Source organism: Myiozetetes cayanensis, unplaced genomic scaffold (assembly GCF_022539395.1).
Source record: "Myiozetetes cayanensis isolate MyiCay16 unplaced genomic scaffold, myiCay2020 scf1, whole genome shotgun sequence".
NCBI classification, from domain to species: Eukaryota; Metazoa; Chordata; class Aves; order Passeriformes; family Tyrannidae; genus Myiozetetes; species Myiozetetes cayanensis.
In genome coordinates this window covers 126,040,800-126,561,956 of record NW_026086604.1, presented here as the reverse complement: position 1 = coordinate 126,561,956, position 521,157 = coordinate 126,040,800, and the positions used below count along the sequence as shown (strand labels likewise).

General features: G+C 40.2%; 4 protein-coding genes and 2 long non-coding RNA genes across 21 annotated transcripts; 2 read left to right on the top strand and 4 right to left on the bottom strand.

Annotated features, from left to right (window-relative positions):
• Positions 1-8,978: 8,978 nt before the first annotated feature.
• On the top strand, positions 8,979-19,232 carry ASB4 (ankyrin repeat and SOCS box containing 4). The gene is made up of 5 exons (XM_050327458.1): positions 8,979-9,192; positions 12,887-13,186; positions 15,188-15,678; positions 17,305-17,418; positions 19,044-19,232. The coding sequence occupies exons 1-5, from the start codon at positions 8,979-8,981 to the stop codon at positions 19,230-19,232; spliced, it is 1,308 nt and encodes a 435-aa protein (XP_050183415.1).
• On the bottom strand, positions 17,552-28,693 carry LOC126646352 (uncharacterized). Its single transcript, XR_007630281.1, has 3 exons — positions 28,565-28,693; positions 27,839-27,940; positions 17,552-17,851 (listed from the first exon to the last, which is right to left on the bottom strand). It is a non-coding gene; the product is annotated as an uncharacterized LOC126646352 (long non-coding RNA).
• A 3,958-nt stretch (positions 28,694-32,651) lies between these two features.
• On the bottom strand, positions 32,652-42,823 carry PDK4 (pyruvate dehydrogenase kinase 4). The gene is made up of 11 exons (XM_050327448.1): positions 42,576-42,823; positions 41,817-41,958; positions 40,714-40,785; positions 39,946-40,130; positions 39,440-39,529; positions 38,862-38,939; positions 38,158-38,234; positions 37,393-37,491; positions 36,986-37,096; positions 36,178-36,291; positions 32,652-35,185 (listed from the first exon to the last, which is right to left on the bottom strand). The coding sequence occupies exons 1-11, from the start codon at positions 42,721-42,723 to the stop codon at positions 35,042-35,044; spliced, it is 1,260 nt and encodes a 419-aa protein (XP_050183405.1). The 5' UTR covers positions 42,724-42,823; the 3' UTR covers positions 32,652-35,041.
• A 28,331-nt stretch (positions 42,824-71,154) lies between these two features.
• On the top strand, positions 71,155-257,169 carry DYNC1I1 (dynein cytoplasmic 1 intermediate chain 1). 10 transcript variants are annotated; one of them, XM_050327259.1, is made up of 18 exons: positions 71,155-71,265; positions 88,629-88,746; positions 90,918-91,032; positions 93,175-93,316; positions 97,076-97,153; positions 111,078-111,137; positions 115,082-115,197; positions 173,972-174,061; positions 183,181-183,343; positions 184,401-184,500; positions 189,491-189,616; positions 209,376-209,522; positions 213,738-213,851; positions 216,694-216,827; positions 219,408-219,552; positions 232,658-232,798; positions 239,049-239,174; positions 256,202-257,169. In XM_050327259.1, exons 2-18 carry the CDS (start codon positions 88,639-88,641, stop codon positions 256,310-256,312), a joined length of 2,016 nt encoding a protein of 671 aa, XP_050183216.1. In that variant the 5' UTR covers positions 71,155-71,265; positions 88,629-88,638; the 3' UTR covers positions 256,313-257,169. The 10 variants fall into 10 exon arrangements, with proteins under 10 accessions (XP_050183216.1, XP_050183209.1, XP_050183224.1 ...); XM_050327252.1 differs by lacking the exon at positions 71,155-71,265 and adding an exon at positions 71,726-71,911; XM_050327267.1 differs by lacking the exon at positions 71,155-71,265 and adding an exon at positions 71,729-71,911 and having other exon boundaries at positions 93,226-93,316.
• A 5,520-nt stretch (positions 257,170-262,689) lies between these two features.
• Positions 262,690-364,462, bottom strand: SLC25A13 (solute carrier family 25 member 13). 7 transcript variants are annotated; one of them, XM_050327198.1, is made up of 20 exons: positions 364,358-364,384; positions 362,108-362,122; positions 357,727-357,741; positions 340,418-340,471; positions 335,831-335,973; positions 329,036-329,151; positions 311,031-311,170; positions 304,787-304,933; positions 303,144-303,282; positions 302,214-302,307; positions 301,953-302,037; positions 299,689-299,773; positions 299,068-299,226; positions 292,255-292,307; positions 291,176-291,256; positions 279,524-279,664; positions 268,747-268,885; positions 264,914-265,072; positions 264,743-264,833; positions 262,690-263,906 (listed from the first exon to the last, which is right to left on the bottom strand). In XM_050327198.1, the coding sequence occupies exons 1-20, from the start codon at positions 364,367-364,369 to the stop codon at positions 263,717-263,719; spliced, it is 2,058 nt and encodes a 685-aa protein (XP_050183155.1). In that variant the 5' UTR covers positions 364,370-364,384; the 3' UTR covers positions 262,690-263,716. The 7 variants fall into 7 exon arrangements, with proteins under 7 accessions (XP_050183155.1, XP_050183164.1, XP_050183186.1 ...); XM_050327207.1 differs by lacking the exon at positions 357,727-357,741 and having other exon boundaries at positions 364,358-364,413; XM_050327229.1 differs by lacking the exons at positions 357,727-357,741; positions 362,108-362,122 and having other exon boundaries at positions 364,358-364,462.
• A 93,895-nt stretch (positions 364,463-458,357) lies between these two features.
• Positions 458,358-474,378, bottom strand: LOC126646339 (uncharacterized). The gene is made up of 3 exons (XR_007630275.1): positions 474,324-474,378; positions 470,228-470,321; positions 458,358-468,427 (listed from the first exon to the last, which is right to left on the bottom strand). It is a non-coding gene; the product is annotated as an uncharacterized LOC126646339 (long non-coding RNA).
• Between the last annotated feature and the right edge of the window lie 46,779 nt (positions 474,379-521,157).

The following is a 521,157-nucleotide window of genomic DNA, read 5'->3' as shown; positions in this document are numbered from 1 at the left end:
TAAAATGTTTTTGTGATGTATTACTAAGGTCTCATCCCAATATGTGCATTCTGATTTTTTAAAATTCTGTTATCCATAGAAGTGGTTTTGTGGTTGTGTTTGGTTTTTTTCATATTAGTAGCCTCAAAACTTGTTGAATTCTTGTGTTCTTATAACCCAGTGGCACAATTTTGCAATTCAGTAAAATTGCACATGGTTTAAACTTTCACCACTCTTCTTTTAAAGCCTAAGTGGGGCTTCAAGGGTTGTGTAGAGTGTCTTCACTAACAGAACTAAGTGCTTTGCAAAACTCAAAAGAAAATACAGATAGATGAGTCTACTGGCATTGGGCTGACCTAGGGGCTTCTCTGCACAGCAAGTCAGATGCAACCATGGGCACTTAGGTGTTCCCAGACAGAGCACAGAAAAGGAGACCTGTCATCCCTGACATCCTCAGCTGGAGAATCATACAGCTAGTTCTTGCTTGCATTTTCCTTGAAGTTTTGTGCCAAGGGTCTAGTTTTGCTCTGAGTCCTGAAACCCCTCAGAGTCTCTTGTGTTTTATGGAGATGGTTCAGGGATTTGTCTCAGGAAGAGCAGACTGTTCCTAATGATGTCTTTCCCCTAGAAGTACACTTTTAGGTGCAAATGCCACTAGACTGCCAATATAGTGCATTGTGTCTCCCAGGATGTTGATCACGTGTAGGCTTTGAGTGCTGGGAGGGAATGGTTTGGGCAGAGGCTTCATTGCTGTGAGCCATAAAAGCCTCCTTCCATTCCTCACCTGCCCCAGGGAACACCTGCACTCAGTATCATAGGCATCAATGGCCAAACTGAGGCAAAGCCAAATATTTGGGCCCCTCCATTCTGGTTTAACTTTTGCTCCTTGAATCACCCTACTTTGTATATCAAACAGCCCATAGTTTGTTGAAAAGCCCAACAGATTTTATATCACGTCTGATTTCAGTGTTAAATAAGTAAAAAAATTTAATTAATAAATGAAAACCAGTAATGTTCTATTTTTGCATAGTATTTGAAAGCAGTTTCTAGAGTCACCATGGCACATACATTATTTACTAATTAATTTTTTATTTCTGCATATTTTTACTAAAAATCAACTCACTAAACTAAATATTGATTAAATTACTGCCTTTGACAAACATCTATAATTTATTTTTAAAAGCACCCTCCTGTAGAGGCAATGTATATTTATATATATATTATATATATATATTTATAACCAGATTTATAATCCAAATTATGTTTACATCTAATGTTCCCAGAGTATGCCTGATCTGTTTTCGATTTCCATGTTCAGACAAGTGAAATCGCACCCTACAAGTGTTTCCACAGACTCTTGCAGGAGACAATGATCTGACAAACTCAAGAGTCAGATGTTTATGTTGTAGTGATCGATGTTTGCGTAAAGGAGGAAAAATATTTTCTTGTCTGAGCTGAGCATTGCCATGCTGTAAGAGTCACATAATCTTACAAAAGATCTCACTCTGGATTGTGTCTGTCTGCATAGGTTTTTTATGCTTCCTTGTGCCTACCAAGGAAACAAAAGCCTTGCCTTGAGAAAGGTGATGGCAAAAGTGAGTAACTAAATCTCATGTGTCTACTTAACCTTGCTTCAGAAATGTTCTCATGTCTCTCCTCATGGAAGAATCTTTCACCAGACTCAGAAGGAGAGGATAAGCAGTGTGCAGGCTCTTTAGCCTGTTTTTCTCTTGGAGAAGTTATATATTTCAAGCAGGAATAAAATCACCATTCTGAGTTACCATTTCTCACAGAGAAGTAAGTTATTGACAAGATTTGCACTGCAACAGAGTTATAAGTGGGTTGATTTTTTTAAAGGTTTGGTTATAAAGAATCTTCTTGAAATATCAAGAATTTTCTCCAAGTGCTTTTCACTTTTAGATGCGATTCACCAGATTTTTGACATGCTTATATCGATACTAAAAGGTGTCAGACTCCCAGGGCTTTTGATACTTCTTATATTAGGCCTGGGTGTTGACAATAAGGAAAGCCTATAGTGTGCAGCATTGTCTTTTCCTGTTTCTTACATAATGATTTAGAAGAAAGACCACAAGTAGTGATCTTTATTTCAAACTCAGGTAGAACTCTTAATGACTTAATTGAGAATATGGTTGGAAAAGGACAGACTATAAAAAATAAAAAAGAAGTTAAATGAGGACTTGGCCCAGAGAATAAAGGAGGAAAAAAAATGAAGCAAAAATGAAGCTTCCATCCAATCCCTAGACAAAGCTACTGAGAAAGTTGTGATTGGTCACTATGGCAACAGATTTTTAAATGGAAATTAAATGCTTTTCATACTGCAGGCATGTTTTTCTATACAGATCTAGTAAATTAACTCAGACCTCATTAAAGTGAATATAACTCTACAGTAGGTATTCTATACAATGTTGGAAACAGCAATACACAGAAAATCAAAATATAAATAGCTATAAGATGTTGATGTTTTTACCACAGTACTGGTTCAATCATTCAGAGGCTTAGGAGGTAAATGGTAGCAGTAGTTATTTTATTTCCTCAGGGAATATTTTAATAACTGGTGTAAATCAAGGTCGCTGTAAGCTTAAATGAGAAATATTTGCTTTTGTTTTCTTAGCTTTTATACTAAGGGACTCAAGATGGTGAATAAACCTACTAAGCTCCATTCCATGATGCAAGAATCCCTCACACCACTGTCAAGGCTAAGCCAGCCTTGCATCGTTCATGTGTGTTTTGGATGCCTGTCAATAAGAGCTGGAATTCCTGCAGTTGGAGCAAGATTTAGCCAGTCCAGTACCAAGAAAACCAACACATACCAATTTAGGCTAACATAGCTATATTGTCACTTCTGCTCCTATGAATTGGATTCAGGGAAGGTAGATGGCAATGCTCAGAAGGAGCAAGCTTAACAGGTTATGTTGATTAGAAATACAGCAAGCAACCACTGTGTATCAGTGACTGATTTGTCAGGAAAGGATGGGAAGCAAGGATTGAAAATATTCATCAGAAACGGTGGTACAACCCCACGGGCACAGGATGATTATGAAGCTGCCTCAGACCTTCACTGTCCCTGTCTCTCTGCTGCCTCCAGCTGTACTTGTGATGCACTGCTTAATTTGTGATATCTCCACTCATTCCACCCTTTCGGCAGATTCTTCCTTATGTTTTATTTTGGCATTGCTTCAAATTCAGTCCTTTGGAGCAGGCCAGTATACAGCCAGTATACAGCTGGCTGCTTGGTGGCTGTGCAAAGAATACCAGGATAGCTTCTGCTGAAAGTGTTTATATTCCTTCATACATCAGTATTTTGACCCAAAAAGACTGGCATTTTAGAGCAGTTTCAAAACTGGAGATCCTTTCACACTTTGACTGTTTGCACTGTGCTAAAACTCCTGTCACTTTATTCATTACATTTTTAATATCAAGCAAACGATTTAATGTATAGGAACCATCTCCTAGACACTGTCTCAGCTCTGCATAAATCTCAGTTTGGCAGGCAAGGCAAAAGTTGCTGGGAAGAGCCTGATGAGAATGCCTTATCTTCAGTTGACTGCTGCCAGGGTTCAGCCCCAGCCAAGTAGCAGCAGTCAGGCATCAGAGATGCAGCTGCCTGCAAGGCGCTTTCTGTGGGCAATGAATTATTTTTGCTGTGAAGGGACACTTGTCCTTAAAGAACTGTTTCCCACAGGCTTCATTGAAACCCATAGTCCATGCCTCACTCCATCAGCAGGAAAGAAGTGGTAGAGATTCATATTCACATTTAAGTTTGGTTGCAAACCCTACTGTTTAAAACACTGTCAGATACTGTGACATCAAGCTGCAAGAAATATGAGAAGAATTTTCCACTATGTGTAGATAGGCAAGATTTGTCTTCACCATGCCTTTAAAATACTGTCCACCTGATTTTAAATTCTGTGTACATGCATCCTGTTTACAACACTCATGCCCTTTGAGTCAAAAATAACCTTCAAGTGTTCTGTCTTGGTAACAACGGTGTTTGTTTTAATGGTTTTGTAGAGCAAGTGCATTTTGTGCATACTTTTTATAGGACAAAATCTAGTCATTATCTTACTAGTGATTTTCGAGAGATTATTCCTCATTTTAAAACATCCTAAATTCAACAGCTAACACTCTAACATCAATAGCTAATCCATCCCTGAGCTTATGGACATGCTAATAAATACACTGATAGCAGGAATTGGAACTATGTGCAGGAATGAAGGAAATAGATCCTTGGGGCTGAAGCTGGAAATGGCAGGTACAAAAGCAAAACAAAACCTGTGGAAGGATAAGCTAAGCTTTTGCCATGAAGTCTTCGGACATGAAGCTCCATGAGAACAAAATTCTGGATTGTTGACATCTGCTTTTGATTTTGTAGCTTGCATGTACCTTAAGGCTTAAGCATCTCACTTGCTCCATATTTCTAAATTATACTTGTTTGAGTGAAAACAAAACCATAAGGCCCCAACTCTCCTAGACACATGGGTTCCAAGCTCCTAGGAGTTTGAATTCCAGTGACTTGGGGAGTTTATGTCTAAATGCCTTTGAGGGTCTGAGACTATTTCCATCCCTAGCATATGAGAGCAAAAGTGAAATAATACAACAAAGAACAAGAGGAGGATTCCAAACTAATGGTACTAAGAAGGTTTCAGGTTAACCTGACACAGGGCTGAATTTACAGAGAGGATTTTTCTCAAATGATGATTTACAGCTGAGCACCTGGAGACGATAGTTTGCACCTGGCACAGCTGAAGAGTTTTATTCCTAATAAGAGATAAAGCAAGAATTATGGAGAAGATTTATGTAATCTTCACACTCAGAGTCAGCACTCTGGAAAAAGGAAATCAGATAAAATATAATGATGGCTAACGCAGGCAGAAAGATGCACAGAAGTGAAAAAAAATCAATGTTAATATTAGCAAACAAATGTGTGAAATTAGTAAGTAAAAGGGCTGTGCTTAATCCATCTTAGGAACTGAGAGCTGTCAAGAAGAAAGAAGGGATATACTTGGCAACACAAGGGATATAAAAGGCAACATTGCCCACAGAGTGGGCAGCAGCGTGGCAGACTTGTTCTGATGCTGCAGATGCTGTAAGGGCCAGGGCAGAATGAGGGGGTTGTGATCACTGCTGCAACAGTATTTCCACAAGCATGCACCGCTCAGAAGAAATCAAAGTGTGGGATTAACTCAAGGATCTGTTTTTTGCTTCAGGCCCACAGATCTGACTTTCAGTACACTTCCCTCCTTAAGATGTAAAGCCTCAGAGCAGAACAGACAGCTTCACAGGGAGGCTGTGTTACCGCTGCTGAAGCAACATGCTTTAGCCAGCTGCCTACAGAGGGAGGGAATGGCAGAGTTGAAACCTCGCTAGGCAGGTGTGTTAAGACACTGCTGCAAGGCAGGCCCTCTGTAACTGATGAGAACATTTGTGATGACAAGTAAGAAGGTGACCCTGCATCTATTGCTGACCTCCGTACCCCTCTGGCACTGCCACTGGGATAGGGTTGCTTGAGAACAGGCTGGCTGGTCAGGGACTGCCAGGGGCTGCCAGGATACTCAGTATCGCAGCCAGGAACAGCTCCAAGGCTCTGCTTGCATCACCACTATTCTTTGGGGAGCATTTCTCCTTTTGCTGACTTCCTGCCTGCCCCAGTGTACAGTTCAGAACGTTGGTTTTCCCTCCAAAACTCTGAGCTGTTCCCAGCATCTCACTGAGTTATGTGGCTGCCAATAGGGTATTGTTCTACATCAGCAAGTGCCAGTGGAAGGGTCCTGGCTCCTCAGGAATTATGCTCTGCACAGTCTACCAGCACATCTCTTCTAATTTTCTGCTTAAGCTTGTCTTCTTGTGAGCAGTCCCAAATCTGATTTTCATGCATACTGCTAATCATCCTTCTCATAATACCACCCCAGGGTGCTCATGCACTCACCTCCATTCTCCTTCTCAGCTCTGCTGCTTGGTACCAAACCTAGTAAAGGACATGGCCAGATGAAATCTGTGGAAATACTTCCCTTGACTTCAGTGGGCTTTAGAATCAGCCTGTGATAATGCTAAAGAGGGTCACCAGCAGGACATCTGAAGCCAGGAAAAATGGTCCCATCACCTGAAGTGAAAAGCAGAATGCACTTCAAGAGGTTGTCTACTCTTCCCTTGTTTACTGTGTGAACCTTCACTGCTGGTTCTTCTGACCCGCTGTAACCACTTCTGAGGGGCAGATCCAGCCTGTCCCCCTGAGGTACAGGTGTTTGTGTGCTTGTGGCTTGTCCTGTGTTGTGTGGCACTGAGTGGAGCAGAAGGAAAGCTTGGGGGCAGGAATTGTCTCCCCAGCAAAAACATGCATTCCATTAGCTTTGTAATTTAGATAATTGATCCTAAATGTGGAAACCATGTTTTTTTAGTCAATACAGTGTGTGAATGCACAGTGCTCGTGACAGTGGCCTCAAGTCTAACCTATAAATATCATTAAATTCTACAACTGTAATTTATATTAACCAAGGGATGAGCTATTGTTTCACAGGAATATGTTCAGACTATTTGGCAGATGTAAGGCTTGGATGACATCAGTGCTGACTCTCAAAATCAAACTGCCACCTTGTGGTACGGTGAGGGAGAATTCTGCAGGAAATCATAACGGCAACAGAAATACAGATGCACAGTAAAGACTGGTCCCTTTGCTCCCCCCCCATGACTTACAGTATTTATGTACTCTTAAATATGTTTTGATTGTGTTTCAGACCACTTAGCTGTTTCTGATTGTTTATCAATTTAAAACATACAACCATTTCCTCATTCTTATGTATAACGGTGCTGAAACAAACAGTGCACTCATGAGTATTTTTTGTAAGATTAGACCCAAATGCTGCTCACAGAAAAACACTAAGGAGTGTTAAGTATCTATAATTGTTTCCTTTCTCTCTTTTGAACTTAATAATGTTAAGAAAAATTCCTGTGAGAGTCAGAGCAGGGCCGCACATAATGCTGAAGGTGAGCAAGTTGAGGTGCTGTTCTTTCCTGTGCATACTCTTGAACCATGACGAATGTAAGGTAATTTTAATCAGCTTTCTCTTTCACTGTGGGCAAAGCCATCACAAATTACTTCACCTTGCTTGTCAGCCAAGAGCAAGCACGATGGATTAGCTGATGTGCAGTAATCTGTTACAGCAACATGCTTGTGCATCTCAACCTTCAAGCAGCAGACCAGCATGTGATGTACCGGCATGATCCTTTCAGCTAGATATTCTGTCATATAGTACTATTTATGGAAGATGATAGATAAAAAGCTAGTCCTTTTCGAATCGAAAGGGTAGCTGAGGTGAACTGATTGCTGAGGTGAATTGATTGCAACCACATATCAGTGCTTTGTGCATCCACGACTTTCCAGGAACATAGTGTTTTTAAAAAAAAAGAAAAAAAAGTTGCAGGTAACAAGAAGCCCGTAACATCTGGAGTTCACATCTTGTTCCTCCTCTCATACCAGACAAGCACCAACATTTTTTTAAAGCCTGAAGTGGAGACATCCACTACTGAAAGTAACAAAGTAAGGGGAAGGCAATCCTGCAGGAGGGAATATAAAGGTCTGGAGATTCTGACTCCCCTCTTAAGCCTAGAAGGACCCAGATGAGCTACATGGGACCTACAGCACCTATTTTCCTTCCCACTGCATCTTTACAATGTGCACAACCTCAGGGAATTAGTGTTTAAAAGTATTCTTCAACCCAAAGTACAGAGGTAGAAGGAACTCACAAATTTCCCGGTTCTCTGTGAACTGCTGTCCTGTAACACCTTTGTTGAGCACTGGTTCTAGGAGAGGGCTGGTGAGCGTTCCCATGGACAAAGATTCTTTGGGTCCATACAGGGCTGTCTGAGGAGTCTGGCACCCAAAAACCCTATGAGAAGAGCAGCTGCTCTGACTTCCACTGCCACCTGGCTCACACTGGTCCATTTGGCACCCAAATTCACAGGAAGGATAAACATGAAGCTTTCTTTTATAATAGTTGTGGTGGTGTCCACTTTGCTTGGTGATTCAAATCATGGGTAAATAGTCTCCTGCCTGTGGTCTCATCCAGCAGCCCAAGTGGGTGCAGGTGTGAGCCACTTCTGTGTGATGCATGGTAGCAGCTCATGGTAGTCACATGAAGGTTTGCATTGCTGCTGTCAATACAGGGACAGGGGATTGGCAAAGGCAGGAGGAAAAGGCAGGGAGGGGGCAGTGTTCAGAGGGGAATGGGGTTGTGCGGGAGAAGGTCTGAATTTAGATGAAAGGCGAACAGGTGAAAGAAAAGAGCCTGTGGACCCATGCAGCCTCCTGTGCTTGCATCTGAGTTAACTCACATGCAAGCCCCCTGTGGTGTGTGAGATCTCCCACCACATAATATGTCTGTACAGCCCTGCAGTCCCCTCATCCCTGCATTTCTCCTTACAAGGAGCACTGCTTGTCACCCCTAAAACCAGCATCAACATGCAGAATGCTGTCCAGGGGAACAGTAAGTCACCTCCTGCTGGAAGAGTGCCTTGGGGATTTTTTAATTTTTTTTTTTTTCTGAATTGCACTAGTTAAAAAGCATCTGCAGGCAGAGCATCACATTCCATTGCAACCAATAAATCAGCAGTGGCAACTCTGAAAGGAAGTGCTTCTCCAGCAGAGAAACAACACCCAGGACTAGTGTCTTTTAATGTAAGAGTTTGGCAGTAGCAGAAGGTAATCAGGTGGTTAATGAAGCTTAATGTGTATAAATCCCATGGAGATAACTTTTATTTTGCATTTATTGCTAACGTCGCTGTCCTCGCTTTCATCAAAGGAGTGTCGTGATATCTAAGAGTGGCATTTCGATGCCCGAAATGCTCCCCATATAAATAGAACAAGCAGATCAGCATGACTGAGTGATAAAATTACCTTCTGGTCTTCAGAAACTTCAGCATGCAACTGTGGTATAGGGACTTCAGCGTACCGCTCTTCACAGCACAAACAGATACGTTTGGAAATGGATTTAAAGGAGACATACAGAGAGGGAGAGAATACAGAGGGGAAAATTACTCGAGCAGCAGCTGCTAAGTTGGTGAAAAAAGCGTTTCTTGAAGCCCTGAAGTCCAATGACTTTGAAACCCTGGAGGAGCTCTTGAACCAAAAGAAAATAGACGTGGACACAGTGTTTGAAGTGGAAGATGAAAACCTGATTCTGGCATCCTACAAACAAGGTAAATGTGGCAGCATTCACCAGCCAGGAAGTAGAAAGTTTTGAGTGATTTTCAAGAAACTGTTGCTTTTCATCTCTTCTGAAGCTGCAGCATAAGCCAATTCATAGGCAGTAATGTCTCTGTAGGTCATATGGCCATGGTCACCGTAGTAGGGGAGCTTATCAGCTGTACCCCCTGGGTTTGTTGGAAGGCAGGCCAGAGACCAGGCTGAGCCTCCTTGCTGCAGGGGATGCTTTACTATTTCCTTGCAGAGAACTCAGGTACAAAGCCAAGAATAGATACACGCAGGCTAAGTGGGGTGTATACATTACTTGCATGAACCCATACACATATACAGACTGTTCAGAAACATAAAATGTTCCATGTCTTCCGTTTTCAATTTACAGTAGCAGTAGAGTGAATTCTGCCTGGCTCAGGAGACCTAAGGAAATCCTGTGGACCTTGGAGGTTGCTGGATGGGAGGAGATTTATTTTTCCAACTACCAGAAAGTGAGGATGTGCTAGTTTATCAAAACAGAAAAATAATCTGGAAAAACAGAGCAAGGAAAGACATCTGTTTCAGGCTTTAGAAAACCCAAACCAGTTCTCAACCATACATTGATTGGGTTTCCAAAACCTTACAACTTAAAGCAATAAACCAAGTTTACTCTTTGCTAAAATCAACACACTTCATGACCTACTTGCTAGTAGACTCTCCGTGTGTATTTAGAAAACAGTAATGATCAGCCTCTGCCAGAAGTTAATCATATGTGGAGATAAACACCTCCAGTGCCAGCAGCAGAGCAAATGCACCTTCCTTTCTGTGGCATAAAGAAAGAAAAATATTCTACCTCTACTCTTTTTCTGTGTTTACCTCTTATTTCATGATTGGCTCCTGCTCTCTTGATTTCTTCAGGGTGAGGATGATACAGTAATGATGCACTTCCTTAAGGGACAGTGTATGAACTAAGCCACACAGTGCTGAATGTATCTTAAAATACACCTTCTTCTGTCCTCAGCAGGCTAAGATGCATTCTGGTTGGGGTTGAAGACTACAGGATTAATGCACAGATTCTTAATTGTAGATCATTTAACTGTAAGCATTAACCTGTCTCTTTTGAAGAAGTCTTTCCTTTCTCCAAAAAGTAGAGAGATAAATGCATGCTATGGCCTAAATCACAGCAGTGTATCCACCTTATCTGAAAGGCAGGAGGCACTCTATCAACTCCCATGTAAATATTACTTTTGTTTTGAATACCAGGTAACTGTGACATGAAAGGGGAATTTCCTTGAGGAGGAAGAGGGGAGAAAAAAAATCATCCCTACCACCCCACAATTCAGAGAGTCTGAGCTTTGCCAATAGCCTAAGCGATGAAGTGAAAAATAGGTGTCATGGGTGACAGAATGTCTTTGCTTCCTCTTTTCCAAAGAGGCTGAGAGCTCTCAAAGACATTGATCTTGTTTGTACCATGGCTTTTACATGTTTCTAACCAAAGAAACAGGTAAGATGAATGAGATATCCCATGGAGCCCATGTCTGCTTCCTGCTCAGTGCCTGGTCTCTGTCCCTCTGAGCTCAGAGATGTCTGTGGGTTTGGGCATAGGACATGGAAGATGCTCCATAGGGATATGTGAGGACAGTTCACCTGCAGCAGCAAAGGCAGAGGAAATTAACAGAAAAATTGTGGCTATAAAAAGTGACAACTTGGCTTTTAAATATCACTTTCTTGCTGTTAACATATAATTTATGGCTCACATCTGGCCATAAATATGAGACCCAGCTCTGTGTGGGATAAGCTGGCAGTGCTCCAAAGCTCACTGGTAACAAGGGGGAATACTGCATGTGAATTTGGATAGGGAGGTAATTTAAGAAGCTTGATCTGCTATATGCATAGACTTTGGGATGTAGCCCACCTACTCTGTGCCTGGTTTGAGGGCATATGATGAAAAGGTTGCCTTACCAGAGTTGCCAGTGTAATCTGCAGAGTCAGCAGGTTGAGTGTCCTCAGAGGACACTGTTACCCTGCTCGTGCAGTCTGGTGCCTCAGGGCTGCCTGCTCTTGCTCTTCACAGTGTGAGTTTCTTGAGGACTGGAGTTTGGTACTCCCCAAAATTTGGTCCTAGAGTAGATGACGTCTGCAGTTTCTTGCCCCTATCTAAAAATATACTTGCAATTTAACTAGGAGGGAAGCAAAAATTTAATCAGTTTCTCCCTGTCACCAGTACCTTTTTTCCTTCTTCTTTCTCTCCTTCCTCCTCATCTTCTTTCTAATACAACTCCCATGAGTACTGTAAAAACTGTATCTATATGACATTAAGGCTGAAAAACTACATAAAACTAGAGTCTAAAAAAGGAATGTTTTTAATTACTTTGACCTCATTATATATCTTGAGTATTTTTTCCATGTCATTTACATGACAACAGATTTCAATAAGGCAGTCACAGGATCTCAGAATATGCTGAGTTGGAAGGGACTCACAAGGATCATCGAGTCCAACCCTTAGCCCAAGAGTCACACCATGTGCCTGAGAACATCATCCAAATGCTTCTTGAACTCTGTTAGGGTTGGTGCTCTGACCACTTCCCTGGGAAACCTATTCCAGCATCCAACCACCCTCTGGGTGAAGAACCTCTTTCTAATGTCCAACCTAAACCTTCCCTGACACAACTTCAGGCCATTCCCTCAGGTATTGTCACCAGTCACCACAGAGAAGAGATCAGTCATCCAAGGAGAAACAGATAAATCAAACTCAGATAATTTTATAAGCACATTCTTGCTAAGGTGCAGCTGCTGTATCTTAGGAAAAAAAAAAAAAAAGGAAAGAAGTTTTAGATTTCTGCTGCCCTTCTGCACATTATTATGATCCTTTTTTTTTTTTTTTAAGCAAATGATTATAGTAATCAGAGACTGTATCTGTGCAGTTGTTAAGCATGTAGTCCTATTTTAGGAACAACTATTTTAATGTTATTTGGTTTTACACTTGCATGTAAGTAGATGAAACAAAACAAAACAAATAATTGTGAAATTTTCTGAGAAAAATCCAAACATTTTGGAGCCAAATTTCATGCTAAAGTGTCACTACTTCTATTTGGCTCTTCAACCTAATTTATATCAGCATTCAATGTCCTCCCTCCATCCTCCTCAGTGGCAGTAGTTGGCAGGAGGTCTCTGGCACAGCTACAGCTACATTGCCAGGGCTTATCTATGTGCAATGCATCCCTGGAGGTCTGAATTCAGCTTCTGACGTGCAAGATCCTGCTATCTCCTATGCAGAAACAGCAGGATGAATTGTCTGTTGAGTCACTGTCCTAAGTAAATGCTGCCTTCTTATTCTTATGCCACCTTTGTTCAGCTATTGGCAGGCTGAAGATCCCACTTCCCCCCTATTTTTTAGGTGGTGGCATTTCAAACACTCTAAGAATATTTTTTCATTTAATCTATAAAATTCATTAAAAAATCTAATAGTTTATTTCAGATTGTGTCTATTCTATGGGAATTATCTCTCCAAAGGGCAGACTATTCATCACGTATAGTAACAGTGCTTAATGAAAATGAAATTATGCTTGAGAGAACTTTGTGTGCACTAAGCTGGTGAATATACAGTAAATTACATCAAAACTCCAACCCTTCGTTCCCCTTCAATTATTCTCAGTAGGTGGATAGTCCAAAGAAAAGTCTTTGCCAAGGCTGGTAACATGTTTTCACTTTGTACAGGGTACTGGCTGCCGAGCTACAAATTAAAAATATCCTGGGCAACTGGACTTCATCTGGCTGTCATGTATGGACATCTGGAGAGTCTTTTGGTCCTCCTCAATCACAAAGCTACAATCAACTGCCGGCCCAATGGAAAAGCTGCGATCCACATAGCCTGTGAAATGGCAAACCTTGAGTGTCTGAAGATCCTTTGCAACCACGGAGCTAAGCTGAACTGCTTTTCGATGAGTGGGCAGGCACCCTTGCACTTCTGTACGACACGAGCCTCCATGCCTTGTGCCCAGCAGCTGATCTGGAGAGGTAAGGTAAAGCTCTGGAGTGTCTCTCATGGGACAGCCAGAGATGATGGGCATGGTCCGGTTTTCTCGTGGGAAACAATTTCTCAAAGTTCATGTGTATTTATCCCTTTTGTTCACAGGTGACTTATGTCTTCATCTCAGGCTCCTTTTTCCCATCTCTTTGATCTGAGACAGTTTTTACCATTCTGTTTCCTCACCCCATCTGTCTTTCCCTTTCCCTGGCCACAGATCCTTACTCCAAGATTGTGTCCCAGTGTGGGGCCTCTAGCTCACTGCCCAATCAGTCCATCAGCAGAAGAGCTCCTCTGAATCAAGGAGTTTCTATTTCTCTTGGGGTTTTTTATGTCTCCTTCATCTAGGTTTATTATTGAGCTATTTTCACATGAATGGACACTTCTCTTATTGTCTTTCTTGCTTGAATTTTCTTGATCTCAGTAAAATTCTTCTAACCACTTATTTTTTAGATTTGGCCTTGAAAAACTGGATGCAGTTTTTCATACTATCGCTTCATTTGTCAGCAGCCAAACTCCTGCATCTATGCAGTCCTTGGAGAGAAAAAAAGGCTATTATATAAGATTTTTGCTTTCCTGAAATAAGATATGTTACGCTGATGGTTATCTGTAACAAATGAAGCTATGCATAGATATAATTCCTCCATAAATATATTTGTCAGACATTATTTGCTTAACAATAGTGGTACAGCAAAATCAGGCAGTTCAAGTATTTAGTTACAAACTAAAGAAAGACTCACCTATTTAGCACACTCTGCTATGGCAAATACAAATGCTTTTGGGGCTTTTTCTACATGTATTGTGTTATTGAGGGCTTATCCTGATATACAGAGCCAACTATGCTTTGTGGGCAAGGCAATCTTCAGTCATAAATGAACAACATTACTTCTGCTGGAGAAAATACATATTATTGTGTTTGGTAGAAAGGAAAATAAATGCTGCCAGTTGTATCCTGCCCAAAGCAAACAGTCCTGACAGCAGGAGTTGAATTTGCTACGATAGGAAAGCTTAAAAGTCAAATGTACTCTTATGAAATACATCATAGAATGAATGCAAGTGAAAGGATGTATTCTGTAGGCTTTCTCCAGCCACCCATCCACAACAGTATAATAGTACTTTACAAGCCACCCTTCCTCCCAAAGCACACAGTAAACTCAAATCTCCATATGAGCTAAGTGTTGGGACCTCAAATAAGTTGGGAAAGGTCTGGAGCAAAACATATCAGGTGTGCGCATTCACGCAGCAGCCCCTCCCCCAGCAGCCAAAGCCAGGGTTCCTTTTGCCCCGGTACCAAAGTTCCCAGGGTGCATCTTCCACCTGCCACCTCCACTCAGTGGTGTCACACGAGATGCACTCAGATCATTGCTGTTTGACCCCGTCTGGCTGGGGCGATCGCCAGGCAAGCAGTGCTGACCCCGTGTTCAGTTACCACCTGGAACTCAAACTGCCGATGCTCTCTCAGGGACATCGAACACGACTAACACTCGACATGGCTTGACAACATTAACACTCAAGTTTTCCAGCTCAGAGGTAGTTTCTGACTCTGCAGGAATTCCTCCCTGATAATCTTCACACCTCGATCTTAGTTGTGAGGGGCCGGGGCGGCCTCTGTGGTCGGCAGATGGTGCTGTTGCTTCAGCTGCAGCAGCCGCTGGGCACAAGCGGGGCGGTCGGACACGATCCTTTCTCCTACAGTTTTTAATTTATAGGAAAAAGCATTTTACACAGAGATTTGGGCCTGCTGCTGAGCCAAAATAGAATGCTCAGACAAGGTCTTCTTCCAGGTCTGGAGCTGGATCCAAGAATCTGAAATTACTCCCTGGGGGCTTAAGAGATGAACAATCCATGATACTTGCATTTTCATGTGTGTCTTTCATGCCAGTTACCCACCCTGACCTTCTCCTTGGGAATGAGGGCTCAGTCAGAGAGATGGCCAAACGAGCGTTTCATTACCTTATTTTTTTTTCCCCCCCATCATCTTTTGTTGGCAGGAGCAAATGTGAACATAAGAACAAACAACAAAGATGAGGAGACTCCTCTGCACGTCGTTGCGCGTTTGGGTGTCCCAGAGCTCGTGGCCTTTTACGTGGAACAAGGAGCACACATTGATGCTCTCAATGCCTACATGGAGACTCCCCTGGCCTGTGCAACCTATTGGGCCCTTCACTATAAGGATCAGATATACAGCCAGGATCACCACCTCATCTGTCGGATGCTCTTAGACTATAAAGCTGAAGTGAATGCTCGTGATGAGGATTTCAAATCACCGCTCCACAAAGCTGCCTGGAACTGTGATCATGTCCTTCTGCATATGCTGCTGGAGGCAGGAGCAGAAGCAAATATCATGGATGTCAATGGCTGTGCACCCCTACAGTATATCATAAAAGTGACATCTGTGCGGCCAGCTGCTCAGCCAGACGTCTGCTACCAGCTGCTACTGAATCATGGAGCAGCTAGGATATATCCTCTGCAATTCCACAAGGTTAAGGATGCCTTTGTACACTAGCGATATGGAGAAAGGTGATGTCTTGAACAGGAATGGGATGAGAGATACAAACTTCAGGGTTTGGTGGTATCTGGATTTGCTGGAGTCCTGTCAGTGTGGGTCCAGAATGCCTGAAACATTGTGAGCTCACCTATTATGAGAGTGGTAGGATTTAACTGAAATTAAATTACAGTTGCCCATAGCGGAAACCAGATGCAGATCCCATTTTTGCTCTTAACCAACCTGAAATGCTAAACTCTAAATGCTGGTTCAAGCCTAATTTTTCCAGAGCAGATTCACCTTCTCATTTCAGAAAACCTATATCCTTTTGTCAAACCTGGCTTCGTACAAGCTTAACTGAGTTATACAAAATGCATATTTCATGGTCTCCACCAAAGATTAGAGATGAAACAACTTGATTCAGTTTGTCACATCTGACCTTTAAAAATCTATTCAAGTCTATTCAAAATTAAATACATCTCAATAAAGCTTTGGATTATTCCCAGGAAACGTGATAATTAAAGGGAAATGCTGGCCCTGAGCTCATAGCTGATTAAAAAAACAGTAAAAAATTACAGGATCTCTCCTGGAAAAGTGTTAAATGTCTGCAAAACTCAAGGCAGTGACAGAAGCACCTGACAGTCTTAATATACCAGACAGCCAAGTAAGTGTGCTGTAGTCAGGACTTATTCTCTCTCACTAATGCTCTGAGCAACATTTTGCGGTTCCTCCACAAAGCTTTAACAAGCCAAGGAACCAGAAGCCTTTGAATAAAATGCCAAACTTCTGGTTGTGCCTTCTTGAGCCCAGGATGAGTGGGTCCTATCTGTAACAGCACAATGCTCTCCTGCAGCTCATTTGAAAGCCAGGTCTGGGATCTCCTCTTCCTGCCTCTGCCTTTCTCCTATTGCATGAATTGTGTGTCTCTTCCAAACCAACATTTGCCCATCTATAAAAAATGTAGGATGATATTTATCCCAGAGGGATGTTCTACAGTTTTGTTTGTGAAACCTGGTGACTCTGTGGGACAAAACTGAGTGAATGAAAAGTGTGATTCCCTATGGGTGAGTGGCAATAGACTTCGGACTTTTTCCTCACTGAGCTAAAGTTACTGACCAGAAGAGTTGTTTAAGGGGCCTTGTGTGGCTTGAAAATCTTACTTGTGACCTGTGTTATCTCCTGGTCTTCTTTGAAATTTTGCTGTAGCAATGCATTTTTGATTCATATGAAGGGATTTTATTGTCTTCCTGTGCTGCATGACCTGGAGCAAGGACTTTGTGCATGGCTTTGCCTTGTGTCAAGTCACTCAACCCAACTATGAACAAGTCATCTCTAGATTTGGGTGCTAAAGCCCACCCCAGTTAGACTGCTTCAGAGATCTAAACCAGTACTTCTGTATGGTGTTAAACTGGGATATGCACACCTCCACTGGGGACTAGCCTGGGGTTTCTTGCTGAACTTGTGCTGAATAGTGTAGATGGGCCTTGTGTCTTTGCATCTCCCAGCCTTATCCTCTCATAATCCTTTGGCCATGTCTGTCTCAGTTTGTTACACAGTGCCAAACGTCCAAGCTATCCCCAGCTTCTTGGTGGTACTCATGGTCTCCATGCATCCTGCCTGCAGGTGCTACAAGCCTGTCATTCCCACCCTAGAGCTGTGGAGGTTGTTGTCAATTCCTATGAACATATCAAATGGACATCGAAGTGGAAAGCAGCCATACCGGAGGATGTCTTTGAGGTAAGCTCTCAGTGATTTGTAGCTGAGTAAAATCCAAGCTCATTCTTTGCATAACCCCTATCTGAACGCAGGAAGAAATAAAGCTTTTGAAAGAGAAGAACATCTCAGAGGATTTGGGACTTCCCCATTTAATATCACTCATTTGACAAACACATATCACTCACTGAAAAAAAAGGACATATTTTTGAGAAGTTTTCACTGCAATATTATCCTCTGGAGGACCCGTTGTCAGTGGTGCTGCAGAAGCTCAGATGTCCCTGTATTCATTAAGTGAAAAGATTCTGTCTGTGTTGGTGTTTCTTCAGGTTTGTCAACAGGTATATTTATATATTCAAGTCAGCAAATGTTTTTGAAGTGCCATATAATATGGGTATGACTAGCTTTCTTTAGTTTCTGTTGCATGGGTCAGGTTTCTGCAAACAGGATGGGTTAGCTGAAAATGCAAGGGAGAATTTAGGTGAAAAATAAGTAATTAAAAGAGGAAAAATGTGTCGAGGCAAAATTGTGGGACAAGTTACATACTTTGACATAATTATCCCTTTAATTCAGAAATCCTCATAGTCCAAATACTCCAGTTTACAAATAGTGTTGAAACGCAGCAATATCTGCTATATATTGTCAGCAGGTTTAGCGAACTCCATCTGTATTATAAAGCAGAGTTATATTGCCAGAGAACCTGTGAGACTTTGTTGGGGTCAGATTTGTTCATTTAAAAAAAAAAATGGTGAAAACAAACTTAAAAGTTAAAGGTCTTTTTTCACTTTAATAACAGCAGAAACAACAACAATGATAATAATAGTAAAAATTTTTCTTCAAACAAAAATTTTAATCTGAAATTTTGGGACATTCTTATTTGAAAAAGGTCACAGTCGCTCTATTTCTTTGTTGAGGTCTTAATTTTTGCTGTCAAAGCTGAATTTAACATGAAAGTGAAGGAAAACTTTTGTTGACACAAATACATACTTTATTGTACATAAAGCATAACCTGAAAATACTTGTAACCAGATCTATCAAGTAACAAGATTATAAAATAAGGTCAAGTCTCATGTAGTCACATGTATCTACCATTTGCTTTGGGACTTTTTGACATTATTTGTAAGCATCTGCACTTTTCTGCTCATGGGGACGCAATTTCATTTATGCTAGAAGTCCACCAGAGCAATGAGTAAGACCAAAACTACTTTGCTGTTCACAGTCCCAGTGAACTCATGGGTGCCACTGGCATTGTGGTGCCTCACTGCCCCGTGGTGAGGTTTAGTGGATTAGCTTACCCATGTGCTCTGACCCTGGGTGGGGTGCAGGGTCTCTTCAGTCCAGGACTTACACCACAGAGGAACCCGCACCTCAAACTGATGGATAGAAGGCATACCAGACGTGAAGACCAAACCTAAATATTTCATCACTGTCTTTCACTTAACACTAAATATTTGAGGCAAGCATAAGAATTTTGTGCAGGTATTTTGGCTAAACAAAGTCCCTGGTGCTTGATGTGCCTCCAAGGGACAAGGTGGCAGTCTGTGCTTTTGACCTTGTTCTGCCAAGGGCTACATGTGGGCAGTGGAATAGGGAGGAAGAAAACACCCTCATTGCCCTAAAATACACTTGTTTGTTTTTTTTTTTTACAGCGGCACCAGGATTTCTATGACTCTCTGTTCACTGTGTGCAGCAATTCACCACGGTCACTCATGCATTTATGCAGGTGTGCAATTCGGGCAATATTGTCAGAAAGGTGCCATCGAGGAGTCCCCTTGCTCTCCATCCCTCTGTCCGTGAAGAAGTACTTGCTGCTGGAACCAGAAGGAATCATCTACTGAGCTTCCACAGAGCAGGCACTGGTTTCTCCCTTCAGGGACCCATATGCCTCTGCGGGGTGCTGGAGCTCCAGGCACAGCACAGCCCTTTGCATGTGTCCATTTGCAGGACAGCCTGAAGCTGGGCTAGGATTTACCAGCTCTCCTTGGAGCTGCTCTCTTTCCCTACCCCAAGAAATCACAGCTGCAGCTGCAGTTTGCACTGGGGAGGCAGAGCTGGAAAGGCCCCCTGCTGCAAACACACGTGGGCACATATGGCCATGCTTTGTTCAGCCTAGGTTTAACGATGCTGCTGCTTCCTTCAGTATTTATTCCACTGCCTGCTAGATAGCATTAGATTCAATCTGAACAACCTTTGATACTGTTTCACTATAATTTTCTTCAGCTGTTGTTTTGGGAGTAAAAGAATGGATCCTGCCAAAAAAATAGGTCATTTATTAGAGTCACAGAAATGTTTTCCCAGAAAAAATGGGCAAAGTGCCTCAAATTGTGACCACAGACAGTCTTTCAGTAGTTTCTGTATATTCCTGTTGATTGACTCTCAATTCAGTGTTAGTTCACTGTTCACTACACCTGTCTATTTCTTATAAAGCTTTGTCATAATTATATATCCTTTTTAATTGTAAGAAATTTTTCCTTTAACAATCACAGTAGGTAAACAGGATTGAATTGTTCAGCCCTGGAATTTTTGTACTTTTATATTCTAGCCCAGGTAGCTTTTAGCACGTGCTGTCTCTGTTTACATGCCCATTGTGACCGATGACAAATTCATATCCTGATGTCAAGAAAGCCAGGTAAAAAAGACTTGCCCCTGCAACCTGCACAGTTATTCTTATGCCCATCCCTATATTCTCAGGATGGTGTTGGATGTTATCTGGGAAGCATATGAACCCTTCTCTTCATTGACTATAAAATGAACCAAGCCTGCTAGCACCTCAGTTTTGGCAGCTAAGTGCAGGTGAGAGGAATCCCACCTTAACCAAAAGGTGTTTTGAAGATGAAGATATGTTTGCTGGGCTGTTACAGACCTACCAATCCCCCTGATCTGAAGATCCCATGCTTTTGGACCTGACAACACTGATTTCCTTTACTTCTGGCTGAGCTGCTTTCTCCAGTCCAGAAGGATGAAATGCAGGGCAGTGACATTTGCACAGCAAGTATCCCACAGCAAGGGCAAGTGTGTGATCTGACCTACAGGTAAAACCCATTTTTCTTCCCTTTTTTAGTCTGATGCAATCCATCTGGGCTGCTTCATTTTTTTTAGATCCAGACAATTCTGGACTCTGTGAAAAGGGAGGTGACCTGTGCCCACCACCAGGAGCCAGTAACTCCTGACTTCTCATTGCATCTCTGACTGTGAAGCTGTCAGTCCTCATTGCTATAACTATGTCTTTGCAAGAAAGGCCCCGCCAAACAGGGGCAGCCAAGCTGTTCAAGTGTCTCTGTGTCTCATAAAACGGCAATAACAGCATTTGAAGAAATGTGCAGATTATTTAGTGTTACAAATCGCTTCTCTTTCCTTTCATCTCAGTTTTCATTAATTAAAGCTTGTATGCTGTGTTAGGAGAGCATCCAATTCATGAGTCTGTCTGTGTTTAGCTAGATAGCAATGAAGATTGCTATTTAGCAGTTTCTAATTCCAATAAGGAATTTCAAAGCCAACACAGACGATGTGTAAATGCTTTCTTCTGTGGATAAAATTGTAATATAGGTCCCTGTACTTCAATAAACTGGTAAGAGATTTCCATACTGCTGCAGAGATATCTCTATCAGAGACATTACAGGGCAGAATGATCAGCATCTGGGGCAGGTTGTCTATAGAAAAATCTGCTTGAGCTACCTCCAGGTCAGTGGGGTCCAATGAGTTCTGCACTGAGAAAAACCAGAGAATTTGAATGGATGAAAAAGAGTAGGTTATCTAAACCCACTGCTCTTCTAGGTGATGTATCTATCTAAGTCAGGCGTGAGGAAGAGGATTGTCCAACCGGTCAGGGCAAGAAAACATTTGTTGCTCTCTAACAGTCTGACAATGGGAAAGATGGGCAGTCCAGAAGAGACGGATGGAGGTATATGATTTTATTGGGAATGCATCCGCACACTGGCTGCTTCTGAAAGCAAAATTCTGCCTCTGGAAGAGAGAGGTTTAAGGCAGAACAATAGCAGTGTTTTCTGACCTGTCGTAGCCAGGACTCTCTTGCTGAGAGGGAAATAAAAAGGCTGTCACCAGTGTTCCTACATTCCCTCTGATCCTCCCCTGCTGTAGTGAACATGCTTAATTTTTATTCTGTGAGCACCCAGGCTCACTTCCAAGCTTTGTACCAAGCAGGTGCCAGATTATAGCCATTGTGGGATCTGACAGGGAGCACAGTGGGATCAGTCTGATTATAGTCATAGGAATTTGCAAGCTGTTAAAAACACTGGAGAATATCCCAGTCACAGAAAAAATTGACCTGATTGATGCACTTTAATTGGTTTTGTTGTTGAAGTTAGGAAGACCAAGAGTAAGTGAACCTTAGTAGTTGTTACTTTTTAGCATTTTTTTTTCCTCACTTGCTGTACTGTATTCCTACACACTGGATGGAGCAGCTCATGTGAGGAGTGGGAGTATCTGATATTAAGATCATATTTTATTAAATTCAGGGGATGAACAGTCTTATTATTCTGACTTAGTGGAGATGTCTTGAAATTTCATACTGCCATATAATTCCTGATCATGGTTTTATATTTTCAAAGCTGCATTAGATTGGATGGCTGCACATGGAAATAATGAGAGACCTCTACACCACAAGTTTGAGCATAATCATGACCTAAAAGGACAGAAAAATGTTTTCAGGGTTGTTTGGTATCTTCTATGAAATGACAAGACTGCTTTTTGCCATTGGGTTTCCCAGTAGAGATGTAGCCGTTTTTGAAACATTTCCACTGCATTCCACAACCTATTAGAATATTTAAAGCACAGATGGGCACAAAGAATGAACTACCCTTTCCCATTGGCAGCTCTTTCCCACAGCTCTCTTAATGACTTCTCAATGGATAGCAGTGAGATTCTAGAGTTTGGTTCTCATGCTTTTTTGGGAGGTGTTCTCAAGCCACATGCATTGCAGACAAAAAAATTACCCCTTCTATGAGCATAGGGACACTCTGTATGTATTTGTGGGCCAGTGCAGAGCCATAACTCAGCTGCTCATGGAAATACGGACATCATCTTAGTAAAGTGCTCTTGCAATAATTTTAAACTTAGTCCCTGATGCCTGATTGGATTCAGGTTGACTCAAAACTCCAATAATTTATCTGAAGTCCCTAAGAGAAACTGTAGTCTAACAGCCTTCAGGACTGTATTTCCCTGCAAAAGCTTTAAAGGTCTATTCATACTTAAAACAGAGTAGATACTAGGACAATGAGTCCAAAAGAAGTTGGCTGATTTAGTTCTCCAACACTGCTGCCTGTCCTGCCAACACGAAGAGTATCCAGAGCCTGCAGGACATCCGAAGAGGAAGCAGTAAATGTTGACCAGTTCCTGCTCAGCCTTCAGCCAACATTTTTAAAACTTTGACTATTTGTCCTTGAGACAGTCTAGGTTCCCAGTGCTGCTGTTGGCAGTGATATTAAGACCAGGAACGTTGCATAAGGCTGAAAGATGTGCTAAGTAGGTCTTCACTCCAGAAAAGGGGCTTTGGATAAGTATCAACAACTGTTCCACATACAGAGTGGTGCTAGAATGTGATGCCAGTTTTGTCAATATGCTCATTACCTGTACTTAAAAATCAGTGTCACCCACCTCTGCTCCAAAAACAAGCTTCCTGATCAGAATGGCTGAATGGTAGCAATACTTAGCCTCAGAACTTTCAGCACAAGGGGATGCTGTTTTCACATCCCTTACTTTTCTCATAATGGACTGCATGAATATGAGTTTGCCTTATAAAGAGGAAAAGGTTCAAAGCCCAAATCAAAATATAGGGCATTGGGCCACTTGGCACAAGCAACCAGGACTTCATATCTTTCTGTCCTTAGTATTTGAAAAGCCATCAGAGAAAGGGGTTGGGTTGTCTGTGACCCTTTTCATGCTGTTCTATGGCACTGTCACTAGAGCTCTGTGGAGGGTGATGAGGCAGTCTGCATCATCTTGTGAGGATTTGGACCAAACCTCGTGACTACATGAAAGCAGAATGGTGTTGAAATACCCATTTAGATTCTGGCAGCTCTGCATGGGTCTGTGCACACACTGGCAGGTGTGAGAGACCTGCAGAGATCCCAGTCAAAACCTTTGACCTGGTTTCCATTGGAGTTTTCAACCCAAATCAAGGTATCACAGCTGAAACAAATAAGTTCCCAGAAGTGTTTTGGCATCAATGAAATTTTACTTATTCACAGCCACTTACTGTCTTGGAAAAACATTTCCTATCTTTCCATGGGACAATATCTTACAGCCTATACACCGATTTTGACAGAATCACGTTAACTGTTGTGATTATGAATTTATATAAACCTCCCAGGCTGAGCAAGAGTGACTATTTTTGTAAAATGTCAGGAACACAAATATTAAGCAGCAGGGGAAAAGTTCTGGTCGGCCATGAAAGGTGGCAGCTTTACTTTTAGCTGCAAGCACTGCTTGCAATCAATTAAAATGTTCACAGGGGCTCAGCCCATTCGTATTTGAGGACCGTCCTTTGAAAGCACGTTAATGCTTCTGGCAGCAGATTTTGCTCATGGGACAAATATCTTTCAATTAAACATACAAGAGTTCAGTCTTCAAGACTGAAAGGAAGATTGAAACAGTTTGGGGTGGCCTATACTATTATGTACCTTTATTAAACTCTGAGAAGCCAAAGAGGCATGACAGGTTTTCAGGGTGCTGGAAGGTTTGCAGGGCTCTTGAAGGGCCGCTGTTGCTTTTCTGAAACACTACAAGATACAGATGGGTCAGACACAGCAATATTTCCATTTGCTTGCAGGATATGGCAGTAGAATTTCCCTGTAATCCCTAGGGTTTGCACTTCTACTAAATGACAGTGCAGAACATGCTATTAGCAGAGATGCCATAGCCTAGCTAGCGTCTGACACCTTAACCTCCCCAAGAATTATATTAAAGTAGTGAAAAGATCCACCACAGGCTCCATTTGTAGAACGGCAGGGACCTCTGGTACAGCAGACAAGTGGGTCAGAAAAGATTGCTATATACAGCAACTGTCAGATGAAATCAGTTGGCTGCTCAGAAATTTGTTTCTTACTATTTCTGCAAATGCATCTCAAGCTTCCTAAGACACAAAGTGGAAAGAGATGATGAATATCATGCATTCCAATGACATGTTTGATTTTAATACACAGTTAACATTTTCTTAGCATGTGGCAGCTGTGTGTTGACCTTTACCTTGCACAGGCACCCTATGGAGTGCTGCTAAATTACAATTAAGGCATTTGAAATGAGGACATCAGGGCATGTGATGATTTTTACACCACTGATGAACCGTTCAGTTCTGTTCTTTCAAGCTGGCGCTGACTAGCAATGCTGGTATCAGCCTTTTGCCTTGTGCCAGAATCATACCATGCTTTAGTTTTGTAACAGTGCAGTTGATGTGGCTGCTCAGGCTGTTGATACTGCAATTGGCACGGAGTTATTTTATGTCAGTAGTGTCAGTGAGTCATTTCATGTCCATGTGGAGTTGCACTGTCTCAGTATAGCTGTAGGCTTGCTGGTTATTTGTGGGAAGGAAGGGGTTTGAATCCAGACAATTCAGGTTGAGAATAGGGATCTTGAATGTTATTATAGCACAAGACTCCATTTGGTCACAGTCAGTGCTCCTGTATGCCCTTCCCCCTCAGGCACACTCAAAGGCCTCTCCCTGGCATGAAGGATTCATAAGCCACCAGCGTGGGCTGCAGACCCTCTGTGGAGAGCAGCTTCCCGCTGCAGTGACTGCAAGTTCAAGGCAAACCCAAGCATTTTCTCCCACACTTGTCCTCAGGGGTAGCTGAGGACTCTCAGGGGAACCTTAACAATGGGCAAATACACAGATGCATATACAACCCCAGGCAGACATGTGGCATTCACAAGCTTGGATGGAGGCATCCAAGAGACCCTGACAGAGCTGCAGACAGCTGGATCACAGAGGTCTCTGTAACCCATCTCTCCCCCTCTTTTCTTTCCAGCTTTTTGAAGCTCCACTGGTACCTGACATGTTGTGCTGTGGCCATCATGGTCCTGTCTCACGGGAAGCACCTCCGTGCTTCACAGACGTACCTGAGTTACACACCTTGGTGTCCCTTTAAGCTTTGACAGGGGTTGCATCCTGCCTGTAGAAGATCAAGAAGGAGGACTCCTTTATCAGCTGACTGGGGCACACTATCCTCTGTTGCCTGGACATGCTGTGAGTGTGAGAGGGTTTGATATCCAATGGCACTGAGTTCTATCTGATTGCTGGCACCAGCTTGAGCACAGGGAGAGTTGCCCTTTCCAACCTGGGGCAGGGAGAGCGGCAGAGAGGCAGCCCTGGCTGCCCTTCAGTTCCAGGTGACCTGGGTGCACTGGTGAGATGGTAGGGAAGTGGCTCCAGGGAGGCAGGAGCAAACTGCAGGCAGCACCTGGAACAGACTTAAATATGGGCTTGGACTTTGACACAGCTCCTTCCAGCAGCCTGGAAAGGGAGGGAGAGCAGTGGCATGACCAGCCTGGGCGGCTCTCGCTGACTCGACATAAACATGTTTTTAAGCTCCTGGTGCAGCCAGCAGGGAACAAACTGTCCCCGTGAATTCCCTGCCTCTGGCTCGGGAGGCTGCCAGAACAACGCCCAGAGGCACCACTGCTTCCCGTGGCCCCCAGTCCCGGCTGAAGCAGGCTGTGCTGTACACTCAGTGTTTGTCCTTATAAAAAGAAAGGGAAAATAAATGGATGGAAAGCTGTAAGCAGAACAAAAGATCCAGCAGCTAGGAACTGAACAGCAGCTATGCATTTCCTGAAGGGTATTTTTAAGGTTTATAATCGTTCCCTTCTTATTTACAGTGCTGGTTTTTGTCCTTTCATCTAACACTAGCTGCCAGTCTGCCCTCTGTTTAAACCAAGCTATTCATGTCCAAGTGTCTGGAGCTCCACTGACTATGGGAGGCAAGCTTTGCTTTTTCAGGCTCCCAGCCCAAAACAGCTGGAATAATCTTCCAGCCATACTGAAGCAGGCCCTCACATTGTTTGGGGTTTGGACAATCTTAATCCTTTTTTTTTTCAAAAAAAGCCTCAGCTGTGTGAAATGAGCACAAGCTGTGGCTAGTCACTGTGGTGTGCTATTAAAGAGTCCTGTCCTTCTGTCTCCAGATATGGGCTAAACCCCTTTATCCCAGCTGGGCTCTAGGTGACCAGGGACACAAGGACAAACTGCCCACTTTGAAGAACAGGGTCACATCTATACCTCAGAGACAATGAGAACTCTGCACCTAGACTTCCCCAGCATGAACCTAGGCTTTTGGTCTCACCTGACTTGAACAGAAAGGGTGAAAGCTAACCTCCTTCTGGTCTGGGGTGTTTGGGGCTCAAGGTTTTCCAGGGGCTGTACTGCATCAGATAAGGGGGATGGGCTGAAGCAAGAGCTGTCAGCCATTTCAGTGCATTTAAGTTTGCCATATGTGCATACACGTGTTTCTGTTCAACATACCTTGAAGGTCTAAATATATTTCACATAATTCTCTTCCTCCTCTATGTGTGGCACTTGATAAATTCCTCAGGTACAATGTGTGCCATCTTGCAGACCTCATGGGAGGTAATACAGTGAGGCCAGCCTCTTGTCTGGTCTTGCACTCTGAAGTAGTTAAAAATTAGTTTGCTTGCTGACTCCTAGAGACTTTCAGGGTTGTATGTGTCTCTTCTACAGATCAGGAGCTCAGATAAGCAGCTCAAACCATTTTGGCTTTGCCCACAATTCTCAAGTGTCAACAGGAAGCCTGTCACAAATTTCAGTGGACGAGGTGTGAGGTCTAAGGTTGAATTATTACTACTCTAATATCTATCATTTACATTGGTTGATTCCATGTTGATTCCACATTGGATTATATTCTTTTATCAATTGAAATTGTTATCATATATTAGAAACAAGTTACAGAAAAGAGCAGTGAATTACATCAGCAGTTCCAGACGTTTATAGACAACCACTGATTCATCACCTATATTCTGTATTCCATATCCTTACTCTATTTAGATAAGAACAACTGAATAATTGCTTCTGAATCTGTTATAACAACAAAAAAACCCTTCTATAAGTGAAATCTTACAATTTACACCAATATACTGCTATTTTTCTAGAAATGCGTACACTATTTTAAAACCCCAAACCTTCCACTGTTAACATACTTCAAAGAAATGCTGAAAAACATTTATTTTACCCTTTCATTGTCAACAGCTTTGCTGGAATCTTCTTCTGTTCTAAAGAAATGAAACAGCCCCCTTCTGAAACAGCATGCTGTTGAGAATAGACCTTCTCCCCCAAAACTCTCATTTCCCAAGGCAGTGGATGTTTTCATTCCTGAGAAGAAACTGGGAAGACCTACAGTTCTTTTCTGCTCTATTTGACAGCTACAGTGCAGATTTAAAGGAAAGACACATCCTCTCCCTTAACATCAATACTCACAGGTAAGGAATATCATTCTGCTGCAGAGCAAAGGAGAAGTCAAGGACAATTCATTGGAGAGGGATGAAAACATCTCTTTTGGGCAGCTCTGAATGCAAATCTCTGTAATATAATTTCCAAGGTATGCCTGTATCAATTTATGGCACTCCAGTGAATAGTTTTGCTGTTGTTCCAGCTGTTTGTACATGGATGTTGTCATTCAAAAGCTGGAAATATGTGAAAGCTGTTACGATTTTTTTTTTTTCAAGTGAACTGATCATCCAGTGGGCTCAAGAAATCATCAAAAGCTTTTGGAAGTGTGATATGCCTCTGAAGCACAGTTCCCATCCTTCAGAAGGTAGGCTCAGAGGATGCAGAGCCAGGCACCAGAGACTAGGTGCAGCAAGACTAGGAAGAAGAGAGGAACAGTAGGGCAAGGCCATGGAGGCAAAGCACAGGAAGGTATTTGGACCAGCAGAAGGCTTCTGGGCATCTACACAAATAACATGAATCTTGAAAACTTAAGAATGTCCCTGGTTAGAGTTTGAAAATGAAGCTTTCTTCATTGTGTATTTATGTTAAACCTGAGGCAAAGCTGATTAGAAGCAAGGGAAAGTTGTCCAGTGAGATCAGAAGGTTTTATAACAAGTCCTAACTAAGCAGAAAGAAGTGCTTTTGTGTCAACACAAACATGGTTTTATGCCTGAGCAAACAGCTTCCTGTGGTCTGTGAAGCAATGACACGTACCTGGTAATACTGAGAGTTGTCCAAACCAGCTGATCCACCCCTGCGTGAAGGTTGAATTCCACCAGTAATACCCTTTGTAAGCAGGGCCTTGACTCTGGGTCGCCAATACCCTTTGCAATGCACGTTTACTAACAGTGCTGCTTGGCACAGTGATTGGAGGAGAGGACAAGTAGCTCCGGTAGGTATTCCAGCCTGTTTCCCAGTTAGTTGGTTAAAAATCAACCAGGACTGTTGTGGGCAGTAAAGCTGCTAGGAAGAGAAAAACACTCGAAAAAAGAGCTTTCAGTGCATCTGATATGCCTTGTGGTATTTAACAATCAGCATCAGTTACAATTAGCTCTAATTTTCCATAAAAGTTCCACCAAGTAATTGGTATTTGGATGTCCTGGGGGTAGTAAGCATGGCTCAGAGCTCTCCAGCAGCACCACTGCCCTGTGGACTGCAGAGTGATGAGCCTCATGCTGTCTCCTATGGTCGTGTGACACTAGGACCAGCCCCAAACCCAGACAGATCAGCAATGCCAGTAATGACAAGCTGCACAGAGGCAGCTCCAGGCTGACACAGTTTGTGCCAGCAGCCAGTTCATCTGCAATGATCCCATTGGCATTTGCTGCAGGATAAATATTGTCTGGGATTTTCCATTATCTATCCACTCTGGCTAGCAATGACACAGCAGTGATGCCATTTTGAGCTCTGTGTTTCCAGTTTCCCACAAACACAAAAAACTAGTAAAGGAAACTGAGTCATTTACCTAAACATAAACTTTCACTGATATTTTAGAAACCCAGGAGTGTCCATAAAAGGTATTTGCGTGAGACTGGCAGGAATGACAACGGACCTGTGAAAGACCTCTGGTCTTCCAGAGTGAGAGATGAGAAACAGGCAGAGTACTTCAGGCTTCCTCATATAGCACCAGGTATCTATTTTTAGGTAAGTGAATTAGTTGGGAGTCAGCTCACATCTGATGCCATCTGAACACAGGTGCCTACATGTGCCCCAGATGCCTAGGGTCCCATTACAGTCTGTGGAATTCTGCCATTTAAGACAGGGTCACTACTCAGACACCAGAAACAGATGTCTGCTTCGGAGGAAGCTGATACTTTCTGGGGTCCTCTGGACATACTGACTGTGGTCATAGGGAACTTAGATACCCAACTCACATCTCAGCACACACACTGAGACCTGTACACGGTATCATGATAAGGTGTTGTACTTGATGTGCCAAATCTCATGCCAAGGTTCTTGGGTTTCAGACCTAGTCCACTACTGTGAGAAAGTACAGAAAGCCCAATCTATAAACAGTAATGAAAATAGTTTGGTGGTTTGTGGATTTTTTTTTTTTTTACTTGATTTTCTTATTTGAGTCTTGCAGACAGGGCGTATCTGGATTAATGTAACCTAAAGTATGCCTGTCCTAAACTAGAAACTCTCTGTTACCTTCCAGGAGGATGCTCTGAAGCCCCAAATAGTGGGATCGGTGGTCATTCCTTTGGCTGTATTTCCTGCATCACTGTTTTGTCTGGGTTTTCAAATGGACATCACTCCAGGAGGGCAGCATGAGGCTCATTCCTCGAGGCTGTCCCCCTCACACAGCAGGGAATCAGATAGGTCCTTTCTTTTCTTGCCTCTTCCTGCTAGGAACTGCAAAGCAAGAGAGTGACACAGGGAAATCTGTGCTAATTCTACATGGGTTAATTTGTTGCACTGTTTTGATTTTCTTTCATAGATGTGGAAGAAATATTGAGGAGAGTTTGTGAGAAGCAGCTCCTGATACCCCATACACATTTTTCTGCTTATATAAAAATCTTATATTATTGAGAGGTCTCAGGCTATTCTGAAAACCCAGGACTGTATTCCAGCCTCTTGCTTTGCCACCCGACACTCAAGACTGAGAGGAAGAATTAAGACTGCCCATGAAGTATTTCTGCCCTTTCCTCTCTTTGAGATGCATGGAGAGAAGAAGGACTGATTGAAGCTACCTACCTGCATGTCGTTTTTTTCTCTTTGATGACTGTGAGGAGGAGCAGCATTTGGCTAGGTACTGAGTCAGTCATTCTGTCTTGAATGTGAATGCAAGCACAGACATTCAAAGCCACCTTAGGGCCTCTAATACAGGATCAGGACATAGGCATCTAAAATTGTGTTGTCAGTTTTTCGGGAAATACAAACCCGAAGATGTTAACCCAGAAGTTTACCCCTTCCTCTTCACCGTCCCCACCTCCAAAAAGTAGCTGAGCCAAGGCAATCATGAACTGTCAAGTTCTACCTCCCATTTGCTAAAACTGCTCAAGAATTTAAGGGCAGAAAATTCTGGGGTATTATATCTGAGCTTCTTAAGTCATCGATTGCTACCATAAAGGGGAAAAAAAAATATTTTTCCATTCCAGTAGTGTTTCTTATCAAAGGTAGCAAAGCTTGTTTTGTAATAATGCTTTGGGAAGGACATTATTGCATGCTAAGGGCAAAGTCTAGTGGATTTAAAAACTTGGTTAAGTGATAGGAAAAAGATGATAATGAACAACTGCGTATGAAGGCTTCAGGGATATTAATCTGGATGTGTTCCCAAGGCACCAGTAACACAATCAGTGTACACTCTTTAGCTAATGATCTGGAAGATCAAACACAGGGTGCTTTGGCGTGGTTTCTGTTGACATGAGGAACCTGGCTGTGTAAGGTCCTGATCAGGGAGCAAAGGGCAAAAGTGCAACATCTGTTTACCTCCTGTGAAACCAGAACTGTTCAGCCGTGGGTAAACCCGCTCATGTCAGTGACCCCCTGATGCAGTAGCAGCAAGCCAGGCCCTGCACGGCTTTGCTGAACCAGGAGCTGGTGCGTGGCCTCTGTTACTCACTGGGTTTGTGTGGGAGAAAGAAAAATATAACCCCATTTCTCCTTCTGGACTGCTGGAGCTTGGCTGGAACTCATAGCCTGTGCACAGCGAGCTGCGGAGAGACCTGGGCCTGCTGCGTCCACTTTTCAATGTGGAGGTGCACAGCAGCTTGGGTACATCCCGCTGCACTGCAACATCCTGGCTCTTGAGCCTGCCATGGGCAAGGTACAGAATGCATGTGTATGTACTTCTGCTTGGAAAAACCTGAGGGGAAATGTGCTGTCTCTAGAGACTGCAGGACAGTGAAAACACAATGGGTATTTCTGTAGTTGGTTCCTTTTGTTTTCCACAGAAGTTTATTGAAGTCCCTGGTGTACTTTAGTTTTGGGTTGTTTGTCCCACCACACCTGGCATACTGATATATGTCAGAGTGGTACATTTCTGAAAATGCAAAAATTATACACCACCTGATCTGCTTCTGTGGCATTACAATTAGAAAAACCTTAAGGTAAAGTCCACTTTTACGAGAAAGCAGACTCAGCACACAAGGCTGTCACTTATAGGCTTACTGCCAGGCACCCAGAGTCAGGTTGTTTTTCACCTCTACTCTTCTAGGTAAAGCATACATGCATTTTTAGTTACTCTATCTTCTTAAAATTAAGGAAAATGGAGGATGGTCCCAGGCCAACACAAGTCTGCTAAAGTACCAGTTGTACAGAACTATTCTATCATGTCACAGTTTGATCCATCTGGTCACTACTGTTTTCTTACTTTACAGCTATTAAGAGTCAGCTGTCCCATTGCTTCAGAGCTGAAAGACAGGTTTCCATTTAGTCTGTGGGAAAACTTATTTGTTAAATACAGACTCAATGTGGATGCCTTTTTTATATAAAACTAAAACTAGTGGTGAATTTTCATATTCTTTAGAGCTGAACAAAACATAACTACTTAAGAGCACTGATGAAGGATTCCCAGTTCTCATCTCTGAAGCTGGATACTGTCCTAATCAGAAAGAGTGATGCATAAGGTGATGCACTAATTTTAGGCAGAATGTAACCTTGTAACAGACAAAATATTAACCATAAGCAGATCAGTTTCAGTGTTTTCTCTTCCCGTTGTATCTGATACAATTGTTTTGCTCAACTCGATTTTATAAGACTTCAAAAAGGGCCTTGTCTGGGGCCCCCAGGCTGCACTATGATCTGAGAAGTGCTCGTTGCACTAGTCTTCTTAGAAAAGAAAGATTCTAGACAACCATTGATTGAAAAGATTTTATTATAAAATTATTTCAACATCTACATCCAGGTAAAAGACTGAAAACTACAGCTCTACTTTCAGAATAAAAATTCAGTGAATGCTGGAAAAGATGCTGTATTATCTAGGTAGACAGACCTAATTCATAATACTGCAGAGATTCCACGTGGGTTCCTTAAGTGCTATAGACACCTCTGTCTGCATCATGAATGTGTTGTGCAGCTTCACTCTGCAAACAAAATTACAGACATTTCTGCAGCATCCATGTGCCTCAGCTGCTTTGAAACAGAAATTACAGCTCCTACCTGGAGCAGCTGCAGCTACGTTACAGGTGTACCATCATATCACAACTCATATTCAGGCATTACTGGGTGCAGACAGAAAGGTATAAATTGTGTTTACTTGACAACAGTAAATACCTAGGTATGTGTTTGTGACCTTGTATTCTCTACAAAATCAACAAATACTCAAATATATTATGGCAGTGAAGACAGCTTTTTCACACCTGTATACTCTACACAAAGATATTTCCTTTTTACAAACCATTTCATTCACTGAGCTGAGCTCAGATACATGATCTGGTCACCTTTGGTGACTGCAGCTTATTCACCAGGATAAAGACAGCCTAGATGCAGTACTAAAGTAATAATGCTCAGTAGTTACCACCAATACATATAAATTTAGTTTTTGAAAGAAATGAAACATATCAGACCACTATTTTTGATTGAAAAATCTATTCCAACAGGACTTCTAGAAAACAAAAGCAGTTCTATTCTTCTCTCCTTCCTATTAAAAACATTTTAGATTCACAGTAGAGTATGGAGTGGCTTTCTTTCCAATAAATACAAATCTGTTACAGACAACTCTCATACAACTGAGCAGGATGCTTTACTTTACTTGCAGCTCCTTGCAAAGGATCACATACACCTGAGATAATATGCTAATTAGTAAAAAAAGTTCAAGTAATATTATACAGCCCTGATGAACTTTAGACTGGCCATCTTGGCAATAGCTTAACACCTGTTGTTAAGTTTACTTTGCTTACAAAAGAGAAAATGCACAAAGATGTGCGAGGGAGAATCTTACTGAGAACAGAATACTTTCCCAACAACCCTCTCCCACTGGCACTGTTCCTCTGGGAATTCCCCCTATTTTGCTGTTCATAAAAGCTATTCTATAGTTTTCAATGCTGCCTGCATTTTGAAAAATCATTTCCTAAGCCCTTTCCATTGCAATGAACCGTTCTTAGAACAAACTTATAGTTTCAACACCACTCCTGAAAACTTCTCAAACAGACCTTCAGTGCTCATCACAGTCTTCAGGGTATAGATTCCCCATGTACCTCTTTGAGCTAGTGTGGTCCAATACAAATTTGACAAAGACAATTGGCAGATTTCAGTTTAGTGTACTGAGCCACTAATCTTCTAAGAGCACAACAAAATGAAAACACAAAACCGTGTTTTAAACATGCTGTTTCCCACAACATGCTTACACAATACAGATCACAAAACCTTTCTCTTCAACCTGTATATCTGACTTCAGTTCTTGGAAAATCCTATCTGACTTGGCACATGCTCTCCAGAGTACAGGGATGTAGGCTAGATGCACACTAACCTTAGAGCTGGTATAACGAAGTACCTCCCTGTTTCTTTCCAGCACCTTTCTAAAATATCCTGACTTTCTTCTTAATTACCTTATGCATAGAAGCCTTACTTGGCTGGTTTTCCATGAACAGCTTAATATAAAAAAATCTAGCAAAGTAACTCACAGAGCAAGGCTTCGCATAAGAATAATTAATGGAATACTATTTTTTAAAATGGGACTTCCTTATATATGGAAACCAATTTCTCCCTATTTTCCAGGACTCCCTCCTTTCCAGTCAGGCTGTATTTGAATGCTGTTTGTATCTTGCTACAAAGACTGCCATATTAGGTAGATCTTTTCCAAATGTTTTAATTATAGCTTTAAAGTACAGGTGTTATCTGCCTACCTGAGAAGTTCTGTAATAAGATAAACTGCTGATAACTATTCTAGGAGAAAAATATGAATCAGCATATTTATCTGTTTATCAGTATTCAGAATTCAAGCATTAAACAGGACTTAAAAATTGCACACCTCTACCACACCAAGTCTTTGATCATAAGAAAAAAAACAGTCTGATTTTCCTCTACACGCAGATCTTTAAAGACATATGTGCTCCTATTTTCCTCATTCTGAAGTCCACAGCAAGATTTCACATTCAGTGCACACAGCCTAGGTGATAACATCCTTATCTTCTTTCTCCTCAGTCAGTCCTGAAACTTGCTTGTTTGGAGGTAGATGAATACTTCCAAACGTTTCTCTTTTTGAGAAGCCAGCTTGATCCCCTCGGGTTCCTGGACACCAACTTCTCTTCAGAAAGCTGCACTCTGTTTTGATACACTCCTTGGGTCTTTGCTTGGGACACACCAGTCATCCGCCTCTGAGGTAGCCTGGTAATGCTTAGAAGCTGATTTATTAAAAACTGGGAGTTTTTCTATTGAGTCTGTTGATAAGGCCTAAAATCAAAAAGGAAGAAGTTACTTGGCTTCCACCTCTCAATAATGCCACTTTGCAAAAACTCATGCAGTATGCTTAAAGTGTTAAGCCAATGACACTACAAAACAGTTATTTACAGAAGTATTTCTACAATAGATGCCGCAGTTTATGTGCTTCAATATCTATGCTTGTTTTGAATAATTTAGTGGGACAAATGTAGTAACATGGAATCCTATTTATGCATTTTTATAGGCCTTTAGCATTACCCCCTAACATGTTTTCAAGATAGTCCAAGAATGCATGTATGAGAACTTTGATTTACAAAATTCCAGAGAAGTTCTTCCCTACTTCCATATCTTGCAAATAACAAAAAAACTCCTATCCTATTGGGAAACTGCTGAATAGAAATGTTAGATATATAAATATATATAGCTGAACTGTCTCTTCCTCTTGTACTACTGCTCTGTTTGTGCTTCAGTGTGTTCAGAACTATGTTTTTAGTTTACTGGAAGAAATTCTAAGAAAGTTTTTCCTGTGAGTGAGCACAGAAAGTAGAAAAGAACATGTAGTCCTGTTTGCAGGTTGCTTATAAAAACAGTAGTGCATGTTATACGCCTGGTGTTCAAGATTACTGATGTCTGGATCCCATATATGGGCTATATGGCAACTGTTGAACAGCACCAGTTTAAGGATTTAGTTTATGCAAACTTTCTGCTTGTCACAGAGTAAAGAAATCAGATCTGTAGCTCACACCCTGACTTCATTCTCTTCCAGTACTTTGTATTCCATGAACAAGTAGAGAACATCTTAACACAACCTGAAAACAGGGCTCTCACTACTAGTTTTTCAAGTAGACTACTTAGTCAAGTGATCTTTTTAATTCTACCTACCAGTTACTGTTATTTCTTTAGAAAAAAAAAAAGAGCTACTCATGAGCAAAGAATTTGTTTACCTTAAAATGATAGTGAGTAGTTACCTCACTGCATTAATTTAACTAAATCAAAATACATACCTTCAAGTAGATAATAGCATCTGTTCCATAACCACATATGGAGTAGAGATTCAGATCTCCTTGAAAGTATTTAGCATACAGACGTGAAATTGGTAAGCCATACCCAAAGCCAGCCTGAAAATAAAGTATAAGATATAATTAATTATTTTTTTACTATCTCTTACAGCTTAAATAGCTGGAAAGTCTTCAGAGATTTTAAACTACTAGAAGTCCTCTTCTCTTAAAAGTAAACATAAATCTCTAATAAGCTTCATACGGAATACTGAAACTGACCATTAAAAAAAACAAACCCACAAGAAAATAAATTTCATGGAAAATAAATCTTCATGGAAGAGGGAGAGTTTAAATATAACTTTTACACAGTACATTTCTACATTTTCCCTCCTGTTTTCGCTAGTACAGCTTGATTAGTAAAAGGAGCTTCCTACTGGGAGATAAACATTAGTCTAAAAGCCTGTTCCAGTTGTGCTTGCCTCCATAAAGACAGCATAATTTAATTTGAGAATTGAATAGCAAGTGAAGACCAAGTAAATAAGTGTCATTGGGATGTAAGGGGAAAAAAAAAGGAGGGGGGGTTAGATTCAGGTTGTAATGTTCTTCGTTTACACCTTTAAAAGCATATTTCTATCCACTAAGCTAGATGTTAAAATTCTTTTTCAGTAAGCGTTACTTAATACTTATGAGGCTTAATAATCTTTGCATACCCCACAATGCAGCAGGGTGGACAAAGTGTTTCATTATTAACCCACCAACCTGTCCAACACTTACAGCAACCTTATTACCAACATTAGTATTGGAAATATCTTACGAGAGGAGTATTTCGAGCATCATCCATATTGGGCCTTGGTGCTGTGGAATACATGTAGCTAAACAGCCGCTCAATTTTCCTTACTGGAACACCACCTCCTCTGTCTGAGATCTGATTCAAGAGAGAATGAAGTTAACATCAATCACGTACTAAGAATGGTATTTAAAATGCTGTTATTTGAACACACCTTTCCAATAGTCATAAATGTAAACATTTGTTTTGCAGCATATTATTTTACAGTTAGATAACTGTGCTACATGGAGGCTATCAACAGAATGCTCATATGCTCACTCATAGTATCTTTGATCTGTTGTCAGAGGCCAGAAGATCTTTTAATAGAATTTGCTGCAGCAAATGTAACCATAAAGACCACATTAAGTCCATATTGTAGTAGGCCAACAAAATACCTTGATTGCCAAGTCTTCTTTTCCTAGAACAACTGTCACTTCAATTGGAGAAAGGGTTGGACTGTTTTCTTGGAATTCTACAGTTGCCCTCATTGAATTCTATGGAAAAGAATGTTACCATTAGCAAAGATTGCTGAATCCATGCACTTCAGATCATAACCCTGTCATGTAGAGGCTGAGCACAGTTACCCTCTATTCCTATCAGACACAGCATTTTACCATAACAAGAGCACAGGAGGTCTCACACCTAGAAGTGTCTAAGCATAGCCAAGACTCTTCTGCATGTGAAAGATTACTGTTCCTGCCCTAAAGTCAACAGGTTTCCAGAGAAGAGCAAAGTTCAGCAGTTGCTAAAGGCTGCCAGACTTCTGCACCCCATGTTGGCAGCATTCCTGTTCAGTCCTATTCACAACTTCTAGATATATTGGCCACTCCACAGAAAAGGCACCACGGCAAATCTGCACTACAGTTGTAATCTCTAAAAGCAGAAGGCTTGTGGTGGTCACAGTCCCATATCCCACTTTCACACTCTCTTGCCCTTACTCTGTCCCATTTACCATCACACAAAAAGGTTCAAATGCTCTCCTACACACTGCAATCGTTCCTTTCCCAACTGCCAACACTATTTCCCCAAATAGGAAAACCTTTGAGATCTCACTGTCCTATGTAAAGCCTTATTACTTCATTCAGATCTAGCTAGAGGTTTTAAGTATTGATGCTCCAGCTCAGACTACTAAGGGAAGAAAAGAATTTTTGCAGACATACCTTAAAGAGCTCAAAAAGCATGTGGAAAAGATGAGATGGAACATATACAATGTTAATTGGCTGTCCTGGAGCTTTTCCTAGAGGAAGGGAAAAATAAAAATAAGAGTTAAAAGGGCAATGACGTTTTTCTGTATTGTATCCAAATTTTACAATAAGCAAGTTGCCAAAACAAAACAGAAAATATATCAAATTTCATTTTTGGTTTCCCTCCCTACAAAATGGGCAAACAACTTTATGCATTCATAAGAGTGTTCAGATTGCAATCACCACTTGATTAATCACAGCTTCTTTTCAAATAAACAAAAAAAAATACCAAGTATTAACTCCCTTTTATAAATAAAAGATTTCAAACATTAAGCAGACTGCTGAAATCAGACAGATGCAGGCACTTAGACTAGAACCAGCATTTCAGTCAGCAGTTCCTCACCCCAGATTCAGAGCTCCTCTCTAGCAATAGGTTTATCTCTCTTTTCTCAAATTCATAAATGGTACCTCAGAAAATCTAGTGTATGTATATCTAGATATACAAACATCTAACACAAGAGATTAAGTGAGGTGCCCATAACAGAAAATGAAGAGGAACTTGGCCAAGTTGGGTCAACTGGTATGTACCATTAAGGTTACAGAATTGGGAGCCTTCTGATTCAGTAAGAGCAGCGGTTTGGCTACTGATAGAAAGGTAGTCATAAAAGCTCTCATCTTACCGTTCACTTGAGTAAGTTTCAGTTCTGGAGACGTTAAGTAATACTGGTCACACAACAACTTCGAACTTTCATAAGCATCTGAAATATTTATTAAATATGTGAAATGTAATGGTTTATTTTTAATGCTCGGCAAAATCCAGCTTGTAACTGCATTAGCTGCTAAAGTGTTACAGAGTCTGTGTCTCAAGGGAATGATAACATTGGATCCACTCTATGCATTAAAAATTGAGAACAAATGGGCAACTACAGCAGCGAGAGAAAATCTTCATACAGCTGGATAATTGCGTAGAACTGATGCATCTGTTATCTACCAGTAGATAAGACCAACACCTCAGACAACTTTCACTCCTACCTCATGGCTTGCTGGAACCTCACTCCAACACATTTTTTACTGCTGCTTTGGATTTAAAATTCTGGCCTATAAAAACTTGTGCTTTCAGCATAGATAGACTGCTTTCAGCCATTTCAATAAAAGCCAATATGTATCCTATATAACACATGTTGGTTACCCAAACTGCTTGCAGTCAAACACAAATACTGATCATGAAAAGAAATGTCAAGGATTTAAGAATACGTACCATTCACTACTTCAACAACATCACAACAAGGGTCAATACTTCCAATGTGTCTTGGGTGCCCTGAGCCAGATTTATCATCAAAAAGGAGAGCTGTTTGAGATGAAAACGATACTACATTTAATCCCAAATATTGTATTATAAAAAAACCCTAAAAAATTAGACTAATACAATGTGATCTCAACACAGAATCACATAAAAGAATTAATGCTGTTTATGCCTTTTATGAGATAAAATGCTATCTACTGCCAGCAAACTATTTTGGTTTTTCTGTAGTTCAACATTTGAAGATTTTTCAAGTGTAAAGAATTACATATCTACATATTCCACACCAGACTTATCACAACTAGTCTATAGTCTAGAAAACAAGTTCTCATTACTTTCTTAAGTGATAGATTCAGTGCCACACAAAATTATCTTAGGCAGATCTCCAACAGTTTCAAGAAATGTTTACATTAACTTGTTACTCCTTAGGTTGAAGTTTTTCCTCAGGTAAGATTTCTACTTACTGTGTTGGTTCATTAGCATCCGGGTGGAAATACGGCTCATGTAAAAACGATCCAAAAAATACTGGATGTTTTGATTGGTGACAGGATCTACTTTAAAAGTATCTTTGTATTCAATTATTCCTTGTGCCATTGTAGGAACCACATCATGATGTCTGTTTCGGACTCTAATTAATGTATCTATAAAGCTAGGCCAAAAAGAGATCTTTTTAGAACATTATTCTGAGACTACGTAGAGGCAAGCTTTGTACAATTAATCCAGCAGCAGCACAGGTAAGTGCTTAACAGCCTTAATATTAAAATACAGTCTACTATTTTCATTCTTTTAAAAGTGATTCCTCACTGACTTAAATCAGGAGAGTTTAGTGTATATATTAGCCACAAATACAAAAGGTGTATATATTAGCCATGTCAAATTCACTGCCTGTTTACTCATTTATTTAAGCAGATGAGAATGTGAGGAAGGGAGAAAGATCCCTAGCTGACATCTTGGAAAGAAGCAGGAATGTGACTTCACAGATAATTTTTGTTGATATTTCTGTGTCATGACAGTTCAAGGGGCAGTATGACCTTGAAACCAAGCTGCAATGGGTCATATTTATTTGCAATATTGCTGAACATGATCAGAGTTTTTAAAGCAGCTTGCTCTATGCAGAACACTTTATGCTAGATTTTCAAATTAAGCTCATGACAGCTCTCAGTCTAAAGAGACAGTATTATGAAAAGTGGAATGTGAACTAAAAAGTTCAAAGAAACAAATTAAAAGCTTACTCAGATAAGACTTTTTGGTCATCTGGGCTTTTCTGATTGAACTCAACCAGCTCCTTCAGGCTTTGGATGTACCTATTAAAAAAAAACCACAGGGAATATATGCTATTCATTTGACTTTTCTTAACCTAGGAATGTGAAAAGTACTTTGCCTTGTTCACATTATTACTCTTAAAAAGTCAGTTAGGAGTTTGAAATGTCTTTGAAGTTTGAAGTATCTTTGAAGCATCAAACTTCCATCTAACAGTGGAATGACAGATGGACACCTCTTGACTGCCTGAATCCTAGAAGTTCTAAAAGTCTTTTCTTGTGCCTGCCATGCAGAAAGGAATCTAAACCCTCACCTTAGATACATATGATCACCTTAAAATTCTTTAGAAGAGACTTACTTCAAAAGAAGATCCAAATGACAATACTGATCAGGAAGTCACCTAAGCAAAATTTTTCCAAATCTGATCAGCTTTGGCAGAAGCTAAGTAGTTGAGCCTCTTGCACTAACATCTGACAGTCCTGACACATACTACAAAGGCACAACTGTTTGCTATATTAAGAACAGTTTCTAGATCTCATTCTAATACTTCTGCCCTTTATGTCAGCCATCCTGGCAAACACTGCAACTGTGCCAGTAAACGAGGTTAAATCAGATTCAACGACTCTATCAACTGCAGAGATTATGTTAATTGAATTCCACACACTTGTTGCACAGGTCAAGGCCTTGGAACAGAAGCTCTGTTAGTAATCTGAAAGAATGAAACAAGTACATAGCCTTCTTTCCCATTTTTATGTGGCTCTGAGGGTCTGTAATGCTATGTGAAAACAGAACATGTTTTCTTCTCTCCCTTCTTAAAGAATAAGAAGTGAGATTTGCTCCAACAGCTATTTCAAACTGCAAGCCCCCCCCACATTTAAAGGTAACAATATAAACATGTTGATTTTCAATTTACTTTTAGTAAAGGACAGTGTGTAACAGCTTGCAATTCAGCTTTGATGAAGGTACTGCATTTCTAGTGTATTTTGTTAGGTCTTCTACTATTCAAAAAAGTCTGGCAACAAAGTTGTCAAAGCTGTGTTACTTTACAGGCTGAATTCAAGTAGTTCATACTTACCAGCTTTTTACTAATTGGACTGATGGAGTGCCCAGTAATTTATCAGGAAGAAGATCAATTTCTTTCAGTATGTTTGCAAACCTCACAGGAAGTTCTTGTCGCAAAAACGCAAAAGAAGTTCTCTCACATCCATTAGTCGAGCCTATGAATAAATCCAAGATAAAACTTTTGTTTAAGGAAGTTTCAAGATGCAACTACAAATTGCTGGTTCTTCACAGACTTCAGGACGCTGTTTATAGGACGGTAAGGCACAGCGTATTCCTGGGAAGAATACCTGTACAGCTCCCGTGCAGACACGGGTCTTATCTGCAATCCTCTAAGAAGCATTCCAGCCTTTGTAAACACGAGCGTCACCCGTCTTCGGGGTGACGCCTGGTAGTGTCATGTACCCATCTGCCGGAGCGATAACGGGATCTGGGAACAGCGCGTCCACTCCGCCGGGGCCGATGGCTCCTCCCGATACCGGGGCACGAACATGCCCCGCACACCATTCACCTCCCGGCCCCCACGCCCCACGAGCACGGCGGGAACAGCGCTGTAGCGCATCCTCAGCTCCGATGGTGCACTCGGGCAGCGACTCCAGCGCGGGCTAAGCCTCCGGGCGAGGATCGCCGCCTCCTCCGGACCCCGCAGCGCCGTCCCTGCACCCCGTCCCGCCGCACCCCCGGGCTCGTCCCGCCGCGGGGAAAACAAGCCCCCGAGCGCCGGGTTTGAGCCGTCCCTCCGCCCAGACCCTCCCCTGCCCGTCCTGCCTCTCACCGAAGTCCAGCAACTGCTTGATGGAGAGCGGGGACGGGGAGAAGCGGGAAAACTGCTCCACCTCCTGTGGCAACCGGCCGCGGCTGGTGCTGGCGCTGGTCCCTGCCAGCGGGGCGGCGCTGCGCAAGGCGATCCGGGCGGCCTTCATCGCTGCCGGGGCGGCGGATGGGTGGGTGGGTGTTAGGTGAGCGAGCGGTGTGTGATGACTCTGAGCCTGGCGCTGTCCCCGTGTCCCCTCGCCTGTGGCGCAGCACTTCACGTGGTGCCTCTATTTACACTCGCAGGGGGCGGGGCTTCGACAGGCCGCGCCCCCGCCGGGGCGCCTCGTGACAGCGCTGGCGGGGCTCCCCTTTCCCCCGCCGTCCCGGGGCCCCGGGCGCCTCGCCATCCCCGCGGGGGAAGCGCCAGGGGCGGCGGGCTGGCCGGGGAGGCCGTGGGCGAGCCGCGGGGCCGGGCAGGCGGAGCGGGGGGCGCTGGCGCTGCCCGCCCGCACTGACCTTGTTTACCGAGCGAGGTCGGCGCGGGGCGGCCGTGCCAAGGCCCCGCCCTCATTGGCTGCCGGGGGCCCGGCCGTGGGCAGGAGCCAATGGGCGCCCGGGCTGCCGGAGCGCGCGGCCGTGTCAGGGCGCCATTGCCCGGCCTGGGGTCGCAGGGGGCTCGGTGGGGGTCGTGTCTTTGCGCTCAGGCTGGGGAGCGGGACATGGATTATCGAGGGGGCAGTGCCACGGTCGGCGCAGAGGCTACGTGGGTGTGCAAAGGGGGCAAAATCAGACCCCAGCCCGCGGGGTTCAGGTTGCTCACATGTAGGTCAGGGCTGTGACCTGGGTTAATAGTGATCAAACACCCCAGGACAGCTGTGCTGGTGACGCACTGGCCCAGGGTCGGCATGTGGCCTTTATTTACTCTCTCTGGAGCTGTCAGGCGACTGACAGGACAGTGCTCTCGGGGGCAGCTCATCTTCCAGGTCATAGTCGATTCGAGAAAAGCCTGCTCACCTTTCCTCTTTGCTGGAGAGGAAACTGGGATGTCCCGTGCTGCCTGGCTTTTTCCCAACACACCAACTTCACTAAGGGCAGGTTTTGCGTAATGCATTGAAGAAGGGATTTAATATCAGCAAAGGACTTCCTGACATCCTAAAACTTGGTCTGAAACAGCAGGAGCATGTGGCAATAAAACTGTACAAACATCGGAAAACAACTCCGCGGTCCAATTATTGTATACATATGTTTCCATGCACACAAACATGTACACTTTTTTTTCAAGGGAAGGAAGATACATTTCTAACAAGAAATTTATATGCTTGATTTAATAGGCAGAGAACTTGCAATTAGATTGGGTTTTTCAACTCTACCTCATTTTTTTTCTCTTCCTAGTTGTTATATCTGTTATCCCTGCTCATGGTTCTACTCCCACTGTACTTTATGTTTCATATTTTATTGCTCCCTGTTTTATTATTTTATTGGGAGAGTTACTCTGTTGTTTTTCCACCTGATATATTCTCATTTACGACAATGATTGAATATTCGGATATGAAATGTGAAATGAAGCAGAACGTAGACCTCTAATAGCAGCAAATGCATCCACTTTGATTTTTGCTGTCCTTACCAGAAGTTGAAAATTGAAAATAAGTGTTGGGATTTGCTTTTGACTATTTCAGCTTTGTTTGCCTGTAAGTTGCAGCTGACTCAGAGAAGTGAAAATGCCGTACAAATTTGTTTAAATCATGAAAAGCGTGTAGGATAGCCTTTGGTTTTTTTTCCACATTCTTCCTGAAGCCACTAATAAGTGGCAAGCAAGAATCTCAAAATTAACACTTTGCAATAAAATCTGGGTCAGGAAAGTCCTCTGCACTAGGCAGATACTCTGGTTTATAAGATCACTATTTCTACTGAATTGAGATACTTTGTTTTAATCTGTTATTGTGCTGACCCTGCTTAGTATAAGTAACTTGAATATCCTTTGTGAGCAGTCATATTGCACACCCTGTTCTTAATAGGGGAAAAGTCTACTAGGAATAATTTCCTTTGTCTGCATTAATTCTCTTTATAGCAACGTGCTTCTCATTGTTTTCTTGGTAGTTACACACAGTGAGGGATGAGCAATATCTTACATATTGAGTTTAGCTCTGAATAAATGATGCAACCTTAACTGCAGGAAATATAAGAATTGTTAAAAGGGCAAGGCTCCAGTAACTCAAAACCAGGATGTTTTTCAAATCAAAACAAACTTCTACAGGAATTTTACAAATCAGCAGCACAATAGTGAACAGAGTTTTTATTACTCCAGTGAGCTTCTGGAAGAAGTGTGTCTCCTTCATAATGCAAATTTGCTTCTTACTCTGTTTTGATTGGTTTTATATTACAGCAGGTTCTGAACAATATGAATTTCCATTCCTGTATACATAAACTATATCTCTCTGAAGTAATTACTAAGGATGTCCTGAATATTGAGCAAGACAGCTAAGTTTTATGTAACAGTATATGAGGATTCAGGGTCAGCCAAGCTTCACGTGAAGACTAGACTGTGAAAATTGTAACCACTTCAAACAATGCCTGTCTGTCCCATCTCCAGCAGCGTTGATTTTCTCTCCAGACCACCATTTCCCCCTCCCCCTGAAGCTCTAGTGCTCATGACAGTTTTAAGTGCAGGTGTTGGAGAACAGGGTTTTGATAATGGACAGTGCCAAATTCTGAACTACAGTATTGATCAGAGGAGGTTTCATTTTTGCTGCTTAGGTGTTTTAAGTTTCCTCTTCTGAACTGCCCCAGGGCAAGTTTTGAAGAGGCAGTAACAATGTTTTCAGTTGCTTGGTCACAGTAATGTTTTGCTGACTATGTTTAAGAATATGGAGCTGCGTTAACATTTTGCTTTTTTGCACAACAGATGGGTCCAGAAGAGTGGAATGAATGAATGCCGGATGCCTGTCCATTTGTCTCCTAGTAGCTCTCCATCACAATCAGCTGCCTCTCACCTCATGTTCCTTATGTCCTCCCCCCAGCCAGAGACACAACATGCTGTACTTAGGTCACAGCCACGTTCCTGCTTCGCCAGCCTATGTAATAACTGACCATGTTGCTGATGTCTAATAAAAGATATCTTGGCTGCTTTTGTCCCAACTTCTTCTCTGTGGGGACACAAATTTAAGGCTCTTTTTCCTAACCCACCTGCCAACGAGTGCTGGAGACCCAATATGTTGTGCTGGGCTGAGTGCCCACTGCTGACCAGCCAGCATATATGTGATGACAACTGGCGTGGTTGCTGCTCTCTAGTAGAATAAGTCTTGGCTGAGTTTCTCCTGCTTTTATTCAAGGTTGAGCAAAATTTGAATCTCTCCTCCCTAAATCACCTGCTAGTTTGTACAAAGTTTGTAAGGAGTTGATTACCTATTCAAATTTGGTTGAAATGGTTAGGAGGGATGGTTTGGTGAAAAAGTGAATAGGCAGCATTATCAATTTTTTTTTCCCATGTGGAACCAGACTAACATTTTCTGCTAAGGGCAAAGGCATCTTCTAATTCAGCTTTTGTAAGGAAGGGTAAATGATGACCCAGAATGAGCAGTAAGCCAAGGTGGAAATTAATGGTAGCACTAGAAAGTTTTGAATGTAAGCAGAAGGAATAGTCGGGTGACTGAAGAGCATGAGTTGTATTTGCAGGACTTTGTGAAATTTCCAGCAGTAAGTACCAAGGGCAAAGCATTCTCCCTCCCCCTGTAGATGGGTCTGCATTTATGGAATGGGATTGTTACTTCAAGCTACTGATACATTTGTTTTCTAAATATTTATGTGGCCCTTTACATGGAAAAAAGGACAGAAATAACATTACAAACAAGGGTCATATCTTCCTGTACTCATCTTTCTGTCACCTGATGCTGGTGCCGCAGGAGCTGTCAAGCTGTTGAGGGCTCCCAGTGCAGCCAAAACAGCCGAAGTAGGTGAAAGGTTGTGGAGGAGCACACAAACAAGCTGGCATGCCTCTTCAGTAGTTCAGTGAGGGAAAGGTCCTGCAGCTGCTCCAACACTTGTGCAATCTCCCCTGCCCACTCACAGCTTGCAAAAGTCAAGAGTACAGTAGCTGGATCATTTTACGGATGAAGCTGTGGCCAGTCAGCAGCTTGCTTGGAGCTGTAGACACAAGGATGAGCATGGCAACTCAGCAGGTGTTGAGCAGGAGACACCCTTTTCCTCATCCCCTGCGTTTGTTACCCGTGCCTGAAATTGTCTGTTAACTCCTTTAAAATCACGGAAAATGAGAATGGATTGCTATAGTTTCAAAATTACTTTTTCAAAAAATAGCTAGAGATTCTTCCATGAGATTAACTGTGAGTATTTAAACTGGGAGTGTAGAGATAGCAGAGAGGGAGAAGACTGTTTGGGAACATAGCTCTACCCTTCAGGAAATAAAACTAGGGCTCAAACTGTGATAAAAGTATGACTCAAAAGTGTTTATCTTGAAAAGCTTGTCACTAGAGCATATAGAATTTAGGAGGCTGCTTGCTAAGTAGGGGAATAGTAATCTTCAGCCAAATACGCCATTGCAGAGGAAATAAAAGTAAACTCTCAGTGTGGGCTGGCACTGATCTGAAGTACATAGCTAGACAAAATAATGTCCTTTTCCAGCCTCAGCTGACTACCATAGCACTTCTTGTGGAAGACCATGTGGCATCTTCTGTACGAACTAATGATGCTGAGGAAAAGAAAGAGGAAAGGTATTATCAGGACAGCTGCCACTTTGGGCCATGGCTGCCTTTACACTGAACAGCCCTGCTGTAAAGAAGAGCACCTGGGAAAAGGTGAACACCTTGTGAGAAGCCAGGGGGAAAAAAGTGAATGTTACTGAAATATTACAGCTTTTAAGGTCTAAATATGTTTCAGCAGAATCAGAAAACAGTTATATTTTTCTGTAGGAATATGGGAATGGAGCTAGTGTAACAGGATGCCTCAGTTTAAAAGTTTTGCATTAGATATGTTAAGAAACACCAGAAACACCTCACCCTGAGGAGTTCTAGTTTCACCTGTAACCCTTACGTGAGTCATGGGCCTTGAACTGGTACACCTACTGCTTTTTTTTTTTTCAGAGTGGAAATTAGTTGTTTTTGCGAAGTCTTCTATCAAATATGCTTGATACTGTTGAGTGTAGTGGTACAATTGGTAAACTGGATGTGATGGCTTGAGTTTCTGCTCAGACCCATAGCCTTGAATTGTTACTTCAGGTTCTTTTGTTTGAGGCTGATCTTAGAAAGCATTCTGTTTCCCCAGTTGTTCCATCTCAGCATTTCTTTCATCAGATATCAGAGTTTATTTTCTTTTAATGTCCACATGATAGGAACTTGAATGAGAAGTTTAGCTTAGGAAATATTAAGCCAAGACAAGAGACATCCTCTAGAAGAGGGGTCTATATGGTGTTATCTGGCCACCCTTTCCAAAGAGATGCCAAGTTTGTGGTATCTCTGGAATGCCACTTCTCCCTAGTGCTTTGGATGGAAAGTTTGTTTTCTATTTGCAACGTCCTGGCTATTATCACTGAAGTGTGATTTCACATATACTAATCAGTTGTTCTCATAAAGACTGAGTTGCCATAACTTACTTTACTGAAGATAGTTACGAAGTAGGTCTGTGGGAGTTTTCCTGATTGATGAAATGTATAGCCAAAGGCTAAGCTGTAATACTTGTGGTTAAATACGAAAATGTAGTTTGTTTATTAAAATAGTCTGTACAAATAAAAAAATTTCCACTGCACAATTAAAATGGCTTAGGTCTGAGTAAGTGAAAAATATTTTTGGGTCTTGTGACTAACAGGTATCTAATTATGGGTAAACTGTCAATGCAAGATTGCTGGAACATCAAGAACAGCCTAAGCAAGGAGAGTTTCCCTCTCTCCATTAATTGTGGAACTGTTTCAATCTCATTGGTATACTAGACAAAACCCACAGAGTTTCACTATGCAGTGTTAGTTTGTTTTCTTTTTACTGTAATGATTTTAATATTATTTATTACTGTATCCACTTTGGTATTTTCAAATTCATTTCTCAAAGTAGTGCTCGTCTAATAGTCACTGAAATGAAAACCAAAATCATCAGTGCTATGGTGGTACTTGATTTCCAAGATTTCTGCTTAACTAAAATGACATAAAAACCTACACTAGTTTAATACTTCCTAATTTCACTTGTTGAAATGACACCAATATTCTTAATTAACTGTGGGTTATATTTATATGCAGGCATTCATGAACATACATTTAATTTAGTTTCTACATTGGAAAAGACCCCTAGATATTAAAAAATACTGAAGGAACAAAGAAGAGTTTTTAACTGATGTAGTTACCTGTTTAAAAGTTGAAAATGTGTGCAGATACAAATCTTTATTCCCTAGGATCTGGGGCGTAATATCTGTGTACAAATAATCAGCAATAAGTTTTCAGGCTTTGGTTTCAAAGCCGCCTTTAAAAGAAAATATTTTAAAATACTCACAGTAGGATACAGTCTGTGAAATTGAGATGAAAAATATCTTTGTTGTGAAACCAGTTGAATTACAAATTTAGTTCAAAAAATTGTGTTATTAACGAGACAGATTTTCACTGCACAAAACCAGATCATTAATATATTTAAAATCTCCATTTATGCCTGATAAGAAACAGTGTCATTTGCTCTTACACGTTTACACAACTACTGTTGAAGTGTGAATTCTCAACTCTTCCATTTTTTGGCTAATCATTATTAATACATATTTAAATAAGATTGAATATTCAGGGATTTCCTCATTCCCAGACAGAAATGTAAGCTTGCTCTCTGTTTCATTCAGTACTGGTGAAATGTTATAAAATTTTAATACTTAGATCAAGAAATAAATATTATGTAATCCACCAGAAGATACTCTGGTAATCAGAGAAAACTTGGTAATCACCACAAAAGCCCTTGGTAGTTTTCAGCAAGTGCGGAGAGAAGAGTGCAGTGCTTTCCTTATTAGCAAGTCCCTATATGCTGAAGCTTAAGAAACAGTAACAAGAATGTTATTCAAGAAGCAACCTGGGATTTAATTGGAGGAAGATGCTTAAACAGATATTGCATGGGTGTGTTGCCACGGTGAAGAAAACATGTGTATCTGCATTTATTTTTATGGGTATTTTGGGCTTGCAGTGTGCACATCAAGTGATGTATATGCATATCGCCTCTCATATATGGAAACAGTCTTTAAATTTTAAGCATTTATGTTAAAAAAGTCAAATTAAATCAATATCAAGAACCCTAGTTGAGATGTTTCTTTAAGGCGTTGGGAGAAAAACAGATATTTAACAAAATTGAACAAATAAAGACATTTCTATCACATTTGCCATTAAAAAAAAAATCTTAGTCAAACCTTCATTACATATTTACTCTTCTTCTGAAGTGCAGTAGATGGACATGGTATTTGCCCTTTCCATGAGGAAGACTCAAAAAAGTGTTGGACTGCATTTTGAAAAGCAGTCTGTGTGAGCACTTCTGACTGCTAATAAAAGCTTCAAGACTTTGCAGCTTTGAGGGATTTGAGTCAGAGTTATGAACCCATAGCACCTTGAGAAATTCAGTGCTAGGTCTGACCAACATCCTGGATTTAACTGGACTGTTGAAAACGTGGGATAAATTTCCACCCCAAATCACTCAAAGAGACCAGTTAGAGCATTTTGACTCCAAAAATTTTCTCTTTCAAATAAAAAGGGGGTGTGTGCTCTGTTTAGCCATTCTTGGAGAAATATACCTAATATTGTACTTCTGAAACATCAAGATAATTCTAGTCTTTTACAGTCAGTTCATGTTTCAAATCTTGTTCCAAATGCTCAAATGCCTTGGAGTAGAGAAGACCCAGAGGGAGCACATAAAATTATATAGGAAAGGCACCAATTCACTCTTGCTGAGGAGTAATTTGGTTTGGTTTAGTAACCTGTGAAGTAGTTCTGTGAAATGATGAACTTTAGGGAAACTGTAAGGAGCGTGATTATTGATATCTGCTGTAGGTGACCTTTATGTGCTGAAAAGATCATGAGGTAGTAAAGACAAAAAAATTACAACCTTCTTTCCTTCTTCTCTCTAATGGTCTGAAATTGAAAAATTGGATCTATTGAACCCCAGTTAAAGTTAAGACAGCCAAATAAAACAAGGCTACAACCTGTAACTTGCAGTTTTCCAAGTATGTAATTTATGTACCTTAGAGACTAAATGTTCCTGCATGAGGGAGTCGTGACTTGCCACCCTCACTTGAACATAAATCACTTCATGTTATTTCCATCCATTCACTGCCTCTTCCATTAACTTTCCCCTCTGTGGTGAAGAAACATATTCCAACATTTCAAAGGAATAGATAAAGGTACACGTGCAGATCATCCAAAGCTTTTTGTCCTGATTCTTTTCCCAGTGCTGTGATAAGGGCTGTGTGCCTTGCTCTTTCCTACTTCTCATTATTTTTCCGGCTGTTCTTTTCTTGCTGTTTGGGTTAACAGTTTAGACTGTCAGCCTTATCAAATTTGTCCTGGTATTGGTCATCTTGCAGGATATGGTTAATGCTTTCGCGTCACAGCTCCTGGCATTACAGCAATATATAGCAGGTAACATCTCAAATACATTAGTTATGCAAGTGACCTTTTAACTCTCCTTAAGAGCATCTCACAGTTGTACTGAGTCAGCGTGCCCGTTACCACAGTAGTCTGGGGGTGGCATTTTAAGTGTCACTCGTCATCTTGATAACGGACCAAAAATGCAGTTACATGCCACTGGGTATGCCCTATGACCCAGATATTGCCTGAGTGTGCTAGATGCTGGGAAATGCTGAAGGGGGCCCAGACCGGAGCCAGAATAGCATTGCTTTCCTTGAAGTACAGTTCCTTTAACAATTCCTCTATAACCACATCCATTGAATTATTTTTTCCAAAGCATCCTTTGAGTAGGGATCCTGTCTGGTCCTGTCCTATTTTATTCTTTTCATTGTAATAAACGTGTCTTCCAGAAGTTCACTGAGCGACATGACTAACATTAAGATACACAACTGCCTTATTCTTCCCTTTTTTTTTTTTTTCATTAGGAAAGTTATTAACTTTTGCATTTTTTAAAAATTAATTATATGTCTGATACACCGTTTACAGCATGGTCGAAAGGATGTGTTTTCCAGTTCTAGGAAAGTGTATGAACTGTCTGATCCCAACTCCTGCATGTATTTGTACATAGCCTTGATTTGGCCTAAGAGAAAGCCTTTATGCTTGCAAAACAAATTTATTCTGTGTTATGACTGAGAAACTGGGCTGTCACCAGCAGGGTGCAACCCAGATTTTCAAATGCTTTTTAAAGTCTTTGAGTGTCTGACACATGATCTCTGCATCTGAAAATGTGTTAAGGAGAGACTGTTTACAGGAAAGGACAGGCTTGGTGTGCTCACTAACTCCTGCATTGCTGAAGAACTGGCTGTGATGTTCTGTACCCAGAGTTCAGATAACAGCTCATGAGTTCTCATATGAGGAAAGTGGATGATTTGCAGCAGGATGGTGTGAAATCTTGCCAGCTGCAAGTACTGTTATTTATTATACATAGATACTGCAATGTGAAATATTAGAGGGAATTGAAATGATGGGTTAACTTCTCAGCAAGAGGGAAGTTGTACATGTGTTATTTCTAGTTACTGGATAGTGTGTGAATGACTATGAATGAAGTCCTAATCCAATGTCCACTGCATTCAGTTAAATGTCTCCAGTCATTTCAGCTGCAGTCTTCAGTAGGAAATGGATCAAACTTCTCTGTAAGAAAGCGGCAAAATGCACGCTGAAAGGAAAAAGTCGGGTTTTGTCTTTATTTTAAAATTTTCAATAATTTTTAATAAATTTCAGATGAGTATTCTTAAGTCTGATTTGCCCCGTGTTTGGTTTCCTACATTACACGTAGATTAATTCAAGGAGCTGAATTTTTTTTTGTTATGACTGTCAGGAAGTCAGTGACCTAGGCCACCTTTATAGCAAGAAAAAATAAAAAGCATTCTTATTCTTGTTTTGAAATCCTTTTCTCTGTGTGCTTGTGGTGGGTTGACCTTGGCTGGATGCCAGGTGACCATCCAGCTACTCTATCACTCCCCTTCCCAGCTGGAAGGGGAGAGAGTAAGATGGAAAACAACTTGTGGGTACGGATAAGGCAGTTTATTTAAAGCAAAAGCAAAGTGAAAGCTTGTGTGTGTAAAAGTGAAGCGAAAGATAATGTGGTTTATTCTCTACTTTCCATCAGCAGTGATGGGCAGCCACTCCCAAGAAGCAGGGCTTCAGCACGCATGACAGTTCCTCAGCAGGCAGCCACTGGAGACAAGGAATGCCCTCCTTCCTGCTCCTTGCCTTAGCTTTTATGTCTGAGCCGATGTCATGTGGTTTGGAATATCCACTTGGTCAGTTTGGGTCAGCTGGCCTACTTGTGTCCCCTCCCAGAATCTTGCCCTCAATGGAGGAAGGAATGTTACAGTGCTGATGCTGTGCTCGGCAGTAGCCAAAACACCGGTGTGTTATCAACACCCTTCTAGCTACCAATGCAAAGCACAGCACTGTGAGGGCTACTAAGGGGAAATGAACTCCAGCTCAGCCAGACCCAATACAGTGCTCTGTTCTTTCTGGCTAAAATAAGCAATATTTTGGTTTGAAAAATGCTGTGACACTGTCATGTCCATCATTGCTTATAGACTATCAGAGGAGACAAGCATGGGATAGCTGAATTGAGAGAGACCAGTAGGGAGATCAGGCAGGAAAGAAGGATGAACTGATGATTCCCCTATGTGAGGACCAACATCTAAGTGCACTCTGTGATCAGGAGGGAACTGCCTGCCTTTTCTCCACTGCCTGTCTCTGCTGAGCCATCCCAGACATGTCCATACATAACAGATTCCTAGGACAGATATCCCATAGAGTGGTCCTATTGAGGCCTTTTTAGCATTCATACCCCCTATATGTAGGACTCTGATTAGCTGTTGCTGTTACACTTGAGCACCCCACAAGTAATGATTGAGAAGAGATGGTCTTGCAGGGTTTTTTGAGTATTGGGCAGGGAGAGGAAACTGAAGGAGAAAGTGGACTTAAGACCCATGCTCAAATAAGCTTAGTCAAAAGACAAGACATGGGTTGTAAGTGCTGCACACTTGTTTTCTAGCAAGGCATGCAACCCTTCTGCTTTGCTCCTGTCAAAACATCTTGATATTCCTTACTCTTGCTATCAGTATGAACAATGTTTTTGTTCAATGTGTAACTCTGTGGCCTGCATTACCCCAAATTCTGAAACTGGGTTCTAGCCAGGAAGTCAGATGCAGACTGCTTCAATCCAGACAGTAAGACCTGGTGAAACGTGGGCAAAAGTCCTTAAGGCCCTTCAAAGAATTGCGTGAATTATGTGTCCTATAACAACCGTCTCTAGCTCTAATCTAAACAAAATTCTTTGAAAGGTTTTCGCACCCCACTCTGACCTGTTGTGTTAGATCTCAGATCAAGACTGTTAGCTTTCTGCACAGTCAGTCTGGAGAGAACAACCCACAGGTACCCCTTACCACTGCCTGAGGACATAGAGTCTGAAGATCTAAGTCAGTGAAGGTATCTCTCATTGTAGAGTGGTATCCAAAATGATCAGAAGCTGAAGATTTCTTAGAAGCAAAAGTAGTCTGAGCAGACTGACACAAAAAAAGAATCTGAAATGGCTTGACTGCCTCTTAAAAAAGATTAGAGGAGAGGACACAGACATAGCTGACCTCCCTCTTTGTGCTGGCTTAGGAATGGTCCCTGGAATGTTATGAGAGTTGGTGTCCTTAAAGGCCAATGACCACACCTTGAGTTTTGCTTGAGGTTTGGCACCTCTATGCACTTCTGAGTAGGGTAGGGAATAGGGTTGATTTGGGGAAGAGGAGAGGGTGTCTAAATGGGAGACCTTGTGCCTTATCCTTTAGGGAAGTTGTTTTTCAGTCAGCTGCACACAGACACCATTTGGCACAGGGGATATTGAGGGATGGGAGAGTTCTGCTCAGCAGTGAAGAGAGAACAGTAGGCATGGGTGAAGTAAGGGCTGGACTTGAAAGGCACTGGAGGCATGTGTTTTTGTGAACCCCTGTGCCAAGGACTTAACAGATTGGAATGGGGTTGGACCGAGTGTGAAAGGTTGGTGGGTCTCAGGTGGGCAATAAAACCTCAGTCTCAACTCTCACTGTCCTTGGGCAGCATTCACCACTGTGTTCAGAGCCAACATCCAATGCTTTATATTAGGGTTAGATAGTGGTGTTAGAATTAGGGTGAGATTTACAGTTAGGCAAAGGAAGAATAAAAATTGAAAAAAACTAGATACCATCATGTCCTGTGTGGCATCTGGGCTATGGTCAGGTCTGGTGTTGACAGTGTACTCAGTGTACTCAGGTTATGTATTTTCTTATGGGCATTAGTCACTTTGCTATTTTTACTTTAAGGATTATTTCAGGTTTATGTTTAGGATCAGAAAGAAACACAGGGTAGTTTTATATTGCATATATAATTTAGAGTCCAGATGAGGTTTGATATCCATACAGGGCAATGGTTGTTGACTGATTTCTGTGAAAACTTCAGTCACAAAGTGAGCAGGAAGATTTTTGAAGATATCGGTTTTCCATAAATATAAACTCACATAACTTCTTTTCCTTGGCAGTGTATTGGAGAGAACTGACCCTCTACAAGAAACTTCAGTGCAATTCTGCACTAGAGATACAATGTGTGTAGGACACTGAACAAGGTAGTATATTAGTATAAGATTATCATCTGCTTTCCAAAGGAAACAGGTTTGAGCATTTGAACGAAGCCTAGACATAACTGGAGCCTGGATTACATCTACTGCATGACATAAAGCTGCCTAGCTCACATAAATAGAAATTTGTTAGTTTAAGGAAGATATGAAAGAGGTGTAAACATAGCTCAGACAACTTAGTTTCTGTCAGACACATGGCAGTGGTAGTTATAGTTAATAAGAAATATCCTGTTTATGAAAACTAGGCAGCAGTACAACAGCATGGCATTCCTCTTTTACTCTTGGACACAGTACTTAAATATCGTCTTGCAACTGAACATAATAAATTTTACTATTCCATGGACCTCTTCCCCTTCCTATGGTTGAATTAATTGTTTTTCTTATTTGTTTTTCTTATTTTTTTCCCCACTGTGGAAAGAAACAATTCCTGATTCTTTGGCATTTTTCTGAGAGCTTGGCATGGCTACGCGTGACCAAGTATCCATGTGCAGCACGATTTGTGTTTTGGCTCTGAGCAGGGGTGCTAAGGGAAAACATGATACAGGTGTACAGAAATAGACTGGGTATTTTAGACTCTAAACCACATCTAATGTAGGCCTCTGGTAGAGATAAACCACTTTTCTCATTTAACAAGGACAAATCCTGTTATATTCTGGGGGAAAATTCTATAGAGTTGAAAATTAAAACTTGCATAGGAATTGAAGATGGTTCTTCTGAAATTATTCTATACATTAAAGTTTTCCATCTAAAATTAAATAAAAGGAAATGTTTTTAGAAGTGACAAATGCCTTTCATATGCCCAAGTTTCTAGAAGTGCAGCTCAAAACTTCTTAAATGGACAGCTAACTTCTTTCAGAAAGTTGACTTCCATACTTGAACTGAGCAGACAGACACTACTGTATCCCCAGTCCTTGACATAGTGGAAATATCTGCTAGGGAAGCTGTTGTCAGGCAGAAAGGCTCATTCTTCCTGACCCAGAAAAATTAAGTTTCTGCTAAGTGCTTTTAACTAGACTTTGCTCCTGAAATGGGGAAGATCTTGGTGTCCACTGTGCAAACATGAGTTACATAGTTGTAGAATAAATGTATGTCGTGACCATTCTTGGTAAATAATCAGAGAGAAAACTTGGAATTTAGCAAACACTCTAACTTAATTTACTCTAGTAAATGACAAAAAAACCAAAATTTTGTAAAAATAAGAGTTGTTTTGTCTAGAGAGCAAAAGGTTTTGAAATGGGCACTAGACATTATTGAATTTGAGGACTTCTAGGTTTTTTCTTTGAGACATTCCACCCCAGCAGATTTCTATGGCAATGCTGGATGTCATGACAGCTAATCCAGCCTAGGTTAGATTTGTCTATGGGCATTCTCTGAGCTCAAGGAGGGGGCTTGTTGAGATCCTGAAATGTTTTCTTATTATAGTGCTGATCCTTTCTTTTACCTAGTTGCTTTCAGTCATATTTAAGACTCCTATTTACAGTTTTTATTTTTCTTTGTGTTCAGTGTTTGTAGTTGGCCATTTAGATGTATTTGGTGTTAACTAAAACATTTTTTTAATGTTACTTTGAATCATAGTTGAAGATTTCTGAACAGAAGTAACAATTTTTTGAGAAAAGTCTTCAGACTATTTTAATGGTACCTTACTTTTGCCTTTTAGATTCCTGCAGTATATATGTGTGTCACCAAATATACAGAACCAGCCTATCACAATCTTATTATGTGTTATCAACAGACAGCTTTACAGGGTGTGGTAATTACTTAGGAAGTGACTTTATTGCAAATTCTAGAAAAATTATCTTTATTTTTCCTGAACATTTTGTCCACTATTTTCCTTATTATTTGCTGGCCATCTCATGTTTCTGATGGTGGCAGTGATGGTTAAAACTGAAACATGAATCTTAGCTGTGGCACACATAATATTAAAACAAAAAAAGAAAGAGTCCACTCCCAAGTCCAGACCCTATGCACAAAGCGATGATTCTCAGATGACATGGCTAAAGGAATCTTGGATAGTTCTACGGATCCTGCACAAAGGACTGCCCAAGTCACAGAAGTCAGTTCATGTCAACAGGGTAAAACATATTGCATAACAAGTTCAATATACAGCACAGAATTAGATAGTATTATCTGCAGAGTAATAATGTTAACAACGCTGTAGGACATAAACAAGCCAGGATGTTCCTGGAGGGTGTTTATGATAACTCCCTCCTCCAAACCTCCAAGAGATAGAGAAGCCAATTAGGAGAGGTGCACTTCTGGACCCCATGCTCACCAACAAGGAGGGGCTTGTTGGGGATGTGAAGATCAAAGACAGCCTTTTGTGTGGGCCAGCCTGCAGTGATCATGAGATGGTGGAACTGAGGATCCCAAGGGCAGGGAAGGTGGGAAAACAAGATCACAACCCTGGACTTCAGCAGAGCAGACTTTGGCCTCTTCAAAGGTCTTGGAAAAGTGCTGTGGGATGAGGCCCTGGAGGAAAGGTGGGGCTAAGAAAGCTGATTAATGTTGAAGAATTACCTCCTACAAACTGAAAAGAGTTCCATCCCAATGAGAAAGAATGCAAACAAAAATGCCAAGAGAGCCATGTGGATCAACAAAGAATCCCTGGACAAACTCAAACACAAAAAGGATGCAAGAATGTGTAATCTGGGAGGAATACAGAAACATTGTCTGAACATTTATGGATGAAGCTTGGAAAGCTAAAACCCAAATGGATTTGAATCTGGTCAGGGGTGACGAGGACAACAAGAAAGGTTTCTATGAGTACGTCACTGACAAAACAAAGACTAGGAAAAATGTTGGCACATTTTTGAATGAGATGGGAGATCTGGCTACATGGAGCATGGAAAAGGTTGAGGTACTGAATGCCTTCTTTGCTTCTGTCTTTACTAGCAACACCAGCCTTCAGGAATCCCAGGTCTTGAAGACCAGGAGGAAAGACTGGATCAAGGAACAAGTACCCTTGGTGAAAGAGGATCAGATCATGGAGTACTTAAACAAACTGGACATGTATGAGTCCATGAGCCTTAATGAGATGCATCTTCAAGTGCTGGAGGGAGCTGGCAGATGTCATTGTGAGGCCACTCTCAATAGTTTTTGATTGGAGAAGCAGGAAGGTTGTGATGTAGTTGCCATCACAGAAATGTGGTGGGATGACTCACATGACTGGAGTGCTGCTTTGGGTGGCTACAAGCTCTTCAAAGGGGATAGGCAAGGTAGGAGAGATGGAGGGGTGGCTTAATATGTTAGAGAGTCTCTTGACTCTGCAGAACTTGAGGTCAATAATAATAAGGTTTAGTGCCTGTGGATCAGAATCAGGGGAAAGGCCATCAAGGCTGACATCCAGGTGGGAGTCTGTTACAGACCACCCAACCACGATGATGAAAGGGATGAATTATTCTACAAACAGCTGGTAGATGTCTCAAAATCGCCAGTCCTTTTTCTCGTGGGTGACTTTAACCTGCCGGATATCTGCTGGGAGCTCAACACGGCAGAGAAGAGGCAGTCTAAGAGATTCCTAGAGTGTATAGAGGATAATTTCCTGCTCCAGCTAGGTAAATGAGCCTACCAGGGGTGGGGCCTCACTAGACCTAGTTGTTTACAAACAGAGAGGGGCTGATGGGAGATGTAGTGGTCAGAGGCTGCCTGGGGCCATGAAATAATAGAGTTTGCAATACTCAGGGATGCAAGGAGGGTCATCAATAAAACTTCCACACTGGACTTCCACAGGGCAGATTTTGGCCTACTCAGAAGATTGGTTCAGAGGGTACCTTGTGAAACAGCCCTTAAAAACAAAGGTGTCCAGGAGGGATGGACACGTTTCAAGAAAGAAGTCTTGAACACACAGAAGCAGGCTATCCCAGTGTACCGAAAGACAAGTCATCAGGGAAGATGGCCAGCCTGGCTGAACAGGGGGATTTTAAAGGAAACTAAACCAAAAAAAAGAGATTACCAACTATGGAAAAAAGGGCTAGCTACTCATGAAGAGTTTAGGAATATAGTTAGGTCATGTAGAAAGAAAATTAGAGAGACAAAGGCACAATTTGAACTCAACCTAGCCCCTTCTGTTAGGGATAATAAGAAGTGCTTCTACAAATACATCAATAGCAAAAGGAGGGGCAAGGAAAACCTTCATTCTTTGTTGGACATGCAGGGGGAACATGCTTCATTGGGTTCTCTATGAGGATCTTAGGAGAGACAGTGTCAAAGGCCTCACTGCGGTCCAGGTAGACAATATCTGCCACTCCACCCTTGTCTTTGTACTTTTTTTTAATCTTTGCCTCTAATTTCAATTTGTAACTCCCTCACCATGACTACCAGGGCGATAGAGCTAAGTGCACCAGTACACAGAATTTTAAAAAAAGTGCCCTTCTTAAAGAGTGGACCAGTTCCACTAGAGTTTTAAAGCCTTTAACTGAGAAGTGTAAGAGAGTAGACAAAATTATCCCTTAATCCTTCGGCGACATGAGCCGGCTGTCCTGCTACCCTGGCGGAGTGAGTTGTGTCCCTGCCACCTAGTGGCAACATGTCACTGTCTGATACTCACTTTATGATGATGCTCACACGTTTATGAAGTGTTTTACTTTTCTTTTTTATGCATTAAACCCCTTTGTACTAATGTAAGATCAAGCATCAATCAGTGTCTAGAGTCTAAACAGAAGTTCTTATGTATAATGAGAAGCTTAAATAAATAGGAGGATCGAGAATACTGAATAACTGTATTTTACTAGCAGTGTATCAAATACATCAAAACACCAGTATTTGAACAAACTCAAAATACAGAGGTGAATAAGGAAACAAAATTAGTGTTCTGCTGATAGGTAATGACTTCTTAGGCCTGTTTTTTTTAGCTCCTATAATTACATATAAAACCTAGTGATTGAAAAAGAATTTAAATGGAAAAAAAATGAAAAATAAATTGTGGCCATTTCAATCAATCTGTTATATCATGTATCATCTATGTGCTGTTATTTCATATATCATGTATATGCTGTACCATGGAATATACACATAACCTCTCATTCCCCCATCATATCTTCCTGAAGAGTGTGATGGTTAATGAAACAGTGTGTGGCACTTTTTAGTTTTTGCAACAAGAACTAAAGGGATGGGCTCATGGACTAAACCAGTATTCATCATCTAAGTATACAGGAACAGTATATGGTATATATACAACATATAGTATATATACACCATATATGGTTTGGATGACAGAGAGCAAGATCATCAACTGGATGAGATGCTGGCTTTTCAGTGACTGGTGTTGTAGAGCAACTCACTCTTCTGAAAGATCCCAGACACTCTGTCTGGAGACTAAACATCCAAGTGCTTCCTACCAACTGACTTGATTGACCCTGACTTTTGTGAAGATGATGATGATTGTCAAAATGTATGATTTAGGCAGAGGTAGGAAAAGCACAGTGGAAAATATGCATTAAGCATCTCTATGGGGAGAGATCACCAAATATGAAAGAGACTGCAGCTTTGGACGGCAGAACACGGGACTGTTATCGATGGCACAAGCCTGATGTTCCACTTATGAGGTTCCCAAATGCAGGCTTCTCTCTTACTGTATGAATGGCCATGCCAAACTGATCTCACAGCTCAAGAGTCACTTTGTACGTAACTCAGCTTATCCTGAAGGAGCGTGGCAGTCTAAAATAAATGTTGAGGCATGGCAGTGGTACGTAATGCAAAAGCTTCTCCTTCAACACACACCCAGATGGTGATGCTATATATCTGTTTGGTGTTATGTTTTTCACAATACACATTACATGCACTCTGAGCAAGGGGCATTTTGGCACTGACTTCTGTGTAGTCATCATTGGCTCCTGTACAAAGACAGGAGCCTGGGGCTTGTCACTGGAGTGTTGCATACTTACATGTCCTACAGAGGTCACTGAAACTTTTTGCACAGTCTGTTTCACAGCTTATCTGTATGTCAGAGGTTTTGGGACAAGGATAGAATACTCCCAAATATGAAGAAAACCCATCAAAATCAAAATGCATGCAATAAAATAATAGAATCATCTCTGCATGCATTGAAATTCATTGAAATGAAGTTTCCTGCGATACATAGATAAACATTCTTCAGGTAAACAGGGAAGATATTGTAATAAAATTTACTAAAAGGTAGAACATTGGCTGTCTTTCTTTAGGATAGTCATTTTAAAAAAGTACATATACAGGATGAACCGGTGGAAAGCAGAGTATCTGGTCAGGCTCCAAAAAGATATTTATATTTACTTTGTAAGTATATTGTCTAGACACATACACAGAACTATTTTTATTTTCATCATAGTCATGGTGAGAAAACCATGCTGAGGTGAGAATAAATTCATCTTCCTGGTGTGGAGTGTGACACAGGTAATGGTTCCTCTGGTGCAGTTTGACATTTTTCACAGATACTTTTCTATTAACTCTATGTCTCCTTTATAGTAATACCACAAGGGTTGGTTTTTTTAGGGGATGGAGTGAAAAGCAGTATGCCTTTATAAATTCATCTACTCTAATTAGTGGTTACGAACAAAAATCTCCATACTATTGTAGAGTAAAATTGGCAGTGCCCTTCTAGATCTTTATGTCATCTGTTGGGTTTTCTTTTCCTGTGTAACCCTGGAATGGGATTTCTTGGAAGTGTAATACAATGGGGGGACAATTACAGCACCTCTGTAAACTTTTTACTCCTACACTTCTTACAGTGCTTTCAAAATAATTCCATATAATCACTATTTTGCCTTAGTATAGTTGTATTAATAGCACATTAATAAAAGTTGCTGGTGGTGAGGACGGCTTTGCATCTTACTGTACTGCAAAGCCTGACAGTTAATTTTCAAAAACTCATTCCTGCTAATGAGTTACTACTCCTGGATGCTTTTGGAGAGGCATTAGCAATATGTGCCAGACCTGCCAGCTGTGTTGCTGGGAAGTGGTGAGATGCAGGAAGCAGATACAGGCTGCAGGCAGCTGTCAGGCAATTATGTAAAGGAAGGTATCAAAGAAAACACTGCACAGCAGGTGCAGCCCAGGGAAGAAGTTGTAACACTAGCCAGTGACATAGAAATGGGAAGAGTTGCTGAGATATGAGCTGGTGGCACATCATGGCTTCCCCATGAAATACCCAATCCCAAGGCTGCAGCAAAGCCTCTGCCTTGCTGTCAGCTACAGCTACGCAGGAGCAGGCTATAAGAACTGAAGTGGCTTCAAGTGAATCTCTCACAATGTGCATTTACATGATATTTTACAATGGATGTGTACAGCTGATGTGAAGTTCATCTGACAAAAAGATGTCATCCACATTTAGGCTATAGGCATCTCCCAAAGCTGAGGCCTGTGTTCAGTCATGCAGCAGGTACCTTGGTCCCCTGCTCATTCAGAGGGAAGCCTGGAGGCATGGAAGGCTGCAGGTGGAGCTGTGCAGTGCTTCAGGATCCCTGAGCTGCTTGCCAAGGCAGCTGCAGGGCAGCTGCTGAGAGACCCCTCTCCTGTGTGCTGTACATAGCTTTCACCCTGCAAAAAGGTCTTGGAAGCCCATGTTCTTCCCCAAAAGTGAGACACTCCCCTTGTAACACAATGTCCCAGAAATGCCAGCATTGCTGCAGGGGTGGAGGCAACATTGCCTTGTGCCAGTAACACAAATGTCAAGAAGAAACACCTTATCTAGGGAATGGCTGGAGTAGGAGTACAGCAGCTCCTTGGGCAAATACTGTAGCAGAGTCAAGACAACACTGACAAGATTCATCTGCTGACAGACAAAATTTCACGGGCAAGAAATGTGATCCTTGGTTTGGGTTAAGCGATCCTTTTTTCCTGTGTTCCTCAGACTCTTTGCACTATACAGTCAGTTAGACCCATGGCACCTCTGCATCATCCCTGATAAATGATGCCAAATAGCTTTGCTATAAGCATGTCAAACAGTGTCAACATGGGAAATCAGTGCTTGTCTTACCTACTCCAAAGCATGGCTTCTCCCTCCTCCACAAGGAAATAACCCTTTCCAGGAGGACAACAGTGTAGTGTGGGCCTCTGAGATGACATAACTCTGGCAAGAACTCCTTTTCCTCCTTCACATTGGACATCATGAACAGACAGACAGTTTGGGGATTGTTACATGCTCTACAATGTGCTCCCATGGTCTGTCCTAGTTACAGGATGGTATAACCAAAACTATGCATTCGATACCCACTATGTAATTTTTGATTGACTGTTAATAAACGGATCGTTTGCAGCAGTTGCCCAGGGCACACCTGACACCTCAGGCTACAAGCTAGGTGCTAAAGAAACCCTGCAAGGCAGGGCAGTGTTCTTTTGTTTTCATACCAATAACTCAGCTGTGATAACCCTTCTGGAAAGGCATTAACAGCTTCAAACCCAGCCTGAGGGGTTATCTCTGCTAATGGGCAACGATGGACTGGCATAATAGGCAGCTGCCAGGACCTAGACCATCAAGGATTCCAAAAATAGTCCATGACTCGAAGAGTTAAATCACCCACTGTGAAACTCCCCACTCCGGGGGAGGTACTGGGCATTGCTGCCTGAACTTGAGCATATATAATCTTCAGGTTTTGGGACTTCTGGTACCACTCATCATATCCAGAGGAAGACCAGAACTTCCAAAGGAGTTGCCACTCTTGACAAGACCGCAGTCATTACTTTGACAAAACTGTGACCATCATCCAGACCAACAGGTTTTCCTTTCCTTTTACTTTGCACCCAGGGGGACCAGGTGGTGCTCAGCACAGGGGCTAATGAACACCGTTCTGCTCTTGTCCTAGGGTGCTGGGTTATACATCTGTTTTTGTGGGTTAAAATCCGTTTTATCTGTATCATTGTATTTATTGTAGTCTTTTTAGTAAATTGTAACTCTGACTTGTAATCTCTCTTGAGCTGGGTTCATTTCTCCTACCAGTTTACTTTTAAACCAGCACATGGTCCCACAAGGAATGTGGGTCCATGGGTTTCCTACTATGACACCTAACTGATGCTCCACTCTGAAGGTTCCTGCATAAAGACAGTGGTCCAGGATGTGACTGCATTGCTGCAGTTAGGTAGTAGGTTCATAGGGCAAGAAACAAGTAATTTAATACAAATGTTTGCTTCCAGCATGACTGGCAGTTTGATATCAATGCAGACACGAGGTATCTACTAATGACACCTTAGTGCTGATCTCTCATCACTCAGACACCACCAAGCCAATGCACAGTACTTTTCTTCTGACAAGTCTGTACTACAGTTTTTCCTTTCTTTCTGCAGACTACTGCCAGATGTCTCACAAGCTACATGGGAATGTGGTCTGTGGATGGGCCATGTGATTTGGCCACCACACAGTGTGGCCACTTTTAAGAGTCCAGGAGGTAAGAGAGACTTAGGTACACCAACCTTGACCTCCCTAACACTCCCCTTCTCTCCCTGGTCTGCACTGTAGCTCATCACTTCCAGCGTACAGCTTTCCAGCAAAAGAACTCTTTTTCTAACATGACCTCGGTTTTATCTTCTCAATCAGCATCTCAGATTTTGGGCAGTTTTCTAAAGATGCCCAGTGTGCTCCAAGAAACAGAGGCCAGCAACTATTCCATGACAGCGTGCTGAGGCACTTCAGCACCACAGAGCACTATTGCGACTTATGATCCCTCATGGATATATTTCACAGCAGCTCCTATCCCAGCACCTCCTAAATGATGAACTCTATCAAGCTGGTGTGCAGAGGGAAAGGCAGCACCCAAGTGAGCCTCTGTTGTACTTGATGATCACAGCCCCAGAGGTAAGACAAGTTGGCACTGCTTGGGGCTATAAATTTCAGGCAGATAGGCATCTGCCTTTTGCTTGGGTGGAGACACAGACACAGGAACTTTCCTCCTTCTGTCACTGTCCTCCACATTATCTGGGCTGTGCAAGTGTAACATCTAAACTTGACGTCAAGGCAGTAACATCTCTGACATTCACCACCTCTCCCTTCAACACTCAGGGAAAGATTGTGCTGTGACTGCTTTCATTTATTCACAGACAACCACCCCTGGAGCTACTGTCACCTCAGCCCCGCACTTCCTGACAGACCCTTCCTCCTCAAAAGGATGAGGGGTGAGTTCCTCCACCACAATTCAAGTTAGACAAGGTAGGTGCAGAGATCCCTTTCAGACCCTCACAATTCTGTATGGCTATAGCTCTTGGACCCTTGCCTTTGTCTTGGAGAGCTGCTTGTCCTGACCCTGTCCAGACCTAAAGTTCATCCCAGGCCTTAACTCTCCCTAATCCCTATTTACTCTAATTGCCACTGGCTTTATACACATCTAGTGTACAATTTCCTAAATAAGCCTCCTGCTTCCATCTCTTCTACAGTCTTCATTAACCTCTAGGCTAAGCAGAGTGGGGTGAAAGATTTTATTTCCAGTGGACAAGATTCATTCTTATCCTAGCACCTCATTCTAGAGATGCCTTGTTGGTGCAGACATAGTTCTGTCATGCCTGGAGAAAGCATGCAGGCAGTCCTTGAGAATGGCATAGAGCATGAAATGCCTTCTTAACAGGGGATGGCTTACAGGAGATGTGTCAGTTGTATATACATGGGAGTGACACAGGCATCCCTCGAAGCAAGAATGTCGGAACTGTGCTGCCTACCAAGCATAGACATCCCAATGCAGGACATGGGTGTGTTAAAAAATGTGGGGAAGTAGTCAAGGTGAATCATTGTCATGCACCACAGTGTCTAAAATGGTACTGGATGCCCGCCTACTTTCAGTCCCAAGTCTTAATCTTAGTGTCCCGTGACGCTGAGGGATCCCAAATCACCTTACCCTCTATATGCCACAGATATGTGGCACTCTGTCCTGCTGGGAAGTGAGAACAGATGGCCCTGTTCATATCATGCTAAACAGTCCTATGCATTTTGGCTGCATAGAAACAGCCTCCTACCTCTGGACAGTAATGTGTAATTGATTTGATTTTCCAAAAGCCTGGGTATGAAGGCCACTTGTCTGCTGAATTTTAATTTGCCTTGTCTTGGTGAAACAGTCTGTGCTGCCATATCTTTTCCCTTAGGCTTCCTTGCTAAGATGGTTGCTGTGTCTCATAGCATTCAGTAGAAATTTTCTCCAACTCCTCCACTCTTTATTTTTAGATTTCAATGAGAACAAACCCATCTACAACTCTAGGCAATGACAGCTATTTGGGATCAGAAGCAATGCTGAAATAATCATGCTTATACACTGCAACAATAAATTCCCTTAACCAAGCAGCACTTCGAAGAAGTGGAACAAGCCCACCTCAGAACTGCTTTATCAGCTATCCCCTTTTAAGAAGATTAAACTGTTATATTTCTCTACTGCTGCTTTCATCTTCCCTCTGTGAGTGTCATCCAAGCCTCCAGGCAAGCATAGCTGCTTATCCTCATCTGGAGACTTTAAGTCAGGAAAAATGAGGGTGAGGGAGAAAAAAAAATACAGACATATTTGTCAATAAGGAGTGAGTATGTATGAGAAGAGCATGGTTAAAAAATGGAAGCCATGGCCAGGGCCAGATGTCTCAGGTTCCAGGTAAGTGGTTTTCTAACACTGTAGCATAAATTCAGAGCCTGGACACTGCTTGAAAACTTTTGTTATGCACTGACACACTGATAAACGTTTCTACAAAGATCGCTACTGTAATTAGCACCTATTATTGGTATGGCTGCAGATGGAACATTAAGGCCATGATTTCCTATTAATTTACACTAGTAAATGGTTAAGTCATCATTATTATTTGCTGGCAGAGGCCAGCAAATATGACTGTCTAGGGTAGAGCAAAGTATGAAAAATAAGGGCTATTTCAAAGAGATATTTTAGATAAATACTTTCTTTTAGAATCTTCTCTTCATAATGCATTTCTACTTTCAATTGTATGAATAATTTGCAGTAAGGTTCAATTTGTTGTCAAAAATAGCACTTAGCTGCTTTCATACATTTTAATATATCTTCATGATGTATTAAATTAATGGATCACCTTTGGTGATTTATACATCCTAATAATTTAATACATCCTAATGGTCTCAGGAATCCTATAAAGAAATGTAACATCCTTCAGTGTTTGTAAAAATGAAAATTGCTGTTGTTTCAAATCAAACATAAAGGATTGGATTTCAAAACAAAGATCGTGTGGGGAAATGGGACAGTCTTTTGAAAAAAGGACCCAATAATTGTAAAGATATCTGAGTGCTGATTGTAATTCTGTAAACTCAGATATTTATTTTGCTCCTTTCAACAGAGTTATTGAGTTCTCATGGACTCAAAACAGAGGTGAATGGAGACACTGAAGTAGTTTGGTTTTTAATAGAGAATTTGAGAGTCTCTATTCCCTAAGTCCATTTCTCTTCCAAGCACGCCCATCCAAGCTGTGGAGCTCTCTTTTTGCACCTTCCTCACTAATTCAGAACATGAACACAGTAGCAAAGCACAGTAAAACACTTCAAGCCTGAAGTCCTCTACAGGCCTTTGAGTCTGTACGTCCATTGCCAGGAACTTGGGGAAGCGTCTCCCAGAATGTTCCAGTTCCTTTCCAAGTCAGCTGCTTTGCTACCATGTTTCCGAGTCCTTCCCAGTACACTGAATCTTTTCAAATAAAGGGAGCTGGTTGCATTACATGGCAAGCAACTGCTATTTACAAAAAATTTCCAGAGCCTTTCTTTCATGCATGCCATTTCTGTACCTCGGTTATGAGTGCAAAACCAGAAGCCTGGGCAATGATGTGTTTTAACGGGCAGAGTCTCAAATGTGAAGTCAAGTTCATGATTCCTATTTCAGATGAACAGAGCTGTTGAGTTTTAGGACAACACAAAAAAAGATAGTTTCTTGGAGAATGATGCTTATCTTTTGTGGAAAGACCAGGATTCCATGGAATGATTTCTACCTTAGCATCCAGGTTGAATCCACAGTCATCCTGCTGAATGTTGCTCTGCTGAGGTTTGATCAATTTGTAGAAATGTAGCTCTAACTTCCAGCTAATTGCTATTTTAGTTGGTGCTTATTGTTATTATTATTATTGTCACTAAACATTTATACTACAGTTCATCAAGCTTTTTCAATCATGGTTGACATGTTAATCTACTAACTACTGCATAGGTAGATTGACTGAAGAATTTATCATCTCATATAAATAGCAAATATAGAGGCTAAAACAATCACAGTGTATACCTGACATATATCTTTTATTTTTTGAAAATAGGATGAATTTTTGAAAATACAAGGGTACGCTGCTATTCCTCTTTCTCTTGACCCATACTAGAGTTTCTCCTTAGGGTAACCAGCCCTACATTATCCTCTCATCAACGTTGTTATCTCCAGAAGCCAAAAAAGCTGAGAGAGCTTTCTAGGTGGAGTGAACCTCTCAGGAGACAAGTGAGAGCTACAAAGTGCTAGTTGTATGGACAACAGGGATGGAGCTGAAAAAAACCCAAACCACTAGATCCAAATGGTTATGTCAAAACCTGCTGTTTGCATGTGGACATTTTTTCCCATCTTGCAAGTACCAGTGTGTTCTTGCCCCCCCCCCCTAATTTCCTTTTATATTGCCTGAATAGCAGAAAAAATGAAGTACATTGCGGCTACTTCTTCCTGGAAACTCCAGGCATCCTGTGGGCCACTGCAATTGTACTGATTTGCAAATCCTGAAACCAGTACCTAAGTCCCTCAGTTACCTTCTAAGTCCCTCAGTTACCTACCCATGGTCCCATAGAACTTTGGTGAAATTATTATTTCCTGACCTTCTAACTAATCCCTTTGGTGACAGTGTTGTAGGAAGATGAGGAACAAAGCAAGAGAAGGGGCTTAGAAAAGAGCTTGCCACTGAAATCATTGTTTCTAAGAGCACGTAGCTGCAAAATGTTTGAACAGTCACACAAATCCAGAACAACATGGAACTCACCCATCTGCCAAGACCTCCTTTTATTTTCTGCTTTATACATGATCTCTTATTTTAGATGCTTCTTTCTGAGAAAGAAATTTACCATAAATGTTTTTTTTTAGCTTTGTACATTTTTTTGGGCAAAGATCTTGGAACTGGCATCTACCAACAGGAAATCAGTTGTCACAGGAATCATTAGTGACTGTGTGTACCGGATACATTTAAAAGCTCCATTTGTATTCTTGCATGTATTGTGGATATTCAGAAATTTCGACTCAGTGACCTGCCTGGAGAACATAACTGTTTTCAGCAAACAATGAGACAAGTTCTCCAATACTTTCTGCTTAACTTTTTTCATAAACAAGTAACTACCCCTGTATTTCTTCCATGATTAACTAACTAATTCATTTGTGAAGAAAAGATTTCTGAAGCCATTTGGAAGAGTGCCCTATAGTGACTTTACTGCTATAACAATAAACCTGACTTCAGAAGTGATATTCCACACTTTTTCTAAGTCTTGCTTTCATTTTTCATTCTTTCTTTTGATTCTTTGTTTAAATCATTGCCTTTGAACAGCTGGAAGGCGCTTCGTAACGTCCTCTGCTATTTGCCAAGCCCAGGTTATGCCTACCATGCAACGTGTGCTGCCATTTCCATTAAGCTTTAGAAATGTCTGCTTTGAAATTAATTTTTAATCTTGCAGTGGCACAAACTTCCAAGAGGGTTTTCTCATTTGTTACTGCTCTCTGTGAAGCAGGAGTTGCTCATGCCTAAGGCAGGGAAATGCAATGCACTACTAATTATTTGTCTCATATTGCATCATAAATGGTTATTGGTTTGCCAAAGCAACTTACACCAATCTTCATTAATAACTTAAATGTGAGCAACTCTGTATAAAGTAACTTCAAAAGAAAAATATGTCAAATTGTTTTCCCTTGAACTTTTCCAATCTAGTAATTAACCACATATTGCACTTATTAATCTCCATAGTAACCTCTACATTTTACATGTGTGTAAGATAGAAGAGGGGAGACAGGCAAACAATGAATTTGGGGGGTTTTATCAATAGTCTTTTCCTCACACAATCCATTGATGAGCCCCAAACTTTTCCTTAATCTTTGATTTCTCTTTAGAGGACAGCACAGTTGCTGTGTGTCCATGTACAACTGACCTCCCCTGCAGAGAAGGCAGCTTGTCAGATGTGTGTAATTGCTGAGCAGTTTGCCCTTTGTTGTTCTAATAAAACAATTTGAGGTAACAGTAACTACCTTCACTCTGAAGTGACAACTTAAAGGTTTTGAAAGTAATCTTAACTCTGTCCTACTGCACATTTAGTTGGTGATTAAGACATACATAATGGACAATGACTTCTAGCAGAATATATGGACTTGGATAATATTGTAAATTTGTGTTTAAAGGGAAAACATGAAATTAGTACCTATTCTGGGGTATACTGAAATGACAGCCATTGTGGAAGCATGTTCATTTAAACAACCTTAAAACTTCTGCATCCTTTTATATACCGCAACAGGTCATATGTCCAGGACATCATATTTTTAAAGGACAAACCATGGTACCAAAGGGCATGTGTTTTCCTCCTGTGTGGGGCAACATACCTATGTTCAATGAGAGGGAGAGGGAAGCTGGGTCATCTACACCAGAGGTGCATGTTATTTGTAGGAGCATGGACAATCTCCAACAGCCCTGCTGGCACCTTTCCCCCAGGAGATGGATATGTCAGTGTGGGGAGAGAAGCAGGTGTCTGACTCTGCTGTCTGGTGCCTGTCCCCACAGTAGCGGTGTGAGGAAACAGAAACAAAACGAAACTTTTGCCTTTGCGCAGCCTTGCCCTCATTTAACCATGAAAGCTGGGTCTTGTTCCACTGTTCTGGACCTCCGCCTGTTCTTCCACAAAGGGACAGGACTAAGCAGGAGCCTGCTGCCCTCATGACAGTTGCTCAGGCTGCTATGGGGCTGATGGCCAGGCCATCATGATAGAACTGATGGCCAGGCTGCCGTGGGGGTGCTGGTGAGTGAGGCTGCAGTGAGGGTGACGATGAAGCCACTGTGGAGGTGATGGTGAGTGGCATTCGGGAGGGATATCCTAGACAGCTTTGGGGGTGATAGCCAAGCCGTTGCGGGACTGTCAGCTGCTGCTGCTATGAGAGCAAGGATGCTGTGGAGGTGGCGGTGGATGCTGCCTCGGCTGTCGTGGGGCTGACGGTGAAGCCGGTGTTGGACTGACAAGCGGGCTACAGAGGGAAAGCCTGCGCCACTGTGGGGGTGACAGCGAGGGGACCGAGCCCATATCAGGCCGAAGCTGCTGGGGGCGGGTGGGGGTACCTCCCCCCCAGGGCCCCTCCACCTCCACCTGCCCCGGGCCCCCCGCGGCCCCGCCCCGGGCCCGCCGGGGGTGGCGGGGGTGTCGCTGCCGGGGACGCGCTGGCGGCGGAGGAGGAGGAGGAGGCGGGAGGAGGAAGGCGGCAGCAGCAGCAGCTCGGGAGGAGCCTGTCCAGCGTGAGACAGCACATTCAGCCGGCGGCGGCGGTCCTGCCGCAGCGGCGGGCGGTACGGCACGGCACGGCACAGCTCGGCTCAGCACGGCTCAGCTGCCGGCCTCAGCCGTTCGGTCAGCGAGGCATCCCTCCGCTCCCCCGGCGGCCAGGGCTCGGTGAGGGCTGCGCGGCTCCGGGAGCCCCTCCACATCTCCCGGGCGCCGGCGGAGGTGAGGCACCCGCGGGGACGGCGGGGCCGGGACGCGGCGGAGGGGCGAGCGGGGGATGCCCTTGGGGCCCGGCGGTGGCCGCAGAGGGGCCGGGCGGGGTTCGCTCCTCGGGATGCTCCGCGGCCGCAGAGCCCGGCGGGCGGCCCGGCGGGGAGAGCGGCATCCCCGGCTGCCCGCAAGGACCGCCCGGCCCTCGCCGCGGGTGGGCTCTGGCTCTGCCACCCCGGCGGCTCCTCTGCGGGGAGGGCTGCGGGGAGCGAGCTCCGCTGGCCTCGGCGGCACCTGCTCCGGTCCCTGGGGCGCCTCCCGGCCCCGGCCGCGAGTGGCTGCCGCAGGTTCCCGGCTGGTGGCTCAGCGCTGAGCAGCTTAAAGCAAACGGGGGTGGTAAAAGTTTTCCATCTATAATTTTTTTGCACAGCGTAAGCAGTAGCGGGTTTATTCAAGTCCACGACGACAGCGGAAAGTAAATAGATCTTTTTTCCTTCCTAAGGTAATTTCCTAAAAGGGTGAGAGAAGGAGGGTGTCAGTCAGAGGCCTTTTTTCACCAATAGTCCATTGAAATAGATTTTCAAAAGGATGTTATTGCAGTTACATCATCCCAGGAATCCCTCAGGGTCAGCAGAGAGCATAAGACCCCAGATATTTCCTAGGCAAAGCCCTTAAATTACTGACTGGAACAAAATTCGCTTTTCTGTCTCTATTGCCATTGAAAATACAAATTTCAACTATAAATGCATATAAAATAGGGACTCTCAGCAGACAAAGTGGTCTAACCTGAGGGTATAGGGGTGATGAGATGGAAAGACCTGATAGAAAGTTGGCATGTTACTTTGGCACCTGGTAATTTATCGTGACGTACAGGGTTTTGTCAGTGCTTTGGTTCTGCATGAGGACATTAAGTTACATCTGAAATGGCTCTAAATATCGTGAAGCACAGGACTGCAAAACCTGTTTCAGAATGGAAATCCAAATCCCAGGACCATCTATCTCCTGATAGATGGTGCTATCAGAGCCACTGAGGAATTTAATTTCTGTCACTACCAATGTACTTTGTTGAAGTCCCTCATTTGTTCTTCCTAAGTTAATAGGCAAAAGTTACATGTTTTCTATCCTGATGCTTTTTATTTTTTTACTTTCTTTCGAGAGGGCATCTCTAGGAACATTCTCCACAGGTGGGGAAGACAGGTAAAATTCCTTCTGTAATTTCTCTGTAGCATTTCTTTGCAAGAATGAGGTTCTTCAACTCAAACCTTGTGGCTGCATCCAGGTTTTCTCCCCATGGGAGTACTCACGCTGGTAACCATCCTCTGCTTTATTTTCTTTTCCCAAAATCATCCATTGATAGACCATGAACACAAAAAATGTGTTGCCCCTTCTCTACCTTCTTTGTGAACAGATTATTTTGAGGATTGGAACTTGACATCGTCTTCCTTTGAATATGTAAGACTTCTGAGGGAAATAAAGCTGGAGATCCAAGAGATTGTTTAGAGTTGGATTAGCTAGATTTCTCCTAGCTCTAAGCATTTCTGCTTCAAACTAGTCTACCCTAAAAATGCACTAACTGCAGTACTGCCTTATCTTATTCCTTTAAGACAGGAATCTTTAAAGGAGTAGCAATAAACCACACCCTACATATACAGTGGTTACCGGGAGTTTGGAAATCTGGCTACTCAAAAAATAGTCAGGGAAATGCTCTTTTGTACCCTGAAGATCTTAAATTAAGAAGCTGACCTTCCAGCTCTTTCTATAGGAGGAAGGGCAGTGAGCTGCCCTCCTTTGTGATGCCTTTCAGTTGCTATTTTTTTCGTTATTGAAATGCATTTGTATTTTTCCAGCTTCAGGTTTCTGGTTCCTGTTATGCCTCTCATAGATAAAAGCTTTGCTTTAGCAGCTGTCTTCAGTGTAGGTACTCCAAATGATGCACGAGAACTTACCTGCTTTATTTTCAAATAAATTAACAGATCAAGTCTCTTGGTCTTCTTTTCTTTTGTAAGACAGGTTTCAAGAGTCATTCCTTGCTGCCATCTGTTTTCCAATCTGCCAGAAGACAGAGGGGGAATACTAGGTAGAGTTGGATGGAGTGGGTCCCACCGTTGCAGAATATTTGACAATGATGCGAAATGGACTGGAAGGGAAAAGGATAAGGAATTGAAATAGAAAAACATAAGGCATTGTCGTTTTTCAAAGCTTCACCAACTCCTGCTAATGATTCATATAATCATGTGATAACTTTCAGCTCCTCAAACTTAACTTCTGCTCACAGAGGTTTAAAGCATGCTCACAATTCCTCTCTAGAACTATTCAGGCTTATTAACAAGGGTTGAGTGCCTTGTTGAGCTCCTTAGGCTTGGTTTGACCAACAACAGAAGTAGTAATTAGTAATCTTTCAGAGTCACTGATGCCCAGTGCCAAAATGACTTGCTACTTGGAGGTGGTAGGGGAATGTTGATAGAATGATCTTCCCTGTCCTACCTAGCTTTTATTTTCATGTGCTAGCTTTTATTTTCATGGAAGTTGGTTGGAGGTAACATTGAAATCCTCTCTAAGGTGCATGTGGAAATTCATATCTGCAGAGATATGGTCTCAGGCTTCCTACAGCCATAGCCAGATATCCTGATCTCTCAGCGCAATGCTCATCTGATACTTTCAGATTTTTGTTTTAAAAACTTGAAATGAAATAGTGTCTGTAGATAAAATCTGCATGTAAAAGGGACGTTTTCCAGACAAAATACCAATGGAGTATGCTGGCAAAGTGCCCTTAGTACAGATGCAACTTGTGCTAGTAAAACTGTGCTTTTGCCAGTGCAGTTTATTTTTGTATCGGAGCCCCTGGTGGTCTAGTGGCTAAGGGCGCGGCGCTGTCCCTGCCGAGACCCAGGTTCGATTCCCGGTCAGGGCCACTCCCGGGCAGGTGGAGCTCGTTAGCCCTTAAAGGCAACCCATCTACGTCCTAAGGACCTCGCTGCCACCGTCCAAGCTCGCTTGGCCCCGGCAGATGAACCTTAGGATTAAAGGGTGGGCTCAGTTCCGCGCACACTGTGTCTCACCTAAAAAAATCCAATGCGCAGGCTGGAAGGTGTAAAGACCTTCCCCGGATCTTCGCTCGCGAAGACTGGCCATTATTATTATTTATTTTTGTCATCTGAGCAACACAAGTCATACAGGTGAGCACATGTTTATGTGTCCATGAGGGGCCTTGCTTTCTGGATGAGGGACTGAATGGTCTTCCCCTCAGCTGGCAGATGTAAGCAGGCAGAAATGAAAATGCAGGAATGATACTGTGTAACAAACAGAAAATTTGAAAAAAATGTGAAAGAAGTATCTGAAAAGCTGTAGTGGCAGCCTGAGACGCTGGCTCAGTCTAAATCTCAGATAGATGCAATATGTCCCTTTAGCTACTTGGTAATTATCTATCTAAAACAGTGCTAGCCCTTTTTAGTTAGAGATGACATTGGGAGCTGTTGTTCACTTGGCCATCTGCAAGCATTCAAAATAAGGCAGTATACATGAGCTTGCTCCACCAGTACTGTTCATTTTACGTGGCATCAACTTGCCAACTTTTTGGGGAAATGGCTACTTCCAGGCAGATGGCAGGAGCTGCAGGAAGCCACAAAGCAGACTGATGTGTGAGCCAGCAGATCTTATAGATACAAGATACCTCTGATCATCTGTGACAGGTGATGTACCAACTCTTCCTGAGTTTAAAATAAAAGCCCACCTTTTTTTTTTTTTTTTTCCCCTGTGCTTCATCAGCACTTTTTGTCCTCCCCTTTTGAGGCAAAAGCATTCTGATGAGTATCTGGGAGTTCAGTGCTGCATGGAGGAGGCATGGAGCAAGAATGACAATTCTTGAAGCGTTTTGTGGGTAGCACACCATAACTTCATGGTGAAGTTTTAAGGGCAGAAGGCTCACCCTGTCACTGCTGACAGTAATAGGAGTTTCTCTGTGACTTCTCTGGTGGTGAAACTAGCCTCTAGAGTGACGGTAGAAGTCAGCTATGTACATTGAGAGCCACAATGCATCACCATACTCTATTGAAGGCAACAAGAGTCTTCATTGACTTAAAAGACTTTGGATGAGGTCCTGTACAACTTCTGCACTGACCTGGGTGCAGACATCTGTGCTACCTGATGAATAATCACTGCTTAGATGACTCTTGTGATTTTTGGCTATTAATCTTACAGTAAAAGTACTTATCCTATTTTTATATTTAAAGCTGCTCTCATGCATTTGGATCAGCTTGCCTGATCCGGAGAGACAGGTTGCATCAACCTGAGCAGGAAACCTCCTGGGAGCCCTTCCGGAGCAGTGCAGTTCTACACCTGCAGTTTCTCAGGTGCTGGCTGACTGTCCCTGCTTGGCCCTAGAATAATTAATGAATAATTCAACAGAAGGAAAAGGCTCATTTACTGCCACTCAGCAGAAAACAATTACAGAGGGAATCTTTTAAGGACATAACTTTTTGTTTTCAGTGATATCTTTTCTTCACATTTCTTTTCCCTCTTGCTATCGCTCCTTTTCTCTTTTCCTCAATACTTGTCTTACCGCCACATTCCCTCCTCACTGGTATTCCTTTCCCCTTTGTCTTCTCTCCCTGGCATAGAACTGATTTTAGTTCCTTGCTCTTTTCTCCCTCCATCTGTGGTGTGGTACAAATAATACTAAATCCTTCTCCTCAGTTACTGATCTTTCACTTCAGCCCAGCAGAAAGATGCAGTGTGTTTCGTGTTCAAACAATGGGGAGTTATAGTAGGGCAAAGACACAAAACTGCCTACTATGATTAAATATAAATAAGTTTAGTGGAGGTTATATTTTTTATCTGTTTATATCACTATATCCAAGCCTTGCTTGATTATAATATTTTCAGGCTGAATTTGACAGAAAAATCTTTGCTATGATATGCTATGTTAGTGTTGGCAGTTAATCACTGTAGGTCTTAGACCACATGCAGAGAAAATATGGATTTATCTTGCTTTAAACTGTTCACCCTTCCGTTCTGTATCCATTAACACAGATCTTAGCTTTTAAAGGGCATAGACAGTGGTATTAAATCCCTGCTATTCAAGGCATGCCCTTGTTTCGTGTTTTGCACATTAGGCCAGCACTGTTAGGATCAGAGTGGTTACCAGGTCACTTGGTAATTGGGGCAAAGACGTTTCAAATGATTGCTATTGTATATTTTCAGAAATTAAAATATTTAGCAAAACAGGGTCACTTTTAAAAAAACAAACCAAACCCAGACTGCATCTAATATGGTTCCTTATATTTGAACCTGTCTGTCCTAGTTTAAGGGCTGTTCCACTGACACTCAGCATTTAAAAGAATTTCTTCTCAGATTCTCACAGGACAAAGTTGTGGGACTATCTAAACTCATGTGACTTGTTTCATAATACATGTTTATCTTCTCTCTAAGTAATATAAAAGATTCACAGTTTTCATTAATCACACTATTCAAAGTCGTATGACGTTGTTTTTTTCATCAGTTTGTTTTGAGTTACATTTTGAGCAATTGCTGAACCAGAAGGTTTGTATCATAGTCCCTGCAGTATTTCAGATATCAGTTTGCCTCTAAATGAAGTCTTATTTTCTTTGTCCTTTTTAGCTCTAACAGCTCATAGAGCTTTGTTATACACTCACAGCATTTTGTTACAGACTATCAACTTCTGCTGGTCTTCATTGCCTTGGAACACAAATTACTCCTGCAAAAACCAAGAAAGGGTAGTTCCAGATTATATATACCTATGACTGTAAACTGTGTGGTGCATTAAACAATGAATGGCTTAAAAATCTATAACCTTTTGGAATGAAACAAGAAATCTGACCTAAATCATACCCCCTAGTGTGCAGTTAGCTATTCATGTACGTAATCTGCTGCACTTGGCAAAGCCTGTGAATGTTGTATTCTTGCCTTTCACTATCTCCATAGTAGTAATAATAATACAACAAAAATTGTGCTGATGGAATAGGAGGGTATTGTACTGGAGACAAAATAAAAAAAAACAAAACCAGTGATGCCATTCTCTCTTTGTACTGAAAAAGCCCGTGGGAAAACTGTCCCATTATTTCCCACAATATTTTCTTTTTCACAGAAAGTTGAATAGCAAGAAAATACCAGTTTCTCAGCCTTTAAGGACCTCTGCAAATACATTAAAAACACCCTGTGAAAATTCAGTACTATTTCATCTGATAATTATAAATTAAAGAGCTTTAGAATTTCTCCTCGTATGTTTAAATCATAGAAATGAAAAGATGACAGTAAATTATATTCTCGGAAGGGGCTAAAATGGAAAAAAAATCCATGTTGCAGCCTTACTACTGATAATCTCCCCACCTTTTACAGCAGCCCTTAATTTATGTGCATAACACTTATCAGGTGCTATTGTTTACTTATCAATAACTTGAGACAGGGAAGTAAAAAACTCTATACTACCACACTGACAAACAAATATACGAGTCTTTTCAAACAAAGTTATAATGGAATGCAGTGTTAATGTTACTCAATACTAGTATTGATTTTGAAGTCTTTAAATGAAGATTATGCCTCCTCAGCATTGATTTAGTAAAGTTTGATTAAGTTTTTCCTAAGAAAGTTTCTGATCTCACTAAACTACGTGATTAATTAGGGGTAAGCATAATTAAAGTCAGTGGCCTCCCATTTTTTGTGTTATTTATCTGAAGGTACTGTGTATATATATATGTAAAGCAATAAGACTGCTTTGCTTTCTCATATCACATAAGGTCTGATTTTGCTAAAGGGCTAACTATTATGTGTCTGTGTTCTCCCCAGTTCTCTCTTGTGATATTAGAATGATTTGTATACATTTTTTAACTTTGTGCAGCTCTTAGTCCTCAAGACCAAGTTCCAACTTACCGGTTGAAACCAGTAAGCCCATACATTTTACAGCTTGATAAGGCTGGAAACCAGGCATGGACAGTTTCTGATTGCCTTGTGGACCTTCAGTGGTCCAATATTTTGAGAGCCACTAGTAAACATTGACTTATTATCCAAAAATAAATGTTCCTCATTTGAAGAGAGCTGGTGGCCTCTAACTAGTGTCCTGGTCTCAAATTCTGGAACCAAGGTCTTGGCACAGTGACTTGTGCACTGAGGGACTCCTCTTCTGGAGGAGTCCTGCAGTGTGCAGCTCCAGAGATGTGACTGCCCCATCATTTAGGCTGGGCACTTGTTTGCTTCTACTCTCAGTCAGCCCATTTGCCAAGCTTCTTCTCAGTGGAAGCCAGGGCACTTGAGAGTTATGTGCTTGTGTGGGAGAGCCAGCCTTGCCTTGGTAGGAGGCTGTTCTTAAAGTACATGGGACATGCCTGGGACACATACCTGAATTCCCCAGTCTGGAAGTTCTTATGTTGCCTGGGAAGCTCAGCTACACCTAAACTGACACAATAGTATAGAAACAGAAACCCAGTTTGCATTCCCCAAAAATCAGCTTGGCTGTCACCCAGCTCTTGAAGTACAGGCAATGTCTAAAAACTCCCATTTTCACCTTGGAGTTCTGCTTCTTGAACCCCCAGACTCAACAGCCTGGATGAATCTCCTAGGCTGCTCCATCTAGTTTGTGTTCCTTGAGCCCATCTGTCAGACTGTGTGCTTTATGCTGAGCTGCAGCTGACAACATCTGCTTTTACTGCACCCTGATTTTAATGGGACCCACCTAAGGTAAAGAAGTCTCAGGTAATTTTTGCTTTTGCTTAAAGAGATATTTGCCTTCATCTGTGCTCTAACCAGCAAGCTATGTGTCCTCTGCAGTAGGCACCTTCCCAGTCTTTCCCACTGAAGCTGCTCCACGTAAGTCCAAAGTATTAAACTTTCTTTGGGTGTGGGGTGTGACAGAGCATGTGGGAGAAAGAGAAAGGACTCTTCAGCACCTTGCTTCAAACACTCAGAAGGAGGAGTCTTCGTCTCCAGATACGAAATACAGCATGGTACTGTAAACTAAACAGTCACTGTGTATAATGTAAACTAACCCTGAAACAAAGGCTAGAACTCAGGGGCCTCTGCTAGGGACTAATGTTTGCTCTCTTGCATCTGCTTCTTCTGGTCCAATGAATCTTTGTAGAAAAGAAATTAATAGAAAAAGCTTCAATGGTTAAGAATGCAATCTCCATTCCTCCAGTCTTTCTCACCCATTAGCCAACAGTCACCCTAGGGATGTGGGTTTTAATCTTCTCAAGACAAAAAAACTACAACCACCCTAACCCCCCCAAAAAAAACCCACAAACAAACAAAAAGCCCCCAAAACATGCTTCTGCTTTTTGTGTGGAATACTTTAATCACAGAAAAGATAAATGGAAGACATAGACTTCTTGGTTCTCAGTCCTTTCTCATGTTCAAATTTGTTGCAGAAGTCCTTTAAATCATGCTGTTAGACATCTGCATTTATTATCTTGCCTTTTTATCTGGGCATCTCTTTTTTCTCTTCTGTGGGTCAACAGGAATGATTGGTTAAGGCAGGCTCTGAGCGCTCATCTTGCTTTGTTAGTACAGCCAAATAAGCCCTGGGAAGTACAAAAGGAATGGTAGTGTTGTTTATTCTACTTTTTGAGCACTCTCTGCGTATTTCTTACATCCAGGACTCTTTGCTCCTTTCTAAATCTTTAGATGTGTTGACTTCAGAGATGAAATAAATGTGTAATATTTTTAACCTAGTTACATCCTTACAAACATCAGCGGCAAAGCAAAGCATATTTTGTTATAAGAAAGAAATAGTATCTGGGTAAGTCTTCCAGCAAAACCTGTGTGTTGGCAGCATAGCTCGTTCTTTGATGCCTCTCTGGCAGTTGTCATAACTGGGTTAAGAAGCAGACACTAGAGCATGCATTTTTCATGTTTGGGTAAATGGCTTTAAGTATCAGTTTGGTTGCCATGTACCACTAGGGTTATCTCAGGAGGAGGGTGGAAAAGTCAGAGGGTCAGTTTTACCCCCCATAAGGAGTGGAAGTACGCGTTTTAATGTCTGAAATGTTTGCAGGCTGGAGAAAATGAGTCTTTGTTCCACTTCAGGAGAGACTAGCAGGCATCTTGAACCAAAATTGTATGTTAGATTTTAGTAAGTCATTAAATATACTCTTGAGAGGCACTTTGGTACTGTTAGGATGAACCAGATATTTTATACAGGTTTTGAAGAAGTGGTCATATCCATGCTAGCAGAAGATACCATCAAAATCTGAGTATTATATAAGAAGTACATACCAAAAAAATCAAAATAAAAAAATGTGGAAAACCGGCTCTTTTTATTTTCAAGATAAGTAACCTGCAGCTTGAGAATTAGATTGTCATGTCTCTCACATTATCCATCTCTAACGTCTTATCAATTTACAGCTTGAATTTGGTTTTCTTTTCATGTCAGAAAACATTTTTAAACTATCATGCTAGGTCATAGAGTCATAGAATAACCAGGGTTGGAAGGGACCTTAGAGATCATCTATTTCCAAACCCCCTGCCATGGACAGGCACTTTTCACACTTTCAGTTTTCAGCTCAGAGCTCCATCCAGCCTGACCTTAAATACTTCCAGGGATTGGGCAGCCAGAAGTTCTCTGTGCAGCCTGTTCCAGTGCCTCACCACTGTCACAGTACAGAATTTTTTGTTAATATCTAGGAAACTCTTTCAGTTTGAATCTGTTCCCCCTTTTCCTGTCACTACATACTCTTGTAAAAAGTCACAGAATCACAGAATCAATTAGGTTGGAAAAGACCTCTGCAATCATCAAATCCAACCTATGACCTAACACCACCTTGTGAACTAGAAAATGGCACTAAGTGCCACGTCCAGTCTTTTCTTAAACACCTCCAGGGACAGTGAATCCACCATCTCCCTGAGCAGCCCATTCCAATGCCCAGCACCCTTTCTGTGAAGAACTTCTTCCTAATGTCCAACCTAAATCTCCCTGGGTGTAGTTCAAGACGGTGTCCTATTGTCCTATTGCTGAGTTGCCTGGGAGAAGAGACCAATCCCAACCTGACTACAACCTTTCCCTCTTTCTTGTGGGATCCCTTCAGGGACTGGAAGGCTGTTAGTAGATCACCCTGAAACTTTTTCTGTTCCAGGCTGAACAATTCCAGTTCTCTCAATCTTTCCTGACAGGAGAGGTGCTTCATCTCTCTAATCTATTTGATGACCCACATCTGGATCTGCTCCAGCAGGTCCATGTCTCCCCTGTGCTGGGGGCCCCAGAGCTGGATGCAGTACTTGAGGTGAGGTCTCACCAGAGTGGAGCAGAGAAGAGGGGCAGAATCACCTCCCTTGATCTGATGGCCACACTGCTTTTGATGCAGCCCAAGATATAATTGGCTTTCTGGGCTGTAGGTGCACATTGCCAGCTCACATCCAGCTTCTCACCCACCATCACCCTCAAGTCCTTCTCAGCAGGGCTGCTCTCGATCTATTCATCCTGCAGTTTCTCTCTGAAGCAAGCTGGGAAATTCACAGAGGGTAACATAGTGCAGGGAGAAAGACTGGTTAATGTATAGGGAATGTAGGGTCATAAAGATTTGGACATTTTTTAAGTCAAGTCCCAGCCATATACAGAGCCACGTAAGCATCTTACTGCAGCTGAAGAGTATAAGATAACAGAAACAGAAACTGATAGAGAGGGAAGGGACCAACAATACTAAGAATTCTTCTATTCTACAGATCTAAATGTTGTCAGGCATGCAATTGGTTGTTATGTTAAAAACATCTGCTCTTCGTAACAGGCACAATTCCTGAGTCAGATCCCCAGGAAGTACAAATCAGTATTGGCTGCATCATTGAAAATCACCTCCCAGCAGCACATCTGAGATAACTGTGCAGTTATAACTGTGCTCATTAATGCTTATGGAGAAAAAATTCAAGACACTTGAAAAGACCTATTTAACCAGTTTTCTTTGAGGTGGTAAGTGCAATCAGTTCTATGGAACACAATATAAAGGGAGTGTATTTGGAGGAAGATGTGCAGCAGTTACTAGGGTGACCTGTTAGTGTCTAGTCTGTAAGCTCATTCTACTCCTAGCTGGAATGTTGTGTGTTTCTTAGTCATCTCCAGTGAGTTGTTGCCAGCAGCTTGTTAAGTTCAATCTTGATGGCTCTTCCATGGCACTATGCTTGTCGGAATTGAAAAGATCATGGTAAATTTAAGACACTAATGAGAGACTTGGAAGATGAGAAGGTGTTGCTTTATTGACACTACTCCTGGTGCTGGAAGAATGGGAAGTAGTAGAGCTTTGCTCATATGCTGCTTTGTGAGGACCCTATAATTCTGCTGAAACTGAGTTAATTTTGTAGTAGGGCTATTATCGAAGAACAAGAGTGAAAAGATTAAATGGTAATAAATTGTAAGATATGTATAATGGAGCAGTTGTGGGTACATATCTTATGCCCTGTCAGCGTCAAAATAAATAGGCTAGAGATGTGCTGACCTGTTGCATAGCAACCAGGAGGAAGCACAGAACTAAATCTCTGGATGCTTGCGATTTGTAAACCTTTATAGAACAGAGTACAAGACCTTTACCCATCTGCTAGAAATGTTCAGAAGCTGAAGGATAAAAATGGTCCATTCCCTGAAATCTAACACTTGACAACCATTTTTATTTATAGATAAATACACAGATGCAGTGTAAAAAGCTTGACTGTTTTGCCTCAAGGTTATATAGAAAAAAATATTTAGTCTCTCCAATTTTAGTTAGTGTTTTCCTGCATTCATCACACAGGAGATTCCTCTAAATGCTGGAAATGCTATGTTTTTGCAGCTGCAAATATTTGCCCATTGTTGTGATCTTGTAAACATTTATATGCCCATTTAGCAAAATTATTTATGTTATTCAGCTGAAGTCAAGTACAAATTCTGATGCATGATGAAAAGAGGCACTCATGTTTATTTAAAAATTGCTGTTGAGAAGATGATTCTAGCTTCTCTTGCCCATTTGAAGTGTATTTCAAACATTATTTTCAAATGTATACGATGGATTAGAATGCATTTGTAGTAGGGTAGCAACTCCCTGTGGTTTCTTGCAGACCAAAGTTTGTGTACTTTGTACAATTTCATACTTTGCATGCACACTTTACAGTTCTAAAAGTCATAGGTAGACCTCAGGGGAATTTTTTCTTTTGCAAAAACTGTATAATGTTCCTAACTTTAGGGAAGATGCTCATTTGTACCAAGTAGAAATAAATATGGTACATTATAGAAATGAATTGTGTTTTTCCAGTAAAACACTTAATATGTAGTAGTTTCAATAGTAATAGTACTCCCACTCTATAAACTCATTCTGTAAAATCAAAAATCACCAAATAATGTATTTTATTGTGCAACATTCTTTGCATATCACGCTAAAGACATTTTGTGGTTTTGGACTCAAGAGTAGCTGGCTCTTTATGAAGGCATATGAATAATACATCTACAAATACTAGATGCTGCCTATTTATTTTAGAGAAGTATATTAATGATTCAATTATAATTAGTATATAGGATGACTAATGCCATATGTAACAGTGTTTAATGAACCCCTACGGTAATTACAGTGGAGATTATAACGAAAAGGACAACACAGGAAGTCACAAAACAGAAGAGACTTTGAGGCTCATGAAGTGGTGAAAATTTCTACTCTAGTGCAGCCTACTGAATGAACAGCATGTAAAAATCCTCCTAACACCAAAAAGCAGTAAAATCTGTAGGCTTTTTTTATCTCCCACCAGATTTGGAAGCTTAGGTTTCTTTTTAGATGAGCTTGGTGATAACACGCAGACAAGATGCTGTTCTAGGAAATATAAAGAATAGGCTTGAAGAGGAGGGACATATTATATGTTCTTTTCTTTTTCTTCTTAAAAAGTGTGCACTGTCATAATTTTCTTTGTCTTCTTATTTTATTCATTATACATTGGGCATTCTGGGCTTATTTTTTTTCCTATATTTAGCCCAACCTATGTCCATGTCTTGCCACCCTTTGTACCTGTAATTCTGGTTTTATTACTCTAGGAAGTATCTATTTATTGGTGCTGAAATTCTAGTAAACCTCTTAATGCCTAAGACTGTTTCTGCTGTAAAGCGCTCGTATAAATGCTTCAAAAAAGTATCCGCTCAAATATCGTGATACTGATCATTGATAAAGACCTTGTAGTTTACCGTGAAACTGTAATAACTTGATTGGCCTGTACCTGTACTTGCATGGCTTTTAGTGCAGTTGAGGGTAAAATGCTGCTGTTTGCATCTTCCATGCTTTATATTATTACTGCTGTCACCAATGAAACGGTCATGAGATGTTATTACCTGTGGGATAAGCTTAGTGGAGGAGTTTGGCATATGTTCTGTACAGCAGAGAAGTTTGTGCAAACATCATTATTATTTTAAGATTAATGTAAATGGTCTTTCAAGTATCTTGTTTCATATACTGACAAGCTAAAAGGAACTACTGGGAGAGAATATTCTTCTCACCCGGTCTGAGACATTTACAGTGGAGATTTCTAGAACTTAATGTAGATCTCCCAGGACCCTTTACCATCATTAGAGAGGAACTGGTGACTTTGGGGCATGCTCCTATATGTTCCTTCCCCCACAAAGTGGATTTAATCGCTTCACTACAAAACGTGCTCCTTTAGTCTTTCTCTCTGACCCAAACCTTCTCCCAGACTGGAGATTAAGTTGTGCATAAGCCTTGGGCTGTCGTTCTGCACCACAGAGAATGTTAAAAGTAAATCTTGTTTACTGTTTGCCTTTATCTCTCTTGGTGTGGTGTGCCTCTTGGCGCTCAGAATGGCAATTATTAGAAATTTGCTCCCAGTAATGAATACAGTGTTAACTCAAGGTTAGTGCCAAGCCGAGTGACAAGTACGCTTGCCTTTTTGCTTGCTACTTTTTTGTTGGCATCTGAGAAAGATGGTTACATACTTGTGGTGTTCAGTTTGTGTTAAAATTGTAAACAGCCAGTTTGAAATTTGGTAAGCTGTCTGGGGGGGCTAAGGCATGACTATAATATATGCAGGATGAAAATACATAACTCAGCTCTGGCAACATTCTTTGAAGGAAATTTAATACATCATCTTTGTTGTATGTAAGATCTGTTTTGTTAAAAATAGAGCAAAGGTATAATAGGATTTGATCACCCTGACGGGAACATTGTAAAGAAAGGGCCGGGCACTAAACCATTGATGTTTAAATCAGGGGAAAAGCTAGTTAGCTTCCCTGACATTAAGGGAATGAATTTTTAGAATGCTGTTCATTGATATCTGACAAACAGCTTGAAAGGGATGCCAAACCCTCAGGGTTTGTGTCAGGAGCCTTAGAACACATTTGCATATTTTTTGCATAGAAACAGGAGCTCTCTCTTTCTCTTGCCAAACTGCAGAACTAAAAGGATGCAAAAACTCTATCTAGTCCAAAGGGCTCTGAGGAGGAACTTAATCAGAATTCAATTGTGTGCAACAGATTAGGAAAATTACTTCAAATGGGATTTCAACCATATCCAAGGGAGACACAGAAATCCTGAACAGATTGGTAGGCAAAATGCTACCTGCACTGCCATTAAATAGCTTGTTTTCTTCTTTAGGCATTTCTCATGTAAAAAATAGCTCAGTGACGTCAACTGATGGCACAGATTATTGTTTAAGGTGCTACTACTTAATTCTCTTGATATCAAATGCAGTTTTTTTCTGAGAGTTTTGATTTTCTCAAGTTGAAATCAATACTATCATGAATAGGATGATAGTGATGGAGGAATAAAGAAATGATGGTCCCCCATATGCAGCCAGTGTACCCAGTGGTCCTGTTTGTTGGCATCTGAATGTCTTTCCTAGCTATACCATTTACTGTCAGTTGTTGTGGATTAAACCAGGAGTCCCTGAGCCTTGAAAGGACTGCAGGGTGCCTTGCCAGCATGGGCAACTCTGCTGAAGTACAGAATCTGTGACAGTGTGAGCTGGAGTTTGAGCTGGACTGGTTTAACTCCTGTTGGTAGGAGTTTGACTGGGAAATGTTAGCATCCATGGTATGGTTCACACACAGATACAGCTGTGCTGACCCATCTGGTATCACTCATGCTGCTCTTATGCCTGTCCTTTTCACTGAATGGTTTCCTTGTTTGAATCCAAATGTTACTCTGTTCTTTCATTAAAGGAAAATGCTTGCAAAGAAAAGAAAGCATTTGGGGCCAAGACTGCACTTAACATGCAGGTGATATTGTGTTGGCAATATCTTCTACATCATGAACTAACTATACTTGTGTCATTTTGAGGAGGAAGATGATGACTGCAGAGAAATTCATAATGGGTGAAAGTGTCATGTAATTTTTAGCATATAGTTTTACTCTCTGGTCATCCACCCACCCAGGCATATGTGGGTGGAGTTCTCATTATATTAACAGAGAGCTGACTTTTAAATTTCCCATGGATCAAGTGAACAATAGACTTCCATTGCGTACACATGGCAGTGATATTGATCTGATTGATTTTGAGTTGCAGCGGTGGATGTGGTCAGTAATGTGTGAATAGGAAAGGCACAGTTAACTCTTTTCATGAAATTTTATATTAGCCAAACCTGTCTTTGAAATAAAGTTGTAATAAGAAAAGCTGTACTGATGCAGTTAGATTACAGTTTACAGTGATTATGATGTTAGAAAATGAGAAAATTACCTGTGACTTAAGTTATGGATTTGTGCAACACTGGTGGGGTTTTAAAATTTTGGAAAAAGATTGGTATCATATCTTCTTTAAAGAACTGGCTTTTTCTCTGCATGGTGTAACTTTTTATCTCCTTACCCTTCATTTTCAAGGCTCACATACAGCAGCATAGGCTGGAAATTTTCAACACAGAGTATGTGGGGCTTCACATCAACATCCTACAGAGTAATGGTTTTAAAGGGAGGAGGAGGCCTTTCAGTAGCTCAGAAGAAATGTTTTTGCCAAATTTGTGTGGTTACAGTCAAGTCAGGAGTATCAGGCATGTTTCCTGCCTCTTGGAAAAATGAACATGAGACTGTTGGCAGAACAAGGAGACGCTCGGATCTGCTGGGTTGCCTGGTTTTGTGCCTTGTCTGCAGCTTCTTGGGGGAGTGGCCCAGCTTTCCCTGGAGAGGGCAAAGGGTATTCCTGTGCAGGATAGGCCATAGCTTGGTGAGAGTGCTCGTTGGAGGTGTGAATGTGTGAAGGATACTGTGACTGAGCTGATGGTCTGTCTGGGACTGTACGGGTGGAATGGGGAATCCTGCATGGCAGCCATGCAAGGCACCTGCAGAAGCAAAAGCTATCACATTTCCACTTTTTGCAAGTAAAATTATTACTTGTTTAAGATGCATGGGACTGTTTGGGGCAGATCTTTTTCTCCTGCTTAAAACTGAAATCTCTTTTAGGATCTGAGTTCTACAGTCTGGCAGAGCTTCTAAAGATGATGAAATCAAAAGACTTTTGCTTTGGTGTATAGAAGCATTAAAGCCTTATTTTGAACAGCAATGGGTTTGTTTCACAAAGGTAGTTTTCTAATAAAGGTAATTTGAAAATATATTCCACGTTTGGTGATATTCTGGTCTCATTTCTTGAAATAAAAATTGCGAAGAAAATATTCCATTTTTTACAATGTCAGTATAGTCTAAGCACCAGAGTTTGTATAGAAATATATCTGTAGACATTTTAGAAGCACCATTTTTAATATTATTACCTTTTTTTTTTTTTCAGTAAATAGGGAAACTGTTTAATTCTGTTTTCACCTTGATTTCCATACTTTTGTTTCCAGCGGAGTCAAAATGTCAGACAAAAGTGATTTAAAAGCAGAACTTGAGCGCAAAAAGCAACGTTTGGCTCAGATAAGAGAAGAAAAGAAACGGAAGGAAGAAGAAAGGAAGAAGAAAGAGGTAAATTTGCAAAACCACCTTTTAGATAGCTCGTGCTTGAAGAAGGAGCTTGTTGGGGTTTTGACATCTAAGTATTGCATAGCCCAAGGTATCTGTCATGTGGAATGAGATCCTTAAACCCACATCAGACTAGCCTTAAAATCAAAATGCTTATTTTTAGTCAAGAATGTTGGGGTGAGGGAATTGCTTTTAAAACCATGGCACTGTCAGGTGACAACAGTTTAGACAACATGATGTGTATGTGTGTGTAGAAAGAAAAATTGATTTGCCACAATGCTTTTTCCTGGGCTCTCCTTCAATGGAAAGGGAGTGGAGAGTGGGGAAAGACAGAAAGAGGCCTCACATTTTTTCAAGCCATCACAACCTAAATATGTATTTTTGTACTCTGAAGACTAGTTTGATTACTAGCTAAGGTAACAGATTTACAATTATTATTCTCCAGTAAAGTAAAACATAATTGCAATTGCATTTTCGTCTTCTGGCATGGTTGCATCTTTCAGTTCTGTTAAAGTTTGATTGACATATTAGTTTATTTGTCCTTGACAATATGCATTAGGTTTTTCATTAAGGGATTTGTACTTCTTTTTGTTCAGTCACTTAGTGGAATAGAGGTGAGAATTGACAGGGAGTGGATATTAATTTTCATGCAAAGTCAGAGAAGCATTAAGTGATTATGCTTCCTTTCCTTCAAATGTCAACACTTACTATAGTTTAAAGCACCTGTTATCCTTTACTAATAACTGGTTTCCTTTTAAACTGACACTTTAATATTGTACATGAATTTCATGGAATTATCGTGGAAATGTGATGTGATCCAAGAAATCAGTATTCTAGTTTTGGCTGTCTTTTTAATCTTTTTTCATTTGAGCCACATTTGTGCAGTTACCAGCACACGCCCCACTGAGGCTCCTGGAGCCACTGGGGTAGTTGTTGATAAGCAGAACTCTAAATGGTAACGTTTTCAGTGTTCATTACTAAAGAATTAGAGGGAAGGAAGCCAAGGTAATGGCTCAAGGGAGCTATTAAGTCCTTTCCTTTTTTCCCTGACTCTGATTTTATGCCTTGTGGAGATCTTGTGGTGGTTGGAACTTTCCATTGTCCCCGATAGCCAGATCCAGCTTGTCTCAGGACACCCAGCTCTACAGATAATGCTGCAGTGAGTAATTGTGGAGCTGTAAATGGGCTGCACTATGATGCCATCCAGGAGTGATGGCTGACACTCACTGAGGTGCTTAGCCATACACAGTGGTGCAGGAGAGTTGTCTACAGCCCTGCATACTGTGAGACAGTTCATGTGAAGAGCTGAGCACAGGAATATGCCTGAACTTTGTAAAAGCAATGTGCTTTCTGGCTGTGCCCAAACTGAAGAACATGGGATTCTTTTGAACTTCAAGGTTTTTTGTTGTGCTTGCAATAACATCAGCATCAGTCTGAGGCACTGTGTGAGTCCCCTTTGCCCTACATTCTGGTAGCAGCAGAAAAGAAAACCTTTTCGAGCAATTCTGGCTGATGCAGATGCTTCTCCTGCTGTTAGATGCCAGTAGATCAGAGAGGGAGAAGGCTAATGTGTGGAAGATCCAAGGAGGCATAGATATCTAAGATGAAAGGGAGGGGTCTTGTGGACCTTTAGTTTTGGCTGTTGGTGACAAAGGCTGCCAAAGTCCTAGTTTAGAGATGTTAGTTCTTTCCTTTGCTCCTGTTAGATGTTGAAGTTTATGAGAAAGTACTTTTTTCCCCAACAAGTGCTTTGGACCAAATGTAGGACCTTCAGCTACATTGCTCAAGTCCAGTGAAATTTTACTCTTGATCCTGGAGTAAGTAGGAAGAGGCCAGTTTTATTTGGGGTAATGATATCTATTATTCTATGGTCAGCTTTTATATTAGCTGAATAAGTTGTTTCTGATGAGTGAGAGACAGAAAATTTCTGTCATTGTCCTGTAAAAATCCTTGCAAATGTCCTTGCAGAGATGGTTTTACCATGCATTCAGGGGAAAATACCATTGCTGATATACACAGTATAAATTATTGAACTTAAAAATTACCTAAATGTATCAAAATTAATTTCAAAGTGTACCTAAGCAATGGTGCACACAAATATTTTCGGCACATACAATTGCTAGAGCTAATTATATGTGAAATTAAGTTTTCTGTTTTCTTCTATTTTAATTCAGGCTGATCTACAGCAAAAGAAGGAGCCAGCTCAGGAAGATTCTGACCTAGACCGTAAAAGAAGAGAGACAGAAGCTTTGTTACAGAGCATTGGTATATCCCCAGAACCACCTCTAGGTATTTAAGAGAAGAACACTGTAAAGCATTCAGCTCTGCCACTATGAATGCATTCTTTCTACTAAAGCATGCTTGGCTTTTTTAAGTTTTGGCTGTATTAGTGAAGTGAACTCTTCTGTTTGAATGCCTGCCATACCATTCACATATACAAGCTCATGGCATTATGAGTACTTGTCATTGCCAAAAACATCTGTTTCATTTCTTCAAGAAATTTTTGTGAACATAATGCAGGTTGGTTTTGCATACCAGCAGTGATTTCTTTTCTGATGGACTGTGTTATCTTCTCTCACATCTCTCTGATGACCCAAAAACATTATGATAAATACTGTACTTCATTAGCCCCAAGTTTTGTTTCAAAAATTCAGATTAATCATTTGTTAGGAAGGAGGAGCATAGTTATGTGGGAATTTCACTGATTTTCTTTTAAAATCAAGCAAAACCGGAGAAGGGAAATAAAAAAAAATAAACAACCACAAATAACAAAATGCCTATCAGCAAGACACTATTGTAGATTTTACCTCTGGTTTCATGTGGTCAAGCTCTTTTTTGGTTTTGATGTTTAATTTCTAGAATCTGAAGTCCTCAATTTAAAAATACATTTAGTATCAAGTCATGGTTAGGTTAATTTTATACATAATAAAATATGTTTTCTTGAATTATATAATGATATAAAATCAGATACATTTTTAATGTCTGGTGTTTAAAATACTCATTTTTATCTAAGAATGAATATATATGTCCTTATCATTTTATGAACTAAACACATATATTCATGTTGCAAATTATCAATTCTTATCTTAATTATTTTATGTTTAATACTGGCAAAAGAACATGATAATTCACATGTAAGATGATTCCTTTTAGTTAAAAATAGTATTTTGTTCTCTTTCATTCCCTGTATATACACTCAAAATTAATATACAAAGGAGGCTTTACTTCTACTTTCACATATGACACCAGGGCTCATTGTGAATATGGAATACATAAACATCCAGACATACCTGAAAGCTGCCAAAGGGCTTTAATGAAGATGAATTCGCTTTTCATGCTGCTAGTAAGAATCTGCATTAAATGTTTGACCACATGGAAAATCCAAATCTCTTGACAGGTCTGTCATTATACATTATAAAGCATAACAAAGTACTTTAAAGTTTTACTCCATTAAATCTATAATAGGAAATATGCATGATTTAAACCAAATGGGAAACTTTGCTTTTGCATTAAACCCCCTTTTTGTGTTTATTCAGTGTGGCTGCTTTGAGGAATACTTGCACTAAGTGTTGACCGAAGCTATCTCTGCATTTTTAATATTTTTGAGAAACCATTTTAAAAGAAATCAGAATATTTTTACTCATTTATTATTTCCTTGCTGAAGAGCTTTAACTTGGGCTGACCCTGAGCTATGAACTTCCTTTCCTGTTTCAGGAAACAAAACTGCCTTTGCATGAAATATGCTTCAAAAGCCCTGGCAAGCCAAAGAGATTATCATTTCAAGAGCTTGGGCAAATAGTGTCTAAACCAAGGGAAACTTTTCCTTGAGTGTTGAAATCATGTCCCACCCAAAATGGAAATTTTGTATGACCTACCTTACATAACACAATCACTAACCAAACTAATACGTATTCTCACGTCTTTGGGAAATGATTTTAACTTAGCTGGATTTCCTTATTTAGCTTTTATTTTTTATGTCATTTCCACACTGCAGCCTTAGAGCATATGTAGTGAACACTGGCTTTTGATTTGAATTCAGAATTTGAAACGTATGCTTGTTCTTTTACCTACTTGACTTTACCAGAAGAGTTCACTTAGTTTTTTGACAAGACAAGCCCCTGACATTTCTTCTGACATACCTTTAAAATCTTTTGCCAGTCAACTTCAAACCAGACCCAAGAAAACAAGTGGTGTTTTATTTCCACAGAAATCTTCTCCATTGATTAGCTGTAGATTTCCATTGGGCTTTCAGTCCTGTCTAAATACATGTCAGTTTTAACACTTCCAGGAGACTTAAAATTCACTTGACTCTCTTCCTTTTCTTTTTCTTTCCTTCCTTATTTACTTTCACCATTTCAAACTCTCCTACTCATTCATCCACTGTCGTTTTGGTCCATCGGTTTTGATTTGTCTGACACTGCTCTTCATCAGTGCAGTCGCTGCATGTGTTAACATGGGATACCTGTTATTTTCATTATTTAGTCCCAACCCCTATGTCTCCCTCTTCGAAATCAGTGAGCACACCCAGTGATGCAGGCAGCCAGGACTCAGGGGATCTGGGACCCATAGGAAGGTAAGACAAAGAGTCAATAGAATTGAATAAATGTGGTTTTTTTCACTTCGCTCTAATTTCCCCATTTCTTCCTTTTCTTCTGTAAATATGAACATGCTGTATCAAATGTGTACTTATGTGTCTGCATTTTCCACTGTGTGTTACCATCCGGGAAGACTGGTCTCAGATATGAGGTAAATAGATATATGCAGCAAGTGGATCTTAAGCTATGAGCCCCAAACCTCATAGTGGAAGCAAAAGCTCCACTTCTTACCCTTCTAAAATGGCCCACAGAAAGCTCTCATTCTGTGTGGAAACACACTAAAACCAGGGGCAAGAGTCTAGATGTAGAACCTATTATTTATGTTGAGTTATCTTTGTTCAGATAAGCAGTCCCCTTGGAAGTTCTCCCCCATGTAACACCAGGTTGCCTCAGGTTCCTGTGGCTGCTCATCACAACGTGTGGCAGGGAGGAGCTTGGACAGGAACAGGCTGAGACATCCCAGGACCCACTGGCAATTGTGCTTTGGAAACTCTGGATACTGGAGAGTTTCATACAGAACGGGAGGGAAGCAACTCTCTTCTTGTTGGAAAGGGACAGTGGTATGTGTGTGAGGGATGGTAACGAGCAATCATCTTCTTATCTTTGTCTGCATGACTTAAATAGAAAATCCCAAAATTCCTACTCTGGAGCAGAAAAGAAAGGAGGATGCTGCTGGTAAAGGAGCATATGTTCAAGTAAGAAGAAGTGCAAGCAGCTATACTGTATATTTTGAGAAATGTGAATCATGGGTCCTAATAGCTCTTTTTGTATCAAACTAATTCAACATAGAGCTGCCAGCACATCCAAATCTGTGAGCCAAGACTCTGCTAATGGTTTGAAAACACAGTGATTGCTTTCTGCAGTTAACAGTGCTCAGTAGACATCATAACTCTAACAGACATAAACTGTAACATGACAGAACTTTGGTTCACCAGATTTCATGCCACACCAACCTTCTGCTTAGAAAAATCACACTTCTCTAAGCTGAAAGTGTGTTGTGTCCCCTTCAGCTGGATGCAGATATCGTCCGTTGTGATGTGGAGGCTGCGCATCTGCTACTAAAATTGGCTCAGCCTTGCTCCCACGTCTATCCTCTTGAAGAAATGGAGGTTGTTAAGTGGGAAAGCCCTAGCCTGTAAGATGTAACAGTTCAAAACACAGAAAAGTAATGCTGCCTTCATAAGTAAATGCAGTAGATTTCAGCAAATCAAAGTGCTTTGACTAGAACAAAAATTGTTTTAAAGCGAAGTATATCCTGCTGTTCAGGATGAAGTTATTTCCCACAGTCCTATGTAAAACTGTAACACAGCTGGGTGGAGACTTCTGAATTTCTGGTTTTCCTCTGAATCTTAATGGTGTAACTTTTTTACTGTTAAGGTAGCGAAATGCTCTTGGAAGGATTTATTTTGCTGTGACCTATGCTAGCACTTTGGCTGTCTGTCAGCAACAAGCAATGAAAGAACATGACCATGTGTCCTTTCAGAGGAGAATGGAGTTTGTCCTCTTCTTCAGACCTTATGACATACTGCATTGTGGGCTTTTATTTTGGATCCATTTTTTGTCTTATTGTGGCCATACAAGGAATTCTATGGGAATCCTAAGACCTTGCTTGTAGTCCACCAGTTTTCTTGGCATCCTCTCAGGTATTGAAAGGGCTGTGCCATGTGCCAGGGTGGCTGCTTGCAGGTGTTTGCCTGGAGCAATTGGTTTTTGCCAATGGAAATATGATAATGTCTGGTCCAGGCCCTGGGGAATGACTGTAACTAGTGGATAGTGCTGGGTGGCAATTAGTCAGATTAGTATCACTGGATGCAGGTAGATGCACTCACTGTTTGTGCATTTATGATAGAGCAGTCAGCTTGGAGAGGAAGATGCTGATAGACCTGTCATCACAGCAGGTAAACAAGAGGAAATCATCTCAGCTGTTTTCTCTGAGAGATGCCTAGACTGTATTACTTTAACTACTGCATATGTTAATGCCTGTTTATTTGTATAGACAAAGTTGTCCTTCATTTTAATGTGTCCTTCTATTTCAAACTCTATGGTAGAGAGGCCACTTCTGCTGGATCCCCTGGCATGCCATCATGCTTGTTAGATCTTTTGCTTTTCCTCTGTCTGCTGTGAATTTTCTGTACTAGGCTGAGCTCAGGCTTTAGAGGAGAGCAGATTAGTTTCAAAGCTGCTAATGCCCCAATCTCTGCGATCACAGCTTGTCTGTCATTGTTGCTGCTAACACTGCTGCAGAAATGACGAGCTCACATAGCCTGGCAGAAATCCTGCTTGCAATCTGATTACTCATTGCTGAAGCGTTCACCAGAAGAAGATACGGATATTAAAAAAAAAAAAAAAAAAAGCTGTGAAGTCACAGATTTTGGCTCACTACATGGGAGAGGCTCTGTTGAAAGCTTTGAAGAATGCAAGAGATCTTCATACGTTCCCATATGAGGGAGCAGGTTCTGTTGCAGAACTAAATTGTGTTCATACTTCCTTGAATTGTTAGTACTTCTGGTAGTTGTCAGATTTAATCTATTGGTCCCAATATCATCTGAGGTATGCTTTGATCAGCAAACACCTGTGATTCTTTATGTAACAGTGAATGTAGTTCAGCCAGAAACCCAGGTTCCTGACATCTGCTTTTTAGGAAGGACAATTGATAAACTGGAAAGTTGGAACAGTGTTATGTAGTTGTAGTCCTGGAGACACACCTCACTCAGTCTTACTTTGCAAGATGAAAACTGACTGGTAACTTGCTCACCAAGTGTAATAGTCATATGGGGAGGAAACAAACTCTGGAAGGCAAGGTATAAGAGAAGCAATGTGTTTGGTATTGAAACTGGACAAATGCAAAGCCAGAAAAACTCTGTAAAATTTAAAGTGAGACAAATTATTCTCTAAAGCAATTTACCTAAAGACTGTATTGGATCTTCTCTCATTGCCTGTTGCTCATTCAGGATAATGTGCCTACCAAATAGGCAGATACTAGGTCAAACAATAACTCATTCATAAAAGTCATGCAGTTCTTTTGTTGCACAGGAAGAAAAGCTGCATGGTCACAATGGTCCCTTCTGCCATGTGACCTATAGACTAGTAGTGCTGCTGTCCTGCAGGGCCATTGTCCATTATCTCCTGCACAACAGCCAGAGCAGTGTTGTCTTTTCCCTGGTGCCATTCAGCTTCTTAGGGGATGGTATGAGGTGGACTGTGTAATAGCACTAAGTTATTGCACTAAGCATTTCTGTCTTGCACAGCCCAGGTTTCCATGGGGTTTTTTAGCTGCTTGACATTTAGTACTATTTTGCTATTTGTCATAACCTTTTCACAGGGCATAACACTGGGTTTCAGCAGCATTCCAGCTTCCCTCTGAGCCGTGATGGTAACTGTAAGAATAAGCAGATTTCAGATGAGTAACAGTTCTAGAAATTCCTGACTGAATGCTTTCAGCTGGACAGGAGAGCCAAATATTTTTTCAAAAATTTTTTTGTGGTCTTGAGGATCATTTCTGGGTAGGTAGAGGTGTGTCATACTTTGATTCTGGTGCTGCTCTTAGTTATCAGGCTGCACTGAACAGTTCATAGGAGCCCAGCTGTTGCTCAGAGAGCAATTGGCCTATCTCCACATTGCTTTGCACATCACACTTTGTTTTTCTGATGCCTGTGTTTTTTGTGCTACACAGATAGAACAGGAAAATTACAACATAGCCTGACCTGTCTCTGAATACATGGGTTATTGGTTCACAGGGCTTTCTGTTATTCAGACACGACTCATTTTCCACAAGACAATGTTGCAGGATTCCATGAAGATCTCCTTGGAATAGAGTATGCTTGACTCTTTCTGGATAAGTATTTTGCTTTGTTTAGTATTTTGTAAGCATTTTGATGATTCCCAGTGTCATATTGCTGATAGTCAGCTTATACAGATGTGCACAACTGAAATGTAGACTGGAATACATGTGAAGAAAAGGGCTGAGATAAAGGCATTTGCCAAGAGCTCCTGTGCTGTAGCATGGTGCGAAACACAAATTTGCCTCTTCAGGACTATTTATATGGAACTTCTTCATGATAACTGTATACATCTCCCTAGTGAATACTCTGAACTTTTGCTACCATAGTATGCCAGAGATGATAATAGCTATTGTATTAGAGCCATCACAAAACAGTGCCCACAGAGAGGCATGTTTTACTACTCACTATACCTTAGGCATTCATAACTCTCATCTTCTCAGCACTCTCAGCCATGAACTCCAGGTTTGTGTCATCTGAGGAAGGGTACAAGGACAAACCTTGTACAGTGCCTCAAAGCCAGGCAGCACAATACTAGGTTTTGTGGGCTGAGCAGCTCCCTGGAAAGGATGTCCTGGCACAGGTGGGGCCAGAGTACTAGAGTCGCTCTGTACTTTGCATGTCAGCTCAACATTAGATAGAAGAAATACACCTGTGCTGGAAGGATGTGCTTCTGTGGCTGGGTAGCTTTCAGTGCTAGGACAAGCCTGTGTTGGTATGTATTCCTGTATTACCTGCATCTTGTCATGTGTTCACCCTGTCATATGTTCACCCTGTTCACTGGCATGTGGCACACTTGGAGTATTTCCATTTGTGGATCAAGGTGTGATTTATCTGTGTGGTCCATTTTGCCCTGCATCCTTCACTGCTCCTGTATGTTCCTAGCTGGAAACATCCTATATGTTCCCAGATAGCTTCAGCATCCTACAGTGGTGTGTTTGCACAGTAGCATCCTATTTATTGTTGAGCTGAATTCTGTGTGCGTATGTGCAGTGGAGTGCCCTGCGTGCAGCACTTCCCCCTGTGCACTGTGGGACATGAGAATCCCATTAGGCTGGGTGTAAGGTTTCCCACCTTCCATCTGCTCAGTGAACTGCACCAGGCTCAGCTGTCTTGGACATGTAAAGGTTAATGGTTGCCCTTCTTTCTGCAACAGTTTCATCTGTGCTCTTTTGCTTTCTAACTTGTGTATTTTGCTGCCTGAATGTTTAGATACCTTGTGGGTTCCCATGAAGACAAAGACATAGGAAACACTTTTCATCTTCTGGTGGCTTCTTTCAGAGGATGGTTGATTCAATGTGGTATTTTATCTGCTGTAAAATAATGCAAGGTGGATTATTTTGTACTATTTCTCTCACAGTCCATTGGTTTGTTTGGGTTTGTCTGGCTACAGCTACTCACTCTATAATTACGGTTCTTATTTGGGTTAGGGCATTATGTAATACTTAGTTTAAATGGTTCATACCCGAATTATGTTGTCATTTGTTTGATATCATAGATTTTGAGATGTGCTTTATGCACTGATACCTATTAGCTTCCTTCAGTGTATGAAGTTTACTTACAGTGAAGCAGGGTCAGTCCTTCTTTAGATGAAACTAAATATTTAATGAAAATTCCTGTGAGAATGAGTTTGAGCATAGCATTAGGTAGCAAAGAAAACAAAAAATAAAGGGAAATTGGATTTCTGAAAGAGATTCTGTGGCAGTAATATGCTGGAGAAGATAGACCACTCTAGAATCCTGATAATCTCATCATCACTAATTTTCTAATTCTACGTAAAAAACACTACATGAGCAATCCTAGAAATAGAACAGCTGTCTGTAATGCTGGAGGACTTTTCTCTGAGGAGCAGTATTGCCTTTGGCTATGGCTCTTGGCATAATTTTTTGTCCACTCTGTCAGTTCCTCCTGCAGTTACTGTGACCTCTGAATGTTCCCAGTTGTATTCCAGAGAACATAGTAGCAGCTGTCATATTAGGTTCGATGTCTTTATTGATAGGGAGTTGAGAGCATATCTTCTTCTCTCCTCTTCTATTTTGAAGTTTGCTGCCACTATTAGTCTGCATTCATGTATGTTTTCATCATATCTGATGCTGAGTTGCTGCCATTTACCATGGCCACTTTGAGCCATTTAGTTATAAAAAGGATATGTTTTCTTTCGTAGTATTGATGTTCACCTCCAGTTTGTATTGGCCCAGAGCAGGGAGAAAGAGGTGTTATTCCAGTCCTTTTTCTCCACAGCTTCTTGTTGACTCACTTTTTTATAGTTATTCGGTGTTCTGCTTTATAATGCAGCATCTAAACAATCCTACATTGCTTCATGTGTGACTCTCAGCCACAAACACTTCTTGCTTCTCAGATGATACACAATCAAAAGGGAAGAGGTAGCTCTCAAGCATCTGTGCACCAAGTGAAATCAAAGCATGTCATTATTTTACAATTTTGTATTTAATCTTGCCATCGGTTGAGATTAAAAAAAAAAAAGCATCTCTATTCCAGTGTGTTCTTACTACATATTATTTTAAATCAAAAAGCTACTTTTTGTTTGCTGATCTCTCATGAGTGTATCTAAATGTCACCAAAGTCTTTAGGTTCTATGCTTTTTAGGGTTTTTGCCTGAAAAATCAGAATTGGCAACTCAGCTTTTGTTTTCAGTGTTTTATTTTTAAACAGTTCCTTCCCTAGAACAGTAATATAATACATTGACAAGCTGAAGAAAGGGTATCAGAATGCCATTCTCCGTTTTAAATGCCTGCTTTCCTCTTTATATAGACAGATAAAGAAGGCAAAGGAAGAAGGTGGATCTTGATCGCCATTTAATTTATACAGGAAGGTTGGATTATTGTAGTAAATGATCTTTTACAGTCCTTGCAGTGTTTTTCCTATCTTTTAGAAAACATCTCTCATAGACATTAACAAAACCACGTCCCTGTAAGATCTGCTAAAACCTCTGCTAACAGAACCATGTCGCCTCGGGCTCAGCTGCTTTATCATTAAGTAAATGCATTTGACAGGTTCTGTGCAATGATGCCGTTTCATCACTGCCACTCAGCTTTGCACGACCAGCATTTCATTGTGTTACCAGGTTCAGAAATTACAAGGATTCTTCTTCAGTTACGCCAGGACAAGTGGGCCTGTGTTGTGTTGCCTCAGGAGTAGCAGCTGTAGCAGTTATTAGTAGCAGATTATTTTCTGTATGGTGGGTTTGGTTTTTTTAAGATCAATTTATATGTACAAAATGGCTTTTAAATGCGTGCTTTAGTGGCATACTTATTTCATAAATGGGTTGAGCCAAAGGGAAGCACAGAACAATGTGAAGACTCAGAGGGAGCTTCAAGAAAAACCGAGGAAAAATAACTACTTTATGGCAAACTTCGCTTGAATGGTGTTTTATTCAGAAAAAGAATGATTGTAACCCTAGGGACTGTTGTGTAGTCTTTCACAGTGGAGAGTCATGAGAAATGTCTGCTTGGTGGCTAGAGATAAACGGGATAGCCTGTGGGATGCTGGTGTTGCCACTCTGTTTTGGTGGCATTGGGCTTGGTATGCGATGTTTACAATTATATGGTAAGACAGAGATTAGTACCACCCAGCTGTTAATTTTTTTCCCGTTTAATTTTGTCTTAGCACACATGTTTAATTTTACAGTCTTAGGGGCCAAACCATGCCTTAAGCCTTCTTAACCTGAATGGTGGTGGCATCTGTGAAGCACTGACAGCCTCACCTCCTTCCCTTGCCTAGGGTAGCTCTGGCTGTCTTTGCTGTCTTTGCCCTAGGAACTCTGCTGCTTTCTAAAGTGATGCTGCAAGTCTCTCACACTTCCCAACATCAGCCTATTTAAAGCATAGTAACAGGGGTGGCCAGTCCTCCGTACATGAGCACATTACGGGTGGCTGTGTCGAGTTGTTTGTACATCATGGCTTGCCCTGCATAGGTTAGTATACAAGGCTGGAGGATGGCAGATTTCTTATATTGTTTTCACTCCTTTTGTCCCTACAGAAGAAGAATCACAGTCCTTCTTCATATTCAATGTATATTTAGCCCTAAAGCCTCTCCCTGCCAATTTTTTAATTCTTTTTTTAGCCTATAAACAGAAGCAGACACCTTAGGGACTGATATTTGGCAGTTGCTTTCAAGTGTCTGTATATCTGACCTAGAAAGTAGGGAGTGTTTTGTGGTGTGTGCCAGTTACAAAGTCAGAATGGTCCATATTAATTAGAATCATCTTCAATCCTTTTAGCGTGCAAGCCTGTGGCATCATTAAGGATTTTCATGCTTTCATTCCTAAAGGATGGATAGAGTTCAGTCCTCCAGATCTTTGATTATTTTTCTCATTAGCAAGCATCTCCATGCTGTAAATTAAAGGAGAAGGAAAGATTGCTATTCCCAGGGTGCTTCATAAATGCCTTGGAAACCTGAGCCCCAGCTGCATCCAGAAAAAAATAATATTAATTTATAAAGCCCCACTTAACCATTTAGGTTATCAGCCCAGCTGTAGTTACTTCTCTCTAGTTATTTCTAAGCATATCATATATTTAGTCAGACAATCAGATGATTTTAGGGACTAAAACACTAATCCTCTTAAAACAAAACAACTTATTTGCTAAGGCCAGCTCAGCTTAAACAGTTCTCTTGCACAGAATTTATTCTTGATTTAATTAAATTGAGTAAGATCACCTCCAACGTTAAACCGTTTAACATAGTTAAACTGGTGCAGTTTGTGCATGGTGATGTTTTCTCCTTCTCTGGCCTATTAAAAAAACCTTTAGAAAATTCCCATTCGCAATTTTATCTGGAAAAATAAAAAGAGGCTATGAGTAGCTATTTCGTTAACTCAATTTTTAGGAATTTTCTTCAAATCTGTAAAATGGGAATTGCTGCCACTGGCAAGATATTGATAAATCTCTCTTTTTTTCTTTTTCAAGGAGTTTTGAAACAATCTAAGCATTCCATATTAAATTTTTCATAAGCAGAACTTATGAAAATGAATGATTTTCCATTTAAAACTGATTTTTATCCAGAGACTTTAGTTGTACTTATTTACTTTAGTAATTCAAACTCAGAAAGTAGTTTCTGAGCTGGTCTAACAAAAATTGGATCATTGGGTCATGACAGCTTTTGAGATTTTGACTGCTAATGTGAAAAATTTTTGTTAGCTCACACAGTGAGCTCTTTTTTAAACCCTAGTTGTGGAAAAAGATCTCATCCCCTTCTGGAATGATTTTGCTGGTTTTAGAACAAAATAAATTGTAAAAGGAAGGGAAACACTAGCTCTTCTTCCAGCTAATAGTTACTGGATTTTAGTACTGAAGGAAAACTGAAAATTTGCTGACATCTTTCACCTTCTTCTTCAGCTGAATAATACCAGACTTAAATTGTAGGTTCTAGCTCTTGTGTTACCCTCTTTGACTCCACTGAAAGGTTATGGATTGCCTTTCCTAGATTTGACTATTCAATGTGATTTTTGTCTTTTATGCATTTGTACCCAAAGCCCCTTGATGTTTATGAGAAAAATTGTCTTATGTGCATATCCATGTAATCTGGATCAAACTGTCCTCCTGTGAGTACTGCGGTTCCTTTTAAGCATCTGTAGGAGCATATAGAACTTCTCCTGACAAGTTCTTTCTTTGCATTTGTGATCATTTGAGTTGTGTTTTGTTGCATATACTCTTGGTATAAAAATCAAGATGAAAATAGCATTTTAAAGAAGAATTTTTGGTTTTTCTGTTGGAACAAAACAACTTGTGCCTTCCCCCTCCTGAAAGTGTTTTTTATTACTGCACTTTCAAAATGACCGTTCATGATATCTGGCACTTAGAGTAAATCTGTGTCAGTTCTAACTGTTTGACCTTCTGTCCTTGCAGATCCAGCCTGCTGCTCACAGTGACCCTCCTGGTAAACCAGCATAAATTTATAGACTAAGATTTATGTAGGTATAGCACATAAATTGCTAGAATGACAAGGTTCATTACATTGCCAGGAGACTATATTCTATAATGTAGACCTGAATCAAAGGACAGACTTTAAATATAGCAGATAAATTCAGCAGACTGGATGAATTTAACTGCTGATTTAGTTAGTGAAATTCTGTGAAATGGGAATCAGCAAGGTGTTGGTCCTGTTCTTGCAATTATAGTATGCCAGAATTGGTCACTCTGATTTAAAAGTCAAGTGGTTTTTGAAAACTACTAAATCCATTCAGTAGCATAGCCCTGATTTTAAAATAATTTAGAAATATACTTGTGTTTTAAATATTATTTGCCCATAATTTTTCACAAATATGCTTAAAAAATAAGAAAATAAAGGGAGTATTTTAGACTCATGCCATTCTGAGAAGGGCTATTATGTTTGCCAGGCAGCTGAAAGGTAGCACTGTGCTCTCAGGGAGGTCAAGGTTGCTCTTTTTATTAGTGAAAACTGGAAGTCAGAGGTGTCAGCCTTCTTGGAAGTGTAAATTCAAATCCAAGCCTCTGGCTGTGCTCCAATAGCGGTGCCAAACTCCTTGCTCTCTGAATGTATTATGGCATTTTATTTTATGATTAGCAGTCCTGCTCTGAACACAAGAAGGCACAGGGGAGTCAGAGCAGACTTCTGCTCTACAAGCACAAGTGAGCGTCTTGTTGAGAGGCACAAATCCTCCCTAACTGCTGATGGCCATCCTGCTTATAATGTGCCTCAGAAAACAAGTAGCACAAGGAAAGTATTTTCTTTTTGCCAATCCTTTCAAAGTGGAACAGATCTGCAAAACAGAGCACAGATGGCAGCAGAATAGTGGCTTAAATGCAAAGTGTCCATTGAGGCAAGTGATACTTTTCCACCTCTGAGTAGTAGCTTGGAATATTCTTCTTTTGATGTAGTTTGTTTTGGAGATACATTTTAAATGTACAAAAAATATCAAAAAGTGAAAGCTATAGTGGAGAAAATGAAATTATAAAAATATAGAGTGAAAGGAATAAAAAAAATAGCTGTATCTATACACACATTTTTAAACATCTGCAGTAATTTCTCATGAACAGTTTCTTAGTTCAGATTTTCTATTTAATCAACAGCAAATTAGGAACTTTGGAGAAACTGACACAACAAAGAACTCTAAAATTTTTAGCTAAATAATTAGGCAGCCTTAAATTCATTCTAGTAATTTTCAGACATTAAAAAAAAAAAAGAAAACCCAAACATGATAGATGACATGTTGAAATTGCAAATAAAACTGGATTGTCATTTGGTGACAATATTTGCTATTGTATTGAAAAAACGAGTTCAAACATGTCTTAACATTTTATTCTGTCGGTAATTTTAAAATAGATCTCATATCTCACAACTGTTGCAATCCAGTATTTTTTAGATTGTATGAGTTGCATGGAACCCAGTTTTCAGTATGTTATCTCTGTACAGGTGCACAGTGCTTAATGTAAGCAATTCTGAATCTTTTAGAAATTGTAATCCAGAATGAAAATTGTAATTTTTAACATCAGGCTCTTCCTTACATCAAATTCAAAAGCAAGAATCATGTTATTCTCTGCAGTCTTGTGCTTTTTTGGTTAGCTGTTTTTTTCTAGTTCACTGCTTTTGCTAGTTGCATTTGAAGTTAGAAGGAAAGAGAGCACAAAGCAGACTGAAGCCTGCAGGCTCTCAAGTAGCTCTGCCATCAGTGGCTCTTCAGCGGGAGCTGGCAGGGAGATGGAAGGGAGAGCTCAGAATCACACAACGAAGGTGAGAGGGCACCTCTGGAGATCATCCAGTCAATCCCCCCTGTTCAGAGCGGGCTCACCCAGCGGAATCACCTAGAGCAGGTAGCTCACACTGTGCCCAGTTGGGCTTTGAAAGGATGGAGACTCCACAAACTCCCTGGTTCACCTCTTTAAGTATTTGACTACCCTTGTAGTAATGACATTTCTTCTTATGTTTAAGTGGAATTTCCTTTTCCCAGTTTTTGTCCATTGCCTCTGTCACTGGGCACCAACAAGAACAGTCTGTCTACATCTTCTTTACTCACCCTCCCAAGTCACCCACACAAGTTAGTTGGCTGTACCCTCCAAATTCTTTGTGGACAACCACCTCTAAAACCTACTCATAAATGGATTCTAAGCTGGGGACTTGGAACAGCAATCTGCTGTCTTTCTGCTTGCATGCAAAGAGTCCGCAGTGACAGGACTTGGTGGTGAAGCACTAAGCACTTCATTTAGGTGCCTGAAAATAGGATAAAATACCTACTGCAACATCAAGACCCCCTACTGCTGCAGATGGGGGGGAATGGGATTAGTCACTTTCACGTTATTTTAGAAGCATTCCGGAGCCCCTGGTGGTCTAGTGGTAAGTGCGCGGCGCTGTCACCGCCGAGACCCGGGTTTGATTCCCGGTCAGGGCCACTCCCGGGCAGGTGGAGCTCGTTAGCCCTTAAAAAGGCAACCCATCTACGTCCTAAGGACCTCGCTGCCACCGTCCAAGCTCGCTTGGCCCCGGCAGATGAACCTTAGGATTAAAGGGTGGGCTCAGTTCCGCGCACACTGTGTCTCACCTAAAAAATCCAATGCGCAGGCTGGAAGGTGTAAAGACCTTCCCCGGATCTTCGCTCGCGAAGACTGGCCATTAGAAGCATTCCTCTGGTAAGCAAGAGTGCTTTGAGACTTTGTGTGCTGTGAGTGACTCCATGTACTGTGGGAGAGTTCCACCTTCATTTCTGGTCTCTTTGCTTTGGTTTAGTGACAGTCTCTGCTCTGCTTAATGGGATTTGCTTTTGATCTCTGAAAACTCTAGCACAGCTTAATCTGTGGAGTCATGGCACAGTCTGTCACTGTATTTTAGGGTTAGGAGGGCATTGCTATTTCCCCACAAAGGGTCATTTTAGGACGCTGTTGTTACTGCAAGGGTAGATGGCTTGGTTTGGGACCTGTCAGGTCTAGTGGTGTTTCATTACGGACACATATGGATATCTCAATTCAGCAGATACCTCGGGACTCAGTACACTGTCAGTGCGGTTTTCTCCTGGTCTGGAGAGCACAACAGCTCTTGGTGACAGGAGATGCCAGAATATGTTGTTTTGCTTTCCTTCAGTTCTGCTTGAAGGTGTGATTTGCGATGCTGCAAAGAGGTTTCTGCCGTTCAAGGGGCCCCCTGGGAAAGCAAAGTTTGCTTTTATTGCTGTGAGTAGTCTGTTTTTCAAAAGCATGAATTTTCAGGCCTGGTTGCTCTTGACCTGGGAAGGGGAGTGGGGGGAGAAAGGAAGTCATGCAGAACACATGTTCTGCAGCATCAGCAACAGATGAGGGAGGATTTGATTTTGGCTACAGGGAAGCAGAGTCAGAATGAAGCTGTCAGTATGTTGCACACTATTTGAATGAAAAGTGTTGGCTTGGGGCACTTAACCAGAGCCAAGTTCTATTGGGATATCACTGATTCCAGACATTAAATGTCATTTTATGATGGCAGTTTAATAAGTTTATGTATTGTCACTGATGCCTTACGTGTTTCATATACTACAGATGAGGCCAGACCCAAAGTTGCTTAAAACAGCTGAGAAGCTCTCATGGATTCCAGGCGGTTTTAGGTGCCAAACTCTGTGCTTCATTAATGCGTTCTGAGGTTGGGAACTTTTCAAAAGGTTTCAAATGTTTTATTATATCTTTATTTATTTTAGTCTTTTTCACATTTTTAATCTACATAGTTGGCAGGCAGAGTGCCTGTTTTTCCACAGTAATAATAGTACAGAAAAGGGAGTGGTTCTGTTCAAATTCTGTTTACCCTCCACATTAAATTTTGCAATGGTCTCTGTCCTCTTAGAACTGTGTTCTGAATATCTTCCTAATGCTTTGGACATGAATTCAGAATAGATAAATGTAATAAGTTGCTTTACCCTCCAATCCTTTAGTAGAATCATAGAATCGTAGAATCATAGAATCATAGAATTAACTGGGTTGGAAGAGACCTCCGAGATCATCAAGTCTAACCCTTGATCCAGCCCCACTGTGATTACTAGATCATGGCACTCAGTAAATGTATGACACCTGAGTCTCTTGCTCCTGTTGTTTTTTTTCTACAGGTTATTCCCCCACCAACTGGGGAAAAAGAAGATGTATCAAAATTATCTGGTACTTTTTCAGTACTAAGCTGAAACAGCACCAGCATTAATATTCTCCTAAATTTGAGAAAAAAAATAGGTTATTGCAGTAAGAACACAGAGAAAATACAGAATACTAACATACACCTATCTAAAGAAAGAGACTAAAAGCAAATCAGTTTAAAGAGAAGATAATAACACTTGTACATTGTCTACTAAGTGCAAGATCGAAAAGCCTTTCTACTGCTTTAGCACAATCAGTTATTTTGTAATACTTGCAGCTTTTTATCCTACAGTCAGCAAGGGGCAGCTGTTGTGCACTAAACTTGTAGAAAGCTAGATAACAGGGTGCTTAAACCACGAAACAGGGCTACTGTTTGCAACTGATATAGCAATGAGTTCTGGAACAATGTTGGGGAGTTCTGGTTAAAAAAGTGTCCTTGCTGTCTGGGTGGTGGGAATGGGTTAATCTGTCTTAGTCCTGACTGTGCTGCTCAGTGAATTTCTGGGGCCCCATCCCATTGCCAATGCCACTCACTTCACTCATGGGACGAACCTCCAGGAGATTTCTGGAAGGACTAGAGACTGCGGAGCACTACTTTTACCTGCTTGGTCTACTGCTCCTTTCTTTTCCCCATTAAAATGTTCAGGTAAAATGTTTTCTATCTCTTCTACATAGATCTGTGCCAAAATCCACTGAATACGTTTAGGGAAAATTTGACCAACTTGTGCTCTCTGAAGGGGTCCATAGTTGGAGCACCTCAGCCTGACTGCTGACCAAGCAGCTCTCCTAGGCCATGCAGTCTTCAGGGTCTGTGATGTTACCCTCTCTGTCTCTGTCTTTGGATGACTTAAAGTCCCAAAGCTGTTTCAGTTTTCTTTTATGAAGAAGACAGAAAGAAAAGGAACCAGCATCTAATCCTTTTCCTTGTGATAAAGTCTCTGGAGGAAGAACTCATGCACTAGATTTGCAAAAGATTGGCAACCACTTTTTTTCTGAAATCCCAATGGCATTTCACAATCCCAACTGAGAACTGTCCATAGGAGAACAGGCATGATTACAATGCTCATTCATATGATCAAGGAATGTCATATGCTATGTCTGCTCATCACAAACAGATTAGCTTTAATTTTCTAGTCTGGATGACTGCACAGGTTACTCAACATTATCTTTGGTTTGCTAATCCTGAAAGAATCTATTTCTTTTTTGATGTTATTGCCATGGAAACTGGCTACACTGCAGGTCCAGATTACATCTTTACTGTTCACTCACTTTCATTTTGGTCTGCAGACTTTCTTCAGGTGCTAAGAAGATGCAGAGAACAAATCAATATTGTTCCTTGAAACAGAGTCACTCTCGGTGCTCTCCAGCCTTCACTATGTGGGTGTAGCCATTTGTGTTCTGTCTCTTTGGGCAAGAGACTGGAAACCTGAAGGTCTGCTACATGCACCCTCATTTTCTGCGATAACATTGCTCAGCCAGGCTTGAGAGGACAACTCAGCAGATTGCTTTCTTATCTATTTCTCAAGACTTTGCAAGTATGCCCACAGCGATGCAGAGAGAACAGTTACCATTTGGAGCACAAATCTAGGAAGTGTTTTGCAGATGCATGAAAATTGTTGAAAACAGGTATAATCAGGAGTCAAGGAGAATTGCTATTAAAAGTGTCAAGAGTGGAGAAGGCTCTATGTCAGAATCCAGATAATGAAGTACTTAAGGGAAGAACATGTCTATACTATGTGTCTGCATAGAACAAATGATGGCACAAACCATAGGTGTTACTGTTCTCATGTTTTTGGGATTTGAGTGATGTCTTGAGAGTGGGAGATCTCTAAATTTATTTTGTTTAGGCATTCATCTAGGTACCAAGCAAAGGGGCCCCCTCTTGTGACCTGGATGGATTCTTAGAGGCAGAATGTAGAGACTATACCTCTTTAGAAACCTGTTGCAAGCTCTTGTTATAATCAAATGATAATGGACTTCCTTCTGATGAAATGACCTTTATCCCTTGGGAAATTTTGTATGTTTAAAAGTGAATGTTAGGGGGAAGAAATTGAAGTGAGTTGCATATATTTTCTTTTAAGTGCCTGGAAAACCTGGATATGCAGGTAAAAGTAGCCCCTAGGCAGAAATAAGATTAGAAACTGGCACTTACATATCAAGTCCTAAGATATGCTACCAACCTTGGTGACATTACAAGCGTAATCTTCACACAGATAGCATTTTTTAGAGTATCTATAATGCAGTAGTCACTGATGCCTTTGCCTTGCATCAGGAATTCAAATCTTATGTCCACTTTCCACCCTACTTGCACTGCAGTCAAGTTACAAGAAAAAAAATCTGTTCTTTGTTGTTGTATTATTTTGTCTCTGAACCTTTTGTAATACAGTTTCATTTCAGAGGAGTCTGCACGAGAAAGCAGCTTTGCGTTACAGTTTTTCGTTCTTTTTGGATGCATGGGGTGTTGAGATTGCTTCTCTTTCACTCTGACATGACAGAGTGCAATACATGCCCTTGTCTGTCTCTCCAGAGACTGAGTTAACACTGGTAATAGATCGGGTGAGTTTACTAAGTACAGGAGGTAGAAAAATTATTTGGCTCTAAGATATCTATTTCTAACCTATTTCAATAATTTTCTGGTTTATATGAGTGCTTCTTAGGCAGAGGTTGCTGTTGTTGCAGAAAAGCTTGCATAAATGGAGCATGGCTTGTTATATGGCTGGTTTTGGCTGAACCTGGTAATATTATGTTCTCTGTATCCCCAAAATTTGTATTCAGAAGAAATGAAAGAAATTTTGTCAGCTATCATTATCCAATGTGCTTGCATGGTTTACTTGCTTTAGTGAAGGAGCACTTTCCTTTGCTTTAGCCTCTGCTAGTAAGAGCAACGCATATTCTAGTGTTCATACTACAGGAAAAGGTGCTCAGTACCCAAATGTGTATTCCTGATTCTGTCATGAATTCTGGTAGTTTTCTTGCATATAAAATGTGGCTTCCTGAGGGTGGAAAACTAAAGTAAAATTAGGAGCCAGGGAATTGAGCAGGCACTTGAAAATGTTGGCCTCAATATGTCAATTTTTGCATTTCTAAATTATAAGGGGGATTATAAGTATTTCACAGGACTCCAGAAAGGCTCTGTGAGTGTTTGCAAAGTGGTTTAGGGCTGGTAGTAGGGCAAGTTGCACTGCAATACAAGGAGCAACATCTTCAGACCACACCTCTGGAGCATTTGTACATTTGGTGACAGCCTCATATGACAGCAGTCCATTAAGAGACTGTCATAGATCTGATCATTCCCCTCTTCCCTGGGGATTTTATCTGGAGGAAAAGAAAAAGAATTTGTTTGTTTGTCCCAGATGCCCCCAGAGTATGTCAGAGCTGCTGTTCAATGTTCCATTTGTTGTCATATGCACTATGTGACGTTCATGCCCAGAGCACTGTTGCACAGGATGGCTAACTGTCCATGTCAGGGGGTTGTGAAGGGATAGACTCTTCAGTGGAGTTCATGGCAAGTGCTCAGTCTACCTTATCAAAAAAACATAAGTAAATTAGTCCTGCATATTTTACAGTTTATTGTGATTCCATCAAACATAGTTAAAGAGTTAGAAATATTTCAGGAAAAGGAAAAAACCCAACCCCATGTTTAATTAATCAATATCTGACAGGAAATCCAGCTTCTTCCTTTTTTTACCAATAATATTTAATTTTAATAAAGTTGCCTGCCCTGACACAGTTTGATGTACAAACGTTGTTTGACCTATGGTGGCTGTTGCTTGCACTTGGAAGTTGAATGTACTACATAGACCGTGTAACTAATGAGATGGGTTTTTGTTCATCCTTTCAGTTAATTCTGTGTGTTCTTTTTTTCCCTCTCCTTCGTGCTGCACGGCTGATTACCACCCTAGGACCTTGCAATGGGACACAGACCCCTCAGTGCTGCAACTCCAGTCTGACTCTGAACTTGGGTATATGTCAGTTGATTATTTCTTTGCAAGAATTATGTTGAAAATGCTTCCTAGTTGAGCTGGTTGTGTGTGTGATTTTTATTTGCTTTGTTGACTCAAAAAGACCATAGTTTAAGTTTTCTTTTTTTAGTTTCGTAAATAAGAAGACTCAGCAAAGCCACTGTTGTAGAAAAAAACCCCAACTATTTAAATAATCTCATGAAAAGATAAGTTGCTATTTCTGTTGCCTGAAACACAATACAAATAACTATTTCATTACAGATGAAATGTTATTATTGTGGCACATATATGCATGTACAGTTACATTGATCTTGTTTGTACCTGTTGATTCAGACTGTTCTCTCTGAATCATTTGCAAGGTACTTTGTCCCCTCCTTTCTGTTTGCTATAGTTATGCTGTTTCCACATGCAGTAGCATTTCCCCCTTTTTCATTAGGTGTTGTGCATGTGCTTATAATTGTGCACTTAAATATGATCATAATATACGAGTAATTGCCATCTTAGTTGAGTTCAGGCCAATTAAGATTTTTTTAAATTGTACTAGAGCTAAAATAAATATTTTCTAGCTGGGGATGGAACTTCTTTACCCCAAGCATGTGGAAAAAAATCATTAATTAAAATAATTTAGAAATGCTTACCTGCAGAGATATTTAGGATAAAGTGTTTCTCTAAAAGCATAGGTAGCAGTACTTCAAGTTCTTCAGAGCTTGAGTCACAGGCAAAAATAAATCCCTATATTGAAAAATTTGCTCTACCTATGAACTTACAGGCTTTCCTGTCTGAATGTCCAGGCTTGTGCTCTTACTAGTTTGTGTGCTAGTTCATTCACCATTCTGTAAGAAAAACAACAATTTCCTTTAAATGCTGATTGGCAGTGCTCCCATCTGCAGTTAGGGATGTTAGGGATATTCACCAGGAAAGTTCAGAAAGAAAGTATCCAGAAAGCTTTCCAAACAGGTTTTCTCCATATCCAGAACTGCTAGGAATATTCACAGTCTTCACATGAGTATGGCTTCAAACAGGTCCAGCTTCTACAACTTTGCCTGGACTGTACCAAAAAGGTAGAGTTTTTTGAGCTGTGTTAACATACAGAAACCCTTTCGAAATCTCAGCTGCTTTTTTTTCCAGAAGTTTGGATTAAAAGGTGAGCACTCCTAGGAGCAAGGTTCCTCAAACAGTTGTGCAAGGCAAGTTCCTTTATTTGACTCATGAAAAGATAACCCTATATATAGCTATGAGACTTCAATAATTTATGAGTGGTGAGTGCAAAGGCAAGAAAGAAGCATACCAAAGGAGCAAATCCACTGGTATATACTTTAATGGAGGTCCTGCCCCTTTTGAAAGAAAAGTGTCTTCAAAAGCAAAGCAGAGTTAAACTTTCCTCTAGTGTCATGAGACTAGATAAAAAAACTCCAAAATCCATTGCTAAAGAAATTCTGCAGTGAGCAAATACATACATGATGCATGTAGCAAAACACTTCCAGCAGATACATCTTTCTTCTGGTACCTATAGACAGAGGAATCAATTTTAATGAATGGACTTTAGTTACTGTCCTTCTATTCACATCCCATTGGCAGTTTTGAAAGGAATCCTTCAAAGCTTATGTGCTCTCTAAGATGAATATTCAGGGAATTTCTAAGAATTATGAGCAGCTCTGATGAAAAATGGGGATAGGAAAACAAAAGACAGTTTAGTGTTGCCCTAAATAGAACCAGAAACTGGAATATTACAGTTCATATTTGATAGAGTCCAGATACTGAAAGGATGCACCAGTTATCTCTAAGTGCTTGGGACCAAGGGCTAGGCCAGCTTTTAGTTACACAAGAACAATTACAGGTTGCTTTGCTGGGGTAAAAAATAATCAAGAGTTCATGTTCTTTCAGATGAAGAAGGGCCTCCCTATCTTCACCAGTAATTACTAGACTATGGGTGGCACAAGGCATTTGTACAGGAAGCAGCAATGTCTGAATTATAAATGTTTTAGGTGAAAAATTCCATATGTTGTCTCAGCACAGTGCTCTGGGATTTAGGTCACTTCTTGGATAGCAGGGTACAAAGAGATTAAACCAACTAGCTGTTCAATCCAACTGTTCCCCCTCCTCAGGTGAGGAGATATGGAATGACCTCATGTGAAACTGAAATGTTGTTAGAATTTGGTGAGGTTCTAATTAGATCCAGATTAGACACATAATTATTTAAGGATTACACTTAACCAAGACCACTGTCAAGAGACTTTCAATGCAGAAGGCTTAAGAATCTCAGTAAATGGAAAGAGTAGCCTGGGGCAACAGGGGACTGGTTACGTAGGAAAGTCTAACTGACCAAATTAGATTGCACATCTGGTGTTGAATAAGGGAAAACCACATCAGATATTGCTGATGTTTATTAAAGCTTGAATTCACACAGACCCTCAGTTAAAGCAGCTACAAAAATGTAAGCCTACTAAAACTTTTGTTAGCTGAAGAAGGTTTTCTGCCCCCAGTAACAAGGTAGAAGTTTTTCTGTAAAATTTTCTGACAATTGTTCACACTGGCAAAGTCACAGATGGTTGTAAGGAGGGAGACTTGTTAATTTTTCATCTTTGAAAAGAGCTCAGAGCTATAACAAATGTTTCTGCTCTAGTGGTTTGTTATGCGATGCAGCTGATTGGTACTGATGAATCTAATTGCATTCAGCTTAATAACAACTCAGCCAGTAAGATAGAACAGAAAAATATAGAGCTGATGTAACATTAACCACCTGAAAAGTTCAGTAGGTGTTATCCCATGATTTCAGTTTCCTTTTGAGACCTCCATTTCCTTTCAGATATCTATCTTAATTGAGTACCAACACCATTGCAAATTAATTAGATAAAAACCCCTTTGACTTCTGTTTTTCTGACACTCTGTAAAATAAAGAGGATATGGCTAATGTGTATGAATTCTCTGCTTTTCAAAGTTGTTCTCTCTAATAACATGATAGTTGAGAAACATTGTGTCCATGAATTTATTTCCCATAAGTGCAAAAACATGCTCACACTTGCTGATTTAGGCAACTAGATTTATTTAGTCGATTTGTTTATTATGCTTGCATTGTTTTCTCTGCTGAAAATTGCCATAGTTTCCAAACACTTGCAAGTAACCATTTGTATATTCTTCACTCTTGGAGACAGAAAAATAATATTCAGGAAATAAACTGATTTACACCCCCCCCCCTTCCCCCATCGAGTGAACTGTGTACAACTAAAAATATTCATGGTCATGCTCAGCTCTCTCCCTTCTCTTTCCCTTAGCTACCGACAATTGGCTTCACTGATTTATTTTATATGGTTTATTTAAAGTAAGGGAAGTTGTCAAAAAAGAAGGCTATTCTTACCCTGTTCCAGTTGTGTTTTAGCTCTCCTCCAGCCCTTGAATTAGGGCTCTACTAATCATAAACCTACATCAATTCCACTACTAATGACTGCTGTGGAAGGCAGAATCTCCTTCTTTATGGAAATCACCCAACTTGCCAATTAAAAGCTCTATTATTGCTCTCAGCTGAACATCTGACAGTCCTAATCTGGTGTGGTTTACAGCCACTGTGCTCTTTCCATTATTGTGTATCCCAGGCTGAGGATGAACTCTTTTGAGCAGGCAGAATGTTGTAGTAATGATGGCCTGAAAGAGAATTTTGTTGCATGCTAAGAGGGGCACAAGCAGGTCATTTCTCTCTCCTATTTACAGTCCATTTCAGAGGCATGATCTAGAGGTTCAGTAACTGTATTTTATTATGGCAAATGGTTCTCAGGTTAATTTTCATCACTGCAGTTAGGTACTTCTCTTTAACACATACTGTATTGTGTTTCATCTTAACAGGCACTGAAGTATTTTTTTATCCTGTTCATAAAAGCAAACACTTTTGTTCCTGCTGCTGATTTACATTTAATATGACTAACCTTTTGATGTCATGTATTCCACCTTAGACGCAGACTGCACAAACTAGGGGTGTCAAAGATTACCCAGGTTGATTTCTTACCTCGGGAGGTGGTATCATACTCCAAGGAGACGCAGACACCTCTTGCCACACATCAATCTGAAGGTAAGATATGATTTTTAAAAAAAACCATTTTCATAGGAAGTTAATATTTGAGTGAGAGTTAAAGAATGTAACAAAAATAATAGTAAATCATAACACAGCTGTTTATCATGTATTTTCTGCAAGCCAGGTATTGTTTATGAGATTAATGGCTGTTCTGGTGAAAATAATTATAATAATGACTTTAAATGCTGGTGGAACCAAACTGCTTCTAACTTACAATGGGCTGTGCTTAGATAGCAGTTTAATGGGAACATATTTTCAAATAAATAATTATGGATATAATTAAAATAGTGCTTTATTGAGTTTTTCTTGCTTTCTCAAGGAAGTTATTCATTCCATGCTTTGTAAAGAGGCAGTCTTGGAAAGTGGCCCTCAGTTGTTTGGTCAGTGTAATTGTGTCCCCATACCATAGGTGAAACTTAGGAGTTTCTCCATGTACTGAAAAAGGTGGTTTGCATACTTTGATGTGGATGGTCCTACTTTCCTCCTCTTGACATCATGCTGAAATCTGTACTCCTGGGGCTGTTTGTTAGCTGTTTGGCTTTCCTGTTGATAAGTAAATACCTGGAGTAGGTAGGGAAGTGCTGATCTATCTGTTCCATAGACTACACATTTGCCAGTTTTGTACTGCAGAATGCTGATTGCATTTAAACTGAATTCAGAATTGTGCCTTAGCCTGGGATCTACACACTGTTACAAAGTGGGTAGAAGAAGAAAAACTGATCACAGTCTTGACTGTAATTTTTGCTGTTAACAATGATATATATATGGAAGATAAGTGCAAACATAAGAAGTCATGGACTTTAAACTGCTTAGGCCAAAACTGTGATGGAAGAGATCAAACGGGGATATGTGGTTTTGGTGACTGGATTTGTTATCCTTTTTATTTCTGTGTCATCACAGCCAAGGGAAAGCATCAACAATAGCAAGGTTTTACATATTTAAACACAGAGAAAATATTACCCAATCACTTCACTCAGCTGCATGACAGAGAGAAATTCTAACATATTTCCTTTCAAATCTGCTGCTAGGGAATTTTCTGCACATAGCTTGGATATGAGTATGGCTGTGCATCAGTAAAAGAGAATCAGGGAAGTTTGGTTATTCCCTTGAAAGGGTATTTAATTGGAAACTCTCTAGGTGGTAAATAAGCACTGTGATTTTGGTCTCCTGGGTCTGATGGAAATGAATTCTCATGTTTTCAATCTTCCAAGCCTCTTTAGAAATGTTGAGCCCTTCATACTGTTACTCTAAACATGAACAGAGGTGAATTCCTTGGGAGAGAAGTTTTGAGAAGTCTCTACACTGTTTCTATACATTCATGTGATAAAATATAGCCATTATCTTTTCAAGATAAATTGCTAGTCCATTACTATGGTTATGGGCTCAGTTATTCAGCATTTAAGGCCTTAGAGTTTGAGAGCAGAAAAAAAGGAATTTCTTATTTACTGAGATGATTCTGACTTCAGGTTTCAAAATTCACTCTTTTGCTACCTGCCTTGAATACTGGAAATGTCAAAATGCAGAATTTTAGGATGAGATTGTCATGTGCTTGTTTCTTGTTTGCAAGATAACTAATGAAAGGTACAGCTGGTTGGAAAGATGGGTGAAAGAGGATTTTGAGAGTCCATTCAAAGTTCTTCAGCTTTTTTGAAATGTCAGTATCAGGTTCTGTGCATATTGCTTTTCTAGAGAGAAAGAAAGAAACTCAGAGATACTTTAAGCCTACTGCTGTTCTGGAGCTCAGTGGATTTAGGCCTTTGTGGTAATGGCTATTGCCCACCAAACCTTATAAAACTGGTAAAGGAAGGGTTTACTCTGCTAAGTGCCTGTGGTGCTAGAAAGCCAGATGCTATATGCACTGAAGTCTCAGGTTGTCAGCTGCTAATTTTAGAAGAAATAATGTGGCATTATTCTTCACTGTATAAAAACAGATTAACTCCTCTTTTCAGAACAGGTAATTTGCTTTATTTCAGAGGAATAATGACATGTCATTTCTCCCAACGACTCTATTATTTAGAGAGATGTGTATATGCATCATTCAACCCTTTGATCACAAGTACCTAATTCTTTTGCTTTATTTAGGTCACAGTAAGCTTCAGCCTTTTCTTTTCTTCCTTGCAGGATGACTTCAAAAACACACAGATCTTGGCTCTGCAGCCTGAGAAAAAATGTGCTCTTTACTTTCCCCCTCCTTCTTCTATAATTGAACTTGAGTTTAGGTGTTTGTAGGCATTGAGGGACATTTCACTTGTGCTACTTTTTCCATTCTGGAGTTGATTAGGACCTAGACTATGCTAAACATTTTCTGAGAGGTCTCTGGGACATGTTCCTTCACTGTGCAGACTCTCACATCACCCCAGAGTGGCAGTCCCATGTAACCTTTGATGGTTGGACCCTCCAAAGCACTGCAGACATGCTGTTTGCTGAAGGCACCCCTAGAAGAAAGCAGCAACAGAAAAGCCATGGCCTGGCCTCTGCCCATGATGACTCCCTCACTGCCATACAGCAGTGGAAGGATATCTGTATGTCTGCCTGCAAATCAGCTCTTCAGATAGGAAAGCAGTCTGCACATTCAAGCTCTACTAGATGCTTGCCTCAGCTCCATCTTACTGTTCTGCTCTTTAATGGGCTAGGAGGTAAAATCTCAGTGAGGAAAACACTGTCCCTGCACAGACAAGGGAGGTAATCCTCTGATCTGGCTCCCCTCAGAAACTGGGAGGCAGCAAGAAGGTGAAGGTCTGTGAGATCTCTGGCTTTGCTGGCTAGTATCAGGAGTGTTGTTATTTCTCTTCTGTGAGGTAGAAACTCCTTCATCAATAAAACGAGATGTTCTCACATTCTGGCTTACCAGACTGTCACTGCAAATAGGCTAATCAGAAATGCATTTCTGAAAAAGTACGTCCTGTGTATAAGAGAAGAAGATCTGACTTTCTAGAACAATGGAGGTCCTAGGTACTTCACCTGTTTATCATCTTCAACAGATGTTTGTTCATGTGGGGAAAACAAATGATATGCCATACTCACCTCCTGAGCAGGATAACTTCATTCTGCATCACAAACGTAGTCCAGTTCTGGCAAGGAACAGAACTGAGACCTGTGATCCATCTGTTTATCTGACATATTCCAACACTGAGGATATTTTGAAAGAGGAAAAATAAACTCTCTCCTCCATCTGGAAGTAGACTGGAATGAAGTGGCAAAATGGAGGTGGAGCTGCAGAGGCTGGGTTGGGTTCTGCATTGTCTCTGACAGGGTAATTCTCAGAACTAAGGTTCCTGGAAGTTTTAATGCACTGAGGGAGGAGAGGGGAATTCTGCTCACAGTCAGGCTCATCTGACCAAGACATGAGTTTAGGCATGTGTGGATGAGACCAAATTTAAGTGCCTGGTGTAGGGTGAATCAGAACTCTCTAGATGCCACTGATCACATTGACTAGTTCTTCACTAACTAGCTTGACAGAGCACTTCATGTGGGCATATTAATGCAGGTTTCTCATTACTGAGTAAAATGCATGTGGCTAAAAGAGTCATGCACTGATGTTGTGTGAGGGCTGTGTCTCACTTCGAGTTTTAGTAATTGGATGATCTGTGACTAGGACTGACAAGCCCCAGTGCTGTGCAAGCAATTCAGGCCTCTGGAATTTTATCATCTCCGTTATAAAATCCATAGATAAAGTTATTTATACTTTTGTGGTTGGGGTCTGAGACTTCCATGTTTAGTCAGTATGGGGATCTGTGCATCAGAGTTCTAGCACATCAAATTCTGCACCAATCCTTTTGTGTCTTCTGACTAACTCAGCTTTGTGAATGTATGCTGTGCTTAAGAAAAGGCAGTCCCAGAACTAGTGATGCTTGAGTCTTCCCATGCCCAATCTGGCTAGAGCTCATGGATCAGAAGCTGGGGTTTAAGCTAAAGAGCTTACTTTGGCTTTTTCCTTTCAGAGAATCTTAAGCTCAGCTCCAGTCTGAAGAGGACAAGCGTGGACCCAAGAATAGCTTTGAACCCCTCATTTAGTGGGAAATACAGATGCCCATTTGTGCGTTTACATGCATGCAATGTTTGTGTTGAGGTACATGAACATGTTTGATGGAAAGGCATTGGAGATCATTGTGGGAAGAAAAAGAGACCTGTTGTAAACAAAGAGGTGTTGGAAAACAGAGCAGAACTGGGATAGAAATTACTATTAAAAAGAGAAGACAACCTAAAGATGAATCAGTGTTAAAGCAGAAGTTCTGTTTTTAAAGAGACAGAGCCTTAGCATTAGTACTAAGGAACACTAATTTTTAAGAAATATTATGCTCTATCCTAGGCAGTATCTTGTATCACTGGCTGGTTTTAGTTAGCTATAGAAATCTAGTTTGCCTTTTCTTCTCAAGCTGCAGTCCATCAGAGTCATACTGTGGATTTCAATAGCTGGCATAAACACCCTAATTCAAGACTTCTTTGTTTTATTAAATCAACAAAGCTTAATTTGTACTGTTGTACCAGACTGTACAAGATTGGATGAGACTAGAATAAAGTGGAGCAAAGATTTGAGGCATTGCACTGTGCAATAGTATTTAAATAATTCCCTTTTATTCCTGTCACAACTGCATCACCTCTTCTAACTAACAAGATTTCAAAGATGGAATTAAAAAATTTTATTTATTTATTTATTTATTTATTTATTTATTTATTTATTTAATTTGGAATAAAAATCTTTCAAAGGCATACGGGCAGCGCCCTCTGGTGGTGAAATGATGAAGTGACTCATTGATGCTGTCGGGGAAGGATGCAGGGACGCTCGTGTGACCTGCGGAAAAACTCGTCAAATCATTTGTCTGAGGCAAGAATTACACTTAAAAGAAGATGCTTTAGTTGTGTGACTGAGAAGCTGTATAAATGCAGGTGCTGATGAAAGAAGTGTGAGAAGAGACCAAAGTATTGCATAAAAGTTGGGGAAAAATATATTATTTAGGAATGAGTTGGGTTTTTTTTAAAAAAAAAGCCTTGAAAATCAGTTATAGGTATATCATGACAAAAACCCAGTGCAGTAATGCACTAGTGAAATCAGTTGCAATCCCTTGTTCTTGCCCATCCCTTTTTGAAGTACAGTTAGTAAAGTACAGTTAGATAAAATGAATATTCTCCAGGACAGCCACAACAGGCAGCTACCAGGTATGGTTGGTCTGTGTTCCACTCCTAGAAGCTACAGGCATTGGGCGTAAGCCACTAAAGGCTTTCTTTATGCCACCATCTGGCTCATGAAAATGTTCTGTGGTACAGAATTAGGATAAGGACTTGGCTTTAGAAATGTGTTTCTGTGGGTTTTGTTGTGCAGAAAAATGTGTTTGTTTGAAACTCGCAAGAGTTTCTTCTTGGAGGAAGAATGAAGAGGCTATAGTCCTTGGTCATGCACATTTTGGTGTTTGAGTGCAGAAGGGGACATCAAATGTCTAATCTCATAAAATATGCCATGGGCATGGGCTAAAATAGGATTTCTGTAAGACAGTCCACTCCATTCCTAAAAAGTGGCCTGACAGTATATTTTTCAGCAATCATTGCTGCAGTATTTGTCTCTATTCCCTGTTTCTTCTCCCAGGTCTTCTCTAAAGACCTCTGGAGGAGGGCTTTTCTTATATTCAAGATGTTTTTCAGATTGTCTTCCGCAGAGGGCCCTCTTAATGCTGAACTGTTTTGAACAGATAGATCTGACAATTTATTAAGCACCAGTAATTCTCAGAGTATTATCTACTAAGAACTGATTTAACAGAGAGAAGATTGCCTCTGGCCACACACAGTAGGAGGTCTAAGGAAGGAAAACTCTTTAGAGATCTTAGACTTTGTCCCTGATCATTTCATTAGACATTTGGCTCTTTGCAGCTCCTCCACAATATTAACAAAATCTTGGGAAGGTCTTCTGAAAATCAGGCGCACACACTTAGGAGCTTCCTGCTCCAAAGTGACCCTGGCCTTCAGCAGAACTAAGCTAACTCTGGTTTCTTTTGCATGAAGTACCTCTGCGTTAAATGCAAGCCCAGAAACATATGTAGTAATTTTTTACAAGACTGGAGCGAGAACAGCAGACTTGTCACAGCTGCACCTATGCCTTCTCTAAACCAGTCAGGCCCCAGAAGATGAGGAACAAACCAGAAAGCTTAACTGCCTTCTCAGTGAAATGAGGGACTGGTTTTTGGGCTGTGGCTGCCTTGGAGGGGACTGTTGTGCAACTGTCATTCTGTGCATGGAAGCAATACTGCTTCAAAGCCTTTGCAGACATCATGGAGAAGGACAATGCTTCATTGCTCTCATTGCCCCAGTTTGATCCCAATGGATGATCCTTGCTTTATGCTTTTAAGCAAGTGGATCTCATCTTCCACCAAAGAGCTGGGAGGCTACTCTGTGCTAGAGTAAACCAAAAAGTGTTGTAGTCAGTCTCCTTGTGCAGAAACCAACCTGCTCCTTTAGTTGCAGCGGGAAATAATGTAATTGAATGAGATCCTGGTACATCTGGCGTCACTTGGTGGAAAATAAGAGAGCTGATGTTAGCAGCCTTGACCTCAGACTCCTTTAACTAGCTGCAAGTCATCTCACAGTGCCTTTGACCCATCTTTGTGTCCTGACATCTGAAACTAGCAGTGATCCATGAATTCAGAGAGAAGCCCTGTAACACCTGTATGCAAATTGAATTCTTTGTTGGCTGGAAATTAAAACCTTCCTCTGAGTCTTCTCTGGAAAAGATCCTGGCCATGTTTTACACTGAACAACTGCTGTGTTGAGCTGATTTGTTAAATGTTTCCCTCAAGCAACAAAACAGTTCTAAAGTTATATGCAAATATATGATTATCAGTATGTTGCAACTGAGTTTTAATATGAGAACAAGGAAACTGTCCCACTAGTGAACAGCACCGTGATTTCCTCAGTCAACAGTCAGTGAAGAGACAGTGGCCAATTTTTCTCTATTTGCTGTTTTCACATGTTCCTAGTTATCACTTTACATATAATGTCAGTAGTGTTTGAAAAAACTTTGAATTAGCAATGTGTGTTCATATTTGCAATACTCAAATTAGAAGTTACAGACCTGAAAATGTAAAATATAGTCAAAATGAAAAACATTTTCCAAAAACATCCCACTGGTGCTTCTAACAGAACAATGAAGACATGGCTTTTTATTTTCTTCAGAAACAAAGCAACTCTGTAATTCCTTCTTTAGCCTAATGGGTGATGCCTATTCAGTATATACAACAAAACTAATACCCAGCCCCTTCTATTACGTGTCTAGTAACCTTTGGCAAATTCTGGCTTTGTAACATGGGCCAATCTCCACTAGAATTAAAGGCAAGATTAAGAAAAATGTGCATTGCAGAAGTAGCAGTTATTAATCCACAGCGGTCTAATTAGCACTTAATCTTTCTAATCCTCTAAGTAGGTACAAAATCAGGGCTGAAATGGACACAGACCATAATGTGGAAAGCCCTTCATTAGTAGTGTTAAAAAGAAGTACAGAAAACTGCCCTGTTACTTCACACTTCTCAATTTGATCCTCAGCAGTTGCAACTCAAAGAAAGGAAAAAGATTCATGTACCAAAATCCCCTCCTCTGTTTTACCCCACACTACTAATGTACTGGGTCAAACATTATGCAGCTGAAAATTCTCCTGTTCATCACCTCTCTGTCTTAATTCTGTAGCTGAGCCACAGCTTAAGAAGCTGGCCAATTGTGCCTCTCTATAGTCTCCTTTAATTGGCTTATTTCCATAGGAGAGGCCACCTGCCTTGGAGAGAGGAGTGTCAGCTGCTTGCCCTCAGACTAACTGGAGAGGGAACCGAGTGGCTAGCCTGGGTAGAGTGAAGAGGGTTTGCCACACCCCATGTTATTGCCCAGGATGAAGATGAATGAGGATGCACCACAAGCTGGGTCTTTGTTCAGCAAGTATACCCTCACATTCTGACCCAAGCACCTGGGCAGAGCCCTCCAGTGGCAACCTGGGCCCCACTTCTCCCTCCTAAGAGATGCTCCCAGGTAATTTAAAACCATGCTGTATTTATTATAGTGACAAATTTTAGATATCATCTTTAGTACTTGAGAATCCCTCCTCAAGATCAGCAGTAGCTGGATCCTTTCCAGATAATCCTTTTGCTTGCTCACACACACTAAGAATTACTATGAAAACTGAAGAAAGGATCTGGATGAAGAAACTTAATGAAATGGATATGTCAGTGAAGTAAAAGTCCCAGCACGGATTCCCACTGGGCACTATTAATAGAAGATGGAATTCTCTTTTGGTGCAATACAATAGACTGTCTCCACAAATAACGTTGCTTTTCAACCAAACCCTCCCTGTCACTTGCCCATCTATCGTATTTTAAATAAACTTAGCATAAATTCACTGAGCCGCAATGAATTCAGATGCATGTCCTTGCCAAAAACCTCCAAACCAGTGCTCACTCTTCCTGCAAGTTAATGCCCTACTTAAGGCACACAGGAAGTGAAAGCATAATCATTATTTTTCTAAAATGCATTGCTCTTGAGCCACAAAGCTTCACACTTATTTTAAGTCTATAATTGCACGTTGTTGCTATGGTTACTCTTTTTTTTTCCCCTCACCCCAATTGTCATGTAAAGTTTGCTACATCCGAGCTCAAGATGGGTTCAACTCTGCGATTGGCAAAAGCAGATCCCTGCACTTATGAATAGCCTCACTGATCCCAGTAGCAGCTGCTGAGTTTTGAGGACTCTTTCAGATCTCACTAGTTGGTTTGGAGCTGAACTTCTCTGAAGGTCTTGCCCCAACTGCAGAGCTAGAGGATTTTTGAAAATTTAGCCCTTATTCATGGTTGTTTCATATATTCTTTCTTGTCATCTACACTCAGATGTTCACCCTCCCTCTCCTAGGCACTGGTTACTCAGCAACAAAACAGCCAAGAGCTCAAAACAGCCACTCATCTGCTATGAAACACAGAGAGCACTGAAGATTTTGTCTGTGAGTGCGTGAAGAATTCTCTGTGTGCTGATTTTGCACCACAGATAATGGGCAGGTTGAGAACATGACTCGAACAAAGGTTCCAGAGTGGAATCTCAAAATTGCTTTGACCTGTTATCGTAACAAAAGAAAACTGGGGGATGTACACATTATGGTGGGTTGACTTTGGTTGCCCATCCAGCTACCCTCTTACTCCTGATAACTGAGCAGGATAAGGGAGAAAATAGGACGATAAAGCTCGTGGGTTGAAATAATGATGGGGCATCACTTATCAGTTACCATTACAGACAAAACAGACTCAGCTTGGGGAAAATGTAGTTTAGTTTATTGCCAGTTAAAATAGATTTGAATGGTTAGAAACAAAGACAAAATTGAAACACCTTTCTCCTCTCATTTTTCCAAGCTCCTCCATCTCCCCTCCACTGCAAGTGACTCAGACGGATGGGTCTGGGGGCTTGTGAGCAATCCACAGTAGTTCCTCTCTGCCTTTCTTGCCTACTCACAGCTTTCCCCTACTCCAGTGTAAGTTTTCTGCCCAGGCTGCAGTCCTCCAGGACAAACCTGCTCCAGTATGGGCTCAGCATGAACCACCACATTCCTTCAGGAAATATCCACGTGCACCAGTGTGGGGTTCTCCGTGGGCTACCACGTGGATATCTGCTCTGGCATGGGCTGTAGGAGAGCATTTGCTCTCACCTCTGGAACACCTCATTTCTTCCCTTCTCTCACTTTAGTGCTCACAGGGCTGCTTCTCACACTTATTTTCATCGTTGTTCTCTCTGTCGTGTGGTGTTTTGGCCTTTCTTAAATATATTTTCCCAGAGGCACCAGACACATGGGAGACAGGCTCAGCTGTGTTCTGTGGTGGATGTGGTATGGAACTGTCTGTCTCTGGTACAGGGCAGCTCCTGATCTCTTTTCATTGAAGCCATCCTTGCAGCCCCTCCCCCCACTACCAAAACCTTACCACTTTCACCTATATATGTATTTAGAAAAACTGGTAGCTTATTAGCCAAAATTCAAAAGTTTTTCGTATGACATGTCTGGGATCAAGTCTTTGCCTTGCCTAATAAGCAAATGCTGTGACCAGTAAAGTGTTGGGTGATCTGGGATAAGCTGTTTGTTGGATCAGGAACCAGAAGCACAGCGTTTGGTAGTCTAGCTGAATGTTCATTATCATCATGACATAGGACTGATTTGTTCCTGGATATCTGGAGCAGCCATTCTGTTTTTACCTTGGCATCTATGGATCTGATACAATGTTTTGAAGTTATTGGTTAATTTGAGTCCCTCTTGTGTTTTCTGGTGATAAAAAATCTGGTAATAGATATCTTATCTTGGAGGGGATCCATTGCTGAGTATTCTGAGAAGTGGTAGATGCTTGCCTAGGCCAGAGGTTGGAGCTTCATTTTTGTCAGGTCAGCTACACAGGCTATGTCTTTATGGTGGTGATCCCAGAGAATGGTCCATGATGCCTGTGCCATATGATATGTATTAAGTCATCCCACCTCCCATGTTAAAACCCCACAATCTCTTGGAGCAGTTAGTTTCCTCCCTTTTCTCCTTTTGTGTCTCTTAGTCTATGGACTGAAATGTGTTAAAAACTTGTAGATATATTTATTTAGTTCTCTAAGAATTTACCTATAGGTACAGCTAGAGATAAAATATTTAGGTAATGTAATATCTACCTCTATTATATCAGTAGATTTACAGATAGTTGTAGATATATACTTATAGCTGACCACTAGAGGATCTCACCACCTGGGGTGACAGGCCTGGGGTCAGAGCAATGGCGTGAATGTCAGGAGTCATATCTTTGTTAAAGTCTGTATGTGCAATTCAGAGCAGATCACAAACTGAGTTACAGTCACCACAGAGACGTGGGTATATCTCTTCGTTTACCCGCAGACCACTAAATGTTTAAACATGAACTAGGTGAAATCACAGCAGCCAAATTTACTAGGATTTTCAGCTGTCAGAGAGCCACCTGATCTGGCAGCATGACTGATGCTGGTGCCTGAGCTAACTGGTTGCAACCTTGTTGAGATGCTCAGTAGTTCAGTGTAATCACATGCAATAGCTTACCTTGAGGGGCCTAGCCTATTTGTGTAGATTTTCTATGGTCAGAAAAATGAGACAGACCCTTCCAGAAGACAATTTACCCCATCTACTGTATTTATCATAACACTGGGAAAATTACCTTCCATTCGTGCCTTTCTCCATTGCCTACAGGACTTAGCCAATACATTCAAATTATAACCTTCATTTTTAGATGGTTAAGGTTAGATAATTCACACCATTTTGTGATGGGACTATGGGCAAGTGCGTTATACAGTGTTTTTCTGTCAGCCCCTGCAACAGTTCTGGGACTACTGTTATTGCTATTTCTTTTCTTCAGCTCCTTCATCTCTTAGCTATTCTCCTTTGAAGTTGCTTCTTTTGCGTGTGTGAAAGGAAAGTAAAAAGCAGGGATAATATTTTCCTCTGAAACCTATGTAATTGAGGACAGCACTTTCACAGCTGATAGGCAATAGGATAGAGAAAAATAGAAAAATTACTTTGCTCTTTTATTTCCTCAATTAGTGTTTTCATACTAGTCAGAGTACTTTATTGTGTAGACTCAATACTACACTGTATGTGCTAACATTTATCTTGATCCATCAATCTAGTTTTTGTATTGTATAGTTCCTCAAATGCATGTTTCTGTCATATTTGGTCAAGACATATGCCTTACAGTAAAGCCCATCAAATTCCTTGCCCCAAAGAGTACTGAGTATCAAGCAGATGCAGATTTAAATCTAAAAAGTAGAGTGCCAGGACTATGAAGTGGACAAAATCACAACTTTGTTTGCTGAGGTTTAGGATGAGGAATATACACTTTTGTCTGATCTTTCGCCATTTTCAACTATATCACATAGACTGTGGGACTGTTCATTTGACTTGTGATATTTTTTGTATTGGAGTGTCTTGATGAAATATGAAAAATGAATGCCCAACCCTTATGTTTTAGCTATGCAGTGAGTATGTATTCAGATCTAATTACTGAATTAATCAGTACTAGTTTATGATTATCCTTAATAAATCTGGTTTGGAATGGTTAGTAAAAGTACCTTTTCTGTTTCACTGTTCATCAGCTTGAGATAATTTAGTAACAAAGGCTCATGTTGCAATCAGGGAAAGGACTCCCACTGACTAAAATGGGACCTGGACTGGGACCAAAATTAAGTGCTTGCCATGAGTCTGAATAGCTGACATTGTCACTGACTCATCATATGAAGCCCTTCAGTACATTGTCGAATTATTTTATTTGGATTTCATTAAACACAAAAGTATTTTGCAAGGCTTTCCAGCTTTGAAAAACAAAGTCATTTACATAAGAGCTAGGCAACAACATAGCTATCCTCTTTTGCCCGGGTTAGTAGGCTTACTCCTGCAAATATTTATACATGCTCTGTGCTCATGATTACTCCCCTGACATACTTGATTGTCTGACATCAGGCATGTGTATGTTTACAGGAGGGGATCTGGTGCTGTAACATTCATTTGCTGTATTCTGTTTTGCTGATGGACTGCAAGCTCTGGAGGGCAGGAAATGTATTTGTTTTTCATACTTATCAGTATGGAATATAAAAGACATGCTGTAAAGAAATACTGGTCATGAAAAATTGGTTTATATATCATAGAATCATAGAATAGTTTGGGTTGGAAGGGACCTTTGAAAGTCATCTAATCCAATCCCCCAGTAATAAGCAGGGACATCTTCAACTAGATCAGGGTGCTTAGGTTCTAAGGACCTGATCTTGCGCATTTCCAGGGATTGGGCATCTACCACATCTCTGGGAAACCTGTTCCAGTGTTCTACAACCCTCATTGTAAAAAAACTCCCTTTTATCTAGTCTAAATCTACCCTCTTGTAGTTTAAAGCCATTATCCCTTGTTCTATTGCGACAGGTCCGATGAAATATATATATATATCACGTATACATATATTAAGGGGAAAATATGCTTCTTTCCTGTATTCACTTTTTTGACTGGTAAAAATGTGCATTTTATTATTAACACCTTTTATCAATCCAATGAACAATAGAAACAGCAACTCTGCTCCAAGACCAGCCACATCTTGCAATGATTTATAAATGTCCCATATTAAAAATAATACAGTTACTCAAACTTTTTCAAAATGTCCCAGGGTAAGCAAATGCTTTTGTGTTATTATTAGTTTTGACAAACCTGATTGTGTGCTGGCCATTGTTAAAGAGTTCTATCTGCCTCCAAACACAGTGAGAGACAAAGAATTTTTAATGAATTTAATTAAAACTTTATGTGGTTTATAGTGTTCACCTCCAGCTGGTGTGCCATTCTTCTCTGTTGAATGAAGTTTCCTCTAATGCATAATGATGTGTTTTATATGAGGGATGTTTGAACCCCCTTCCTAGTAGCCCTGAGGTAGTTTCCATGGTATGACACAGTGGTGAAGTATTTAAAAGCAGGTCTCTTAAACTTAAGTGAATTATGTATATGTTTAAATGCACAGACATGAATGCATAGATATGAATCTTAAAACAAGTTTAAGAATCTTTTTTTTCCCCCAGAAACAGTCCTTGTGGGTAGTTTATATGACCCATGCTGCAGAGCATTTGTCTGTATAAATGGCACATTGACATGAAAGGGTCTTGTTATTTGACTGCTTATACTGGGAGCAGAAAGTTGAATAATAGGTTCTTCTTTGGTTAACACACTGACATCTGTACCAGGCACAAGGTCCTGATTTTGATGAGCATTCCTAGTGCTGCTGTAATAAAAATGAACAATAACATGCAGATAGTCCTGTTAGCAAATATTTCAGTGCATTTTACGAGACATGCTGAGACACTGCAACAAGCTGGGTCATTCCCATGGCTGGTTCAAGTTAGTAGAATTGTAGTCTTCTGGGTCTCTTGTGCTTTTGGGGCTTTCACGCAGGATATCTAAAAAGGGCAGTGACCTGTCTTCTTTTCCTGCAAGTTGTGTTCAGTCAGTATTTCTTCTGTCAGTAAACAAGGTCTTGCTAAAAGAGATAAGCTCATCATTTGTTTTAAGCACTTGCTTTTCAAACTTTTGAGTCTGGGTGTGGCCAAACTGAAATACAGAACTGTATTTTTGTGGTTCTTTGGATGCTGAGATCTCAGTTGTGCAAGAATCTTGAACAAGTTCCTCAGGGAAGGGATGAATGAAGCAAGATGTCTTGGACCAAAGTAATAGGACTTGGGAACAACTCACATCTCTACAGGGAGTAGCGTGATCCCTGGAGAAGTCTCTGTAAAGGAGGCTACAAACTTTCAGTGGTTTTGCAGAGACTGGAAAACTTAGATGAATGTTGAAAGACATCTTCATAAATATTTTCTCTTGTTCTAATAGTTGTGAGGAATTGGATAGAAACTGGTTACAAAATCACCCTGTACCAGCATAATGCTTTTATATCATTGACCTTTCATATCATCACTGAGGTGGGGAGAGCCTTTTATATGGTCTCATTAAAAGGTGACTAAGAGAAGAGGCTTTCCAGGAGTATCAGTGTATCAGCTGGAAAACCAATAATAGGTGGTTATCTGTAGATGAGACTGTTTTCTTGGGAGGAGGGATTTCAGTTGTTGAATTCACTTGTGATCTTTAACACAGTTTTTCAAGGTTTAACCAATAGTAATAACAGTAATAGTAATCCCGAACTGATGAAGAAACACGGTGATACCAGAGAGGACCAGTCATAAGCTAAATCAGAAGAAGTCTTTGGAGAAAATATTGAAAAATATGACATTTGGCAGTTGGTGGAATGACAAAGTGCTGAAGTGGTGCAGGAAGATCAAAAACTAAAGAATAACTCCTGGTGGTAGGCATGAACAAGAAATCACAATGAACAGAACAAGAAGGTGGATGAATAATAAATTGTAAAGAATGAAGAAATAATGGAAAGGAAGTAAACGAATAAATAATTAAAAGGAAGTGGGAGAAGTCCTGAAACCCACAAAGACATATTTGTATTTTCTTCAGAAATTAACAGGATGCTTGTGGAGGTGGCAAAAGGTAAGGGTGTGAGGAGCTGACTGTCCTGCATGGGAAGAAATCTGACCACAGACTAATGAGTCATCTTGTTACATTTCTCCTGATTCTAGATGCTCTGACTGCAGTCTCCACTAAAGTTTTGCTCATTACAGTAAGTGAGAAACAAACTTAGTCTGATTAGCTGCAGTGCACCCTTCAGAGAAGGTAGGGCTTCTGTTAGTTAACACGGGCAGCTCTTGAACTAAATGTAACAGCAACTGAGTATCATGTTCTGTCTTTGGGGATCTGTTGTCAGCTGGTGGACTAGATTCTGCACCGTGTAAACTAGAGCAACCCTAATTTAGCATGAGCTCGAAGGTGGCAGTCTCAGAACTGCCACCCTATGCACTGTGGTGTGTGAAGTTTCTCTGGAGGTAGGCAGAGCTACAGGAAGGAAAGATCATACAGCTCTAATAATGTAATGATGTAGCCATGCAACATGGGGGTATGCATTTCAGTATTAGGACATCAAAGGTTCTGTAACTCACCTCCTGGTAAATCAGTGCTGCACTTTGCCTTTGGTTAATGTTGTCAAGTGGTCGAGCTTTGAGGCATTGGTCTGTATTCCTCTGGTCTCCAACTCTAAAACAACATTATGGTTAACTAGTACCCTTTGTTCCTGGAGCTGCTTTTGGCAAGCAGTGTTGGGAACAAAGTAGATGAAACCTGAGAGGGACCAAGTTGGGACTACAAGGGTTGAGTTTCAGCTGCGTATGCCCATGACGCACTGCGAGTATTTCGTCAACCTGTGAACACTGACAGTCTTGACAGCAAACCAGTAGGTTCTTTGAAGCAGAAAGGCAGGACCATAAGAAAGTGTAGGAGTTCAGGTGCTGGTTTTAGTCTTGCTGTTAAAAACAGAGAGAGAAGAAATCAAGCAGGAAAGAAGTAAAATGACTGAAACCAAAGATTCATTTCCATGGTTTGTAGATATTTTGTACAAAGTGGCTAACTAACAAAGGAGGAAGATGCACGAGGGTCTGATTTGTAGCAGGTTTTATTGGCACATGAAACTGCCAGAGAAACACAGAGGATTGAAGAATGAGCTTAGTTTGAAAAAGGGGAGCTTCCTCAGTTCAGCTGAAGGGTAAAGTGCAACATTGCCTGCCACAGCCCTCATGCAGAACAAAGGTATTGTGTAAAAGGGTGCTGCTACGAATGTTGTGACAGGTAGTCAAGGTAGCCAAGGTACACATCCAAGGATGTGCCATAGGACACTTGTACTTCAAGGTACACTTCTAGGTGACCTAAGTAGGGAAAATTCTAGATGATTTGGGCCGTTGCTGGATTTTAGAAGCAAATCTATGCACATACATTCATAACTGTTGGCAGGACAATACTAGGGAATAGAAACAGGAAATCTGTGCTTCTTACTCTTATGTCCATTTTAGGGACTTATTGAAGTACAAAGTGACTTAGAGACAGCGTGGTCATCAGGAGGTACTGCACATACCTCTCTGTATATACAAATCATAGAGTCATGGAAGTTTTAAGGTTGGAAAAGATCTCTAAGATCCTCAATAATAACTGTCAACCCAGCACCACCACCATGTTCACCATTAAACCATGTTCTGAGATGCCCCATCCACATTTTTTTGAACACTTCTAGGGATGGTGGCTCCACCACATTCCTTGGGCAGCCTGTTCCAATGCTTTACAACCATTTGTGTGAAGAAATTTCTGATATCTAATTTAAATGTCCCCTGGAACAACTTGAGGCTCTTTCCTCCCATCCTGAAACGTCCATTTACTTTTCTTTGCTAACTCTAAAATTGTCTTAGGACTCAGTCCTTCTCTTTAAAGATGAGTTTCTTACACTCTTCTAAGTGTACTGTCGTTGCCACATATATTGTGCAGGGCAGCAGCATGTGGTGAGAGTTAAGTGATTTTTGGTGCATTATTTCATTATTTGCAGTTGAAATATTAAATGATCATTGGGAAAGATATATATCTGTGTATACATGGGCTGACATGTCATTTTAGGATGAAATAGGGTAATGTTCATGAAAAATATGGACAATTAGTAAGATACACTGTAGATATCCTGTAAGTGTTCTTGGATTGGAAATGCTGATTCTATCAGAATATAAAGAAAATATTATAAAGATAAAAAATAATAGAAACAGACATACAGAAATAATGGACATTTAATGATTCTGCCTGTATTTTTCTTTGTCTCTGGCTTAAGGCCAGATTGTCCATATGTAGAACGTCCTTAAAAGTGTAAGGAAATTACACCATATTTTCTTCAGAAGAAATAGGAGGTTTGGCTCCGGTATCTCCCTTAAATGCTTGAAAATCCCTGGATCAAAGCCCACAGAATCTCTCCTGAGGAGAGATCTGAATGTAGATAATTATGCAGGAAACTATGAGCACTTTTATGTTTTAGCTTCATTTACTATTTAAGTAGAAGTTAAAATGAAATAAAAAGATGTATCATGTCTTATCTTGACAGGTTTTTTTTCTTTGTTTTGGAATCCAATATTCACACTGTCTCCAAAGACATAATGAAAAATTTTATGTAGAGTTAGTTTAAATCTTTCCTCCAGTAGTCTTTTTATTGAAAAATATTCTCTTTGAAAAGCAAAACTTTGTACAAAGCTTGCCAGTATTGTCAAAATGACACCATTTTTGGTGACCTTTGCTAAATCTGCATAAAAATTTCTGTCACTTTTGACTGAGTATTTCTTTCTGCAGTTTAGAAAGTGCTGTAGAAAGTACTATGCTACCGTGTGATTAGCCAAACTCATGAACACTTCCTTTCCTGAGAGCACTTTTTTCTATTATGTATTTACCCACCCTGAAAAACGGAGTCTTCAGCACTGGGCCCTTTGACCCTCTTGGTCATTTCAGTGAAGGGAGAGCAAGAGTTATTCAGGCCAGGAAGCTGTAAACCAGAGGATGTAATTCAGTTATGAAGGATAAAAATCAGTTATCCATGTAGGATATGAGTCAATCAATGTTTGGCAGGTCAACCCGCTTCTTTGGTCACTTTGCATTGAATGGCACTTGCCACATCCTACTCACCTTCTGTAGGTGTGACGTGTATCCAGCAACAACAATTCCCTTCTTAGACTCTAGCACAGAAGTACTTGCTGAAGCCAATTACAAAATCTCCATTATTCTAGATATTCTAAGATATTATTCTAGGGTTCTAAATCCCCTGTATAGCTGGACTGCTTTACAGCTTTGTGTCAGACTACAAATTACATTTATATTAACTTTCATGTCCTTCTTCAGTCCTAGTGCTGTACTAGACAGCTCCAATATACCTGAAAGTGAGGCCACAACAATTTGCATCCATTTGAATTATTTTCTCTGAAGTGATAGCCATTTTATCCATAATACCAAAGAAGCAAAACAGCAATGTAGCTGACACCTCTACCCCCTGCCCACCCCAACCCAACCCTCCCATTCCAGACCAGCTTAACTAGGTTCTATCTGGATCTGTTCCTGTGTAACATGCTCTAGCTGTTCCTGCCTTGGCAGGGGAGTTGGACTAAATGATCTCCAGAGATCCCTTCCACAGGGAACATAGAAAAGCACTCAGCCCTGTAACTGAAGGAAGCTGTTTGATAGACTCTGAGCCTGCATACTATAAGAACTTGTATCAGACATCTCTTCAGGCTTGCTCCCAGTGCACTGATTCATTGCAGTGGTCACCATTTACAACACGGATTAATGAAAAAGGGCAGCGCATGTAAAATGATTAAAGTGCTGATCGTTCTGCAGCCTGAGGCTAACTCAGGAAAGGAGGAAAGGATGGTCTCTTTGCCTTACCACTGGGATTTCTAGCTTTATTGAGGTAGATGTGCATGTGCTTCATATCATTAGTTGGCGGTGTGTTCTAGAGTTGTTATAAATATGCTTATTTTGGGTCAGGATTTTAAAAAAAGACACGGTCTCTCTGATTTGTTGTAATGACGGTGTGCTGTCTGCACTGTGTCATTTTCTTTACCCTTGTAGTGGGATAACATACAATTAGAGACTGATGTCAGCCTGTAAAACTTTGGTGTAAAATTTTGGTTGCACCAAAATACCATACTTCTTAACAAAGCTGGCAGACGCGTCCTTTGGCAGCAGCTGCTTGCCATGTGATTTAAAACTTCCTGTCACTATAATTGATGTGTTTTTATTCTTTCCACTTCCTGAAGCCTGATCAGAATTAAAATTGCCGTTGGAATTTCCTGTCAAAGCAACTCATTTATTCGCCGAGTGCTGCACTGACAGTACTTTGATTGGACATTGCCTTCAGCTATTCTCGGGCAGAGAGATTGCTGTGAATTATGCTCCTTGCCCAGGTTTGACTTCCCTGCATGCCACATCTGCAAATATATACAGATTGTCCATCATGTGGTAACCTTGTCTTAATGAAAACTCCACATGTAAAATGTTAATGATTTGAATATCAAACTTGGCCACCTGCTGGGGCCCTGGCTTTTGTGCTTATTTAGGAAACCCCACAGAGTTCTTCGCATGATTGTCTCACTGTAACTTTCGTGTTGCCTACTAAAAAGAGCTCTGCTATATTTCTACATGTGGGGAATTTATGCTCATTTTCATATTTCCTTTAAAACAGCTAATGTTTGTGTAGGGTTTTTCTTTCATTTTCTGCCTCAGTATGCTATCTGCATTCCTTCCCAGAGGTGGCTGCGTTGTGCTGCCACATGCAGCCCTCAGTTGTTACTGCAGAGAGTTTGTCCAGCACTTTGCCATCATCCAGGGTGAAAGATGCTGTGTAGATACAAGTTGTCATTATATGCAGCATGAGTGCAGTGAGGTGGTAACTCTTCCAGCTAGGAGAATAAGCTGTTAAATTCACTGTTGGGTGAATGTTGCCCCATTTATAACTTCGTTTTCCTGTTAGAGTTGCTTAGAGAATTGCAGGTTATTTTGGGAAGCTGAATAATGGATAAGTATTGGATTGTTCTTCGATTATAAGTGACACAAAGTCATTGTCACCTCAGAGTAGAAGAGATATAATGATACTTACTTAACTGCCTTTATAAAGTGTTTTGATAACCTGGGTTGAAAGGTACTTACAACCCTGTAAAGTATTAGTATTATTATTAGAGGTAACATATTATTTTTACAGTTCTAACCTACATTATTGGGAGGATATAGTCAGTCTAAATATTCATGTGCAGTCTCCTTTCCTTGACCAAACTGAGTACTGAGTATTCCAGTATTCCAATATTTTAAGGAAATGACAGTGACTGCTTTGGTTGGTAGTAGTGGTATGAGATCATAAGCGTCCGTCTCCAATTTACACTCAACCTGCAGCTAGTGGAAACAGCTCCCACTACACCCTAGTTATGGTGTAATCTATTATTACCCATTTATAAAACCTACTGTTTCTTTGTTTGTTTGTTTCAGAACAAACAAACAAAAACACAATAAGAAAAACAAGTGGGTTTTTTTTCAAACAGTTACCCTAAGAATATACTTGCCTTATATTCACTATTTTTTCTTTGTGGTCAGGAATTCGGACGTTTTACTTAACACAGAGGCAATTAAACAGCATGGCCCCTTCAAGCCTCTGCAGTGCCTGAAGGAATAGAATGATGTCCTTGGGCTTTCCAGCTGAAGAAGGGGGAATGGGGATGCAGGTGTTTCATGGTGATGGGAGAGGACATTTACAAAGAAAGAGCTGTGGAAAGAGCAGCTTATGGGGGTACAGAAGTTCTAGGATGAATGGTGGGGCAGCAAATGAATGGCCTTGCTTTAAGGTGTGGTGCCAGTTTTCACGTCACAGACAAAATGCCAGGTCTTCTTTGTATTCAGTCACTCTGCTTTTAGATAAACTGTGTATGTAGGAGAAAATATTGAATAACGGGCCTGAAAGAAGATGCAAAAAAGAAAGACAAAAAGTCAGTAAGAGAAATACTCAACTGTGGGAGGCAGGAGCGTTGATGAGACTATGAGGTTTCAGTGACCAAGTGATACAGTCAGAAAACTGGAAAAATGGTAATTTACTGAAGGAAAACAAAAGTGAAATCCTACTTGGAAAAAAACCCTGGCTCCTACTCTGAGGGTCAGGGCAAGGGTATGACTGCTAATGACTCATTTTAGTGCAGAATTTAAGGAAGACTCAAGGTATTCAAAGTTGGTCTTCTGGGCAGGGCTGGACAAATGAAACTTGTCAATAAAGGGAGGATTAGAGGGCTCTATATATGTGAATCATGAGACACAGCAGCAGGAGCTCTGCTGGCCAGTCCTTGACAGCAGAGATAACGCCAGAACAGCAGATCAAGGCAGAGGGAAACATCACATTTAAAGAATTTCAACAGGTCACTTAGCCTAAGTAGACACCAATTTCTCTTTGGGCAGCTATAGAGATGAGGTTGTGTATTGCAACATGTCCAACAAAAGAGGCTCAAAATGAGTCCCTGGCTCTGGGCTGGACTCCTGCCTGCAATGCACAGCAAGGGGGGAGCATGAGCAGACTTTTGAAAAGGAGGGGAAAGGATAGTCAGAGTGAGTTCAGTTCTCCTGATGTGGATTGTGTTTGTTTTTTTTTCAGGAGAGAGGCCAGGATAAAGAGTGAAGTATAATAAAAAACACAAACAAATACACTCAGTGTGCTGCTTCTTCAGCTGCCACGTCAGCCCAGCTCTAAATGCCCAGTGTAGGAAGAAGCCAAACCAACAATGCCGAAGGCTCCAGGAAAGACATAATGCTGACACAACAGTAACTGAGTTCCCAACTGATTTCAATCACTAGATAAATATCAGTTTCAACCCTAAATGATATTCTCAAGTAATTGTCCAATGCCCAGTTGGCCTGGATCGGTGTTCCTCTGGAACCAGTTCAGGCCAACTTTAACTGCTTGGGAGTGCGTGGCCAAGAGCAGACTTATGTGCTGGAGCCTGAAATGCCATTAAACAGGCTGTAGTCAAGAGGACAAAATGCCTCGTGTGTTTAGTCTAATACACCATGGGACTTGTTTGCTGCAGTTACAGTATTAAAGCTGTAATTATAGCCAGTGAACTGCAGATGTACTGTAGCCATAGGGTTTAAACGGGGTGTTATTGCAGTAGAAACCACCCCCAGTAGGTTATAAGTTCAAAGGGTCATTTTTCCCTCTCTGTTTAATCAGATACTCAAGCCTACAGACCTTTTAGTAATCATCATCAAGTATTTAACATCTCAACCTGTTTTATGTAATTCGCTTGTTTTCTTTTTAGTTTTTTTGTTTCTGTTTCAGAAGAAAGAGACAAGCATAATGCTTGCATCTGACCATGCAGTCAGTATTTAGTGTGCAGTGCAAACAGAATACCATTTTTATGATGTGGTGGTTAGATAGAGGTATGCCACCCTGCTGCAGTATTGAGCTGCAGTTCTCAGTAAATAATGATGTCGATGCTTTGTACTGGAGTCAAGATTGAAAATCACATCAGAAAATATGGATTTTGGCACAGGAAAGAACAAAAATAATCTTTTTGAGAAAATACAGGTACAGCATGTTTGGAGACAGTATTAAAATATGGGTTTTTTATAATGTTAAAACAAAGATTTGGGGTTTCTGACTTTGTCGGCCATTGCATTCTGACAGTCTCTATGGCAATGGTCTGAACACGAACACACACCCCTTTTGCTAACACGTAGAGGTGTCAAGTCTCGATTTGAAGTGACTGAAGAAAAATGTCAAAAATCATATTCTTTTCCCTCGCTGTGCTCAATAGGCAGAATTTCATATTGAACCTAAAAGAGATGATAGCTGAATATTGACTTCCCATTTTAGCAGTGAGCATAACAATTTATTTTTTCTGATTAAGCAGGCCTGTAATGGTTACCATGTAGGAAAATACAGGTAATATTAAACTGAAATATGTCTGTCTGGGGATCCATTCATTTCCCCAAAATAGCCACTTTCTATTTATATATGAATGTCTGTATGTTTATATATATTTAAATGCCCCATTTGCTACACTGGTTTTAGCTTCTTGTTAGCATCACTTCTTGTTAGCATGATGTTCTACAGCACAAGGCAGCTGGAAAAGTGAAACATGTGTTCAAGAATTTATGCAGTGTCTTTCTTTCATTAAGAGAACTAACAATAATAGGTACATATTATAAGTTAGCAGTGTTAAGCAGTATGTTATAGCCTTGTCTGACAGACATGTTGTTTACATTCATATTTTATATTGGTGAAACTGTAGCTTTTTTATCAACATGACATTTTTCAAATGCAATATTTATACCTCTTCTTCTATACAGAGGAAACTTAGTCGTCTAAAAACATGATATGTTTTAAATCCACTTGTCTCCTTTTCAATTAGAAAATATTTCCAGTTATTTCCCCAGCAAAATACATAAGTCAGCATGTTCTGTATTCCAGGCCTTCTATTAATTGACGAGGGGAAAATTTCTCACCTCGGACTAACAATAACCCATCTTATTTTAAAATGGCTGAAACCTCCCTTGTTGCCCTTAGCCTTTTCTTTTGGGCTGCATGTACCTTTATTTTGCATGTACTGTCTCTGCCAGTGTCAGTGGGAATTGCTCACATCCTACCATTTTCCCGGAGGAATATCCTTGCCTAAACTGCCTGAACTGTGATCTCTGTGGTCCTCAGAGACAGATAAAAATACAAAATCTTTTCTTACATATATATACACCCAGGGGAGATCATGTGCTTATGAGCTCCAAAGTCTAACTACACTTTATGTGAAATGAATATATAACTGGCTTGAAAAGACGTCTCTGACATTAAAGTAAACAAATAAACAAATAGTTATTTAATCCATCTGAATGTTCTCCTCTAAAGAAAGGTGTCTTGCATACATTATGATCCTGTTGTAGTATACAATCAACAGTGCAATATACAGGAGATATTCGGTAGCATAAATGCCAGCCTGGATGAAGTCTGAGGTCCATCCAATATAGTACTTTTATTTTCAACAATATCCAGAATGAGGTATTTCAGAGAAATGTTTCAGCAACTCAGAGCAGGCAGAGGTGGATAATTCCTCTCTCTTTTCATCACACTCAGAAAAGATCTCTCTTAGTAAATTGAGATTGCTTTAAATCCTGAAGCATAAGGTTTCATTTTTGTTCCCATACTCTTCCTTTTAGCATTAACCATTAAAGCCCTGGATATTACTGCTGTTTCTGTATATACCTATGCTCTTGTAACACCATAACCCCAGTTGTATCCTGTCATAATGAGCTCCAAGGTCCAATTACCCCTTGTTTGGAAAAAGTATTTCCTCCTTTCAAGTTTAAATTTGCTGCTGTTCAGTTGTACAGACTATTCTCTTGTTCTTGTAGAGCACAATAGGAATTTCGAACTGCAGCTTAGTGTTGTAGATACACCAGTACTGAAACATGCTTTTCTCATAATCTGGCTTTCCAAATATTATAAGCTTTTCTCTTATTCACCAGAGGATCAAATCCATGTAGATAAAAGTAGCAAGAGACAAAAACCACCACTTGTAAGGACTGAGTAGGAATGCTGATGCCCAGCAGGGTGTGTTCACCGGGCCAGTGGTTAGTTAAGGGAAAGCACGCTCCTAGTATTTCACTAGAAACACCCAACAAAGACTTCGAGGGGTGTCATGTTTATTGCCCTTTGAGCCAGCCTCTTTTAAGCTCCAGCTGCAGCCTGATCCCTGAACACTGCATCCATCTTACCCGGCTCACTATGGAGCTCCTTGTTTCTGTTGCTGGTGCTGCCTGTATAGTCAAGGACATCTCCAGAGACCAGCAATATAAGAATCTAAGATGGGATGAGCTGCCTTCACAAGGTGCCTTTTTCAGCCTGTTGACCACATGGAGAGCCCAGATAGCTTGCCTAAACTGAACTAAATGCAGGTAGGAGCACCCTGTATCAGCAGGCAGCAGCTGTGGAGAACTCAGTAGTCGTTGGCCCACCAAAACAATCACATGTTGCACATTGTCTGGCAGGCTCTACAGCAGGTAAAGTGTATGGAAGATACTTTGGAAAATAGAAGGAACATATCCATGCAGCTGAATATATGTTTAGTTATCAGTTTCCAGTGGTCAAAGTTGTCTTCCACATTTAGACACTGCAGTTAAAGTGAGGTAGCCCCCGATTACTTCCTATTTCATGCAATTGCAGGTTGTAGCAACATTTCTCTTTTGCTGTGCTTATGTTTCATCAACCTTTAAAAAAATACTAGGTCACAAGATAGAAATAATCCCACACATTTTAGAAATTTATTAATATGTAATTCAGAATCTGGTTTTGAACAATATGTTTCTGTGTGTTTGATGCTGAACTGATGTGATAATTAGATTTCTTCTCTACACTGGCATGTTTTTCAAAGTCCTAAAGAGGAATTTTATGACTGTGCATATTCCACAATTTTACTCAGTGTTTATAAAAAAAATTATATGAAAAAATTTGGTAAAGAAACAGTAAAAGGTGCAGAGTGCATGTAGCTTCTCATTTTTGTGGGGTTCAGACAACCCATTAATTAGAATGGCAGTGGAATAACCATGCAGACAGGTTGGTAGACTGTCAGTTCGTCTTAAAGGAGGTAAGTAAATAAAATGGACCCATTCAATATTATTATTGCACTTAGAAGAAAAGTTGGAAATTACTGAGCAGGAACTAAAAAAAAAAGAAAAGCAAAAAAAAAAGAAAATACTTTGGTGTTTGTATAACTTTGTATATTGGTTTCTGCATAATACCGTTTTGGTTCTGCTTTGGACAGTGATATTTTTGCACATTGTATTCTCTGCAGTACTAAACTACATGCAAAACTGGCATTTCAACTATTCTGCACTTCTTATTTTACCAGAAAATTACACACTTCTGGATACAAAAAAGATGTCATTAAATTAAATAAGTTAATTTTTCCTTAGATGTACAAACTGAACACATTTGATCCTTATCACGTTATCCCTATTCTTTGTAAACCTTCTGAACTATTTTATCCTGTTTTTTCTGTTGTTAGACTCTCAATCATCATAGCCCTGACTGCATTTTTATGGAGTTCAGCAGTCAGCTCCTTTGTGTTGCTCACTTAGACCTCTGGGATGTACCTTAATTTCAGTAACAGTGAGATAAAATGGGATTTCAGGAAATGCTTATATGTTCAAATGAATTTGACACATGTACTTGACAATGAAAGAGCTGTTTCCAGCAAGAGGCTCTGCCAACAGTCTGTACCATCTGACCATTACCTTGGGCCTGATAACAGTGAAATATAACTCTTTCTGATGAGAGTACGAAGGGAAAAAGGACCCACAAATGTCACTCACACTACTCAATGCTCTGCTGAATAATGCATGGCTGCTCAAGTACCATGGAGATGTAGATTATAGAAGAAAAAAGAGAGAGGCAGCACCTCTCTGAGAAGAACCTAGGGTTCTGGATGGCATCCTGCTAGGACTCGGCCAGATTTAGAGACACTTAAAACACACGTAATGGGCACTGTGAATTCTACCTTTATAAATTTAGACTGATTGTAATCACCATAAAAAAAAAGAGAGTCCTTGTGCATCTGACCCTTACTATTATAAGTGTCTGTTCTGTTAATTGGTGCTATTGGGATGCGGAGAGCCTTGCGCCATGCACTCCTCTGCACTGAAGGGCTGCAAGAGCCCAGCTCTGAGTAGGTCCCCTTTGCTGGGAAGGAATGCAGGGCTGGGAGAAAGTTGTTTTCTGAGATGAATTGTACTTGTTTCCAGCCAGAACCTGGCATTATTTTCTGCCAGTAAAATAAAAACAGCTGAATTAGTTTCTGGTTATGAATTCCTTTGGCACACTAAAAATCTTAGCTGTCTCAAGCCAACCATTCTTCTGAGGCCATTATGGAGAAACACCAGAGGAGAAGGTACAATAGTTTGATACTGCATCCCCTCCAGTTAGTTCTTTGGGAGATAATATTAGCTAAAGTAATTTAGAGCAGCCCTGAGGCTCCTCTAAGTCATGAAACATGCACACTGATTCCAAGATTTGGGAAGGTGGGAAGGCATAAGGGTGAGTGAAAGGTATAGAAGCATGGTTTAGGATCTGAGCCAAAGTTACTGAAGTCAGGGAAAGTCTTTCTATTGACTTCAAAAGGTTTTGAATCAAGCCCTAAGGATGAAGGAGTTGAAGTCTGACTGGTTGAATTATAATACCAGAAGAATTTAGCTTCTCTTACAGGGTTAAATTTCATCCCTCCTTAGCTGTGAGATAGAAAGAAGTGTGTGAAAACTGCCAGTTGCCCTAGAGAAGCCATTCTCTGAAAACTATCTTACCTATTTTCCTGTGATACTGTATTTGATCATATATTCTTTTGTACACATTGAAGTAGTTTCATGAAACAAGCTCTTGTCCACTTTTTCAGTCGAAAGAGCTGGATACTCTATTTATGGGTGCGATTGGTTGAATGTAATCTCTCGTAAACGTAAAAAAATAAACTTGAAATTCTGTTGAGAATTTGATAAAGGGGAGTTCAGTTTAGTGCTATTATAAAGAGACAGTTTTGTGGAGACGGTATTGATTTGTTTTCATATAAACTAAAAATTACAGCTGCATGTAAGAGCCAGTTTGACTTTCAATGACCCCCAGGGAATTGTCTCTTTCTCTGTAGAATAAAAGGCTGGAAGTCTCTTGCAATCATGTTGATTCTTTTGTAGACTCTGTAAAGAGTTTGGTTATATTTCTTTATCTGCAATCAGAAAAAGGCAAAATCATGTCAAGTTAATTTATAGTAAAGAAATAGGTTATTCATAAAAAAATCACAGTGTAAATGTGAAAGAAATTATTTAGAGGACATGGAATTTTTTGGGGTTTTGTTGTTGTTTTTTTGCTTGTTTGTTTTTGGTTTTGGTTTTTTGTTTTCTGTTTCCCCTTCTGTCGTAATTCTATATCTCTAGTTAGGAAGTTTCTTTTAATAGCATTCTGAGTAGTCTGTAAGTATGCAAAGCTGCAGTTGGGAAATGGAGATACATTCTTTTGATTTATAGAGAAGTTCTTGTAGAGCTGTCATAAGGAAACAAAGATGTCTGTAGTAGTGAAATAATACAAATAGTTGCATAAATTTAAAATTACATTACATTAAATTGCATTAAAATTGTTTCAAACTAGTGCAGTACACTAATGACTACTGATAGTTTTTGTGAAACCAGTATTTTTGCTCCAGGAGCTGGGATTTTTTATTTTTATTTTTTTTAATAGGTTAATTTATTTTAATCTGAAAGCAGAGTTAGTTCTCTGTATATGCCATTCAGGGATGTTTAAGTATGCAGGCTGGTTTTTTTAACTGTAACATTTGAAGAATGTACTGCATGGGTATATTTTGAAAGGAATAACACGTTAAACTAATCAGTTACATGAAACTGGATTCTGTGTACCGGGTGCTAACAGCAGAAACCTCACACAACCATGGAGCACCAGTTTAACTGTTTCTTGTGGTCTGACACACAACTTGGCATGTAGGGTACATGCCTTTGAGATGGACTCTTCGTGAGGTTGAATGACATCTCTTTGTAATGTACTCCATGCAAAATCAGCAAAATAGCAGTCTTCAGTTTCATCAGTTATAGACTTTCCATGCAAAATCGTGTATTTGAACAGAAACACAAAACAAAAGAACAGAAAAAGTTTAACCACAAACATCTTGATAAGTATACAGACATGCATTCTCCTGAGACTGTGCTGTGCTACAGTGTCTAAGAAACTCGAATGACTGAGCTGGTATGAAAGATGAAATGTAAACCTCTACCACTGTATTTTTATTGTTAATATAGGAACAACGATACTGATACTCTCTGTCTGTGCCTTTAAACTGCGAGTGTCAGTGTGCTTTACAGAGGTTGGTTTCATTCTCCTTGCTCTTTTAGCATGGAAACTGTAGTGCTGCGAGTCATTCCCCTTGAGTAATAGGAGCCGGTGGCAGAAGCAGGACTTGCTATCCATGTCCTTTGGGGTTTTTTCCAGATACGCTATATTGTCTCTGATTGTATCAGTAGAGCAGTAAAAGATACTGATTTACAGTAATGCCTAGGGCTTTATCTAGAAAACTGCAAGGAAACTACCAGTAGAGTGTGCTGCTCTCTTATGATGGAAAAAAGAAAAATCCTTAGTTGGTTTGCTTCAAACCTCCAGGATATCTTTTCTTTTTATTATTTCTTAATGGAAAATTATTCTTGCCGGGTTAGAATTTCTGTCTCTTGGCCATTGGCTTTTCTGGAGTGGCACTCACAAAATCAGCAGGTAAAACAACTTTGAGCTGTGTAGTAGACACTGACAACCCCAACCCAGAAGTACAATATAGGAGAACAGTGGAGTCAGATTATCTCATTTTTCGTTAAGCCTGAAGTTCCTATTCTGAGGGACCCATTCATGAAGGTTCAAAAAAAGTGTTTACATTCTCCCTTTTCCAACTGACCTTACTAGTTTTCCTCTGACCTTGTGTTATGATCTCAAAACATCTGTGCAACCCTGGCAACTTCAGTATTTCAGAGAGGGATAGGGAGGGGGAACTGAGGTTGTACAGGATCTTTCATCGCCTTTTGCTTTGGTTATATAGACTTTGTGGTATTTTCGTGCCAGAGCTTGCATAAGACTGTTTAAATACTTATACTTAAAGAAGAATATTTAAATATCTATAAGTTATAAATATTTATAGTTTTATGCATTGTTTCTGAACTACTCTGTGTCGCTGCTATATTATATTTTACAATGTCACAAGAGTTTGGGCTTTTTTTTGCTTTTTTACAAATAACTTACTAGAAACAGCATTTCTCCATGTGTCCAAATGTTTCCCTACATGGCATTTTCCCACCAACTGGGAATGGAGGTGATGAGCATCCTTCACAGCTGGTGGGTGCCACTCTTGGCTGGCAGATTAGCTGGCACCAGATGTGTTGTGACAGCATGAAAAATGTCATGTGTTGGCAAATGAACCCATGCCTTCTACCACGCGTGTTGCTTTTGGGCTGGGAGTTCAATAGAAAAAAACATGAGTCATGCCTCAGAGTGGATGGGTTTTGCTGCTCACTATAATTTGAATAAGTCTCTATTTTTAATGGAAAGCCTGGGAGAAAACACTGTAATAGTTCTTAGTCTTTGTTTCTGGTAAAAATCAATAAACAGAAAGATTGCCCCTTATCTTCCTAGGTTCCACAGCATCCACTTTAAAATTTGGCTTGTTTTCAGGCTTTTGTGTAAGGAGACAGGATCTTTCCAGATTATTATTTTGGTTTTGTATCAAAAAATGTTTTCATTAAAACAAACCTGTACCATTAAAACAATTTTAATTATTTAATTAGAAACATGAAACTAGGAATGAAAATTTTCTGTATTCATTGGCACCAAAAAAAAAAAAAAAACCCAAACATCAGTTTATTAGAAGAAATTTTATTTTAATGTTAATGAGTTTAGATTTCTGGAGATGATGGGAAAAGTGGACATATTTTTAAAAATGGACTCAATAGGTAAAACTGTAAGTGTGTGTAAGATCAAAAGGGAACAGTATTCAGATGTAGACAGCCCTTCATGGCTTGTATAAACAAGTGCTCCTGTTGTTACTACCTCTGTTGGAGCTGCAGGCATCCAAATGATCACAGAAAACACCACGGAAAAAGGCAGATTTAGCAAATGCCTGAGATGACTGAGGGAAGATCACAGCTTTCTTAATGACATTTATTTAACTTTTGTAACCATATATTTAACAGGATAGGAGTGGACTGACTCAAGTCATAATGAGCCTTTAAGGACCTAAATGCATCAGTGCCAGAGAATGTAGCAAAATCAACATGAGGATTTGTACTGCCTAATATTGGTGCTATTTCTATTAATCTGTAGGGGAAATACTTCTGGTGTAATTTCCTACAAATACTCTAACCATGGCTACACACACAGAAATTAGACAAGTCAAGCTTTTCCTGTATGCTCTATAGCAGGGAAAGCAATGCAAAGAAAGTGGGAGACTTTTCTGAAACTATGCTGGTTACATCTGGGCTGTTTGTAGGCACATGGGGCAGCAGCTGAGCCATAGAGAGCAGCACTCTTCCCGACCTGTGCTCCCACTGTCCTCATTGTGCACCACGGGATATATGTAGGGCAGCTCTTTTACGGGGTTATGGGAGATCAGTCTTCACCTCTTCTGTGTTTTGGGTCATACAGAAACACATGTTGCAGCATGGATCAGGCATGGGCAAGTGGCTGCACAGGGAATTTGTGCAGAAATGGGAACTCTTGTCCCACACTTATCTCCTTCCTGTCCTTAGTAATATGTCATACAGGCACACCTGTAAATTCCTTGCCAGAGACAGAGTTTACATGACTCTGTTTTGACTCCAATCTTGCTCTGACTCTTTATGACAACACATCCTTCATATTTCTGGGCTAGAAAACTAGTCCAATTCTTTCTGCACCCCATTAATGCAAAAATTTTTCCTTTATTTCCCATCCTAACCCTGGTCTCCAACCCTCCCCCTCAGAAAAAGAAAACAAAAACAAAAGGAAAAAGAAAACCAACAAAAAACCCCCACCCCAGATGCATATATGTACATACGACTTTTATTGTAATCCATAGGAGCTGCACAATTAACATACTGACATGAAGATGGGATTTCATCCTTTTTTCATTTGGGGTATTGTAAGAAATGACTTTATAAAGCTTTTGTAGATTACTTTCTGTATGTATGTCTAGAGTTCATTACACTAGCCTTAATCAACTGTGCCCAACTTAAAATACTTGGTTAGGTAAAATTTCATTGTGCAAATATACACTAGATTCCTAAAAGAAGATAGAATTTAGTACTGTAAGAGTCAGTCAGATAGATCATCTCAAATCCTGGCATTTTCTGCAGGGAGGAAGAAAATGGAAAGAGGGTGTGCTTTGTGTACTTCTCCTTTCCCTGCATGCCTTTGTAATATAATTACTAGGTAAAAATGTAACAGTGTAAGGAAAAATGGTGTGCCAGAATTAAGTGCAGCCTACTGCATACATGTATGGGAGCAGAGGCTTCTGTTAAATTCATGTTGTCCCTGTGCAGCTTGTGATGTAGGTGCACAATTTTTATTTAGCAGTAAAGTTCAGTGTTTGTGGTGCAGTTACACGAAGACTCAGATTCTGTAATAGATACCAGGATTCTATAGTCAGTGCTGTATTTCTTACAAAGTTTGTCAGAGGAAATACTCTTGTGGTACATGCTTCCAATAACACCCACTGTCTTTTTTTTTCTTAGCACTTCAGCTTTCTCTTTCATATGGCTTCCTCTTGTTTAAAATAATAGTATACATTTAGTTTGTTGCCAGAGCTATACTTAAGTAACGCTGTCTGGGGTGATAGACTTGAGTTTCCAAAGGATAATCTGAACACCAGCTTCATTATCCCAGATGTTGACACAACAGTCACCTATGCCAGATAGAGGAACTGTATCAGATGAAGAGCACAACTGTTATGGCAGCTTTACAGTAAAGACTAAACAATCTGGAGCACTCCAAATTTTAGTGAGAGAAGGGCTGTGGCATGAATCTATTACAAGGAAAAAGTAGTTGAGCAGTGGCTGTACTGTGAGGGCTCTGATGTCCTACGGTAAAAACTCTGCTCTCTCCCCAGCAGGCTGTTGCCTTGACGTGGTCAAGGTACAACACATGAAAAAACGTGGTTAATTGTGGGTGGCTTTTGGCACTGGACCAGGAGAGCTCAAACCCTGTGTCTCTCTATGCATAGCAAAACACCTCAACCACTAAGTTCTGTGTGCTCTTGTAAACATCTCTCTTATTTATACACATGATATTTGCACACTCCCAGTGTACAGGTTTTGTCCATGGGAATCCCAGTGTTTGCATGCCTGAGGGCCAGTGTTTAAAAGGTGTGCCCACAAAATTACCTGTACCTAAACCAGGCTGACTTGGGTCTTTGAAAATGTGACATTTACTGTTTCAGGGAGGTCTTTTATCCTCAGAAATATATTATGGGACTATAGTGGGATCTAAGTTGTCTAATAAGAGACATATTTTTTGACCCTTAGGAGACTGTAGAATGATAATTTTTGGAGAAGTTTATCAAGCCAGGCATAACTAGATCTGTGACAACTATCTGAATAGATTTACCTAGGTTTCCCAACACAGACAATTTACATTTTAACTAGTATGTGGTTACATTTTTTTCCTCCGATTTAATCATTAAACACTGAAAATCTTAATTTCATCAAATGCAATCAAAGAATTTTGTATAGTAGTAATTAAAAGTATAAAACTAGCATTTGAGCTGTAGCAAATTAAACAGCTGCATTGGAGTATTTTTAGCAGTCATCCCAATCAAAATGCACAAAAGGCTTTTCTTTTTTAAGGAGTATCTGCCGGGTGTAGCTCTGGTTTCCATAATTCAACAACCTCACTAAATATACACACATACTTTTAAAAATTCAGTTATTGAGAAGCAAGAAACTATATTTTTTTTCTAGCAGGGAAGTTGGGTGAAAAAGTTCAGAGGGCTTGTGCTGACTGAGTTGCTTTTGCATAAGGGGAGCTTCCAGCTGTAGTTGAAGTGTTTAAATAAGGAAACCAAGATCTACTTTGTTGTTTCTGTTACTTTTACTGTACTTCATGTGTGGCATTGAGTTTTCCATATTGTAAATGCCACACATGAAGCCAGAGGACCTTGTTTCTCATCATTCCTAGTCTCTGCCACGTTGTGGCAGTAGGTCTTTCTATTTATTTTACTTTTTTTTTACTCAAATGCCCAAGCTTTTGTGTATAAGTCAGCCAACAGAGTCCTATATAATCAGCTATATAATTAACCAAGTGGTTGTTCTAAGCTTCACGTACTGACATGTTCCACATCCCTACTCTGTTTAGAGACTGAACGAAGAAATTTGGAGGAATTTTAGAAGCCTGTGCAATTCTGAGTTGCTCAGCTGTGGGAATTTGACTGCATTCCCCAAGTTCAGGAGATTTAAGAGACCTCAGTCTTGGTATGTGATGACGCCTAGAAATATGGAGAGGGTCACAAGTTTTGTTTCTGTCCAGACCACCCAGCAGTCTTTTGACTGAGCATTTGAGCACAGGATGTAGACAATATTACTCACAAAGGGACAAAGTGTGTCCAAGGCATGACTAAAGGAAGTTTTGGAGTAGGGGCTGGGTGGGAAAGGCAGAGTAGCTCCATCAGTGTATATGTCCATGGAGGAACCTCTGGCCTGCCTCCAGTACAGCCATGGAGTTTGATGTAACTGTGAGGTGGGTTCACGACTTCTCTGCAATCCAAGAAGAAACCTGATCACTCTAGTTATCTTGAAATTTCTGGTGACCAACAGAGATCACGTGACTCACCGTATGTGAAGTAGTCATAAACTGACAGTGGTTTCTATAGCCAGTTCTCACCTCAGCTTCTCTGTTTTTTTTTTTTCTGAAAAGGAATAAAATAAATTAACACCCTAGGCATCCATTAGAACAAAGATCCTTCTTTGTCTAATGAACGCTTAGGGAACCCACCTCTTGGTTTTTTTCTGTTGCTAGTCCTGTGCTCAGAGATGATATTGTCTTCTATTCTTCTTCTAGCTTCTCCATCTTCCTCTCTTTACCCCTTTTCTTCATCTGGCTTTTGGTCATTGCTGATGTTTTACAGATCATCTCCTGGTAATCAAAGCTATTCTCCCTCCCCCAGTGATTCAATTGAATATCATGAAATGCATTAGCCTAAAGTTAATGAACTTCCACTAGAGCTCTTTCCTGTTACTTGCTGCCATGAAGCAACAATCAGTATCACAACAGTAAGTGCTAGTTCAATGTAGATGACATCTTTAGAAGTAGGGATGCAGCTGAGGAGGTGAAGGGAAGTGGCTATTTAGAGCTCAAGTCATCAATTAAATTACTCAGAGATAAAGTCACTGTCTTGTTCTTTAGTGATGTTCATGTCATATTACTGTGTAGGGAGATGGTGATGCATCATTGCACTCTGGTGCTTTGTGATGTTCTATCAGCACTGGAGATATTTTGGGATAGTGCCAAGATTCTGCAAGCTTTACAGGCATGAGATGCTATAATGAGCAACAGAAATAATTACTAAATCACCCCTCCCCTTACACTGGGAGCCAGGACTGAAATTCAGCTTTCATTTAAGTGCATTTCCTAGAGTGACAGAGGCGGCTTCCTCGCGGCTACCAAAACCACATTCTCTGACTGGCTGGAGAACACGTTTTCTTATGTCTTTATGCCTGCTTCAGGAAGTGACATTATGTTTTTTGCTGCACTTGTGAAACCCTTCAGACAATCCTATAAATAAAGAAAACTAGTGTTACTTCTTTTTGTGGGCTACTGCTAGCACTTTGAGAGCCCTCCAGACCTTGGCAGTGCTGTCTTAATCCCTGGTCTCTGACTAAAAATTTACTCTGACTTGAAAGGAAGGGATGCAGTGTCATTGACCATTCCACTGGGAAAGTTCTGCAGAGGAAGTGTTTTTTCTGAAGGTGTTTGGAGGCAATAGTGAGTACAATGGATATGGAAAAATATGGACATTCAAAATGGAGAATAACCATTTGAAGAAGGGACTCAAGAGTCCCTCAATTACTTCATCAACTGACTTGCTCCATCAACTCTGTCTGGCGTGGAAAGCCTAGAAATGTTCATGAGGCTGCTCTTAGATACCTAGTTGGGACAAAACCTCTGTACTCTGTCAGCCAGTCCTGGCTGTAGCAATGTACAGTGCATAGTGTTCAGCCAAATCCCCATGATTAAAGCCCAAGACTGCAGCTTCTGAGTTTTGTAGACTCATGCTTTTGGGAACTGTAGCATGCACTAAAAACCATTTTGCTGTTAACCATTGGCATGAAAATATGATCTTAAGTATATGGAACACATGATTTCAGTGGCATTAATTAAAAATACTTCTCAGTCTACCCAGTCTGCCAGTGCCTGAATAGATTTCTAAAGGATTTCACTAGCAGCGCTGTAAATTATTTGTCAATGAATGACAAAAATATTGGGTTGTTTATACTTCAGAGATATCCTCTTAATAAATCTGCCACCCTCAATTTTTTTTGCCCCCTTCAGGAAGGTGTCTAAGGTGGGAATTAAGATACCATGTTTATATTTCAAAAAGCAGGCTGAAGCCCTTAGAGTTTGTCTCCAGCTGAGAGAAGCACACATTTAGAAATTACAACATTGGTATTGGCTATCTGGAGCTTTAGGAAGTGGCTGAGAGCTGGCAGTCAATTAAAACTGGGCTGGAGTTCAATATCAGAGTTATGCTGCCTGTTTTTGTAGGATGTATTTGAATCCCAGGCTGTGCTGCAATATGGTTTTGATGTAGAAGTATGTAAAAAGGAAATGTAACCCTTAAGAAGCTGTCTGCATTTTCTGGTACAGACAGGTTGTTCTACATAACTCCAGTTCAGGACCATATTTGGGCTTGGAAGTCGCACCCTGTGTACTGTAGTGCAGATCCTGATCCCATTCTTGTGGTGTAAACATGGGATAAAGCTGATACCTTTGTTCCTTTGAGAAAAGAGCTGTGATACATATATATTGGAGTATGACCAAGGTCTATCTGTCTGTAGCACAGTGCTGGTTTTGGAGTGAGTGCTCTGCAGTGGCAGAAATAAGAGATAGTGCTTCTACTTGACAAGGAAAGATGTAATCCATGTATTCTGTAAATTAATGTGGATGTTTAGCGGTTTGATCCTCCAACTTCCCAGCTGTGATATGGAAGATCTACCTGATAGTAAGTAAATTTCTCTGCCTGACATTTTTAAGCAGCTGGTTTATGCAGCTGAATTCACAATTGCTTTTATATAAGGTCCCTGACTTTTTCTTTTTACTTTTTTTTAAATACATAATTGTGGCCTGTTTCAGTGGTTAGTGTGCTATGCTTTACGCACACAGAGCAGCACCCTAAAAGTAATTGGCCCCACTGGCTCCCAGTGAGTGAGGTGCCCAGATCTGTTAGCACTATCGCAGTCACTTTTGCTGGAATAATACTGCTCTTATCAGAGAAAGCAGATCAGATTTGTAATCCAGAGACCTGTGGGGTTTTTTTCCTTCTTTTCCCAGTGTGGTTTGGGGCTTGTAATAAGAGCGCTTTGGGAGCATTTGCCACACTGTTGTATATGCATGAAAAATACCACCTCCTGGCCCCACGAGTTGGAGAACGAGTTTCAAAAGGGAATATTTGCCCCAAGGGCCTTCCCCAAAGACACTGAAACTAATTAAAAGGCTCCCATTAACTTCAAGAAGTTTTGGATCCGATCCCCTGTGTTTTTTGTTTTTGGAGCGCTGACTGTAACAGCGGTTTTCGAGCCGTGGTTCAAGGCGGCCTCGCTCCCGTGGCAATCCCGTTCCCAGCAACTGATGCCCCTTGGAATGGGCCACAAATGTCTAAAACAGATTTGCCTGTTTGTAAAACCATTCTCAGATGAAACCATTTAAACTCACTTTGAAAAGAAAGTAAATAATCATTCCATTTGCTTTAAGGGTTAATTACACTGGCTAACTAGGCTATGCAATACAGAAAGGATCCAGGGATCTTCAACCTAGCAGTGAAGTCATGCCCCTTACCAGTAGAGAAAAGAATGGTAATTGCCTGCTGTGAGTATGAACATATTTTGCTGGCTAGAAAAGAAATGGCATTGACAACTGGCAAACCCACTCTGCTGAGGAAAAAATGTATTTTCGAGACAGGCACACAGCCAGCGTTTTCATTCGGGAAGTCTCAAAAGTGGAATCAAAACTCTTGCGGAGGTAACATGAAACTGTGCGTTAGAAGGTTGGTTTTTTTAATCCCACATTTAATTCTGTCAACATTTCATGCTGGAATAAGAAAAATATTCCTTAGGTTGGTTTTAGTCAATTCCCTTCATCTTGGGGTTTTCCCCCCTCCCCTTAGTTCCTTTCTCCACTGCTCTCCTCAAGATTTCTTGCAGCGACATATTTGTTTAGAAAGCAGTGGTCCTTAGGGAAATGGTGATACGGTCTCCTCTGAGATGGACCCTGCAAGCAGCACCCAACAATTTGAATTTGGTCCTGATTTGGGGATGTGCTGGAGACCATGGATTCACATAGAAAGAGTGGTCAAGTGGCAAGTTTGGGGATCAGCAACGTCTGGCAGGTCACCTCGAGTGCACTTGCGTCTTCTGCAGCCCTTTCCTCTCTCATGTAGCAACAGCAGTTTTGAGATGAAATAAGAATTGTAAAAACACCATGTGATAGTGAAATTCAACTGAGATGAAAGGGCAGAGCAGAGACCTCAGAGACAGGGCAAGTCTTGCACTGATAGTACTTGGCACAGAAATTAACTGTTTTAGTGCATTTAGAGTCCTAGGGTCATGTCTGTAAATACATTTAGGCCTTATTTAGGTCTAAGATAAGTAGACTTTGTAATTAATTCTCTAAAAGCCTCAAGGTGGCCATACTGGGAATTGTTTGGTATTGAGGTCTTCTGAAAATCTTCTCTGCAATGTAGATTTGCACCTAATCTTTTTTACTGTGATTAAGAAATGAGCACTTATGAAATATTAACCCTCTGCCATTGTGCTTAAGGATTTATAAAGAGCTGGAACTTTGGCTCATAAATCTGTATACAGGCACTTAAACAAATAGCCTGGTTACCCAAAGTGCTGAGCATGCAGCCTTTCCGGTTGATTTTCTAGGGTTTGGCCTAAAAAAGGCTTATAGAGCTGAGCTCCCATTCTTTCCTTTCCTCCCACAGTTTTTGGTGGTTTAAACTGTGTTCCTCTCTATAGGGCTTCACTTTGCAGGGATGTCTGCTGCATTTGCTGTATGTCACTTGTAAAGAGAATCACTAAAATATGTTGCAGGCAGAGTTTAAAATCACTGGTATCCTGCAATTGCCTTAACATGCTCCCCTTTCCTTACCAAAAGCTTCATTTCATCGAAGTTATTTGAAATGCAATTTTTAGATAAATGTCTGCTACTCTTTGTGCCTATCCTTGTTTTTCATGCTTCAATATGTAGCATGCAATAGGGGTATGCTTTTGGTATTTCTCTATTAGGAATTAGACTAAAGTCACCTTCCTGCTTTGTACATGCTGGTGAACAGCTTTGAGGTAGTAACTGTTTTTTGATCCACTGAAGTCTTCAAGACCATTTCTTGGTATCATTCATTTCCACAGTCATTACTCTTCCTTATAACATGAACACTGCAATAAATGCTCTGTCGTTTAAGATTTAGCTTAGAAAGTCCATTATGTTCAGTCTTCTGATCCTTGTTGGTGCTGCTTGGTGTGGTTCTTTATCACAAATGACTTTAACTTAAGGGAAATAAAATAACTATATGATGCCATAAATTTCTAACCAAGCATCTTTTTTTCCCCCATGTTTTTAAGAGACTTCAAAAATGAGCAAACTGATTGCCAGAAAACTGGTTTGTTGAGGCTTTTCTATTTGTTACAGAACAAGCAGGAAGTAAAGGTTGGGTTTTTTTTTCTAGAAATATGTGCTGTTGTGTTAGAGCTTTCTGTCCTGGCAATTTTGTGACACTGCAGGGGCAAAATAGAACAAAATAAAAGTTCCTCACCCTCTCAAAAGAGTAAAAAAAAACAGAAAAAAAAATTTCAATAGCCTATCGGGATTTCCTCCACACAAAGATGAAAGTAATTTTTGAAAGAATTTTACTTCAAATGTATTGAGATTTTTTTTCTTAGGCATTATTTTATAGTAGTGCCAAAAAATGTAATTGATGGAGGTAAATACTAAAGATAAAATATATTTTTGTTAACTTTGGGAAATACTTTTTGTCTTTTTACAAAAGCACGTATAATAACTTTAATGGGATTGAAAAGTGAGGGGCAGACAGAAGTTCTCTATAGAGTTAGGGATAATCTGCACCTGCCTACCATTTTATTTGGCCTGGGTATAAATAGAGGTTTTGGACCAGGTTGCCATTAATCTCTCATCTTTCATTATTATTAAGTAATTTAATCCACAAAATACTTTAAGTGGTATATTATGACCTTGTGATTTCTAAATTATTTTCCTTGCAGATCTTTCTCTCCCTGTGTATTTGTTGCGTTCCTGTGCAGATGGAGGAAAGTCTGGGTTTGCTAGCAAAACCAGAGCAGTTTTCTGAAGAGAAAACTGCTCGTCCCCACTCTTGAATTTTAAAGTACTTCTGAAGGGAGGCTGTGCCTTTTTAAACATCAGAGGAGAACTGAGCATGAACAGACATTGCAGGACTGTGTCCTTCAGAAGCAGGGCTGGCTTTGTGCCTGGACTTGCACTTCTCTGAAATTATGAGAGAGGTGTGAAGTGGAGCTATGCTTGTGGTGTGTAAAATAGGACTCTGAATGAAAATGAAATGTATAAGGAGGTTATAGATGTGTTTTGTTTACTGTAGGCTCTGGAAGAATTACAGGAAGTAAAAGAACAGCTCTTTCCTCTCTCCTCATACTGGATACAGATAACTGCAATTCCATGGAGAGCACACTGGTCTCATGCTATCAAAAAGAACTAAACAGAGACCTCAGCTACAAACACTTTGAGGGTACTTGTTTGTTCAGAAATGCATTTAGCATTTGAATGGTAAGTGCTAGCAATAGTGAATGTTTAAATAAAAAAAATCTCACAGATTCCAATCCTGCCCAAAATATAAACAACTTGTATTTTTGAAGACCCAGCTAAATTCATTTTTAGTCAGTTTTCACAGTATCACATAATGGTCAAGGCCAGGGGACTTCAGGAGTTCATCTGCTCATCATTTTCCTCTATTCCTTTTGCACTTGCACAAACACATGAAACAAAATTGTAAGAAAGCTGCAAAATATACTGATGTGGGTGAAACCTGAATGAAGTGGAGATTTGAGAGAAAAAGGTTTTCCTGTGAAATTTTCAGTGTACTTTCAGAAGAAAAATAGAAGTTGGAATGAAGTCCTCCAAAATTTGGAGAAACATCTGAACTCTGGGACAGTCACCAAAACCAGACTTAAAAACACCAAACCAAACCAAACCAAAAAACCATTTAAACAGGGTATTAATATGCAGTGAATGTTTATGAAAGAGGTAAAATTGACATCTGTGAAGATCAAACATCTTTACTTAAGAATGGACTGTTGGCAGCATGAGTTCAGTCAGAGCTGGACTGAAGTAGTGCTTTTCCTCAAGTGAACTGTGTGCCCTGTTCAACAACCTTTTACATCTTCCATTCTGCTGAAGGATCACTCAAAAAAAAAAATCTCAATAATCCCTGTTTAGAGTGTTAGAAATTTCTACTTGGTGAATTTCAGCATTTACATCAATGGAAACTGTGATTTTGTCATCAATTTTCATTCCTCTTTGATCTAGTTTTACTTTGGTGTTACTCCTCCCAAAATTCAACTGATACAACACACATGATGGCTGATAGATTATTCTCTGAGCCTGACCCCTTGTGATCTACACCTATGTCTTCTTCTCCTTATGTATATGGGTGGCTCTTGGAGCTACCTACCCCCAAATCACAGTTCCTACCACTCAAACCTTAACTTTTGCAGAGAAAGCTTGTTTTTAAAAATAAAAGGTTCATTCAAGATCTTGTCCTTATTCTGAGACAACCAACCCATGTGTCAGTACTGGAAACACCTGTCCCTTAGGCTTGATGAGACTCATCTCTTTATCCCATGCAGTCCTCTACTGGAAATAGATTACAGACCACTTTAATAATTGCTTTTGTTTGTTTGTTTTTACTTAGTAGGAAAAAACAGAAACATTCTACACCTAATTCAAAGGGAACTTGGTCATCTCTATTTCCCCATTCAGGAGAAAAGGGGTAAAGTCTGTTTTGTGTTTAGCTATCAATCTAGAAGTAAATTGAATTAAATAAGAAAATGGTTGAAAGCTGAGTTGTATTTCACTCCAACTTCACTGATGGTTTAAGTGGCGGGAACGCAAAAGGGCTTTAACATACAGTATTTTTATGATTAAATATCTCTTGTGCTCCCGCCACACCTCCTCTGAAAACAAAACACAAAGCATGTTTGGAGCAGCTCATTGCTGCCACACTGCAAGGCCCTGGTGCCTGTTCTATCAGAGCGTAGCCCAGAGCAAGGTGAGGTGCTGAGCTGCACCAGTGCCTCTCAGCTCCCACTGTCTGAACAGGCAGGTGTGAGCTTGCACGTGCACGTCACACCTTGTGCAAACACATCACTAGAGCCAGAGCTCAGACTTTCTATATGTTACAGTGGACTTGCAAGGCGAGTGAAGGAAAGGGAAAAAGAGTTTCCCAAATTAAAAAGTATGCTACTGGAGGAAAATGGTGTTTGAAGGAACAATGGGCAGGAAGAGAATAATGCTATTTAGAGGTTTCCAGGGGCAGGGAAAGAAAGCAAGTCTGGCCTTTAATTCTGAATTCCATGAGCAGGGCAGGGAGGGAAGTGTACCTCTGTTATTTATTTCATGTAAGGATTTTGTACTCTACAAGTGTCTGTGTCACTAATTTGCAAAGAATATTCTCTGATTCGTACAGGCTCAGCAGAGTGACAGGTACACCAGTTGAAATGAGAAAAATAACATGCACAGAGATGAAGGCGCTATTCACAAACATGTAACAAAAGGAAATAGTATGAATAAGCATGTTCATATCCAGAACACCCAAGAAGTCAGGCATTAATGGCAAAGCTGCATCCTGGTGTAGTCTTCAGGCAGTGACACTGGTTCAAAACCCAGCAGATCTTACTCGCCTTCCTGGTACTAAAGACTCAGATTCGGTCACTTACACAGCCTTTTGTGTAAGGTGTCAGAGTTTCTGGTTTCAATTCTTGTCTCTGATGCTTGGGCTGTGTCTTTCTGTTGTCATGAGGGTTCACAGTTTGAGTCTCTGCTCAAGGCTGGATGCCTTGATGCTGCACATTGCCTGGCTGTTGACTTGCAGTCTGGCACACCTGGGAGCCAGCTGTGATCCCCAGGTGGAGAAACTCAATTGGGTGGGAACAAAGCAAGACACAGATCTGAGCTCCAATCTCAGCACCACAAGCAGGACGGATGTAACTGGTTGAAGCCACATGGCACAGGGAACATGAGCAGACATCCAGACATGGCTAAATAGGAAAGGATCAACACATCCCAAATTGGGAATGTGTGAACTGAGAAATGATGAACAGACAGGACAGACAAAGCATTTGACCAGATGCTGAAGCATGGGCTGACTTGTATCAAGGTCACAGCCAGGGACTGTGAGTACTGCTGCATTAAACACTGCAGGAGGAAGCTGGGGTGGTAGCAATATTTATGTGCTGTTGATGAAGCTTATCTTCTTAACATTTGTAAAGAGCTCTGGATTGCACTATCTGTTAGATTAACCTGCACTGATTTTGCATCCATTTATATGGGAAGACATGTATTTTTAACATTAATTCTTCTGCATGTTTAAATGAGACAGGCTTTACAATGTAATTAAGAAACCCTTCTTTTCGCACAATTGTCAGCTCACACTTTTCCCACTTTGCTAATGCCTTCAATGCACAAAAGCCATGAAGAAAATCTTTCCGTGACATGATGGCATTACCAGCTCTTTTCAAGTGGGAGGACTGTACTCCTACACAGCAGATTTTCCCTGTGTTGTGGTATTCATGCAGCAAAGAGCTGTACTTCTGAAGGGTTTCTTGTTTAAGCTCTTTCATACTTCTTGCCTTGGAGACTTCTTTTAGACTTGTAGCCAAGAGGAGGTCAGGAAGTGCTCTGTGCTGCAGCTTCTTTTTCTGTATATGTTTCTATGTGGTTCTCCACAGATCCATGGAACACATTCCCTTCCATCTCTCTCCCTTTCAGAGTAGTTTATGTTTCATTATTTGCAGATGGAAAAATGACAACTTGACAAACAGGGGAGGAACTTTTTATTTAAATCATCGACGTCTTTAAGGCTCTTATGTAGTGTAATGGAGTAATACTGAGAATGCAAAAATTGGTTGGATTTTATTCACCCAGTGCATGAAAAATGAACTTCCGTGCACATTTCCATGCAAGGTTATTTTTAGCTGTCTTTCTGCTGATAGAATTTGCCCATCTTTGTGACTTTCCGATTTGGCCAAACTACTGATGCATTTACTGATGCCTTTACTGTCTTTGATTTTAGGGGGCTGAGTACGGCTTTATAAAGTCTGTATTTTCATCTCTTTTCTACTCCTTTTTTCATTGCTAAACACACAGAATAACAACCAGTGATAGATTCAATCTCAAAAAAGCCACCAGGAATTTTTAGCGGCCTGAACCATCCCATCTAACCCAAGACATACAAGCTCCATTCCCCAGTTTTGTTTATTCTTTTCCTACCATGATTTACAGCCAAAACACACTAGCTTTGCTCACTCCTCACATCCCAATCACAAAATCAGAAACAACTTTGCAGGACTGAGTAACGCTTTTAAGCCCTTGTCCAACAGTTTCAGATTCATTTAACTGTGAGCACAAGGTTAATCAAGTTTCACAAAGGTCTTTGTGTGATTTCAGTCACATTATTAGGAGCTCTGAAATGTTGTGGAGTTTGAGGGCAGTGTCCTGCCTACTGCTTGTGCCAGGCTGCTTCTCTTGTTCTTCTTTCCCTGCTATTACATTTCAGTGCTGTGGGTGAAAGCACTGAGACAATAAGGCCAGAACTGATTCAGAAACCTTCAGCAGCAAAATGGAGTGGTGGGGAAGGATGAGACAGACTCAGGTAAGAGCCTGCCTCTAAGTAGAGTGATCAGCTCCTGGAACCACTGATGCCATCAGCTAGCATTGCCCAACCATCAGTCCTCCATCTTCCACCTTTGCTGGGCTGTCCATATAAGAGAGCAGTGCTTCCACTTTCCTCCCTGTGAGGACTGGAGTGCTTTCTTACCAACTGGCTGATGCTGTACCTAAAGCAGGATCTTTATTCTGTAGTGCTGTATTCAGGAGCAGCAAGGCTATCACTGCTTCACAGCAGTGGGGTTGGCAGAGCTGAGCACAGGGGGTATTCATTAGAGGGCATCCTTCTGCCTTTCTGCATTACAGGTCCTCGAGCATAACGAATGGTCTGACCACTGCATTCACTATTTCATTTTGCATTTGTGTCCACAGTACGATTTGCAGTACACCCATATGTCTCTTCGAGCATCCCAGTTTTCCAGCATAGCAACTGAGCTTTGATGTGACTTGTGTTCATGAAAGTAAGCAATTACTTTGTAGCAGCATATAGTGTCATGAGTCTGTACTAAGAGCTAGGAGCGAACCCCTAAACTTACCTGTATCCTATTTTATTGGAATAGGTGTTTTTACAGAAATTGATGTCATGGAATCAAAACAAAATGCCTTTTTTTTTTTTTTTTGCCTGTGATTTCCTCTGAATCATGGCTGTTACTGAAGTATAAGACAGTTCTGCTGTTATCTTCCACTTTCTCTCCCCAAAAATCAACCCATAAAAAAAGCTGTCTGGATTTTAGCCACCTGGTTATAGTTAGTTTCTTATTTTAAAATAGCTTTCAAAATAGATCAGACATTACACTGTTAAAAACAATTTTCCCTGTAGGTATTGAATATCAGACAGGGCTTGTAGTAATAACTGATAGGTATCTAGAATAATCTTCAGTATGGACTGAGACTACAAAGATCTGTCAATCACTGTATTTAAGTTTAAACACAGATGATTTGAATTCATGTTAGCAGCATGAGGAAGTCAAAAAGATGGAATGGTGCTGTCGGAGAAAAGATGATAGGATTACCTCTGCTGTTAGCCTTTCCTGCTACTTGTTTGAAATACTAAATCAAGGTGAAGTTTATGGAAAAGGCTACAACGGGGGTTTGTAACTCTTCGTTCCTGCTGGGATTTTCCTATTATAAATCTGCTGTCAGAAATAAGTGCTTTACTTGTGGTTTAATTTTATGCAGGCACAAACACCTTGGTTCAACACGTTTTTCCAGAGACAATCTTGACTATCTTAATGCAACAGAGTCCTCATTAACAGGGACCTGTGAAAAAGAAAAATGCACACATGCTCTTTTGTCATTGGTCACTCATGAGCAGCCTGCTGAAAACTGAAATAAAACATAAATCCCAAGGTGGTGTGGGGACATGAGTGTTTGAATCACACAGCTTATGTGAATTATCCATCTTGGAAGAACATTACACTCCACCTTTTGAATGAAGTTTCATTAATGTGGTGGAAAGCTCACAATTTCTATTTGTTCTGCTGTGGCTGCTGAGTTTAGTACTGCCCACAGCGCTCACCCCCAAAACAAACACCTCTGTTGTGGTGATTTTTCCTTTTTTATCCAACTATATAATAGTACAGGCGACTCAGACAATGGTTTTTAAGAAGCTCATCAGACTTGCTTGGGCAATTCTTTCTCCATGCAAGGGCCATCAAGACAAGGTGGTAGTACTCTGTTGGCTTCATAATACATTTGTTCTGTTCATATGGAGTTCTGCTGGCGAATATAGAAAGTCAGGATCAGGTCTCAAAAGCAATAAATGCCTGTTTGCATATTTCCTCTGAATACTGTCCCTGCTTGATGTCCTGGGCTGTGTTTCAGAGGTGTTTCAGAGGTGCAACAGAGATTTGTCACCAATATCTGTTATCTTGTTCTCAGGACATGGATGTGAAATTTGCCTTCAGGCACTCAGAACTGGAAGCAGGACTTTAAGTTTGTTCCATCTAAAAAAAAATTATTAACCTGAAGTCTTAAAAGAGGGAATCTCAGATCACAGGAAAAGACATCTAGTCATTATGGTGATGAGGCATCCCTACCCTAACCCAGTGTGCGCTTCTGTGTTGCTTTGTTTTCAGATTCTAAAATTACCACTCAAGCAAGACTGCATCCCTTAAGCAGTGACTGCATTAAAATCAGGTCCCCAAGGAATCTCTTCTTCCTACCTGTGAAATTTCAGATTTCAAAATATATTTTGTTCCAGCTTGAAAGAAGTAGTGACACTCCACCTTAAGTCAAATTTTGCTTTATTTTCCAGTCTGGTCACTGAACATGTGTATGTTTTAACAAAACCATGATCTTTCAAATTTGCCTTGCTTCATCTTGTACTTTAAAATAATCTAAAAGTAAAAATTCTGAGAAGGACTTTTTAGTGGAAAGACCCCAAAAAATCTACTTAGAAAATATGAAAAAAGTGCCATTTCGATATTGCCAGGACTGCCTCTTCATCTTGGTTTGTTGTTCTTTTTTAATTTTTCTCACTTCCACAGAGAAAGTGGCACCATTTTGCAAAAGACCAAGATCTTACAGAGCTGCACCTTTTTGAGGGAATATTACTCCAGTGTTGCTGGCTTTTGTGATCAGCTATAGATGGAACAGTCAACTGATGGAACAGTCAGCTGATGAAACACATTGTACTTTAAACTATCACAGCACAATGCTTCACTTGCGGTAAATTCATTGTCATGTATGCACGTTTTGATTCCTCAGATCAGGATGACAACCTCTTTGCTGCCTGGCTTGTGGCATCCCAAGTTAACACATGTAAATTTGCAGCTGTGAGCTGTGTCACAATGAAAGGACAAAGAGACTGAAGCCAGCAACTTCTTTCTTTTGTATTCCTCTGAAAACAAAGTTGATGCAAAGATGCTTCTTCAAATGAAGGACCATGAGGTAGCATAACTCAGTTTATTTTATCTCTGTCTTCATATGATGCTCCTGACTTAATGCCCCGGTCTGTAGCTGAGAGCTCCTGAGAGCTGCCTGAGGAGGGGGTCTTTACAGTGTTTTGGGAGGAAAGGAAGAATTTTGATTTACAAGCAGCCTGTTGTACGGCACTTCAAAGCATCCATTTTCCAGTGTGCCAGATATAAAATAGCTACAGAAATTATTTTTCTGCAGAGTCTGAACTGTGAAGAGGGAAAAGGGAAGCATATTCCAGTGAGTGGTTGTGGTGCAGCTTAATCTTCCCATGTACCCAAACTGCAGATGCAGTCTGCCCGTTTAGACATCTGAATCTACTGAAGTCTGTTGAACTTCAGCACAGAAAAACATACCTCATCCTTCAAGCTGCAGTGTATAAGCTGGGCTTTAACCATAGCAATTGGGAACTTGGGTGATGGGGGTGGTTTCTGTTGGGTTTGGGTTTTTTTAATTAGTGTCTTACAACCAAATTTCTCAGAAAAACCTTGAAGTGTTCATTTAAGAATCCAAATCAGAGGGCATTTCTGTGTCAAACAGGTATCTGCAGCTGGGTAAGATTCCCAGCATGCACAAAGCCCCAGGTTGCAAGTAGGGGATTTTTGATATCTGCTTTGGGAAGACCAATGCCAGGGAGGCTGGAGAGGGGCCAGGAGGAAGGAAGAGGCCTTCCTGGGGGAGAGGGAGACTTTGAAGTGTGACCTCGAGCAGAACCGGGGTGGGAAGGGTGGGAGAGGAAGAGAGGGGCAGCCAGAGCTGGCAGCAGGGCGAAGGACTGCAGAGGCAGGGAGGTGAAGGCAAGGGTGAGGGTGGAGGGCGTGCAGGCAGGGGGGTTCCCAGCAGTGGGGACAGCAGCACTGGGAGCTGAGCGCTCTCCAGACAGGTTGCAGCAAGCAGCTGGGGGAAACCGGCTGTGTTTTTTAACAGCTGGTTTGACATAATGAAGGCTGAGCAGCCTCCAAAGCAGCCCTGATCACATGCCCCAGGGGAAGCAGTGCCAGAAATATCAGTTTAGGAATCAGGAGACCAGGATTTTATTCCATCATCTGCAGTTATTTCAGGAGTGACTCTGGGCAAGAAGTTGATGTGTTTGCACCTTGGTTTCCCCACCACCAAAAGGTGTTGCTCATCTTGATGCCCCTGAAACTGAGCTGCTAGAAGGGAAAGCTTCTCTCCCAATGTGGTAGGACACATACAGTGAAATTAAAATATGGCAAGTTCAAAACTGTCAGAGGGAATTCCTTTTTCACATACACTAATGCAAATCATGGCTAACACCAGTGACTAAGGTGAAGTGGCGTCAGTGGGAAACAGAATTAAGTGGGGTCTGTTTAGTGCCTATATAAGTAATAAGCACACAGTCATTGAGCCCTGACCCAGCTTTTCCTTTGTAGTTTAAAAATGTTTAATAAAGCATTTTTTGCCAACCTTTTTTAAGAAAAATGTTGAAATGAATCTTTGCTCATGTAAAATGCATTTGCCATATGACTAATGGTTATTTTTAAAGTGCTGAGCGAAGTGTATGCATGTGTGTGTCAAGGAGACAAAGAGAGGGAGTTTTTGTGTATTTGCTGTGGTAATTGTTTATGAATATAGTTGTTTTTTCCAATTGTCCTTTGCAATTGTAATGTATTAGCAGTCTTGTCTCCATTTCGCTCTGTTGAGGTTTGTGTATAAATGTAGAGATTTATGCTCAGATATTTCAGTTACGAAAGTATATGCTACATCTGAGGCATTGATTTTTATTCATAAAGTGACATAGAACTGAGATGGAGAGATTTGTGGAAAAGATGGCATTAAAAGTTAAACCATGCATACAACTTTGTGCCCATTCAGCTAATTTTTGGGCCTTGGACTGAAATATTATATCCAAATGTAATATCTAAAAATAAAGGAGAAACTCTGAAAGGCCAGAACTTACCCTGCTGCTTGCAGAAAAAGTTAAACCCAGAGTCAGGGCTGAGAGAATTTAGGGCTGACCTAAGACATATTACTGTGGCTTTATGAACAGAGATACAGTATGGAAGTAGAGAATTAATTTCTTCTACAACATCCAGGTTTTGTAATCTTGCTCAAGCAAAAACATGGTGAAAATTAGGAGAGGTGGACTGTGGAGTATTAAGTCATTTACACTTGAAATAAATGAGTCTACGAGTGAAGTCCTAGTCCCCTATATGTCAGCAGTAACAATCCCACAGAATTTACTTGGTCTACGTTGTACTTAAGGTTTTAAGTACCTACTGCCCAGATGAGGCAACTGTGATTGACCTCCATATCAGGCACTGTGTAAATGCCAGATACATCATCTGTGTGTGTGTGTGTGTTTAATGTGAAAGCAGCTTTTGTTTTACAATTGCTGCTAATGCTATAGCTTGTGGGGACTGGTTTTCATTAACATACTTAAGTTTTTGTGATTTAACACTATTGCTTGATCTGAGTGTTTGAAAATTACTTCAGCAGACCCTATCCACAAAGTCTGCCACGTGTCTCAGTGCCCTTTCCCAGGGCAGGAGTTTCACACTGCTGGCACATGATTTCCTCCAGCAGCACAGCAGGGAACAATTCCCGCTGGGTTTCAGAGGCTGTGAAAATCTGCATGGTTTATCAACCCCTTCTTCATCCACAGAGATGAAGGGTCTCTATCTCTTTCTTCCTCATGGTTAACACCACTGCAGCCATACTGTAGGAGATATTTAAAATTTATACTATTTGGTTTCAGAGTTGGAGGTCTGTAAATGCTACTGTAAGGCTTCTGCTGTTCAAACATTATTTCATGATGGCATTTTTATTTGAAGGCCCAACCATGGCCAAGGAAATGAAACTGTTGTGCTTTTCTTTTTGTGTTACATCTTCCAATTGGAATATTTTCAAGCACAACAAAATTGAACATGGGCTTTGGGAATGGAAAGAGAGGAGAAAAGGGAGTCAGCTAGAAGAGGTGATGACTCCAGTGGAGTACTCTGCAGTTTAGTTCTCTGGGGACTGAAAAATTCTTTCAACCAGTGTGATGTTGCAACAGTCCAAAAGAGGAGAGAAAAATCCACGTCTGGTCTAGACCAACCAGAAACTAAAAACAAGGGACACTTTGAATTCTGAGATTCTCACCACAACTGAAAACTGTGCACAGGCCAAGGAACTGGAAAATCAGTTTCTTGGGTTAGAGAAATGCTTCCCTGAAGAATCAGAGGCAGCTTTCCATTTTAATTGGTAACAAAATTATTATATTCTGAAGCACTGATCCTAACATTTGAACCAGTGCAAAGGTTTGCAGTCAGGGCTATGAAGAGCTTAGTGAAATGCTACAGTAAAACAATTTTTTCTGTGACCTTTTTTTGCCATTTGGCTGTGATAGTCTATCATTTGTCACAAAATGGAAAAATAAGGTCTGTCTTTATAATGTACCAAAAAGAAGTTTGACTGTGAACACAAGTCAGGAAGAGGCATAGGGACAGGAGCAGAGGGTTGTAACTCTAGATCAAGAGATGGTTATGAAAAATCATATACTGGGGACCTGAAAATCCCCCAACCAAGGGTATTTGAATGTGGTAATTGTTAAGGAGAGCTTTAAGAAGAAATGTAGGGTAAAAATTACACACAGTGTGCTTGTTTTAAGAGGGAAGTGTAGTAAATTTAGGACAAATTTTTAAGTGGCAATAGTACAGGCACAGCCGATGCTGTAGGCAAAATAAATTTTCTGAACTAAATGACTCCTCTCAGTCAGCCGGGCTAAGTGTTTATTTTTGGGGTGAAATATGTATTTCCTTCATTGTGCTTGTATAAGGATAGCTGAAGCCCCAGAGGAGGACTCTAGGGATCTGGGCGTAATGGCTGGTAATACCACCTGCTCTTTATGGGATGAGGGGCAAAGCCTTGCAGAGATTGTCATTGAAGAACAAGGGATGAGGTCAGAAAACCTTTCTTAGATGTGGCAGAGATATGGGAGTAGTACCTCATTTTGCAAGAATCAAGAAAACTTTGGGTTTTTTGTCTTAGTCCTGCACTTTTAAAACTATTGTATTGTTACTAGTCTACTTGCTGTGGAAGATGTTAGGCTAAACATGTTAATTACAGTGAAAAGTGCCCTGCAGTCTTCTGGATTAAAGTGATATATGTGTCAAACATTAAATTATTTTATGAGTAAATTTTAAATTAATATTCTCTTTAAATGTATTCAGTCAATATACTTGACTCTGGTAAAAGTAACATGATTTCTGCATCCTGTATTTTACCAATATGCAAAAGCTTCTTTTTTTACAAAAGAGCACCGTAGCAATTAGATAACAAAAAATAACAAAGACAACAAAAGATAACAAAAGATAACAAAGATAATAAAAAATCAAGGCAGTTTGAAGATATTGGGCAGTCTGTTCTTGTAACACTGATTTATTTTTGCTCTTGCAGAACTGCAGTCACATAACATACAGACAGATCATTTTCTTCAAACGATTAAAAAACATATATGAGGAAAGCAAAGAAAGAATGACATATGCTTCTGTTCAAGTTTTACAGGTCCTGTGGCTGTAAGGTGGTTCCAGAAATTCATTAATAAATTTTATCCTTTCTTTTTCTAATGTTCCCTTTTCATCTCATGGCCATTGGAAAGCACAGCTTCTCTGTACTAGTTCATAAGGACAAGATGGTGTGTTGGGAATGTGCCATCCATCAGGGATGAGGAACTTCACAAGGATAACCTGGAACTTCTTTATGTTCCTGCAATGCACATTAGTGTGTCTTTCTGGATAGGGAAAGATCTGTTCACCTCTGGATATTTTTCGCAGTATTCAGGTCTCAGTAGTCTTTCCTGCTTTGGCTAAAAGAAATACAATTTAGAAGGCAGCTGCCTATTGCCAAGAAGAGCCTGCATGCAAGAATATTTCCATCTGGGATGACTAACATGTGCCCAATGTACGTCCAGTCTCACATCCCACTCTGCAAACAAAATCCACTGATGAATTAATTTTCTTCTTGCTTCAAAGGGCAGTCAAAAGATGAAAGTGAAAAACTGGAAATATTTCAAAAAATTACATTATATGAAAAATAGGTCATTCAGCCAGATTGCAAATCATAGATTTTAAAAAATGTGAAATGTCAAGCAGTCCTATTTGAAAAAGTATGTGTTCCCTTGCTTCTTGCATATTTTGCTAGTGATGGAAAGAATGTATTCAAAAAGGAAAGACAGTGTTTGAACTCCTACTTAGGGTAATGCCAGCAGTATTCAACTTGTTTGGTCCAGGCTTATGTCAATATAAACACAATGTATTTGTCTTTGTTCAGTTTGTAGTTCTTTCATAATACAAACAGCAAAATTATTTTGAACAGTTGTAAATATAAAACTGATACAATGGTTTCTGGTATTTCATAGTTGCAAATATGGAGTCTGCTTCTCGTGAAGACACTTGATTTTATTGAATGTGTCATATGCGTGGCTGATCCCTCTCATGCACTGAAGGGATGTCAATGCTGATATAAACCCCCATATAATAACCCACTGGCTTTTCATATATCAGTGACTCAGGCAATAAAATATATAATTGTGATGCTAATTAAATTGCTATTTTAAAGCTATGTCTTTAATAAAGAGATTGTTTGTACCTACCCAGAATTAAAACCAGAGCTGTCAGTGTAATTCAGTATAGCTGTCAATACTAAAAACAATACACAGGAGCTGCAACTTCTCAGCTAGTCTCAGAGGTGCAGGTTTGAGGAGGTGTAAATCTTCCACCCAAGAAGAATGCACAACATGCTGCCTGCTGTTTAACTGGTGCTAAGTGTATTAGCAGAGCAGAGGCCTACAATTACGTAAATCCCCCCCCAGATTAGCTATTTTCTAACCTATTTGAGCAGTACCAGTGCTAACTGCCCAAAGCTGGCAATCCAAAAATGGTAAAACAATATTAATCTCCAGAATTAAGACCCTAAGCCAATGTCATGTGCAGTCTTCTCAGATGTAATTATTTATTCTAGTTTGTCCTGAATGTGCCTGGTATGTTTTTCTATGCTGAAAAAATAAATACAGTGGTTTAAAACCCTGCAAAATCCACATAAGTAATAAATAGCCCAGCACTGTAGAAATGCAGGGTCTGATTTTCTGAACATTTGATCCAATACAGCCCACCTGGCCATTTCTTCTGCAGGTGCCAGGGAATTAACCACGTGTTTACGGGGCTTCCCCCCTTTGCCATTTATTGCAATTGCACAGTGGTCGCGGTGGCTAAGGAGCTGTAGTCGGATAACATTTGAAAATTAGTAGCTTACACCCAGATGAAACAAAATCAGGTTTGTAGGGAGAGTTCATACTCTTTTATTAGAGCAAACTCTATAGTTCGAAAAAATAGACAAGCTTTTAGACAGACAAGACCACTTCTGGTCTGGCACAGCAGCAGGACTGTTTAAGATAAGACCAAGCTGAGAACAACTGCTCTGCTTTTACTTTGTCATGTTAAATGAAGCACTGTTAGGACTGATTTGCCACCTCTTAGAGCCTGGAGAGTCAAGCTCTGAGTTAAGAAGAGGAGGTCCAGCTGTCTCAGTCTATATTAATCCCACATACAGCTCCACCAGCTTCAGTAGACAAAGATTATTAACCTAAGAATTTAATGATAATTTCTACTGAGGATTTGTTTATTTACAGTAAAAGGCAGGGTGGCCTGAGTGGGCAGGACTTAAGGCTGCAACTCTGAAGCCCACTCTCTATTCTTCCCTCAGCTGCTACTGAGTGATCTGCTACTGAGTGGGTCTATCTGTCAGCTTCTGTGTGGTAAATGGGAATATCTAAACTGGCCTCCTTGCAAAGTCTTTTTAGATCTACAAAGGATAAGTGTTGAACAGCTTCTTCATCACTTCACTACTAGCTCTTTTTCATGTGGTTCCTTTAATAGACATTTGAGTTCTGATAGCATTACACCTTGCTCTCTTCTGAACAGAGTATAACACTACTGGTGTTAGTAGCATCTCTGTGTTTGCTAAATGTCACTAGAACACTCCTAGTACTGTGATGTAAGCAGTTAAGAAGTTATTTCTCTTAACTTCCCAATATCAGTTACATGATTAAATAGGAAAAGGCTATATGTGTTCAGGAACTACACAAGTTTTTTCATCTCCCTGGACAATTACTGCAATGGCAGATCCAACCTGAGTGGGCACATGTGGAAACAAACAACTGTGTTGATGCTCACAGATTTGGTAGTAAATGTACAATAAATGCTGTCTTTGTTACGTGTAAATAATATACATGAAAATGAATGCTGAAGAGTTTCCCATTATTCTATAATGTAGGTGTATGTACCATCAAATGTACAAATGCATAACTGTTCTTAGGCACAAGAGCAAATGTATGTACTATGAACATATTCAAGTATGCATACATTGGCATTAAATAGTGTGTAATATATAGATTAAAAAAATACGGCAAATTCAGGTTGCAAAGACAAGCAACATTGGATAGTCCAGAATTCAGGTCTCATGGGCATCCTTAATTAGCCCTTTTGAAGATGTATGGTTACACAATTTTAATTACATGATACCATGTAGGTTTTTTTCCTTTACAGATTCTTGCTTCAGCCAGTCAACAGGGAGGCAGCTTTTAACCTTTCTGGTTTTATCTTATTCCATTCAGTGCTCTGGCCTCAGATCTCATGTTAATGCACATGATCCAAGTATTACACTGAACACACAAAAACCATTAATCCCCTTCCAAAGTTTTTTTTCTCTGGTGCTTCCACAACAGCATCTTAATATCTCCCAAATCCTGATGAACTCTGCAATACATCTGTATAGGACGAGAATTCTATTTGCTTTACAATATTATTGCCATCATGCAAAAGTACTTAAGCACAAGGGAAGAAAGGACAAAAATGCCAGAATGACAACTTTCACTGAAAGCTGAAAGAGGGAGCTGTGGGAGCCTTTGCATGTGTAGAATTTCCCCAGCACTTTCTCCACCCAAAGCACAGGGCCAGTTGACTTCAGCTCTCAGCACTTCTACATTTCAGGTCCCAGGTGTCTCTTGTTGAGCACCCAGAAAATGAAGCCAACCACTCAAGAGGGAGGAAATTCCAGAATTATGTCATCATGCCTACATATGGGGAGGGGAAAGGAGTTAATCGTGCCCAGGCAACCCAAATTCTGGCATTTGCTAACATTTTAGCATTTGGCTCACAACCTTATCATTCTTTTAGCTGAGTTTCTCTGTGTATGTGTATACATTTCTCTGTAAATAAATAAGGACATCTGAATTATGTCTAATCTGCTAAAAACTCTTGCACTGCCTTCTCAGTAAAACTAATTTATTGATGTGTGTGCTCTTGGAAAAAGGCAGGGCACGTGTTTTAATAACCTTTACTGATTGTTCCTGCTGCAATTAAATATAGAGAACTCTTGGGAAACTTGGTTTTGATTTTTCCCAGAAGAGGGAGGAAGGGAAATAAAGATGATCTACCTTAATGGGGGCTGAAGTATTGATACACCCCCGTGCTCCAGTTGTACCTCAGCCATTCACCCCTACTCTGCTTTAGAAGCAGGAATGGGCTACAGGCAGTCAACTACTTTGACCCCCAAAATCAGGGGGATCAAGAACTTCCAGGGGACAGGGATAGATTTGCTTCACTTCAATCTGAAAACCTGCTACTAAATCTCAAGTTCTACATTTGCTACATTGTACCTATGCATTACCAAATTACAAATGAGGCGTTTAAAAGCATAGCACGAAGCCTTTAAAATCACAATACTTTCAATTAAATGTTGTTTTAGTTTGCTGCTCTGCAAATTTTCTTGACCCTCCACCTTCTGAAACTTCCGTGCACAAGCTGACAGGTTGGAAACAGGTTAAAAATGGAAGCTGAAATCCATATGTAAACAGCTGGCTCCAAGAGCTGGTGCTTTAGGGAATGAAAACTTGTAATGCAAGACTCACAAAACTCTTGTGGGAGCTGGCTTCATTAGGATCTGCCGTAAGCGTGTCTGTGTGCATATATGAGTACACCATTGAGATCCTATCTGTGCGTGCATATGTACTTGAGGTTAGCAGAGTATTCACTCCCTGCTGTGCTGGTCACTCTTCTCTCTTCTCACACTTCTCATCTGTTCTTTGAGACTGGGAGTGCCTCTGTCCTTCATACATCCCCATCTCCACTAGCACCGCACACCAACGGCACAAGGACCTTTTTTTATGCCTCCTGTGTGTGTACAGCAGGAGAGCTCCTCTCGCTGACTCTCTGCTGACTGAGTTGGATGTTATCTGTCTTTCAACCAAGGGACAGAGCAATGTGTTTACCCTGCCAAACTGAAACACCCTGCCTTGCTCTCTAAAAGCTTTTCTCTGTAGCCCTTCAATGCAGGGTACCTAAGGAAATGTAATGGTCAGGGAAGGCATCAAAGGGAGGCATCTTGAGTGCCCTACCTTTCCTACACTTCAAGTTTCATGATCTGAAGAATCCCTGATAAAGGAGTGGCATTCATAACTAGTGCTTTTAATTTTGGAAATGCCTCCTCATCCACACCGGATTCCTCCTCCCTTCCCAGCCTGTGGAGCACATGGTTATCCCTGGTGACTGGAGAGATGGGCTTTCCCTTTCTCTTTACTGCAGTCGCTAGAGGTAGGGGGAGCAATGGCAGATCTTATGCCAAGATTTCCTCATTTTTCCAAGAGGGAAAAGCATACCTGTCCATGATGAGACACTTCCTTACAGTATGTGGCTAAGCCATGCTCTCTAGCCAAGATACCAGCTTACATGTCCCCTGTGGGCTTCTGGGTAAGAAGTCCTTAGGTAGGCAACATGGTGGGAATAGCATGGTGCCTATTACATTGTTGAAAACAAAATGCAAATGCATGTTCCTGTTGGCTGAATGCAACCTGTCAGCACCACCATCCCCTCAAGAAGCCAGGAATGACTGCAGCCAGCCTTTGCAGGAGAAGGTGCCAGTAGCTAAGTAGCTGGAGAAGTATGACCTGTTTCCCCCTGTTCACTTCCAGGCTGTGTTAACATGGCAGGTTAGAGCAGCGAGTGTGCCTGGAGAAGCACCATGTCACAAAGAACTGTGTGGTGACAGCCAGGTTGCTCAGAAAGCCCTGGAAGAACTGCAGTGTTTTTCCTGACAGCTGAATGCCCCCGGGCCAGGACAGCATGTTCTCTCATGCCATGGACCAGCACAGGGCACTGTGCTTGCTATGCCTTGGTGGTATGTCAAGCTCCAAAATCACTCCAAAATAATTCCTCCATAGCCCACAGATTTACTCATCCTAATTGTCATATACTTTTAGGACCAGCTCTATTTTCAGTCCTCCTAGCTCACTGAATCTAGAAAGCTGGATGTCTCTACCCTCTCAAGAATATGAGTAGGTTGTGTGCCAGCTCTGGGCACAGGAGAATGGATCACATTGCTACAGCTGGGAACAAGTAATGAGAACTAAGTAGATTTTGAGCCATTTTAGTGCATCACTATCTTTCCAGCTCTGCTTATGTTTTGGTCTGGACAATCAGAACCCTTCTAATTTCAGACAAACATCAAAGAATGAATGATTTGCCCTCCTGAATAAAATGAGAACATGTGAGTGTGGGGAGAGAGGGGAAGGGAGAGAGGCATTTGCATAGGTCAGGAAAGGTCATTGAAACATCTGGCAGTAGTAACTGACATGTGTCAAATTTTAGTGTTCATTAAATTCGTATTAATGCAAGAATGGTTCTTAAGCTCCAAATGCCACTTTGGTTGCTGTGTTCCCCAGTTGATGGTGATGAGTTTTCAGAACTGTACCATGCTTGTTTCCTTGCTAGTGGCATCTGACCTGAGGTCAGGTTTCTGTTTAACCTCTTCCTGTAGGTCAAAAGACAAATTAATCTTGTGAGAATTGAATTGGAAATTAGGTGTCTGGATAGCAGGTGTCCCAACCATGAAATAGCTGCCAGGCTGAAACATGATTGTATCTGTCCTTATGCCATCCAAGAAGTCATCTCTGAGGTCAGGGAGATATTCAGCTGACATCTGAGATGGGAAGTTGCTACAGGGAGCAGAAGTGGCAGGTGCCCTGTTCTAGCAGAGTATCTTGCACTCTGGGGGCAAATGCCTGAAAGTGTCACTCTGAGCATAAATGTAGATGTTCTGTGTATTGTGCACTTTGATTTACCTGGGTTTATTATAATATATATTTTATAATTATAAAGAAGACATACAATTTCTAGGCCCCTTAAGGAGGAGAATCTCACAAATCTTTATTTTAACTTGTTTTGTTTTGTTGGTTTTTTTTTTAGAGGATGAAGATGATGAAGAGATGGTGGAACCAAAAGCACAGGATGACTTGGAGATGGAAAATCAAGACCAGAAGCAGGAAGTGAAAGAAGGTACTTTAAAAAATGAAAAGGATATTACTAGATGTTTAAAGGACTGGGTCCTGCCAGTAGTTACTCTCGTAGGTAGTTTCTATTATTGAGAATACCGAAATTGAAATAGTCACCAGTTTTATTGATTCAAAACCGTATGAGTGGCATAAAGCAGAAAATTGTATCCCAGTGACCCAGCTGGTAGGCCTGAGAAGCTTGTGAAAGGCACAAGACTTCAGCTGTTTAGAAGAAGCTACATGTCCTTATAATTTGGGAACAAAGTAGAGATTCTTGGATCCCAGGACTGGTGCTAATTTCTCCTCTGGCTCAAATACTCTGCTCACATGAAAGATTTAAAATACAGATGCCAGGCATTCCAGCAGCTCTATAAAGTTGGTTGGTCTTCAAAGATATTTAGAGCATAACTGCCTGCTTGAGAGTGACAAACTTAAACCTCTTGGTAATCAGGAACCTTCCAGCAGAAAACCATTTCATTGGAAAAATATTGACTGTCAAAACAAAAACTTTTTGTGGAAACTGCTTCAAGGGAACTTAAAAAAAACCACCTGAAGCCAGGCAGGTCCAGGCCTTCTGTCCATTCCTGTGTACTGAGACACTCTCCAGGGTTACAAGAGACAAAAATTCAGGTTACCTCTTGATTCTGGTGAAGACAAGAAACACTTGCCAAAGTCATGCATGTCAGCACTGGTCATGGTAGGTATGCATGGTGTCTCTTTTCCTTCTCTTGGACCTGTCCTAGCTTTCAAATTAGAAGAAGGATGTGAAATTTAGGAATTTACTGGAGTATTGTCTGTTCTAGTGTGTCAATGCCTTCAACACTCGATGCTCACTCCTGTATGGAGTGAGGAAAAGAGCTGAAACAGCAGCAGCTCTGGGGTGAAAGGAAATTGGTTTCTTCTCCAGCATTTCTTACCTCTGTTTGCCAGGACTATTCAACATGCTGTTTAGCCTCTTGAAAGGTGACTTACTTCTTCAGGTAGGGCCTATGCCACTTCTTGCTATGGTTATCATTATCAGGATGATTCTGTGACCTTGGTTTTGTTTTTCACAAGATAATCTCGTTAGGAGAAAAATATGTAGTCATTTTACAGAGAAGCCCATGAAATCTTTAACAGTGTAAATACAACTGTGGATGCTTCTTTCTCATCCAGGAGAGACTGGTATGCTTTCTTCAGTGTCCAAAAAATCCTGAGTCCAGTATACAGTGCCCATATTTGCTATCCTCACATGCTGAAGTGAGTTGCAGTATCAGCAGCATTGTTTTGATTATAAATTGATCTTTCTTTCGTCTTAAGAGCATCACAGAAATCACCCATGCCATAAATCCTGTGGTGTTCATTGCTCATTAGGTCCTTGTAGAAATATGGAGGGAGAGACTCATTCCTCCTGCTCCTCATCCTTCTACTTCTCCCACTGGCCCCAACCACCACTGCCATGGGCAGAGGGGAGCTGTGGGAGCAGTGGTGACAGCAGGAACAGGAGTCAAGCAAGTCTGCAAAGGCATAACAGAGGACATGAGCAAGAAACGTGGCAACACAGAAAAACTTACTTTTTCATTAAAATTACACTTCCTTCCAGAACTGTGAGGTCAACTCACACACAGCCTCTAGCAGTCACTGGACTAACAAAGTGTCTCTTTTACTGGTGACACCATAAAGCCCTAAAAACCGCTATCACTGCACTCAGTGCGTAAGCACTGTCCTGAGTTGCTGAATGTCCCTCCAGTATTCAACTTACAGCTGATACCACATCCATTTATTCCTACAGAAAAGTAGCACTAACACTTATACATGGGGAGAAAGCACAAACTCCTGCATGAAAAGAAGAAGAAGAAAATCAAAATACAATCCTTAACTGAGTTATTTTACTTTTTTTGTGGGTTTTCAAATTAACCTCTTGTGTACTTTGCTGACCAACTGCCACTGCCAAAATCTTTCATTTCTTTGCTGTGTTTTAGTCGGGAGGCAGTGCTCCCCTTCCCTGCCTAACAGACCCCCACAGGAGCAGAAGATCAGCTGGGCTGGTTTAGCACTCGTCTCAGACACACAAACTGCAGGCTGTAAAAATAAGGCACAGCTTGTTTTAGCAGAACAGGCTTGGTGAGGTGCTAACATTTGACTGGGTTCAAGGAAGAAGAAAACATGCTCATTGTCTGATAGAAAGTGAACTTGACTTGCAGTATGTGTTGTGATGGATAAAATAGCGGCGTGCTGATGATAGGCATTAAATGCTGTGAATCAAATGAAGTCGCCATCCCCAAACTGACACGGAACGGAGTCCCATTTTTGTAGTGTTCTGTGTCCTTCTCTCCCTGTTGGTTTTAGCCCTTTTGCCTACAAAATCCCATTTTCCTCTCTGTTGTAATGACCCTTCTCATGTTCTGAGCAACATTCAGAATTTGAAGCCATCGTTTGTGTTTCATGGAAGTGATTAAAACCATGTTACAAGTCAAACAGGGGTTTAGAAGAACATTTCCTGTCGGTGCTGCACTCTGTGTGCCTACTCAGAATTAATAGCTTTTCTGCAAATTAGCACATAATGGGTTAAAAGCATGTTTATGTTGGCATTAAGTACTCTGGCTTCTTTTTCTCTGCAAGGCAAGACAATATTTTGCAAACTTTTTAAAGAATCTCTAATAGATATTATAGTGGCGCCATTCACACTGCTATATAGTAGTTAAGGCTGTGTCAGCACTTCCATTATGAATCCTGTTTTTCAGGGATTTATAACCCAGCCGTAAAAATTTGCTCTGGGCTGAAATTTGGTTTCAGCTCAGGGAGCACATTTTTTAACAGATTAAAAAAAATCAGCGTGGCTTTTTTTGAGTTATAGAAATGTAAGAAAAAATCCATGGGAGAGAGAAATGCAGGAAGAGAAAGGCAGACAATTTTTTCATGAGTAAAACTGAAAACTAGGTTAAGAAAAAAATAGAGCTTGAATCTAGTCTGTTCAGTCTCCCTCTCTCCAAGCCAACGGGTCAGGGGTCCTCTATTTTTATAATGGTATTTTAAGAGGAAATGTGATTTTTTTTTTCTCTGTGGTTTATAGGTAGGCCAATTTAATTCTACAGATATTTATAGCATGCTTCATTTCCTCATCTTCCCTCCCCCACCTCAACAGTTGCTCTGTGGGGTTTTGTGGGATTATTCAGCTGTCATGGGTGTTTGCTGGGTCTGACCCTCGTTCTGGACATTTCTCAGCATCACCATAAGGCAGACAGTGCACCTGCACTGGGGCAGCCTGTCTGGCACCTCTTGCAGAACTTCCTTACCAAGGAGGTGCAAAGGGCAGAGGAACAGCTTGAGCCTCCCGAAGTGGAGTGGGAAATGAAGAACTGACTTGCTGACCACTTGAAGCATATGAAGCCTTGGGGTCACCTTGTGTTTACTCCATGGGCTGCCTGTTGTCACCTGTGTCTCAGGTGCATGTTCTCCCCACTGTTTTTGAAAGAATCGATTGTGGGATACCTGATGGTGAACTGGGATGGGGTCTGCCTGTTCCCAGCCTCTCCTGACCACATAAACAAGAGACTGGTCCCAACCTGTGGCATCAAGTGGGATGGGGCTTTCTACCACCCCAGAGCTCTGGAGCTCCACCTAAGGCGCCTCTTTGTGTCAGTAGAAACCACATGACCAATGGGACGGGCTGGGTCTTGAAAGTGGGCCTCAACCTGCATTTATCTGAAGCCATGAGTATTATCCACAGAAACTTGCATGAAAGGCTGTGATGGGAAGGCTGGGATTTGCAGCTCCAAAGAATTGCTGTGCCCTGCTCTTGCCCTGGCTTTACACATGGGGCTTGGGTGTCCACATAGCAGACCGTGCTGGTGGAGATGGTTTTGCTCTCGACTGCTCAGGCAGTAGTATCAGGAGAGAAGGACAGGTCGTGATGAGGTTTTTAATAGCCAGTGATGCCACAATTTCACTGACACTGACACTGAGCAAGCTTCAGGTGTGCCAACCTCTCCTTGCAGCCCAACTCAGGCATGCTCAGGGATGGTGCTCAGCATGACTTCTGGAGAAGCACAGTCAGTGGGAACAGCCCTGCCTGCCACAGATCCAGATTTAAGGCTCTGCATCTCCAGAATCAAAAAATCTTTAAGTGCAGCTTGACATCTTCCTTTATATGTTCAGCAGTTATGCCATGTGGGGTCTTGCCAACACAACCAAGATATGACATATATCAAACCTTGATATGGCACAAAGCCGGTTATGGAATTTATCAAGCCTGACATGAAAGTGCAAAGCACAAGAAAAACAAGAGGATCACAAGCTCTCAGCAGGCAAGGACTGCTGCTGGGAGCCTCTTCACACATTGTGGTTCTCACCCTGTACCTTTTGACCATCCTCATTCATCAGCACACATAAAGTTTACATGGATTAAAATAGATGCTGAAAGAAATAATATGGTTCTTAAAGGGGTATTACTAATCTCCTTCGGCTGTCTCTTGTTATCTCTGGGTTCATAACAAGGCTGCTTCCTGCTTTATTGTTCTTATTAGTTTGCCTTTTATTTTGTTCACTTACTGCTTTTGGTATTTTTCTTCTTTGTCCTCCCCCTCTTTTTTTTTTTTCTTTAATGGACTTCAGTTCTCTTGTCAGGTTTTTAGAATTGCTGAGATTCCAGGAGAATCTTTTTTATAGTCTATTACAATTATTGAAATATGACTTTCTTTACTGTCTTTTTGAGTCTCTTTGGAAGAAGACTCAAATCCTGGTATTTTAATATTGGTGAATTTGATTTTTCACTGTGATCCCAACTGTTTTTGTTATATTTACTATAAATAAGCTTCTGAAGGATAAGAACAAGCCTGCAGTAATTTTATCTTAGTTCCTAAAAACTCAAGAAAATGTTTTAATATAATTTTTTTTATGTTTTGTATAAAGAAATTTATGGACAAAGGACCTGATGTGAAACATGTTATTTCTGAGGAACATGTTAAATCATGTGAAATAATAAAATGTTCCTATTTTTCATAAATAAGTCTTGAATAAATTGGTTGTTTTCACATCATGTTCAATTATTGTTACATATTCAAGACCATTCTGTTCAAACACAAGTGTCTAATATCTTTCATAACAGATACACCTCACTTTTTCTTTCCCTGTGGCATCCTCTGTGCATATATAACTGCACAGTGATTTAATTTTAAATGCAAAATCCATTTGATTTTGTACAGTATTATACATTAGCATGAACACCAGGCTTCTTTGATAGATGTTGTTGACCTCATAACCCCAGAGCCACCTACACAGCACTCTACTCGTGCGTACGTGGTCCCATCAATGTCTTCATGGGTTCGTGGACAGACAGGGTACCCAGTGCTCCTGTTAGACAGGACCTGGTGGCTGCACCATGGGTCCTCCTGCTGTGAGCTGTGAGGGGCCACAGATGGGTTCAGCTCCTCCAGGTGGGATCAGAGCACAGGCACAACAGTTCATTAGGAAATTGTGGTGTAGAAGCAAGAGCAAAGTGTAGGTTTTCCTCTGCAGGAGCGCTCATTGCACTCCAGGCAATAAGCACGTAACTTTTAGCATTGGTAAACTCCACATTGCGCAGGGCTTTGTTAGACACAGAAGGTTAGATGTGGTTGGTTTGGGTTTTGTGTCAGGGAGAGCAGGTATCTGAAGACAAATGCTGTATTCTTATGGGGAATTTCTGGAGATATTGTCACATCACATAGGTCTCTGTGACAAAACAAAACAAAAAAATACTTTGATCAGCTACTTATGTTTCTCAGAATTTTCCTTGAAGAGAGCCTGTGTTTCTTGAAAGCTGAGATCAAAGTCACTGTAAGCTCACAGATCGGAAGAAAAATTGCAGAAAATTACATAGATTCTTTTTATTTTATTCAAGATAATGGACAGGGAGAAGGAACAAGGAGAAAATGGAAATGGCTCTGAAAGATAAATGGTTAGAAAACCTTCATATTTGAAAACCTGTCTGTTTTGTGTTTTTTGCTTATACTTCATGTATTTACAGTAGTTACAGCAGTGTTTTACTCTGGAAAAAGTAATGATGTTAACATTCTTGTAAGAAGAGATTGCCTCAAATAAAACTTCAGAGGCAGCCGAATGAAAGAAGAAAATAAGGTTAAAATATGAAGCTTAATATCGCCATGGGGCATCTGGTGTGTCAGTCAGATGAATGAGGTAAGCTGATTTATGCCCTACAAACTTTAGCCAAGGTGTTCCTGATGGTTTAATAGACTGCTGGCCTCCCACAGATCGGTGCTAACTGCAAGAGAGATTTTGCTGAGGTAGAACTACAATTGTGTGTCTCCACTTCTTGTGAGCACTCCACAGCTCTCAAGCTGTTTATTTTTTGTCTTTTCCCTTTCTATTGATTTCTATGTTTTCTTTGCAGTTATAGTCGGCAAATGGATGAGTAATAAATTTGTATTTCCAAGCTGTAGAGAGGATTTGATTTAACAAATAATTTTTACCATTTGGAGCTGTTTAAAATGAGTTTTCCGGTTGCCTTTGCAGTTATTTCCCCCCTTTTTATGCCATTTTGCTGCATTGTCATGTTTGTTGTCTTTGATTCTCAGAAAGCAATGCTTTAGGGGTGATGATGGGATATTGCCTCATTACAGGTTTCTTTGCCAGATGAGTTCCCTTAGCACCAATTACTATTCAGCAGTGAATGCTGCAATAGGTCAACCTGTACTTTTTGCTGGTCACTCTTTTTTTTTCACATGCTTTGCTTCTGTGTAAAGCACTTACAAGGAAATTGTACTCCTGCCTTGGTAATTGTTGCTCTGCTACTCAGGGGGACCATGTAGGGGGACATAGATATTCTCTGGGTGTGTGAAGCTCCACAGGGACTACTAACCTGCTGGTAGGAGACACAGGGCCAAGGCCATAGGAAATCATCAAAGGCTCAAGTCTGTAACTTCTTAGCTGCTCTGTCTCCTGAGGGCCAAACTGTTCCTCCATCTTCTGCATTTCTCCAACCCTCTATATTTAGCTCAGGTGTAGTGCAGAGATTTTGTCTTTCAGAGCTAACGCTCTGACCACTTGAGGCAAACCTAAGTGTGGTGATAGTAGCCTCTCCCAACCACAACAACTCTGAAAACAGGTACACTGAAACCAGGGGGTGCTGAGAACTGCAGTAATAATGACCATGTCACTACTCCTGCCTGCTGTTGTGCCTTTCCACCCATTCTTGTCCCGGGGGCTGGTGGTGGCATCCTACTTGGGCACTGGAGCACATGAATCGAGGATGAAGCATGGGAAAACCAGAAACAAGCTGTGTAGCATGGCACCACAATTGGAAAATAACTTAAGGCTGCAGCTTTAAACTGTTTCACTCATTGTCTAATTAAACATTGAGGTATGTATGACAGGGCTGGGAGTTAAACTTTGATGTATAGTGGGTGTTCTCTGAGCTGCTGAATTCCACTTTTTGGCTGCTGGGGTTTTAATCCAATATGTCCTAGGGAGACACAAGATCGTTTTCACAAGTAAACACCTCAAATCTGAAGTGTAAAGCCAAACACAGAAGACCTTTGATCACCAGTAAAAGTCTAAGTACAAGTCTCTGTAATTTTGCAATAAATCTATTTATCATAGAATCATAGAATCATAGAATAGATTGGGTTGGAAAAGACCTCCAAGATCATCAAGTCCAACCCCTGATCCAACTCTAATTACTATATCATGGCACTAAGGGCCATGTCCAATCTCTTTTAAAAACTTCCAGGGATGGTGAATCCACCACCTCTCTGGGCAGGCCGTTCCAATGCCTGATCACCCTCTTTGTAAAGAATTTCTTCCTAACATCTAACCTAAACTTCCCCTGGCAGAGCTTGAGCCCATGTCCCCTTGTCCTGTTGTTGGTTGCCTGGGAGAAGAGACCAACCCCCACCTGGCTATAACTTCCCTTCAGGTAGTTGAAGAGAGTGATGAGGTCACCTCTAAGCCTTCTCTTCTCCGATATGTTGTGTTCCTAATTATAAATTTGAAACAAAATTCAATGTTATCATAATTTTTATTATGTCAAAAGATTTTTCATGCTGAGAATTTAAGCTAGTTAAAAGGTTGGTTTGGTGTAACTGTGAAGATACTAATGGCATTTTTTGAAATACAAGTAGTTCTGAAATATAATGAAAATGATGATTTAAAAGCACAGGCATAGGCATAATTGATATGCAGTATTGCCACAATATCAATATGATCCTGTTAGTGTAATTGAGAACTGAAATTTGGACTGTAGCAATAGCAGCATCCCCATTTCCTTTTCTCTGATATTGTGTTGTAGTTTACCAATAGGTCATTACACTGATGGAGACATTGCATTGGTGCATCCTACAACTATAGTATTTTTCAAATGAAGGAGCACACTAGAAATAGTAGTTTGGAAGTAAAGGTTTAGCATCTCTGTGTATGTGTAAAGAAGTAACTTCATCTTGTAGGCGTCAGACTATCCTGACCAGTGCCTAAAACAGCACCTACCCCTCCCAGGGCAGCTTTGCCCATGGCTCAGTAACACTGGTTGCTCTGCATCTCAGGATTCCTCTGTAAGGAGTAACACTGCCTTGAAGAAACTGGTGTTTGGCTGGTTGCTTTCAATTTTGCTGCCGCAGAGAATATCTTTGGTTATTTACTTCATTGCTTCATAAAGGCAGAATTTATCAGTAGCAGCAAGTAGAAATTGGAAGAAGTGGAGGGAGAGATTATGTGAGCCCTTTTAACACAAAGAACTGTAGTATAAGTTTAGAAGATTATTTTATCTTCAGCTTCACTGACAGGTCCCCTGTTACATAAGTGTTCTGCTTTTTCCAGTTATGTATTACCTAAACGTCAGTCACGGCCATTTCCTGAAATAGGAACACCAAGTTTATTTAATTTGGGAGGTTTAAGTATTTTCCATTTCAGAATAATAAATATATAAGATATAGGATCTCTTCTATGTAAATGCTACATTCTGGGAATATACAGGAGTATGTTTAGATATATTAAGAACTTCTTAGTCATGATTTTAAGAGTAAAGCTTTGATTTTTCTTCTTACATTGCTACAGCAAGCTTTCATGTCAAAAGAAACCCACTGAAAATGTTGATTCATTGGGAAAGGGGTGAAATGTCATACATTTAACTACATCTTTTCATTTTCCAAGCTCCTCCTAGAGAACTGACAGAAGAAGAAAAACAACAAGTTCTCCATTCAGAAGAGTTCCTGATATTTTTTGATCGGACAATACGTGTAATTGAGCGAGCTTTGGCTGAAGATTCAGACATCTTCTTTGACTATAGTGGCAGAGACGTAGAAGAAAAAGATGGGTCAGTTTGGGGCTTTTTTTGCTTTTGTAAAATAAGCTTTCTAGAGATAATCCCAGAGACAGGAAGACTTAATTTTAAACAAAATTTAACATTTTTATAGTTAGAAAAAGATTGAAATTTTTTCATGAAGGCCTGGGTCACTTTGTTATCTGAAATTATATTGTAAAACAGCTTTGTGTTTTATTGAACAGGGTGAGAGGTTTTTTTATTTGAAATTTTATTCAACTGGCTTATTTTTTTGATTAATTTTTGGGATGAAATTTCAAATTCTGAACAAATAACTGAATTTACATAAATGTGTGTATATATACACATATATGTAAATGCATACGTTCCAGTGGTGTACGTGTGTGTGCTTATGATACTTTTACAAATTCAAACTAGTGTTGTTTATATTCAACTACTGTCTCAGGTCTGTAATGGGTCCCATTGTACTATGCTTTGTGGGGATGAAAATGATGATTTCCCAAAGTGTTTGCAATCTAAATGACTAAGACAAGAAGTGACAGGTTTTGTAATCAGCAATTGGTAGGGGAGCAGAAGCACTAAAACTTGTTAGGAGGAGAGGAAGTATTTAGATTTCAACAGCTTCATATCTGTTGAAGCCTCATGGCAGATCAGTAGCTATGTTGCACTGAAGTTACTGGAGGTTAGTCTAGAGCATCATCCCTGGGGACTGACAAAATGCATCAGTGTGACAATGTTGGAACACTAATGTGCTTCAGCCTTTCTGTAGCACCTGCCATCTCCACTGCTGAATGCTGGGACCAGGTTTGTCCTGAGAGTCAAAGCGGGCAGAGAAGGCCTAGGGTGACCCAGAAGAGTCAGAAAGGCAGTGGAAAATTAAGAAATGTGGTTCTGTGAAACAGATGTAAAATTTATTCCTTGGTGCAGATTCATTTTCAGCAAGACAATCAGTGGGAGCAATTAAATCTAGGTGGCAGACTTCCCCAGGCTGGGCAGAGATCTGAGAAGTAGTCAGAAACTTCTGCATTACTTTTCACAGCTTTTGAACCCTGGTACTTCAATATTTGTCACTTTGTTTGAATTCACACAGAGATGTTCAAGCAGGATCCAATCTTTCCTTCAACCGACAATTTTATGATGAGCACTGGTCAAAACATCGTGTTGTCACCTGTATGGATTGGTCTCTTCAGGTAAGATGTGAAGATGGGAGACATGCTTCCATATCACTTCCACTTCTCCCTAAAAAACTTATGGGCAGCCTTGATTTTCTCTTTGTTATGAAGAGTAGGATGTTATTTTTTAGCTAACAGCAGGGCCCTGGATGAGTGAATGCAGATTTCTCTGTAAAGAAGAGTAACGGAACAATAATGAAGCTGTCATTTTTTGGATATGTCTTGGTCTTCAAACCCAGAATATTGTATTAAAATTGTAGTAGGTTAAAAAACCTACTAAGATGGAGTCTTACTTTTTACTTTTCCTTCCCTCTCTGCTCCTTCAGCACATGGAAATTTTTTAGGATAAAAGGTTTAAAATTAAACTAATTAAAATTAATTTACTAAACAATTAATTTAATAAATAGTTATACATAGTAATATATAAAATAGAAAAAAGAATAGTGAGAAATAAAATTAATTTTTCTAATCTACTAATATATTAAAATAAAAGTGATCACAGCACCAAGCCTCTTTGAGTTCAAGAAGCATTTGGGCAATACTCTCAGGCACACGGTGTGATTCTTGGGGTGTCATGTGCAGGGCTTGATGATCCTGATGAGCCCCTTCCAACTCAGCATATTCTATGATTCTATGGTTTTAAAAATGTGAAAGTATCTGAACAACTTGAAAAGATTTCAAAGAGGTCTTTCAAAAAATGCTGGATTCTCTCTTCAAGCGATGGAAGAGGAGACTGTAGCTGCCCACAGGGCATACTAAAGCAGCATGCCTGGAATGTAGCCAGTTTCTGTGCACCACAAAGCATTGTCATTGCAAAATAAAAGTGATGATAAAGCTGCTTAAGCTTTCCAAAACCAATACAGTCACATCAGCAAAGTACAGAAAGCATGTTAATTAGTTACTCTAATGGAGAGCTGGGATTAGCACACACACACGTCATCACAGGTCCTGTTAAATTAATTTGGTTCCAGTTTCACTCCAGCCCCCCTCATTCTCTCTGTTTCATCTCTGTCAGTCTGTTCCTATGTTCCAGCCTGGAGCAAAGCATCTGCTTTCCCTGGGGAGAGAACCTAGGAGACTCTGCTCCTAAGTCCACAGTACAGATACAAAAAAACTCCTCCAAGACGACACAGAGTTCAAAAATGCGAGCACAAGCCAGTCTACCATGCTGGACCCAAACCCAGCCTCAGGTGTGCCCTTGGGTCTCCAGAGACCTAGTGGAGCCTGGTGTGGGTAGCAGAGGTGCTATAGAAGTAGCTCAGCCCAGTGTTAAGAACAACTTTTGCCTAATCTGAGAAGTAGCTGCTCTTTCTGCACCACATTAGATGTGCACGTGGACACAGCAAGCGCTCAAGATCCAGTACGTAAATGGTGTGTGAGGGCTGGAGAGAGGCAGTGGATAAGGAGCACAGTGACTCTCACATCCATCTTTCTCTCCTTCCCTTTGAAATGGCAGTAGAGCTGCTTCCATCCCCCCGGGGTATTTCTCAGGTAAGGTGACAGCTACTGTGGCTGGTAGGCTGAGTAGGTCTGGGTGGTGCACAACAGCCAGATGCAGAGAGGCTTCTTGTAATATCCAGCTTGCTCCCTGTGTGAGAAATGATTTATACCTTTGCTTTCATACAAAATATCAGCCTAACAACAGGTATGCACTATTGTGATGTGGGTGGCCTTTAAGCACATATGGATTTCTACAGAAATCAAATATAAGCCTGAGGAAACACTTATCTTAGGTTGTTCACTTGTTCAGGGGCTGGAAATTACATGGAATTCTTATCTGATATTTTCCTAACAAGCAGCTCTTACTGTATTCCCAGGGCAGCAAGAAAAAAAGCCGCCTCAGAAGAGCACTGCCAAATGTAATTGCTCAGCCCCTGGGGCTGGAAGGCATGTTCTGCTTCCCACCTCTTTGTTCCAGGGTGGCCCCTCCTGCCTTCGCCTTTGTTAACTCCTCACACTCAGCTCCCTGGCACTCCAGCAGGGGCTCTTCTGTGCCGTGGGGCTTCTGCATATTGCCCTACAGTATCTTGGGAGTATGGATTTGCTTCCTCTCTTGCCTCCTTTGAATTCTATCCATGGGACAGGAGCTGGAGCCAGGCAGAGGTGTTTCACCTAACCACTAACTCTGCTTCTCACACATGCTCCAGGACATGACAGTGTCCAGTGTGCCGAAGGATAACTTGAATAATCATGGGAACTGCAGAACACATTGCTCAATTTTCTGCGATAAAACTGCGTCTGTGAAACAGCCTGGAGGCAAGTAGAAGCTTAATCAAACAAAGGACATTGATGCATTGATTAAGCAAGTTATTCTCTTCCCAGTCACATGTAAAATACAGTCTCAAACATGTGGGATCATTCATACCAGTAAAGCTAACCCACTAGCCCCTTGATTCTTTCATGGAGCAACAGGAAAATGGCTTAGATGCTTCATCAGGGATCTTAGGAAAAGGCCCAACAGACTGAGAGTAAACACAAAGAAAGAGTGGGATCACCTTACTCTGTCCATGGGAGCTAACTTACCAAGAAAACTATAGTCTTGGGAATAGTGATGTGTCTCTCTTGACTCTCAGGCAGCAGCCTTGAATGCTGTTTTGCACAGCATCATTTCCATGTTGTTTTCAGTTGCAGTCACAGGACATCTGGGCACCTGGTGAGGACTGAAATTCTGTTAATGCAAGTAGATTGAGTGAAGCATTGCAGTGTGCAATGCCAGAGTGGATTTAGGGGGTTGCATTTAGCTCTGTTTTATAAGAGTCAAAAAGCCTCATAATGGTCTTACTCAGCTAGGTATGACCCCAGCATCTGTGTAAACTGTATTTCTACTCAAACACATAAACTGATTGCAAAATCTGCATAGAGACTGGCAAGATTTGAGTCAGTGTTTGTTTACGGTCAGACGTGCTGCTAACCATGCTCTCTAAACTTCCCAGGAGCATTTACCATTACCAGCCCCAAAGTGCCTCAAAATTGGCACTTTGGACCTAGTCACACACCCTAGCTGGCTGCAGTCATGCTGGTGGAAGGGCTTGTCACTTCAGCCTGCCAGGGTGTCTGCCCCTTCATGGCTACGACCTCAGCCACTCACGTGAATGGTACCTAACCTGTTCAGCCAAAACGTGATGCCCTGTCAAGAGCCAACTGCACACGCTGTTTACTTGGATGTGGGCCAGTGTGGGATGAAAAGTTCAAAGGAGAAGCTGAGCTCGCTGTTCAGAAGTGGTTGTAATATCTGTTGCAGGAGAGACAGAGGAGAGAGGGGTGAGATGGATGAGAACACTGGAGGGCAGGCTGGTACCAGCGTGTCCAGAGAGGTGGTGTCTCAGATGTGGGATTAATTCACTCTCAGGTTTCCCTCTGTTCTTGAGGAAGGAGAAGGGGTGTTGGTCTGCTGCATCCCCTAAATCCCATACAAGTGAATTGGGTGCTAAATTGTCCTTACAGGCTATACCAGCAGCCAGGGCTTGCTGGGATGTAGGTCCAACCCAGTCAGAGCTGCCTCAAAATGGGACAGAGGAGGCTATGGTGGCCACATGTCATTGCTGATTCTTCCACACATGGATCCAGGCTCATTTGGAATTATGAGCTTGAATAGAAAAATCATCAGCTCTGTGACACATTATCCCTAGATGTGTACAGAAAGTGGGAAGTAACAGCTGCTGATGGCAAAAGTTACAGCTGTGTGCATTATTTCTTCCAAATGGATTTTGAGAGCAGAGAGGTTCAAACCCCAATAATAATTATACAAAGGGTGGTGGCCTTTGGATTAAATTCACAGCTCCCAGTTGGCAGTTTCTTTGTCCCTCTCCCTTTGCATGTACCAGCTGTACTGTTCCTCTGTAAAGTGGTGAATGGTTTGGCAGGAATTTACCTGGGAAAGACAAAAAGTGACAATAATTTGCAGATATTATTGAGAAATTTTGAGGGAAAGCATTTCTAGTTTACAAAAGGAGAGTGTGGGTCTTGCAGAACTTGAGCTGCTGGCTCGTTGGTCTGCAGAAGCCACATGTTTTTCTCTGGACATGCCATAAGGTCCACTGCTTCATTTTGACTGTTTAGAGGGAAGGACAGAGGTTACCAGAGGTGCCTAGTATCAAACATGTGAGAGTGGAGAACTAGAAGTTATTGTATAGACTGAAAGTAATTGATGTTTTGTGGAGAAATTGTTAGTCCTTATGGTGTTTAGAAATGATGCAAAGTCATCAAAAGAATGTGAAAATCTGATTTTTCATATATGATATTATGTGTGTGTGTATACATATATATAAACAAAGCAAATACGTGTGTGTTGCATATCTACTTCTATACAACAGTGGATAATGGGTGTGCAAGAAAATATAGATCTGATTTTAGAGTGCTCATTGCATCAATCTCACTGAGTCAAGATCACCCTGTGCTTTATAAGATGACCTCGGCATCTTGCAAAATTGAGCTTCAGTGAAGAAAATGTGGGTTTTTTGCCATTTGATTCATCAAGAAGATCTTTCAACTTGATTCTATGCATAAGTAAATAAGAGTGCATAATGAAATAAGAAAGAATAGTTTTCAGGAGTGCTGAAAAAAATGTGAATTTCAGAATAAAACAAATCAACTCCATGGTCACATTTTTTATTATCAAAATCAATTAAGACAGCAGTTTATCCTTGAAGAGATGGTTAAGCAAACATGTTAAAATTACTCCAGCTTTCATATTTTTCCTCTTCCTTCGTTTGCATTCCCTTTATAAAAATTCTGAAAGTTGTCTTTTTTGAGAAGTACCTGCAGAAAATAGTATTGCCTTTGGGATATCTGAGAATAACTGATAGAGAACAATTATCAGGGGCTTTAAGGATGTTAGAGACAAGTAAAATATAAACCAAAATGAAGCAGAGTAATATGATTGAACTAACATGTATTATAATTAAAAACAGATATTGCACATTTAGAGTAGATTATTTCTGTCTTATATGATTTTTCATAGGTTTTTATCATCTATCTTACTTCATCTGCTTTTTCTTTTCCTTTCTAGTACCCTGAGTTGATGGTTGCTTCTTATAACAATAATGAAGATGCTCCACATGAGCCTGATGGGGTAGCCTTGGTATGGAACATGAAGTTCAAGAAAACCACACCAGAATATGTGTTCCATTGTCAGGTAAGACTAAGGAAGCTGTTAATCTCATGCCAGACAAAACAGAGTTTACTACACAGTGCATCTTTCCACTGTTTATGTGAAGAGGTTGAGGTTAAAAATAGACATTTTTGGAAAAAGTACAAGTGGCAGTCCTGTGTTTTTAGAAGGCAAGCAGCCTTCTCAAACAAAAGCCTGTCAGGGCTGCGTGTCATTCTTTGTCTATTTAAAACAGTCCCTAGGAAATTTAGTTTATAAAGCCCTTGCACTTATGAAGTAACTGTGGTGTACCACTTCCTCATCCAGGCAGCAACACATGCTTTCCCACCCACGTTAACTTCCTCGCATCCTCTGCACTCACACTGCCTACCCTTGCCTGGTTCTGCTCAATATTTTGCCTTTAAAATTGGGAAACACACTTTGCATTTTTGGACATGTGTCTCACTTACAGCTTGTTTAAAACGGTCTTGATTACAAGAACTACTCCACCAATTCGTGTCTGACTGTCCTTTGGGTTAGCAAAACAGTGCTTCACTTCACTCAGTGCAACTTTACAGTTATGCTGGTTTAGAAGTTTATGGACAATTCAAAAATCATTGGGTGTTTTATTTCTATATGTCTGTTTACTCCTCTTTTGCCACTGCTTTTGTGTGTGAAATGGCACAGCCTCATGTCAATAGAAGTGTTCAGCTCATTGGCTCCATCAGACTGTCCAAACTGTGGAACAGGGCTTGGGCCAAATTTCCAACCTCTTCATTAATATCCTTCTGTGGTAATTAAATGCAGGTCAGTGGTATTCAAAAAGCCATATGGAAAAGTTTCAGCAAGTAAAACTTAACAATCACAGATTAGTAAAATGCAGATAATTCCGTGGCAAAAATTGCTTTTCTTGGAAGGATATGTATTACCTGGCTAATTGTGTAAGCTAAGTGTCATTTTACATTCAAGGACCAAACATCTTTTTGAACTAAGTTTATGTTTGGACTTGGGTACATTATCAGATGTAACATGGTGGGAGGGAGTTGCTGGAATTGAAGTTGCTGCTTCAACCTGATTAAGTAACCTTTAATTCTAGGCATATTTTTCTAATTTGCTATACTGAAAAACAACCCCACAAGGAGTCTAGGCCTGCACAGCAAATATGCCATACAGATTTATATACATATATATGTGTGTGTATATGTGTGTGTGTGTGTGTGTATTGCCTTTGAAATGAGACCTTCTTTTTTTCTGGAGATTATATTTGGAAGTCGATGTGTTCTTTCAGACTGCTTAAGATTGTAGCTCAGATCCCATGTTCAGATTCTTCTATAATGTACATGCAGCTTAATGTTTTGAATGAAATATTCAAGAGAAGAGTTGCCCCACTGCATTTCCAGGAAGAATAATCCTTAAACTAGATCAATTTTTCAAGATGATAACCAGATTCAGTGTAGCCTTTCTGAGTACACAAAGGAAGACTGACTACAGACATAACAATATGTTCCATACTAATTTAAATTTCTCTCTAGGTTTTAAAGTAGGTACACTTAAACTGGGGAGGTATGACTCACTACATTGAAAGCAATAAGACAGACTATAGTCTCCATTAGAAAAATGCACATAGGACAAAGTGGTGGCCAGAGATTTGGCATGGCTGAGCTTCTCTCTGGTCCTCACATTAAGTTGGATGTATCCCTTTTTAGAACTGAAACCTTAAAACCTATGAACTGAGAGATACGTTTGGCACTGTACTTGTACATGTATCCTGGTTTCATCCCCTTTCATCTAAGTAAAATCAGTTCTGCCCATGAGAAATATTTATTTACTTGGTTAACCTGTCCACTGATAATTTGTGTAATAAATCCATTATGAGTTGGAACTTTGTATGAACCACCATTATGGGGCTTTTGACGTGGAATATCTTCTGTGTATCTTCAAATCAGACAGGGATACCCACATGTGATTAAATGAGGAAACAAAAAGCATGCAGCTTGGTCTCTTGAACTCAGGTTTTGTTCTAACTGACTCAGATGGAAAATAAGAAAAAAATAGTATCTTAGCTCAGAGTCTGGATTTCAGTTCTGTAGATCATAATGGTTTTCTGTTAGTGAAAACCAACTGTATTATTAGTCAGCCCCATATCATTTATATTACCATTTTGCTAGGGAAACATTCCCTTTTTCAGTCCTGATTCAGTCATTTCTCTAGGTTTTCTGAGAGAGGCCCAATTTTTGTTCCACAATACATGATCTTATAACAGTCCAGCTCAACAGCTAGAGATGAACACACACCTTATCATTATAGCTAGGTTGCCCAGATACGATGAACACAGTACTTTGTGTGTATTTTCCCAATTGGCCTCTGTTCTTCTTTCCAAAGACTTTCCATATAAAAGAGTTCTCAATAAATCCTACATGATGCTAATATACTTCTTGACTTTCGATTTTTGGGGTCACAGAGCAAGACACAAACAAGCAGAAACTTATTTCAGGTGTGACTGTCAAGGAGCTCTTGCAAGCCACTTCTGAGAAGCCAAATCAATAAATAGGTTTATGAAGCCATTTCTAAGAAATTTCACATCAGGAGTTCCGATTACATCAATACAGATGTGAAACATCTCTTGACAGCTAAGGAGCTGACTGGAGGTATGACTTCAGATACCTCTTGTGCACATTTGGTAAATTCTCAAAGCTAGGAACCTCAATGTTTTTCTGTCTCCCCTGGTATATTATACAGATATAAGTGAGATGATTACTGTGGAATTTCTTCGTTTTCTTTACCTCCTTCTACAACTTTTTGTAATCTTACACAGGATCATTGAAATTGTCATAATCAGAATAGGCTTTCCAAGGGCCTTTGCTGAAAGCTGCCAGAACCCAGCGGCTTCAACTAAAGTTGTCTATTAGCCATGACAGATAATGCAAAAATTTACTGGCAATGATGTTTTTCCTAACTCCAATCAGCAAAACATTTGATTTCAGTCCTTAAATATGAGGGGTGGTGTATTCTGTAAATATGAAACTCTTACCCAATTTAAAGTCATATTAGATTGTTGGCTCATTAATACAATTTAAGAGGTAGCAAATTTCATAGCTTTACAATATGTTGTGCTATAAAACTGGGTTCAATTTTGGTTAATGGAAAAATGTTTAGTTAAAGGAAAAATTACTATCAGCCAAATGAACGTTTACTCATTAATTCATGTGAACTGCCATGCGATCTATCAGATCCCTTCTAAATAAAACAGTCCTACTGGTTTCTACTCTCACCTCCTATGGAATATTTTTTTCGTCTACATGTTTTATTTTTACCCTTTTTTTGGTTTTTATATCTTTGCATTATGTACTGATGGTATTTTAGATGTGACTCCCAGATTTTTTGCTCTACAGCTCATCATACATCTCTTTACCACAAGGCTGAAAATAGGAAAACAAGGAAGAGTGAGGGATTGGGCAATTTGTTAATTTGTTTTCCTATGCAAGCAAAAAAATTTGTCTCAGAAGCAAAATCAGAGTGGGAGGGTGATTTTTACCAAAGGAACAAATGCTCAATGCTTTTCTCAGGTAGTGGGGAATAAACAGAGCATGCAGTTAATACTGCAGAATGCAGACTGGGAAAATCTTTGTAGGGAAGAGTCAGGGATATTGTCTTCCCCCACACAGGAGCATCACAAACTATTGGTGTAATTCATTGCATTCCGAAGGCAAAACACAAGCCTTTCAGAAGTACTTTATGATACCCTGTAGATGAATCATCCCTAGTTGGGTTGGTTTGGCAGTATCCAGAGAGGGAATGAATTCCAGCAACAAAATGGAAATCACATTGACTCTCTCTCAGTTTGGTTGGGAAAATTTTAAACAGTGGTTCACACTACTCTCAGCTACTGTTGGTCTGCTTTTAGGTGGCAATGACAAAAATGAAAATAGTTCAGCAAGGTTATATTGATGATGTGACTCAACATGAGCTCAATCCTATATCAATTTATGCAATCCACAGGGCTGGCCTTGTATGTGAACATTCCCATACCACTGACTGATAGTGTAGCAACAACCATATTTCTCACTATTTCTCTCTTTTTCAGAAAACATTTATTTGTCCATAATGTGGTTTTTCACTGGACATATAAATAAAAATCTATATTACCCATTAATTATAAGGATTATTAGTACTACTCATCATCTTTGCCCATGATGGTGTTTCTGTTTCACAGTAGTCTGATCCAAGCTTTCTAAGCCAGAGTGACCTGAAGAAGTATATGAAACTTTCCACTAATGTCTGGTTGAGTGAGGCAAATAAGAACTCAGAGAGTTTGCAATAAATTGTCTAGTTGAAGTCTGAGCTGTTATACCTTTTCTTTCAGCAGGGCCTGTTGGCATGGGTACAGCACTGCTCTTCTATCAGCTTCCACAGTTTTTGGGTTAAAGCCCATCTGCAGAGACAGAAGTCACAAGGAAAAGAAATACTCTATGTCTCTCAGGGACTTTATGGTATTACAAGCCATTTCCTTTCTTCTGGAACTAAAGAGGGGTTATTAAAGTTGGTTGAGGTATCTGGATCTCAGCTTCAAACATCTGTCATTTCAGGAGAGGAGGGGTGGAGGAAGACAGCTGAAGATATTAGTTTCATGCAAATAAACCAAAGTGAATGCTACTGTCTGAGTCGGAGGACTCTGCATTGTGTTTGGAAAGTTTGATGAATTCTGCTTTACTACACCCAATCTAATGATAGCAGAAACAAAAAAATGGCTACATTAACTGTCTTTTGATTTATTATGGATTATTTCCTGATCTGCTAATTTCCTCTTTCTCTCAACTATGTCTTTTTCAAATGTCTCAAAAGGGCAGTGAGAAGAACAAATCTGACACTTAGAAGCAACTCCATTCAGTGTATTTTAAAAGCAGTCCACATGTGAACTAGCTTTTCTTTGAGGAAGCAGTAACCACTGAAGAGCTCTTTCAAGAAGTCGACTTTTAGCATAATCACAAAAATATTTCGACAGTATATCACTTTTAATAGCTGCAGTTATTTCTGTCCTTTTCCTAAAATGCCATGCAATCAGATTTACTTGGTTGGTTCCATCTCTTTACTAAACTGTCAGGTTTTTTGTGGGATATAGGACTTGTGTTTTCTATTTTAATTTCAAGAAAAGCTGTCCATGCTTGGAAAATATTGGTGGATTGGGTACAGAAATCAGCCACTCTGCCGCACCACAAAATGTTTCATTCTCCCCTAGCTTTTTTGTAGTGGCTTCTATACACTGCCATTAAGTTATGTGTTTGACCACTCTTCATTGCTTATCCTGGTGTGGTCTTTCCCTTTTCAACTAAATGGATGGAGTCATAAATGCATATCTTAGAATTAGATGCATTGAGGTCAGTGAAAGGCTATATTTAGTGGTTGATATTGGACAGAGTTGCCTTGTTTTTTTCCTTATTTGGTTCCTTTGTTGTTTTCTGCTCTTTCAAAATCAACATAAATTCAGATGTGCTTTCTGCTCCAGCAGCCTGCCTTCTAAAGGTGCCGAGTGCCCAAATCCATGAGACTTGTATGCAGAACAGGCTGAGGTAACAGCATGAATGACTAATATCCTCCTTTTCCTCTTGCCCTTGAGTTTCCTCCTCTGTGGAAGCCAGACTAGAGCTCGGTCCCTCCAGAACTTTTAAAGAAAAGAAATACTAAAAAGTTTAATGGTCCAGAAAGTATGGTTGGAATACTTAAAAAATAAAGAAAATTTTCACTGATAATTATAATAGTGCTTTTCCAGAAAAACTTCCTCACCTTTTTGCTGCTATCTAAGTTTCAAGCAAGAACTCAGCTCTTCAGAGACTTAAAAGAAATGACAGACCCTAAACTCCCTCTAAGCTTCACAGAATTTCATAAGTAAAATTGTTCCCAAGAACCAGCAGCATGTCCAGTTCCAGAGCTGACTTGTCCAATTCCTCAGTTTCTAGTGAGAGGGGGCACCTGTGGTCAGTCTGTAAATCTCAGAGAAGACACGTGGCACTGAGCTGACTGCAAATTTTCCCCAAAACCCACAAAATCCTTATTTGGAAGAGAAAGTATTTTCCAACCTGAATTTCCCTGTGACCCTATGATCCTAAATATGAATCAGATTCTGCCCATTTTTGTAGTAGTTCTCTGGTAAATGGACTACTGAATGTCTGCCTGTGAAGATACTGAAGCAGCTCTCATACTGGAAATACCGGCACCCAGAGTCCCAAATTTGTTGCAGACTTTTGTAACACATACCAAAGTGTTGTAAATCTAATCAAGTAGGGCTTCTTCAAAGATAAAGAGGCTGTTTTGTTTTCTTTTCTGTTTTGTTTCCTGATGTGCATCGTTAGTAGGAAGATCCTTAGAAACGCAGAGCACAGTTTGTGCCATAAAGATTTCAGTAAAGTGTCTTGTCTCTTAGACTTCTGTTTTAGGTTCTTCCTCCTATTCTCAGCTGATAGCAGTTGCTTTTTTTTGCTCCTCCCATTGGAATCTACACCATTTCTACCATTTGGTGATTAAAAATAACTATCATTTGGCCTAAGATTAGTGCACCGGTACTTGTGGGGAGACTGTGTGTAAGTCAGCAGAAGTTACACCCACACATCCAAAGACTAAATGTAGTAGTACTTGGAAAATAGTTTTTGGTGTCTTAGGTGAGAGGAGAGACCTGCATGCATTAGCTTTATAGAGAGGGATGAAAAGGACTACATATACAAAAGACAGAGTCTCCTGTCTTCTGTATACCACTGAACTCAGAGACATTAGTGGGGGAGGACAGAAAAGGCACTGAAAATGTGAAAATGTATATTCTGGCTTGTGTGCCACAGTGTCTTAGCCAGTCCTGAGATCACCAGTCTTGCTTTCCTGCTGAAATGCAATAGCTGTTAACATGGAATCTGCTAGCATCTGCAGCTCAAAACAAGGCATGCCGTGTTTTCCACATAGCCCATCAACTTTCAGTCCTAAAATATCTTAAAACTGACTTATTTCCACAAAACTCAAATCATTATATTTTCATAACAAGAGTGGGAGAAGGAAACCTTCTTCCAGGCAAGGTCAAAGAGCAAATAAGGATCATTCTTTAGTGTAAAGGAGTGTCAATTGGATTCACAAAGTTATATGCCTTCCCTTGGGTTTTATCTGTATCTTTCCAAGCCCTTAGCAAAGCTGCTTTTTTCAAGACAGCTTGGATCTATTGCTGTCTTGTACAGAACTCTGAGGAGTGATACACCCATCAAAGCCAATGGGTATCTAATAACAAAATAATTATGTGCCATATCCCATCAGTCTCTGAAATGACTGTTAATATAATTACTAAAATTAGTAATTAGCACTTTGAATTACTTGAGGACTGTTTTTATACATACAAAGTCTAGCAACAGAATACTCCTTTGCTTAGAGCAATGCTGAACAGATATCTTCCTCATTTGAAACTGAGATTTCAATTATGAATTAGGAAATGATAAATTTGCTTGTCTTGGATAGAAAATTTTAGGCGGTTCCCACTTCTAAGCCTTTTTTGGAGGGGCAGATTGTCATATACTTAAATGATATGCTGTCACTGCTAGCAATAGCATTGTGCTTTTTGCAAGTGTTAAAATAGTGATTTGTAACCAGTCTGTACTTAACGATGGTGTTTCTCTTCCTCGTTCTGTAGTCTTCCTTCCAGACCAAATATAAAGAACATGTTGGCTATTTGATATGGTCAGCTTTCTTTTTTTTTTTTTTTCTTAAGTTTCTTTGTTTTACTGATAACTTGCATTATACCTTTCTGAATTACAGGCATCTAATATGCAGTTTGGAGAAAACCTAACCTTTGAATTTGCCGAGTTAGTCATGCAGTATTTTTAAACTTTAGCTAGCTAAGAAAAAAAATATCTCAGTCAAAAACCATATTTCATAAGAGAAAATTATAGAGATATTGATGGTTTGCCAAAACCTCAAGCAGTGACAAAATCCACAGTGTCCTGAAAGAGATGCCTTTGGAAAACCATTCCTTTGCAGATGGCTTAGATTATTGATACTTACAAACACATGACATTATTTGTTCAACTCAGAATTTTAAAAAACTCTGTTGATAAAAAAATGCAGATTTGTCACACTATCCCAAAATCGCAGAGAAAAAAAAATCACCAGATCCTGCAATTGTTCCTGAGGGCATTTTACAGTTTAGTAGTTGTTGATTTGATTACATTTCAACATGACCTAGTGTAAAATATTTTAAGAAAAAGGGAGGAAGGAAGGGAAAAAAGAACCCAGCTTTCCTTTGTTGATGTGAACATTGGGTTTTATAGTTTTTCTTGTATATCTGAAACTCCCAGTGCTAAAAGGGTTTTGGGTGAGCAAGAAATGCAGGGTAAGATGTGAAATCAATAAGTGACTGAGATCCTTCCACAGATTTTTTTTCCATAAAGGATGTAAAATACCATGCAATTCCCTAGCTGCACTGCAAATGATGGATAAACAGCCATAGGCATGACTTTTCTGTTTGGGTTATGTAACTGTTCTCAGCGCAAGCTACTTGCAATGAAGAGTACATTTGGTCCAAATTCAAGAAAATTATTTCACCTCATGATTTTTGTCTCCATGGGAGCTCTATGTGAGGAGTGAAGCCTCTTTCTGTGTCACCTGGCACAAAATATAAAACAGTTACTCTTCTAAAGTGCTGTAAAATGCCTCAGAAACCAAGGAATCCATCATTGCAGCCCAGGATACAACTTTCCTCTGCCTTAGGTCTAAAATCAACAGTTTTCCACTCTCTGCCGCTGTGGCTGGATGACTGACAAGTACTTCCCTGAAAAGAACTTTTGTATATGGACAACATTGATATAAGGATGATTAACACCCCCAGCTTCCCACAAAGGGAAGGCAGAAGCACGTGCTGCGTGGCTAAGGTACTGTTATTATCCTTGGAAGACAACTCCTGTGGGCCAGAGAGAAAGAAAAGATAAAGTACATTTATCTTAGCACAAGATGACAAGCAGATGTCCTACATGGAAGCAGCACTATGCTTTTAAAAATCTGTTGTATTGGAGAAATCAGAGCATTTTCATTATCTCTTATCTATGATAAAATGTGCCAGAGTGCATTAAGATCTGTGATTAATTCATTTTGGTTGTTCTTATAACACCATTTAGTATTTTTGCAGCTAAGTTGTATATTCATTCCACTTCAGTTCCATATTGTTCATGAACACACACGGAATCACCATCATGGAGAAGAACATGCTTAACATTTGCTGTCTCATGTTTACATATGTAAATAAATAGACTAAGTGAAATTTGGACTGGAGTTGTGAAGAACTGCTGTTTGACATGAGTTGTCTGGGTTAAATCCATTCTTTCTGGCAGGATAACGATACATTATAAAATGTCCCATCACTGGTGGGAGTGGATGACCCAGGGCTGCTGGTTTTTGAGAAAGATGTGGCCCTCTGATGCTCTAGGAGTCAGTAAATGTAAGATGTCATAACCATGCTGACTTATTAAGGCTTTGAGACTGCAAAAATGTTTATCTCATTCCTTCCTCCTCTAGAAGGCTACTCATGGAAAAAAGTAGTAAAAACCAAACAGCAGAACCTTGTAGGTGACAAAAGTGGCATGGAAACTAATTTCATGAAACTAAGGCTTGTTTGGAAAAAGGAGAAATAAAATTGTCTATAATGGGAAGTAGTCATTTATTCCTGTGTGATCTTAGCCACTTCCTAATGCTCTATGGGTGCAGAGTCAGGCTACTCATATAAGAATCTGTACAGCAGTTTACTGTAGGAGATGTGAACAGTGCCAAAGCAACTCATGTTCCCACCCTCATTCTTAAATACAGACTTGCCTGTGGTACCTTCTGTGTTTCCACCACATAGCTGTTTATTTGTGCCTCTCAGTCTCTCAATCTCCACATCTATGTGCAATGCTTAATTAATTTCCAATTATTTCCAATTACATAGTGACACTACTTATAAAAGGTACATCAGTGAAAGTGACGGAGTTGGGTGAATCTAACAGCCTATTATTCTTCAGATGACTGACATCATCTACCTGGACTTGTGCAAAGTATTTAAAACTGTCCTGTACAAAATCCTTGTCTCTAAATTGAGGAGGCATGGATTAGACAGATGGACCACTCAGTGGATAAGGAACTGGCTGCATGGCAACACTCAAAGAGTTGAGGTCAACAGTTCAATGTCCAAGTGGAGACCAGTGACAAGTGGTGCTCCTCAGGAGTCAGTGTTGGGACCAGGACTTTTTAACACCTTTGCTGGCAACATGGACAGTGGGATTGAGTGCCCCCTCAGCATGTTCACCAACACCAAGCTGTGTGGTTCAGTCGACACACTGGAGGGAAGTGACACAATCCAGAGGGACCTTGACATGCTTGAGAGGTGAGTTTGTGGGAACCTCATGAAGTTCAACAAGGCCAAGTGCAAGATCCTGCACCTGGGTAGAGGCAATCACAAGCACAAATACAGCCTGTACTGAGAATAGATTGAAAGCAGCCCTGAGGAGAAAGACTTGGGAGTGTTGGTTGATGAGAATCTCAACATGAGCTGGCAATGGGGTCTCCATCCATGGAAACCATCAAAACACACAGTCATGAACAATCTACTCCAGTTGATCCTGCTCTGAGCAAGGGATTGGACTAGGCAATCTCTAGATGTGCCTTCCAACACTGTCAATTCAGTGAGTCTGTCTCTGGCACTTCATACTTCATTTCTCTTCCCTGTCTTGGACATTATGCGGAAGCCACAGAATCACAAAATATACCAAGTTGGAAGGGACCTACAAGGATAATCGAGTCCAACTCCTGATCCTGCACAGGACCATCCCCAAGAGTCACACCATGTGCCTAAGAGTATCATCCAAACACTTCTTGAACTCTGTCAGGATGGTGCTATGACCACTTCCCTGGGGAGCCTGTTCCAGTGCCCAGCCACCCTCTGGGTGAAGAACTTTTTCTAATATCCAACCTAAACCTCCCTGACACAACTTCAGGCTGTTCCCTCAGGTCCCGTCACTGGTCACCACAGAGCAGAGATCAGTGCCTGCCCCTCCTCTTCCCCTCATTAGGAAGTTGTAACTGCAATGAGGTCACCCCTCAGTCTCCTCTTCTCCAGGCTGAACAGACCAAGTAACCTCAGCCACTTGACTGTCTCGAACTCTACAGTCTTTCCAGGACCACATGAACATCAGGGCATCCTTCTTCTCTCCCAGAAAGGAAGTAATTTGCATTCAGAAGACCTGAATAAAAAAATCACTTGTTTAGGACAGCACTTACCAATGTGTTTGGCTTTGAGCAGGCTTTTGAGTCATTGAAATATTTGGGAACCTAAAGAATTAACTACACTTAAGTTCATGGATTGCTGAGAAAAGATGGACTTAAGCAAGTTCTTTCCTCACATAGGGCCTTAAAATGTTCTTGGTCCGATATGTTGATCTTCTGACTGTGCCTGGGTTCTCATGGCCTGTGCATTTATTGTGAGGGTTTGGACTGAATGCCACACTAGAGATTTATCTGCAACTCCCTTACAAGCAGCTGCAACTACTACACCTAACTTGGCAGGTTGAGTTGTAGATAATTGTTCTTGCAGCATCGGTACTGGCTTCTAATTCATCTGTGGCTTCACATAGTTTGAGTGATCAAATGCATTGGTTTGAGGAACTGATGCTGTAGAAACCACCAAGCCACCACCACAGCACAACTCATGTTTCTATTTCTGTTCTCCAAATATGGAATTTGCTATCTCTGTGGGCTCTCTAAAGTTTTGCTCTGATATTTCCATCACTTGCTATGAAGTGATCATCTGTTGTGTTTCTCTGTGAGGAGAAAAGCCCAGGACACCAAGATCCCAGCCTAACCCATACCTCAGTCTGTGGGGAATTTCAGCAACTTCTGCATAACTCCCCTGGATAGGGACTCTTGAGCCTCTCTCCTGGAGAAGAAATGGGCAGCAACAAGAAGCTTAAGTCCTTAGATCAGTGGCTGGGGCAATTTATGAGCATGGGGTTGAGCTGTCAAGACTACATCTGTGTTTTATATCAGATAGTATCAGAGAATATGAAGAAGTAATTCAGTAGGAGTGACCAAAATTCCAGGACTTGTCCCTCATAGCCAGGTTTCCCAGATATTTGCTTGAAAGAAGTGGCTTCACCTTCATAGGTGCTTTTGCCTGGAGCTGCCTAACTGCAACACTTAGAGAGGGCTTTGGTTTATGTGATATTTTGAATATGTGCTTCTCTAGATCTGTATTTCATTTGCAGTACTAAAAAAAAAAAATGTTTCTTACTTAATGGCATTTCTGACCATGGCACCAAGTAAATTTTTCAGGTAATGCTGTTATTTCTTCAATTCTAGAGGCCTTCACCAGACAGAGATGCTTTAGTAAGACTTTTGTTACAAACCCGTCATAACAAAGTAGTCTCTGTCCCACAGAACTTGCAGCTGTAGTTAACGGTGGTGGCAGGCAAACAGCATGACCCATGCCCTGAGCTGGCTGCATGTTTAGAAGCTCTGGTCCAGAAGCCTTTGGCCAATACTGTGCTGAAACCATTAGGCCCTGCTACATGCAAGCAGAGTGCCAGAATGCCATGCTTAAGCTGACATTTACCATCTGCCATCTGCTCCAGATTCTGGTCAGTCTGTGGTATGAGCAGGGACAACAGAAGGTCTCTGTGCACCACCCACAGACACATGCCCTCAGGCTCCAGGTCTGAAAGGGTGGTGCAGACCCATCACTTCAGGCTTGTCAGTAATTTAATCAAAACAGTTAAGAGTGCTCATGTATAACTGCTAGAGTATCATGACCCAAGTAAAATAGACAAAGCAAGGCAGTGCTTGCTTCTCCAACAGGTAGGCATGTGAACGTTAAGGGTTTGACCCTCCAATTTGATAAGCAGACAGGTCCTAATCAGAGAAAACAGATATTTGGTTACTTAGCATGTAAGTAGTTGGGTGGAGAGAAAACTCGATTTCAATGTGTTGCTGTTATGAAATTGCTCCTTATTTCTCCAGGCTTTAATCATCTCATCGTCAGTCTAACAAAGAAAGTATGATACTCATCAAAGACTGTGTTCTCAGGCTTGAGAATGTATGTATAGGAATTTAGGGTTACCAAATTGATTGGTTGTTGCAGTTATGGATAAAGGCATGCAGGATCTCCCTGTGTCACATTGAAGAAGTATCATGATTATCTGCTTTTGCAATACAGCAAGAAGTTTTGCTGCTTTTCTGAGTCACCATGACGCCACCAAATTAATAATATTAGCAAATGCACTTTCCAAAAGGGTTGAAGTGTAGATTCCCTTTTGACAAGGCAGCTTGTTGTCTTTTTTCCTAATTATTTTACTCTTGTAGTTACATGGACTGAACCTGCAGTTACAGAAATGAAACTCATGAGGCTGGATATTGCTTTTCTGCAGACTTGGGCAGAGCACTCTGATTCTACTGCAACGCTCAGATGTCAGCACTGAGGTTAAATTTCAGAGCTACCTACCCTGTAAACTCGGCTAAGAGAGAGCTGCGTTTCCTGACATACTCTTTTCCTTCTTTTTAAGGACTTAGTACTTTTTCAATAAAAATAAATTTAATTTGTGGCTACATTTCAGCTCCATTGGTTTGATGGTATAAGTGGAGCAATACCAGCTTTGGATTTAGAGCAGTCGTGTGGCTGAGTCTCTCTGTGCAGCTTTCATGTGGTCTGGTGAGACATTCTTAGAATCCCCAAACATTTTTGAAGATCCTAAACTGGAGACATTCACAATTCTTCCCTCCCTCTCTACCATTAATCCTTCATGTTTTAACAAGCACTGAAGTTAATACAGCCTACACTCTTTCCTGTCACACTGGGCCCCCCTCCCTCCTTTCTTTCTCTTGAATAAAGCAATCTGTTCTTTCACGTCCGTACTCTTGTAAATCAAAGCGAAAGATGTCGACACACACCATAACCAAGTATAAACTTCCTTTTTTTAATTAAACAGGATTCTGAAATTTGGTTTGAAGAAGTGTTTGTTTGGTTTTATTTATTTTTTTTAATACGTGAAGGATGTCAACTCTTTTTATTTTATTTTTAGTAGAGACAAATTTTGTATCATACCACAAATAATCTCTAGCACAAAATCTTTCAGATGTTATTTCTTAGTTTAATAGGAAGACAGCTGGAGGGAAGCAGTACAGAAGTCTTGGAATTTAGAGCTTTTAGAATTAAGAGGTAACCTCTTGGGTAATGGTTTTGGTACACATAAATCATGTTTTAAGTTCCTTTTCAAATTTCATTTCAAAACCAGCTGTAATTCTGTTGCTATACTCTCTCCTGTTTTCTCGTTACTTTTAATTATACTTAGACATTTATATGAAACACAGAAATATCCAGATTCACAATAGCTGGTACTAAAAGTAAACAAGACTCTTGGAAGGAACACAGCCTCTGTTTCAGTGTACAAATCCAGGTATCTTGGTAGCCAGAGCAAATTCACCCTAAAGTTGCCTCTTTCAAGATATCTTGCACCTTTTATGCTGCAAAAAGGATGCTACGGGGCACTAAACTGAACAAACCAGTGTTCAGATCTGATACCACTACTTTTCATGATGATTCTCAGCCCATGACCTGACAGGGAAAAAGGGCTTTATTTAGTAATTCAGTCACTGCCTTATTTCTAGATGATGATTTTAATCCACCTTTGCAGTTGAAGTATATCATCCATATCTGTTCTGGGAGCAGATATAAGTGTGTGTAGCAATGCAAGAATCAAATGATCTCCTGATGGCCTGGCCAGAAGAAGGTTGAGCAGCTCTCAGAGGGATTATGAGTTCTTAGACTTCAAATGCTGCTTTTGATGAGCAGGGGTGAGAGCAAAAGTTTATGAGTAAATTGCATGTGTAGTTTTGGTCTTTCTCTTTATTTTATTTATTCCTCAGGAGGGCAGGTATAGGTGATCAGAGGTCCAGTCCCTGTTCTTCAGTTCCTATGGATGAAGGACTACGAGTTTGGCACCTTTTCATGGTTCTAGCTAAGCAGCAGTACCACAGCTTTGTCCCTCTGCTCTCAGTCCCTCTAAGCCAATTCCCTCAAGCATGGACAAGGATCTGTCCCTTCATCTCAGCTGCAGTTGATTTCGTTGTCCACTGCTGTCTGTCAGACTGACCCAGAACAGCATAACACTGACGGCAGTGCTTTATCAGATGTATTTGCTCAGCCAGAAAGTACACCCAGGAGTTTCCTGAGTGCCTGCTGCAGTATAACCTGGTGTTCTGGAGCCTAGAAATGCCTGTAAACTCCTCAGATTGCTTCTTCCCACTGACAAAGTATTGTTTTGAGATCCATCTGGTGTCAAGCGTAGGCATATGGCACCAGTATGGCAGCGCTGGCTCCGGGAGTGGTTTCCTGCAGGAGAGGTCTGGCTGAAGGCAGAAGCCTACTGAGAGTCATTATTGTTTAGCACCCAGGTCTTTGTGAACTTGTTCGACTGGTGGCTGGGCAGAGTGCCATCCGAACGTACGGACATGAGCAGAGACAGCTCAGTCTCCAGGGCCCTACACACATCAGATGTGGGTACTGAGGTTAGGCCTCTCAGTAAGGAGAAGCTAAATGACTGTCTGTTCCGAGCACGTGTACCTGTGGTTGAAGGGATACACCACCATTAATCCAAATCTGGGCCCTATTAAGCTTTAAAATAAAAACCAGCTTTTCCAGCCACTTGAAGAGGGCTTGGGGCCTGTTTGGATCAGTGCATCAGCAGGGAGGGAAGAGGGAAGAAGGGGGGAGGCAGAGGTGGTTCCACAGTGCTGCTCCCCACAGGCTGAGACAACCTGATCCCACCAAGGCAGGGGACCAGGGGTGCTTCCTTCATGCCTCTGAGTGCAGACCTCTCCAAGGGCTAGGTAACATTTCTGTTTCTGATGCCAGCCCTCTCTTTGCTGTGACAAGAGCACAGACATTTCATGTTTTGTTTCTTAATTGTGTTTTCAGTGCGGTTCTTCTAGCAACTGGGAGCAGAAATTCTAGCATTCAGGAAGCAGGATTGCCTGTTTTCCAGGCAAAAATCCCTAGGTTTGCCAGTCTGAGCTTCGCCCTTGGGCAGTGCTCCCACCTGGAATTAACTCAGGCTGGCTCCCCTGGCCCTTGAAGAGCTAGCTGCTCATCGCCACAGAGAGGCAGAGCATGCACAGGGGATGAGGCAGCAGCACCAGGGTGGTGGCTCCACTTGGAGAAGAACATCTGGGTGGAAGATCGCAAAGCCAGAAGTACCAGAAGAAGCCTTTAGTAAGGCCACTAAGAAAGTTAAAATGAGACAGAGAAAGCAAAATCCAGTAGGCTGTATTTGCATAGAGGGGGAAAATACCTGAGCATTAAGCTAAAGTAGATAATGAAATTATTCACTGTACAGTGCAATTCAGAGAAATGCAGATGACTAGACACTGGAGTTTGTCCATTTCTTGTGAGTCCCAGCAGCTGAAAGATACAGGTGCTCTGTGGCACCCATAAAAAGATAATGCTGGGAATCTCCCATTCTAAATGTTGCTTTTGTACTGTGAACACTAAACTCCCCATGGAATTGCCTTCTGACGTGATTCTTCTTACACTTATTTATGTACTGTTGCCATATACTACGGAACTAGCTGCTTCTGTCCTCTACAACATATAACTAAGCACCAACTAAGCATAAAATGTCCCTAACTGAAAAATTGTGAAGCTTTACCATTGTTACTGGAAAGAACTGTGAAATTTCCCTAGAAAGGTGTGGCAGAACTGCAACAGGGGATATGCTGTTATTTTGAAAACTTCACCATGTGCTGGATCCTCCCCCTTTGAAGTCAGTGGCAAAACTCTTAGAGGAGCAAGACTACTTGAATGGGCAAACAAGAGGCAGCCTGGAGGCAAAGAAGCTTATAGGTAATGGTTTCTGCAGCTCTCCTTGAGCACATTGCTGTTCAGACAGACTGGAGACCTGTCTGACGCTCTCTCCCATTATGGCTAAGAAATGAATGCTTTCAAAGCTGTGAAATGAATGGGCTTGATCTTACAGCCCTTACTCATCTGAGAACTGCCATTAATTTTAAGAAAATAATCACTATACTAAGTGGTATGGAGTGGAGTCCTTAAATTGTTAAATTCTAATATTTGACAGAAGTTTTTCTTTGATAGAAAAATAATACTGAAATAATTAAAAGGATGTGAGCATTTCACCATTTGAAGACTGCAAGATACTTTGGAGCAATATGTAAAACTAGAAGCAGTGCAGAGGGCTTAACTCCGTGTCATGTCTGTAGGTTATTTTTGAACTTTATGAAAAACACACTTTAGCAGTTTATATCCTGACCATTCAACTGTATTCTGGCATTCTGAACTCCAAAACATGCTAACCATGAAAACAGAATGTTTAAAAATACACTGTCCACTTGGCTTCCTTGGCCTGCTTCAGAGTCTCCCAGGTTTATTTGGGACAAACTGAGAACTTTGTTGTGGAATGACTGTTTGAATTGGGGTTTCTTAAAATACATGTGGAGCCTTGTAGCTGCTGTGGGGTGTACACAGTGGTGGAGCTGTACTATTTTAAAATCATCTGGCTATTTCATTTCATGTAAGAATATCTGTCAGCTTAGTTATAAGGAATGATAGGGGTTGATTAAAACAACTCATGAAGCCATTAAACAAAGAGATAAAATGTAGAACATGTGCTGTAAGGCCATTTTAATTATAATGTGGGGGGCATCTGTGGAACTGGATGGCAGCTGCAGTGTAGCTGAGTTTTTAAACTGCTCTTAGCAGTACCCACATCTTGTTCCTTACAGGTGGGGTTTCTTTCCTGTAAAGCTAGATCCTTTGGAAATGGTGTCTGGAAGCTACCTCTCGTTGCTGTGACTGACCATCATGTAATTACTAAGCTCAAGCACTTAGATAGATATGGACTAAAGTAGGCATTTATGTACACTAATCATTTAATCATTAGATGCCAGACTAACATCAGAGAAATATATGAAAAAGCTTTAGTCAACAAGCAAAGGTATCACAGATGTCAAGTGAATGGCCACAAAAATCTAGAGAGATTGGGGAAGAAAAAAAATCAATGACAGCTTTTTTCATTGTCTTGATGATCTTACTAGGTCAAAAAGCCAGTATTAAATATAATGCTATGTGCTATAAATATGTCTATTAAGTTAATTTAGCATATAATCTGTCTTTAAACAATAGATATCAGGCAGCAAGTAAAAAGTATTCAAACTTCATCTTTTGCTTTATCCTTATTAATCTAGTTATAAACATCAAGAATTAGCATAATTAATTCTAGCCCTATCAGAAGGGATTTCAAGTGTCTGGTAAGTTCAAATCAGTCTATAGCCACTAGAAATCGGGATGAGGAGCAGTAAGGAAAGGAGACAACACATCTGCCTATGTCAAAGTTTTCACGACTCCGTCCACTTCTGCCAGAAACAGGGCCTAGGTAGACATTGAGTCTAGTTCAGTTTGGCAGCTATGATGTTCCCAATTCAACAAAGTTTACTTAAATGTCTGCCATGCTTTTTATGCAACTGAAAACTGGTAATTTAGTTAACCCTTTGTCATTGAGTAAAGTGTGTTCCCACTTAGGAACGACAACATTAAAACACCAACACAGTCATTAAAATACAAAAAAAAATATTTGTTAGCAAAACTCACTGGGAACATCCAGAAAATGGGTTTTTAAAGAATGCAACAATTAACAGTGAATTTAACTTTCTGATTGTAATTGCCACAGCAGTTCAAGTCTTACTCTGCGGCTAGTAAACATCACTAAAACTGCCATTTAAAAAATGACATTTGCTTTTGTTTGCAAACTCTCTTTATTAGTATGTGAATTCTCAGGAAATTGTTCTATGCAAATTGGAAAGCAAATATTACAGCATTCATACAAAGACATAGCATCCAGTACCAATTATATAAAAATAGGAAATAATTCCTTAGGAAGAGAATGGAAGACTTGAAGGAGTTACAGCTTGTTGCTTTCAGCTGTAGCTTGTTGGCACATGAAGATTCTGAGGATTGTTCTCTTGAAGATTTCAGTTATAGTATGTTATTTTAAAGATGCTGGGAAGGAGTAGTTGGGAGAGATACCCATCTTCATACTGGCTTGTGGGGCACTCTATCAGGTAGCCAGGGTAACCATTATACCAGTCTGGTTCGTCACCATCCCCAACTAAAGAAAATATACAAAGACAACTCAGCTGTCATTAAGACGAGGAAAAGCTGAGTTCTGCTTGAATGGTATAAAGCATAGTGGGGTTCCCTTTGCGATTACAAGAGGACCTTGGCAGCAGAGAGATCAGTCGTGGATCCAACAATGAGATGCAGCTTGTCAGCTGATGCTCTCAGGACAGCACACCTTGAGCTGGACTCTGGAAGGTCTCTCACAGACTCATCTCATTGCCTGAGAGCTCAGGGAGCAGTAGGGGAACAGCTCTCCCTGATGGGCCAGGATGTCAACCTCTGTCCAGCTGGTATCTGGTTACTTGAAGTTCTCATTTTTGGAAATGAAATTAAGCACTTTCCCATCACTGTCATGGAGAGGTTATCTCAGGTTTTTAGCATCATGCTTAGACTCACCCTTTGGTGTATATTTTCCCGAGGACCAGTGGAATAACGCATTTTAGGGTCAAAGTTAGCTCTTTGCATGTGTCCTGTTGGCTTTAGTAGAATTACTGGTGTGTAAGGAGTATGAACAGAGTTCATACAGTGATTCCTAAAACACAAAATGCTAATTACCATATGATTCCCTAAGGAGAGCATTGAAGATGACTAATCATGTAACCCATCTCTTCTCTACTTCTTTTACTACAGTCCTCTGTGATGTCGGTCTGTTTTGCCCGCTTTCACCCAAACTTGGTTGTCGGTGGAACATATTCTGGCCAAATTGTCTTGTGGGATAATCGCAGTCACAGGCGCACTCCAGTTCAGAGAACTCCCTTATCTGCTGCTGCTCACACGGTAAGGACAGAAATCAACTCCTCCTTTCCTAAGAGGAAATGGTCAGCGAGGAAATGGTCAGCAAGGAAATGGAACTGTATAGTTGTGTCTACAGTGCTGGTTGCCACACAGATGAAAACGTAAGTGAGGCCCTTGGAAGGAAAGAAATAGGTAGGAGAGATGTACAATCACTTCCTGTGAGTGCTTAACCATCACACTTCATACAGTCAAGTCAGGAGGTTATTCTCCTTTCCAAGGAAAAGGCAGGATTGAGTACAACACTTGAGTGAGGCACCTTTGTGCCAGCTGAGTAGCACCGTAACTCTTGCTCTCTGTTGCCTGTAAAGACAGCCAGGTCACTATAGAGACTGTGTCTGTCAGGCCAGCATAGAAGACAATTTGAATCATTTGTTATTGTCTTGGTGTACACAAGTTTCTCCTTTGAACCAGATTAGGCACCTATGATGATCTGAGTGGAGTCCTGTAAGTCACACTGGTGCCCTTTAAAAGAGTGTGACAGTTTGCTTCTGTTTTCTAACTGAGGAATACATAAATGCCTGCCATGGTCTCCTGCTCCAGACGGGGCCGTAGGGTAGAGCTTGTGCACTGGGGGCCAGTTTGTTTCCATAGAATGATGTGGGAGAACATTTTGCTGACACATACAGGTACCTGCAGATAGTGATAGTGGAAATGGTCTCTAATATTATCTGGGAGATACCCACACAGAGTAGTAACACAAAATGCCTGAAAAGGAAGAGTTTCTCTGTGATACAAGGGTGATGTCTGTGGTCAGAGACTATTGTGCTGGAGGAAGAGACGAGCCTGGATTACCTGCCAAAGTGTCCTCACTCTGCTACTGCACTGACCTCCAGTTGATTCTGAACAAAGATGTTGTGCATTCTTGAGCTGTCCTCCAGAGTTTAGGCTTAGGCAGACTCTTCAGAAAAGTTGGAAAGTGGAGGAGCTCATCTTGGAAGTGGGCTTAGGGCAATTTCTTAGTGGAAAGTGGAAAGGAGGACAAAAATATAAAGTATGATATAAGAGCGCAGAAAAATGCAGATTTTCAGAAACATAAGGAAATAATTCAGAAATTCAGAAAACTCAGACATTCAAAAAAATTCAGAAACTACACAAAGCACTATAAGAGGTAGGATAGTAATCTTGTTCTAGCAGAGTGAAGGATTGGACAATGTGATGGTACTTCTGCACCTCCAGCTTTCACAATTCTGTGATTCTAATCTTTGGAATTGGCATATCAAAGTTCATCTTTTTGTTGACTGTGACAACATAACCCTTGGAGTTAAAAGACAGCTCTAGAAGCCATGCCATGTAAATCGATGCAAAAGATTCAGTGTGGAGCCAGTATTATGATGGCCAGTCTCTTACATTACAAAATGACAGGTGTGCACAGACAAACTTAGTGGGCCAGGCAATACAAATATTATTCCCTAAATTTCCACTATCATGAATGTTGATGTAATTATCTAATGATCTGTGCCATGGGTTGCAACTTCAACATTGCTTTTCATTTCCCTAATGTTTTGCTCATTTTGTTGCCAATAATGTTGTTCAATCTGCATGAAAAGTAACAGTCTCTCCTGGAAGTGCAATTTAGAGATGTAGCAGACCAGAAAACTAGTGGCAAGAAGCTGACTATCACTGAAAATTGAACAACTGGGACTCAAAATCTAGTGGAAAAGCAAAGATTAATGGGAAGTAATTTGTTTACACTCGAAAATTGCTTAAGGCAAAATTGTACCTCCTGGAATTATATATTAAAGTAGTTTTATTATTGCAATAGAGAAATATGTGCTGTTTTGCTTTTGACAAATATAAATAAATTACTTTCGGTTGTGGATGGGCACTTTTATGCGCTGCCACGGATTGGTATAAATAAGTGTTTAAACAGTTTTAACATGAGGAGGCGTGATTTTTTTTTAAGGAGTGATCAGATTTTACAATAAAAGAGTGCTTACTTTATGTTTATAGATAGGAATTACTTACATAAACTGCAAATGAGGTCTTGGTTGCAAAAGGCTAGCTTGAATCCTAGCTGCCAAGAACAAAAAAAAAAAGAATTAAATTAAGACAACTCTACTGTAACAATCTTACTTTATGTACTGCTATATGTGAGTTGAATAGTCATTTTTAATTTGAATTCATGCTGTAAAAAAGGGTTTTTCTCTTTTCTTTCTCTTGCTTTGTTTATTTCAAACAGATAGATCATGTTGTTTTCACTCCCTTAAACCTTCCTGAAATTTAGTATCACTGATTACTGCCTGGATTCACCAGGAAAGAGGATTCTACCCGCAGCTTACTCACTAATTTCCTTTCACACCCACCACACATCTGCACTTGGGACAACAGGAAATTTTAATTAAGACAAAACCCTTTTGCATGATGATTTCATTTCCAAAATAAATAAAAGCAAGCTGGCAGCAACCCTTTGAAAGGAAGGAGCCTGTTTAGACTTTCTGTTACATACAGTTGGTTGTCTTATTCATCCGCTTTCCTTACATCTTTTCATTTCTGCCATGAGTTTTATTGCGCATGAAATTGATGGCTCATAGCCCTGATTAAAGCCAGATCTGACACACTGAGGTGCTGCTGGAAAGACATGGCTTACTGTCTTCCTCCCTGCTAAATATTCTAGATAGTCCACTGCTTGCTTTGGCTTCCTCCCACCCACTCTGTCTCTTTGGACTACTGGAGTTCAAATGCCCATGAAAAAAATAGGCCTGTGCTTATTTTGCACATCAGTATGTAGCAATCATGTTTAGCACTGGGGTCATTAGCTTAACACAAAGCAAAAAAAAGGTCCATCTTATGAGGGTAACAGTGTAAGGCACGTGAGAGGGACCACTTAGGGTCCATTTGATGGTCTGGGAGAAAGCAGGGGCCAGACAATCTCGAGAGAAAGAAAAAAATCAGCATCAGAATGGACCTTGTGACTTACTGGTGTGTACAGGTGACCTCCAAGCACAAGGTACCATTGCAGACCAGTAATTGCTCAGTCCCTCTCCATGTGTGCACAAACAATGTTCATACAGGTGCTGCCCATTTTGCACTTGGGGAGGGGACATTTACTGGGCACTCAGGTATCAAACCTGAGAGCTGGTCAGAGCTCTGAAGATTTATGCCTTTTCCCACTAGCTGGTTAAGTGATCTGCAGCTGAATCTTGAAGTAGTCTGACATAAGTGGTAGTTCTGCCATTCCTTTCAGCAGGAGCAAATGCTGTGTTTCTAACTCTGCATGGAGTTGGCTTAGAAGCTCCATAGGGATCTCTTGTAAGTTGGTCCTAATTTTCTTTAAATAAGGAAAGTATTAGAGAAAAGTGTTATTTCTTTCTAGAAACGCAGGTCTTCTATTCACTGGCAAAAACAGCAGAGAAAATAAATTTTTCTTTGCTTGACTTTTGTATATGTTTAACCCTTAATTCAGCAGTATCACTTGTACAGGTCAAAGGAAATTAAATCTTGTTGTTCACACTGACTGATTTTTCACTCTGCAGTTTGCTGAACTTGACCTATCCCTCATACGTCACCATCAGATATCAGATGACACTTTAGGCTCAAAATGTTACCAGGTTTCTTGGAAAAGGAGTAGGCCAAGTTTCATTATGCATACTATGTGGATTTCAGCCTCCATGGAATGACTGTGTTATGGTGAACCAGGTGTAACACCCTAAATTTAGTCATTCCCCATTTATAATAACAAAATCAAAAAAGTGGATTGGCCAATGCTGAAGAATGCTGATGGGGTGGTTCATGTTCTACAACCAGAGTGCATTTGCAAATATTTATCCTGCAAGCCAAATTCTGACAGAGTTCAAGTTTTATGCAGCTGTTTTCTTGAATAAAGATTGCATTTTGATTCCGTTTGGACTATTTGCCTCTTTCTGCTGGTTATTTTCTGTGTCAAAAGCCATCAGTAGAATGATACATGTCCCTGTGGGTGAAATCTCATCCACATAATTCAGCATTACTCAGCTGGGTTGTTTTATTATGAGGAAAATGAAACTTAGAAAACATTTCCACTTCCACAACATACTTCTTAAAATTTAAATTAAAAAAACTCAAGCAAAACAATTCCTTTCTGGCAAAAGATGAGTCTTGTATTTTCCAGGCATTGTGTGACTACTTAATCGTTCTTTAAAATAACATATGAGACATTAGAAATATGTCTGTGAAGATGTGAGAACGGCTCTCTGATTTCCAGTGTCAATGTGTTTTCAGCATCCTGTGTATTGTGTGAATGTAGTTGGGACACAGAACGCGCACAATCTCATTACCGTCTCTACGGATGGCAAAATGTGCTCCTGGAGCCTGGACATGCTCTCAACTCCACAGGTGGGTTTGTTTTCATCTATACAGGGGAAAAAAAGTGCCTTCAGTAGAGCAGGATACCTGTGTAGTGGAACACAGCTCCTAAAAGCCAAAACCTCACATCCTATACAAACTAAAGCCAATGGATGCACTTGAAAGAGTACAGCTTGCTTCCAGCAGTCTCTGCTAAGAGCCAAACCCATTTCCTTTACCACAAATCATGTAATTATTGTAATGCGTTAATACATAGGTCAGTTTCAAGTGAAAATGAAATAGTCCATTTTAAAGCACGGTAATTACAGAAGTCGCCTGTGGTATAAATCGCACTTATTCTGCAGCATTGTTTAACAAATATGGACTAGATTGCACTGCTGCTGAACACACCCTAGGCACTACGGGTTTCCAAGGCACACAGTCAGAAAGCTTACTTTGCTGCCTGCCTTCAGTAGCCAAAGGAACAAACAATGCAAATCAAAAGTTTTAGAACTAATCTCCTCTCCTGGAATGTTTGCTACCATTGTCTTTTCCTCCCCTCCCCTCCTTTGTACCTGAAATAAAAGGAAACACAGGAAAATTGCCCAAACCACTAGTGATTATAATAATGGAAACTAAACAAAGAATCCGATGCTGAAAAAGATGTACAGAAAGCATCTTTTAAGTGTTATCTTCTGGAGTAGTACATTTTCTATTCTAACACATCATTCATTTTTTATACATAATTTCTTAGAAAAGAAAATTAATATCATTTTTACTAAGCATCATGGGATCTCATCTTGTTTCAAAATGCTGCATAGAAACTCCCCTTACTGATTCCATTAACCATCCATTAATCATGCATTAATGTGCAATTGCTATCAAATTATTTGCTTTTCAGTGTTGACACAAGAGGTGGGACTTCTCTGTCCTAACCTCAGCCATCTAAAAGTTGAATCCATGTCAAGTCTAAGATAGCAATTCAAGTTTCCTTTATATTTTACACAGAGAGAGACTGGTACTTCTGGAGAATGACTCATCCCACCCAAGTGTGAAATGCCATTTCAGATATCCCCCCTGGGATACAGAACTGTCCAATCTTAGGGTGGAAGGGGCTTCTGGAAGTTATCCCATCTACTCCCCTACTCAAAGCGAGGCCAGTTTCCAAAGTTTAACCACGTTGCTCGTGTTTCCCAAGGCAGCAGTATGGGTCTGGTAGTTGTGCCCTGGGACTATGAAAAACCAATACTCTTCTGCAATAGAAGTGGAGGCATCTAAAATGGCCCAGATATCTATGTTCAGGCACCCGAATCCCTTCCCTTGTTTCTCATATAAACATCAAGAAGAGAAATCCCACCCTTATGCATTCGTTTACTGGAATGCTAAATTCTGAAGCACAGATCTTTGAACATCTGAGTTCCAGTTACCTCATCACTCAGATGGAATTTCCCTGCTCCAAAACGGGCTCTCAACAAGGATGGGAACACACCCCGCATTACGCTGAAGTTTGGCACATGGCTCATGGTGATCTAGAAAAGAAAGGCATAGAGCTTGACGTCAAGCTACATGCCATAGTTTTAAATTGGGAGGAGTAAAGTGTTGCTGATGTGTGTCAGTCTGAAACTTTCCAAAGACACAGATCCAGAGCACTTGTGTACAGCCGTGGTGTGGGCGCTGGGAGGAGAGAGTCCACCACAGTCTATGGCCATGTCTCCACAGAGACACTAAATGATGATCTTACCCCAGAAGATTTTCATAAAAATACATGGTCTGTCTCCCCTATTCACTGAATTTTTTCTCTCTCTTTCTGTCTCTCTCACTCACATATTCACAGAAATATGGAGTGTTCTCCCCATACATTTTCCATGTTTTGCCTTTGTAATAGAATCAAATGTATTTCAAAGAAAAATATAAACCAAGCAAAACTATTTCTCTATGGATTTGCATTGCTCTCCTCTCACAGGGACACCCACTTTCTTTAGTTACAGAACAAGAACCCTTCTGAGAAAAACCCTACAGGCTTTGGCCATAGAAGAATAGCAGCTTAAACACTTTAAACATAGAAAACAAACCCACTTAAATAGCTAAAAATGAAAATGGTGAAATCATTCAGCCCTTTTGTGGATTCTTGGGTTACACCATTTAGGCTGAAAAACCAAAATGTTGTGCAAAGTCTGCTCAAAGTGTTAGCATCTTGCAATGGCCACAAACTGGTGATTGTATTTGCAATAGTAAAAATGAGCATGCTGATTTACTTTGAAATATAGCTACCAAATGAAAACAGAAAACATTCCTGCTGGTTTGTAGCTTGATGGTGGAGTCTAGAGGGAGTGTTTCTGGTTGCCTCAGAAAATCCCTGAAAAGTAATGCTTAGAATGGTGGTAGTGACAGAACCCCAACTTTTTAATTTTGTTCTGCAAAGGGAAAAATGACACAGTGCAGTAAATGCCTCAGATGCACACAATATTGCATGTGCTTCCTAACAATTGATTTCCAAAGTATTTGTAAATAGAAGGGTATTGCATGATTTATTAGAGTCTGGGGCTGGCAAGTGTAACCATTAAGGTATTACCTTTAGTTTCTGCACCATCAGAGTTTAAATTCTCACCTGTCATCGCTGCCTGATTTAAAATGATTCATGAAAGACCAGTGCCTTCCTGCCAGTCTCAAATGTGTGACAGATAGCATTGGGGATGGCAGGAGCATCCTAGTAACATTGCATCTTCTCACAATATTGCAAGTAGAAACCAAAGTCCTGTGACTGGGTCAAATAATTTCATCTTACTCTCCTGCTACTCTGTGCAACATTTAGAAATTAATTAGGAAAAAAAAAATCAAACAACCCAGACTAACAAATAACAAACAGAATAATAACAAAAATTTGTCTTGGTAGGAAAGCATGGAGCTTGTGTACAATAAGTCCAAACCAGTGGCAGTTACAGGAATGGCTTTCCCAACCGGAGATGTCAATAACTTTGTCGTTGGCAGTGAAGAGGGAACAGTCTACACAGCTTGTCGTCATGGAAGGTGAGGTTCAACATTTTGTACTGATATAACATTGCGTACCTGTGTTGGCGAGAGGTAGCCACGTGTGTGTGGGGAGTGAGGACAGGAGCTGCCTGACTCTGAGCATCTGTGCTACAAGCTGTTATACTGGGGTAGTTACCCCAGGCTCCCTGTGTGGTTGGTGGGGACCAATAAGTACTCTTAGGTTAACTTCCTTTACCTTTTTCAGACATCTAAAGAGAAGATGACTGGGACTTCAGAAATGCCTCTTTCTCACCCATGAGATGAGATGGAGGCTTATACAGCTAGCTGAGATGTAGGTATCTATTATCTGGGCAGCTTGAATGAGGCCCTAGGAGACAGTTTTGTTGCAGGGTAATCAGGCCTCAACCACTCATAAGAGATGGTAATCTGCTTTATTTTTTACCATTCTCCGCTCCATCTTCAGACTCCAAAAGCATAAATCAGAGAAAAGTCACCATGGGCACTTGTGCACATGAGAAAGAGAGAATGCAGATTCCCATCCCTGGCCATCTGGTTCCAGGTACTCCTGTGCAGCAGTTCACGCTGCATCTGTACAGTGAGAGTAGAGACAGAGCTCTGCTGGTCCCCACTCTCAGGGGGCAGTTTGGACATGCCCACCCTCTCCAGGAGAGCGACAGGGTTTTGTTGTTCAGCCAGGAGCCACCCACACCTCTGTCCCTCAGTCTGGGCTGCTGCCCGGTCTTTTTGCTAGCATGGATTTAGCTGCAGTGGGCCACATGGGTTTGAGAGCTCTGCTGAATTTGCTCCCAGGATCCTGTGCTCTCTCACACATGGGGGTCATATCCTTTCCTCACATAACTCAGGTTGCAGTTTAAAACTGCAAGTTCCTTGTTTTGTACCCTGCAAATCTGCAGGATGCTAACGTGCTCTATTACCTTCCAGTAGCAGTTCCATCCTCTGAAATGCTTTTGTAAAGAACAAATTTTTGTACTGATAGAGCTCATGCCCACACTTCAGTAGTTTCCAATATTCTCTGAATTCACATTTTATCATATTTGGAGTTTCTGTTGACCAAAGGGACATTGATACACTGGTTTAAGGTTGTAAGGCTTCTATTATGCATCCCTAATGTTTTATAAATACTGTTTGAAGTTATTTTGTTTGGTATTTTTTTATTTTAACATATTTTATTTTAGCCTGACCGATGGCAGTATTGCAAAATTGTGTCTATTTAGGCATGTACTGATAGGCTGTGTGGCTGCTGATGGTTTGAATTAATCTTAGGTTGATAAGATGCAGGAAGCATGCCCATGGGCATTTCTCACTTCTGATTTTTCAGACATGCCTGGTTTGTTGCTCACAAGAGGGAGAAGGTCTTGTTAGCACACCCTTTTAGCAAACCTTCTACTGACCATTGACAAAAGCTTTTCTGCTCCTGCCTGCCTTGCCTGGAGCTTTTTGCTACCATCCCCATTTTATTTCCAGAGGCTTCTGTGTCCTTCAGCCCTGCACAGTGGAAAGCCATATGTTATCTGGGAAAATGTGTGTCAAAGCACAGCAAATACCCAAGGTGTTCTCAGTGCTCCAGAACTCCCCTTATCCCACTGACTACATGGCACAGAGTTGGGGATGCAGCAAGATGTATCCAGTGCTTTGCATCCAGCACTGCAGAGGCACTGCAGGACTTGGCCCCTGCTCCAGCACATGCTGCGAGGTCTGGCAGGGGAGCCCAAGGGAGGTCACTCTGTCCACACAAGGGAGGTGAGGGGACACTGCACTGGTAGGGACCAATTTCCTCTGCTGCAGCTCCACATCTCTTTCAGTACACTGTACTCACACTGGCACAGGGCTGGCACCCTCATCAGGGCTGTGACTATTTTTAATGTATTTTCTTTCACTTGCAGTTTTTCTATAATCTAACTAAAAGGGTAATTTTATGATTCCCTTTCCTGTGTACACTGTGAGACAGCACTGACAACTGAGCTGGCATCATTTGCTTCCAGGAAGAAAAAAAACTCTGCACATTCTCTCTTACACAGTGTTGTATTTTTCCTTCCTAATAGGTATTCTAGCCTCAGGCTGATGAAACGCACATCTCCCCTTGTTAAAAGTAATGACTGTATGATACCTGATCACAGGACCAGTTCCTTCAGTTATTGTGAAAAAACATTTGCTTCCTAGTGACTTGATTGACTGCTGTGGAAAGTTATTCTAGATATTTAAGAGAAAAAGAACTGCTCATGATAAGTCATTAACATATTTGCATTTTTATTTTAATGGTTATTCCTTGTGATAATGGCTTACTCAGAGGCATAAGCTATAGTATAATTACAATTTGGAATTATTTTATAATTATACATAAATGTTACTTCAAGCTACAGTAGTAGACAGTATATGTAGAAGTGAGTAAGGCAAGTCTTCAGGTAAGAGAAAGTCTCCCTGTGCTGGATTCTGAGCATTTTTCCCTCTGTAGGCAAAAGCCTTAGAGAAAGGAGAGAGATTTATAGGTTAAATAGAACTTTAAAAGGAAACAGGAACCCCAGAGTAAAGAAAAATTATGTTAAATCACCAGGTGTTAAATGACTCTCCACATGTAAATATCTCTTCTTCCTGCAGTAAAGCTGGCATTGGTGAAATTTTTGAAGGCCACCAAGGACCTGTCACAGGAATCAATTGTCACATGGCAGTGGGTCCAATTGACTTTTCTCATCTCTTTGTCACATCATCATTTGACTGGACAGTCAAATTGTGGACCACAAAGGTGAGAAATTTGATTTGAGATGGGATGAGTAATGTTACTTGTGAAACTGCTGTTGTCAAAAATATTTCAGTACTGTCTATATCAAGTCCTAAGAATCAATTAATTAAAAGGCTGTGCTTAGAATAGGCATAGTGATAAAATTAGTGAAACATATAGCTAGTATCACTCTCAATCATATTTGCTCTGGAGCATACCAAGCTCTTTAAAGGTTGCTTCAGCTGGCCTATATTTCATTATTAACCCTAGTACTAAGCAGTTTCACTAGGTAGGCAGATTAGGATGTGGTGTACTCCCAGTCATCAAACAGTCCATCCAGCACTCCCTGTGCAGGCTAAATTGCAAGGCTAATACTATGCACCAGCATAGTGGTGCAGCAGCAGGAACACTTTCTTCTGATGAAGCAACAGGGGAAGCACATGGACTACTTAGTGCAATCAATATCACTTGTGAAATTCACTGCTGTAGGATGCTGTGATAGCCAAAAAGTATAAATTGTCCCAGTGACATTAGATACTGGAAGCTGGGAGGAAATACATGCTGGAACTTACATTCATGACCACCATGGATCTGTTTCTGACTACTCTGTGGCCATCTCCCTCTCTAACCTCTTACTATGAACAGCAGAATTTCCCCAGTCCTGTGAAACCTGGAAACCCCAACACCCCATGGGGCAGACTAAACAGACCAACTTGGTTTATTGTATAGGCTGAGTAAAACAGCAAAATGAAAGGTAAAATCCAAATTATGTAAGTAATCTAAATTTATTTTGGTCATACACCAAAGGAGAGAACTGCCTTCCAAATGCCAGGTTTTGGTCTTTACCAATTTGTTTTTATGCCTGTGTTTGATTCACATCTTTAGCCACACCTGGCAGAGTTCCCTAGAAGCTGACCCCAGTCAGGAAGTATCTCATTGTGTGTTCTTCCAACACATCAGAGCTTGGAGATGCTGGAACAGATGCACAGCAAATGTAAACACAAAAGTGATCAGAAGGGGTCATGTGACAGCTTTGTACTGGAAACAGAAGAAGTTACCTAGATAATAACTTAAATCAGCTTCCATAGCAGCTTCCAAATGCATTTGTTAATGGTCCGATCCAATGTATGTGCTAATTAACAGGCATCTTCCCCTGAACCACAGTGGATGGTTTTGATTTGAGCATTACATTTTAGGAAACTTGTAATAAGAAAGGTGCATGATTTACCTAATGTAGCCATATACAGTATACAATAGACCCAGCCCTAACCAATGCAGAAGCAGAGCAGGCTGGAAGGGGTCTGGGATGGATCCTACATGGTAAATAGTAGAGAGGGCTGCAAGGTAACCAAGTGATAGAGAGCTTAGGGGTCAGCTCACTGGGGGCTAGCTAGCTCATTTGTTGTCTGAGACAAGGGAGTCCTGGACGGTGGTAACTGGTGGCAAGGGAATACTGTAGCATTGAAGCTGAAGCTGAGTGAGGGGAGAAGAATTTGTGGGCAGTGGGGTAGATGAAAGGCAAATATTGAATTCTAAACACATGTCCAGAAAAGTCTAGGATGAGTATCTGACCCTCAGCTTAAGGGTGAATATGGCAATAAGGGCCTCATCTATCTGCAGCTTAAATGAAATTCCATTAAGGGATAATAAAGGCTGTCTTTTTTATTTTAAACTCTTGGGATTTTTTAGCAGTAACACTAACACAGCTTATTTTGGGCACAAAGACACTGCAGATAGTAATACACAGTTATCCTTATGGAATACTTCAGTGTCAAAATGGTTGGGTCTGATTCTGTTCAAGGCAATCAGTTTTCAAAGAACCAAGCCATTTAAATTTCTAATATCCATCAAGCTGTGGCTCATCTGGCAAGACGGGCTTCCTGAGAAAGCTATTTGACCAAGCTGATGCAAGCTGTGATGTGCATGTGACACACCACAGCACCCCTCAGAGCTGGAAGCCAGTTGCTGTATTGGATTTCTTGCTTTCCTCTGGAGCAGGTTTGATCAGCAGCAGCCCTAGGCTGCTGCCCTGCCAGCCACTGCCCTGTGAAGACATCCTCTGAGACACTAGACAAGTTCTTGAACTGTGATGAATGTTTTCTTTTTCTTCTCATTTGACTGCATCAGAAGTTTATTTCTCTACTGTCTGCATAATTCCCTTGGCTGGAGCTACTACATATTTAGGGCTCTCTTTGTTCTGTTCTCAGAGTCAAGGCCCAGTCATTTATTGGGATCTGAACAAATCCATCAGTATTTTTGATCCTCTGGAAAAAAACCAGTGGATATGAAATAGTGGTATGAAGTAATGAGTGGCTTATAAGATTTTACTTATAAGATTTTTACTTTTTATTCCTTTGGTTTCTTATCTGTAAATTTAATCTCCCTATCAGCATCCAATGCCATATTGCTTTCCTGCTTCTACCAGTGTTGTCTACTTAATCTTGTGCACATTATCCTCTTTGGTCATGAAATTCAATTCCTTTCTGTTTCACAGGCTCAGAGTCAATGTCCAATTGTAAAGTGAACCATAAAAGCTTTGTGTTTATATTGTCTATTGATGTTGTGTAGCATCCTGGGGTGCTTGAAAGAAAGGCACTTTCATAGCAGGCATTTGACTGATGGATTGAAAGCACCATCTCCCTTAAAAACTCTCGCTTGTCATTTTATAATCTGTTTTTGTGGTTAACACATTTCCTATCCAAAGGCAGTTCAACCAGGTGACTGAGAATGAGGTTTTCACTAACAGAAGAATGAGAGTTTTGTAGATAACACTAATACAAGGTTCACATTATCATCCATCACATTAGCCAATAATTAAATCCCTGGGTGAATAGCAAGCAACCAGAAGCAAGAGGAAAAGAAAAGGAAATTGCAAAGATAGTCTCTTGATAACTAGGGCATTACCTCGTTCCTGATGAAGTTAGTAGGGCTTTCAACTTGAATTCATGCTACACGATGTGGGCAAGTCTTGGATGCAGAGCTGTCAAAGGGAAGTCCTGATGTGAAGTGTCTGTGGAGCTCTGCCCTTAATTAGGTAGTGTTGGTATGATGCTTTGAAGAGGTAAAGCGCTGAGTGGAAATGCTAAGTGTTGTTAATTAATTAAGCACTAATCCTCATGAATGAATAGCATGAGGTTAAATAATGAAATGTAAGTATTGTTATTATTACAGCAATTGCTGTTTTGAGTGCAAATTTTTTGATATTGTATCAAGGGACAAGAGCTATCTTGGAATTGTTAAAGCATAGCAAAACGTAAGCTAGTTTCAGCTAAGGGCTAAAAGATGGCTTGTTTGCTGCTGAGGGACTTAACAAAAGTCTGGATAGAGAGCTGGATTTTCTTAGCTCTTTTGTCCTTCACATGTCTCCTTTTGCTCTTATCCTTCCTTTGAAAGAAGCTGTTAATGACTGGTTTTCCCCTCTTGCATCTATACCTAAGTCATGCTCAGATGAGCAGCTGACTAGAAGAGAAATTGGAATAACTGCAAAAACATTGCAGTATTCCCATCCGTGCTTCTCTCCCTCTTTGCCTAATGTTTAAGTAATAGTGGTAAGTGCCATAACCAGAAGGAGGGACAGAGGTGAGCAGACTGATAGTAGGGCCACCACATAACCATTAGCAAGGTCAGCTGAGCCAAAGGACCTGTGTGCCCTCAGTGTTAGACTATCCATCTTGTGTCCATGCTCAGTTTTGCCTTACTAGTATGTGCATTGGTGGTAGCTCCTTCCTAGTTCCTCTCCTTTGTCTTCTCTTTCTTACGCTCTTTGCATGCCTCTCTTCTCTTTTGGTATGCTGTGCTGTTCCACGGTGAAGTCCGTTGTGCTTTTTTGAGAAACCACATTTTAAACAGCAAAAATTTGCGTTTCTATGTTATGTGCCTTCCTTCACCTATGTTCCTGTACCTTCAATATCTTATGCCCATGTGTTTGTTGATCATCTGGGTATGACCTAGTCCTCCTGATTCTTGGGGTAAGTTATTTTACATTCCACTTTCATATCTTATTATCAGCATGTAAGTTCAAACTCCACTGGTTTTCTTTTGGTCTTGAGGTTGAACACCATCTCCTCAGGGATCAAGCTGAAGTCTATCACTAGAAAAATGCAAAGAAGTATGTGGTAGTGGTCATGTTGCTAAAGACAGGTAGCTCTGTCCCCCCAGCCCCCTTTCCCAAAAGCCTGGCTGGTAGGACCTTACAGGATTAACTTGATAGACCAAATTTATGGTGATAGAAAATGGTGTAGCAGAATGAATCAGAACATTACTTGATTGGTCCACTTGGTGGATTAGTCACCAAGAAAACAATGCATGAACAAATGGGCAATTTTTAAAGTCTATCAACATAGCAGGATCAGGTTGTCATTTTTTGAGACTAAGAATTTACAGTTTTTACATCACAAATACCATGTTCCAAGTTATCTGGTTACTGGATGAGATTTTTTTCTATTGTCATTTCAGTCACCTTAAATGGGTGAGTGAGAGCCTCTTGTTATACAGTTAGCATTGCTTGAAGTTAAAGATCCAAATAGAAATATAGTCAGACATGTAGACATGATAAAAGGACAGTAAACTTAGTGAACTATTACAACAACTTGGTGAATTGTCCTTCGAAAATTTTTTGTAACTCTAACTGGAAATGCTGGAGTCAACGACTTGATTTAGTGAAGTTCTGTGACAGGTGATTAGAGACACTGATGTTAGTGCTTAATGGTACATAGCATTCTGCTGCCTTGTGGAAGATGTTCCTATTCCAGTGAATGTGCAGGGATTTATGAAGAGTGTAGGAGCTCCACAAGAGTATCCTGTAAGCCAGTGGTTTGGGCACCAAGCCATGCTGCCAAGGTCTGAGTAGAATGGGAGCATGTGTCTTCCCTAAGGGCAGGAAGTCCTGTGACGATCTTGGCATTTTGCTCTGAGCTGTACCTTATGCCTATGAACAACTCTGGTTTCACTGACAGTAGAATCTTCTCAGAGTAAAGCTTTGATTTTAATGTGCTGACACTTGTGGATGGAAACCAGTTTTGTCCAGCTGGGGCCAGACCTACTTCCTGAGTTTGTAACAGGATCAGACAGGTCTCCAACAGCAAAATGGGACTGGTGAAATGCAGAGGTTACTCATGTACCTTATCTTGCATACACTTAGGTGTAGACAAGAGCTGGAATTTCACTCTTGAACATATTCATTCTTAATGTCGTTTTCTAAGCTTTCTTAGATCCTTTAGGCCATGTCTTCTCACGTTATCACATACAGCATTTTAGATAACTCTTACTGAATATGGAATTGGATCTTTCTGGATCCTTTGTTATTTAGGGTTTCCATACTTTGGTTTCTTACACAGTCACTAGAAAGAAGTAACTGTAATGCACACATTAGACATCTCTTTGAGGTACCACCATTACTTCCCACCACTGACTATACAGGAGCCCAAATCTGGCAGATAATCAGTTGGTGTAGCTTTTGATGGCTGTCTTGCATCTGGACGGTCTCAGACCATATCTAAACTGGCAGATGTGTCCACCCTTTTGATCTCCTGAGTCTGACTTCTTATTCTGGCTTCTCCCAAACCACTACCAGGAAGGGATCAGCTTCTTTATCCCACACCACACACACACACACACACACATAGCTATACCGTGATTTTCAGCCAGAATCCTGTGGAATCCTTTGCTGCTCCTCCCCTGACTGATTTTGGTGGGGCTCAAATGTCTGTCTCAGGGGAGGATTTCCCTCCTCTTATATTGGATACCTGGCTAGAATGGCCTCCCTTGCTGCTGCATTAAAACACAGAGCTCCTTGACTTTGCTCATAATGCAATCACCTTCCTTTGACATCATTCATTTCCAGTGCAGGCTTTTCTCTTTGGTAAAAGCAAATGTTAATTTTATCTGATTATGGGTAATGATAAAGGGTGATAAAATAGCATTCTGGGATTTCATGGAAATGATCTCTCTGTGGTGTGAGTTCAGAATTTTGAGTTTTGTCCAAAAACAAAGCAATGAATGAATTTGCTTCAGAGCTTGCTTTCTGTCAAAAGGCCAAGCTGACTTGGGGAAGAGGGTGGAGTTGCCTGTTCAGACAGGATTTTTTTAGGTTTTGCCCTTTACCTCTGGAGCCAGAGGTCTGGCTGTCATCCAGCTGTATTAAAAAAAAAAAAAAAAAAAAAAAAAGGAAGATTATGGCATTTTCTAGGTAATTTAAAAGAGCAAGACCAAAGTGAAGTCAGGTGGCTTAAAATCAGCCCCAAGTTCTTCACATGAAGTGTTTCTCATGATTTTGGTTTTCTCTGTAGCCATACCTGAAAAGTGATAGGAAAATATTCTTCAGCTGGCCAACATATTGCATTTACTCACACAAATTATGGTGCTTTTTTGTGAAACATTTTGTGAAGAATGGCACATACACGGAGAAAAAAATAAAACAGTCATCTAAAATACCAAGGCTGTTCTAAAAAATTCAGTGGGCTAAACTGTATTTCAGAAAACCCTGAACATAAATCCAGCTCTAGCAGTGAAAGCTTTATTTGCACATGGAAAGCAGAATTTGATTTTGGGAGCTCATATAATCTGCTGAAATCAAAATGCAAACCTCCCACTGACAGTTCTGTTGCTGTCAGAATTACGCTGGCGGATCAAGCTCGCATGTAATAGTGAAACATTTCAGGACAATTATCAATATATAAAGCCCAGGACTTCTTCCCTAATGGAAATTTTCTCCCACCTGCTTCATGCAGCCATCCTTTCTCTGCTATGTGAGAGACTTTGTTATCAGTTAAAAAAAAAAAAAAAAAAAAAAGGAATCATTCAAAGTCCTACAAAATGGAGTTGTCTTCAATAATAATTAGCCTCAGAATCATTGCTTGCTGACCCATGAAAGCTCTGCAGGCATCCTGGTGGCAGCAGCTACAAATACTAATCTTGACTGTTTAGCAGACAGTGCCGTAACATCAGTCTGTGTCAGCTGTCTTGCGATGTTCCTCATGCTCCTGCTTCTGCTTCCTGGCACCTGGAACTGCAGCAGCAGGGTCACTTGAAAGACTGGCAATTCGCTGAATCCACAAGCAGTGCTGGGCCAGGTACCCTGTGATGAAGCAGCATTTCCCATTAAAAGAAAAATTTAATTTTCAGGGGCCTCATACTGAATGTTCCCGTCAGAATCACAGGGGTGGGAAACAACCAAACCGCAGCTACATTATTCCACTCCTCTCCTTGCCTTGCAATTTGAGCTAAACTACCTCTCTTTAACAACTTGAGGCCCGAAGCAGGGAGACCAGTCCCATTGACTCCAGCAGAGGTACACTCAGGACCTAAGTGCATGCCACTGCCTCTCCTGCATGACAGGAAAGCACTGGCACAGTGAACCAGCTTCTCCCAAAGCATCCCACTCATTCTCCAGCTCTGCTTGCTTATTCCATCTATGGGGGATATGAACAGGGAGTGACAGATGGAGGCAGAAGATCAAATCTGCCCTTCAGTGTTTCACTCTGTTTTCAGAGTTTCCTCTGGATTTGGTCATTCTTCCAGCAGTCTAGGAAAAACATACCTTGCTCGTATTTCTCAGCAAGTCCTTTAAGAGCTTCTCTGAAAAAAAATCCAGGAATATAGTAATATAAAGGCATGAGTATGAGCTACAGAAACTGTGAATAAGTTTGCAAAGTAGGGAAAGGAAGACTTTCTATAGTGTTTAGAGCTTCTGAAAAGAATTTGAGACATTTTTAGAAGTCGGGAGAATTTCCAAAGAAAATTATAGTATTTCTAAAGAAATCTCGTGACATAAATGCATAGTTAGTAGCTTAGGAAGAAGTGCTGTCCTGCTTAAAACATGTTTTGAATAAAAGGTGGAAAACTTGATTAACCTTTAGCAATGAAGTCAGCAGTCTGAGGAAATACAGAACAAATGGAGAATACCTGCACAGGCTTCTCCATTGTTGCCATCTGCACTGCATCCAGCTTGATGTTGGTAAGTGAAGCGTAGAATATTAAACCTTCATGCAGTAGAAACCTATAGGCACAACCCTTGTAAGCATGGAGTACGAGGGGTTCCAGTTTGGGAATGAAACTGGATGATCTAAAATGCAGAAACAAGAAATACACTAGCCTGGCCAATTGGAACTGGGGACAAAAGTGAGCTGGGAACACTGTAACCCGGTATGCATATTATCTTCTTCTTAACATCTTTCTTAAGCCTCTTTTGTAGAGTTTCAATGCCTTATATACAGTTTTATGTTAGTAAACACAATGCTAGTTCATCCATTGCAAGCAGATCTCTTAAGTAATTTAAACTTACATCAGACATCAAGTAATACACATTTACATAAAACTCAGCTAATATGCAGTGGTGAAGAGGAATGCCATGCTTTCTGCTTTTTTTTCTTCAGAAAATGAAAAGGTCTTCTTCCATTGGACAAGTGGAAAGGCAGGGTAGAAGAGAATTACAGAAGTCTAGCAGCACAGCTGGAAAGTGTTGCACCTCTGCAAAGGACTTAAAACAGTTAAGAAGGATTAACCAAATAAGCAGTTTACCTGTCAGTAAAGCTAGCTTCCACAGATTCCAAAAGGCTATCGCTACGGATTCCAAAAGCTCTGCTGTTTGACTTACTGATGTTCTTAAAAGTCAGGTGCGGTCTGGCTTCCCAAGTTCTTTTATTTTTTTCTTCATGCCACAGTATTAGACATTAAGCTCAGTTCTCATTAAAACCTCCTGTACCAACCATCAAACCTTTTTTCTTTGCTTCCTTCTTTTATGCTCACCCATGATGCTTTAACTTTGAAGGAAACCACAAAAATGTAATCATCAGGTTATCTCCAGACTTGGTCTGCTCTCATAGCCCCTTTCCTTTCGGTCTCACTCTTGTCCCCTCCTCCATCTGTAATAATTACCACATGTTTATGCAAAAATATTGCACTTTCTTTTATTATTGGCAATTAAAAAAGGCAACAGTTTCAGCATCTCTGCAAGAACAATCATTTCTAAAAGTGAACAATTTTCTGCCTTGTCTGTCTGCAACTTTTAGGATGACAAAAAAAAAACAATCAGCGTAACTATACTACAGTACTTAAACAAAACAGGGCTGTGAAGAGTGTAGGGATCATTTCCACACTGATTTCTTTCCCCCTGTTGCTACTGAATCTAAAACTTAAGCCTGTTGCCTTGCCCAATCAAGTCAGTTTAGATGCAGTGACCTAATAATTGTCCAAGAGTGAGGTGGCATAACATATACATAGCTTATAACCCAGTGAAATGTTCTTTGAGTCCCAGAAGGCTCATCTGTGATACAGCACTGAAACTGACAGTCAGAAGGAATTTTAAGACAGGTAAAGGAGTTTTTAGTCAAGTAACTTGATGTAGGGCACCTCAGTTAACTAGTGACTATTTATACAATATTTGGTCCTACAGGGGCCAAATTCATAGAACTGCAGAATGGTTTTCATTGGAAGGAACTTTAAAAATCATCTAGGGCCAGACACAGGAGCAGACACTCTGCTCAGGACCCTTCTGGCTCTGCTCTTTCCAAGTGCCTGAGAGCCTGAGCTTGACCCTACACGAACACATCAGCTTGTTCAGAAAGTTTCTATGCCAAGGACTAATAAATCTGTCTCATATTTGCTGCACACCTAGAAAAATCAAATTAGCCTGAATCAACTTACAATACTGCACAACACTCATGGCTGTTGTTAATATGGTGTGAGCCAGAAGTATGTGTCTGGTTTATACTCTTTAGAATGGAAGGCAATGGAGTGGAAAGAAAGAAGTAGAGACAGGAGAGTGTGTGGTGTCACCAAACATCTGTACTGCTGAAGGTACAGTCTAGGGATGTACCTGTAAGTGAAGCTGACACCCACAGAAATTGCACCAATGTGTAAAATGCTTCTTTCACAAAACATGCAAAGCCAATAACTTTTTCCATGGCTTTTCAGAAGTCAGATGCTAGTTAAAACCTGTGGATATGGGTACATTCCTTTATATGGATAATTAGCTACTCTATGTGTGGCGCCTCCTCGATTAAAGAAAATTCTTCTATGCAAATAAGTGGAATAGACTGGTCAAATTTATATGTGGAAAACCCCTTCTTTTATATAAATATGTAGAAATTTATTTACGTGAGTTTCTTACTTCATAGACAAGTGTTAGTTCCTAGACAGCTTCTGGCTATTTAAAATGTTCACCCTTCACTGTCCTTTTAAGCAATGCCTGTATACAAACACTGAGGAGGAACAATTGATTCTGACAACATGCTTAAACAAACGACACAAAATCACATGTCTTGGCATTGGCTTTTTTGCTTTTTCCACGAAATGATCAAGTCCTGCCCTATTGGAATCAGTGGCAAAATTCCATTCAATAGGGCCACATTTTTGCCCTACACTCTTCTTTTTCAGTAGTAAGTAGATTTGACCCAAGTTTGTCTGAAGATACTGCTTTAAACTATTTCTTCTGCTCTATTGAATAACAGAGTGGATTGATATTTAAGAATGAAAGCTCATCAAGTTTAAATTTCAGTTATTTCATAATAATAGCCATATGTTAGTTATAGATTGTGTAAGTCAGAAGTTTTCGTAATTTAAAACTGCTTTAAAGTGACCTTTACATGGTTCACATTTCAACGTTTTCTACAAGCAGTCCACATCGGTCCTTACTCATAAATCCTTACATTAAAAGAATCTGCAGGCCTGGGCCCTCAGTTAACAGGTTTATAGTAAGGAAGTCTTGTGAACATGTATACACAGACTTGACCTTACAAATCTAGTCTTCACAATGAAATAAACGTAACTGCTCTCAGAGGACAAAATCAGACCAGGATGAAATGTCAACTAAGAAAGGCCATTCACAGTTACTACTGAAGACAGAATGGGAAGCAAGAAGGACCTCCAGCCTGACATGATACATTCTTCTCTTGTTAAATAGTGCAAGAAGACAAGACATAGTGTGGGAAATACTTTTTTTTTTTTTTCAGTAGTGGCTAGTCAGGCTGGGGAGGCAGAGATACTGTGGGCAGTATGAATGGCTATAGCTCAGCTCCACTACCAATGCCTGGTGTTGCCATATGATTTCTCCTTGATTTCCCAGCCACACTGCAGATGATCTTGCCTTTTGTTTGGGGTGCTAACATGGCTGCAATTTTTTCTTTGCAGTGCTCTGCTCCATTCCCTATTCACCTCTATTCGTGTGTCTTTCCTTACATATCTGAGAACTTTCTGAAAAACCATATTATTCCTGTTGTCCTCTGACTTTCTATCTGACTGAGTATTTCCACTGCTATAGTAGAGGTTTTTGATTTTTGGTATTTAGGGCTTTTCATATCAAATACCAGCACTTCAAGTGTTTTTATTTTGATAACAGGGAAACCAACGCACATCAGTTAAAGCTATTTGCCAGACTATATAAGCACGTGCATAGCAAGATACAGACTAGCACCAAATCTCCTGAGCCTTCCCTGTAGTGCCTTGGTCTTTAAGCATGCTTTGGAAAATAAACTAGCAGAACTAAAAAGAACATTAAAAACATGCTACATTCAAAATAAGATCAAAACAAGTTTTGATATGCTGACAAAAAGGAAATGCTGATTGCAATCTGCCCCAAATTGATTGATATCTTAATAGGCCTCTAACTTCTGTGGAATTTTGTTACTTCACCCATGACATTAATGTTAAAGTGCTATATGTGCAGCATTTTTTCCATGAATAAGAAAAATACCATCCACCTAGCAGCTGACAAGACTTTCTTTTCTTTTGGTGTACTACTATCTTCAATGGCCACTTTTCCAGCATTTAGACCCTTGATATATTTGAACCTAAATTAGAAATTTTCAGTGAAAATACACAATGCCAGCAGATAGACAGTGGGAATCCATATAGCCCATGGCAGCATAGAGAGATTACAGGTGTGGATGCACACCTGTCCCATGTGCAGTGCTTCCCACTCCAATATCCATCGAATCACCATGGGGCACAGGAGAACCAAAGCCAAAACTAGCAAGGACCCAGCTGGAAATAAATATAAAACCAGCTGCTTTATTGCTCTAAATTAATAATATATGAAAGAACAGTTATCTAATAATTGCAATCAGTTGCTCCACTTTTTTGAAAAATAATGCATGGCTGTATACATTAAGGCACTGAGGCCACGGTATCTTTTGTAAAATGCACGGGGATGCATTCCAGAGTGACTGGACCGAGCTGTTCGAGCGGTGCGACTTGGACACTCTCAAGGCACCCTCCGTGGAGCTCCATTTCCCGGGGACAGGGGGGCGGCGGGCGCGACTCCGGCCGTGCTCCTCTCGCCAGGAAGGCGGCAGGGAACGGCAGGAGAAGAAGGGAGGGAGTGAGGGAGACCCTCGGAGAAGCCCCATTGTTTAGATTTCTGTCACAAGCCACGAGAATACTTAATTCCTTTCGTCTCTGGAGTTTTCATTATCATTCAAATTTCATTTTCCATTAATTGATCGGGGATTAGCGAAGCCATTATGCAAAAATTAAAAGACAAGCCAGATGCGATGAATAATTCATGAGGGACAATTACACTTCATTCCTGGTGCACTTCCTAACTTCCCTCCGACTCCCCGCCTGCTGCAGATGACAGCCTGCCCTGCCTCCCTGCCTCCCGCTCTCCCTCCCGGCCGAGCCGAGCCGGGCCGGGCCGGGCCGGGCAGGGCAGCCCGAGGCGGCCCCGGGCGCTGCCGCCGCCCGCCGCCAGGTGTCAGGCGCGGCCCGCGGTGCGCGGGAGGCCGCGGAGGCGCCGCGCTGCTCCCGCCGCTCTCACGATCCTTATCGGAGCGGCCGCCAGCGCGCTGGGCTCGGGCGGCAGCGCCGGTGCCAGCCCGCTGCCTGCTCCCTGCCTGCATCCCGCACCCCCTCCCGCCGCCGGGGAGCCGGCCGGGAGCGGGAGCAGCCGCGGGGCGCTCCCCGCCCTCGCCTCATCATCCTCGCGTCCCACACCCCTCACACCGGGCATCTCATTTATCCCACCGGACAGTTGTTGCCCCATTAAAGTGCAGTCCCGCCCTTCGCGGAGGACCTTTCATCTGGGGAAGTTTTATGACACTTTGTAAATGTGCAAAGTTTTTAATTAGACTCGCCAGACAGCCCCAGGCAGCACTAGCGCCACGAAGTCTTCATGCCGCTCTCTGCTTTACAGCACAACAAGCCGCTCTACTCCTTTGAAGACAATGCCGACTATGTCTACGATGTCATGTGGTCGCCAGTGCATCCCGCGCTCTTCGCCTGCGTGGACGGGATGGGGCGCCTGGATCTGTGGAACCTGAATAACGACACCGAGGTGAGGCGGCGCGGCGGCGGCCGGCGGTGGGGAGGGGAGGGCGGGCGCCGGGGAGACCTTAACCCTGTGCGGGCCGGCGGCGCTGCCGAGCACCCCCTCGCCGTCCTCCCCGCGGGCTCTGCGGGGGCGCCGCGCTCCCTCGGGCCGATGGCAGCCCGGCGTCGGCCGCTCCCCCGCTCCGGGGCGCGGCGGGAGGGGAGGGCACGTCCCGCTGCCGGGGGCGCCCGCCCGCCCCCCTCCCGCGCCCGCCTTCGCTCTCCCCCTCCCTCGCTCGCTCCCTCCCCTGCGGCGGGGCTGCTGCGCTCCGTACCTGTCAGGGGCGGGAGGACCGACTCCGGCACCCCCGGCAGAAAGCCAACACAATTAAATGCCGCGGTGCTGGCTCGGGGAGGAGGCTCCCTCCCGCTCTGTTATTTTAAGGTGCACTTTTCAAACCGCGCCCGTTCTGCAGGTTTTTTTATCCCTTTCCCCCCCCCACTCCGTTTCTGGCGCACGACGCTCCAAGCGCCAGGTTTGCGATGTCTGCACTCGCCCAGGTGGTCACACCTTGGCAGGCCGGCCACAGGCTGCCAGCGAGGACCGAGGCGCCGGGCAGCCTTTCGACAGGGCTCGCGTTGCACTGGGAGACTTAATTTCCCTCCCTGTTTATTATCCTCTGCTCCAAATCCTCTGGAGATTATAACTTGGAAGCCCCGTACTGGTGCCTCCATCGTGTCAGAAATCCAGTGTGTGCCCCTGCATCTCCCCTCACCTCCCACCTTTGAGTCGCTAGGTATCCCGCTTCGGTCTTTTAATGCACAGGGCACGTCTGTTTCATGTTGTTTGGTACTTTATACCCTCACCTTTCTTTTCGTTAAACTTTGCTGTGGAACTTGAAGGCACACACAGATGCAAATGACAGATAACGAGTTTTCTTTCCGTTGCTATTAGCTAAGTAGAGGGGACCACTGGGGAGGAAACGTCTCACCTTTGAATTTTGCTGATGAGAAAGGATTAATCAGAGTGCTTTTAGCAAAGAATGCGACTGGTAAACACTGTATATTTAAAAAAAAAAATCTTTAAAATGTACCGAACACCCTTTTTCACTCCTATTATATCAGATTTTTAAAAATGCCAGGGACTTAAAATGATACTATTTTTCTGTATTTGAGTTTCCCCCAAAAATGTTTTTGAGAAAACCTGTCACATCTCCTGAAGTCAGTCTTAGATAGCCAGTAATCAGTAGTCAGCACAAGAATTGAAGTATTTTTCCACACACAAAGTCTTGCATGTTTTTACTTAATGCAATGTAAAATTAAAAACAAACAGACAGTAAGAAAATAAAAGGCCACATATTAGCTGACCAGTTTCTTTTTATGTCCAAAAAGAGAAGGCGAAAGAGCAAACAGCGTTTTCCTCCATACACCCTATTTTTTTTTGTTGTTGTTAAGATTAGTTTGATCATTAATATGCCTTTCCTGTAGATATGCTATGCATTTCAGACAGAATAAAATACGGGTGCAGTTTATGGCTTCCAGTGAGTGGTGCTTGCCATAAATAAGCACAGACAGGTAAGAGGAACCAGCACCGGGCACTGCACTGTCAAGGGGAGCAGTGAGGCCTTTTGAAGTGCTCTGAGCAGGAAGCAGTGCAGCCTTTTTAATTAGAGCACATACAGCTGGAGGATATACAGGAGGAGTCTCCTCAGAATTTATTTTGGGAAGGGAGGGACATATCCTTCAGGTGTTCTCATTAATGCAGGCTTAAACACAGAGCATAAACCCCAGCATTTTGAGAAGAAAAAAAAATAACCCTTTCCCCCCAAATACCAGGGCTGAAATCCTACTCTGCTTGAAATCAACTGATGTTTTGCCATTTCACACAATGAGACCATAACTTCTTTCCAAAAAATTAATATGGACCGCTTGATCCTATTCCCATCAATAACAAGGCTGTACATAGCAAACTACTGTGCATTTGCAGTGTGTTTACATATAAATAAATAGGAACATCAGGAAAAAAAAATTAATTTCAAGCTCGATCTTGCTTTTATTCTGCATGGAAGGCCACCCCTGATTTCACAAATTATTTCCGTTCTGAGAGGTCAAAATCAGCTCTCATGTAAGGATCAGAATGGAATTGTTCTCGTGATATCTGAGCTTTGTATTTTTATGAAAATCGACTTTGGGTCTCTGGATGCAGAAATACCATTTGGTTTCCTTGCTGAGCACTGATGAAACAAATTTAAAAATCTGTATTAATGATAAACTGGCAGATTCTGAATAGCTGTGAAGTTTTGTTACGCGGGAGAAGCCGCAAAAGTTCCTCTGAAAGAGAGATCTGTAAACAGTTCTTCCGAGCATCGTAGCTGAAAGTGATTGCTGTTTGCTTTTACCCTCTATCTGATAGGTCATAATTAGTTAATGATTTTCAAGATTTCTGTAATTGATTACACCGTTTAAAAAATCTGCACAGCTATTTGCTAAGAAAAACTCCTTGTCAGCACTTTTTGCCTTTGTAATAAGAGATCTTGAAACACCTATTTTTTAGATCATTATTGCTTTTAGATGTCAGATACGTGATGTCACAGTATTTGTGAAGACAGTAGAAAATGACAGGTCCATTACTGTGTTTAACTGCTAGCTATTGATAAAAATCTCTGCGTTAGAACTAGATGTGATTGTTATTAATGAGTCCTGGTTTTGTTTAATTTGGGGAATAAACTGCATTATTCTTTAGGTGTTATTTTGAAATCAATTAAGAAGAAAACACACGGGTTTAGTTACTATATGCTACCTTCAAATTTTTGAACTGCAACACAGTTTCCACTAGTGTTACTCTCTGTATTTATTAAAAACATTTTTCCTGAGAGCTAGATGCTTTCTGATCAAAATAACTAAGATCATTTGACTGTACCAAGGATTTAATCAGTATAATTATTATCAAAATCCCAGTGCAAACTAGCAAGGATATCAGTGTATTTCATATTGGTCTCTGACTATCAGGAATTGTTTTTGTAATATCAAATGAAAATAGTCACGTTTTATTTTATGTCTGATAAATGAATGTAAAAAACCTTTAAAAGAAAAAATCCTTACCCACTCAGTCATTCTTTTGCAAACTGAGTATTATTTTTATGGCTCAGTATAATGAGGTTTGCAAGTAGTTTCAGGATAGCAAATGCTGATTTCTTACCTATGTGTCTGTATTTCTTTTTGATCAAGACTGGAGAAGATCTCTAGGTGATTGATGAGTCTGTCTATGAGCTGATATGAAGCTGACTTAGAAAGTTGCTTATTTCTTCTGTGTTATATCCCATCCAAATGTTTTTTGGGGTTTTTTTGCATGCCATACCTTAGCTTTGCAATTGTGAGGATGGTATCTACATCTAGAAACAGATAACAGATGTATTTGCAGCAGGTTTTGACACTACAAAAGCAGTAAAAATAATAATAAAAAAACTGTATTCTTATAAAGCAAGTTTTTTGACTGCATCTTTCTTAATCTGTTATCAGTTAAAATTTCATTTCAAAATTGTTAAAAATCTGACAAGCAAAAACTTCAGAGAATTTATATAGTCTTTCAAATGTGATTTTTAAAAACATAATGCTACCGTTATAAATAAACTCTTATGTTGAAGTCTAAAATAGGCATGTGTAAATTAACCTATCACAACTGAGAGCAGATAAATCTATTTTAAGATATCATGGGTTTACTGTATTTCTCTATCTCTGGAGAAAAGGCTTTTTATTTAGATTTTTAAAGACTTTCATTACTGCTTTTTATTTGGTTAGATAGCTTTGTGGATTAGTAACAGGATTTTTCAAAACCATCGGGTTTTGAAAAAAATCATGGGTTGTGTCTGTGGCACGCATGCTGCTTATTTTTATGTGGAACACTGAAAAAATGCTGTATTAACAAAAACAAAAAAAATCCCAACCAAACCAAAACCCAGCTTTAGAGTTATGTATTTCAGCCTCCTGAAAGATTTTGTGAAAATCCAGTGCCCTAAATATACACTGTATATCTGTACATGAAACAAATATCTTTGATTTACAGTTTTCTGAGAATCGTAGCTGGTTAGTGGGTTAGTCCTCTACAGAGTGGCATTTAGTTGTTTGAAAAATTCCATTTCCAAATGTTATGAAATTAATTTTGGCTGGAATTAAATAGCTTTTTTATTTTTCCCCTAGAAATCAGTGATCACAGCAGCAAAACTTGCTTGTTTTCTACTGTGATTTTTATCGTGGATCAATGACTCCCTGTCAGCTTAAGGCCGTTGACTCTCACTTAGGTAACAGACTTGGAACAAGGAGTTAGTGAGTGTCAATTTTTTGGGGTGATACTTCCTCAGACAGGACCTAGGACTTGCACAATGGGGACATGAGTCCAGTAGATATTTGCATTTGAATGACTTCTTAAAGGGGGGGAGGATGGTATCTGCTTTCTGATTGCTATCCAGCATTATTTTTACATCATTCTGCAAACAGAACCCTCTTGCATTCCACATGTGGGGCTCAGGACACTACACTGAACCCTTTTGAAGAGGTGGAGCTTTAGCTTTGGTGGGTTCGTTGTGCTTGAGGTTCCAGTTGGTTTTGCAGCTGTGTCAGGGTTGGTGAGGAGGAGCAGGGAGCCTCCAGGGGGAGAGGGTCAATGGAAGCAGCCCTGCTTTGCAGTCCTTGTGGAGCTGCTGGTGTTGCACTGCGGCTGTAACTGAGAGTCTCAGCAAGCCTGTAGAGGTTGAGCTTCCTGCTGTCACTTGTTTTGTGTGACACAGTGAAGGCACTAGAGCTGAGGAGAAGGTGACTGGCATGGGAGATGTACAATGTTTACTTAAAAATTATTTTTCTCCTGGATCTTTGGACCTATTTCACAAGAACAATATAAACCTACAGCCACAGAACCAAGATGTAGTTAGCAAAATACTGGGTTTGTTAATCTTGCCAGTTTGTCAATATTCAGACCAGGCTTTAATAAATACAACATTGAAGCTGATTTCTTTCTTTCTGCTGCTTTGTGCTGACAATGAGGACAGGAGGAGTACCTGTCACTCTTCCCAGGGTAGCCTGAACTCTGATTCCTGTCCAGCTAACTCTTCTTGCCTGGGCTACTCTCCAATTCTATGCCCATTTATAGATTCCCTTGTCCTCATCTCACTGTATGACCAAGACATTTTCCCACCGTGTGGATCTGGTAAAGGAGCTGCTTTTGCAGCTGTCCTCTCCCATTTGCCCTAACCTAAAAAGCACTGAAACTAAAAAGCCTTGTTTGGAAGACTGTTATGCCAAGGTACAGGCTCCTTGCTCAGGCAGTTTCTCCTGTTAAAGGCAGCTGGGTGGAGCATTACCAGGCTTGCAGGTTACTGTCATGTGTCTTATGAGGTGACCTAAATCAACTGAGTGATCCACCTATCTGGGACAAACACCCACAGAGTTCCTTCCTTCTGCAGCATCTTTTGATGCCCTCATTCCAGCATAGATTACAAATACTTCTCCTATGATCGTGTTCATTGCTTTATTCATCCCACACGCTAACCAGAATCTTTATGTATTCTTGTGGATCACCTGTTAGGTTGGTTGACTTGGGGCAGGGAGGGGGGTTGGAAATTAGACAGCATCCAAGTGTATTTAAAGCAGAAGTAATCTCCTGGGGATTTAAAAGAGAATTGTGGGAATATATTGTAGGAGTTCCTAAATGTCAGCTCAGCTGTTCTCACTTCTGCTGTGTCCTCATTCTAAAGTGATTAGCTCAGGACTTTTCTGACATAAATACTTAAGTTTCTACCTCTGCATCTAGCTGCAGAGGTGAGTATGGATTCAAAAGATGTGTCAGCATGAATACAGGGATGTGTCTGCTCACCATCAGGTTATCTGGGCCTGAGTCAGAGGCCAGAAGCCAGAGCACTACTGAAACTAAGTCCTACCCTTGGCTGGTTCTTGGTCATGTTACTGACTTTGGAGAAAAAAGCGGATGCAGTTTTGCATGTTTCCAGGATTAAGGGGTAAAAAACCCTTTCATTTACAGCCCTTTCCCATGGAAAAGTCTTTCCTGCTCTTGCAATCTCTTACTCTTTCCTCTATCTAGCACGTGTGATCAAAGAAATAATGAACCCTTTTTTTTCCTCCCTCCCCCCAGTGAGGGTTGTGTGTTTCTTCCAGCAATGCCAAAGGACTTTGACTCACCCAGCTAAGCAGGACATTCAAAACTGACCCCTGGGTTTGTAGGCAGTGTGATTTTATTGTCCTTCCTGTTCCTGTTGTTTCAATAGGTTCCCACAGCCAGCGTCACCATAGAAGGAGCTTCTGCCCTCAACCGTGTCCGCTGGGCCCAGGCTGGGAAGGAGGTAGCAGTTGGTGATTCAGAAGGCCGCATATGGATCTATGATGTTGGAGAGGTATTATTGTTTGGGGGGAGGGGGTGTTTGGTTTGGCTTTTTGTTTGTTTGAGTTTGTTTTATTTTGTTTGTTAAGCTCCTGGAGATTGAAACATCCAAGTCTGAGAAAGAATAAAACCAGATTTCTTTCAGTGGAGTCCCCATTGAATATGGGTTACCATCAGTGTGTTGGTCATAAAGGTACCTTGTAAAAGAGTTAAATCATTGAAGTCTCATGAGAGAAGTCTCTTTTGAAAGTTTTCACTGTTTTTAAAACTTTTTTTTTTAATGGTTCTATGGGTACAGTTGGAAAAACTTAAAAGAACACAAAGAGAAAAATCGAGGTGCAAAAAGAGAATGTGCTGTTTTGAAGTTGGTCCTGAAGGATTCACCTTTCTAGTATCTCTTATGACTGGCTTAGTGCTGTACATTTTTCTCAGCATGACAGGTACAGAATGCATCTGTTCTTTTGATACTGCATAATGCTTCATATTTCTCAATATGTGCAAAAGTACTAACAGGAGGAAATGAGAGGTGTCGTTGTGGAGGATGGTAGGTGCATGCGTGATAAAAGAGTGTGCAGGTGCTGAGAATAGCAGGATGCATGTTCTGTGTCTGAAGCTGCTCTCAATTCACCCTGCTACATCTTATAACAAATATCTAAACTGCAGTGTGTTTGGCAGTGATGAATCTACCTCTTTGTTGATGAATGCTGTATAAAGTGTTCCATTGGCATTACAATCCCTTGGAACAGTTAAGAGGGAATCTCTGAGCAATCAGCTTTTATGCAGAGAATTTGTTTTCCATCATTATCTGTGATAGGATACTGAGATATCCATCTCTACACAGTAGGGAAACATTATAGAATGCATACAGAATTATCTGTAACTCTCATAAAGTGATTTTATGGCCCATAGCAAAATTGCTTGTGCATGACTCATATTTTTGGATTGCATTCACTTGTGCAGTAGTTGCCCTTCCTCACAAATGTTTGCTGAAACTTCTTGCCATATTGTTAGCATAATCTCTAAATTGTCTAAGGTTACTGTGCTCAGATTTCCACTGTGATGCTGGCAGGTCAGGCTGGCTTTATTTATTTTTCATTTTTACATGACTGTTCTGAAAGGATGTTTTTTCTGTCTTTCAAGTGATACGACAGGCTATGGAAATGTCTTTGATGACAGCACAGTCTGATCTTTTCTGGGAGTATAGATGGGCTGTAGAAATGTCTCTTTTTCATATCATACACCAAATCATTCATAGGATTGTTTACCCCTGCAAACTCACTCAAGAGAAAATAGATTTAGTGTTCTATACAGAAGTAGTAATATTTTAAGGTTTTGGCCTTTCTTCTGTGTAATCAGACGTCAGCTTGCAAAATGAGTCACAGTGATACACCCAGATAAAAAAAGACAGGCTTCTATTACTTGAAGAAGAAGAGAGAGTCATTCAACAGTATTGATTTGTGTGAGTCCAGTTCAGTGTTACATAAAGGGCTCTGCTTCACGGATGTTGCGTGTCCCACCCATGCAGAGCCTCAGTGTCTCCAGCTCAGCTCCATATGCAGTTATGTAAACTAATGGATGTCCATCCACATGGCTACTGACAGACCATTGTAAACCCTGCTCCTCTCCTGTAATGAATGAAGGAGCTCATTAATTTGTTGCCTGGTTCATGCTGGCAGTATCAGTCTCTGCAGTAATTCCTGTATCAAATTCAGAAAAGGTGATCTGAGCTGCAACAACCTCAGATGCTACTGGGGCTGCTGTATTGTTAGTGCCTTTTTCTGGTTTGGAAAAGAAGGGTGCTCATGTATTCTCTAGCCCAGCTTTTCTCACTATAAAGCCTCAAGTGAGATGCAGAAATACTTTGCAGCTCAAGAGTCTGGAACTGAGGGCATGTACAGTGAATAACAGCCTCTGTGGTCATTAACCCTGTGTGCCAGTCCATAAAGAGCTCTTTGATGAGTGATTCCGTGCTTAGCTGTCCTCAGGCATGATACATGCACTTCTGGAAGTGTCTGGCAGAAAAATGGCAGCCTTTAAGGCTCTTGCTTTACTTCAGTGTGCAGCTACCAGCCAGTTCCTTGTCTCAGCTGGCATCCTCCTTTGACTGTCCTTTTTGTATGGGTTTGATACTGGGATGTGATGGGGTTGGTCTGACAGTTTAAAAGGGGCAGCCCTTCTCCTGCCAGCCACCTCTGCCCATATTCCTCGCTGCCCGGTTTTTGTGGAGGCAGCAGTGCCTGTTACCACTCACGCTTTGTGGTGGGAGACAGATCAGTAGAGAAGTATTTCTTTATTTGGTTTGTTTTCTTTGGAATATTTTTCTTCATAAACTGACTCAGTGTGGAAATAGGTGCATGAGCATGTGGCTGGGGTCAAGGGGCTGGGAGTTGGACCGCACAGCACCTGGCAGCACCTAACGTTTGTCTTTGACCAAGAAGTGTTGCAAATCCTGACACTGAGCTGTGACAGTTGACCTTTCAGCAATAATGCTCTTCCCATCTCCTACAACATCAGCTTCTGAAAAGGCCTCATCACTGGAAGAACTCATCCCTGACTGACTGATAACTCAGTAGCATCCACTTGTTTGAAGGTGCATCTCTCTGATTTGGGAAGATGGGTGTGATTACTTGCATTAGAAAGTCAGCAGGCTACTTTACAAAGACCCTAAATACACTCACCAGAACCATTCATGCTCCACTTATACTGCACCCTGTTTAAAACCCTTCTTTTCTTGTGACTGTTCCAAATACCACATTAGATTAGCTGTAAATTCATAAAACATTGCTTCCATTAGAAAAAAAATGTGGTTATATTTGTATTTTAATTAAGCACAGTGTCTTTGAATTTCACATCACCAGATAAACAGTTTTTCTTACTTGTTTAAACAGACAGCATTGACTCCATGAATTTTGATTGAAACAGAAAACATCAGGTTATCAAATCATTAAGGAAAAAAAATAACTGTTATAAATTTTTACTTTGGTAAATTCATCATGGTTTTAAGGAACTATCCTAGAGAGCAGTAAAGTTTACTGCTGCTATTAACCCATATGGTGTAAAGAGAAAACATATGACCTAAGTGAAAAACATAGGACACGAGGGATAACCTTGCATCCTTTGTGAAGGCAAGGAGTGTGAGATCAGGGATGCTTTCGCTTGTATAAGAATTTAGGGTTTGGCCCTTGTTGATATGTTATCCAGTCATGGTTTTTATGACACAGGAAATGTCAGAAACATGAAGAACATGGCAGGGTCCATGACCAGGGAGTTAAAAATAATGGTGACATTTTCAGTTAGTCTATACAATGTTATCTCCTTAGAGTATGTACTTTTAGTTGTTTGATTTCGGCATCGCATCTGAAAATAACTGAACACATTTATTTTCACAGTGAGGGGTCTATTTTCTCCTCTATGTGTGTGCTTTATGCCCATTAGCATTAATGGGAGTTACACACACACTTCCAGGGGAGAGGAGACTTAAATAGTCCATATAGATGTGCTCTTGTGGATCAGAAAGCACTGATTCAAAGAATGTAAATTATAAAATGAAATAAAAACCCAAACACTCAAAAATCTGATTGTTTCAGTGTGATGGGATCTTAAAGCTATATAACTTAAACAGAATATATAACCAATCATTGTAAATACACTTCACTCTCAGTAAGATCTAAATATTAAAACTTTTGATGGCCTAGTAGTTGTGATATTATTATTGTGATAGTTTGTATAATATATTTTAGCTTCTGTGGTCTTACAGCTTATTTACTGGGCAGCAAGATTTCTCTATGGTAGAAGTTGCTTTTAACAGAACATGGACCACTGACTCTAGATTTATTCACATGTCCAGATGATTGATAGTTAGACCTAACTGCATGTCTATTTTGTAGATATATTTTCTAGAAAGCTTGCTCCCATTGTGCACGCTTCAGTGATGTTACACAGTGGATGCTGTCATAAATATTCTCTAACAACCATGTTTGTTGCTTACCTGGCTTATTGAGAATGCTCTTTGCACCTTTGGTTGTGAAAGAAGCAGCTTCTCATCTACCTTCCATTATTTCTCTTTTTTTTTCCTCATTTATCTCTTCCAGGTCACATTCTGCTTGCACTGTGAGTATATAGATAGAAACTGTAAGTCAATGACTTATTATTTGATTGTAATAAAATACAAAGTAAGTTTGTAGCACAGGACTGCAGAGTTTGAAACTGTAATCATGAGTAGCTTAATGTAGTACATTATTATGTTAAACTAGTTACAGGACAACCTGTTGCATCTGTTTGGCAGCCTTTCAGACCTTGGTTCTCGCCATGCTTTTCAAAGGCAGCTATTGTGACAGGTGGAACTGGAGAAAAGTGAGAAAAGTAAGGAAACATCTTTCTTTAGACTCTCCAGGAAGGCTGGCTCTGCCAAAGAAAGCAGTTAACCTGGGATTCTTGGTGCACTTATTACCTCTGTCATCATTTCCTTACTGTGAAATCTGAATCGTATGGATGCTTATGCGATTTTGTTAGGTTTCAGCGTTACTGTCGACTTAAGCCTTTTTAGTGCTGCTGTGTTAGATTGTTTCTGTACTTCCCTATTTGCTCCTTGATAGGTGTTAATCCTGTATCTCATTTTCAAGTATATGACCAGTGAGGGAGGAGCTGGAAACTACCTGAAGTACATGGATGAAGTGGTATAGTAAGGAATATCCCGCTGGTGCCTATAAAATAATTTCCTTTGATTTCAGCAGCCTTTAACAGCTGCCCTGAGATTTTTTTGGGTTCTAGGCAGAAATAAATGTATATTTGTTACCAATTCTCACACTTCAGCGTGGCTGTTGAGTCACTTGTTTTTCTATCTGGAGTGGGGAAGGATCTGTACTTTGTACTCCTGTCTTGTGATCCCTGTGTTTCACTATAGATTTCATACAGAATAACATATTCAGCATCTCTTTCATGCAGTTAAAAACTGCTGTAGCTCAGAGAGAGAAATATGAAGGTAAGTTTTGTGTCATGTAGTCATTCAGGTAGATTTTCCAGTAGGTTTGCTTTTACCATCATAAAACTGCTGTAGAGCATATATTGAGTTGGGAAATGTTTTTGCCACGAAGCAGAGTTGAGACTCACCATAAAATGTTTTATGTTAAAATCTCTGTTGAGTTACAAGTATTCTTGGAACATAGATAAATGGCTCACGCACATATCACGAAGGCAAATTTGAGCAATAATAAAGGGTTGTGCTTACAACCAAGTTTTATTCAAAAGCGTTCAAAGATTAAGTAAGACATGGTAGTTACAACAACATGCACAATCCAGGCATAAAGGATAATTAAATGGATTGTGTGGCACTGCATGAATTTCACCATTGATATTTTCCTAGGGAGGTTGGAATGCTGGCCTCGGAGAATTTTAAAAGCATGTTTTAACAAAGCAGAATCTCTTACGAGTTTTTGGAAAATGTAGAGAGCTAAGGTTTTGATTTGCTTCCCTTCTACCTCCAGTTTTATAATATTCAGTCTTGAAAGACTTCTAAAACTGGAAGCATGTAGACATGACAAAAAAAAAAATACTAGGAACTTCAGCTTTTTACTTGAATAATATCTGAAATATTGAGAAGAACCAGCTCCTCATCCCTCATCATTTAAATTTTGACTGATATAGTCAGTATTCACAAAGGGATTTTTGAAGTAGGCTGAAAAAGAACTCCCTAATGAAAAAAATGCACTAGTTTGAAATCAGTCAATTTAATTACTGTGTTTTATGAAGGCCATTACCCATTGCTGATTACTAGGGTGATAAAATCTTTAAGCTTTGGTAGCCTCCATAGGGGGTGAGCCGATCTAAGTAGAGCAAAGTCCAGTCATTATCACCCTAAATACTTGTGTTTCTCATTACAATATTCATTACTTTAGGTTACTGTGAATGCTTTGAGGTATTTATGTAAGCACTGGTTTATTCTGCTGTAGAAAAATAATGTTGTTATGGTGGTAAGTTAAAACCAAGCGTTTATATACCTTTACCGTTTAAAATGAGACTTGGCTACATCCATACATAAAAATGTATAGATTTATACCTGTGAGTATCCCTATACACCCATACTGATGGTGGAGTGCTTGTCAGTTAGATCATACTAGTCTGATAAGAAATGGAAAAGTATATGAGTTACCTTGTTCTTTCAGTGTGTTTTGATACTTAAAGAAGCTGTAATGGAGGCTTGTGTTCTTAATAACAATCTTTATTAGGGAAGGGAAAAACGAGCCACGACCTAATTAATATGAGTTACCTAAGGCTAGATGCTGAAGATTGGAGCTCTTTATCTCCGCTTTGAGCCTAGGGCCTTGTGCTTCCCTTTCCCTGCCACCTCTTGCACATCATCTGGCATCACTGGCCCTTCTCAGTCTCCATCATCGTGGCCTTCAGACTTAAAAAGCAGCTTCATAAAACCGATGTTATTTAAAAGATAATGCAAAATCGTTTACTCTTTTGTTTAAAAACGTATATTTTTTTAAAAAAGAACACTTGAAATAATTTAGGGAGAGATGTGGATCTGGGCTGCTGGCAGAGGAGAGTAGCCTGTAAGAAGAGGCAGAAGAACTTGGTGTGACTAAGCCAGGGAAGTCTGAACCTGGTGGCAATATAGATGTTTCATGTTCTTGCAGAGATAGGAGTGCCTGGGGACAGAGAGGGAGAAGTAGTGAAGCTGAGGACATGCTGCAACAGTGCATGTGGCTGCAAGCTGGCCACATATTCAAATTTTTAACTATCAGAAGGCTGAAGTTTCAGAGCAGGTAGAGGCAGTGGGACAAACGTGCTCTCGAAGGGGAGCCTGTCAACAGGATTTCGTGATGTGCTTGTGTGTGATACAGCAGTGGGTCACACCTGGTATACAGGGTCACTCTTCTGCTTATGCCCTGATGTATGCTTGCTCTTGGTAACAACACAGTTCCTTCTGTTTCTCTCTCTAGATAAGTGAACATGAAATTCCACTTTCATTCTGAATCTGAATATTATTTGTTAAAGTTAAAGGAGGAAGTACCAGATTTTTAATGAAAATACCCTTTTTCTCATTCACTGACTAGACAGTGAAAGTAAATGGACGTTAGTGAAAACAGACAGAAGAGGATGGGGGGTTTAAAGAGTTATCCTAAAATTTCAGTTGATTCTTTATTCTTAGCTTCCAGTTGCTTATGATGAAATATTTCAGTAATTCTCCAGAGACAGCTCGGTCCCCTGAGAATTTCACAGGGTAAAAAGACACGAGTTTCCAATATGATACAAATATCTTTTGTAATAATTCTTCAACTCCTCATCATATGAAATAAAAAACTTAAGAAACCCAGTCAACCAATCAACAGAAATCTGGCCCTAGTCCTTTTTATTCATTTGCACACTACTTTTAAAGCTGACTTACGTTTCCTTTTCCTTTGCAAAGGCCCAGATCCTCCCCCTGCAGAGAGGATCAGAGAGAACAAGCCACATGTGACACGAGTTAATCATGTAGCTTAATGCACTATTAGAAGGCACTCAGATAACAAAGTGATGAGAGCAGCAGAGGAGAAGCTGTAAGAGATCATTCCCTTTCTGCACAGTAGAGCCTGCAGAAGGGGGAGAAGGGAGAGCTGTGTGGTATTTTCCTGCTGAGCTGGGAAGCACTGTGAAGGCCAAGAGAGGAGGAGTAAAGGGAGGCCCAGACTGGACATACCATTGTCCACATCAGCACTACCGGTGGCTTTAGTACTATCTCCTCAGTTATTGTTTCTCCTGAAAACTCGTCAAGAGGCTTAGTGGAAAAGACAATCTGTGTCCAGGCTTTCTGTGGTAGTTGTAGCTGAGGTTGTGGAACCTGAATGAGTGCTGGTCTGCCCTGTCCTGATCCTGTATCCTGGAACCCCGTGGGGGGGATACAGCTGTAGTCAGTACATGTTAATAGTGTCACAGAGTATGTATTTTAAATATCTAGTTATTCTATTGGGTGACATTTTCTCTGAAAAATACAAAATTTAGTTTAAGCTCAGTTTCTATGCAGCAATTTGCAAATTTCATTGAAATTCATTGAGTTATCACTGTGGTGTTAAAACACTTCTGAAACAAGAACTGCTTTGTATAATTAATTTTCTTCATGGTGCTTTTATGGTTTCAATGTGTCACATCCAGTAGCAGTTTTCATTTTGAGGATCCTTAACTATGTTTTCAATCTTTATGGTTTGCAAAATGGTCTGTATTTTGAACATGAAAATATAATTTGTGACTTGGAAAGTGACAGTTAAACCTAAATACCATCTGAGGATAACTCTGGGCCTTAATGCATCCTGTTTTGCAGCTAAAATTCTATATTTATTTAAATGTGAAATGTATACTCCAGTGCCTGGAGTGATGGAAAAATCTATATCTGAAATGAAGAGAAAAAAAAAGGAAAAAGAACATAACAAAACCCCCTGCTATTTCATGGATGAGCTTTTGCAGATAATGGGATGTATGCAAAATCTCAGAGAAAGCATCCACTCTCCTGCAAACTTAAAACCTTTGAGCAGTTCATAAGCTGCTTATGGTGAGAGCCCATTTGGCAACTGAGAGATAGAAAGCTCTGGAGAAAGTCCTTTACAGTTCCTACTCTGCCAGATTTCCGGTCATGAATCGTGGTGTGGACACAGCCAACTTGGTTTAGATAGGAAGCAAGCTGAGCTGAAGATGCTTTATTCCCTTCCTTGAGGCAATAGTCCTTCACTCAGCTGAACTTCCAGGGAGGCACCTTTGCCAGTGCAGCTACCCCATGGGCTGAAGCTCTGGTGGTGTTTCAAGTGAAACTCATGGGTTTGCTCTTCCAGTCAATGTAGTTTTAAAAAAGTGTAGATATTGGAAAGAACAGTAGGTTGAGGACTCCTTCTGGTTTTGATTCATTTGGTATTTTTAGGCTTTCTTGTGCCATGATGAGAACTGATAACATAATTTGGTAGAGGAAGAATTCTGATCCATTACCTCCAAATGTTAAGTGTCCTGATAGTCATGTAAAAAATTCCCAGAGTTTTCAATGGCTTTGAGAAATGACAGTCAGAGCAGGACTGAGATCCCCATGGATGGGGAATGGCAGGCAGCATGACTCAATGCTTTTCTGAATCCACCTGTAAATTGATGCCATTACAGAAGAAGTGGAGTGGTGGGAACTGCAAGAACTTTGTTTCTTAGGGCACCACCTCTGTTGAATCAAGATTGTTAGCTCTCCTGAAGCATGGCAGATGCTCTTTCTGCTCCTGTGGCGGATTTATTGTACAAAATCTCTTCCGTTTCCAAGGACTTATAGGCCCATACTCTCTGCCATTGAAAGTGTCACTTGAGGAGACACATAGGAGAGGCTCCTCCCGACGTGACTAAGTGAAAGCACTTCAGTGGGTTTAAGAACAAGCTATGAGCTTAAAGTCAGGGTTACTTTTTTAAAAATAAGAGGTGATTTAAAGAAATAAAAGTTATTAAAATTTCAATTTTCAGTCACCTCTTTCAGGGTGACTGGTGATTACTCAATATTTTATTCTCTACAGTCTGTATCAAGTGCAACATTGTGATACATTAGTTGAGGAAGGCACAATCTGTGTGATAGCTTGGACATCAGCATGAGCCAACTCTGGTACTAGAGGTGGAACTGTAGCATTGTCTACAATTAAAGATACTTTTCACTTCCTTGTTTTCTTTTCCATATGCCCTATCAAGTTATAATACTCCAGGGTGGAGTTTTCCATAATTGATGTTTGCTTCTAGCACAGGTTTTGTTGTTTCTTACTTCTTTTTTTTTTTTTTTTTAAGATTAAAGACAGTGTCATAACACAAAATGAGTTACATGCTCAAACTGAGGGAGTTAGCTTTAACCCTGACATTTCCTATCTTTGAAGTGTTACAGTCTGCAGTCTTAATGTTCTGTTAACATGCATTTATGTGTCATGTATGTGTAATTTACGGGCTGTATTTTACTCTGTTCTCATGTTAGACTGGCATCAAGATGACTGATGCAGACAAAGAGTACTAAGTTTAAAAAAGAATTAATCGGCATTCAAATGCTTCAGTTCCTATGTGGGCCCTTTGTAAAGTGTATCTTTGCACATTACATATAAATTATTAAAATAACACCATTGTTAGCTTGGTATTCAAAACATAATTTGCCATTAACTATGTAACAATTCAGCAGCTACTGTTCTTAGAAGAAAAAAGTCAAAGTCTGCTGAAAACTGATTCAGTTTTTGTTTGAGATTATTGTGTTTTTTTGATATAAGCTAATATTTTGTCTTCTTTTTACCGCTGCAGCACTAGCTAAATCAGACCCTGCTGGTGAATTGCGAAGAAATAAATCACAACAGACATTAATCTAGATGAGGGCTAAGTAATTAACTTCATAGAAGGGTGGCGTATACTGTGTCTGTGACACTAGACTGACTGCTGTGCATAAAATAAATGCAGTATTTAGGCTGCCTATGGTATTCCACCCCTTCAATTAAGTAAACAAATATATATAGAGCTACTCTGGAGTGTATCCTTTGTGGTCTAAACACTGTATCTTATTAAAATCATCTGCATGCAGTATGTGGGGTTTGAGTTCCTGCCAGTGGTTTCATCCATTGTTAACAGTGATGTTCAGCTCTCCCAAGAGTTAAATACAGTGGTACCGTAGTTATGTGAAGAGGGTGCTCTTGGTTACTTCGGTGGCCGTTTCGCTGCATATTACCTCCCACTTTGTTTCCATCCATGTGTGTGGCATAGGGTGTTGCCTGGAAAAATATAGGCTTTTTCAGGAAAAAGTTATCCATATAGGTTGAGAAAAATATCAAAGGCATTCTGTAATTGATTCTGGGGCGGCAAAAGTAGGGCCAGAATAGGTGCATGCCTGCCTGCTCTATGCGTGTACCAAGATATTTACATTTGCATATCTGTTTTCAACTCAACAACAGTGATAAAGCATCTGTTGAACTCTGGGAGATAGGATCAGTTCTTAAAGTGGAACTGTAATTGTTCATTATTGTTTGTATTACAATCCTCATTCTACAAGTGCTGTCTTTTACCCAGAAAACAAGACCAATTGCCTGTTCGACTTTTATAAATCATCAAGTTCAAGTATTTTGTCATCATGAAAAACATTTTTACCTACAATATCATAACTGCATTCAGATGTTAATCTATTGCTTGAAGTATTTGCAGCAGATTTCTTTTCAGTACAGCATTTAATTTTAGAGGGTGGTAGGGACAACTTAGGGTGACAAAAATTTTGCTCAGAGAAAATATAACTAAAATTACATTTACCTGAAGCTATGTTTATTTGATGATGCTATTAAATTGAAATAATATTAAAATGGTGATAAACCATATACACAAATAACTTAGTGTGAAGTCTGAGATTTTAGTCATTAGTTTACCAGACTTGGTGTTGTCCGCAAATTCAGATTAATCTCAATATTTACTAAGCTTTAATTAGCTATCTCTTCAAAGAGTGTTTAACTTGCCCTTCTGAAAAGTTACAATAGCAACAGAATAGTTTAGAACTTTGGTTTTCATATAGTTTTATTTAGTAGTTATTTATATTTTTTACTAGTTTTTATTTTCCCTGAATATTATGGTAAATATGTCTGTGTGGAAGTGGAGACAGGTAAACAGAATTGTCTAAAATAAGGTCAGCCTTTGCCTCCAAACAGCAACAAACCCAAACACAACTGATGAAAGATGTGTGTTAATGGGAGAGTTTCTAATCTCTCAGAGCACAGTGATTAGCTATAGAAACTCATCAATTTAGATCTGAACAAGTTTTTTCTTAATACAAAAATAAGGAAGCATTGTACTTCCATGAAGTGTGTTTGAATGGGTCGCAGATTTTGGAACTGGGGACCACTATCACCCTTAGAGTGTATCTTGGACCACCATGGAGGCTTGTCTGCGAACTTCTAATTGAAAACAGTGTGTGGCAATCGGGTTGCACAGGCCACTGCAGACCACATACTTTGGCAGATCATTCCGAGTCGTGGTGTAACAGTTCATTTTCAGATTCTCCATTTACACCTGTGTCCACGGGACGTGTGTGTCAGAAGCGATTACAGGCCATTCTGGTTGGAAAAATTCGCTACCTTGGAACAACCCCTCAGTCAGTGACAATGCTGAGGAGGTTCTTCCCATGGCTATTTTTGCTTTGAGGCTTCTGAACTCTAGGTGAAGACAACAAAAAAAGTGACTATTAAGCTGGTGATTGGGATTGCACAATTATTTCACCAGTGATCAGCGCTGCAGGTTATGAACCAGTGTCTCAGTGACAGGTAAATTAGTCCATGAGGAACAGTCATTAAAAGGAATGTAACCGGTTCAACATGGATGACTGTGCTCCCTTTGAGCCTATGGGACACTAGTTCCTCCAAAGTGGAGGCTCCTGCTGCTGAAATTGCATTTTTGAGTCCTTCTCAGGAGAGTCCCCAGCCCTCAGAGGAGAGCTGTGATGGACAAGAGCATGGACGGATGAAGGCAGGAAGATTTTGTCCACACCCATTCCAAAGATTTACAGGCTCCAGGGAAGGCAGGGAGCCAGGAATAAAGTGAAATATCCTCAATGAATAATTCATTTGTTGGAAAGTGGTTTTCCAGGGAAACTGAAGCCATACAGAGATTAGGACAAATTCAGCTGAAGCACTCTCAGTCATAAAAAAGATGGATAGGAGGGGAATATACAAAAATCTTGAAATATGTTGTAATATCTTGTTTCAACCATCTGGATAGATTCCTTTAAAAGGCACATTCAAAGCCTTGGGGGTTTTTGTCTCAAAAAAATTAATTTTTCTTTTTTTTTCCTTTTTTTTTTTTTTAAATATGCGTAACTTAAAAGAGCAAATGCACTAGAAGGTGTTAAATGATCTGAAAAAGAAATTGATGCTGATTTGTGTCCTTAGGTCCTGTTATTTTGTTCCTTTTATGCTTGCATGGGGAGCCCAGCACTAGCTGACACAGAGGCCAGCATTGAGATTTGTCTGGTCAGAGCATCTCCTTTTCCTGCATTGTGGCATAATTCTCAGAGTTGTAGTGTTCAGTGAAGTTTCTGGGAAAACACAGGAAATATAGCTTGTGTTTTGTAAAATCTCTGGTGTATGGATTGGAAGGCTTGCCCACCTCGATGGAGGAGGCTGGTTTTGGTGAAGTTCACATTCACACTCCTCCCTGCGGCCAGCTGGCCTGGCGAGCCTCAGCGGGAGAGAGTGCTCTTGTACTCTCTTAGAGATGCACATAAACCATCTCCTTGGTCAGCAGCAGTGTGGAGCAGGGCACGTGTTTGTGCTTTAGGGCAGGAAAGCTAACAGGAAAATGAAGTGCTTGACTAGAAAGATCTCCCAGGAACAGAGAAGCTTCAGAAGGTTCAAGGGCTCTGTGGTGGCACTGTGAGATACAGTTTTGTTGTGCACTGCGTAAATCACGAGGAATTGTCACACATTGACAAGGCAAAGACAGGGGCTTGTCAGGAAGGTCCTGGCTGTCATTTAGTTTTGATAATACTGGCTTTCTTCATTAGAATTATTATCTGATGCAACCTAAGTGTACCATGGTGCTTAAGTTAAAGCAGTATGAGTAATTTAGTCAATTAATTAGGTGTGGGTAGCACTTACCTTCCACTGTGAAGGGATCAAAGGAAAACACTTAATAGCATTTATGTTCTTGTTGTTCTGCTCCATACCTTAGCATCCGTTCATTCAAATAACCCTCTGACCCAAATGTTAATGTAAGTTATTATATTGAATTATTCTGCTTTGGTGAACATTTGTACCCTGCATCGATGTCACGACTGCTGGAACTCAACACATGCTGCTTTGTAGTTACTGGAAGTGGACAGAAAATGGCCACATGAGTGAGGAACACCCAGATAGCTCTAAACCTCTGCCCTTCCTCTATGAAATATTTCCTCGTTTCTTCCACCGAAAAAACATGCAGAGAAGCTGAGAGGGAGATTCCACAGATAGACCCGGGCCTCTAGCACTTGTGGGTGTCAGTGTCCCCAGATGAAGGAACTTGAATGGAAAATTACTAGAAGGGGAGCATTAATACAGAGAAGAATTTGAATTGGAGTTTGTGGATACTTTTTATTTGTGGTCTTTTGCTGTTTAACTGTTGTGGTTCAGTACTGGGGCCTCTGCAGAAAGAAGGGGGGATGGAAAATAAGGATAATTTTCCTTTGACTTCATTATTGCCAAGGTTTTCCTCCACTTCCCTGAGGAATTTATATTAGAGGTTTATTCTACTAACAGTCTATTAGCAGGATTGGCCCCTTATTGAAAGCATGATGCAGTGCATAAGATTAAATAAGGTAAAATAAGATGAAGATGTAAGAAGTTAGACTGTGTGTGAACCCTGAATGCTTTTACCTCTGTGCTAAATGTATTCAATTGGTTATTGATTACATTGTGAACTGAGACATTAGAAATGGCCCAGACCTTGCTAACACTGTCAGCTAAGAGTAACACATGTAATACATACATTCCTGGTGAGACTCTTCAAGTTTGAGATACCAAGTTGTTTTATAGCCAGGATTTTGATTTTATTTGTCTGTGGTCCTGCTGTTGAGTAAAGGCAATTACATTATCTCAGTGTCATAAATATATTTGATTTTTTTCTTTAGAATGACATTATTTGTCTTCTTCAGCCATTTAATAGAATTTAATGCTGTTTAGGACTTTAAAAGACAAGGAGAAATGAGGCTTTATTCAATTCAATAACTCCTTTGCCTAGGATATTTTTCCACTTTAAAGATTTTTCTACTTGAAACAATTGAGACTCATTTCATGTTTTCATTCAAGAGTTTGACAAATGGTAGTGCCAAACACAATCACAAGAAATAAAATCTTTTAGGACATGAGCGGCAGTAACAGGGAGATGGCTACACAGCTGGTTTTGGTTGCATCCCCGATAGAAGGATCTCTGCACTGTCCCTTAATACTATACAGGAGGTGGTATAGGTATGTGGCTGTGACCAAATGTGTGCTGGTGCACTGACCTCCATTCAGGTGCTACATTTTCCTCTGCTGAAGGTTTTTGAAACAACAGAGCGGTCTTTCAGGTATAGGCCATACCAGATCCACATCTGTGCGTGTGAGCATGAGAGACAGCTCCCTCAAATGATTTACTCCTGTAACTCTGGTCTCTCTGTTCCTGGGAGAAGTAAAGGAGAAAAATGCCAAAAGTGAAAGACGAAGGGAAAACACAGAGACTGCAGTGATGCCTATTAAGGCTTTCTCACAGATTGCATTTCTTAATCCGTAGCCTCAGCAAATACTGAACAGTACTATATTCTGTGTTTCAACAGGCAAAAAACCAAACTCTTGCACACCAACCCTTCATAATGTCGCTGATCACTGTCACTCGGTCACTGATATATACCCAATACATGGGAAGCTTTAAAACACATGCTATGTTTTCCCCCAAAAATGCATGTAGAGCCAAAGCTAGATACAAAATAATTAAAAAACTGATAATCACCCAGGAGATGTGTTTGAATCCAATATTGCAATCCTGTCCATGTGATTAATACTGCACTGCAGCAGTGTATGTGGAGTTTTCACATGCCTAATCTTGGGCAAATACATAAGCTCTTTCCCCAGCTGGTAATGTAACAAATCCTTTTCTTAGTCTCCAGTTCTGTGTGTCCAGTTGAGATGTAAGGAGAGGAAAACAATTTAACTGTATTCCAGTACAATGTACCCTAAAGCCTTCGTGTGCACCTATGATCTACTAGTGCCAAAGGGATGTAGTTAGCATGGTACTTTTGGTGGTGTTTGGTCTTTGTAAAGATTTAAGTCAGTTCAGATCAAATACTGGGCAGTACAAACTGGATTAGCTAAGGTCATACTCATTCTTCAGTCCAAAGGTATCCATTTGCTAAGGTGGACAGCAGTTTATGTAAACCCTGTTGTTTCCAAGCAGTTACCTTCTTCGCTACCAAGCACTGCCTAATGTCTTGAAACAGTTATTCTTTCATATTACATTCAGGACATGATTGAAGGGCTTCAAGAGGGCAGTAAAAATGTGTGTGGTTCATCTGGATGCTTGTTGCTGTTTTCTGGAATTTGAGTTAATGAAATAAAAGTTTGAGAAAACTGCTTGTTTTGGTGTTTGTTTTGGTTTTTTGTTGTTTGGGGGTTTTTTTGTGTGTGTTTTTTGTTTTTTTTTTTCTTTTTTAATTATCTCAATCCCAGCTTGCATTATCTTCCAGAAATTCTGTATTGAATCCAGCTGGAAATGACTGCAGTATTATTTTGCTGTAGCACTAAAGCATTTTGTCTGGAAGTTCAGCTATTTAGATTACGCGTCCCTCTTGAAGCTTAATGTTCAAGAGCTCTTCATTAGAAACATCAATGGTATTAAATAGAAATGGATCTAGTATGATGTTATAAAAAAATCAGACCAGTAATGCAGTATCCCGTTAGTATAACATTTCCATTATAATAAATTTCATGTAACTCTGAATTCTTTAACATGGAGGAGGGTAACTAAAGTAACACAATATATTTATTTTACTACTAAAAGCTTTAATGAACTTCAGGAAAATAGTTTCAATACAGTGTTGTAAAAGCTCTGTTACCTTGTGCACACTGACCTCAGTCCTGCAAACAATTACACTTGGGTACAGCCCCGCTGACTGCCAATGGTCAGCTCATCTGTAAAGTGAAACATGCATGTGTATACTTGTAGAGATCAAGGCCTTACTCTAGTTTGGAAAATTCGAAATATTTTAACTAAGGGGTAGGTTTTGCAACAACACTCCAGCAAGAAAGTTTTCCTTAAAATCAGGCAGATAAAGCTTTTTTCTCTGCCACTGACTAAAAGCTCCTTCTAGCTGGTACTGAATAGGAAATGCCAGACGTGCCCTGTGAACTTGGCCACACTTCACACGTAACCAGCCCACGGCGGGTGGGTGAGGCCCATGCCTTGGTCCTTCACCATGGACAGCCACCCCCATTGCGGCAGGAACTCTCCTCAAAGGAGGTGCCTCAATTTTGGGTCAGAGAGAGAACCAGTTCCCCCTCCAGTCTCTTAATTCCCTGTTGGTTTCTCCCACAGCTGGCTGTTCCACACAACGACGAGTGGACCCGCTTTGCTCGGACCTTGGTGGAAATCCGTGCCAACCGAGCAGACAGCGAAGAGGAAGGGGCGGTGGAGCTGTCAGCCTAGAGGAAGAGGAGCCGCAGCGCCTGCTGCCGCCAGAACAGCAGCTTTCACCCGCTGAGTACACCGGTGTTCAGTGTCAGTCAGTCTTGCTGTGGCTTTTGATGCCAGTGTACATGCCAGTATTGCTCACAGCATTCTATATTAATCACACTGCTTTACACAAGGCTGAAAATATCCAGAGCATTTTCATACTTTATATTTCTGTCTGAAAAGTAAGAAAGAAAAGACAAATCAACCCTTTATGGGTTTAGTTGTTGCCTTTTAACTACTTAGTAGCTGTATTTAATAGCTAGGAACCCCTGGTTAAACTTGTGCTCACATTGCCCTTCTGGCATAGTCCTATTAAATCCATATGAAGCCAGATATGATTATGTGCAGATGTGGTGTGCTTCACTGTATGGGACTGGGCCAAAGACTTTAGATGTGGTGTTTCACATGGTGACTTACATTATGAATGGATGTACTATACGAAAGTTGCTGCTCCTTATTTATTGCGGTGTGCTGCATGGAACATATTTATTTGAAAGCATTAAAATAAACGATCCTAAAGCATGTGCATAATGAGAGAACTGCATTGTCTGTGTGCTGCTGTAGAGGTTACATTAAAGTCCACGTAACAATTACAGTACATCAGTTGTGCTTAAGATATAAGATCTATAAAGGTTGGCTTGAGTGGATGGAATGAGTTTCCTTTCCTTTTTTTTTTTAAGATGCCTATTATTTCTAGGCACTTTAAATATATTTCAAATACAGTTGGTCACTGATACTTGTCATGCAAGTTAACACTAACAGTCTGACAAAGGGTTGTGGTTCCCGAGTATGACACTAGTATTTGCCAATAAAATGTATCAGGCCTGTTCTGTTGCAGTGTGGTTAATCTTTCCTTGCCAGCAGTGCTCAGTGTGTTCATTACCAGTCACTGGTGAAGCACTGGGAAAATGTGCCTGCCCTGACTCACAGAAGGCTCCTGCAGCTGCCATGTAAATAGATACCTTTGGTACAGGACTGGCCAGTAATGGACTTGAGCGCATCAGATCCTGCTACAGATTTTACATGAGCAGGCACGAAGGCATGTCAGCTTCTAGGATAATTTTTATTTTTCCTCCATCCCTAGCATGCTCACTTGCACACATGTGCACACACAGAGCAGCACTGTGCTGCCATATGTGCTAAAAGGAATAGGCCTCCTCAGACTGTCTTGAGAGAGAGGTTAGGACAGGGGACAAGGGAATAGGCTCCTTTACGATAATCTCTTGTGACTTGAGAAAAGAAACAGAGTGCAGACTGATCTCATTGAGTGCTGTGGTCCAGAGGCACCAGAGTTGGTGGTGAGGCTGCTCGATACATTCATGCCACAACATTCTGCTGAGCCAGAGCACAGCTCTGACACCTGGGCTTAGCAGCAATTCACACTCAGAGCCATAGGGTGAGCCATTACAGCAAGAAATGCTGCAAGTCAGACAAGAAAGGTCTTGTTACATTGTTTGTAGGGGAGCCATCTCTGGTCTTTGGATAATCATGTTCAGGAATATATCATCTAATCATATTTGGGGCTATGGTTTAAGAGTAGGCTAAGAAAATGAATCCTTTGGAAAAGCTGCATTTCCTTTATCTTCTTGGTGGTTAGAAATAACTCCCAGTGAGAGTTCATGAAGACAGTGCTACTTTATTCTTCATGATGAGAAATGAAACTATCTGCCCATGGAAGTGTTCTGCCATTGGGCTGAGGGGAATGTTCTCCCAGATGACCAAGTACACACAGCAGAGACACCTCAGTCATGGGTCCTGTAGCTCCCTCAGGTTGTAGCCACGTGTTAGAGAGCTTTGTGTTCCTGCTGCTCCCCTGGGTGCTTTGGCAGCTGTCCTGAAGTACCAATGTAATATTGCAGCACTTCTGTAGCTTAAAGGTGAATGCTAACAAACAGCCAGGTGAGATAACTGTAAAGCAGCAGTTTAGTCATCATCTCTGGGGTTTTTCCCCAGTTTTGCCCTGTTTTCCTTTCAATAACCATATGTAAGTGTTACCTGTATATGTGGGTAAAGTAGCTGTGGTACCAAGTGGAAGTGGGAGAGGCACACTTGGACTACACTTGGGTCACAAGATTAGGAACACGTGCTTGGGCAGATACACAGCAAAGTACTGCTGTCATGGGGAGCAGAGGTGGCACTTGCTACCCTTCCACCTGCTGAGTAAATCCACACCTCAAAGTGTGGAGACACCCTCCTGTTACACTGTGGTGTAACAGGAAGGGTGTTCATCGTAACCAGTGCAGTACAAATGGTTGGTAAATATACTTCTTCCATGTTACTGTTTGGGGGTTTGCATGTTTATGTCCAAGCTCTCACTACTTCATGGCATTAATAGCTTGTAAAAATGGTTTCAAGGGCAGCCTCTCCTTTTTTTTTTTTTTTTTTTTTTGGTGTGGGGTTCAGCAGTACACAGACGGAACAAGGAAAAGATGCAGATTTCTGCAGAAATGACAAGGTTTGTAAATACAGAGCAACAACATGAAAGGGCAATTTCACACAGCTGAAGCAGATGGAAGAGTACCCAAGAATTTACTCCCCTTCTGTTGCTCCTGATGTGTGGTGGAGTTTCTGATTCGCCCTTGTTGCTGCCCTTCCAGGAATCACCACAGTTCTTGTTTGTTTGATTTTCCTGCTGCTAAACAAATAGCTCCACTTTACTGGCTTTCCAAAAAGAGCCCATATGACAAAATGTTCCTCAGAATCTGCCCAGTAGGGAAATAAATACAAAATCATCATTTATTTTGAGCAAAGAGAAATCATCTTCTCCAGGCTCTTTAGCCTACAAACATACAGACAACAGAAGGCAGAACATGAAGAGTATGTCCCATGCACTGCTGAGATGCTGCCATGACTGCTCCAGAGTCAAAATCAGCCTGGCTCTGTTTTAGGGCCATTGCAAGTAAGTTTCTGTGAAGGACATCATAAACTCTGTGCTCAGACTGATCTGGAGAGCGCATCTGAACCACTGAGTCAGAAAAAGCAAACCCAACTAGGGCAGAAGCAGCCAAGTGGCAGGAAAAGGCTGAACTGAGGTTTAGGATGAGGAGAAGACTGCAAAGTGGATGTGGAAGGGACACATCTTGAACCTGATGAAGGGAAGACCTTGATTTTGGTGCCAAGGACTTGGGATTTGTTCTGAAAGGAGCTGCGAAAGCATGTAGCGAGACATGACAAGTGGCACTGGGGGTGGGAGCTGAAGGCATTAGCTAAAAGGGGAAGCAGGGTACTTCAGCTTTATCACATGCACTCTGTTCAAGAGCCCCCATGGTTAACACAGAAAGAAGATGAGCTCACGAAGCAAAATGGCATCCCACGTAGAACAGGATGGTCTCCGTTGACCAGTGACAAAGGAGACTCTGCTATCATCAGGGCAGCATCAGTTCTAAGGAAGGACTCAGCATCTAATGGTGCTAAAGAGTATCCACCTGTTCTTGAGAAGCTCACAGAACTGGTTCTCCTTCAAAGTCATAAGCAAAGCTACTTCTGTAGTAGCACCATCATGTCTGGTACATGTCTGCACAGCCTGGGGTGTGAGTAAGCACAGAGAGAGGCCAGGCAACCCTTTGCAATGTAACTGCAGCAACTGGAATGAATCTCTCAAGGAGTGGTACTGCTTCCTGCTGCAGAGAGGAACAGTGCAAGTAGCAGTTAAAATGATAAATACACTTCTTAAAATGTCATTTCTCTGAAGGGCAGCAGACACCTTGATGACATCCTCATGTTTAGCTCTGGGAGAGGCTGCCCGAGCTCACAGCCTGAGATATCCACTGCCCTCCATGCAGAAAGCAGAACCACCGTATGGCAGGTGGCATTAAAGAAGCTGCTTCATGCCAGGCTGCTTCTGTGTTATTTGCTGTGTTTGAAGCTCTCTGGAGACAGACACTTAAAATACAAATGTCTTGAGACTTCTATATTCCTAACCATTAAATAACTTACAAATGATCACCATCTCTGGAAATCGCCTTCTAGTTTATGCAAAAATGGCAAATATTTAAACTGAAACCAGAGTTTGAATTTCACAGCAGTGTTTAAACAGCAAAGCTGTAGGATTCCCAATTGCCCCTCTGCCACGTGTGCGTTGGAGAGCTGTGGAGCTCAGCAATAGGCAGTGTGACGTGTATGCACATCATGGAGTGTACAGCAGGGGCATTCCCGAGCAGACTGTCCCCTCCTAAGAAGATGCAGAGCAGTTTGTCAGGTTTTATATTTTTAGCAGGTTTAGAAAAACCTGCCCAAGTTATTTTTGAAGCCTGTAGTATGTTTGCTCACACAAGTGGCCCTGCAAACCGTCAATATTAAGTCAGCTTAAACCCAACCCATTCCCTGGGGACCAGGCAGAAAAGCATCTCTCGGCTTCTGCTGGACTGAGAAACATAAATATGGGGTAACTGCTCCAGAAACACCCCTGATGGGTAACATCACCAGTATCTGGTCATTTCTTTTTTCTAGAAGTGCTGTCACAGGGAGTTAGCTGGACTGCAGGAAGCAAGTGAGGTTACATTTTATCCATTTGCATAATTCACTCAGAAACCCAGAGAGGACAAACATTGTCCTCAGGGCCTTTTGTTTGTTTGCAAGGCAATCTGACGATTTCTTGGCCTGTAAACTTTTCAGAGCAGGAATGCATCCTTTTGTGTCTGGAGGAAACCCACTTTGGACACAGATGTTCCCCCAGATCTTTGAAATGTTTTGAACTGGGCTGCCTGTTAACAAAGTAGCCACTGGCTCTTCAACCCTTCTGCCCCTGCCGCCAATGCCTACTGGCTCTGAAAAGATGGGAGGAAGGAGAGAACAATCCTCCGGAAAAGTTAATGGGGAAGGGAAGGGCCACCTTGGGTGGGGGTGTCAGTCAGCCCTGTTGATGTGCCTGCCAGGGAGAAGATGAAGGCTGTGGCCTTCTGAGATGGATCTGCCATAGGAGAGCTGTGCCTGACCTTTGTTCCTGGGATGAGAGCTTTCCTCTTCATCCCTGGAGTAAAGAACAAGTCATAAATATACTGCCAGGCCTGGGAATGAGAGGGCACCAGCAGGCAGGGAAATCGGTCTGACTTATGCTTTGTTTTGTAGAACACAAGCAACGGTCTTTACCACACCAGCCAAGAAGTTGTGCAAGCCCAACAATAACCCAGCTCTAATTCCTCTTCCGTTCCTGGCTGCAAAGTCCCAGAAGCACTGGGGTTTGTCAGGCAACAGAGGGACGTGTTCTGGAGCGTGCAGCCTGGGTGTCCCTCTCCAGGCTGAGCCAGGAGGGAGCAGCTGCCAGCCAAGCCCATGCACGTGGCCAGATACTTCCTCTCCTGGACCGGGGAGAAGGTGCAGTTCAGTGCTCAGACATCGCCCCTGAGCTGCTGACTTTCCACAGAAACCTTTGACAAGGTATGTCAGCAAAATGTGAGGGATGAAGTGTAAAACCAGTTCTTATGCAGCCTGAAATTTCAGATGTCAAGCACAGGCAGCTCCCAGAGAAAATGTTTAACTTTTATGACAAGTCTTAACCAAAAATCCTGACAGCTAATTTTGAAGTAATACAAGGGACAGCTTTTTTCCTCCCATTTCTGAAAAGAAGAAGGTGTCATTTAGGGAGACTCGGATACACAGGGCTGGAAGGAAGCAGCTGGTGGCTGTCAGAGCCCAGCGCAGTCTCTGCACACTGGTTTAGCCAGACTCCAAGATGCAGATTCAGGTAAATGTCATCTGCTCCCCACGCCTTAACATGCATGAGTACTGCAGATGCTATTCCTGCCCCGACTCAATTTCACTGTTAACTTCAAAATACAAATTAATCCAAGAGAATAATTTTCATGATGACCCAAACACAAATGCAAAACCAGAGTGATTTCCATGTCAGTATTTCCACAAGTTACAGGACAACAGTGCGATATTGCACACCAAACGTCTCCGAAGAGGCTGCATCTGTGCATTCCCTCAGTTTACAGCCAAGGTTGAAGGCACCCACCCCAAGGAGACAATCAAGACCAAATTCCTCCTGATCTTAGGAGGTACCATAGAAGACACCCAACAGGACCTTCAAGTGACTAGATAATTAGGCTGTTCATAACTGTTAACCTCCACCCAAAAGAAAAAGGTCAAAATATCAAAGCTTACTCCAATCCTGGCTTTTGACAGAGGAAAAGTTCCTTTTTTTTTTGAGTGACATCTCCACCAACAGATGTATTTTCTACGCAGGGGAATTGAGGTAATTTGTTCTCAAGCTGCTCAATTTGTTCTCAAGGTGTTTTCGTAGCCTACAAGTGCAAACATTAACTTTATCTTAACCTGACTTTGTAACTGAAGTTGAACAAGACATTTGATGTACTGCACTATTTCCGTAACAGAATACCATGTGTGCGTCTGTTTGAAAGGTTTATTTCTATCTTCATAAATACAGAATTTTCCAAACACTGTGCAAGGCACCAAAAATTAAGTAAAATCTTTTATTTTAGATTATTTTAATCTCTTTTGACTTGATGAAGTAAATAAGAATCTGAAACCACCTATATGCCAATTACAAGCCAGCAGTTAAGGCAGGTACCATTGATACAGTGCATGAATTTTCTATTGCAGTTATTTAAACAAGCAGCGTTTTACTATAGAAGTGCATATACAAACTGAATTCCAAACACCAGCAACCCAAGATAGGCACCTAGTTATGAAATTTCCTCGTATGTGTAGTAGAATGCCAAAAGTTCTGCCATAAAGTGCAAAGACTATGGACAATAACACTTTCTTTTGAGCATTTTGATACCAGTAACATAATACAACGGCTAAACATTTATAAATGTGGTTTTCATTACAAAAACATGTTCCACATAAAAGCTTCATAATACAATCCAGAAACAGAAGTTGTGCGTGTACAGATTTAAAAAGTTGAAGCTGTACTGGCATACTTAGGTACCGGGTATATATTTGCTGACCTCTACAGACACGCACCAAGTTTATAACCAATTTACACATACAGTCAAAATCATTCTGCTTTGAGCACCGTGATATCCACTGAGTTTTTCCATTCGAGTGACAATGTGCGACATCTGCCCTGGTAATCTGCAACTGCGCATTGCCTGTAAAATGATCTGGTTCACAGCTCTCACCCAGCCCTCCCTAATAAACGGAACCTAAAATTAGTGTCTTCCCAACACAAGCACATGTCAGATGTGGACAAATACATTCATGGTCCCAAACTTAAAACAACTGGTAAGAATTTCACAGTGATCTGGTTACGGAAGCACAAAGACAAATGATTACGTTTAAGATGAAAATTACCTTAAAACTCAAATGAAGCTAAACTTTTATATGATGAGAAGCTAAAGGAACAAAGTAGTAACCAATTAGAAAAGTGGCTCTTTCCTAACTAATAACAAAAACCCTACAGCAATAAACTTAGGGTCCTACTGCTACAGCAGCCGTTGAGGTAGGTGGTGATGGCTTAAATCGAGGTAGGTAAAGTCCAAACTTGTTTTCAATCCCTGCAAAAGTGGCAACTGCCAATTTATAACCGCCAACATGGTCAGGGTTAGGAGCAGGGAGCGTGATCCTAGATTTAGGAACTGTATCTGATCCAGCTGGTTTTCTGCAAAATAATAAAAATAACAGATTTATTTCCATAGAGTAAAATCAGTATTCACAAAAATCTCCTCCATAAAGTAAGCTTAATAAGACATCTGAGTGTACTTCCCCATAAGTAACTAAATTAAATGCTGCAATGTAAGGGAGACATACCCTGTTTTAAAACCTTCCAGAACTGTTAGGAGCCTTCATGTTGATTATGACCAAATCCAGATAAAATTTGTGGTGCATTAATAGAAACTGCAGCATGGAGCAGCAGGGGTTCATAAGTCTTTGCTTCAGTGCACAATCAATCCAGGAACCTAGCAGAGTTTAAGTAATTTTTGTTGTGGCTTTCAGACTGCTATCCCCAAAGATCCATAAACAGTCTGCAGCTGCTCCTGAGATCAAGTTAAACAGCAATATGCACATCCACCTGTATCATTAACAAAGGCAGGAGGCAGAGCTGAAGCCCCAACAAACAGGTTTTGAACTTGGTAACAACAGTAGACTTTTTTGGATGTCAAATGCCCCATCTAATCAGGGGTACAGCTCCTCCACCAAAAAATGAGGATTAATGCAGTTACATCCCCAGCCCATCATTTGGTCTCTCACTGTCTCTGTTTACACTAACATGGGTCCTCAGCTTGAAATGGTGACAAAAAATGAGGGAATACCTTGCTATGAAACAGATACTGGAATATCATCCCAACCTCCACCAGTGCAGTGTGGTTTAAGTAACATCTACAAAGTCTTTGCAACATGTCCTAGCAAGACCCTGACAGCCAAGGAGCAGCAAGACCCAAACAGAACCAAATGTAGCTTCAGGGTCCCCTGTAGATTCAGGCACCATATACTTACACTCCTCCAAAGTCCACATACAACCATCTCTGCAGTAGCTCGTAAGTCACCAGAGTTACACCAAACTGAGGAGAAGATCGAAATACACGAGCTTGAAAGAAAAGAAAAGAGCTTTTAAGTGACAAAAGCCACAATTCGGAATCACTTGGCAATCCAAGCTCTTTTACACACCTCCTGCTCCTTTCCACAGAGCCTTTGGACCTTCCTCTCGCAGGATCTTAGCAAAGCAGTCTATGACGCCACTGTAGGTGGTCTGTCCTGCCCGGGCTGCCACCTGTAGCCTTGTTTTGATCACATCTGCAGGGGTGACCAAGGAGGCTGCAGGCATACCTGCACAACAAAAAAATCATCAGGTGGATACCTCTAGCTTGTCACATGTGATACACACCTCATTTACCCAGGGGTAAGCAGGCCTTTCCTCCTTTACACCAGGAGAATCCAGTCACATTTGATTTAAGTAGAAACTGGGAAGCAACAAGAGGTGGTTGTTGTGGACATGGCTTCGCCCAGAGAGAGCTTCTCCCTGAGGAACAGCAATGTCACATGCTTCCTGCCAAGCTGGGAGGCATGGACTGGAGTTTTCAATGCTAAACAGAAACTGGCACAGTTGGTAAGGACAAAGGTTTTGGTGGTAAGGGTTCTCTTTCCCTTTCCTTTTCATGCCTCTCTGTGGTACCTGGCATCCTGGTTGTACACTGTGCTAGAATAGCCTGTACACACACCCCCCATCCACACACACGCACACCAACACCCCTCATGCAGCAACATCACCAAGAACCAGATAATGCCGTGCATGCTCAGCAAGGCATGGGACCTAAGGCTTACAAAAAGGGTCATTCTTCTCATTAAGAATGGCAGACTGCTCAGCTGCAAAGCCACAGCTGACATCCTCATCAGAATATTTGGAGAAAGATTTAAATTTACCCTGGCAGATAATCAACTGAAAGCAAAAAATACCGAATTATCAATGGGTGGTATTTCTAAAATCATTCTTATCCAAACTGGGGCTGCCCATGTTTGGAATTGAAAAAAAAACAAAACCAAAGAAAAGCACTGAGACTGTACCCAGAAGACACTGTCTCTTATGGTTTTATTACTTTTCCATTCTGCATCTGTTCCAAACCAACTTGGTTAGACGTAGATGCATAAATCTCCTTTCCTTTTTTTTTTTTCAGGCTTAATAATTCTATAACAACTTTTGTCCAAACCAGCATGGTTTGGCTTCAAGTTCCAGGGCACCCTTCCTGCAGACTGCTCCAAAAGATCTAAATGTGTGCATATCACCAAAAGAAGAGTTTCTCCTCCTCCTTTCGGGAACCCCAAAATAATGCATACGCTGAATTTGCACAGTGGGCTGTCTGGCAGGCAAGCGCTAAAACCTGGTCAAGGTTTCTGAACTCCAGAAACACTGAAATTCCTCTTTGCTTGGCCTTACCCACATCAGGATATTGCTTGAGTCTTCAATTTAAAGATGGACTTCTGTCCTTCAAAAGCCAACCAGTGTTTTCAAGGAAAACCAAAGGACATATTTAGAAACAATTCTGCTCACTACACATTGACTTCTATCTTCTTATTCCACACTCTATATTACTGAGGGTATTTTGCAGTTAAAGATGTTTTAAATCCTTTTTTTAGGAGCTACGTGCACAGGACAAAAGACTCTATAGACAAATCGAATTTACAGATTGATGCCATGAGGAACTTAGAATGTGACAAACAGCACAGCAGGAGCTGACAAGAAAAAAGGGGAGTGAGGGGAGGAGAAGGAAGTTTATGGAGCCAATAAGCAGATGGAGCAAGTTAAGGAGATATCCTGTACATGATACAAGAATCATTAGAAAATGCCATTGCACAACAGGTTGAGACATCTCATGAACAGTGAAAACCAGCAGCAGATCAAGCTAGAAGACATGCATGTTGCCTGTGACCCCACGGCAGTGAAAAGGAAGACAATGTAAGCAGCACAAACAACACCCACTGGTAGGACGCAGGTGCACATATGACCGTGGCCAGCTTGAATAATCCAGCACCACGGGCTGTGGAAATGGGGAGTTTCAAACATGCAGCCAGAGCTCATGCACACATCTGAAGTCTGATGACCAGGTAAGATCCCTGGCCACAGCAGAGACATCAGCCCAGAGACTGAAGCCAGTGTTTCAGAGGTGGTGGGTGTTTTGTTTTGTTTTCCCTTGACTTTCTCATGGCAAAACAGTGGACACATGCACCCCCACCAGGCTTTACTTGTACCCAATAAAATAAATTTATTGGTTTTGTAAACAGTACGATGAATGCTGTATCTCTAAAACTATAATTTGCTCATGAGACTTAACCTAGGATGGGATTCACAGGAAGCACTGGATAAAATTCACTTTATAGCTAGATTGGTGAGCCATATCAGCAACAATAAAGACTGCTTCTGTGCCTGAACTTCAAAGGGACGGTTATCTCAGTCTGCAATCACCTGACAATGGCTAGAAAGAGAAAAATAGGAAAATCTAAGAAATTACTTGGCTTAAAAATGCCAGCTTATGTTTCAAGTCTGTAAATATGATCTAAAGTTCAAAAATTGTTTTGTTCCATTAAAATGGGTGAGAAATAAGCTGGCTGTAAAAACTCCTGTTGGGGGGCTTGGAGCCTGGCCTTGGAATGTGGTGGGGGAGGGGAGAGGACAAGGGGGTTTAAGCAGCAGCCATTGGAACACAGCTGGCTTTGCTAGTGCCAGGTTGTTCCTCTGGACTGTGAGCTACTGAACAGAGAGTTGTATGCTTCAACAAGGCAAACCAACTGATCTCAACTATCATCTAAGACCAGATATAGGCTACAAAAGGGCCCTCCTCCTCAAGGGACATAGCCCTGAGTATAATCTTGACAAGTAAAGTTTTCTTGGGGAGAAGGAAGCTCAAAATCAAATGAGAAAACATTGCTAAACCACTTTTCTGTACTGGATTTATGCCACTCCATCATTTTTCTCATGTGGCAGGTTGCAGTAGCCTGCCAGGGGCCACACTGGAGGAAGAACTTGGCTGCAGCTCAGACAGACCAACCAGCCCCCAGTGAACACAGTGGATATACCTCCTGATGTGAGCCCTCCTGCTTGCTACACACCCACCCAGAGGTCCATTTGTTTCCTGGGGGAAAAACCACGGACACAATAGGAGGATGTCTCTCAGGCTGCCCTCTCCAGGGGGCAGCTACCAAATGGCGGTCGGTCCCCTTTGGCTGTAGAAGTTGGGTGCTGTGGTGGAACCAGCTCTGCAGCAGATGCAAAGGCAAGATGAGGCTTACAAAGTGTGTCTCTGTCTTCTCCCTTAGGCTCTGGCATGCTCAAGTTAAATGCATCTGTGAGAATTTAAGCATGATTTGGCTTTCCTGTCTGCTCTGCAGCAGACTAAAACAAGCAAGTGCTCAAGATCACACTCAGCACCTCTGTCATATCTGGTACACTAGGAATTAGCAACCCAAACACCAGAAATGTTTTCAAGCTTTTCTGTTTTGTTTCTGTTTTGATATAAAAAAAATGATAAACGTAAAATCCTCAAGAAGCCACGGAACTTCATGGGACAGGGTAGGAAGTACTGTCATCACTTTGTCACCTGTTAGTCATTGTGTTTGGAGAGTTGTACTGCTAGTGTGGCTTCTGGACTCTATATACCAAAATTCAAGATATATTTGATCATAAAGAATTTCACGAATGCCATGATTTTGTTTATAAATCATTTCAACAAAACGTTACCAGTCAGTCAGACACAGCCAAAACTAGCACAGTAACTTTATAAGGAATGATGATATATGGTAACAAAACATCAGCACTTTATTTTCCCTTTCTTTCACTTCCTGAACATTAGGACTAAACCAGGAACTTAAACTTACTCTACAGCACGGTAACTTTGTTGTTTCTGCGTAAGGTTGTGAATTTGAGCGTTTTTGGTTGTTGTTCTCACTGCCATAACTATTGGGCTGCCAGTGCAATATAGTGCCATGCAAAAAGAAATCTGGGCACTTACCAGCTATTGATCCAGCCAAGAGCAGATTTCCAGGGCTAACCCTCCCATCTTCATTTGCAAATGAAGCTTTCAAATGAGCATAACAAGGGAAGTAAATGGCAGAAAAGGGGATATCACGCAGAAAACATGCCTTAGCACCCTGTGTTGAAAAAAAGAACAAGTTTTGAAAATGACCAAATTTACACCATGAACTATGAACATCAGAAAACAGAGAAATATCAGAGGGTTTTTGGTTTGGTGGTGGTGGTTGTTGGTTTTTGATTTTTTTTTTGCTGCAAAGGGCTTTCTCTGCAAAGAAATTTCTCCTCTCAGAATTTTGAGAGATCCATGTATTTCACCCCACTGAAGAGTTGTGTGTGTGTTGTTTCTTGGTTCAGTAATTTCTGTCACTGTATGTATCTTGTCTACTTGTTCTCCCCCACTCCATAGTACTGTAGTTATGTGCTGGTAAAGGACAAAATGTCAGGTGTTTGACTAAACTCTGATATACTTTAAATAGTTAACACTGTAGCCATGAACCTGTATTGGGAATTTAGGATATGTTTGAAGGAGATGAAGACACAGGACAGATTTGTCCCCTCCCATTCCCACTTAAAATAAATACTTCAGGGAAAACAGTGCCCAGTCCATACATCTACAGAGACACTTTAATTTATAATGCAACATATATTGAGGAAAAGAGGGAAACAAAGAGAGTAGGACCATAACAATATGTCTTTTACAGAACAGTAACAGGATGATTTACTTATGAATTTTCAAGTACAAGTTATCTAGAATACGGTTTGTTTAAATAAATCTCATCTCCTACTGTTAAATTTGCCTTGCTATCAATTTGTGGAAGTGGCACAAACGAAGCCAACGAAGTTACCAGCAATACAGCTGGTTTCCAATCTAAGAGGGTGGCAAACAGGCAAGGGAAGTTTTGGGGTAGTAGCAAGCAATCAAAAAAAAAGCAAAAGGGCCACTAGGGAAGGTCAACCAAAATAAAATATCAAACAACATCCATGCTCCAACAACAAAAGGGACTTGCAATCTGCCTTTCCTCAATATGGAGTTCTAGAGGACACCAGAGCCTGAACATACTAGCACTGAGACCAAGAGGAAGGCACAAACAAGAGGTGGCTTGGGAAAATGGGTAAAATGTTTCAAGCTTGAGAAAGAAATAGTTCATGAATGAGCCTAAGCGTCTTTTCTTTGAAGCAAGGGTGGAGACCTGGTGAAACAGCTTGAGGTTCATCCACGAACCCTCCTAGAGTGCATTTATTACTGTACTTCTCTTGTGCACAGGTCTACCTGCTCAGGGTTCAGTGCCAGACATCTCCCAGAGCACATGTTAATATCCACATAATTTAACTAAATCTAATTATATGCCTGGACAAATCTGTAAGCTTCTTGTGTACTACAGTATCAGTTAAAATATAGTGCTCATCCAAGTTAGATGCTGGCTATCAAAGACAAAAGAGCTGCAAGGTGTCAGAAAAACCGTAAAGTTGCCTTCCCATGAGGCAAGCAGGATGTGTGACGAGAAAACCAGGTCCTGCAAGCCAGTTCTCAGGAGATGTTAATAAGTGCAGTTTGCAGTCAGAGAATGCCTATGAGAAAATAAAGGTTTATCTAAAAAGGCCATTAGGTCTTGCAGTCAGACTTTCTGTATGTCAGACTCAGCACAACATGCTCTGCTCCAGCCCCTGCTGGTTCCCACCACTCTTTCTCAGCTTATTTCTTGATGTTTTCAGACTGAGAACTGACCACTTCCCCTGACACTCCCTTTGGAGGTTAATGTCTCCTGCCGTTCAGCCCCTTTGCCTTCTCACTCGGCGGGATTTGTCTGATTTATGCTGCCAGTCACTGGTTCTAGTTATGACTTTCTAAGAGACACTAAGGAAAATGCCATAAAGGAACTCAAAAAGCGCTGCCGTTGTAGCTGCTCCGCTGTTTGCCTGCACTGAATGGGGTTATCAGTCACAGAACAAAGTGATGCTGGGCTGGATTCTCCTCTCAAAATTACCTACAAAGCCCATATACTCTACCTTGAGAGAGAAGGTGACTCTTGTGTATTCATCAGAAACAAGAATTATCAACTCTAGCACGCAACAGAAGACTGTTTAACAATTTATCTTCAATCTTCACATAGAAAGACAAAACTAGGGTTTTACCAAGTTCTGTAGGAAAAACTCCCACTTTTTAAAGATCAAATGTCTGCCCTGTATTTACTTCACAGAAAAATGACAAAACTCACTAAAGTAACATTGACAGACTGACATGGTTTCTTCAAAGATTTATTTTTAGAGCATGCTTTTCCTCAGAGCAAATCTTCTCACTGCCTTTGCCCTCAGGGCACATTACTTCTATTTTCTTTGCAATGTTGTCATTAAATACTGTGCACATTTTTTCCTCTACATTTTCTTCATACTTTGAAATATCTTGACATGGTTAAAATAACTTACTGAAATCAATAAACTCCAAATGCAAGCAACTCTTAGCTCAACCTGAGCTGCTAATATTCTTCCCCCTTCATTAAAAGGCTCTCTTTCATGGGGCAGAGGTGGTATATTGTTAATATTACTAATAGTATACATTCAAGTATACGGAGAGGGAGGGATGTCCATCAACTTAGTTGGCTCAGTGTAAACAAAACCTGGATCAAAACTTGGATCCACTTTAATAATAACCCAGCTTGGATCCAGTCCAGCATTGCAACAGTCTAAAGTTTCTCCTCATCGTTCCCGTTTAAAGTCTGGGAAAGCATGTTTAAAAGCAGGCCTCATTTAACTTCAAGTTAATCATCCACAACCAGCCTCGGCCAATTAGGAAGGCTTAGGGAGATTGGCCACAGTATCTTGAAAAGCAAAAGAAACATTTATTTTACTTCTCGCACCTTTTTGATGTGGACAACGTGCTGAAAGCCAAAAGGAGTTTTAATCAATCCCCAGAAAGCTGTAAGGATCATCTGCCCGAGTTTATTCTGGCAGCCAAGGTGCAGACCTGCCAGGCATGAAATTGTTGGGAGATCCTACACACCACGACATGTGCCTCCCTCAAACAACAGCCAGTTGGCTCCCATCTTCAATCTCTTTAATAACCTTAAAGCCCTTAATCTGGGATAGTATCTTGCTGAATAAACCAACAGAGGGAAAAAAAACCCTGATTGTCAAAGATTCTGATAAATAAACCCAAGTCAGTGCTGGGGCAGGTTCTTTAGCATGCTAATTCCTGCTTATACCAGCTCTACCTGCAAATAAGGCTCTAAACAAACTATTTCTACTACAAGGGGAGGGTAATTATACTGACAAAGGCACCTCTGTGTCGGGTTGGGCAGAAGGAGCCGGCAGGTCTGGGAGACGCAGGCTTAGCCTAGTCTCCTGCAGTGAATGCACATTGTCTAGTGCAGGGGGAAAAATGCCAGACTGGGGGGACCTAGCAGCATTCAAGACAACAGTAGTGCACCTTGTCTGGGAGGGTTATTTAATGCTTCTGGCACCTGTACTTACAGCCACCCCCTCTTTTTCTCTTTTACAGGTTTAGAATTTATTTGGCATGTATAATTGTTATTTTGATCCTATAGCTACAAACAATAGGCAGCATGTCATTTCTTGATCATTTTGCATTCTTCTTGGGGTTTACTACAGACTTAACCCTTTGGAATCAGGGCCCTAACGGCACCCAACAGGTTTTGTAACTATCCATCAAATATTACCAGCGTTTGCTTTCAAGGGCTGCAATTTTTTTTTTTTTACTGTTAAAATGACATCGCCTTACAAAAGCTACCATAGGTTTTTATTCACATAGATTTATACTAACCAAAATATGAAACTGATTTAGAACATCAAGCTACAGGAATAAAACACTGATTTCAAATGCTCTACCAGCAATTTTGATTTAGTTTGCAGAAAAGAAATACAGCAGTTTTTAGTTGGAAGAGCATTTTTTTTTCTTAATTTCAAAGGAAATTTCTGAAAAGCAGGTTCTCATATATGACAACACAGTCACAAATGTGTGTATTCACAGGCATGGTGGATGCAAATGAATGTAACTCAAAACTTTTATTACTCTGTTTCATATGTTTATCATCCTGCTGTAAACCCTCAACTTCAAAACGTGAAATACCTCAGCTGTTATCAAAGGAACCAGGTGAGAGCTTGGTACACATCCTGTCACCTGAGATTACACTTTCCAGGTCAACACACCAGAAGCTCTTATGAAGTACTTGGAGGTGGTGGGGGGAGGGGAGAAGAGGAGACTTTTGAAAGTTTTTCTGACCAGTTTTGGAAATTAAAACTGTGTTGGCAATATCAGCCAAAGCACAAATCTGAGCTAAATACCTTGTAGTATTTCTAAAAATAAACATTACCACAGCCAACATATCCTTTCCTTGAAGAATCGTTTACTACTGTATTGTTTAATGTCATCCTAGGATCCCAAATAATTTTGTTGTGCATAACTATGGAGTGGTACTGTCTATTATGCTGTAAAGCACTATTCAGAATGATTATTTGTAAGAATAACATTGTATTAAAAATTTTATAGCAGATATTACATGGATATGAGTTTCTATAATGTACAAAATAAGTAGGTGTACTTACAGTGTTTATTTACATGAACACTTTAAAGATGTCTTTCAAAACCAATAGAATATAAATTTAACTGACTTTAACAGGACTTTATGCATGTTAATGCACTAAAACAGGCAGAAGACACAAAATGTATTAGCTAATCTTGGACTATTACTTCAATATTCAACTGTGACCAGAAATTGAATAAAATCTATTAAAAATACTGAAAATTAGAAATGTATTTTTTCCCATTTCTGCCAACACAAATGACATTTTGCATTAGATTAAATGCTATTTTCCCTGACTATGTTGTCTCTATATTTTTAAGAACAGCTATCATCTACAGAACATCTGTAGCTAAAGAAAAACTTACTAGTCACAAGCTTCCATGCCCTGGTGCTTTCACAGAAACAATTACTGGCAGAAAGAACACAAAAGTGCTGTTACATGCCTCCCCAAAGCAGCAGCTGGATCTTGAGAAGTACAATGTTTTAAAATGCTTATTTATACAAGTAGTTCAGAATTTTAGACAAAGGCAAAAAAAATATTTGCTTTCTACCTTTAAAGAACTACAGGGGTTCAACCCAGCAGTCATCTTAATGACCTGTTTGGGTCAAACCTTTTTATTGCTGGAATTAACATGCATTTTATTTCTAAGCTGCATATTATTCCAGAGTGGCTGGTATCTGACCACCCAGTGGAGGCACAGTGAGTCTGGGAGGAAGCTCTGACTGTAAATTGTTGCACTTATTATGACCCCTCTTTTTCCAGACCTACTGTTCTTTAGTTCTTTGGTGGGGAAGGAAGAGAAGAATAGATCAGTTACCTGACCTGGACCTCTACGTGCTGTGATAGAAATTTTCCCCCAAATAAAAAGTTCTAGAGTTACAAAGGTCCACCAAGGACAGTTTCCTCAAAGCACTAGGATGGTTCATTCCACTGTGTAGAAGGTTTTGAGCAACGATGTTGTAAGACCAGCATGGATGAACTCATGATTGACGCAGAAAATAAAAGGGAAGCAGCGGTGGGTATGGGCTACCGAGGATATATCTAGAACCACTGCTTGAGCACGCAGCAATTGCGAGAGAAAAGTGAAAGGACAGCAGCAAAAGGACAAACTAAATAAAATGTGAGGCTGTTGTACAATGGGAGCAAGAAACCTAGAGACAAAGTACATGGAAAAGGCAGAGTAATTACTTTTGCCTTGGTTTTTAGCAGTAAAATCTGTCCCCAGGCCTCTCAGCTCCACAAGCTTACCAGAAAATCTGCAGACTATAGCATTACCTACAGACAGAGCACCTAGAGCCACTGAACATACTTAATCCTGCAACCATATTAGATACCTCCAGTGGTGCTGAAACAGCTGGCTGATGATGTCATCAGGTTATTATTACCTTCAAAAGGTCAAGTCACTCAAGGGGGTTCTGATAACTAGAACAGACAAACATCACACTCATCTTGAAGAAGAGTATCAGAAGGGAAGTCTGGAAAACTACAAACTGTTGGGACACACCTTTGCTCCTGGGAGGTTTATGGAGCAAATGTATTGTTATGGAGCAAATTTATGGAACCCATTTCCAAGCATATGAGAGAGATTGGGAACAACCAGTATCGATTTACCGAATCACAGCAGAGCAACCAGTTTGCCAGATCTGTGGATAAGGATGGATGTTGTACACTTTGACTAAACACAAGGCTTTTGAGATGGTCCCTCATAGTATCCCATAGTTAAATCGGTGAACATGAACTGCACTCTCAGCATACTAGCAGATGCTGCTGAATCAGGGAAATGACTATGCTATAAGGCGAGGCTGCTATTCAGAGGCACCTTCACAAGATGGAGATAAGCTAAAAAGAATATCATGAAGTTCAAATAAGCAAAGTCCTGCATCTGGATTGGAATTGCTCTGTGCAGCTGCACTGAATGGCCAGAAAGCATCTCTGGAGAAAATGTCTGGAGGATACGGTGGCCAAGTTGAATAAGGGTCAGCAATGCCTCTGCATTAAAGTCAGATCGCCATACCCTGGGCTGCAGTAGCAAGAATGCAAGGGAAGTGCTTATTGCCCTCCATTCAGCACTGCTGGGACCACATCTGGAGTCCTGTGTCCAGTTGTGTTCTCTCCCGAACAAGAAAGAAACTGCTACACTGGAGTGAACCCAGTGCAGTCCCATCCAGCCAGCTGGGTAGCCCACTGCATTTATAAGGAGAGGAACTCAGCGTGCACAACTCTGAGAAGAGCAGGCTAGGAAGAGACCTTATTGTTCGCTTCAACTACCTAATGGGAGGGTGCAGGGAAGAGAACTCCTCTTGGAGGCACACAGTGGAAGGGTCAGAGGCAATGGACAGAAGCTTGCATGTCACCAATTCAGTTAGGTATTAGGAAAAGGGTGAGGGTTTTTTGGTTCTGTTTGTTTTAAACCACGAAGGTAGTCAAATACCAGGTCAGGTTGCCCAAATGACCTCCAGAAATGTTTTCCAGCACAAATCATTCTAACATCAAGTCTACAAGCAGAACAGAGCACAGAGTAGAGACCTCAGCACAGTACTACTGTGAATTATTTTCTGCCACTAGCACAGTTAAGTGTCATATTAACATGCCAATGAATGACCCAAAAGAATATTAATCTCACTCATATAGAAGGGCATCAAAACCATGCAACCCAGCCTCTCAGTGATCCTCAAAGGTTATTCATTTGGCTAGAATGCTGGGATAATTATTATCATAATCAATACAAGATTCACTCAGCTGGGTGCAAAAAGGGTTTACATAGCATTTTCTTTGTTATTTTTTTGATTTGAGACATAAGGCTTATTTGTCAATGCCTTGGTTAATACAAGACAGGAACAATGAAATTATCTATATCGGGGTGTGTGGGTATTTTATTTTAAAATCTTCTGGAAGTGCTTCATAGGTAGAAAAACACGCAAAATATAGGAATTCAAACAACAAGCAGTAGATCTTGTTGAGACATGCAGGAATTTGTCTCATGAAGCTAAAACCAATTCTTTGCATCTTCCAGTTGTACTTATTATAATTAATGGAATTACATTCTTCCTTGCTGACTACTATATGGGACTATTACAGATTTTCACCCGAATTTCAGCATAAACAATTCATATGAACTAAGCAGAGCATGCCAGATTGATCTGTGGTGGTAAGAACAGCTTTCAAGATGATTTATCTCTGAAGAGGGAAAAGAGAATTCTCACTGCAATCCTTGCAATCCAGTAAATAAAACTCAGAGGCAAAAAAAAAGAACATCCATTTATTTCAAATGAAAATTTCTAATTATAAAAGTCAAAAATTTTGCTTTCAACACTTGTAAAATAAAGTTAATCAGTTAGTCTAAATCATGCCTAAGATAGACAAGCGTTTAAACAGCTGCAATATTACATGAAGGCCCTTTCAGCATACAAAGAGACTCCAAGATTCATAAATAAAACTGCTTTCTAAACCAAGTATCTATTCTCATTCTTCCACAGCAATATATATGGAGTCTTATCTAGATTTACTAAAGTAAGTACATTCGGGGCTTGAGATGCAAGCTTTGGGGCTTGAGACACAAAGACAAAATCTTAAGCAAAGATTTCAGGTGAAAATGAAAGAGTTGTTCATGAACAAAATTAAAGGTACAGAGACAGACACAAAATCCTCATTCCTGTTTTGTAATTTAGAGCTAATTTAACTAATTATGAGCATTCCAAATTCATCAAGATATTTCAGTTCTCATCAGTATAACATTTATTATTATTTGATGTCCCACTTGGTCATTATACTCAGTAAATTAATCTACTAGAAGCACCACCAGAGAAGGTAGCATCTACCAAATCTAGTCTCATCTGAAATTCATTCTGGACAACTGATGTCTCTGGGTAGCATTTACTGGGGCTGGTGACTCATGCAATGAGCTATTAATGCCTGCCTGGCCTTACCAGCACTGCCAGCTCCAGCACAAGCATTCAGGAGAGGGTTGCTTTTGCCTCTAACACTGCTGTTCCACAAGCACCTCAAGGCAGTATAAAACTCCTCTGAGACAGACTGATGGGCTCCCCACACCACAGCCATTCCTCCCTTCACCTGGGTACAACCATCCCGAGAAGCTGCAGAGTGAGCTGATCTGAGTTTGAAACAAACCAAGCCTTAAGGAGCAAGAGGCTTCAGTTTTAATGACTTTCTTGTTCCAGGTTATTATGTGGGTGCACAGGCACTCTCCTGGCATGCAGGAGAGGGGGCAGATAGGACTGCCTTTTGGCTGCAGTGCCATGTGTTTAGTGGACAACAGCACAAACTTGCCTAGTTACAAACCTAGTTGTGACTGAGGATGCACTTGGACACAAGCCTTCTGACTGGCCTGTGCTCTGTTGGGTGGATGACTGTCATTGCCAGGTTACATTCTCTACATTTGCCAAATCACTATAGGCAATGAATCCAAACTGGACATACAAAAGGACATGAACATCAGGAGGGCTTGAGAAAGACAGAATCAAAGACTACAGATGAGTAAAACCAAAACCAAACCCTCCTGTGGCTTTTTTTTGGTGGAGGTAAATGAACTTAATAAATGAACCAATGAAACTGTGTGTCTTGTGATTAAATAAATGTCTGTTTCAATGCAACATAATGTTGTAAACACCTCCTGTTCATGTGTATTCCTGACTAATATCCTCCAAATATCTACTTTAGGAAACAGAAATAATCCACGATACGACCCAAGACATTAATGCTACTGAAAAATGTAGCAAATTCTGCTCAACCACCAAAAGCAGGTATTCAGGGCGGGGGGGGGGGGAAATCCAAAAAATGTTAATTTAGTAAACTAGTTCATCACTCTTTCCCATTTTATTTTTTATTTTTGCTAGTCTGAGTAAAAGTCAGTAGGTGACCTCAGTTCCTGTACCTCATGGAAGCAGACTCTTTACAATATCCCTGTTTTCAATTGTAAATGTTAACCTGATCAACACCATAACGGAGTTTTCACAATAGCCTCAGCTTTAGTAAAACACCTAAAAAATTAGCAAGTCAATTTAAAGTGGAAAACAACTCCCCATTAAATCCTATTCAGACCTGCAATTTCTCTCCAGGCCAAAACATACGTACATGTTCTCCGGGCAGGCTCCCTCTTTGTAATGTTAACAGAACAATTTAAAAGAACTGGATGCTTAAAAAAGGGATGGAATTTAAATATTGTGGAGGAGGGGGATGGGGCTCATTTGGTGTCTTTTGAAGCATCTTCAATTTATGGCTGCATGGCTGTAAATAAGAAACAGGAATACTGCCTGCTTCACTGGAAATACTGGGAAAAATTGGTAGTGTGAAAGCTTTCTCCCAAGTCACAGACTGCAGAATCTGAAGAAACACCATACAGTGTTCTGCAGTATATGGTATTCATTACATTTTTTGTTTCAGTACTGTGTGTAATGGCTATCTCAGAGGACTTCAAGACCCATATCTAGTCTTTCATATTCAAGACCCATATCTAGTCTTCTTCATCTAAAAGTAGAAGGCATCATAAAAGTATGTTAATCCTCTAAATTATTTGCAGGATATATCCTATTAGATTCAACAGAAGATGTTTTTAATCCTGCTGCTGTGATTAAACCTAACTTTACTTCTACATATTTGTGTATCTATGTGAAGACAGTAATGTGGAAAGCAGAACTGCAGAGTTTGTAGCATACATTCATAAAGGCAGCTTTTTCTTATATTATTTGTGGCAATATTCTTCTAAAGAAGCAAGGGGAAGCTTGCTTTAGAAGTTAATTTTTTTGCTGGGCTCCCACTGTCTGTATTTCTTCACTATTATTGTGCTGCAATTAATTCCCATCACCAAATGAACGATGACATCTGGGAAAGTTGCTGAATCAAACACAGAAGAGTAAAAGCACAGTTCCAAAACTGTAAGCTCTGTAGCATGTAGCAGATGAAAATAAGCTTATTTTTACACCAGACAGAATATCAGGAATCACAAACTAATCCTCAACAAACCTTAAATCTGCTGATGTGAGCAAAGAAATTTTAGTAAGATTCACAAAAACCACACGCTCAAAAAGGTGAGACAGTCACCTTAGTCAGAAATGAAAAATGAAGATATTTTGTCACATAATAAAGAATTTTTTAATAAGTAAAACTGTGAACACCTATGAGAGTTTGTGAGAACAGTGAAATTATATATTGATTTGGAAGATTTAGAATAGGCTTTTTTATAATTTTTAAAAACATACCTTGTAGAGACCAAAGAAACCTAAGTCCCTTAATACACTGAGGGCACTAACTCGTGGACCAGTAGTAATTTCTCCAGCCACCTGCAATCGAATCTTGACAATTTCCAGTGGATTGGTAAAGATCACTTGAGAACCTCCAGCCTGAAATTAAAAGTAGAAATCAATACATTAACCTGTAAGATTATTTGCAGTGTATGTCCTGTTACATTCAAGATACGACATTTTTATTTCTGCTGCAGTCAGTTAAGTTATTAGCAGAGAAGAGTTTTAGTATTAGTTAATGCACCTCACAAGATATGAAACCTACTCCCCCACGAGCTGAGTGGTCAGGAAAAAGAGAGAGGAAGAAGGTCAGCCACTACAGGACACTGCAGCACACCAGACGGACACCAGCTCAATTCTTGTAGCAATAATACATTCACCAACACCAAGTTATGCAACACTGACAAGCCAAGAACACTGTAACACAAGTAATGAAGTGAAAGGAAAAATTAGTAACTAATAAAGAAACTGTGATGTGCATGCCAGTCTACAGAAAGTGAATATATACTATTGAAGAGTAGAAATCTGGCAGAAACTTGTTCAATTTTGACAAAGAACACGTGGTCCAAAAATGAGAACTGCAAGTGCTTTTTTAAAAAACCCTCTGAACTACCAGTTTCAGTGCCATCAAATGCCGTTTGATTCAAGAGTCTGAGCTCCACATCATTATTTACGCATCAGGTACTAAAGAAAAGAAGGTCCACAGACTGAAGGATTCTATTAATCAAGAACTGCTAAATGTTTTTAATGTGTCAGTCTCCACTTGTTGGGAAGACACCACTGGATTGATTTTGAAAGTCAGTTTTAAAACAACAGTGGCAAGCATTTTGGACTCCCCACTAGTTCTTGTAAAGTTTGCCTCATTCATATTATGTAATATAGGGCACAACCTTTCTGCTACACTGACAGATCTAGAGCTAAAAATTTGCAACAAGAAAAAAGGTAACATGAAGGTTACCTAAGCGTATTCAAAAAATAGTCATTCAAACTCCATCTGGCTCAAATTCAACAGTGTCATTCTAACTTCTGCTAAATTCATAATTCTGTGGCCTGACAGCTATGCTCTTCTTAATGTTCTGAAATCACACAAACTCACCCTCCCCACCATAAAACAAGTGTTCTGTTCTAGAAGGTAATGACTAAAATGAAATAAGCTGCATTTAAAAGCCCTTGCATTGGCCATGTCTAGTATGTAACCACCACGTGCATATCTTTTTTTAATTATCCAAATGTTAAAAGAATTAATTGTAGCTCAGATTAACTATCATTCAAAATAAAAAATAAATGCAATAATATGGTTTAAACGATGTGCTGAAGAAATGGCAAATCACACGAACAACTATTCTTGTCTATCACTTAGACTGAGCATACACAGTGTGGTTACAAATTAAGGTCTTTACATAACCCCCAAAATATCCCAAATGTTTCCTATTTTGACCAGAAAAAGCATGCTCTTGTGTAACTCAAATAGTTTTGACTTTCAAATTGGCATAATTTAATTTAAATGCTTTTACCAAACCAGAAGCCTGGTACATTTAAAACTGCTGTTCTTGTTGCCATCAGAAATTAGACTGATAAATTATTTGGCACATATGCTGCCTTCAGTTTTGCACTTAAACTGAAACATGTTAAATAAGTAAGTATTCAAAACACAAAATTGTTTCTTTTACTTGTCTACTCATCTTGCAAATTCTCAAAATAAACAAAAAGAATCCTGAAAAGGTTCTCTGGTGAGTTGCATATTCCTATGTAATAAATACTTTGGTGTAGGTATTACAAATATTAAGCATTCCCACATGCCAACATACATATTTTCTTCTTAAAAAGGATAAAATCTCAACTGCAGGAGATAATGTTCATTTGCAAGCTTGCTACACCACAGCTATCCTCTAAATGCACATTACTGAAAAAGTCATATCAATTGATCTATTAGCACAATAAAACTACTTTCCCTCAGTATGATACTCTTGCAGTTAATTGTGCCATGACTCCATGAAAACTGTTCCTTTAATTTTCACTACAGGAGAACCATCCTAAAATTTAAAAGATGACAACAAAATTAAGTAGCAGTAGTATTATTAATGCACCAAAATATGGAACAATTTTAAAATCTATAGAAATGTTTATAAGGGAATGCCATACTTTAAAAAAAGAATATAGAAACACATATTTGATTTTAAAGGAGAATAAAGGCAAATAAATTCTGAATACAAATGAATGGAAGTACTTCAGGTGCTAGCACATATAAATGTTTATGTTTGCATGTCCAACCTGGCTGGGTTGGCAGTTCCAGCATTAGATGTTTGCTGCTCTGGCTAAATCATAAAAGACTTCCTCTGCTTCAGCCTCCTATATAAAAATGGGGATGCCATTATTTACCCACCTCATACAATCAAGCTCTCTGCGTTCAGTTTTTAAAACTACTGAGATCTGCATGCACCAGGCAGTACTAAAAAGACTAACAATTTTGCTGCCCACACAGCAAGTGTGAAGAACGACACTGGTAATTTCCATTGAAGTCTTTCCAAACTGTCCAGGTACTAGCCCAGAACTCCCTGAACAACCTCTGAGTTTGATCAAAGATATACACCAAAAATCAAATGGTGAATAACTGAAAGTGGTGAGCCAGACAATACCTGACAGAGGGTCTCAACAGGAGGGTTTCTACCACCTGCCTGCCTTGTGATGGAGAGGAAGCCTGGTTTATCAGCCCGTGCAGAGGCAGTTCCAGCGGTAACAAGTACAGTCGCCTGGTGGGGAGCTTTGATCATTCTGTTATTTAAGCATCTGTGCTGGTAACTGCAGCTCCTCACTCTCAAAATGGGAGGGGGGGAAGGGGGGAAGCAAACCGGAGATGGCTACTATACTCTCTAATGAAATGATTTCTTGCTTATCTAGTACTGGTAACTCCTATTGTGCTATTCATCATCATAGTATGCAAGTGTCTCATAAATATTAATGTATTTCCTCCCAGTGCTCCTGTAAGAAAAGTACAATGACTCTGGTTTTACAAGAAAGGGTTCTGAGGCAGAGAGGTTAATTGTATGCCCAGTGTATCCCCCCCAGCTCAAACACACACAGCTTGTAAGAGTCTCCAGATACCCTGATCTCAAAATCAGTGGTTTGAATCAAAATAGCACGGCTTCTGTCTTCCTTCTGAGTTTCTGCATAGTGAATGCAATGAAAGAAATCTTATCAATTTATTTTTTTGCAGTCTGTTCAAGGTGCTGGTATAAACTGGTATGAAAAAACCAGACAAAACATCAGCAGCACATTGTATCACCCTGCTCATTCATTGTTTGACCAAAAGTTGAAGACTATGGCTTTTTGTTTGCTAACTTTTGCAGTTAAAAGTGTATTTCATTGTAAAATTTTGAAATATGCTCCCAAAGGGCAGAATTTGAAAACTACTCCTTTTTTTTTGTCCAGAATAAGCACCATTTAAGCTCAGGTTTCTCAAGCTTAATGATTTCTCCAGTAAGTGTCAGAAAAATCAACTTCATTAACTACTTAATATAGACAGTTCTCAATCACACCAATTTTTCTGTACTGAAGTTATAAACTTGAATAGCCTCAACTCTGAATTCCTTATCAGCTCCTCTAATAATTTTTTAAAGAAACAAATTATCTGACTGTAAGAGCACATCTATTACTTTCCAGTTGTTATCATGTGATTAAAGTAAAAACTACAATTTTGAGTTATTTATAGGAGTAGATACCTAGAGGTACTGCATAGATAATTAACTGTAAGGGTCCCCAAAGGGTCCATATTATTCTGAAAGAATTTAATATTTGACCTAATCGCAAGTACTTATGGTCTTGTTTGAATTAAAGCAAGAAAATAAAAGGAAAATATCTCTGTCATCGAAGAACTTCTCATTCCCACATAACTAGAAATCTGCATGCCTTTAAATATGCTTTAACACACAGTCAGCTAGCTATGCATCCACACACGTGAATTTTTAAAGATAAGCTAGCTTTTTTTTTTCATTTTTGCAGTTCCTCAACTCTGCTATTCATATGATATCACCCAACACCTCTCGATGGCAGTATAGTCTCGTACAGTAATACAGCACTATCATGTCTCCTTCTGCTTTCCTACTTCACTGAACAGAACGGAGAAGTAGAAATAGCTGAAGGCTGGTTGGTGTTTTTGTCCATGGAGAAATAAAACCCACTCTGTAGTGAAAAAAAAAAAGTTTAATAACAACCACTTAAAAATACTCTAGTTGGAGAAGTCAGAATGTTTTCTACTTCTTCAGGTGTTCAAATCACTCTGCAATAAACTTACTGGAAAATAAACAGATTTTCACTCCCCTCATTACACTAAGAGAAGAAATTCCTGTTCTTTTTAATGTAACTGCATGTTGTGCCCTTATGAGGTTAGATAAGAAATGAGCACACCAGACACAACTCTCCTCAGGCTTTCACATCTCCATTTGAAACGTTCAGTGTACCTTCTGAAGAGAATACAGCTTGCAATTCAGGAAGGAAATTCTGTGCTTTCCATTCCAGAAGAAAGTACTAGATTCTTTTCTTTTCGGTGCTACTGACCACCAAATGTTCTTGTTCCTCTAATTAACCTTATTACCTACTTCAAATCATAAGCCCTTTCCTGCTCTCAGCTAACAGCATTTAGGGTCAGTCTAGATCTTTCCTCTGCATCCCATCCGACTTATCACATATCCCCTCTTATGGTTTCACAAATGAAGGAAGGATTACTCCTGCTATTAGAGTGTTAATATTTCCCAACAATATCACCCAGGGATTGCAATTATGGCAATTAAAGGCAACCATTAAAATACATTAGTAACATATTATGCAATTATCAAAAATCAACCTCTGCAAAAGAAATTGTCTACAATGTCTTATTACTTGTTTAATTCATAAAAAGACAAGCAGGTGCAAGTTCCAAAATTTTTTGTCAACTATTTATCACATTAAATCCTACTGAATGTTGTACTCTGTCCCAAGTCCTTACTACTCCTTGCCAGTTGCCAGATTTAGCTTGTTTTCCTGTGCACTTCCTAGCATCCAATAATCTTATTTAAAATCAAGGTTCCTAAAGTACAGACACAAAATAAAGATTGTTCTCTGTCATAAAAAAAAAAAAATTGCAAGAATGGAAGAATTGCCATCCTCACTGCATAACAAAAGGTAGCTAAGGCACAGAACTATTCAATGATTTACCACAAAATCACATACTACCTCTACAAAAGAATAAGGCAAAGAAGCCAGATTTAGAGAGTGCCACTGCAGTGCTTCAAACTACCTCTGAAAGTCTTCATATTGTATGGCAACAGACCCCAAGAGCCTTACATGAATTAAGCTGAACTGCTGACTTACTCTCCTGTAATTAGCCTGAACAGAAGTACATTCCTGCTATTGCTTCACACAGATTTCCAAGACTTGATACAAATTGTGAAGACTGTCTTACAATAGAATATTAATGACCTGGCTAAACAGAAACAAACAGAAGTGTGGTTTGTTTATAAGCACTGACCAAGTCTGCAGTGGGGAAAAAAATTAAAATTGTGGATTTGATATTTTCCACGTTATAGGTAATTCAGTTCTCAGAAGCCTAGCCAAAAAAATCAAAGTGGAGCCTACTTGATTGGCATTATAAAAGCAATTAGGTTACAGACCTGTCAAATATGTTAACATTTGGCTCTGTCTGCTCTACTTGTCTATTTTGACTAGTTGTAGAATCATTTAATGATTTACAGACCTTTCAAGTCTTAAGGCATGGTAGCTGTGTTATAAACTATGACCCATTATTTTTTGGTCACATCATAAATTACTGTGACATCATAAATATCTTTATTTTTCTCATAGAAAGCTAGATTTTAATTCCTGATTTGAGTTTGAGCCTTCGTTTTTTTGGTTTTGGTTTTTTTTTTGAACCTGCACTGGTAAACACTGTAATATTTTACTGCCAGTAAAAGAAGAAGTAATAGGAGAAAGGGATGTGTAATAAAATATAATTGTCAAAACAAATACATGTTTTAAACTGTAATGTATGTTCATATAAAATTTTGCAGTCATTATTTCTAATATAATAGGAGAAAAGAGAGTGTGTTTCAAATGGAATGAATGTGCAATATATGTTTGTTGGGAAAAAAAAATGAACTTTTTAAGCTTTCAGAATTGTTAGGTTCTGGAATCAGAAACATATCAACCTACACCTATGCATCCCTCCTTGTTTTACAGTTTGAAAAATTTTCTCTCTCTCTTTTCAGAGGAGAAAGGAACTGAAAAGAAAGAGGAGAGGTGATGCAGAATGAGAAAGCACCCCTAATTTGTTATGGAAAAAAAATTTTTGGAAAAGAATTATAACTAGATTAACTAATCCAAAAGGAAAATTCAAAAGAGAGTAAAACCATGTTCTGCAAAATTGGTGATTTGAGAAATGCCAATTTAAAAAGGTATGACTAGGTGAAAATTTCAGAAAACTGCAAGGAAATACAGGGTGAGGTCAAAGAAAAGCAGGAACTTTTATACCAGGAACTTTCCCACCCTTTGGTACAAGCTCTTGGAAGGGGTATCATGTTACTGTATGTTGCCTTCCCAAACTTGATCATAAGGTTTAAATCTAAAATTAGATGAAAATTTATCAGAGACAATTAAAACAGAGCAGCAAAATTTAAGTCCAGATCTAGTTGGGGGTTTTGTGCCAAAAATATACACTTGGTTTAAAGGATTTTCAGTATTCTGAAAATAACTACAATTACAGTGGTTCAGAGAAAAAAACTACACTATAAAAATACCTAATCAATTGTGGTATATTGTTACCTTATATTCATTATATTAAACAGACTTTAAATCTAATTAATTCATTTAACAACATAAATTTCATGCAAGAAGAAAACAGCTTTAAATTTAATCAAGGAAAAAAGTATGTTTTAGGAGCTTCTGAACTTTTGCTTAAACCAGATGTGAATGTTGGGCATATACATGCAGGTAGAACTCCCCTTGAAAGTAATGGGAATTACATTCCCTAACCACAGGGAGAATAGACCTCTGAGAATAAATCTTTTAAGCATTCAAGAGACATATGCCATTTGCTTTCAAAGCTAATACGAGCAATCATCAAGATGACCATCATTACTTAACTATCTCAATAAACTTGACCCAAACTTTTCTGTGTGACAGCAGTTGTTTGCCTTTTTTTTTTCAGATATACACACAGAGATTTTTTTGCCCCTGACAAATATAATGCTCAGTTTCATTCTACCCACAGCTCAGCCTTCCTTGCCAAATATAACAGAATGTTATCAGATTTAGGTTTCTGAATAATGAAAGTAAGAATGACACCTTCAGCCTCCTTTAGTCTGAAACTTCCAAATACCTGAATTTTTGCAAGTAAGAGATCTAAGTGTGGGAACTGCAGTCTATACACCTTCTATCTCCACTGCAGTGCCACAGAGAAAATGCAGCTCAGATGTGGACTTATCTTTATTACTCTCTGAAACATAAAATAAATATTGTAAGTCACTTAATAAAACTATTTGCACTGGATCTGTTATTTGGCACAATTTATCTGGAACTTCACATGACATTCCTTTATAAAAATTAATTCTGGACAGGATTTTGCACTACATCTTAACCATATCTAATTTTTATATTCCATAGCAGAGTTGAGGTTGTCCAAGCAGGTCCAATATGTTTTAACTTTATTACAATTACTATAAAGTCTCTAGAAACACATCTAAAATTGTCTTGACAATTTAAATACAAGCAGATCTGTATGGGATCTGTAATTGTACTGTGCTACATGATTTAAGTTGGCTAATAGTGAGCACACACTGAGCAGCTGAGAATGAAAACACTGTGTGTGCTGGGAAAGAGAAGGGAGAGCAGAAGAAAAGGTTAATAAAGAAAAATATATTTCTCTTTTCTTGCTGAAAATTAAGCCTCCTATTTACCTATATCATTGTACTGATATATGCAGACAAGGTAACATGTATTATATAGTTATTTCTTTTAGTCATCCTATAATACTTCTGTTTTTCTTAGTATTTTTTCTGTTTTATGGTTTTGCATATTTGCATCTCTATCCCAGTTACACAAATGTAAATTTTTCATTAAATGTGGAAATGCTTTATTTAAGGTACTAAGTAAAATGACTGCCTTACCTAAAAATTAGTGTTAAAGGTAATACCTCAAAACTCAAAATATAATATTTACAAGACTTTTACAAACAGAGGTTTCAACTGGTTAATATAACTAAAATGATAATAAAAAAGGAATAATAAAAGAGCTACATAAAAAAAATCAGGGTACTTTTATCAGAAGCCTATAAGTGAACTAAGTTTATAATAAGCAAGCAGCTAAACTTGGTATGACTTACAGTTATTTTTTATTTAAAATATAGAATCAAGTGAAAGACCATGAAAGAAAGCTACAGAAATTTCAAGATTATTGCCACTCTAATAAAGAGATTTTAAGTTGTACCTATAGCTTATACAAGATCATCTTTTTATTAAAGAACTCCCGAAGGTAAGTTATAGCATTCACAGAAATCAAACCTAGCATATTTTTGCACATTTTCATTCAATAAGGTTAAGTCAGAGTTGTGATTTAGATGCACAGCAGATCCCAGCTCTACAGTAATCATTACACTGTGCCTTGGAACTGAAGCTTTTCACTAGCCTAATAATGATAAGGGCTATATAGGATTTGCATGAGGGATGAGAGTCGTAAATGCACAGCAGAGACCACAGTTCATGGTGGGTGTCAGGCATTGCACAAATATGAAAGTTACATACATTTTTTGTAGGTAACAAATATTATAGTCACTAGGAAAATTTCTTACAAACAAAGGAGATGGAAATTTTGAGTTAGTAATTTACATAACAACCCTCCCTAAATATAAAGGTTATACGTTTAATTATATTCTTGGGGTCCCCAAAAAACTCAACCAAACTATCGCTTTCATCTTCACATAATAAAAAGCTATGAAACAGGCTGTTAACTGAATTAAGTGCCACAAGGTCATGAAATAAAAGAACTGTTTTCTTCTTTTCTTCTTTCTTTTTTTTTTCTTTTTTTTCAGGAGAGAAAACAGTTTACAAAACAGAAAAAGACTTGTTCAATGAAACAATCAGCTTTAGTTACAAGTGCAAAAGTCAGCCATGTGTACTAATTCTCAGTAATTATGATGCAAAGCGAACTCCTTGGGGACTTAAAAGTCAACGCCTGGCAATGGTTGGGCAAACAGCAGAGTGGAGCTAGTCAGGTGATACTGACCCTTTCAAAGCCCTTTGTGTTACTGAACAACCCAAACCATCCAAATATCTGCTTGTCCTCCCTTTCTTAGGTGAATACAAGCTGGTATCTAAAACATTACAATCTAGAATGCATCCCAGCACACAGCTCTTGCACAAGCAATGAATACACTCTAAGGAAACTGAAGCACCGAAGAAGGAAAATTTAAATATGTGTTTGCAACACAATCCCAGCTGAGACTTAGATGTGGAAAGCGGAAAGGTGGTAGGGCAGGTGTCTTATAAAACTTATCTTAGTTGGCTTCTCCATTTTAAACTCCAACACATTATGCACTCCTGTCTTCTTGCCTCCCACGTAAGCGATTACTACATTGTGAAATTAGGTAAAAATCCAAGACTGAAAATTTTCAAAAGAATTCAACAGTGTCCTTGCTGCTTCCACAGTGAAATCACAGGTTTCACAATGGCTTAAATGGGGGCAAAAAGTTATGCCAATACAATGTTGAAAGCTATAGGAAAAAAGCCTGTCTTGGGCATCTCATACTTTGCACATATCTTTACATCATGAGAAAAAAACTCAACCTCCAAAAAATAGGCACTGCTGGTAATGTGAGTCTGTTGCTAGTCTGAATTGGGTTTAAAATTACAAAAAAATCCCCAAAGACCACCTGCACAAGAAACAAGTTACAACCTATCTACCTGGCACCAAACTATGCCCTTAAGTGGAGCATTCCAGTTGAAAAGAAAACTCAGGGCATTCTGCCACCATATGTCTACTGCTACAACTTTATGCAGCACCTCACTGTTAATATTAATTTCTAATATTAATTTCTAATACCAAATAAGCCATCATTCACAGCACATTTAAAATACATCTCAAACCACCTATCTCTTAAAGCAGATCCTTAGTTTACAGTGAACTACTGGCAAAAAGCTTGCTGCAGCATTCTCATGAATGACAGGTCTCTATAAAGAGTGCTTTTTGTACTGCATTAAAAAATTCACAGCAGTCTGTAAAATAAAAACTCTAGATCAAATGACATTTTAAATGAAAATTTTGCTGAATTCTCTATGGCTGCTACGTTCATGAGACTTTTTATTAGTATAAGGGGCAAATACTTTTTACTCTGCAAGCACTTTATTGCATTTTTCCTTCATTTACAGCATGCTTTTCATTTAGGGCTTTAGAGACCCACATTCTTCTCTCCCTCCCCTTCTTTTTTTCTCCCCTGAATGCTCCTAAAGTTACAGAACAAGGGGATCCTACCTGGCAGTCTACAACAGGTCAGTGATCAAACAGAAGGAGCAGTGAGACAGCAGCCAAATCCTGCCCCATCTCCTGAGAATTACAGAAAGCCAGGGCTTCTCAGCCTGCAATGCAACTGAGCCACTGCACCCTGAGGCTCAGATAATCGTAGTTCACTTTCTGCAAGCACATACAGCACAGATCTCTGCATCTACTGAGGTTAAGACACAAGCATTTGTTTTTAAGTTGCTGCTCACTGTAGTTTTCGACACAGGTAGAAGCTGCTTGAAAATGTGACCTCATCTGTCTTATGACAGCAGCAACAAAGACAGACTGAAAATACACCAACATTGCTCTGCCCCAGTGATCAAAGCTGGTTTAAATAAACAGTGTTCTTTATCTGTAGAATGCACTGTTCTTTGAACAACTATTCATTCTACCTAAGTATTTACATTTACATTGAACAAATCAATACACCAGATAAAGTAAGCGGTAATATATATGAACAGACAGAACTAGACTAAATCGTGAAGAATTATCATTTACCCAGTAATATGCCAGTTCTGCATTAAGATACTACTTTGTAAAAGCAAAACACTCTTAAAAACTTAGTGGGTTTTAAATACAACCTACATTCAGGAATGCATTATGCACTGAGTTAACATTACACAGCCTACGTCTGCTATGAACTCAAAGAAGCATGAGTAGTTTTTGCCATTTCAAAAAGCAAGTATCACTGCAAAAAGTGAAAATTAGTGGGTGCAGTAACACATCAGGAAAGAAGTGACGTGGCAGAGTGGGTGCCACAAAGTAGTAACTAATTATTAACTTCTGGAAAGGTTAGCATGAATCCTCTTTAGGCTATAAGCTACAGCCAACATGAATAAAGACACATTCTTTATTACGGAAACAAACTCTAAGCTGTGAGAATTATAGAGCACAGTTAAAAGGCATGATGCACAGAAACATTTACCCTTTCATCAAGAATGGCTGGCCTATCTAGGAAAGAATTGAGATGCTCTAGTAGAGTCTGCTCTTGAACCGGATCTGTGGTTAAACAGAAGCCTTAGTCCACATAGTTCATCTTACACACCGCACTTTCATTAATCTCATATGAAGGAAATTAAAGATACTTACACAGCCACCAGCAAGAATTTCTGCAGCCAGTGGGACAGAGCCATCTTTACTCATAAACTTATCTCTCACAAAATCATTAACCTTAAAAAACAAACATTTATAAAAGACGATAAATTAAAAGGTCAGAGAAAACATTCATCATTTGCAAATTCTGTGCAATTGAAAATGCAAATACATCCAGAAAGTTACCAAACTACAAGATATCAAACAAATCCTAGATAAAGCTATGATTTTCTAACAAAAATTTGAAGCATAATTCAAATATTTATTATTGAAAAAATATAATTCACTAATTAAATTTAAAATCTGAAAAATATAAAATAATTTAATATTTTAGGCGTGCTCACTACATTTAATAATAACAAATTAATATCAGAATGTTCAATATTAAGTTTTAACACTAAGGTAATACAATTATTAGCATTAAGTACCTTTTTTTTAAATTCATACTGCTAATTTTGGTGAATACTAGCTTATCAGTGAATAAACAATACATTACAACTGGGTTATAATAAGAAATTCATCATTGCCTTAAGATCACTTAAGAAATAACAAAATTACAGAAGTAAAACATTTAGAAAAAACACCATGCAAACAAGTTCCTTTCTTACCAACAATTGACTACATGCTCATATAATCTCCTGTTGTGCTAGAGTCATACGTACAGGAACCACATGTAGATAATAAACAAAAGCCCTCCAAGTCCAATAAGTAATTATTCTTATTAGTTAAGAGGTGAAACTAAAGGCCTGCGCGACTTACAAACAAGGAGATGAGCTGAACAAGTCAAATAAGCCTGTTATATTTTGGAGTGAGTCCAAAAATAAGTTTTCAGGAAGACTCTTAAAATGTACATATATATCTCTGCACGTGACTTGTATGCCACTTATACTGTTCACAAGTCAGATATTAACCATTTCTTTGCGCTTTTTGTAATTTAGTTTGTATCAAGCAGAAATGAAGGAATACACTCTACCATTTGCTGACACACTGAGGATAAAAATCCTTAACAGGCTAATTGTAATTTGACGCCCTTTACACTGTGGAGAAATGTGAAAACCATCCATTCGCAAACTTACAGTAAGTTTTATGGCCTTCTCTGGTGCTACTCCTAATAGCTGTGGTAACAGACCTGTAAGGTGGAAATAAAGAATTCAAGCCATTGAGTAACTTGGTTTTAAATAAACAAATCAACAAATCTATGTAGAGATCAGCACCCAGAAATGGGTGATTTTTACAGCAATTTTGTGCTATTATATTTAATGAGAGTACTTAAACATTCAATTTTGAGAACAAACTTGGTGCTACCACTTCAAGTGCTACCACTGCCTATACATACTGTTTTCTTTATCTTTTTATATCCATACTAGCTCATTTTATGCTTGAACACTAGTTCAGATTTGATAACTATGTTTCTGTACTGTCCTAAACTAACATTTATTTTCTGCATCTTCACACAAAAATCAAGGCTTTCTAATGAATTTAGTGAGATACACAATGCACCCACTTTAAATGCCATAAATGCAGTACCTTTTTCTGGTAAAACAATGGCATTAGATTGCAGAACCCAAGGGAATAGGAATCAAAATAATGCAAAACATTCAAACGTGTATGACTGCATTCTTGAGCTCTTTGTCCCGCTAAATCATCAGTTCTTAAAACAAAGGAAGTTATGCTACTTTCTTCCCAGGCACTGAATTTCCTATTTTATTTTCTTAAAAAGTGATGCTCTACAGAACTGGAAATGTGAATTTCTGACTGTCAGCTTCACTTGCTTGAAGTGAACAGTCGATATTTTGTAAACATTTGAATGACACAGACTAAAAATAGGCAAAGCTTACTAACAAAGCCTGGGGCTAGAATGGTGTTGCAAGCATTCATCAGCATAATGAAATTAGGATACCATCCAGAAATGTGAGAAAATCACAGCAGCTAGAGCTTCCAGTACAGACCCTTTTGTTTTAGTAGCTCAGGCAGCACCTTTGCCTATTTTCTACAAAGCCTGACATTTTCACCTATCCATGGTTTTATTTTTGGGAAAACAGACAATTAAGGTTCCACCTCTAAAAGTTAACTTGCTGAGAAGCATTTTCCTGTAGAGCCAAATGTCAGAATAACACAGAGAAAAATATACTCGCACTTGTTTAGTATATTGTTCCATCCTGCTACCATCCATCAGCTTTACTAGTTCCTACTGATGCTCTTAATAAGGAAATGACATTGAAGAAAAGCACCATCTGACTTGTGGAAGCAGGAGGCCCAAACATATTCATATACTAATGTCCTTATACAGTACATATACATGCAACATTTACCCAAGACAGTTATGACTGAATATTAAAATAAAAGGAACACTAAGTTCACATACAGTTGCTCAAAAAAAAGGAAATTCTGTAGAGTACGTTAAATTTCAAAATTTGAATTTCTAAACAATTTTACTTGCACAGGTGACTTGAATCCAGACCTCAATGAATAAACATTAAGACCCTCAGAACTGTGCAATTAATTATTACATTATATGCCGCACTATGAAGAAAACACAAGAATACACAACAGAAAGGATTTTTTTCATTGCAAAATTATCTTTGTAATTGTTATAATATTTACATCTTGCTATAGGACGTGTGGCTCTACCTAAACATTACAGCTAATGAATTTATATCTTCAGAGACTAAAATAATGTTCCATATACTTTAAAAGCACACTGCCTAATCCTAACCCTAATCCAGTAGAATTAGAGCAGGTCTGTAAGCAAAAGAACATACAGATAATTAATTTTAAAATCACATATACATATATTATTACACCTGATATATATATATAACATTCCTTTGAAGCCATATTTTATCAAATAAATCACAGAAAAAGATATTCTAAAATATCAAGATTTGAAATTATAAAAATAGTCCAGTTATTGATGTGTATAAATCTCCAGTTTTAGAAGAAACATAAGCAGGACAAATTACTGAACTAATCTGAAGATGGCTTTTTAACCATTTTTCATTTTTTAGCTCCCAAGACTTTGCATTTGTAAAGGCACTTGTAAAGTCACAGGGAAAATGGGTTTATCTTGGCACAAGTTATTTTTTCCCACCTGGTTCACTCCTTTTGCACTCAAATCTGAATTGGATGGTTATGAGTCAAAACTTTCCATAAAACTTCAAGGTAGAAGAGAAAGATTAAATAGAGTAGGTAGTAGTTAAAAAAAAATAATCCAACAGCAGAAAAACCCAACTGGACAACCAAAAACCCAGACCATTTTTCTCTTTTTCTCTCTCTACTTCACACATGATTTTATAATATAAAAGTGCTTTGTAAGTTAAATTTCAGATAATGCTGTGTATGTCTACTGCAGGGTAGATTACAGTATTTAAAAAAGGTAGCATGGATTTTAAAACTGCATTTTAATAGCCTTGCCAGACATCAGCAAGGCCTACTGTCTCCAGCATCTTAGGAAGGTAGAGGGACCCTTCATTTGGTCTCATACCTATGCAATAAAGCCATCTTTAAGTGGTACCTGTGCATTCTATATGCTATGACCATCAAAATTAAATTCTCTTTTCCTTATTGTTTTGATGGGAGCCCTGAAACACTGTTGAAAGATTTCTAAACATGATAAAGATGCTAAGTTTTGAAAGAAAGCAAGCACATCAAGGGACCCGTATGAAAATGTCATGTTTCCATTGGAGTTATCCTGACATGCTAGAAATTTTTCAGTGTTACTGTGCATTAGCAGATCAAATATGACACATACACAGATGGAGAACAGGCTTAGAAATGTCTGATAGTGTCTTAAAACTGCATGCCTTTTATAATATCAGAGAATAACATTTTGCACATAGGCAGCCTGCTAGTATAATATAGAGCAAACACGTTATTCAATGCATTTTTTATGTCCAAGGTTTTTTAGTAGCAATTATGATGTACCCCTTCATATTTGACAGTGTTGTAGTAGGACTCTACGGGAAGGTGAAGGTATATGCAAGAGAGAGCACCAAGAGCTGCCTTCAGTTTGTGACACTGTATGAGTTATTTTCTGAAAGCAGTCTAAATTCATTGTGAATATACAATAGCTCATCCAGCCCAGTCGTGATAGCACTGAATTAAAAAAAAACCTTATTTGGACAAAGTATTTTTTCAGATGTCTAACAGGGAAACTTCAGTTTCACACTGTGTAACAGATGTAATTTTCCCTTCATATTAGAAAAACCCACTGACTGAAGGAGTTGTTGCTCCATCTAGGTAAAATATTTGAAACCATTTGGACATCTTATAGGAAAGCAGTAATGGAATACTGCCAAATTTTTCCATTACAGGATTCACCCAAGAAATTGAAATCACCAGTTGCCGTTCAAGTAAAGCTCCCTCAGACTGAAAGGGGGATATTTCTTGAAAACTTTGTCCTTTGACAGAACTTGGGGTACAAGTAGACTTGTAGTTCCATTCTACAGAGATGATACTTTGTTACATAACTTGGGAGGAAAGCTTCAGCCATAGTCTTGATGTATCATTAGCATGGGAGGCCATCAGTAATAATGAAGGTGGATGATAAATTATTAAAATCTAAGATTAGATGGCATTTGGAGTCACTGTAGTGCCAGAAGCACCATCAAAATAAAACTAACAAGCTCCTAAACAGTTAATGATCACAGATGACAGTGTCTTCAACAGCATTTCCTGTCTTTTCCACCCTTTAGGCAAAGTGGCATTAACAGCATGGCTACCAAACATTTTCCTAAGCTACATTTTATCTCTGGTACTTAAATTTCCCATAAATTTTCTATCAAGTACAGGTGAAACAATCTCTACTAGATGCACTGCTTAAGACTGTGAAGCAGTCTGTGACTCATCAGGTGGACTTCTGATTTAAATAATATTAAGAAACGTAGGTGACCTCATCAGTTGGAAGGGATCTTGACAAATCACAGCTTTCAAAATTTTCTTACATTTGTATATATATACGTATATATCTGTGAGTTTCTAAATATTCATTTCAGGTATAAAGGCAGGCACAGTAGTAAATTACAGGCATGTGAGATAACTATTCTTTTTTGCCATGCTGAGAAATAGACAGATAAAAAATTTTTCTCAAATATACAGTCTTAAAAAAGTTATCTAACAACACAGCTTTCAAATAATGCATAGTATGAAAATTCTGCAGAGATTTATATCATGTTTGGGTTTGTGGTTTTGTTTTAATCAAAGTATCTTTTCAGTGGAAACGTTGATTACCCTTCATACCAAATTGACAGCAAACCAAATTTAGTGCTCTCTTTATATCCACAAGATGGTGTAATTTATCCTTATCTGAGATGGTGGTTTAGAACATGGTTTTCAAGTTTGGAAAAAAAAATGATACAAAAAAGAAAAATCAATTCACTTCACTGGGTGGAAATATGTGCCTGGTGTTAAAAATATCATTTGAAATGCCTGAGTTCAGAGTGGGGCTTATAATTACTGCTTCCTTGAAGTGCGTCATGACAAAGGGACCACTGCTCCAAATGTTTCTGCTACTGTTTTTTAAAAGGTTTTGCATCACTATTCAGCTAAGCAGGAGAACTCTGACAGTGACTACTTCCTCCTTCAGTGGGGACAAAACCACCTACACTGACTTAAGTCTTAACAGATTACAGTGCAAGAAAGAATTGCAGCTACTGGTGAGTAGCAAAAAGTAATGTACTCTCTAGTTTGTCTTATCTAGTGTAGTATTCAAGACCAGAACAAGATGATTCTTGCTGTATGTATACTGCATTACATTGGGTAATTACACTAATCTATAAAATGCTCCTTTCAAAGTTCTTATCCTCTTAAGCTTAACCGGAAACTTCCTTCTGCACTCGGTTGCTCAACTTTCTCCAGCATCATCTCCTTAGAAAGTAAGTAACAGCGTAAATTTAAAGAACTCCATGGAGGAAGATCCAGATTTTTAAGGAGTTTTCTTTATTTGACTCATTAAAAGAGAAGGTAAGTCAGGGTGCCCTTTAAATACAGAATCTGTAGAAACACAGGTCTCAATTTGCCTCTAAAATGATGGTGTTCTACTATATAATCCAGAAATTAGATTATTGGCCTGGGTTTAGAATTTCAGCTCCACTAAACTCCCTGAGATTTCACTATTCAGAACTACTTGGAAGACTGAAAAGTAGTAAAAGGGATGGGGAAAGGAAGGATGAGCTATAATGGTGAAGGTTCCTAAAGCTCCCTAAAACTGGCAATGAAAAAAATCACTCCAAAGACAAGGCAAGCAAATGGAGATAAGAACACACATTTCTGAGTTTTCAGGGGTTTTCCAGGTGAAAAAAGCCCTGTGCTTCAGAGTTTCAAAAAGACAGAAGCAGGTAATAGTGGAATTCTGTATATTTATTCTTTCAGGATCCTGGAAGAAGCAGACATATGTTTGCAGGGAACACATTTGGTTCTTTAGCCAAAAACTGGAACTTTCAAAGATTCTGATTGTTATAAAGCCTTACAATTTAGAGACCATATCAGTACTCCTTATCAAATTATATCTATTCCAATAATTGCCTCAAACTCAGTCAAATAATAACAGACCTTTCCCATCTCCAATTGTGCTGAAATAATTAAAGAGTCTGTATTTTGCGTACAACCATTTAGCCAACCTCCAGTAACTCAGGTCATATGTGATAGAGTGCACATACATCACACCACCTAGTTTTAACGTTGTTTCCCACACTGTCTTATAAACTGTTAATTTTTTTTTAAGTTGCACATAGTTTTGCAAGATCATTATAATAGTTTACCAAAATTCTCTGTTCTTCATTCTGGACTCAACTGCTTTTAGCAATTACATTTCATTACAATATTTCTTTCATTACAATACTCTTATTTTCAAAAGTGAAAAAAAGTTTCTAAGCAAAAATTAATTCTCTGCCTAAAAATTAAATAAAGATTTCAAGTTTGAGGTTCTCCTCAATTGACATGGTAGAGGGGGATAAAAGATCTCAATAACTGGGACACCAAGAAATATAATTTACTTTAACTCTGTGACAGAGAAGAACTGCAGTCTCATGCAGTAGTGCTGGATTCTTTATGACTCCTTCTGATTTACCTGAACTGACAGAGTTGATGCCACAACTGGGACAAGGAAAAAATAAATTAAAAAAAAGCCACCATCTAACTCCAGGCATTTAGATCTAAGATATCCAAACTGAGGATGATTTACATCCTGAACAGGGTCAGGGATGTTGGGGCCTTCTCCATTGCCTACAAAGGCAGCTTGAAACAGCTAACTTTGAAACTTGGTTACATATATTGGTTACATATATAAAGCCAAGTGGGTTGAAACCCAGCGAATCACTCTGGTTGACCCCACAGTGACAAGCTAAGAAGGGTACACATAAAACTTGATAAAGATGACTATTTCTAGTGATTAGTCATGCACACACAAGTGGTTCAGACAGTCCTTTTTTGTTTAAAAGATATCACAAAGCAAGATTTGGTTAATAACAAGGTTCCATATTTTCTTTTTAAATAGAAAGAAGACAGATAAGAAAGAACTCTGAAACAAACAAACAAAACAACAACAACAACAAACATACAACGAATACTCACAGATGATCTAACTTCTTACCAAACAGGACAAAACACTACTGGTACTAAGGACTGCTCAGGAAATGAAAACTTGACTAACAGTATATTTTTGCTGTAGGAAATTGCTACTGTTGCCCTATTGCAGATGAGGAGGGACAGGACAGAAACGATCTCATTACAATGAAGTTTTAATTATTAATAAGTTTGCAAACCCTTCTCCTCTAACAGAGAAGATGCAAAAGCACACACTAGGCAAAACTAAAGTCTTAACAAAAAATTCTTAAAAATCCAAAGTGCCACAAAACTCTTATTAATATCTTATCATTACCTTTTAAACTTACCTCTATAAAGCCCAAAGAAACCTTCATAACGCAGCACTTTCTTGAAGCAATCAAAGCTGTTTTTATACATAAGTTCACCCACAAAAGAGCCTGTAGAACGCTGGTTTTGCATTCGAGTTTTTACCAAATCAATTGGGTAGACTGCAGTGGCTCCAACAGCTGCAAATAAAAATCAAGGTATTAGAAAACATGAGTTTGCATTTGCAGTGTTTGACTGCAACTCTCACCTTTCACATTTACATCTAACATATCAGTTGTATCTTTTTTCTCCATGATACATTCTGGATACATTAAAATACCTCCCACAGTTTTAACCAAAAAGCACTTCCTGACCCTACCTCACTGTTAATAGCATTCTCCTGAAACTTGTTTGGTGACAAATCAGATAGCAACACCACCTGGAAATTCCAATGGCTCATAAATTCCAAATCTCTTGCAGACCAAATGATCTTATATGATCTTCAATCTTATAGCCATCCCATCCCTCAGACACAACTCCAAGGGCAAGTCTGAGAAGCCTTCTACACTTAAATGAGAGGCAGAAGGGGAAGAGGGGCAAAGGCAAAGAAGAAAAAACCCAAGAAGAAAAGATGAATCTTCTTTTGCTCAGCCGTGACTAACCTCCAGCAACTGAACCAAGGGCAAACCTGTACGCTGATTCTGCAATCTGGATGAGAACAGGTCGAGACGCATCACCTGAAGCTTTCTGTCAGGGCAGGATTTAAAGCAAAAGGAAAGACAAGAAAAATAATCAGAACATCATATTTCACAAGAGAACATCTCATGAGCAGATAGATCTAAGTATACAGATACCTGGAAAAAATCCCACAATACACTGGAGATCTTGTTTGCAATTATTATTTCTTTTTCACTGATTTATGAGTGCTATATAACACAGCCTCTTCAGACTGGAATAACAAAGAAAATAGACTGATACTACAACAAAATTATACTACTCTAAAATCAGTGGTCTAAATGTGGTCTAAATGAGGGCATGCATATTGCATCTTAAGTCATCAATTTTCTGCAGCTAAAAGCAACTCCAGTTTGGAATTTCTTTCTACTGTTGCCAAACCCAGGTATACCTATTACTTCTCAGGCTATCAAAACAAGTGTGCAAGCACCATTCATATGTATTAGCTAAAGGAAAATAAAGTTTCATAAAACACCCCCCAACTTCATTTTGTTCACAGTCTATGAGTGCTAGATTCAACCCAATGAAAAATAAATTTCAGAAGTGCTCCAGATTTAAAATTGCTATCTGATGAAAGAAAATAATAAGGAAAACAGAACTTCTGCAGGGGCTATAAACCTTTCATACTTACTATCACTTTTTGTAATATGTTCTTTTTAGGATACTACAAGTAAAAGGACAAAATAAAAATATGGATATATTTTCCTGAAAAGGTTTTAGTTAATATTCCAATGTAGGTGGAATTGGCCAGAAAATAAATTGAAGGTATCAATGTACTGAAAATCTTTTCAAGTCTCAGCAAGAAACAGTTGACATTAAGAAAGAACTGGGTGGGAAAAATGAAAAGGTAGGACACATATGCAGAAGAAATGGTAAGATTTAAGCAGGTTCATATGTCTTAGCCTCTTAGAACAATATAAATCATACTAGCAATGACAGTGGTCCCAAAGCAGAAACTGAGGAAGCTGTTACTTTCATCACCACATTTCTGGCTACATTTTACCGCCACCTATTGTAACTTACATTACTTGATATTCAGCCCAATGAAAATGCTTTTAACTCCTTTAGGAGTCTTCTAGGAATAGATGGTGAGCTTTTGGAAGCCAACTCATCTGAATTCATCCTAGCATCATCAACATTTAGTCACTGAACAAACAAACCACCACCCCAGATACTGTCTTGGAGTGGTGGTGGGGGTGTTCACATGTAGGGGAAGGAGGAGAAGAAAAAAGAGAAGCAAAAGAGACGCATGTGTACACACACACACAGAGGCCTGGCTTATGGCCTGGTAGTCCTAAAAATGTAGCCTACATCAACTCATTGTGGTCAAACTGGCGCCTCTGCACAGACCCAGAGCAGGAAAAAAGAAAACCAACAAAAAAACCCTTGGTCTCACAAGACACAAAGTTAAGACTGCCTTAAAATAGAGACAGAGAGAAACAGAAGGGTTAGTTTTAAATCTATCTGTACAGAAACCTGTGTCAAGGAAAATCTAAAATACGATAAAGTAATATGAAAGCTAAAAGATCAACAGGTTTGACATTTAAAGAACATTACTATTTCTTTTCACCTCAAACACAAAAAAAAGTTCATTTGTGGTTACACCACTGAAAGTAAATATCCCATAGGTTTTGGAAATGCAGAGAATAATAATGCTTTTACTGAAACTGTGATGTTAGTCTACACGTAATCTCTCCTATTTTGATATTCAGTAGATCATAAGGCAAAGCAGAGAACACTCTGAAGCCAGGAACATGCATGTACGTTCAGAACAAGGACTGCCATTTAATAGGCTAGGCTAGATATGGAATTTTACCATCCATATTTGAAGCAGGAAGTCTCTTTTCCTCGTTAAAAAGAACGGAGAGCAACAGAATCACAAAACATAAACACCCTAATTAAGTATACACCTAATATTTACTGAATGGTGGGATGACACTCCTATACATTTTATCTTTGCAAAGTAAATTACATCTGACATATCAAAATACAGCCAAGAGAAAGGGGCACAGAGAAGAGATGGAAAGAACATGACACAGGTTAAAAATAAATTCTAACAAGATGGTATTCCTCATAGATATTGCAAAGCTCAAGAGAAAAGCAACTTAGATGACAACATGGAAGAAAGTTGGTTATCTATTTACCTGGCATTGGGAACAAATAATAGCATTATATTAGCTTCTGTTCTCACCTGCCTCTGAGCCTCTGCCAGATTGTAGGGCAATGTTCCTTCCTCCAGAGGAGCAATTCTTTCAATATCAGCTAACGTCATGCGCCTGAGGAAATTAGTTCAGCTTAGTGTTTGCTTAGAGATGGGTTTTCAGAGCTCAAGAAGCTACCCACATGTAGCCACTATGCTACACTCTCCTGTTCCCCAACATCACCTTCCACTCCTTCCAAGAACGACAGAGGAGCAAAGGAAAGAGAGGAAGATAGATAATTCTTCACTTACCCCCGTGGCTCATAAAGATCTGCTAACTGAAACAAGATGTCAACTTCCATGGGTGTAACCTGACCAAATTTCTGAGCTGCCAGAACAAACTCCTCTGCAACAGAATAAAAATACAGAACAGAAGATGCAATCAAACCAGAAGAAATAATCCAGAGCACCCCAAGGTTGCTCTATATTTTAGTATAAAGTACAAGAAGCTGGCTGGAGGGGGGTAAAAGGGGAATAAAATTGACCTAACACAAAAGTGGTTTTGCCACTACATAAATGTGTGATTTAAATGGTCTGTTCTTCATGCAAAGAAGTACAACTCTCTGGTCCTAAAGCTTAGCGCTGCCAGCAGGATTTAGAATATCTGACATACGGTATCAATCAGCTGCAGGTCAGAAGGAAAAAATAAAATAAAAAGCAAACAAAAAAAAAACCAAAACAGGAGTCAAGGGATGTGGAACTTTTCATGCATAGTCCCAGTAGGCCACATTAATGAAACTCTGGCACTGCACAGGGAATTCTCTATAAAAGTGGTTAGATATAGCAGATAACATCTTGTTCCAAGCTTGTAGATCAGCTTACTGTGCCGCCAATACAAGTTTATGGAATTCTTCAACTACCCTTGAAGGTCACTTTAATAGGCTGCCAATTTGGCAGGAGTCCTAGGAAGTTTTTGAAACTTTTAAATATCTTTACATACTTTCCTCACCCTGCCCCCAACACCAGTTTACTAGGACCTTTTTCTGATTGAAACGAAATGAAAAACCTGGAGGGTGGACTCCAACAGGAGTGTACAAAACTGAGTGGCAAACCAAGGAATGCTAATGAGGCAGGATTTTCCCCCCTCCCATTGATTTAAAAGTATAAAGATGAGGTCTTTCCTTCCATCCACCCCAACCAAATGCCCAAGGAAACTTCCAGACTGCAAACATTTCTACCAACCCTTAGTGACTTCCACATCTTTTCTATTTCCAGCCAGAGTACTGTAGATCTTTCTAATGAGCTCCATGTTGTTAAGGAGAGAATTAAATCCATTAAAATAGGAAAAGCTGACCTGATGGGAAGTGGTACCTCCAGCAGCCTGGAGTAGAGACAGTAAAAGAAGAAAAAGGAAAGGAGACTGTTACAAGATTAAGAAAAATATCAAAATAAAGGTTTTCAAATGTTATTTTACAAGAACAACAGTAGCACAGACTTGCTTTTTTAAAAAACCTGCAAAATAAAGAAAACTATGAAAGATTCTTATGTTACTGAAACTAATCATGACCAGAATATAAAACTCCCCCATCCTACAAATCTAAACAAATACATATGCAGGATTATAACAAAATAACTAGTAGTAATTTACAAAGTTCAAGTTTCAGTACCGCTTCACTTGGAAATGTTTCATAAGTTGGTTTATTTCTCATAATGAGGAAATCTACTTCTACATGTAAAGCATATTACTATACAGAAAATTTCAACAAAATTAAAACATATTCTGAAAAAGGTCAACTGAAACATTTAAATTCACAGGCATTTCAAGTCATGGAAAACCAGCAATAAGCTCTCAGGCTTATATCAGGCAGTCAAACATAATGGGAACAAGGTTCAAACAGTTATTCATTCTCAGGTGAGAACTGAAACTAAACCTTTGTTTTAAAGTGGTTGGGTATGCAGATAGAAAAATTACTGGATCAATTCTCTACTTAAATTACAAGATCAGTGATGAAGCAAATTTCGGGAAAAAAATGCATAAGCTTGCCAAAATTTAATTGACCTTGAGAGAAAATCAAAAATCTTATCTGATGTTTTATGAGAGAGCATATGACCTGAGAAAGCTGATAACAAGACTGCAAGGGAACCATGGAAGTATCAGATCTCACTGTCAGTCCCTAAGTCTTCTGGCTATGTTTTTTGCTGTTTGCATCTTCCAAAATTCCGGTCAGACTTTTCAATTCTCATCACTTCACACATTTCCCTGGAATTCTTCCTTGCAAGTCAAAGAAAAACAGATTTCTTTAAACCTGGATATGACCAGGCTGTGCATTACTTGGAAAGTGCTGCTACAAATTCCTAAGGTTAGAAACTGTGGTCAAAACCAAATGTACCTTTTTTAATTTCTTCAGTGAAATTGCAGAATTGCAATATTTAATTCGGTTTGTGCACTTCAAACTGATACAAAATGTACAATCAAGTATAACAAGTAAATATATAGTGAATGCCCTTGAGTAATGTTCTGGTTCATAAGTTGTCCAAGGTACTTGGAAATCACATTCAGGAGCTTAGAATTTACATTACAAACCAAGTTCTTTGAGAAGGCTATCCTAAGTGGGATGCAATGGCATTCGGACATAGTGACACAGTCTACTATGATGGAGTGACTGTAAATAGCCAGGAAAATGCTAATTTGTAGGCCATTACCAAGGTCCATCTACATGCTTTGTCTTTGGGTTAACTTGCATATGTGTAGATAACTACAGCTGAATTTAAAACACGCATCCTTGAGATGGACTGCATATCACACAGAATGGTCAAGGTACATAAAAAAGGAATCCCACATCTGTATTCCAGGTCTTTCCAGCTGGGATACCAGAACTACTCACAGCTACTAGACATTCTTCTACAAATGGTGTCAGCATGTGCGGCCGGATAGTGACCATAATGTCCCTGAAGTCCATAGCTGTGACTCTTCCAGACTGAGCATTGTCTCTCTGCACAAAAGCTTGTTTTGCATGTTCTAACTGAATCTCCTGAAAACATACAGAGGAAAAAAATAGTTAAGTTCAAAATCATCATCTTAACACTCAGAGTTAATATAAATAATGCAGTTCTACAAGATCTCTCATACTTAACAAAACAGGACTACATTTAATCTAATTTTAATTGGATATTACATATCTAAGTTTTCAATTTCTTTTCTATCAGGAGCATGTATGGTCTCCATCACTGAGCTCAATATCTAGGATGACAACATGATTTCTTTGCCTTCTGGACATTACGTCGGGCAATTCATTTAACTGAGAAACGGAGGACACATATCAACACCCCAGTGCAGATAATCTCCTACTCATGAGCACTAAAGTGTTCCATGATGTGCATTATCCAGTTTATTGAATGTGTCACAGTAGGTCAAAATACTTTCTGTAAAAGCACTCGCTACTCCTTGAATGAGGACAATGCAATCATCAGAGATTTCCATGTAGAAACCAACTAATCTGGAAAGCATTCCCTCAAAAAGCATCCCCATTTAAAACATAAAGGTTTTTGTCTACAAAAGACACCAGCAGTTTAATTTAGAACTCCTTGTATCGAGACTGATTAAAGATCAGTTCTCAATATTTCAACAGTAGTAACGGGCATAAGCATTATCTGATACAACCCCCCAATAATCTCATTTTGTGATTCAAATGTACCACTGAGAGAAAAAAGGAGAAAAAAGGCATTTAATCTCTCAAAGCTGTATGTTTCCTACTGTGACCTTCACCCTTTCTTCTTAAATTACTGTTAGACTACTTTTCTTTTCTCTCATTTAAAAGAAACAATCAAGCACAGACAGTAACTTGATAATACATGTGAACTTTCGTTCAGTTCTACAGGTTTGCAAAAAACAGAAATATATCTTTTGGTATGTAGTTCGAGTTCCCAATCTGTATTTCTCAGCTGAATGGAGGAAAACAAATCATTGTCATGTCCTCCCTTTAAACTCCAGGGATTATAAAAACTTCTTCATTGGAAATATAGTGCTAAGTCTGAATACATGTTCATAATCAGTAATTCAGAAAATGGAATCAGAGCAAAAATACGTCAGCAATACTAAGCAAGTCTTGTGGTGGACCATGACACTATCCAATTATTTCCATTATATTTGCAAATATATGCCTTAAAAGACGTATTAATCCAAGACTCCAGCTAGTCAAGAACCACCATCATGTTGTGTTCATAGTGATACGATCGCCTGTAAGTTGATATTTGTCTCACAGCAGCCTTCAAGGAAATAAAGAGTGAAAGGCAAAAGGCAAATTCAGACAGAGTAGGATCAGACCTGCCAGAGACCTGCATCTGCCCCTCCCTCTCTCCTTCTGTTCATTCAGCTCACACTGCCACTCAAACTATGATTGTCTTTTCATTTGCCTCCTGACTCCCCCAATTTTGGTTCTAATTAGAATACTGTACCATGACCTGAAAGGTACAATGAAAACCTCCTACTACATTAGGCAGGAGGAGGAAAGGAGTGCAGGGAAAGGACTGATCCATGCTTCATTCACAAAATTATTCAGAAATTTCTTCTTTTGATGGGAAATGCTTGTGGGGGTTATAATTCAAAGTGGTACAATTTCTGTTCTGCCACATTTACATTACAGACCCCTACCTGGAGGTGTTACAATTCAGCAATAATACTCTGGCTGGATGCAGCCATGTAAGCTCTTACTTCAATTCATTTGAGACTATAATTTGAACAGAAATTCAGAAGCAGGTAATTTTGGAAGGTTTATGATGGACGAGCACATGAACACAAAAAGACTTCGTCAGCTTGAGGCAAGCAGCTACTTGGGAGGCAGAGAGCTCTGAAGAGGAGTTAGGTATAAAAACTCTTGTATCCTAAATACTCGCCACCTGGTAGGTGTTTGTCATTAAATGGAAGCATCACCAAAGAAAAAATAAATTTTATTTAGCAAAAGGATTACATGGGAAACTCTGAATATTGCTTTCTTCTCCTTCCCTCATTCTATTTGCTTTAACCACTGAAACTGCTGGCAGTTTTTATGTAAGAATCCAGCACTCAGATGCAGTAAAACAACCTGTACACCATTTGCAGAAGTCCAGTCTGTTACCATCCTGTAGATCCCTCAGTGAGTCTGGAGATATGTATACCATTGGTGGGACCTTGGCTGACAGTGACATCTCAGCCACAGAACAAAGTAGGGCTCACACTCCAAAGAGATACGTTAAGTGCATGTTTCTCATCATCACTCAGCTAATTGCAAAAAGGCTACTAGTACTACAGTTGAGCACTAGCCAAAACAACACATCTTCTCCTTGCTAACGTGATTCTCTTCAATCTTCTTGGTACACGTGGAACCCACTAGAAAGAACTATCCCACTTGGTTAAAACACCTGGTCAAGGTGCCATTTGCTCATCTTTTTGTCAACCAGAAAAAAGCCATTTAGCTGCAGACAGACAGCAAGACAAAACTCTGAATGGGATGATGTCAGTCTTCTGGAACTCCCTATTCACACCTCTTCCTTAGTTCAGAATCTAAGTTCCAGTTCAAATGGTTTAAGCATACTGCAAATAGATAGAGAAGATTGACTCCACCTTCTCAGAAAGGTAGAGACCTTTTAGGCTACAGTTATTTTGAGCAGTGCTGCACGTTTTCCACTTACACCAAGTGGAAAGAAGCACAGGGATCTTTAAGCAAACTGACATTCCCAAACCATGACCATGGATGGCAGCATGGCATACAAGAACATGCAGACCATTACACTGTAACACACTTAGTCTCAAAACTAAATATCACCTATAAATTCTGTCACAAACAAACCAGACATGTCACTTCTCTAATCACTGCACTATGCATAACAATGCACTAAACTCCTTGAAGTGTTTATCTCAAAAGAAAGGCTAGCCCCTCAGTCTTCACACCTGAATGCCGAGACAACTCACAGCATGACTAACTGCGTTTCAAAACGAGGCTCAGTAGCTACCAGCAATTTATCAGGGAATTCTTTATGAGATGTTTGTAACATCACCTGTGCTGTGTGTATGCAGCTAATATAAAAAAAACCCACCTTAAAAAGAAACTGAAAAACAATAAAGCAAAGCTGTAGTCTTCAGAGTTGCTATCTGAGTTGCAACAATTTTTATTGTTTCACCTATTTTGGTCCCATATTGTTTACCTAGACAGATTAAGGTTTAAAGAAACACAATCCTCGTTACTTTGCAATACAAATCACACATCCTAAAGAACCTTCTCCAACTAGACTTTCTGTAAACTGAGATATACATAGAAAACAAGCTTCTTCCTTGATGTTGGAAGTCTAGAATTCCCCCAAGTAGCATATGACTTTGTGAAAAATTAATTTGTACATCATGGCAGGCATGCTGGCACCAGAATTTTAATGAAATTATATCCTATCTAGAGATTTCACCTCAGCTTCCACTTATCGCTCATTAAAAGCTTCTCTACTTTCCACTTGAGTAGAAATTTATGTTTGTGTTCCATCCCAGTGGATCTACAAGTCACCAGGTACAGCACAATTCTTGCCACTGGAGTAGATCCCAGGGTTCAATTATAGAGAGTACTACTTCACAAACTAATACACTGGGCATAAATAAATTCCCAGACAATGTGGAAATGGATTTACCAGGTCCACATATAAGCATATGTTAAAATTCATCCTGTGGAATAGATTTTAAACGCTGTGAAAGGGGCTGATGTTGCTCCTCATAAGGCAGACTTGCCACTTAAGCGATGATGGAACATGACCACATCCAAACAGATGAGATGGATATATACTGTAGATACATGAGCTAATTTTAAGCTAGCAAAATGAGAAGCAGGGTGAAACAACACGCCTTGAGCTCTAAGTTGATGCAAATAAATTGTTAACTGTATTAGAGCCAAGGAATTTGGAGACTATACTTTCAGGCATCTCTGTTACTGCAGACAGAAAAAGTGCTGGACAGCAGGACAAATATTCAGAGTCCCATATAAAATCTTCTTATTTAAAGCCACAAGAGATCCATCTAGTGCATGGATAAAACATACTAATGTTGTTTTCCAAGTACCTTCAGCATTGCCAGAAGCAATGATTAGCTCAAATGCTGTGACAGGTATCGAACATGAATGTAAAAGCATTTGAATCTAGCTAGATTACTACATTAAAATTTGCAAACTGCATTGTACTTACAAAGCAGTACCTGAAGCACCATACAGAACCATCAGGTCCACGTTAAGTGCCATGTAAAGTGCATTCACACATCAAGAATGCAGAAAGGTAATTTGGTATCCCCTGTGGTCTCCTGTTGTCTAAGGTCCAAGGTCTAGACACCAGACCAAGAATACTGACTCACTCACAGGCAGAATGTCAGAAGAAAAGGCTGAATACCAAAGGTTACAGAGCTTAAAGGAAGACTTCTGTGCCTGTGAACACTAACTCTCCAGCTTGTGCTGAGAACCATTTCTGCGCCCAAACTCCTGCATCTATAATAAACCGCTGAAAGGCAAGAATTAGCAGGGAAACTTATGTGACTCAAAGATTTACAGAAAGCGAGTAAACAGATGTACCCAGTTTCTGCGACTGACTGAACATCCTAACAGACTGTACTGATAGCAGGCATCTTCAACAATCTTAGGAGAATTAATTTATTTGAAAGTCCTTGCTGCCTGAGCATCTTTATTAGCAGCCTTGGAACTTATCCTGAGTGCATCTCACCTCTCTAAAGGACACTCAGAATTATTATCCTCATTCTCCAGGTTTATGTTCTTCCTCCCTCTTTCTTGTCCTACACAGATCATCACCAAAAGGGTTGTCTGGCTTATGAGGACCACTGACATGTTCCAACACAACCTTTTACTCTGCCTCTGAAACTAGATAAGATTCACTTTTGCAGTTTAAAAAAAAAAAAGGAGGCAGTGGCAAGACACACCAAAATGAAATACAACTATCCCCAAAATATGATCACATCCAAAAAAAGTCCTTTCAGATAGTAGAGAGAAAAACCCCTAGCAGGATGAGAAAGCCTAGTAGTTAGGACTCATTTCCAAAGCTAGAAAGCTAGGAAGATATTCTAATTCCTTATTCTGTCAGAAAACTGGTCTGTGCCTTAGCTACTTAGGAGTTACAATAGTCAATACAAAACCTGAGGGAATACAATTTAATCATGTGATACCTGACGTCCTCTTCATACAAAGTTAATTAGGCTCTGTTCTACAAAGTCAATTTGAAACATTTGTCTCAATAGCATTATCTTAATTATTCCTCATCAAAATGATACCACCTCCTACTGTGAACTAACATACTTGTGTAAACAAGAAAAAAAGAAACCTTGCAATCTTGAAGCAGGTTCCCATTTTAAAACTCTCTAGTGTAAATACTAATACAGGCATTAATTAAATATTCAGGAGGCATTCAAATAAAAACTCACGTGTTTCACCATTTAGAGGATCACTTTTCCTACTGAAAACTATTTTTAACAGTACTGTTGAAATACAGATAGTCTATTTTTTTATTAGCACAATATTTTACTTCCTGTAACAAAGTATCCAAAGTATGAACAGCCAAGAATTCCTTGCAAAAAAATAGTATTTTATTCTCTATATACCACAAGCAAACTAAGTAGCATTGCCCTATCTGAGAGTGTGTGGAAATGGCTTGCAAAAAAACATTTTTATTGGATATCAGCTCTAAATTAAATACATGTTTGGTACACATGCTGTTTACAGACAGAAGTACTTCTTAATACTACTTTAGCAAGTGTGTCCAAAATGTTCAGTAGCATTCTTTGACTCATGGATTTAAATAAACAGGAGATTTTCAGACATAAAAGTCTAGAATTTTAATTTCATGTCTCTGTCTACACAACAGTGTAGAAAAAAATCACCTTCTGCATTCAGGTGCCAAAAACAAAGGAAAAGGAGAAAACCTCCAGCTAGCCTGAATCACCAATTTTACCAATAGCATATCCTATTTATCAACATACTGTACACATCCAGCACTCTGACTGTAAAAGCCTACACTTGGTCTATATTTCAACTTTCCTAATAGCACAGTATTTGGCAAGTTTGCAAATACTTTTTGCATCCTCCTTATTACTCTTGAGAAACTGTATTGTATTAGACCCACCAGTAAAAACTGAGTGAACTCCGCATATGTTAGGTGTCTTTTTCTATCCTTTCCAAAATGCAGCTGTACGAACTCTGAATTCCAGTTAAACGGAATGTGTTGATGAATTGTGGTCTGGCCAAAAACTTGCTTAGCATCCTCTGGGAAGAAAAGAAAAATGTTCATTTAATAATAAAATAAAACAACAATAGAGACAAGCATATAAACAAATATGATATTTTGTAACAGCAAAGCAATACTGCTCTTATAAATTACTAACATACTATAAAGCAAACTTATTTTTTTTTGTTTACCAAAACCATCAAAGCCATCACCCTCACAAACAGTTTCTGAATAATCTTTTTATTTGTGAAGTTTTATACACACAGCATTTGATTAGAAGAAACGCAGATATCTCAAGTTTAAAACCCAAGCAAGAAAAGATTAAAATTAAAAGACAATTTATAAAAAGATGACTAAAGCTAGCCGATTTTCAGCATAATCTTTTCAAGCTGCTAACAATGAAAGTTTTGTGTCACTATAATTCAGCCGTTTGAATTATTCTCAGAGTTCTCCACATTCAAATAAATCAACTGTACAAAAATACAGCTATTTCAAGATCCACTTTTCTGTAGTTAGTTACAGGAGCAGTAACGTGGGACAGGGGATGGGAGAGACATGGCAGGCAGGAACAAAATCTTATCATCACCTCCAGCACTAAGCAGACTTTAACCCTAAATATCTTCTACAAAGAGGGGGGCAGTGCTACAAGTATGTTTGATCATACCAAAATGCAAGCTTCAAAGTTTAGTTCAGGTTAGTAGTCATAGCTGGTTTATAAAACACTCTGCAGACCAGTAACACTAAGTAGTTTTGGTGAAGAAGCAACTATTCCATACACACCAACCTGTACAGTAATAAGGACCATACAGTGTGTATATTTAAATAATGAAAACAGCAATGAGATAGCAATGAGATCTGAGGAAGTACTTGTCTCAAATGACAGTGCCCACTTCAATGTGATAGTCTCGTCTCAGCCAAAAACATAGGGCAAAGATATGTTCCAAAGACAAGTTCAAGGCCAGAGGTTCCCAGCTGCTATACACCTTCTTAACTGCTGTACAACTCCTCCAGCAACACCAGCCAAGAGCCAGTTCTTGTCTCCTGCTAGTTCCTGTGGGCACAGAGAGCTGGTTCCCAGGAGACACTCCCTACCCACAGTCTGGGCCATGAGCTGCTCTGTTCACTTCACGCTTTGTGGAAGAAAGACCAGGAGTCCAAACCACGAGCTCCTGTCTGTCTCTCTGAGCAGCACAACTGCAAGACAGTTCCCAAGCTTGGCTGGTGCCTGGGGTTGAGAAAATCAGAACAGCTTTGTGTTTGCCTGTGTGCAGAACAAGCTGGGAGCCACCTTGCTGGAGCCAGTCTCTGACTGGGAGCCACCTTCCAGCTCATCCCAGAGCCACAAGCAAAGGTGGGAGCTGACTCCTTGGGGCCATGAGGTCACCTTTCCGGTGCACATTGAGTTCTGGCTTCTTGTTCAGCCCATGCCAGCCCAGGCACAGTAGCTCTGCTGACCTGGGAAACCCAACCAGTGTGGAATCCCACATTTTAAGCAAGAAAGTAGGAAAAAGTGAGAGCAAGGTTGCAGGAAGATCTCAGGAAGAGCCCACATGAATGAAGAATAAAGACACAGGAAAAAATGGTCCCAAGGAAATGAAAGGGGCAAGTGTCCTGTTGCACAGACCCTAATGCCCTACAGCTGGTATTACCCACAGGGATAGCTTGTTCTAAGGCAAGAAGGCTTCACAGAAAGAGAGATGAAAGTGCAGACCTCTTCCCATCTCTCAACATAGCCAATAGTTTCACCTTTACAAATGCAGCACTCACTGACCTCAGCAGTGAAAGAGCAAGTTGGATTTAACTTACAAACAGAAAGACTGACCTCAGTTAGCCTAAAATTCATAAAACTCATAACTTCAAGTCCTAATGTACTATGAGAATTTTCTCCAAGCAAAGTCAGTGCCCCCAGGACAGTCTCATTGTTCATTTGTATCTTCAAGCCCCATCCCAGTCAGCTTGGATCTTGTCTGCCAGCATTCTCCAGGAGCAAAATTCTGCTCTCAAGGCAGTGGGAGGGAAAGTCTATTTGTTCAGGGTGAAGTCCTATCCTTCTACTTGAAGCCTTTCATTTAGGATGCTTCCCACTGACACAGCCTGAGGCATGGTGCCACATGTCATTGAAGATCACACCTGCTTTTTGCCAGATTTTCTACAAAGAAGGCAACCAGCATGAAGAAAAAAGCCTGTCTTGCCAGCAAACAAGAGGAAATGAAGATTGTCTCTTCCTGGTAGTAACCACTCTGCTTTTCAGAGGAATAAAAATATTCCCAAAACATCTCTGTCACCTGTCTGTAGAGAAATCAGATGCTCATCTTCTTCCTCTTTCCCTCTCATCCCGCCTTCAGAATTTCCCCAGAGCAAGACACTGATATTGTGTGGATTAGATTAGGAACCCATCACCATTAACCAAAAGCTATGTTTGGTTGGACTCCAGACTTGCCTTTATTAGAGAAAAAAAGGCACATTCTTACCTGATGCAAGGTAAGAGAGAGCAAAAACTTAGCTAGTATAAAAGCAGTCTCAAATTCCTTTTGATGCAGCCAGGCTCCACACAATCTTTACTTCAACTTGTTAACATATGAAAGTTGCAGAATGTCCTTTGATTATGCCACTGTAATTTTATTTTAGTTTGTTATCATACATTAGCTACCTTAAAGGAACAATGTGTCTTGCTCCCCCAGCTCTATGTCTTGTAAACCGTCTTTGGTTGGGGCCTTAAAGAAATATTCCAGTTCAAGAAAATCAAACATAGAATCATAGAATGGTTTGGGTTAGAAGGGACCTTAAAGATCATCCCATTCCAACCCCTCTGCCACAGGCAGGGACACCTTTCACTAGACCATGTTGCTTAAAGCTCCATCCAGCCTGGCCTTGAACACTTCTAGGAATGGTGCATCCACAACTTCTCTGGGTAACCTGTTCCAGTGTCTTACTACCCTCATAGTAAAGAATTTCTTCCTCACATGTAATCTAAACCTACTCTCTTTCAGTTTAAAACCATTCCCCCCTTGTCTCATCACTACATGCCCTTGTAAAAAGTCCCTCTCCCTCTTTCTTGTAGGCTCCCTTCAGGGACTGGAAGGCCATAATTAGGTCACCCCAAAGGCTTCTCTTTTTCAGGTTGAACAATCCCAATTCTCTTAGCCTTTCCTCATAGGAGATGTGCCCTGTCCCTCTAATCGTCTTGTTGACCCTCCTCTGGACTCAGTCCAACAGGTCCATGTCCTACCTGTGCTGGGGACTGCAGAGCTGGATGCAGCACTGCATCCACAGCAGGTGGGGTCCCACCAGAGTGGGCAGAATCATCTCCCTCAACCTGCGGACCACACTGCTGATGATGCACTCCTGGATACAGTTGGCTTTCTGTGCTGCAGACACACGTTGGCTCACATCCAAACATCAAGTGAAAAGAATGGCAGTTTAAGACTAAATACAATGTTTAATTATTGGCATTATAAATGGCAAAGGAACCCACAGCAATGAAACTAAAAACCTCATCCATCCAATTAGGAATATAGTAAGGTCTATATCCAGGCCATTTACATTTCCTTGTCTGTTTCAGAGATTAAAGGCTACAAGTTTGCCTCAGAAGTTCATGAAAGTACAAATATCCTCCAAACAGCCCGAGTCGGAGATGCACACTTAATTTTTGCTATGACTTGGAAAACACAGACTACCATATTAGTGTAGATATAGTAAGACAACTCCACGTGCTACTTGATGCTTTCACAATCATACTGTATATTGATGTCAATATGACTTGGCAACTAATACCAGATGCTTTTCTGACAGAGTGCATGTTTGATTATACAGTGCGGGCAGCTGACTGGAAGATTGCCTACTGTGCTTCTACTGATTCTTTGATGGCATGAGACATGGTATCCTGTTTGCCACTGCCTTTTTACACATACCCTGTACTTCCTTTTTGCAACTATTTATGGTTCACAAACTCATATGCTCAGTGAACAAACTCACATATGCTCAGTGAACAGTGTTTTTACTCTTTCCTTGCTAGGTCTCATCACCCATTCATCTACCACAATGTCACTGCCTCAAGCCTCATCTGTAGTCAGATTGCCCAATTCAGACAATAAAGACCATTCATACCCCATGAACAAATCTGAAGTGTTTAGCCTGTGATTTAACCATCTAAAGGTATCCAAATACATACCAGAACTCACTCAAAGTTATTGTTCAGTTCTAACAGTATCATCCCCTGCTCATCTAAGTCCAGTATTAAAATAAAAAATGGACAAATAAAAAATGTATTTTTGCATTAAACCTGTAGCTGAAGTTCCACAGCTACCCATAAGCCACTTAAAAGAGCAAAACAGAGAGGCTGCAGTGTGCTCCAGTAGCCAGGAGTTATTATATCTTTTTTAAATGAACCTGTTTCAGAGAGCAACAGAATAATTTGTGATGAAAAGGACATCTGATTGTCATGTGGCCCAGCCACCATCCAAAGAAGGGTCAACTAGATCAGGCTGCTCAGGGCCATGGCCAGTTGAGGTTTGAATACCCCCTCAGTAATCTCTGACCCAGAAGACCAGGGTAAAGGAATGTCAGGAGGATGATTTTCCCTTGGTCAAGGAGGATTGGGTTAGAGAACACCTAGGCAAACTTGATATCCACACATTCATGGGCCCTAACAGGATGAAACCATGAGTGCTGAGGGAGCTGGGAGCTGGCACCATAGCTAGGCTGCTCATCTTTGGAAAATTTTAGTGATCACAAGAGACATCTGGAAGAAAGCAAAAGTCACCCCAGTCTTCAAAAAGGGCAGGAAGGAAGATCCAGGGAACTACCAGCCAGTCAGCCTCACCACAATCCCTGAATGGAGCACCTCATTCTGAGGCTATCTCTATCTACATGGATGACAAGAAGGAGTGGTCAGCATGGATTCACTAAAGGTAAATCATCCTTGACCAACCTGATTGCCTTCTACGATGAAACAACTACCTGGATGGATGAGGGGAGAGCAGTGGATATTGTCTCCCTTGAGTTCAGCAAGGCTTTCAACACTGTCTCTCACAACATCCTCATAGACAATCTAAGGAAGGGGACTGGATGGGTAGACAGTGAGGGGGATTGAGAACTGGCTGAATGTTAAGTCCCCAGAGGGTCATAATCAGTGGCCCAGGGTCTAGTTGGAGGCTTGTCACTAGTGGGGTACCCCAAGATTCAATACTGGAGTCAGTATTGTTTAACTTGTTCATCAATGACTCGGATGAAGGGGTAGATGCCTCCTTAGCAAGTTCCCTGACAACACAACGCTGTGAGGAGTTGCCAGTATCCCAGAGGGTTGTGCTGCCCTTCAGAAGAACTTAGACAGGTTGGAGAGATGGACAGAGAACTGTCTGAAATTCAACAAAGGCAAATGCAGGGTCTTGCACCTGGAGAGGGATAACCCCAGGCACCAAGACAGGCTGGGGGATGACCTGCTGGAAAGAAGGACCCAAGGGTCCTGGTGGACAAGCTGTCAATGAGCCAGCAGTGTGCCTTTGTGGCCAAGAAGACCAACGACATCCTGGGATGCATTAGGAGAAGCACTGCCAGCAGGTCAAGAGAAGTGATCCTGCCACTCTACTCAGCCCCAGTGGTGCCAATCCTGGAGTGCTGTGTCCAGTTCTGAGCTCCTCGGTAAAAGAGAGACACAGAGCTACTGGAGAGGGTCCCACTGAGGGCTACAAGGATGATTGGGGACTGGAGCAACTCTCTTACAAGGATGGGCTGAGGGAGCTGGGCCTGTTCAGCCTCCAGAAGAGAAGACTGAGAGGGGACCTTATCAATGCAAGTATCTGAAGGGAGGGTATCAAGAGGATGGAGCCAGGCTCTTCTCAGTGGTGCCAAGCAATGGGACAAGAGGCAACAGCCAGAAAATGATGCCCAGGAAGTTCCATCTGAATATGAGGAAGAACTTCTTTATCATGTGGGTAACCAAGCACTGGAACAGATTGCCCAGAGAGGTTGTGGAGTCCTCACTGGAGATATTCAAGAATCCTCTGTACACAATTCTGTGCCATGTGCTCCAGGATGGCCTTCTTGAGCAGGAAGGTTGGACCAGGTGTCCCACTGCTTCCTTCCAACTTTACCCATTCTGTGATTCTGTGAGTACCTCCAAGGATGGAGATTCCACAATCTTTATAAGTAACTCTGCGATACTAAACCAGTATTTAATCAAAATATCTGATGAATGGAAGTTTTAAAAACCATTTTAAAACACTGTTTAATTGCTTTATTTTTAAAAAGATGAAATTTTAATGCTTCAGTGTCAAGAGCCATAACAGTACAAAAAAATTATAAAGCTAGCAAAAATTACAACCACTTGTGCATTTGCATTGGTTGAACCAGAGCTGTCAGAAAGCAAAACAAACAGCAGATTGAAGATTTTAAATATTCATTTTTAGAAATCCATGCCATCACTTTTATCAATCTTAAAAAAAATTCAACTTTGAACCTCAAATTTAAAATAAATTGCAAGGTTCTAAAACAAATAATTGTCTCTCCCTGCATGATCTCTAACTAAGAAATAGCTACCTTTTAATTTATTTCTGATCACTGTATGAAAGAGTTGTTCTGTTTTCCCTCCAGGTGAACTGCCTGCTGATTTACAGTGGGGATTTTTGGTCCTTTAAATTCTGGGGACTTTCTTCTCTGTAGTGTATTGATGTGTATGTTTAAATGTTTACTGTACAAACAACCACACTGCATGCAAATTTCCATTCCTGTGATTCCATTCCATTTTCATTTTTATGACATTTCATTTCCTGTGATTAAGAAGTATAATAGAAATAAAGCATGCTTTGGAATAACTACAGACACTCTTGACACAAGGACCATCAATATTCCCCAAATGAAATTTGGATTTTTAAGTATTCAATTTGAAAAGGAAAAAACTAAAAGTCATTATCCCACTGTATTTTGCATTTAAGAAAAGTCAACTGACAGAACAAGCTACTGAAATCTTTACTGGGTAAGTCCATAAATATCTGACATAATAAATCCGAAATTCTTCCAAACTATTTATTTGTTTGGACATATATTTTTCACAGAGTGTCATCAAGTCCAGTAAAGTTAATACAATCTCAGTACAATCTCAAAAATTTCATGATGATATACAAAAATCCCACTGACCTTTCAAAATAGCTGCAACATTTTTGCAGAAAAGCTGTCATCCTCAGCTCTGTTTTAAATATGTTCCATACATTTTATATTTGTTACTCCTTTACACAATTAAATTATCTGAACATGGTATAGAAAACCTGTACCAAAACCCTGGGTCTTGAGAAAAAAATGAGATTATCCTGATGATATTTGTAATAGCAACTTCTGTGAAGAACACAAGCTACCTCCTGCAAAGAGAAAAACAATTTTGCTTTGATGAGAGTAGCTATTTCAACATCATGACTAGAAAACCCCAGCTTCTTGCTAACTACCAAGCAAGACCTCACCTAAAGCCCAGAGGAGATGAGGACAGAATAATTTCCACAGGCTTTGGTCCTCACTGACCACCTGAAACAATTCCATATTCTCCATAAGCTCCATGACCCTGAATGCACCACCAGGTTCTCCAACCTCTTTCCCATGACCCAGGCAGATACACAAGGGTGCAGGGGCCAGGCAAAGAGTTGCAGGAGAAAGAGCTGAGAGAAGCCTCATCTCAGCTCCTTTATCTCTTGCTTGAGGCGTGCTGTAGGGATGCCTGCACCTCGGTGACCCCAACCCCGTGACCCAACTTCCCAGCCCTACCTCAGATCTGTCTCATCCCTATGGACTGTCAGGCTGACCCTGGTCACTGTCACCACACCTGCTATTCAGTCTGTGCTCAGGTAGCACAGGACTGAACCCTTCATCAGTGAGAGCTGTGCCCAAGTTCCAGCCTCTTGGCACCCACACTCAGCTCAGCGTCACCAGCCTGGTGGAGCAGCTCTTGCTCCTTCTGGACACAATAAAATCACAGAATCTTAGAATACCCAGAGTTGGATGGGACCCACAACAATCACTGAAGTCTATCTCCTGGCCCTGCACAGGACAACTCAAGAGTCACACCATGTGCCCAAGAGCATTGTCCAAACACTTCTTGAACTCTGTCAGGCTTGGTGCTGTGACCACTTACTTGGATGGTCTGTTCCAGTACGCAGCCATGCTCTGGGAGAAGAACCTTTTTCTATTATCTGACCTAAATCTCCTCTAACAAGCTTCAGGCCATTCCCCATGGTACTCCAGCTCGGGACACTGTAACCCTCTTAGCCCATCACTGGTGGTGTAGACAGAGGCAAAGAAAGTATTAAACATCTCTGCCTTGTCTATGTCCCCATTTGTGAGGTGACCATCCTCACCATGTAACGAACCAACTACCTTTTGCAATTAGTGTATTTAAAAAAAACTTTTAATTTTTTTCCCCACAATACTGGCCAGCTTTAACTCCAATTGAGCTTAGGCCACAGGAATTTTCTCCTTGTAGTGGTGAGCAGAATGTCTATATTCCTCCCATATCACCTGATCTTGCTTTGACTGGGCATATACTTTCTTTTTTTGCCTTAGCTCCAAACAAGATCCCTGCTCAGCCAAACTGGCATTGTACCACACTTGTCTGACTTATAACATTTTGGAAGTACAAGAAACTTGTGCAAAAACATGCATACAGAAATATGTGCATATTTGCACATCAGAAATACTCCAGTGACAATACTTTGTATTATCTTGTTTTACTGGAATTGTTGAGGTTTATCCAAAGTTTGGGTTGGCTTTTATTTTGTTCAGGCTTTTAGTTTTGTTTTTATTTACTGTTATGAACTTCAAAACACAGCTAGTTAGAGTTTATTTCCATCCTCTATAATGATGAATTTTATTTTGGAAAACATATGTTGACATCACATCTGCTCAGCTAAGATGTGGAACAATGGGTAGTCCAAGTACTTTGCTGGGTTTCCATTTATCCATATTCACCCAGAACAGGTACACTCTGAATGTACAACCACTACAATCACCTTCTTCATCACCGCACTGCTTTACTGAGGAAATAGTTGAAATGGTTTTATAGTGGCCATGCTGTAAACTAAATAACATATTGAAATAGTTTGATTACTAAGGACAGCAAAGGAAAGCTACTCAGCCTTCCAACTTCCCTCAACAAAGCAATAAGAGTAAAAAATTAAATTAGGTTATTTCCTTCTTAAAATATGACAAGGAAAATATTTGGTAGAACACTCAAAGTGAAGCTGGCAGAGTAGAATGGAGCAGATAATTCAAAGTTAATGGAAGTATATTACACAACTCAGGAAAGGTGGAGGGGTTGATTTGAAAAAAGATAGCAGGTCAGGTCAGTGTAATTTATCTGTGCTCTATCATGTAGTATCACCACTGTTTTAAAAAAGTTTCATTCGAAAGAGTGCCAAACCCTCCATTAGTCCATCTGATCTATTTAGACCAAGATCAGTTTCACCTGAACCTGAAAAATGTGGCTGCACATATGTACTTGCATATAAACACCTAAAATCCCCAGAATTTACTTCTTTTGATAATTTTGTGTGTATGTGCAGACCTGTGTAAGTGGTAGCTTATTTTTTCATAAGACTAGTTACTCCAAATTCAGAGAAAATCCCCAAAGACAAAATATAACTCAAATAATAATAACTATAATTTTAACCAATTTAACTATGTTGAGCTAGTCTAACTGTGGACTAGTGCTGAATTGTAACAAACAAGCAGGGGGTTTTGCTGCTTAACATAAGCCAGTGTTGCTTGTGTGTAACCAAAGCTGTCATTGCAAAGTCAATGCCCCATGTGGGCAGGTGAAATCATCATCTGGACTCATCTCCATGATAGGGATGACAGGAATGTTAAAAACACAGGACTTTCAAAATCGACACTGAGTGAACGCCCCCTGGTTTTTTGTGGGGGTTTTTTTGTGGGTTTTTTGTTTGTTTTGTTTTGTTTTTAACGCTAGCAGGGACTGAGTTCACGTCAGTTGTCCAGGAATAAAAATTTACTTCAGAATTCACATGATTGTTTCCTACAGCAATTTAATATACCAACCAAAGTGATAAAAGCAAACTCCCACCTTGAAGAAATTATCCTAAACTTTACACTTTACTCTCCAGCATAGACTTGAGAGCTCTATGTCTTTAACAGCTATTTTGCTGAGATAGATGATATTAAAAAAAAAAACCACAACACTTTCTTGTAAAGCATTTACATACATTTTCCCCCACTTAAATACTTCAATTTCAAATACACCACAAAATGTACTCCCACAACAGTACTGTATTAGTATAAAACTATTTTAGTTCAATTAAAATGTCTAACTATCTACCCCCAAATCTATCTAAACTGTAATTTTCACTTTGAGCACTTCCAACACGTTCTCAGTTTTGTTTTCTTTTATCAGCTTATCAAATCAGGTCCTGCATTCCAAATGTTAGGAAAAAATAGTCATTAACTGCTAGGTAACAGCAGATTTTCCAATTTAGAAAACTAAATTACACACAGCACAAAAATATGTGTATTTTGCTATCTGAAATATCTTTCATATTAAAATCTGTAATAACAAAATATCTTCCTAACTCCTAAAACCTGCTGAAGTTTTTACCTTCTGATCTGCAATTCTAGGACAATTTGAAAAGGGGATGGGGAAAAAATCTTGATAAAAAACAAGCTTAAAGTGATATACTGCTCCTGACATGTTAAATATATTCTGGTGTGGAAGCTTCTGGTTCCTCCCTAAATGCTGCCTAGTAATCATGTTGGCCTTTTTTATCTTTTCCAACAGGATATACAGATGGCTAACCCTGAGCTTACTGTTAACCAAAGAGTGACCTCATATAGTTGAAACTTACTGTCAAATTGGCATGTTCCCACCTTTTCCATACCTATTTTTTTTCTTTTTAAGTAGCATGAAGTAGCAGTAGAAAACACAATATTTTAGCCATCTGAGCATGTAGTATTCTTGAATTATCCCACCAACTGGCAGTGCTCTCTGTTACCTCTATCTTTTAAAATTGGAGCCATTATAGTCAATTGTGCAAATCTACAGTTGGCCTTTCATAAAAAGTGGATTTTTGACCCACTGAACTGGAATAGCTTCTGAGCAGTTCTTCAGATCTCTGACAAATACCATGCAATACCTGCATGCCAATCTGATACTCACATGTATCTACATTCAGTTGTTCAGAAAACATTGCTCCTAAGTCATTCTAAAAGTTCCAAAAATCAAGGTGGTTCTTTTCATAGTAAAAGCTGATCATTTAAACAAGTGCAATAAAGATCCACATATATCAAAAAATGGATGCCTTCACAATGGTTTTTCACCTCCAGATAACGCACTAACATCTGGAGTCCACCAGTGGAAAGAAAAAACTTATGGTATTTGTTGGGCTGCCCTTAGAAAACGTATTGGTTGACTGGGCACACCTCGAGGCAGAAAAAAAACTGTACCACGACAGCCCCAATGGAGCGCCAGCCCCCCTAAAGGCAATCACAGCAGGGCAGTGAATGAGGAGATTGGAGTCTCCCACTAAAAGTGGTCACTTCTGTTCAGATGTGAACCACATCCATTTTGTAGTTGGAAGAAGCAACAAAGGCTGTACAGCACCTGTTGTACACAGAGGTGAAATTAAGATCACTGCTGGTAAACAAATGTCTTTCAGATGTTGCAAGCAGACTTTAAAGAAGACAAAAACAAAATAAATTCCCCAAATGCCCCCAGTAAACCATAAAGTCCAGTACATATCCTAACAAAAAGTTCAGCACTCATTCCTTCTCAGGAGAGAGGCACTAGCTACCAAACTTATTTGGTTATAACTTTGTTGCCATATCCAAACCTTTCAACAAGGACAGCAAAGTCTTACAGGTTAATTTTACACTAATGAAAACACTAGCACACAGAACATGCTTGTGCCTTCATGATCTTTCCCAAACAAAATATCCATAATAAGCTTCAAGTTCCACCCCTTTGCTGAAATTGTTCTCACTTTTTTATCCTTTTACCTTTCCCCTGCTCTGGTTATTTGTGCTCTTGTCATACCTAAAACTCACTAATTCACTTCCTCATGGCATATCCATACAGCATCAAATTCCACTTGGCCCTGATTTTTGACTGAGATATGTGTGCACTTCTATCACCTGTGTTAAACACTGCAAATACCACAAAAGACAAACAGACAAACAAACAAAAAACCAGGCTCTTTCAAAAGTACCATCATCCTCCTCATACTTTTAAGAAAGTCATCCATAACTGGCTTACTTAAAAGGTTTTCAAAATTTTTCCACTTTCCTTACAAATATTTCTCCTCGAGTTGTGAAGATCCTTAATATCAGTTCACTGGCAACCGCCTTACATTTCTTTATTACCTTTCCTGGCCTCCTTAGACTTGAACAACAAACTGCCAGCACCCAAAGACCTCAAGTTTGAAAAGTACTAGTCCCCATGTGGGCATAAAAACTAAATTTACCCCTTTTTCTCTGAATCATAATAATGAAAACACTATAGACCACTTTCACCAAGATAAACAGCACAACCTGGCTAACTGAAATAAAGGATCACTTCTATTTTCTCCATATAAGGTAGTTGGGGGACAATGCATGTGACATGTATGGAAGAGCTGATGGAATGGAGTTTTCTTAACCTGGAAAAGAGTGGGCTGAAGGAGGCCCTCATTGTTGTCTAAGCTACCCAACAGGAGAGCAAAGGGAAGACAGAGCTACACAGTGGAAGAGGCAATGGATGCAAGCTGGAACATGGGCAATCCCAAATAGGCCTCAGGAAATTATTTTTCCACTGTAATAGTGGTCAAACACTGGATGTTTGCTCATAGTGGCTGCAGTCTCGATCCCCAAAGATATATAAAACCTTGATTATATGTTGTCCCCAGAGCAACCTGGTCTTGATGATGCTGCAAGGGTTTAAACCAGATGGCTGCCACAGTCTCTTCCAACCTGAATTGTTTGAGGATTCTATGATCATTCCCAACAAAACAACAGGCCATAACCAATAACAAAGAACAAACTGAAACACTAAATTTCATTTAGAAAACTAAATTGCATTTTCTTGACCAAATGAAACCCAGCAGTGTAAGAGGACAAAGCTTCTCATAATATTTAGAATGACAGATTCATTTTGTATCTAACCAGGCTCTATTTTACTTAGGATGCCTGCATCAAAGTCTGTCTGGTTATATTACATTAGTTATGTAGCATTAAAAGAAAAAAAAAAACCACACAGAATAAAAACTTGCCAAGTTGACATACCTCTAGAAGATGAAATTCGCCAAAAAGTCAGAGAAGATTTCAAAAATTGTTTCGAAAAAAAAATATACTAACAAGTCTACTTTACATCCTTTTGTAATTAAAACTGGCAATTATTTGTGCAAAATCCAGTACAAATAACAAAAAAACCCAGAGACTAAACAGATTTTGCATTTATAGTGTTACCATTGGAATCATCATATCTAGGCAGCTGTCATTTATAAACCAACATGTTTCACTGTACAGGTGAAACTGTGATGTGTAAGCTAACACATCACTAGCTACAAATGGTTTCTAAGCAATCTGAACTACCAAGGGAAATTTCACTAATAAATAATAAATATTGCAGTTTATCAAGTGATCAAAGCTTAACAGCCCCAGCAATTTATTTTGTTGGTTCAGATTTTGCTTTTCCTTGCTTTACATGGTATTGCCTGTAGCATGCTGGGCATCACTAAGCAAGGTGTTGTGCAAGAAATAAAAGAATTTCAGATTCTATGAGAAGAACCAAGTCATATCAGCAATTACAGTGCAAAGCACAAAATAAATAACCCTCTGTAACAAAAGCAAGAGCTACCTCACACAATCTGAACCTAAATCTTTATTCATTAAAGCAATTACAAAACTCCTGTAATAATTCTTGCATATTGAAAAAGTATCAGAGCATTATCATAGCGGAAAAAACTCTGAAACTCTTCACAATAGCTATATAGCTATTTAAACCTCTATTAAGAGCTAGTCCTTTTAGAAAGTTTACAAACAAGTATTCAGGCAATTCAAGTATCAGATAAGCAAACAAGAATGCTTACTAAGATGTACCCTTAATAATAATAATAATAGATAATGTGTTTATCTAAGAACTGTACTGATATAATTAATAACAGAAGCAGAGACCCACAATAGCTGCTGCCTGCATGTCAGTAAAGTCTTGTTTAGAGACAAAAGCAGAATACATTGCTCAATTCTGCAGTTGTTATGCTTAACAAACAAAAACTTGGGGTTTGTGTCTTTTTCGTGTTTTTGCTGGGTTTGAGGGGGATTGTTATAGTTTGGTTGTTTGGGTTTTTTTCTACAGAATTGTAGAATTAAACTGACATTCTACAGCATACTCGTATTTCTCAAAGCAACAGAGCACGGCATCCATTTCGAAAGAGCTTCAGATTGAATTAGAAGACCTTCAAAAAAGAAAACCAAAACCATAAAATCACATACTATACCACAGCTACATTTCACTTAGATCAAGAGCAAGAATGTCTGGTGGGAAATCCTACTTAAAAACAAATCAGAATTAAAATCTCCAAAGCCAGATTCATGATGGTTAGCAGCACAGACTCAGGCACACCACATCTCTTTTTGCTCCCTTTCTCTGAGCAAAACCAACATGGACAATACTTACTTTGCCCTTCTCTAGGGCTGTGAGAATTGATATCAGACAAGGAAAGTTCCAGTTCATGGATATCACTGCTATGGTATTCACTGCTCAGAACTGTTAGGTCCCATCTTTTCATTTACCCATCCAAAATTAAAGATGAAGGTTACGATGAGCTAGTTTTTAAACACTGACAGTTTTACCCAACCATCTTGCCTTTTTTTAAATGCCATCTAGTAAAGAATTTCAAAGGGCTCTGCTTCTTTAATGAGGCATTAAAATACAGTCATACGACAAAAAAGCAACTCTACTAAGTCTCTTAAACCCCTGGACTTACATTATCAGCTTTTATGTGCCTGTCAACACTCAACAGCAAGAAGCAATGGTTTGCTCTTTGCCTCGAATTTAAAAGCCAGCTAAACTTCCTCTCACTTTCCTGCTGAGAGCTTTAACTCCTTGCAAACTGTCAAAGCTTTGACACTTCAGCAGCAGGTAAATCTAAGACATGATGCAACAGCCAGGTGTACTCTCAGTCAGGCACCGGCCACTAATTTACTAGCGGCTATTTAATTCACCACAAAAAACAATAAACTAGAAATACTTTCCCCCACTCCTCCGCATACCCACACCGCTTGCAGATCGGCCCTTTTAAATATATATTAGCTCTGTCAAAGAACTAGGCACAGTTAACTTTCAACTTGAAAGAAGTGAAACATTTAAAATTGTAGAGATATCAATGTATGGCTAAAATGCAAATGCATTTCCAATCCAGAAGCTAACATTATAGCGCAGCATTTTTCAAGAAAAGTATGTGCAAAGTGTTAAATACTGGAACTCCTTTAACCAGAACATTTCTCTGAATATCCACAGCCTGGATGTGGCACTCAGTGTAAAAGCTCATTGACATAAAGCCCATTATTAATTCATTTTACAAAGGTGCCAAGCTAAGTGCAGTTGTGGAAGAATAAGATTTGAACAATTTGCTTAGTAGAAAATGTGAATTTCACACCTGAGAAGCCCTATATTCTGTTTGGTATAAGCTAAAATATTTACACCATTATTTTACTATACAGAAAAACAATGACTGCACAGATAAGCCATGCTGTTTCTTTACAAAAAAAAAAAAAAAATGAGATACAGACTTAAAATGAGACCCTTGAGATACTACACTTAACAGCAGTATACTGAAAAATGATCCTTTCCCTTTTCTTCTGTTCTTTTCACACTGTAATTCCACAGTATACAAAAACCCTACTTAAGTCTCCTAACCTTGATAAGGACTTGATCTCACTCTCATTCAAGTCAATGGAAAAAGATCTCATAATTAACTTCAAAGATGCATGACTAAGGCACTGAGTGCCAAAGCTACAGGACAGTATTTTAATAATTTATTTATGAAAATATTAGGGTTTTTTTTCATTATATTATTTTTTTAATTTTCAAAAAGCTTTTTTTTTTATTCTCTTGTGATAGGAAAAAAGAGAGCTTTGTCTAAAGCTCAACCGTTTCTGCTGAGAATGCACAACCCTGAGACAGCTCTCTCACCTTCCTCACTCCAGGCATTTGTTGAGGTGGTAGCCACAAGGTACTATACAGAAGTTACAAACACATTTATGGTTTCAAAGGGGAAGATGAAGGAATTAAAAGAAAGCTATCTGAGGTTCTGCCAATGTTGGCTTGTCTCTTTTTTCAAATACCTTAAATATAGCCTGGCATGGGATTTTCTCTCATCACTAGAAGGACTTCAAATGCCAAACAAATCCTTTGACTCACTAGGTCAAACCCCAGGGGAAGCACTTGACAGCAGGAAATATATGAACAAGAATGCCAAGAGTTAAAAAGTTAAGTCGGACTGATTCAGCAGTCAGATCAAACGACTACAGTTCTTCCGAGATTATTAATGAGTACTGCAAGCAACCGGAGGCTCTGACGCAGACAAGAACCTGCACATCACAGGCATTCCAGGAACCCTGGCTTGTCTTCTCTGGAACAAAACCTTAGCAAAATGCACACTCCCTCCTGCTTTAAAAGCATGGCATCTCTCATTGCCTCTCTGTCCACATACACAAGACTGTAAGGCACAAAATACTTCCTTCATCAAGGTCATGATCTGCAGAAATTTTTCCTGAAATTCCTGCAAATCTTTTAGCATCTGTAGTAACTTTTAAAACATTGCACACAAAAAGTCTGTCTTTCACAACCTCAATAGACAACCAAAATAATGAAAAAACAAAACAGACACAAGAAGAGACAGCAAGTCTCACCTGCTGCAACTTCAAATACAGATTTTTTGAGATAGTGGAATGAATACAATGATGCCTCAAGCAATGGTAACAGAACCTTGTTAGTTCAAATGGAAAGGGAAGGGCTTTTTTAACTGAGCATAAAACGTGGGTGGGAAATACTAGGAAAAAACAATGGATGTGTAAACTATACACTTCAAAAAGACAGAGTCAATTCATCCGATTTTCATTTTACTTAAAACTGTTTAACAAACAATTAATAAAACTTGATACATAGGGATAACCATGTCCAAATGTAGACTAGAAACAGCAGTTTTATACATTATAGGTACTTAACAAAAAAATTCCCCATACTTTTTGAAGAGCAAACTCCATAGCAGAAGTTATTACAAACCGCTAATTTCTGATTTTCCAGATAGAATGGCAGGTGGTAGATATTCCTACAGATATCAAAAGCCGTTTCTAGATTATCTAGAAATAAACAATCTCCCTAATAAAGTTTATAAGTGGCCTGAGTATTTTTTATGTTATCATTACAAACACCACACTTCCAATGCAAGCTGAATTTGGGGGGGTAGGGCAGAGCAAGGGGACATGTAATAAATAAATTATTACTGTAAAATCTCACAGAATAAAGTTTTAAGCCTTAAAATTCAGCCATCTTGAAATATAGCCAATTTAAACAAAAAATAATTCAGGATAATTTCAGACCCAACATTCACCCAAGTCTTCTGGAAACTTTCCTGTGGTTTTACAATCATTTCCTATAGTCACCTTTCATTGCTCTTCTGAAGACCTGCACAAGCATGTTGGGGAAGAGAAGAAGAGAAGTGACCAGGTCTCCAGAGAAAACCGTGATGATTACCATGACCTTGGCTTCATACTGTGCACGCATAAATGATTAAAAGAATTCAGACATAAAACTGCTTGGCACTAGTGTAGTTCCACTGCCAATCACTGCATCTCCTACAGTAAATAGAAGGTGAAATAGTTTGGCATAGGTATGGATTTTTACATTAGGAATGTATATATGAGAACAGTCTTACCAAAAGTAACTTCTCCTTTGCCAGTCTTGTCAAACAGCTGAAAGGCTACTATGAACAACGCATCTGGAGCGCACAGGACTGATTCAAATGCCACAAACTCTTGAAAGGATATCAACCTAAGAGATGAAGTAAAAAGCAAGAGCTATGAAACCACTTGCTTGCAGAATACTGAAATACAATATAATGTACATTATACAAAAGAAATAAGATCACAAACAAAGTGTGTACAAAATGTTATCAATTGGGATTAAAATGTAACCTAAAATGCCCTCTCCTCAATGCTGTCAGGAGGTCTTCATATCACTAGACGGAAATGTCTGTTAGACAAGGAACTATTACTTCCAGCAAGTCACAACAGAACACAAAATAAGCAAAACACTCAGTGTGGCTACTCACCTCAGCTTTAATGTCTAACTGAAGTGCCCTCTGGGAGAGCCTACCTCTCTCCACTGCTAGGACAGAGGTAATCAAGACATGAGTAACTTCCCTCAAGACTCAGTACTTAGGGCTTTTGGAAAGCAAAACCATTCAAGATCTACACGCTGCCACTCACTTCAGAAGCAACCGATCAGAATGCATTATCTGTTTGCTAGCAACTTATTAGTCATCCATCACAGCCCTCCAGTCCTGCGTGTTGAATCATTAATTTCAAGTAGTAGTCTGCATGTTCTTCCTTAGCCCAAGAGCAGTTTATTCAAATTCATCATTACAGACAGGTTCCCTGTATGCAAGCACAGTAGCAGAGCACAGATAAAAGCAGAGATGCCCTTCCTTAAGTTAGTTCATAAGCAGAAATACTTAATTAGACAACCTGGCATTGTCTCCAGCACTAGATTTGAAACAGCAAAGACCTTGAGCTGTTCTAATTTCCCTGGGTCACACCCAAGAGTTCAAATGGAGATCAGACTCCTACTCTTAAAGAGGCAAAGGCCAACCATTCTTCTGTTTTGCTACTTCTTTAATGTCTAGGTTGTACAGTTTAAAATCATCTTCAAAAGTGTGGCTGCAGGGCCTGCTGGCAGTCTGGGAGACTTAAGATTACCCTCTCTCAGGCTGCTGTATGTCAGTGTAGCCAGCGTGTAGCTTTAATGGGTTCACATGGCAGCACCTGGAGAACAAAGATTTATTTCTGAGAAACACAAAATTTAGTGTACCAAATGTCAATAAACACACAAAAAACCCTTTTTTTTTTTAATTCTATTAGAAACTAACTGTCTAATAGAAACTGATAGTTTCTATTAGAAACTACCCTTAGGACTTTGACTCAAAACAATACTGCAGCCAGTTAAATGAAAACTTATACTCTGTGCAATGCAGTAACAGTGAAGAACTGAGTGTTTCAACAGGTTGGAAAAGATATTCGTTCCAAGTTATGATGACCCATGACTATACAGCAATTTCCAGTCACCCTGCCTTAAAGGAATTAATTTCAAGTCACACAGAAGTGTGCTTGCTGCATGTCAGTAGCCAAATATGCACTGGGTAAGAGAAGCTAACTTCCATGAGGAACGTAAAAATATGAGAAGATGAACAAAAGAGGACTTTTTTTAAAAGCACAGCACAGAGAAGGTCTAAAAGCTGTTCTACATTACCTCCCTCAATATATATGCAATAAACAAAAGAAATGTAGAGTATGACACAATTTAAAAATTAACTCTGAGAACTAGCCACCATAAGTTATTATGTAGTGTGAGAAGTGAATAAAAAGAAACCTCCTCAGGTATTCTTAAGATTAAGCTCACAACTGATGATGCCAGCAAACATATAAGCACACCTTAGGCTTTACTGGCAAAGAAGCCAGTGACTTATTACATATGCACATTTTAGCACAGGGGAAGCCATCGAGTGGTTTACTTTAAGCTCCTCGGGAGCTCTCAGTACTCCTCACTGTTAGAATACACAGATATTCAGCCTTTAAAAGGAAGAAAACTTCCATCTCTTCTAAACCAAAAGAATTTTTTTCAAAAGTAACATTTCATTCAATTTTAATCCAATATATCACAACCTATGCGCAAATATGCATTTACATATATTTACTGTTACAATGTGACTTTACTGCCTATAAAGGGCCATTATTATTCATTTTTATTGATTACATACCTGACAGAACAGTAAACAGATGCAAAGCACTGAGTTCTGTCCCAAAGATTATAATGCACACACAGAGAAAGAACAGAACAGACAGCAGTTGACAAGAATCTAGAACAGGATTGTTTAGAATTATAAATGTAAAATCTTTGCCAACACCATTATGGTAAAGCCATTTTCCGTGTGAAACAACAACTCGCGCACGTCCCTACCAGTGGATCCCAATACAGTGATGAGATCACAGAAAAGAGATACGCTACTTATACTGGTAGAACCCCACCACCATGTTAAGAACATATTCTATGCTACTAGGCCTGGATTTGATTAAAACTCCATGTATTAACACTGCTACAAGATTTTATACTGGTAGAAGCACTCTTTTTCAGTACTTGGAAGCAATAATCCCCATATCAAGTCACAGATAGATGCTTAAAATAACCCTTTATCCATTTTTTAAAACAGTTATTCACAGTACTAGGAAGATTAAAAGTGTACAAATTGTGTGGCTCTAGCCAGACTGTTAAAGAAGAGACATTAATATCTGCTGTGCCAGCTGAATTCAAATTAACCCAATTTTTACATGTTAATTAAACCAGCTATTTTCTTCTTATTGTATTTTTGCTCCCTAAGTAGACTAGCCTGCTAGTGATTCCCAACAGATCTATTCTAACAACGACGTATTCATTTACTTCTATTATGACCATACAATACAGTAACTGAGCAGTAATTTTTCACAGTCAATTACACGTGTGATTCTTAATGCTTAAAGATGCTGAAATAATGTGTACTACATAGCCATATGCTCACTTCTCTATACTGCACAAGGGTAGTTGCCTGGGTAACACATTTTCTCTCCAGTTTAGCATCACCCTTTTGGGTTTACCATAGCCCTTCACTGAATAACATTAGGTGTCATTAAACAGCACATATTAACATGGACTTCAATATACTACTTAAGAGTTATTTTATCTACCTAAACAAGTACTCATTTATGTTACAAAAGCAGAGAAAAACCCAGTGATTTTAACAGTACAAAGAGACGAATCTGAAATGTTTATGTAATTTTATTTCACTTTTGAGGATATTCTACCCAAATGGTCAAAGTCTTCCTTCACCTTCACACCCTCATTATCAATGCCAATACTGCATGATTTATTGAGGAAGGCTCATATCTTGATATTTTAAAAGCATCCACACACAAGAGCTACAGTCCAAACACAACAGCTGGGTATGGTACAGCAAACCCACTGTTTACTGCTCTCTCCTTTCTTCCATGTTGCTTCTTTTGATGCTCACGCCCGTGGTATCTGGACACCACACAGACATGATGCATTGCCACCAGAGAAAGTCTGTATGTAGCCATGCAAAGAAAAAAAGCCATTACCCACTGTAATAATACATACAAATGCAATGATGAAGAGATTTCTTCAGAAATCAATGCATATGTTTTTACTGTATCAGAAATTTAAACACGGTAACATAATGGGACACAAATTGAAGCTACATCTATTATTTTACACTGCAAGCTAGGTAAACTAAGTATAGTGCAAATTGGTGCATTAGAGGATAAATTTATACCCAATAATAATGGAAAATGCTGGCATTTCCAAGTGTTATTTTTGAATACTTTGTCCTTTCTAAAAATAAAGCAATGGTATTTCTCAGTAAAGTGTTAGTTACTACAGTCCAAACAGAGACATGCAGTAAATACTTATTTTGTTAGAGAGATGTTTAAAAGTAAAACAAAAAATTGAAAAACAATGTTACAGTAGGCAGGACGGAAAATGCCTGGCCTGCTGCTGATGGGCCTTGAGAAAGCCACTGTATTCTGGGTGAATTTCTGATCCAGCTGAAGCCAAATAAAGCATATTTTTTAACTAAGATTAGCAATGAGAGGCTTTAGGCCAGGAACCAGTCAAGGCTATTCAGTCTGTTCCATACGAACAACAACCACGCAATATAACATTTAAAAAAACTGTGTTATTACCAATCAACTACTTTGAAAGGTTCATCTGGCCATCAGCAAGGCAACTATTTCCTTCTATTAGAGGAAACCTTAAAAACATGCCTCCAGAAGAGAACAGCAGGAAAGCCTACCTCCAAATAAACCTCTGCCCTGACTGAAGATGGAGGCAAAACTTGCTTCCATGGCAACAGATATTCACTGAATTACAGAATATGCTTTAAGAGGTCTTGTACCTTTGTCACAACAACAGCAGCTCCTGTAGACACCCTCAAATCCTTAATCTCTGGCAATGCAGGAATTGTGCTAAAGCTACATGAGATTTTGTCTACAATACACTGTGGGATTGTAGGTAAGAGCTGCTGTTCTTTCTGCTCTACACTCAGATCTTCTTCAGCTATGAGGTAAGCAATTCTTTGCCTATTTATATGGTCTGCTCATGAGTCAGAAGTTGTTGAGCTGTCTGTCTTTCACCCATACGACTTACCAAGTTTAGTATTTCACACTGATTACACTTGGTACCTATACCTACCTTCTTACCAAAACCATAATAAATTGAAAAGTATTCTAAAGAGTGAGAGGAACAGCCCTTGTGATCGTGGCTCAGACCCTTTTAGTGACAAACGGTCACGCTCACCACTCATGAACAACAGTTGCTTCTTCAGAGCAAACCAGGGATCCAAGACAGTGGATAAAATGCTTCTAGAAATATCCTAGCAGTATTCTCAGAAATAAACTACTTTTAGCCATTAACACTGTAACAAAATTAACTTGTCATTGCTCTTGCAAGATACCTTCTATTTTATAATAGAAATAAAGCTAAATTATTGAACATAATCTCATGACCTTAAATACGTGTAAGTCTCTGAACACTGACAAGCCTATTAAAAATAAACACTAACAAAAGCAGTTTTGTGCTTCACTTTAAAAACTGGGAGCTCTGGCCTGCCAAGTTGGAAAGCATGCAAAAGAAGAAGACCAATAGGTCCTGTTTCCACCTCTAGGAGATTTCATGCCAGGAACCAAAAAGCAACTGGCCCTTGTCTCAGATGATTACTCTGCCAATAACGTTATACACCACAAGGACAAGCTGAAAAATGCTAGATTAGAGAGATGGATATCAATCACTTTCTGAACTTTCTCTATTCTTTCACATATTAGTGTAGCAGCTAAATAAAAAGACAGCCTGAACACCAGAAGAGACTCTCCAAAGACACATTAGAAACATGCAGTCCCCTGTCACTGCACAGTGTGGATTACAGAAACAATCCTTGCCCATGGCAGAAAGCAGCAATTAGAAGCTTCAATACTACACCACAAAACTCCCACAAAATCATGCCAAGTTATGAAATCCCAACTTGTCAACAAGTTCACATAGGCTATAGTTTTACATTTTGTTCTTCCTGACACCAGCTTCTGTTTGTGAGGGATATCCAAATCACAAGGTATGGATTATGCTCTCAATCTTCTTACTACAAAACGGATTTGAAGCCATGTAATTTGGAAAATGACATTTTTGCAGGCATCAAACCAAGGGAAGAAATCTGAGAAATGCTTAACATTTCAGTTGAACATTACCTGAAGCCACTGCTTTCTTGATGCCATCAATGTTACCAACATAACCTTTTATAGAATTCTTTTACAAGGGTAACAATCACCACACTAACTCATTTGCAAGGTTTAAGGTGCCAAGCTGCCAGATACATGAAACTGGTTGAGCAGAAAAGAGAGCACAGAAACTACAGCAGAAGTTCTCAGTTATCCCTAAGAAGTCTGCATTCTCTAGTCATACTTTATTTATCTCACATTTTACTCTCTGCAACCACTGATATGAGTCATGCCTGAAGTCTTCTGGTTTCTAAAAGTGCCACAACTATACACTTTTAGTCCACAGCTAATTATTCTAAAGTTTCTCTAAGGATACTTTAAAGGGAGGGTTCAAAAAATGCATTCATATGGATGAAGAGACAGCTTGCCTGGGCAAGTACCAAAAGCAAAAGCTAAGATTTCATTTAAGTAGGGGGAGGAAGATGGAGGGGTAGTTAATCTTGCCTATTGGCAAAGTCAGCCTTTCAAATGCAAACCATGTGCAACCAACTTCACTGCTGTCTTCTCAAGTCTGCAGTGACTCCCTAAATACCTTAGGTGCTCCTCCTCCCTCTTGAAGGAAAAAAACAGCAGCAAAAAAACCTTTAACAGAGTCATGGCAAAATAAAGCAGGGTAACTTTTTCTAGGATCTCTTCCTACACCATCTAAACTTATTTTAGATTGTAATTTGGATGTGTTTGTGACAGATACATAAAGTAAACAGAGACAGAGAGACTCATGGAAGGAAAGAAAATCAGGAATTGGGGAGCCAGCCAACAAACATGAAAGGTTCCATGAATTAAAAATACACAGTAGACAGAAGATGGTTTGCGCCGCTAAATGGTAGGTGCAGTTGAAAACACTGTTTCTACTCTTGATACTTAAAAGATACTGTATTCCTTTATGTATCTGCAGGGGGGAAGAGAAAAACAAAACAAAACTCCACCACCCTTCAGGGACTAGACTTTTTGAAAGAATGGTTTTGTATTTTATAAATGAACAAAGAAAAATAGAGAAATAAAAATAAACCAATCAACTACAAAAAAACAAACAAACAAAAAAACAAAACAAAAACCCAAACCAAGCAAACAAAAAAGAACCCAAACAAAAAACCCCACCTAAAAAACAAAAACAAAGCCACAAAAAAACCACTTACCCATCTTTTGTCTGATCCACCACACCTGCAAGGAGCTGTACAGTGCTTGCATTAGGCAAACCATCTCCAATTATCTTCAGGTATCGTGTGACAAAGTCATGAGGAGACATGAAGAATTCTCCATTCTTCTCCACACTTGCATACTGTTAAATAAATAGAGTATTTAGTGCCTCCATACATCCTTCTCCAGGCATTTATTACCACCACCCATGGTTTCCAGTCAGCAGGAGGCCCATGTTACAGCAGATGACAGTTGTGCTCAAAAGAACCTACAACCTAGACCCAAACAAGGTCTAGAAAAAGAGGGAAATACTCAGGCAGCTGAAGACTTGGCTTCCTAGCCAAAGAATCACAAATATATGATTATTTGATTATCACATCAACAATTTCTCCCTGGAAGACAAGAAATGCTCCAGTACTGAATACTTTTTTGGAAGTAGAACAAGAAGCACACACACATTTTCAAGCATTGTATGCGGCATCTCAGGCCCACTGAAACTCTGACATCAATAGGATAGTCTGGTATATCTTATTTATCTGAAATTACTCCTTTGTGTAGTCAGTCTACTCCAGGATGAGAAGACAGGATTACAGCCGCAAAATGCCAGTGGAGCAAATGATCCCACAGGAGCGTCCACCTGGGGGTGCTGTTTTGAAGAACTCCACATCACCACCTCCAGCCACAGCTGGTCCCTAAGGAAAGGAGAATCTACAGATACTCCTCTGTGGTTGCAGTGCTGAAAGGAAGCCAAAGAATAGAATTTACAGAGAAATGTAAAGAAAAGAACAGTTCAGCACACTAAGAAAAAAGAAAAGAGGTCTAACACTTACCAAACACCGCTGGCATAAATTACTCCCGCTTTACACCACAGTTACTGGCATACTACTCCAGAAAACAGCTATTGACAGACCCAAGCATATTTACTCCAAAGGGAAAAGCTTCATTAACATGTTACAAATAAAAGTAATACTAACACTTTTGAAGATAATATCTAAATAAATAAAATTCCCTTGGTTACCACCCCTACACTGATTCCTAGCTCATCCCCCAAATTTTAAAGGCCTCATTTTCTGCAGAAGGTTACATTTGAAAACAACCCTAAAAATGTATTTCTAGTAAAGAAAAAGGATAAGGACAATAATTAACAGGAAAAAAATGAAGAGGTATTTGCAGAACCATGTGTTAGCTTTAAAGGAAACAGGTCTGTCTTGGGATAACAAATGTGCACTGAGAACAGGAAAGAAACTGCTAATTTCTCTCTTTTTTTTTTTTTTTTTTTTTTTTTTTTAAGGCAAGGTAGGATGATAAACCATTGTTGCAGCTCCCCACAGAGCATTATCCACAGTAAAGTAATAAATAAATTAGATGCCTATTGCTATTTTGTAGTGTACTTCAAAGACATGTTTTCTTTCACATTACTATGGCTCTGCTAAGGGACGAAAACTGCCAGTTTTCATCTCTTACCGGTGCCTGCAGCATACCGTTATACCTGCTGTAGGCATATAACTCTCAGAGGGATGCCAAAGTGTAACAGTAAGTAGATTATTTTCTTCTAGTGCTATATAAATACCATTTTCAGGTACAACAATACCTTCAAGAAACAAGGCTTCAGAGAATCAAGCCCAAACAAAACGTTAACTTGCTTTGGCATCTATATATTGGTTAGCACTTAAGGATTCCTGTTTCAATAGACACTGTAACGCAAGCCTTCTAGTTTCTACACTGCAAGGAATTTTGAATTGTATACTTTTAAAAGAACTAAAAGATCAATTGATTTCAATATAATCATTTGCAGAAAGACAGAATCCTTCAGAATTCCAGCCTTAGAAACTTTTAACACAGCTGCTATTGAGAAACAAATCAAATAAGTCAGACAGCCCATGCTTCTATATTTCATTTTTTTCATCCAGGCTAACCCCCTGCTAGGGCACTCAATAACAGAAAAGAGCACAAGGTTTCAGGTCCCCCTGTTTCTTACCATTGTGATTTACTCGAGTGTATTTGAAATCCAATCACGTACTCTATACTACCTATAGAAAATGACCTTGAAAAATGTCAGCTTGATCACTTTGACTAAAATCTAATCTCTTAGGGGTTATGGTAGAAGACTGAGAAAAAGTAGAGGTACTCCTGGAAATTATCATAACAAAAAGAAAAAAAAAACATCAACTCTATTGAGTTTGGAAGAGAAACATTTAAAAATTGGTTCTTTACAATTTTATTTTTCCTCACTTTGGCAATTACACCCACAGAGAATTTTATATTACTATTGTATACAATAGCACTTAATGGCTTTTTGGTAAGTTATTTACATACATTTTAGATAGTGAAGTAATAACAAGTTCAATCCCATTTAAAGTAAGATTTGCAAACATTTTATCGGGGGTTTGATATATTAAATATGCTGAAAGTTGACTGCAATCAACTGTATTTAAACTGATTGTTTCATACTTATTTCCACACTGTGGGTATCACTCCTTCATGGCGATCACATTTTTTAATTCTTAATTGAAGTAGAAGTAATGGTTGTCAAGTTATCTTGTAAGTGAAGATCCCACTATCTGCAGAAGCAACTATATTGGCCTTACCACTTAAAATCATCTGAAGCAGCTTAATTAAAACACTCTGGCCATCGTTTATCTGTAGAGCATGAAACAACATACTACATTCACTCATCCTTTTTCATTCCCACTAGCAAGTGACACAACAATTCTGTATTACACTGAACAAAATATTTAGCTCATATTTCATTACTCCACATTATTGAGACCCCTTCTTTTCAGTGAAAGCGGAAGCAGAAAAGGAAGAAAAAGAAGCCAGAGGTGGTATTTAGCATGCTCAAGTAAGATCCATTCAATCCACCAAAATAGTGAGGTGCTACAACCTTCAGAAATGCCCACAGGCAGGTAGGAAACCATTTTCACACTATTCTCAGCAAACCAACTACCCAACCTCCCCCTGCTCCAAATAAGCATCACCTCATACTGCAGAAGGGACCAGGCTTCTCTCTAGTGTGCTTATTTCTTCCCTCAATGCTACCATCTTCTCAGGTCAGTGGTCTACTCCCTGAGTGCCTTTTCTGCTGCCCTGCTCCTGCTCTTTAAGCATACATCTCTGTAAATCACATAACCCACTCTTTTTCAAGAGTCTTTTTGCTCTCCTGACAGACAGAAGATTCCAGGACTTAATAAGTTAAATCATAGCTTTCTCAACTAAAAATCTGATTTCAGAGCTATAAATACTGACAGTATATGATAAAACTATAAATACTGGCAATATACATTTTGACACCTACACATATTGTTAAAAATAGCTCAGAAGGGACAATGGAAAACATAGCAAGAAGTACATGGAGAGTGGGGCATGATACCAGAGAGAGCGAAGGTGGAGGAGAAGAACTTGGAAATGTATGAGCTCTCTTAGGCACTCAACACCTTCATAAAAATAATTCAGATACAACAGCTCTCTTCAGTACTGTGGCACCTACATCGTATATATTATTCAGAACCACCTATTTCTGTAGTCTTTTTTTCATACTAGAATACCAAGCTAATACAGACACTGTACTAATAAATCTTAGGAAGGCTAGGAATAGAATTCAAACTGGCCTTGAACACTTCCAGGGATGGGGCATCCACAACTTCTCTGGGCAACCTGTTCCAGGTATCATGACCCTCACAGTAAGAGTTTCTTCCTAACATCTAATCTAAACCTACTCTCTTTGTGTTTAAAGCTATTCCCCCTTGTCCTCTCACTACACGTCCTTGTAAAATGGCCCTCTCTACATTACTTGCATGTGCCCTTCAGGTACTGGAAGGGCGCAGTGAGATCTCCCTGGAGTCTCCTCCAGGCTGAACGATCGGTCTGTCTTCATAGGAGAGCTGCTTCAACCCTCTGAGCATCTTTGTGACCCTGCTCTGGACTCACATCAACAGGTTCATATCCTTCCTATGTTGAAGGCCCCAGAGCTGAATGCAGTGCTCCAGGTGGGGTCTCACAGGAATGGAGTAAAGTTGGATAATCACCTCCCAATTTCCAGCAAAATACTAAAGCACACTTCCCTCAAGTACACAAGCAAGTATATGAGTAATTTCTTCACTTGCATACTTGTACAACAGGCCAACACAGAAAGAATTTTAGTTATGTAATAAATATGGCCAGCACTTCACAAGGTGATCTTCCCAATACTTCTACAGATTAGAGAAGCAGAGATAAGCCTAAAGAAAGAAAGGAAACAAGGACGGAAGAAGAAAGTTTACCAAATGGTCTAACAGCAAGGTGTCTCCACGAACATTTTGCCATGTGTAGGAACAATACTGAAACTCCCACCACATTCTCTGAACAATGAGGGTTTTTTCTAAGATAGCAATACTTCTTCTGAGTCAATACAATAATCACTCAGGAGTGTATGTGGCTTCTTGGTGAGTATTGTTCAATTCTGATAATGGTATTTAAGTCTAACGTGGTAATAATACAGTGAATGATTAACGGTTGAAAAAAAAAATCAAGAATTGTATGCTGCAATAATGGAGCAAAAGATACAAAAAATTTAAGCAGAAAGAGTAAAATATTTACTTTACACATACCTTCAAAAATATTGTTTTCAACTCAGCTGGATCAGCTCTCTTGGTTAGAGCCACCTACAAGTAAATACAATTACATTAATATGCATAATTTATATAAAAGATGTCAAAGTGTCATTTAAAAAGAACTCAAAAAACAGAATAAGTGAGAAAAATAAACGTTCACCTTACATAAATTAGGTACTGCTTTAGCTGGCCACATTTATTTTACTCATTTCACACTTATATAAAGATATTCAAGATTTTTGTTCTGCTTTCCTTATGCAGTCCTGCAATCCTTAAACAAGCACACATTAATAAGTCATAAAGACATTCAAGGATCAAATCTTTACAACATACCTCTCTGCTGGGATTCAGCATTACACCATCTTTACCATATAGATTTTTACACTTCCAGAACCTTTCACCTAAGGATTTCAGAGTACCATACACAGCCCACAACTAATAAATGGCAAGAATAAAATACTCTTATAAACTTTTCCAAGAAAGCAGCTTCGTAAATGACTGAATTTCAATGTTTCAATGTAATTATTCGGTTTATTACTTCCAACATTTTAAATCCACAGTGTAGATTTTTCTGATGAGGTGAATTCAGAAAACAGAGTATCTGGACTTTCTGCAGATCAGAAAACTAGCCAGTTCCAACTAAAATCTAAGTTACATTTCCACCACAAACCCAAAGTAATTAGACTTTTTTTTCCCAAAACTCTGAATCAAAAAATATTCAACTCACTATGGAGTAAGTCCATCAGTATTATCATGGTTGACGTACCATACAATCCATTTGCTGCTTTTGGTAGTAAGTGGATTCATCCCCTCAGTCTGTCCCTGCTATAGAGCTTCCCTTTCCTTCTTCAGGATACTTTGATAAAATCTTGCTTGCCAACATAATAACCATCATCGGATAAGTCAATACAGAACATCAATCTATTTCTAATAAAAAATAAATTACTTTGTAAGCAGACCTGGATTTTCAAAAAACTTGGGAAAACATCTCTGTAATGGGGAACAAACAGCCAAAGGGCAAGACATAAGATCTTACCCTCACCTAAGAATTAGACATCAGAAACATTATCAGTAAAACACTATCTCCTTTCCTGACTCTGACTTAAGAGAAATGTAGACCGTAAAGGTAAATGTGACCGCAAGTGCATATTTAGTGTCAGTCTGTACAACAGCATTACATCCTCACATGTATATTTAATAAAGAATCTTTATAAGCTTTTCCTCACCCTAAATGGCTCATTTAAAAACTAAAGAAAAAGACAACAAAAAAGTCCCAAAAAAACCAAAACCCAGAGTATTTTTTAAAAAATGTGTGATTAAAATTTCTTATAAAATTTTAGAGGGTTTTTTTAAAAGGGAAAAACCACACCTGAAGTTACGCTAGGACTCAACTGACAAAGTCCACAGCTGGAGTCCCAATTCTGTGCTTGCACAGAAGTCTGCGTGAAAGCACTTGCAAAAAAATCAAAGTGTAATTGTGAAGCTGGGAATATAAAAATGTGTATTTTCTAAAGTGCAAGCTGTCCTAGATATAATCACTGTAAGCAAAGATTTTATTTAACTCCATTTGTAAAAATCTGTTAGTCTAGAGCAATTGGGAATTTTGTGGAAAGAAAAAATAAACATCTCTATACTGCTTGAGTCCAGAATCTTGCCGTAGTGTAGGCAAACAAATGACACTTCAAACACTTATGGCCATTAAATATAAATCAGTATCACACTTCATCTGCCTTAAAGTTCAAATTTTATACTATCACAGAAATCTAAGCCTAAAGAAGCCAACAGTGAAAAAAACAAAGGAAAAAGTACATGCTGATAGCCGACCTTATACTCATTTTCCTTTGAAATTAACAATCTTGAGAAGCTTGGGAGATGTGCTCGCATCTGGCAGCCCAGCTACCATTTTTCAGCCCCCTTTTGATTACTGGGGAATTTGGGTGGTGTTTTTTTATGGTTAGTTTCTTCAAACCATAAGCTGAAGTTGGTTGGGTCAATGAATACACAGAAGCACTGCAGACTGGTAGTCCAAGCAGTGGCTGTAGACCATGGCTTTCCTCCATTTCCCACAGTCTACTTCCACATTCTTCTATTTCCCAGCAAATAGGAGAGGAAAGGCATGGTTAACACCGTATTAATTGGTACGTCAATGTGTCATCCACCAACATCCATTTTGAAAGGTGTATCTGACCCCAGTTAAGGAAAAGAGCCTCTATTAAGTTACATTAGAGCTTCAGGAGGACTGATGCTAATGCAGCCATACCAGTGCTAAGAGAAGTATTTAATTCAGCTTTTCATCTATACCCAGCTATGGGCAAGACTGAAGCTGCACACACAGACACAAAAACTGATCCTGATGACAGTTGTTACTAGCAGATTCCCACTTTGGAAAAGGTCAAAATATCACTTTCCATACCATTCTGTAAATTGTTCCCAGTTATGTCAGCAGTTGAAGGTGGGCTAAGTAACTTGACGCCAACAAGACTGCAAGTCGACTGGTAGCATGCCTGATGAAAAGTGATCCACAGACAAAAGCTGCTTCTCTTCCAGTCAACTCAGGTGATATTTACTGACTCTCACATAACTTGACTTAGGTAATGTGTTTTGTTACTGGAAAGACTTCTATATTTTACTTCATCTTCTCTCCACAAAGACAAAACCAGCTATGAAGTGGCAGGCCTAACATCTCTCTAGTTGCATGAAGAGGCATTTGATAAAGCAGATCTGAGGGAAATAATGTTTGTTACTGCTCTGTACAAGAAAATTCTGTGTAATAGACACTAACCCTTAAAACAGCAACTTTATTAAGTGAGGTTCGCTGAAGAAAGCTCTTCAACAAGCAACATCTATCATTAAAAAAAAACCCTAGGAGACAACAGGGAGTACAGAAACTAAAGTGCAGGATTATAACCAAGTTAGAACATTCTACAGGAAAGACTGGGATAATGTACAGAAAATGTCAGTGGGGATTTTTATTCCTAAGGTAGACACCTGAAAGTCTTTACCAACATACTATGTGTACGTGTATGGTATAATGTGTATGAAGAACCAGACAAAATAGGCAATATAAGAATTGAACTTAAAAATGCTGAATCCCTCCCATTTGCAGTAACATTCAGCAAAGGGAGACAGGGTTCACAGAGAAAGAGAAAGCTCTGTAAGAGACAGTAACACACAGACTGATTTGCATGCTGGAACTCTTCATAACCTTAGACTTCCTTGCACCTTGATCTTAATTTTCTCCAGCAGACCTCCTTTCTCCTCATTGACTTAGGCTCATTTTACACAGACATGCATTTTCAGTCTCACTTCCATACTCAAAAACAAATGCGGTCTTCCCAGAAAAATATAATCGCACAACAACACAAGAAAACAGAATCCACTGAGAATCAAAGAAAACTATACTACATTTCCAGTCAACTGTATTAATATATTTGTTATTCATACGGCAGAAGAAACAGGTTGTCAAAGAGTATATGATATCAAAAGACACAAAGGACTCATAAAATAGCAAGTGTGTGTTCCACCCAGTAAGGAACAACAACATGGATGGGCAAGAGAGGAAAAGGGCAGTAGGAAAACCAGCATTAATGGCAATATAGCATTAACCTGATGGCAAAAATATAACATTCAACCTTCTCACCATTACAGCAAAGATGACTTTAGTAGCCACAATTTGGAGAGAGTCAAAAGGTGACTGGGATCCAGGAATACTTGTAATACCTACAATATTACAGAAAGTTTATTGGGACAACAGCAAGTCCTAACAAAAGATAAAGAGATCAACATCTCTTATATTTTTCCTTTCCCTTGGTTTAATCTGAATAGAATTCAAGTTGAAGGAGAAAGTTAATGGAGGTAAATATGTCCCACTCTAACTCATTATCTTTAAAACCTCTTGACACCAAGCAGGTAAGATGCTGGAGAGCAGTCCTTCTCCAAGCAGGGAGCCAGAGCTGTGGCAGCGCTGCCTTGCTGGTGGACAGTGGTGAGCTCAGTCTGTTCAGTTCTAGAGAACATCATCTATAGGCACATACAGAGAGATTTTTGATGAAAAGCCCAACAAGTAATCACAAGCTCTAGTAGCCTGTGTTGAAATTAAGATTATTTTTCTGAAGTTCATCCATTCTTAAACACAACTAAAGAACACAATGTATTTCACACCACTAAAAGACCACAAGTCAAGATTGAAACCTCATGTCTTTTAGAAGTATTCTTTAGTTTCATCACAAGTTATTGAGTCCACCTGCAAGATTCAAAAGCATGTGGCACAGTTCATGTAAGAGGTCACATTAGATCATCATAATGTTTCATTCTGGCTACAAGTATATATACATACAAGTATATATACATACTCTTCATATGTGCAACTCCAAAGGAGATCACACCAGGGTTTGACCTTACCTTTTTGTTTAAATGCATGACTAGAATACTGGAAACTGCAGTTACTGGCCAAGTTTGAACTCAGATCAGAAACCTACTAATACTGTTTAAGAATTATGCTAAAACAACACTCCAGTTTTTAATTCAGTACTACCTTGCTTGCTTAGATGAAAATCACCTTTCTTCCGTACTTGCACTAATACTACCACAAACATACATAATCATTTTTCTAACCTAACAAGTCTCCTTGGTCACTTTTTATCATCACACCCACATCCTAGGTTACAAGTGTTCTGCATCAACGTCTGTCCAGGGCACTGTCTCCTGTTTCAGCTGCCTCAGTAAGCATTTTTTGTTAGTCCAACATGCATATTCTTCTCTCAGCAAAAGGACTGCCATTTCTTCTACAGTAAAAGGACTTGACTGTGATCTGCAATGGAAAGAGAACTATGCAGAACATGGCATTACAGAGAAAGTTTGAAGCAAGATGTGGGCCAGCTCACCAAGCAGAGAAGCAGAGAACCAGACAACTACAAGGAGAGCTGGCACTGAATACGGATCAAATACTTTCTTGCTGGAGTTCCCAAATAGTAAACTGAGTATTTGTCCCAAGCAAATATAGTCGGCATTTGGCATAACTACCCAAAGGCTTAGAGTAAGAAGGACTGTAAGAGAAGCTGATAACTACCAAGTGGTACATTCAGTCTGATCAGTCTGAGCACAGTAAGCCCTGAGACAAAAACATTTATTTTCTAAAAACAGTTCTGATCCTCATACGTTACAGCTACACTTTGCAAAACTGTAACCCTACACTAAGTAGCATTCCTTTGTCTAATAACATCTAGTGAAGCTAAGAAAAATGAATGCTATTAAGAATAACCAATAGTCTTTTCAGATCCTACAGGCTGATTCAGTATGAAGAGATACAGAATAAACACTATTGAAACTAGACAGTTGTGCTGACTCTACCCCACACACTGGTGAAACAAAACAAAATTTGCTAGCTCACAGAGACAGCAAATCTCAAACAAAACTATTTAAATCCATCACACTCTGTCACAATTATAAATCTTTGGCAATTCCCAGTTCAGCTTCTCCACCACAGTAACTGGAACCTTCACTTCCCCCAAGTGCATCAAAGTTAACAAGCCTCCTTATTGTGCAATTACCTTCCAGCTTTGATCCTACTGTCCAAGTCCCAGAGCAAATACAGCTGGCTTGTTCATAAGATGGTTTTCACACAAGGAGATTCCCAATGAACCATAGTATTTTTGCAAACAAACAGATTGGAGACCAACACATAGTTACCAATTACATACAGACAGGAAAATCCTCTTCCTGTTTGTCCAATCCTTCCAAGTAGGTACCAAAACCAAGGCGGGAGTAGTACATATCTTAACAAAAACTGTTACAAGAATTTCCAAGAATAGCTAATTGATGCTACGTAAAAATACATTTAGACTGTGTACTTCTAAACTTTTTCTATTTAAAGACTTGGAAAACAATAGGACAATAAAACTGCCCTGATAATAAGGTAAAAATAGCTAGGCACTGTCATTACTCAGCAAAATTGTTTAGCTAAAGGAAAAAGCCAATAGTGGGGCCAATACTATCGACTCCAAACTTCAAGTACATATCAGAAAACGCAGTTAGGAACAAACTGAACTATTAGTTTGTAGTCAGTCTCCAGACTTGGACAAGGATACAATTCCTACCACAAAAATTGATGCACCACACTACAGCAAGAAACTGAACACAAAAACAAAAACTTTATTAAAACCAGAAATTTCATTTTTCTTGTTGCTATGAGAAAAAGATCAGCTCTCAAATCACTTTACTAATCCATCACGAAGTGCTACCATGGTCTGATTGCATCAGTCCATCTTCTTTTTCAAAGTAATATTCCCTATTGTCTCATAATTCCTCTACAACACATTTTTACTCAGATGGTCTTCAGGATGGTGATCCAAAGATATACAGGCAAGGTATGTTGCGATGTTCATTATGCTGTGTTAACAATGTATCTCAGTGTTATCCCAGTATATGTCAGCAAATTAGAGCTCACGGCTCACTTGAAGAAATGTGGTAGGTATACATAAGATATATTAGGGGTCCTTCAATAAAAAGTTTATTTACAAACAACCTACTGAGAATGGTCAAATTACACTTTCATCCAGTCATGGGTATTTTTCAAAAATACCTGTCCCTCCTGCTCACCATAGATGGATGAGATGATAGACGCTAACACGGTTACTTTGCTCTCCATTTTGCTTCCTTACACCTTTCAGAAATGGAGACATTATGAATTTGATAAACATATTTGGTGGCTACCTCAGCCCGGGTTATAGACTCTCCCTTCTGATTCTCCCAGGGCATGTTTTGTTGCAACCAATGCGCTGACCATAAACTCAAGACATCAACCACCTCATGCTCATCTTCTGAAAGCAGTCATCCCAGCTCCAGCAATTTGTATTCCAGAGCTTAACTTCAGGCTTACAGCTAGCAGGAAAACATTCATCTCACCCAAAGAAGCAAAGGATAGGAAAATTGTCCAGTGTAACAGCAGAATTGAAAGTAGTTCTTGAAAAAAGCAGATAGTTAGATACCTATTATAACTCAAACATTGTAAGGAAGAAGTGGCAGACTATTAGGGCAGAATGAATTTTATCTGGCACTCAATGTTATTAGCAAAAAATAGGTCTTTGGACCAGGATTAAGCAATGGGTAAGTGACAATTAAGACGAAAGGCTGTTTAACACCATCGTTCTCACAAGGTGGCACCTTCAGGAAGCATCATCTTACAGCTATGCAGAGGACCTGTGAGTTCTAGGAGAGTTACCTCTGAATGCAATACACAAGGTAATAACTCCAAGGTCCCCATGCCCATGTTGTTCAAGGTTTCCAAGAGCAATAATCACTCCTGGTTTTACCTGGCTTTGAGCTTCACACCCCAACAATCACCCAAACGCTCAGTCTGCCCCTGGCAAGGCACAAAGCAGCTTTAACATCCTAAATGGTCAGGAGCTTCCACCAAGAGGAGTCACAATCAAAAGATATAACACAACATTAGTATTATGCTGCACTTCCAGGAGACTTCTTGAGAGTCCTGCATTGAGCCTGACACCATTCAGTACACACAGCAACCTAAAATAAATGTCCCATGCTTTATCTGACACCTTCATAAACTGCAGTACCAAGACAGCAAACAATGGTGAGAATAGACATCTTGAACAGTATTACAAAAGATTTCTCCATGATTTTCTCTCCCAGATGTCAACACAAGGTCCCAGTGACTGAGCAGGATCATTTGCAGCAATAAAAAAAACCTGCTGCCTTTTGAAGAAAACAAACTAGGAGCAGTGCCATACAGGGCTATTGTAGGAGAATCATCTGCTTTTATGTAACTACTACTTCTATGATAAGGAAAAAAATGTATATGGAAGTGCAATCAGTCCCTATAAATATGTGGAAGGCATAGGCACTGTCTGAAGTTGTTGCTAGAGCAACTTGTTATTTGTGACTTCATGCTTGTGAATCAGCAAGTAAAACAAATATGCTGGAGAAAAGTTCCTATATGTTACATATCTTGACTAATACCTGCACGACAGGAATTATGTAGGAATAACTGACAGATAAATGTGTTTTGTTTTGGTGCTGTGTTTTCTTCTTTGAACACAAAAGTTCACTTTTCAAGATGCTATTTTTAATCAATACCATCTATTCAACTCTATTTAAAATGCTACACCTCAGCAGCTCAGAGAACTGGGAAGGGTGTGGGAGTGGGCATGAATCCTTATGTGAGCATGGATCCAATCTACTATCTTGAAAAGAACAAAAGACAACTGCACAAAGGAAACAGGACCATATGCAAAAAGTAAACTTATTGAAGGCTATAAATGGTGAGACCCAAAGAAAAGCTGCAGACAGGAATCCTTCCTCACAGCTAACAAAAATAACAGGAGCATTCCAACACATACTTTGAAAAATGATAACACAGTGCTACTTGAAACAAAAAAAAAATGGTTTTTTTTTCTTCTTTTTTCTCTACAGCCCTAACCATAATGGCATATTGTGTCATGGGAAGTATGGCCATGGTCTGTGAAAGCCGAGTTAGAGTTACTATCTACCTTTCCCAGATAAACACAGTCAACCTCTGAGTATGGAAAACCTGACCTTTCACATTACAAAACATCTCTCTCCCTTAAAGACTTTTACCTGTCATCTTAAAATACATATGCCAAAACATGTGTTTGCAAACATGCTCTCTTTTGCCTGTAAGCAAGGGTATCACTGTTCAACTCCCATTATATGGGTTTAAGTTTAAAATTATTACATCATCTCCCTGTAGACAGGGAGTACAAAGTAAAGGCAGTTTAACATTTTATTTCACAATTCTTACCTTTAGTATTAACGACAAACAAATGCCTGGTGTTTAAATATTAGCAGATTACCCAGTTGCCACAGGACACTACGGTTGCATGACCTTCATTCTTGCTGAAGATCTGAACAGAAAAGTGAAGCTATCAAAGAGGGTACTTGGAAATAATGGGTAGTTTCATATTGGAATATAAAATATCCAATGAAGATCTATATTATTTATGTAAGGCAGTCACTGTAATACCAATTCATCTACAAATGACTTGATGCAACCCAGTCAAGATTGTTAAAGAGTTCACAATAGTTCTCCATAATGTACAAAAGTTGTAAGATCTCTGACAACAATAACTAAAATCTTCTAATTCTAATCTCCTTAAGAAACTGAGGAAACATTTTCAGCATTTTAATACATTTTAATTACAAATTATTCTGATTTTAGCTTGAATGATTTTGGCTTCTCATCTGTGAGCCTATTTTATGATAGATATTTGCATAAAGCAATAACTGTTTCATTAAAACATGAAATTTACTTCTGCTGCATTGCCCTCAGAATATTTTTGTGAGATCACTTGGTTGCAGTGGAAATAATTTTTATTAAAGACAGGAATTAAAAAAAAAAATCCTTAAATTACTTTCAGGCAGGTATCTTCAGCAGAGGGGAAAACAGATTTAAACCATTTTTCTTTTCCAAGAAAGGAATTTCCATTTTCTTTGGGCACACTGTAGTTAAACTAAAATCTAAAAATACCAGATTAAACAAACACAGAGCAGAGTTTAAGATATTTGAGAAATTCTGCCACTATTCTTTCAACGTCTCATTGACCAGGAGCTCTTCCATTTTGTTCCTTGGGTACTTGGGCTGGTATCAGCACCCTGACATCACCAAACTCATTCAGAACAGTATGTCTGCTCTTCCACATTACCCTACTTTTTAGTATCAACTGTCAAAACTCTAGTAAAGTTCCAAAAACTTCTTTCTGATCAGTTGATCCAACACTTTGAAATTCAAAAAATTAATGCTTTACCTCAAGAAAACTCTGAGTTATCAATCAGTGGTTACACCTGACAGCTTTCACAACCTGCACCAGCCCAGATAGTCTTCAGAGAACAGAAAAGCCAGGAGACCTCACCCTGGTATTTATTATATACCCCTTTGTTTGATCAAACGGTGGGTCACACACAACACAAAGTAGTACCCCCAGGCTTTCAAAAGTCACAAAAGAATTGTAGGCACATATTCCGTATAAAACTTCCTAAAATCATTGAAGTAAAATAAGTGCATTTGACAGTCTTTCTGTGCATTCTTTACTAAGTATGCTAAGTTCCTTCCATCATTTTCAAAAGTTCAGTACCCTCTTTCCCTCCTTCTCTCCCCACACATCCACAAGAAAAAGGGAAAAAGCTGGTTTACTATCCTTATCTTGTCAAAGGCACACAGAAGAAGGAACTATTAAGTGCAATTTCAATTATACAAGATTTGGGTTGAATGTTTACACACATGAGAATTACATATTCTGGTCTGGGCTATTCTCACAATTGAGATACTAAAGCTATATGTTACACGTTATAGAAACCAAAAGCAAACTGCAAAAGGTTTACAGTCACTATCATTTTCTTTACTCTGAGAAGCTCAAACTTTTGTAGTATAATGCTCATAATGCAGAAAAGACTGAACCTGCTGCTTCACACCAGTCAGTCTTGAAAGAAAAGATGCAGACCAAGTGACTGATCTAGGTCTGTTAACAGAGCAAAAGCCATTGCAGAAAGTATGTTGTTGTCATGTTTTTCTTCCTTTTGAACAGCATCAACATGGGACTAATTCATGATCTTTAGCAAGTAGTTTCCAGTTAGACTGACACACAATGGCAAGCAGTCTTAGACAGGTGAAGTGACAGGAAGGAGGAAGGCTGACTTGATGTCAGTGACAAAAACTATTTTAATGGAAATGTGAAATTATTCAAAAATTTCTTCCCTTAAACACGTGAAGATTTCTCTAGTCAGATTCAGACTGCACAATGGGCTGAGAGCAGAAATCAGGCAGACGCAGTATTTTTACATACCGTGGTTTTTCTAATGGCTTTTCATACTCAGTGCCTCACTTAAAGGTTTCTTCTGTCAAAGATCTGTTAAATCAGTGATGTTTCATCAAATAGTAGTTGTCAAACAAGATAAAGACCTACAATAATAAAATACGTGACCAAGAGGTTTTAGTAGCCAAGGATCCAGGGAAGAGTGGAAATAGATTGTATTTCCAAGGAATAGAAAATTACAATAGTAACTAACAGCTGTTTGTTCAGAAATACTCATTTTCAGATCTCTTCTATCCTAAAATAAGACCTATATATCAGGTCATGTGATGGATGGATGTGACAGGAAAGCCACATAACAAAGGACAGATGATAAATGCTTGACTTCTTCTGCAGAATATACTTTCCAATTAAGTCCTTTAAGCAGGGAGACCCCTGCCTTGCTACTGGTATGGGGCAACATCCCAGTCTCTCTCCTCCAGTTAAGAGCACATACCAGACCTAGACTTGACCAAGTAGAGGCAGTGGGCACCTGGTGTAAAAGAACTGCAGAAAAATTGCAAAGCAACACCACAAACATACAAAAGAGGCATTAAAGCAGGAGATTTCATTTCTCCGTGTAGGAAACGATGTGAGCATACATTTGAACACAGACCTCTAAACCAGAGCTGCACACACAGACATAGAATCTTTGTGTCATGGTCCCACTGATGGCCCTTTATGTTTTGAAGATGTTACCTGCATTTGATTAACACCTATCAGTCTCTGATGAAAGATGTAGTCAGATGGTGCTCAAGCTACTCCAACACTGAATAATTTTCTCTAATTTATTCCTTTAAAACCATTCTAATTTACTGCTTTACTCTGATGAAGTAGGCACATCTGGTAACTTCCCAGAATTAAGTATCCATTGGCTGAGGCAAAACCCCAAAACCCCAAATAAATGATGATTCTACTGGCTGACAGAGTTCAGGTAAGTTGGGATAAGAAACAGCAACTTAAATATAAAGACAATTAGAATTTCTTCCTCCTACTAGCTGGATGATTGGCATTTGGCTTAGGATCATCCTTGTGAAAGCATCCTCCCCTGTCAACTAAGTGCACTTTTAGGCAGTATGCAAACACTATCAGGAAGAAGGTAGAAAAATGTGTGCCCTTCCATATCCTGAAATCTACAGGCATTTTTCCCAGTACGCAATGTCAGAAAGAAAAACAAAGCACAGAGAGTGGTAGTTATTTTTCTCTCCTCATCTCCTTGCAAAGCCAGCACTAAAAAAAGACTGCAACCTGCCACAGAACCTTCTTTGAACCTTCCGTTTCCTGTTAAGTTTAAATTTCTCAGATAGAAATGAAGGTTGGCTCCAGGAAAGAACATTTTAAAATCCTCAGTGAGAAAAGATCAGAGGCTGAAAAATGTGAAAAGATAAATACAAAATAGCACATGGAGCTGGAAAAATCTGTGATCAATGACATTTTACATAACAATTTGAAGTCCTGTAAATCAATTTCAATTACAAAGGAAGTACCAACAAGATCACAGTGTCACAAATAGAGAGAAAGAAAGAATAAACTCTAACGGGGAAATGATAAATGCAATTCAAATATGTCAAATCACTGTTCTTATTCTTTTCCTAAAGTTTTCAGTCAAAGAAATTTGTTCAACTATATAAGAAATACTAAGACTTTGATCCCCCACACTTCCTTCCCTGTGCAGTTCCACAACTGCTCAGAAATGTTATATTTTAAATTTGCTCAACAGCTGTTCAACAGCCATGGTTTTAATACTCCAGAACACTAATTACGTAAAGACATCTGAAGGAGTAGGGAAAACAAGGTCTGCTTCTACCTATTTATAAGGTTGGCAAATAACTATAGTCATCTAGCTACACAACACCTTCTTCTGTATTCCAGCTTTAGAATTAAGGTTACTCTTTCCAATTCTTCAATTGCTCTAATCATCAAGGCCATAACAATCATAGTTGTAAAAAGCACATGTATTACTCTTCTGATAGGTTCCATCAATGCAAAAATAGCATTTAAAAGCCTTGAAATTTTCCTACTGATGGAATTTAAAAAAAAAAAAAAAACAGACTTCAAGAGTTTCAGGGTACATTATCTTCACATGGGATTGATTTACAGTGAGACTTAAAAATTGGAAAATAACTTAAAGACTACATACTCTTCAAGTAAAAGTATTCTCTTGATATTTCTGTTTTGAACAGAAGACATAATCAAGTTCAAGCTACATAATTTGTGGCTAATCTCAATATAATATAACAATAGTTCTACAGATAACTACAACTCTAGGACTATCACTGCTGGCTCACCAAAACTTAGACCTTAGCAGGTGAATTTAATTCTGTATTCTGGCAGCTTTTAGCAAATAATATATGCTGGTCAAAAGCACTTTAAAAAAGTCAGTTTCTAAAAGATTTTTCTTCAAATTACAGCATATCATTAACTATCTGCCTTCCTGATCAGTCTGTTTTGCTGTCAGACAGTCCTGTCCCAGGTACCCAAGAGAGGTGCTGGAGCAGTACATTCTTTATCTGCTTTCTGTGAAGCACTGCACTTTACAAAAGAGATGATCCTACAGGTCTCAATAAAGGCATGTTTGTGTGTTTCACTCCATAATAATCAAATTTCAGTAATCCAGCAGTATGTGATATGATGCTGTGTTAACACCTTTTGTCATTATTTGCACCTGTTTTTAATCAAAGTAGTAATTTCTTAAATAGCATTAATATGCCTGGGAACTCTTCACCTGTCATAAGGACAGTTTGTGATAAAGAATTAACAGTTTCAAGAAAGGTCCTATTTATTGCAATCACAGCCACCTAAAATATTAACAGTATGAATGCCAAAAATGTGGAAAGACTGAGGAGACAAGATAGGCTGAGTGAAGAGTAAAGAAAATTTGTCACTTAAGAATAGAAAAGTATTTTAGAATAACTAAAGGAATCACAAGTTGCAGCAGTACTATTTATTACAATAAACTCAGATTGGCCAAGTTTTCCAAATATGATATCTAGGGGGGAAAAAAAACCAAACAAACCAAAACAACAAAAAAACAACACAATGACAAATCCCATAAAAGGTCTCAGGTATTTGTTCCCAGAGGAAGCTCCCTACAGCTCTGGTCCAAAGCCTTTGAGTTTGGGTCTTCTGCTGAAGAAACAAACCAACATTATTTATGCTAAGGTGGACTGGATGATGGGGAGCAAGACTGAGGTCAAGTGGAGGTCATAGTCATAAAGCAAAAGTAACCTAAAACACAAACGCATGAAACCTCTCTTTAACTAGGTTTTTAATTTCGACCTCTATACATTTTGATATGGATAATTCATGAAATGTCCTAGTGCTTAATTAACAATTCACATGTGCATCAGTGACTCAAAAACTACTGACCTAAGGAAAAAACACAAGTTACTGCATGGTACTCAAGGTTTCTTGATCTTCAACACTAAGGTCACTCCCCCTTTATTTTCTCACATTTCTGAAGAGTTAGGATTTAATTTCTGAGAGTTAGGATTTCATCAGCTGCCTGATTCCTACAGAGTAAGACTATGGTCATCTTCTGTGTGTGGTGTTGAGCAGGACTGATCAGCACTGTTAGAAAAACATGTAGGGACCAGAGAGACTAATCAAGGCAAATACAACCCTAAACTTGCCTAACATAAGAGGCAGTCACTCCTTCTACAGCAAAGTCAGTTCACATTTGAATATATAAATAAGCCAATCAGATAAACACCTTTTAAAAAACAAAACAACACAACACTATAAACAATTTACAAGGGCAGTCTGATTTTCTATTTCTGCTTTCTTGGAAAATTCCTTTTAAAAATGTTCCTATCAGTCCAGCTACTGCAACATATAGAGAAAATAGGACAAAATACTTTCAAAGAGTTGAGTATAAATACTTAAAAGGAAAACAAGGACAAAGTTGTCTTGATATTTCAGGTCCATTTTTCACTTTCTCTCTTCTGAGCATTTAAACTATTGCCCACTGGCATTTAAATAATTAGTGGGTAATTAGTTGACCAGTTAGTTCTGTGACAACTTCACAGTTTTGCCTGTGTAATACTTACAGTTATATCCCCATGGCTATATTCTTGTACCACGGCTCCTACCTTTAGGAAGAAAGTCCTGCTTGCTATCCCAGCATGAACCAAGCACAAACGGCTGACAACAAACAAACTGCCTGATACCCAAGCATAGAGCTTATTTTGGTAAAAAAATCCTGCCTTCTCATTTTTCTGCTGAGAAGTGGAAAATGCAAAAGCATCTATAAATGCAAGGCAGTAAATAGTCCTATAGTGGTCATACAAAATCCTTTGAAGTTTCCAGCTTAATGTATTTCTGTACTCAGTGCCATCCACATAACTCTTTAAGCTGCTTTGCTGTGAACCATATTAAAAAATTGATCTGATTTGAAGAAACAAAACTAATATTTAAAAAAAAAGCTGTCACTTTTTGCTAACTCAGTTATCCAGTCTAATTCACCCCAGCACCCTTACATTGCTGCTGAATTATCCAAGTCGAATCACAGCTTCACGGCTACCATTGGCTTTTAAAAAATGCAGTGATCTGGCAGTTCAGGAAACAAACAGCTACCTCTCCACACCAACCTAACCAAAATAACAGCTACAGCGCATTCAGCCCCGGCATCAGAGAAGGAAGACAAACAGGCAAAGAACCAGTCACAGAGATCTGGTCCAGCCTAGCCTTGGACTCCAAAAGGGAACCAATAAGCTCCTGAAACTATGGAAGTAGTAATGATACTAAGAAGATTTTAAAATTATTTTAAAAGCTTTGGCTGTCTGGGCACAAGTCTGCCAATCTCAGTGTGCTCTCTACAAATAAAACATCTGTTTGTGTATTTCCAAACTCCACTTTGACCCACTTTGAGGGTCAGATCCATTAGCATTCTCTACTACCTCAGTCACAGCATGATGCAAAAACCATTCCATACACGAGCAGAAAGTCACATGCGATTTAAGGTTTTCAGGATTCCAGAAGTTTCACCAAGGTGCACACCCAGTACTGCCACAGCCCTGCCTGAGCACGTAGAGACATTTCAGATAGGCTGACCCTGCGCTCCAGCTCCAGCCCAGCAACCACACATGCAACATGTCTGATGTGCATTGGCAGAACTGTAGTAAGCATCAAGCACAGCAACCCTCCAAAACTGTGGCAGGTGGAGGTATCATGCATGCAAAATGCATCAGCATCGCTGGCAACAGAGAATTCAGATCTCCCCCCTCCCAGCTGGGTATGTTAACTGCCAGAAACTGAATCAGGTTCTGGCTCACTTGTCTGTTCTCCCAGTCCTTGTGTTGTGACTACAGAGCAGTCCTGCCTGAAACAGAGGTGCAAACCGTGCTGTTTGAAGATCCTCCTGGGACATTCCTATCTTTTCATTTCCCACTGGCTGCCTTAGATGCTCTCTAGTCAGCACACTGGCTGTTGTGGTACCTATTCCTGTCACCTCAGGTAGGTTTTCTAATTCTACTTCCAAAGTCAAGCGGACAAAAATGTTAGGCATGGAGATGTTAATTTAAAGAGCACCAAAAAGTCATCTTTGCCTAAATTGTAGGTTCTGGTTTTCACATGGACAACAGTAAGCCAGAGTGCAAGGCACATCTCTAAGGAGACTCAAGGAGTGACCTTACTAGTCAGCATAAAAACACCTCTTGCAGGCTGCCTAGGCATGCAAAACATCATAAATATATGAATCCAGCAGCTGACATTAGGGACCTCACAGGTTTCCAACAAGAGGAATGTGATTAGTCCTGCAACAGGTTGTATTTCTTCTGTTTCTTCTCTAAGTGCATAGAATTTAGTGAACATGTATTCACTTCCCCACTCTCCCTCTCTCAAATATTTTTTTTTCCCTCTTCAGAGAAGAAGAAAAATGCCAAGAACCCATTCCTTAAGAGCAATTTCATCCTTTAACACACTGGATTTTTTGCAGGTCAGGTAACATTTTTGGTAAAGAATATAATTGCAATTGCATGTTTCTAAGAACTTGTAAATAGCATGGCATTATTTTAAAAATTTATGAAAAATGCATTTACAGTGTTCCTTTAAGTGTTTTCACACAGCTTCAGTTGAAATTGCTTTACTCCAAAGCAATTGAAAATAGAGTATTTTTATAAGGACCTCTTTGTCTCCCAGCAAATGACGGAGATACAAATATCTTCCAGAAAGAAAATGCACCAGAAAATATGCAACCTTACATTTTACTAGCCATAGTTATCTAGCATCATAAAACATCAGTTGCTCTGTTTCTGAAGATTGTGTTGTAGCGGAAGCAAAACAGCATTATTAGTGAAGTCAAGTAGTGCCCAGAGGCCTTATGCAAGTTTAGGTTTGGCACCATACAAACATACAGGCTCTATTCAGTATGGTAAAGCCATTCTACAGCCAAAGCAGTGGCAATTCCACAGATAAAAAGCAAAAATTAAGCTAAAATTCAGCAGCACATTCATGCCATCTTCCAGGAAATACAGTATCACATACCTCCTTGTCATACTCCTGGGACAACATAGATAAATAAAATAAACATTGGCCTAAACAAGCTTGTCAGGAGACACATTGTTACAATTCAGGGCTGTAAGCTTCTGCACATTACAGCGTCAGGAGGAGTGCCTTTAACATATTGTTTGAAGCACACTTGGAAGAGCTTCTCTAACCTCCTGGTACCCAAAGCTGCATAGAAAGAGGAAGTCATTTCCTGACTTGGTAAGATCCGAGTAACTTTAAATACTTTTCAGCAGGCATCACAACAGACAAGATGTGTACATAACTACTGGGTCTAGTAGCACTCTCCTAGGCTGCACATGAAGCAAAGTCACCCTGCAATTCCTCTTACAGGGACACCGTAATGGAAAAGAGCAAGTTTCAAAAAGTGGTTAAAACCAGTAGTAGTTACAATATGTGATGCCATCAGTACCTCTCTAACACACTGAAGACATATAGCAACTTCTTTCACCACCTCCTCTCGCCCTTACCTTGCTCTGAGAAAGAAAGGTGGGGGTAGGGAGGAAATAGTAGCACAAACTCAATTGGAACAAAAGCCCCGGTGTAATAAAGCTCCTTTTTGGGGTAACTCAGTGTTTCCTGTAGAAGAGAGCTGTATGGACATTTTCCATGGCAGAGCCTCTCCACGAGTGCCTTTCCTAGAATTATTCTTGCCAGTAGGACCTGTAAATTGCTGTGCGCCTTGTGAGACTACGACTCAAGCATTCCTCCTAAGAGTAAATGTCATAAGCAAAGACTTAAGCAGTAAAAGAAACCAAATGAAACTAAACACATAAATGATGGCAGAAAGGACAGCAAAGGGGAGTAAATTATTTGGTTTCTCCTCTATTTCAGCTGCAGTCATCATTCATGCTACTTTGCACTTAGAGAAGTTTTGAAGTTATCAGCACTCATACAAATTCAGTGTTCCTCTATCAGGCAAATTCTGGTCTCTTAAGAAATCAAGATGCAGTAACAAGTCATAAGCAGCATAAATATACGTTTTTTCTAAGGACGAAAGTGGAAAGAAGAGTCTCACGATACATGTAGTGTTTAAGAATTTACATACTGCTGCACAGTTCCAAAATATAACTACCATCAGCAAGCGCCACTAGATCTGTACAGACTAGCAATGGGACTTTCCATGAGGATATTACTTAGTGCTATCACATCCAAAAAAATTACCACAGTACCATTAAGTGCCATAATGGTATTAAGTCATGCACTATTAAGTACACAAACTCAGTTGTGCTTAAGGCAAACAGAGGTGGACCTCTCCTTACTCACCAACCACGTTTCTCAAGGAGTGGCTGGAGCCTGTCCACAAGGGACTCCATTCCTTTCATGGACACAGTAGCCCATCATGCTAGAATCACTGACCTCTTTCTTTCTGAGGGCCCAACAAATTCACATGCAATGCAATGCAATTCTTTGCTTCCATTTTGATGGAGGAAGGGAAGAATAGCATCATTGAGGGCAAGAAGAGTGAATCCAGTCTGTTCCCATCCCACCCTACTGTTAGCACAGGGGAGAGAAGCATGGGAGAAGGAGCTGAAAGAACAGGCTCCATAGAACTGCATGATGCATGAAGGGACATGCTGGGTGTGCATGATAGCAAAATAATCAAAATAATTTCTACATTTGAGTTTACATCAAGTCCAAACCAACCACAGATGAAATAGTGTGAAAAGCTGTATTATCATAGGGATTGCTTTTCTACCTGTGACTAGATTCAAAAGTATTTCTTCCTTCACATACCCTTTTGTAATTCAAATTGAACCAACTGGTCAAGCACAGTATGTGCACCAAAGTCTTAATGGCTCAGTAAGTGAAAGACATGGCTTAAGCCACAATTACATTCAATATTTAGATTTTATACTTTACCAAAGGCAATTAAGAGGATATTTCACCATTAAGCAAGATGGAAAGCTACCTCCTTGTTCCAAAGGCCTCTGGATTACCTTTTCAGTAAAAATAACAATAATTAACAGACTGGAGTACAGAAATCTTGGGGTGTTTCCTGACCAGACCATGTCCTTATGATTGGTAATAAGAAAACAAAAAACAAATAATAAAACTTCATATTCACGCATCAAACCAGAATGAATAAAAAAAACCACCAACAAAAAGCATCAGAAGCTCACCACTTCCAATCTAAAATCTGGCATCTACAACTCCATTTCTTCTTCCGCACACCCAGATATTCCCAAACTAGCATATGGATCTGGAGACATGGCAGTCTGTTGTGATTCAGGAAACGTTTCAGTCTGTGGGTCAAAAGGAGCTCTCGGTGTTGGCTGATGTTGGTTGCATCATCTGAGAGTTTTGGCACTGTTTGGAATCATGTTTGCTTAGAATTGCATTGCCATGATGTCTGCATTTCAACCATTGCTAATCCAAACCTCACTAATTCACATCACCCAGTGCAAGCACTGGATCATTTCTGCAAATAAAAAGGCTTGTACAGTCAGGGCCTGAGGCAACTCCAATTAATTCAGCCAAAGTAATACATCTTGCAGCAATGGGGTGTTCAGTGGAAAATGTCTTACTACAATAGCACCAAGGTATACAAAGAGCCTGTGATTGGGACTAACTTTTATTGATGTGACGCAGTTTAGGATTTTAGAGGTAAATATGGTAGTAAACAGAAAGAACATGTAACTCCATTGATACAGTTTCCATAGTAAACAGTTCCAGAAAAAGACAAGAGGAAAGATAATTTTAAAAACATGTTAAATACATGAAAACTGCAAAACAAATTTTCTTTACCTTGCATTAGAACTATCCCAAATATTGTCACATAAGTCAGCAACAAATCTCTTTGTTACATTATGTATATATTTCGGACAGCCAGGCACTTGTTCTTTGAAAGACTTACACACGCACTTAAAATTAAGCATGCAAATAGTCTCACCAGGTACTGATATAAGGTTCATGCCTTCACTTGAACAGTCATTTGACAAGCTTTTTTAGCATGCAATATTTGTGTTCACTTTGTACATAAGACAACAATTTTAAATCTGGGTAATACAGGCAACCATGTGTCCAATGGATAAAAGTTCACACATGCACACCAAAAAACCAATTACATCACAAATAGAGAGATACTCCACAGTATTTAAAAATTAACTTCTGTATTATTATTTTGCAGTTCAGTACAAGTATTGAAATTTATTCACATGCTATTCATAGCAGAGATGAACTTTAATGGTGTTCGAGTGCTTCCACGCTAGCCACTGTTTTTACAGTTTTCTAGGCTTTGATTTATCTAACAAAATTATTTGAGTTTGGAATTTTCATTAATGTAATTTTTAACTGTTTTGAATGTAGCTTAGTGGTTATGAAATACAAAGTTTAAAAATATTATATGCACTAGCTCCCATTATAAAAATAAGCTTCTGACCTTAAATTGAAAAGACAAAGTAGCACAATAGCACAGGCAAAATCAGCTACAGGAAGAAGTCTCACAGAGAAGTACCTCAGAACTTCCCACTGAAAATATGTTTATATTTTACCAAGGAGTAGGACTTTAAAAAGACAGCAAGTCACAATTTGCACATGCATGAGACAACAGCTATGCCCAGAACTGTGTAGCAGTATAGGGATCAAGGGTAACTGACATTCACTCAACACAAACATTTAATTTTGCTGAAAAATACACACCAGGTGAATGGCAAGGGGCATTAGCTAGACTGTGTAACTTCTCTTTAGAACTATCTGGCTAAAGGGCAGAAAAACAACATTGTGATTGCATTGTTAAACACTCAAAATGAAGAAATAAGCATGACACACTATATAAAACGTTAGTGCTTTGTACATGCGTTGCCATAAAGATGTTTCACATAGCCTATTTTTTTGCACAATGCAGATATAGAAGCCAGCACCTAGGATGGTAATTTAGTTACCAATGGGGTAAAAATCAACTGGAAAATCTCACCTGTGGTTTTTACTGGTAATCTGTGTGAATGTAATTTACAGCAGAGTTTTCTGAAAACACTTTGAGAAAAGTTTTTCAAAGTTTACGAAAAGACACTGATGTGCAATATACATTGTTTAAAACATTGTATAAGTTGCAAAACATTGAGTAATATGCAACAAAGAAAATTAAATGAGACCGTAATGCCCATTTCTTGATACCTGAGTGCTTAACTCCGCAGCCTTAACAGTATCCCATTTGTGTTTTCCTTTTGACAGACTGAATTCCTAGAGTCTGCTTAAAATGTCAACATTTGAAATCTTGCAAGCAATGACCAATTACATTCAATCCCAAATACTCATATGCCCAAAAGGGTATAATTAAAAAAATTAAAGGAAGCGGTCATGCAGGATACTGGCAAGGAAAAGGTACTGAAGGAATTTTAGAAAAAGCATTCAAACTCACCAGTCCATTGTTTGGCTGAGGTGAAAAAGGCAAACATTACTGAGATGCATCAGTGAGGAAGTTAGAACACAAATCAAGGCCCATGCCTGCAAGCACATGTGAATAACTTCAGGCCCAGAAGCTCTTTCCGTGGCAAAGTTATTCATATGTGTGCAGAACCTAAGCTCAGATGTTACCGTTAGAGTAGGAAACGCTACTTCCATTTTGCTACTGATAACAGAAATTCACCTATGTTTAACAGCAACTGTTTCAACTCAAGAAGACAAAAACGCCTTGAGGTCTCACAAGGTAACATAATAATTAATCTGTTCTAGCTGCTCCCAGTTCTCTCTCTCTCTTTCTTTTTTTTTTTTTTTTTTTTTAACACAAGTCTCTCAAAACACATCTAAGCTTGCAAATGGAAGCCTTCCCAGGAAGCTAAGTGAGGGCTGTACACCCTGTGGTACAAAGTGCTGTATCTATGTTTTGCAGTGTACCAAGGTTGCTTATGACACTAGGATTAAGCCATTATTCTTTTTACTGGGTATTTCTCTGCCAAGCCTGATGTCACCTGAAATGTACAATATTCAATTCAGTGTCTTCTTAAGTGTTGAGTCCTTCCAACATACGCTTGTGTAGATTCTGGGGATCTGAACTGTGTAACAAACCTCACCAAGAGGAAAAGGGCACCATGCAAATGTGTAGAATGGAGCATGCATGTTTACCTGATTAGAAAACACTAACTATATATACAGTATTTTTAAAGTTTATGTGACTAGTATGGATTCAAATAGATTGCCGATTATGAACTACTGTTGGAACTACTGTTTTGGAGAGGAAAAGATAAGTAAAAGGTTTATAAATTCAGTGAACGGAAGACTTTAAAGTCTTTAAACACCAATAGTCTGGTAAGGTGTAACTGATATGCTGTATGTATGGAAGAGTGGGCCATCAAAAATTTAAAAAAAAAAAAAATAGGGCAGCTGAGATTTACAAACAGTAAACAGAAGATCTGGGGATGATTGTTTCAGGTACCCTAGCAATGAGGAATCATACACCGTTCAATTTATTAAAACAGTATGCTGTTTAGACAACCTAAGTGCTGACAGCAGCAACTCTGTCCTGGACTCACTGAAATAAAGGAGCGTACAAGTCCAGCCAGACTGGGCGCATGTGCTGCATTGAGTTGTTTGAGGATGCTTTGCTTTCTGATGTTCCCTCAATATAAGTTTCATCACAGATGTCAACAAAAGAAGTGCATGGAGTAATTTCTTTCAAAAGTCTCAGTATTCAAAAATGAAACCTAACAAAAGTAGTTACGTTTTGAAACACCAACACTATATATAATTTTATCTGCCATTACATATGGCCTTGATCCAGCTAACGGCTAATCTTTTTTCCTGGGATGTAAGTGTATTACTAGGAAATTAATTAAAGTATTTCAATTAATTTATCCTTCCAATCAGCAAAAAAACCTAAATAGCAGGTATCAACCTGACAGGAGAGCACTGAGAAGTGAAAAGGGTTGAAAATTCTAACCAAATGTGGAAAGAGAAGGTAAAAACGGGTATATGGTCAAAATGGGAGAAAAAGCAAAGTGCTAAGGTGCTAAGGCCTGCAAGTAGGACAGGGCCAACATCTGTGTCCACTTCGGGACCTGCCAGCCACTGTCCCGAGGACCCTCTGCATCCTCTCCAAAAACGTGTGCGTCTATAACATGTGTATGTGCGTATTTTTATGCATCTCTACGCTGTGTAAATAGACGCCCGGCGGGGCTTTCACTGAAGTACTGCCGGGCCCAACAGCGCTCGGCGGAGCCGCGGCCGGGCCGGGGCGCGGGTGCCCGGCGGCAGGGCAGTGCGGGGTCAAGCCGGCACCGGCACTGCGGGACCGGCACGGGCACGGCGGCACCGGCACGGGCAGGGCGGCCCCGCAGCGTCACTGCCGCCGATGGTGCGGCGCAGGCAGAGCGCAGGGGGAGCGCAGGGGGAGCGCAGGCGGAGCGCAGGGAGAGCGCAGGCCGCTGCTCCCGGTGCGGGCAGGTGCGGACCCCGCCGCGCCGGCACCAGTCCTGCCGGCCCGGGGGGGCCGCCCGCAGCCCAGCCCCGGCTCCCCCGGGGCCGCCGAGCCGCGAGGAGGAGGAGGCGCCACCGCCGGGTTTCACCAAGGACAGGCCCGAGGTCAAGCCCGGCAGCCGCCCCGCCGCGGCCCCTTCCCCGCCGCCGCCCGCGCCGCCCGCCGCCTCCCCGCCCGCCGGCGGCGGTGCCTTACCTTGGCAGCCATGCTGTGCCCGGCGCGGCCACCCCTTCCCGTCCCTTCCCTTCCTCCGCTCCCCTCCCTTCCGACCGCGGCGCGCAGCTTCCCCGCCTGCGCACCAGCCCGCCAGCGCCGGCCGTCACCGCCGCTCTCCAGGCAAGGACGGGGCGCCGCCCCCGCCCGGCCCCGCCGCGGCCCCGTGATCGCCCGGCACGGCCCGGGCCGGCCCCGCGCTGGGCGCCGGGCGAGGCGGCGGGAGATGCGGCCTCGTCCCCGGAGGGCCGCCGGCGTTGCGGGGCGAGCACTGCCTCACCCCTGCGAGGGGACCGATCGCCCTGGGGACTCCTCCTCGGTTACCGCTGGTGGCCCAGCGGGTGCAGAGACACTCCGAGCTCCGAGGGGCCCTGCAGCCTCTGCGGCCGCTGGAGTCAGCGGCCGTGTCTCCAGATGGAGGCTCGTGCTGCTGACCCCAGGGATGCTCCCGCCGCGTGCCGAGGACACCGGGACAAGCAGCAGGAGGATACCAACACCTGCACAGCAAACCCTGCTGTTTGCTTCCCCGCAAGTCAGGCTGCTGTTTGAGGGGATGTTTCATCCAGTTGCAGCATCCCCAGTTACCGTTCTGGGGTGTCCCAAGAACGAGCTGTGCCTTCCATCAGATTTTGTCTATGCTATTTCAGTTTCTAAATCAGCGTGAGCGTGACACAGAAGCAGCCCCAGGGCTGCGCCTGGGGTGACCACAAGTACGGCACGCTCAGCATCACATGCAGTTTGCAGACTGGCCAAGGACAGCCTGTCCGGGCATGTTTGCACCATGTGCCATGCGGGCCACGGCTGCTACCAGGGCAATCGCCAGCGCTGCCAATGTCCGCTCTGGCTGGCCTTGGCGCTCCTGGCTCCTGGTCGGGATTTTAAGATGGACTGGGGTTGGAGGCAGAGAGCTTGGTGCGTTTGTGTAACTGAAAGGTTACTTGTTACCGCTCCGGGGCAAGTTTTTTATTTGATAATTATGTATCAAGTTAGTCATAGCTTTGAGATAGATCTTCCAGCAGTCACTCACAAACTGAGTTCTGCAAAGATACTGAAAAGGCAAAGGATGTCAAAGACAGAAACAAAACAGGTTATAAAAACAGAATAATTAACTCTTTAATTGTTTTTAATTGTCTTAAGAGGGAGACAGTAAAGGAATGATCAGGATTCCTGAATGAATCTTCATAGTAGAGAAATTATAAGGATTCATAAACACATCTGCACTTGCCCCTTATAAATGTTGGCAGGATGGCTCTTTTTATGTTTTCAGTCCAATGCATTAACTACTTTCTGTGTTTCAGCAAACTGTACAGTCTACCTGTGTCCCTGTGAGGCCCAGCAACATATCTATGTCCTCAGCAGTCTCCCAGTCTCAGCTTCTTGTAAAAACCCTCCCACTTGCTGGATTCTTTTTCTTTTCTATCTGCCCCACATTCATGTGCCTGCTGCACGTGCTCAGCTGTTCCATGAGACAGCACAACCTTTCTCTTGCTGCATCTCCCTGACCTAGAAAATAGCAATTAGATCAAAACAGACTTGGAGCCTTTCTCCAACCACACCTTTTCAAACAAACACAAAAAATCAGATTATGTAGTGCCTATCTGCAAACTAGATAATACTGTCACCTTGTCATAAATGAATAGATAATAGCAGTCCATTTATAAACAATAGAAAACAATCTCAGATTATTTTAATGATACCACTAAGAAGACAAAAACTACATAGAGAAAATAGCATAAATTGTCTTAGAATACAAATGCAGCATTCTGTGTATATTCAGAAGTCAGGATATTTAGATGTGAGGCTCAAAGTCAGTCCTATTGAGCTTTATTTTTGTGAAAACAGGCTTCAATGGGACCTTTTTTTCATATTAAGACTGCTAAGAAAATTACTACAATTCTCACATTTTAGTGCCACATGGTCTTGAGCCAGTTGCCAAGGAAAAACACAAGCAGAAAAACTACCTATATTTCAAGTAGAGTTGTGGTGAAATTCAGAGAGGTGAATAAAAGATGATGACTCCAGAAAGCCTTGATCAGCTACTCCCTAAATGTGACAGCACAGGAGCTCTTCTAGTACTTATAATCATAGAACCATGGAATGGTTTGGTTTGGAAAGGACCTTTAAAGGTCATCTAGTCCAACCTTCCTGCAATGGGTAGGGACATCTTCAACCAGGTCAGTTTACTCAGAGCCCCATCCAACCTGATCTTGAATATTTCCAGGGATGGGGTAACTACCACCTCTCTGGGCAACCTGTTCAAGTGTTTCAGCACTCTCACTGTAAAAAGGTCCCTTCCTTTATCTAGTCTGAATCTGCCTCATTTCCCATCCTTTGTGAGCTCCATATGTCTCAAGTCCTGAGCATGCCTTCAGCACTGCCTTTGTCCTGATGAGACTGGAAGGTCATTACCTTGTTTACATGAGAATCTGAGTTTGGCCTGACAGATCTCTGACCATGTCCAATGTCCACATACAGGCCCAAGTTCCTTATCTTCATAAAAAAAGGCAATGAAGGTTAAGGTCACATTTAAGATGGCATGCAGTATGACTGTAGTGGATTATAGCACTCTCCTTGGCCACATAAGCAACTTGTTTTCAAAGTCCCCTGTTGACTGAGGTTAGATTCAGGCCCATGTGTCATACTCCCTTCAGTATGTTTTAACCACAAAGCCATAGACTGCTCTGGGGAGTAGAGGAGGAACATTTTTCATTCTTTCTAGTGAAGACTTGTCATTGTGCAGAGTGGAATCCAAGATCAGCTGGCCTGGAGAGAAGCATGACTCTTTTGTATGATAAAATGCAATGGGATGAGAGTACAGTTGTGAGTCAGTTTTCATTACAAAGCACAAAAGTATTTCTTAGAGAAGTTAGGACATTGTGTCTCCCCAACCAATGGGGTTTTGTGTGTTTTACATGTAACATTCCCAAACAGAGCACACTGATTCCAGGACTCCCTTGTATAGTGAGAAACAACCTAGAATTAGCTCCTTCTTGTTCCTCCTTCTGATACAGGGCATCTTGAGTTTGTTTTTATATACAAGGATGGGTTTTGCAGGAAGAGCTTTATTCCAAAGGAAGCCACAAACAAGTATCTGGACACAGTTCTTTAGGTCAAAAATTAGGCTTTGATTGTTTTCATGTAGAAGAGAGAATGAGAGTTGATTCACTACTTGGTGGTTTAACTATTAGAGTGTTGTATGGCAAGGCAACTATATCTCAATAGGCACATAAGATCTTTGCTGAGCTTATTAACATTTACCCTGGAGAGACTGACAGCCTGGGGTTCATGATCTTTTAGACTTGAAAAAGGACTAATAAAGGATTAACATTTAGCTGTTCACGACTGTAATGTAGAGCTCAGTGTGTCAGCTATGTTGGATCTTGTTCATTACTCTATTACTACCTTCATTACTCTTTCTATGATTTCTGGTACAACGTTCTGGATTTTGCAGGGGAAGACAGATGCCTAAAAAGTGGGCATTACAGTATGTAGCTTAAAGACAAGAAAATATCTTCTTGGGTCTAGAAAGATCTAAGTGCATCTGGGGAGATCTGGAGAGGACTGGATCTGGAAAAATCAGATCTGGAAAGATCTGGACGCACTACCTACCTTAGTGAAAGGCTGAGATAAAGCAAAGACTGATCCAAGGCCCTCAAGACCTGTGATATTATCCAAATTATTAAGCTGTTTTCCTCAGTATGTCTTCTCTCTACTTCACAACATAGAAAATATCTTCTAAGTAGCTTCTTTTGGGTTACATTGTATATTCAGCACCATGGATATTTTGCTAACTTACCACAAAACTTGCACCAAGTATGTCTTCCTACAAGCATAGCTTATAGTAGAAATAAACAAGTGACCTCATTCCTAGTAGGAAAGAGCTAAATGTTAAAAAGAAATGAGTATAAGGTTTTCCTGAGCAAATCCCATTTCTTAAAACTCTTTATTGAATCCTGTCCTTCAGGGAAGTCTCAAGGAAAGGCATGAAGCAGTATCCCCTTTCTTAGGTCAAAGATTTGGTGTGGGTTTTTTGTTCTTTCTGTGGGTTTTTTTTAGTTTGTTTTTAATAGAGAATGTCTGACTGATGTGAATTAGCACATCAGTTTTAGGGACTCAGCCAAGAATTTGTGCTCGCACAGTAGGCCTAACCCTGAGAATTTCTCTAATAAAATAAAGTATGACTCAGTCTAAATGAATCATTCACAATTCTTCTTTCCCTATTTGAAGGATATTCACTGCAGATCACGATTTCCTCAAATATATTTGCTGTTTTTCATGTTATTTTATAACATTGTCTGATGATTGTCAGTGTTTTTTTGCTGATTTTTTTTAAAGTCACACATATTTGTATTTTAAAGCCTGTTTATCTATGATTGTTAAGAAGGTCAGCCAAACATGATCTTATTCCCTGTTTCTTAGAACAAGATTTTCATGTGCATGTCTAAAATTCATTGTCTATCAGTATTTCTTCCAGTGAAAAACTAAACTGGTCATTTAAATAGTCCAAGTAAAAGCAGCACATAAAAGTATGAATAATTCATTTAAAAATCCGTATGAATAGTAGTGTATTTTCATGGCTTTCCCATCTCAAAATGCAACACTATCCCCCAGTGTGTGTATCACATCTACCAGGAGAGTAGAATTCACAAAGTTGTAAGGAGACAGCTATGATTCAGTCTTATGGCTGATAATGGCATTTACACAGGCATTGCTGTTAAAATGGAACAGCTGAAAATGCTCTACCAGGGCTATGTTTTAGGAATGCCTCTGTAATAACTCAAGAAACATTACTGCTGATGATGAGTAGGGGGTTAGTTCTTCTGTTGGTGTAAATTAGCATAGGTGGTAGATTTGTGCTGATTTACATTGGTAAATTCAGAAAATAGAGGGGATACAGGACAAACGAAAGATGCTATATTTATTTCATAAGGGAAAAATACTTCATAACTCAGGCACACCATTGGCATGAATAAGTTATGAAAAATCTTCCCAGCCAAAAGAACATAATCATCCTTCATGTATAACAGATTTGTTTATTCTGTAAAGATTCATTTCAGTTGATTAATTATCAGTATCTGCTGATGGTGGAGGTAACAAGCCATCTCTGATGAGAGAATCATTTTAGGACATGCTCAGAATATTTTATCACCTAGCACAAGTTGTGTATGCTTAGAATATTTATCATACTGTGTACTAATAGTATCACATTTTATAAGCTAAGTACTGAATGTAAATTATATTATAAGATATAGGAGTTATCTGTATTTTTCTTGGGTTTTATTAATAAGAGGGATAAAAAAATAAATTAAAACACATTAACAGTTGTGTTTGCATGACAAGTGCTGAACTGTGCTGCTGCATTAAATCATTGTTATTCTGAACCAGTAAAAATTTGCATAAGTGCAAATGCCGGCTCCTAACAATAACAGCAGAATTGTTTCACCTTACACCGAATCAAACCTGTACCAGCCTCATTGCATGCTCACTGGCCATTATTCACGGATGGAAGCTAAGATGGAGGTTTACCAAAGTGTAAATTACCTTTTTTTTTTTTTTTTTGGTAGTTTTATTTATTAACTAAACAAAATTGCAACTCCAAATTAAAATGCCAAAAGAGAGATTAGATCATCTCAAAACTGAAGCATTTATGAAGAGGAAAAAAAATTATAATAGTTCAGTCAATCACTGCAAAATAAAAAGCAAAAAATAGATCAGATTTTTAACACGGTATATTAATTTGCTATTTATAAAGTTAACCTTAGTCACCAAATCACCTAGAATGTAAAGTATTATTCCTGAAAAGATAAACCAAAATCTGCTACTAAATCCATTGAATAGACACACAACTTTAATCAGACTTTACTCACAGAAGAGACTAGACATCATTTAACAGCATTTGTAGGTCTATAAACTGTATATATGAGTGTCTGCACACACTGAAAATACATTGTGTGCAAGAGGACAGCTGGATTTTCATTAGCCAAGACTTTGCAGAAAGTAATAGAACCTCTGCAGAGTTTTATAAAAAGAACTGAGTTTCTTTTAGCTTCAACAAACCTACGTGTTTGAAAATATAAACATTTGGTCATCCTGAAACTCAGTGTTTTCTTTCATTCTCCAGCCAAAACCCATCATTTTTTATTTTCCATGGAGATACAGGTTCTATTAATTATTAATACACATTTCCAAAATACCCACTCTGAGCTAGACTTTTTCCATAGCTGAAGAAAGATGGTCTGGCTCAAAGTCCATTAAAGCCAACTGGAGCTTTTCCATTAGTTTCAGTGCTTTACTTAAAGTCAAAGACTATCACCCACCTCGGTATTTACAGCTTTCTGTTATCAGCATATGCCAGCTTTTGGTATTTGTTTTGTTAAAATGACATGGATTAAGGTAAAAGTTCAAAAGGATTTTAATGACTTACAAGACTGGAAGCATTGATAGCAAGTGTGTTTCCCTTGGGAAGATGGTAACTTCTAATTATTTGGAGTACTTCTTTTTAATTTCAATACCAAGAAATGCAGGTCACATTGCTTTTGTATGCATCTGGTCAAAAGTCAGCAGGAATCTAGTTTCAACCAGGCCTGAAGTATTACATTCATCCACATTTTGTAAAAAAAACCTGCACAATAAAGAGTAAAGATTTCTTATTTCTTCCACTGAAAAACACACTACACTCTAAGTTCATATCCTGATAGACTCCAAAGAATCCATATCTAACAAGGGACTAGGAAAGCCTAACTAGAGGGAACGACGTCAGCCCAGCTACTGATCTCTTTAAAGTCCAGAAGAATACTCAGGAAATCACTTTCTAGGTTGCTCTGTTCACACAGCTGCCTTCTTGGTAAATTGCTTCTCTCCTCTTTCATCTTTTAATTTTGTTTGTTGTTGTTTTCAGTTTGGTTGGAACCAGCCTTAGTGAGGTGGGAAGAAACCATCTGGATCTATTGTTTCATGATTCAGAACTAGGGATGATATTTCTCAGGATGAGTTGTGTGGTTGGTGGTGACTCAGTAAAAATGCATTGTGCAGTTTTTGTTTGGCATCTCAGAGCTTTTCCAGCCCAATGACTACACTCTACATACCAAAAGGAGATTTTCAGGGCTTTCCACTAAGTTCCTGAAAGTTGAACTAAGACAGATGTTTTGATTGTTTAGTCCATTATTTCTGAAGTTAGCAAGATTTAAACAATAGATAAAGAAAATCCCTTACTATACTCACTGAAATCAGTAGGAAAATTCCAATCTGCGAATATGATTTATCCTTTATTATATTGAGGGTGGATAGAGATGTATAAGGCAGGAAAGAATCCAGCTCTTTTCTCCTTTTCCACTGCTTCTACTACAGTAACAGAGCTAATCAGATGTGAGTCAGCAAAGTGTCCTTTTCCAGGGAGAGAAATGAAAACTTGCAAAAGGGAAAAAAATGTTCTTCTGTGCTGTGGTGAGGAGAACCACTTTGTCATGTACTGCTTTCTTGTTTATATTGGTATAGAGTGACTTAAAGTGCTCATCACTGAAATGTTCATTGCCTGGTGAGGAAATCCCTTAGCTTAGCCTCCTGTAGGAGCATCAGAGAAATAGGCATGAAATGTACTCGAGGCCTGTGTAGTTTCCTCTTCTTCTAGAATATCCCTCTCAGTGCAGAGTATATACAATCAGTGTGAGGCTCGTTACTAGATTCAGCCAGATAACTCAAATAAGCAGCATGTATTTATTGAGAGAATATGTGCAACTTTTGCTCCCAAGATTTGAAAGCAATACCCTTCTTGAATCCTCAGCCACAAATCAGCTGCTAAGGTGATAACCAGCACTGAAGACCTACAGATTGATTTGTTTTTCCAAAAGGGACTGACACTTTCTTTTCACGTGGATCCACTCACTTTCATTTTGCCTCTTTGATACTGGGTTTGATGAGGTCCACGTAGATTTTTAATCTGAAAAATATTTGGAACTCTGGAAGAGTGTTGGTGCCTACTTAATATTATGGCTTCTTGGGGGAATTGAATGTCTAAGAGATTCCTAAAGCTGCTGACGAATATTGTTATATTGTTCAGAATTCCATGTAGAATAGCCCTTAGCAGCTGGAACTCTTATAGTGAATGAGACACATCTGTCAGACTTCTTGACTCTGGGCAGTTGCAAAATACAATGCTTATCTTCCACTCTGTCAGTCTTGAATTGGTTCCCAAATATGTTCCTAGGTATATAGCGGAGATTCTGGTCTTGGCTTATTTTGCCTTAAAAACTAAGCAAACTAACAGCCTTCTCTCTATTCCCTTGTTGTATTTGACATCTAGTAGGGAATCTGTATTGTTCATGGGTTGGGCATGAGCAGAAATGACTTTCAGCTCCAGAACATGCTTTCCTGAGTTTTCTGGCCTGCAATGCATTTTGCAAGCCTGCTGTTCAGGAATTTTTGGACAAGAACTGAGGAGATGAGTTCTGATCGATTTTTGTGGGATTGTCTACCTAAATTTGCATTGGCACATTTTAAGTGAAGCTTAACAAATCATATCTTTTGAGAATCTTTTTAGTTCAAGTCAAAGCTTTATCTCTGGAGGAAAGAAAATAGTCCATGAGCGATTATGTAGAAACAAGCTGAGCCTAAGCATCTACAATCCCACTTTCTATTTCAGGCAGAAACTTTAGATACTGAAGTATCATGATAGCTGAGCTTTCAGATTCCCTTCTATATTCTTGTTGCTAAAATCAAACATACTCACTTTGGTGCCAGGGAGTTTGAAATGCTTATGTAAATCATTAACATGAACCACTTATTTTGACCTCAGCTATGTGGTCTAAAGTTGATATATGGAATCTGTTAATCATTACTTGTCAGCTAGTGCTGCATATCAGAAGGTGATTCCAAAAGCTCCTGCCAGCTTTTCAGAGGTCATTATCTCTGGCTGTCTTTGCATAACTAACCTGCATCCAGCTTCTGGTAAAGGTCCTGAAATGCCTAGTCAGGTGTTTCTCATAACCTATGACACCTGAAGAGATATCCTAACTTCACTGGGCCATGTCCATGAAAGGATGGTGAAATAGTTGGGAATGAGATCTCAAAGTTGTATTTTTTCTTGAATAGAGTCAGTAGGTACTGCAACCCCAGGGAAACCTCCCTGTATGGTTATGTAGGTCTCAGGGCCGGGAACTGACATCACCTCAGAATACTTGATCCAGCAGGGACTTTGGACACTGAACAAATTTTCACACAGTATGACTCTCAGTGGGCACATGACAGCCAGAGAAAACTTCAGAAATACCTACTGAAATGGTGGTGGTCCTCAGTTGTGTGGTGGCAGATGATTCTAATTATTCCTAACTAATTTTCTTCTGGTGCAGAAAATATCTTGGTTTTTTCCCAACAGTTACTCCTCAAGAAACTTCTTATCTGGCCAATTACCTTTCTCTTCATGATTCCCTTTTCATTCTTTCTGTCAATGAGCAGCCTTGCCCTCTCTGACTTATTTCTAATCTGGATACTTGCAGCCTCATCCTTCTTCAGTTTGTCTGGTTTCCTTTCCTAGTCCAGTGCTTGAATTCCTTTGCCAACCCATTTAAAATTTTTCAATAACTCTTATTCCTTAGTCTCAGTTTTCTTACCTCAAATTCTGCTTCTTTTTCCCAGTACATCAGTTCTGACTTGTTTCTCTTGTGCCTTGATTGAGCCATTTTATCCTCTTTTGTGCATTGGAAGCAGAAAAGAAATTCCTTAATTGTAGTTTGGGTCTAAAGTGCTGCATTAGCCAACAACAGCAAAAAGTAGCCATTCTGTGGAAATGTGGAGAGCCAACATCCTTCAGCTGCTGGCTCAATGTAGAACAAATATTTGAAGAATGTAGGTACCAACCCTGAACAAACCATTACTGCAAATCTGTGGACTTAAAATTTTCCGAAGTTTTCATCTTGTCCAAATTAGGTCATTTTACTGGCCTGAGGTAATAAAAAAGCACATCCCTAATACAAGCATTAAGCTGTCTATTAGTTTTCATCCGTCTGTTCCAGAGTACTGGATGCCACAGCTAAGTTTCTGAAAAAAATTAGCATAGGGAAGACATTTTTTTCACCTTATTCTTCAGAATGACTGCATCAGTTCTGTTCAAACTTTCAAAAAAATATTACTGTGAGCCAGCCAGCTACTTATGGCCCAGAGTGAAGGGTTAATCTGTAGGCAATTGAAAATAAAATTTTATAATAGAAAATGCTGAAATAAACTTTATATTTTATCTCCAATTTTTTGATGAATAAGTTATTTGTGTAACCCCATTTTTTCTTTATTGCATTCTTTTCTTTTTTGAGACTTAGAATGTAAGTAGGTACAATTAGAAACAGTAGAATAGCAGAAAAATATGTGTGATTGCTTGTTGTATTGAAGCGCTGGATGAGAGATTCCACTTGCTTTGAAGAAAAGGACAAGTTACAAAAAATAGCTCTGATTAAATGCAGTATTTTTTGTCAGAATTAAAATGCTTTGTATGTTCTGTCTTCTAGAAGGACAAATAGCTGCACAGAATGGACTCTATAGACAATTTTGACATCCCTTGAAACAATCATTGATCAGACACTGTAAAGCCTCAAACAGAGGTATGTTGGTCCTTAAATTGTGACAAAAATTACAACTGATTAAGAATATTTATTTTGGCAAGACAGAGCTAAAGTTTCTGGAGGAAAATGGTTTTGACGCAGTTGTAGAAATAATCTTGTAACAGTAGAAAGCATTCCAACTAGAAATGGAGTTTGTACTGTTCACTAATTTCTTTGTTGCCCTTTGCTTCAGCTGGTATCCAATTTTATTTCTGTAACTATTCTTTAATTTAGAAATAATTGCAAGTGTAGCATGAAAATGGGTTGCAATTTATATTTACAAATGCAAAAGGAATATCAATTCTATGCTACTGGAGAAAATAAAAACATTTACTTCATGTAAAAGTTGGATTTAAAAAAAAAAAAGCTTACAGATTACATATACTATTGCAACACTGATGGTTTAGCAATGTTCTATAGAGATACACTCTTCCTTAAGGGACTTCATTCCTCGTGATGAGCAGTAGCCTAAAGCATAACTTGTTTCATGGAGGAGTGAGGTGCACACCTGAATTTGGAAGTTAGTGTGAATAAAGATCACAGATCCCACCTTTATGTTTGCACAGTTCTTTTGCTGAATAGGTAAAAAATAATAAATTGCACTGACAGTATGCACACTCATTTTTAGAGGAAAGTGAAGTTTTGATGTGCTGCAGTGTTGTCTTACAGTTCTCTGGAGTCGAAGTCACATATATGTATATATGACTGTTTTCATCTGATGGCTGGAAGAAATTCTGAGTTTAGTCTGCAGTAGTCATGCTGGGTTGGCTGGAGGTTGAGGGAAAAGCTTTTTAATAAATTCACAGAAAAAAATAGTTAAAGGCTACTTCTATTGAAGAACAAAGTCAGCCAAGAAGAAACCGAAGGCTGAACTGAAAGGTTTAATTTTTTAATTATAGATTGATTAATTATAAATTATTAATGTTCACTACTCTTCAAAAAAACAGAACAAAGCAATGCTCTATTTTTATTCTAAAGGTGTCATTAGCTGTAAATCCTATTTCTCATTAAAGCAAAGAGAACACAGAAAATTATCTTCCATTGCAGAGTTGTATTGATAGGTCTGACAAATTCAGTTTGTCTTCACTGTATTTCATTTTACAAAGGATCACTTTTCAAGCTGAAGGACATTCCTGAAAACTTGTCATTTTCTTCTGAATGTTTCTCTGCAGTTGTTTCTGCACTGTTGTGACATTTTTAAGCTGCAGATCTCCAATGTTGTTTTCCAAGGGAAGCTATTTCCATGGTCTGAGTGAGTGAACTGTGCAAAACAGGCCACAGAGCAGGAAAAGAGAGCAAGCATCCAAAGGAAAACAACCACAACTATGAGCAACAATTGCAATGAATGAACTGGGGGAGTCTGAGGTTTTGCGACTCTCTCAAACTAGCCTTTAGAAAGCAAAAGTAGACTCAGGTCACAAACATGTTTACTTGTTGGGACAGTTTTGTGATGAGCATTTTCCTTAAGGTCCCAGGCAGGCGATTTCTGCTAAGGAGTGTATGACAGCATAACCAATGGCTTAGAATTCAGATTTCAACACAGGATACCCACAGCAAGACAGTATTAAAGAAACTAATCACATTCTCCAGAGCAGATCTAATGGCCTTGATTCATGTGAGTTAAATCCTTCTGAACTCAACAGGATTAGATGCTGGAGTGGAGAAGACTCTAAAGAAAAATGAACCATTGATCCAAACCCTGTATACAGTCTGTAACTTTAGGTAAAGATGATATTTGCCCATGTATGTTCTGGCTATGGAATGCAGTCACAGGTGTGTCCTCTTCTTCACTTATGTCTGTAGTTCTTCCCTCATGTCCTACCATAGCCATAACTGGTTCAGGAAGCAATTTACAGAAATTGTCTCCTCAGTTGAATAATTATGAATTCTAGCATCTCTGATTATTTGCTGTGAGCCTTGCTTAGATGAATCCACATTCATGTTTAGGATCATGTCTGCTTGTATAAAAACTGTCTTCTGTAAATCCTGGAATGTGAACATAGCAAGGAGTAATTAAGACAACTTCATCCCAAGGAAAAGGCCATCCTGTTCAGCTTCTTAGTGGTTTCTCTAGTCCAGGATTCAGGTGATATAAATGTCAACAATTTCCTTGGAAACTGAAATACTGAAATTACAAGAATATTCATAACGTTACATCTAAATTTTCTTTTGTTTATATCTGCATTTTTTTTGCCTTTTTCCAGCTCTTGCTAGCTGAAACTGGGCATCCATAGGGATTCCTTTCTGAGGTAGAACTACAAGGGGGAAGAGGATATGTTCATGAAGGGAGCGATGCGGAAATCCCTTCAGTTTATGTACTTGATTCCTTAGGGTCTACGGGAAAAAGTAGTGATGGTAAGCAGCAAAATGTATTTAAATGCTGGTCTGGTACTTCCTCTGTCTCCGTACAGGCTTACATACTTTGTGAGATTAATAAAAAAGAGGAAAACTGTTGTGAAAGGTACCTGCTTCTTTTAACCCATTCTGTCTCATGTGGAGTCCTTAGACTGCTTTTAATGTCCTACTATACACATCAAAGTCAGCAGGGAGAAAACAGAAAGCAGGAGCAAAAACCATGCTAGGTTATTAAGAGTGAAAGAAACTAGAAGTCCTTATAAGGTAATGGAATCATAGCAATAAACAATAATGGTATTTCTGACACAGTTACATTTGTGGGTAACTGACTCTGGATATCATATTTGATTTCCATCATGTTAATCTCAAAACACTGATCAAGCAAAAGCAAGCAAAAGTCAAGGGGCTAGAGGGCAGAAAACAGATGAGTCTGAGAGGAAACTGAAAGCATCTGAAGGTGTTTGCTTCATGAAGAAGATAGTTTTTATGTTGTAAGAAACGGATTGCTCCAGGAAAAAAAATATCTTGGTAGTCTCTGCTCTCTCAAAAATTCAAAAGCAGACTGACTTTCAAAGAAATTGAAAGGCAATAAAACTACAAAAGACATACCCTTTTCCGCTGCACAAAACTACATTTTTGAACACACCACTACACAATGCAGCTACATTAAGGTACTCAAGAACAAGCAGATTATTATTTTTTGTTATGAATACTAAGAATCCCATCCTGTCACGTTTACTAGAGTAAAACTCTGTTGAGTCCACAAATTGAGTCTGAATTTTAGAAAATGCTGCTGGAGCCAAGAGAAGATAACTTCTCTCCACTGCTCTTTTCTTTCCTTTTTTTTTTTTTTAACTTAGAATTGTGTTCTGTGGGTAATTTTTATTATGCATTGAAAGAATGACTACTTTTGAGTAATAAGAATGCTATATTGCCTGAGATGGAGCTCAGGCTGCACATACATCCTTTCTATATTGCTTCATCATTTTTGCCTTCTTTTGGGCGCTTTGTTCATCATATAGTTACCTCTTTAGATCTGAGTTTGATAACAAGCATTTGCATTACCTCAAGAGAACCTTTAACTTTCTGTTCTCTTTGGTTCCACTTTTTGCTAAAACTCATGGATTTTCTAGCATTTGAGTACTCCAGTCTAGGTTTTCAGCTGTTCCCTATTACTGGTTTATTTTGTTACCATTTATTTATTTTATATTAGTAGTAAGGACTCCAGCAGAGATGGGATCTTTGCTGTGTTAGATGTGATATAATGAACAAGTAGGATTTTTAAAAAGTATTATTTTTTTCTGCAGAATGCAAAATAATAAATTTAATTTATAAATCATAAATTTTTCCTTCACAGAAATATATTAGAGATCTGCTTGTTGTTTTCTTTGTCTTTGAAAAGGACTCTAAGATAACTTCTGTGGAGTGTCTGGCCCTTTGGTCATAGTTTTTATTCAATCCATGTTGGGTTTGATCCACACTGATGAGACAGCGGTGCTGTACTGCTAGTCTCAGCACTGGAAAATATGACTGTATTTCTTCTGATGCCAGAGCTGGCTTATTTGGAACTTGCAGGGATCTGTCTGCTTGCTACTATGTTACACTGTGTAAGAATAAGCTTTACAGTGATATAAAAGAGACTTAATTCCATGGAATTATCAATAGGTAATTATTAGTTGTGCTCAGCAATGAGGAACCGTAGTGACATGCCCTTTTTAGGCCCACTTTGGCCCTGCTATCATCACATCACATCAGACGCCTGCAGCCATGTATTTGTGCAGCCCCAGTTTGGCTCATTGCCTCTCTGGCCTCAAGAAGCCTCAGCTCCTGCTTTTTGCTATTTACAAGGTGCACTCCATTTTCAAAGGTGCTTGGCTCTATGAAATGTCAGACTGGTTTCACAGCCCAGTTCAACCAGCCTTTCACACATAGAATGTTGAAGGGAATGGCAAAATGGTTTCCAGTGTGGCCAGAAGAATCCACACATGTAGTCCACTGAGGTCTGCAGAGGTCATTCAGGATCATGTCTCTATACAGGAGTGACAGAGCTTTTTATAAACTTCAAAAGAAAGAATGAAGGTTTCCACAAAAGCCCAGGAGCCACTTTCACTGTAAAGTAACAAAAAGTGTATTTTATAGCTGACATCTTAATGGGTTTACTATTTTGGACAGGAGGATGAAAATGATGCAGTTCTTCCATTTTCCCTTTTTCTAGACTTGCATTGGTTACGGTGTGGTAATCAGATCAGAGCCTTTTCTGTGTAAAGTGGTGAACATTCAAAGACCTACCACATGAAGTCCCAGTCCTGCAATCAAGCACAAGGGGAGAGCTTCCCATGCGTCCAGGGGCCCACTTCAGCCAACAGAAACATCGAAGATCACTTTTAAAGGTGCAGGCTCAGAAACCTAGACAGATTTACTTTGATATTTTCCTCCAATCAAAATGCAAATATATTTTAATATTTTTATTAATGTCTTTAATTGTTAATGTTTTATTGTTAATGCACATCTAAAATGTGCAAAAGCTCCTAAGGTACACCATAAGAGAAGTGATATGAAAACACATTTTAATTCCTAATATAGACAGTTATAATTATGTGATTCTATGATATTTTTTTTCCTTCCCTGATGTTTTCCAGAATGTGCTATAAAAATAAAAACTTACCACTGTCTCCTGGCATGTGGTAACATGGTACTGACTTTCTTTATTTTTCTTTTCCGGCCAATTCAAAGTCACTATTTTGAAAAATCAAAGTCTTTTTTATTTATCTTCCTCTGGATCACTTTGTCCGGAATAAGTGTCCAATATCAACAAAGAAGAGATGTAGTAGCTTAGCATGTCCCTTTGTTCCCTCTGTGAAAAACGGCAGCTATACATCTTTGCTCCCACTGGCTGCATGGCTGTCAGACAGCAGCATAACAGTGTTTTGGGAGTAACTTTCTCAAACGTGGTTTGTATTTATACAGACTAATTTATGTGTAACAGAGGACTCTTCTAGTAAAGGAAGTAGAGCTCCTGAATAAACCAGCATCTCCTCTCCTACAGAAAGCTGGAAACAGGAGCTAGCAGAGGCCTTTTTAAATCAGTGTTAGCTTATAGAAAACAGCATAAAGCCAAATCTAGCTGCTTGTTTTTATTGATATCTTCCTCCTGGTAATGTGTAGAAAATCATGTCATTTCAGAACTAGATAATTTCAGGCACTTTAAAAATGCACATATATTATGATAAGTAACTTCAAAAAAGAAAAGTTAGGCTATGGCCAGTGAGTGAAAGATGATTTGTTATAAATGTCATACCTTGCCATATACGTTACAGAAAGCTGTTACATACCATGTGACCGCTTAGTAGATGAGAACTTTTTCTTCCTCTTGAGTGCCTGGGAAGTCTAGTCCTAATGACTGTTCACATTACTGAAATACCCTCAGACCAGAGATTTGGGTGGGTTAGCGTGATGCAGTACACGTGCCCATTCTCAAAAATAGGTGTCTGCCCCAAAGAACTTTCAGTTTCAAAAGGTCTTAATTTGCTGTCATGGAGAGGGCTTGAAATTCAAACACTTGATTAAATCATTAGCAATTATACAGTAAGAGGTTTTGTAGCAATCGTAACATACAAATAAGCCTTTAGGCTTTAAGTATATGTTGTTTTTATTATTCTCTAACTAGTTTACTATTATGTTTCCTTGTGACAGATTGTTTTCTTCCCTGTGGAACACAGCCATTGCTAATATTTCCATTATGCTAATATTCTGAGGGCCAATTATTGATGTTGACATCACAACCTTTTGAAAAAAAGTACTATGCCATTCATTTTCCTAGAACGAGTTAACTTTTTTTTAACCATTAACATGTCAATTACTTGAGTCTCCATAGATTACCCAGTTCCTGTGGATACTGCTGTCTGTCATAGCTGCTGAACACTGATTGCTATTCAAGAGCCTGTCATACTGTAGAATATTTTTGCAAAACCAAACTAGTTTGCTTCAGACACACAAAACCTAGGAATTCAGATGGCCAACCCCAGACTCCAAGAACTAAACAAACCACACAGCTAAGCTCAGATACGGAAAACCCTGCAAACCAAACATCCAGCTCAGTACACATAGTAAGCCAAAAAGCCTCCCAGATATAGAGCCAGGACAGCCAGCTGAGAGTGGCTATTGCTAAACAGGAGAGTGTTCAGGCAGGAGCTGCTTAAGTGAGTGAAAAGTAGGCAAGAATATTTAAGCTAAATCAGGGTTTAGCACAGCAGTGACATAATCTGAATGACTTGCTCTGCAAAATATTGCACCTTGTCAAGACAATGCTTCTTTTGCCCTCAGTGCTCATGGAGCGGGAGTTCTACAGAGGGTGTGCAAAGAAGTTGGGGTAAGGGTAGCAAGAAGTCTCAGGTGGAGGCATCCCCCAGGCATAAGCCAGGTGGTCATGAATTGCTTCTTTTGGCTGCAGCACCAACAACTCACATGGGCAGTGAAGTTTCCCAGTGTCCTCGCCTGCCTGGCCTGAGCTCCAGGATCCTCTCCCAGTGTTTTCTGGTATTGGAGGTCACCTGGGGCTAGAAAGCCTGGGGAGCAAATGAAGAATGAAATACGTAAGTGGCTGCAGAGGAGGCCAAGAGAGGAGGGTAGAGTGCCTGTTACCTTGAAAAGCCTTGGAAGGGAATGGTTGCAAGGATTAAAAGTTAATATGATTATTTTAACAAATTGCATTTGTGAGTTGAATAACAGGAGTAAGTTCCAAGCAGAAATATCTATGAGATTGTGAAACAACTTGCAAAGGAAAATAGTTCCCGAAGGTCCCTCGTTAAGAGTTATTTTAAACTTATTTGGATAAGTAAACAGGAAAATATGCTAAAATAATGAAGTTTCTTACCTACTAAAACAACTACCTAGAAAACAAAACAACTTTAAACAACTAAACAACTTTAAATATGTAGGAGCAGTAGGAAATATTCCAGTTTTAAGAACTTGTTTGTGTCAGAGGTCAATGTCTCTTTACATCAGGAGGATACTTGCAACATTTAGATTCCCATTCTTTCTTCAGATTCTGCAGACCAGCAATGAGACATTTTGCAAAATATAACAATTTCCTAAAAACTACAGTATACATCATTCCTTCTGACCAGCACATAACTTTGCACAAATGACTGTCACATTAGCTCAACAAGTGCACTACTTCCTCAGATTTTGAAACTCTCGAGGAGCCTTTTTTTTTTTGACAAAAAATTGACTCTACTTTTTTGACAACTTTAATTTAATTGTTTAAGAAAAAAAAGCAACAATCATGTCCAAACTCCTTTAGAATTTCAGAGAAGGACCAGCATATTAAGGTGTCTGTTTCATGGCAATTACAGCACTTACCATAGTGTAATTTTAATTTCTAACACATCCTGGGGCTGTTCTGTATTTAAAATTATTTCTAATGTAACATGAATATTAGCAGAATAGAATTCAACCAAAACTAATCTGGTATAGATTTCCACTAGTGCCTAGCAGCTACATGGTTTTTAATACGCTTACCTAGCATAAGAGCCTGGTTAGCAGGGAAGCACCTACAAACTCCTTTCACTGATGAATAGCTCAGATCCAGAGACACCACAAGTAACATCACCAAAATATGCAAGTCCCATCTTCAAAAGCAGATTATGCATTCAAAGAACAAACCTCATAATTGTATGGGCTGTCAGATCCTACTGAAATAATTGGAAATTAAGCCTGGGAATATTTGAATATCATAGCTTTGTTAAATGTAAGTCACTAATATTATCACTTACAAGACCAGAATGAGAAGAAAACCAGTGTCCAGTTCCCATAGTCAAGTCACTGGGCCTTCATTGCCATTTATTTTCCATATACGTTGCTAAAGGACTATTGTGTGCTTTGGAATGGCTTCTTGTCTTTTGCACTACCTGGTACCTCTAAAGCATTTTAAGAAATAATAAAAATTCAGGCTGATATGTTCCTCCAGTGCCTCTGAGGTTAAGCTGTAGTTGAGCAGGAATTGGCAGGATTGCAGTCTCAGTCACAGGTACTTAAAACCTCCCTAAGTTCCATTTTAATCACATAAGCTCTTTTCTAGATCAAGGCTTAATGTACAAATCCCTCTCGGAAATTTTATCCTAAGAGAATGTCCTGAGGTCATGCAGAAAATCTATGAGAAAAGGAACTGAAATTAGGTAATGTCCTCAGATAATGCTTTGCCTCTCTGAATGTCCTCCCCACAAAAATTGCTTTGTATTGTAATATGGTAATGGTGATATTTGGTGCCCTAAAATATATCATAAAATCATTAGGAAACTACCTGTTTTCAGAGCAAATGCAAGATGCCTTTCATAAAGGGGTAGATATTTACATCCAAAGGCTTTTTTTTCTGTGAGTGAGGCAGGAAAATGAGCATTTCCCAATCATTTAGGCCATATTTGCTTTGCATGAAAATCATAGTTAGAAGGTCAGATGGCATTAAGAGTGGAATTAGGATGTCTCAGCATGAGATAGTCGCTGTGACTCTTGCAAAGCACAGTGGCAATTGTGAATGAAAGGGAAGGTGAGAGCACTATCTGGAGCCGGACAGCAGTATTAAAATAGGTGATGACTTCTATCGTGCACATAGCAAGGGGAGTATAGAGCAATACTCTGTTCCCTCCCTGAACAGAAGGCATGGCTGAACACAGAGAATGAGCAAAGTCACTTGCCCTAATTACAAAATATATGAGATGAGGTTTATGTCTCCTTTCAACTAAACTAATGTAGCATTCTTAATACTATATGGTATGAATACAGAAATTATATAGTCCTTCCTTCACTGCAGACAGTATAGAGATGGCACTTTGTGATTTTATCGTCAAGAAAGTTGAAAAGAAAACCCTGTGACTCTGCTGATGTAAATTGTTCCTACCTTAATTAGATCAGTGAAAGGTGACCATTACAATGCTTGAAGATTTTCCTTTTCTTTCTAAATAATCTTTGTTTATGAAAACAGCCACACCATAAAGCTGACAGTAGGAGCAGTTAGCTATCCCACTTAACACATAAAAATTAGAATCAATTGCAATGTTGTATCTACATAAATCTGGCTAGTCTCCTAGTTAAATTGAAATTGCTCCTAAAACTTACCACTTGATGCTGTATGTTCAGTTCATGCAGGAAATGTCATTACTGTATTTAGGTTTTGCCAAACCCTCATTAGGTTCAGATAAAAGCTGATACCAAGTAATAAAATTATATATGCAAAAATAGAAAAAAAAAAAAGGAGTTGCAATAGTTTGGTTTAAACAAATGGGGAAAATAATTTATTTTCATATTCTTCATTGAAAAAAGCTTCCTAAAGTTTCCTTTAAATGTAACCTGTGGATTTTATACCTTTAATCTTTCTTACTCACATCCTTTTCTTTCCAGTCCTGTGTATGAAGCTATAAACACACTTTTACTGGGGGAGGGGGAGGGAAGTAAAAAACTGTGCAGTAAAAGAGGCCTTTGCATGCTTGTTTACTCTCAGATCTCTGGAAAGTAGCTTTTAAAATAAAGCAGAAAAGATGGCTGTCTGACATGCAGGAAGATTTATCATTCTTCAAATACATTTTAATGAACGTGAAGGGTTTTAAACTCTCTCTGACTGTACATCTTGCTATTCCCTTTGAAAGTAGTTTAATTTCTGTTAGCATGCAGAAGCTACTGAGACTCTGAGACTGCTGAAACAAAAAAAAAAAAAAAGGTCTAATTTTATAAGAAAATCTGTTCCAGTATCTTAATTTTGCTTTTATTAGTTGATTATTGCTTGAGATCACAGGTTAATAGACTCAGGAACCAAAGCAAAGGCTCTGTGCTCCACGCTTCGCCTGCTGTACTATTTGAAACTTCAAAAAGTTGCATGCTGAACACATCAAAGATTTGGGGTTTTTTTAATACAGTAAAGGTATATAATAGGGCTTTTGTGTTTTCTCCCAAAAGTTAATAAGCATCCTGAACTTTTAACAAAAAATCCTGACATTAATTCAGTTGGGCAAATTGAGTAAATCCCATGTTGTGACATGAAACAATCTCTTGTTCTCATCAGATGGAAGTGAATATCCTGGTATTTTAGGTGTAAGAGTCTGAAAATGTCAGAGCAGTTTATGCCTTGGAAAGGTATCAGAATGAAATACCATAAATAAAAAAACCCAATTGATTAATTTCTTGGTACACTTGGCTTTGTCATTCCACCTTGCTTTCAGATGCGCAATAGTTCATGCACTGTGCAGGCTGGCACCCCAAACAGTGCACACTGTTACCTGCAACATCAGACAGGGCAGGTAGGAATGGCAAAGAGTATCCTATTGCACTGCCACAGGTTTGGTTGTGGCACTTTATTATCCAGCTGACATGACATGTCATCATGACACAGCATGTACATGGGTTGATTGAGCAAATGTGAAGAGTCTTTCCCGAGAGACTGAGGAAATGCCACAGCTCCACGTCTGCTGCTCCTCCACTCCTCCTCCCAGCAACTGCAGGTGTGGGGAGTTGAACACTTGAAAGCTGGTGAAAGACAGGGTTCATGAGGACAGGTTGCAGTGTAAAAGGAACAGAGGGAATTTATTAGAACTAGCAATGAAAGACAGCAGATGTGCCTCTGCTTCAACCTTTGCTTTTAGTTTGAGGGGGCAAAGTTAACAAATGTTTCTTGCCAAAGTTCACAGATACTCTGAGCCTGAGCTTCCCGTACTATCTTGGTAATGCTAAACAGCCTTAAATTTTTTTACTGGCTATACAGTGTTTAAAATAAAACAGAACTGCCCTAGCACTGGGCTTGGCACCTTTAGGACCGAGCCAGGTGTCTGAGACCACAGGAACACAAACACAAAATAGACATCAGATAGCTCAATGTTTTGGGTTCTTCTGGGAGAGAGTGACTATAGGAGAAATCAAAGCAAGGGAAATCTACTCTTCAACCTAAATAAAACAGGAAAGGAAGGAGTCACTGATTCACTCACTGATAGATATTCTAGATATATGTCTCTGTGTTTCTCTCTTCTTGCTGCAAGATGATGCAAAAGATATCTTTAAAATAAAATCCTTCTTCTTTCTGACTCTGGCTGCTTCTTTCTTGTGCCTTATGAGTTTACAAAAACATTCATGAAACAATGAACTGGGTAGTGGAACTGGTGTGAGGTAGCCACCTCTTCTGATGAGTTGAGTTTCACCTAATTAATTACCAGACTGTTCTGAAAAGCAAGATTTGGAAAGAGAATTTCCATCTCCAGCCATGCAAAAGACAGACTCTCCTTCTGCCTGAAAGTGCTAGGGAAAGTAGGAGCCTGTTATTAAAGTAATCCCAATGTTAAAAATTTAATAAAATTAAAAACACAAGGGAAAAAGGGTTTGAACTTTACATGGACAATACCTTTCTGTAAAACATTAATAGCGTGAAAATATTTTTAAATTAAATAGTAAGAAATGCAGAATTGATGAACCTTTATGTGCCATCACATGAGCCATCTTTAACAAGCAAAAATGAGAGGGAAATTACCTTGGGGACAAACTATCCCATAAAAGTTTATTGCAAAGATTTGTGCATCATTCTTTGAAGCAGCTGGTACTGGTCACAACAGCAGAGCAAACCAGCTGATCCCATATGGCCATTTTGCAATTTCCAGCTAATATAAATGTCAGGATTGCAAATGTTATATGGCATGTGCCCACATGCTAGAAATCTTCCAAGTGCATATACAAATATTCACATTTCCTGTATATTCAGTATTAAATATGTCTGAAAGTGTGCATCTAGAGAAAATGAACTGCAAATCTGACAAGAAAAGAAGTGACAACAATGCCAAAAGGGAGGTTGCATCATTTTTCTTCCTGTAAATAGCAATATGGTCCCCCCACAAATGCCTGGTCAACTCACCTCCCAGTTGCCACCCAAAAGCTCAGTTGTGCTTCTCACCTTCATGAGTTACGAGCTTTAACAAAGCCGATTTCTCTTGCAGCATGTAGAAACATAATTTTATGACCCCAGGAAGAACCCTGTGATACACACAGATGTCCAGGGAGAATTTGACTGATATTGTTGGCAGATTTTACAGAAACTTGTGATTCATGGCCCTGCTGCCACAAATATTCACTGCTTCCTGATGGCCTCCACATTTTCCTCCAAATTGTTTCATTAAAATAATTCCCAACTATCAAAAGAAGGAGGAAAAAGACGAAAAGAAAAAAAAAATGTGGTATAGAGATAAAAGACAAATGAAATGTTGGCTTGGCAGTGAAATGGTTACTTAGGAAACAGTTACCAAAAAAAAAAATCTCTGAAGTTATAGTGAGCTCAAGAGTGAGTTCTTTCTGAAGGATGAAATTAAGTTGTGTTAGACTATCACTTTGATTTTACCGATCTAACTCAGGAAGACATATTATTATTTTCATTGGGGGTTGATCTACTGCGTTACCCATTGCTGATCTGTCACTCAAAATGACAACACAGACAAGAGATCTTCTTTGATCTCGAGACAGCTGAGGTTTCAGAGAGGAGTCCACCAGGAAGACAAAGTTAATTTTTCAGACCCTGAACCTCAGAACATCTATGACAAAGGGAGGAAGATATTACAGAGTGTATTTGTAAGTTCTCAGTGAAGGTCATTGATTTGCCTCCTAACAGCTATTATGATAAAAATCTGGTAAAGCTTAGAAGTCAATTGCCAATCACGTCATTACCATTACCAGTTTACCTTAATCTACTAACAGTTTAAAAATAAAGCAGTTAATTCTTCACGTGGGTTAGGCTGGCCAGACCTTCAGCTCATTTATACCAAGCTCTCTCCTTTAAGTTCACTGTAGTTATTCTGCTTTACAACATTTGGGGACGCAGTCCTCCATACAACATTGCAGATGATACTTGAAAATATAGGGGCTTATTCAAAATCAGAAGTAAACAATTTTCCACAAATATTTGGACAATAAAAAGTAAATGAGATTATCTGGAAATGAGGCAGCAGATTTACCAAGGCAGTACCTATAAAACAGTTGGTCAATTTAGGCTTGAATTCTCGTTCAGAGCGTCAAGAGTCACTATGTAGTTTTCTGTTCTGCTGGCATTTGCAAGTAAATATTTATATGAGAGCCTCTTGAAGTGTGAATGTATTACTGACAGCACATTGAAAAAAATAGAAACTACCTGAACTCTTGACAGTTGGTTTTTTTCAGCTAAGTTTGCAGAATATTTTTAACCTCTGGCATCTTAACTGTCAATTAGATTTTCATAATGTAAATAGCAAACAATGGAAGAAGGGCACAGCCCCAGGTTTACACACAGGATGTGTAAACCTGTTTATTCCCTGACCACTGACATTTCTGTTTACCTACTAGGACAAATTAGTAATTGCAAGCATGTACAATCACTCCTATTTTCATGTAAGCCTTTACAATTGCAATATGCAAACAGGTTTTCCTTAGCCCAGTGCTTACTTACAGAGAACTTCAGCCACAGTCTGACTCCCAAAGGTGAGCAGCCGTGGCTAAGTCAACAAAAAAATCAGTGTTTCTATTCCCCTCATGTTAAATGATAGAGCATCAGTGCTTGGAGAAAAGGGGCATCTCCAAACAAAGAGGAGCAGCTGTAGCTTGTGCAGTGGAGGTGTGGAAGAGGAAAGGGCAGTGGAGGTTTGTGCACTGTATGTGGGGCTGTCACACCAGTCAGGGCAGCACCATTCCACCTTTTCTCTGTGGTATGCACCAATGGTTGTTGTGAAGCAAAGGCGATTCTGCCTAAAGACAGCTTCTCAGAAACGAGGATGAGAGGAAATCTGTGCAGAAAATCCAAGCAAGAAAAGCTGTGAAAAATATTAAAATGGGATAAAAAAGCAAAATAGTAGAATGATGATGCATTTTTCTGTGCCTTATTACTTCTTGTCACTCTTGTAACACAAGACTAGAAGGATACAATATTTTGAACCAGTGTTACCAGCTTGAGTTTGAGTAAATGAAGATATATATTCTTATAATTCCAACATGTGCAGTGCTAAAGGCATTGCTGCAGAAATTCAGTGTGAAAAAGTAAAAGCTCTGCAAGAGCACAGAAGTAGCCTTTTCATACCAACCATGCCCTGGCTATCCCCAGATGTGGGGACCTTTTAAATGGACAAATACTGAGTTTCTTAAATTCCCACTAATTTTCTGTTATATTTTTATATTTTTTTTTAGTAACTCTTGTCTTGAAATGAGCATCAGGCTGAGCTCTGGCCTTTACATTCCTAACCTCATACCTGGTCAGCCCAAATATCTCCTGCCCAGCCTCCTCATCCCTCAATGGATATAATTCTCCACTATATTTTCTCTGGTCTCTTGGGCTTTCAATAGCTGAACCCAAATCCTTTAACTGTATTTTCACTCGTCTCATTAAAAGTGACTGAAATATACTGCAGATGAAGAAATTTCCATTCTTCTGAAGGTTACCAAATACCCCTCCTGCTACTCTGGGCCAGATAGAGAGTATGAGCACCCCACATCAGTAGGACTATGGGCCACGAACCTTTTCCACTTCATATTTCTGCAAAATAAAGAGCCCTTCACACACACTGGAGAAAACTCTTAATAAGCGCATGCAAAACATGTTTTGTTTTTCTCTCAAAGGAGTTCATTCTTGAATGTACTAAGACAACATTCACATTTCTTCTGAGTTTTAAGAGGGATAAAAGGCAGTATTTACAGCTTTTGCCATGGAGCCAGTAAAAGACATGAAATAAATAAACAGTCTCTGGTGGGTGATGATGCCTGGATGGATTCAGTCCATGGATGGAGACAACCAACGAAATGGCTTCTTACCACTGCCCTGTTTTGCTGGAAGCCAAAAGCCACCATCCAGGTGGGAGGTCGTGTCCCAAGGTGAGCAAGGGAAGACAGGCAGAGTGTGAAGATGAGGTGCAGCATCCCTGGGAAGGGGTCCCTGCTGTGTGCCTCCAACCGCATCCCCTTCCAGCTCGTTCATAGAGTGATCTTGGCAGCAAACTCACAGGGGTTATTGAGGTTTGTTTCTGTCTAGGGTAATGATGTTATGGTGACAAAAAGCAAACTTTTCTTTGGTAATATTGTAAAGAGGAAATAGGAAAAAGCAAGACAAAATAGTAAACGTTGCTATAGCAAAGGGATGAAATAGAGCACAGAGTGCTACACTTTGCATGGCAAAAATCCTTCAGCATCTCAAAAAGCAAATCATCTCCTCTTTTTATTTTCTTGACCTGCAGTCTGCGCAAAAAAGATATTTGTGCCTATTACATTACATGATAGCATACAACTCACCAATAAAACCGGGTCTGATTTGAAAATACTGTTGATGGGAGTTTCGAAAGCACTCAGTTTTTGCCCCGGTGTTCCCTTTTGATGCCAAAGAGAATTTGAATTGTGATGAGGAGGACTCCCCTTTACTTCTGCAGGAAAACTGTTAAACCAGGAGTGAATCCCAGCTGCTAATACTCCATCCCCATTAGTTAGGGAAGACACATAAATTCCTCTGGTGAAACTGCCTAATCAGTTTTCCCTGATCATCTGGCTGATTTCTTCTGGAAGACTACCCAGATTTATGTTGGTGGTGAAGGGAGACTTCTGTGTTCTTTGCATTCAAGGAGGGGAAAGGCTTAGAGTCCATGAAATTAATTCCATTACTACATTAAATAAGGAAAAACATTGCAATAAATAGGATCAAAAATTCTCTAGAATGAAGGGTGATGTTTCACCTCTGTAGTCACACCTGATGTCTTTCATAATAAACGCAGCTATTCCCATATACGTGCAGGCTTGCTATAGTCTGTTTTATCCCACTATGTTCAAGAGTAGTTGAGTGAGTTAAATCCTCAAACATAAGATTTTTATTTGCTGTGATGTTTAGCATCATCTTTTAAAATTAATTTGAAGATTTTCTTATATTTGATTTTTTAAAGTACTTAAAAATCCATGATAAAATTGCAACAATTGGCAACATCACTGGCCCTCTTTTAATGGGAAAATGCCAGAGCTAACATATTAAAAATTTAAGCTACTACAAAGACGCAAAAATTTTAGTTGTGCCACTGTCTAGTTTTGCATTTCTGAACATTTTAAAGTTTGAACTTAAATTTACTACTTTTTATAGCTCTTTTTTTTCCTAATAGATTACACCCAGGAGCCCCTGGTGGTCTAGTGGTAAAGGCGCCGCGCTATCACCGCGGAGACCCGGGTTCGATTCCCGGTCAGGGACACTCCCGGGCAGGTGGGGCTCGTTAGCCCTTAAAGGCAACCCACCTACGTCCTGAGGACCTCGCTGCCACCGTCCAAGCTCGCTTGGCCCCGGCAGATGAACCTTAGGATTAAAGGGTGGGCTCAGTTCCGCGCACACTGTGTCTCACCTAAAAAATCCAATGCGCAGGCTGGAAGGTGGAAAGACCTTCCCCGGATCTTCGCTCGCGAAGACTGGCCATTATTATTATTATTATTACACCCAACTTGGGTTAAAGTACTTTCAGTCTTCATACACATTTTGGATATATGCTCAGATATAATACTGGGATTTGAGAAGAGAGACATGTAACAAATGTGTTTTGTTTGTGTGACACAGCAGTTCCATGTGCTTGCTTCGTCTGCCATGCGTTCTCCAGACTTGCACTGAAATCTGATGAGATACTTCCTCTGATCCAACACTGTGATGCAATGGTGGAGATCTTTCTGAGTACTATTTTTTGATGGTCCTATGATATGTCCTTTATTCTAGGTAGCCTGGTCCTAGTCCAGGGTCCCAGTCTTGTGGTTCTTCTGTGGCTCTTCCACCTCCTCTGGAGTGCTTCTGAACTTCAGAGCACATTACAAGCACATGTTTTTTGTTCAACTGTTTGAGTTTGTAGCTTGTTGATTAATAAGATTTCCTGTCGGTGGCAACAGTGCAAAAAGATCTTGTACAGCCAGAGAGACTGATTTCTCTTTTCTTCCTTTCACAACCTGCAGGCAATCATTAAATAAGCTTGGTTAGGTATAAATCCTAATTTCTTATGCAGGAAGGACTTAGCAGTACAAGCCTGCTAACACCAAAATGACCTGTTGGTCAGGGAAAGAGTGAGAAGTGCCAGGCAAGAGACAAAACAAAAATATTGCACAAGACAGAAATGGTGGAGAGTTTGAGAAGAACAGATGAAAGAAAGAGGGCAGAGTGTTGTAGTGGGCAACACAATTCTCTAGCAAGGACCCTGCTGAGGGACAAGGGAAGCCGTGGTCATCCTCAAGCAAGAAACCACTAACACTGGCAGAACTCATGAAGGGAAGAGTTATGAGGAAAGTGGCAGAGCTATGTGACATCTTTGTGTGCCAGAAGGTTACCATGGATGGTTCAGGAAGGGAACTGGCAAAACAGGAGGAGGTTGCACTTTTCACAGACTTGAAGGCAGGACTAACAGAGTCTTGCTAAGCTTGTAAAACTGTTCAGCTCATGGGTAGTGGTGTGATGATGAGGCACTTGCCTATAGGGATGTCTCCTCTAATGAATGCAGGCATGTGGCCCCAGACATGACATGGTGTGCGTTTGCAGGCCAAGCACCATTTCCCTCATGAAAGACCCTTGGTGCAAAGCCCCTGTGCTGACACACATGGAGCTGTCATCTTCTGAGGGCCCCTTTGGAGGCTGCTTGGTGAACCCAGAAATTTTGAGTGGGGTTTGAGCCAGTGCTATTCACTTATTCTAGAAGGAGCCTCAAGACTTTTGAATAGCACATTTGTTGTTTCTTACAATGGCTGGCAGCAGGGTGCAACTGAAAAAATGAATAGAATTATGTTTGATGAAATACGATATAACTTCTCATCTCTGAATTGATATACTGTCCTTCTGAGGCAGTCTCTGCATTTTTATATTCCCTGTACAGTGTTTAAACATTACATTGACAGACACTTTTGAAATATTTCTAGCTAAATCACAGCTGGGAGTCATGGCACTTAATGAAGTGCCTGATTTTATTCTTCAGAACCTATTGTTGAGATTAGCAGATTTTATAAAACTTTGGTGCCACAAGATCTACTGACCACAAATTTTCTTTTGAAAAATCTTATGGCCCTCAAACATCATCTTAAAAGGATCCTTCTTGCTTTGGAAAATCTCATATCTTCTATTTGTATGTCCAGTTGGTGGGAACCAGAAAGTGGTAACAGGACTTCAGAAAGTCCTTTCTCAAAGGTACCTCCTGTGGCCCTACAAGGTGGTGGGATGGCCCTGGGCTGAGAGGTGTCTATTAGAGAATCAGAGTTGCTCTGGAAATTAATCTGGTTTAGGATGCTGCAACTGAGCTTTGTATTGCAGTAGCAGGCTGAGGAAGACAAGTAGCGCCAGATACTTTGGATGTCATGCCCAGAAACTCACCTGGGGAGCAATATCTGCATCTACTTTGAAATAAAGTTTTTTCAGTTGCATTTCTGGCTAATAATAACAGCAATTAACACTGCTTCCTTTCATCTGGAGCAATCCTGAAAAGACTTATTCAAACATTGGTGAAATAATAGACACACCTACCACTTCAATATAGCAGATACTTTTTCTCCAGCAGCACTATATGAGACTCCACAGGAAAGGAAAACAGATGACTTTTTGGAAGCAAAGGGTGAATCATTTGAGGTAGGAAGGGTGTCATTAACCAGTTTGGGATATGTCCAGGGCTATGTGTATGCAGCAAGTCACTGCACAGAGGCAAACAGTGGCAAACTAGGATCAGGAGAAAGAAAGAGGAAGAAAAAAGAAACTGCTGCCTGAAATAGGCACTCAAATTATTGTTTTCAAAATAATAAACCAGTGATCAATTCAGTACACAGGAGATGGAAGGATTTGGCACAGAGAAGATAATAAATACTGACTTGTGGACATAAAGCCAGCTCCCAGCTCGCCTTCTGAGAAAAATCTTGTGTAAGCTGAGCTCAGCATCTACAGGACTTCAAGCTGTTCCAGGGAAAACCAATCTCTCCCTGCGCATACAAACCCTTTCTTTACACAAACATCCAAAAATGGAATCATCATGCTGTTGTCAGGAAAATGCGGTGCTGCTACTGTGGTAGCTAGCAAGACCTTTATCCCCTATGACACATCAGCTGCATATACACTGTCTTTATGTTCTCATACATCTGAGTCAAATTAGCAAAATCGTACAGTCACTTAGCCCATGAGTCAGCTCTGCCTGTTTAATGAATCCCACAGTGAGGCAGTTGTGCGCATGGGCAACGGCAGAATGCCACTGCATTCCCACAAAGGGAAAAGCAGCTATTTTTAATATGTGTGAGATTATAAACTCTGCATTGTAATTTTTGGTCCCATTTTTATTTATAAACCTTTTAAGTATCACGAGAGCATCTGTAAGAAAATAATCCATATTGAAAGAAAGCTGATTAAATAATTTGAAACCCTTCTAAAAGTATGTCTTCACAGACATACTCACACATATAAATATATAAATAAAAGCATAGGTACATCTCAAATTAAAGGCATCTGTGGCAAAGACTGGCTTCCTTCATAGTCCTCAGTCACTTGGCAAAATATTTTTCAGGTACTTCTTAGAGTGTAGCAAAGGTGTTTTCTAAACAAAAGAAATAGCTTTACAAAGCCCATAATGGCACAGCAAATAGGCAAGTCATCCAAGTATACTGAATAATCAAAAAGAATTGCAATATCTCTGACATTAAAAACATTCAGTTCACAATTTGGAAATCCCTTCACTGAGTTAAAGAGGTGGAATGTTTTTTAAGGCCATCATTTCTCTTTCAGAGTCAATACAGCTGTGGTGAAGCATGTAACTCAAATGTGTTCCTGAAATATCCAGGCACGCAAAAACAGGAGGCTGCAGTGTTTACCTGGGACAGAGCTGAACTAGCGCTAACCCAAGTCGCGAGTGTGCCAGCATGCACTGTTTGCAACAGAGTCAGCAGGCACTTTAGGGCTGCTGTAGTAAGCCCTGAGTGGGGCAGCGCCAGGCATTGAGGCCTCTCTGTTAGTAAGAAGGTCATATAATTGTGTTCTGCAGAAGATAACCAGCAAGAGAAATCTTGATACCCCTTGAAAAATGGGCTTTGGATGACTGTGAGTAGAAATCCTGAGTTTCTCCCTCTTAGTGTACCTACAAGCTACAGCTGGCAGTGCAGCATCAACAAGTTTTCTTCTTCATGTGCATGGTTAAATACAGGCCTAGGCAATGCTACAGGGCCATGTCCGAGACAGGACACCCACCGGAGACAAGTGCTCCACATCCCTCTTTGTCCTACTACTGCCACCTAGGGCAGGATTCAGGTGCCTAAGGCTGGTGGCAGGGAAATGCCTTGAAGTAGCCAAGGCATTTGCCTAAGACTAGAAAAATTATGTAGGAAATCTGCAGCAGGTTCCTAGTAGTAATGGTTGTCTCCCCTGAGCCAAAGTGGCTGTTTGCAATAGAGGGAAGGGGCAACTTGCGGCAGAAGCCTAATTTTGGAGAGATCTTACTGCTAGTTTGCTCCTATCCCTTGTGATACCATTGTCTGATTGATTTCTGCTCTGCAGCCAATATATGCTGGCGTGTCCCTTGGCATCCCCCATCCCTTATGCAGCCCACAGTTCAAAGCCTCAGTTGCCTCTTTCTGGTGCAGCCAAGGGACCTGATCAGAGATGAACAGAGTGCACTCTAGCCCAAAAACATGTCATCAGCTATTTGGGAAAAGAGGGGAGGTAATTTCTAGGGTTTATCAAGGTGAGGTGAGCTCTTCTGCAGATGAGACTGATGTCATCTTGCAGCAGATAACTATTGGTGAGAGCCAAAAATAAATTGCTTTTTTTCAGATGTGAATACTGATAGTGCACTGGGATTCCAGTGCGGGATTGATGCCCTGTGGTGGCAGAAAGTCCTCTTCCTGTGAGTAGCAGGGATAGTGGCACATCCGTGTGGTCAGTCCAGAAGATGGGAGTCTCAAGTTCCCTGCCTGTCCCACAGAAACTGAAGAAAAAGGCTCTGTCTGGGACCAAATCATGTAAGGGCATGGAGGCAGAGGCTCTGATATGCTGTCACAGGAGATGTGTGCTGGTGGGTGGAGGTGTCTCCAGCAGGGAGGCTCATGGTCATAGGATCAGGGAGCATGTTGAAGCTGGTTTTATGATCTCTGCTGAAGTGATATGTAGCCAAGAAATATGTTCTTAACTTCGCTCTGGGGATTCAGAACAGCATGGCTGCAGACACAACCCTCCTTCCCTGCTAATCAGTGGTGCAGCCATTTTTTGGCTGCATGGAGATTGGACACTAAGCTCCTGTGTAAGCTTGGTCTAATGAGATGCTGATTAGCTCATGCTAGCTGGGAAAGCCTGCAAGTTTGGATGGAAGTGAATTCCCTGATTATAACCCTTAAGAAAAGAAAAACCAGAGTAAAGTGCAGAAGCTGTTCCCAGAGCAGTGAGAACTGACATGCTAGCAGGTATCTGCCAAGGACAAATTCAGAATAATTAGTGAGTAGAGAAAATGCTCATCACAGAAATAACTTGGAGGTGCAGATGAAATATGATCTTCATTAGCATTTCTGCAGCAAGAAACTTTTTTTAAAATCAAAATTTATCATTGAGAGAATACTAGAACACTCTTGCAAATTATGGGAATAAAATTATTGGCATAGTAATGGATGTATATTTCTCTAGGGGCACATCTTATTTTGAACTAGCAACCCCCAAGTCCAATGGCTACAACAACGCCGTGATCAGTGTGTGGTGCACTTGATGACACAAAAGACCTCTTCTCTGTGTGGAGAGGACTGGTTAAAACACTTATATATTCCACCAGAGCTGTGCTAACTGAGATATCCATTGACAGCAGGCAGGTTGACATGTAGAAACTGCTTTCCCAGGTATATGTGCTTTCTATCAGCAGCCAAAAAATGGGGGCACTGAAACACCATCACATTAATACAGCATGAAGGTCAGTAAGCAATCCCAAGAGCATGGGGTAAGTCAGTACGCCTGTGAAATGTGGTTATCTCTGATACCGCCTGATCTCTCACCCAGAACCCCCTCATTCCCTAAAACTGCAACTCGAGAAGTTCACAGACAGTTAACAAAAGGATTGCCTTGGACTAAAAATAGAAAAATATCCCATGGGACTGATGCTCAATGCTGCCTTCCAACTTCAACAGCTGCTCCCACTGATGTTGGAGGGAAGTACGGGAATCAATGTATCAGAAGATACTGTGATCTGGGGAATGTACTTTCAGTAAAATGTCCTTTTGGAAGAGGTCAGCATGACTTAGCTTAGTTGGATAAAAGTCTTTTTTCTGAATGAAGCCTTTGACAGTCTGCTTGGCCTGGAGTAATAGTGAAGAAATTCTAGAAAAAATTTTTCACTAAAAGCAAAACCTCATTCAAACTCAGGGATCCACAAGGAGAAAGATGTGACCCAGAAGATGCTATAAGCTGTGTGAGATCATCGCAGCTGTTCTGAATTATTTAACACTGAAGCTACCACCAGGTTTAAGCACTGAATGTAAGTGCAGTAAATAGTGTAACCAGTCTCAAAGACATTACTGTTGCTTGTGTTGTGTCTTAACATGTGCACAGTGGTTACCAGACAAATAAAACTGATATGGTTTCAGCCTGGAGGAATTTTTTTATTAGACATAGCACACTGCATTAAATTGTAAGTCAATAGGGGGCTGGGAGAGACAGGGATTTCAGCAGACTCTGAGAGTAGTAGTAGTGTTATTCGCCCTGTCTGGTACAATCAGCCGTGTGCTACAAAATAATAATCTGGGAAATATGTCAGGCTATGGGACATCTAAGGCCATCCATTTCAGAAAATGCCTTCTGAAGAGATGGGATCTAAGGAAATTATTTTTCTCAACAGGAGGAAAAAAAGATTATAAATTGTTGAGCTGCTGACCAATAGAAGAGCCAAGTGTCCTTATGGCTGCAAAAGACGGCAGGTCAAACCGATGTGGTGTAGCAAACAGAGAATTTTAAAACAAAGAGGAGCTGACACCTTGGGAAAAAAAGATCTAAAATGTAAGGAATTTATCTTCTTTTATTCCTATTAAGAAAAATCCCATTGAAATATAATTTTCTGACATATAAACCAGTATCCAATACATTTTCCTGAGAAAACACATCCCTCAATGCTTTTAATTGTCCAAAATCTCATAGTACTCTTCATAGGTTTTAAGGGCACATTATTGTCTAGGCTGAGAAAAAAAAGCTATTTTATTTTAAAAGAAAAGCAAAAAATTCATAAATGGATTTAACATTCCAAGCATGAGAGAGTATCTGAAGAAATGGGGCTTTTGTGTGAAAAAGCAAAACAAAACAAAACAACCAACAAATCTACAAATAAAACCAAGACAGAGGAAGGTTTTCTAAGAAAGTGATTTGTGAAAAATATGTGTCAAGCAACTCTTCTTAAAAACATTCCTAAATGCTTTCTATTTCTCCTCAGAATTTGATTCTGGGAGCATGTTTTTTCCTGCAGAGTCATACACTACTTCCATCCATGCATACTGCTAGCTATACCAAAATAAAAATAAATTAAATTGGCTGCAAGGGTAAGAATATATACCAGTAACCTAGGGGTAAATAAAGAAACTGCAGCTATATCAACATTATCTGAAGCTCAAATACTGTGCACACAGAAATTTACTAAACAAAATCACACTTAAAAAATTTGAGAAACTCAAAGTTAAAAAAGCAGCTAGGTAAACATTTAAAGAACTTACATTACCCTTACAGACACCCCATGCAATCAGCATACTATTAAAATATTTTAGCAGTGATCACTTCTGCTTTGGTGACTTTGATTTAAAGATACTGTCCTTTAATAAAATGATTCACCTTACTGATGCACTTACTTTGGCATAAGTGTTATTTTCCCTTCGTGTTTGGCAATATAGATTTGTAAACAAGTAACAAATGCATCTTTTTTATTCCTCAGATACAATCACCCCAGGAATTTGGTTTACAAGCCCTTCACTGCAAAAATGATGATTAACTCTTACTACAAAATAACCTCTTTGAAATCTAATGATGTCTTAATAGTTTTGGGAGGCAAGTAACAGAAGCTCAATTGTTTTAGAGGAAAAACCCACCCACAATGTCTTATTTTTAGTGAACCTATTTTTAGCATTCTAAAATTAGCATTAGAATAACAAAGCAGTAAACCAAGGTCCTAGACTACTTCATTATCTTAGTTATTAGCCTGACAGCCTAAGTGACTCTATTAAACATCAATGACAGAAGAGATGAAGAGTTTAAAGGTCAATAAATACGGCAATAGGAATCGTTCAATGTAGCTTTTTGCTAGAGTCTTCTGAGGTCTAAATGTTGACAAGCTAATTATTCCTCTTCCCTAATTAAGCATGTAGTTCTTGATCAGCTGGTCAGTGAACAGCTGATCACAATTGTTCATTTTTAAGTTAGTAGAGGTCTAACCTAACCTAAATTAAACTTGTAAACAGCATAAACGAAAGCCAGATCCCAACTTGTAGGCATTCTTAACTGAACTATTGTTGGAGAAAACTCTATTCTCAAGTTTTAGGACAAATTATGTAACTGAGCCAAATTCTCATTCACTGTCCCACAGGAGTGAGTCACCTCACTGATTCCCATCCAGGTGGATGTGTCTTGAGAGTACAAAGATTTAATATGGAAAGTGTCAAAGGAAACGCTCTGCAACATTCTCTGTTGCCTTCTTGAATCTCTCGTAATCTCTGTGCTTTCTCCACGGAGTGAGGATCTCCTCAATTACCTTGAAAGATAAAATCTAAATCCTCTATTAATTCAGAGGACTGCAGGTAGAAGAGGGCAGATAAAGGTTGTTCCACTGCTGCCAGGGCCTATGTATAACGTATTCATTGGCCGTGTAGGAAACGCCTATTCTCATGGCATCCTGTTTTGGCTGTGGTGTACTGAAGAAACAACCTGGGTGGAAGAAATTTCCCAGTCCTCTTGTTCCTTTCCTGTCAGGGAAAGATTTGAAAAAAAATCCTAAAAGCTTTCATGGGAAGCATGAAAGTTCCTCAGTTCCTCACTAGCCTGTTATTAACACTGTTTGTCTCCTGTTCCTGCCATTAATGACCTTGCAACTACTGGTATCAAAAAGCAGTGTATTCTTTCATATAGATGTATGTCCTGTGGTGGTTTTTCAATAGCTCTGCTGGCCATTTGTGCTAGCTACCCCTCTTTTATATAATGGGAACTTGCAATTATATTTACATACAAATACAGATGAGAAGTAGAAAATGCAGCAGTCATAAAAAGAAAATGAGTCACATGTAACAGAAAAAGAATTTTACATCCATTCACTAAGCTTTAAGGCTCCATGAGGATGGGTGAGCATAGGGGAAATAGAAAAGCAAAGAATATATCATGCAGAGCAGGACAGGACATTGAGGCATTGGCAGAAAAGAAGGGATCCTGGGGATGTAAGCATAAAGCAGTGCAGGGGATAATATAAAAAATTGAGCAAACACTGGAAAAAAGACTAGGGAAGGAAAGAGATAGTGAAACTTTCACCTCGGTGTCAGACAGTACTGTTCTCTTCCTCTTTGCAGTTTCTCAAGTGCTTCCTGGGCTTTGTCTGATCCTGGATGCTTTGTGGCCCACTTCCACCATGCCTGTAGGTGGTGGCTTGGATGGAAAAGCTTCCAGCTGAGTACTACAGGGGAGAATCAGGCTAGAAAGTGGCATATGTGCATGATAGGAAGACTCCAAGAAACAGACCAGCCCAAATGAAACAAAAAATTGGATGTTAGTTCCACTGGAAAAGCTGGAGGACTTCACTGGGACTGCTGAAAAATTACATCTCAGTGGACAGAGAACTATACTAGGATTTGACAGCTTTGTCATCAAAAGTTTGTTGATAAACTGCACTCCATCATCATGAATTTTTTCTTCTGTTAGTTAAAACACGTGTCAGTCAGATTTGTATACTGTAAAATTAATATCTGTCTGGAGACGAGTGAGTTTTCCACATTTTTCAGCTGACCTATTACTGAAATTGAAAATCTGGCTCTCTGATACCACACATATTTGTTCCAAAATCTATACAGCAATAATCTTGTGTTTGGAGGGTTGTGGTGGTGGGTCATTTACTTAGATATTATAGACTCAATCTCTATCCCATGAAAGGAACCAGAAACATGATGACGTGTCTGAGTGCTCACAGGTGGCAATATTTCCCCACTCACAACCAGTGAGTGGAGACAAGGAAATAAAATACGCCTGCTATAGGGGTCAGCAAACACAGAAAAATGGCAACATGTTACTATATTGGAGCAATACTTCTGATCTTCCCATCCTTGCCTCCTGGCTATGGACAGCTGATGATGCTCTTTCTCCACAGCTGGACTGCAGCTCCTTTTCTGGACTTGGTTGTTAGTTCAGATTGACTCTGTCCATACTAATATATTAAATAGCCCTGAAGAATGTTTCCAGTCACTAGAAATCAATCATTCACCCTTTTAAACTGACTGGGGGGTATTGACAGTTTAATAGCATGGACACAGGCCATCCCATGCCAGCCAGCCTCAGGGCCAGAAAAGCCCTGGGCACATTGACTGAAGGTCCCCAGCCACTGCCCCCTGCCCTCCTGTTGACAGGCTGAAGCTGAAGTAGTGATAGACCTGGTGTGGAGCCCTTCCTGCTGAACTGTTCCTCTGTGGATCAAGCCCATGATCTTTGGAGTTGTTTGAACCATTATCGTGGTGTCCTGTTTACCCCAGTAGAGATATTAAGGGTCAAAACTGATGCCAGGAGGTTCCAGGAAGCCCCCAGCTCCTCAGTGACAGTTACCAGCTCCCCAATCTTATAAAATTTCATAGCACTTGCAGCCCTATTCACACATGTATTTACTACTGTATAAGTGTGAAACAACTGTTCTGCACATGGAATGTCTCAGTGGGATGTTCTTGGCATTCAACTAGCCAGGAATGAGAAACCATAGCTGCCATGTCTGTGCTCCACTGGTTTTTGACTGCTCCTTGTGCCCTGTCTCATCTCTAAGCCTCAGTCTCAACTTTTTAGGAAACTGAAATGATCCTACAGTAGACAGAGAATATTATAATGTCTCATGCGAAATGTAAGGAAGCATATACACAGGTGGAATTACCCATTTACTAAAGAATGCTTGGCAGAGGTTCTCTTTAGTTCTCATACAAGGAAAATTCTCATTTGTTGATTTTCCTAAACCCCAGTGAAATTCTGGTCAATGAACCTACCCAAGCAGATGAAAATATGTTAATAAGAAACCCTCTCAGAACGTAAAGTTCATTCTGCTCATCTTTTACAGTGTTCAGAAATGTAGATGTACAAATCTACTTCATCAGGAAGAATTTTTGTCCCAATTTAGAGAGGGGAGTAAGACAGTGACTCTTGCTACCAGGCTCCCTCTTCTTTGCAGGTAACTTGGTGCAGTTGTGTTCAGATCAGGATCCACCTCCCTCTTGCATAGGCTCGACTTCTGTATCACAGCTTTTTAGGTGGCGGACCTGAGTCAGCAAGCTGTAGCAGCATCCTTTTGGTGCTGTGTATTTGTTTGGCTCAGATGTCAACTGCTATTTTATTTCTTTCCTCTCCTTGGCCGTGCTGCTGGGATTCCTGTAAGTGCATTATCATAACCTCCACAGCGCAGTGGGAGCAATAGTTTTACTCAAACTGATGTCTCCTTCCACCTGGATGGATGTTAAGTAAATGGCCAGAGGGGACTGCCCCCAGTAGAAAAATATTTCTAATCTCAGTTTCTAATCTCAGATGCCTAAACCTCATCCCCAGACACTTTATAGAGTGATTTGGTTTAACTGAAAATTGAGATGGGAGCAGCAGTATCGGCAGAAGCTTAGCTCCTGTTGATACTGTAATTACTTTTACTGATCATTTCATTCACACGTGGTCTGCACTCAAGGACAGAAGCGCTGTTTGCCTGGCAAAGATGGGAAAGGTGGAGCAGACAGCAGCCTCATTTTCAGAAAGAAGTTCTATGAGAAAAATCCAGACTGATTCAACTAAACCTAGCAAGCCAGTAACCTTGCTGTATGTTTATGATAAACATGGTGAGTAAAACTATTCACTGATAGTAACTTCTATCAGTTTTGCAAAGAAAAAAGGATTTTTTTTGCTACCATAACTACTCCACGTCATAATTTTCAAGTCTACAGTGGTTAAAAAAAAAATTTGGAAAGGACCTCCCGACACACAGGTTTTTTCAGAAATAATATCACTTGCAGAATCACAGGCCAAGTTTAAAAGGAATTAGGTTCACTGCAAAAGAGTAATGCATAATTTTTTTCCTCTACAGTATTTTTGGAAGTTGGTGTTTTATAGACAACAAACTCAATTATTGTTTTGACGGCATATGGACATTAAAAGTACAGACACTGTTACATTATTTAAAATAGTAAATTGACACTTAATTTTTGGTTTGAAGGGGAATTGCCAGTCAAATTCCAATTGGGGTCTCACTGAGAATCAGTTAATCAGACTGTGTTTTGCCTGCTGAAAGGGAATGAAAACTTTAAAGCAAAATATTGCCTCGTGTTTTCTGGTTGTAAAAAAATATTCAATTTAGCTATCTTTAATAAAGGAAAAACTCTGCCCATATTCTTCAAGAGCTGTTGGAAAGGAGCATATGCAGCTATACTAGTAGTGACTAAAATTATATTTGACAACCAATAGGGTAATTAGTAAATTAAAGCTTGTTTGTTTTGATGTCTGATTTATTTGAGAGACATCAGGATTTTCACCTTAAACTACTTTGGTGGTTTTTTGTTGGGTTTTTTTTGTGTGTGTGTGGGGGGGTTTGTTTTTGTTGGTTTTTTTTGTTTGGTTGGTTTTTTGGGGGTTTTTTGTTGTTTTTTTGTTTTTTTTAATTTGTCACTCACTGGATTTTGTTCTTCTAAGTTTATTCTTCTGGAACACAGCTCTGCTTCCTCCCGCTGCAGAAGACCAGCAGATGTTAATCAGATCTCAGTGCTAAGATTTCTTAAATCTTGTATTTGTCAGTTTGCTTAACACTAAAGACTTCAGCAAAAACCCTGACTACAATATGTCAAGGGAAAGTCTACTTATGGAGGAAGTAAAGTTACATAATCTCATTTTCAATTACATTTCATTTAGGGCATATTCTCATCATCACCCACTATTAAATACAAAGATTCTTGACAAGGAACTCCTTGAGGAAAACATGTCATGTTTAAGGATATATAGCACACATGCCTTGTAGAGGGCCAGAAATCTTGTTTAAAAAATCCTAACAGCTCAGTGCTTTAATTATTCTGGGAGGAGCTTTGCAAATCTGACCCATATAGTGAAAGTCTAATGATTACAGCTGGGATGCAAACCCCTTGTCAGAACACCATACTTTCATGCCATGTATTAATGGTATTTTTAGGGTGGACGTTCACAAGTCAAATTTCCTATTAAGAGTTGGGCATGTTATATTCAAGATTAAAGGAAGGTAAAGGACACTTCAGACAATATAAGTTTCTGATTTTTGAATGTTATGAGTTAAATTAGTTTCTGATGCAGGCCAGGGAGTTACTGCTAAGATGAACTTGACACAGTTTATTTTTATTTTACAGAAATGCACACTTGCACATGTGGGAATGCAAAGCTGTACTAAATGGACCTATGTAAAAACTGTCACCTTGTTAATAAAAACAAACTTGGCTTCCTTGAAGGAAGTGTAATCTCAGAAAATGCCTGCCCCAAACTGGTGACAGACGTGACTGCTGGATGGGTGGCACTGTTATTATAGCCAGGTTGGTGTCACATTTTCTGCAGAACAGGAGCCTTGAGGAAGGGAAAGAGCTCAGAAAGGGGAGAGCTTTCAGCCATCTCCCTCTGTGCTCTGCTGAGGGACAGCACGGACATGGGCCACTGCATTGGACTGGTGGGAGGGAGACAGCACAGTGACACCTGGTCCTGTGGGAGAACGGCTTTAAAGCCAAACTGAAACATGTTTAAATTAAGCAAGATTTTAAAGCACTTTGGATTAAATTAAACTCTGGTAGAAGTTTGCTGGGGTTTGTGGAGTTAACGCCCTGGATGAATTGGGCTCTCTGGCACGAGAAATGAATGCTGCCTGGCTTGAAATAGAGCATGAGCTGTTTGCAGTTGAGCCAGGCTTGTTTCCTCTTGAAAAAAATTTCCTTGCAACCTTTGTACCCGGTGATTTTGTGCCCTTATAAATGGGCTGACTGAATGAGACAAAAAGTAGCAGGGTACCATGCTGCGTATATATGACAGGCAGACTTATTTAAAGTCCTAACTTACGAGCTGGTTTTTTCCAAGGCCATAGATTTTCATTAGCTATTTGCTGTGTTAATAAGAGACAACCACAGCAACAAGTGGTACAAATGTTAGCTTTGAAATACAGAGCACCTCTTAAACCAACAGAACTGGCAATAAATGGCGTGTGTATATTTGCTCATTTGGCAAAGGTAAAGTTCAAATTATGTCTTATGGCCAGTTGACATATACCTGACTAAATTCATCCCTAGGGCAACTCCACCAGCTTCAGAGGAGCTACTCAGGGAATGAATTTGCAATTTTTCTCTTAATGCCACTTCATTCCAAACATAATTATTTTTCAATGGGCTATTCAATACAGTCCAACTTATATGACACAGAAATGGGACTGCAAAGACCGGTATATTGTTTCTGGTTCTTCCTTTGTGTATCTGTCACAATTACTTTTTCTAATGTGTAGCTATTTGCTCCATACACTTTATGCTGAGCAGAAACTCTTTCTTTTCACATGTTTTATACTGTGCCAAAAAAAAAAAAAAGGCAAGATACTAACATTGAACATTGAAAGAATAACAAATTAACCTGGGGAGTTGTCAGCAGAATTAGTGCAATCTGCTGTCCTGTGTTGGGGTTTATTCAGATTGAGGTAGCTGGCCCTTCACCGCATCTACTGTCTCATGGTGTCAGAGGATACAGATGAGACCAGCAGGTAATTCCACAATTTTTTTCTGGTTTTACTTTCTTACTTCAAATAGTTGGACACATCTCATCAAGCATGGAAAGTCCCATCTGGCTAAATCCTCCCTCATTATTTTTTCGTTTTGGCTCAGATAGAAAGAATGTACTCATATAAACCGGAATACAGAGATACAACCTTACTGTAAAGCCCCAGGAGGACATTTACTTATGTGCTACCATTTTCTTTGATCATACTTCACTGGGAGCCAGAAGATAATAGAGCTGCTTACGAGTAATGAGCAATTTGGTGAGCTGAGGCTGTTGGGAGATGGCTAATAAGAGCCTGGCTGTGGGAGAAGACGCCTCTCTGCACCTCTGCAGATGTAGTGAGATCATTGGATCTCCCCATCAGTCAGAGTGGTAAAGTATAGCAGGAGTTGGATGGTTTTTTCTTATTCACCTGTCCTACAGCACACATCGAGGAGGTATGCCAGTGACCTAGCCAGAAGTGTAGACCTACCTGTGAAACTATTGCCACCCACTGCAGATCTCACCTGGAAAATCTGGTACCTAGTGACATAATCAGCACATCCACAAAGATAATAAAATTTTGACCAGGAAACACCCTCCTTTTCTGGCAAAACCTGCAGCACCATTCTTTATCTGTAGGCATTTTGCCTATGGAGATATAAAAATGCTCCTGCCTTTGTCTGTTAGAATATAAAAATTAAGCTGCTCTTTCATGGAGGTGGGTCATTCCTTTGCACCCTACACTCTGTAGTTAATGCTAGTTACAGCTCTACCTCCTGCCTACCTGACCTCCTCATTTCTCAGATTAAACCCTTAGACTGTGATTGGTGCAGAGCATTAAACAAATTCACTAAATTCAATGAAACCAGTCTGAAAATTCTAGAAGTAATTTTTGGGTTTTAAAATTAAATATCTAAAATTAGAATTTAAAAATTTGCTATCAAAATTGTGTAGTTTATTCAATTTCTCTCACAATTTAATGCATAAAAGCACAAAGAAAAAATACTTTCTCATTCTGTTACATATTCAACCCTGCATGTTCAGTGATTTTCTGATCTAGATGGTCCTTCTTTAAACCTAATGTCGTGCTACTCAGTTCAGCATGCTGTGAATCCACTTAATTTTTTTCCCAAGGAGGTTTCCTGGCTTTGTATCTTCAGAATTGACATTGTCCTTCAGAATTTCTACCCATTTTCCATTCCTGTGGGGCTGCAGAGTTCAAGTCCGTCTGTCCCTCCCCGTTCTGCAGCTCCCTGGGACTACCTCAGCCATGCTGAAGCTTGTTTGCCCAGGCTGAACTGCCTGAGAGGTGAGGCAGAGGGGCAGCACGCCTGTTCAGTCTGATACACTCGTCTTTTAAAATGTCTTAGATCTGGGGTAATAAAAGAGGAAATGTATGGCTTGAAGCTGTCTGCTGGCCATATCCTATGCGAGTTCTCCCTTCAAAAATTATTACGTTCCTTTTCAAAATTAATTCCAAATAAAACACATTGGCGGATGCAGTTTCTGAAACAGTGGTAGCTGAGTTTTTTGTGTTAGTCATGTGGATATGCTACTGGCAAAGGAGACTTTTGCATAACCTGCTGCAAATATGTGACAGACAGCTTGTCAGGAAATGCTCGGTATAGGCAATGATTTGGGACTAATTTCATGGATGTTTTCCAGTTTCTATTTTCTCCCCCGATCCTCCTTTCACTTTCTCTGAACAAGAGGGCTCCTGAAATTTCCTGCTTAACGTCTTTCACTTTGAATAAAGAATATGCTAAACATACCCCCTGCAGCTGGTCCTGCTGAAATTGCTCCTCTGGAGGCACCAGCAGATGATGTTGGCGGATTTGAGAAGGTCCAGGCAGGAGGGTTTAGTCCCCAGCGCAGCCCACACTGAAGCCTGCAACCTGAGACACCCCCTCCACCACTGCTCCCCACCTTCCACTCGTACACGCGTGTGTGCGCACACACACATGCAGGGGCAGGCAGGGCCTTTAAACGAACCCAGATGGCTGGCACACAGGGAGTAGACATCCTGGAAAAGTGCCCCAGGGCGCTCTGGTTGCTGTCATCTTACTCTGCAAACCAAGTGCCTTCAAGATGTCTGTGTTGTTTCTTAATCGGAGATCACTCCCGTTTGGGCTCTTAGCCCCTTCCTGTTGGGAAATGTCAGTGAGGCATCAGAGAGATACACAGAGATTGATTTGACTGAAATCAACCATTCCCTTAACTCAGAGGTTGTAGATTATTATCCTTAATAAAGACCATATTGTAATAAAATCCAAATCAGATCCCAATTGTGAGACTGTACTTTCCCCTCTCCCATGTGTGCACTGTTGTCTGATTGAGTGATTTGAGTCTTGTGCAAAAGAAATTAATTGGCTAAGAGTAATATAAAATGTTGGTGAAAAGTGCGAATCTGATGAATGCTGATAAGGAGTTTCAATTATTTTTTTATTTTCATTTTCTTTTTTTTTTTTTCTGTTTCATTCACATTGAACACATGTTTCTCTTCTTTATTTCTCTATAAAAATATGCAAACAATTACCTGGCTTTACAGACATAATTACAAAGAGGTTCATCTCTAAAAGGTTATTATTGATTTATAGAGTTCTTTAGTTTAATGGAAGACAGACAGGAATAAAAAGAATCTCTCTGCTTTCCCACAAATAACAGATGAGCTGGAAGGGAAATGTAAGATTTAGAAGTAATTTTTACAAGATACACAAGCTGCTTGTTTCAGACAAGTGTTTCTTGTACATGCAGAGTTATTCAGAAACCACAGCGTAGCAAGGCTGGTACAGGCATCTTGTCCTGTGAGTCATTCAGTATGAGGCATTCTGTCAGGCCATGATAGCCAGTACCTGCAGATAACACTAAAGACAAAGTGTATGGGATAACTGGTAACACCAGATCTGGCACTGTATTTTAGAGGAGAGGTACATGAGCAGAAGTACACCTAAGAGGAAAATCAGTTTACTTGAGATTAACAACTACCAACCACAGACTTTGGAGTGTTTGGTTTTTGGTTAGTTTTTTTCGGTGTTGTTTTGTTTTGTTTTTTGATTTGTTTTGTTTGTTTGTTTTTTAATAGATGCAAATTTGTAAATTGATGTGCGTAGGAGGATAGAGCCTGGTTTTGCTACCCCTGGCCTTCCTCCATCTCACCTTGGACTCTCAGGGAAACATCTCAGTGGAGTATGTGACAACAGGACCATATCCTCACAGAGGACACTACTCCACCAGTCTAGGGGTTTGGGCTACTTTTTATGTGATTTTTGTGTCACTTGTGTCCACTTTCAAAATTTTATGCCATGAGCACTTCAAGGCAAGGACTGCCCTTTTGTCTGGCATCCACTCATGACCAGCAGACTATCGTGGGGCACTCGTAGAATCTCCTCGTAGCTTGAAGGAGTGGGCTGGGTGATGCTGCAGCACCACAACTGGTTTCCTGGCTGCGATCATGCAATCATTAATCAGCAAGTCCTACTGAGAGAGAGAGAGATGTGGCTGCTACAGCCACACACAACAGCAGAATTAATTGCCTCTTTTCTCTAAGTATCGAGACAAAATAAAGTCTGGTTTGTCTTATTTACCTGTGTGCAGCAAGCTAGATTTGCTCTTAGATCCACAACCTGGAACAAATGCTATATTTATGGTATTGCAAAATTATTTACTATTAGCATTAATACCATTAATGCTGTGTACAGTTCATCCATTTGGATTTAAAGAGAGCAAAACATCTCTGATTCCCATTGACATAACATTCTGTGCTTTCTCCTGTCCTGGTTCCAGCACATCTCCCGGGTATGCACCCCACCAAGACTGTGGGGCTTTTGGGTAGAGAGTGGGAGCTTTCTTGAGCCCCAAGAACCCTTGTGGAGAGCACGCTTCTGCTGGCTCTGCTTAATAATTAGCACTGCCTGAATCTGATAAAACAGCTTGTAAACAAACACAGTCTGAGGCAATTTTAATAGAGAAACAGATTAAATCAATAGTGCATCATGTGCTATGTGGTTGTAATTGCTCTTGATGGCCATTCAGTTTGCCTTGTTGTTGTTGTTTTTCTGTCTATAGCATAGAAATTTTTGGAATAATGGTCCTTTGTTTGGCAGCATTGCAGAGGGATACAAGAGCTCCTGTCCAGCGGCTCTGGGCAGCCCCAATACAGCCCCAGTGTGGCTACATGAGCACCGCTGGAAGTTACAGGGTCCCTATAACCTCTGCAGCTGCAGCCCAAAGCAGTGGGACGGGGCTAGATGGACACACTCTATTTGATTCCATTAAAGCATTTTTATTGCGGGTTTGAGTTGCCCTTGGGAAGATTTTCTGTGAGCCTGAATGACTGCCCTAGACAAACACCTTTGAGTATTCTGTGCAAACATAGGTGCAAAGACCTTTCATGCTGCCCTTTTCTCCTACTGCACATGTTTAAGATCCCTGGGTTTAATCCCCTACATGGATATTGTTTGTTATATTCTTCTCAGCAAAACACATTCTTACTGTTTTATACCTTTTGACAATAGTAAGCAACTACTGCTGTTGAATATTATAGTTTAACTTTGTGGTTTGGAATGTAGAAATAAGAAGTGCAGGATTATGTTTCATTTTATATCCAATCTTATAATGAGCCATAATATCCTCTTGGAGATTTTGCCATATAAGAAAATAAGACAAGCAGCAGGTTTGCATGAAGAATTATCTTCTCTTATGTGTCTATATTGAATTACTACTTTGCACCTGGTTATACTAATTTAGTCCTGATTCTCAAAGATATTGGGATTCCGGATTGTTTTTATAAACTAGAAGCCAGTTGAAGTCATGGTCCATGAATAGTATTTAGGAACTTTAAAAACTTTAAGGATCCAACCCATTGTCAGTAATATAGATAGTTCATTTTGTGTCCTGTAGTTCAGAAGATTCAGTTGTAAGAAAGAAATTTTACAAAAAATTGATTGTCTTCAGTAGTTCCCAGGCTTTTTTTTTTTTTTTTTTTTGCTAGGTGCACCCTCAGCAGTGGCAAAAGTATCATATCACCATCCAGCAGCAGCAATGGCAACAGGTACTGTCTGTTTTAAACAGCCAGCAAGCTTGTGATGGTATCTATACCTCAGTACCATGGCACACTTCCCGAGATATGGGAACCTGAGCTAATCTGAGCTTCACCTTAGTTCTGTATCTCTAGCTCAGCCTAGGCAAGCCAGCCGTGTGTCCCTGTTCCCTCAGCAATCCCACTTTGGTATGCAAAGCTTCTGCAGACAGAGCTCACACATCTTGGTCACGTACTATGTCAATAAGAAAAGTCCCGTTTGTTACTATCATGTACACCAGGGAAAATAAGGCTGATTGAATGAATGCCTACAGGATCCCTCCGAGGGAAAAGTTACCAACCTCCGAGTGGCCCACAGGGTCCTATTTCCTCCAACTAGAGTTGAGCTGCGTTTCCTTTTATTGTACAGCCTTAATAGCGATCATTGATCAGCACAGCTAATGTTATTTAATTTTGTTTAGGGCTCATTTTCAGATGTGATTGCAGTTACCGTTTTACAACTTATTCGGTTTGCATCTCATGATGATAGAGAAAAGTGACACAAAGGATGTGAATGGTGACACTGTGCAGCTGATGCGATAAAGTGAATTAACAGCTAATAGCTGGCAGATAGCAGCAGATCAGTTGATTAAACAGGCAGCAGAAAGCTTGACATTTGCCATGCAGAAACTTGGTGTGTTGCTCTCATCTGTCCTCTATGAAATACTTCAAGAAACAAAAGTACTCTTTATGGCTTCAGTCTGCTAAAAAAGCAAACATGAGGAGAAGGTAACCTGCTTCCCTGCAGAGAACTGAAGAGCTGATGCTTAGGGAGAGGACAGAAGAAAAGACAGGATTCCTGAGATGATATTTCTGTTGATAGATGGAGAACTTGCAGGATCAGCCCCAACATTTGGAAGAAGCAGCTTCTCCCTGGTCTTTCCTCTAGCAACTGTGTGCCTCTAAACTGCAGAAGGAATAATATAGCTGAAAAGAATGACTCAACTATTTAACTCCTTCCTTAAATGGAAACCGTTCAAATGGTTCCTTCATTTATCTGTCCCAGTGGCGTATGAGAAAAATGGCTTGTGGGCTCTGCCTGGTGCCACAGAGATGAGAGGACGCACATGGCTCGCTGCTCCTCTCTAAGGATCTCTTTGTTCTTCCCAGTCCCTGGGGCACATGTTCCATGCGAGGCAATGACAGTTTTTGTTATCACACAGACATATCGGTTTCAGTGACAATCACTCTCTTTTCAAAAAAACATTATTTCTCATGATTGTCTCCCTCTTGGAAAATGTGGCCTTTAAAGCCAAAGTAGGGGGAAAGAAGAATGAAGGGGAGACAACAACTGTCCTGGCGACATAGAAGTTAAATGGTGTGTTACAGGACAATCCGTCAATCGGTTGAAGGGATATAAATCAACATATGTGCATGCAGAAAGGAAACAGTGGACCTTGCATTGTGAAAGAAAGAGGGATAGTTTTGTCCTGACTGTGCAAGTTTAGCAGATATTGTGAAGAAAACTGCACATACAAGAGGAATAAAGAGAGGGAGGAAGGAGGGAGGGAAGGAGGGGGGAAGGGAGGGGAGGGGCTCCCTAATAACTACATGTTTTTTCCTTCCTTCCTAACTCAGTGGTACATGTGACCTCATGAAGCCAATAAGTCATGAGCATCTGATATAGAAGTTCCCCCCCAAAATGCTCCTTTAGCAAAGACCACTGGGTAAACCTTGTCATGACTAATTTCTGCAAATGCCTTGATTTAAGGCAGGCACAGGACCTGAAATTCACACCAGCTCTTTGTGTGCTGGAGTCACGCAGATACCAGGCTTGGTGAGAAGAAACTGCATACTTCCTATTTTATTTCACCACTGCTCGACCTGCTTTTCCTCAGACTTAAAATCATTTGCCAGGTCAAAATAAACTCTTCAGAATCCCAATGTGAAAAATGTACCTAACAATTCAACCCTTGTAAGTTGGGAATTGGAAGAGAAAGTGCAGTGGAGTTTAATTAAATTATATAATAAGCAGCTTAACTTGTGGTTTGACTTTGGTTTCTGTTATTCTTATTATCATAAGCACTGTAGCTGGCAAAGAGCTATTGAAATACGCATAGCAGAGATGACCAAACTTGAGATTGTTTGGGTTTCACAAGAGCTTGTCTATCAGAGCTTAGTTTTACAAAGTTGAATTCAGACGGGAGGTCAGGCTAATTCCAATTTAATTCAAAATTTTCCTCAGAGTTAGCAATGAGTTCTACATCTGACCTATCTTTATTACAGACAAAAATCAAAGGAGATCTGGATTTGCAAATCCTTACCTGTCAGGTCCTGGTTTGCAAAATGAAAAGCAGTGCTGGCTCAGAGTTGGGTGAAGCTGGGTATATAATCCTGGCTTTAGCTTTCTCTCGCGAACAAGTTAACTGGCATTGTCCAGAATTGTTCAAAGATAAGATCATGCTCCTGGCACCCCTGCAGTACTGTAGACCTGTTCAACCCATCCCACTGCTGGAAGTTAGCAAATTCTGCCTTTCATCTGAGCTTTCTCAAGTGCCTGAGACACAGCTACAGGAGCCAGATAAACAAAACTGCTGGTAATATGTGAAGTGGGTGAGGGAGTGCCCAGATAAGCTGCTACCAAGGAGAATGGCAACTTACAGTGGTCAACAGTTGCTGGCAGCGAACACTCCAACATCTCAAGCCACTACCTCTTTTTGAGGAATAATTTATGCTCTGTCTAGTACGTATACGTTGGCAGAGATTTACACTATGCTTTACCTTAATTATCAGTAAAGCTGCCTAATATTTACATAGCAGTGGGTTCCTTCATTACGTGAATGCTCATAAATTTGACTAATCATAACAGAGATCTTTCCAAAAGTTTTCTATACATCTCATCCTGCTATGAAAACAGGTTGCTCTGCCCACTGAAATATGAATCTAGATCTAGGTCTTTGGTTTGGCAACATTTCTAGTTTTGAGGACTGTCTCAAGCAAGATTCAAGTAAGAACAATTTCAGTCTGTTTAGTGGTCTATAAATCCAAGTGCCCCAAACACCAATGAATCACTCTGTTCTCTGCCCCAGGGGTTTGAATATTACAAACAATGACTGAAGTCATCAGCAAAAGACAAGGTCACAGGCTGAAAGGGGAAAATATGCTTTTTCATTTGTAGTATAAAAAAATTGAACGCATTGTTTGAAAATGTCAGTGCATGAACTAGGCTAAATGGAAGCAGACTAAGTTGGGCTCTGACATCTAGTGCTTCCTCCTCGACTCCTATTTTGTTTAATTTGACAGCTATTTACCAAGATACACAAGCTCAAAAATTCAGAATAAGATGCTAAGGAAGAACCACATTATCCATCCTCTTTCTTGTCACTGGAAAGTCTATGGACTGAAGGTAGGAACGGGATGGGAGAGTCCTGGACTCCAACTCGGACATTGCCTCTGTTTGCCACTGCAAACAAGGCACTTATACCCTCTGCCAAGGCCTGTCCACAGCAGCTATCTGCCTTGCAGTGGTGAGGTGTTGACTAATGAACAATTACTGCTGGGGAAGTGTAGTGAGATTCACAGAGCCAGCACTGAGCATAGGGGCAGCTGCCAAACAGTGTGCGGGTTCATCAAAGGTCGATGATCTCCAGAGCATGCTGAGGAAAAACTGTTTACCATACACAGCCAAATCCTTGGTGATTCTCAGTCTCAGGCAACCCCACAAGTTCTCAGGGTCGGTTAACAGAAAAGAGTTTGTGTCAGTTATTTTTGTGTTCATATATATTCATGGCTATATATATATATTAATATATGTATGTGAAGGCAATCAATCTAGTCAAGGTAAACCACTTTAAAACACTTCACACATACCATCAAGTAAAAGCATGAGCATGTGTGACTTAAAGTAACTTATAATAACAACAGGGGTTTTTTTCCCTAGTTGGCAAATCAAATATGACCCTTGGATCTTAAATCCCCAGAGGATACAAAAAATGTCATCTTGGATGTAAATGCACTATTTCGCAAAAGTTTTTACTATGGTTCAAGGCTGAAAGGGTTTTAAAAAAAAAAATCTTCTGTTTAATATATGATCTCCCAGTGCTACATGCATTAAGTGCTTTTACTTTAGGCTTTATCCTTTATCCTATAAATAGAAAAAAACGCAGCCTTACTTGTCAAGCTGCCACAAAAGGTGTAGTGTTAGACATCAGATTGAACCAAACCTCAGATGAATCTTTGGTCCCAGTGAAGTCACTGTGTGTATTTTCTCAGTGGCTTTAGCAGAGCCTGCCCCTCCATCATCTCACACAACTCTAAATTTTAAAACATGGGCAAGATTCCTCTCAGCTCAGGTATCCTCCTGTAAATTCAAAGGTACAAAAGAAAGCTTTAATCAAACATATTCTAGACTTAGTGTTTCATCAGTAAAACTGCCTCTAACATACTTTCAATTGATGACAATTTTCACTTCAACGCCAGGAATTTGAGCTTGCTCTCACATACAGCTGTAAACGTAGGTGTCAGAGCAAAATTCAGATTTACAAAGCCTGTTGGACCTCATTTGATATTTTCTGTCTAATGATGTAAAAAAAAAAAAACAAAAACCCAAAACAAACAGAAGAAGTCAGTAGACGGAAATTGAACCATTTCACTCATGTTTATGCACCGAGAATTTTCCATTTGCCTCCTGTAGATGGAAGATCCTATTGTCACGATCTTGTTCCTGAGATTTTTGTATATGCTTTCAAAAACTACAAAGATCCATTTCTCATTTGTAGCTAAAATTATGCAGTTGGGCTAGAACAACTGCCGCTTTGTCCAGGAATTGCAATTCTCAGCCTTAAATTCTTGAAAGAAAAAAAATTGGATACAGAGCCATGACATTTGCCTTTAAAAGGAGAGGAGGACGTTTTTTGCTTCCTCTCCATTTTTTCCCTTAATATCCAGCAATATTTGAAATCTTTCAGAGAGGAAGATAACCGGAAATTAAGGAACATTTCTGCATAGAATAGAAATTCCAGCAATTGGTTAAAGCACCTGCAGGCACAACTGTGTTCAAACATCCATCCTCTGTGTGTATATAGGCAATTAGCCTGATAATGTTCTGCTTGCTAAAACTAGGGTAATCTTTTACACACAGTTTCCTTAACTAAAACTGTCAAAAGTAAAAATATTTTGAAAAAATTTCTGACCTTTGATGAGAATCTACTTTGAAACATAAGAGAGAAAAATAAATCTTTCCACCCTCTAATAATACAGCACCTCAACTTCCCAGAAAGACAAGGTTTTCTATAAAATTTTTCATATTTTCATATTTCATATTTTCATGTTTGTTTTATGTTTTACATAGTAGTCTCAATGATATTAAAAAAATACATTAAAAAAATCCAAATACTGGAACACGCATGTCAATCAACCATTTCCGAGAAATGTTTTGTAGGGATTTTTTTATCCTGGAATGATCACTTCTTTACCTTTTGACATTTCACCTTACAATAAAAAATCTTGTTTTCCTACCTCCCTCCCAGAAAACCCTCTCTGTGTCTCTGGCTGCTTATCCTGTGCCTTTAAGACCTAGATACGCAGTTTTAAAAGGCACACCAGCAGTCAAAATGCATTTGAAGAGTATAACCACAATTTTTGGGAGCAACTGTGCCAGCAGTAGAAAAGTCAGCCTTTGGGAACACTAATCTTTCTTTAGGTTTACCATGTAGATGAGCAAATAAGTGTTTAGTTTGTCTTCCATATTCTGTGCTGAAAGATTTGGAAAAAAAACTCCAAAAGAACAGAAAGCAAACAAACAAGCAAACACAAACAAAAAAGAGTCAAGACATTCCCTTTTGGAGCTCCACTGAGACAACCTCTTTAATCAGGGGTGAATTGTCCCATTCTCCCCTTACTGTTACTTTTTAACCTTAGTGCACATACTAAAGACTGATTTAGTATTTAAATGATATACAGTAACCATCCTGCTAAATGTAAATTAAATGCACACTTACTCTTTAAGACAATTTAAAGTGTCACCTTTATAGCTAAAAGACTGTGACATTTCATGAACTCACAGCCACATCTTCCCACTGATAATGCCAAGCTGAACTGGCTGGGCTAAATTCAGCTGTGGGGTAACCAAATGCAACGTTCCTGCTGTCAGAGGAGTTATACGCATTTACACCAAGGCTGATTCCAGGCATTCATTATCTACACTTAAACCTAGCATAATTTATTTGAAAAAGTAGCTGAGAATAGTAATGTTTCAGCTGTTATTCACAATACAGGAATGGTGTTCCTTAGAAATGTACATTGGCTTAGCTCCTTCAACTGCTTGATTTATGCTGGGTGAGGATCCAGCCCTAGCTGAAAAGTAAAGACAAAGAAACTTCACCTAAACTGAATTGTTCTTGGAAAACTAAATAAAATCTTAAAGACTGATTAAACAATTAATAGCAATTAATATGTTCCAATATTAGCTAACATCACAAAGCAAAGGTTCAGGAAGACGACTTTGAAGAGAGATGACTGTCCTTCACAATGCTTCTGAGCAAGGCTGAGCAGGAAGCACTGAAGGGAATGCTGGAAATGTGGGTACAAGAGCCCAGATTTCAAGGTATTTAGATGTTCAAAGATGCAAATTGCTATCTTACTTAGAACTGTATCCTTTTGTGGTGTCTCTGAACTAGAGAGATGCATATGAGCATTGTTTGGCCACAGAATGCCTGTGGAAATCAGACTTGATGGTAATTTGAATAAGCACAAAACTAGCATTGGAATCAATTGTAATGTGAATAAAATATTAACATAAGCAGTCAATTCTCTGTGGAGGTCATCTTGTGCTATGCACACCATAGCCTCATAGCACAGCCTCAGCAGCTCTCCCTATGTGGCTTCCTCTCCACCATAACTTCCTTGCTCACAGCACCTCTTTAGAGGAATCAGAAACTTTCCTTATTTTTTCCTCCAGTAATCCCTCAATTTCAAAATGGACAGCATAATTTGCCTTCTTAATTAGTGCAAAGTATGTAGAATTTATCTGAAATACCTTCTGTACCATCATTAGAAGTTAGAATGCATTATGAAGGTTTATTGCATTATTTTCCCTTCACCTTGTATTCCTTAAACTTAGGAAAAAAAATGCTTTTCAATGCAGAGTGTTTTAAATAAAATGCATTTTTTGTTGTCAACATGTGAACCTCATAAATTGACAAATTCATCATCCCATTATAATCCCTGCACCTGTTCCAGTTTGCAGTCTGCGGTGTGTTTTAGCTCATGTATGGTGAGTGCATCTGCTTAACAAGGACAGTTAACTGGCAGAATTTGTTTATAAACCCAGTGAAGAGCTAAATGAGGTAAACTACATTATCTTACACGTTAATTGTATTTCATTGCAGGCAAACATTTATTAAAGATGCAGACGGCACACCATACATTCTAATTGTGTTTGCATCCACTTCTGGTTTTATCCTGGTTTCCAGAATTTCTTTCACCATCATATTTCAGGGCTTCAAGACACAGGCTGAGGTATCCCTAGGAAAGATGCTCATAACAGTGCCCCATACGCATGCATGCAGGCACACATGAAGGAGCTGAGCACGTCACTGGCAGGAACAGTTTATTACAAGGATGCTGCCATGTTCTCCTGTCTGGCAAATGTCCATGGCGAGAGGCAAATTTCTGGGAATCTGACAATGGTTTTGAAATGACATTACAAATGTCTCCTGGGTGAAGCCTGCAGTTTTCTTGGTGGCGGGTATGTAGCACTTCTTCATCCTTGCTCCCATCACCTCCCTCCTGTACTTCAACATTATGGCAGGAGCAGGGATCACACAATACCTGTCAAAAAAGGCCCCCCAGGACCCATCTCACAAACAAAATTTGGCTCACTGTTTCTGCCCAAAGCGTATTTTTTCTCAGACTTGTTATGATTTCAATAGATGAGGTGGTACAGGGGCTCAGGAGGTGGAGGAACATTGTGCCTGGCAATTTGGGAGCTGAGGTAGAGCTACTCATGGCACATCTCGATCAGTGGAAAGGGTCAGCAAAAACCTTAACAACATCAGGCAACCCTAGATCCAGTGACGGACTAAATCCAGACTCTGAGAGACCTTTTCCAGCAATGTAGCCACAAGAACCTCCTCTTTCCCTTACCCTCTCTCTCTGCACAGTATGTTATTCTCCCGTTCTAAACTCATTTTTGTGGAAGAGGAAGGATATTTGCTTCTTCGGCATGGCAGAAATCCCTCCAAATGTGTCCTCTGCTCCTCACTACCTGAAAACTTTTTAGAGTCAAACTGACTTGTAGCTGAGGAAAGACCAGCTGGGCCAGCAGTGGGACCAAAATATTGACTGACTGAAGACAAGTGCTCAGTTTGGAGGTTGTACAAAAGGCCACCTGGGGGTAGTAGTACTGTCCTTCAGATATATAATTGTTGCAAAACACAATTCACCAGTTTCCTACTGCACGCTGAGGTCTGAGGGACTGAAAGTCAGAGACAGAAAAAGGGTTTACCTTTTAAACTAAAGAAATGTGAGATGCAGATGTAAGAAATGTGGGCCTCCTAGTGCCACAGCTCCTGAGACAGTTTCCTGAGACAGCACTCTGTCCTTGATGGGAGGGTGCTGGAGCCCACCACCATTCCCTGCATTCCTGGGTGCTGCCCCACTGTAAGGCCATTAAAATCCATGGCAATTTCAGATTTTGGGCAGCCCCTTGAGCACTGCTGGAGAAGATACATCTGGTCTCAGTTTGTTGACTTTCCTTGGGAATGCTTCAAAATTGAAAGGTGAGGGGGAAATCTTTGAAATATCAACTTCCTTGTGCTAGTCAGTGTGTTTTGTAGGTGTGCAATCTTCTCTTTCTGCAGCAAAGCAGCCATTGTATCCTCACTCAAAGTGTAGCCAGGACTCACCTGCTGGTGCCTAAGCACTGAGATCATTTCTGAAGGTGAGGCCAAGTCTTGGCACTGGAGGTCAAGCAGAACAAAGGTCAGATATCTGCAAAAGTTGAAATATAGGTCTGAATTTACAGCCACTCTAGGGAAATTAAAGAAAAGAACTTTATGGGAGTAAGAAGGGTACAGAGAATGAAACGGAGATTCTGGCCAGAGAGAGGGGGAATGAAAAATAAATCTTCCAGGCTGAGAAACTGCATAGCATGTGGCTCTCATCCACTCTGCTTTTTGCTTCATATGCAAAGAGACTGCAGAATTAGATTCTCTAATCCAAATACTTTAGGACTGATTCCCTAATTTCCCTTGGAAATTCATTAGTTTTTTTTTAATGAGTGGTAATACTACTTGCATTTTTTGGTTATGGGAAGGTTAAATGAAGGAAATCTTTGCTTAGAATAATCATTGTTACTTAACCTAAATTTATTCCATTCCTCTGAAACTTTGAAAAAGCGCAGCTCTTTGGTCCTTGAAGTTACACTGGAGTAAAACTCAACAGCTTGCTAAAATATTGCCATATGAGTAGAAATGTTCAGCACTGAGGAACTGATGTGGTGGAGGAATAAAAGGTTGTTTGTAAGCGCTGGCTGGCACCAGGTTTTAAGCAATACCATGAGCCTGCCAAGAAGAAGTCGATAACAAGACTTTCTGAATAACTTCCAAAGCTTCACAGAAACACTTGCTTGTGTAATGTTTTACACTTAAGCTCTTAAAAGTTTACCAGAGAAGAGTGGCTTTAAGTCTGTGTGAGCACCGCACACACAGATGTATGCACACATAGTAGGAGGAAAACTGATATTGAACACAAGAAATTATTGAAGTTTAACATGTGCAGATCGAATGTAAACGATAAGATAAATGTTTCTGCTCTGCACACTAATTTATCCTCTACAGCACATAAATGGCTTAACACCTTAGTTGGATTGAGGTTCCCGCCTGCCCTACACTTACGTTTTAGCTATTTCTCAGTGTTCAATATTAAGGGAGAACTTGAAGCATGATGCCTGCTCTTTTCCTTCCCTTCCATACTTCTTTTCTTCCTTCGAGGTAGTACAGTTTTCAGATCTAAGAAAATTTTTGTTTCTGTGTGCAAAGCTTCTGCTACTTGTCAACATAAAACTTGAGGCAAACAACTCTCTATACAGTGCTCCTGATGCCTTCCAGTCTTGAAGTATAACATCCCTTCTTGATCTTCTTGCTCTATTCTGAGCTCTCCAGAGCAGGAATATGTCCCCAAAAATTGTGTCTATGGAAATTAAAAGATATTTTATTGAGGTGGGACTAGAACAAGATCTACAGACCTACAACATGAATTTGAACGTGGATCTCTAGAAGTGAGAAACTATTGTGTGCAGCATTCCTTAAAATGTACTGTCATGGGCAAAATCCCACCTCCTAAAATGTTTTATCAAAATGTGGATTGAAATCCTGGTCCTGTTGTATCAGTAATAAAACTCCCATTGTTTCAATCAGCTGCTTTATTCCACACAGGAATAGATCTACTTTAGCCCTGTCTGGCATTTCCAGACACCGTACAGTTCAGGGCATGCACAGTAAATCTGATTCAGCGTGGCTGCCAGTTTGATAACACTACTAGATGCCTGGAAATCTCAGATAAACATGGGCAATTCTAAAATTGTGCCAAGACAAAATTTCTGGATAGAAGAGAAAGAAACGCTTGGAAAGCCCTGTTACATAATAATGTACCTTTCTATAGCTTGGCATTGTCTTATGGAAGACAGAGAGCCTTGTACCTTGTGCCTGCTTCTGATTTGTACACAACTGAAACAGATTACATTTTTTTTTAAGTCATGGCAGAAATGTGGTGTACTGCAAACTGTCCATATGTGCCCTGTCAAGTAATGAAACCCCCTGATTCCAGATGGTCCTTAAGCCCATGAAGTGTGGAGTGAGGCAGCATCAACCACGCCCAACTTGAAGGGCACCCCACCTATGCCTCTTGTTGTTTCCCATAAACAATGTGGTAAGAGGCATTACAAGGATCCAAAGTGCAGAACAGAATGAGTAAAGGAAGGAGCTGCACAGAGAATGGCTTGTATTAGGACCCAGAGCCCAGAGGCATGGGATTGCTCTACTGATCCTGTTAATAGTCAGCCTGCCCTGGAAGCACTGGAAAAGCTCCTTTTCCTTTCTACTAAAGGGAATAACCTCAAAATGAGGAAGACTTTTTGCTGCTTAAGGAAAAATTTCAAGTGTAGCTGTTGTGGAAGTGAAAAACAGAAGAATACAGGTTTGTTTCAGGCAATGATGTTGTACCAGACTGCTGCAAGTGGGGAGGGCTGTTTCTTCGAGGCACCCAAATTAAATCTTTCCTCCCCTTGCGAGGTCAGTCATGCCAGCTGCTTAGCTGGGACTTGGGACATGAAATGACCTGTGCTTAGTCAAACTACTCTTGAGTTTGAAGTGGCTCAGGGCAGAGACCCTAGCACCTCTGAAAACTGAGCCACAGGACAATTTATTTCTGTGAACTACATGCAGAAGCACTAGCGGAAATGCAAAATCAATTTAGATGTCTGAATTTCTCGGTCAGTAAGAGCTGCTGCCCTGGAGGTGAGGCAAGAAATGTTAATGTGCTTGTTCTAGAGCTTTTGCCCAATTATGTCCAGAGACAGTCATAAAAACAGACTTCAAAAAATCAGTTGGAGCATTGTAATGTCTTTTGTCTGATAAAGGTGCAGGAAAAGCAAAGACTTCCCATCTAGCCTCTGCAGAAATGAGTGAGAAAGGAATTTCAAGGGAGAGAGGGAAAGCAGGACCCAAGCACATCAGTGTCCTTCAAAATCACTGTTCAAACTGGGAAGTGTTGCTGGACCTGGAGTAGTGCCCTGGTACTGGCACCCTCGGAGTCCAACCAGGGGTTTGGCTTTGGCAGTCAGCACCAGCTCCAGGGTCTGCAGTGGAGAGAGCACATCCCAGGAGTGAGAGCACACCTCACTCCATCAGTCCTGGGTCTGATTTCCAACTCTTTCATGGAGTTATGGGCACCACAGTCACAAAACTCCTCCAAAAAGTGAAGAGAGAAAAGGACTATAAGCAAAAGGAACAGATGAAGTTCACTTTATACATCTGTTTTTTATTGAGGGAGCTGTTACTGTGAGCAAAGTCAGCTGAGACGTCCCAAGTCATTGCAGCTTGAATTTTTAAGCCAAGCTATAAATATCTTACTTTCTTTCTTTCTTTCTTTCTTTTTTTTTTTTTAAGCAGTGACTGTTGTTTATGCCTTCTTCCTATTTACTCTCCTTTGATTTAGTAGCATGGGGAGGTTTGTGTCACTTCAGCATGTCAGTTGGAAGCAGTCGTCAGCTACATTAAAGATAACCTCTCGTGGATTACAGAGTTCAGGACTGTGCTGTCTGTCTCCTCTCTGTGTTGTGACCCCAGGTGGCTCAGAAGTACTTCGGGTCAAACTTATTACATACTATTCACTATCCCAATAAACAAGTAGCGTGTTGTCACATTTGGAGTGCTGCGTATTTTTCTAGTAATTATGCCTTATTATATATTTACTATTCAGAAAATGCAGGTGTGGGCTGTTGAACTGGGGCCAATGAGAATTCGCCGAACTGGCAGCAATTGCTTGGTGAGTCATGTTTCACTGTCTGTTGGTTTTATAACTGTTTTCACTACTAATTTAGCTCTGCGATGCAATATGCAATTAGTCCTATTATGGAAGCAGCTGTATTCAGTTTTACAATGGCACTTTCCCCTTTGGCTTGTACCAGAGCCTGTTGTGGTTCTGCTCATTTGATGACTGAAGTTGTAAAGTGGTATCTGGATGAGCCACAGCAAGCCATGAGCCTCATACAAATATGATTCTTGCTTGTACACCACTGCTCTAATGCTATTTCTTACAGCCCAATTAGAAATGTGGTCACAAAGAAAAACTGTTTCTTGCTACAGAAAGTAGTATTGTCATGCAGCGATTTGTTGCTGTGCTGGTGTCACCTCTGTAGTTTTGCAGCTTATTAAAAATAATATTTGGTAGTAAGAACGTGGCGGGAGTGGTGGGGGAACAACTTCCGTTTGGAAATAAGCTTCTGCTTGGAAATTCACTTTTCTAGGCTTCAAAAATTAGTTTGCAAGCTGTAGCCCCTGGATGGTGGCCACAGGAATGAAGTAGGGCCATGTGGGGATGGTGGCTGGTGTGGACAACAGGAGGTTTCAGTGAGCCTGTGAAGCCCTGGTTTGTCGTGATAGTGACAGCGACAGACTGAGGTCTCACAGGCTCACTGAAACGTCTCAGGGTCCATTCTCAAAAAACCCTTGTGCCAGTGTCGTGGTTGCTCCCTATACCCACAGCTTGGATAACAAGTGTGAACAGCTCCTCTCCAAAATTACACAAGAAAACAACCAAGAAGTAAATACAAATATCAATTACACTAATTAGCTGCCTTTACTGTCAACAAGGACATTATAGAAATCAAATACATCTTGCTTATTAATTTAATGTGTACTAGAGCCACTCTGTTAAAAAGAGTGGGATCTTGAATAATTGCTGAGAACATTCACTACATTTTTTCTGCTGTGTTATTACCCATTTTCACACCCATACATATGTTCTGGTTTTGCTGTGTGTCACACAAAATGGCAATTTGGTGGTGAAAAAAATGAGAAATCATGACATTTCACATGTGTTTTCAGTAAAACAACAATTTTCCTCCTAAAGGGCCCCAGTTTTCTTCCTCAGAAATAGGGCTATTTACAATGAAAATGTTCCTGTTGTGGTGGAATAATGACACGAAGAAAGGCACCAGGCTGAATACTGCAAAGAGAAGTTAAAATGCCTGTATTTCCAATGCTTGAATGCCAGGTGAGGTGAATTGCAGACTCTAAAACACCACCTCAATAACTGGTGCTTGCCAGCATCAGAGCTGGCCCCAGCAGAGCCCGTTCGCCCCAGGATTGTTTCTGACCACTGTTGCTCACAGTTGTCATTCTGGTCAGACTATTACAGAAGAAACTATTTTGCAAGAACTTTTTGCTATGAGAAACAAATAAACTCTCTGCCCTGCAGAGAATAGCCATTTGGGAGAGCTGGACTGATGGAGAGTTGGTAGTTTGCCCAGAGCGTATCATTTTCTATCCAGAGGCTGGCTTTATGCTAGTGCAAACAGCTGGAGTTATGCACTGTATTTCATTGCAAGCATGTAAAACAATAATGAACTTTATGGTTCTATAAGGATTTGCAAAATTATTCCCAGGTCTAAAGTTTAATTGTTTAATGTCACCAAATGACTTTGCAATAACTGAGCACTGTGGAGTGGCAGAAGTTAATCACTCGACTGAAGTGAATTAAGATTTTCTAAAGCTACATTTATCACTGTAATTTTAGGCTAATTTAATTTTCCATTCATAAAATATGATTTCAGTTTCTGTGTGTCTATGAGCTGTGGATAAGGAACATGCCTGTTTTAGAACACATGGTTTTGTCAAGCAATGTCAAAGGTGATGTACATACTGATAACAGGAAGATGCTAAGTTTATCTTGGCACCGCATTCCACATGCCTCAGTGCTTGAGTCTATGTGATCTTTAAGACCTCTAGCTATTTTAAAGCTCAGTGGGCCAGGTCTTCAGCATTCACTTTGCCTTACCTGTTCTGGCTTCCCATCAGGAAATGAACATGCCAACAACCTTGCTTGAAACAAGAGTTAGCCAGGATAGATTTATTTGCTTAAAGGAAATCCTGCAAGCCAAAAAGCCCACCTCCAGTGGCTGCTTAACTCATAGAATTGCTGAGGGATACCTTAGGACCTCCCTGCTTGACTTTTACTTTCAGGTACCCAGAACAGGATATAATTGCTTTAATTTTAGCCAACTGGAAGTAACCAGAAGTCACATATAGTTGAGGAAAGTTGTCTAAGCAATGGCAATAGTTGTCTAAGCAATGGCAATGCAAAGAAATGGGTTCCTGTCTGGGATGTTTTATCCCACTCATCTGCACTAGCTATAGCAGGAGCCCAGACAGGTATTAACCAGAAGACCTCTCCCTGATAGGCATGAACCTCACCTTTCTGTCTCAGCTGGCATACCTTGGCAACTCAGTGCTGCTCCAGACAGAATTAATTTTTCTCTCCACTTAAGTCCTGTGAGGGGCTAATTCAGATGATGTTCTTAGCTACTGGGCACAACATACTCATGGGACAAGCCCCATACCAAGGGCTGTCCTTAGGAGGCAAGGCTGCCTCTCCATCCCATTCAGAGACATCATGGGCTCAACACTTGTTCATCGAGTGAGTACAGCAAGAGCCTGGTCTGCCTGAAGGACTCAAGAACTATTTCCCTGAGCCCAGGGTAAAGCCAGTGGGTAGAGGAGAGGGAGGTAGGAGTACCCACACCTCACTCAAATGCACCTTGAGGCTCCTGTTGATATAGGCCAGCAGTGCCTGACAGTTCCCAACCTTGTTTCAGTACTTCAGAGTAAAAAGTCAGTGGGAAATACATATAATCTATCCTTAATTATAAATTATGGGGACCATCCCAGAATGGTTCAGAAACTCAGAGGGGGACCTCAGCTGCTTAGAGATTCCACAGAGTTTTCCCACTGTCATGAGTCAGGCAATTAGTCTTAGAGAGGGGTGGAGGTGTCACACCTGAGCCTTCTCTCAAGTGCTCACTCACCTGCCCACAAGCTCCCAGCTCACTGAGCCGGATGTCCACATCAGCACAGGGAGATATCCCACTGTCCTTGTGCCAAAGATGTTCACAGTGGAGGCAAAAGGGACTGATATTCTTGAGCAAAGAATCCAGCACCCAACATGCAGAGGATTAAATCATCTGGTGGATCTGTCCTATGTGCCCTTAGAACTTTGTAAATTGTAGATTTTGACTTTCCTTGAAGTGGATGCATTAAGGATTTCTCCAGGAAAGAATTACACCAACAGCACTTCAGTTCAAATCTCGAAACAAATCACTGAGCCCTCTCCTCATCTTTAGAAGAGGTTTGACACTCCATATCTTAACTCTTTTTCAGAATTCTAGAGGCATTGGTGGACAAAGAAAGAGACAAAGCTGACTCCAAAGACCAACATCTCTGCAAAGTTTCTGAAACACAGATAAGTGTATCCAAATCAAAGTAACTAAATTATTATTATTATTATTATTACCCAGAGCAACTTTTATATTATTTTTTACTTTTATTTTATTTTTATTTTATTTTAATTTTTGAAATGAAGACACCTCCCACCACTGATTCCCTTCTCTGCTCCCTCTTGCATGATCCCCATTACTGTGAGGGAGGTAAAAGGTACTACTTGCTGGTTTCCATTAGTAGTGAATATGAGTGTGGTTAGCTGTATTATGGTTCGTATATAGACAACAGTTTACACTCCCCCTCTATACAGAGCATGTACTCAGATGTTGTACACACATGTAACATGCTGTCCTGGCCCCAAATTGCTTCCAGGTTAGGTCATCTCTTCAAGCCCATTTTCCCCTGTTTTTTTTCTCTCTTGCATTTTATTGGCCTGGTAGAAATTAGCCACAAATCCAGCCTGGTTTTAGTGTCTTCTGCTCTCATTTGTTCCAATTTTTGTACCCCCTGAACTCTTCCTCTCGCACACATACAATTTATTCCCACACATGGCAGGCATGCTTGCTCATGAATTATTTATATAGCTTTGGTAACTTCTGCTTTTCAAATAATGAGAGGAGAAAATGTTTCCAGTGTAGGAGTCATAATAAGGGAGAAATCCAAGGCAGTCTGGTGTTCAAGAAGATGGTAAAATGCCCGAAGTTAAAAATAATACATTGCTTTTGAGCAGCTGAGGAAACATTACAAGGGCCTTTCAAAGTAATCATCTACCCTCAGAAATACTGCTGAGTGGCTAAAATTAGGAGTTGATATCCAGCAATGACTAAAGAGCCTTTGATTTCCCCAGTTTTTCCCGAAGGTTGGGTGGGATAAACTCACCCATTGTCTAATATACCAACAGCAGCATTGTCCCCTACTTGCAAGGAGGGAGAAGCTATCCCTTCCTCTCCTGAGTCGAAATGACACAGCTTTGCTGACAAGAACAAAACTAATAACATATACTGCAGGAAAACACACTATAACACAGCTTCTGTAGTGCTTTGATCTTTTATTATACTGAGAAATATAGGTAGGCTGTGCTTTCACTTCCTAAACACAGCCAAGTGCACAAAGCAGGGAATACAGTATCTAATAAAGATACCTCATTTAGACAGAAACTTGGTAGGAGTATAAAAAAAATAATTCAATTTCAGATGTGTTTAGAAAAAAGCAAAGACACTGATGATAACACTGAGGATGAAAGGATACACTAGCTCAGGGAGGGAGCAAGGAATAAAAGGAAATAATTACTCATTTCATTACTCATAGGCAAGTTTAGATAGGAAGGGTAGAAAACAAAACCTCATAAAGGTATTTTATTGTCAGCAGTTTGGAGCACAAGGAGACAGCTACTGCATCTGCCACGTGCTAACAGGTTGTGTCTTACAGCAGGGTGGTGTGTGCTATCCCACCCCCACCACACGGGACAGCATTTCTGGCACATATGGTCCCAGCCAAAGGCTGGCATGACAGATACCTCCTGTAACTGGCTCTGTTAGGTTTGATGATATAACTCCTGATGTACTTTCTGGTGGGTTGTCGTAGCAACTAAGAAATAGGCAGATGGAAACCAACAGCACCTGCCTGAATCTGCCTACCCACCTGTATGGGCTGTGGGAGAGGGTGCTGGGTGGGACAGGGAAGGACTAGGAGGTGACCCCAACTCTGGAGGCCTGATGTCCCCTGCGTAAGTGGCTCTGAATCCCCTGCTCAGGACCCTCTCTGTCCTATTCTTCAGGTAGCCTTAAACTTGACATTTCTCCACTTCAAAAAAACTGATTCTTTTGAGCTTTCAGAAGAAATTCAGTATGAATTAGTTGATTGTAATTGTGGTGATTGCAGTAAACTAAATAATTGTTCTAAAAGTATAATGCAGCAAGGATTTTCAATTGCTATGCTTTATTTGCCAGGATACACACAAGAAACACCCATTAAAAATGAAGATTCTTGGTTAAAGATTTTCCTTTTGCCCTTGAAATGCTTTGACATTTTCTTTTTGGTGTAAAGTCTCAAAGTCAAGAAAGTCAGTGAGAACTACCAAGCCTAGTTTTTCCTGGAGGCAGTATTTCCTCTGCAGCATTTCCCAGTCAGGCTTTATTGCCCAAAGACAGCCAGTTTTTGAGGTGGTCCATACTGATTTGCCTGTCCAACCTACTCTTTGCAGCTTTTACAGAATGCAGTACTGTGACAAACAGGTTCCAGTACTGATTACCAAAGTGTATTTTTCCACAGAAAGCTGTCCTTCCTGTATTTGAAGATCCCTCTGCCAAAAAATGCCACCTAAATACCTTAATATCATGTTTCTTCCTACTGTTGATTTTGAAAATTGTTGGATCCTTCAGCTTAAGTTCTGTACTCTCAAAGAAATCATGTAGGTGCAGAAAAGTGTCGGTTCAAATAGTTTAAGCCTGGCAAAATGATAAGAGAGTGAAAAAAGCCCTATAAAAGTTGAGGAACCTGTCCGTTCAGCAAGTTGCCCATCCAAACTAGACCTTCCATTAATTTAAGGAGAAAATTGACAAGAATTTGGAAAAGAAACATTTTGTGCTGCTAAAGTTAATAAAAAAAGGGACTGGAGGCCTAACTCTAAACAAAGGAAGACCAAGGTTTAGGGGATGACAGAAGGGAATCAGTGCTGGAACAAAGCCTTCAGTCATGGACTTGCATCACTTTTGAGGTGTTCAAAACAAGGCCAACACAAAAGGTTAGCATAACTGTTCCTTACTGAGGTTTGGACTAGATGACCTGAAAGGTCTTTGCCAAAGCTATTATCAATGGTACTGTGATACCTTTATCAGGCAGCTTTTGTACACCAATAACTCAAAAATGGATGTTCTTTTTAGAATGACATTTCACAGCCTGCAAATCCTAAAATAGACTAATGGCTTTGACTTTTTGGGGTAGAAAGATTGGTCTGAAAAGTAAAGGTCTGGCTTGTGCTTGAAACTTTTGAACCTTTATTTGTTGGGCGAGAAATGACTCACACACTTTCCCTATCGATAATGATGGTTCAGAAGATGTCATTAAATTTGATAAGGTCAACAATTTATGAACAACGATTTAAGCAATGGGCTTTGCGAGAAAGTCTTCGAGCCAGCCCCCACCATAGATGGGCTGACATTAGGTAGGTAGATACAGTTCTTTGGAGGCTCTAGGAATACTCAGATATTCTCTTATAGACAGATTTAAACTCAGATTTGAACTCATCTTTTTATGGATTAGGGTATTTCTATGTTTGTTTTCTAATGAAGTCAAAGATATACAGATACAATATGTTGGCTTGAAAGGGGATACTTCCCTCTGCAAAGGACAAAAAGAGATGAAGGATGATGAAAGTGAATGTAATTGTAATGTCTTACACTACTTCTGTCTCTAGTAATATAGGAGCTAATTTTGGCTTTGGCTTCACTGAAGATCAGCCTCAGGGCTGCACTAATATACACCACCTGAGATAACTCCTGAGTCTTTTTTACTCAGCAGTTCCCAGGGCACTTCCACGATACTAGTTCTTGAGAACTTCCCAGAAAATACAGAATTGCTCAGTATCTCAACCATCATCAGGATTACGATATTTTTCTCCCACAGTTACAAGATGTCAAATAAAGAAAAATTTCAAATGCTAACAGTTTGAACAAAGATTGTAAAAAATCAGCGACATTAAAGAGCAAACAGGTGTGGGTCTAGTGAGGGAACTCGAAGGGTGGTCAGCTCCACAATTCTCTAGCACTGCGTGGTGCAGTGTGCACATATCACTTCAGCAGCAGCTAAACAGAGCCCCATCAAGCTCATGATGGCATCTGGCCCAGAACAAATAGCAGCTGTACAAAATTTGTGTGTGTCTGTTGTACAGTTCCTTTGACCTGAATATTTGTCTCAGAGAACTTCCGACAGAACTGAAAACTGCTTTCGCTGTTAAGGCAGGCGTGCCTCACGTAGCCCGTGTACCTAATCCTGCATTCCTCCTGCATTCCAGGAACCCACAAAGTCAAAGAGAATTTGAGATGCAGAGTGAATACAGGGCCAGGCACAGCATTTGAATATTTTAAGGAATGTTCTTGGATTTTTACAGTTGATGTCATGTTTTCTACCCCATCAATATGGATTAACAATGGTCTAGAGCAGCAGGAACTCATTTCCTATTCATATATGCTAATTGCATGTTACTGGATAGAGGGATTTCTTCCTAAACTCAAAGTTTCTCTCTCTTTTTTTTTTTTTTTTTTTTTTTTTAAGCAAATGGAAAACAGAAAGACTGTGGCTATAAAATATAGAAGTGAAGAGAATTGAACACAAACACTGAAATATTCGGTACTTCTAAATGTACTTTAAAAAAGCAAGATCTGAAGTTCTTTCATATCTACTTCCCGTAGATGAAATCCATCCTTACTTAATCTGAAACCCAGCTGACTTTGAGGTAAGTCTGTGTGGTGGTTTGTCCCTGTCTAGACATCAGATGGCCACCAAAGCTGCTCTATCATTCCTCTCCTCAGCTGGGCTGAGACACAGTATTGCAAAAGGCTCGTGGGTTGAGATAAGGGCAGGGAGAGATCACTCAGCAATTACTGTCATGGGCAAAACAGACTTGACTTGGGGAAATTAGTTTAATTTATTACCAGTCACATCAGAGTAGGATAATGAGACATCAAATCAAATCTTAACACACCTTCCCCCACCCCTCCCTTTTTCCTGATCTTCACTTTACTCCTAAACTCTTTACCTTCTCATCTCCAGTGACACAGGGGAGATAAGGAATGGGGGTTGCGATCACTTCATCACATGCTGTCTCTGCCACTCCTTTCTCCTCAGAAGAAGGACTCCTCACACTTCTCCCTTTCTCCAGTGTGGGAACCCTCCCATGGGAGACAGTCCTCCACGACCTTCTTTAATATGATTCCTTCCCAAGGACTGAAGTTTTCATTAACTGCTCCAGTGTGGAGTCCCTCCCACAGGATGCATTCCCTCAGGAACAGACTGCTCTGGAGTGGGTCCCCCATAGGATCCTGACTCCTGACAGCACACTTTCTTCAGCGTGGGCTCCTCTCTTCTTGGGGCTACAGGTCCTGCCAGGACTCTGCTCCATCTTGGGCTTCCCAGGGGTCACAGCCTCCTTCAGGCATCCACCTGCTCTAGCACGGCATCCTCCCTTGGCTGCAGGCGGGTATCTGCTCCACCATGGACCTCCATGGGCTGCAGGTGGACAGCTTGTCTCACCATGATCTACACCATGGGCTGCAGGAGAATGTCTGCTCCAGTGCCTGCAGCACCTCCTTCTCTGGCCTTGGTGTCTGCAGAGTTGTTTCTCTCACATCTTCTTACTCTCTCTGGCTGGTGTCCAACATTCGTTTTCCCCCCTTCTTAAACATGGTGTCCCTGAGGTGCTTCCACCATCACTGATAGGCTCAGCCTTGGCCAGTGGTGGGTCCATCTTCGAGCTGTCACTGGCTCCGTCAGGCATAGGGGAAGCTTCTGGCAGCTTCTTGCAGAAGTCACCCCTGTTGCCTCCTGCTACCAAAACCTTGCCACACAAAACCAATATGGTCTGCTAATCCTATACATTATTTTTAATTTTTGTTTCAATACATTGCTTCATTTTTTGAAATATCCATGGAAGTAGTTTGTTAATAGCTTCCTAGTTACATTTCAACCCAGTGTCTGGCATCTTTGAATAATGCAAGAAGTAGTACAAAAATCACTTGCTGTATGAAACAGAAACGTATACAAAGTGTGTCTTGTCTTGGTAATACCAGTTCTAGATTTAAAATATATTTATTTTGCAGAAGACTTTGTCAAAACATATCCTCTCTTTGCAGTGAAAGATGATGAAGTTTGAGATGCTGGTCCTCTATTTCTCCTAGTCCTATCTTGCTTTTCACATATTAAGCAGGATTGATTTCTGCTGGCTATGGTGAATATTTTTTGCTGATATTGTCTATTGCTGAGAAAATAGGTGGGAGAGGGGTTGTTTCTGTTCACATAGGCCTTCAGCAATGATATTTTAAAGGCTTTGGAAGTAGAGTGGTCAAATGCTGGAACAGGCTTGCTAGAAAAGTGGTCAATGCCCCAAGCTTGTCAATGTTTAAGAAGCATTAGGACAATTCCTTTAATAACAGGTTTTAATGTTTGGTCAGCCCTGAAATAGTCAGGTAGTTGGACCAGATCATCATTGTAGGTGCCTTTCAAATGAAATAGTCTATTCTATTCTATTCTATTCTATTCTATTCTATTCTATTCTATTCTATTCTATTCTATTCTATTCTATTCTATTATGCTTTTTTATTTCCTACTTTAAATATCTCCATCCAACCCATCTGCAGACTTAACAATTGGAACTCCAGGGTTCTGTGGACAGATCAGTGTATAATTATGGAATTTACATTTTAAGATAATGCACACAATAAACATGTTTTTCGCTCCTAGATACCAATGTCAGCTAGGAATATCTGTCATCATTTTATAGGTCATAACATCATCATATGGATATAGAATCTGTTTTCCACAAGCTCTTTGATTAGATTACTAATATTAGATTATGGGGGCTTTGCTGATGCTAAAAGCCTATTTACTTATAATTATGAAAATAGTGCTAGCTAGCTACTACCTCTCCCCACTCTTTCTCCACATATTCTGAATTCAGGGCATATTCTAGTTATCTTTCTTTCATGTGACATCTATCACCTTGGTGTCATTCACAGAAGATGCTGGAAATTTGGCAGTGTCTCTGACCTGTGTGCATCCTACAGAGGAAATAGAGCTTACAGGGATGGCAATTGCATTCAGTTTCAGAATTCTCAATCTACTGAAGGGCAGGCAGGGGGCTTTGTTTTTAATGCCTGGTAAGACCAGAGGTGCTGGGAAGAAATCTACACTCCTGCTTGCCCATAGCTGTGGCACGCTGCAGCTCACCCAAGCTGTGGCTGGGACACCCTGGCCCCTCTGCCACATCCTGTTCCCATGCTGGCGGTAGTAGGGACAGTGCCTGCACGCTTGGGAAATCTGTAATGGTGGAAGTATCCTCAACAGAAGACTGCCGTGTATACTCTGCTTGTGCAGTGTACAAAGTGATGTTGGCATAGGAATCAAAGCAGGGTGGAAGGTTTGTCACAACCCCTGACTGTTAAACTGGAAGAATTGGGGAACAAACACCTTTTTAATACACATTTTGGCTAATAGACAAAGTGAAGGGAGGAAGACAGAGTCTAAAATGAAGGAAATGTGTTTATCTCCTGCATGAGAAACATCTCATAGTACAGCAACACAGAGAACAGTATTACTTTAGTGCTCTGATAAATAATCAAAACGACAATTGCAAGGACAATTGGACTTTGAGGAAAGAATGAGATAAGAATGCCAAATCTACCACAGCAGCTCAATAGCACCAGCACCTGGTTACGGCTCTGTCTGCAAATGAGCATCTATATTCATGTACAGCATTTTTATCCAATCCTTACAATTTGAATTGCATATACTGCATTTTCCTAGATTTAATGTAACTTCCCTTGAAACTTCTGAGAGGTTATTAGGTGTGATTTTCAAAAAATATCAAACTTTTACAGTGAAGATCACTTGTCTGAGAGCAATACTAGCTGGGGATCAGGCATCTCAGAAAAATCATATCCAGAAATAACAGTACATTTTTGAAGATGAAAAGTGTATTTTTATTGACATAATAGTGCTTCTCAGTCTAATTTCTTCATGAACAGTCAGTAGATAAGTTTCATATCATGTCTAAGATGTGCATATTTATCATATTCAAGCTTCAGAATGGTAATCCAGAGAAAACCAACTGTTTTTCTCCTTCTTCAATTCCTCATTTTTCTTTGCCTTTACTCTGTTTGACCAGCTCCAATCTTATGGCAAATGACCCTTCCTGCATCAAATATCTCCAACTTCCACTCACTCCTCAGCAACCATTTAACTTGTTTTGATATCACCAGACCCATCTGCTGAAAGACTTGTCCATAGCCCTGCTTTCCACTGGCTTTCCATCTTTTCAGTCACTGTTGCTCTTCCAGGGTTTCATTCAGACCATGCAGTTTCCCCTTCCCTCCACCCCACCAGAATTTGCAGTCCTCTTTCAGCATTCAAACAGAAATATTGTTCTCATCTTTCAGACTCATTCCAGTTAATACAGTGCTCCCTAAACACAGCATTGTTAAATTCTTGTGTATCTGGAGTGTAAATCCTCCAGCTTTAAATTAGCTAAAGCCCACACAAATTTTTGGGATAAGAGTACAAATTGCATTGCTTATTTCAGTTGTAAACATTTCAAATCAAAACACTGATACACAAAATATTATCATCATTTTGGTCATATTACATTCAAAGGCACATAAATCTTCCTGGAAGTCTGGGAGACTCGGAGACATATGTCTTGCCTTGTCCATTCCTTGCCCAGATCTCTGTGAGTCTTTTACAGCATGCAAGAAATAAAATACATTCCCAGGTCTTTTATAAAAACATTTTGGCTGAAGGCTTTTTCCATTTTTCTCATGGAATTTTGAAGTCAGTGTGTGTGTGTGTGTGTGTGTGATTATATTTAAGATTTAGTTGGTCTTTAGCTACTAGCAGTTTTCAGCTGCACACAGATGTTCCTTGTGGTGGATCCCACAGTCTTACCTGGTAGCAACCTTTGGGTCAAGAGGTCTCTCTGGAGACAACCCTGAGCACTCCTCTACTCCTCTATTTAGGGGACAGAGTCCTTTTTCTCACTTGTGGTGGGAGGACACTGTTGCTCTGCTTCTTGCTCACCACAGATTTTTGTAATATTAGTAACAGATTTATGTTTCTGGTGCATGGGCTTCAAGGTCTTACCCTCTGGCCAGAATGAAAAGTAGGGCCTTGCAAGAGACCTCTTCTATTTCTATACTATCAGGAGGGAAACCTTCCTTCGCTGCAATCTCTTGTGAATCCAAAAGCTTTGAGGATGTTTCATAGGAGGTACCCAGAAACTGAAAATTAAATGCACTACAGCCTTATCCTCATCTTCTCTCTCTTTGTATCATTTAAAGCCAGTGGATCCAAATCATATTAACAGCTACTGAAGAATAGTTGGGATGGGCTAGGATGACTCCCTACTGTTCCCTCTGGAGGAATTTTTTCTTGAGTCTTCAGAGTTGATGGATATGTCAAACCATTACTGAACAGTGTACCGTCCCTCTTAAACCAATGAAATGCCTATGAAAGAAGTGGTGTGTCCTCCCTTTTCAGGGGGAGTGGGAAGACAGGGAATGTAACTGATTCCTACAATAAAGGTCAACACACTTAAAGCACTTCAGCTCAGTGGTGTGCAATTCCTACATTAGCCTTTTTCCATTCAACATTTGGTATCCTGGGCACAAATGCCCCTCAGTGACCTTCTGAACTACAGCAAGCTCTGACCTTTTAAAAATAAAGCAGCTTCACGAAGCAGAGAAGAGTTTGGAGCCTCCAGTTTGGAGGCTGAACTGTGGCAAGGTGACATCCCCAATGCACTGTGGGGCAATGGACATGACATGTCCCTCTGCAGCTGCTCAGGCAGGTAGGCTATCTACCTCTAGTTCTCCTCAGGAAGTTCAGTGTGTGTGGAAGGTGGTCTTTACCATGAGAAGGTGGTCTGACTCTGTCAAATAAGGAATTGATTATGACCTTCAGTTTCTGAAAGATCCTCAGGTGCCTTTTATTCCTTGGAAAAAACTGCTCCACCCACTCATTTAAGAGAAAATTAGAAATTACTTTTGGAAACAGAGATGCTTTCTCAACTCTTCCTTCTGTTATGGAAATAGTTATGAAAACCCTAGACAAAGAAAGTAGCACCAGAAGAAGTTTGCTGTCAAAACAGCTTTTCTTATAAAAATGATCAATTTTCCTAAATGATATTTACATCTACAGGCCAGTCAGCTAGTCCAGAATACCATTTTAACAAATTATTACACTTACCTCTGTTTTTAGATTCAAATGCTTTGCTGACCTCAGTGGAGTTCTACACAAAGGAAAGGGCCCATTCATGGGAAACAATTTGTAAGAAAGGAGCTCTAAAGGAAAAATACCACATTTGCTGTCTGAGTACAGAGCTGAATAGTTGGTAAAGTTTGCAAAGCAGGTTTTGTGGAATATCGGGACTAGATTTGCAGGTAATGGTTATCCATCTCCAAAGTCAGCTGGAATTGCTTGTTCTTTAGACTTCTGAAAAGTAGGGCTCTCATACTTTGTTTTACACATCACACATTTAAGAATTGTTTTCTGCAGAAGCTGCACATTTCCTATAAAATGGAGAAAACTCTAAAGCAATTTTTATTTTACTTCAATGTCTGTCAAAAAGAGTTAAGTCTTTCTTCTCCAAATAACCAAGTTAAGGTTTTGCAGCCAAAGTTTGGCATCTTAAGTTTAATGTAGTCAAAGTGTACAAGAAAACTTGCACATAATTTAGTAGTCTAATGCACTTGTTTAAAAAGGAAGAGAAGGTTTAATTGAGCATACAACCACACAAATTGTCACTCCTGGAGCAGGTAGTGTCTGCAGACTGGGGTTGTTAAATCTTGCTGTAGCTGTCTGAATAAATCCTGAATTATGGAGGGAAAGGGACTTACACATTTTTCTAATATCTAAAGATCCAGTGGATAAAGGAGGACATTTGGGATGTGCAATGGATTCAAGCCTGAGGACGGTTTTGCATAAGTAATAAAATTTTACGCCTTAGATTTCTTGATACTGGAAATTATTTGGTTATTAGAGTGTAGTTAGAGTCTTTCTTAAATCTTCATTCATGAAGCCTAGCCATGAATGAAAGATTGTAGTTAAGAGAAAGGCCAACTTGGTGTTTCAGCTTTGGCCCCGATGATGGAATTGGGTTTCTGCAGGTTGGCTCCTGGTGGGGTCATAGTTATCCTGAGGGCAATAGTTTCCACAGGGCTGCAGAAATCCAGCCAAGCAGGACTGGTTGCAAAAGTCAGGACCTCAGTTGTTAACAACTGAGGACTGGGAGATCAGACAAGGCACAGCATTTGGGTGAAGAAAGAGAGGGTACTGGATTTGGGTGGTGATATAGCTGAACACCTAAAAGAGTGCATTATACTTGTCAACATAATTACAGTTGTTTGTCTGATGATCCTATTGTTACAATTTCTTTTTCCCCATTTTTGTTTGTTTATTTGTTTTAGGTAATTTTGGAGTGTGTTTTTAAAGTATTTTTACATGAATTTTAAAGGAAATAGGTGAGAGAAATTATTATCTAAGTACCATTTCAAAGTGGCTTTTTAGACTGTAAACAGAGATGATGGTAGCCTTATACCTTCCTCCTACCTGTTTATAAACACCAAGTGTTCATACTGGTAATTGAAAAAGGAGGAGAGATACAGGCTCTCAGGAAACTAACACATATTTCTCAGAAAATCATGTAATAGAGGCTGTTGTCCATAGCACAGTAGCTGTTCACACTAAAAACTGGGGGCCCTGGGGCCTACCTGTAGTGGAAGGCTATGTAGACTAAATCAGCAGGGGAAAGAGTCACGAAGAGTCTTGGAGAGATGGGGTTGTTTTCTGAGGTTGCTCAGTATAAGTCAGTAGAAGAGCTGGAAAGAGAACAGAGTATTTTGGCAGCAGGACCTCATCTAATAGGCTGCTGTCCTCCCTGTCTGCTTCCTCGCTGGCATATTTCTAGTTTGCTTATGGACATGCTTACCCCAGTGCCAACCACAAACCAAACATCTGGGGTACCCTTTGTCTGGGGGATGACTTATTCTCCAGCTCTGTGGCACCGGTGTGGACTCACCAGACATCCTGAACTCCAGCATCCCTAGGGACAGCAGTAGCCCCAAAGATGGTGGGTATAAAGGTAGTTCCATGGACCTGACCCTGATCCCTGCCACCAGGAGGGCTGGAGCTGCACTCCAGGTGGTGCAAAGGTAGCAGGAGCAGGAGCAAGGGCCCAGGCTGCACCCTGCAAGGCCCTCCTTGAGAGAGAGCTGGGAAGGAGCGTCCTTCTACTGCCGTGGAGACCCACAGTGCTTCGTGTCTGGCAGTGTCCAGAAGGATCTGACATTATTGTCATCAAACAGCAAATCATTAGGAGATTTGTTTGTCAGACTAAATTCTTGGGGGATATATTGAAAATACATGGGATATTACACACAATCAGCAAAAATCAGTTAACTTGTAAATTCCATCTAGACTAGGATTTTTGCCTCTGTTAAGGCATTTGTATATTTTTGAATACAATCATAAAATAGCACACTAGTAGTTTTACTGTCAAATAAATACTTTGTAAGTATAAGGATTTCTTTCTCCCTGCCATCACCACTCCATTTATCTTTTGCTTAAATCCTTCCTCTCCAGAAATAATACAAATCAAGCCTCTGGGGTCTGTTTATATAATGGGGATTTATGTCATTTCAAGACAAATGGCATTTGCTAAGTTTCAGGGAAGCACCTGTATTAATTGTGTTTCCTGCTCATGTGTTGCTTTTGTTTGCAATAAAAGAATTCATCTCAGGTGAGTTAACCCTGCTTTTAGAGAGGGCACCTGCAGTTATCTTAGTGCTTATTCTAAATGAAAACATGTTGAGCCTTTAACACAATGAAATAAAGAGGTGCTGACAAGAGGGTATGCCAATAGGATTAGGAGCTTTTCTCACCACTTGTATTATCAGGATGGAGAATTGAGTCACATTAAATTACAGGGAGAAGAGATATTCCCAGAAATTCCACAGATCGGAGATTGACTTGCTCCTTCAGTAAACCTATGGATAGGAGGGGCATCCTGTGCTCAGTGAGATTAGGGGAAAAAAAAAAAAAAAAAAAAGAAGAGAAAAAGACACCTCCCTTTTAGCCTTAGGCATCTATAATTGACCAAGATTTTTCTGCTTGTGATTTGATCCATACAAACCCTGTTAGAGGCACTTGCCCCCAGCTGAGACCAAGGCTGAGGTGAATAAGAATTAGGTGACTCACTCATATGTACTATACATGCATTCACATCTATTAGGATAAATGACATGTCATTCAATTTAAGCACAGGCAACTGGAGATTGTCATATTTTGAAAATGACAACTGTTATTTATTTATTGAGAATATTTATACAGGTTCTTCCTAGGTAGAGAGAATATATTTTTCAGCAGCTCCTGCAACACCAGTGAATCAAGCGATTACACTAAGACCAGAAAGGCAATTCCACAAACAGGGAAACAAAGACAGTGGGTTACTGACCACCAGGTCTGGGCCAGCAGAGCTAAAATCATCAAAGTCATTAGTAATTTTCTGCAGTCATTTTTAAAAGTGCTCATTGTGATGCTCTGATCCTTTCTATATTAAGGATCTGCTGAAGAATCTGTTAGATGCCATCGCTGTCAGATGGTGGCAGACAGTGGGATTTAGCCCAATTTTTAAGAATGGGTAAATTAAGAAAAAAACCAGTCAGATGCTGGGTTACTAGATTCAAGAGCAGGGAGGAGATGGGAAGGAGAGGCTTGCCTTCCCCTGTCCTCATCCCCCTGTATCCTTCTCCATCCAGGAAGGCTGGCATAGTGCATCCCAGGTGACATGTTGTAGACTGGAGGGTTTGCCCTTCTTACCCCTGTTTAGATCAGGCCTTTCTGTATCTACCTTTACTATCAGGCTGTGAACTGCTTGTCTAAATAACCCATCATTGTTGGTGCTGTTCTAGTAAGCAATGAAATTATTTCTATCAACATCCTATCTTTTTATTAAGTACAGACTTCTTTATTAAATAGGTAGGTAGGTAGGTAAGTAGCTAGATAGATAAAAAAGAAAGATCCACATGGTCATAACATGACAACATACACAAAGTGGTTATGAGTTTCCTACTCTTCTATCAGTACAAAGTAGGACTATCTTTTAAATCCACGTTCAATCTTCAGGTTGGACCCAGCTCTAAATAATCACTGCAGCTTAGTGGAACTCTCTCCAAAGAGGACACAAGGAGCTCAGTTTAGTACTGCTTCCTTTTTTTTTTTTAATCTGAATGTCTCTATATTAATTTTCTAGCACATTTAACTTTCTTCAGAGAATCTAATCAATTAGAAGATCATATTCCTGAATCTCTGAATTCTTGTCTTCTTCACTGTATATTATTTGCAAATCTTTCTTTTCTTTCCATCATTCTCGATTCTTTCCTGTGCATGTTAAATGGAAAGCTAGAGCTTGCCCCATCTTGATAAGTGCAACAACTTTTGTGTCTGATGGTTCAATTACACAGTCATATGATGTATTCCACATTAAAAGTCCACATTTGCCACAACCTTTGTCTTGTTTGGTCTTTCTAGCACTGTACGCTTTAGAAACACTTGAGAGAAAGGCACCATAGCAGTGTAAATCACCAAGTGCACTCACATGGGAGACAAGGCTGATCACCTGCTTGGAGGAGAAACTGAACATTTACTTTGTAGCATAAACCACTTTTCTCCACTGAAAAGGTGCCACCAAAGTGCAGAGACTAATATTTTTGGTTGTGTGTTGGCTGAAGTTTGCAAATAAATATCCTATGCTTCATTGAATCATCGGGTCATAGAAAGGCTTGGTTTGGAAAGGACCTTAAAAATCACCTAGTTCCAAACACCCTCAGCTGTGGGCAGGGTCGCCAAGCACTAGATCAGGTTGCTCAAATCCCCATCCAACCTGTCCTTAAGCATTTCCATGCTTCTGCAACTCAAAATCAAAGGTACAGCCCCTCTGAAAACTAGTAATGAGTTGGAATAACTGTAACCAAAAGCACCTCTCAAGACAGTGCCCAGCTTTGAAACATTGGTGTGCCCTGGTAAACACAGTCCTTGATGGATGGAGGAAGCGAGCAACCTCACACTCGTACAAGTGAAGCAAAAATGGGAGGAAAGTGGAATAAGACCTGCTGTCTGTGCCCCTTTGGCCTGCCATTGATGCTCAGGAAATCTCTGTGTGAGTGCTCTCTCTGTGGAAACCACAGCAGAAAACAGCTTTTCTTGTTCTTCCCAAGGTTTTAGCAAGGATATTGTGATTTGTTATCAGAGTTAATAGGAAAATGTTAGAAATGAACTAATAAATGCTACTGCAGAGATTTTTCTAAATTACCTAGCTAATTGTGGAGCTGGTAGAAGTTATGCAGACAGTTAAAGAGATAGTTCAATTACTCACAACATTTACTGAAGATCACTAGCCTTAAATTACTAATAATCAGCTCACTGAGAAATATTAATTGCAACAACAAAGGTGTTTCAGTTGATGCAGGAGCCTCATCTAGTGAGTATATGTTTGTAAAAGCCACTTACCTATGCAAATTGAACTGCACTTCCCTACCCCATCCTTTGTGTTTTCCTTGCTTATGACACCTGATCAGAGCCCTTTTGGAGGCGATGTGTTCTCTACTGGCAGAGGAATGGATAACATTTCATCGGGGACAGAAAAGTGTATATATCATTTATAAGGTCCAAAATGATGGACAGTGTCTGTCTCAGATCTCATGCTTCAAAAAATTACATTTGTGAAAACTTTTACAAGATTGGGTGTTTAAATCTTCTGTACAACAATTGAACAATAATTGATGAAATGACCTTTAACAAGGAGGGAATGCCTCAGGAGGCATTTCAAATTTAGCCTCCTTCCAGAATGTCCTTTCAGGAAATGCTTTTCCTACCAAGAGGTTTTATTAGTATCTTGGAAACACTCTTATTATTTTATTCTGAGTGATGTTAAAACAAAAATATACTTTTTAATATTATTAGTTCCTCAGTAATTCACAACATCTGCTGTCCAGGTCATAAACTGCATTTCATACCCAGAATGCTTACAATTAGTCATCCTCTTATCATTGGCATACCTGTCTGGATATTAAATTCTTCCCTTCTGACTTGAGGCTCTATGATGTGATCACCTTAGTCTCATCCAATAGTGATATTTGTGTCAACGATGTTTTGAGATCTTATGTGGCAATGATATTTAATCGTCAGAGGTGATACACAAACTTTTTATTTTTATACACATCATCTATGTAAACAAAAAGAGGAATAATCAGGAAAAACTTATATAAAAACATATATTTAACAGAAAATTATTTGTATAAGATTCAGAGCTTCTTCTAGTAAGTCTTGCTATGGTCTTTCTGCAGATCCTGTCGTAAAATCTCTAATACATGCAATTAAAGAGTTTATCAGAAGCATCCTAGCTGGGAGTCCTTCAAAGCACAGCTGATCTTAGAAACTCCTATTTGGCACAAAGCAACCACCTGTCAATATTTCAATTACCATCCTCCCTGCCTGATCACACTTCAATTGTTTTCCAGTAATTATTATAATCATCCGTTGCAAGGGCAACCAGTTGTTTCAGGGTTTTAGGTGAGAGGCAAAGAACTGAAAAAAAAAACCAAAAACCAAAACCCGCCCAGTCATTTGTACAGATCTTTCCTCGGGGCAGCTCCTTATTTGAACAGCTGCTGGTAAGGCACAAATCAATCCCAGAGCTAAGCCAAGCCTGGATGGCATGATGCATCCTGATTTCTGTGGGGGTGTGTGTGTTATTGTTGTTGGTCCTAATTTGAGTCCTGCACATGACCAGCCGCTTTCCCTACTGGAAATAATTTCCTAAATTAAAGGTTGCTGCAGTGTTTCAAGCCTGTCAAAGATCTCTTGTTGGACAGGATCCTTAAAAAAAAAAAAAAAAAAGGGTAGGTGTCTCAAATCTTAGCCTCAAGAAACAGGTTTCACTTGATGAAAGGACTGAAAAATCTTTTGCCAAACAGGGTTGTTTTTTTTTTTCTGTTAGATTTCATGGGGAAAAAGATTTCATCTTTTGTTTTATTTTACAGGAATAAATTGCTTGGATTGATTGTTATTTATTTGCCTTTTTTTTTTCAGGGGAAATAAAAAAACAACCGAAAATCATGACACTGCAAAAATTCTGAAAATGTTCAAGCTGCGATGGAAGATAGTGCAAGGTAACCTAGAAATGCTGAATATTTCTCATTATGGTCTCTTACTATTTTGCACTAATTTCATGACAATCTAAGTTCATTTGAATATGCAGAATTTCACTAAATCTATTTCTTCGGGCTGCTATGAGCTTTGAAGTGATGTTATAAATATTACTAGGAGCAAAATTCTGAAAATCTCTTGAAATCCATTAGGATTTCAATGGAGCCGGGAATTCACATCTGAGGATAAAAATCCTGTGGGCAACATGCTGGATATTATTACGCCACTCAACCCTGGTAATAATAATAATTTTTATGCATGAAGAAGCCAGTGAGATTGTGATGCTAGCAATAAATTATATTGCTTTACAAGAGAGAAGCTCACACTGGAATGGGAGCAAGGCAGTGACTCTTACGTCTGACAGTGTTTGCACCAAATCTTGCAACTGGAGAGAGGGAGATGGGCACCATCCCTGACAGCACAGGGAAGGCTTCAGCCCAGTGTGGAGCTATAACCCTACAAACCTCCACTTTGCCATGTAAGGAAGAGCACACTCACTCATATGGAGAATGCTGCAGAGCCTTTGCAAAAAGCAGTAGAGAGCCCTGTCTGGAAAGTGGACAGAGCTCTTCTTCCTCCCAGCTCGGAAGAGAAGTGAATCCTGCCGGCCGAGAGACGCCTGAGGAGGCGGGCTGTCAAAACACTCCTCTGAAGAGAGAATGGAAAAATGGGGTCAGTTTTCAATAAGAGACGAAAAGAGGAGCCATGAGAAAAGTAGCTAATAGAAGAATGAATGTATGAGAGAAATTACAGTGGGAAAGTCTCTTGTCTCCATCTGATAATAACCCAGAAAAAGAAAACTTAAAATTTTGTTAATAGGGGGAGTATTGAACTAGAAAATGCAGAAATGCTTATTCTACACAATGTGCAATCAGTTTGCAGAGCTCCCTACTCTATTGCCAGGTCCCCAGGATGTTATGATACTTAGATTTATATGGACATAAAACACATCCAGAACAACCACAAGAGAGGATGATAAAAATAAAGATCTCTTGGTGGAGAAATTAGGTCAACAGGTAATTAGCAGAGCAGAGGAGGAGTTGTAATGCAATAGAATTCTTCCCAGAAGCCTGTGGAAGGCAATCCCTGCCTGGCAAAGAAGCAGTTCTCCTGCCTGGGGAGAGCTGCCAGTGTGCTCTGGTTGTAGGATGCCTGGGGACCCTCCCTGGGGGCAGCAGCAGCACTCCTCTTGCCAGTAACCTCTCCTCCAGCTCCTGAATCCCACCACCTTCTTCCTTGCTGTCAGGAGCGTTTCCATGCTGAAATACTTGTGGTGTTTCCATCATCTCTTCCTACCTCCAGCCTCTGCTGTCCCAGTGAAAGATCACCTTCACTGCTGGTAAGATTTAGGATGAGCTTGGTGCTTTGTCTGGAATTCTCTCCTGTGACAACCTTTTATCTTTGCTATATATACTTTGCCCTGAGACATAGTAGTGGAACTCTTCAATTGGTCTTTATCACCCCTACTCAGAGCTCAGCCTATTTCTTTAGCTTGAATGTCGGCAACATAAAGGTCTTTTCTTCACTTTTCCACTACTTGTATCACATCCCTCTGCTGCAGAAGAACATAAAGTTTCCTTGCATGGCTCCTGCCCCTCCTGAGTTACAGGGATATAAAATATCTGTTGCTCTGTCCTTGGTGTTTGGGAGATCAGTTGTGAGGCCTGTGGCTAGATGTGTGTATTGCCCATCAAGGTCAAGGGAGAAATGGTTGTCCCAATTTTCTGGGAGCTCTGAGCCCAAACCAATGAATCCACTGACCACAAAAAGTACTTTTTGGAAACTTATAACCAGTAGAGAAGATGGCTGGGAGCAGACCACCACTGCCAGTATTTTTAACACATACCACCACTTGAAGTATGACTGGCTGCTGGCTTTTACCAAATGCTCTGCTTTGTGTCTTTTATAGGATTAGCCAAAAAACATTGGCAGTAGTGGCAGGATATTTTTGAAAAAAAACTATGAATAAATACTTATCTATAAACATATATAATTGTTGAGGTCAGGACCTTTGTAGTGCTAGACCTTTGCAGAGCTGACCATAGGAAAAATGCTTTCAATCCAAGTTCTGTTGGCAGTGCACAAACAGCACATGATAGTCTATAAACTTTTCATTTGCTCAGTTTATGTGGGTTTTTTAAATGTATATGTTTGAAAAAAGATAATTATATCAGTATTGTATTTGTATCAGTTGACATGTGAAATCCAGGTTTCCTTACCTAAATTGTGTAATTTTGTGAAGTGGTGTATTTAGCAGAAGTTGTTTAGGGTTATACCATTAATTTGTGAAGTTAAAGCACATCTTATGGTAAATAGGTTCCAACCCTTGTTGATTTGCAGCGTACAAATAGGCCATCAAAATGATTTACCATAATCCATTTGTCATTTATCATAATAGCTTATAATTCACTCCTATTGCTGTCATTTTCCTCCTCTGTCATGTTGCACTTCTCCACCTGACCTCTGCTCATCTACTTGTTGCCTACTCTGTGTCATTTTAAAGTTTGCCTCTGCCTTTCTTCTGCTCATTTGAGCTCCTGCTAAGCGACACTGCGCTGTTGAGCCATCCTTAGATTGTTCCTTCTATGATCGCTCCAAATTGGCTCATACTTTGTGCTAGTTATGGTTTAAAATTAGGCACCCACTCAAGTGCTTTGCTGAACTTGGGTGTCCTTCATGTAACTGGGTTTAATCTTTTCCCTGCCTCATAGGCTCCCCTCACTGCTTGGCAGTGATTAGCACTGTTCTCTGATAGAGGCTCTGCCAGCAATGTCAATTCTGCAGTTACATTTCCTGTTGAACTTGTGAGAAAAGGTCATTAACTTGTTGTCTGTGGTCTGTTCCTGGCTGCCAATGAACTGTTCCCCACAAACTGAGGGTCAAGAGTTGCCCTAATATACAGCTGATAAGCCCCTGTTCCAGCAGCTGCAATCTCCACACTTCTACCACACCATCAAGTACAAATGTACACCTGGCAGTGGGATAATGACACAGAGCCACCACTGCAGTTTCCATCAAGATGAGGTTTCAAGGACTGAAACTAATAGCTATTGCAAAAGCTATCAAAATTATATTAAAAGACACAGCATTGCTCTTTGTACTTAAGCCTTTCATCCAAGGATACCAGAGCACATTACAAACACCAAGCCAGGCACTTTCCACTAACACTGCTTCACTATCCAAGGTTTCCACCTTTAATGCCATCCATCTCTCCTACACCTTTGATTTGTTTTCTCATCTTTTCCTCTACTCCATTTCTTCCAGAGCTTACATGCACTTTCTATACTCCTGCACCCTTTGAAAAAAAAAAATCCAGATTTCTGTTGCTATCTCTTGGCTTCTTATCCTCCCTGTCCACCACAGACCCTCCACCACTGTCCATTAAGCTCAGCAACACTCTGACCACTGCCACTGCTGTTTGTAGATACAGCGAGAGCATCTGTCTTCCCATGTCCTGCCCTGTTGATCAAGAGAGCCCCCTGACCTGCTGCAGGTGCCAGTGGTCCCCACTGCCCCAGCCAAGGAGCTCCTGCCCTGTTGGGGGTGAGCAGGGGCCAAATGTCTACACCTACAGGTAAATCACTTTGCCCACTATTAAGGGCAAGCAAATTTTCTTGTGTAGTGGAGGCACCAAGATGCTCTGTAAGTGGTTCCTATAGCAACTGTATCCAGGTGAAAACTCCTGCAAGAGCTCCCCTTCCCCCTTCCCTCTCCCCACCTCTCCCATCTCTGCAGCAGTTTTTCATGGCAGGGGTTGAGCGAAAGGGTCGATAACCAGGATGATTTAATTGCCTCAGTTGCCCACATGGAACACACACCCAGTGCTGTCGCTAGGAATGTGTGTCCACACAATCTCTTGGGCAGTTCATTGGCCAGTGGGGTGTCAGTGACCACGAATGATCGATATGTATGGACTGAGGAAACACCTTCATTTTATGGAAGGAGGATATCAGATAATTCTTAAGGCATTGCAAAGGTGTTTATCTGACACCTTCATTCTATTCTACTTATCATCCAGGTCCTGCTCTGCACCGAGCGACCCTGACATAAAAATTGCCACGTCCTTCCACAGCAAAATTATAATGGAGGGCTAAGCAAGGGAGTTAAAAAGGTCTCCGGGGTGCAAGAAAGGAAATTCTACAGAATAAGTTGCTACAGCATCCAAAAGGGGAACATACATATATCACCTCCCAGTTGTGAAGGAAGGACAAGGCTGTGCCTGTATGGAGAGCTTCACCTAGGACTTCATTCAGCCCTAATGGTGGGCAAATGGCCACACACTGTGGTCCCCTTCCAGGTCTTCTGCGCCCATCTTACCATGTGTGGGTGGAAAGGACTCTGAGTTATTCTGAGTTTAACTAGCAAAACTGATTGTATAAGTGTAGATCAGCATCCTCAGCCCCTTAGCTAAGCTAGCTGGCTTTGGCCAAGCCCTCTTTTTGGCATCATAGTTGCAGGATAATGTTCAGCAATGTGGTATGGTAACAAACAGGTCTCAGGATGGGGGCACCATCAACTAAAAAACAGATTTCCCATCCATGTCCAACGACTGGAGGAAATCGTGTAGGTGACAACATAGCTCAGACAGTACTGAGTTCAGCTTAGACAAAATTAGAAGCAAGAAAGAGATAACCCATTTCTTATCACAGATCTCCTTTGCTGGCATCTTTGCACGAGTTATTTGACCTCAGGCTTTCCTCTCCAGCCATAAGAGCTAGAAATGTATTCTTCATTCACACAAAAAGTTAGTTATAAAATAGCAAGAGCAACAGGAGCTGTAAGTAGAACAGATTCATGGTGACAACAGGTAGATAAAAATTGACACCACTGAATTTGGTTACATATCTAATCACCTCCTCATTGAACCAATATCAGGTATCAGGGAGTTCCCAAGAGTCTAGAACAGTTGCAGTATAAGAGTGAAAAATCACAAGAAGCTACAAAACCCATCTATTTCAGTGTCATGTTCCATATTCAGAGCTGAAGCTTCTCAGTATTTAGATCTCTGTCATTCTTAGTAGACGCTGCTCAGAATAGCTTTTCGATATTGGCAAATTACTGACATGGTCATATCCTCTGAGTAGCTGCTGAAAACTGTAAGCAGCCCCACAGCCAATGTTCAGGGTCAGATTTCCCTTCCCCTGCCTCACCAGCCTCCATTAAGACACAAATACGGCTGTGCAGGGCCTTATCCTGACCCACCAGATGTAGAGACCTGAGTTTCTTACTCCTTGCTGTCAGCCTGCACCTGCTCACACAGGCACAAGGAATGCCCAAAGTGTGGCTGTGCCAAAGGTGCTAGGACAGAGGTGCCAGCAGATATCCAGTGTGATGATGGGTAATCCTAGAAGGGGTCTATCTCCTCTGCAGTGACACTTTGTCAGCTAACCTGTACAGCCAGAGGAGGGTCTTCCAAAACTATGTGCCAGTGCTGTGTGCTCAAATCACACAGCCAGACTATGGATTATCTGACTAATCCAGGATGAAGAGAAAGATACTCTGTGTCAACACACATCACTTACATCTTATGGGCAGAGGGATGGATTTTTTTTTCTGCTTTTCTACTCAGGGTTCCTTTCTTAGGTCCTAGTAAAGAATCTCCTCTAACTTTTTGCAACTTTAAGTAGACCAAACCATACTGGCCTGATGCACTGCATGGAATCACAGGATAATTTAGGATGCGAGAGATCTCAGGAAGTCTCAATCCAGCCTCCAGCTCACAGCAAGGTCAGCTCTGAGATCAGGTGAGGTTGCTCAGAGCTTTATCCAGCCAGGTTTTTAAGCTGTCCTGGGATGAAGACTGCACAGACTCCCTGGGAAACCTGCTCTAATGCTTGATTGAACCTCCTTGTCAAGGACTGAGAAGGGTCAATCCATTGACATTTTAGGGACCCTGGAAGCTTTGCCATCTGTAGTGTAGCACGTCTGGTGAGAGAAAATGTCTTGTGGAAGGAGACCAAGAAGAGACCAAAGAAAGGATGCCTAAAAGTAGCTTAAAATCAATGACAACGGGTCTTATCTCTTTGAATCTGAAAAAAAAGACCAGATACCTTTCCTTTGGACTCCTAAAGCCTGGTGCTCTAAATTCATAGTTTGTCATTGTATTGCTGAATTGCAGAGTCCTCTTGCTTCTGCTTGCAAGATAAAACAAGGAGTGATTTTTGTTCTTGACTTAGAAAACTGCAAGAGGGAAAATCTTGATCATAATCTGCTGAATATGTAAGGGAATTACTGAATGATTTTTAAAAGTAGCTGAAAATAACTCCAAGTCTCTGCTGATCTGAACTGTGCTGTCAGCTCTCCCCAGGGACTGCCACCCTTGGGGTAATTGCAATATGTCATGCGTTGTTTGACACACCGTGGAACAGGAGGAGCAGTGCAGGCGCTGAAGATTAAGAAGCAAAAGCCCCAGACAAGCTAAAGGCAAGGTTCTGTGGGGTTTTTTAAAGAACCCAAAAATAAAAGCCAGAAAAATTATTCTGAAAATACCTGAAGACATGTGAAGAGGTGTGGCCTGGCATCTCCAGCCTTTCTTCTGTCACACTCGTTTCTCTGCTATGCTTCATTGTACCCACTGACAATGTGTCTGCTGCCTGCCTCATTGCTTCAAATTAGTTTTTAATGCAAAAGATGTTGCAGCAACAGAGACATAATGATGAACCTGTTGCTGTCACAAAGCGAGGAACAGCTCTCCAACTAAGTATGGTTTTACAGGCCACACTTAGTAGACTCATACTATGGCTGAATAGTAGAGTTAGTAGAGCCATACGATGGCTGTAGAGCCCTGACACCAGATACAACCCAAGTAAAATCAAGAAGCAATCTCCAGGTGCAGCAACAAAAATGAGACAGCAGTAAGCAAATGGTCTGGGACTCTCGCTTTTTTGTAACTACAACACTGAATATCCCAGTCCTGTGCTGACCTTCATGTGAGCCAAAAGCCCCGTGACTGGTGTGACCCAAAAAGAGCTGGCACAACCTCATCCTACATGTCACCAGGCTCTGCCCTGTAACTCTTGCCAAAATTGGTGCCTTGAGAAGGCAAAGCAAAAGAGAAGTTTGTGTTTTGTTCTTTTTTCTTTTTTGTGGAGGTTTATCGCTAGGACAAGAAATTGAGACAGTAATCATATGACATTGGGAAGAAATGCCCTTCTGGCAATGACGTATTTATCTAGACCTCCAAGCTCTCAGCCAATGTAGGAATACATGGCTGCATGAGGGAATTGTCAGGGTGGGAAGGTTACAAGCTTTCCACCTAGAAATATATGCCTGCACCGTTTTCTATTTATGTGGGACTAGCAAAGGGAGGGTTGGTGCGAGAGGTGAGGGGGGCTCTCGGGAAATAGAAAACAGCAGGAGAGCTGGATTTTCTTTGCTACACTATGCAAATAAAGCAAGTGAACATGACTCTGAAACTGAGCTGATAAATCTGATTCTCATTTCTTGAGAACACTTCTTTTTATCAACCTGACAATATATACATGCATTACAGTGGAGACAAATTATTTTCTGCAAATGAAAATCTCGTCGATTCAGTTTTATAATTTACCTGCCTCCTCACCACCAACACATAATTGTTTGACAATTGAATAATGCTTAGAGATGTGCAAATAAATGCAAAAAAACATGTCAAAACTAACAAAATTGAGGGATTCAAATTTTTTTTCACATGCAGCAGCCAAGATGGTTCATTCCGCACAGCAGTGGTCAGTAACAAACATTGCATTGCAAGGAGAAGGAATAACCTGAGCCTTGGCAAACTGTGTGCCTGTGAGAGGAGTAAAATTTGGATTCAGCTACACTGGAAACCTGCCATAGCTTAGGGAAAATGTGTGTGAAATGGCTGGAATCAAGAAAGAGCCTTTAATGAACCTCGGCTTTTCAACACATGTTTTTGGCTTTGGAGCTGAGTAACTTTATCGACTCTGAAGAATATACATAATCATTTCGACACGGAGGGAGCAGAGAGTGAGAAATTACTGTAAGTGCAGCCAAACATTTGCTGTTTCTGAGTGGTTGGCTGTGAAGTTTTCCTAAGCTGCTGATCATGGAGACATTTTCTGCACAGTACAGAGCCTGTGTTGGTGTTTGTTCAGTACAGTGGGAATAAATGTCCTGTTGACTTTCCGTCCACAGTGCTGGAGATTCCTGCATCACCACAAGACAGCCCCATGTTCACAAAGGGCACATCATCGTGGTTTCTAACTGAGCTGTTGCATTTGCTGGTGCTCACTCAGTACTGGTAAATCAGTTATGTCATTTTTTGTTTCCAGATGTCTTTTGACATTGTTGTAATATTCCTTATTCAATTCTCTTCCATCAAATCTATCTCCTCTAGACTGAAATGTTTTATTCTGCTGCATACCATGCAACAACATCTGCTGACAGTAGAAAAACTGGAGAGGCTGGGGCTGAAATATCTGCTGCAGCCACCAACTATCAGTCCTGATTCATGACTGAGCACTAAGCAGATGACTCAAAATTCCTCCTTGATTTTGCTTCCCACCAGGGAAAACTGCTGTTACTTCAACTGTAGACCTCAGCTTTCCATCAGGCCTGGCTCTCAGCCAGCATCACAGTCACTGCTCCAGAGGACCAATGGCTCACCTGCCTTGGGACACTGGAAGTTCACACTTTAGACTCATTGCAACAGCTCCTCAGAGAAGGGCTTGGCTCAGCAGCACAGCACCACCTTCACGGGAGATGGTGGGACATGCAGGTGCACATCTCAGTGGAGGACGTTGTCTGGGTGCCAAATGTTCTGTGATCACACCAGCTCAGAGCTTGAAGTGATTCACGTTGCCTCTGACTGGACTTCACCTAGGGTATTTGTGTGATTCTTGGTTGTTTTGGCAAATATCACAGAGATCTACCTTCAGAATTGGCTGTCATATATTTCAGCTGATATTAGAGAGAAGTGAGGATCTCAAGTAAAAGGCATCCAAAATTTAACCTTAGTTTTTGATTTTCATGTGGCATCCTTTTAATTTCCAGTTGCCTCTTCTCTCCTTAGTTTACTCTGACATCAGCAGCAGAAATGCCAAACATCACAAGACAAATTGTTCTCCTGGTAGTTCAAGCCCAGAGGGCAAGACAAAATGCTGGAAATATGGCAAGGAAAACTGCACTATGTAATATTCATAAATTAAGCATCCCCCGTTCAAAAGACTGCTTTCCTTCTGCCATAGAAAAGTTCTTATTTTCCATTGTCAGTTGTCCTGACTATGTGTTTTGATCTGGATCCAACATATCAAGTCTACAGAAAAACCCACATAATTCTTCATGTCCAGCTCCAAGCTGGATATCCAGCTTCAGGCTGCATCACATACAATTTAATGGCAAATCAATTAGCAAAAATTTGGTGTAAAGCCTTAAATTGTTTTAAGGGAAAATTTGTTTGATTTAAACAATTTAAAGGGCATGGGAATAATTTAGATGTTTTTAGGAAGCATGTTTATTTGGGAAGATTACCTAATGCAAAGTGACCTCAAAGGTTTCTGAATTCTCAACCATCATGAGAAACTATGGTTCCTTCTCATAAAAGCATAGTTATTAACAAAACCCAACGATTAAGCAATAATATTCTTGGAAGAATATAGTATAAACCAAAATGGTGTATATACTCTGCAGCCACCCATTTCATGGGCAAGTTTTCTACAAACTGTAAGGACAGTCCTTGGCTCAGACAAAATATTTATCAATAAATAAATAATCATTGTAGAGTTTCAGCCCCCCACTGAGACTGGACTCAGCTGCACAAGGCTTACTGGGCCTTTCCTTTACCATCCTCTGTAGTTCAGGTTTGCATTTGTATAAATTAGATTTTCTTTGTGAAAACAGGACTGTTGTACAACTAGACTTTACTGGGAGTCACCCTTCACCTGTTAGATTAAATAGCAGTTCTGCTTTACAAAGTACACTCTGCAAATGTCTTTACATATGGAAAAATAGTTTCGTATGTCTATAAAAAACTCTGATGTAACAGAAGGCCCAGAGTACAGAAGGTAGTACCAGTCCTAAGATAAGGATAATTGACTACAGCTAGCTATTCAGCTTTTTTGTTGAATGATATCCTAAGCACCTTATAGTTGCAATTGTATTCTGCAAACAAACAATAGAAAGCTTTAGTCTTTCAAAGGAATTTTAATGGAAGTTATTTCATTTCTTCAAGAAATTAAACACAACAGAAATTAAATTTTTACCCATTGAGCTCATGGATCATACAAAGGTTGTGGTTTTGAGAAATAATCACAGTAATTATGAATGTTATAGTATCTTTTAAACTACCTGGAATAGACAATATTGCAAGTACTTGGTATGTACAGCACAAAGGACATATTCCTTGCTCTTCATCTGAAATACGAAACCTATTTAGTACTTTGCAAAACATGCTAAATGGAGTTTGCTCTCTCTTGGAGATAACTATTTTTTCTTCACTATGTGCAAGTGGAATGTTTGAAAATTGCACAAGACAAGCAATTTTGGAACTTCAACTTGGAGGACCAAATGTTAGCAAATCATTCTGAATTAATCGGAAGTTTAAGGCTGCAATGTTATTCTGTGTGACAGTGGATGCATTTTCTTTTCCCCCTATTTACATATTCACAGTCAGAAATGCATGGCAGTTATTGTGTAAAAGGGTCTATTTAGGAAGAAAAGGCAGATACCATTTTTGAAAGCTGTTTGTCAAAGAGTACATATGAACCACAAAGTGCATAATGAAGCTTTGCCCAAGAATGTTTGTAGCAGGAAGCAGAGTTGGAAAGATGCAGAGAGACAAAACAGGGAAAAAAAGGAGATAGTCAGGTCTTCACAGGGGGATGCTGTGCTCCAGTGGCTCATGATGCAGTAGAGAACCACCCATCATTTAGAAGGTGAAATAGATCATCCATGTTTCTCAACAAGTCCACACTGCATTTACTCGGGAAAGCAATAACCCATTTTGGTGAGCACAAAACATTCCATCCATGGGGTATCTTTCTCTTCCCTCTATGTCTTTGTGAAGACTTCAGGCCAGGAAAGGAGTTATAGTTGTGGTGACACCACAATTTGTGCAACTGAGACGTTATTTTAGGTAGAGGGTTGTGACTGTCATTAGTTCATTCCCAATGGCATTTCCACTCCTAGCTTTCCCACACAACCAGCTCTGCTGAATTTCGGAAAGTCCCTGATGCTCCTCTGAGTGAAGCATCCGAGTATTGCCGCCAGATTGTGTGAGGAGGGATGGTCTCCACACCTTGGTGGCTCAAGCATGAAATGGTGGATTGTGACTATAAAGTGACAGGACAGGATAAAAGTTATTTAGCTACGTGTTTTAACTGGAGATTCTTTGTTAAATAAAGGTTTTGCTTTGCTACCAGTAAATTACAGTAATGAGGGCAGAAACTGCTTAACCACCTACAGAGCACTGCATTGGCTCTGAGCTACAGCTCACTCAACTCAGCACCCAGTGGAGTGTGCTACAAGTCCAGTCTCTACCTGGGGACCTCTCCTGTAGATACCATGATGGTATCAAAACCACACCAGCTACTCAAGGGTGACAGAAATAGGAATGAAAAGGTTACCACAACTTTGAGATCAAAATCTAATCTTAGAAGAGTCAAGAAGTGTTATTGATGGAGGCAGGTGGTGTATTTTCCTATCACCAGCTATATAGATATTTAATAAAAGGTCTAATAAGGATCAGTACCAGAAGCAAACATGGATATCTGTGTGTAGGATTATCTGGGTTTCCTCTAGTAGCCTTGCTTGTCTATCTCAGCTTCTTCTTTCCAGCATCTGAACAAGCACAGCTTGCTGCTGGAGAGACAGACTGTTCACTCTTCCAGTTAAAAGTGAGCTGGCTTCAGCAAAGTCCCACGTGCTCTCTGCAAAACTATACTTAATGTCCAGAGCATTAAACAAATTGGTCTGTGTGAGCTTTGGAAGAAAAGGCATTTGAGTTTGAATGCAGAGGGCAGTCCTGGATAAAACTGGGGTCTCCACTCATACAGCGCCACATCTGTGATAATCGGAGCTGAAAGGGAAAATTTAACCTCTGGGGTTGATGCAGACCAAAATGATGAAAGGATTTTTCAGATGTGAAAAGACGGATCAAGAGTTTTACTAAATCCTAGGTCAGAGGGAAGGTTGCAAATTGCCTTTTCTCTGAATCTGGGACATTTCAGGCGGAAGCAGGTGTGCCTCACATCTTGAACATTTCACATGTGTTCATTTCATTCCCTCTATTTTCAATTCTCATTCCCTCATATTTTATTACTTGTTTCTTCCAACAGTATGATAGCACAAAACAGCCAAGCTACAAAGCTTCTCTCTAAATGCCCGATTTAAATAAAGCATCCATTAATTTTTGCACCAGTAGTGGTACAACATAAAATAGTACATTATATTTCAGAATCTGGTTCTGCAAACATTAGACCATTTGACTAAAATATTCCTAATGTATAAATAAAGTCACTCTTGTGCATTAGTGTTTTCAGCTCAAAGCTTTAATGTGTTATTTTAAAGCACAAATATTTTCCAAGGTGAAAAATATAAATGCTACTGTATTTAAGTCTTCACTCAAATGATGCACACAAAAAAATAGTGATGAAGGCTTTTCTTCCCATTAAAGGACTTTTACCAATTTTAGCAGAACATCCCTAATACATACCTAGAATATTATGTGTATACTTGGTTGTTATTCTGTAACTGGTTTGGCTGATTATAATGATTACACTAAGCTGGCACAATAGTAGAACTACCTGGTGAAAGTACTTCTGCAGATCCCACAAAAATCTGCTCACTGGAGATCATATTGTATTTTTGGAGGTCAGAAATTCTGATTCACAAGAATTGCAGATTTTTAACACTGCTTAAATTTCATTCAAAAATAAAACTGACTATTTTCCAAGTACTTCTTAAAATAAAATTGCAAAACCTTTTCCTCTGGTTTGAGATATTCTTTTTACCAAACATTAAGAGACAGTGATATCTCTTGGATGGGCTAATCTAAGAAATGGTATTTTCAAAACACATTAAAGAAGTAATACTTTGCTCTCTACATGTGAAATAGGTGTTTGACACAACCGAACTTGTCTGTGATCTGGATAAAGCATTGCAATGGTGATCCCCTTTGCTGGCACTGTGCTCTTCCACAGAGAGTGTTTGTTGCCCAGCTTTAGATGTGCATTTTGGCGAGTGTCACTGGGAGGAAGGAGCAAGAGGTGAGTTCACACCAGCAGTGCCCACCGCCTGTGCAAGAAGCACACCTGGGCACCTCTGTCTTTGGACATCCTTGTTACAAATAAACGCAAACACCTCTACACAGCTGAATGTTGATAATGTGGGGCTGGACTGACCTCACAGGCTCAGCCTCTCCTGTCTCCATTGCAAGCAGGGCAGTGGATCCCCAGCAGGGACTGTAGGGTCCCAGCAGTGCATATAGTTGAGGATAGGAATCAGTCTTCCTTGTGACCCTTGTGCAGGGGATGAGAGGACTGCCAGCCTCAGAGGGAAGGATTTACTTGGCCAGAATTATAAAGTCCCAGCATCTCAGCCCTTTGCACCAAGAAGGAAGTAACGCTGCTTCCCAACACACATCCCGCTCTGGCGTCAAGGGCAGCACACTAGTGGATGGTGAAGCTGCCATGAAAGCCCCATCATCCTCCCTGTGGGGCTCCCTTCCATGTGTGAGGGCATTGCACCCCTTTTTAAGGACTGAATGGCTGGCCACTCTGTCCCCCAGATGCACGCTGCCAATGGGTTCGTGTCAGCAAGGGGTGAAACACCCTCATGCCACTGTGGGGAGTGTTAATTTGTTTTTAGTAATCAATGACTATCCTTAATGTTTTCCAAGAAAGGAAATGAACCTCCAATTAATTATGACACTTGATTAGGTTACTTAAATTGCTGAATCTCCAGCAAAATCAGCAGTGCCAACTCCCTGACACCATGTGTGTGGTTCCATGGCTCTTAAAGTAGTGCAGTTCTGCACATTTTATGGACATTCCCTTTGCTCTTAATTAGCATTACCAGGAGTGTGGATTTCCACCTTGTGACTTCACAACCTTATTTGAGCATTGCTCTGATGATCACTCAGTGATTTTTGGGCAGACTTTATTTCTTTGAAGGGTTTAATGCATTCCCAATGAAAATAAACACAGGCCTGTGACTGTAATAGTGCCTTTGCTCAGTTTAATTTCAATAGAAACAGAAACGCAACTTCAAAGTCATCAAAGCAAAGGGTGACTATGCAAGGGAGAATTGGCCTCTGATAATATGAAAGACTTTAATAGGAATTTCTACTGATCATTAATAGCATGCAATTCATTTATTTGCCAGTGGTAGTAGTTAAGTGGAATATGGAAAACGGTGTACTGTGTTGTGATAATGCTAACTCTGCTGAAAATGCAATGTCTGTTCTTCTCGTCAGCCCATTGCCTTCATTCCCTCGGAGATGACAGCTGGGGGGAGCCTGCTGTTCCCCTCTACTGTTTGTTGTCCTGGAGCTCTGTGCACCTTCCTCCAGGCCAACATCCCTTCCCATATTTCGCCCCATTTATGAGCAGGGGATAGTTTTTAATTTGCGTACTAGAAATAAAAAATCTGTGGGCAACTACATCTACCGAAATCCCTGATAGAGGCGGATGGACAGATGGCAGATTGGAAGATACAGGGTCCACAGGAGGTGTAGCAAAATATGGGCCCATCTGGGTTGTACTGAGATCAAAAGTCTCCTATGGTCTGTAACCCTCTTAAAAGACAACTGTGGATAAATGAGCAAGACTGTTTTGGCAGGGAAAAGCAGAAAATAAGGTATCTTTTGTGAGAAGGTACAAATTTCAGATACAGAAGTGGTGGGTGATTGAAAATAGTGAGAACCATGCTGCTCTAAATTCAGCAAACTTTACCAGATAAAAATGACCAACAGTGTGTCAGATTGTGAATTCTTTAAAATAGCAAAAATATCCCTGAATAAGAGGTGTGAGATTAAAAAAAGAAAAAAAAAAAAAAAAAAGGAATTTTCATTCATTACCATTTCCTCAGCATAAATCCATAAGCTCCTGAAACTCTGCATGACAAGTGACAAAGATGCTACCTGGCAAATCACCAGTGGGTCTGGATGCCACTTCTACATCCAGATCACAGGTTCTTCAACAGCAGTTGGGTCCACCCAGTTACTCCCTGCCATTGGATGAGTTGTCAGTAACCCCCATAGTCTCCCACTCTCTTCAGCATTTATTCTGATTTCAGATCTGAAACCTCTAACTCAATATAATACATTCCCACAGAGACACTTGGCCTCAGGAACTAAAGATTTTCTGGAAAACAACAATTTCTGTCATGACACATTGTGGCTAATGCCACAGGGTGTGCCTAGGTGGGGACATGCAACTTCTTGCACAACTAGGTGTCCTTGGAAAACCAGCAACTATTTCCAACATTTCAAAGCAAGCAAAATCAGAACACCCTCCTGGAGGAGGAGCTTCTACCCACGGGAAGGTTTCTTCCCAAAGGATATCCAACTGGGAGCTTGCCATCACTTTCTAAAACAAATATGTTGACATTCAGAGAGGCACAGCCCAGGCCCTGGTGCCGTTCTGCATGCCAGACACTAGCAAAACATGGCACTCAGGCATGGGGATTGGGCACAAGCATTCATCCTGATGCAACATGTACCTCTCTGGGGAACAGGGTATCCTTTGTCCCAGTGGTGGCAACAAACCTGAATTCAACATTTCTTACTCACTTCAACTCAGCGGCTATTATGGGTTTTACCTCTTCTGCATTTTCTCATCTCTCTTGCTGTCTCTACAATTACGTTTTTCTTTCCTTCTATGTTTTTCCAAACTCACTAACACAGTATTTGACTTACCCCATCCCCTCCCAAACTAACCAACATATTTGTTTTCAAGATTTTCCAGCAGTAGGTTAAAGAGGTTCAACTCCTTTCATGAACGTTGGGGCAGTTTCTCCAATCACTTGAAGCTTCATAAGAGCAATCAGTGATGACGATTAATGGTGATGCTGAAGTGCCTCAGATGATCACTGTTGCTTGTCACTCATCGTAGCTATAAAAGTCACCAGCTTGCACCATGGAGATATACTCATATGAAGGCAAAAATACTTCTCCATGACAATTTCCCCGCTCAAAACAGGACAGCTGCGTCTACCTGCTAGAAGAACTAGTGGCATGTCTCTGAGGGGAAGTTTTGGCTTTAGGGATACCTCTTCCAGTCAGTCTCTCCCAGCAGCTGGCACCTCTGGTGAGACCCTCTAATATGACCTTTTACAGCTGGTCTTCAGGCATGTGGGACCTTCACTATATTAAGGTGGTTTTGTCCTATGATACCTCAGTGCTGTATTGTCAATATGCACAATATTCTTGCTGTCAGGAATTTCTCTTGAGTCAGTTCGTAGTTCTTCCCTGACCCCTTCTCCTGTTTTCAAAACCTTTGTGGAAAAGCAAAGGTGAGACCAGCATGAGACTCTTCTACCTACTGCAACTGGCTTCAGCAAAACTAAGGAGGAAGCTCCCTGAATGCTCTTGTGAACATGACTTCCTAGGAGAAAAATCACTTCTATGTTCCCAATTTACGTAGCTGAAGCTCACAATATGGTTCCAACAGGACAGATTCCAGCCACTGGACTCCAAGCACTGCCCCTTGGAAACATGGGAATTTGTACACCTTGTTCGGTATTTTGGAAGTTTGTAAGAAGTTTGAATCTAGTTAAGATCTTTTATTTAAATCTTTGTCTTTGCAGTCTTCAGAAGGAGGAGTGCCCCTTACACATAGAAGGACCCAGTGGTTGAGTCGTGCCTGGGGAGCAGCTCCATACACACCATGAACAACCCTGTGCTGATTCCTCGAGTCCATGGCTGCAACCATTTTTACCCCATGTTCTCAGTCTCCAGGTTCTGATCCCACTCCACTGTGAAAGTGACAAAAATCCTTTGACAACAATGAAGCTAAAGTAGGAGGAGACAAAGATCTGGGAGGCAGACTGCCTGATTCAGCATCTTCTGTCATGCAAAAGGTTAGAGATACTACAACACAAACTCATGTTGCACACCATTAATGCATAGCAAAAATCACTGCACTGCTGAGCAGAAGGAAAACGGGAAAGCTATGGTGAGGAAGGATTGAATCACTTGTCTGCACTTACCCCTTTAACATGTCCATCTTTCCATTCCTGCATTGCACCTACACCATCTCTCTCACAAAGCACCAAAACAAATCTTGACCACCAGTTCCATGGTGGGCAGACCACTGCATCTGAGGGAGAAAAATCTTTCACTGGCTCAATTAAGAACCTGCTGTAAAAATGTACAGCATGAATTAGTCTAACTTGAGCCTCCAGTCTCTCAGTCTTGTTCTGCCTTTATAGTAAGGTTAAAGAAACATCTTCTTATGGGACAATTTTCTTCTCCATAAAAGAACTTGAGAACTGGAGCTGAATCACCACTGAACTGTCTCCTACATGAAACAAACAGGCCAAGTTCCCTATGCCTTTCAGGTATGCTCTTCAGGTTAGGAAGTATGCAGTATGTTCTTCAGGCAAGGAATTGAGCTCAATTCACATTAGCCTTTTCAATCAAGATGCAACCTGGATCCAGTCCATTTTATCCACTGAAGCTAAACCAGAATGTCCATTGCTTCATCCTAACTTCTTCACTCAGGAGGCTCCTCTTTCCTTTCTTCTGCCTGATCCCGAACATCCACTATTTGTGCTGTTTTACCAGTGGCCATCTCATTCCATCCTCTCTTGCAGTGTATCCTGTGTGCTGTCTTGGTCTCACTGAGAATCTCAGGGTAGCGAGGCTATGCTTGATGCTGTGTTGGCAAAATCATCGTGCATGACTGTTGTGACAGAAAGTTGCTGCTAAAGGGTGTGTTTTCACAACAAACAATGCAACTGCAAGCTCCAGGTATCTGTATAACATCAAAGTTATTTTTAAGAAAAACAGCAATTTCTCAATATTCCATTGGAACGGGGTGGGGGGGAGGGTGTGGTGAAAGCTATTTATAACTGTAATACATATATATTCTATTTAAGATGAGTCACACAGTTTCTGCAGCTCCATCAAGTTGCAATCAAATCTGTACCATCGGTTTTATAATTACTTTTTTCACTGCTATAATTCCTCTAAAACTGGCTTAGCCCATTCCAGACCCTCTTTGTGGTACAGAGAGCAAGCAGCCACAGAGGCAAACAGACCGGCTCTAATGAGGCCAGCTTCAGCCTAGTAATGGCTAAAAACAGCATCCTTGGAAAGATGTACAGTGCTAATGTAATCTTACTGATGCTCACAGGCAATGAAACATTATTTTGCTCTCTCTTCTAATGGACATTGATCACAGAGTAACAGAGCAAGGAACAGAATCCAACGCACATTTTTGTGAAATCCCTTAAATTTCTTAGCAGCTAATACTTCATCTGTGAAATGTCAAGTCAGAGGCTGGGAGAAAGTCACATTCATAGGCTGAAGCCAAGGCTTCCCATAGGCAACACATAGTAGCACCCATCTTGCAGCCACATCTGCACAGCCCATTTCTCTTCTGAGGTACCAGAGATCAGCTGCAGCCAGAACCTGGCTCTGAAAAGGCTGAAGAGCCACATCTGTTTGCAGGACTGAGTGCTCAGAGGCTGGGCCCTGCAGCAGGAAACTCAGTGAACTGAGGTCATACCTGTTGGATGAGGTCTGCTTGAATAGCACCCTCTACATTTTTAATATGCCCCAGAAAAAAAAAAAAAGTAATATACCCTAAAAAGCCACTGAAGCAATAGTCTTTAAATGGATCCATCTACACCACTGCTTATATTAGAGGTCTTGCATTTCACATGTATACCTTGGAGTGAATTGCTCTGTACAGAGATTCAACATATGATGTGCTGTCATACCCTCTCAGATGCTGCTTTCTGTGTAGGAGGGATTTTTACTCTTTCCCATGTTAACCTTCAGAGGGAAAAGGGGTGGGTTTTTTACATTTCCTCTTGCTGCCATGGTCTTCTGTTTGCCCTGACGTCCTTCTGGGATCCTCCTCCATGGCAAAATGACAGCTAAGAAGAAAATGTGCTTGGGTCTCAGCTCTGCCTGTTCAAGCATCAGCTCCCACTCACCTGTATTGAGGACACAGCAGGCAGCTTGTGAAGGGAGGTGGAAAGCAAGCATCTTAAATACTTCAGAGTAAGATTGATCAAACTCTTCTTCTAGAGGTTATGTATCTTTCTGCATTTCTGACCTGAACCAGATCTCTTTGGTGTAAGAAAGCTCTACTGAGCTAAGCACAAACAGAATCATTACATCTTTGTTTTCTGGATATGCTGGTACCATCCAGCCACCCCAATGCTTTCCCTGATAATAGTGTCTGCATAGCAGCAGTTCATCACTCAAGTCTTGAAAAACAAGTTCCCAATGTTGCTGCCAGCTGGAGAGTATCACTGAACAGCCCGGTGACTGGGAGAATTCCTTGTTTTAATCTTTGTGGATGTTAGAGGTTTGCATTGTATATTCCACTACATCCTATTGGGACACTGCAAACCAATACCAAGAGGAAGGGAAACACAGCCCGTCACTCACCCTCCTCAGCTGCCCTATTTCCCCTTTTACATCTCACAGACTACCAGCTCCCTCGGGAAGGAAGGGTTTTTATTTATCTAATTTCTCCTCATGGTAGGAGGAACCCAAGGAAGGAGCATTGGCAGCAATGGTTTCACCTCCTGGGTGACTCACCGAGCTGCCCTGCATCCATCAGGTGCTATGTAAGTCCAGACCAGTGCCTGTTCCTTTTCATTAAGAGCCTTGAGCTCACTGCAGGAAAGATGAAAAGGGCTGGTCATTATCCATTACATGTAACCCATTCACTTGCTGATGGGATGGTTTTCATCTCCCTGCCCTGCCTGTAGGCAAGCATCCCCCAATACCCTAATCTGCTTTTTTTGTTCTCCACCATTTATTTTCCTAGGAGCCTTGTCAATAGTGGCTCCCTTCCCTTCCCATGCCTCCCAGTACAGCAGATTTAGAAGCCTTAAAGGGTTCCAGCTCACGCTAACGAATTCCAGAAAGTCTGGCCGTCTATTATGAAGGCAGTGAAGGAAGGATTTGAGAAAAGCACAATGTAATAAGAGAACTGGGGAGATGCAGAGCACAGACACAGCCTGGATGCTCAAAGGTGAACTGGAAGGGGAGGTGGGGGCACTTGGAAGCCCATTAAATGAGGACTTATCATCCGATTTATGTAAATCACTACAAATGCCTTCATTTATTAAAAGTATTAAGCTGCATTACTGTTTGCCTTTGGTCCTCTAATTTGGTTGCTAATGTCTAAAACAACTGTTGAAATTAATTTGAAATTAATGTTCCTATATAATTACTTAATGAATCTCACATTCACTGCCCTTAGTTCTCAGTTGACAAAGGATCTCACATGCCACATGTAAGAGGTTGGAATACTGACTGTGATTTTAAAATGGTTGCTAAATTATAGTTTGCAAATATTTTACATTTATATCACACACTTCATCTTGAAGGATCTCACTGTGTTTGAAATGTTACATAACATTTATTCTTTAGTAAAATTCCATCACAAAAACTTTCTGGGCATCAATCTTCTTACTTCCCTGCATGCCTTGAAATTAAATCAAATTTAGCTGTATCATTATGCAAACACAAAATCATACCTGCATTACAAGATTATTATTAGGGCTGTAAAGTCAGACAGTCAAAAGATAAGAAATGCTGGAACTGTAACTCTGTGCAATATAAATTCCTTTTTCCATACATATGTATTCTCATAGTCTTTAATTTTATGATCATTATTTTCCTATATGCACCCTCTCCCTCAGGGGACTTATTAATCCTTATTAGTGTTCAAGAAAAAACAGGATAAGAAAAAATAAGGTTCAAGAAAAAGCTAGCAGGGAAAAGTATCCACTTGTGGAGTCCTTGCCTCATTCTTTACAGAAGCTGCAAATCTTATAATGTATGTTCTTCGTTTTCTGGGTGGCTGACTTGGTACCCCATAAATCCTGATCCTTAGAAATGCTGAATATGCACAACAGTAACCAAAGCTAAAGAAACATTTGAATGTGCAGAGCATTTCACATAATACCAAACCCAGTGAAAGATGAGGTCCTGGGGTCTCACACCAAGCACTTAAAATTACTATACACTACAAAAGGGGAAAACACTTTTCCCTCTTCAAGGGATGGTGGAAAATGTATTTGCATTTGCAAACACACGGACTGCTGCAGTATGGAGACCCACACTTACTCGTTCTGTACAGCACAGTGTGGACACAGTGCAGGAAGTGGGGAACAGGACACACTGTGACCCAAGAGCAGAACTATGTGGGGAAGCTGTCGGTGCTGTTGTGCAAGCTAGCAGAGAGGGAGGGCCAAAGAAGGTTATTGTGAAACAAAAGAGCTCAACTGAAGGCTTTCCAGACAGGCCTTACTTTGGACTGCTCACTGTTTTCTGTGCTTATCTGTGACTATGCATTTCTTCTTATGTGTGTGTGGTTTCTCAAGGACCAAGGCAGAGCAAAAGCGTCAAACTCATTGGCAATGAGGAACCTTCCAGAGCTTTCCTCCAAATTAGTGGAACAGTGCTTTGCCTTGAGACATCCTCAGCATCTAGGTCAGAGCAAGTCAACTTTCCCTACACTGCAAAACACCCCCTCCTTCACGTAGAGGAGAGCTGTAGACATGTGCCACATATCCCAGCATGGCTCAGACTACAGATATTGGCCAAGAGTCCCACTGCTTGGCTGAGAGGAGGACAGGTCCCCAAACACATGGTGACATCAACCTAAATCTGCTTCCCAAAACAGGGAAGGAGACTACCCAGCAGCCCACGCCCAGCCATCGCCATGTACACACCCCCACATGTCCTACTTCTTCACTCAGATCTTTGCCAAATTTCTCTTTCTTCACCACATTCCCACCCTTGCCAGGCTGCAGATCTTCCTTCCCAAATCTCTGTCCTCCCTCACAACCCCAAAGCATTCTTATCTCCCACACTTCATGCATTCCTCTGCTAATAGGGATCACTGGAACACCTTCAAATGGCCAGTCTAAAAAACTCAAGTAAGCTCTTCTCATATGGGAAGATTAGATCCTTCTAGGGCTGAACAGCAGGTACATTAGGGTGAATTGCTACAGTGACATCCTGGCCAACCACCTCAACTTCCTTCTAGAACACCAGGTTTCAGAACATAACCCACCAGCTGAAGGTTGTTACTACAAGAGTGCAGAGCCACCAGGCTACCTCAGCCTAGGCTTTCCTTCCAATTCTGCTTTTGTGAAAAAAGTGGAAAAAGATACCAATGCAACTGTAGCTCAGCAAAAACAAAGATTTCTTGAGGCAAAGATGCTTTTCCACCTCCATGGCTTCCTCCAGCTGCTAGCAATTGATGCAACAGGGCTGCTTTAGTCAGGTTTCCAAAATCCTGTAATGGAAAGCAGCTGTCCCTCTCCAGATTGCACCAGACATCTCCATAATTATTTTGTCGTCTTCTTTTGGTCAGTCACATTACTCAACTTCCCAGTATCCATGCATTAATAACACCAGCAATCCCAGAACTGTACTCAACATACTCTGTTCTTAAACTCCCAACACTAACCTGAGGATGTTTGTGTTGCTATTTGCCACTCAATAGACAGACTTTTCATTTCCTACTTGTCAAAATAGGAACTCAAGGACTGGGTATTCTACTGAGTTGGGTTGCACGAGACATACATTTCAATGTGAACAACTTCAATGACCCTAGGGCAAGCCTACTTGAAAGGGCCTCCCTTTCTATTCCCAAGCAGCACAGAACTGGACAGACTGACAACATCCAAAACCATCTGAAACATCTAGTTTTGCAGAGCCATTCAGATAGCAATGGAAGGTCTCAGTCTTTACAGAATTATCTTTAGAAAGCAGTAAGGGTCACAATGAATCTTGCCTCTGCTACAATATAGCACCACCTAATAGTGTGGGGGAAGGGAACTTCCTAGCATTTGGCATTAATAAATGCCATTATAACTTAAGAGACTCAGTTATTTAGCTAACAAGGTTAGAGCATTTAATACCATAACTGCATGTCCATCAACTAATACCTTTATTTTGAAAGCTCACTATAAATAATAATTAAGTCTCTGCTTCTCTAGTGAACTGCTGAAAAAGCAAGCAGCTAATTCAAATTCCATAAGTATGTAACTCTAGTTGCCTCTTTATTTAAAAAAAAAAATAAATCTGAAGTCATGCCTACATCTCCCTCTGTCTTTACACACACCAGCTTGAACAGCTCCTTTGGGGAAGATTCATGGAAGTGGTCATAGGTTTTGCAATTTTCACCTTCTGTTTTCTAGTTCAGAGAGTAATCAAATCCAGTCACTACTGCCATATCTATCTCACAACTATCTGCTCGCTTATGTGAAACAAGCTGGAAGTTTGATTTCTGTTTTCAGCAGGCCTGTTTGTGTGATACAGATAAATTGCTGTAACTGGCAAATTGAAGGCAATTTCAGCAGAGACTCCTAGGCTTAAACTTCTTCCACCTCCAGAGAGGTGTCCTTGTTAACAGGCCTGAGAAATGATTGGACCAGATTGGAGAGTTTGGGTTTCTGCTGTTACAGGACACTTTAAAGCAGGTTTTATCTTCTGAGTCTATCAAACCAGCACCCACATGAAATTACTAACAAAGATACCCAAGTAATTATGAAATAAAGTGTTGATGCAAAACAAGCTTAATCACTCCCTAAAACTGCTTTCTATCTCTACCACAGTTTAATTGGAATACACCAGTATTTTATTTCTTTTTGACACCTCCACATTCCCTGCAACAGAAATGTTCACTAGTCTTCGTTCTGGTTACACGTATTTAGCTCCCCATGATAGGAGCTGGTGCAAGATCATCAGCCACTGACAGATCATTAGTGGCATTCAAGGCAAGTCCATGAATTCCATCACACAAGGCATTTCAGAACCAAAATACAAGGTACCAGGTGAGCAGCGGCTGAATGTATGACGAGGCTAAGTTTAAAAACTTTATTTTTTATACAAAACAATAATAAATCCAAGCAGATAATGAACTAGGTGTGTCTTCTCATTTTCCACATTTTCTTCCTCTCTTAATATAGTCTATCCACAGTTCCATGTCAAGCCACTCCATGTTCTGAAAAACTATGATGTTTCCATCTTGTATCCATGTTTTTCTAGTTCAGCTCTGTATAGAAGAGATAGATATACTGAAACACATAGATATAATCCTGTTAACTGTTTGATTTTTTAAAAAACTACATGCACCATACAATATATGATCATTTTGGAATATCAGTGTCATACTGATTTTTGATTCACACCAGTAACCCTGACTTCACTAACTCTGTAGTTCTTGAACTTCAGCTTAGATCTCAGATCACTAGAAGAGACTTCTCAGTGAAAAATTCAAATATTTATTTTAATCATAGAATCATAGTTATTGCCCTCTGACACAAAGCAGCACCCATGAGCCTGCAACAACACACACACTAGAAAAACTAAAATATTATCTTATACAGTTAATCTCAAAATTTCCTTAAACCAAACAATTCTGAGTGATTTAAATGCATGTGCTTCCAAGACAATTTTAAGTTTTTCTTTGTTTTAAAAATAGTGCACTCTGGTAGTTTTATTTATGTTTTGCTGATATACACCTTGCAGTGAACAATTCTGAGGGAAAGGACTGCTCTGTTGCCCTTAGCTGTGGCCAGGACAAGAAGTCAGCAACTCTAATTGTTATCGCTCCTGGCCTGTCCCCACTCTGCTGTACTCTGTTTCATCTCCTCATCTTAGCATATGTGTCTCTAGATACAGAACTCCAAATCACTAAAAATATTTCAGGTTAGCTTATGTAATTAGTAGTGGAATCTTAACAATGGAGGACTGCAGTATTTGCTTTCTAGAAATGAAATAAAACAGTGTTGTAACCAAGCAGTATTGCAAACCAGCATACAGTCACCAATACTACAGGCTACAATTAAGGCCAGTTAGGGAAGATTTGTCTAGATCAACTATGTTTATCAAGAATTATAATATCTCTTGAAAGTCTGTTTCATTACATATCAACCTGTTTTCCAATATTACAGCTTAACTGTCTTTCAACGTCATAAGAAAAAACTCTACCAAAGATCTTTTATGTAGAAGATACAAAAATAATTGCTTTTGCTGAGGTACAACAAGGGAGATCAACCCAGAAACTGTTTGAGGAGGCTGTGTTACAGACAGTTTGCTCCTCATGCAACATACTGAGGGATTAATTATAAAATCTGGCTTTGTTCTGATGCTTGAAACAATTTAAGTTCTAATTATGCATCAGTAAAGGATTACTGAAACAAGTGACAAAGAGGATTAAGCAACTGGTTTAGAGGTACCCAAATTGCTATCGCTTTTTTAAAAGCATGTAATTAACAATTACTTTGCTGTTGTTGCTCATAAACAGCATGCTCATACCACAGAAGAGAACCTTAACATTATTACAGATCACTGATCTCTGGAAAATTTGTCCATTTGGACAAAGAACAGCAGTGCTATTTGAAAGTACAGACAAAAAACTCTGCACACCACATAGTACAGAAGAGATAATCTTGGAGGTCTTGCCATTAATCCTTGCAGCACAATTCAGAACTTTCACATATATGCAGGAAAGTCAAAGAAAAGGATCTAATGGTAAATTGAGAAAGTGTGAACTGTGTTGCAGCTTGCAGAGATCTCTGCACTGTTTAAGCTGTGTAACAAAGTCTGTCCCCCCAATATCATAAGGTATATTTCAAGGTTCACTAGAATTATTAAAAGATGAAATGCTGATCAGTACTTCAGAGTGCTGTAATCCCTAAGTTTGGTTCTGAAAGGTTTTAAATAGAAAAGCAGAAAGTAGAGCTTTCACTTATTTCCATTTCAGATCTCTATTTTTTTAAATTAAGTAGATTTCAAACTTTCAAATATTAACCAATCATTGCCATTTTAAACATTTTACCCACCTTCTAGAATAGTAAGTTAAAAAAAATTACCTTAACTGATTGGAGAAATCATCTTCTACATTGTCATCATCCCAATTGTCTTCCCAGACATGTGCATCTTCATCTTCATCTAAACCAGTCCAATCTAAAGACAGAAAAGGAGGTCTATTTATTGTATGCTGCCTTGCTTTAATACCGTGTGTTACCGACAGATTAGCTCAGCCTCTGGGTAAGGCAGATTTCTGTTAAGTTCAACAGAGAAGTCTGGATCATATTCAAGTGTTTATGAGACAGAAAGATCTAAAACATGCCTCGCGATTTCTTGAATCAAAGTGAAACTTGGTTTAAAAAAAATCATTACAGACTTCACATCATGGTTTGCAGGATTACACATTCATAAAAGACATTTTTCATACAAATGGACAAACTGTAACACTGTTGTAAAAAGAAAGCAACATTGAATACTTGACTCCTAAAAGCTCAACAAAAGGTGTGAGATTCCAGTTTGTATTTAAATAGTTTTTTCAGAATTAAAAAGTAAATATGCCTCAGATGCTTTTGCCAAAACAGAGGCACACATCCTCCATTCACTCAGATCAGATGCAGTCAGTCTATGGATAAATGCCAAAAACTTCTCCATGATGCAGAAGTAAAGGCAAATTGAAACAGGCATCTGCAAACAGAGTTGATACCCATAACCAGCTATTTCTGGGTTCCCAAGATAGCAGAAGCTGTTCCCTTACAGAGGCAAGGCACTAAATGCCCATTTGCTAACCTTATTTCTATTTTTCCTATAAAAAAGTAATCTGGCATGTCATTCTTGACAAATTACTTATTGCCCACTTAATGCATCGTTATTTTAAAAAATTATGATCAAACGAGTTTAGAAAAATGATGAAAATTAAAAGCTCGGAATCACCACGAAAACACAAGTGGGCTTAATTCAATTTTTTTGAGTTTCTCAGTTTTCCCCTACTGAATGACACCAAGCTTTTCAAACGTTACCAAGACAAAAGAAGCCCCTAATTCTGCCACTTGTATTTCTCAAAGTCTGTTAGTGTATTTGTAGAGTTCTTCCCCTTACAGTTCAGTGAGCCATTTGCTGCCCTTCTACAGAACACTTTGAGGACTAAGGCCTAAGGTAACATTAAACACTGATGGAGATATGGGGAAAGGGAAGCTAATGCGGTAAAAGATTAAAAACTAATTCCCTACGAACAGCTAACTTTCTAAGAATTAAGCCTGGTCTTTGCATATTCACCTCTTTTTCTTAACACTGACAGGCAACAAAATTAATATTTGAGATTCACCAGGACACAAAAATCCATTTGTAACTGATTAAAGACGCACGTATAAAAGGCATTACAATTAAACTTCCCTACTCATATAAATTATATAATGAGAAAAGACGAAGGACCATAAAAATCCTGCTATAAGAGTAAAAGAAAAAAAAAATCTGGGAAGAAATGGTGAAGGGAAAATGCAGATTAAAAAACTGCATTATTTGAATTTAGTTGTGTTGCTAATTGCTCAAAGGGAAGGACTTATAATTTAGAACCACCTGCAATAAGCTTTGCCTATTTATATAAAATTGATTTTTTTTTTTTAATAAAAAAGCTTTACCCATTATTTATCCAGGTTTCAAGGATAAAATAAAAGAAGGCTCAAACCAGTTTAAAATTATGAAGTCATACTTTTCTATCTGCAAACATACAAGTACCTCAGGCAAAACTACAAGCTTGGAAAAAATAAATCTGCTAGTAACTTGTATCCAGCACAACAAACAGCAGCTTCAATCATAAAAGGTCAGCTGGGCAGACTGTGAAAACATGCTCCAAATCACGCTGAGTGAGGAGGAGTCAAAAGGCCCATGTGATCTTCCACACTGAAGGAGGGGAAGAGTGGGAAAATAAAGCCGGAATTACATTCTCATCACTGTAGCTACAAGATTCTACAGCATCTGTATGTTGATACTACACTCCACAATTGCATGATACAGTTATCACTCCCAGCTACATTATATGCCTGTGACTGAATAAAAGTTAAAAAATAATGGAGCATTATTGGGGATTGAAAGTATTAAGAGCATTTGAAAGCCTACTACCTGTAAGTATTACTAATACACATCTAATTACTAATACACACTAATTCTGTCATGGCTGGACTTCTTAGGAATGTATTTTAATATACTGATCATTGACTGTCCTAATTTTGCACTTGGGAAACAAAAAACACTTTTTAGGATTCAATTGGGGTTTTTTTAATCCTCTCCTGTATTATTTTACACATTACATTTTATACTCTGAAATGCAATGTACATAAAATTCTTAGGTGATTGATTCCCATACACTTTAATCTACCATACTAATGCTACACTTCAGTGTCCTATAAAAATGGGATATGTCTGCTTTTGATACATAAACTTGATTTGATAAATTGCTTTAAGAAAAATTTTAAGTTGGAATAAACCCCAGGAGCCAGTGTTTTCATCCCTTAACACAGCTTTGCATTATCTAATTTCCTTTGGTTAAAACCTGGGTAATAGAACACAAAGTTTCTTCTGTGGCACAGAAAGTGGTGTTTTAACTTGAAAGAACAACAGTGTGGGATGGGTCTGAGCACACAGTTATCATGGCTCTCTCTTAAGCACTGCAGGTAACAGTCAAAGTGGTTTGAACACTCCTTATAACACCCCAAAACTATGACCTCACTTCAAGATTCAAACGGGCCTCTTTAGAGGTTCTTATTTTCTGCAAGACGGAACAAGAAGAAGCCTTGCTGGTGGCCACTCCTATTAAAATCTCTGTGCTACCCAGAAAGCCTGCATAGTACTTTGTTTTAGCAGCACAGTTTGATTCAAATAGAATTAATTTCACCTTCTGTAACAGCAGTTCAGTGCTCTGACCAATCTAAGGTCCAGAAGGTTCAGAGACTTCCCCTAATGGGAATACTTAACTTACATTAAGATAAACATTTTTCTTCCTGTTTAGGAAATACATATGAAAAAGAAGAGATCCTCTTCAAAGTCTACTTCAGCTATTATTTCACTTAGGTTATTAACTTTTTCAGTCAACAAGTGGAGAAATACAATTTTTACCAGTACTGAAGGACTTAGGATATCCAAGGCTACAGAAAAACCACATGTAATGAAGATATTAAAGAAAACGGTCCCTGACTTTTCATCCATCATGCTAGATATAATTTGTCATTATCCACAGCTTGAGACAACTCCCAGAATTAAGGACATAGAAAACAAACACGCCCTAATAGGGATGTTTCCCAGATTATCTCTGTAAAGGGACAGTGAGTTGTTTTACTGAATTCAACTTCCTTATTCAGTATATTTGCACCTACGAAAAGCAAACCAACACATAAATATCGGTGCTTCAAAAGGTAAAGATTTTCAGAGTAACTACGGAGCACATCATTTCCTTTTCCCGTTCGTTTCCACCTCACACTCAAGTTTCCAGCGCTCATCCCTCCTCTCCCCTGAGGATTCTCATCTCCGGTGCCGAGAGGCGACAAGTTTCTCACGCACTGTGTCCGCAGGTCCTGGCACAATGACACAGCACTTCCAGGGCGATGTGCCCAGCGCCGTGACACCACACAGAGCCGGGCGCGGGCACCACGACCGCGCTCGACCGCGGCTCTGACGGGGCTGCAGCCCCGGACCGGGGCGGGGGCTGGGCAGGGACCCGCGGGCTGAAGCGGGGCGGCAGCCCAGGACAGCGGCCCGGGACGGCAGCCCGGGACGGCAGCCCAGGACAGCGGCCCGGGACGGCAGCCCAGGACAGCGGCCCGGGACGGCAGCCCAGGACAGCGGCCCGGGACGGCAGCCCAGGACAGCGGCCCGGGACGGCGGCCCAGGACAGCGGCCCGGGACGGCAGCCCAGGACAGCGGCCCAGGACAGCGGCCCAGGACAGCGGCCCAGGACAGCGGCCCAGGACAGCGGCCCAGGACAGCGGCCGAGGACAGCGCGGGCCGGCCCAGCACACAGAGCACCCCGGGCACAGCGCCCCGGACCCGCAGCGGCCTGCCCGGACCAGGCCGCGGCCCGCGGGCGGCACCGCCGCCGCCACCGCCTGCCGTCCCGTCCCGCCCCGTCCCGTCCCAACCCGCCCCGCCCCGTCCCGTCCCGCCCGGCACCTTCGGCGGGGAACTCCTCGAACTCGTCGTCCTCCTCCAGGAGCCCCAGGTCCACCGGCTGCTTCTTCTCCGACATGCTGGGCCCGCCGCGCTCCCGCCGCCCCGCCCGCTGCGATCCGCCGGCCGCGCCTGCGCCGCTGCCGGGCCCGGCCCGCGCCTGCGCCCTGCCCGCCCCGTCCCGTCGCTCAGGGCCCCTGTGCGGCCGGCCCGGCTGTGAGCCGTGGTTGTGTGTTCGGTGCTGTGGGCGAGACAAATCCTCCCCTGCAACGTCACACCAGACTCCCCAGGCCGAGCGCGCCCCTTCTCTTCACGTTCTTTCACTGTTGATTTGTGTTCAGGCAAAACCTATCAAACGTCAGCTTCCTGTCCTTAAACTGGGACTCCTGCTGTTGGTCGGGTTTCTGTCCCGCTTCTGGCCTTTTAATAGTGTTTCAAAACACCAGGGGAGGTTTTGGTTGGACATCAGGAGGAATTTCTTTACAGAAGGGATGGTTAGACATTGGAATGGGGTGCACGGCAAGGTGGTGGTGTCACCATTTGAGGAAAGACTGGATGTGGCACTTGGTGCCGTGGTCTGGTTGACGTGGTGGTGTTGGGTCATAGGTTGGACTCGAGCATCTGAGACATCTTTTCTGGCCTAATTGATTCTGATTCTGTGAAAACTTATTTACTATCTTTGAAATTCCGTGTCCATCACATCTGAGAAACAAGGAAGCAGCTTGAAAGGGAGATTATGGCTAAACTATTCAGAGTTTAGGATGTTACATGAGAAATAGAAATGCTATTGTTTTTTATTATTCCAAAGTGTGTTCATTTAACTTAAATCTAGATCCTGTTGATTATTTCAGCAAAGGCAAAGTTCAGTGCTCACTAGCCCGAACAAGTTTGTGCACGTGGAGGCTCCTATAACTTCTCTCCCAGCAATCACAACAGTACTGCTGGTTTGGTGGAGGGGCTGGGGTTTTTTTCCCCTTGCTCTGTGATAAGCTGATTCACAAGGTTTGCACAGCTGGGTTGTACTGTATCCTAGATTTAAAGTCAGAAAAACAGTGAACAAAACACTGGTGTGGGAATTCATATATTGTTGAGTTCCAACCCAGTGTAATGCGTTCTGGCATGCAGCCACAATTAAGGCGAGGTGGGAAATGAGCCCTTCTGCCAGGTTAAAGGTCTAATCAAGCGGTCATGTTTTAGGGTTTTTGTGGCAGAAGGATTGGCTGACAGTGATGACTGTGAAAATTATGAAAGCTCTGGTTTAATAAATGAGTATGTGGAATCTAGTTATAACTTAGCTGGGATTTTTAGCAAGACGTGCACTTTGGAATAATAGATATATTGCTCTAAGAGAGTACAAGATAAAGTCATAAAGTGAATAGGGGTCTGTCATATCAACAGCTTGCAAAGATCCCTGATCATGCAGTCACTAAGGCCCATATTCAAACCCTCTTGTTTTTGCCTAACCTAGAACTAAACTGAGCTATGGAGTTTGGAGCACACAGGGAAATACTGAGATGTGCACCTAAATTATCCAAGAAAAAAATGTAACTTTGAAACTCTTATGGACAACTATTTTCAAGTACCACTGAAGCAGGAAGCAGCTTAATTTTGTTTTGAAGACTTTCCCTACATATCTGCTGTAAAGAAAAGATACATCAGTCCTTTCCACACCCTTTTTCTCTTCCTTCTTTGCCAAGCTGCTGGTTAGGAAACTCTGGAGTGCAAATAGAAAGAAGAATCTATACTTCCCAAGGGCATAAAGCCAGCCACTGCACAGTGAAACAAGGACTTCCAAAGAGTGTCTTACTGATGTAGAGATTGACCGGAGTTAGTCTCAGGTCTGAGGCCTCCTTTGCATTTCCCATCTCTGGAGCCGAGCATTCCCATATCACCAGTAAGACAAATTTAGTCTTATGTTACCACCAAAAAATCTACAGTGTCAAATTCTCCTCCTTTTATTACAAATCTCAAAAATTTTGATGGTTCTTTTTATTTTGTGGTTTCTGGAGTTTTGTCATTAAATAAAGAGCTTAGCTCCTTTTTGAAGAGCAGAAAAATAAGTTTCTGGTCTAAGCAATCAGAAGTTAGCTTGAAAATATGAACAAAATGTGTTCCAGATTTACTTATTTCACCTGTAAGATTGCTTTAAAATAATGGTTTTAAAAATAAAAGCTCTATATCCATTGCTTTAAATCCAATAAGACAGGTTTTGGGAGCCTGGAATTTTATTAACTTATCTAGCCTTTTTAGCCTATGAATACATGGATTCAGAGCTCACTTCACCAAACCCTTTAACTGTCTGCTAGGAAGGTCCCCAAGGGCATAGGTATCTGCCATGCTGTGTTTCTCTCATTAAGGTAAGCCCATCCTATATTGCCTGAAGGAGCTGATGTGCAAATCATTCTCCAAGCCAGCCTACTAGACCTTGCAGGAAGAAGTTCCAGGTGGGCAAAGTAACAGGCTTGCCTTCAGATTTCCACTGTGTGCAAGTTGGATTTGACCTGGTGTCAGTGCCAAATGCCACAGCCACAAGGCTGTTCGCTGGCTATTTGGAGATCAGACTTTTTCTCTCTTCCAAAGTATATTCAGGTGTTTTCACTCATGGTGGAGCAGACTTGACAAGTAAATAACTCAGTCTGCAACACCAAATACCCTACCAAGGAGAAACTCTCCTGGCAGCTGGTGGAGGGGTTTGACATACCATATCCCAGATGTATGCTCTTAACAACCAGACTGTACAGTAAACAAATAGAAAGAATTTATTCTCCTGCAGGTAGTTGGTAGTTGTTAGAAAACACTGGTTTTAGTGCCAGTGTTGTGACTCTGATTTCTTAGCAGAGGCAGAGTATTAAATCATATTTTCTTAAGGTTTCTTACTTGCCTTCTTAGGTAGCTTCCTACTCAGTCTTTAGGCTTTGTATACCCCACACTTCACTGCCCCCAGAAAGCATGTAAGGAACTTACATTTCTCCACCAAGAAAAGATATCTTTGAATTCCATGAAGCATCACAGTATGTAAAAATGTAGTGATGCAGTTTATAATACTCAAGCCTTCTGGTGGACCCAGTCTCATGGAAGAGTCTTAATTCTTTAGAGAAAAGAGCATAAGGATTCAGCTGTCCAGAGTACATTATCCAATGTGGAAAGATACTTGACACTTTAGAGGAGAGTGTCCAAGCACCAAGTACAATCAGAGTTTTACAGTTTCTGGATGGACCATAGAGAATAAGAATTACCTTTCAGCATCTACCCTATGCAATCACAGTGGGGGAAGGCCATGGACACCAATAAGGAGCATAATGCCACTGATTTATGTTTTGTTCTTCCTCTGTGGCAGTCTCAAGACTGATGGCAACCTCTGCAGTCACCAAGCCTGTATCTCACATGGACAGAGAACACACAGAGCAAAGATCACTTTTGATCAGATTAGGGAAGGCACCTCCTACATTCCTGAAACAGCGAAAGAGATCTACTTTCTTGGGGCTGCAGCCCCTGCACAGCACATCAGCTGCATGCTAAATAGGTTGGTTTTCCAGGACCAACAAAGTGACACTATTGGGTGCTTCAGCAGAAAGATCAACATGCCTGTTTGATGGAAATTAAAGGAAAAAAATTCCTATAGATTTCAGTGGTTTGAGATGACTGTCTTTATTGAAACCTTAACTTCAATATACCCTTAACTGGTAGCATGTTTGAAATAATTGAACAAGACAATCCTGAATAACTCATCAGTGCCTCTATTATTCTTTCCAGAGCTACACAGCAGCTATTTACTCAATATGATTTGTTTTAATTTTTTTATTCAGCATGTTTTATGCATTAGTATCAGAAAAGCCTGTCTTTCTCTTGGCAAATGTTACTGCAAGTTGTCTAGCAGGAAGGTGGATTATGTAGATTTATTTATTCAGAGTGTAATTTGCATAAATGAAAAATGGAAATAGAGCATCTTTTTTTCTGAATTAGAGCCTTTTTATTTCCTTCAAGGTGAAACAAAAAATGTGTGTAGTATAGTACACTCGTTCAGATTTCCAGATTTTTTTTGTGTGTGGAACTATTGCCAATTTTGATGCCTGGGCCCATTTTCTTCAACTTGAACGTTTTAATGTCTGAAAGCATATTCTGAGATTAAGATTAAGAAGAGGAAATAGAACAGATTGGAAATTAATTTGCTTATAAGCAGTTAAAGGTGTCCCGTTGAAAAAAAATCTTAGAGCCATGGTAAGGATTTTAGATGCATTGGGTAAACTGTTGGTTTGGAGGTCTGCATGGTTCCAGGTTACCATACCTTTCTCTATTCAGAGAAACCCTATGCTGCAAAATAAATTGGCAGTGTATATATTTGATCCAGCTGGCCTCATCAATATCATGTGACAGTCTGTGTGCACAGACCTACATCTACTGGCCCACCAGCCCAACCAGTGGTGCCTACAAAGCTTGTCTGGATGGGAGATGGACTGTCTTATGGGACAGGCTATTAGATATGCAGGAATGCACCTAATTCCTCGGGGAAAAAAGGAAAAACCAACAACATAGGAAAGGTTACTACTGTTGTTACATTTCAGAATGTGTGAATTACTGTGCAGTGCAGAATATCTGTCCTCTGTTATTCAGCATATTGGGCAGGCCAAGCACTGGTTAATGCATCCTGGGGATCCCTTCAGAGATAGTGTTCTCTGTCTCAGGATAGTGCTGCATTTCATGCTGTAGTTTTTTGGGCTAAATTGAAATAAAAGAGCATATCCTACAGTCAGTGCATCTGGAGGTTAGGAACAGATTGCCCTGCTTCTTTCAATAGCTCTGTGCTGCACTGGACCCGTGGCATTATTCCTGAGGTCAGTGCATTTGGTTTGCTACTATTTATTTATTCATGTCTGCAGAGGTCCTCTTGTTCTCTCCAGCTGCTCCATCATTCACCAGCACCTCCTGGTAGCCCACCCTGCTTCCACAGCCCATCCCTTCTCACAGTTGACCCTCATGGAGGTCAGGATGCGATTAGGTGGCTGGAGATCATAAGGAATATTAATCACAAGGAACACTTGGATGTTGCTTTACAGACTTCCTTATGTGAAATACACTGTGGCAAGCTATCAGGTTACCGGTGGCTAAAACAGAAACAGTTCTCCCTTTACCCTTGACAGTCAAGAGAAGGTTTGATTTATTTTCTCATTTTCACTTGATCTAAAGGCAGCTGGGCAGTATTGCTACAAAGCTCTAGCTGTGTGTCACTGTAATAGGGGCAATGTGTTTGTTCACTTCTGCTCTCTTCCTCTGTCTAATTGTTCTATTGTCTTTCTGTTTTCTCTCCACATTTGGGCTGACAAAATGTCTCCTTGGGTTTAGCCCTCTAGCCAAAACTTAACGGGGCTCCTAATCAAGAACTAACACCACCAGCAGACTATTTCCTGCCTTTGTTTACCATTCCTGGTATCATCTTTCTTCTCCTCTCAGTCTATCATTGCAAATTTTCAGCATTATTTTCCTTTGACTCTTCCTCTGGATAGGGTGCAGGAAGTTTTCTCAATATTGTTTCTCTTTCATTTTCTGGCCACTTGATCTCTGGCCTCCCAGCTCTACATCCTGGAAGAGTAGCAAATGCATTCAGAACCAGATTTTACAAAGCCAAGTAATCCTGGGATAACTGAATATTCCACATATCAGCAGAATGTTTATTGCTGAACCTCGATGCAAATTGTATAGATATTTTGAGCATGTAAGATAATCACAGTAATTCATCATTAGGTACCGTTCACCATGACTTGCATTTCCATGCAACTATCAGGACTGTCAGGGTTCAACTCAGTTGCCTAAAGAAAGGTTTCTAAGGTCAGTTGAGATGCCCTAAAACACAGGGCTGCCTGATGTAATTTGGGAGACCCTGGCCCTTCCCAACTGCAGCTGACCATGGGACAAAACACCCCCAGGTTTCTAAAATGGAATCAGTTGCCTGTGTTTAGGCGACTGAATTGCACTCCTACCACATCTTGGAATAACTTGGGTTTAGTGTTTAAGTGTCTTTTTCATGTTACTGCACATGCCACGTCTGCCCTGAGAGTACTACACTGTGATAACCTCAACATGAGATATTCACTCGATAGGTTAGTATGACTCTTTAGGAGTCAGGTACACAGACTAGGCCTTTTTATCCATCTCAAACGTGCTTCTACCTTTGCATATATAGATAGTGGCTAAGGTGGGGTCACAATGCAACTCAACCCAAATAAATCAAATGTTGTAGCCTGGGAAGAATAATTAAGCATTATTTCTGACTTTCTGATAGAGAAGCAGGGCTTTTCATTAGCAATCCTGGCAAAGTGCAGGACTTATTGATACCTAGAGTATCTCAAGAGCAGGAGTCAGGCCGCTGAACTTGAGGCCACCCTCACCATAGGGAGCTTACTCAGACAATCCCTCTGTCCTTTCAGTTCAGAAAAGAGATAAATTAGGCTCTTCAAGGTGGAGGTTCAGAGCACCTGGCAAAAGTATCAGCCCTGAAATGTAATTTGAAGGGACCTGTCTCACCTCTGACTATGCTAGGAGGACTTGCCTCATAATTATATATGAAGAGTCAGGGGATGGAAGTAGTCTCTTACAAGTCCGTGTAACAGCAGCCACCCTTGTTGGCCACATTTCTCTGGCAAAGTTCCTCCAGGGGCAGTTTTATCCTTAAATGTGTCTGTTTAGCTTGCTTAACAGCTCAGCAATGCCCCCAGGAGCTTCCCCAGTGTGTCTGGTGGGAGCTGGCAGTAGCAGTTAGGTGTCACTCAGAGCTTGCTGCTCGTGTTGGCTTTTCCGTGCTGGCAGACAGAGCGTTCTTACTGCCCTTCTACCCCCCTGGGACCTCTTGTCACCAGCCCTGGCTGTTGTTCAGCTGTTCTGCAGTGTCACAGGCAACACAGCCTCAGCTCAGGGAATTTCACTTAATTTAATTTATTGCCAATTAACACAACCTTTTAATTACTGATTTGTGAATTGAGAGGGGGAAAAAGAAAACATGTACTGTTGAACAAACACTCAGGGAAACACCTTTTCTTACCTTTCTTCAGGCTCTCCTTCAGTCAAACACTTCTCCTCCTTCCTTTCTCACCACAGCTCGCTTTGTTTTCATTGCAGTTCACTACTTGCCCTCCACTGTTCCTTGCTTCTTACTGCTCCTGTGCCCTGGTGTGGCTCATCCAAGGCCTGTGAAGAAGTGTTGGCTGTTGGTTTACTTCCTAGGCTTGCCTACACATCTTCGTTGCAAACATGTCAGGAGAACGAGATGGGTGAATTTTATCACACAGACTTATCTAGTGAATGAAATTCAGGTGTCTAAGGCATGTTTTAATGCTGAAGCCATGGAAGTAGCTCCCAGGAGGTACAACACAGGTGCCAGCAGTGCAGGGCCAGCACAGTGCATGAGCAGGACCACCCCACTGGCCACCCCAGCTCCTGCCCTGCCAGCTTCTGCACAGTCAGAAGGGCAGCAAGGCCACCCTGGCTGGAAAAGTAGAGTAGCTCCTGTGGCATGACCCAAAGCATTACTTTTTATATGCAGAAGCACATAGACCCCCTAAGCTTCTCCTCATCCATCCTGCAAAGCAGAGGATACTTTCTTCCTCAGAGCTCCTGTTAACCTGTCATGTCTTCTTCAGCAAGAACAGAGGTTTTGATGAATCATCTAGTGGTTTACCACAGAAATTAATGAAGATATGCTGTGCCACTAGCAGAGGTGGCAATTAATTTCTTTCTAAACAAGAATACTCTTGAGAGCTTAATTGGTCTTTTTTTTTATCTTAGATTACTAAGTGAAGTAGATGCAGTATGACAAATCAAAGCCACGAGGAACAATTCAGGCAACTCCTGGTCTTAATTTGTCTCATCCAACTCATGAGCACAGCAGCCCAGGGAAGACTCTGGGCTGTTGTATGTAAAACTATGAAAAACTTACAGTCCTTTTTGTTTCTGTTAGACAGTAGTTTATTTTGAATGGTATTTTAAAGAAAACCCTAGAACATGAACTTTTAACTGTTCCTACCTTGCTTTCCAAAGCACATAAATCTTTTGTAGCTTTCTTAGCCCCACAGCAAATGCAGTAGCACCAGTGACAGTTGGAATTCTTATAAAAACAGCATCAGAGTAAGTGCTGATTGTATGTCAAACTAATCTACAAACCCAATGGTCTTACAGAGTACATATATATATATATAATCCTTTTTCTGTATTGTATGCATATACATAAGTTAATATATTTATTTGTACAGCACTTATTGTACAGGTAAAGTATACAATTAAGCAGGCTCATATGAGAGTACAGTGGTGCTAATTATTATTTTAATGTACAAAGTAAATTAAAGGTGGATAGGGTCACCTGCAGTATATTACAGCAAAAAAGTTAGATTTGAGTACATTGTTACTGAGGTTGGCTGAGAAAGAAAGTAAAAGATCTAAACTGATTGTCATGTGAAGGAGTGCATTAGGAAATAGCTCCCTCAGTTTTACTGTTTCTGGCTTGTATCTTTTGTAATACACAATAGAAGAGTCTTTGCTCTGATTTGCTTTTAAGCCTTTAGCACAATCAAAAGCTGGAAGTATTGTAAAGAAAATCTGCAAATAGCATGGAAATGTCTTGTGGTGACATTCTTTTTCAGGATCTGGGCCTGCTTTTTGAAAGATTCCAAACACCCAGAGATGCCAATGCTAAGCACTTCTGCAGGTCAGATCTTTGATATCTGGAAGGGTTTTTTATAATCTTGATTTCATGTTCTTGCAAATCTAGATAGAATTTTTACCCTGTATAGTAGCACAGATTTTATTAAAACCATTCAGAACAGCTATCTATGATTTAAGTCAACAGTTTTGTGCTTACTGGTAAGATATATAACTCTGGTCACCAGAGAACATTTTGCCATCTGTCAGGAAACTGTTAATAGACTTAAAGACAACAATAATTATTTCTTTTTTTATAAAGTCTCTGAAATGCTGGGACTTTTAGATCCTCTCTGTTGCATCATTCTGCCTGACTATGGCACCATCTTCTCAAAAGTTCCTGCACATTAATGGCAAATGATTTATAGACCATAGAAAAAGTCAGTGTCTCAAAAAAATAGATTTTTGGTTTTGTGTTTCATTGCCTCATCATCTGTAGGGAAAAGTCCATTTTTGCCATCGTGTTTTCACTCAAAAGTGGTTTGAGGTGGCTGCAGTCTGAAGTATAACCAAAACAAAACAATAAGATTTGAAACTGTATGTTCAATGTTTATGAAAGCTGTATGTAAGCCACAAGGAAAACTAAATTTGAATAATCACGTGCAGATCTGAGAGAGGCAAGTGAAGCAATGGCTCCTCAATTCCCAAAACGTGACTAAATATAGAATTTGATTTTCCCAACCAGTTATCACATGCATGGTTCATTGGCACAGTGTAACTGAATACATCCAAATGCCCAGCTCTTCAGCTGTAAGAGTTTAAACCCAAAGCTAAAAAGAGAATTGAAAAAATAGATGTGCTTTTTAATGCTGAAAGAAAGAGGTTGACAGATCTCCCCTATGCTGTCAAATATTCAGAATTTCTAACTAAGTTATACAAGACTATTTAGAAACATCATATCTTTTCATACTGTTAGTGACCCTAAGGGTTTCCAAATATTCGCCAAGGACTTGTGACAGCTGCCTTTTGGGTATAATGGAAAACCATCTCCTCTTAAAAGCACAAAGCAACTAGCAATTGGCCTTTAGTTCTGCATGCAGCCAAACCTTGTGTACTGGAGCCCAGATTCTTTGAGGTATTACAGTGTGGGTTTCAGTCATCTCGTGTTCACAGAACAACCTCCATATTCCTCAAAGTTTGGGCCACAGTCCTGACAATCCTTTAACAGTACTGGTTTTATACCTCTTCTTGAGGCAATTCCATCTTCTCTGCATTTTCAATGACTTTTAGAAATGCCCCTATAATATAGTAATTTTTCTCGTATAAAATACTGACTCAATTGACAGAGTCATATGGCCTACATTAATTATTTTAAACAAAACAAAAATCCAGTCTATTTGAGACGTACATAAAAGCAAGCAAAAGCTATGAATACAGATTTGCTAAAACAATGTGGTTGGTCATCTTAATAATAAAATTTAACCTCCTTTTTAATATGTATATATTATTTGTATATCATATTTATTCATTTATTCATATGGTATTTCTGTGTGGTTTATACATATATTATATACATGATGCAGATGGTCCTTTGCAAATTTGCATGAACTTATTGAACAAGCACATCTTGAAACACTTACTGAATAGAAAATTTGAATTTTAAAAAATTTTAAATAATGAGCTTCAAATGATAAATTTTAATTTTCTTATATGGCTAGTACTACTTTATATTAAAGCTTCACTGAATGGGACAATTTTTCAGTGGAGTTTACTTAATGCTAATCTATTCATTTGGGGGCAAATGAAAAATTTAATGGTGAAATGATGTAACTAGAACATAGTCTCAAGTGGTGTGTTAGGTTTATCAATCAGTGAAAATTGTGCACTTGAGTGTAAGAGCACATGTTTATCCGTGTGATTCTTGCTACCTCAGTTAATTGAAACCCTTTTTCCACCCTATTATCAATACTTGAAAAATAGCTCCAACCACATCTATTAACCAGTGTCTTAATAGACCCTTTATCGGCTCCATGTAAATTGCATGTATTTCGGTAAAAAGCAATTTCACTAATATGAGGGTCAGTTCTAGGGTTCACTGGAGATGTTCATTCCAGAGGTGTTAGGACACAACTGGATGGATAGAGAGAGATGGATAGAGCTTTGAGCTTGGTCTTCAATCCACTGAAACACTGTACAAGGTTGGAGGTTCAATCTGATTAACACTCTCAGTCTTCATTAATTTTTACAAAAGCAAGGTATGCTCATGATGAAAATTAGTTAGACATGACCACTTCCATGGGGAAATCTAAATCAGACTAGTAATATGTGTTTTTAAATTTCCTTTTAAAAAAACCCAAAAAACTTTAAACTTGGAACAGAAGAATATACCAACACTGACATGTCCTAAACAACTCTGAAATGAAAAGTTCTTCCTTTCAAAGCAACTTCTCAAATTTTCACACATTTCCTTTCTCCCATGGATACTTGAATTGAATGAAAAATAAATACAAATTTTCTGCTCAGTGTCTCCTGAGGTCATGGACAATTCAGCTGTGCTTTACTGTGCCTAAAATAAAATCTAAGTACTTCCATTTCATAAGCCCAACATATAAAACACATTTCTGAGCATGCTCCAACCTAATTTTGCTAAAGGAAGCTTCTTCCACTTTCCAGTCCTTCTGCTTTCCACACATGCCCTTTTTGATTCTCCCCTGTTGATTTTCATGCTCTGCCTTTCTTGGCCAATTGTCAACCTCATGAATCAACAGTAGAAGGAAAATGAAAATGTCTACAAAACAGGAGAAAAAAATGGGATATGAGGTGTTCAGCAGTGTCTAATCTAGTGCTACCTAAAACTCTCTAAAGGCTTCTCTAATCCTTAAAGGCATCTTGGAGCTTCAGATCCATAGGGTTTCACCTCTGCTGAGAGATTACCAAAATACAACAGATACTACTTTCCTTTTTGTGCCCAAGTTGTTTAATCAGTTCTGTCAGATGTGAGGATATAGGTGAAAGACAATTATTCTGGATAATGCTTAGTTTTGGAGACATTCTTTCTCATGGTTAATTTGACTCCCAGTTCCTCAGAGAAGCTTGTTACCATCACATAGAACAGAGCTTTAGAGTGTTGAAGGGGTCCACTGGATGAAAAACTTTTTGTGTACTGATAGTTCTTTGTGTAGATCTGTCCCTATGTTCTCCATCCATGATCAGTGGGCAAATCAGTGAAGCTTTGAGAATTAACATAATAAGTTGTATGGAGAATATACTGCAAGCATTTGCATTACAAGTGAGTAAATAGCTTTCCTTTTAGTCTTAAGGCACAGTTTCATGGGACCATATAGCCTGTAGGAAGGCAGAACTGTACTACATTTATCAAGGCATGCATAGTTTAGTGCTTGTGGCACAGCAATTCTTAGGCAGGAAAAAAGAGCCCTCATCACAGCCATCAGAGCAGAGCTATAGATCTGACCCAGGCCAGCTTAGAGCTCAGTGCCATGCTAACAAACCTGGTTTACATTCGAGAAATTACAGCCTGAAGTTACAAAAAAGGGTACAACAAAGATCAGTGCTTTACCGTATTTGAAAGCATATTGTTTTAACTGTCAAGACTTTAAAAAATTATACTACTGTAGGCAGACAGGGCAAAACCATAACTGAAAGCTATCACAAATACTGTTGTGTAGTGAAGAACTTCCTTATACAGTGGGGTATTTCTTCACTGAAAGAAGATCGTTGCTATAAAGAGCAGGTATTTATCAATTTTCAAAGGTCTTGGCCCATGAAAGCTAGTGTTAGATTTGGAATTTCTCTTTTGTTGCCAAGGTGACAAACACTTATAAATATACCACATCTTCTAATGCGCTTTTAACTTAGTATTTTTATGGCTTTTAAATCAGATACCATTAGCAAATATATTAGGTAATTTAGCTGAAAGACCATTTTCTGCTAACACTTTTTGTTACATTTCCCCAGGTACTTCAGTAAATGTCTGTTGTGACATTGCAGTCCTGCCAGGCTTCTAGCATATAAGGATATGTAAGGTACATCTGGTAAGAATTAACATATTACCTTAGGGCTTTCTATTTTTTTGTATTGATAATTACAAATTGTTTAAAAGAAGACAAATACGAAGGATTGGAATCCTACAGTCCATTGACTTCCGAGGGTACTCTGTGAAGGTAATGACTATGGGATTGGCCAGAGGCTGTACTGTGTGTTGTTATTTTTGGCTCCCTTCTCCCCTTTTCATAGCCCAGTAACAAGGCCAAAAACACAGGGGAGACCATAACGGCTCAATAGCTGGGCACTAACTTCTGAAAAGAAGAAGCAAGCAAATCAAAAAAACCTGCATGGGTGTTTTCTTCTTTTTAATAGACTTGAAGGCCAGAGGAGACCTTTGCCGTCACCTGGTGTGACGCCCTGCGGAACACCAAGCCAGGAGCTTTCCTGCAGAAAGCTGCAGCCACACTGACAACATCTTGGATAAAGCATGGTTTGAAAGAGGCTGGCTTGGAAACTGCTGCTGGTAGATGAGTTAGCAATGTGTGCAGGAGACAGCTGCACCCTCAGGATGATCTTGGGAGCCATGGAAAAATGACTTCCCTGTGGGCAGGTGCTGCAGGCACCAGCAGTGGAGCCATGAGAGAGTGGGGGCACCAGGGCTCAGGCTACTTCACAAGCAAAGGCAGCCATGGCCTCTCTGACTGTGGAAGCTGTGTTTTCCTTGCTATAGCAAAATCACATCTGAATGCAGGGGCTGAGCTGTGCTCTGCTCCCAGGACCTCCATCTCATGCAAGGAGTCCCATCCTGCACCGAAGGACATCCTGGTTGGGAGTGCAACCCTGTGAGCAAGCAGGGTGGAAGAGGTGGAGTGCTGACAGAAAGAAGCAGTCATTTCAAAACACAATTTACTAAAAATTTTGACAAAGCTTGCCATCACTGAGGATTAAGCCAGTTCACAAACCAGTGAATAAGCTTCCTACAATAGCAGTGTGTTAGATTGGGTGGAAAAGTCCAATGGAGAAGCATCCAGGAAACATCTTTCATGCCTGCATATTAAATTTAATCAGCCACCCCCATCTTTTAAGACTCAGCATTCATCTTCTGAAAAAAAGATGTTAGTCTCAAAGAAAAAGAGGGAAAAAAAGCCCAGTCTACTGTAACAGTTTGCTTGGCAAAGCGGGTGAGTCTTCAGGAGGAATGAATTGTGTGCCAGTTACAAAGAGCCACTCCGCGCCATAGACACTGGGCCTGTATATGTCACCCTCGCCCCCAGCCCAGCACTGTCCCATTGGCCTCTTCATTCAGCACAGCTATCTGTCATGAAGAATTTAAGTTTCATATTTTCGTCTGTCAGTTGCGAAAAGGCCTGTCAGCTGAAGCTTACGCTACCATTTGCTAAAAGGCCTATAGCCCACGCTGACAATACACTCTTATATTTGTGCTTCCAGGCTCCAGATAATCCCCTCACTTTCCTCCTCAGCAGTCCAGTTATGATGAGGCTTAAATTGCATATTTTGGGGGTTTTTAAATCCTGATTTTGCTGATAAATGCTATCAGCGGGAATGAAATGAAATACAGCACGGTTTAGCTCTTATTACCAGCATTTTGTGAAGGCTATAGAGACAGTATTCATATTAAACAGGTTAGCGTCTATAATGTCTATAGTCACAGGAACTAAATGTAGGAATGCTAATAATCAGCTTTTATCTACTTTGTCTGTTTGCCATCCCTGAATAAAACCCCCACCCATCCTTCAAACAGGATATTTCCCAGTTTGTTTCTTTAATTTGATTTGCGAAGGGAAATAAGATAACCAGCTCATTACAAATCCCCAGACAGTTGTTTTATGCTCTGAGATACTACCAAATTACTGGTATAATGCCACAGAAGGAAGAAAGTGTCTAAATTCCCAAAGCACACTTTCAAACCCTAACACTTTTCCTGTAAGATTGTTGACAAAATTACCAAAATAAAAGAGCTATAGCAAAAGACTGGTCACCAACTCATCTCAATCTGATATGTGTTTATGAGGGTAAAGGAAGGATACAAGGAATTGATCCTTACACCTGTAACTTTATGAGTACACAGGTTTGATTCTCACACCTAAAGAGAAACATAGCAATCTCATCTGAGGATTGTCAGGGGACACAGCACAGTAACCCAGGTTATGCATCTGCTGTCTTGTCTCTAGGAAATTGATTTTCCAACTGTAATGCAGCCACAAAGAAATCATATCTTTAATTAATTAAAGGTTTTTAAATTGCCTAACTGATTATGACTAAATTACATTTTCTGAAGAAATATGAGATTATGTCTGTATGAAACAATTTTATGTTTTCCTCCTTAGGTGAAACATAATTTTTCCCTGCAGTTCTAAAATATTCTAATATAATATAATAGTGCCAGAAATATATCTGTTTCATCGCTTTATGTTGTCATTTGGAAACTAACTTCAGAACATTGTTTTTCAACCTGTGCTCTGAGACACTTTGGAAGGAGAAGAGAGAGGAACTACGGTAGGGAAATCTACAAGAAGCCCTACGAAAAGCAGCCTTATTGTTAGCAGGTCTCAGCCTGATCCACTTTTTCCCTGGAAAGGGTTTTCAGGTATTCACATTAAAAAAAAAGTTGAGAGCTACTGACTTGGAATATCATAAGAAGTAAGGTGGGAAGTTGCTTAACCTCAAATGGCTTCTGCTCAGAAAATGAGAGCAGCTACAAGGCAGTGTATAAAGTGATTCCCCTATGGACACGTTCCTGCACATGTTCACCTGATATTCCTGTGATTAAAACAACTTGTGTGTGAAGATTTGAGCATGTAAACATCCTTTTGGTCAGACATTAATGTCATAATGCTACTCAAAAAGCTTGTAATGCAGGACTTCCATAAATGTCGTAGCTGTTGGGGTCCAACTGTCTTCTACAACAGCCAGATGTAGCAAAGAATTCTCCTAGTAGAGAAGAATTTTCCCACCTCTAAATATTTTTTGCCCCTGCCATATCCTTTGGCTGCATCCCACCAATAGGTAAAGAGCAACCAAGAGAAATGAAGCTGAAAGGGAGTGCTGTCTCATAGTATGCATTTTTACTTTATTAATTTACTATATTAAGATTTTATTAGGATCATAAAAATAAATAACAATAGCTGACATAAAAATTTGTTAGTAGTAATATTAACATCAGCAATAATTATTAGACACCAAAAAAACCTATTTTTTATTCAATGATAGTGAAATATTGCCAAGACAACAGCAACGGGGCATTGTCTGTTCAATCCCTGGTTCAAAGCAGCAAGTACACCCTGGCCTGGAATACTACCACACAGTGACTTTCAGAAAAGACATGGGAATTAAAATAAATAGGAATCACTCTGAAAAACAGGGATAAAGGAAGCAGCAAAAGCTGGTGTAGTGTATAAATGGACTCTTGGTGCATGGAGTGTTGGAGGTCTCTGAGAAACTAATCTGTAATTTAAAGCATAGTGATTTGTGTTAGCTATTTTTTTTGTGCAAAAGATTGAAATATCTGAGGAACAGAGGTTTTGTCTTCCTGTATGTTACCACATGGAGTATTTTGGATCTTACTATATTCTTACTGCTGTTACAAACAAGAATTCCCTTAGTATTGCTTGTGTGTTGACTATCTCAACCTTTTTTAAAATGGAAAAGGCAAATATATTTTGTTTCAGGAAATTACTCCAGGAGCTATAGCAAGTGATTTGATTCCCTAAGCAATATAGACTTTTAATGTATGAGTTGCACTGTCTTGGGGTAAAAATTCAGAAAATTGTTTCACCTCACTGAAAAGCAGATTTGGCTCCTGAATTAACAGGAATTTCCCACCTATGCTAAGTGCCCTCTGTTTTCCTGCCTCCTGGTTCTTTTGTCTCTCAAGTTACTCATTAGGAGCAGGCTCACTGCCTCATTTAAAGAACAACAAATGGAGGAGGCAGATCAACATTTCTTTCTGCATTTCTTTTTACCTGCAGTTTGCAAACAGCTTTGGTTAAATCCAGGTTAGTGTTCTCCACAGGCACATACAAATCAATATGAGGGTGTTCAGTATATTTGTAGATGAAGAAAGAAGGGAGAATTGCTCTGATAGACTATGTTCTCTTTGCAAATTAGAAATACTGGCCTTTCTTACTACTTTAGATTGGGCAGTTCCCTGGTTGCTTTTAGAACTCTTAGTCCTAGATGCTGAGCAGCTACTTTTAACTGCTTTAATTTTTCTGAGCAACTAAGGCCCTACACTCTGTAAAGACCCTCGGCACCTAACTCAGGGTAATAAACTCATAAAGGCACCTGGATACTTAATCCCCAGGTACAGTAAATATTGCCTCACAAGTCTCTGTTAGATCCCAGCCAAATCTTTCTTCCCTTTTCTGTTAATACAATTGCAATTGTTTCATTTTTCTGCTTAAAGTTTGCAGCTGTGTTTGACTTGACACACAGGCGGACGGCAGGAAAAATCCCTCTGGTCGGGTGCAGAGCTCAGAGTAGCGACAGGAGCTCTGTCAGTCAGCACTGTAATCCACTGGCACTGGCAAAGCAGCCACTGAGATGAAGGACCCTGTGCCCATCTCTTTGAAGGCAGCGGCCGTGCTCCAGTCCTCTTGGTGGGAAACACTGGATGCAGCTCTCCAGGACTTCTTGGATTAAGCTGCTTGGACTCTGAGTCGTTGCTCATTTGGTCCTGGGATAAAAACAACTACATCTTGTCCTGCCCTAATACAAACACAGCAGCCTCCACCGGTCTTGGTGGTGAAGTTCTAACTTCTTTCTAATCTCATTCTTCTTCAAGCAAGATTCATGTTTGGTTCTTTGAGTATTTTATTGACATGTCCATACCATTCCCCAGAAACTTCAGGCTCCTTTATTTTTATTCTCTTGTTTGCTTCACGAGGGAATAAGAGAGCCACAGAACAGACATTTGAATTAGGATTATAGTGTTCAATCTTTCTATGGTGTGATAAAGTTATCACAGCCAGCTTTGGGCAGTCATTGCCCTTCTTACCCCTAGGGTTCATGTTAGTTTTGATCTGCATTGCAGTAATGAACATTCTTTGTTTCCCTTACAAGCAGGATGGCACATGCCTCCAGAGACAGAAAGACCCCTAAGGAGTGACACAGTAGGACCTGTGTGGGAAACAGTGGCAAGAACATTTGCCATCTGCATTTTGTCCCACTGCTTGCCCTTATGCCGCTGCCAGCAGCTGTGTGGCTCTGTTCAGGCCTGGCTGCAGGAAAATAGTTAAAAAACCCCAGCTGTGTTTCCTTTTTGAGATACATTATGGAGCTACTTGTCCCATCCTTGAAACAAATAAATGGACCAAGAACAAATGACTCTTGTCACCAGTTTTTCATTGTCAGTTGATCCTGTATGTTAAATGGGATGGAAGGTTAAACTGGTTTTTTTTTTTTCCAGTCACCCGCAGCTGACAGAGCATAACATAGATGAAGGTACGTGAGCTCTGGGGAGCCAGAAAATTTCCATGTTACCACATTGTACTCCCACAAGATGTACTTCATAAGATGTACCAAGGTGGGGAAATTCAGAGACTCCAGCCAAGAAAAAATGAAGAAGCAGACTTATTTCTCCCCCAGACAGAATGTTTATTATGTTTCTCTCACTTTATTCTTTGAATCAGTATTTCTTCACAGTTTTAATACTACACATCTTTGTAAAAATCACAGCTTCCCTCAATTCTACTGATTTCAGTGTGAGAGAATTGAAAGAGTGAGGGCACAATTAATTACACTGTATGAAATAGTTAGATTTAACAAGAAGCTGTAAAGCTTTAGTTTTCTAAGTGTTTCTCAACTCCAGTACTAAGTGAAAGCGTAAAGCAATGGATGCTGGACTTTTAAAATGTCAAAGTAATTTTGGCTTGTTCTGGCCTTTCCATTTGCCACATTAAAGTAGCCTTGTTATTCTGTAAACTTTATAGACTCAATGGGAATACAACACAGCATTTGCCAGGACCAGCTTTAAGGGTAGGCAAAGTAGGTAGCTGTCTACCCTAACAAGTAGCTAGATGCAGAAAAAAAAAAAAAGAAAAAAAGAAAAAAAAAAAAGAGAAAAAAAAAAAAAAAAGCAAATGTTGCAAATATAAAACATTATTATTTGCCAGCAGTGTTTCCGGATCAAATTGTCCAGTGAGAGCAATATAATTCTTCAGGTATTTTATCAGAGAGTGAAGAAACCCATGGGGGAGGACATGAAAAAGTCTTTCTCTCACATTAAAGTCTGGCACCGTCTCCTGCTGCTGTGCCATTTGAGGTGGCCTTTAGCAGCAGATGGGTAAGGAGGCTGGTGGGAGCAGATCAGCTAACCCCACAGAGGGCAACACACCTAAACACACCCGCTGCTATGGAAAAACCTTGCCTCTACAAGCAAATACTTTTGGAATAACTTTAGAGGGTTTTTGTTCAAAATAAACTGCCTTGCAGCCATATGTAAAAGTTAGGGGTTTTTTTGTTCTTGCTTTTAGTTTTAAACAGCCTGGTGTTTTATCCCACATCAACTGCAAATTGGGCTAAAGCAACTGTTCTGGGGGTTTTAACTGATTTCTTTTATCTTTGCAGTTACTACACTGGAGAGAAGCATTGTCATTTTAGGTTTCCAGCACCTGAACACTGCAATCCTGCAAGCTGGAGTCTTTTAAAATGGAAAGCAAGACAAAAATGACAGTGGTACACAATGAAAGAATAACTTCTGGGACCAGATATTCAAGTCTCTTAGTTCTGGATCAAGCAAGCAAATTAAGGTAAAACCCAGAGGGACAAATATACTGCACAGATCAGCTTGGAAAGCATCCTTTTATAGAAACAAACGGGGAAGTAAAACAGTGCTTTAAAAGTGCATTAAGTATACTTTATTCCTCAGCTCCGAGTTAATTCAAGCAATAAACTTCACAGACTTCACACAAGTTAAAGCTTCCTACAAATCTCACAACTGAGTTCCCTACTGAACCTCAGGGGAAGCTTTTATAATGATAACTCCCTTCCCCCACCTCCAAGCTGACCTGGAAATGCTTAGAGAATTGTGCTTAGCAAAACTCCTGTCCTAAGACTTTTTATTATTGTTACCTGTGTTTTTCTCTGAACCACATATCTACAAGAGAGGGGATTTCCCCTTGCACCAATTAAAACCCAAATCTCACCTCTCCTTTCTTCCCCCTCAACAAGAAGTTAACCCCTGCTGAGCTCTTTCCCCCAAGGCATCTATAAAGCCTCACAGGTGAGCTTGCTGCAGTAAATAGAATGAATCAGCACTGATCTTCCAACAGATAAACACCAATCTTTTATTCTAGCCACCTGGCTCTGGACTTATCAGACAAGAAAATGGCTATGGTTTGAGTTAGGTGGATTTTCTTCTCTTATGCAATATTCTTCCTTTTGTATTTTTTTTTCCTTTAGCAAGCACTCTTGTGAGCAAATGCATTTTGGGATATCTTCAAGCTGAGATTTTTCTTTCTGAAAAGCTACATTCTGACACATTTTGTTGGAGGAAATTACCTTGCTTTCTGTATGCTCAGTCTCTTAAAGTCTTTCAGTTTTGTCAGAAGTCTTTTTTCACGAAGTCCTTGAAATACCGATGAGTTTGACACACCTTGACAGAAGTAATATGGAAATATTTTCATTAAATGTTTAATTGTAATTACACCTAGTTGTTATACCTTGGGGAAAATGAAAAGCTTTGTGTGGCTTTATAGGTAAGTTTGTCTTGTCTCCCTGTGGTTTTGACCATAAGAATGTAGAGTCAAGAATTGTAATAGTTCACTAAAATATTTTCTGTCCTAGATGTGCATGAATCATATAATTGTTTGCCTAATGAAGCACTTAAGAATAACTAGAAGAAATGAAAGGCATTAAGGAGTCTAACAGGAGAAGGGGCCATTGCGCCAAATTGCTTCGAATTTTTATGATTGTTCTCAAGTAGGCAGTAAAGTGGGAGGATGAGAAGACAATTCTCCAGTTCAATTTCTACCTCTTCACTCATTTCGTGTTATAAGTAAGTGTTTTATAGGACTGCTTTCAATTTATTCTCTGGTCCTGGCAGAGGGTACTGGCTGATGCCTTTAAATTTCATCCTTCCCTCTTACCTTATGTGCTTTCAGGAGAACACTATCAAATAACGTTGAGTCCTGTTTTCTTGAGTACTTTTCAGAAGTATTTCTTAGCAAATACACTTATTTAAAATTTATAATATGGATTTTGGGCTGTGCTGCTACCCACAATTTTTTTCTAAGCCTATGACAGGGGAAAGAATAAGGAATCCGTGTTTTAAGTCATTAAAATATGTACCCTTTGTCTGCTGCTTTTTTACTTTCTTCACTCTAAAGGGAGTGGTCTTTCTGCAAAAAAAAACCCTCACAGAAACATTTATCGTCAGTCTCGTGCAGTTTGGGTATTTCTACCAGATAGCAGCATAGATATACTAGTTAGAATTCATCTTGGGTTAAATTCTGGGAAAGCCACAGGAGAACAAGCCATCTATTTAACTGGCATTTTGTACCTACAAGGGTGGTTCTGTTGCAAAAACCCAGGCAGGGTAAATATCCCTGTTCAGAGGACTGCAATATTAACTGATCTGCTGCTGAATTTATAGTGGCTATCAGTGATTTACTGGTTTTGTTGTGTTTCTTACCCATTATGATGTATTTAGGTGCATTGCTACATGTGTTTGTTGAAATCTTTCTTCTCAAGAGCTGCATTTTGTGTTCAGTCACTGACTGTGAATTATTGCCTGGAAATGTAATGTTAATTGTGTTGGGGAAAATAGATGCCAGTATTTATTTACATAAATAAACACTATTATTTTATGCATACAGCATTTTTTTAAAAGAAATTTTCTTTTTTGTGGATTTTGAAGAGAAATACTGCCTCATTTTCTCGCTTGGTGACTTACCAAAGAATAAATAATTTTTCTGTGTTACACTTCATGCAGAAAGAGAAAGATAGGCAGAGAAATAGCCATGTCATTTGTAACAAATGAGAATTAAAAGTAATTAGTGGAACGGGACAGCTCAGAGGATTGGTAATAGAATCCAGACCCTTTTCTCTTCCAGGTGTTCAGGGGCTGGGTAATGAACATGTCATAAATACCTCCCTGGCGAGGTCACCAGTTTCAATGAGGTTTGTGTCAAGAGTGGCAGGAGGCGTTAGTGCATGAGCATTGGTCACTGGGAGAACATGCACCGCTTCTGTCTGTCACACAGGGGTGAACACCGGTCTGTGTTGTTTGGGTCCACACCAGCCCCATCGCCGCGGGACCCTCTGCCAGGGGAGGCTGTTGCCACGCGCCCTGGCGTGGGCTGCAGCTGTCTGTGGTAGCTGTCCTGGGAGGACCTCATGGGCCATAGCACTTGCTGTGTTTGCTGTGTGACTTCTGCTGGGTGTTCTTTGCCTCATGTGGCTCTGTACAAAACGCAGCAGCAAAGGATCCCTAGCAAGGCTTACGTGCTGCAAGCAGCAAAGCGTGGCTTATTTTAGGCAGGAGATGTACACTGGGTGACTGTGCTAATTCTGGCATCACACTGTAATTCTCACAGCCTGTTTCCATGTAAAAATCATTAATTTAAGGAAATACCACACTTACTAACCTCAAACTGTACTCTTCCTGACTGTAGAGGAGCAGGTTGGATCCCAGGTATGCCTTTTCTATTTGAGGGCAAAGCTGCTTACAGACTTCTAGAACAAAGCAGAATCGTTCTTTAACTGAGAGTTTGTACTAACATCATTAGAAGTTTAGTTCTTGTTTTGAGCCTTTTGAAAGCAGCCAACAACTTGGTCAGAGGACCATGTTGAACACTAAAGAGAATTAATTCCTTTTTTATATATATGGGAAATGCGATCTGTGCAGTTTCTTAGGACTCAGAGCTGTGAAGGAAAGCTAATGCTTGGAGCTTAGCTCGCATATACCTTTAAGTATTTCTAATTGAAAAACACAAAGCATTGTTTTCTCTTGGAGAATCAGTTCACACTTCGGATTTAGGAAAGAATGCAGCACTGAGATAATCTCACTTTTCCCATCATCATCCTTTCATTCTTTTTCACTTCCCTCTCTCCCCAGACACAAGGTGACATATCAAAGTACTTGTCCTTCAACGGATTCTTCAGCAAGCAACAGAGCAGAAAGCCCTAGTATCTATTCATTTGTAACCTGTCATTCTTAAAGTATTAAGGACAATTGACGTCACATGTCTCAGGCAATTAGAATAGTCAGCCTTTGCTCCATGTTTTTTAAGTAAGTGTCTCAAACTCTTAATCAGTACATTTATTGATGTCTTTCAACATATCTGTTTCTTGTCAAGTGTGTGTTAGATTTGAAAAAACCTTGCATACTGAATTGTGCATGTGAATTATATTAAAACCCTCTTTCTATTGCTTTTGTAATCAAATAAAATATATTAGTGACAACATGGTATTTTCCACATTCAGAGTAATCAATCTCTTTTTTTAATATGAAAAACTGCTCAAAAGTAAATTAATAAACATAAATGTCAGGAGTTACATTTACACAAATGTTTTAGTACTTGTTTTCTCAAGTTTATATTTCCACATCAAGCAATATTAACTATGATAATAGCTAATACCATTTTACAAGCTGTAAGGGGCTCATAAAAAAGGTTGTTGGATTTCTTCAGCTGTTACTGATCTCAGAAAGAAAATGCAGCCATTCTTTGCCCCAGAAACCCAAGTCCTAACTTTGGCCACTAACACAGGTTTATGTGATTTTTGTTAGCTACAGGTTCATTTTGTTAGCTACAGGAGATCTTTAGGACAGGTACACCAAAGTTCAGTGCCCTCTTGCAGAACAACCTTTAGGGCTTGCTAGGGTATTGCCATTATTCTATAGCTATGACTTTAGGGGCTTATCACAAATAGGTTTTAGGGTTCACTATCACATTCTTCATTTCGGCTGTCCTGGTCAAGACACTCTTCCCCAGCATCCCTTTAGCAAGGAACAGGCAAGTCTTTCAACCACTGTTACTGTTGTTTTCATCCCTCAGTGCTTTAGAGCAGAGGTTACTCAAACCATCCTGCAAATGATTTTGTGTACAGAACAGAAGGGGAAAAAACCCCAGTTTGGAGTGGGTTTGGATACGAAGACAGAGTGAGGAAGCAATTTGGGCAGAAGGAGATTCATATCTTTTTTTGCTGCAGTTTTCTCCTGTTAGCCACAGAACACCAAAAGCAGGAAATTGTTTCCACAGCAGAGATTATGTATGAAGAACTGGAGTGATGAAGTCAGAACAGTGCAAAGACTGAAGGTGGTCCTTCTGTCCCTTTGCTGGTGTTTGATCATCGTACACCCCACTGTCTAAGACTTTCTGCCTTGTAGGGTGTGATATATTTGCAGTCCTGTTCGGGGACTCATTTGAACTCTTAAACTGAGAATCTTGTCTTTTGGTTCAGATATTGGTTTTGGGTTTTTGGGCAATAAATTATTAACAAAGGATGGAGAGGAGTATACTGTGGTAAAACAAAAGCTTGGGGATGGCTTGGTGTTGTCACCATCTCCTAGCTGTCTCCAAGCCATAGGATATTCCCAAACGTCTCCCTGGGGAATAGGCATTGTAGACAGACTGGGAACCACATGTAGACACACACATACACCTTAAATGGATATTGTGCAGACCTTTTGCAGATCCAGCTTGTTGGAAGAAACAGGGATGATCTCCGGCAGCTCTTCCTTTCATTGGCACTCTCTCTCCTGTACATCTTTAGTTGTGCAGGTTGCAGCAACAACAAAAACAGGAGAGAAACTTGAGCAGGTGGGCTATAATCCATCCTGAGCCTCAGCACAGCCCCTGGTCCCCCAGGAAAGCCACTTGCTCATTATAAAATAGCTCTTTATACCTAAGGGCTGGGTACATGATTTACTGCAGAAGATACAAAGGAATATATTTGACGTGTACTTATCAGGAGTTCCCTTTTTCATAAATTTTTCCTCTCTTTTCTTTATCTAATTTCTCTCTGGGACTTGGAGTAAGGTGAAACAGGACTGTGAGGATGGGGGAAGAAAGAACTCCCTACTGAGGAATCTGTGCACACTGTGTATGCAAGACAAAATACACTGCAGGCTTCAAATGAACACCAGTATCACCAAAGAGTGGAAGAATCATGGGGTGTAAGGCAGCTGGCAGTGTCCTGATGCTGTAAGCACTTGCTCTTTCAAAACGTGTATACTTGAGTCCCTCTTTGTTCAGACGAATAACTTGATTACAGACAGGTGTTAGGTCTGTCCAAGTAGCACAGCATTGCTTTTTATTTTCTGTGGTAATGACAGCTCTCCAGATCCAAAAAGCAAAACAATCCTGTGGATGGTTATCTCTATCAGCCAAGGAGATATATCTCAGGACTACAGGATGCTGGGTACCAAAGTGATTCTGAGTTGTTAACTTCAGTGGCTATTTGTTCATAATGGATGAATTCTCTGATTCACCTTACTTCTCCTTTCCCTAAGAAAACATTTCTTTGAGATGACACAGACTGCTTTCCTTAAGAAATGAATTGGATCTGCACATGCAAAATAGTTTCTCCTTTTTGTAATATATTACTCAACATGGAATAATTAGGAATGCAAAGATTGCATTGAGAAGCAGAAGGACAATGCTTGCCTCCCACTAAATCATTTCTCCCTCTTAAAAGGATTCATTTCCTGATTACTGAATTTTAAACATAATATTTAACCTTCACCTTCTTTAGTTTGCATGCACATTAAGTAAGCCTGATAATTAAGGATTGTAGCTCCATTTTGAAAATATGGGGCCCCATATTCTGAAAACCATTACTTTTACAAATTATCTCAGTGGAATAATTAATGTAAAAATAGCTGTGATTTTACTATACAGATGATTGGATTTAGAATGTTACCTTCATTCATTTCATTGGAAAGTACTTACTTGCATCCCTCTGTTTTGAAAATATTTTATGTATTTAAGGTATCTAAACATACACACAGTGATGTATGGCTATGCTTATTACTCTGCTAGTTCACCAAGACCTACTTCAGCTGAGCTGGAAATTCAAAATCTTCCCATAGGAGAGGCTGGCTGAGTTGTGCTTTTGTTGTTTATGGTGTCACCAAACCCCTTGACACAATTCTAGCTCTCTGTTGAATGGATGTTAATCTATTCTTACCCTAACTGTTGGCTTAATGTTGCTATAACATCTATCTATCCCTCTCTTTCCCAAGAAGACACTTTATAATTCAGTTGTGATGGTAAATATTGCATCAACTTGAGACTTCGTGACTCCATGGAAAAGTAGCATTTAAGTGAATTTTATATAGATTTTGGCTTTCTAAAACATAGTCCTTTATCAAAAGGAAAAATATTGATACTGGCTTCATTCAAACATTTATTTCAGGATTGGAACAAAAGAAACTAGGTTTCATAAAAGTGTCCAGAACAATTTTATTGTTTATTAAAAGCCATAAAATATATTTAGATTTGCTGTTACATTACGTATCTTAAGCTTTTTCAAGACTAAGGTTGCGCAGGCTAGAGGATCTCTCTTTCTTCAGTTACACAGCCACAAAAATGAGTTATTCCATGCACTACATCTTGTCAGAATTCAGAATGATATTGCTGTGAATCCAAGAACTAGAAAGGGGACAAAGTGGAAGCCAGGGATCGAGTTAGGGCTTAGCTTTATCCCACTGTGACTCTGTTGGCTTAAGAATAGTAGCTCAAAGTTTTAGAATATGAAATCCCCCTCAGGTAGGAGCTTTTCTATGTGGAATTTAGGAAGGAGTTAGGATGGGAGTTTGAAACCATCCTTCTTGGTTAGGGAACTGGATGTGTTGAAAGTGAAAAGGGAGACTGTACTCCACTCCTAGTCTAGAGGGCTGAGATTCTCCTCAGTGGAGCAACCGGGTGTAAGACTTTAGCTCATGATGGCAGAAAGCCAGTGAGGGCAATTGCTATCCCTACTTCACTCCTCATCCACTTTCAACTGGTGAGCACCTCTGAAGTACAGACTAGAAGAATTTTATGTGCCAGGTCCGAATCTGTGCTTTATTTGTCCCAGAACTAGATTTTTAGGCTAAACTACAGTACTGTCCCTCTGGCCATCCACAGATGGAGTAGTAAAAACGAGCAGCTTTATGGTATGTTACCATTCACGTTCTTGCTGGGGCAGATCCAGGTTGGATGTCTAGAAAGCACAAAGCACACTGGAGCTGTAGCCACAACAAATAATGAGTGGGTTGGTGTGAACATTTTTATCTGCAGTGTGTATTAATTGTTCTTTACTTCCTGACAGGAGAAGATGAGCACAGTTGAAAAGAGATGAATGTTAGGGTATGCCTGGGGAAATGTGGAAAGCTGAAAGGCAAGGCCTTGTGCTCTTAATAACTATTATAATAAATTAGCATATGCTACAAATAATGCATCAGAAAAAGGAAAAAAGAAGCTGTCTTGTAAAGCAGGACATAATTCCGCGACATGTCTACTGTCTCTAGATAAAGGTTTGAATGGTTTTCCCAAGAAGAAGCTTTATGCAAATGCATACTGTCATGTGAATCAGATTAAGGGAAGAAAGACTATTTATGCATGAAATCCAAACATGCTTCTAGGCAAAGGAGAGGAGAAATAAACCATTTCTTTCACCTCAAATACAATATATGTGCAATGACTAAAAAGAAATGCATGTGTCACCTCTATTACTGACACTAAGTGATTTCCCACTAACAATTAGCATGAATCATAGTGATAAAAAAACAAGATGGAAAAGATCTATTAGAACCCCAGGCCCACCTCCCTGTAAGTACAGGAATTTCCCTGATGATATCTATATGAAGCAGTTCACTGCTCAATAGTTTGTATTTTCATCAGTGCCACTTTCCACAGGCATTTGCTAAGAAGACTTTACAACAACTACCACATCAGTTCTTCACCCAAAAATAGAATTCCGTCAATTCTGCTCTTCCAGAACAACGTCCTTCTGGAGAGACTTTTGGTCCTAGGAGTACCTAGGAAGTAAAAATATATGTTGTTGCTCTACAACTTTAAATACAATGGGCTGTCTTTGCTTTCATGCACCACAGAAGATGTTTCTGTTCCTGTATTCAACAGCAGCACAGAAAGCAGGCAAGGAAGACGCTTGGCTACAGTGAAATAAAATAATGTAGCTGAAGCATTTTGGGTGACACCAACCTGGACTCTACTAAGTGGGAAAGGTGCATATGAAGGTGTTTTTGGTTGACAGGTTTTAGGGATTGTTTTATGCCATGTTTATCCCCAAGGGAGGCTAGAACAACCTTAGGGGTCCTCTGACTGCTCCCATCTTGGAATGGTCCCCAAAATAATTTGTTCCTGCTCCTTTTTCTCCCCCAGCTTGTCCCTTCTGCTAGGCTGTGCAGGAGTCGATGACACATCTGGCTGTGCTGCCTCTGCTCCCGTTTAGGGTCCCTCAAGCAGGGAGCATCTCAGTCAGCAGCAAAACATCAGGACCATAGACAATGCTCTGGCTCTTTGTAACCAGTAGGCCAAGCTTCAATATGAATTTAGGATCAAGTTTGGTACTAATTTGTTTTTTTAATAGCAGAGATGTACCATTAAAAGCAGAATTGTTTGGGAGTGCCTTTGAAGGCAGACAGTGTATGAAGCAAGCCTGGAAGGTAACTCACATACGCAGCTTGGCTTGAAAGTCAGGGCAAGTAGGTTCATTTCACTGCAACGTTGGCCGTACCCAGGCTAAATGCTTATTTATCCTAATCTGTAGGTGTTTGCACCAATATGATTCTGTAGGCATATTCCATGCACTTGGAAACTGCCTGTCCAGATTATTACCTGACATCAATTGACTTTTCCCCACTAATTTCCATAGACAGTAATTTCTCATCCTGTGCATTTTGCATGAATCTAAGTTGTGTGGCTGTACAAATTGTTGATCAACCTCAGGATGCACAACATTATGGTGTGATTCAGCTTCTACTAAAATTGACTGAAAAACTGTCCAGTAGCAGCAGAGGCTGCTGAGCAGACCCCGTGGAAGTGAAGGCTGCAAGTGAGTGTAGAGATACAGGGCCAAATGATGTGTGGGAGGGGTGTTTTTCTTGCAAAAGGTGTGTTTTGGGTCTGTGGTGATTCTATGTTTGTGTCATCCTCCCACATCCTTTCAGAGGTGGCAGCAGTCTTGTGCAGGAGCTGCTGCTGTCCCCAGAAAGGAAGAATGAAAGAAACCCCCTGCATGGGTAACATCAGCTCAAGCTTTGCTTCGATTCTTGTGGCTGACAGAGTTCGTATGTACGCGGTCTGGAACAAATGAAGAGGCTGATCAGATGATCCCAGGTAGATAGATTTTAAAGGATATTGTTCCTCTGAAATGCGTCAATTTGCCCCACTAAAATAATTTAGACAGAATTGATCTGCTCATGTTTTTTCTGATTGCTTGTAACGATTTTTCTGAATCACAATGACCTTTAAATATTACTTATAACAGCAGCTGTTACAGAATTTTCAGGCAGAAATTCAATTTACTTTTTATTTAAAATAGGTAATGGGCATTTAAAAATAAGAGTTCCCCGGTCCTGGCACAAACCCAGTCATGGGTGTCCTGATATGTAATTCAGCGCAGATCATTTTAAAAACAAGAAGTTTGCTGAACAAATATAAGCTTCCTGCAGCCCAGCATGTCTGTCCCTGCAGACCAATGAACTTTCCTGTGACTTAAGATATTTCTAACTCTGCTCTGGACTTTCTCCAGGAAATCAGTAATAATTACTAATTGTATTTTTGTAAGCTAAATGAAAGGATGCATTCTTTCTTGAAATTCTCCTTCAGCTTTTGCAATTAATTATGTTGCTCTTTTGTGTGATTAATCCTTGTCTTTGTATTACAACTTCACTTAATCAAATAGTACTGTGTAGCATGCCAAGGGTTCTTAAGTGTACAATATTTTCTCCTATTTTAGTGTCACTTTTTTCTTTTCTCTGCTACTCACATCTCTGCTAAACTTTTATCAGTGATGCTCTATTAAAGAACTAAGGAGTGCTGAAATCGTCAGGGGAAATTTGCATGAGATTATTATATCTTGGCAAAAAAAAACCCTGCCACGCGTGGAGGTACAAACTGATTTTTACCAGTCCTTATATCACCAGCACATACTAAGGTAGTTTTCTGATAAAACTATTTCAACAGAAGGTCAATCAAAATGCCTAAATGACCTCAGGTTTTATTTTAAAACCTTTGCTATATGAAATATATTAAAAGAGACTTACCTGACCACCTTAAATTATATATTAAAATTATCCCCTTGCAATATGCCCACACTGGAAATGTCAGGCAGACAGGAGCTGGTTTCGAGTGGTTTAGAGAAAGTCTTAAACGCTTAGATTGCTGTGCAATTTTGTGGCAAATCTAACTTCTTCCTTTGCAGCCAGGCAAAGTTTTTTCCGTGGTGAAAGTGGAGCATGCCTGTCATTCCAGCATAGCATGGCTGCAATATGGCCAGTATTAACTGTTCAAAAGTCAGGAGGCTGGTTTACACAGAGCAAGGTTCTTACTTTAAATTATCTTCTCTTCCAGTTTCTTATTCTTTTAGGGTGCCCTAGGGTCATATTTCCAAGGGCCCTTCTGTATTAAAATGAATAAAAAGCCAGACAAAATCAACTTCAGGGAAGGTGGCAACCTCATTGCTCCAGGACCTGGGGCCTTTAGGACAAGGTCTTACCAGCCTTGCAGTAGAAAAAGCCATACTGGTTGGAGCTGCAGAGGAAAGGTAGGTCCTTTTATCACCATAGTGGTGTCAGTGGGTAAAGGACGATCTGATTATCTATTCCCATGAAAATCCTCTCTACTTTGAGCATGGCAGATGATGGTCATTGCCCATTTGAAGCTCCACCAAGGTGAGCTGGGCTGGACTCCAGGACATCATTAGCCATTCATTAGGAAAGCACTAAAGAGGCTGCTTACCTTTCATGATGGGATCACTCTCACAGGTTATTAAAGAAATAATAAGTGAAAGCAGTAACTGAAATGTTCTGTGTAACTGTAAGGGGTTAGTGAACAGATAAACTCAGTGTCATCACTGTAGGATGAGTCAAGCTTCTTGCTGGTGAGTGCTATAGTAGATTCCTTTGTGAAGCTTTTTACACAGAGTGCCTAATTGCACAGAGAGTGAGCAGGCAGAGAAAAAGAGAAAAAAAGGTAGAATTAGTATCTTCCATTAAGCATTTAATAAGTCATGAAAAGTAGCTTTGAATATTCAGACAACTGACCTGCATCAGAAGAGCAAGGAGATGCATGCTCACCTTAAGTATAGTTGCAATCTCATGGAAATAAAATAAAATATATAAAAAGTATTTTCAAGTTGTATGGCCCTGCTTGCATGAGTAATGTCAGGGATTTGCTTCTTGAACTGGGTCCTTTATGCAAATAATAAGTCACAAATGTGGTAAGGATTTATTTTATGTTCCTTCAAATAAAGATGGGTTGGCTGTATTCAGTATATTAAATCCTTCCTGCTGCTAAGCTTAAAGAAACTGATTCTCTTGTAACATATTTTGATTTGACTACTGTAGCTTCCAAGTGCTATAAAGCACTAGAGTAGTTTGCCTTGGCCTCACACCTAGTTACAGTAGTGCTAACTTTAAAATTGCTGAAGAAACCCACATCTGGAGTCAATTGAGTGAATTCTAACCAGCTTTGGTGGTAATATGCAAGTAATATTTCATCCTCGTGTGTATTTCACTCATCTTATAAAAAAGATGCCTCATTCCAAGACTCCTAGACATATTTCTTTGCTGTCTCATATATCAAGAGTATCAGACTAAGCAGACCGCTTAAAACTGGATATGTCCAAACACTCTTCTATCCTAAACAACAGTGAATATTTTTGCCAACACTTACATTTCCTGCAGTGGAAAAAAAATATATAACCCCAAAGCCTTGGCCAGATTCTGCTTTCCTTGAAATGCATGGCAAATTTGTCAACAAAACACTCTCTGGCTCGGTAGTGAGGGGAGAAGTTTAACAGCTGGAATTAACCAGCAGGAATAATGTGAAGCAGGCTGAAGCTTTGTATTAGGTTTAGCCTAATGCTGGGGTTCAAGGCTGAGCTTGCATTTTGATTCGCCTGTGCCAAAATCACGGAAACGACATCTAAAACCAGAACCAGAGAACAGCCCCTTTCAGCTCTGGATTTGGCTCAAAGCCAGACCAGGGCTGTGGGCATCAGTCCAGGAATCCAGCACTGAGACAGCCACAGGCCCCAGATACAACGGCTTGAAACTCCAGTTTTCTACTGTCAAAAATATTATCCTGGTGCACAGAAAGTTTATTTAGAGAAATGTTGTAAATGTAATTAATTCCCATTTGCATGGACCCTGGTTCCCTGACTGTTTGCAGAGGGATGAACAGGCATATGGGAGACAGGCATTAAACTAAACAAGACCCCAGGTTGGTGGATTTTTTGTGTTTTTCGGGGTTTTTTTCTTTTAATCTGAAGGGACCACCACTGATGCAAGGCTTGTTTCTTGTAGTGCTTTGAACAGCTATTAAAAACAATTGTAATATTGGACAGGCTGTGAGTTGAAATCCTGAAGTACTATGCTATTGGTGCTCCCAACATTTGCCTCCTCCACCCCTCTCCAACATGAATTTAATGCAGGTGCAGACATAAGCCTAACATAAGGGAGCAATTTTCTGATTCATTCATGTAAGACCCTGAGGGAGAGTAGGAACAAGATGTACAAAGGTAATGTGGCATTGTTAAAAAATTAACTTTGCTTCCATTTTATGGAGCCACAGTGCTGTGTTGCTTAGTTACGTGGATCAGGAATTTAACTGTAAACAAGATATTTCACTCTTCGGTCCCTAGGGTTTTCAGCTCCATTTGAAAAGCAGCTAGAAATGAGCATCTTTTTGCCAAATCCCTGAATTGCTTCTTGCCATTACTTATACCTTTGTGACTGCTGCTGCTGTTCCAGCAGTGCTGGGAGATGGAGGTGGCGGTGTCCGTGCTGGCGTGACCACTGCCGGGCTACAGCCACACTCCGCTCTGAATGCCGCACTTGTTCGGAGACGAGACAGACCGCTTATGACTTCTGTTTTGGTTTTTGTTTGTACAAATCCTGGCTGCACGAGTTCCAAGCAGCAGGAGTTTACCAGCTGGACTATGCAGTTATTCAAGACACTGGAAGTGGAAAAAGAGTTAATTATGCCAGTATATTGTTACATCACTGGTGGAAATTCTGGTTTTGCCCTCAGGATCTCCACTGCTGTGTCTGCTCAGAACTCTTAAATATGACAAGGTCACTCACCCTGCTTTAGTAACAATGACTGCTAACAAATTTGGATGTTGCAGGCATTGTCACTGCTTAACAGGGTCATCCCTGTAAGCACAAGCATTGCCTATGCCTTGTACCCAGCAAACCTCACAGTGTTAAGTTACACCGTGTTATGTTGGAATCTGTTTATAAGAATACAGTGACACACAGCCTCTCTATTTACACTCTAAACAAGATTAGACAACTAACAAAGACAGAAAAGATGGGGAGACATAAGCAGTGAAAAGACATTAAGAAGTAGGTCTAAAGATATGAACAAAATGCTCTAATTGATAAGGTAAACTTTCAAAGTATTCCTCTCCTTCCTTTTGCTTCTGGCTCTGCAGATGGCTGGGGAGAATCTGTCTTTTACAACAACATGTATTGAAGCAACATGTACTTTTGAAGTTTAGTCACCCACTAATTACTAGTCTTTCATTAACAGCACAGACATAAATGATGCAGCACTTGCTTATATCCAGTAATCTCTATTGTTGAGGATTAAAAAAATAAATCATTATCTACATGCTTGTTAGGCATGCGAAGACTGTTTATGTAAACTCCCTTGCCCATATTTTGGCTCACACAGATGGTTGAGGTACGTCAGCTGATATTTTTTATTTTAAAGAGAGGGCTAATTGCCTAAATGTCAGACATGCTGAGTATTGCTTGTCTTGAAGAGGTTGGGAATGTAATGTGGGCCCAGTTCATCCTAACTGTGGGTCGCTATTAGCAATTTCTTGTCTGGCTAGCAGTTTGTACAAACAGCATTGTCACAGTTGGGAAAAACCTCTGGGGTGGCAATGGCCACGCAGGTCTCTCAAATCTCATGTTATTTAGGAACAGTTTTGTGTTTCTCCACCAAGGGTACTCTTCAAGGGAATATCTGAAGGCTGAGGCAAACGTTAATAAGCAATGCACTTGTTTGATTAAGGTTTCAGCCTTGACCTCCATCTTTAAGCCCTTGTTTGTTATTAATCACGTGCTTCCTGAATCAAAGAGAATATTTTTGGAGAGGGAAAATTGTTCTGGGACTGGAGCATTATACACCAAACAGTCTTGCCCAGATGACAAATAGCCTTTGCATGATAGCCAAGGTTCATCCAGCTGGTCGGCCCCGTACCAAGTGATTGATGGTGTTGATGTTCTAAATAGGCTTAAGATATGCCAAATATCAGGGCTGTAACAAAGTCCTTCAGATATATACTGTAAATAGGCAAGAAGGACTGTTCCCAGCATATGGCAAATCTGAGAGCAATGTCAGGATTATAAGTAACCTCACAGGGTTTGTCTGGTTTCTTTCGAAGTTAGACAAAAACAGTTTTCTGTGCTGGAATGAGCAGGGTCATGCGAGGTCTGCGCGAAGCTTCCGATTACCACCGATTTTCTCTGTAACTGGACACCCTTTGGAGTTATAACAACATTTGATTTCTTAGCAGAGATCAATAAACTGATTTTCTACCACAGTTCTGAGGAGGAAAGAAGAATAGGATGTGCTCAGAAGTTGCTGTCAGGAGTTTTTTATGTCTTAAAGGAACGGTAAATTCACACCTGAATAGTTTTATCTTGATAGCACAACAGTACTGGTTCTTTCTACTAATCCACAAAGGGCTGTTCACTGATATCCTACAGAATCAAGCAGCTGCACCACAGAAGCAACGGTTTCCTTGATCATTCCTTTCCCCCAGAGAAATGTCCTTTATTTTGTATTTTCCCTCTGCTTCACAGTAAATGGCCTGAGTGAGGCTGTATGCCTGCTAGGCAGGGAGCAGAAGCAGTTTTGGAAGTGCCAGGATACTGGAAGACAAGCTGCTCTCTGCTCCTGCTACAGGACCAGCAGAGGTTAGAGTTACGGGTGGTAAGGTTTCTCTCTGCTTGGTCATTCAGGGGTGATAGTTAGCAGTGTTAGACTAACCCCTCCCTGACAGCTACCAGGGTTTCAGACCCCCAGCTACAGGACACCGTCTGTTGTAATCCCCTGCTTTGCTTTTCACATCTTCATCTGCCACCCTGGTATTTCCACTGGGAAATGTGTATTCCTGACCCAGCAAACTCTCCAAGCAATGCCATAATCTTGCTTTCCAAGAGATTAACCTGTCTTGGTTTTGAGAGTGCATTTGAATGTTTTTCTAGGAATGACAGTGAGGAAAGCATCTTTTGTGAAAAGGCCTCTATGATGTAGGGTTTTTCCTGGATAAAACAGTTTCCTCAGTAATTGGAATATGAGTCAGACTCACACATGCAAAGCCAATTTCTGTACTGAGTCAGTCCAGTTTGGGGCCAGCAGTTTTCGACTGGATGCTGCCTTTAGAAGTGTCCAAGACAGCCTCTTCATTGCACCAGACCTGTGCAAATTGGCCAGGAAGTAGGATGAACTGGCTGCAGGGCAATCAGATTTAGCCAGACCATACTAGTAAATTCAGGATCAGCTATGCTCTGAAGCACCAGCTGAGCAACAGAGAATGGCGTTTTGTAATAAACAGCTCAGTTTGGGGCCACTACATGGAGCAATTGGCCCATGTTGCTTTTTCACTAGGCCTGGCTATAACCAGTTTCTTAAGTATCAGAGGTTTCAAAGTCATCTTTTCTGTCATCTCCACAGGTTGGCTGGAATCAGCTGAAATCCCAGAATCATGTATCTTTATTTATTGCCGACTCACTCCTTGCTGGCAGTTAGCATGTTGCCTAAGGAGCCAACAGGCTGTCAGGGGTGATTAGCAATTAAAATGTACACCATTCAGGGCTCTGTGGTGCCTCAAGTAATTTTGTTTGCATCCAGCCTGGAAGCAGAACAACAAGCCCTGTTTTAATTCACATTGTAATATAACTGTAAGCCTGTGCGTGGATATTCTTATCTCTGAGTGCTCCATTTCAATAGAGCTCAAACTCATTCAAAGTCATTCAAGTTAAATCAATAGCGAGGGCTCAGGGAATGAATGGAAAATGAATAATCACACAATTACCTTCAACTAATTCAATATCTAAATGAAACCAGAACTGGCTTTTCCAGTGAATTCCTATGCATAAGTAGCCCTCAGTGTGACACATCAAATGCAGCTCTAAGAGTAAAGCTGGGCATGGTCACAGTCATACTCTTGACTTTCATGTCATCTGAGGTTGGGAACATTAAGGTCCTCATGAAGCACCGTGGATACGTAGTCTGACCTGCACAGCACAATTCATCAAACATTACTGAATAATTTGGGCAGTGCGCCTTTAACTGATGCTTGAATTATAACCCACATTTCAGAAAGACAATCATGGCTTAAAGGCTACAGGACATTGAGACTCTATTCCCTTCCTATCTGACCTGATCTGAGGGTTAGTTACCCTTCTTAAAAGAAATCCTCTTTCTAATCTGTAGCCTTTTCTCCAAGTTGCATGTATAACCTTCTGTTATGATAATGTGACATTCCTTACTCTTGCTGATTTTCAGTTGTTGGGCAAAATAAGTCAGCATCCCTGACTTTGGCTGGACTGATACTACTAGCTAATTCCACCTGGATATTCCAATTCAATGAACAACTTCACTAAAATTACGTTTGGGAGCAGGATAGCCTAAAAAGAAAGATGATGATCTTGTTCCCCTTTTAGTCAACAGCCAGGACACTCTTATGGGCTGAACTGAACTCAAGTTCAACTTTCCTATCTGCTTGATAGGGTTACAACATGCCAGTCCCTGGCATGGCTCTGCCATAGTTGTTTTGTGTTTCTAAGCAGGGGCTCCAGCACACCTTTCTTCTGATGCTGCTCTTTGAATGGGATGCTGCCATACCATTTAGCCAGAAGGAGTGGCAGGGTTAGGGTTAGAACATGTGTGCTGAGGCTGGGGGTGGGGAGAACATTGATTCCAAAGGTGGAACACCTCACCTTAAGTGAAAAATTTAAATATAAACGTAAAAAGTGGAACTGTGCCAATAAAAAAAATTGGCAACTTCCTTTACCTTGAGATGCTGGAGCCTGGCAGATGAGGAGCTCCCCAGCTATTCCTCTAGAAAGGGGACTACTGAATGCTCTTCTCCACTGCAGCAGGAGATATTGGATGAAAAAAGTTGGTTCCTTCTCACTTCCTGCAACTTTAATCTCATGTGCCTCTTTCAGAAGTGATCAAAGGGAATATTTCATGCTGACCAAAGCAAAATGTTTTTTCCTTCATATAGAAGAATTGAAACATTTTAGAACATCATTTAAACTGCACCTTAATTTTGGCTGGTAATTCACAGAATCAAAAATTATCCAATAACCCTGGATAATGCTGTTTTTCTAGGAATGACTTGTGAATAGGCTGTACACAAGGAATGGTATATCTGATGATGTGTCTTTCTTAGATGGCCTTTACTGTAAAGAAATAACAAGGGGTTTTTTGTACTTGTGGTTATGGAGGTGTAAAATTAATTTGACCTAAACTCAATCTCTGTTTCTACTATGACTTCCATACATCATTATTGATTCATTGATCCTCCTGGAGCCTCCTTCAGTGATGGAAGAGCTGAAGACATGATGGAAATCTACAGCAGAGCTAGAAAATAAATCAAGCCCTTTGCATTTTAGTCCTGTGCCCTGACAACACTTTCTCCTCTTACTCTTTATAACAGGTTATGTTTTACAGGACTTTTATTATTGTAATAATCAAATTCTGTTACTTATTCTTCTGGCCCTGTGGATTAATGAGATCAGTTAGTCCCTGCCTTTCTTTCTTTATCTAGATGCATTTTCTTACTCTCCTCAACTCTTCACCAGCCTGAACTTCCCTAGTCCCTTAGGCTTTTCCCACATGGCAGGTTCCACAGATGTCTCATTCTTGCTGCTCTCCTGAGCTCTCTTCTGGTCTCAGTGCCTCAGGAAGTTCAGTGCCCACCTCATCCTCCTCTTGCTATGAAGTGTTTGGACCTGTTCTCACTAAGGAGCAGATTCAAACTAGACTTTCAGAATTTAAAAGCTGCACTAGGCCACTGAAATGACAAAGCTGGTTTTAGTTCTTGCAAATTTTCAAAGTTTTTAAATGCACCTAATGGAAGTTTGGCTTTGTATAGCCCCTGCCTTTGCACATTTGATCTGCTCCGCAGCTTTGAGTCTCACGCTTACTTACAACTAGCTATTTGTATACTCAATGGGCTCCACTGTGTGAGGAAGCTGTTTAAAAATACATTTTAAAGAGATGTTTTCACTTCAAGTGTTTTTTTGCCAGCAGTGTGGTTTTTAAAAATGTTTTTTAAAACCCGTGTAGCACACAACTATGAAGCTGTACCTCAAAAGGTGAGGCAGAGCCCTTCACTTGGTGCTCAAGGGATCTGCTGTTGGAGCACATTGCAAGCCCTGTGCACTGCTTGAAGGCTTGGTGGGAGTTTTGCTTCCTTGTGTTGGCAATCCTACAGTGATAAGGTTGTGCAGAAGCAGGTGGGAAAGGTTACTTAAAAATTGCTTCAATATGGCCCTTGCTACAACATCATCTGAATTGGCCTGGATATTTAAAAGACAATTAGCCATAATGATCTCACTCTGTTGCTTTTCCTTTTGTTTCTACTTCTCCTAGAAGAAGAAAGCATTTGGTTTATCAACATAGTTCAGGTTGGAGTTTCTGCCTAGATCTCCTGTGCCTGACCCATCTCTCTGCCGTATCTGTGTCTGCCCTGGGAAGGAGCGCTAAGGGCACTTGCAGAGATGAAAAGCTGTGTCAACTGAATTACTCCCATCTAATCCTGCTGTCTTGATTAATGTCTGCTACCCCAAAAGAGGTAGCAGGTCAGCCAGGTCCAGCTTCAAGGGGAGCTGAGTGTGCCAGTTCACCCGGTTACTGCAAAGCAGCCTGAGCGGAGATCCCAAGGGTCAGGAAAGGGGTTTCTCATCTGGGTGGGAGCAGTCTCCCAGAGGACGTTTGCCTGCTGCAGACAAAACAGTTGTTCAGGGAGGATGAAAATTATCAGGCTTCAGACAACCATCAAGCCCTGAAAACATATTCGCTGTTGCTCAGTCTACAAAGTAGCAAACGTATCACATTCTTAAAACAACAGTAAAATCTCGTTTTACAAAATTTATTCTCAAGCCGTGACAGACTCAAGACTGTTTTTATAAAAGAACAGAGCTCTTTTCCCCTGTCCTATAAATTAAAAGAAATTTTCAGCTTGGCGCAATGTTTGTCAAGTTATAAAACAGAAATAATCAGAGAAATATGTGGAATTCTTATGGAAACGAAGATAGAAGTTGCTAAAATTCTCAACAGCAGACCAGTATCTGTAAGTTTTATCCATAAGTACTTTGCATGTACTGCAGGAGTAATTGATGGCTTAGCCCCTCGTTTTCAAATGACATGCTAAAAGCAGGTTTTTGGCCACACGACAAGAATAGTTTCAGTTATTCAAATTAAATTTGCAAGAAACCTTTCTTCTCCATCATAAATTCTCTTTGCAAAATGCTGTGACAATGAATTCCTTAAAAGCAAGTACAAGTGGAGTAAGGTTTCCTGGGAGAGTTAATATCTGTTATTTGACCAGCTGGTTTATCCAAAGGCTTGTTTGGTTTTTTACAGCCAGATTTCTTGGTACACACTTGATTTGTATAAAATCTCAAAACAACATATCTATTCAAAATATTCATGATTAATTCAAAGGTTTTCAAATATTTTCTCAAGCTTGTAGAAATTTTAAAAAATTATAATCCTCAGTAGTTCCTGCTGAATTTTATGTGCCTCATGTTGAGTAGAATTAGTTTTGTTCTTTTTTACCATTGGCTTCATTCAAACAAAGTCTTCCAGTTTTGTGTTTGCTATCCAAAAAACCTTTTAGTCTCCTTTTTCTCTGCCTTAAAATTTCAGAAGTATTACATTCCACACTTAAAAAAATTAACTTCACACACTTCTATACAGTTTGCTACCAAAGATGTTTGGAAGGCAAAAACATTATAAATCCTAAAAATCATCTGAAAGAGAACGACCAATCGGTGTATGGAGCTTAATTTCTTTTTTTTTTTTTTTTTTTAATAATAACTAAAAAAAAAACCTCACACACTTCTTAAGCAAAAAAAAAATGGACAAAAATAAAGAAGCTAGAAGTGGCTGGAAAAGGATCTTCTGAGGAATGACTTTTTCCCCCCACTAGCAAAATAGGTATGGAAAATGTAAGTATGCACAGCTGTGTTTATTCCAATGATTAGACGTTTTATTTCTCAGTGACCTCTCTGCATTGAGCTGGCAAGACACCTGGGTATGCTTAGAACTGTCTCATTCATACATTTACATTTCTTTAACTCAGACCTTTCTTTCTCCCTCTTTTGGCCTTTTCTTCTCTAAAAAGACCACAGAAAAAAAAAGAGTTGAATCTGGTCCACTCCTTCCTGTCTCTACATTTTTTGTGTTTGCAAGGTGTACATTAAGACTTTACTCGATGCCTTTACACATTTTAAATGAGGGAATTGACAATATTTTAGCACTGAGCATAAAACTTTTTTTTCAGGGCCTTTTCAGACTGAAGAGAGTCAAAGGATGGCTGCAGTGTCTCATGTAATGTGACTGCACTCTTGTCATACCAGGGGGGCAATAGAAGCTGAGGCCCAATGTTTGCATCTCCTGTGCTCTACATCTGCACTTGCATTTTATTTATGCTAAGTATGTGTGCATGCATGATCTGAGCTCTCCTTGCAGTAGTTCCTGACAACTCTGGTTGATACTGCTGGATGGTTGGTGGATATGGAGAGGTTTGACAACAAAAGAAGAAGGTCAGCACAGAAATGTTGCAGTCCAGACTGTGCTACTGATGTGCTGATGTGAGACACAGTGGGCCCAAAGGGCTTCCTCACTGTCATCAAGGTTTGGTACAGAAATTCTCTCATAGATCTTAGTCTTAATCCAATGCCCTACCTGCTACTTCAACCTACCTCTGCAAGTATGCATCAGGCTGGGAAGCAGAGCTTCCATATTTGTTTCTCTTCTACTGCCATTGGAAGGAGAATCAGAATTTCCAGTAACTGAAAGTTGCCAGATAAATTCAAGGTTATTTCACTCAAACTTACTATAGCTTCTCCCCTTGCTTTTTTGGTTATCTAGGCATTTCAGAGCACTAAATACTGGCTGCAAATTGTAGATCCAGTTCTTCTTTTAATAACTGAATCTTAATGTATTGTCGGTTTCTTTAGAGTTACTCTAAGTTTGAACTGAAGAAATATGACTCTATATACACAGAATTAGTGAAATGACTATGAGAAAAATCTGTACATAAGGCACTCATTTTCCTTTCTTTTCAAGCTATCTGAATTCATTAGCTGGCCTACACATTCTGTGCTGTATACAGCACAATGTCTCGTATCAACTCCACTCTGTCAAATTGGCTTTCTTTTTTTTCTGCTTCAAAACCATAACTCAAAGGCTCTGAATTGCTGTTGGGTATTAGTCAAAGGTGCATTTGATTTGCTGCTTTTGTAAGTTTTTACAGCAAATGTTTAGGAAGGGGTGACTCCCTTACATTTATTAATGATTACTTTGTATAGGATTAGGATGTGTCCTGCGTAGTGTTGAGTGTCCAGAGCTTTCCACTGGGATTGGTAGCAGTGGTTCATGCTCAGCAACTCATGTAGGAGTGCCCTCTACATGCAGAATTAAACTACATGTTCTCAGGACATATTTAAACACAATCTAAAGAGAGAGTTACAGGGAGATTTCTTGCACCCTACTTCACAGCAAGGCTGACAAGTCTTAAAATTCAAAAACAAGAAAACTCGACATGGTAACTCACCTTTTCATGTGCCCCTTGACACATCATTCTTCGTAGATGGGGAAATGTAGACAGGAGGAAAATACTTCACAACAAAGCAGTCCTATAATTAGATTTGTAGGGAAATGTAAGTAAAATATCTAACTGAGATAAATGGGTTTCTGTGTATGGGTTTGCCTGCCTTTGGTTAGCCTGTTAGTGCACTGGAATCTAAAGGGCTGGGTCTGTGTCGTTTGTCTGGAAAAGGGAGATAAGTAACTTTGGCAACACAGAAGGTGAAAGAAAATTAGAGGAGCAAATGAGAATAAAAGTGAGGAGCTGAAGCAGCTAGGCTGGAAGGAGAGGGAGAGGAAGCAGTGATGGGGGTGAAATCTTTTCTTTGTACTTGAACTAGAAGACTCTTCAGGTGGAATATTTAATATGAAGTTAGACAAAGTATTAGCTTATGCATTTATGTTACTAACCTTGTTGCATGCAAACAAGATCTACTGCAAGGCGTAGACACATGGAATATTTTATTGTGGTGGCAAAGTTGATTTAGTAGGTTTCCACCACCTTAATTTCACTACTTGAGCTATGGAAAAACACAACTATTTTTTTCAACCCTTAATATTTTTAAAACTTGGATATCTCACTTGCCCAGTTTTAACATTGCTGTGAAGAACTTGTCCTACTGAGCATAAACTGAAGCACCTGAGCAGGGACAGAGGAAAAACGTCCCCTGTGCCATCAAAGAAACCATGTGTTCTAAGTACTCTCAGCAGCTTTATAGGAATTTCCCTCTGCTCAGTGGAAGGAGAGAGGGGGGATGACTCTCAGTGTTTGCAGTCCAATCCCCCAGTGAAATTTAATGGGGCAGAGGTGAGTGGATCCTTCAGACCCCATGGGGTCACACCTTGAAGGAAGCCAAGGACAGCATCCCCCTGGGATGGGATGAGGTGGGAGCCCAGCTGCCTTGCAGAAATGATGCAGTTGAGGCCACGTCGAGGTGGGGAGCACCAAGGGAACAAGTTTATAAGATTCCTTTGAGCTCAAAGCCTTTTACAAGGATTTGGGAAGGGCTGTATTCCCAGTGCCAGATTGAAAAGAGGGCTGGAAGGAAAGGGTAGGAACCAACAGCCGTCCATGCCCCGGCCCCAGGCGAAAAGGTGGTGTGTTTGCCGCCTTCACCCCTCCCATCTTTCAGCCACATTAAAGCCCAATTATTCACGCTTGATGTCAGCAAGGCAGGGCCCACTACCCTACCTGCTGCTCCCAGATCCCTTCCCCTAGGGGCCAGATTACCCTGGCGTGCACCATTTGGGGTGGGGTTCATGGGACGCCCAGGCAGGCGGGGGCCCAGGGCTGGCACCCTCAGCCACACACAGTGCCTGCTTCATCCCTCTCCTGTGCCAGGAAGACATCACTCCTTCGGCCCCTGAGGAATGACGGTGGCTGTGGAGAGGCAGCTCCTTGGGGTGACGGCCATCGGGTGGGTGGAAGCCTTGGGTGCTGCAGAAGCACTGAGGCACCACAGGTTCTTCAGCCTCACCAGGCATGCTGCTCCCTGTGGAGTCAGCCTTGGATAAGGAGACAAGAACACCCAACTGCCCCACAGAGCAGCCAGGGGCACCAGGGATGATCTGAGAATTCAAGAGGAAGGAGATAGGGAAGGGAGAGTACTGAGTTGACCCTTTTCTCCCCTCATCATTCACATGCTCACAGATTTTTATCAGGCTTTTTAGCTGCAGGGTAAAATGTTTCTTTATAGTTCCTTCCAAAGCAAAGCTGCTGCCAGATCTAGGCTGTGGCTTTAGCAGCTGTATCCCATCCCCCAGGCCTGCACAGCCCTGCTCGGGAGAGCCTGGGATCCTTGCACAAGCCTGGCAGGAGGAGGTTTTTTGGAATCCACTAAGGGCTGTGTGCACACCGTGCTGTGGGCATTTTGTAAAGGCTTTTGTGAGCTTTCACCAAAGCATTTACCAAAATGCACATAGTCATGCCATAATGCCATCGCTGCAGCGTGTCAGCTCAGCTGCTGTAGGAACAGGGGTGTGGGGCTGTGCAGCACAGCCAGAGGCACCACGGGCTCCCCTGGGTGCAGGTGGCAGGCTGCAGGCTCCTCTCTTGCTGCAGTGGGAACCATGAGAGGCAGGCAGAGGAGGGAGGGTGTGAAATCCGCGATGATGGGAGCCACTACCAACCCAGCACTGCTCTCTCCTCCCACCAAGCCCAAGTGTCACACTGATGGTATCCCAAGACATCACTCATGTGCAGCACTCATGGATGGAGAGGAATATGGGCAAGCTGGCATGGGGCATGTCTGCCCTCTCGCAGGGTTGGTAGCAGGGGTTCACATTCTTAAAGGCAAAATTAGACATTTCTAGGTCCTGTCTGGGTTAGTTTCTTTTCTCTCTCTCCTTTTTTTTTTTTTTTCCTTTCCCCAGAGGAGACTTGCTCCTTTCTAATAGGAAGGTTCATTGTTTTCACGTCTGATATTTCTTTGATTACTTAAAAAGAAATCCCAGAGGCTTGTTTTCACAAAATAGTGATTGTATAATTGATGTGATTATGATGTATTTTGCTGTGTCACTGCAGCTCAGTTGATTATTTTGAGAAGCTCTGAGCACTGTTAGTGTTGCCATGTGTTGTGCGTGCGTGGCCCGGGCTTCCATCCCCCTCCACATGTGTACAAGAGCCTTTCAAACACTGTTTCCTCCAGCAGGGACTGCATGACACCTTCCTCAGCACAAGGAAAATGATGCAGAACCTCAAAGAGCTAATACAGTGAAATGATATATAATGTGGGGGGTGAGCTGCAAAGCTTTTTCTGATCTAAATAGTGGCTGTCTGGTATGAATACTCTCCCTAAAATCAAATTTACCATGTGGGTGAGCACACAAGTGAAATCATGAGGCCAAATTCTAGGCTCTTTCCCTGGCTAAAAATGTACAGATAAAGAAAATGCAGAAAATTTGCAGTCAGGTGCACTGGGAGTAAAATTCTGGAAAAAAAAGCATGCATCACATCATTAGTAGTATTTATTAATTGTAGCCTGAAAATGTATCAGCTATCTGTGGGTAAAAATATTAAAGAGCTCATCCAGAGAAGCCTTGGGAGAGCAGATTGCCTTCCCTTTACTTGGTAAGAACTTTTTAATTATCTTCAGCTTGAGGCTAGAGACCATCCTAAGAGTCCTCTCTTTCTCCTGGTGGCATTATTTTCAATTCTTTGCTGTAGTCTTCTTTCTTTTCTTTTTAATTCAGGAATGAAACACTGCCCCCAGTAAAGCTTCTTGGCCAAATTTCCAGATTTCTGAACCTTTTGTTTTTCTCAACATGTGTGCAATTTTCACTATTTTTGTCCAGCAGTGACCTCTGGAATTCCAGAATAATTTCCCCTCCCTTTCCTGGTGCCCTCACGTGACCCAGGAACACAAACATCTGAGAGACCTCTGGGCATCTTCACATCTGCTGGTATATAAGATCAGAGCCATTGTGTGATGTATTTTTAACAGCAGGTGTTGGGCTTGGAGAAGGTTGTGTTGCTTTTTCAGGGGCTGGGCAGAATCTGCACTTAATTCTTAGTTCCCAGGCTATTTAGGAACAGTTTAAAAAACACACTTAATATGTTTGTACAAATTTAACATTGTAAAACCACAATAAGGAATTGCTAATGAAGTGCAAGCCTGGGTTTAGTTTCAGCTTTGCATTACTGCTGTCCTAAAAAAACAAAAAAACCCACCCAAACAAAAAAAATCCTACCATCCAACTTTAAAGCTGAGTCCAAGACTCTAGTTTACAACTTATTTTCATGAAATACTATTGATTGATTACTTGAAGCCTGTTAATTATTATTTAGTCACGGTTTTCAACACAAACTCCTTACTGCAGCAAAACAAACAGTGTGGATGTTTTATCTTTTGCCAATTAACACAGTTTGAACACGACTGAGCTGTTAGCTCAGGGTCTGACTCATGACTGTATCTCTCCTAGTTGTGCCGCTGTAATCCAGTTGATTTCTGTGGCAATGCAGGAATCTTGGTTCAAAATGAGAGAAAAGGGTTTTTTTAATTGACACCCCTCCCCCAAACATGTGTAAAGGAGCTCATGTCACACAAAAGCCTCCCACATGACTCTCTTTCATGGTCCATTAGTAGAAATTTAATATCTAAATTAGGGAAACAGTATAAGCAGAGTGTTTTCCCCAAAATATCATTGAAATCCTATTTTCACAGAAATCTCTCTCAAATTTTTTTATCAGACAAATCTACAACGGTGCTTAGTGTTCAGTTATCTGCCAGGTATAAATGGCATAAATGGATGATTACTTTAAATACATCTTCTCTGAGATGGGAGTTATGGGACCTCACAAAAGCATCAAGCTGTGACTACTCTCAGGAAATCACCTGGAAATAAATGATAAAGGTTGCTTGCAAGTCCTTAGATTCACATTGCCTTTTTAGGCAGATAATTGAATTCAGTATGAACAGTAATTCCTTTCTGGTATCACTAAGGAATAAATTATTTAATATTTGGGAGAAGAGACTGAATGACCAGACAGGACCTTTCAGTCACGGCATCTATGATTATAAATTCTCATGGCACCCATCAAATGGGTGCATTCACACCAAAATAAAGAGGGAGATTTTAGTCCTGTCAAAATTGGTAAGATTTTGATAGTGGTTTCACCACTAACATGGTTCCACTTGTTCACTTTTCTAGGCTACATTTCAATTTTACCACATGACCTGTTGCTTTGTCTGTGATTGGAGTCAGAAGAGGTATTTTTGAGTAGTTATTTTTAATAACGGGCCATGTGTGTGTACTTCTGAAATGTACTGTGGTTTGACTCGGTCTGCTGCTGATATCATCCCAGCTGTTGGGTGTTGAATTTGTATACTCCCTTATTTCAAATTTGAATACAGAAAGATATGAAGCATCCAAGAGCAGCCCAAAATGCCCTGCCTCTCCCCAACTGCCTTCTGCTGTTGCTGACACATCACTTGTTGTCTCAGAGCCAAGCAAATAGCAGCCAAACGTGACTGTATAAGCACCTGGCTTATTACACTGGTCAGGACCAACATGCTGCTCTCTCCTCATCCTCTTCACCCACATCAGGGCCTTATCAGGTGAGACAGGGAATGCCAACTGTATCCGAATCCCTCTTTGTTACATCCAGCAAAGCAGGTCTTGCATGGTCTGAGATGTGGCTTTCCTAAGATGACCTAAGCAGTTGTTTG

What these genes read in the sequence shown, in the direction of transcription:
- ASB4 (XM_050327458.1), top strand. Translation starts at nt 8,979, where the DNA reads ATGGATTTAAAGGAGACATACAGAGAGGGAGAGAATACAGAGGGGAAA. An exon ending in TCTGGCATCCTACAAACAAG is followed by an intron (nt 9,193 to 12,886) that starts GTAAATGTGGCA and finishes CACTTTGTACAG; the next exon opens with GGTACTGGCTGCCGAGCTAC. An exon ending in ATCCTCTGCAATTCCACAAG is followed by an intron (nt 15,679 to 17,304) that starts GTTAAGGATGCC and finishes TCCTGCCTGCAG; the next exon opens with GTGCTACAAGCCTGTCATTC.
- PDK4 (XM_050327448.1), bottom strand. Translation starts at nt 42,723, where the DNA reads ATGAAGGCCGCCCGGATCGCCTTGCGCAGCGCCGCCCCGCTGGCAGGG. An exon ending in CAAGCAGTTGCTGGACTTCG is followed by an intron (nt 41,959 to 42,575) that starts GTGAGAGGCAGG and finishes ATTTATTCATAG; the next exon opens with GCTCGACTAATGGATGTGAG. An exon ending in GAAACTTACTCAAGTGAACG is followed by an intron (nt 38,235 to 38,861) that starts GTAAGATGAGAG and finishes CCCTTCCTCTAG; the next exon opens with GAAAAGCTCCAGGACAGCCA.
- SLC25A13 (XM_050327198.1), bottom strand. An exon ending in AGTTCACTCAGTTTTTACTG is followed by an intron (nt 304,934 to 311,030) that starts GTGGGTCTAATA and finishes GTATGTTTTCAG; the next exon opens with GAGATTCAGTTAGAACATGC. An exon ending in AGATGTGGAAGTCACTAAGG is followed by an intron (nt 302,308 to 303,143) that starts GTTGGTAGAAAT and finishes ATTCTGTTGCAG; the next exon opens with AGGAGTTTGTTCTGGCAGCT.
- DYNC1I1 (XM_050327259.1), top strand. Translation starts at nt 88,639, where the DNA reads ATGTCAGACAAAAGTGATTTAAAAGCAGAACTTGAGCGCAAAAAGCAA. An exon ending in GTATGGATTGGTCTCTTCAG is followed by an intron (nt 184,501 to 189,490) that starts GTAAGATGTGAA and finishes TTTCCTTTCTAG; the next exon opens with TACCCTGAGTTGATGGTTGC. An exon ending in ACAGCTTGTCGTCATGGAAG is followed by an intron (nt 216,828 to 219,407) that starts GTGAGGTTCAAC and finishes TTCTTCCTGCAG; the next exon opens with TAAAGCTGGCATTGGTGAAA.